Source organism: Rissa tridactyla, chromosome 3, assembly GCF_028500815.1.
Source record: "Rissa tridactyla isolate bRisTri1 chromosome 3, bRisTri1.patW.cur.20221130, whole genome shotgun sequence".
Taxonomy (NCBI): domain Eukaryota; kingdom Metazoa; phylum Chordata; class Aves; order Charadriiformes; family Laridae; genus Rissa; species Rissa tridactyla.
This window is the reverse complement of record NC_071468.1, coordinates 17006139-17582854: the sequence shown is the minus strand read 5'-3', so window position 1 is coordinate 17582854 and position 576716 is coordinate 17006139. Positions and strand designations below refer to the sequence as shown.

Here is a 576716-nt window from a genome sequence, read left to right as displayed (position 1 = left end):
AAAGAGTGGTCAGCCAGACCTGGCAGAACAGATCAAGCAAGGCCTGGGAAAAACGTGTATGTATGTACGGTCGGAATTGGTACCTGAAGAGCAACAGCGATACTGCACACACTAACCTAAATACTGACAACGAAACAGGTCACTTTGCCCACTTGGTTTTGTATAAATTAGGTTTTAATGCATTTTCCACCTCAAGTGACTAAGCAGCTGCGCATCTCCTCTGCTGATGACTTTTAAGCAGGCTGTTGAAATGATGGCAGCCAGGCGATGAGAGTGAAGGAACGACTTCAGAGTTCCCGCTTGTCTGTGCCCAAGCAGTCATTCTGCAGGTTGGCATCGGGAGCAGTTTAATGCCATGACATGCTCCCAGTAAGTGAGAAGCTATGGCGTCCCTTAACAGCAAATCCCATTTGTTACTTGTGCTTGGACGCATGACCTCTCTTTCTCAGCTGTGGGTGCGAGCAGTGATTTAAACGAAGCATTAAAAGACAGGGGGAAAAAAACCAGCAGCAGGAGAAGCCTACAGCACTCCTATGGAGGCAGTAGAGCATTGAGATAAATTTATTTGATAGTTTTCTGCAGCAAGGGAAAGACAACACCTAAAATTTATGCAATCATTAAACTTTCATGTGCAGTGGCCCAGTGATTCTAGAGCGGTGACACAAAGCCACCAACCCCAGAAGCATTGCCATCGTTTATCAAACTCACAGCTTTTCCCCAAAAGTGGGTAATGGGACAGGGCAAAGAAGTTCACAGTTGAGGACTCTGGCATTGATTCTTGCGTGTAGTCCACAGCAATTGCAGGCGATAATTTCATTGTTCACCAACTGTTACGCTTTATAAAAAATGAAAATAAAACTGATCAGGCATGAAGGTGTTATTCAACCACTTTCAGAGTTCCCTGCACCTTACAATACAAACCCACTTATTCCCAAGCACGGACCGATCTGGCACGGCACCAGCTGAGCTGAGAGCAGAGATGGGACAGGATGGAGACTCCATCGCACTTTCAGAGATTCAGCTTGCAAGACAAACTACGGTCAAAACCAGCCTGAACAGGGAAATCTCTAACCTTACCAAAGTGCCTCTGACAGTAAGGACTCCTAATTCTTTCAAATGTTTTATTCAAATGACCTGCCACTGTTGTTTTATTTTACCCTAACCGCATTAGAGATTAAAGTGTTCAGGGACAGAAGCCAGTTTTAGCAAGTTCCTGAAACCAGTGCATAGCTTTTTCTGGAATGGAGATGGGCAGAGACACATGATACATTTTGGCTCCATTTGGGTGTTCCTGGTGCGCCTTTGGAAGTGGGGAGCCAAAGGCAGAAATCCATTCTGCATCCTCAAAGTAACTTTGACCACCATCTGTAAAATGGTGTGAACTAGGAAGAAATGAAAGGAAGCTGGTGGAAGGGAACAGCTGAGCAGATAAAGTCTGAGCAAAAATATGGAGATTTCTGAAGGGGATCTAGAGAGGGTTGGCGAGCACTCAGGTAGACCCCGCAAGACCAATAGCTGCCACAGAAGGAGGCTGCGAGGGTAAAACTGAAGAGCTCTGATCTACAGCTAAGATGTATTTTTCTAACATCTAACAAGTACGAAATACGAAACTCAGAGATCAAGCTCGACAACGGCTCTGTTTGTTAAGGTGATTAATTTGTCAAGATCAGCTGATGTATACATGGATATGAAAAAACACCTTTGTTAGCAGGCCAGGAGAGAAAACTTCCCATGATTGCATCCAGTGTTAACATCTGTATCTGCCAGCATCTAAAGTTACATCAACAGAGTACGTATTTAGGAAGTACCTCCAAGTGGTTGCTGGGAAAGTTTATGTTATCATTTAGGAACCTGCATTTCTACCTAGTTTTGTTTTATACAAATGTGTCTGTGCTTGACTGCCTTGTCTCATGATGTGAAAGCAAAAGCCCAAAATTTATAGGCTTACCACTTCATGCCCATTTCTACAGCGGAGCCTCAGGCTCAGCTATCCCCAAGTGTTGTCACCGAATTGTGCCCCTGTGGGTGCTTTGATTGAGTTTTGGTTTATGCGAACGAGATGCAGGGATGATAAGGATGGGAAGGCGGGAGATGCAGGTGCAACCTGACCGTTCCCCATCACAAAGGGGTACCGGGAACACATGTTCTTTCTGACAAAGACTAAAAGAAAGGCATCTCACAGTCAGGCTGCTTCTCTGCCTTGGCATTTGAAGGTGAGGGACAGGATGGTGGCAATGAATGAAGAGATGCGGGTTGAATCAGATGCACGGACACACATTAGAGGTCTGGTTCTGATCAGGATTTTAAACTAGGAGGTCCTAAAACAATCTCAGCAAAAAGTTCAGCATTACTCATTTGTGGTTTAATGTTTCGACTGTAGCTTGTTAACTTGCCATATAACTGCTGATGATTTGTTCATTATATTAGCTTAATTGCTGTAAGCCTAGTGTGTCTGAATCAATCAAAGTTAAAACAACAGAATTATGTTTTTACATAATCACATTTGACTAGAAAGCAAGCTGTGCGGGAGGAGGTTCCACATGATGTTCTCTGATATCTTTACAAAGGCATGATAATTAATTCTGCACTACTTCTTCCAAAGGGATAGAAGAAGATGGGAAAAGATAATGGTGGGTGGTGGTTGCGTAATCCCTGCCCATTCGGCTTGCTGCAGTACACTGATAACGAACAATCTGAAGTACAAAGCTACTTTGAGCCCTAGCCCAAGCAATGCTTAACACACACACATCAGGATAAAATGCACATCTCCATTTTCTGGACAGGAGCTGGGTCGTTTTTATCCTGATTCACAATGACAACTCAGACCCATTTACAATTGTTCTGGGAGGCTGAGTACCAGCAAGCAGATCGCCTTAGAAAGCATGTTCGAGCACAGGGTGGAGACACGTATAGCAGATCAGAGCTGAATAATCAGCTCACCATGCCCAAACCCAGGTTTTCCATCCAGGCCAGGCACCTTGACAAGTTGACATTTACTTCCAGTTCCGGTAATAGGTTAAACTGTCCTGATGAAGGATAGTTTCTCTTTTTCTCGCTCGCCCTTCCTCTCCCTGTGAACTTTTTCCCATGACCCACAGAGGTTCTATCATCTCCACTGAGGTGAAAATTGCTTAGAGAATACCTTTCTTTGCACTTACAGCCACATGCGATGTTCCTCCTCTCCCTCCTTCTGAGCTTATTCTGAGAAGTGGAAGAATATATTTATAAGGAACTAGTGACATACACGGAAGAGCACGTCACATACTAGGTGCATGAGAAGTTTCAGTAGAAACTGAAAATCTTTTGGAAATCTTCTGGTTTGGGACATTTCTGAACTTTTGGGGTTTCTGAGCAAATTAAGGTATACTCTCATTCAGGGTAAATGATAATTTGAGAAGACAAATGAAAGACATTTGATCAGTAAAAATTATATGCAGCTCTGAGCTTTGCCCAGTCCAGGAGTGGTGGGATTCAAGATACCAGAGAAGGGCAGGGAGAAATTTCTAGTCAAAAGAAGGAAAAACTTGTATTTTAAGATTGACTCCTGGCAGAAAGCAGCAGTTATAACTGATTTGTTTGACTGTAGGCTTTAGATACTGACACGAAACAGAAACTAGATGATGTTTCTAAGACTTGAAAAAAGCTGAGGGATGGAAGTCCCAGAGTGAGCTCTCTCCTGCTTTATCCAAGTTAATTCACTCCTTTCCCCTTGTGTTGCCATCCTTCCTCTCTTATCACAAGGTATTCTACCAACATAGCACGGGATAGCGTTAGCCATACAACGAGCAAACTGTAGAACGAACGCACACACTACTCACCAAAATACCTGCCATTAATTCTAATATGACCCAATTATATTCTTAGACAGCTGGTTCATGAATCATGCAGAGAAATGGGTTGTTTCAAAATATATGCAAAAATCTTGTGGATCTACATTGTATAATATTGCGGTAGTCACATATCTATTATTAATTATAATTTATCTTTACTGCAGAACCTGGACAATGAAATGCCTGTATTTTATCTTGTAGAAGCTTCCTCCAATTTAAAATAATTTTAAATAGAAAAATGAAACTATTTTAATTAAAAAAATGAATGAATTGTAGGGGTGCTGGCACTACAATCAGCATCACTGAAAGGTCTTGATGCAAATGACTACCGTTCTCTGAATGCGGTATGTTCAAAGGAAAAATTGCTGTGATTTCACGGGACTTCAGAAGATTGTTACCTTGGAGCTAATGCCTTTAGTGACTGGGTAAGGCAACCTAATGAGTAAACTTTGATCTGAAAGCCATCATGAAGCTTTGCATTACTCTAGCCGAAGAATAAACAACAGAGATGCAGTGAGGGACCCTGCTGCAGTCAGGAGCAATGCATATAGAAGCTCAGGCAAACTTAGCATTAATGCTGCCAGATCCAAATGTTACAAAACCTCACCCAGCGCATTGACAGCAAACACCAGCACATCTCCAGGGACTCCACAAAAAGACTTTGTTATCTCAGCGTCCATTTTAAGGACAGGGCACATGAGACGTTGTGAGCAAAAAGGATTAGCTTAACCTTAGTCAGGTGGTACCAGGAAGAGACGAAATTGTTCTGCATCTCTCACTTGGTGTCTTACAACATCCATAAATTTCTTACAATGCCAAAGGCTGATGCCTCACAGAGGCCCAGGATGCTGAGAGCCCCGCATTAGATGAGATCCAAGCTGGTTCTCTCCTCTGGGGGAGTGCAACATTTTGCAGAGGTACCAGTTTGTGTCTTTACAGCAGGGCTTACAGCTTCAGGTGCAGCACCGTGAAGGGATCCACTCCGTCTTCCTGTGAGAGCAACGTGCCTCGCACTGGGCACCCAGGCTGAAAGCTGGGGTCTCTGGGTACCACAGCAATGCAAATAACATTCACGGCACAGCAGGTGAAACCAAGAGGAGGTCTTGCAATAGGAAAGGCGTTGCCAGTTACTTTGTCAGAAGGAGCTATTTTTCTTGAACACAGTGAAGCTGACCGAGTTTTGGGAAGAAGGGCTTGCCACGTCATTGCACATACTCCCGCAGGTAGTGGCATTTGTGGATTTACAACATCACGATTAAAAGAAAAGCAGACACACACCTACATAACGCAAATTTGTTAATGTGGTATGTTCCCCTTGTAGCTTACTTGCTATTAATTTATTCATGTGCCCCAGCTGTTTTGGTAGCAGTGGAGCTACAGCAGTGGCTTCTATGAGAAGCTGCTAGAAGATTCCCCCTTGTCCGACAGAGCCAATACCAGCCGGCTCCAAGATGGACTCGCCGCTGGCCAAGGCTGAGCCCATCAGCGATGGTGGTAGCACCTCTGGGATAACATAGTTAAGAAGAGGGGGAAAAAACCCTGCATGGCAGCAGCCAGAAGAGAGTAATTTTGGATTTCAGAATAGGTACAGCTAGTTTATACCATTAACATAGTAGTAAAAGACAGAGTATCTTTCAACCAAAGCAATTACTTCATTTAATATCTGACGCCACTGAAGTGTAGATAGAGTTCTGGTTACCTCCGCATAGTTTTCTTCCATTGTTTTTGCTATATGCCACTATCAATTTAATAATCAGAATAACAGCCACACCAGAGAAAACTTTATTTCTGACTAAGGACTTCTGCCACTGGGTCCGTATGGAAAGCACATGAAAGGAAGACCTATGGAGGGCCAGGGCTATGGGAAATGAGCCATAGTCCTGTCTTTTCTTCCCTTTCCCCTTCCCCAAACTCTTAAATGTGGTCTCGTCTCTTTCTGGAGCTTCCCAGGAACATGGGAACCACAAACATGGAATTACATGTCTTCCCACAGTGGGTGGGAAGAGAACTACGATGTCTCTGGGGGGAGTAACTACGCAAGGGAATCTGACAGCAAACCCCAATATCCATCTAAATTAAGTCTCTCACGTCAGCTTTGAGGTATTTTAAAATGTATAGCTCTGTGCCTGCAGAGTCACAAGGATCGAAAGAGGCTGGAGTGAAGTGACTCTCAAACTCATTGCTGCAAGTCAGGAGAAAGGAATGGTATGCAAGCCCTTAGCATGGCCTGGATTTGGCCTGGGTTATGGCATGGGAGATGTATTTTGCTAACCTCTTAAAACACTTCCAAGTCATGAGGTGCCACAACACCTTCAAGACAACAGTAAGCTAAAAAACAGCCTCAATGATTTGGGAATTTTGCTATCAGATTCAAGGGGAGGAAAATAAATCTCTCAAGTTGGCAAGCTATACAGAAAGTCTTAGTTTGCTCTGTCCTTTGACATATTTTCAGCTTTTGGAACATAAAACATTAACAGTGATTAACGTGGAGCTGGCACGAACCAAAGCAACTTGTCATAATTCAATACATTGCTATTATGATACACTCCGGGGACAATCAGATTGAAGACAGCTGGCTTTGCAAATTTACACCAGAACTTGTCTCAGTACTATGAGGAAATAAGATATTCATAAAAATATTCTAGAATCCCCAAATCTATATGAATTTGTGCCAAAAAACTCATACAAAACAAAATCATTATTCAATAGTCATTACTCTTCTATTTATAAAGTTTCTGTCACTCACTGGCAAACAGAGGTAATAGCTTTTGACTTGGAAGACAAATCACAAACCATGGAAAGTGGAAAGTGAATTGCAAGTCATCAGGCTGAGCGTGTTGCAAGCTGAAAAGCGTTGGTCCAAACTATTCTGAGAATCCTTATGAATAACAAATACGTTTGAAGAAACCCAGGTCATTTCATGCACAGCTCAACCAGAGAAAAACAGGCTAAATTTATGAGCATCACTCACAGTGGACAAATTAACCAGCTCTGCATCATGCTGCAACTGCGACCAGAGAAATTATCTAGCACCAAGCATGAGTAAAATTTCAAGTGGCATTCCCCAGCAGCAAACTGCAACTCCTTTAATGCGGTTTCAGGCTCATTTTCCTTCCCAGGGATGAAGTGGTAGAGATGAGTTGTCCCAGCTTGTCCATATGAACACATAATACCTCTGGTATTGGATGGGTTCTTGAAAGCGTGTACTTCGCATTCCCCTTTGTGAACAAATGGCCAACAGTTGGGAATGTTGGCAGGACGTGACACAAAGGGCAGGCCACTCTCAGAGATGAAAATGGCATCAGGACAAACGTGATTTATGGCAGTGACTTTGGGGTTTCCATATCTCTTTTGGGTTATTCTTGACACGAGCGCACTGACTCAGAGGACCTAAGAGCTTTGAGTTGGAATAGATACCGGATGTTTGGCTTCAGGCTTGGCAATATTGTCGTGACCTTGGCAATGAGAGCCAAGGGAGAAGAGATGAAATGGATGAACCGGGTGATGGAAATCGCAGCCCAATCAGGGCCCTCTATGTTTCCCTCATAGCCCCATGTAGGAACACCGTGCAAAGCATGACCAAGTCAAAACCTCGAAGTAGTATTTGTAGAGAGGAAATACATCAAACAAATTTATAATGAAGTAAATAAGAGTCATCACAGAATAATACCAACAAAACCAAGGGTCCTGCAGCCTTACAGACCCTGCAACTTGAGGGTTATTTTCACTCCCATCCCTCATTGTCTTCACACTCATGGTCTCTCAGACCTCTGCCTTCTCCTTACACAGCATTTTCCTGACCTGCACCTTCCTGTCCACAATTTCTGTAAAATCTCTGAGTTTTGTCTCACCCATTTCTCTCCTTCTCTATCTAGAAGATCTCAGCCTCTTCCTGCTTTATTTACATGACCAGTGTCTACTCTGGCTCCCCGCAGTGCTCCTATCTTTTTTCTGAGACATGGTCACCTGGAAGCTCTGCAGAATGGCCAGTGCCGCTCCCCCCGGTCCCGCTGCCCTTGTTCCCCACCTCAATCTGCTCTCACTGCTCTGTCCCATCTGCTTCTACATCCCTAATCTTTGTGCCTTGGTTAAGGGAAGGTGATGTACATAGGTTATGTACACAGATGTACATAAACACACACGTACACACAAGCTTTCCCTTTCACTGTCCTCAGCCACCACTTTTGGAAGAATCATCTTGGCAGCATGTTTCTGCAGGGGCCATAGGGCCCATTCCCCAAGACCACTGAGGCTACACCTAAGGGGCAGACACGGGAATTCAAATAACATGAGGAAAAAATGCCCAAAACTTTGGTGTCTGCCCTCAGACAAAGCAAATTGTGGCACGCAACCCATTGAAGCCACAGTCAAGGTTAGCCTTGTTAAGGCCATCTGGTGAATTGCATAGATGAAGCTGTTGGTTTGGGTTGTTTTGTTTTAAATTGCATCATGCAAAAATGATCCACCAATACCCAGAGAAAGATGCACAGTCAAATAGCCCCGGGAAAGAGAAAAAGAGACAGATGGAGAATTTGCCTGGCTAATTTTCTCCCCTGTGGCTACTGTGCTGTTTCTGCTAGAAAGGATGTGGAAGGAGGCAGACTGAATAAATATAAACTGACTTTGTGGGACACATAGATGACTGTAGTATTTCTTTAAGTCCACATGAAAAACACCAGTGAAAAGAAAAAAGGATTAGTGAAAGCCAGAAAAGAGACATTAAAACTCAAACTAAGAGTGACGTGGAATTTCTTTTTTATTCTGGTGAAGTTCCTCGTTTAGTCTTGCAAGCAAGGAACACTTTTGTTCCTTAATTAAATACCTTTGAAGAGCCCTAACTGTACACTTGAGGTAAAGTTCATGAGAAGGCATTTTACCAAAAAAAAGAGGATTTCAGTGTTTGCTTCAATGAGGTCTCTTGAGATTCTTTATATTTGCCAAGTGCCCTGCTGTGGGCGAAGGCTGCTCTGTCCCGCTTTGCAGAGCTGTGAAAGTGCTTCCAGGGCCGGGGCGGGGGGGAGGTGAAGGGCATTAGGACACAGGAGGCACAGCACACATCAAATGACCTCCGAGCCATGGCACCACCTACCCTGTGCTGCCTGGTGATGGGCTGGAGGTTCCGTCAAACCCCTGAACCAGAGCAATGGTAATGAAATATTAGTGGCCAGATCCAGCGTATCACGTAGCCATGGACAGACCAGTTTTCCACCCTTTCCACGCAGAGGCTGGGGGATGCGGTCCAGGCAGGTGGTGCGGAGGGGAGGTGGGCTGGGGGGAGCAGGCAGGCTGCACGGGACATGAGCGGTGGCCAGAGCGGTCACCAAACACAGGTGGCCTGTGCCTGGCTAGCTGGTGGGTGCATCGTGTCCTGCTTTCCTTGGAGTGACATTCAGTGGGGGGGATGTGGCAGCTGCTCGCTCCTCGCCCCCAAGGATGTTTCGATCCATCCTTTCCCCCTGCATTCCCCCTTCAACCGTCTCAGTCAAGATTGCCGCCTGCTATCACCTCCAGTGATTTCCAAGGGGTGGTTTCTACCGTTTGAATCATTTACCAGCTTTCCCCTAGTTCCCCCCAACCAAACTTGGGGGTTCCCTGGTGCTGCTTTGGTCCCTCTGGGCAGCTGCAGCGACGTGACAGGGGTCAGACCCGGGGCTGTGAGTGCAGAGACACATGCTTGCAGCAACATGCAGCTTTGGGTCTTGTTTTTTTCTTTTTCTCTTTTTGTTTTATTTTCTTGCTTTGCCAGCTTGGCCCATCTCTTATTCCTCACACACCACATTAGGGAAAGGCTAGCCATAAAATCCTGTATGTATTTTTCTTAGCATCTCTGGCTGCTTAGTCAAATGTCAAAAATATAACTACTTCAGAGAACTGGTTTCCTTTTATGTACAAAAAGCGAAAGGCAGGAAAAGAGAATTCTGTCTATGTTAAGTATTTTCTTTGCTTTTGTTAACAAAGGGAAGGAATTAGGCAGTTAAAATAATAATAAAACCTGTAACATTCATTTTGAACGCTGTTTACAGTGGGGGGTTATTTTTAAGGCTTCTGTTCTCCCTCCTCCCTTTCTCTCTCTTACTGAATAGAAGGGAAATGGCCTAATTTAGTTTGGTAGCTCGGTTGGCCATATTAGTGCATCTCACTCAGAAGAGCATCCCCGAGAATGATGGCATGTTTTTAATGCCCACTTAATGTCAGTCTTTGCATTTCTTCTTAGACTTGATTAGTGGAGTCACTCTGAAGATCTGATTTACAAGCTATTCTCCTGGTCTCTGAAAGAATGTTAGCTATTTCTCAGCTGGAGAATTACTGTACTTGTAGCTTGACCTCCAGATGTAAACATCTGCTCTGTTCACCCCTTGTAAGGGTAAAATTGGAACATTTTCTCATATGCCCATTTCTGTCCTCCAGTTGCATCTCTCCCCAAAAGCTATATACACTGGTCCCTGAAATATTAAGTAATACCCTTACATATATAGGTGAATTTGCGTTAGAGTAAAACCTGTGTACCGATGTGTTTTGGTACAGTATCAAATTACAGGGACAGTAGCAATTAAAGGACCAGTGAGTGATGGCAGTGGCCATTACCATGCTCAGAGCAAGTGCTTTAGAAAAGCAGCAAAAGTGACTTTGCAGAGTCAAGTTCTGCATTGCCAAGGAGGCACCACAGTTAAACAGAGCACTTAGAAAACAGAAATATTTGTATTTAAATTTTCTCCATCCAGAAGCATGATTGCTGTCATGGAGCAGATCCTGGATGAGCTTGGGAAGCTGGACAAGCCTGAGAAGCAGGCCCATGTGGACCTCATGAGATTCAACAAGGCCAAGTGCAGGGTCCTGCACCTAGGCTGGGGCAATCCCTGGTATCAATATAGGCTGGAGGATGAAGGGATTGACAGCAGCCCTGCCAAGATGGATTTGGAGGTACTGGTGGATGAAAAGCTAGACATGAGCCAGCAATGGGTGCGCTTGCAGCCCAGAAAGCCAACCCCATCCTGGGCTGCATCAAAAGAAGTGTGGCCAGCAGGTCGAAAGAGGTGATTCTGCCCCTCTGCTCTGCTCTGGTGAGTCCACACCTGGAGTACTGCGTCCAGCTCTGAAACCCTCAGCACAGGAAAAACATGGACCTGTTGGAACAGGTCCAGAGGAGGCCACAAAAATGATCAGAGGGATGGAACATCTCTCCTATGAGGACTGGCTGAGAAAGTTGGGGTTGTTCGGCCTGGAGAAGAGAAGGCTCCAGGGAGACCTTGTGGCCTTTCAGCACTTAAAGTGGGCCTACAGGAAAGATAGGGACAAACATTTTTAGCAGGGCCTGTTGTGATAGGACAAGGAGTAATGGCTTTAAACTGAAAGAGAGAAGACTTAGACTAGATATAAGGAAGAAATTTTTTACAATGTGGGTGGTGAAACACTGGCACAGGTTGCCCAGAGAAGTGGTATATGCCACATCCCTGGAAACATTCAAGGTCAGGTTGGACAGGGCTTTGAGCAACCTGATCTAGTTGGAGATGTCCCTGCTCATTGCAGGGGAGGTTGGACTAGATGACCTTCAAAGGTCCCTTCCAACCCAACACATTCTATGATTTCTGCCATTACAGGGACAATTAGAGGGACAAGGAGTGCCATGATCAAAGGGCTGGAGCACCTGTACTATGAAGACAGGCTGAGGGAGCTGGGGTTGTTCAGCCTGGAGAAGGGAAGGCTCCAGGGAGACCTTATAGTGGCCTTCCAGTACCTAAAGGGGGCCTACAGGAAAGATGGGGAGAGACTCTTGATTGGGGAATGTAGTGACAGGACGAGGGGTAACAGTTTTAAACTGAAAGAGGGCAGATTTAGATTACATATTAGGAAGAAATTCTTTACGGTGAGGGTGGTGAGACACTGAAAGAGGTGTCCCAGAGAAGTCGTGGATGCCCCATTTCTGGTGTTTCTCAAGGCCAGGCTGGATGGGGCTTTGAGTAACCTGGTCTAGTGGGAGGTGTCCCTGCCCATGGCGGGGGGTGGGTGGGGTGGGTGGATGTAGAAATAGATGGTCTTTAACGTCCCTTCCAACCCAAACTGTTCTATGATTCTACAATAAGGTTTTGTCTTGGCATGACTGAGAACCACAACCAGGAGGTCGCATAACTGTGTGTGTGTTCTTACTGGCCCAGCGTGAAGTTTTTCTGATTTCATCCTATAGCAAAGAACAGCATAGACAAGCACTTGGACTCTTTTATGGGTCCCCAAAGGCATACTGTACAGATACTGTGGCCTAGAGAGTGTGTGCAGGTAACCAGAACAAACTTGACTATTTTCAGCACATCATGTTTTCAGTGTACAGACATCCTGTCACACGTTTTATCTTTCAGCAATTACAATGCTTCCCAGTTGCAGCTGTTTGTCGCCAACCCTTTGCTTTCTCAAAGAAGTAGGCACTTTTTGAAATCCTGCAAAACTATGTTGGTGGAAAACCTTGTCTGACAGCTCTTGCAGAAGAGTTTCACAGGAAGTGAATGAAGTGGGCAGCACATTAATTATCTTTCTTCAAACAAATTATTTTAAAGCCATTTCCTCCCACCATTAGCTGAGTTCTCATGCTGATATGGGCACCGTCAGTCATGTGCACATGGCAAAGCCGGTGGCGGAGAGCAGTCTAGCACATCACTGAACACATAACCCTCCCCATCGCTGACCTGGCTTACCCTGGGAACAAATTCAGCCCTCACACACATGGGTGTTGCTTCCATTGCAGCTGTTTTGCAGAGATGAGGGACACTGAATTTAAAGGAATAGGGTTCCAGAGCTATCTTTCATCCTTTTGTAATCTGTTTTTCCTACTGCATTTGTTTTATTAGCCTGCAAGGCTCATTCCTCATCAGAAGAGGTCATGCTAATTTGCCACTCACACCCATTTTATTACAAACATGTACCCAGTGTGAAATTTACTCCCCCAGTTACAATAACAGCTGGAATTATCACAGGGCCTTCCTCAGTGTTTTTTCTTCAGTGTTTTTGCAAGCTCCTGCTGGGCTGAGTTTGGCATATCCAGGGGAAGATGGTTCCAATGAGACGGAGGACCACCACCACCACGCTACACCAGAGGCACTGCACCACTCTGAACAGCCCCAACGCCTGCTGATGGTGGGGAGATTCAGTGCCCAAGATGTGCTCATTGGGAAACAGGTTCCCCTTGGCTTGAGAAAGCATATGAACAGTAACTAACAACAATACGGAAAAAAAGCACAAATACCTCCAGTTCTCTTTCCTAGTGCTTAGCAGGAAAACACCCTTCGAAACAAAAAGGTTGCTCCGTCTTTAAGTCAATGAGTGCTACTCCCTAAACACATCTAAGTAGCTCTGGAGTCTAATTTTAGCAACTTTCCAAACATAAGAAGTATCAAGGCACCTATTTCCTTACTAAAATCTACAACAGGTAACCTAAGTGCTGGGAGCCTACATCCCTCGCAGGGCTGGACATGAAACCTTTAAATTGCATAGAATAATACTTGCAGAACCACATGCTTGCTTTCTTTTTTTTTTTTCCCCTTTTTTTTCACTCAAATGGGAAAATTACACACCAATTCCTTCCATGTCAACTTACCACAACTGCGCGGCAAGATACGGCTTACTGTATGACGAAAAATTATATATGCTGCAGGACTGATGGCTCAGCAAGGAAGGGCAGGATAACCCAGGGGCCAGAGGAGAGCAAAGGGAGAGCAGCGGGATAGAATGGGGTCTTTAACAGGTTTGAATAATAACCTACGCTTGCGGCTGCCTAATATACTCCCAGATGGGGAGAGGTTAGCTAGCCCTGTGCCAATCTGCCTGGGGAAGGCAGGCGTTCAGGCATGGTCTGGCTAAAATCAAGCCAGCAGGCAGATTTGTGTATCGATTGCCCATGGCTGGTACTTGCATGACCATTTGTTCTGTTGCCCATAAAGATCCCTTGGAAGTTATCAATATGTACAATGGTTTCTCAATGTCGGGTTTCCTTATCTGGTGCCGTACTCCAGCAAAACAACCCAGAAGAGGCTCTCCGTGCCCAGGTCAGAGCGTCAGGTCAAACTCATTTCTCTCCCTTCAGCTTTCATAAATTTCAGTTAAAATTCCCAAGACTGACCCACACACCAACTGGTACGAATTCCCGACATTTTTCCTGGACAGGCCTATTGGAGCAATGGGTGAACATTGCACAGGATCAAGTTTTTCCATCCCTCTTGCACCCCTCTGCTGCTCCCAGTGACTGCCCTGCAACCTCTTGCTCTAAGCTGCCTGAGGCTGGAGTAGGCAGGGCTGGGAAGCAGTGGGGATGTTCAGGTGGTGTGCTGTGGGTAGGGAGATGTTGTCATGGTGAGGGAAGGCAGGATCCACCCGCACATAACATGGCAAATCTGGCCTGTCTGGAAACCTCTGTCTCCTCTTTTATGAGAAAAAACAACACAGTATATTTAGTGCGGGGCCGTGGCACTGAGGCAGAGACAGAAGCCATATAAAAAGATGAAGTCAGAAGAAAAGAAGTGTGTTTTGTTCCAAAATGAGAACTCCCGCGAAAATTTCCAAGCAGGAGCATTTTTCTTAGCCTTCCCTACTGCCTTTGAAGCTTCCCATAGGGACTGCTTCATTTTCCCGCTCCAGCCACAGATGCACAACCTCAACGTGACGATGCCCTCCCGTTGGCTTATAAATCTCATAATTTCCTCTTTATGGGCACTGGCAGTTCTGCGGTGAGTGGTGTGAGACTGATCTCCCCGCTGAGATTAGAGGCGCGTGCGATACCGACTCTCCATTACCTGTACATGTCCCGCTGCTGTCAGACGCAATAAAGATCCACCCCAGGGTGGACACAATCGACAAAGCGAGGAGAAGTGGGGCTCTCAGAGGGAAAGAAGAGGTGAGATGCCCTCCGGCAGGAGCCATACACCTTGCCTCCAGCTGATTTTATTCTGTAGGCCTTGGGTTGCCGCTCTGCAGTTTCACTGCCTGGGGATTTACCGGTTATGCCGAAGTAGGAGTTGTATGCAAGCAAAGAGCTCGTATCTCCTTCAGTGAACATGATGGATGGAGCAAAGGAGTGACACGGAGTTAAAACGCTGATTCCTGGCAGGGGAGATTTTATCCCAAACTGCTGAAGTCTGGCAGACTTGTAAGCAAGTGAATGTAGGGTTTCCCACTGCAAAATATCTGGTAAACTTAACTGGGACAACAGCCCTAATGATAATAGTGCAGTGACTCCCATGGGAAAAACAATCTGATTTAAACACCCTTCACTCCCCTTTAAAAATTCTGTTTACGGGATAAAGATATCATAAATGCGTAGTGAAGCTTTGGGGGGGGAGGAGATATGGGGAGGCAGGGTGGGAAGACTATAGATGCTTTTGAATCAATGGGCAACAAACAAAACCTTGAGAAAGCTGGCCACTGGGATTGTCAGATAATGCTTCCTATAAGCCTTATGGAAAAAAAAAAAATGTATTTATGCAAAAGAGACAGAAACTGTGAAACAGCAAATCTGCTTTAAATTTTGAAAAAGGTCTATTTGCTTGCAAATCTCTCGTCAGCTGCAGAAAAGATATCAGAAAAGGATAGGACTGAAAGTCAATTTGCTTGCAAATCCTACAGATAAAGACGACACTGGGATACAATTGAAGAAATAACATACACATCGTTTTCCTCATTTTGTCATTTGGAGCTTATGAAATTTTTCTGGAGCATATCAGCAAGTGAGTTTTAAGAGGTAAAAAAAAAAAGCTGGACTGTGTTTATTTGAACAAAGTTTAGATAGCGAGTTGTCTACACTTTGGCAAACTCACAGTTCTGTGGGAGCAAAAATAAACTGTTTAATTTTACTTCCAAAGAAAGAATGAAAGATAATAAACTCAAGCTGCAGGAAACAAAAGTAGTCACTGCTGTTGCTGCTTTTGAAACAGTAAGCTTTGGCCTAAGTTATCTTACATTTAAAACTCAACGAAACCAGAAAGGTAATATTCATAATAGATAAGCGATTTTTCACAAGCTTTTTTTTCTGCTTTTCTATCTGTATTTGTTAATAAAAGCTCAAAGAAGCGGAAAAACATTATATTCGCTTTGCAGATCATACGCCAAGTAGACAACTGTGTATAAGAAGCATCTCCTCTCTATATGCAAATGGGTTATTTTTTATAGAACGCAAAGGATACAAATGCAAATTACGCAGAAGTATTTTCATCAAGCATCTTAAAAAAAAAAAAAAGGCTTCCGACGGCAAGATTAGCAGCTGGTTTAAATGCAGCTCCACATTTCCCTTTTCCTCCCATCAGACCAAACCCTGCCTTTGCTCTGGCCACAGTCCGCGGGGGGCTCCCCACCCCAAAGCCCATCGGCAGCTCTCTGCTTTCTCACACGCCTCCCTCTCTGCCTGGAGAAGTTGGGGGACACCAGACCCCACGTCTCCCGCTCCCCGTCTCCAACCCTTGCGTTTACAGTAACTGCTGCCATGGCACGAGCAGGGACCTCGCTGGCAAGCAGCCTGCCGCCGCGCGGCACCCACACCTCGTCCCTTTGCGGACACCCGTCTCATGTAGGTTTTCCCGCAACCTTCCCGCACGGGGACTTTGCACAGGGACTGCGCTTTCAGCGTGGGGTTATGGTTCATGGACACAGCCCGCACGTGGTCTGGTGAAAGGAAATAATATGGTGTCTGAAAGACAAGCTTTACCAGGGCGAGCAGTGGAAAAAATGATCCGTATCATCACATGTGCAACGAGGGGGCTGAGGCTTTAGTGGTACTGTCCCAACCAACCGTATCAACTGAACAGGGCTAAGAAACGACTCAGGCAGAATGTGGCAGCACAAAGCTGAGTAGGTAAAACAGGAAAAACCTGAGGATGGACCTCAAGAAATGTAAACCATAGGTGTCAAGTGGTGCATATGCAGTCTGTATTGCTGTTCAAAAGCCAACCCCCCCACCCCGCTCTCTCAAAAGACCCGTCAGCAGTTTCCATCCACGGGGGCTAGTGCTGTTTACCTGGCAAGTCTTCAGCAGGCAGGCTGCTGTTTTTAAGGCACGAGATGAGGAACTACCCCATGATCAGGCTGGGATCACACAGTTGCCTGTGGTCCTCAGGGAACACATGCCATCAGAGCATTTCTGGCTCTGTTCAGTCCCTTCCTCGCTGACGTGAGCCCTGGGTTTATTTCTACTGAACCAGGAGCATGAGACATGAACCCTCCCGAGCATCCTCTGCTTGCTCCCAAACACCTTCCCTGCCCAGTTAAAGACCTCTATTCTTATTATAAAACCAAGAGAATGTTGTGATTTGGCTTATAAACCATCAGGACAGCTGTTGCCTTTGGGGTCAGGGTGCCCATGAGTCAGAGCTGGCTGCAGTGGCCATGGCTGGGGAAAGGGGGGTGTTTCATGCAAACAGTAGCCTTTCAGAGGGGCACTGGTGAGTTGGGTCACAGCCCGCCTTGAAGATCCTTGGGAACACCTTCATCTTCCTACAAGCTTTCCCCAATTGAGGAGTCCTGCTCAAAGCTGAAAGCCCTCATGCCATTGACTGCAAGAGAGAGAAATTAAATCTAACCCAACCCGTTCTTCCTTTCCACCACAAAAGAAAAACTACTAATCCTAGCAGATCTTTGACCAAGAACAAAAAAAGGAAGGAACGGCACAAACTCCATGAAACCCCTAAGGGAGATGGCTATTGACTTTGTGCAAGAGGTGGGCAGACACACAAGTGAACAAGTGAAAGTCAAGAAGCAGGGACATCCTCCCCGCTCCCCTTCAGTTGGCAGCCCCATCCCATTCCCGCCAGCTCGGGCACATGCTGGCCCATGCCTGGCTGGAACTGGCTGGCTTCAACGGGGCTGGCTGTGGGGCCAGCACAGACCCTACTTCCCAAGTGTTGCATCTCCAGGTGTACGTGTATGCTGCCACGAGTGAGTCAGATTGTCTGAAGTATTGGGCCTGCCTGGACAAAACCAAGATTTTTTGCCCCCAGCAGCCTCCGGGAGATGGGCAGCACTGACACCAGCTCCTGAGAGAACATTTGTTTCCATGCTGCTAAACCAGCAAGGAATCCAGCAACAAGCATTAGCAGTGGGGACTGGCATTTAAACTGAGAGTTACGCCATTCCCATTGGTTGTAAAGCTACTCTGGGATGAACTTTAGCATTCATGGCTCAGTGCGAGGAAGTGTGAAGAATTACTGCAGAATGAAAGCCCACGAAGGGAAAGGCTGATTCATTCTTTCTGTGCGAAAGCACACACTCTAATGGTGTATTTTAAAAGCATTCTAATTTTCACAGCTATTATTTCGGTCAATGTGGCTTGAAGAGACAGTTGACTGTCTTTATATGTCACTGCTTTTGAACTGTTACTGGTGATAAATATGGCAGCTTTCTTACTTTGCTGAATGGAACATCAGTAAAAACGCCACATATTTGCGAGCGCTGGATAGGCAGGTAAGCTCCCGAACACTTTTGCTCTTTCCCAGTGGTAGTCTCACTCAGATATGTGGGAGGGATAGTATTTTTTTCACTGACTGCACACAATTTCTCCCATTATCTTTTTCTCAAAGTGCAATAAGCTGCGCCAAATTTGCAGGACTTCACATGCATAACTGGTAAAGAAATACCTTCCCTGTTCTGATAGTCGGCTCCGGGGATAGCAGGCCAAACAGCTTTGCATCCCAAAGAAGTGGAATCTACATGAAGAAGGGAATAGATTTGTGGCTTAGGCACTGGGTGCAAGAGAACTGAATTTAATTCCCGAGCTTAGGCATTGCCTGTGCCTTGCAGCAATTCCTTCACTCTTGGTGTGCTCCAGCTCTCTCTATCTGTAGGAAGCTGCCCTGACACCTCCAAGCTACAGGGGTTCTGCAAAGATAACTTAATTGTGCTTGAGTGCCAGAGAAAAACAGAGGTATGAATAACTCCTGCAGCTTCCACTAGGTTCAGAGTGCTTACTATTTTACGCCCAAATGGACTGAACATTATTCCTAGTAGGACGCAGGCAGGTGGAAGATTGAAGAGATGTATCTTTTCATCCCAGAAGTACACAGCAGAAAAATCGCAAGTTAGCTGCAAATTCAGCCAAATGCAGAATTTCGGATGACAATTTCCTAGGAGGTTGGGGTGCTTGCCTCCAGGGTCGTATATCTGGCAGATGTCATGCTTAATGTATTTTGTCAAACACACAGCCTTAATCGGGGAGTGTTATATGAGGGCTAAGCACAACCAGATCACAAAGGAATGTACCGTCTCCAGAATACTAATGAAAGATTAGCTCCTCAATTCAGCCTCTGAATTTTGAAGAATCTTTTGTTTTGCTTTTAGGTTAAACTAAGGACAGAATAAGGAGTAAAGCATACAGATGAGACACTGCCCTGAGAAAATAATAATTTGTTTCACTGCAAAAAGAAATTTCATTTACATAAAATGAGAAACAATTAAATTGGAGCTGAACTGTGTGCCCTATCAGTTTAACTGAATCTGAGCTACATGTCTATGGCTGTGTTATCGAAGCTGGTTCCTGGAAAGCATTTGTTATTAGTCACTTTTGCAGCAAAATGATGAATCAACACTTCTTAACTGAGCAAGAGAAATAAGTCCTGGAATAAACTCCTGCTGAGCACCACAGATCAATACAGAATACAGTGATGTGCCCGTAGAGCTGTGGAGAGCATAGTCAACGGGGAATTTAAAATATTGGTGAAGAAACCCTTCTGTGTCCATTTGATGCCAAAGACAACTGCTGTAGCTCTCCACTCTGACCGTTTTAACAACTCAGGCCATATGATTTCACCACATAACTGTCTGCCCTCCTAACTACTTCCTTACTACATGAATGGACAAGATAAAACCCATGGTGAGGGTAGAACATGTCTTTCAGGATTGGAGTTTCCCCTTCAAAGTGGTCCATCCAGCTGATTTATGTTACGAAAGTGCTCCAGAGCTGCCCGCTGTCAAAGATTGCATTTATTTTCCGGTGTGCTTTTAATTTCAATATTCACTCATTGGATGTCATCCCCTTTTCCTGCTAAACTATGAAAGCTCTCATCAATCAGATTCGGTGTTAGAAAAACAAAGACCATCAACAACTAGGCTTTCACTCTTTTCTGAGAGAAATCTAGACAGTTGAAAATCCTGCTTCCCTACTGTAAGGCACATCCTCTAGAGCTTTACATTATTTTACAGGTCTTTCCGAAATCCCCCCAATTAAGTGCAGACACCTTGACTACACAGGATTTCCAACTGTGATTTGATCTCACCTCTTTGTATACACACATCTGTTTCAAATTGCTTGAGCTTTAAAGGAAGGTTTCCAGTATGTTCATCTACATGGTAACAAGGTCCCTGTCCCTCCCCAGCCGCTTGTGAAAAGAGCTTTTACATTTCTCCAACTGAGGAACTGCTGCTTTCAACATCCCCAATCCCAACCAGCTACACCTGGAAAGTCACCTTTCCCCCATCTCCATTTGACACAGGGATTCTTCTTTCATTTCTCACAACATTTCATCAACAAATACTGATGAAAATTACTCAAACTATGAGTTGGGCATGATCCAGCCTTAATAACAACATCTGATTTGCATCAGTCATCTGGATCACACGGTGTTGTTCAAAGCTATGATGAGACTGTAAGTTTGGGACTCATCAGATTGACTGGTTTAGGAATGACCACAGAAGCTTTATCCTAAAAAGGATGAAATCACTGATCTCATGCTGTATTTCAGCCAGCCTCGCCAGCTGCAAACACACTGTTTGTTCCAACATTGTGTTGTGCTCCTTCCAATGCATCTTTGGAAATATGTGCTGCAACCTCCCAATTTGTAGACCTCCACTTCAGGTGTGGTCTCCTCTTCTGGAAGGTCAGGGCAAGAGCTGAGACTGGAAGAGCAGAAAGAGCAACCTGCACTACTCAGTATGTGTTTGCCCAAGGAATTAGGGGGATCACAGATTTACAGTTCATACAAAAAAAAGCTCCTGTGCTACCAGCTTCTCGGCACAGCTCAAACACGCATTTGGGACCCAGACAAAGGAAAGGAAAAATTGGTGGTGTGTTATCACCACTGTGCAATAAATGCTTAAGACAGTCCTCAAAAAACAATGCAAAGAAGTATATCTGAAGTGCCCAAAGCACTCAAAGCTTGAGTGACCTGCTAAAATCACTGGATACAAAGCCACCACATGCCTCATGCTTCTCACTTCAATGGTGCCATAGACCCAACATGGCTCCTGTTTCAGGTCCCCACCAAGACTGGCTCTTGCTCATGGCACAGTCTGTCATCTCACAAAAGCTCTGTTATTGTTATCAAGGTATTTTTATCTTTCTAGGTCAAAGGCACGTTGGAAGTTCGCTGACAGCAGGTGACGATTGCGCATTGGTCGCCAGGCCCCCAGGTGGGAGGTGCGGTGCCAGCAGTTCTGGGAACGGGTAACTTGCCAGGGGCTGAAGCTGGCTGAAAACCCATCCCCCTGGCACAAATCTCTTTCAGCTTTCCCTGCTCCAGTATAAAACTTGGAAAAAGGGTCGTGGAGGGTCACCTTCGTATATGGTACAGCAACAGGCAACTGAAACAGAGACACAGCTTTTCTCTTTTTTGGTCCAAGCAGTGAATGCTTTGGGCATTTTGGCATTTTGACTTTTTCAGTCAGTAATTTGAATGACTTGGTTAGGCAACGCGCTACTCCAGCCATGTACTTCTCAAGGAGAAAATCGTAATTAAGCCCAAAGCAATGACTTTTAAAGGAATTTTATTGCTCTGTAAACCAGTCTTATTTTGGGCAGAGGTTATTAGAAAATATTTGTCTTTAAATGGGGAAATAATCAAATACATTTGAATGTGTGTCCCTCCAATGCAAATATTGTTTCCACAGGAGGTGGGAATGACCATTTAGCCTCCATTTCCCGAAGATAGTGCAACTTTTAGCATAATCATGGCTACAGGTAGGCAGGAAATGTTTCTTCTCTAATTTGGAGGTAATCCTGTGCTTACTCCTTCCTTTGCTTCGTAACCTGCATGTGCACACAAAAGGATTAACCTGTCAAAAAGATTAACCCATGGACGTGCATGCGAAGAGAGCTGTATCCACACTGAAGTCTGCTTTGCAGTGAGGTCACGGTTTTGTAGGAAAGGCACAACACCCCGCATGTTGACAGAGCTCTACCTGTCATCTCTCCTAGTTCACCTAGTTTGTTCAACCCAGCTCCAGCCAAAAAACGTAAATGAGTAATTTAATGCAGCAAAGACCAGAAAAGATGCATCACCCATCAATTCAGCCACACATTATTCACACGTTTTTAAGGAGAGTGAATGGAACGAACCTACATCCTCCTTCTGCCACCTGATTAAGCAAATAAACACCACATATAGCCTTAATGGAAAAAAATATATAACCTGCTTTTCAAATCAACCCTACGAGGTATAAACGACTGTTAAGCCAAACACACCGATCACATTGCACTCATCTGAATTAAAATATGACTCATTTTTCCCCCGATTATGCAGCTACCACCGGCTTCCTCAAGCCCTGCCGTCCTGCCAGCAGGACCCAGGTGTCAGGAAGCCTCCCAGCAGGACACCGGTGACACATCTACAGTTGTAGCAGGGAAATTTCTTTAAGGTTCTCTGCCCTTGGACTCCTCACACGTCTGGGAAATTTTGGAAAACGCGGGTCTGATGTACCCTCCACTTGCTGAACAAAACTTCTGTGAGTTATCCCATTTGAACTCCCCTTTTCCAGTACAACCGCTCCACTCTGATGACTTGCAGCGTGCTGACAACCACCACTGCCCAGAGTCAGAGGGACATCTTCTATTACTGCCTTTGTGCTCGTTTTGCAACCCAACAGCGTGTGTGGCAGCGGTGGGGAAGCAGCACCTCAACACTCAAGAGCAGATCAGAATTGACCCTGTGTGCGCCTTGCAAGCCGCCTCCTGGAGTACTGGCATATATCAAGAGCAATTCCAATGGGCTCAATGAACTGGCAGTGCTGAAGCTAAAGTGAGCGAGCAAAGGGGCAAAGCTGCTACGCCCAGGTGCAGGATTTCATCCAGCAGGCTGGAATTACTGGCCTGACTGTGGTCTGAACTTCATCCCATACGTTCATGCTTGCTACAGAAACACAGGCCAGAACTGTAAAACCATGGTGGCGTGTCTTCCTTTCCTCACTCACACCATTTCATTTGCCAGGGCTGTAAGACACTGTTCCTCTTGCAACCACCTGTGAATTCAAGGCTCTTGCTATACACCCTGGAGCACTCTGAGCAGGCAGAGAGCACCAGAGGGCAGAATAATGACTCGCGCTTTGCACAGAGAAGCAAGGCAATGGATGGTTCTTGCACCTTCCCCTCAACCACCCAGAAAGGCCAAGCTCCAGTCTGTGCCTACAACTTGCTTCATGTATTCAGGCTTACTGACACTTTAGGACTAGCAAGTTAATTCTCACTTTTCCCTCACTGCACTGTTGTGAGCAAGATAAAAGAAAGCAAATTAAAAAAAACAGTCCCAAAGATGTAATTATGTGTATGGTGCGTAAGGCCCAAGCAAAGACTCAAGAGGAATTTCTATTATAAACTGAGTTGTTAATCTAGTTATGCATCTGATTATTCTGCTAGAGATATTTTCAAAAATAAGTTGGTGTGAAAGCAAGATTAGACTCTGGCAGCGCACAGCTGTGCAGACACCTCCCGTGCAGACTTGGCAACTGCAATAGAAGGTGAATGGGACTTCAGTACCTACGGGCTTTTTTGACCTCTCTGGACCTCAAGTTCCCTCATAAAATAGAAACATCACAACTTATTTACATTTTCAAAAGGCTGTAGGAAAAGTGCCCTTACTTGATCTCATGGCTTATTTAATTCAGTATGCTCTTTTCAACAGCAACGTGATCATCTTTCACAGCTAGAGCTGTGAACAAAGAGCCTTGCTTTCAATTGCGTGAAGAAGTACGTGCGCGTCAGGTATAAGAGTAGGCATGATCATTTTCGTGTAATTTTAAATGCATTTGGTGTTTACATCTGAAATGATCAATTGTTTATAGAGCAGCCCAAAAGAACCCCTACCCTGTGGAAGAAGCAGGGCAGGCAGTCAGGAGTCAGGCTCAGCTTTTTTACCCTCCCCACGTGCCTCTGCATCCACAGCAGAAGCCCTGTCAGTGCTTTGCTAAAGCTCCTACGGGAAATAGCAAGGACGATAAGAGTGGGGAGCAGACGGAGCAGCGGTCGCTCCTGCAGAACTGACCCCGCAGTTGCGTCGGGGGACGGGACAGACACACGTGGCTTTTAGATGCTGGGCAGCCAGCACCTGAAAGTGCTCCCACCACAGCCTCCAGTCAGTACAGGGGCAGTGCTGAAGGTAATATGTCCATATTTGAAAGGCAATGCCACTTTAAAGTTCCTTCACTAGACGTTCAAATCAAATTATAGCTCTGGGGAAATCCCTGCTTTATAATTTACAAGGATGCCTATGGGAACAGAGGAAATAGAGACAGATAAACAGTAAAGCACTTATACCCAATTAAACACAATATTCTAACATTTCCTTTTTTGTTTGTTTGTTTTAAAGGCATAGCTGTAGATAAGATCTATGTCTCTGAACATCACTTTCTGTCCTTTACTCTGAGCAGGACTACAGTCAGTATACTACAGCCTAGCCAAGAGTTTCTCCAGGATGGATCCAGAGCTGAATTGCTTTTCTTCCCAAGTCAAGGCTGTTATTCATTCTTTCCCCACTCAAAAATCTTGCAACTTTCGCAAGATCCTCCAGTAAAAGGTGGCAACACGCTGTTTGCACACAAACTGCCTCTCTTAATTCCACATATATTAACACTGGCCCAGTTGGAGAAAGTGAAAAAACCACCCTAAGCCCCCGCAAAAAAGAAAGGAACCAGGATGAAAGCCACCTGAATGGAAAGAGTCACTGGAAAGAGGGAGAGGAATTTTCCCTGTCCAGGTCAGGTCAGGCCAGGATCTAAAACTGCGGGGAGAAAGAAAAAAAGCCTCTAAAGCCAAAGCCAATGCAGCACTGCAGGGATGGCAGCAGGAGGCTGCAGCAGAATTCAAGAGCAGGCAAGAAAATTGTTTTTAAAGGGTGGTCTTAAAGAGCTAATCCCAGGTTGTGGCAGGACATGACATTTTGGAGTCCCTTCCACCTCCTTCCTTACGATTTCTGTAACAGCTGCACTGAAATCAGTCACGCTGGCTAAGGATCAGGCCTAGAAAGCTAAAATAACATTGCCCTAGCTTCTCGTGATACGCTGTGTAAAACCTCAGCCTGAGGCTTCACTGCGGGCTTTGTTGTTCCTCTTACTTGTTCTCCGCCCCGCGCCAAAACCAAATTCTCACTCCAGCCCAAGGGCAGGTCCCACTTCTCTTTTATGTAAGTGAGAGAACAAGTCAGCTGCACCAGTGAGCCAGCAAAACCCACTTAACACTTCCCAGCATGAAATCCACCTGCTAGCAGTTTCATGCCAGAACTGATAGCCTGCTATGACATTTTCCTAAACTAGAGTTTTCCCCCAGTAAAAATACTCCAGGGATGGCTCAGCATCACTTCCCTGAAGATCAAAGTATCGGCTTCAACACTCTGGTATCGTTTGATATTTCAACACTATTTAAAACAATCTGAAAGCTGAGTACTAGAGAAATGCTCCAACTCCCTCAGACTGCCAAACCCCACAGCAGAGGCCCTCCCAGGTGTGTTTGCAGCTCCCTTTCTCTGCGACACCCTCCATGGACCTGCAGAGCAGAGGGAAGAGCAGTTTTGGAACTTCAGTAAATAGGAGATGCAAATGTTGCAGCTCTCCAACAGCCTGAAGGAGAAATCTTCACCTCAGCTTCCTCTCCCAGTCCTCCCCTCCTCCCCTTGCTTTAAAATGAACAAATAGACAAAACTCTGAAACAGCGAGTGAGTGCTAAAGCTAAACCACGTAGCTCGTGTCTGCTTTTCTCGCTCCTTTCTAAGAGAGGATATGAGGGCTCAGTGATGGTGAGTCTCCGGAAGACGTAATTGTTTTAATTTACCGATGAAGAAATCTGGTAGTTTCGCCGCACTGTTGCATGAAGACATGCTTCACCTTACTTCATGACATCTGAATTCTGGAGAAAGGAAAGTTTAACCTTAGCTCTGTGCTCACACAGGAGAAGCCACGAGGCCAGTGCTTCAACAACTCCTGAAGAGGATAAGGGTGGCCATGGATTTGGCTGGTGCTGTTGTAACCCGGGGGAAGCTGCACGCCAGTCCACGTGGTCCTATTCTTCTACCATCATTTCATATGCTGGCCATAGAAGAGTCGTTCAACGTGTAGAAGTTCCTATTTTGCTAGCTAAACACACAACTGAGGAAGCTCAAGAAAACTCAGGGTCTTTGGGTTTGGTCTTTTTTGCAAAATCACAACTGATTGCTTGGTGCCTGGAGCAAAGAATTAGGGTTGTGGTGTTTTATACTTCTCCAGAAATTCCACTGTAGTTCATGCTGACGGGGAGCTCCAGTCACTTACTAGAAAGCAGCATTATCAGATAGGTTTAAAGACTCATCTAGGGGAATTTTGGACATTCTGTATGTGAAAACCACCGCTCCCCACAGCTGAATCACTAAGCGACGCTTCTTTGTGTTTTAAAGAGCAACTATAGTAGTTAAAGTGACTATGAACGAAGTTACTGTCTCACAACCGCAAACAGAAAACAACCTCCACTGGCAGGATCTTCCCCAATACCTTTGCTCTCTGCAGATTGGTGAAAAACGCCACCCCATTTTTCCCTCAGTTCAGCAGTTACTTACACTTCCTTTTATTAATTTTTCCCTGTAACCCCAACGGTGTGCTGCAGCCATGTCAGCCAAGTAATGCCCTGGAACATACTTTAAGCCTGCAGAGGACTGCAAAGGGTATTGTAGAGAAGACAACTTGTCTTATGGCAGCTTGGATGTTCCATGTAGAAATACCAGACACCCAGGTGGCTCAACAGTAACATCAGTGGCAACAGTCCAGGCAGTCATTTACCCATTCTGACAACCTGAAGTAGAAAAACTGGTTGTGACTTGGGATGTGCACAGAAATGGCAAATCTCTGTTAATGAAAGAAAAGGCTAACGATGCTTGATGGCCTGCCTTCTCTTACTTATAAGTAAGAAAACACACAATAATGAAGGTGGCACTCTGTAAGAACTGCTTCAAGAGTCATTGGAGCATATAGATACCACATAGGAGCAGGATTCTGCCTTTGATAGATCATTCGTGAGGAAAACAGACTCGGCATTCTTTAAAAGGACACTGCTATGGAGCCAAGCACCTGGTCTGTTCATATTATATTTGTCTGGGATGCAATGACAACAAAATAGTCACATCTTACGTATATAATGTATGCAGAAAAATAGATATCTCTACAGGCACATATACACACGCATATATCCAACATGTCTGTCTTCTCTCATGTACAGAAATAATTTCAGAGCCAGCCAGAATTAATCATTAGAAAAACGAAGAATTCCAAGTTCATTTGTATGTGCAAGCATAGCAGCTGTAGACGCATTGGGCCACTATAAAGGGATCCAGATGTTCTTCCTTGACAGGGTGAGATGTGGGGGGCTGGAAGCGAACAGATGACAGACTGTGATCACCAGACTATGATCACCATGCATCAGCCCAGAAATCCTTCACTACAACACAATCATTTACGTTGAGCAAAGGCGCAACAAAAAGGCACCAAAAGAGTTAATCTAAGGGCTGCTGGGCCCTAAAAAAAGCAACTCGCTGTCTATTTATTCTTACTCAGCCCTCGGTAACTGTAGTGGTGTTGATCACATCACGTTTTAAGACTTGGTGACTACAAAAGATAAAACCTATTTGCCTACTTGTCAAGGAAGTGTATTTGATCTAGAAATCCCTAAGAGACCATAAAAGAAACATCCCTTCATGTTTTCTTTCTATACCACATTCATATTACAAGAATGCTTTTAAAACATTTTCAGGTCCAAAAAGGTGGCTCCTACTTTTTGCTAACTTCTACGATTTTAAATAATGCATGATTTCCTATTTCAATAAATACTTTACTGAGGAAAATGCTGCAACTCTTTCTCTATGAAACAAGCGATATGAGCAGGTAGGGAGTTGCCCGGTTAGAGTTTCTCACTAATTGAAGCTCTCACTGGAGGTATGAGGAGGAATGGGAGAACCCTTACACTACCTGTGGACAATGTCTAACTAGAGGGGCAAAGGAAAATGGGAAATGAAAAAGGGGAGAAAAATCCAATTTCTTGTAGTTAAAACAATGGGAGATGATGGAACATGTTCATTCACCCCAGTGGTGGGTCTACGTGCTATGCGTTAGTTCAGTAAGTGCCACAGAAAAGTACAAGGCACAGAACATGGCCGAATATTCAAACATTCAATGTGTAAAGATCATTGGGAGCATGGAGGTGTTACTGGAGAACATTTTAAAGGGTGAACTCATACCTCTCATACCTTCTGCTGTAAGGTAAAAATACACACAAAATACTAGCAGCCTCTCTGTTCAGTTCTTAGCCTGCTTCAGCTTTTATTTTCACTCTCTCTGTCCTGCTTTTAACTGAGAGCTTTGGTTTAACTGAGCCCGGAGCCTTCAAACCCTCAGGCTACGTAAGGCAAACTCATGAGATCTTTCTTGTGCGCATTTGTTGTATCAGGACGTCTGGCTGCCAGTTCTGCAACAAGGGCAGATCCCCGCGCTGGCACAGATGGAGCACTCATTGACGCACGGGTCTCGTCACGTTTGCTCAGCCTGATTAGTACCTTACTCTGCCAGTACTACCGCCAAAACCAAGAGGAATGGGGAAGCAATAAAAAACTAGCGATAGAAGGCAGCAGGATTTGCCTCTAAAGAGGACACATATACTTTTGAGACAAATAGTTTGTCACATCTTCCAGCAGACTAATCACCAGGCAAATATATCGATGGCACTACCCAAAGCAGAAACAGATCGGTAGCAAATAAGGAACCATCTCAAAACAGCAGCGAGCGGAAAAGAAAGCAGGAAGTCCCGGGAAAACTCTGCCCCCTTTATAGGGAATTAAAGCCGGGGGGGAAATGACAGCGCCTCATCTTCATTAAATGGATAACCTGTGTGCATTTCTGATGTAACCCCGGCCTGAATTTCCATCTCATATCAAGCTTTTGCAGAAAGATCTATCACATACAGGTGCCACTTCACCCCTAGCTGATGCAGAGTGTGTAGGTGCCCTAAAGCGTTGCACTTTCAAAATGAATGTTGCTGATGTTGCTGTTTTATTCTTTCGGTCCTCTATGACCTACTTATAAGCCTCTCCGATAGCCAGCGCTTCCAGCACCTTCTACATGGACACTATTTTTAGAAAGCACACTTTATATTTACACTTACATCTGTCATCAGGAGATCTATGGCCAACATCTTATTTATGCTACTGTACTTTGACACATTGTCAGGCCTGCATTTCAGCTGAAGTTTGATGCTACGTTGAAGGTCACATCTTCACTAGGATTTGGACAGGCACTCTTCTAACGTAGGCTCTGTACACTGATCCCACCCAAATCCAAGCGCACCGCCTAGGAAAGGAGCCACCGCTGCCTTCCCACCCTCCCAGCAGCAGAAGGGCAAGTGAAGGAGATGACCGAGGGGTCTCTTTTAAACAGTAAAACGTGGTGGGAGAGGCCAGAGCAGCATGGCATGGAAGAGCTAGACCTGACTTTGGATTGCCTTTGAACCTTTAATCAGGACTGACCGGACATAAAGCTTTCTTTTTAATTAAAAGCATGTTTTAAAAATCCGAGAGGAAAAAAAACAAAAGCAACCCTAAGGAAAAGGGAAAAGTTACACAAAATTTGTCAGTTTTAAGTAGAACGTTTTCCTTTCTGCAGAAAGTACAGTCCTTTCCAGAAGTCTCACAAGAGGCGGAGGGGGGCACTCGTCACAGCTAAGTGACAGGCACAAATCTGACTTTCCTTCCAGTAAGACTAGCGCAGCGTGGCCATCCATTGTTATTTGTATAATTCAGAGAAGATCTGTGCTCTTCCCTTTATATTTTGCCTTGAGATTGGCACGTAAGGCTAGACATAAGCCAGCAGGTCATACAGAAACTGAGAGGGGTCTTTCATTTACTTCATCCCTGTAAGCAAACAGCTGAGCGCTGCTTTGAGACAAAGGGGTGCCTCCAGGAATGAGCTGTGCTCTTGCAAAGGGAAAATACAGGGTGCTGAGAGCAGATCCCTCTACTCCGAACCCAGCCTCTGGCACGCCTGTCACAGCCATCGCCTCCTCAGCCAGGAAAAGGAGCAGCAGCTCCAGATTCCTCCCATGGTGAGACACATCCCTCCTCCTGCAGCCACCGCGCTGACACCGCTGCTTTACACCCTTCTGAGGCCAGTAAATGTCCAGACAGTGCAACCTGCGACTGCTCCACCACAAGACATAGGCACAAACCAGAAAAAAGCGAGCTGCAGCTGGGACGAGGAGACTTTATGCCCTTCGGGGTGAAGAGGAGCTCTTCCGACTCCTGGTTTGAATGCAATAGCTTGTGTCAGGCCACGCAGGCTGACTCATCTGCTTGGGAAGGGCTGGCCATCAGGAAGCCTCTTCCCCTCACTTCTTAAGGACGTTTTTTTTCTTACTTTTTACTTTAAATACTTCGATTTATTCCCCCCCGCCCACCACCACCACCAAAGTACAAGACCAGCAAAGCATTTGCTGAGCTACGTAGTGGGATTTGGTACAATCAGATCTCTCTGGGATAAAAAAGAGAAACAGAAATCAACTGAGCACCGGTGACACATGAGGGCTGTAAACCCTGATGAGAATGGGCAAGTCAGCCTACTTTGAGTATCATTTGGCATAGTGAGGAGAGAAAGTTCATGCCAAGCCCATGGCATGGTTGCATTTTAAACAAGACCGTATATCTTTCACTGAAACTGAATCCCCAGAAAGCAAGATGTTTTTAATGTGGATATCTGGGTGCCTGTATGTGTCTCCTGTCCATGACTCCTACCGTAGTATGGCCACTGAAGAAGGGGAGGATTACAGAAAACATCACTGAGCATTAGTCCTTTTGGAGGAGGGAAAAGGTGAGTCTTTACAGCTCTTTGCAGGTGCCACAGTCCCTTGTTTCAGGATTGTCTGTCTGATAGGGGGGTCTGGAAACCCAAACCTCATGTTTTCATGAAAAGCTAAAGCATCTTCCAGAGGAAATACCACTGCTTGCATCTTCACAGGTGGGTAGATGAACCCAGGGGCTGCTCCGAGACCAGGAGAGCTGTCATTCTATGTTATGGGCTAGCAGGAGCACCAGCTGGACCTCGTTTAGGGTAAGCCTGGTATTTCCAGGGCAGGCAGGGACTCCAAGTGTGCTCAGACCATTAGAGGTCTTTCCTAGGGCCTTCTTTGATGAGCCCCAGTGCATTTCCTAACAGAACTCTGACGTGGTCCACACCAAAGGACAGAGGAGAAGCAGGTCCTGGATCAAGCCTGGACCTGGGATAAGGAGTGCAGGCACAGGTTACCACGTCCCAAGAGCCTCCTGCAACACAGAATGTGGCCAGAGCCACATACTCAGCTGCAGAGCAGAGGCAGCCATTAGTCCTATTCCCCAGGGGAGGAAACTGGAGCAGAGAATGATGGTAAGAGCAGCCACCCTGGATGAGACCGAGTACCCATCTAGTTTCATTTGGTACCCCCTACATTTTTGGGTTTGGGAATTATAGGGCAGCAGTAAAACTAAAATAGGACTTTTAACCATACTGATAATCCCAACTACAATTAGAAGGCTTAGAAATCAGTACAGAAAGGACACCAGGAACTGCCTCTGAGAGACTAGTTTTGTTGCATTGCCCAGGACTTCAGAATAAGTTCTGTAAAAATATGCAGACTTAATGCCCGCTCATTTCTATGCAGCTCTTTAATATTCCTCTATCCTGGGTACAGAAAAAACTAGACAGCATAACTCAAACCTGCAGCATAAACCACGCGCTTGGCGGTGCTGCTGTCTGGCGATCGGTGGATCCGGCTGAAGGAAAGCAGCAAGATTTGCCTCGAAGCACTTAGCCCTCTTCCCGGTTGTCACTGTCGAACCCTCGCCTCCCCCTCAAATGACAGGGTATGGAAACTATCATGCACAGGGCCCTGTAGCCTGGGAGCTAGTGTGCGTGGCTGCTCTCGTGGTAGGGAATTTAACAGCTGTGGGATTACACGATGATCTTCGTGTAAATCATCCCATGTATAAATAAGGGTGTTTCATCCAGTTTTTGGAAACAGCGCAGCCCATTTTAGCCATGACGATTGTTGGATGGCTGAGAAGGTTTCTTGTGTTGGGCCCGTGGGTGGAAGGGTGGGCAGAGGTGGAATTACAGGGTATTGTTTCCACTGCTCCTGCCTGCAGCATAACCTCACCACGGACATCCCCCTGTGCATGGACACTTGGCTGAGCAGCATCCCATAGGAATCTCAGTTCGATGTCTCTGTAATGCTGATTAAATACAGCAAGCACACGTGCTGGATCAAACCAACTTTCCTTTGCTCCAGGCGGCCAATCTTCAATCAAAATCCATTTCCCCCCCAAATTCACAGTCAGCATCTGCACACAGCAAACCACGTCCCTCCTCCATGCTCACACCTCAGCGTTCAGCCCCAGGGACAGCTTTTCCCCATTCTCTAAAGGACAAAATGTTCAGGTACCATCAGATCAGGAAAAAAAAAAAAAAAAAAAAGAAAAAAAGAAAAAAGAGAGAATGCCAAAGCTGAGCATAAAAACTGTATTAATGCTTGTTAAAACTTTTGCTCCTTCCCCCTTTCCATAGCATCCAGTCACATTTTGCAGGCAGGAGGAATTCATGTCATTGTAGCACCAGGCAGGATCCCATGAATTATTGCCCCTTTGTGACATCTTATGACACAATGCAAATGACATCATACCCCTGAGAAGCATTATATTTTCACCGATTCCTCTGTCTGCTTTGAAAGGCCAAACTATAAAAATATTCACTTGGAAGAGATGTCACAGGAGGGAAAGGCAAAATCTGCCTGCCTGGTTTAAAGCCTGGGTTTCCCTGGAGCTGGAAACCCTTTTTTTTTTAAATTGAATTGCATCATACTAGAAAATAAGCACCAGGGGATTCAAAGGCTACACAGGGCTACCAACTGAGATCCTTTTGTGAATCCCATAAAAACTATACAAAGTGGGCCAAACTTATTTGTCCTCTTCTGCTGTATGTCATTTCGCAGCTACATTACATCCCCAAATATCTACCAAAAGGCACTGAGGCTAAAAAGTCAAGCACTCAGAAAGTTGTTTGGAGGGAGAAATTAAGGTAATCTTGTCTACTTATAACAGAGTCTTTAATTAGATGATGCCACGCTATTTTTTTTTTTTCCCTAGCCTCTGTTTTGTTCAATAAGGAGCTATTGAGGCAAACCTTCCTCTTCTCCCGCACACCACATGCCCCACATCCCAGCTGCCAAACGCTGCGGCTGTTCACCTGTGGTGCCCTGCACCAGGTCTCTTCACCGAGATTCCGGAGGACGCAAGCACCCAAGGAGATCTCTGCCCTTCAGCTGCAGAGGGGCACCGGTGGGTCACCCTGTGAGATCCGACGGGCAGAGGATGCCGAGGCCCAGGTCTTCGCACTAGGCTCTGCAGCTGCTTTCTGGCAGCGGAGGACAAAGGCTCAGCCCCATTTCAGACCCTGTGGAGAACACGCTCCAGTGCTCAGGTCCCTCCACCCTGTTCTTTCCTGGCCTCTTTCTAGGGCAGGTCTCTTTACCCTCTGCCTCTCACTTGCTGACCCCTTGCTTATTCTGCATCTTTTTTCAGTCTCAGTTTTGCCCCAAAACACTCGTCTACCTCCCACACCCCTCCATTCCCTCCAAGTTCACCATTCCCGTGCCTTTGTCCTCCTTTCCTCGCTGCATCCCAGTCTCAGTGCCTTCCCCACCAGGTCCTCACCCGAGACTACCTCCACCAGTTTTCCCAGAGGAAATCTTTGCCCTCCCCTGAATTTACACTCAGACTATAGCTTTGGCTTATATAAAGAGAAAACAAAAAGTGTTTTCTCTTTATATCTGTTTTCCATCAGAGCGAGATACGCACTAGGTGAATGCTTAGCACCTGGGGAATCTACCCGCCCTCCCAAAATTTAAAGTGTTTTCTAGCCTGTTGATATGGTATATTTCACTGAAGAAACATATGAAGTATTGGCTTTCCAGCTAATCGCTTTTAACCATCTTCATTGCTACGAAGCAGCTGTGAAGGCATCTGTCTGGACTGTGCAAGCCCACACATCAGATGTTTGTTCAGCATCAATATAAACAGACACAATGTAAAAGCAGCAGTTGATGATTAGAAGGAGCATGTCACTGCAGACAACAGAGAATTTCCCTTAAGTGGACAGATCACATCCTTTTCTTTCTCCCTCTACTCATTTTCATCATGCAGGCAGAAACAAAAGACCTCATTTCCTCCAAGAATCAGTCTCACCTGCTTCTGGATTTGGCAGAACATGAGAGCAAGAACCTCCATAAGCAAACAGTCCATGTTTTTTTTTCCCAAGACTGATTTTATTTGGAGGTTTGATTTCCAAAGCCCCTACTGTACTCCCTGTAGGCTAGAGTGTCTTGGGAAAAACATATTGGGGTTTTTTTTTGGTTTGTTTTTGTTTTGTTTTTTTTTTTTTAAGAAACTCCTATAAGCATCTACAAAGTGTCTCTGTTGCAGCGCTCTCCTGCCAAGTTACCCAGAAAGAACCTGACAGCTTGTAGGTTGCCGACTGCCCTAGGTCCTCTGTAATGCTGAGTAGCACCGTTTCACTGTTTTCTTGTCATCTCCTGCGTGTCTTGGACCATTTCGTCCCAGACTGGAGAGTTTCTTGGGAGGGGAAGGTTCATCCACACAGCACCCGGCACTGCCACGCTCTGGGTAGGAAGCAGGCAGTGACATTACCTCTCTTTCCCAGGTTTTGCATGCCAAAACTATAAGGGAATATTGCAACTGTTCCTTACTGCGCAAGTGACGCCTCTCCATCAGGACGTTTCATATTTCGTATTCAATTCCACCCGAGAGCCCATTGGCACAGAGCAGCAGGTAACAAACCACTGTTCCCTCAGCATCAGATGGGGCAGCAGAGCCAGCTGGCTCCCAGGAGGGAAGCGTTCGGCAGAGCAGCGTTCAGCCGAGCAGCTCCCACCTTACCTGCGCTTTGTCACCAGAGCTCTCTGCCGACACCGCACCTGCTGCTTCTAAAAAGTGGCGGAGGAAATCTTATGATATACCCGGCTATTGCATTACAACCCGCCTGGCATGTAGCAGAGAATCGCACAAAGCCCCCAGCGACAGATTGCAAAGTTATAAATAGGTGCAGGACCTACATAACTGGAGTGACTCGTAGCTGCAGAGCCGGCCTCCAAATTAATGACATTTATGAAGTTTCTTTCTCGCTGGCTGCCGAATAACTGGCTCTGCGGACTGGGCGGCAGCAGCTTCCCTCTAAGTGGCATCGGAGACAGCTAGCCAGTGACAGGGACACCCAGTCAAGGAAACTTGGTGGAACACGTGCAAACAGGTGGGGGAAAATGATTTTATGTAGATGTCTCCACTTCCAGGGGGTGTTGTGTTCACAGCACAGCCTGTGTGCTATGCCTGTATTATTTGTCCACCTAAAGCCACGCAATGAGGTAGCCCCAAGAGCAATGTGAACAGAAAATGAAGGAGTTTGATCTATTTACTCACTCCAATTACCACCTCATCTGCCTGCTCACATGGTTCTGACTCCTCCTCATAAGTGATTTAATTAAGAAAAAAAAGAAAAGTGATTTCTCCATGAATTTTTAACCATTTTATACATCTTTTTATAGCAGACTCCTGTTGAGGGCATGCATTCCCTGAACTGCTGCTCTGAGCCACAGCTCAGTACCCCCCATTCGATCACCCCCAGGAGAAGCGCATTTGTCACCCCCTGCACGGTGGCTGGGCTGGGAGGTCAAACCCATCCCCCGCACCCAGCTGGGAAGCCACCTACTCTAATCAACTGGTTTGTTTTCACTTGGAGAGTCATTAAAAACCGGGCAACAATTACACCCACTGGATTATTTATTTATCTTTTGCCAGAATGACGAAACCAGAATGTTGTTTTAAATATCAGTATTGTCACATCTCAGAGTTTACAACCTGCTAAAACAGGGATTATTTTATGCCTGATGAGCTGCCCCCAGCAGCCTGCGGGCTCCGACACAGGCAGTACAGCATGCTAACTGATCGGCAACAGCCATCCTTGGGCACGCTCTCACCTCAAACAGCACACAGTGACTGAACTAGGTTAACCCTCCCTTAAAAAAAAAAAAAAACAAAAACAAAAACACACACGCTCCTCCAAAACCCCACTAAACTAACTTAAACCAGCTTGTATTTGCTGTGAGACAACAGCAAGCCAGCAGATGGCTATGACAGATTAGCTGAGGAGAGGCAATCTGCGCTTTTCCAAACCTTATGTAACACGGCTTCACATTTTGGCTGAGGTTTTAACACCTTCCTAACTCCACGAGTTTGCAACAGCATTTTCCCTTCATGGGACGCATCCCATGAAGCCAACTCTCTGCCCGGGGGAAGTAGAGGTTTTTACTGACATAGTACTGGAAACTCTCAGACGGAATTTGGTCACATTATGCTGTGTCCATATATCTTCATCTTCCCAGCTATAATCCATCTCTCTATATTCTTGCCCTGAAATACTGATGGTCTAAATAGCATGCCAAATATACTCTGGTTTCAAAGAAAGTCTTTCTTAGGCATTTAGTTTTCACATACATTAGATAGGGGCTATAGATAGCTGAATCAGGCACCAAGATTTCCCATATGCCATGGACACAGGCGCTGAAAAAGGCAGGTATGGGTACTTAAATCTCTCTAAGATTACTGACCTGGTAACGAACTATTGCAGGAGCCTTTATGGCCCCTACCTATTTGTATCATATTTTATGCGATCATGGACATTACATCATACACATGCAGCCTGATCCTTTTTTTTTTTTTGGTTATCCCAAATTCTGGGCTGTGAGTCCCTCCTTTAGCAGGAAGTGCCCTACAATGGACCGTGTCTTAAAAACAAATGTAACAGATTCTTGGTTTCCCAAGTAGGCAAATACTACAGAGGCTACAAACCAACTCAGTCTCGCGTCTCTGGTCCAGCAGAGATATTGTGCTTCTCTTCCTTTTCATAGCCTTTTCCCTTTTTCTCGTTTTTTGTCCTCTTATAACGTAAAATCCCTTCCTCCCTGTACCCTACTCGCCCACAGTTAATCCTTTTACCATCCTCTAGATCCTCCCAGCACCACCCCACCCTGTTTCTTTTTCTACTTCAAATTCAGGCTTAAATACCTGATCCTCTCTCTCTCTCTGTCTGTCTCTCCCTCCTTTCCGTTTTCCTCCTGGCTCCCCCAGAAATGTTTTTCTTCTTGATGGACCCCACTGCTTTCAGCTTCCCAATCACCTCCCGCCAACACCCCCACATCACATGTCTCCCGCCCTCCCCAACCCACCTGCCCTTGGCTGGGTGCGAAATACCTAGTAAAGGCCAGGACATGTTTTGTTGAGTATTTTGAGTTGCCTACCAACTTTGGCTGGGTCCAGCGGGTTGTGTGAGAGGAGGCGGAGCAGAGCTCGTCATTGCATGCAGGAAGGGTGCCTGGAGGAGAGCTGTGCTGTGGGCACGCTTGTCCAGCCATCCCAGGAGCTGGGGACACCACGCCAAGTACATCACCGGGCTCGTGAAGCCAACACACCACCAGTCTTCAGAAAAGTTTAAATGCCTGCTGGAGAGCTGACAGGCTAAAGCTTGCAGCATTAATGGCAGGCCTAAAAATACTCCCCCCTGGGAATTCAGACTGCATGGCATGATCATTAGAACTTCTGATTTCCAATAAAGTTGGAAGGTGTTTTATCTATAAAAAAACCCACCTGATCTCATGAAAGTTTTCGAAGAAATCTTCTGGCAGTTCCAGCTGCTACTGAAACACTTATATTATGTTTCATACAGAAGGTAAGAATAGAAATATACAAACAAACCCCAACCCTTTCCACGGAAATAACACCTGCGGTGTCCCATGACAAAAGTTGTCCTTCATCAGCCCCAAGTCTTCATTCAATTCCTGCGCATACAACAAAACCGCCAGTGATCGGGGACTGGGAGTCATGGAAACATCACACAAAACAATTTTTGGAGAGGTCAGGATGGGACAGAGAGTTTTGCATCCCAACTTTCCCCGCAGCTGGCAGCATCCAAGCACATCCTGCAATGGCTGGTCCTTTCGCTCCCTGGAGCTCCCTGGAAAGCAGCTCTCAGTAGCGCAACAAGGAGCTGAAGATGATGAAACTGTTGGGCGTACGTTAGGTTAGAAAAATACCTTCTAGCCTGCTAAATCAATGTAAAGCATCAAGCAGCGTTTTAGACACTGGACATTTTAGACACTTGGCCCTATTTCCAGTTCTGACACACATCTCCTGTCTAAAGTTGCCCTCTCGGTGACACTTCTCTCTTAAAAGCCCTTCTCTTCTCTCTTAAAAGCCCTGAAGTGATGAGAGAAGTATGCAGTGAGATCTAGGGAGCTGCTAACTGGAACTAAGACCAGAAAGAAAGGAGTAAATATTCCTTTCATTACTATTTGCCCCACTGCTTTTAAGGCAACCTCATCTCACACACCTTGAAAAAGATGTAAAAAGACTGAAGTGAAATTGTTGTCTTAATCTGCAGCTAAACTATTTAGTGGGGAAAACACAGCTCTTTCAGCAGTGATTGCTACTAAGATCTTAGTGAAATCTCAAGCAGATAAGCCCCAGTGAATAGCCCACCTCAAAAACATAAATTTATAATCGTTTGGGCCTCAGGCAATGTGGGCTAGAAATTTGGTAGCAAGAGCTGACAGAAAATGTCATGCTGCTCTGTGTAGGGAGGACAACTAAAAATAAAGTAGTATCAAAGCTGAGATGACTGCGTCATGCACTTTGGACATTATTTTGATCTTTCAGTGCACTGGAAGTAAGGCTTATAAATTATAGATGCTATTGGGAGCGGCATGTAAATATCACAAGACAGAAACAGGTTATTAGAGGGAAAATAAGGAATAAAAAAGATGGAACAAATTTGAGACAGCCTGGGGAAAACAGTAAAATCTGTTCTTGGCTACAACTGTGTATACAGAGAGGTTTTAATTGGAAGAAGTAGCTTTTTCTGTCAACTACGGCCTTATGTTGTCATCGACATCCCAGCAACAAATACAAATATATGAGTCAATGCTCTGAAAAAATACAGGACAGATTAATGAGTCATTATCTCCTACAGACCTCCAAATCATGCGAGACAACAAGGTGATGAGCTCCTGAAACATCCCCCTCTAATACAGCTTTCTCATTCAGCATTATGACCAGGATTTCAGCGCGAGGATCTTGTTTTGGAGGTGTCAAACTGCCAGAACTAAAATACGCCTGTGTTTTTTTAATTATTGACAACAATTTCAACCATTTCCTGACTCAAAAAGGCTGTATCTTGACTCAATCTGGCAGATAACAAGGAAACACAAAACCAAAACAGAAACCAAGTGGTTGGCACATGCGAGTGCTTTGGCTATTCATTTTGAACATCACAAATGCATAGCCCAAACCACTGATCTAACTCTACTTCCTGCCATTTCACACAGCTAAAAGTATTTGACAGTGAGATGGAAAACAGACAGATAAAAACATGAGTTATCATTATTTAAGAGCATTTTACTAAATAGCCTAGAAACGAAGATACCATATTACCAAAAAAAAAAATTTCACTAATTTTAAAAGCCCTTGCCTTAACACAAAGTGAGCAACTCTACACTTGAAACAACATCAAAACCCCAAGCTATAACACATAGCCAAGTGCAGAAGTTGTTAACTGATAATAGAAATTTCAATAGAAAATAACAGAAAATTGAAAAAAGAAACTGAATTTAGCGCTAAATAAAGAGGATTGGGTTTTTCTGAGGATGCTAAGAAAAGCAAACAATACAGAAACTGTGTAGTTATCAGTAGTAACAAAGAAAATGCTGTAGTAGTTGATAGATATTTCTGTGCTACAGAAATAGGTAGAAGAGCATCGGCTCGTACCATATAGTGATGAAATACCCTCTGTTATAAAAATAACAGGAAAAGGTTTAATGAAAGCTAATGTGGATTCAAGTTTTAAAAAGAGTCGTCCAAAGGGTTGTTTAAAACACTGAAGCTGAATCTTTAACCCTTTGAATGTTGGAGAAGCTCCAGGAGAGTACAAGAACACGATATTGTACCAGAGAGACCCAATTTTGGCCAAGACAAGAGGATGGCTGGTGCGGGACTTCATAAGAGAGGTAATATAGTTTTTACCCTTCTGCAATAGCTTGCCTTCTGGACCAAAAAATGACAACACAAATCCATGTGGCACATGCCAGGCGGCTCTCAACCTGGACAGTGGTGAGATCTTCAGCAGCAACAGTAAATAAGGGATCATTTCCAAAGACAGGTGGGTTTTTGCAGGTTTCTGTAGGAACCAGTCCTCGCTCAGTGTTATTTACCGCTTTTTATCAGTGACCTGTCAGCACAAGAAAAATCACTCTTGATCCAGGGTTACAAATGGTAGAGAGATCTAAAGACTAGTAAGTAAGGAGGAGGACAGGTATTGATGCTTGGTGGCCTGAATTGCTGGTGAGCCGAGAATGAGGAAACACCTCCCACTCCAGGAGAGCCGACTGAGCGGCTCTGTACCCCTGAGGGAGGAAAACAGGCCACGCTCACCAGGGAACCAGCAACTTTTAAAAAAGGCTTATGTTTACAGCAATTATCAATCCGCTGTGGCTTACCGTGATCAGTATATTTAAAGCATGCAAGCAGGGGAATATCAAGAAGCCAAACAACCTCTCATTTGGCTCTGTTGCAACTACTGCTGTGCTCCATTCTGGTATCCACATGCCTAGAAAGCATCTGAAAAACTGTAAAGGGATCAGCGAATAATGAAAACAGTTAAAGAATGAGGGATGTACGCAATTCGGTCTGTTTAATTTACGGAAAAGAACACTACAAATGTTTTCATCCCAGTTTAACTTCCACAATTGCCATAACTAATGGCTCTTACATTCAGCAACCAAAAATACAGTAGGAATCAACTGACAGAAGATGAAGCTAGAAAATTCATCCTAGAAATAAAACACAAAGCAGGAGTGGAATAACTGATTGCTGGGTTTGTGTATCCCATACCTTGTGATGGATCTTCCCTCACTGGGAATCTTAAATCAAGAAAAAAAAATAATTGTCGTCTGAAAGCTATGCTCCAGATCAACTCCGAAGTGGACTTTGAGTTATAGTTAATTCCAGGGAATTGTTATGACCTTTGCAGCACAAGAGCTCATCACTTACATCCCTGTCCATTCCCCAAACATATCTGCTTGTAACCCTGAAATTTAAAAATGGAAATCAGTATAATTCCCAAAAATATATACTTTTAATCCATTTTGAGGCTTCTGTGCTACCCCATGACCTCACAGTAGCTCCATGTGGATAGATCTTTGTACATCTGTTACCCTGATTGCTGAAAGAGTAGTGCCTGGGAAGCAGCAGACACCAGCACTAGAATTCAATACTTGGCTCAACTCTACCTCAGCAACAACATCTGAAAAGGCCAGGGCCTTACGACACACATAATAAAAACAGCCTTTCTATTAGTCTTCGATATGTTTTGAGGGCAAGTGGGGCAGATTTTTGAAAGCACCATGAAGACAAGAGACAGCTGTGCGTTTAAGGCCCCTCAACGAGCGAGACTTTGGTCCACGGCCAGCAGCTGGACTGTGCCATGAACTTCAGCAGAGTTGTTCCCAGCGCCCTCCGAGCCGTCCTGTCCTGCCTCCCCACACCACCATGCCATGAAGCTGGGCGCTTGTGGCAGCACTGCTATCTATTCCCCTCGCTCTGGTAGGTTTCAACCACCGAAACAGCCACTGCCCACATCCCCATTGCTCCCTGGAAGGGTGCACTAGAGCATCTGAGCTGGTAGAGCCGTTTTGAGCTCTGAAACCCTCCTGCTTTTCTCTGTGGTGACAGACGAAGCATAAAGGGGGAGACACCCCACTTTGATTGTGGATTTTCCCAGGAAAATTAGTTGTAAGGACAAAGATCTTTTGGTGACTGGGGAGCACAGGAACATCAAGCTGCGCACCTGAAAGCTAGGCTATATATTAACATCTTTGTTGTAGCCTGGTTGCACTTAATTTACAATCCAGCAGACATGGTAACATCAGGGAAATGCTGGCAATAAAACTTCCTCCTTTCTGTCCCCTAGCCAGGCTGTGGTTTGTGCTGGGACATCTCCTTTCCTCCTGTGACAAAACCCCAACTGGCTTTATCGTGCCAGTCTGCCAAACTCAGATAGGTTCTGCTCCCTCAATAAATCTCTAAGATTTGATGCTTTCTTCTCCTGGGTACCTGAAGGAGACCCCTAAAGCTCACTCGAGACCTAAAACACACTCGGGGCATTTCTGAGAGGCTAAAGGAAGGCCCAGGGCTGCTGGGATTGATGCTCTGCCACCTCTTCAGCTCTGGCGAGCCGAACACTTGGCTCTCCCGCCAGCTGAACTCATCCTGTTGCACAATGCTCATTTTTTACCCCCGAGGTGAACAGCAGAGGAAGAACTGCTGCCTGTTGGTGGGAATTAGGGCACCCTAAACTCGGGCTGGGATAAAGGAACTGCAGGAGAACTCCAGTAGCCTCCTGCCAGCTGTATTGCTCACTCCTAGCATTTCCCTAAATAATCCACTTTGTGTCTGGCTTTAATAATCTCTGAAACACAACCAGAAGGTGCTGTGAGGCACAATGAAAGGCACGTATCAAAATGCTTAAGGCTGTCTGATGCACAAAGAGTTATCCAAATACAAAACACCCCTAGTTTTCCCCTAAATGCCTACACAATGCTGTGTACTACTCAAGGACTCTCAGCGAGAAGTTGTTGTAGAACTCTTGTCACCAACTGCCTCAATGACTGTAGTGTCAATAAGTCATTCAAAGCTAAGCATGAAATATTCAAACTGAAATATCTCGGAAACAGCAGTCTCTTTAAAACATCAACAGCAAAGCGGATCACGATAAAGACCACAGGAAGATAAATTTTCCTGGAAAGCATTGTCCTATTTAAACACCAGACTAGCAAGAAATCGGAGGCAAGAGAGATGGAAAGGAAAATGCCATTTTCTGCAGGACAAGCATGAGAGAAAGAAAAAAAAGCTCTGGGACAGCCCATAACACTACAGTCTGACTTCTAAAGAGACTTAAGCTGGCAAAAGCCTTTATTATTGTCTCTAATTATCATATAGTCTATATATTCTTCAGTGTGATGATGAAAAGGGCAATTTGATTTTGGAGCTTGAGAAAACGCTGTAGAAGTTTATCAAACCTTACCCATAATTGCTACTGTCCATAACCGTGGTTATTCTAAGGATGGGGTGAATAAACTGCTTTGCAGAAGGAAAAGGGCTCATCACCAGTCCACTGCAGGCAGACTGGCTGTGAGAAAGGTACATTGAAATAAGGATAACTTTGCAATTCCAGCCAGTCAATGCCCAGACTCGGGTTAGAGTCAAGATCCAGAAAGTACATGGAAAGCAAACGAGTCAGTGAGCACCTCTCCTCCAAAAGTGCCTCAAGGGCACTGCCAAGACAATGCTGCATTTCCACGGTTACAGATTGAAGTGTTTCTCCTCTTTGTCCCATGTCCCAGCCACGGTTTGCACCTCTTTGGGTCTGATTCTCCGCTGAAATAATTCAGCTGAGCATTTGTCTTTGAGTTGCTGCAGAAAATAAGAGACTAAAGCTACCGTATAACCATAATCAGTGAAAAATAAAAGTTGTCAGGATTATTAATTGCCTCTAAAGGGATGACTGGACATGTTAAAAATCAAGGCTTAGCTGGCAGGAAAAACAATCTAGAAACCAAGACTGTAATTGCTTTACTTCCACGTGTTGAAGGGATAACAGTGTCTTTAAGGCAACCCTTTTTAGAGGGGTAGGTTCACTGATATGTATATGCCTCACTGCTAGTGTGGGTTATGTACCTACAGTGTGAACAGCAAGGGTAGAGGTTTCGTGCACACACAGCTTACTACAGGAAAGACTTCGTGGACGGTGCAAATGGGAAGGGACAGGGTATATAAGCGACCACTGATCTCTTCCTGCCCTATTAATTCAAGATCATCCATCACATCGGGTGTTTTCTTTAAAAGAAAAAAGAAGTGCATATACTCATATATTTTATATGCCTAAGTATGCTGTTTCTTCTTAGCATGTTGAATGCCTGCCACTTGGTCACGGGGAGTGATTTGCCATGCAAGACCCAGCAGACATTTCTGTAGCCTGAAGGGAGAGAAACTTGCCAGAAGCTCGGGATCCCAGTCTCTGGTTCATAGTGGTGCTTCCGACATGCAGAAGTGCTATATTATTTACTAATAGACTTTGAGGCCAAGTATTACAAGAGATGACCATGAGCAGGACTCTTATCCAAGTTTTCATGGAGTCCTCTCCTTGTTCTTGCTGCAAAACCAGAACAGCCACTGCCATTTTTCATACCCATTGTGTATCCTCTGATAGTTCGAGTGAATTAAGTGCCATTTTGGGCAAATGGCAAATACAGCAGTCAGAAAAAAAAAAAAAAAAAAGGAAGCTTGCGTCTTTATATAAAGCTTCATTTAACGTCCTTTGAAATCAACGTAAAGCCTTGCATTGACGTCAGTGAGCTTTCAGTCAGACTCGTACCACTGTAAATGTAAATTCAAGCTTTCCAGTAGTAGAGCTCATGTAATAAAACACATTTTTGATGTATTGAACACTGCAATCAGACTTCCCTTTGATCATCCACAGCAATCTTCTTCTGTGGGTTTTAAAGTATGTTACAAAGGCAGGCAAGCATCATCAGCCTTAATTTACAAGCAAGAAAGAAGAGGCAGGAGGAGACGAAATGATTAGCAAGGCTGCCTAATACGTCAGTACAGAGATGAGAATATAGCACACGCTTCCCGACACCAACCCTGCGTCTTATCTAATAAGTCACACTGATAGAGGATCTAGTTTATTACTGAGATATCAAAACAATCCTTCCTCTATCTTCCCAGGCAGAGTTTTCAGAAGGAATGAGCTCCAAAAGCTTCAGACACAAATTCCAATCGGAACAGAGGTTAAAAAAACAAAACAAAAAACACCCAACCAACCAAGGAAAAAAAAAAAAAAAAAGACACTCAAAAGCCATAAACAAAAACTAAATGGTGCAAGGTCTCTGTAACGACCTCATGTGACCTCTGCACGATTCAAAAACAGGCTCAGGTCCTCAGTGAAGTTTCTTGTATGACCCTTACCTTTAACTGGGCAAAGGTTCACGAGGGCTATAATTTGGGTATCTCCTGGCTCCTTTCTCCTCCTGGGGGTAGGCTTCCTGACCGCATGACACCTTCCACTACATACCACAATACCCCTTCCTGCCGAATGGGTCGTGTCCATGCCTCGTCACACGTTCTCCCAAGAGGAGGTAGTCCCCCAGTTCCAGCCAGCTGGCGCTGTAGGGCAGCCACAGCTCTAATTTCCACCCAGAGGTTAACTAAAAGTCAGGGTGGGCAACAGCTCTGTGCCCAGCTGTGGGGTCACCCATCCCCACGTCCACCTCCCCCAGCAATCAGCGGCTCCTCTGTGGGCTTGCCTGCATGAGGGCCTTTGGGCACAAAAAACCTGCCAGGGGGCTAGCGAGCTACGTCAGCCCACCTCAGGGACTGAGGGCGTGCAGGGCCCTGGTAAAGTGGGGAAAATTGATAAACAAATAAAAGTAAACACCCGGCTTCACAGTTGAAGTTTTTCATGTTGCTGTGGTCAGATACACCACCACGTGCTGACCTTAACCGGTGCATGGGTGGAAAAAAGGAGGGAAGTCTGATCGATACGTGTTAGGTTCAGCAAGCACATAATTATTCAGTTTAAAATAAAATAAATAATCAGATTAGTTCAAATAAAGCACCTATCTAACATTTTACACATCATTTCCCTTGCTCAAAACCCGCAGCACTGTCTTGCGCCACTCTTCGTCATTTGGAAGTTCATTTGCTTTCCCTAAATTTCAACGGGCAGCACGAAGACAGCAATATCAGACTGCTTGCCAGAAACCCTCATCATTTATGCAGAGAAAAGCCTGATTAATTAATCAGTCTTTATTTAAGCACAGAACAGGAAGGGAAAGCGGAGATACAGAGCCACTCCAAAAGAGACTCTGTAAGGAAATGCTATTTTTAATATAAAAGATTGGCTCACGGTGCAGTGTTCAAAGTCGGAAGGACTTAAAAAACTGTTTTCTATTTCTGTTAAGCAGAGCAGTTGCAGTTAGGAAGGCTGGAGCCCACTGACGCTTGTGCATCAGCAACAAGCCTATTTATGTAAGCTGTCAAGTATTAATATCTAAAAAAAATAAAAAAAAAAATCACAGCGCACTTAGTTTGTAAACAGGCAGACAATGCCAGCGAGCCAGGGACACAAACACACACACGCTTCATCTCCTCCCCAGGCGGAGCGGGGAAACGCCGTGCCCTGAACTACCTGAACTCTACATGCAGAGGCGCCTCTGCCAGTCGAACCCGAAGCTGCCAGATAAATGTTCCCTGGGATGCATCCGCGCACATCGGCGTGACATCCTGTGGCAGGTTCGGTTAGTCTCAAGTGCTTGCTCTTACCTATGTTTCCCCCACACAGCACCACAACTTTTGTCCTTCCCCCCCCACTCCCAAACCCTCTCCCAGCCCCAGGAGAATGGTGGATGCAGGTGGCTGCCTCGTCACATCATGCCATGCTCAAAGACAAAACGAGCGAGAGGGCTTTGTTTTCATCAGCTCCTGGGTTAATTAACACTCTTCTGTCTTTTCTCATTCGGTGGTCAGCGCTGCATCCCTTTTATCATCTCCTTTGCCAGGGGATGCAGGCAGCACCCTCAGCCCTCCCGTTATTTTCTCTTCCTTCCCTGTGAGAGCAGAGGTTTCTGCTGGGGGGACGTGGGGCACTGCCATGCTGCTCGCTGCACATCACGTTGCCTTTTAATATTTCAGGCACGGATCCAGAAACAGCAACGCATTTTTCTGTGTCACAGCAAATACACCACATGGCCAAGCTACTGTTACAGCGTTCGTCTCCAGCAATCTGTGTTTCTCTAAGGTGCTCTTATGTTTAATCTTAAAATCCAGTCCCTCTCCTTAGGTATTTCCCATTCATCTAGAGGGCCACAAGCAATACCTTTCCTCCACGTCAGAGGAAAACCTTTGGTTTAGGTTTTTTTGAGATGTGCCTTGCCCCGGAGGAGGTCTCAGGTGGCTTAGACAGCCAGCCGGCAGCTTCACCAGCATGGAATACAAGAAGATCCTTTCTGCAGGTGGCATCTAGGATAACCCAGTCGGGTTCACTAGGTCTTTCTTAAGAAAGACAAAAATCTTAAACTATTTTAGAGCCTGTTGAGACACAGCTAGTGAACTAGCAAAGTCTGGGGAGCAGGGCTGCGTCCCTTTCTCGCCAAGTGGTGGTGATAGGTCCTGTTCACAACTCACGGATGAACAGTTTTTCCATTAAAAACAAAATATAAAAGGCATCTGTATTTATTTGCAGCAGCACTTTCATAAGAGCTGCCTGAAGCAATATTAGGACTGCATCTCAATGGAATTGACTTAATCATACATAAAATACATACGTTCTTCTCCTGGGACTCGTTAACGGGGCTGGGGGCAGACGGGGCTGAGACCACGCTTCTCGATGGCTAGGTGGGAAAGGGAGCTTTGCCTACTGGAAAGGCTTGAGAATTGCTACCGTAACAGGCTGTGATTTAATGCTAGGAAAAAACTGTATCCCCTCAGTAGATGTACTTGGACTAGATTGTACGTAAGTAAATGCAGAAAAACCTTACTCACCCTCACGTCACTAATCCACACACCTCATAATTTGCACAGGGTGGGGGGAGGAGAGGAAAACCAGCACTCTGCTGCTTGCCAGCCAAAACGGTGATTTCTCACTACCCAGATTTCATTAATTTTCTACAAGACAGCAGCAGAGTATTTAGTAATGTACACAAAAGCACAGGCTTTTGGAGGTATTTATTGCCTTTGCTCTTTGATATCTACTATGCATAACTAGATGCCTATGCACAGGCAGATGTAGAGGCACAGGCTTTACTGGCGTGCCACATTTGAACTGCCACAAATGAAGTGAAATTACACCAGTGGCCGTTATTTGGGGGCAACATCCCTCTTTTCCGTCTGGTTGAAGCTCAAATATTTAACAGATCAGCAAGTAGCGTCTTAATGTCAAGTCACTCTTTCTTTGTATCCTTGTGCATTCTCTGTTCTTGGAAAGACAGCACAGTCATTATCCCCTCCACTTTTCCATCCTTCCCTCTACCCACAAACACTTCAGAGGCAGCGAGTAATTCAGTCACTGCTTTCTCAGAGCTGCCTCCTTACCCGCTGTGAGAGTACACTTTAAATAAGAGCAAATAATGACAGAGAGCCTTTGAGGAGCTAAGGGAGCCTGAACGCACAAGGTGTAGGGTCCCTTGATTGGTAGGAATACATACACCAAGCCCCACGTACCCCAATGAACCTCAGATCATCCCAGTCACGTGCAGGGGCTTGGTAAGCTTCCACTTCATGAAGCAATGGATGTGCTTTAATCCCCCATTGGCAGTACCCAAAAGAGCATCCGCATAAGCAGAAAATTAATCAGTTGCTAAACCTTTCCCAGGAACCACATTACCCTCAGACTTAATGATCTCATCTGCTGGTTACTGGCTTTGGGGCTTTTCTTAACAGCTCCTGATTCTCTTGGTCCTCTTTCCCTGGGAACGCTGCTTTTTCCATACACAGGCACATAATTGTCAAGGCGAAATGGTAACACCACTCATGTTCAAAGTTATTGCTCCACAAGTACACCAACATGTTATGAAAAAGCCCCAGGACCCACAAATCTGTCTCGTTCCTCCTTAATTGGGCCCTACAAGACTTTAGAACTACAGATAGCAAGAAGGAACTGAATACACATATCCACTAAACAAGCCAAACCATAAATATTTACTAAAAAAAATTTTCTAAATGTTCTTGCCCTTGGAAATTTTGCTGCTGAGTAAACTTGTAGAATGAAAAAGATAGTGTCCTGACCTTAGTGCCCCTTCCCTTTGTGTTTGGTAGGAGGGTCTCCCTGCCTCTTCAGCCAAGAGCAGCCAACCACCCAAATTTTACTCGAGTGACCTCCCACGCGCAGAGATCCCTCCCACCAGCATCTGTCTCGCCCTACCCAGCGGTGGGAAGCGGCCCACACCATCAGTCCTGACAGGTCCCGTTCAGAGCAGCACTTTCCCACAACACAGACATCGGCATAACTGAAATGCCGTGGAGTCAGAGGCAACCTTGGCATTTCAGTTGGCAACAGCACCGCTCTGCTGCCACCAACAGCAGGATCTCCTCCCTCCCGGGACAGGGGAAGAGGAAGAAAAGGACTCCTCACATCTCTGGTCATACTCTGTCGTAACCCTCGAGGAAAACACAGTGTAAGCCTAGGGGAGCGTTTCAGCCTGCACGTTTACCTATTTGGTCTTCACAAAGCTGAGGAAAATGTGGATTCGGGATCATGAGAACTTACAGGAACATGACCAACGCTCACAGCTCTACCCAGCCTCAGCCAAAACCTCATGTTTTGGATGAGAACAAGTCATTTTGGAGACCCTCCTGAGGAAGCCAGCTCATTGTTTTCTGAAAACAGGGCACCGGTCTATAATCAAAGCCCCAAACCCAGACGCTTGTGAGTATCCCACACCTTTCCGTCAGGTAGCTCTGAGAGAGATGCGTTTCGCCACAGCTGCTGCTTGAGCCACTTCTAGCCATGCATGAAAACTGACCCCAAGTTTCATGAGTTTTAGCCATGCTATAATTCACACTCTCCTGCAATTATTGTCATTTTATGACTTTTAATTGCGATGGTTTGATTCTATTACATCTCATTAGATAAGACATGATTTTATGATGAGTCTGTACTTCACACTGATCGCTGGCTACTTAGTTTTATGTGACATCTGACATTTTAGGAATTTCAACTCCCTTTTAATTTCAGCTTTACTCCAGGTTCGTACCACATTTATAATGAAAGGCTGGATTCCCACACACCTTTGGGGGTCCCAGCCCGTGGGCTTGGGGAATGGCAGCCCCCTGAGAGCAGAGGGAGCTGCATCTCCCCATCCTTGTGTCACCAAGGTTCAAGTTAGGAGTGTCTGCAAACTTGCCCCAGGGACAGGAAGGAAAGCACAAGGCAACACAGATTTTTGTAAAGTCATACTTGCATGAAACATGTCTCACCCTCCCTGAGCAGCTCCCTTTCTGAGGGGAAGCATTGGGAACAGCAGGATCTCTCGCGAAAGCTCACCGTTACGTTAGGATGGACTAGAACAAGTATCAGTGTTTGGTGCAGACATTTTTCAGGCAAGGTACAGACGTCCTGGACTCAAGATCATTTCCAAGCCCCTTTTTAAGCACTGCATAACAATTGCATCAACACGTGGCTTCCTCTGATGGAAATTCTCATTCACGACTGCCTATTCCCACCCTTTCCAATCAGACAGAAAATGCTCTTTCTTGTGCAAGCCCAGTCCTAACCTATGTCCCCTTAACCAAATCCCTCCTTCATGATCAACCAGGACAGATGTGGAGAGAGGGCTGTGATTCCGCTTATTATCCAGAAAGCTACTTCTTTTTTAAATGTCTTAAATTTGCTTCATTCAAGATATCTAATGCAACCCCTTCTCACCCCAAATCGTATGCCACTCAGAAACACTGTTCAGCCCCGCCTGGTGGCAATTATTATGGCCTGAGTTTGTTTCAGGGTTCATGAAAAGGCTTCTATAGATTCTGGCAGCAGATTTGTTTGTTATTTTTATGTAACATTCACAGACCGCAAGCGATCACTAAGGGCGAGAGTGTTATTGCCAAAGAACTTCACCCAGGCTGGCAGTAGCACTCTATTACTTTAAAACAAATAAAAGGAGAGGTAGCTCAGTTTCCCTGCCCGTGCCCACAGACCGAGAACAACAACGTCTTTGAGTGAAAACTATGCAGACTGATCCGCCACTCATTAAATTGCTTACATAGTAAAAAAAAATAAAAAATAATCAGGTTTTAATGGAGGTTCCAACCTACAATTGGGTTTCTCTGATGCTGAAACCCATTCACAACTAACTGATGCATTTCACGTATGCCACAGGTATCTCCCAGCTTTTGGAAAGTACCTGGCTGGATGGGATTTGATAAGTGACCTGACAATACAGATGGACTTACCCCATCACCCTTCTGCCAAGCCATTTGATTACCAGAAACTCAAATTAGTTTCCTGAAGTAGAAATTTAAAGATCACGCAGTCCATTAGGAAGGGAGGAGATCACAGCAAGGCGATGCTTCAGGAATTGAATTTGTCAGGTCAGAGTAGCTTAGAAGCAAGGAATGAGGTTTACTTCTTTCCAATTTAGAAGTTAATTTAAGTTATTCACTGCAATTTCAAAACCCAGTGTTGCTATCAGAATTGTAATGCAGTAAGGATATAAAAACCTCAACACAATTACGGTAAAAAAGTGATGTAAAGTACATTAATAAAATAATTACATTAAATAATTATCCCCTTATTTGCATTCAAAAAAAAAAATCCTTTAAAGGATTACGGAAGAAGCTTGAAATAAAATTACTCAGTCAACCAGTTAGTATGTGGTTAGGATGACAGAAAGCAGGCTGGCTAATTGTTTATGGAAGGTTATTGCTGTGGCATTCAACCTCAGGGTCAGTTAAGGAGAAGATGATGAAGCAGCAAAGTTAAGCTAGAGCAAAATAAACCGCATGAGCTACCCGTAGTGGGAGAAATATGCTGTCAGGGGATTGAGGTGGATCAAATTGTAAGCATGACTGATGGTCACCACCATCCACGGAGTCAGGAAGTAAGCAAGCAATAAAAACCTGGTGCTAAACATCACAAAGCTTGAAAATCTGGACTTATAAGTAGCCACTTTCAAATAGGTACACAGATTTTGGCTTGAACTGCCACAGTTAGTGTGTAATTTTAAAAGCACGGGTACAGAGAGGCAGACTTATTTTGTAATCACTCCAATATTGTGGTTTTGATAACTAGACTGGAATTTGAACTTTCACTGGTTTATTTTCTGGGTTAGAGTGGGGCTGATAAGGAAGAAAAAAGGACCATCTTTTCTGAGAAATATTGCATTCTGTCTGGTAACTGGGTGCTCAAAACATAATAAGAAGGGGAGATCTAGAAAAAAAAAAAAAAAGAGAGAGATATTTTTCTTTACAAATTACCTCTAAGTTTCCATTTACAGAACACAACCAGAACCTGGAGAGAGGAGCAACAAGAACCAGGTGTGTGGAAGGAGCACCAAAGTCTCCGACCCCTCGAGAGCTTCAGGCAACCTTTGCAGGGCTGTTGAGCGGGTTTTACTTTGCAGGAGCTCAGAAGCTTTGGCGACTCCATCCCCAAGGCAGTAAAAAGGAAAATAAGATGCTTAAAAGGAAGTTTGCAAACTCATGAGTCACCTGGACTTTGGTGGAGACCTTGGAGCTGTAAATGGAGAAGCACCAGACTGTCTCTCTAGCTACACCACTTCTCACCACTGAGTTCCACTGGGGTGAGAAATCCTCTCTCTTGGAGAGCTGAGGGCGCCCGTGCTCCCTTCGCTGGGTCACCAGCCCGGCAAAGGAGACACTGTAGCCGTAACCTCCATTTTCCTGGTTTCTGAACTTGCGTTTGCTCCACACTGAATATTTGGATGAGTTTCCTCCAAGGGTTTCCTCCAAGAAACCACATACATCTTTCCTGAGGCCACTGTTCAAAAACAGGCAGAAAATGCCATGGCACAAGAACTGTGTGTCTCTCACTTTCTTAAAAGTTTACTCAAACTGCTAATTGCAAGGACGCTTTCGAGGAAATTAGATTGCTAATGCTGTGATCACAGGTCTGTAAAAATTTTGCTAGCGACTTTCAAAAAATAAAGCTATAAAATTCTATAAAATAATTCAGAGGAGGCAATCCTAGTTCCATCCACGCAAAACCAGAACTGTGCAAACAAGACACAAAATCCTGAAATCTACATTTCAATAGAGAACTGTTGCTGCAAAAATTATTGTAAATGATGCTTTTTACATTATCAGTGGAATTATCTGTATGAAATGAAACAAATGCTCTTCTGCAAGCAATATGCAGATGCTTTTCGAAGAAATAAGAGGGAAACTACCAACTAAAGAAAATATCTGAATTATTAAGATATTAAAATCCCTTTTTGGCATACTTCGCTTGCTTCTAACTTGACCTTAGATGGCAGCTTCTCCACAGGACTGGTTTCTTCATAATTATGAATGATTTTGTTCCTTTCAGCACATTTTCAGCTAATTTTCATATATTGTATTGCAGGTCTTTGTACCTGCCTTCACCACTTGTTCTCTTTTATCATAGAGAAACCAACTTCAACGTGGTGCTTTCTTCCTTTCACAATTTTCTTGACTACGCTAAACATCAAGCCTCCTTTAATTTAACACTAATCATCCCTAGTGAATACCTAAACCCTTTTGTTACGTCTCTGAATGACCCAGGATAATTATGCACAAAGTCACGGGGGTCATACAGCTGAAAAGACAACAGGAACGTTTTTCCCCCCCAAGATGAATTAAATGCTCTGAATTAGAAAGACACGTGTTGCCTTTATCTATAGCCTGGTATTCAGGCATACCTTGATTTCTTACTAGCATCTTGCAATTGGAAAATTATGCTTTCACTCAAGCTCAGAAGAGCATGGCACTTCAGGCACAAGGCTGTCGGCATGGCTGAGCACTAGGAAAGTGGAGCTGAACAAGTCAATCGTGGGCAACGTGAGGCCCTTGGCTTTCAAGCGTATGAACTTTGATACTCCCTACTTCTTGGGTTGCTCTTTGGCAATTCGAAGCACTATGTCGACTTCAGTTGCATAACATTGTTTCAGAAACATACTAATGTTCCCGCTCTCGTTCATAAGCATTCCTATCCCGTTACCACATGCAGCAGCAAGTGCTCTTCAAGTGCTTTCAGAGTGAATCCGGAGAAGTGCACCGTCACTTGCTCCTTAAGCTACAGCTCCTCTCTGAGGACCCCCAACTAACTTCAAACTAACAATACTTTCTGCAAGGAGCACTGAACCCTGAGATGCAAGCGATTCCCTCTGCTCATTTTACAGGTGAGAATGCTGAGAATGAGAATTAAGATCACACTTCACCACATAGATGCCTACCTGCCTGGAAAGAGGATCAGAAACAAGGAAACCTCCCCTGACACAGCTGTCAGATCAGATCCCAGATCAGGCTGACCAGTCCCTGCTGTAACCCCGCACTGACTGGTGGCCAGCCTCGGGTCAGGATGTGCTCCAGGAAAGGAGCTCGCATCCCTCAGAGTGTGAACATGGCATCGCTACAGCCACAGCACCACCCTCAGCAGCATGGTTTGTTCTTGACATTGCCTTGGAGTCAACAGTTTCCAGGGGTCCCAGCTGGTCTGGACCCTCACATGGAGATCCAACACTGAACGACCAACTCAAACACATGCCCAGAGTCAATAGCAAAGGAGGAGTTGCACTTCCCAAGACTACAGACTTCAAACTCCCGAAAGGCCTTCTCCTACTACTTTCAGGATATCAAGTGAAGGCTTTTCCCAGTAAATATAGCTGAGTGCTTCTAGTGCTAGTCTGAGTGGTCCAAAGGGAATCAGGCTAACAAACATTAGCAAGGAAGAAAAAAAATACTGGCATAGAGTATGTCGTTAGAAACTGTCACCTAGAAGGAAAGCTTCACTTCCCTCTAAGTTTGCCAGGCTCAGGAGACTGAAATAGTAGTTTGGGAAAGCTTGAAACTCCGGGGAGCCTCTGTAGGTTAATGTTGTTTTGTGTTTTTTTTAAGATCTCTCATGAGTGTAAGAATATGTCATTATTTTCTATAAGGAGAATTTCACCTTCACATTAAGATGCAACTCACGAATACACGTCTATTTGTCCCCCCTTTTGCAACCACATAGACTTGGTAGAACAAATACATTGTCAACACCTGCCCTCCAAGCTACTGACATGGACATTTTCCTTTCTCAGCCACAGTCCCATAAAGTCTGGTTTAGCAGTACCATGACCAGGAGCCCGTGCCGCAGCACAAACTGCCTGAAGACAATAAAAACAGGACGCAGGGGCCTCTTTCTGTTTTCTCTCTCCCACCAAGGCCAGGCCGGACCCTTCTCCTACCTGACTCCAAGTGAACGCTTGGACTCACCTGGCAGAAGAAGGGCTACGTTTCAGGATGTCAGCACACCACTCTGACGTCGTTAACAGATCTGTGTCACACTCGTGATGCAGGCGGCGCAGGCAGGTGCTGGGCACCAGCGGTCCCACCGGTGACCCACACAGACCCTACGCCAGCCCCTGGGGAGGCACCTCCACAGCCTCAGGGTGCTTCAAAGTCTGTAAAAAAAAACAAGGCAGTCAGGAAAAGCCCCTCTCTCTGTTCACATTTACTATTTGGGATTATTATCCGCTGGGAAATACTGACATTCCTTATGAGAAGAAACACCATCATTTCAAAAACTGCCTGCACTGAGCAGGCATTTAAAAATGGTTCATTTGAAGATGACCAAAAAGTTTTCGACAAAAGTCAAAACACTTCTTTCCAACAGCAACTTTATTTCATGTTAGATATGCGTTCAGAAAATGAAGTCCTTTTTTGGGACGAGCAACTGAACCGTTTCATTGCTAAAAAGGTCGAAGTGACATGCTCTGACCTTATCAAAAAGGTTTCTTTCCAATTATTTTCTAAGCAAAAAACCTTATTAGAATTATGCATTCGATGCAATGCCTTGCTGTTAATGAAATTAATCACTTTCCTAATGAAAATTATGTTATTTTAATTTTCCTAATGAAAAAAATCAAAACATCTTATTCCAAAAATTCTCATCAGTTCAAGTTAAAAGAGAATTACCTAAGAGCACGACGGAAACAGAGTATGTCAGCTTCAGATGAGCACAAAGGGGTGCTTAGCCCTGACATCCACCCAGCATGGAAAATTTTCGCCCCAAATAGATCAAGTTCATCAAAGTTTTAGGAACTGAAACCTGAGCTTTCTCATGATAAGTGCAAGGAAACCGCAATGAGGCTAACAGAGCCAGCAGGGTCGATGACAAAGTGCCCAAGTCCCCTCCGTAAGGCAACAGAATTTAACCTTCACAGCAAAGGGTTGGAAGCCAAGATGGTTTTCCGGTGGGCGAAGCCGCCAACGGGCTGGATGTCCAGCCTTGTCTCCCAGCATTAGGATGCCAGTCGGACCCAATCGGCTTTCAGTCACCAGGATGCGGTTAATCCCAGGCCCTCCCTGGGAAGCTGAAGACTCCAGGAGGATCTCAAACCCTTGGACAGGCACACAAGGTCTCCATTGCTTTCTGCAGGCATCCTATCTCAACCCAGCTCTCCTCGCTGCCTAGAGCGGGGACTAAGGTGGGTGGGTTTTTGGCCATGTAGAAGTTCCCTTTCTATCTGCCTCACCATTTCCATCTCACTCAACCAAGTCAATAATATCATAAAGAAATGCGTGAAGCTAAATTATTGTTTTTCTCCAGCCCAGCTCCTGGGACACATTCCTTTCCCTGCTCAACAACTCATCTCAAGAGGTCCAGCTACCGGCTGCCAGAGGTGGTGTTCCTGATTCCCCACCACTCAGCAGAGATCTGGCATTGTCCCTCAAACCCAAGGGAGGAGGGACTCACTTCTGCACCCAGTTTTCCCCTGTGTGAGCCACCCTCTGTTGGGCATCCCCCACGCACGGTACTTTTCAGGAAGGCGGTTATGCCCTTTCCACCCTCCAATCATTAAAAGCCTTAAATTTTTTCACCATAAAGGTGAAAAAGAAAGCAAAGAGAAATACTATCTCCAGCTGAAGAAGAAAGGAAAATTTTAATAGGCAAAACATCACTATTCTGTGGGTGTAGGGCATGTGCCTGGAGTGCTACTGAAGGCATCTTGCAGACAGAAACATGGAATAGGAGAGGTTAAAGAAGCAAAAATACTATAGTATATTTCTGTGGGATCTTAGGATGATCCTTTTGCCCAGTTTCTCCATACGTGACCCTTAGTCTGACAGATTGCACTAAGTCATGGTTCCTCCGCTTCCTCATGTACAATGTGCGGTCATCCTAGCGAAAGCAAGGCAAAGGTAGCAGGAGCTTATTTACTTAATTCCTCAGTAGTTTATCTAGACATATCCAGCCCAGTCACCCCAGGAATTCACCAGGGAGGGACATTAGGTCCAGCGGACCCTGGATTTGCAAGGTGGTGAGTGGGAGAGGGCTCAGCTCTGCGGGAGCCTGTCTTGAACCAGGCTGGTGCCGATCAAACGGCTGCAGGGGGCTGCCGGCATCCAGCTGACATATCCCCACCACGTCAGGGTGCGCCGTAAGAAGCTGCTGTCTATCCGTTCGGTCCCCCAAGCCAATAGGACACACACAAGCCAAATGAAGAAAATAGACGAGGAAAACATTCCTGCCTTTCAACAGGCATTGGCCTGTCCCAAAAACAAATCTCCTGCCTGCACAATACTTAGTGACCTGCGTATCATGTGGGTGCAGAAGGCCAAATCCCCATTTAGCAGCCAAAACAGCGGTACCGTCGCTCCTGTGCTTGCCCTGTCACTATGGTCCCTGTCTTTGTACAACTTTCCCCCATCTTGCCACACCAGGTGGGCATCACTCCGCATCTCATGGTACGCTGCGCGGCCCCTGCCCCAGGCAGGAACATTTCCTGAGTCCCTGTCAGACCCCAGCTTTGGCTTTCTTGTTCAGTGTAGTCCCTGACTCCAGGCTCCTACCATGAGGATTTCAGGATGATTGCAACAGGACCGAGTGCTATTGAAGACTCAGGTTCCGTTTTCAAGAGCAGCTCACACCGCCTCTCAAGAGAAAGCTTCTGCAAACACAGCTTAGACTTGAAGTCACTGAGGACAGCAAGAAAACACAGACTTGGCTTGTTAGCAGCACTCTTTATAGCCCATGGGAAAGCTTGGTGCAGGTGTCCAAGAAGAAAGGGGCGGGGGGGGAAAGAAGGGAGAAGCACAATAACGTGGTCCCTTTGCCCAACAGCTCTCTCTGAATTATGTCCTCTGGCTTTAAAGCCGAGGCTGCAGCAGAGTAAAGCCATTCCAGCCGCGTCCGGGGCTGGTGGGGTGATGGAGCACCGTTCCCACCACACAGGTGCTTGTGCTGCACAGCTGATGGTCACCGGCATGGGCAGCAGCTCCACCGCCCCCCTGAGCGACGAGAGATGCTGGCACGATGGTTCACCGCTCACCAGCACAACCCCCTGTGCTGCAGGGCCTGCCAAAGCAGCTCTCCTGCTCAGCCTCAAGGTTGCACAGACATCTGCGTACACCCTCGTAGTCTCCCAAATTGCTTCAAAGCCCCTCATGCCCTGGGTCGTCTCTGCCATGGAAAGGCAGCCCAGCCAAGTGGAAGTCCCTTTGGGGCTGTGCTGGAAGCTTGTCTTTTCCAAATACGTCGAAAACAGAAGGCCAGGGCTGGATGCAGGTTTGCTGAGATCAGGGCTATTCTGGTGCAGACAGGCTATGCGCTGCTGATAGGGAGGATTAATGAGCCGGGCTGCTCATCTGTTGCAATTAGAAACAACACTACAACTATTTTGGTGCCATTTCTCTGCAGAGTACTCAAACGGCTTATCAGGCCCTTCTATATCTCCACGTAATCGTGGCTTTGTTAAATATAGGATGGTACGCTGCTGTACACACACATTGCTCTTCGTTTAGAGCTGAGGTGCAGAGGACCGTCTGCTAATGCTCGTACAGCAGCAGAAAGGGGTTTTGTGAATGGCACTAATAAGACTTCAGTGTCACTTTTCTCAAGCTACAATTGCCCTGGCAATTTCAGTGCATGTAGGAGATTGGGACACAAGGAGGACCTGATCTGCTCCAGCTTCAAGAAGGGCCTCAGTGTCTGAAGGTGTAGCTAATCACCACGTTTATCAGCAACCAGCTGAAGCTTTAAGAGATGTTTTTGTGACATTAGTAAAGCAAGAGGAGTTGTAGCTCCTGGGCTCCGTTCCTCCCCTCTGCTCTGTGGCCATGGACGTCCCTCTCACCTGCCCCAGCCGCAAAACGGGAGGGACAACACCCATCTAAAGGATGAGGTCTTGCCTCCTGCTTCCATGGGGTTATTTACAAGCACGGGTCCTAACTAGGGACAGAGAGGAACTCCCAGAGAAACCCAATCCTGTCTTATAGCAAAGATGTGTTCAAGGCCAGGCTGGATGGGGCTTTGAGCAGCCTGGTCTGGTGGAAGGTGTCCCTGCCCAGGGCAGGGGGGTTGGAACGAAATGGTCTTTAGGGTCCCTTCCAACCCAAACCATTCTATGATACTGTGTTTCATACAGATCTTATAGAGCTATAAACATTTTATCTGCCTAGATCCCCTGACAAAGATAATTCATGACTCTGCACAAAAACTTAAATTACACATCAAAAATTCAGAGTAGCATCTGGGCTCTCATTTCAAGCCTTCTGAGATTGTTACTGATGCTCCACAGGCAGCCAAGTTCATCTGGCAGCAACAGCCCCCCCAGTGCACTGGAGTCTCGCTTTCAGGCAGTGCCAGGGACCCCAGCCCAGAAGAGACAAGCCCAGAAGGGTTTCTCCATAGGTCACACTCCAGCGGGAGCAACGTCTGAAGTGCAGCTGGACTTCACGCTGTGGCCTGATGGTCACCACAGCCCTCAATACCCAAGGAGCGCGGCTGAAAACCAAGGAGGGTTTGGAGGAAGAGCACAAGGTGTCAGTGTGCTTCTCAGCACATGTTTGCCTCCGGCTGGAAACAAATCTTTATAAGGTCCTACCAGTACCTGAAAAAGTTTGGTCTCAGGTGATGGAGCAAAGCAACTCGATGCAGATGTGGAGCACGGCATCAACACTGGATGCCTTGAAAAGAGCTTTCAAATGGATGTTAGCAGGGCAAAGCTTTGTTTGGGTCTTTCAGATGGACCTCTGAAAACATAAACGGCTCCAGGCAAGCTCCTCAGCCCAGATACCAATACCTCACAGTTTTTCATGCCAGCATCCTCTTCATCACCCCAATGGATTTTAGCAAATGACCAGGACATGCTCTTGGGGACACCACTGCCTGTGCCTCCGGCTAGACATTTTGTATCTGCACGTGTCCTGGACCAGAGGGAGATCTTACAAATCCAGTGGCTCTCTGTGCAGAGTCCCTGCAGCACAGACAAACCTCTGTCCATCCTTATAGCAAGTGACTGCTCTGCTCCACAATGTGATCTTCTTTAAACGCTCCACTGACGTCTGCCAGAAGCGCAACTTGATATGAAGCCCCCAAGTGCCAGGCAGCTCCTTCATCTCTCCGTGACAAAAAAATCTTCATGATAAATCCATGTTCTCCCATGTCACCTCTTATATATAGACAATCAAAGAAGCTAAGGTACTTAACCAGAAGTGTGAAGACAAGGCATATGAGTCAAATTACACATAACCCCTGGTTTAGTGCTTTTATCTATCAGAAATAGTTTGTTGCATATTTTAACTTTACTCCCTGATTCACGTTACATTATTTTTTTTTAAATGTTTCTGTACTGTGGTGAGCTCTCCCCTTCACAGATGCTGCAATTCTGATCCCCAGGAATAAAACTTTGTTATTTTCCCTCGTCACTGAAATGAACCCAGCCCCGAGGCTCCGTGCTCCCTCTGACAAACTCACATCACAGCCGGGGAACACGCCGAACAGACGGGCATCTCACGGTGGAGGATTTAAGCCAGACTGGATCCAACCAAATTCAACAGGAGCTCAGACAGCTCCCGAGGCAAGGGACCATATCTCTACACACTCCAGGATACCGGCTCCATAAAGATGCAAGAAGACGATCAGCTGCTGAGTCACCAGTGGGATTTCTGGCTGCACACTGGGTAATTCCTGCTACATACAGCTCATTCCACACCTGACAGGCCTCCCCACCCTGGGCAGCACCAACTAGAGACTGGGACGCTACTCAGCAATGCGTAATTTTGTCATCCCAACAGCATCCCTCGTTTCTAGTAACAAGGCGGTTGCAAGCAGGAATTGCTGCAGGAGAAGGTCTTGGACTCTGGCTTCCCTACGAGAGATGCTGCCTGGATAAAACCTAAATCAACCCAGGAGCCCATCAGGATCCCGCTGCAGTACACCTTCAAAATGACTGGCTTTAAATTGCTTTCATCAGGGTTGGAAAAGATGCGGTAGACAGCTGAAGCAAGACAAGAAAGGAGCCTGCTCCTCCATTCCATGCTCCGCCGGGACAGAAGTCCAACCGAGGGAGTGGAGACAGCAGAAGAAAGAAACCCCTCAGCAAATGGAGCACCCAATTGAGCAGAGAGATTAATATTGCACCTGGCAGTGGGATGATGCCAGGGGCTGGCAGCACCCGGGACCACTCCTGGGAACACGGCATGGCTTGAACCACCTCCCTTTGCTGCCAGCAGCAGCACGCTCAGGGGGAAAACCAAGGGCTCTAATTATCGGCTACTGATGTCAGTGTGTGCTCAAACCATTTGAAACCTGCTCATCAGTAACCTCCTCTGCGGTACCTACAAGAGCAGCAGGCAAACATGCCACAGGAAAGCAGATACCTGCTAATGAGACAGCCATCAACCACTTGTTATCTCTCTTCGATTACCTCCTTAACTCAGTCAAGAGATAGCACGCTTTATTTTTGTCCTCCCTACTGAATCAGCATCTTCAGTTCCTAGAGGCTTTCCCGTTTCTGGTACTGCACACGCTGGGAGCCAGCTCCACCGTGGCCAAAAAAGCTCCCGCTCCGCTCGGCGCTTGCCCACACCCCTTGTGTCTCCCATCTACATCTTATCAGCTCCTGCCTGTGCTTTTGAACACACCCCCCTACAACGAGTCATTGGCAGATCTTGTGGCCATAAGGTACCAATGCGCTTCCTACGCGATTGCTTCATCTTGAAACACTCCTAGCCTGCATCCATCAAGTGGGTGGGAGAGGGACCTTTGATTTGTCTTTCCCCAAAGGATGCTAGCACAGCATTTGTGAAAGGTAAAGTCATAGGAAGCCTCAGAAAACCAACCGCCAAGAAAAAAAGTGGTATTTGGTTTGATCCCAAGCGTGACACAAAAGAACGAAGCATGCGAGAGACTTTGCGCAGAAAGTTAAACCATCTCCTGGCTCTGAAAGTCCAACCTTAAAATCAGGATATCTTGCGAGACCAATGAATTGAACAGTTTAAGCTTTAACAGAAATTTACAGCAGGTCTTAAAGCTCTCGCACGCTGACAGTTCACCATTTGGTGGAGTTCCCAGTTCGTAAAGAGAAAGTGGATTTGCAACCAGAAGCGGCACTTGCTCTGAACACCCTGCCTGCCTTTGCAAGCTGGATCTCAGGGACCCACTCCCCAGAGCCGGGTCTTCAGGGTAATGCTCTCAGAAACACACACTCACGGGTCTACCCCAAGATCCCCAATGGGGAGAAGTGGAAAATAAGGTATGAGGTAATCTAATTTTCCAGGACAGTACCTATTTTAGCACACCCTGCACACAACGCTGACGCCGAGAGGGGAAAAGCAGGTCCCATCCTCGCTGACGCTCATGCGTGTGCCAAACATTATCAAATGATTTTCCTGATTTGTTTTGTTTTAACCATGCCCCATCTCGGAGAGGCCAGGAGCGTGCTACAGCCAGTGGTAAGAGCAGATCAGTGATCAAGCCTCAATTCTGGCCTTAAAGTCAAAAATAACCTTTCCGGAAAATTCTGCAACAGAGCAACGACAATGTCTGCTGAGATTCCTTTGTGGCTGTGGCTCCTACCCCTTCAGCCTTGTTTCTCCTCTTAGAAATGAGGGAAAATTCCTTTTTTTTTTTTTTCTCCTGGCTAGGAGCACGTGGTGCTCAGACAGGGGCTTCCCGCTGATACACAGGCACATATTCACCACGTATCACAACAGGTACCAGCAAGGAGGCATCCCCAACACACGTGCACACAGGCAGGTCTCCATGCATGCCAAACGCGAGAACTTACACAGCTGCGAACTTGATCCTGGTCTAAGGCAGCGTGTGGCAGCCGAGGCCACACCAGCGAGGACGCCGTGAGTCACGTCAGCGTGGCAGACCCTTGGGAGAGCTGTGTCCCACGTAGGCGGCTCACACGCTCCCCGTGCTGAGCAACCCGTTCCCCTGGCAAAGCGTCGGCACTATTACACAGCGCTGACGGCCACAAACACAGGCTGCGAGGACCAACCTTTCAGCCAGCCCTCAGTCCTGCTGCTGCTGCCTTTGCTTCTCTGGCACCAAAGAGGTTTTCTAACCTCCTCCCTGATGGCAAATGACCTGCACCTGCAGCTCATGGGGAGCAGCTGGAAGAGGTTGAGCCTAAATGCAAGGAAAGGGGTGGGGGGAGGAAGGGAGGGAGACCATCTCTGCTAAGGGACCTCCTTCCTCCTGGAGCATGAAGGCTCCCAACCAGCTAAACGGTGACTTCTCTGTCTGGCCGCTCTCTCCTTAGCCCCAGGAGCAGTCACAGTCGCCCAGGTTTTGCCAGCTGGGCAACGCTCGCTGCCAAGAGCGTCTCAGCAAAAGGGCCAATATTGAGCATAGAAAAGGGAAAAAAAAAAAAGAAAAAAAAAAAATCAATTCCAGTAGAAAAATAATTTAATAAAGGGATAAGTTTCAAGAAAATATCTGTATAGTAACAACATTTTAAGTAAAATGTCCACAAAAATATACATGTCTAATGTGATTATACATAATTTTTCCAACAGGTCCTGTTTTAAACTTGGTTCAGTCCATCTAGGCTTTCATCTAGGAAAAACCTTCCCTGCTACCAGACTTCCTGGGATATTATCAGTTTGCACAACAGAATCATATGAGAAATGTTTTCTATCTCAATTTAGGCTCATACAAATAAACCTTAGAGTTGGTAACAGTCCAGAAGAGATCAGGTTATTATCGTTGAATTTAATTATCATTAAAAAAAAAAAAGTAAATACAAACAAAGAAAGCAAAAGACAGCCACCTAAGGGATGCTGTTGGGCAGAAACACCAGCCCTACAATACACACCACACTTAACACTGACACAGCTGAAAAGGAGGGGGATGAAGGAAAGATGGGCAAGTGAGAGGGGAAAACCCCAGGAGGAGAACTCCCAGGAATCGTGGAACTGCTAAAGGAGCAGGCTATCGAGAGGCCAGGAAAAGCACACAAGAGACCAACATATTTCTAGAAACCAGACAATTTTGTAACATAGAAAATAAGTTAATTGGAGGAAGATTAAAAGGAATCAGTGGAGAATGTTTTTTTTCTTATTTTTCCAAATGGTTACTGAGCTGTAGAAATCACAGGTCTGTCCCAAAGAGCCCCCACCAATATTGCTAATCCAGCCGAACAGCTCCAAAACTGATGTACTTCCAGGAGAGAAAAAATCTGGTTACAGAAATTGAAGGATGCGAGAGTACAGTAGAAAATAAAGAAAACATGTTCCACCAGCAGAGGACAGGAACGAAACACTGAAGAGGAGATGCCAAACGAGAGATATCAGTTTTGTCAGAGAGAGATGTACACCGCCACAAAAAACCAAAACAAAAACAACAGAAGAAAACCCCATCCCACAGAAAGAAAACGTAAAATTGGTAAAGAAATAAAAGGACACACATTTTCCAAAAGATTTTGTTTTATAATCAATTTTTTTTTTACATAGACAACTGAAACACACCAATATTTTGTGCGAAAAATATTTTTAAATAAACTTTGCTCGTTCTCGATTTTTGTACATTCCGATATACATATGTAACAAGGTTTATGGCACTGTAACCAGGATCAAAATCATATAAAGGAACGAAATAATTGCTCTCATTTTTCCTTTCTGAACCAAGCCGGCTGCCGTTGCACTATTAGACTTTAAAAATTATTATCTTATTACTAGTGGGCAGCCAACTCTAATTGGTTTGAACACTCAAAACAAATCCCAAATTATTATTGCACAAGAAGCCAGTGAAGGCATATGGCATAGAATGATCAAAGTCCCTTACTGTTAAAACCTTACACCCCAAAATAGAAAAATAGAACTGGAACATGAAACACGCCAAATAAACTTCTTTTTTTTCTTCTTCTTTAGTTTGAGTCAGGAGTGTGAAAAGTGCCTTACAGACTTTTTAAGCTGCTCCAATTTCCTTTGCATCAGTGAGCGTTTTGCTAGGTTATCTTTAGCAAAGCCTTTGCAGAACGAAGGCCCTTATGTTTCAGGGAGGTTTCTTTCCTGCTTTGTTTTGGCTGTTTGTGTTTCATCTTCAACTTAGGTTTCTTCAGTCTATGAACCTGCACAGACTACTTAGCCATAAACTCTACAAGTAGCTGGAGAGGAGGGAAAAAATAAAAAGAAAAAAAAGCCCAATATTTCTTTTTCTTCTTCTTGTTTTGATTTTAAAACATACTGCTTTTGCTCCGAAGCCTCCCTGCTCTGCCGGCATCCGGGAAGGAAATCACAACAGCATCCCAAACACGGCAAAGTTCTTGGATCTCTTTTAAAAACCTTTCCTTACAGAAAAAGAAGGTTTTTATTCACAAAAGGTTTGCCACAACCCCCCCCTCGAAAGCTAAAAAGAAAAACCCACAAACCCACCCGTCACTGCCCCAAATCAGGTGAAGAACAGGTTAACCCCTTCATTGACCACCTCCTCCCAGCTTCGCCGTCACACGACAGTCTCTACGCCGATCAGCTTTGGTGTGAGGATTCGTGGTGTAACACCATTGTTTAGATCTTCTTCAAACTCCAGTAACTGCCCCATAAAGTTAAGGTTAGGGGAAATGATTGGTCGTTTGCCTTTTACAAATTTATATGCATCCGTCATGGTCATGCGCGTGTGCTTCATTAAGTATGCAATAACTATGGTGGCAGATCGCGAGACACCAGCCTGGCAGTGGATGAGGAGACCTTTTCCACACTGATGAGCTTCCTCTGGAAACGAGAAAGACAAAAGAAAGTAAGACTTTTGCCAGTTCATAAATTGGAAAAAGCTCAGTGCAATTAAGAGTAACTTAATGTGAAATGTCTCTTTATTTGACTACAAGCACAACACCATCTCCTCCCCTTCCCCTCCAGACCATCTTCCTTTGGGGTTTCAGAGTTATTGAATGTGAAACACACAGGCCAGCCTAACAATGAAAATCTTCAGGTTCACTTGTATCTCTTCATTAGATGAACTGCACATCAAGAGACGCTGCTCGTGCACCTATTTAGGAGGTCAAGGCCCATGACAAGGCAGCTTGGGCTCCACCTCCACCTCTGTTGCAATGCCTCTGCGCTGTATCAGCTTCTCAACCTCCCTGTCTTTCAAAGCAGGACACCACCTTTTCAAAAACAGGTATTTTCAGATTTAATTCATAATAACACATCTGTTTCAAAGCCCTATTCTTTGAGGCTTTTATGGAGCTACTTTTGAGATGAGCTTCAACGGGACGCTCTGCTGTGGTGCCTCTGCAAAAGCAGGAGCTAGGTCCTTTTTATAACTCAGCAGGACTTCAGCTGTAAGAGACCTCAAATTCTGACTCGTCGCTTGCTGCGCATCAAGCTCTGCCTGTTCTGAGTCACCTTCTGCAGCGTGAAAAGGGCATTTGCCATCCCTGTCTCTTTGCGATTTGAGCCCAGCATCGCATTCTGCTCAATGCTTCCCCTCCAGAGCTTCTCGCTGGGAGCAGTGGGGAAGGAGGGAAATGACAACACACACCCACAATCACACACATGGACTCTCCACCAATACACATCACTTAGAGAGATGCAACCTGGGCAGGATTTAGGGAGGACAGAGCTTCTGGAACCATCTGCTAATATGACATGAGGAAGAGGAAAGTCACTACCATACCATCTTCATCTCCCACAGCTTGCTTTTTAAACAGGAGACAAAACTTTCAAGATGCGACACTTCAACGTATTTCTTCTTGTTTTAATCCACAGGAGGAGCATGAATTTAGTTTTAAAGTTTTGGCATGAATCCAACCCCACCAACGCTATGGTTCATCGTACCCGACATGTTCAACCTGTATTGTGAAAGCATACATGCAGCCAGCTTCCCTCTAGCCATTTTTGCCAGTTACTATTTCAGAAAGCTGAAACTCTCTAACACATTTTGGCACGCTTTCCCCAAAGAGTTTTTGATGATTTCACTTCCTATGGCTTTAGTCTTAGCTAAAGCTGGGTTTGGTTGTGTTTTTTTTCAAGACATATTTAAAGAAACACAGGCCAACAATCTGCTGTTTAAACGTTTCCAAATCTCCTCAAATGCAATTTAAAGTTTACCCTGAAGAAGGGAAATCTTTGACTAGTTACTTCCCCGGCTGGCTAAATTTGCTATGGAGGAGGACTCCGAATGGAGAAATCTTTGTTTATTAAAAAGAAAGACAGACCCTCAACCTGTAATTATTAAAAAGGAAAGTAAAACAGGTTTTGAAACACTTTCTAAACCTTTTCAGAGCAAGGCTGTTTTCTCTGTCCTTGGTAAAGTTAAAAGCCAAACACTATCTTTTAGTGGTTTCAAGAGCTCTAATGCTGCAGTTTGTAAGGATGCTGGGTATAGAAATCTCCCTCCCACCCCCAAAGGACCTCAACAGAGCTTTGCAGTTTCTTTATGTAAGCTTAGCCTATTGCATCTCCCCATCATGCAGAATTCAAAGTTTAAGGTTTTACTGGATTTCTTGACCCAGCTTTTCTTCCCAAAGGATCAAAAGAATGTTCCCTCACTGCTGCTCTCTGAGAGGGCTCTACCCAGTGTGCCCCAATGGCCAAGAAGGCCAACAGCATCCTGGCCTGTATCAGGAACAGCGTGGCAAGCAGGACTACTGGGCACTGGTGAGGCCCCACCTCGAATATTGTGTTCAGTTTTGGGCCCCTCACCACAAGAAAGACATTGAGATTCTGGAGCAAGACCAGAGAAGGGCAATGAAGCTGGTGAGGGGTCTGGAGGACAAGTCCTATGAGGAGCGGCTGAGGGAGCTGGGGTTGTTCAGCCTGGAGAAAAGGAGGCTGAGGGGAGACCTTATCGCTCTCTACAGCTACCTGAAAGGAGGCTGTAGCCAGGTGGGGGGTCAGTCTCTTCTCCCAAGTAACAGGCAATACAACAAGAGGAAACGGCCTCAAGTTGTGCCAGGGGAGGTTTAGACTAGATATTAAGAAAAATGTCTACGCCAAAAGGGTTATCAAACATTGGAACAGGCTGCCCAGGGAAGTGGTAGAATCTCCATCCCTGGAGGTATTTAAAAGACAGGTAGGCATGGTGCTTAGCGACATGGTTTAGCGATCATTTTGTCAGCGTTAGGTAGATGGTTGGACTAGATGATCTCAAAGGTCCCTTCTAACCTAGACAGTTCTATGATTCTGTGGTTCTACTCACATGCCACAAAAGCTGTGCCCACAGGACATATAGAGGGGCAAAGGACTGTCCTCAAAAGCTTTCAGTATCGCATGCTGATGTCCTCACTGACCAGCCCTGCTTAAAGAGGCCATCTGGCTTTAGCCTAGATGACTAACCAGAGCTGAACACACCCCTACACTTGGCTGAGGGCTGTGCAGTGTGGATCGTAGTGAGGTTCAGAACAACGCAATATTGATGGGTAATTTCTTCAGCAACCTTCTCAAAAAGCTGCATGTCTGTGATGAGCTCTCTCACACAGCCTACAGAGTTTAGAGGCTTATTAATATAAGTTTTCATCACAATCTACTCATCCATACACACACTCTGAAGTTATAAATCTAACAATAGAAAAAATGAAGTATGAAAATTTGTCAGTTTTCTCAGGAAATTAAGTTAGGAAAGACTCAGGCACCATTAAGAACCATTAATACGAAAGATTGGCTGGAAGCCACTGGGGAAACTAGGAATGCAAAGGAATCAACAAGGGTGAATGACAAAAGTCTCAGTTTTCTGGGGTTTCCTGAATTTGGAAGCCTGGAGGTAGGCATCGCTATCAATGGATAAAAACTGTACCCCCAGGCTACTTAACTGCATTTGCCGGAGATGAGAATGAGTAGAAACATGAGGTGCTCAGCATTTCTGACAACCTAAACAAGAGTAAATACAGCCTAACACAGCCTTCGGGGTAGTTAGCGAAGCATAACATTCACTACGGATTCTTACAACAGGTGAAAAAAAACCACAACACAGGAGTATTTCCAGTCAAGGGTAATTACCAATGAACTCAAAAGCCTCTTCAAAATACTGCCTGAGATTCTGCTTGTTGCTGTCAGTGGCCGGGAGTCGCTTGTAGTTGAACAAGCCTTTCTCGTAATGGTACAGGGGCAGGTGGGTGGTCACATTGATTACGTAGCCTATGTTCATTCTCTGCATTTTCTCCAAGTCCTGAGCATCGTGCTCGTTTCCGAGGAAGAGGAAGGGCAGGATAGGGGTGAGCTCAGCGTTCTCGATGTCCGGCGTGGTGGGGATGGACTGAGGTAGCGTGGGGGGCACGGCAGACGCGCCGCCCCCTCCTCCCCCCTCCGGGCACTCTTGCAGCTGGAGGGAGTTATCGCAGAGGTTTTCATGGTTCTGCTTGAAACCACTGAGTCCTCCTGGCAAGAGAGACCAAGCAGATATTTTGGTTAGACATCCTAAGTCAGCAACGCTTTGGACCCACTTTTCTTCAGAGCCCGTGCTGGGGCCACCAGGACTGGAGCTGACTCTATTGTTCCCACCACCACTGTCACGGTGACCAATGCTGGGCACGGCCGCCAACAGCAAGGGTAGCATGAATCAGCAGCACGCATTGTCCAGCCCTCCACGAGGCTGATGGTGCCAAGGAACGGGCTCACAGACAAACATGCCTCTGTGTAACATCAGCGCGCTGGGGCTGCCTCACCTACGAGCCCATGGGAGGAGGAAAGAAAAAAAGACAAAAGGCATTTTTCCAAGAAGGAAAAAATATCTCCAAAACTATGAACAAACGGGCTAGCAGCATGTCAAAACCAAGCGGTGAGCCAGCTGGGACAGTCTTTCAGCTTTACCTGCAGGGCATCCCCCCATCCAACACCCCCAAACAGGGGAGGGCGCAGCTCAGGCCGGCACCGCTCTGGGGAACGGTACAAACACATTTGTGCTGCCAAATAAAACAAAATTGCTCCTCATAACTTAACAGCAACCAAGGTGCTCGCTTAACATGTGGCAAACAGCTCTCCTTTTTCTGCCCTGGTTGCCTGAAAATATCTAGTAAGAGTTATTTTTAGGACATTAGCATGGATTGGGAAACAGATTTGAGGGGGGAAGGAGGAGTCACTTTTTGGCTCGTGCCTCCCCTGGCTCTACTGCACGTCTTGCTGGCTTTGTCAAGCAGCATTTTCCCCTTTTTTATTTTTTTTTAATTTTTTTTTCAGGAGGGCGGCTCCACAGAACCAGAGCAAGAAAAGCAGGACTTCTTTCTACACCTCATTCAGCAATTACATCAGCCCCAGGGTCCCCACCTGCCCAGTTTCCATAGCGATTACACAAAGCACACAATGACATCAGCTGGCATGACATCAGCTCTTTGAGCGCAAACAATACAAGAAGAACTACTTTGTGTAAGGCCTTTGGTAGGAGGCGGCGTTCCTGGGAGCCGCTGATGTAATGCTAACAGGTGGCTCCTCCAAAAGAAAAAGGCGGAAAGAGGAGAAATGCAAAGATATATTCCCCCCCCACACACACCCCGCCTCGCCCACAAAAGCGCACGTTTATGTTGTACCAGGATACTTAGAGTCATACACTGCATTGACACGGGCCAAGTGTTCAGAATCAATGGCACTTTGTTAAATGCAAGCCAAAAAAAGAAATAAAAGCCAACGCAGGAGGAGGGGAGCGCTACACTGAAGTTACTAGAAAGAGCTACACTAATAGAGCTACTAGAAAGAGACAAAATAAATGCTGAACGTCACCATCCCAATAACGTTATTAAAAAAAAAGAAAAAACATTATTTGTCCTTTCCATGCTCTGTCACAGTGATCTAGGGAAGGAGGATTTTAAAACAGAGCAAAACATGCTGTCACGCAGGCTCTGGATCAGACACAAAAGAGCTTAAATGCCTGTGTCTTGAGTGCTGCATCTCCAAATATCCACACGCCTGCCCATAAGGTGGGACTCACCAAGGGACCATCTCAGTGCCCTACACAGTACGCAAGGGCACGAGGCACCCAGACTACACCATGACCATTTGAGCCCTTCTAATTCAAGTGCCCTTTCTACTGTCCAGACTTCTGTCCTTCACATGCTGCTAGTAACTTATTTTCCCAGAAATCCTTGAATTGCCCACAAAACATGGAGTATTTCCCCCACCTCAAAAGCATGCTTATCTTCAACTGTTTCCAGGACACAGAGCAAACGGATCTGCCTTAAAGATCTCGACGCACAGAGTTGTTCTAACAGGGGAGCAGGATGGAAGGAAGAGCACGGACAAAAATCCAAGCTCACTGCTGGCCTTGACAGGGTCTGAAAAGTCTTCTCAGCCCACACAAGAAAACAAATAATACTATGGTCCCCAAGCTGAAGATGTCTGAAGTCTCATCCAAACCGACAGCCCCAGCCTAGAGTCTGGGCTAAGCCCTAACCCACATTCCCATCCTTCTGCATAGGCAAGCAAGCCATTCAGCTTAAACATTGCTTTTTAATCAATAACCAGTACATGCTGGATTCCCAAGAAAACCTCTCAAAAATAAGCTGCTTCAGTGACTCCAGAGCCAGTACTTGTTTTCCATCTCTCCTGCAGCCTTCTGGGAGTAGGCGGCCATAGGATCCCATTGCTTCATCACTCAGGTGTGGACACATCGATGGTGTGGCAGACACCACCCTGCTTCACCAGCCGCCTTGTAAGATACAGCAGAGCTGGAGAGTTTAGATCAAGCTTTCCCCACAGCCTATGTCTATGTTCTCCTTCTGGGGCTTCCACCTGCCCTGTTGGCCAGAAGACACTATTACTGCTCTTACCAACTCTTCCTCACTGCTGTCTGAGCTTGGCTCCAGCAAATGAGAACAGGAGAGTGAGGACAAGAGACAATTACATTGTGCAGAGCTCCTCCACTATCACCATACCCAGCAGAGACCAAGGGGTACAGGGCAAACCCCACCACTCCAGCGGGAGCATCGGGGAAGGTAATCCCAAATATGCCATGTGGAAGATGTCCAAACAAGTGGGGTAGACAAACATACAATAGCTTCACTCACAATTTCTTTCCTGACATTCACCAGTAAAGAGATCACCTTTCTTAATGTCAGTCCTCACTTCCCCTCTCCTCATTCTCTTACCTCGTGGGTAGGGAGTTTAAAAGTCAGTTCAAGCGCTATTTAAAGTGCCATACCCAAGCAACTCTCAGAGCAAACATCCCTGAAATGATACATTACTGGGGAGAGGATTAATAAACCGAACCAGCTCAGACATGTAGGCAAGGGAGGACTGGACAAGAATAGTGGTGCCCAGAAAGGATGCAGCAAGATGCAGTCACAGAGAGAAGCTGAATTCCAAAATCAGCAGTAGGAGCTTAGCTTGGATTTGCACCACCATATGCATCACATGGGTCCCAAAACATGATCCAGGCACCTTATGAGCCCTGTACCCTTCCCTTAATCCACTCTCTCCCCATGCTTGTCACATGTGATCCTTGCTCCTAGTTGCTTTATGAGGCACTAGTGTAACTGAAGTGGAGCTCATGCACACACAATGCTCAGGTTTTTTGAACGTTTACGAGACTACTTCCCAACAAAAGTTAGACCAGTCAAAAGAGTCAAAGAGTGATGGACCTTCCACATGAAGGTAAATACAACGTACAGGGTATTCAGATGCATCTGTATTCCTCTGTCAAACAGGTGCTATTTCAGCATTTGAAGTCTTTGTGCAGTGGGGGAGAGGAGGTGGGAGACAAGAGGCCATACTCGGAGAAGCCACCAACCAAGTAAGCCTGGTCTAAGAGTCGATTTGCTCAACACAGCAAGGGCCAAGACATAACACTGCTACTGACAGCAACTCCAGATCACGAGGAAGCTCAAGGCACAGATGCAGAGACTCCACTCATGGCTGTAACAGAAGCTGTTTGTGACTGAAGCTGCTCAAGCCTCCCCAAACATGGGACAAGGAGGAAACGTTATGGAGGGCACTAACAGGGAGCCTGAGGGAGAAGCAAAACCTGGCATAAGCCTCTCACCAGCACAGGAGTAAGCTGTATTTTAAAAACAACTTTTCAGCTGCCATTTGCAATATGCAAAAAGCCTTCATCATATACAGGCAGTCTAAGCAGAGAGGCAACATAATATGTCCAACGAGGAAAGGCCATTAGCTTGCATAGCAGTGCAGTTTGAACAACGGCCATGAAGCCTGGACTCAGCTGTGTAACCACCTTCAATGACAAACCAAAATGCCAGCCGCTAGGTAAGCCACCAACATTCACTTTTACAGAATGTCATGCTTGTAACCTGTCTTTTCTAGCTTTAAACACATCACAGAGCTTTAATGACCAAAGTACAGCAGAAAGCCTGAACCGCCCAGCCAGTCTGACACAGCCCACGCATGGATGCAGAGAACATCTCAAGTGCTTTTGTGCACACTCTGCTCCAAAACAGCTGCTGAGCAGGCTTTCAGGGGGGCTGAACCTACCCAAACAGAGATGAAGAAGGGTATGCAGGGATGCCCAGCACGCTGGGGAACCCACAATATTTCTTCCATAAGAAAATGAGTCAACAAAGCAGGAGCCTCCACAGTAGGTGGCCTTGTCTGCTACCTAGTGAAAGACAACAGAAGACTGAGGGCTCTTGCTTGCCACCAATGTGAAGAGCCAGAGATTTTTGCAGTTATCACTGCATGACATGTTCCATCATCCTGCCCTGCCAGAACAGTTAGTGAGCAACAACAGACTTTGGATTGTCTGAGACCTCAAAACTTTTCAGAAGTTTCAAGTCAGCACTGTACAAGCTCCAGCTATTCATACTTGTTTGTTCAAGTTCTTTGCAGCCATCTGCCCATAAACATCTCGCTTAACGCTTCTCAAGATCCCCCGCCGAGCAGCACCCGGGCAGCAGCTGCACACAGATTTCCCAGCTCCGAAGCCACCCAGGAGCCCAGGGCTCGCACCCAGCGCTACGAGGCCAGGTGAGCAGCTGGACAGGTGCCAGAGCAGCTCTGAACAAATAAAATTAAACAGAGACAAGCAGCATGGCACTTGCATAAAAATCGCTCCAAACATGGTGTCTGTCATTTGCCATCAGAAGAGGGCAAATAAGATGCAAAACAGGCATAAGAGGTACGGCAGGAACTAGGCAACCAGCTTTTACAAGGGACCATGACCTTGCAATAGAAACAATCATCTTCAAAGAACGCAAGAAAAAAATAAGTCTTACCTGCACACATTTTATACAAGGTTTTTTTTTGGTGTTCTTTTTGGTTGTGGGTTGTTTTTTTTTTTTTTTTAAAGAGAAGATTGAGAATTAAAGTACAAGGAGCACAGTAACAGCTGCCCTCCTTCTCTGTGTCTTCTTTGGCACCTCCTTCAACCATCACTGCTGCTCTATGGCTGTGTGACTACATACACACTAGGATGCGAGTTCACAATATGTTTTGGTAGATTTGCAATATGTTTTCTGTCTGGAAACAGACTCTTACCCACAGTAATGAGAGTAAGTGAACTCGTTCCCTCTATAGTGAGGGAGCTTATAGAGAGGCAGTTACCATGAAACACCCTCACCATAAAGCAATACCTTTGCATTACCTCATCGGCATGGCCATGCTTTGTTGTGAGCGACGCAGGTACCGGGTGTTCCTGCTACGATTACAAACAGGAACATATTTTTATACATAACAGATTGCAGATGCAGGATCCACATTTAGACAGAACACGTGGTCCCGGGAGACAAACAGACCTTTTATACGGCTTTCAAAGCTGTCCAGGCAGATTTCTGAATCCACTCATCCTCGATGACAATACCACAAAGCCATCTCAAAAAAAAATAAAACCAACGCATACACATGCACGCATGCAACAAGAGCAGAAATCCCAGGACACTGTGAAGTATCAGCAGAAGAGATGTTTGGTCTGTAACTTCCCCTCCTCTGGAGTTGCTGGGCTCTCACAGGGAGGCAGCGGAGAATTCAGCAATAGCGGGGTTGTGGCCACCAAAAGCTTTACTCGCTCAGGAACGAAGCCAAGTTTTAAAACACCCACTCAGCATGTGCCCTGTCAGTACCGACACAGCACATCGAGCCCCTGCGGCTGCGTTTGAGTGCGTTTAAGGTCAAAATGTTACAGTGAGCATTTGGGGTGCAGGACAGAGATATTCAGACATTTGGTGCATATCTGTTTAAGATTACGCTTTGAATTTGTGCAAGTACAGCCTGTTCCTTTAAACCTGTGACCTCATTTATTTACATTACTGCAGAAAATCACTGCCAGAAGCAACAGCTAATGACAGTCTCATGTATTTTTCCACTAAGACAACAATTAAACTGCTCCTGTGTTATTAATGAACAGATGACTTTGTGTCAAGTTGATTCGAAGTGCAGGATGCCTCAAGGTTAAGCAAACGTGATTCCAGAATGTAAAAATAGAGGCCAGGTCCTGCCAGCCGCTTCACCCACCTGGTGCTGCACCCCTTCACCATCCAGGCAGGAGGGTTCGGTCCCCAGGGCCACCCTTGTGCCATGCTGCCGGAGGTGCCCAGATGTCCTACTGCGGGGTGGCATGCTGGTGTCGAGCCACCACTGCTCTACAGCTTGTGTTCAGATCCACTCGTGTACCACAGGTAGGGCATGCTGTGGACTGTAATGCCATGCTTGAATGAGCCATACTTACCTTTGAGCACCAAGCTTGCTTATCTAATTTTCCTTACTGTCACATATCCCTCCCTTTTGGCTCAGGCTACAGCCCGCACTGACTTCAGCAGGCAGGTAGCATCACTTCTCTTGTGCTGACCTTCACATGACAGGTTTATGGAGGGCCAAGGCTGGCTGAGCTTGTTTGGAGGCAGTGGCTTGTCCCCAGGTCACAGGTACATGGCAGATGTGCTCTCCCACGCAAGGGGAACCAGTGAGCTCCAGCGCAGAGGCACCCTGAGGGACACTGTTCCCCATCCAACACGGGTTCGCTTTTAGCAACAAATCCATCACAGGTAGCTTGCTTCCACCAAGGAAAAAGGAGCTGTACAGGCTGAAGTAGAATTCAGCCAGCATAGGCCAAATCCACCCCCAGGATGTAGACAACCACCTAGACCACCTCTTCATACCACCAACCAACACAGCCATCTCCACAGAAGTTTATGGCTGCACACAAAGGATCTTGTATCTGGGCCATAACCAAACTAAAGGCCCACCGCCTTATCTCCAAACACCACCAGATAACATGGAAAGAGTAAAAGCATGGGAAAAGCACCTAACTCTCCATACTTCTTCTCCAGCACTCCCTTAGCCTCAAGCAGGGGTAGATCTACTGGGTACCAAAGGCGCTAGTAGGGAAGGCATGGATGCACTGGGGGTGCACCCACAGAGCACAAGAGCTAAAACTACCTTGTAGTGGAAGATCTGGCCATCACTTTCTCACAGCTATTGAGGGCAACATTTTAGCCACATCAAAGACAGTTCGCAGCACATACTGGGGATGCTTCTCTGCTCACCCTGAGGTACTGAAAGAAGGGACGTACAAATTTCCTAAACAACACGAGACAGCCACTTTCCTTGTCCGAACAGGGCTCCGCTCACTGTGGGGAAGAACTGTGCTTCCCACACCTCTTCCAGAGCAACGGGGCTAATCCAAGCAGGTCATCACAGGAGTGTTCCTACTCTCCAAGACAGATGTCCTTCTCCTCACCACAGCTGACATGGTTGAAAATATCGTATTTGCCCCATACAGCGTGAAGCCAAGATGAGAAGGGCAGCTCCCTTCTGTCAAAAGGGGTGGGGACCTCTCAGACCACAGTCACCTAAGCGACATTAGGAGTTGCTCATTTGATTTCAATGAAATTGCAGTTTGGTTTTTTGTTTTCAAAACACTGGAGGGAGACTGATGTGAGGTCAAGCCCACAGCAGCGGTGAGCCCATCCTTTTGCAGTACAAGGAGACCATAGTGATACCAGGACTGCTTTACACATTACCTGCTGTTAAAGAAGCAGGAGGGGGTCCTTTTACAAAATAAGTATCCACAGTTACCTCAACAACCCACACTGACCCCCTATTTTCCAAAATCAAAGGCATAACTGAAGGTTTTTCTAATTCTACTTGCTACTAGCAAGTAGAATAGGTCTGACTTTCTGGTCCTGCGAGCGTATTTCTCACCTGTCCACAGAAGGTTCAAAAGACCCATTGCAGGGTTTCTTTCCCTGTTGCCCACATGGCATTCAGCATCAGCCTTGCTGCAAAAGATTAAGCTTTAAACAAACATAAAAAAAGTAAAAGTAAACATAGTTCACAACGAACAGCTTCCACCTCAAAACACTCAATCTAATCTAGTCTCTCCCCATAATCGAGCTGCCAACAACACTTCAAAAAAAAAAAAAAAAGGCAAAACGCTGCATTCCAGAGAACTTGCAAGGTCAGGTTTTTTCCATGTGGGAACTATCCCGAGAGGTCAGTTTGTACACAAATTCTGTCCGAGTTACAAGCACATCCTTGACACAACCGCTTTGAGGTCCCTTTAGAAGTCAAGACTGTGTCACTAGATAAAGAGGAAAGGTTTCCCCTCAGCATCGAGGCACATGTGTGCAAATTTGCATGTTCTTTCTAATTTCACCTCAGTGCGGCCCACACCCCCCACCACAGCACATCCTCTCCCTTTGCAGTCCCTGGTCTCATCTACTTTTATTCTGTACTTTGACACCAGGCAGAGCGCAGCTGGCTGTCCTAGGGATACATGCCAGGGAAGCAGGAGAGAGGTCACCGAAAGCCCCTTCCCCTCCTGGGCTGGGCTGGAGGTGCTGGCTCTGCCCAGCTTCACTCTTGGCTCCTCCCATCCCACCACCACCTGCTCTCAACCACGTTGTCACCCCCAATGCCTCCCACACCTCGACACATGACTCGCTTCTTTCCACTGTCAGCTCTCACCCCTCTGCTTTCCTTCTTCTGAGGACCACTACATCATCCAAAGTAGCTCCAATTAGAAACAAAAGAATTTTTATTTTTTTTTTTTATCCCCCCACCAGGGAATCACCTTTCTTGGGATTTCCATTAGGGATTTGGTTTTTTGCCTTAAACTTATTTTTCTCCTTGGACCCTAAGTTTTGGGCCCAGGTCACCCATGCATGTTCCACAAGTCCCTTCCCTACCTTACTAGCCACCTTTTCCAAGGGATGCCACTAACTTCTGGACTACTCAGTCTGTCCAGAAGCCGCTGTGAATACTTCTGGACCACTTCTCTGAATTCAAGATAGTGGTTCCAGCTTGTAACTGGAATTTCCCCTATGCTGGGTGAGTACAGAGTCCACCCATTTGAAAGAAAAAAAAAAGCATTCACAAGAAAATAAGCCACATGACAGCATCCTTCAAAGCGCTGTTGGGGAGCGGTCAGGAAGGTGAAAGAGGAGAAGGCCTGCTCTCAATTTTGGTACAAGGATTAAGCTATACAAGAATGCAGTTACGATCAAGACAAGAAACCCCACATCCCAAACACACTATGGTGACAATTCTGCAGCCACAAATGAGGATTGGACTTAGCCTCCCTAGAGGGCAAGCGTTTATAGCAGAAACTCAAAATTAGACACATTACAACCTCTCATAGCAAAAGTATGCGTTCCCTTGGGGATGTATGCTAACATGAAGTTCAATTAAATAATCACTGGAAATGTCAGCGTAAACCCTGAAGGAATACATACTTCTACTGTGAAATGCTCCCACTGGAAATCATATTAACAGAAAGGTCATCAAGAAATGCTAAAGCTATGTACAAAGGAGCTAGGGGAAGTGAGAGGGGAAGGAACAGAAACTATTTAATGCAATAAAAGATACCACAAATGGTTTTATATTGACAAAGAGCCACAAGCATGTTTTCACAAACAGAGGTAGAGCAGACCAGATTCACCCAAAACTCCTGGTTTTGTTTGTTTTGTTTTTTAACCCATTACCAGTTCTCTCCCTGCTCATCACCACATGCATCCCTCACACACCTGGTGTGCTTGGCCTGGAGGCAGCCAGCAGCCGCCATGGTCACACACAAGCACGATGCGGAGAGAGGGATTTGGCTCAGCAGATCTGAAGAATGAGAAAGGTCCCAGCACCGAGTCAGACATCTGTAATCCTCCACACATAGGAGTGGACATTTCTGTTTAATTCACATGTTCTGGAGAACACTGACATTTTCATGGTTCAGCCCTCCATTTGCTCACTTTACCCTTTTAAGGGCAACCTCTTCAGGACAGCTTCTTTCTAACAACAGAGCAGGCTGCTGTATTTCTCCCAAGGATGAACATATGCTCTTTTCCAGTCCAAACCACTGCTCCTCCACATCAGAAATGCTAGCTACATTTGCATGAATACAAAAGGAAAATAGGATGCTGATATACCACACCAGCATTTGGGAGTACCATCCGTTCCTACTGGATCTAAACTCTTTTTAAAGTGAAGAGTTTGTATCCTTTTGGCTAGAAATAATACTGCTAACTGGCTCCAATTTGACACTTCCCAGCAAGGTATTTCAAAGCACTTAAAGAAAACTCAGAGAAAATAAAGGGTGCTGTCTTGACATATCCCAGCATATCCCAGTTCCACACTGTCCACAAATAAAAGCAGTAAACTACTGGAACTAGCATGGTGCAAGCCAGCCCCTACTCTGACACAAAACTTCAGCGCCAGCCCTGACAGCACTTAAATCCCAATCCTAATGGTCAGGGAGGCAAGGATAGACCCTAAAAACCCCAAAGGGCAAGGGAAAGTTGACCCAGTTTGCATCCATGTACTCCAACGTCAAGGGAATAAGGGGCAGGGGCGAGGACATATTTACAGAATCCAGAGCTAAACAGCAATCCAACAAGGAATCGCTTCAGCCAGATCACAACCAACCCAGGTCTCCCTTTCTCCACAGGTGAGTCAACACTACGTTTTCCCAGGAAGCACATGCACTGTGTTATCCCTCAGCAGAGATATCATGCTGCCTCGCAGGACTAACAAACACCTACGAACCTAAGATTAACCTCATGTTAAATGGTCACATTTAGTGGTTTTGTACCTAAAATATGCCAGCAAATTCTAAGCAGCAGCAAAAGGCTTATTCTTAGTTTCCATCAATTAAACAGACAGAGCCCCATTATCTTAGCAGAGACCATGAAGAATTAGAGCCCATCACCAACACAGTACAGGTCAACTACTCTAACTGCAGCCTTAGCTTTAAAACATTATTGGTCAGCTGCTTACATAAGGCTTAATATCCCACTTTGACATAATAAACTGGAGACATCCAATATGACTGATATGACAAAAGCTTGCAAGTGATCTACTGCTTTCCACATCTCTAAGCCATTGAAGAGAAAAAAGCCTCATATATATAATTCACGTGCAGACAAGGACTAACATTTGTTCTTCTTTTTATTACCTTTAATTAGAAGCAGATCTTCTCTGTTGCAGTAAATCAAGTGGGAATTAACCCTGGCATGCTGTAGACCTTTTAAAGCTAGAGCATAGTAAAAGAGTTGGAACCAAAGTGTTCACATGACTTTATTATTTTCTTCTTAATTTTTTTTCTAGTTTCCTCCTTCAAAGACATTATCTCAGAAACATAGTCATGCATACGTGCAAAGCAGCATCTAACCATAGTGAAATCAGTGGCTCCCAAGCCCTCCCCCCAACTGAGCGCATTCATGTCCCCCCAGCCGTGAGTGATGACAGATTTAGTGTCACCCCAACGGCGCTAACCCCTGAGCCCTCCGGTGAGGACAGCCCACTGCAGGGACACATGCGCGAGCTGTGGGTATAGTTGAGCTAGACAAGCCTAGCGTTGCCCCAGGCAGCAGCAATCCAGAGGCTCATTCCTTCAGGACAAGAGGGATTAGGCGGCACCCAGACCGACAAGGTCCCAGTTGCTCCCCACAGACCTGCTGGCTCAGGTGTCTCTGCAAACTCCCCTGGGACATGCTCTCAGGGGTATCACCAAAACAAGTGCCAGGAGATCATAAGCTTGCACCCCTCCTGGATCTCGGTCTCTTCCCTGGGAGTGGAGCTTTCCTTTAGAAAGGAGGTAAGCTGCTCACCCAAGCAGAGAAAGGCATGAAAACAAGCCTCTGATTTTTAAAAGAACATAACTCCCTTAGAGGCAAGTCAGAGCCTACAGTTTATCACTTCAGCAAACCCGTAACTGCTAAAGGAGGAGGGGAAGGGGGTGCTTGCAAGCCTCTTTCCAACAGGCAGCCGTGTTGTTCCAGGGCACCACTGTGACAGTGGATGAACTTGGATGAGCCACACTTAACGCTGATGGCAACAAGAGAGATGAGCTCAGTGCCACAAACAGTGCTGAGGACAGAAAAAGAAAACACAGACAAATTAAAATCACTTGTCCAAGGCCTCACAGCAAGTCTGTTGTGCGTTCTTAGTCACAGAGCAGGAGAATGACCATTGCACAGGCTTGGTCAGAGCTCCCCTGAAGCCAGGCTGCCCTGCTATCTAGGCACAGATACCCCTCCAGACACACTACCCCCTTTCTGCACCACACAGAAGAGACACTTCTCCCATTTCCTCCCTCCTCTCCTCCAAGCACCGAAATGCTGCTGTACAGGTCCAGAAACAAGTCACAGAACACCTTCTGGAGGGACACATGCTCCTGGGGAACCAAAATCTTTCACAGCAGGGGAGGACACACCAAAGCCAACCTCCAGTGGGCTGAGATGCTTCCAGATGTGAGGTTGCCTTAATCATAGATATTAATTGAAACAAAGAGTTTCCTGTACTAAAAAGTCACAAGGCATTAAAAAAACAACCTGCAGCTTCACTGCACACAGAAACCACGAGCATCCCAGGACCTTCCAACTGCAGAAATAACTCTGCTGAACCGCTCCATGCCTCCTGCTCAAGGCAGCCCCCCGTTCTGCCTCCACAGAGGGTGTGGTGAGAGGCACAGCCAGGACTGGTGGCTGAACCGAACGGCAGTGCTGCATGGGTGAGCTTTACCACCATAACCATCAACATTCACTGGATCAAGACCAGGTGAAAAGCAGCCACCTGAAAGACCTGCCAGCTGCAGCAAGCTCAAGACAGCACCTTTATCCAGCCTCCTCTCAACAGGACTCTTGGCCAGCTCTGACTTTTAGGGGAGGAAGGGAAAGGTGACACCCACGATATTTCACCACTCTCCTTTAAGTCATGGCTTACCAAACACCTTTGTGATAACAAGAATCTCAAAAGAAAGTTTAACTCTTACAGTACAGAGGTGTTTAAAAAACACTGAAGACAGATTCAGGTGAGCACCTAGAAACAAAGCTCCAGGCAAACAAGTGCTCACGATAATTCAGGTCAGCCTTGTGATTTCTGAAGCCAGCAATCTCCCAGGCCCACCAGAGACTTCCCAACAAGGCCAAGGATCCACACATAGTCTTATCTTATGTGCAAAGGGACAATGCATTAGGTCATCTTCACAGATTACCATAATCTATTTCTTTAAACAGTATGACTTTTATAGCCCTGCAAGCCCATCCTGAATATCTGAAAAACATTTCCCTCCTGGTTGGCTGGTAAACATGCAAACCAGAAAAATTTTAAGACTGTACATGTTGCTCCTATTTATGGCATTTCTTCACTTCAGAGTTGCTTGCATAAGTAAAAAAAAAAGTCATTATAACATGGCTTTTCACAGAGTAAAGGAAGTGTGATAGCCTAAGGACAAGTGGCTGATCCCCCACTTCAAATGCACTGTAATGTCAAGGTAATCTCACTAAAAACTTTTGTGCTCATAAGTGTAGTAAAAACATCGGCTGCTGCTTTGGAAGGAAAACAACTCATGTACAGCTCCAGAAAAAAAAAAACCAAAGTCTAAAGTTAACATCCAGAGACCACTCAAGCCTCAAATACAGCCACTCTTCCACCCTCAGCCTCTCAAAAAGGCTGTGCTCACCTTAAGAGCAAAAAGCCAGAAGACAGCAAGCAATTCCGTAAAGATTTTACTAGTATAGCATCTCACCTCCAACAGGGTGAGGGCAGCACATGAAGCATTCAGCTAATTATAACCCAACATCTACCTACCAGGAACATTGCAGCGGATGTCCCCCCAGTTTAAACACAGATGGAGCCAGAATTTTCTTTACAAGCATCAGAGATATTTGCCTAATGTAAGTTTGCTTCTTGACTCTTAGTTTGGTTTCTAAAGGTACGAGAAGCTGCAGCGCTAAAAAAAAGTACAAATACAATCAAGTCTCCTGCCTGTTCCTCTCTTTCCAAGGCAGTGTTATTGCCTCTTTCCCCACCAAGGACCGTCACTGCGCAAGCCAGCACTTTGACCTCTCAGATGCCCTCATCTGGGAGGAAAGGCTACACTTTCCATGACTGTTGAAGAGGCAAAGTTCAGAGGTACAATCCTCTGCAGAAGCATCTCCTCAAAGCACAGAAAATACTGTGATCTCCAATCACACTATTGCCCCAATTTATCTATATGCAAAAGGTACAGGCACGCACAACCAATTTTCAAGTGTTATGGCCAATAAGATTATCTATTCCAGTGGAGACAGAGATAGTTTTTTGAGCTCCTGCAATCACAGTCTGAAAACTGAAGGCGAAATCTCAGCCCTAATACATCCAGCAGAAGTTTCTTCCCCAGGGACTGATGGGGCCAGATTTCCTCTGCAGCACAGAGGGAACACACTTCAGTTTTAAACACACTGGCCGCTTCACAGGCATTACTTAACACCTAAAAATACACATTTCCCTATTACAACCATGACCTAATAATTATTCAGTGGAGATCTCCAATGGAAATAAGTGCCAGGCATGTGTTTTGTTGGTCAGCTGGATTTGTTGACCATTGTGTCAAGTTTTACTCTCACATACACTTGTGCAGTGTAATCTAGTCAGGGTTTAAAGTAACACTAGCACTGTTAAATTTTATAATTAATAATAAATAATATATTTGCAACCGATTATAACCAGGTCAGGTATTCTAAAAGCAGATGATCATAGTATTTTACAGAAACACGGGACAACATAAACCAGGTACTTATTCCTTTTATAGGTGTCTTGGTCCCTCGGTAGTTGTTTCAACTTCCCTGATAAGTGACTTCAGTGCAGTAAGAGACCTGAAGCTATTCTTAGAACGTGGCAGAAAGCATGAAGTGGTTTGCTGGCAGGTCTTACGCTCCCCGCTATAATGAGAGCAAGTCACTTCATTTATTTCCCTGTTAGATGAACAGTGAGAAGACTGAAAGCCAGAGCATAAATAAGCTCCTCAGACCAGGAACAAGAACAGAGAAGCAACCAGTTGCTATCACCAGAAGCCAGTTCCTCCCCAGCCCCCTTGCAGCAGTCCAGACATCATCAGTCTACGGCACGCGGTGGGGAAAAAATGGATTATTCACCAAGTTACATTTTGCACCTTTGCTTTTCAGTTTGTTTTTTCCTCCCACAGTCAAACACGTAAGTCTTTAAGAACTAAACACAAGACTTGAGCGGATTCACAAGGCTGGAAGGCAGAGAAGGAAGGGCAGGATGAAGACAACCCCGCTAGACGCTGGCCAGGGAGACAAAGGCAACTCCTCTTGTGTTTGAATCATAGAATCGCTTGGGCTGGAAGGGACCTTTAAAGGTCATCTAGTCCAACCTCCCCTGCAATGAGCTGCTGAAATGCGTTGGCACAGATGCTTCAATTTTTCATTTTTGTTTCACTTGCAGATTTAATTTAAATTGGAAAAAAAAGAGATGCTCAATTCCAAACCTGAACACTTCATTCTGGGTAAAGTAATACTTTTCATCTGAATGCAAATGAATTTCCCACTTCCTATTTTTAGGTCCTAGTAGCAAACTCAAGCACACAAACCCCCAAGACTCCAGGCCACTTTCACTATGAGCCGAGGTGCTCAGGGAAGGCGGGGATGCCTTGCCATTGGGTTTCCAGGAGAAAAAGGGGCACAACCCTGCCAAGGAGGACCAGGGCTGCGGAGCCAGCCCCCCGGGGCCGCACCACCATGTTTTCCCTCCTTGAAGTCAGCAACAGCTTTGCCACTGGCCTCAAGCAGAAGGGACGCTGGGCTCACATCACTGGTTTTTCCTCCTCTCCTGCCCAATGTTAAAAAAAAAAAAAACAAACCACAAAAGAAAAAAATTTAAGAAAATGCATCCACAAAAATGAGGCCTTCAGGTTTCAGTAAGCATCCAATACCATGGTCTAGTACAAAGGTGTGCAGGTGCCCAGGGGAAAACATGACTTCTTCCTATTTTGTATACAAACAGGCTGAGCAGCAGCTTCAGCCCCGCTAAAGCCCGTGTAGCAGCACTGTGAAGTACATGAGGTTGTTTTTTTTTTTTTTTTTTAAAAGATAGGTGGTTTATGCCTGTTCTCAAGTCCTGCTGTGCCTTGTGAACAAAGAAATAAGCAAATCTTTGCTTCTAAATAGGTTAAATCAAAATTATGCTAGTATTACATTTATGAACAAAAAAATTAAAAATGTTCCATGTTAAATGAAGCAGCAAAGAGAGGCACGGATAGGAAGGAACAGAAGTCTTAAAATCCCCCCATCCCACAGCATACATAAAACCCCAATGGTCTCTTGCCACAGTGCTAGTTTATATATTGGTCTGCTACGTTAAAAATAAATCAGGCCATCTCTTTTTAACTTGAGCCTCATAAGGTGCCCCATACATACGTTTATCTATAGCTCACCGCCTGGCCTTTGTCAACAGCACAGAGTTTCTCTGCCGCTTAAAAAGACTCAGGCACCTAAATCCCAAATGCTCAGAGGGCCACGTCGCTACCCCGGTGCGCTGTAAACCAAAGCTGTAACTCAAACCCTCGGCTTTGCCGGTCAGATTCGCCCCACAATGTGACACCGCACCACGAAAACGGCAACGGGGCAGCAAGCTGACAGGCAGCACCAAACATGGAGAAGGTGGCACCGGATCAGGGGGACATAAACTTGGCCGTCCGGGCTAGCAACCAGTGTTTGCAAACAAAACACGGGGGGATCAGATGGGCCGGCAATAAATTAGGACGGGATTGCAGCAAGAGAAATCGCTCGAAATAACAGAGGGAGGCAGAGAGGGCTCTCCAGCTACCCCCAGTTTCACATTGGTGCCTGAGCCCAGGGGCACGCGTGCACCAGCTACCGGGCTAATGAAGAATGATAGAAAAAACCCTCTCCAACAAGTGAAACTAAGTATTGAGCACGTCCAGCACCGCTCCTCCAGCTCAGAAACTTAATCACAGCCTTCCTAAAGGCTGCTTTATCCTACACCTGGCTCCATCTGACCCCAGTTTGAGTGCCACTTCAAAGGAGGGGAGAGGAGTTAGGGTGATGGAGAGAAGCTCCTCATTACACACTTCCCCAGGTGAGGTATGCTCTGGCCCAACTGATCACTACATCCAAAGAGAAAAGGATTTGGGCTTCTTCTGTCTTCTAGCACACTTCCAGATCTATTGGCAGAACAATTTAGGGAGGGGACTTCTGCTAAGCAGGTCTTTGAGGCAGATGCTAACATTTCTCAGGGGCTGAAAACCAAAAATGGTCTAAGCAATCCCACAAGCACTCAGTTAAACCCAAGGGCAGCAACTAGCCTTGGAAGGTGGGAGAAGGGGCTGCCCACAGGACCCGACAGCTCGGTGCTGCCCAACTACAGCTCTGAGGCTCTACCACAGACAGGGGCTCTTATTTCAGGTTCTGGAAAACTGCTAGTTTGAGGCTCACAGAAGCTTCAGCATTTTCAGAGAAACACAGAGGAAAAACACCTTCAGCATCCCACTTTTCTAAGGATAGGAAGGCTTGTGGACTACAGCCATGTATCCAGTTGTAAGGGCTGTACAACAGAATGACTACTGCAAGAAACAGAGGACTTCAACAGTAACCTCACCCTCTAAAGCATCTCCTCCCCCCCTTTTTTTTTTTAATAGATGAAGATCATTAGAACACTGGGAACCTGCAGCAAATGTCAACGTAAACCCAGCATGACCCTACACTTGCTGGGTGCAAGAAGAAAGTTCAGCACAATTTTAAGCTTCCACAAGATACATCCATAGAGGATTATCTCACAGGACCCTTAGCTCCTATAAAGCTCTGAAACTAAACAGAGGAAAGGGGATAAACTATCAACCCAATCCACTCTCCTGCCACATTGTACAGGTTAAAAGTATTAAGTTGTACAGAAAAATCAAGTGAATTAAAGACATACAGTATGAGCTAAGCAACAAATCCTTCCATAGTTCCTCAGTGGCACAGCCAGTCTCTGCCAACCATGCCTCCGAATGGCATAAACGCCCAAGGGAAAGGAGATTCAACGTAGAGGGCAGCATTGTTATAAATAGGAGCCACAGAATCAAGTAAAGAAAGGGAAGTGCCCTTGGATGCTGCCTTAATTGGTGGGGCTCATTTCCCCTAGAGCATTAAGGGACAGACCAACCACCACATTAAAACAGGATCCTTTACAGGAAAGCCATATACACATATAAGCATGGATACACGTAAATACAACACTTTCAGATCCCTTTTCAGATAAAGTATCTCCCTCTGTCCACTATTCTGACCCCATACAGCCAAAACAAGGCTGGACCGCTCCTCAAGTTTTGCTGACTGGCCCATGATGCAATGCCTCAGACCAAGTGGCCTCCCTCTCTCCTCCTCCCTTCTTCTGCTCTCCCACTGCTCATCTCCAGCACCCATGAGTTCAGTTTTATACCGACTAAAATAAGGCTGCTAAGTAAAGGTCAGTCTGACGAGCTAAAAGAGAAGTATACCCTCCTGGACCTCTGCCCCTTGGGCTATAAATACTCAGAGCAAGCACTGGGGGAAATTCTTTGTCTGCACAGACAGACACCAGGAAGCACGCTTCCTCCTCCTTCCAGTTCCCACCCTCTCCGCTACTGAAGGACAACAGTCAGAGAAAAACAAGCATCTCCCTGCTATGCTCATGGAAGACACTTGCTTTGCCATCAGTGACTCCAGGAACACAGGCCTTCCTAGAAATAAACAATGCTTTGGAAGTTCAACCATCAGCAAGACTGATAGCAGAAGGCATGCACTGCTAAGCAAACCTCGAGGTTATGTGTGGGCAAAGAGAATTACCTTTTAGGACTAGGGGTTCCTTGCCTTCTCGCTTGAGTGACTCCAGCACTATGTGGAGCGGCTGGGAAGGCATTACTCTGCTTGGCTCATTGGTATTCTCATCATAAACTATGATTTCTTTGGAAAAGATCCTCTTGAAGGAGTCCTTGCCTTCCCGGCAGGAGATCAAGTCCAAGACAGTGATCTTGCCCTGCTGGAGCCTTCTCCGGCTGATCTTGTCGGAACAGTTAATGTGGACAGCCCCTTGAATGTGGCTCTTATTATACTCCATGAAGGGCCTGCAGTCGATGATGACAGGCCCTTGGTTTTGTTGGTGGCTCTTGCTGCATTTGGTCATCTTCTTCGCCAGATCATTGGGGTAAATGATTTTGATGCTAGCGAGTTGCTTGGTGGTGCCCGAGACCGGGCTCCCCACTCCGCCCAGGGGGCTCAGACTGCCGGCGTTCTCATTGCTGTTGACCATTTGGTTGGCAGGGCAGGCGGTGGAGGCTCCGGCGCTGGTGCTCGCTTGAGTTTGGGCCTGAGTGTCCTTGTCGTATGTTGCCACAGTGCAGCAACTGGCACTGCTGCATCCACAACTCAGGGAGCGTGCAGAGCCGTTAGATGAGGGCATATACGTGAGATTAGCAGTCTTTAGGGACACGACAGCTGCGCCGAGCAGACTGGAGTGGCTCTCGCTGGCAGAAGAGGCAGATTCAAGATAGCTGGAGTCTAAACAAAGGTTGAGATCCTGAGGTCTCACTGGCCTCGAAAGTGCCACTACTACCCTGTCGTCTAAAGGAGATGGAGGCATGAGGAGGCTGAGCACTAGCAAGTTAAGAAGAACTCAAGATCACCCTGCAAGAGGAAAAAAAAAAAGGGAGGGGGAATAGGAAGAAAAAAAGGTGATGAAAGCAGATCATGAAATCCCATAAGCCTACAGATACAGCAGCTTAGTTTGCCAACACCCCATTACCCACAGGTAACAGCCTAACAACCCCTTCTGACACTTACCACCTCACAGTAGTTGCTAAAAAACCTTTTCCAGTCCCACAGCAAATACTTCAGCTATCTGCACGTGTGCGCATGGCACGCGGAATACACACGACCAGCCCGCACTCTGCAGCTACACCCAGGAGGAGGCATTTGTCTGCACGCAGATGGTGCTGAGCTATTCTGAAACCCCAGGCTGCGAGGCACGCAACTGATAATGACAGAGGGGCACGTTCTCTTGTTCCCATTGCTGACTGCAAGAGAAGCAACCACTGGGCTGACTCTACTACTGGGAGGAACACGCGGGAGCCGAGTGTGTCAGTGGTGAGATACAACTTTTCCGGCAAGCTACAAAAAAAAATTAGCTCATGAATAAATTCCCCAAGGCGGCTGTAAACTTAAAACACATAAAGCTAAACAAAAGTCACACAAAGCTAAACAGAAAAATCAAGAAAATTAGGTTCTGGAAATCTTTACAAGAAGGAAGTATGTGCCTTGCCCCCATTAGAGAGGTTAATCCAGCCCCCGTCAAGCCCCCAGGCCCGGGAAGGCTGCTGTTCTCCAGCAGTCCCGGAGCAGTGGTTCCCTCCTCCCCAGCACCTTTCACACCTTCTAGAAAGAGGGGTCCCCTCCACTCCAGCCAAGGTCACAGCCCGCCCAACCTCGGGCTTGCCATTCCCTAAGAGACAGCACGCAGGTTTAGGAAAACAACCCCAACCCCTTCCACTTGGGAGGGAAGGAAAACAAGAGCAAAACAAGCTAAGAGAGCCCAGACGGTGCCTCCTCTTCCCCAGCAACTTCAGGAGCAGCTGCGGCTCTCCTTGGAAAACGCATCCTTAAGGACAGTAACTTCACCAACTCCGCCAACCCCCCCCCAAAACCCAGCGAGCGCTCGCGACGCGGCTTCGCCTCCCCAGACAGCTTCGGGCCGGGCCCCTCGGCAAGCGGCAAGGGGATACCCCATCCCGAATAGTCAGCCCTCCGCCCGGGGCCGGCCCCGCAAGACGCTGCCGCGTGTGTGCGTGTCCCCGTTCCGGCCCCGACGTCCCCCGGAGCAAACCCGCCGGAGCCGGGGGAAGGTGCCGCTGACGACGGCGGTCCCGGGGCCGGGCGGAGCGGCCCCGGCGGCTCTCCCGGGAGGTTCCCCGTCCCACTTCTCGTCTTCCCAAACCCCCTCACCCTTTCGGCTGTTCAGAAAAAGGATAAACAAACCCTGAGCGCCTTCGCCTGATACAATTCATAATAAAAAAATCACCAAATAAACGCGGGAGATAACTCGGCTCCTCAGACAAAAAAGACCCGGAGGAGCGGAACGCTGAAGTTTTACGGCCGAGCGCGAAGAGCCGGGACCGCCGCCACCACCCGCCCGGCGGGCCGGGCCGGTGCTCCCCGCCACGGCCAGCCAGCCGGCCGCCCTCCCCGGGCTCCCGGTGCCCCCGGCCCCTGCCTCCTGGGGAAGCTCCGCTCCTCACTCACTCACCGGCGCGGCGCGCTCCGGCCCGGTGCGTCGCGGCCCCGCGCGGCCGCCGTTGCCTCTCGCGCCCGCTGCCCCGCGCGCGCCGCCCGCCCCGCTGCCCCGCGCGCGCCGCCCCGCACCATCCTCGTTACTTTCTCTTTTGGCTACCGCGTAAATGTACGGCGCGGCGGGGGCGGGGCGGGCGGCGACGGGCGGGCCCGCCGGCCAATGGCGGGGCGGTGGCGGGCGGCGGTGGCGGGGCCGGGGGCGGGGCCGGGCGGGGCGGTGATGTCATCGACAGCCAATGGGGAGGGCGCGGCCCCGGGGCAGCAGCTGCTCCCCGTTGACAAGCGCAGGCGCCCCCCCCCCCCTCCGCCCCGCCGGCGCAGCGCCCCCTGCAGGACGGGGTGCGCGCAGGCGGCCCCCGCTACCGGCGCTGCGGGAGGGGAGGGAGCACCGGCCGCACCGCTTCTACCGGCAGAGCCGTTTACCGGGAAGAGCCCAGCAGGGCACCCACCGCCCGCCCGCCATCCAAGCGGGGAAGGGCGAGCAAAGCCCCCACCCCTCCTCCCCCCGGTTGCCGGGGTTTGGGGGCGGCACGGCGTGCCCCCCCCGACCCCGCAACCACAGTTCGGTGATGTACAAGGGGTGTCAAAGGGAGGAGGCGGCTTTTTTAGATGCTTTTCCGAACAACCCCCACCTAACAGAGGTACTTGAGTAGAAAAACAGTAACTTTCCCGCACGGCAGCCAGAAATCACAGGAGGGCAGGAGATGACCCCCCCGGCAATGGCAGCCAGAAATCACGGGGAGGGCAGCAGACATCCCCCCGCACACCGCGGCGGGTTGGTGGGTCTCTGCCTGCCCCACCTCCGTGTTAAAAGATGGACCCAGTTGCTCCCCGTTAACGGGCGTCCAGATGGAGCCCAGCCTCTGGCGCGCTGCCAGCCTGTCCCCGTCCGGCAAAGACCACTGGTGTTCAGATTAGACCAGACTCTCCCAGTGGAAGAACGAAAGCGATAACAGGCTTGGGGACAAGGCTTTAGGGACCAAGATTAGACATTAGGAAGAAGTTCTTTACAATGAGGGTGGTGAGGCACTGGCACAGGTTGCCCAGAGAGGTGGTGGAGGCCCCATCCCTGGAGACATTCAAGGCCAGGCTTGATGAGGCTCTGAGCAACCTGATCTAGTTGAAGATGTCCCTGCTGACTGCAGGGGGGTTGGACTAGATGGCCTTTAAAGGTCCCTTCCAACCCAACACATTCTATGATTCTATTCTAAGTTACGAGGACAAGAACAAACCCCTTCCATCCTTTCTGTCAGACCTTGGCACAGGTGACATGATGAGCTCTCACCCTTGCCACAGGTGTGCTACAAGGCAAAAGGTGAAAATTGATTTTAGAGCCATATGGATCTACTCATCAAACACTGGGAAGGTACCTGGCAGCAGCACCAGACTTCCTCGCACCCCTTCCTTCCCCGCTGTGCAAAATCCATGTTAGTATTTCCCGGTTCAGCAACCGCATCTTATCACCCATCCATCCGTCACCTATCAATCCATCACCTCAGAGACGGGGGAAGTGGCGTCGCCCAGAAGGAAGCAACCCAGCATGTCCTTACGGACAGAGGGAGTGCCAGAGAGCTTCAGTGACAGCCAGGTTGAGCCAGAGGAGGAAGGGTGAAGTTAAAGCAGGTAAGATGTTGTCAATATGATAACATTGAATCTAAATTAGCCCCCAGAGATTTTGGTTCTGGGGTGAACACGGAGCATTCATTTTTCAACTGGGATTTTCAAGCTGTGACTACCAATCCAACCACGAAAATTACCAAAAATAGTGTAAAATGCAGTAATACCAGCATTCATCAATTTAGAGTAAAAAATAAATAATCATGAAAACTAGTAGCAAGATTTCAGAAGCACTGAACACTTAGGTTTTTTGATTAATAGTTCTAACTTAAACAGCAAGTCGAGTCGTTCTCCTCACAGCCATCCCTTAAACAATCAGTTTCTTTCCCCTAAACGCTCCTCACAGGACAGTGACTCACCCAGAACCAACTCAGGCTTTTGGTTTCCAGCCTTGCGATGCCACAGAAGGGCACCAGTTCTCCTGCACGCCGGAGGGGAAAGGGGAGCCGGGGCCAGGCTCTCCCATGCAACAGCTTCACCTTCAGCGATCTGCTCCAGCTGAGAGCAAACACAAGGACAAAGACTTTGAGCAAGTAAGTCATGGAGTGGCTTCAATCTCATACTGGCAAAGACCACCGTCTGGAGGTATTACCTTCTGAAGGCTTATAAAATGGAAGTCACCATGATACCCAGCATAAAGGCAAGTTGGGCTTCTAATACTAGCATGGAGTCACTGCATTAGCAGTTGCCCTCGCCAACGAGACAGCGAACAGATCGATGGAGAAATGCACTGGTCGCAGGCTCTCTCCACAAACATGGTTCAGTTCCCTGGAGGTGCCAGCGTGAGACACCACTGGATCTTCCTCATGCTCTCTACTCCCTTTTGTCCATGGCTTGCTGTGGTTGGCACCAGGCTCACCACAGAGAGGAGGGTTAGCTCATGGTTCTCTCAAAACTGTCCTTTCAAGCCATGCTTAAGCTTGGGGAAGGAGCTCTCCATGGGCTTGTGCTCGATTCACCGCCTGAAATGGTCCTTCCAACCAGGGGAGCTGGGAATGGTGTTTCTGTGTTTGGGCGTCATAGAATCACAGAATGGTTAGAAGGGACCTTAAAGATCATCTAGTTCCAACCCCCTGCCATGGGCAGGGACACCTCCCACCAGACCAGGCTGCTCAAAGCCCCATCCAGCCTGGCCTTGAACACCTCCAGAGATGGGGCAGCCACAGCTTCTCTGGGCAACCTGGGCCAGTGTCTCACTACCCTCACAGTGAAAATCCTCCCAAAGCTAGAAGTGTCCTAAAGAAAACATTTGCTAGAAAACACTTGGAATCATTGAGGTAGCCATCTTTTACTTTCTGACCAAATTTCTCAGTACTAACAATGTAAACTGAGAAAACGTTTTGTGACTTGTTTATGGAGGTGCTCACCTCGCAGAAGAACCGTGCAGAGCTTGCCCGCGGCAAGCACTGCTCCCTTCTGAAGAGTACTCAGCCTTTGCCAAGTTTTCTTACAATACAAAGGGAGGCCAAATGTAATTTTGTCTCATATTTTACTTAACTCTATATATTTTCCTAAGAATGTTGAGTATAAGTTGCTATTCGTCCCTGGTTTCAGAGGATTTCCTACAGAACTTTTACTGACTTCATCCTTAATATATTTTATTAGCCTATGACATAAGATTGGCCTTTTTCCTGCTCTCAGAAACCACAACCCGCTGTGATTTTTTTTTTTTCTGAGCATATTCAATGAACAGCTTTCTAAATGCTTTTGCTTTCTGTAATTCAACACCCATGACTTATCTATCCCCTAATAACTAAATTTCTATTTTCTGAAAAGCACACAAGAATTCTTACTATGAAAGCTGGCAGATCTTAGTTAAATTCCCACTTCCAGCAGTAGCAGCACACGGGATTTTGACATACATTTTCCTCAAATGCTTTTGCCATCATGGTGCACTTGCTCAGATATTTGTAGAAAACCACAAGCCGACAAAGAGAAATCATCTCAGAATTGAAGCAAATCCTCACAGTATACTAATTGCATAAAATCCACTCAACCCCTTCAACCTCACAAAAAGGGTAAAGATTGCTAAAAACACATGCTGAATACTGAGCAGATGTGGAAAAGAACCCGTCAAAACTCTCGCCAATAACACAGATATCCCTTAAGTGCTCTCAAACTAGAGAGTCCTTTGTTATTGAAAGATTTCTTCCACATCAAACCATTCTTACCTTCCACTCTACAATCAGGGACCTCTTCTCTTGTTTGGGATTAAAAAAAAATAAAATAATAATTACAGGTCTGTCTGTCTGCTTAACATTCAGATCTCCTCTGAAATGATGTGTGAGGAAAGGAATTGACGTGATGTATGGGAGGGTACGTCCCTCCGCCACGACCACCGCGTACTCTGTGCTCTGAACGACGGCAGGACCGGGCTCTCCTGTGTCTGCTGCTGCCAGTGCTGCCCTCTCAGTGTTATTTAGGAGCAGAGTAACAACCAAAGTTAGGTGCTCACCGTAACAGGCTGTGTAAAGACAATAAAGGACAGTCGCCTGACCCTCCTGAGACTGGAATGTAAACAGAGCAAAGAAAGTTCCCAGTTTTACCAGCAGAAATAGGAAGTAAGAGGTTGAATGACTTGCCCAAAGCTACGCAACAGCTTACACCGTGGAGCAAAAAATAGGGAAATCTGGAGAAAGCAAAGGTGGTAACCAGCACAGTAATTAAACTGCAAACCAGTATCTTGCACTTCAGCAGGTATCGCATGAACTGACTAAAAGCACATCTCCCTGGGGCCAGACTGAACTTCTAGGTGTTCACTACTTAAGTTTGCCCAATTGGTTTTTTTAAGCACTCTTTGGTTCTTGATAGGTTTTAACGCGTCGCATCGCGCCTTCGTTTGTTCTCATTAGGGATGTCAGTTCACCACACAGGCAAAGCTGAGAAACCGCTTGATTTAGTTTCCGTCAGCCTTTTGCAAGAAAAAGGATACCCCCTTTTGCTTCTTTTTTTTTTGCAGACTGTTTTCAAGCCTTCCTCAGTAAAATACAAACTTCCCTCTTAACCGATCCTCTAGGACGAGAGGAAACAAAATCCCATTTAGACAAACAATTCATCTCCTAAGGAAGGGGATGGGTTTAAAATTGTGCCCAAAATGAGTTTATAAGGAAAATGAGATCCAGTAGTAAGCATAAATTTGATCCTTCTACTCCTGCTTACTTTTTATGGCTTACCCCCAGTGGGGAAGCTGCTATAAAATGACCTAGGTGAGAAACGAAAAAGCAGTAGCTATGGCCCTGCAACTCCACGTGGATGCTTTTGCTCCACAGTGAGCAGCCTGCGTGGGTTTGGTAAGCCACGGGTGATGTCAGGTGTCCCTTTGCCGGGGCATGCTATGGGACCATTCAGGCAAGGAGGTCACGGTGGTGAGCAGCATTGCTTAAACAAAGCAACAACGCAAGCGGTGAAGCCAGCCCATATCTGCTGACCTCCATGCCTGCTCCAGTTTAGCTCTCAGCTGCTGCCGTGGGGCTGTGGTTGGGCTCTCACCCCACAGCCCTTGCAGACATCCTTATCTTCCCGGTGCTTGTTGGCAGATTGGGCTCGTGACCACCCTGCAAGCACCTTTAGCTACTGCAGGTAGGATGGGTTTGCTTGACCAGCAGCTGAAGTAGACATGTCCCTGTCCAGCCTGCTCTAGGTGAACTTGCTTTGGCAGGGGGGTTGGACTAGATGATCTCTGAAGGCCCCTTCCAACCCCTGTGGTGATTCTGTGAGAAGCTAACCCAGGGAAATGTGCCTCCAGCAGCCCCCTGAGCACCCCCATGCCGGCAGAGCGTGGGGACAGCTTTGCACTGGGAGGAATGGGAAGGGGTTTGACACCTTTAAGACGCGGTGCTCGAGTGAGAAGATCATCTGTGCTCACAGCCTTTTTTATACAATTTCATTAAACAAATGCAGATACAGATTGACATTTTAATTCCTCTACAGGACATTTACGCAGGGCTTCAAAACAAACATATTTCCACTTACCTGGCAGCATATGCCACCTTTAAAGCAACAGTGGCATGATTGAATAAGAGTTTGCTTCAGTAAAGTTGGCTAGTTTTTCACACCTGCTTCGATCCAGCTTGCTCATTTGTATTTAAGCTTCTCCAACCATCTCTGGCTGCAGCCTGGCCAGGAACCTCAGCAGGACATACACAGATCTATTTTTTTTTAGTCTTTTTTATCATTATGATTTCCCTGTTTAAGCAGCGGCTGTTTGGGTGAGCACAGAGTGACTGACCGCCCCATGGTACACGTACCATAGGGAGCGGGACAGACTCCAGTCACGAGAAGTCTTCAGTTTTGCTCCCAGAGCTCCCACACCACCAGCACGAAGCAACGCCAGGAGCACGTCAACAGGAAGGGACAGGCAGCACATCTGTGCCGTGCAGGAGGGGACACGAGGGCCAGGGAGGGAAAGAGTAAGAGAGTGTGAAAAGAAAAAGGGAACTGCTTTCTGAAGGTCTTTATTTATAAATTGCATTCAGGCCAGACACGGTCTTACTTCCTTTTCTTAGAGATTGGGTGAGATCCCTCGCTCTGCCTCTCCTTAGGAGAGCCAAAGGGGAACACACCGGTGATGGAGAGGAGATAGGAAGCAAGAGGACTGAAGACAATCCAGCTGGAGTCACTCCTACAGCTCTGTTCAGCAGTTTGGGGTCATAAAGGCTAGTCCCTCCTGGCTTCAAAAAGAGATCAGAGGAGACGAATTATTCAAATCAGCTCTATTGGAAAATAAGTGCATGAATAGTTGCTGCCCTGACAATAACTGTGAGCTGAGAAAGCTGCAGCGCTATTGACAGCCTGCTGGGCCAAATCCCGCTCTCCATCGCACCCAAACCACCCTATCGATTCAATGAGAGCAAACTCTGCCTCTTTTGGTGCACTGGCACAAGGTCTCCTTCCCAGAGGCAAATATCCGATTGTCCTGTCCCAGCAGCCTGGGAACTGCAGACAGACGTGCACGGGGCAGGCGAGGGCAGGACACACAGCTGACACCGCAGGACAGGGCACTTCTGAGGGTCCTTCCAAGCCCCAGCGGAGAGATGCTGTAGGTGCTCTCCCAGGCAAACCTGAGCCCTGGTGCCCCTTTCCAAAGCTGGGTAAGGCCAAGCCCTTTCCTCCTCGTGCCGGGGAGGACAACTGCCCGCTTGCCAGAAGTGACAGCTCTTGCCTTTTGTGTGCTCTCCCTCCTGGTTTTTCTTGCACTGGCCAATGCGGCTCCTCCCTCCTAAGCCACAAGAGTGAGAATACTCTGTCTCGCACATTTCTCCCTCCACCCCCGTAAACAAAAGGGGAAGCAGGATGGGAATATGACCTTTATTGCTTATCCACACTTGGAAGCATACCAGAACAGATTTTCGGAGCCGCTTTTTTCAATTGCTGCTGTAGCTGCTTCAGCAGCAGTCCCTTTGCAGCCCCTCTTTGGGAAGGGCAGCTCCTGTCTTACGTGAGAAGGTTCTCGTCTTCCAGAACAAGCTTCCGCATCAGACCTTCCACCCAGCCCGCAGTTTTGGTCCCGCTTTGGCTGCAAACAGCAGCCAGCCTCTGAAGGTCAGGGGTGTGAAAAAGCACAACGCTGCACGGCCAGATGAAGCCCTGATAGACAGCAGATGTGTGTCTGTGGCAGAGCTGAGCTCTTACCAGCCCCACTCACTGCCATGAGCGACCTGACTACTGGGTCGGGGCGCAAATCGCAGCCCAGATAACTGGCATCAGCAGTCCTGGTTTGCAAGCAACTTTCTAACCCAGCATTTTGTGCCTGCGTCCCCTCCAGCTGCTGCTCCTGCCTCGCTGCCTGCTCTCTGCTGGCCTGCGCGTGTGTGCAGACACATGGCACGGGGAGCTCATCCCACCAAGACGGGAACCAGCAGAAAAGGCATGAATCCCCCCTTCCTCTACCTCTTCTTGCACCAGGTCAGTTCTTGAATTTGCACCAGCACTTGTGCCAAACCCAGCAGAGGGGCAGCAGGGAGCAGCCGCCAGGGTGGCCGCCCCTGCCCAGGAGCAGAGAGAAGACCTTCACCTCCAAAGCATCACCCATGTGGGGAAACCACTGGCTCCGCTCCTTTGCTCGAGGACTGCCTGAGCCTGCACCTTCCTCAGGGGCACGAGTGAGACATCTCACCCGCTTAACCAGGGAGAAGGACCCTGGGCTCCCAGCCCTCCCTCCAGCCCTGGGGAGACGAGGGGCCGGAGGACACGCACAGGCAGGCTGCAAGGTAAAGCGCGTCAGTCTGCCATCAGCAGCCCTGCGCTTTGGCATTCGCAGGTGTTTGAGGGAAACTAATTGAACTATCATAAAAGCACTCGGAATGTTTGTCCTAAGAGAACATGCTAACTAATTTGTTTACGGCAAAGCCTTTGTGTTGTAAGTTGCTGCTCATTTAGATTAGCATTCAGTGCCAGTTTCCACCCCACCCCATTTCCGTCTGTATTAGACAGAGCTGTCAGCATCTCGCCTCCAACGAAAAGAGCATCAATATTCCTTGGCAGCAGGCAGGGGAGGCTCTCCGCAAAGCCAGAGTTTTAATCGTTTAATGGATGTGTAGACTTGCAAACCTGGAAACTTCTGCTCAGCCAGACTAGATGGTTCAGCCCAACCACCTCCCTCCTTCGGTGTTGCTGCCACCAGGAGGGAAGGAGAACAGGTCCTCTTCTGACCCATGTACCTTCTGCGTGGCCACACCGATGACTGGACGGGACCAACTCCTGAACTGCATGGACCCTCCCCATGGGCCAGAGACTTGTTTCTAAAGTACATTTTCAAGCGACTCCTCTCCTCCTGCCTGGGCTTCAAGCAACTTCCCCTCCATGGGATAAACGGCCTCTTCCTCAGCTTGATTACAGCAATCCTAAAATTGGAACTGAGAAGTTAACAGGAAGAAAGAGCTGGGATCTTATTGAGATCAACTCTATTTCTGTCACGTTGACTGAAATAGGCAGTTGACCTTGTTCTACTTATGACTACCACAGCGCAAGCCACAGCTTGCTTTATCACCAGCGTAGGGCGAGCAGGTACAGCAGAGGCTCCCGGCGTCTTCCGTCTGCTTCACAAACCCCATGCCTCCCACCACAGTCGAGTGACCAGCAGTCACCCCTGTGCAGCCAAAACCAGGCAACAGGGAAAGTGGAATTCTTATTAATGGGCTTCAAATTTTCACCTCGGTAGTCAATGAGCAAAGCGCTCTGGGTCACAGGACGAGCTTGTCTCCCTCCTCCTCTGCTTCCCTGAGGCGGTGAGCAGTAATTACGCTCACCATTGTCCTTACGCTGATACGACAAACCAGTCTAACTACAGAGGCTGTCTCCCTTGCCAGTCTATTGTACCAAAGGCCAATGAGCCCCACACGGGTTTATGCAGCTTTCATTGAAGAGATTTCCCTTTGAAGGGCATGACAGTTTAATCAAAAGCATCTCCTGCCTCCACAGAGCCACCCTCCCACCAGAAAACCACTCCTCGCTTCCTTCTGCTCTCACAGCTGCCAGCTGGGTCCCACAGTATGCCTATGATCCCCCTTAATTTCAGCTCACTGACTGCAACACTGGGGGCTGCTGAGACTTCCCGGAGGGGGTGCAGGAGGCTAATCCCTGCAGGTGAGGCGAGGTGAGGCAAGGCAATGGGAGAAACCAGCTCACAGGTTGCTGGTACCAAGTTCTTTCCCCCACTTTTAGCTTAGTGTGATGCGCTGGCCTTGCCAAGCCTCTAAAAAGGATGCTGTTCCAAGGGGAAAAGCGCATTCTCTCACTGTGGTTCAGGTGTCCCGTCTTCCTTTGTATTAAAGCCACCGGGAGGGAAGGACATGAGGGAAGGACACTGAGGGTTAAAGGTGTTAGGAGAAAACTATAGATCAGTTTGGCTCTTCCCAGGGGAGCCTGCCTCCGTGCTTCATGCTTGCGACCAAACTTTAAGCAGGCAGACTATGCTCTTACCACATAAATCAGGGCAGGTCATTCAGGTACCAGAGCAGTGGGACAGTATAACCAGCTAATCAGTATAATCAATGCTTGCAATTGACAAAAAATTTAAGGCAAATCCTGCTCAGTTGACTCATGGGATTGAGGGACTTTCTAAGGGACTTCTAGCACTCGTGGTAGAAGGAAAACAACATGATGTAATTGAGGAAGAAGAGGAAGCTGGCTCCCTCGTGCCCACTTGTGAGAGTACAGCAAGCAGTATTTGGCCGTAAATATAGATTCGATGCAAAATGCTTATTCTTGCTTAGAAGGTAGATTACTCACGCTCGGGTTAGGCTGCCTGCTCCTGATAGGAAATCGCAGCGCTCTTCTCTTATATAGCAAGGTACAAAAAATAAAACCATGTTTATTTAGGGTTAATATTAATGTCCCAGGCATTTCTTACGACTTCTGTTTTCCCACGCTGACGATCCTGCAGCTGATGGACTGTGAAACCACAGCGCAGGGACTCAAACAACAGATGTCAGCAGTGGAGATTACACACGATGGGCTTGCTTCCCCAGCCCACTGAGGATTATCACCACACCTACCATCTACTTAGATATCTCCTTGAGAGATTAATGCATTGGTTGGACCAATAATCATTTTTCCCCCTGCTACTGGCTGAAAGCAATTCGGCATGCAGCCAACGGCCAACCAGTCCTTTTTCTTACTCCATGCCAGTTCCTGTAGTTCCCTTGACCTCTAATGAGCTCATTCAGTCTTTATAAGTACCCCATTCTCACTAGGCAGCTACATGGCTGCTCTTGACCTGGCTATAAAATCCCTACCAGCAAGCAGTCCCCCTGGCTCCAGATGCCAGAAGCACTCTTCCCTGCAGCAGGTGCAACGTATTGGAAAGACACCTCTTCGCGAGATGTTCATGCCACAGTTTTGGGTTACGCGGCTCTGCTCTGGCTATGATAGTCTCTGAAGCAGCACAGCTGTAGCTTCACTTCACTGTCTTCTGGTGGTTTCGGTCAGGTCAGCCCTTGTTTCTCTGTTCAGCAGCAAACTGGATGGGCAGTTAGGAACTGGATGGGCAAGCTTTAAGCATGGCACCCTTCGCTTTCTCAAAGCAGCGCCTGAAAGGGTGCGTGTGGTATTCAGTGAGGTGTGGGATGGGCTGTCACGACTATCAGGATCATTAGCATGCGACACCGTACTGCTCCATCACTTCACCATAGTGGCCTTTTGCAGGTGATCTCTGTAACTCATGGGTCATCCTTTCAGGTCCGTCTGGAAAGAGTTGCTACAGATGACAACAGTGGTAGTGGCAGTCCTCCACAGCTGAGCCGGTGTTGCCCACACCACCCACATGGCAACAACTGCACCAACCCCCAGGTTGGCCTCCTTCCTCTGAAGAACAGTTTTGAGTGAGCTCATAGTAATGGACCTTGCGTGTCCTCAGAGTGTTTTCAGCATGTTGACTGGTCCTCCATGCCATCTGCATGAGACAAGGAAAAGACGACTTGGCACTTTGCAAGCCAGTCAGATGGTGCCAGACCCAGAAGTGGCCCTACAAGCTCCAAAGTGACCACCTGAGTGATGAGATCCTGTCCAAGGGGTGGGTGTATATGGTGGCTTAGAGATCCCAGGTGACTTTAAAAACAGACTAGTTAGGACATAAAAGGGTGAGGAGCAGACACAGAAGGAAAAATCCAGGGCAGACATCTCTCATCCCCAAGATCAAACCTCTAAGAGTGTGACAGGACACATGTCAGAATTTCAGTTCTACGTGAATCCCGCATCAGCAGCAACACACTGAGAGGGGCTGATGGTGTAAACAACACCTGGGTGTTTTTCACCATTGTTTCCAAATTGTGCTCTTTTCCTAAAGCCCTGCTCAATTTCGCTTTTATAAGCATGCTCAAAGAACACTGCTTCCCCTCCTTCTCCAAAACAAGGCCATTAATTACAGACATCTAATAATAAAGATACAGTAAACTTGCAGGACTTTGTATGTTATTTATGAGGTGGTGACTCAGCCTTAAAATGCTGCAGAAGCCAGTGTAAGCGGCTGTAACCTAGCAGGAGAGCAAGGTTTCGATAGTAAAGTCAAGTAAAACAATCTCCTGTACACCAGGACAGAGCGTTGTGCAAACACTGATGAGCTGTGCCAAGCATTTGTGCTGCATCAGGCAAATCAAGTGGATTTCCTCAAAAATGAAAAGGATTTTTCCTAGCTGAGCGACGGCATTTACTATTAGTCTGATTAAAGTGGTTTTTAGATATGGCTAATCTCATCTGGCCAGCAAGAAAGTAGATAACAGCTTTTTTCCCCCATCAGACGCAGCAGTACTACGGCAGATAGTGGCACTCCAGGTATCACGTTTGTCTGCTCTGAGTCCCATCAAGGGACTTTCATTCAGGATTTTAATCCTCTTCCTTTCTAGGCAGCCATGCCACCCAGATGAGGCACCCAAACCACCCAGATGAGGCACCCGCTGCCTAAATTAGATGCCGCCCCCGGATCACTCTAGTGCTCTGAGTCACCCCCCTGTCCACTGCTTATCGCAGGAGATCTAAGAGGAGATGCCAAAGTCAACAGGGCGAGTAATCACTCACAGTTTTAATCGCAGGAGTGTAAAAATAAAAAGTGATGACATAATGAAGTGAAAGATTCTTTCTTGATGAGCATTAACTAAGTCATGGTCACACAACCCCTTGTGGGAGCTGTGAGCAGATGACGGTCTTCAGGTGGGGCAACAGACATGGGTCTGCTGAGCCTATGGCCATTATGGGATTAATGTTCAGTAAGGGGCAGTTACCATCCCTGCACTCATCCTGCGAGAGAAAACTCTCCCCCACCATCTCCCTGATGCCTTTTGGCTATTCCCCGGAGGGAAGAGACAAAAAAAGGGAATGACATCCTTCATCTGGCATAAGGTATCACAGTTCCCCTCCACATCCCGGCCTCGTTCTGCTTTGCTGCTTGGCCAGGGCAGTGGTCAGGCACACGTGGTGTTTCGGAAATACCACAGAAAATCACTAAGGAAGAACAATTTTTCCAAGAGGTATTTCCAAAGGCATTGCACGAGACATACACGTTGACAACAGCAGCTACCAGATCCCTGCATGTCTACACAGGCACAACACATGTTCAGGAAGATTTATCTTCTCTATTTCTTTACTTCCTACAGTGCAGAATGACCTCTTCAGAAATAGGCACTCCAAAGGGACTTTTCCCATTACGTTACTTAAGATGTACTTCCCTGCCCACATGGGCAACCTTATATCACAATTCAGCAACTATTAGCAGTAGCAGCACTGCCCAGGTGCAGCTGGAGGACAGAGAGGGATGGGAACTGGAGTTTCATTACCCTTTGAAGGGCACAGATCATCGACTGAACAGGTTCCAAAAAATAAAAACATAAAGGACTGAAACTTATTGTTTGCAAGATCTTTAAAAAAAAATAAAAATTAATTCTTTCTGTCATCATAGCCAAACGGGTGCCAGCAAATCATAGAATCATAGACTGGTGTGTGTTGGAAGGGACCTGAAAGATCATCTAGTTCCAGTCCCCCTGCCACCGGCAGAGACACCTCCCACCACACCAGGTTGCTCAAAGCCCCATCCAGCCTGGCCTTGAACACCTCCAGGGATGGGGCAGCCACAGCTTCTCTGGGCAACCTGGGCCAGTGTCTCACCACCCTCACAGTCAAGAATTTTAAAAATTAAAATAAAAATAAAAATAAAATTAGAATAAAATAAAAAACGTCACAACTCAGCCCAGCTGCGTGTCCAGAAGCACCAGTATGCCCAGCTGAGTACACCAGTGCCGTGTTCTTGTGCGCTGTTCTCACCGGCGTACATGGAGAAGCTCTGGGGTGTGTTACACGCTCAGCCATACGGCAGCCTGCCTGTTTTGGGGAGAGAGAACAAGCTCTGTCCTCACACCTGGGTAATTACCCTTCTAGCTCTCTGCCCCGTACCTGCAAACTCTATGTGTAAGTCTGTGCCTGCAGCTAACGGATGGGGGGCAAATCCTTTTACTATAAATTCTGCCAAGAATGGGGAGCCTGCACTATAAAAAATTCGTACCTTGCGTGTGTTCAGTCTTAGAGATGAGCAACTCAATGTCAGTTTTTGGCTCCAAACTGATTTTAATGGCTGAACCGTAAGCACTCAAACAACAGGGTAATGGAAATCGTCACAAGCCCTTATCTGCAGCAGCTCTGCCAGCTGCTGCTGTGATGCTGTTGCTCACTTCTAACGGGCTTTTTTTTTTTCTCTCAAAAGAGTCTTTGCCCGTAGCCTAGTTATCTGCAGGATGAGCAGAACAGGGATTGAGAAATGTGCAGCAAAACTGTTTCAGACCCATGGAGGCTCTGATAATGAATCACCAAAGCTTTCCCTGCCAGGGAACACATTCCTAATCCCAAGCACAGCCCAAGCGCTGCTTCTCCTCTGCCCTCGTCCTCCCGCTCCTCTCTCGTCAGGGCCTCAAGACCAGAAGAGAAGAGGGGTCCTGCAGTTCCCAGGCATGCCATTTTTGCTCCTGTCCACTGACTGTCTCCCTCCTTACCCTAGGATCACACAGGAGGGGCTGCGATAGCGCAGGGCACTGGTGGCAGGGATAAACTCTTCTCCTGGTGAAGGAAATAGCGATGTTCCCACCTACGGGTTTAATAAAATCAGCACCCCTTTGGCTTTTGATTTAGATACCACCTATGTCTGACTACGCTGCCTGTGATTAGCACTAATTGTAAATGCCACAGGAGTGAGCAATGTCCTCTGTGTTAAACACAGAGAGCACACAATTAGCGCTCAATACACAAATAAGGAATTGCTTCATCAGGCGAAGGATGTAGGCAACGGCCACGACAGAGGATAAACAACAGGTCTCTTCATCTGTTCCATTCGTCACTGCAAATGTAAGCCATCTCTCACCCATAGAATTTCTTAAAAGACTGCATTGTATTATAAAATTATACATCCTTTCAAAATAGATGAAATAAACGCTTAGGAGGACAGTTGTGTGATCTGACAGATATTTCATTCATGACTAACGTTTTTCTGGCAAACTTTGCATAAATAAAACTTCAGCTTGGGCTCAGGAGAGTGATGGGGGCTTCCAAGCATTCTGTCATCCCGGCTGGATCGATGCCCTGCGTCCTGGCCCGCTGGGGAACAGCAGGGACCTTGAGCCACCGCTCAGATGACTTGGACAGGCACATTCCAATAAGGTATTCCAAAGAAATCCAGATATCAGGATGAGCTCGGAAATTTGAGTTTAAACTGCAAACTTTGGTGTGAGGATATTACACAGTGCAGAACTGGAGAGGGAGCAGGGAGAGAAAGGGAAAAGGAGGTTATTTTAACCTGATTGCTTGTTCAGCCCATTATAAAGGAAAGGATTTGCAAAATTCAAACCTAGCTCAGTGTAGGATTTGGGAACATGCATGGGTAAGCAGCTGGGAGGCTTTGTTTTGATTTTTTTCCTTGATACTGCTGTCTTCATTGCTACATTTGCTGAGGTCAGTATATAAAACGGAGCCTGCAAGCAAAAAGGTGATAAATGCAACTTTTCTCCTTGACAATGTCATGCCTTCAGACTTTTCAGCCACAAAGCTGAGGTCTGAACAACTATGCATGCTAAATGGTTTCAATTTACACGGTGTGCATAGGTATATTACACACACACGTGCAAAAAATGCTTTTGGTGATTCCCTCCATGCTATACAAACAAATTGGCATTTCGGGCAATCCCAATGACCCACCTACTCTGATACTGAGCCTCTGAGAGCAGAGAGATTCAGCGAAAGATTGAATGAACCCCTCTGCGGACAACCAAGGAACAGCTACAATATCCAAGCCTTGGCAAATAAACGCTCCCGAAGGCAAGACTCGTTAGTGCTTCTGATTCCTTCTAACAGAGTTGTTAGGAGCAGTCTCATTAGCGCTCTAAGTGTTTCATTCACTCTCTTAATCCCGCCTGCCTCTTGACCTCCAGACTCTCTCCAAAAGGAATTTCCACGTGTTAATTACGCCTTGCATAAAACAGAGTGCTATTACTCCTCGCACATTTGCTGCCTCCTAATTTTTCTGGGATACTCCCACACTGCGAGAGGCACCATAAGGATGCAGTGACCTAACTTCCCCAATTCACGTGCTAGTTAGCTGAGTAAAAAGAGCTGTGACAATCTCAGGCAGTTTCAGTGAGACATTCCCTAATCTTTTGGTTTGATCTTTGCCATTACAGGAGCCATCCTGCACCTCTGTGACTTTATTCCCCTGCTAATGAAAAAAATGCCTGAGAGAAGAGTCACGTTCTTGTCAAACGATGAGCTCATTCGTCTTCATCAAGGGACAACGTTTCACAATTTGCAGTCGTTCATGACGGTGATGACTGGAGTCAACCAGTCATGGTCAGATATTCACAGTACAGGAAACACGTTAAAGGAAAAACATTTGTTATCAAGCTATGGAAAAGGGAAACAAAAGGTAATTCATGAGCCCTACACATTTAGAAATCAAAACTGACGCAGAGGTGGTAATTACACTGGAAAGGTGGCACAGCATATAGGAAAGAAGTGAATAATTTTGTCAACTACCCTGCATGCAGCTCACACCCTGCCAGGTCACAGAGAGAGGATTTTCTTTTGCAAGTGAGTTATGTATAACCCTTGTGGAGGGCGGAAAAGAGGTTTTGCTGAAATGCCACCACCAGTAGAGGGTATAACACGTATCCAAGGGTTTCACGGTGCCACAGTTTATCAGCAATGGGGTGGATGTGCTATAAAACATGGCCATACCCTACAGACGCTGCATAGGACTCAAGAAATTTCAAGAACAAGAGTCTTCAGGCTGCAGAACACCTTCTTCATGGTGCAGTATCGCAGCTCCAGAACCCGCTGCTTAGAGAGAGAATCTTAGTACACGTTATGCATAAATATACATTCCCAGGCAGGATATAGGTCTCTCAACTTTTTGGCTCAGATCTACTTGACCAAATCAGCCAGTTTATTTTTGTTTTCCCCTGAAGATACCTCTCTGTTGGCAGAAAAACAAAAGATTCACACACTTTTTCTATGCTGACGGACAACTTTTTCCAGGCTCGCAGGCTGGATACCAGAGAGCAGCTACCACCGAGGATGTAACTCCAGGCACTAGTATTCCAGGTCCTGCAGAGTTGGAGGACCACAATAACCCATGACTAACGTAATATCTTCACAGTACTGCACACCCACCATACAGTAGGAAGACCAGGGACGGTGTATCTCAGGACAGCTATGGGTAAGCATTGCCAAATGTCTCAGATTGCTCCTTTTGCACAGACATTGGGAGCTAAATATTACAGTGCATTTAAAAGCTTTTTTGCCTCTCCGTTCCCTTGGTGCATCATTTTGCACAGCCCCGTGGAGCATTAAATCCAATTCAATATAGCTGCCTGCAAAATAGTAAAAATCATCCGCCTGAAAGTTGATGTGGTACTAGAAGGAGAGGTCTCCCTATATAGTAAAATACTCATTCTCCCCCAGTATATACATTTTTCATAAATCAGTACATTAAAAATAATAACAACTCATGTTAGCATAAGCTATAACAAACTATGTTAGACTCATCCAACCCAGCTTAGTCACCACACATATTCCATATGAAAAACCGGTATGAGTAATTCTCAGCGGAAACCTGAAAAAATGAGTAATCAAGGCCAACGGCAACAATGAGGCCAATGTCCCCTGTCACGTTGGTCAGAACAGCTCCAGTGACACCAAGGGAGTTCTGCCTTTTTATGCCACTTGAGGCTCATGCCCTTAATTACAAAGGGATAGTGGAAGCCATCAAGAAATCCCTTCACTAATCCCAAGGGCAGGGCAGATATTTTGCCATTACTACCAGACCCGGTAGTAACAACCTACTGACTGAAGACTTCACTCCACATAAGCACGTGCCTCGAGCGTTTCTGATGGATGAAATGTTTAGTATTCTGTTGCCTCAGAGAAGGAAGTGACCAGCTCTGATACGGCTCAACTCTCCTGTTACTCTCAGGGCGCTGATCCTTGCTGGGTGACCCTGACCCCAGGGGAGAGTTTCCCCCTCCCCAGCTGTGTCCACTGCCCCGGACAGGCCGGATCTGCAGCCAACAGCCATGGCCACAACAGGTCCAGGCTTGCCTGCTGAAGCTGATGACAGAGCCGTTACCTCCAGCTTGCATGTGCCGCTAATATGTGCTCAGGATATGTGTATCCTGAGAAGAAAAGACCTGGAAAATAATCACAAGGATTATTCAATGGTGCATTAGGGGTGCGCAGCATTCAAGAGTCTGTATTCCAGGTCTAGCAGTGAAATAAACATCCCAGATCTTCTGATGATACCACAGATTTACCACCGGTCTCCAGCTGGATAGAAGAAGTGAACATCATGCAGGAGCAAGGCAAAAAGAAAATTTAACTGTGTGTCATGCTGGGAGATCACTATGTCAAAAGCCTGGCTATAATCCTGACTTTCAAGTGACGCTTTTGCTAGCCCTAAGGCGTGACCTGCATTACCATTCTCCCACTTACTGGTATGCCAGGAGCAGCAGTGCCCTACTGAATGAATGAGAGATGGAGGATGGGAGACGACTGAAGAGCAAAAATAACTCTTTATATAGAGATACACACGCATGGATGCACAGAAACTAACGGGGTGGAGAGCTGAGGGTTTTGTTCTTTTTTAATTGCAAAGTTTCCTTAAATGCTTAAAGCTCAAAATGGACAAATACTCATTTCACACACTCCTCCAAATCGGCCTCCGCATGCAGCTCACCAACATGGACTTTTCAGACTCACAGAGCTCCCCGTTGTGCAGAGACCCAGTGCAAGGTCCACGTGGCACCTCCGTCCCACCTAAGCTTTCAGCTACAGCTAACGCGAATCAGAAAGCGTGACAAGGGCTCCTAGTCACCCCAGTGGAGTGAGGTTTACCTGAAACCACCACCACCACCACCACAGTCCATCCTTATCTGGGAGATATGAATAAAGCTGTCTACAAAGCTCAAGAATTTTCCCCATGTTTCCTCATACCTCACACAGCAGACATGCAAGAGACATGCAGCGCTTGCATCACGCAGGCTCTTGCCACATCATCTGCCTTCTATTCAGAGCCCCAGCTGGAGTAAACCCCCTGCCACTCCTGCAACACCTCCCCGATGCACTCATAGTCATGGGACTCCCCGTGCCCAAGCCGCTCTGGCCTGAACGATTGCCTCAGGGAAGGTTCATTTTTGGAGGGGAACAACCTCCCAGCCCATCACACGTCCTCCACCCCAGAGAAGGAGTCCAGTCAGTCAAGAAAGCAAGTGGGAGGTGGCAGGGACATGGAGACACATCTCTCATCATACTTTCCCTAGCAAGTACGTTAGCTCCCTTGCTCAGCTGACTTTCTCCAAGGAGGTCTTTAGAGCAGCATAAACAGGGATGGCTGCATTTGCAGGCAGAGGCTCTGCACCTATTTATCTTCTGGAGAGGATCCAACCACTTTCTATTTATCCATATCAAGGTGTCTGTTTTCACACACGGCATTTCTACACCAGTGCTTCAGTCACCCTCTTCATGCCAGCACCCAGCAATCATGAGCAAGCACATCCAAGTAAGAGGGCCATAAAGAGAATATATCTATCGCAAAAGAGAAAGAAGAAAAAATATTGCCCACATACTCTCGTTGTGTCTTTATGCAATCAACACACCTCTGAATCCAGAACACTCATTTTTTCCTGCAATGCCTTGTGATGCACGGGTCATGCAATGCAACCTAATCAAATAGATGCTGTGAGGTCTACGCAAGGCTTCCACTTTGGATCATCCTTCTTGGAAAATCCCCAGTAGCTGCAGATGAACCCCGCCTCTGGAAATACCCCTCTTGTTGCAGTTCAATCCCTTTTGTCTATGGACAAAACCCAAGCTGTTTGCTTTACTCTCCTACACGGGTACCGCAAGACCAATCTTGCATGAACAACGTTTGGAAAGGAGAGGAGGCAGAGGTTATTTTTGTCCAAGTTGATTTTGTCCAAGTTGATGAAGATAGGGAAGAATTAGACATGCCTTAGTTGGCATTTATTGTTCTACCAGAGGGAAGATCACAGTGAAGAGGCAGCAGGTAGGACAATCACAGCATCCAACCCAGCTCTTCCCCATGCTCCCAGCCCTTCTGCAGCCCAAGTCAGGCTGAGGGGACGCAACCTGACCACAGGGACCATGCTAAGTGCTTCACTATGGAGAGGTGGCCTTAACCAGCACAGTGCTAGCAGGACCATTCCCTCATCCCACCGGGCTGGCTGGAAGGAGCAGCCCAACAGCCCTCCAAGGCCTCGTGTGACCAAGTCTCTCCTGGGTGACCTGGTAGCTGCAGACACCAAGTGAATGTCGTGGCCATTCACAGATTGCAGCAGCTTTAAAAACTACCAGCAAACCTCAGGGATAGCTGCAGTCCCTGACAAATGCCCTGTGCCAAGCAGGTCTTGGCACGAAAAAGAGCTTGGCCCAATAAACTGAGGGCTTCCCTTCAATGCAATCAATGTTGGCAGCCACAAACGAGTATGTTTGAGGGCAGACACGTGGCTGGCACCATGCAGCACTAATGTGTTGGCCTTCAGCAGCGATGAGAGCTGCCTCTGCCCCTCACAAAGGGTTAAAGAGATGTGATCTCATGCATGGAGGGGCGGGGGCAGTGTGATGTCGAAAACCAGGTCCATGCCAGCCTGAAGTTGCCCCGCATAAGGGACCCAGCTCCTCCTTGGCCAAGTCACTACAGAAATGGATCTAAAGGAAGCTTTCCATTGGGACATAAAGAGAAGCAATTTTCACTTAGGACAACATCAGTCATGACTCTGCCAAAACTGGAGAAGCAGTGATGCTTCTGTGGTCCACTACAAGGACCCACACCACTAGCTCCCCTCTTGCTACCTCATCAGAAATGGAAACTGAAAAAACTTGAAATATCCCAACAATTGCTGCCCGGAGGCTGCATGCAGTCAGGTCTGCAGGCCCAAGGGCTCGCAAGCTGCTGAGGTCAGCCAAATCCTGGGGAGGAGGGCTGAGCAAGAACCCAAATTGCTGTGAACTTCCCAGTGGCCTTCTCGTGTGATGGACCGAACGCGATCCCTTCAAGGATTCCACGATGCTGCCACATGTTGTACTTTTTCTGCCACTCTCCAAGCCCTTTCTAAGCCTCAACTCCTTGAGCTATTTAATACTTTGATAAGATAGGCCAGTACCATCATTCCCGCTTTCTAGAGGGTGAAAAGGGGACAAAAATGGGAAGTATAAGTCCGTGACAGTGGAAATGGGTTTCAGCAGACCTGAGTTAGACCTTAGACTTGCCTTAGTAGCAAGTCCAGCCTTCCTCTTTTCTCTGGTGCTTCTTACACGTCTGAGCTTGGACCTCTCAAGGTAAGTGAAAATGAATGGAGGTTGTGGTCCTGTAACTCTAGCAGAAAGAGGAAGCTAACACTCGACAGACAAAGCTTTTATTAAATACTCTAGGTCAGACCAAATTCTGCATCATGTGGGTCCTTGAATAGCACCGTTTCCTTTAAGAGAACTGTACCAGGCATAAAATAATACTGATAATTTTACATGACTGATGGTGGGGAAACACTAAGATTAAGCAGTGATCATTTATTGGTCATTTAGCAACTAATGAGGATGCAGGTAAAAGGGATAAGCTCTGAGCGAGGCAGTTTGCGGGCAGTCGGACACACCTGCGGCCAGCTCTGCACAAGTCTGCATGTCCCCGGGGGGCCTGACTCCGATACCACCATCACACCGCCACAGCCCCACTGATGTCGGTGATTCAGGTGGGATCTCTGGGGCTTACCCAGTGCAGCCACCCACTCTCAGCAGGGCTTGCCCCAGTGATGCAGCTGACCTTGAGGGCAGACCCCGCCACTCAGCTTTCCTACAGAGCTTTAGCAATTACAGAGGGGAAAAGGGAGGGAGGGAGGTAATTCCCAATCCAGCCGTCAAGCTGCAGGGACCTCCAGGTAGTCTGTTCCCCGCCATGGAAGGGATGTGATGAAACATTTGTGCCGCACAAGCTGTTTCCTGCTGAGTTGCTGCATGCGCAGTCGGTGCTGCGTAAAACCCACCACCGCGGCATCACGAATCTGGGTCAGCATCTTGCTGCACCCCGTGGAAACAAATCCTCCCTCCCTCCCTCCCTCCGCCCTGGCTCTGGCCGGGGTACGCACTGGCATCATCTTTTCTCCTTATCCCCTCGTTTGACAGGGATTCCCATCCGCTAGCCTTCACCCACAAAACACACCCACCTGCCATTTTTTGGATGCATTCCCAAATTCATTTCAAGCCCCCCCACCCCTTCCCCACCCCAGCAGCCGCAGAACGGACATTTTGAGCGGGTGAAATGCAAAAAAGAAAATCCACATGGAACAACATGCCTTGCAGCTGGCATCTCAAGTGAACGAAAATCATGGCGTGCCCCAGATTTGCTGCAACTGCCCTGGGAAAGGTTTTTCAAAAGCCGCTGTCGTGCGAGTGCTTCTGCTGCGCTGCGTTCATTAAAGTCTCCTCCTAACCTCCAGTGAATATTTGCCCAAGGCCCACAGCCCGTATCTTAAAATTGACATGAGACTGGAAGTCTCTGATAAAGGAAGACACAAGATAGTGGCAGCCAGAGATATCAAAGGTCAGAGTTGAAATATATTGCAGGTCCAAGCACGTTTAGCCACCTCATTTTCAGCCAGTTCCCATCAGCACGCCACACTTCCCCCTAAATATTACAGACAGAAAATATATAGAGGCTACGGTATCCGTGGGGGAAGGTCCAGCGCAGAGCTGAGATCCTGCTTCAGCTGCGCCTCCCCTGTAGCTGCCTTGGGGAGGACATGCTACGGTGTCCTGCCGGACATCAGGCACCAGCATAGGCATTCCCTGCTCCCTTCCCTGGGGCTGGGAGCTCTGGCATCTCATGGCTCCTTTGCAACGGAGCATTTTCTCCAAGTAGCAGCGTTTCCTCACCCAGCCAAAGGCTTGATGGATTTGTTTATATCCAAACCATTTCACAGTCAGGGAAGGGCCTGAAATCTTTCTTCCAAACTTTCAGAGGGCTCACAGATTCATTTTCAGCTCACAGACAATTCCATCTCGTCTCCCTGCTCTGCCTCAGAAACACCAGTTCTATGGGCAACCACCTCCCTGCCTGACCGGGAAACGCAAACCGCCATCCCTTTGTCCTTCTGGGATGACTACGCCCAGGTAGTAACAGGAAAGGACAGCAATGCAGGGGAAAATTTTATCTCATTCCCCTCTGTCACAGAGATGCCCTCCAAACTCACCACTTCAGGAAAAGAAAGAAGGAAAGAAGGAAAGAAGGAAAGAAGGAAAGAAAGAAGGAAAGAAGGAAAGAAGGAAAGAAGGAAAGAAGGAAAGAAGGAAAGAAGGAAAGAAGGAAAGAAGGAAAGAAGGAAAGAAAGAAGGAAAGAAGGAAAGAAGGAAAGAAGGAAAGAAGGAAAGAAGGAAAGAAGGAAAGAAGGAAAGAAGGAAGGAAAGAAAGAAAGAAAGAAGGAAAGAAGGAAAGAAAGAAGGAAAGAAGGAAAGAAGGAAGGAAAGAAGGAAAGAAGGAAGGAAGGAAGGAAGGAAGGAAGGAAGGAAGGAAGGAAAGAAGGAAGGAAAGAAGGAAGGAAAGAAGGAAGGAAAGAAGGAAGGAAAGAAGGAAGGAAAGAAGGAAGGAAAGAAGGAAGGAAGGAAGGAAAGAAGGAAGGAAAGAAGGAAAGAAGGAAAGAAGGAAAGAAGGAAAGAAGGAAAGAAGGAAAGAAGGAAAGAAGGAAAGAAGGAAAGAAAGAAAGAAAGAAAGAAAGAAAGAAAGAAAGAAAGAAAGAAAGAAAGAAAGAAAGAAAGAAAGAAAGAAAGAAAGAAAGAAAGAAAGAAAGAAAGAAAGAAAGAAAAAGAAAGAAAGAAAGAAGGCAGGCATCAAAAACCATCAAAAATACCTCCACTGAAATCAAGGTAGTGAGGAGAAGTCCAGAGACCTTTCTTGGCAAGGTACTAGCAGACAAGAGTTCAAGAGCTGTACGCAAAAGTGAATTTTTGTTTGGTTTGATTCTTTTAACCCCCTTGGGCTCCGGGAGGTGGGCCGCACCAAGAGTAACAGCTCAGTTCCCAGTTTCTCCGTCTTGTGAAAACGAGCCCCAGAGAACCTGACTTGAAGTAACTGCTCCCAGACAACAACGGGGCTTTGAGTTGATTAGGCACGGTGTAATCTAGGGTTTGGAGAAATTATTCTCTCCAAATGGAAACTTTTTTTAACATTAAATGAATTAAAACATTCTCTTAAGCGGCATTTTCTTTAGTAGAAAGTAACACCAGAAAAAAAGGAAACCAAAACCCGCACCAAACTTCTGCGTTTGTGTGCCAAACCTGCACAGCGTGACAGCCTTCAAAGCCTTGCTTCCCATTTCATAACCAAAGCATTACCATGAAAATGTTTAAAATCTTTAATACCCTACAGAGATACGGTAGCAGTCACTGGCCATGCTTAGTTCAAAAGAATCATCCTATCTGACTATTCCGAGTCATCAAAATCATACTGAAAATCTAGCAAAAGCAGGCATTTTGCAAGACTATCATTATTCTGTCCCTTAAATACATTTTAACAGGAAGAATCTAGGTGGCACTGCGATAGCCTGCTGCATGAAAGTTAATCAGGAGGAGCTAATTTCAGATCCAATTTTCCTGTAACATTGTGCTGACTTGCTGGAAACATTCGTTCTCATACAGACATAAAAAAAAAAGACTTTTTACAAGAAGCCGATTGTCAGTTTAATCCACGTTATTTGTCTAGCTGAGGAGAACAGCAAGCTCGCACGCCACAGAGGACCAGCAAAGCGGGGGGCTCTCACGCAAGACCAGTCCAGATGAGATTTCCGAATCAATTTAAAAGACCTGCCTGAATATAATTTCCTTCCTCATTCAGGAACTGCTAGAAGACAATTGATAGCTATGCAGCCCTTTCTTTTGTTTTAGAACATTTTGGGGTAAGGAAGAAACATTGTTCTTAGAACAAAAATCCATCTGAACGGAACATCTTTGAAATGATCCCAAGCGCTAAAACTGTTTTTATTAACAAGTTGTGGTAATTCATTCTTCCCGGCGCGCCTGTTAGATGACATTAGTAAGACAGTGGCTCATGGCAGGGCAGCAATCCAAACACCATGGATGATTTTAAAATTTTCTATTATTAGGAAAATTAAGAACCGGTCTGCCCCAATGCCTTCATCTTCGCGGTGGCAGAGGCGATTAATGAAGAAGAAAGGAGGAGAAAAACCGTACTTTCCTCCACCCCAGCCGATGCTCCTCTGCTGCCCGCTGTGGGATGACGGCTGAGCCTCCAAGGCTTGTCCAGCTTTGCCTCGCCGTGGAGCAGTCCCATAGGAAAGGGCTGTACTTCCCCGGAGGTGACACGCAGCGCTCTCACCCCTCTGCTCGCACACGGCAGGAGGGGAAATGGGTGCACAGGAGCAGGGAAAAACTCAAGGATTTTCTTAAAAAGCCTGGGTTGCACAGGGCTTGCTCAGGGGTGCCGGTAGCACCCAGGGCACGAGGACGGCTGCTGGAGGCTTGTGTTTTGCCAGGCAGGGAAAATGCTCCCCTCCCTCTTGGCAAGCCCCAAGACCTTCTGTGGGAGCTCCACCGTGTTACCAACAACAAAAATCTGAAAAAGGGTTATGAACTAATCCAGTAAATAAAAACCTCGTAAGTTTTTTGGTCTGGAAATGTATTTTGTCAGACACTGGTATCTGCCATGGGTCAGAGCAAGAAACGGTGTGGACACAAGGACACGTTTAAGATAGCTAGGAACCTGTAGTCACCTCCAGTGCTTCCAAGTTTGTATCACGATACACCCAAAAAGTTCAAAATTTGAGTTTTCCTGCTAGCTAGAAATTCTTTTAAAAGAAACCAATTCACTTCTAAAACGGTATCACAATATAAAGCTCTGCTGCCTTTGATGAGTTTTAATATTAACATTCCCTTCAATGTAAATAGACCAAGTAAAAAGTAATTGGAGTATTGTACGCTGAAACAAAATGCCTTCGTCTTGTCAAATCAATCTGGCACCGATTGGAGCAAACCGAGGATGTCGCAGCGACCACGCGTCCCCTCCTGCCACCCCCTGCATGCTGGTGTGCTCCCACAACGCGTTTCGATTCTGACAGGCTCCATTTTCTGATGCAAATGGGGTTCAGAGAAAAGCTCTGAGCCATCTCTGGGTGAAACAGCTCCAAAACCTCCATGCCGAGGCACACGCGTGCGCAGGCTGAGCGCCCTCCTGTCAGAAAACAGGTACAAATTCAGCGCAAGGAGGGACAGAAGACATTTTACCAGGGGTGCAATAACCTCTTCCTTGCTTTTTATATCCCTATGTAGCAATTTCATACTCGGATTGCAAGGGCTTCTTTCCCCCCTCCCTTAGCTGTGCTTTGGGCCGCGTGGATACCACTGCGACGTACACATTAAACAGTCGTTGGCAGTGTACTATAATCACCCAGGAATGCACTGGTTGTCACATGGGGCTTTGCTCAATACAGCTGTTGGCTGGCCCAGCTGAACAATAAACATTTGAAGTATGGCAAATGTTCTTCGAGGGGGAAGGTTTGTTATTAATGTAAATACAAAAGGAACTCTTGAAACAGCCCGACGACTTTTTGAGGAGCGCCCAAAGTTATGAAGCTGGAGAATACAGAAGTTGAAAACCAAGACATTATTTCCCTGTTATTCAAGCAGTGAGAATTCATTTAAAAATATCTGTATGACCTCAGGGGAGTCACAACCACAGAACCCAGAAGATTAAAGAAAATAAGCTTAAAATACCTTCCCGACAGAGTCATGCATTTCTTTCCTGATTGTAAGAAGTGATGGGCAAACCTCAAAAGGTCCAGAGGTTTGGACACATCTCCAGAGCAGCCGATGCCTTCTTAAAATCCCCCTGGGGAGACTTCCGCTCACATTTATTGGGAACAAGAAAGATGGCGAGTTTCAGGCTCGCTCCTTTGCGCTGCCAACCCGAGTCCTTCATTACCTGTTTGCCCACGCAGATTCTCACTAACACAAATAATCAAGTCTCCAAATCCAATACCACTAGCAACAACGTTGGCCAAACCACAGAGGAGGTCAGAAGCTGTGAAGAGCCCACAGAAAGTTGTTTAAACAGCATTTTCTGTGGACGGAAAGTCCTGAGAGAGACTAAAAAACCATTGAGAGTCACAAAATGAAAGGAAATGCAAGGAGCAGGCTCTCCTGGAGGGTGCAGTTTACCCATCAGAGATATTCCTCCCGTTGTGCCAGACTACCGATAGCTGATTGCATTTGCACAGCAACCAGCCAGCAATGAGCTTTGTTTAATTTATATTTACTCTGAATTACACGTTTTCTGGTGAGGGCTTTAGAGGTAGATAAAACCTAGCTGCAGCAATAGCTTTCCAATCAGCTATCATCCATGCTTCAGTCAACAGAAACCTTTAATTAAAGCATTGAGTTACACAGGTTCTGGTTACCATATAACTAGCAACATCTTCAAATATTTGGATTGTAAACAATCTTCATAACTTGGAGACAGGCATCATCTTTCTTACTTCATGTCGAAGGCTTTGCAGGCATTTTGTAGGTGTCTGGCAATAGGGAATGACAGAAGGAAGCGCTGATAAGGCGCCACAGCTCAGCAGTAAGGTAGTGCAGGAAAAATACAGTAGATACGTAATGGTTTGTGATCTTTTATTTTCTTTGGGTTTGGAACAAACTCTAGGATCTCTGCACTTATATTATCCCAGACCTGGATTTGATGGTACACCAAGCCATGAAGCTCATTTATGCTCTGGTTGAAATTATAAGAAGATGCTGATTTTACAGTACTTACCAGCCAGCTGCTTTTAATTGTGTAGAGCTATTTATTTATACGCAATATCGTAAGCATCCTATTTAATCTTGCTCTTCAGATTCAGGAGAGAGGACTTGCATACTAAAAAAGAGCACTGGACATTACGAAAAGTATTTATGGAAGAAAAGAACAACTAAAGAGTTTCCTATTAGCTAGATGAAAAACATTAAATGTGCTAAATCAGTAAGTTTTCTGATTAGTATGCAATAAGTATCTGCTCAATCTAAATAGACTGAACCTGCTAAGACACTCCACAGGCTAGATGTAAAATGGCATTCAGACAGCCTATTAAGTAACTTTAAATTCTTAATTATACCAAAGCAATAGAATTGTGTATATCTATACCTCTTTTGTAAGTATCTACTATGAAAGATGTCTGCCCCTTATTTCTCTACCTTCAGTCACGAAGTGTAAGCCTATTGTCTATAATCCAATACTAAAACACAGGTCAAACAGGACAAAAGAAGCAGCAGAGCAGAAGCCCGTCAGTGCCCATGGAGTGAGCAGCAGATCAGGAAAGCCATATTCTGTTACCAGATCCGAAACCTGCCCTCTGTTGGGCTCTGAGCAAATCCCCCGAGACTGTATTTTCAGATTACTCAGATACCTCAAGGTACAGATAAATACTCAGTGGGATTCGGGTTAATCTTCACTGAAACCCTCAAGCACCTACCCATTTAATCACTGGGGGGAAAAAATACCAAAGGCTTCCTTTCCTGATGCTAGACATAGGGCTATCTTTAGAAATCCTGCTCTCATCCAAAACTATGAAATAATTATATTTACCCATTCCAAAAAGCACTTTGAGGTCTCAGAGATTTAGGTTTCAGTTTAATAAAGCATTTCAGCAGAGGCGAAGCACCCAAGTTTAAAGCCGTCACCCAAAACGGAGTCTCTACCTGCCACCAATCCCTAGAGGAACATGCATTCATGAGATCCCTGTTGGACTGCAAGTTTATCAGGTTTATCAGAAAGCCTCTGCATGATGAGAGCTGCCCTAGGGAAACCTGATAATATCCACCCCTAAGCCTCCGCTATAAACTAGATGTCTACTCCATCTTCTGCTTTCCTTGAGGGACGAATCCAGCAGGCCCTCTCCTGTGGTCATCATCTCTCAAAAATTAAACCAAGGACATCACGTCCTCCCCTAGCCTTTGTATATTAACCACATTTTTATAGCAGCTGACCATGAAGGGGACATTCAGCACCTTTCTCTGCCCATCTCCTACCTTCTCCTGGGGCATTTAATTGCCCAAATGCATTCCAGATTAGGAAGAGGGCTGGTGAAGAAGGGAAACAGAGACAAGAACAGCTCTTCACCTCTCCCCTTGGAGCTCTGTCACCATGCAGTGAAAAACTTCACCTTTCATGGAACTAGATAGGAAGAGGGAGAGAATGAGCATGGAGAGGATATGAGTCTGAAGCGTGGTCAGGATGGACTGGTCCCTGCTTCTGAGGTTGTGTTTGGGTTTTAATCAACGCACACTCAATGTTAAGTGTCTAAACAGCCACTGAAGGAGCTCTGATCTGAGCCAATGACTAAGAGGACGCTATTAAAATGCAACAGACATTGCCTCATTAAGAACCTCGCAGCACAAAGGACAGGCCATAGGACAGGCAAATGCTATGAATATTGTTGTTATTCCAGTAAAGTATCCCACAGCCACACGACCGCTCCACTTCCAGCATCACCCATTAGGCACTTAACATTTACTCGCAGGAGGTGTCATTCCATACACCCAAATATTTCACTGTGCCTGTGGGCTCCCTACAACAGGTATATTTCTGGGTGGGTTTTTTTTTGTGGGCTGCACTTTTAAATTCTTAATCACTGTATTGGTTAAAGAAGGAACAATGCATTTCATGTTCAAAGCCATGTAGATATTGCTAGGAAGGCCCTCCTCCTCTAATTAAAAGCATCCATTTACTCTTTGTGTACAGAGAAACGTAACACAGCAGGAAACAACTGTCATATCAAATACCCCTTTATGGTAATTGTGGTTAAATACCAATTTTTTAATGGTAACATACTTATACAGGTTTGGCAACAGATGTAAAAATAAGTAATCACTTTTTCTGGAGAGCTACCAAAATGGCAGATTTCCCAAGTCAATCAGTCCACCCAGGGACTGGGAATGTAGAAAGCAATTTAGTGCTGCAAGGAATATGACAATCTATTTATAATGGCACAGTGTGCGAGGCTGAGAGGAGAAACTGCAGCTGTCGTATAAGGATTATAAGTGACTGATTGTTTCTAACAAAATGTATTGATATATCACAGAAAGAAGTTTAAGTACAAGTTTAGCTGTCTGGCTGATTCTCTTTCCATCCTACAGGTGTGGGGCCAGCTTGAAAGAAATGAGGCACTATAGCTAAAAATGACATTTTGCTGTCTCCCCCTTGACATGCCTGGGTAGCCTTTGTCAACTCTCTTGGGGACTTACCGCGTCAGAGCCCAGCCAGCCTCTGTCAAAATGAACAGAAAGGCTAGCCCAGTTTCAGAAGACCCCACGGGAGCATCCTGCAGGCTAGAGAGCATCCGTAAGTGTTAAATAATAGTCCTGCCTCTTCAGCTCTTGAAAAAGCTTTGCTTCCTGCGTCCTTATTTACTCCTTTTCCAGCTGCTGTATGTGTTTCTATGGGCTGTTAAATAACAGTCCCTCCATCCTAAGGGAAGGCTTCTGCCAGGGCAGAAAAGCAAATGATTCCTGCATACTAGCTACAACACATTACACATGCCAGATATTATAAAGACTATTATGTTTAGGATCAAGGACACAAAAGTTAGCAAACAGCACAACTATCAGAGCACCCAAAGCCAAGTGACTTCGGAGAACCCGTGATCCAGCAGCTGACCCGCTCCCAGGAGAATCAGGCCCATGCTGTGCTTCCCACCCCGGTTTGAAAGTACCCAAGGACTAGAGCAGCGGCAGGAGGGGACTTCTCCAGCAGCGTATTCAAGGCCCTACACCCTTTGTAAAGATTGAAACAGAAAAAAACGCATAGTGAAACGTGCTTTATCAACTAGGATGCTAAAGCATGATCTTGCTGTTAATATAAGCAACGGGACTTTTCACTGGCTGATGTGGTTAACCGTAGTGCAGTCTACCTCCTAAATCTGCGTTCACTCTTTCCCTGCAAGAAGATAATCTAGGCCCGACGGTTTCTTTCCTACACTCTTATCTGCTACATAGTCATCTGAAATCTGGGGGACAGAGAGAAGAGTGTGATGAGAAACCTCTTGCATGTAAATACCTATATTTTACACCCTTTATGCCCTTGGAAAATGCATTTTCCATGGCTGTTTGGGCACACTTACCCTAGAATAATGAGAACAAACCTACTCCTCGGCTTACGTATCCCACTACCTTGACTTCCTCAAAGCCAAAAATCAGCAGACGGTTAGGAACCCTTAGGTCTCTTGATTACAGAAACTCAGGACTGAAAAAGGCACTCAAACAATTAACCTGTCCCCCACTGCCTTGCCTGTCCCCATCACCTCACAATTATTCTCTGGCATGCAAAGGTCTGATGCACAGCCCAAGGCTGTCTGGCCAACGGTGGTTACTCCATCGGGCTGTTTTCAGCTAGCACTGCGCGTCTGGAATACATACCATTTCCACACAATTTTTCATGCAGCTGGAAGAAACCCCTGATTACAGGCCAGTAACAGACAGTGACACACAGAGACACCACCACACGAGGTAGGGGTCACCCCTGGCATTGGGACAAAGATGAAGTAGAGAGCAGCACATCATAAAGGAACACATCAGGTACCAGTCCGCTGCAATCCAGCTACCAACAGGCTTTCATTTTAACCTTGCTGTGGAAGTCACCTATATGCACAAATCCTGCACCTGGAAGAGGTCTGGGGTTTTTTTTGTGCTGTTTATAAAGAGGTTTTTTGCTCTTTGTGTGGTACAGTCAGCTGCAGCAATATGACTCTACCTGCTCTCCCAGTCCTCCTCAGTGGCACAGAGGGAAAATCATGTTTCGTTACACCCTACATGAGCAGCCAGGGCATGGGCATAAGATCGATCTATACACACACACACAGACAGTCCTAGCAGACCCTATTCTTTCTCTGTAAATAAGGTGCATTTATACAACACCTCATATCAGGGATCTTAAAACTCTTCGAAATACCAAACATCACCAGTCCCCTGTAAGAGCTGGGGTAGTCAAGGGAAACTGAGAGAGCTCTTAAAACACCTTGTTTCAGCAAGTTTGCGTAAGAGCAAGAAACTATCGAGGCATCCTGAGAAACAGCGTGTGGGGCTACAGGGGATTTCTGCTTTTAGAAAGTTTCCACTTGCATCTTTCAAAACTTTCTCTTTTAAAACATCAATTAAAAGACAATTTAAATGACGTTCAGAGACAAAACCCTAACTCTGGTACCCTCGGGAAATCTCAGGTCAGCTCCACAGCTCTGCCGCGTGCACTAACGCTGTCCAGCCATCGCCAAGATAGGCCATAGATGGTCTGAGTACATCAAGCAGCGATAAGAAGACGACATTGCAATTATTCTTCACTCTTCAACACTGAAGAATGAATTAAAGTAGCGCTCTAAAATTGAAACTAACTAATTTATACCTATTAAGAGATACCTTTACCCCTTCAGATTAGTGCAATGACACCTTACTGCAATTAAAATTAGACTTAATAGGTTTTCAGTAACTAAGTAAAACTAAATGAAAGACTTAATTATTACCTACCCTCTGGCCTCATCTAAACTGTGGGACCTGGGAGCTTGCAGGACTGTGTATGACCCACCTCCGTGCTAGAAGGGGCCCAGGTATGCAGGATTTTCTCTCCTTTCCCCTCTCAACAGCTTGGTTTGTATGTGAAAGAAAACCAATTACGTAGGCCAGAAGTCAGCTTCAGCATGCTCCAGCCATGTTCGTGGGGCACCTACAGAGCGTTTCTGCCCCACACTTTAGTCATGGCCCCTATAAATTGCTATGCCAGACCAGAAGCTGAAAGAGCACAATTTCTTCAGTTCATCATAATACATGGCAAGAGGACATCACCCAAGGAGGATGAGAAGCAGGAAGATACAGCAGTTAGGGATAGCTATAAGCAGTCAAGGTGAAACACCCTTGTTCTGAGTGCTATGAGAAAGCCCCCAGCAATCCCTGTTCTGTGGTCTCCTCCCCACATTGTATGCACCCCAACCCCTTCCTGAAGCCAAAGGGCAGAAAGAAAGCCTTTGACCACATCTCAGAGTCCAGCCTCCCCTGGACATTCTCCTCTGTACGCTACTATCTTCAGGCACAGGATCATAGCAAAGCCATCTGGCACAGCATCCACCTCCTCCTTAAATCCAAGAGCTCCACCCCACAAGACTTCCAAATTGCTCCCGAAAAGTGAGGCCAACAGTTACAACCAACCCTTCTGCTAGGGTGAACATGTGCAATGAAGCACGGACAATCACAGAAGCAGATAGGTACCCCATGGATTCAGGCCTTCATTGCCGCTCAAGGTACTGACAGCTACCTTGCATGGTAGTTATCTTGATACTGCACCACATCAGCAGTTAAAGCCAGGTAGAGGATGAACAACTGTTCGTATTAAGAAACCCAGAAGCACTCTGATAAGGAATGGCCACACTAAGATGAAGGTGACTTCATTTTAGTAGCTGGATCCTGCACACATCTCTTCAAGTGCAGTCTTTTTGTTAGTCATATTTTGATGGGTGCCAAGAATCTAGCTACAAAGAACATTGTATAACTCAGACATGGAAAAAGTTAGTTCTTTGTGGTACCACATTTTAGATGAAAAACCACTTCCTCTCCTGCAGAGCAAAGCAAGAAAGCGTAGGCTTCAGTTTTATCAGTCATTGCATCTGCGCCTTCTTAACGAGCTTAAAGTCTGTGAGCCAAAAATGTGAGGTTCATGGTCTGAATCTTTCCCTCTTTTACATTCATGTAAATTTGAAACATCTATAGCTTCATTGGAGTTTACAATGGTGGAAATGATGAATGCTGGAATTTTGTCTCTTTCATTCAAGAAGAACAAATTGTTTCACAGAATAATATGCTTTCACTTGAGGAGGCTTGGAAGTTATTTCTCAGACTATGCCAGCCAACTACACTGAGCTTCAACGTGCTGCTGTGCGCGGGTTCAGGGTGGGTTGCAGGCGAGTTTTGGCTCGGGGCTAATGGCACGGTTCTGCAGTGACGGTGGTCTCTGGGGAAGAGGAAGCACTTACTATCGCTCACAACCCTTCTGGCTGGTCCCTTCTGGACACAGCCAGAGTCTGGCTTGATCATTTAAAGAACCAAGCTTTTCCTCTTCTGGCACTTATTATTACTTCCGCTTATTGTTATTACAGCAGAAAAACAAGTATTTATTTTAAGGTTATCTTTATATCCTGAATGTTCACTAGGAGAGTAAAACAGGTGCCATCGGGCAGGTGTACCTTTCTATCCTTTATCTCATGCTACTTTTTACACATTCAAGTATCTTCAAGAGGGACATCCCCTTCTTCAGTGCCTTTCCCCAGTTGAGCCAAGTATAATTCTCCCGGTATTTCCGTGGTCATCCCTATCTTTTTTATCTGTCTGTCTGCTTAGCTAGCTGTCTGGTTTGATATTTCTAGTTTGCACTTAACCAGGCTGGATATTTCCCCTTTGTCTTTCCCCATAGTCATACGCATCAATCAGAGCTTGCTTTCTTGCTTTTGCAGCAGACAGGGAAGAAATATAGATGAAGCCATGCTTATCAACGCTTCCAAAGAAGAAATCTACACCACCCAAGATGTTCTGGCTACATCAACCTTAAGATGTGGCAATAATTTGAAGTAGGATATAGGCTTATAAAGTATTAAAAAAAAAAGTAATAACATCTTGTACTTATGTAAGAAAAATGTTGATCTCTTAGTAGGAACTACAGTATGGCTAATAACAATATATCCCTGTAAGCTAAAGGTCTGTTTTTTATTATAATCATTTAACCAATGGATAATTTCAGTTGTAGGAAAGGCAAAATAATTTATACAGACATTCTACACTTTTTGGTTGCAGAACAGGAGACACTGCCCAGGTGACCTTCTTTAAGAATGAGATTTACACATTCATAAGCTGTTAATAACTGGCATAATTGTTGAGGGTATTTAATTAATTGATTTTAATAAAGTATGACAATAGCTGATGAACATCTCACCAGAATGTCACTGCTATCACTTTCCCTCTGGCATCACAGCTTTCCAGCGTTCAGAAAACAGTTTCAGCATTCCCATTTGAGTTTTCCAATAATGAATCTCAGATCTCTCGCCAGCCTAGGATATTATATTACCAGTCTTTTTCAGAAACATCATCATTCACACATCCTGCACCTACTAAGTAGAAGGCAAAAAAGTCCATCACTGGAGTTACTGTCTCCCACACAGACACCACTGGTAGGAAATGGGGATTCAATGCTTCTTTCCCAATCGCCAGTCATTCCCATCTCTGATTTCTGACATGGTACACATTTGTTGGATAACACCCTCCAATGTCCAATGCTCTTTGCCCCAGAATTTTGCCCTTACAAACCTGAGACACCAAAACCCTTGGCCTGTTCCTATGATTACGGAACAGCCTCTTTAAAATGCTGCTGAATTTTCCTAATCAAAGTTGTATTTTATAATAATATTTTGTCTAAAGTTATTTTATATAAAAGGTTGAGCTCTGGGGAAAGTTTAAACCATAGCCCTCCAGGAATTACTGAGTTTGTTGACTGTGAGGAGGAAAAAAAAAACCACGAAATTTTCAAACTTTTTAGAAACATTTTAAACAAGTACAACTAATTAGAGCCTGATCAAAGCCAAATGAAGCCCTCTGGAGCAGCTGCATTCCCTATATTTGTGAAAATCAGGCCATTTAGATAGTTATTTAAATAAGAAGCATTGGAACTAAGCCAAAGCCCTTTGAAATCAATGGGACTTTTTAATGACTTCAATGCAATTTGTATCACAGCTTTAGAAAATGACCTTTTTTTATTTAATTCATCATTGCTGCTGACTGGTGCAATATGGATTGAGAGGTTCTTCAGTCACAAAATCTACATAGAGTGTATAAATTCAGACAGAATTGTTTAGGTTGAAAGAGTCCTCTTGACATCATCTAGTCCAAACCCCCAGCTCAAGTAGGGCCAGCAAAAGCAGGTTGCCGGAGACTGTGTCTAGTTGGGTTTTGAGAAGAGGAGGCTGAGGGGAGACCTCATTGCCCTCTACTCCCAGGTGAATAATGACAGGACCAGAAGAAATGGTCTGAAGTTGCGGCAGGGGAGGTTTAGATTAGATATTAGGAAGAATTACTTTACTGAAAGAGTGGTCAGGCACTGGAACAGCCTGCCCAGGGAGGTGGTTGAGTCACCATCCCTAGAGGTATTTAAGAAATGTCTAGATTTGGCACTTCAGGGCATGCTCTAGTGGTAGAGATTGTAGGGGTTTGGTTGTGTGTGTGTGTGTGCGTGTGTGTGTATGGTTGGACTCGATGATCTCAAAGGTCCTTTCCAACCACGAAGATTCTATGATCTCAAAGGATGGAGACTCCACAACCCCTCTGGGCAACCTGTGCCTCACAGTAAAAAAAACCTCAGCCACACTTTTACTGCTTTCCCCTTGGCCACCAAGGTAGTCATCTCACTGTAGAAGGCAACATGGTTGCTGAAGCATGATTTCATCTTTGTAAATCCATGCTGAGAACTCCCAGTCACCTTCTTGTCCTTCATGTGTTTGGAAATGCCCTCCAGGAAGATTTTCTCCATCACTTTCCCATGGATTGAGGTGTGGTTGACCAGCCTGCATTTCCCCAGATTTCCTTCCTGCCTTTCTTCAATACAGGACTGATATTTACTCTTTCAGTCTTCAGGAACCTCTCCCAGTCATAATCACCATTTGACGTAGTCAAAGATAATCAAGAGTGGCCTCACAATGATATCAGCCAGCTCCCTCAGCACTCATGGGTGCAACACGTTGGGCCTCAAAGGTGCGTGTCAGTATGTTTAAGTGCTCCCTTGTCTGATCCTCCTTCACTGAGGGTTAAGTCCCTTTCCCTCTGGTCTCAGGGGGCTGGGATTCCCAAAGGCTAATTTTTCTGCCAAGTCCGAGGCAAAGACAACATTTAGTACCTCAGACTTTTCCATGTCGTCTACCACCAATTCTCCTGCCCCATTCAGCAGCAGCTCCATGTTTTCCCAAGTCTTCCTTTTGATCTTTATGTACCTTTAGAAGTCTTCCTTGTTGCCCTTCACATCCCTTGGCAGATTCAACTGCAGCCTGGCCTTGGCTTTACTAATCCTATCCCTGCATGATCAAGAGAGCAACTCTATACTCCTTCTGTGTCACCAGCCTCTGTTTCCACCTCTTGTACACTTCCTTTTCATGTCCAAGTTCAGTTAGGAGCTCACCCATGCAGGCCTCCTGCTGCTCTTTGTTCATTTTCCTATTTTTCAGGATGGTCCTTTCTTGAGCTTGGAATAAGTGACCTTTGAATATCACCCAGCTCTCCTGGACCCGTTGTCTCTCCAAGGTCATGTCCTTTGGGATTCTTCCAAGCAGGTCTCTTAAGAGGTTGAAGTCTGCTATCCAGAAATTCAGGGCTGCTTTTTGCCCTGCTCCCTCCTCTCAGGGTCCTGAACTCCACCATCTCATAGTTACTGCAGCGAAGGCTGCCTTTGACTTATGTCCCAGACCAGTTCTTCCTTGTCTGTAAGTGTCAGGTCCAGGAAAACACCTTTCCCTGTTGGGTCCTTGATTACCTGTGCCAGGAGGTGGTCATCAGTGCACTCCAGAAACCTCCTGGATTGCTTGTGCCCTGCTGTATTATCCTTACACCAGATATCAGGGTGGGTCCCCCATAAGGACAAGGGGCTATAAACGTGAGGCCTCTTTCAGTTGTCTGAAGGCCCCATCTATTACTTTTTCCTAATTAGAAGGTCCATAGCAGATACCCAATACAACAGTACCCACATTGGACTGCCTGCTAATCTTGACCCGTAAACTCTTGACTGACTCCTGGCCCATTCCAAGGCAAAAGTTGTCAAAAAATCAATTTACAAGTCCCTATAAGTAAGAAAGGACCATATTTTTGTAGCCATTTCTACTTAAAAAAAAAAAAAAAGAAAACAAAACCAAAACTAAACCAATAAAACCAAACACCCCAAAACACAAACATGCAACTCCACAACTGAGTGCACTCTTTCAAATTAGAAAGGTACACTGTAGAAGTTCACTGCGTCACGTCAGCCTTCAGTTTTGGAATCTCCTGCCTGGTAACACTCAAGTGTATGACTTACTCAAAGACTGCTTAACTCGAAGTTAAGGTTTTCTATCTGTCCTCCAAGGACAAAGAACTTAATAGTGATGCTGCAGGCCTGAATAAACCCCACCAAAATGTTTCACATTAGAAGAAGCAAGTTTTGGAGAAGTACAGACCATGAGTGTGATAAATTGGGAAGGAGCTCTGGAGGCAGGCTGTGCTGAGCTGTGCAAGTACAAGTGCTGGCAGAGCTAGTGATTTCACAGCAAGTCTAACATGTCCTGATGCATTGCTGCTGTTGTACATGGCACTATGCCAGAGGATCCTGGAGCCTCACATCCTCTGAGGCCAACAGCACCAGGACAACATGCCTGGGACTCTATCCCTGCTTGCTATTATCCACAAGCTGTAACCAGGGTCTGCAGAGAGTCCAGACCACCAAGTCAGTCTATAGCGACAAGGCTGCTCCAAGGTCAAGCTAGAAAGTTGAGTCCAGAGGTCAGAATCTGGCCCCACATCAACAGGGCACCTGGTCAGGCATGACCAAGGGCAAGGGCAGGCTAAGGAAGTACTCCCAAGCAAAGGTTGCTGAGGCCTCCAGCTCACCCCAGGGGGTAGGGAACTAACCCATAGCCAACCCAGTTGGACAGGGGAAAGCTCAGGGCCAACACACCCTCAGAAGGAGGCAGGCAATTCAGAGACATCTGGATCTAGGACAGCCTTCCTATTTGTAAGGCATCTTTTCATAGAACAGAATCATAGGGTCATTTAGGTTGGAAAAGACCTTTAAGATCATTGAGTCCAACTGTAAACCTAACAGTGCCAAATCCACCACTAAGCCATGTCCTTAAAAATGTATTTGCCACAAGGGAAGATTGCTATTTTCCTTTAATTTTGACACGGTGAGATCCCTCTCAGATCTTGTTTCTATGCTTTTCAGCCTCTCCCTTACTTCACACGGCTATTTTCTGATGCTCTAATAATAGATCGCGCTGTAATTCTCATGACTAACACATAATTCTTGATGCAATCCAGGTCCTACCTCTGCTTGTCTGGAGTTCAATCTTGACTGTCTAGCAATTGCTGGAAATGAAACTCATGACAGAAACTAAGCAATGCTTGACTGAGCATAGAATTTATTATTCAACTCCCTGCTACTATTACATATGGCTCAATTATCATCTCCTGCCTCTTGCAGAAACCTGGATATGCACAAGGATAGATATTACCAAGACCTCACAAGAGAGAGTCATACTGCGTTTGAATCCAATGCCCTTCCTTTGGTTTCTTGTTTCACTCCCATATGATGGTTCACTGTTTTTTAAGAATCTGAATTATTGCAAGTCCCAGTTGGCTGATTTCCCCAAATACCGTTGCCTCGGTTAAAGACCTACCATAGTACCACTCTACAGATAATTTGAATCTAAAGGTGTCGACTGCATATTAGTCTGATGCCTCAGTTTGTGCATTTGACTAGCATCTTTAAAGACTTAATAGCTGTCTAATAACTGCAACATTATCAGGAGGTTTGAGAAGAGCTCCACTGCTTTCTCCAGCCAGGAGGAAGTGTGATATGTGCAGTCCAGCATTGACACAATGACCTTTTAGCAGATGGAAAAGAAAGGGCAAGTACAGGACTGCATCACAACTGCATGTTTTTTATAAGGTTATATAAAAGATATTACATAAAATCTGACTATCCATTTACAGATAATACATAATATGAAATATCAATACATATATGGAAATTGTATTGATTCCTCCCTCTCCAGCTCTCTTGTTTATTTAAAGACTTCACAGGGGCATCTGTATTTTTGGAAAGTGCTTTAAGGCATTTCTTGTAAATACGCTGCAAATACGGAAATTGACAGATTGATTGACCTCGTTGTGAGGCTAGTGTTAATAAAACTTATTGGCAAGTTATCAAGAGACATAAAACAATGCCATCTATGTCCCTTCCCCAAGAGGCAGAAGCACTTTTCCTGACTCTTTGCGATAGCTCATTTGCAAGTCTCGAGGTCTCAGTGGCTAAATCTCCATCACCCATTACCGTCTATCCTTCGTTTGTCTGTCTGCTTCCTGTTTAACCAGCAGCGATGGAAGCTAGCGATCAGAGAGAGCATGGAGGTTTACCAGCAAAAGCATGTCTGGTGCGTACAGAGGCCACACAAAACCAAGGTATGTTCTCACTGCTTTAGAAGTGGCCCCTTCCAGTTGTGATGCTCATATGATGCTGCTCAGCACCAGGCAACATCAGCCTCTGCCAGTCCCAGGGCAGGTGAGAGCTTGGGTCCCATCTTCCACCAGCCTGCAAAGGAAATAGGACTCCAAAGTCAGGGAATTGTTCCCTGATCTTTGTTCTTAGGCAAAGATTTTATATTATTTTTCTATTGTTTTCCAGTGTGGTGGCTATCTGATATTGTAATGGCAAGCAATGTCATGACAAGCTGGAATGGTGTCTCCAACACTTCCTCTACCCTTCATGATCCCATCTCATAATTGTTAGAATTTAAGACTAATGAAACCATCTGATCATTTAAACTAGCTTGTAAACTACCACAGCTCCTTCAGATTCAGGTATTTATTCTTCTGCTGAACCCTCTAATCTATATGAACAATTGGTATATATTTGTTTCCTAAAAGACAGCCTATCTTGTTATGAAGGCATCCAGAGATGAGAATCCACTGCTGCCATTAGCAGTTTTCCCAGTGACTGATTAACACGGACCAGCAAAATAATTTTCTTAACTTTTAGTTTACATGGCCTTAGCTCTCAATCAATGGTTTCTGTTATAAATTTTTTCCACTAAATTCAATATCCATTTCGCTTCAATACCTGCTATATGCCCCATGTATTGGGTTTACACATCATAACCAAGGAACCTCTTGATCTTTTTTTTTTTTTTTGACGAGTGAAGTGCGATGAGTTCTTCAAACGCCGTTTGGACAGCATTTGCTCCAAATGCAAGAATCACTTCCTAGGTACTTTTCTGCCCATCTTTTTCCGCACATTTTCTTTAAATGAGATCAAGAGAACCAAACAGACTGTTTCACTGTTGTGCCCACCAGTATCAGAAGTCTCCACTCTTTAACCTCATTAACAGCCCTCATTCAAATTTCTGCCACATTATCATATTGGAGTTTGTGTTCAGTTACCCCTAAATCCTTTTTAAGGGTTGCTACTTCCCACAATATTATTATTCATTCCATAAGTTTTGTCTGCATTTCTCCGTGTTCATTACTTTGCAAATGGCTGTAAAACATACTTTGTTTGATTGGGGCACACTAAGAACGTAATTCACACTGCTCAGTGTAGCTGAAAAATCCTCAGGATAATTTACCAGTGCTAGTCAGGAAAAAGAGTATTGAACTGGAATTTCCCTTGGAGTTTCCCTAACCCAAATGTTTTGGGAGAACAGTTTGATTTCAACAAAGTCATAATAGAAGCCAGGCACAATACTGCAGAAATGGGAGCCACAGGGCTTCCAGGGGTCTTCACCCCTGCCTTCCTGTGTGGGAAATGTAGAAGATTATGAATTTCATTCAAAAGTGGAGCATTCCAACTCCACAAGAAAACCTGAATCTGAAGTCCGAGTACTCTGTGAAAGGGGATCACCTTTCTCCAGAGCACCGTCACTTGTCCCTCCACCAATCTTTGTCTCATCTGCAGCTTCTCACTAGCAAACTGGAAAAGCCATTGTTTATAGAGAGAGTAACATAAGGAACATCTCCAATGTCTTTTTAATCTGTTTTGAATGTTGTTTAGCAGCCGGAGACAAGGAGCTGAGCCAACTCAAGAAGCTCAGCCAATTCTGTGGACCATCAGCAAGCGATGATTCTTGTTTCCCGAGTGGGAAATCCTACACTATTTGTTTCTGTTTATCCTTCTGGTTGTGTCTCTTCATTAATATTCCTGAAAGTGGCGTCAGCTAGCTTGCCTTGTATTGTATTTCAGTATACTCAGTATGATAATGCTTAGGGTTATATTCTGCACCAATATAAATTTGTGTATTTTTCAGTGATGCTTTGTGTCAACTTTACCAGTATCTTGAGATTCAGGGAAGAAAACAGAACTGACAGCAGCTAACTTTTTCTTTTCAAATAAAAGACTATTCAGAGTGCTTCCAAGTTCTCCTAGTTTGAACACAAGCTAATCAGGCATGTATTCTGACACACATAACTGTACCACGTAGGGGGTGAAACAAGTATTGGACACGGCTATGAATAACTAGTCCCTCATCATTGCTTCCACTGGAAGTGTGTTCTGTGGGGCAGAAAAACTGATTTTGTAATTTGTTTTTAGTAGGTGTTTTGGAAGCCTTTTTCCTCTCCCTTTCTCCATTCCCTCTTTCCTTTGCATATTTCCTCTCTTTTACCACTTCATCAGCAACAGCAGCTCACCCCGGAGCAGAAAACTTGATCTGCTAAGGAGTACTGATGAGAAACCCTCCTCTACTCCCTTTAGAAAGACTAACATGAGCAGTTATACAACAGTATAGACCATGTAACAGTGCAGACCATATAGCACCATGGGACTGTCCATCTTAGGGCACCTAAGGGGTGCATCCTCTCAGGTTGGGCAGCACCGAATTTCACCCAGAGAACAGCCTGGAGCAAAAGGCTCAAGCACATCACAAGCAAACGTTGGGAAGCTGGTCCTGGACCCTAGAAGGCCAGCCTGACCTAACGCCACCTCCATGGTGGTGCTTCCACCTGGTGCCCAGCATAGCTCTGACACGCTCAGAGCAGTCAGGCAGCCGCGCTGGGCAGCAAGACCCCCGCTGTCCAAGTTGGACCAGCAATGCAAAAAAGTTAGGCTGCTTTACTACATGCAAGTTGTGAGCAAGGAGAAGGGTCCTTTTAAGACTGGTGCAAATATTTCTGCAGGATAAAATAAAACAAACAAACCAACCAACCTTTGTCTTAACTCAGAAATATCCCCCAAATCTACACCCACTCCCTTTTAAAACCTGTTGCCCAGATGTGCAATGTTGTGTCTAAAGCAGTATTGGCCTAACTTGGGAAGGGAGAGGAAATCTCTAAAATGATTTCTACCATTATTGCATAGAAATTCATGAAGTAGAAGTAAAGGATTCTGGAGAGTTATAACACATGCCACGTGCCTCCTAAGGTCTATTGATTTAAGCTACTAAAACCTCACTTAGCTTTGACCTCTGAGCCATATTTGGATTTATTGCGCAATACCTGGCAAGGTAGCCCCATGTATTAGGTGTCAGCTATTCAACCCCTCAGTGAAACCATTGGAGCCAATACGAAAAACAAAAAGTCACCCAACCAGTATGGCAGCTACATGGTGTGAAGAAAACTGTGTTTGACTTAAAGGAAAAAACAAGATATGTGTTAAAGTGGGGGGAAAAAAAAAAAAGAAAGAAAAAAAGATCTACGACACCTAAGGAGAACAGTCTGGAGAATGGGAGGACTTTGCTGCGAGTTCTTGCAAATGAGCTGCAACACAGTCATGGCACCAACATCGGGAAAGCATCAGTTCAAGAATGTTTGTGGATATTTACTCTCCATCAGTGTTTTAAAGACAGGATTTGCAAAAGCTCTGAAGTGCCCCTTCCCCTCTGCTGCTGAAACCCAGATGGGGCTTCTGCTGTTGACGTCAGCAGGACCCACGTTAGGCCAAAGCTGATTATTTTCAAAAGTCTCTCTGAAATATAGTTAACACAGCTAAATAGTACAATTCCTGCAGGCCTACTTATATTTACTAGCTAGTCAAACTAAATTTGCTATATGGTCCATGAAATCATAAAAAGCAAAAAGCTATATAAAACCAAAATAAGCCTGATCTCTTAAGTTCAACACACAATTTTACACCGTTATTTTTAAACACGACGGCACTGCCATAAAAATGTCATCTGCTGCTTTCAAGGGCAGTCACACTTGCGTAAGGCTAGCACTGGAGTAATGGATAAGGAAGCATGAGCGCCCTTTCGTACAGTTCCAGCATCCTCAAAATTTGCTGGGGATCTATCCTTTCCCCTCGCCTCCCTGTAACATGAAGGAAAAGGATGGGGGTTTCTTGTTTGTTTCTTTCTTTGGCGAAGAGAGTTGCCTGAGAAGTCCTTACCAGAGGACTGACTTCAGAGGCCCAGCTGCCCCCAAGAAGACACCTCCCAGGGAAATCTCAGTTATAGTGTCAGAAATTGCCCAGGATGAGAGGACAGTCTTTAGCTCACCACAGGATGGGTGCTTTCACAGATATATTCATAAACCCAAAGAAATGTGTAAGATTACAGCCCCTGAATTCACAATATTTTCCATTTCTTTTTTATGCAGACTACAAACGGTTTTAAACTATTTTTTTAAAAGGCAATGCTGCTGGGAAGGTGGCAGAGACTGAGATAAAGGAGATGAGCTCTCCCTTATCACCACCGCCTTGAGGAGGAGGAGATGTGGGTTTTCCTTATCGCTGTGCCCTGCCACCCACGCGCCTGGGTGAGCCATCCTGGCAGCCCCACTGGTAGCAGGGCCGTGATGGCCATGGCGACCACAAGCGAACCAGACGACAGGGCTGGCTATAGCAGGGCAAGGAAAATGCTGTGCCAAAAGGAGCCTCCAGGTCTTGGCGGATGACCTACCACCAGTTGCAACAGTGCTGCCCCTGCAGAGGTCCCAGGCATGTTACAAGGACACCAACCGCCCTCCCAAGGCCACCAGTCCAGAAACAGTGGTGGCTCCACGATCCCTCTCCTGCCTGGCTGGGCACGGTTGGCTGCACCCCCTGGATGAATGGCTTCCCTTTGAAGCTGCCTGCAGCAGCGACAGCCCCATCAGTGTGGAAGTTTTTAAGTACCTGCTTCAGCCTCTCAATATCTTACTTTATTTCTCACCTGGGATGAAAGAACAGGCTTGAAGAGAGAGCCTGGGGGAGACGGCGTATGGGGAACACATCAGTGACTTCAGCAGTCTTTAAGCTCAAGACTGCCTGCTTGATGCAAAGCCCCAGCAAACGAGTGAAAACAGAAGTTACGCTCACAGAGAGGGTGGATGCTCAAACCTGACAACATCTATGTACTTCCCTTTATGTCCCTTTTATTAAAGTGTTTACATTTTCAGCTTAAGAACAAGAATCTTTTAACAGATGTGCCATTTGTGAGACACATCAGTAAGTTATTTGGCTTTCAAGCCTTAATTGTAGCACCAAAGATGGCAGAGTGGCCACAACCGCTATAAATACAGCCTACCTCGCTCACCACGCCTGTGATCACAGGCTGAAGAGAGCCTGCAGAGTGGGAACACAGTCATTTGAATTCGTGAAACTCTTCTGGGATGCCTAACAGTAGCACTAATTTCATCTCATAACTTTTTCTCCCCCGCGGTAACGTATATGCTTGTTGGACTCCTCCCTTCATCCACAGGCGCTTAAATGCCCCAGGAGAATTTAGGGCCAGTCCGGAGAGATTCCCAAGATGTCAAGGACAATCTGGAGCTAGCCTTTCACACTGAATGGCAAACTGGGACCAACGTAAGAGATCAGAGGTCACCATATAGCTTATCACAACACCGCCTGTACGTGCCTTCTCACGGTGGCTTTGTCAGACGTCACATACTCACTTATGCTGTCCCCAATGGGATGGGCATGAGTGACGGAGCAGCTCTTGGCGCGGCCACGCGAAAGACAATAACAAAAGGAAGGAGTGTAATTTTGATGACAAAACAGGTATTTTTGTTTGGTTTTGATGTTTTTCCAGGGTTGTTTGGGGTTGTTTCATTTTTAACAGCACCAGATCCCACGTACAATCCCCAGCATAAACACCCACCTAGCGAAACATTAACTGTGGTACAGGCCTCTCAGGAACAGCGTTCACCAAGTCCTGCAATCCCTCACCTCTGCAGAGGAATAACCCCGCTGGGACTCACCATCTGCCGCGGCAGGTGCACCCACAGCCACTCACACCGCCCCACGTGCACGACTGCTGCGGCCACCAGGGACCCATCGGCACATCCAGCAATGCTCAAATCTCACAGCCCGCGTGGCAGCCATGGCTCCGTCATGTTCAAGGAATAGACACTGATGCCTCGCAGCAGCAAAGTGGATGAGGGAAGGGTGGTGCTTAACAGAGTGGCTTCAAAGGTAGATTTTGGCAGGTTTTAGAGCACCTAAGAGCTGTGGGGCAGCTGGACACTGACAGCCTCCATGTACAAGAGAAACTTTTTTTCTTTTTATTTTGCTTTGGTTTTTATGATGCACTCCCAACCAACTCGCTGGTGGGGCAATGTGAGGAGCAGAAAAGGCCTTGACTGCTCAGCAACAACCAAAAACACCAGTGCACTATCAACATGATTTCCCGTCCCAAATTCAAAACATAGCACTATACCAGCTGCTAGCAAGAAAGTCAAACCCATCCCAGCCGAAACCACGACACGTATCAGAGCTGAGCTCGGAAACCAGAATGGACACACAAGTCCTGGACACGCTGCAAGGCTAGGACTTCAAAAAGCTATGTCCACTCCACTTTGGCTGGGAAACCCAACGTTAAGGGCTGGGGACTCCCCTAGACCCCAGAAGCTGGATGCCTTCGCTTCATCACCACAAACCAAACCCAAGCACTCGTTTCAAGAGATCACATTCATGCTGCCCTGAGAAAGTCTGTCTGATGGATGTGACACACCTGGACCAGCTGGGCCACCAAAGGAGCCTTGTCTCCCTCATGCAAAACCCCTGCAGGACTGCCAGCCTGGGTACAAGCCCAACTGGGCAGCAGCTCATCCAGGGGGAGCAGGGTCCTGCCTCTCCTGCACATGTGAGCACCCACCTGGCTGGTGTGCTGCCACAGCGTGGCTTACCCGCAGCTCAGCCCTCATCCCCGGGAGCTCGATGAGCTGCACGCTGGATGCTCAGAGCATTGAAATCTGCTCTCTGCAAGGAAGGGATGTGTCTCAGTCTTGGAAAGACCCGTCACAAGTGACTGCTCCCACGGGAAGAGGGGAGGCTGGGGCCAAACACTTCCATGGTCCTCAGGGCCTCGGCAATTCTTATTACACATCACTTGGCATCAACCATTCTTCAGTATCTGCTAATGTGTTAGGTGGCTCCTGAAGCAGAAAAAGCACGTATAATCTCTGCTCCAAACCTCTCACACAGTAGAAAAAAAAAAAGAAAAAAAGTTGTGAGGTGGAAGAGCTGGAGGGAAACAGGTTATGGCAATGACAGAATACAAGCACCCTGGTATTGTTCAACAAAATCTCTTATGCAGTTTGCATGCGTGCACGCTGTGTATGCGTAATGATAGTTAACTAGAAGTATATAGGAAAAGAAAGCATATGAAAAATCACGACTGCCCAGAAAGAAGTGTGCCACCACCAAACGTTATTATCCAGCCAACCAGCACCAGGGTCTAGGAATTTGTGTCACCCCAAAATGCATACCCCCTCCTACCCTCCCATCCACTACTACCCTCTGGAAGCTTTTTCTTTGTGCCCGATTGATACCAGAGAGGCTTAGAAAAAAAGCTTTTGGAAAAAAATATATCCAAACTTCTTCCACAGGAGAGACAAAGCATGAAAAAGCCAGCATAAATAATAGAAAACTCTTTCTCTCAGAAGAGTAGGACAGCTTGTGTCTTCCTCCGGCTCGCTGTTGAGTGCTGACTAGAGAAATAGAGGCAAGAGAAGGCTGTAAAGCCACCTACTCACTGGTAATTCTGGCCCTCGGTGGGGTCCCAGGGGTAGGATTTATCAGCCCTAAGGGAGCTGTGAGCAGAGCTCGTTTGTGACATCCTTCAGCAAGTCATTATGTGAGCACAGACCAGCAGGCAGGACAGTGCCAGCCCGGCGCTGCAGAGGAGACCAGACAGCCGAGATGAAGAACTTACAATGGAGCTTTTTTCTTCTCCCACTACTGATGGCATTAAAAGGTCCAGAACAGAATATGATGCAGAAAAGCAAGCAATTTCATCCTAAAATCAGATTATTTAATACTCCAAGTAGAAGCATATGAGAGTATCCTCCCTGGCAAAACCGGCTGCCCAGCCAGTCTCACTTAGAAAATTCTTTAAAAGCCCATTTCTGTGCTTTGTCTCATTGCCCTCTTTGCCTGCCAAAACCAAAGTCTAACTTTCACAGTTTGGCCGCTGTTTTGCATGTGATGTCATTTTTCAAGTGCTCTGCAGTGTGCTACAGTACTCGGACTCTTCAGGCTGGGTTCTGTGTTTACCACCACCACAGCGTGCAGGGAACATCATCTCGAAGCATCAGGCATCCCGTCGGCAGCACAGCAAAAAGGCAAAACATCATGCGTCAGGGTGGGAGCTGCACCAGGAGCCCCATCCCAGCACTACCTGCTGAGCTCCCTGATCACAGCTGGCAGGACATCAAGTCCCAAAACGAGGAAAATGACCCGTGACATTGTTCATGCACACCACCAGAGGATGGACAACTCAGCTTCCCCAAGTGACCCACACGCAATGGGTACTTCTAATTTGGAGGGCCTTGGGCAAAAGGCTCTAGCTCTGTTGAGGTCACAGGAGCACAGCAGGAACTCAGTCCAAGGCTGGAACAACCACATAGTGCCACCCCATGAAAACATGCTGTTTTGTTTTGAATAGCTGAACTGGGACAAATTTCCACATGCCCATGAGGGACCTAGGTGCACAGAGACCAGCATGGGTGGTGCTACCTTCCTTCACACGTGGTGCCACCTGGCTTTGTAAGACACAAGGGTTTTGCCATCGTACTCCATGTACACGTAAGCAACATGTTTAAGAACTTTTTCTCCTACTTTCCCCACTAACTAGCTTCAGTCAGATCTGACAGAAAGCATGTGCCTTTGAGGGGATTGTGTTCCTACATGTTTTATGGAAAGAGGTGGCAGGGTGGAGGAGCAAGATCCAAGAGCTACACCCTCAGAGGGAAAGGCTGCAGCCACACTCACAGCGCAGCAGGCAAACAATTAACGCAGGCTCCAAATCTACACCAGAATAAGCTTAAGGTCTTAAGCCAGGCTAAACGATCAGAAAAATGACCTCAGCATGCTGTCCTTTTGCTGAGAGAGCCAGAAAACATGCACTGGTCTGCTCAGTGGGTAGTGCGTGCTGACCTGTTAAAGAGGGTAGCACACGTGGAGTCCCATGGTGAGTATCCAGTGAAGTCACTCCTAACTTCTCACTGAGGTGGTGGCACATCAAAGAAGTCTCCAACTATGCAGCACAAAGCTGAACCAGGGAATAATTGTACTGAGGTAAATGGCTACAGTATTAGGGCTAAGACAGAAGGGCAGGATTCGCCCTACTGACTCCTCAAAAAGGCAAGATTAAGCCTCTGTCAATTTACTACTGCGCCTTAAGTACAACAGTGCACTAATTATAAGAGAAGCTTGGCACTGTCAGATACTTTGAAAAACATTTACTCAGACAGGCGCCTTTCTGAAATATTGCTAGTTTGCTCGCAGTATTTGTCAGTCATTTTAAAAAGCAACGCTTCCTAATGCCCTTTAAAACACGCAGCTCGGCAGCACCGTTGTTACTCTTCCTTCATATGCAAATTCAGCCTCTGTGCAAACCCTAAGATTTTCATACGTAGGCAAAACCGTGGGCAGCCAGCTAACACATAGGTCAATGGCAGTGAAAAGCTCATCAACACAACTCTAAATGAACATTTTTTGGGTAAGTTTGGTTTGGGTTTTTTTGGTATTGACTTAACACATCCCAACACAAAGATCAATGGGTGCTTGACTCCCCAGCCGCTGAGCCAAGGGTTTTTTTTTTTCTCCCATAGAAGACCTGACATTTTGGAAAGGGACCCACGATCAGTCGCAGCACGCAGTCAGAAGGAAGGCTGTGAAGCTCTGTGCACAGTGACAAGCCAAAGTACAAGCCACAAGCCAGGTGCCCGGACAGAAAATAACCATGGGGCCCACCTGGGATTCAGGAGACAGCTGCCATGGATCTGCCATGCGACATCAGGGCGCTCAGCTCATCCTATCATCTCTGAAATGCAGGGATGTAACATTTGCTCATCTTCGCCTGAAGAGCATCAGGCAGGGACCTTCTCTGACCCCGTATCTGGCCAGCAGCAAGCCCAATAGCTAACACAGGTCTGGTGTGCACCCCTCAGAGCAGCTGTATCCCAAACCAACACTTAAGAATAACAAGCACTTCAGTATTAACCAAACCCTGGTCATTTCAGTGCGGTTAGCACTTTGAAAGCCACACAGTGAGCAAATTAAACAAGCTAATCCAGCCAGCGTCAAACACTGCCAACGCGCATCAGTGAAGAGGACGGCAGGCTTTGCCCTTGGCTTGGCTTTCGCAAGACAGGCAACGTGCCCTTTATTTGCTTTTCTGTGATAACAGGTATCAAACGCTGTGCTGGTGTGAAGTCTGGAGGGAAAAAAAAAGCTGTCCATCCAAGGTCAGGCAATCCATCGCACTTTGTGCATGCAGGGAAAAGGCTGCGCCACTGCAGCCTTGCCGTCCCCACACTTATTCAGCCATACAATATGTTAATAGGGACCTTGGTATTGTGTGGCTAGTACATGGAGGTGTTTTATGTTCACAGCCACATTGTTGGTATATCAACTGACATTTACATCGGTTCTCTTCCTCTCCTTTATTGTGATTCATGCTCCATGCTAATTAAACAGCACATGACAAATGCATCATTATTAACAGCAGCTGGAGAGCTAGTAAATCTTGCCACAGCTTGAGCAGAGGAACCATGCAGTGTGACAGCATCCTCCAGGTGCTGAGACAGGGCTGATGGAGAATGCTGAACGGAGGTAAGGCTAGGAGGCAAGGCATAAGCACCTCTTGCCAAGTACCCATAAAGTAGTCTCAGACCCTCAGCAGTGAAGGATGGCTGTGTGCTATGTGCAGACAGCCGCAGGTAGTACCAAACCCTCACCCAACCGCTTGCGATGTGCCAGACCTTTTAGACAAGGGTCACCTGGCCGAGGCCATTTCCCCCCCACCTCACCCAGCCCAAGGTCATGAAGATCTTCTTTGCGTGCTGGGTATTTTACTTTGCACCAGGATCCTGCTCCACATCTCGCATTCTTAGCCCAGAGGCTCTACCAAGACAACCTTCATTTCTAGCCTCAGCCTAACATCCTCCCATCCTCAGCTTCCTCCTCTGGCTCTAGGGCACCGCGGCACAATGAAGCGGCTTGCACTGATGTACACCATGGGGATCTAAAAGCAGATCTTCAGCATCCTAGAACCAGGCAAAAAAAAAAAAGCCAGAGTGATACCAGACACGCTAACTTAGTTTAAATGGCAGCCAGGAGTTAAAACTCACATGCATATGCTGTAAAGCTATTTTTTCCAGGGGGCAATTACTCACAAGAATTCTAGAATCCTATATAGTTATTGCTTTTTTTCTACACATCTTCTTTTTGCCTCCATAAAAAAATATTGTTGTCAGACAACACAGCACTGAGGAAGGAAGGATGATTTGTGATGATTTGGTGGAAGAATTCTTTAAGAATAAGAAGTAGCTGATGCACTTCTACAGCAAAAGCCTGCATTTTTCATTACTGTTGTCACTGATTTATTTATACAGAGCAATTCATGTAGAAAACCTCCCCCCAGCACTGGGCAATCCAGGGCACAGCCACACTGAAAGTCACAGCCCATAACTGCAAAGTAAGCCTGTACAAAGAAAAGAAGAAAAGGTCTGACCGAAAGACCTTCAGGAATTTTACATCCTTAAAGGCTTCTGGGAACAGAGGATGCTCCTGAAGCTCAGGTGCTTGCACAGCATGTGGTGGTGACCCAGCGTGTGAAGGGTGTCTCTGGCAAAGGAGGTTAAAGCTTGTAAAAGCAGAAAGATTTTGACTCCTCGCTTAACTAGGAGAAGCTAGAGATTTTGGGTTTGTTGCTGACAAAAATACAATATAAAGGCACTCCCGTTAGATTTAGAGAATTGTTTCATGAGTCTGGCAAGTGTGAGGAGAACAGGCTCTTCATTGCAGTCTGCCTTTAAACCACTGCTGGTTCATGTGAACATTTCAGCAGCCAGACCTTTTGCAGAAGCTTCTTGCTAATGTTTTTTCCTCTGTATGAATACCTACATGGGGTGTTGCCATCTTCACTGTTCGCATGAGCTTCAAACACTAGCCTGGTTTCCCAGCACGGATGGAGACAGCAAACCCACCAGGCAGCTCTCTTGCACCTGAACCCAACGAAGGTGACCAAGTAGTCACAGCCTGCTCCTCACTATGGCAAGCAACCCCAGCAATGGCTCTTTCACCAGGCCACGTCCCAGCCCTGAAGAAGACTTTCTAAACCTGTCAGCTAAACAAGCATAACGGAGACCCACAGAAAGGGAGAAGAAGCCATCAGGATGAGCAGCACGCCCCACTGCTTCAGTCTCAGCCCTGCTGCTGTGTGCCCCCGAGAGCTCTCCATGTCCCATCTGCAACCGAAGATGCTGGGGGCAGCTACAGGGCTGCCTGCCCTACCCTGCTGTGGGTTTGGGATTTGCCTCTTGGCAAGGAAAGGGTATTGGTGTACTGCAGGGATGGCCAGAGGTAGGCCTGAGAGCAAGAGCCAGCTCCCAGACCCATCATCCCTTTCCTTCTGGAAAAGCTGTCCCAGGAGCCCACCAGCACACGTGCATGGCAAGGAGGAGACCAGACAAGGTGGAGTATTCCAGAAGAGAGAGAGAAAGAACGCAAACCCAGGGTCAGGGTGGCTGGATGCCATCGTGTCCTACATAAGGGCTTGTGAATGAGGGTAGGCACCATCCAAACCTCTGTGTACCATCTCTCCAACCTCCCTGATGGGAGCGATGAGCCTTGGACAGAGCTGGTACAGGAAGCTATACCAGAAACCCAGCCAGCCCCTGGCTCCATGCAAGGCAGAGTCCATCCTCATCCAAGTCTGTGGCAAAAACCAAGAGCACTGGTGACACGTTTGACCACCACTGTGTGATTCAGGCAGGTTCAAAACAGCTGGCACATCTGCTAGGCAGGCCTGAGCCAAGCCTGTGCAGCTGCATGTCTTTGCTCCAGAGCCTGGGAACCAGGCACAGAGATATCTGCAACTGAGCTGGTGTGCTGGGACCATGCAAGGTGGGACAGGGTCCGGCCCTTGTGCCGCACCGCAGTTGCATCTTTAGCCAGCTCCTGTCCTTACAGGCATTAGTTTTTCACCTCCCATTTCACCAGGTCAAATCAACTACTCCTAACTTTCTTTACAATGAAGGTGGTGAGACACTGGCACAGGTTGCCCAGAGAGGTGGCGGAGGCCCCATCCCTGGAGACATTCGAGGCCCGGCTTGATGAGGCTCTGTGCAATTTGATCTAGTTGAAGATGTCCCTGCTTACTGCAGGGGGGTTGGACTAGATGACGTTTAAAGGTCCCTTCCAACCCAACACATTCTATGATTCTGTGGTTCTAACTTGCATTTCCTGCAGTTGGGCAAGGTCTGCCAGCTCCAGCCCCATGCACTAACCCCCTGCACCACGTCTGAGGTCGGGCTCCTCTCAGCAGTGGCACACATCACCCCAGTCCTGACCTTCTCCACCTGCTCCCTGCACTCATGTCCCAGCCTCCCCCGTTCCCCTTGCTCTCTACACCCCCACACCCTCACATCCCAAGTATCCCCGCGGACACCCCTGTCTGTGGGGTCATGCAGAGGCAACGGAGCTGCTAGTTCTGCTGCGTGATCAGTACACACTGAGTCACTCTGGCTCCAAGCAAGCAGCTGGAGCTCTGATGAAGCTATGTAAGCATAGGATGGCCCACTGCCGAGTATCCTGGCCCTCTAGCTGTAAAATCAGCTCCCATCATAAGTCATCTGATTATCGAGTACCAGGGAACAAGCCGGACTAGAGGTGACACCCCTCCACACCCCCAAGGACAGAGATCAATGTTTTGAGACACACTGCATCTGCACCAAGCACGAGCATCTGAAGCCAGCCACTGCTTTCACAGAAAACAAACCATAATGCTGCTGGTAATCTCGCAGCATCTTTCCACCATCCCCCTGCATCCACCCAGGAGAACGAGCACAAAGTCCTGCAATTCACCCTGCAACTCAACTCCAGGGCAGCAGAGACCACCGAGACGCCTTCCCCGGTGGTGTGGGAGGAAGAGGCAGAGGAAGGGCAGCACGGATGTGGCAGAGGTGTTGGGAACCTTCCAGAGAGCTGAGCAAGTGCCACAGCAGCGAGCCCCAGGGAGGCGGTGCACTGCCCCAGCTCCCGAGCTGGCTGGTTACGACCACCTCGGGCGCACCGGCAGTAAGCTGATGCTGCAGGAGATGCTTCAGGGGAAGGAGACAATGTCAGCGTGCTGAACACTTACCATCTTTGACAGACCTTTGAACAGGAGGTCAGTCATCATGCTACAGGCAACACAGTATTAATTTGTCCAGCACAAATGACATTTTTGTTATCGCTACCCCATGACTCAGCGCTTTGCATTTTTCATTTACTGCCATTACAAATGAGACAAGAGCCAATGCAAACGGGAGGGACACAGATGCGAGTCCCTCAATAGGGACGACGGAGAAGTCTGCCGAAGAGCTGGTACCGCTGGCACAGCACGAGAGCTCTGTGACAGCTGGAAGAGGAATGAGTACAAGCGATGTGTAGCCAAGCAGTGTAAATTCATCATGTGTGTGAGGGAAATCTCTCCGTGTCTGCCAGCACAAAGTGCGTCAGAGCTTAGACACAGAGCTGAATCTTACACTCGCTGAAGTCAGCGGTAAGGCTCCTGTGGACCAGGACATGTTCCTTAACGCCTTCTGTAGGTAAGAACCAGGATCCTCACCCAACTTGTCTGCTCTCTTATATCACGAGAACCCAAAGCTCACTTGCTTGCAAAATAAATTAGAACGAGCTTCAGCAAGATGTTAAAGCAGCCAGCTGATGAACGCCACGCTTATGAGATCAGGCAGCATTTTACATCGCTGAAACGGCACGTCCCACGGTAGACGAGGGAAAGAGCGGGTAGCTGGCTCTCACACCCAGGGTCAGAGCTTTTCCGCAGATATGTGGGTGGCATCCCCCAAGGCCAGCCGCTGGATGAAGCGGGCAGCACATTTGGTTGCTGCAAGCGAATTGGGTCATATGTGTCACTGCGCGGTACAAAGGGTCAGCGTAAGTCTTTACAATTAGACCGTGTCGGCTCAGGTAATTGCCACTCCTGGTTCGGACCAGGAGCAATAAGCTACAGCGGGGTAAGGGTCAGTTTTATCCCAACGAGCCTGCCCTCACCTCAGTGCTTTTGCAGGTCAGGCGTCCTGCCAGCCCAGGCTTCCTTCTAACCTGTCAAAAAGCGACAGCATTCTCAAAACTAAATCAGCAGCTCTCCCAGGTTGCTACAGGCATAATTAAAAGAAACTGACTGACATTTTAATATCCATTGCTCTTGAATCAGTTATGAGGTCGCTGAAAAGATGACTTCGTCTTAAGCTTCAAAATGCGAGCCCGTCAGAGAGCGCACGTTATGGCTCTGGCCGGTATTCAGACTCCGGTTAAAATAAAATGAATGCCGTTCAGCGTTAGGCTGTAGCTAAACTGAGCCAGTGAGCAGGAATGTTTTGTGCTCCAGTAGCATGTGAAGACAAGGAAGCTGAGTAACACTGTCACTGTTATATAGGGAGAAGGCCAAATTCTGACCCTTTCTATCTTGATTTAGACGCAATTTCATTGCCACTGGTGGAAGCTGTCCTACGGAAATCTACAGATGCACTAAAAAGTGCAAAAAAGCCAGGGGGCGGAGGAGGAATACCAGCTAAATACATGGAAAGGTACCTTCAGAGGGTCTCGGCTGCACCACATGTCAGCATGACTATAATCAGGTTCACCCCAGTTAAGCAAGTCTTCCCTCAGCAAAAGATGGGGCTATGGGAGGCTGCAGCTCCCACGTTCCCCAGATCCCTGGAGCCCCACCACAGCAGCAGGTTGTGTGTAAGGGAGCGGTGGCTCCTGGCATCATGGTCCCCGCGCCTCGCAGGGATGTCCCGCTGAAGAAACCATTGCCATTTCCTCCGTAATGGCACCCAATTTGCAGAATAAATCACCACAAGATACAGTGGGGCCAAATTAAATCATAAGGACTGTACCTCCACACCAGCCAAGGACCAGCAATAAACCACAGAGCCTATTAATAACTTTATTCCAAAGCAAGATAGGTATCTCAAGACTAGCTACAATGAGGATCTATTAAATCAATCACAATCAAAACCTAGTCTGCCTTCAAGTGACTTCCAATTAGGATGCAGTAACATCATTAAAGGGCTCAGACAGGCAAATTAAAGAGCTACACTGAGGAGGATTCGTTTCCCAGAGGGCTAATTTTCATCATCCTCAGAAATAAAAGCCTCCAGATTTTCCACTTTCTCATTAAAAAACAAAAACAAACAAAAAATACGTTATCAAATTAAATGACTTGCTAACATTATGTCACTATTGAGTTTTTCCTTTTTGCAGACATTTTATCTTTTTTCTACCCAACTGCCACCAAACCAAAAGGGTAAAATTGTGAAGCAATGCCTTCTTCACATCTGAATACCCACGCTTGATCTGAAGGCTTGATAAAGAAAAGGACATGATGACAGGAAAAATATTAATTACAGCTTTGTTGAACGGTTTATATTTTTAGCAGGGGAACAAAGAGAGGAAGCCTACTTGATCATTCAAAGAATCAGGAGCCAGGCTGAAACAGAGGGATGAGCTCGGATTAAGGGGGCAGATTAGAAAGCAGAATCTTGCAAACCAATTTCAAAAATATGAGAGCAAAGAGGACACGATCCATTTATCTGTTTAGCGATCTGAGAAGTAACTACCTCAGTAACTCCCATACGTTTCTGCCATACATTCAAAATGAATCTAAGGCAAAAGTAGGAGTTTCCCATGTCTGGGAAGGGAACTTCTTTTTTTAAAAAATATATAATTGTATATGACTATCTATTATTTATTAATATATTAATTAAAATAGTACTAAAATTATTAAAAATTACATATGTATTATTTCTGTGTAATGCTATGTATATTTATAGATATATGAAATTAAAATTAGCTGCCCATAAACAGCAATATTTGCCCAGCCTGAACATTTAATTAACAGCCTGAAATCCGTGTTCTTATATCACATCAGAGTCCTCATCAGATATGAGAGGCAGGTGGTGGAAAATTCATCTCCAAGAAACTACAGGAAGAAACATCCACCATCTTCCACGCTGGCAGTCAGGTGAAGCCCTAGCGTAAGTCAGGGATGTCACAGCTTTTCTCATTTTCCTTTGACAAACACTGGCTTGTACAAATCACCTCTGAACCAAGATTACTACAGGTTATAGTCATGTAAAATAAGGCTTTTTTTTCAATTTGGTGTAAGAGCCAGAAAATAAACAAACCTGAAGGGAAGACCCCAAATTATGTCACTCCTGATGTAAATATCAGCTAAAATATCATTGCTCTCACTGACCCCTCCCCGCCCCTGAGTTCAGCATTTGCTTTCATTCCTCTCCATCCCCACCAGTCCCTTCTCACCTCCACCCACCCCCCTCCCCCCTTTTTTTAAGACTTTCACTTAAAAGTGTGAAATGAAATGCTTGAAGTTTCCCAAGAGAAACTTCACTCACACAGTTGGCCACATCTGACGAGCAAAGTCATCTGGCTGACCTGAAATTGCTTTCCACTCCCCCCAGTTTGTGTTGGGTTTTTTTGGGTTTGGGGTTTTTTTGTGGGGGGATTTCGGTTTTGTTTTTAAATTAATAACTGGTCACACAAAAATGCCACCCAGCCATATTTCAGTCCCCATCCCTGGGATGCCAGCAACAGCCAGCTTCGGGCAGTGTACAGTCACCGTACATGTATTTCCATACTGAGGGAACCCCCGCTGTTGGGAACCTCATCCCAGTTCACACACCCACTGCTGAAACCTGTCAGATACAAGCCACGTCAGAGTCGATGCCCATTTCCAGCTGCACAATTTTCATTTGAACGGAACGGGAAACGGAGCATGTTTTGCACATTTTTGTTTTGCGCATGTTCTGCACATGTTTTGAGCAGAAACCACGTCAGGCACAGAGCCCGTTGCTCTTGCAACTCAACACGTTCGTACACGGCCATGAGAGCGACCGCCTCCTCCACAGGCTCACTCAGCCTTAGCCAGCCTGTCATACCTACAGCAAAATACACCAATGGCCCAAAACTGGAAGGACAAGAAACATTTCTTCCTACATGATCTATGAACTGTATCTGAAAGGAGGACATGGGTGACTCCACCTGGCATCTTTAACAGCTGCCCCATCTCCTTTTTATTCTAGCTTTTAAAATGTTAGGTCTGTTGAAATGGCAGGACTGTGTGGTAACCATCAGAAACTCACAGGAAATGTTAAAACAGAAAGATCAATAAGACAGAATTCAAGAGGTCCAGATCTGTTTTCCAACTGCAGCCTTGGCTGCTGTGCAACCATAGAGAAAGCCAGCTCCCTCTCCCCCAGGCTCCAGCTTCCCTATCTCCCTTCATGGGATGGAAATTATTCTCCACCTCTTTGGGGTGTCCCTTAGCAGTATGCTCTCAGCTGAAGAAAAAATGGCTAGACTGAAATATTTTTCCACGGCAAATAAATTTCATATTAAAAATGATGATTTTTTTTTTTTTCAAATTGGATTTGGCAATTAACCAAACCTGTGCCTTGCTCCTGTGTGGAGACACAGAGAAGGCATATGCAAGACTGGGGGTTTTTTTGTTGTTTTGGGGTGCTTTTTCTGTTTGTTTTTTTGTTTTCTTTCTGTTTTAAAGGCACTTTAGTTTTCTTTAAGACTGTGCAGGAGCCCAGACACAAGGTCACACCTCACTGCGCTGCTTCCGCAGTTCTGCATAATCCCAACCCTAAATGCCAAACCAGAATGGAAACCGGCCGGCAGGTTCTCAGGCTGGGCTGAAGGAAACACCTACACTAATTTCATACAACATTGCTGTCAGCAGAACGAGCAACAATTGTAGCAGCTGCTAATTTCATGCCTCACTTTCTAATTTCACAGGCCAAACGCGGCATGGGTGCAGGAGAGCCGTAATTCCCCAGTACGGCAGCAGTCGGCTTGTTCCACAGCTGCCCTGGGCAATGACTAAGGTGGGTGCTGATTTATCTCAGCAGACCATTTGGCTCCATAGCACAAGACTGGAAATAAAAAAATAATATTGTGGACTAAATTAGCACTGGTTTATCTCCACTGACAGCAAAAGGCAACAAATGAATCAGGCGACACGAAGCAGATGAAGGAGAAACGAATGCTGAGGACGACAGCACAGGCTCATGTACATTGTCTGAGAGCTCTCTTGTTTATGGCTTCAAAATGCACGCCAAGTTCTCTCTAGAAGTACATATCTTTAACATAAAATATGCCTTAAAGCATAGAACCATCTGCAGGCACCAGGTCATAAGCGTTTTGTGTGTAAAAATATTTTCGAGCATCATCATCCTATATGGGATGATCATACTTTCTATGAAGAGCAAGCCTGGCAGTTGCACCTCTTATGCCTTGCTCCAGGCGCCAGGTGTGCTTTCTGCTAGAGGTGAGACATCGTACATGCACATCGCAGCTCCAACATCTGGTAAGCTGTGCTACAAAATGAGGTCGACAGGTTGGTTGCTTCTCCTTAGCATGTCGTCTGTAGATAGCTCTCCGGCAGCTGCCAGCTGTGACGCCTTTCCCCCTCTAGCATTTTGCTTGGAGAAGGGACTGTGTTTATCCCTCTGTGCCGGGCACCCTGAAGCCGTGACCCTCGAACACAAGCAACAAGACCACTGCAGTACAGTTGCATGCGTGCAACCCAGGGTCATGGATGTTCTGCTACTTCTACAGAAGTCAAAATGAATTCAGTGAAGCCAAAGCATCCTCCACTCATGTAGAACAAACCAGTGTAAGCCAGAACACCATTTTGAAGATAAGAGGATCCCTATGGGAAGGGTGGATTTGGTTTCAACTCCCCAGCAAGCCATTTCTTTCAATCCCTTTATTATTTCTCCCTCCTTGGGGAGCATCATTCTCTTCCTGACCAGCCTCACTCAGCAGCAGCTTGTCTCTCCCAGGTGCTCTTGGTGGGTGTTTGCAGGGGTGCTGCGGAACTGCAATGCTGGAAGGACATGAAAGGCAAAGAGAAGAGTTTGCGCGAGAAGCCCTCATTGCAGGGGCTTGAAAAGATCTGTGGAGATGATGATGGGTGGTAGGGGAAGAGGGGCAATATTTCAGCAGCCAGAGAAATAGTTTGGAGCAGAGGAGGCTGGTGCATACAATGACCCACTGCTGGGGCATCATACTTTTGCAACAGAGATACCCTTCCTCAAATCAGTGCCCCTTGCCCAGTTTACCAAGACAGACCCAAGAGCTGCTCTTCCCCGGGGAGCAGCACCAGCCAACAAGGTTTCATCCTCTATTCGGCACCTTCCTCTGGAAAACACTTAGGGCAGCCAACATACACAGCACACAACTCCACAGCTCCCAGCTCCGCCCTGGTGCCCTTACCACCACCAAATTCTTCTTGCCAACATTTGGAGAGAGGCAGGAGGGTGCAAAGCAGCTAAGGCTGGGGCAGGGTACAGACAACAGCTTTCAGAACGATGCATCAGCTGAAGAGGCTGTGAACAGACCGGGTTAAAATCGCAACAGTGGCCTGGAGAACAAAGCACTTGTGGTTAGGCAAAACGTGCGTCACAAGCGCAGTTGAAGAGCACGGTGCATCCCTTTCCATCTCCAGTCTGTCGCACACCCTGCCCTGCTCAGTAGCACCCAGCACTTGCTACAGATCAGTTCCCCTGTGTGGGGACTGATACAAGGTGAAATTCTGAGGACCACCAAGTCTCCAAGACTGTGAGCTAGAGCCATGACTTAAAGGGGACTTGCAATCACCATAGAGCCCCAAGGACTTGGCTTTTACCTGATGAGCAAAGCACACAGTGAGAGAGATCACGGCTTTGTGTAGGCTTCTGCTCGCTGCTCGTCACTGCTGCACTTGAGTGGCTCAGAAACACAGAGAGATCTTCTTTCCAGAACCTCTCCTGCCTGGCCATTGGACATGGCACGACTCACCCAAGAGTGGCAACGCAGGAGTCAGATGAAGATGAGGGAGGTCCTGTCCTCATGACTGCCTTCCTCCTGCTCCTTTTCTTCCTCCTCTGCCACCGTCCTTCCTGCCACTCAGCACCCACAGCTGGTGCAGGGCCAGGCAGAGCTGTGGGCATACAGTGGTGCCACATCTGCCGAGAGGAGCAGCAGGCAGTGGAGCTAGAGTTGGCCTCCTCAGGGTCACAGCCTCCAACTACACTTGGTGCCACTGGTCACCACCTTCTGGGCCCAGCCACTCAACCAATTTTCCTTCCACTGCACTGCCCATCAGCCCACACAGTGTTTGTTTTCTTCAAGTTCTCAGGCACATCTTCCTTGTGGATTGGCCCCACAAGGCCACCTGCCAGCTCCCTCAGCACTTGAGGGCGCACCCCAGCCGGCCCTATCAGGGATTTGTGTATCTCCACTTTGCTTAAGTGTTGCCTAGTCTCATCCTCTGCCACCTGATCTAACTGTATCCTCTCGCACTAAGGGTACCTCCTCTTCCATGCTCCAGCCTTTCCCCCAGGTCTCCAGAGCCTGGGATTTCTGAAGTCTGGTCTTGCTAGGACCATCAGGAGGACTGGCAGAACCTAGACCAGCCTCAAGTGCTGCCATAGCCCAGTGAAGGCCAGGAAAGTCCTAATAACAAGCAACGTAAGTCCTAAAATGTGACCATATGATAAGCTTAATCATTACATTTCTTCAGGGTAGCTTGTATGGGGCTATGTGTTGCACCTGTGCTGAAAACAGCCTTTGATAACCCTGGAACGCGCTAGGTATTGCTGAATGCTGCTTGCACACTGCCAAGGGCTTTTCTGCTCCTCAGACTGCCCCACCAGTGAGCAGGCTGGGGGTGCACAAGGCACTGGGAGGGGACACCACAGGGACATCTAACCTCAACTGAACAAAGGGATATCTCACACCATACAGCACTGTGCTCAGCAACAAAACTTGGGAGTGGAGGTTGGCTGGACATCAGTTAGTTGGCGGTCAGCCATTGCTTTCTTTTGCATCACTTGTTTTTCCTTGGGCTTTATTTTCCTCTCTACTGTTTGTTTTGGTTTTTTTTTTCCCCCCCCCCTTACAATTTTTTTTTAAATTATAAAACACTCTTTACCCGAACCCATGAGTTTTCTCCCTTTTGCCCTTCAAAAGCAGTAACACACAGAGCCACCCTTCCTTGCCTCAAAACGTGTCTTTAGGACAACGTAAACATACATTTTAAAGCAATGAGATAAACCTGGAACTGTGTATTTAGTTTGCCTCTCCCACCAAAGCTCTGTAAGATTCAGAAAGGAAAGAGTACCCCTTTCCTTTCCCTGGTTGAAAGGATTCTCCAAGAAAGTCTCCCCTGCAGCAGGCTGCCCAGGAGTGGCCCCAGCAGCCCCTCACCGACTGCACACATCATTGGAGGGGAGAATAATTAGGAAAAACAGCCTCACAGCATAGATGTTGTGCTTAGGCCATGACTATTAATTGGGGTGGAGGGGGGAAGGAGTTTACCAGCAGAGGCAACACATCTGGGGATCCATTTCTTCTAGCTGCTATTAAAGGCAGTAAGAGGACAGTGAGTCCAGTTTTGCTGCAGCCCTGAAACACTCTGCAGTTTGCCCAGCTCACGGACAGGGATCTGCATGACTAGATTTGATTAGGTGCTCTTGGCACCGGCCTTGGCTGCTGGTCTGAGCTCCCCTGTCTTAAGCAGCAGTAAATGAAACAGGAATTATGCAACACGAGTGCTGAGTGATGGAGTACCAACTGGAATGGAAACAACTTCCCCTCAAACCAATAATTTGCAGACATGCTATATCATTTACTATTATTTCACTGTAACCTTTCTCCATGAGGAGAAACGATATTGTACACAGGGGGTTATATCTGTGGTGTACAGCTAAAGGCTCCTGCAAGGAGTTGACTGCTGGCTACAAGATGCTTTCACGCTCCACGAAATAAGACGAGTTCCAGTTCAAAGTCAGCACCGGATGCAAATGATTCAATTTCTTCTAAGTCGCCGTGGATTTTTTCAGCCCAAGAGCAGAAAAATCAAGTCCTTTTTGGCTTTCTTTTCATCAGTAATAAATATCCACTTGAATTTACATCAAGCCTCACGAAGCAGCAGGCAGCCGCAGTGCCTGTTGCTAGCGCAGAACTTGCTTGTTTCTCCCCTTCTCCACACACCTCCTGGTCCGATTTTCTGCACCCCTCGACTTTCTCTCCAAATTTCTGCAGGGGTCAGGGAAGGCAAACGCAATTCCCCAAGGAACCTCCCCACGCGTTGCTTCAGCCAACAAACTGCCTGGGGAAACATTAAACTAAGAAGTTCGGTATCTGCATTGCGGAAGATAAACACCTTGCAAAGCAGGTCAAGCAATATCCAAGGACAAATCTCTGATTCAAGGGAGGCAAACTCAGAGCAGGACCATGGGGAGTGTAAGCGGAAGGAAAAAAAACAAACCACCACCAGAAAGGCACTGGAAGCAGAAGTAAAGATGCTAACTGTGGCATGAAAACTGAGAATTAGGACAACACAAATGAAGCTTGAACCACAAATACAGGCAAATACATCCACACTGTGGAAGGACAACACTATTGGGGCTGGCTGCTGCCTCCCCAAAGTTTTCCGCAAGGATTATGGAGGGACTTTAACCGACGGGCACATGTGCAGATGGTAGAACAGCAAGTGTTCAACACAAACCTCTTCCTTTACAACCATGAAGACTTTTTGTTCACCTCAACAGAAGCATCCTACCACGCTTTCAACTTTTTGCTAAGCAACATGTCACTTCCTAACTTGCTCTTTGAGGTATTTTCAAGAGCCTTCTGGTGGGTGTTGTAGGGGTTTTTTGCCCCGTAACGTCCTGCCCCATTCACCCCACACCACAGAAAGACCCACACAGGGAACTCACTGTGACTCATCCCCAAAGCACCATTCAGCAGGTGGTTCAAGACAAAAATCATAATGTACATCCTGAAAGAGATATTTCTAACCACTCTCGCTGCAAAGAGCCCTCCAGGGCTGGGCTCCAGCTGTGACAATTACGGGTTTGAGCCTCAAACGCTATAGCCACCGACCGAGCTGCTTCAGTAAGCCTGGAGCTTTTGTCACCTCCACCTTTTGTCCGAGCCACTCGACACCTGCGACACCCATTTTACTGACAGCACGGGGTATGAACGAGCATAACCACAAACAGATAGCTTTTAGAATAGGAGACAAAGGCCTTGACTTCGGAGACAAATCTTGTAGGGAAGAGAAAAAGCAGGTACAGCAATGGGACTGAAGATGTTTCCTCCCAGGTTTATGCTGCGATCTCAAATACAGTTGATAACTATGGCCTTGCTGCAAAAAAACTTCAATCCCTGCTCAAATAAATGGTACAATAGAAAACACTTATTCAATGTATATCATTGGCATTTAATACAGTTAACTAGTAAAAATAAAGTTATTAATTGCACTAAGTTTTACTAGATGTGCATGTTCCTCAGAAATGTAGCTAAGTGGGGAGAGGAAGAGAGAGTAAGTACTACCTGCTCTGCAGAGTCACACACACTCATTTATTGTTTCCACTGCGGTTTGGGTTTGCTCCCTAGCACGCTGCCTGCGAAGCAGCCTGGCAGAAATGACTTACCAGTAAGCAAGACCTTCTTGCTCTTTTATGAATGATCTCTCTCCTTCCTCTTAACCTCTTCACACAGCGGGGAGCCCAGGTTGCTAAATACACCGCCTGCTGTGGTTTGTCGCTGGCTGCTGTCAGCCTTTTTTTAATGACATGTTTTCCCACCCAGCAGAGCTACCCCCGTCTCGTAATTTCTAGTAGCGCATTAGCGTCTCGTTACACAACACAGACCGAGGCACTAATTGAAACGCAAAGGACAGAGAGCCCCGGCATTAACTTGGTAGCGGAGGACGGATCCATCACCCAGCCCTTTCCCCTTATGACTGGTTTTAAGCTGCGATGAACTTTCTGGTTGTGATTTAAGGTCGGGCTGCGCTTACAGCTGTTCTTTGCTGTGCCAGGAAGGACAATCTGAGCCCGGGGATTTCTGGGCAGCTAATGGCCCGTGAAGGAGCGATGGACTGCTGATGGGCGTCCAGGTCGATCACTCACAGCACTGATGGCTGGGCCCCAATGGAAGGGGGCCCCTTGGCAGGTAGATGGGAAGGGGGTTTGGGGCAGCGATGGCACCGTAAGGCCCAGGAAAGGTCTTTTGGGGGAAAGGCTCTGTAAACTCTGTTTATTTGTTTCAGTATTTTACTATCTAATTTGATTCCTCTTGACTGAGGGCTAGCTGGCCCCCACCGAGCCATGTCAGGGGACAGCATGGCTACTTCTAACTGTCATCTCCACTAGCACCATCATTTCTTTCACCACCTGCCACCATTTGAAATTGGGATTACATGAGGTTTATGGTGGGCCATTTCCTTGCTGATGAAGCCTGCTCACATCAAGCAAGGGAATTTCCACAAAAGGAGAAGGATATCTTATGGTAGGCCAGAGCTTGATGCACACAGACCCTTTTCTCCAGGGTGACTGCTCACCTACGCACCCTGTCTTTTCTCAGAGTCCTGCATGAAGGGCAACCAGCCTTCCAAAAGGCCACCAGACGCTCGCCATTAAAATCCACCCACGGTCTTCGTACAACCTCGATCAACTCTGATGCTGCCATAACTAAGGGACGTAACCAAAAGGGCATCACCAAAGCTTACTCTTAAAGAAGAGCAGCCGACTGAGACTGAACCATCACAGGTGGCACCAAAGTCATTTGAATTCAACACCACAAACCCTGTGTTCTCTGTCTAAATAAGCTTTCCTGCCAAGCTACTCTTAAACAGCCAGGGCTAAAAGACCTTAATTGCCTTCTTGTTTGTGCTTTTTCCAGACTGTGCAGTGTGACAGACTTTTATGTACTCCGAGTTGTTCTTTATCATCTCTTTTCTGATTAAATGAGGGGAAAAAAGAAGATAGAATTCAAGCAAACCCACTCTGAGAGCAAAACATATCAGTACTTTGCCCATACTTCATTCCAGTTTTGTAAAAACGCAACAAAATCCAGCAAAGTAACTTTTCAGCACTACAGAGTCGGAAGTAGTATACGTCAAGACAAATTTCCTTCTTATCAGGCCCTTTCCACAGTACTAGTTTTATTTAAGGAAAAAAAAGAAAAAGAGAGAAAAATTCGTATAATTTGCCAGCAATTAAAATGACAACTGGAAATAAAGCATTTCAAAAATATGATTTCTCCATTTTCAGTACATAGATACATCCAACCAGTAGTCTCATACTTTTCTCAGATAAGACTATTAAAACAGAAATCCTAATCTCCAGTTAAATGAAGGCTTTACAAAACCCAAAATAAAAGTTTTACTGCAGACAAATTGATTCTTTTAAATTGCAATGAACATTTAATTTCAAAGCAAGAAAAACAAAACCAGAAACACTTTGCAAATGTTAAAGTGTTTTCAATTTTGCAATTTCTCTTTTGAGAAGAGAAGCAAGAACTGAATGCTGAATGAATGCTTGGGCTTTCCTGGTCCACATCTTCCTCCTCCAGACACAAGGACTTTAAGATGCAAAACACTCAAAAATCTGTGTTGTTCTAATTGGAAATTTGACCATAAGGCCACAAGCTTGTAATTCATAACAACAGATTTTTGGCAGAATCTATCGAACTCACTAAAGCTTCATCTGGTGTCAGCACAAACAGCATTATCCCACAGAGACAAAGGGCAGTTGGATTTAAAAACATTGCAGCGCTGTCTCCTGTTGAAGACATCCCATTCTGTGGCCCATAAACATCCTGCTAGCAGGAACCAGCAGGTTCCTTGGAGTAAGAGCAGCCCAGTGGTCAATTGCTTTCTTATCTCTTTGTGCCTGATGTCCACTTTAAGCTTGCTGAATTTGGCTTCCAGGTAGAACTGGCCTGTTCTACTTTTTCCTCTGCTTTCTCCCCAGTTACCATCCGTCACTGTTCTCAGACTTCTCTCCTGAGGACTCTGATCCACTTGCCAGTGCTGAGCTCCTGGATTTCACCACAAGAAGGCATCCTCTCTAACCCCAACGCTAGGTTTGTGGCCTTTGTCTGAATTTTTGCAAGTTTGTTTGGTGGTTTTTTGTTAAACCACGCAGAGATCCATCAACACACTGCATGCCTGTGATGTCTTCTACTCATCTCAGCTCTCCAGTCCTTCCCTTTTCATGCACAGGGATGATACTAGCAGCTCCCCCCGGCCCTGTTGAAGGGTTTGGTTCCAGAAACCCACTCATAGACAATTCCCAGTAGATGCCTGGGGGGGTGGAGGGTTACAAGCACCATTGCATTCACTTAAAAAAACAAACAAAAGAACCCCACACACAACACAAAAACCAAACAAAAAACCAACTAAAAATCTAAAATGAAGCGTTCCCCTCATGCCAAGAGCAGGATCCCTCCTTCATTAAGGCATCCTTAGATCACTCCTCAGCAGGGACTAAGGGGATCCAAGACCTGACAAGAGCTTCAAGGTATCCCAATTTATCTTCCAGTTAACTTAAAGCAGATTTCTCTGCAGAGCCTTCCTCCTCTTCACACACACTTCACAGGGGCTGACACCAGCAGATCCAGCTCCTCACTACAGAGGCCAACATATTTCTGCTGGGACTTAAGCCAGTGCATGAGATCTCAAAAGGTACAAATGACTCTCAGATATCACCTCCCACTGGCACTCCATAGCACTTTAATATCACTTTTTATCTTTGTTATTTCCCACATTTTCAACTCCTGTATATTTTCATTGAGATGACCTTGAACACATTTCATGTTTCCCACAGTCAATTTTGAACCCATTACACACTTATAACCAAGTGAGATGCTAAAAAATACTCAGCCCTTGCAGCTTCCAAAGAAAAAGTGATATTGGAGGGAGGGGAGGAAGCCTTCACTGAACCAAAGGTAGAGAGGGCTCAAGCCTTATCAGATACCAGAATAATCCACCAGTCATAGGACACCATCCCCATCACAGAAACACTACATTTAGTATCCATACCCAGTTAGACACCAGAGAAAAAAGCCACAACACCCAAACACTAGATTTAATCCACTCCACTGGTAGCCTGCAGGATTTTTTTTTATTATTATAACAAGGGTTGGATCACAGAGGAACCACAAACTTGAGACCTTCAGAGCAGCCTCTACTAGAGTAGGGCCTCTCCAACTCTCACAGGTGCCAACAAAAGCCTCTGGTTAGTAAGGACAGCTTTTCAAAATTATTGTTAGCCTCTCTAACAAACTTTAAAACTAAGCAATAACCAATCCCAGGAAAACCTGGCAGATTTGTCAACTCTAATCCTACACATACTGGGTTGTCTACACCCAAGGTGACTTTGGTTTGCTAATAAAACAAAACAGAAGCATTACAGAGCAAGGAAAGCAAAATAAAATCTGTTTGGCAGAAGTAAATGACCACAGTTCACACACAGCACACTTAAATGCATTAGTCTGGCACGCTGGTGAAAGAAAACAAAGGTCCAGTAGTTTACATTAAACATCTAAAATACAGGCTCAGCAAGTGAAGTCTCTACAGATGTAATTTTGTCCCACCGTTTCGTAAGACATCAGCCACGTGTCCAGCTAAACATAACAACAACAAGCCTTAAGCCTTTAAAGATTTAAGCTGTTAAAAACTATAACTCAAGTAGAAAATGGTTTCTAGCAGGGCTTTATACCTGAAAGCCATCACACGCAATATGTGGTTCCACATCATGCTGCCAGTTCCAGGGCTACAGGAAGGAAAACCCCCCACAACTCCCCCAAGAAAACTTAGTGCCCTCCTACAGCCCTGACAGCATTCAAGGACCTCTTCAGCTGCAGACAGAGGTAAAACCTGGCCAAAATCAGCAGAGTTTGGTTTGAGATAAGCACTGCAGAGGACAGAGGCATTTCGCTGGGTTTTCTCTCCCAGGATAAACCAGCCTGGATGTACCAACAGCTTTGCAAACTTCAGGATCATAACAAGCCCGTAACACACAAAATCTTACATGGTACCAGCAGTAAGTTTTAGGTGGATCAGACTGCTCGCTATCCTTGGTCACAAGCTGCAATACTGAGATGCTGCAAATGCTCAGGGCTGAGCAGCCCAGTGTTTTCCACCACTGCTGACCTAAAACACCTTGACTCCCACAGCTGTAACGTGGACTGGTGGTGAGCCTTTATTTCCCTGCCAACCCCATGTGGCTAGTGATTAGTGGGTTCAGGTGGCTGCCATTAATCTGTAGATAGTGCCACTGCCTTCCCAGCTCTTGCTTGGTTACACAAACTCAAAACTACCGAGGGAATGAACCACCCTATAATGCAGCCTCATAAATTTTGTTACAGGCTGTCTCACTGCATAAAGGAGACGCATCCAACACAAGCTCTAGAAGAGCTTGGTGTTTGACGAGAGAAGGGCAAAAAAGGCTTAAAAAACAAAATCCAGCACTGCTGGTTAAAGAAGCCTGAACACAAGTACGTGAAGCAGGCCCTAGAGGCTGGAACCCTGATGAATTTAGCTGCTCTTCCTGCACGCAGTCTCATTGGTTTTCACCTACAGTTACCTCCAGGTTCCCAATACCCTGACCTGGAAAGTGAAAAAAAAAAAAAAAAAAAGAAGGTTTGTCACTGCTACAGGTGTAGAAAGCACAACTTGATGGCATTTTTTCAGTGAGACTGCAAAAGCACTATTCCTGTCCAGCAACAGGGGCCGGCATCTCGCCCTGCTCTGGCACAGCCAGCGATGGCGCTGGCTGGTCCTTCCAGCCTCGCACAATGATTATTCTGTTTTGCAAAGCTGCTTTCATGCTGCTTCAACGTGAGAAACCATGGGAGTCGGGCAGCCTGGCTGCGCCACTGCAGTGCGAGGGGGGAGTGCTGCAGGGGCCGCAGGTGTCTCTCGAGATTCCACACAATCCCTCACCGGGAACCCCTAATCCTGTCAGAGTCGATTTGTTGTCAATTTTCCACAGCGCTTAAGTACCAAGAGAGAATTGGTTTATCACGGGAAACGCTTCCTCTCCAAAGCTGTTTAATTATTTCCATATGCGTTGGGTAGGCACAAATGTGTGCAGGAGTGATTTACGGGAAGAGAGAAAGGGAAGAACAATGCAGGGACCAATCCAGCTCATCTCCATCAAGACGCGCAACTGCTCCTTACAGGTCCTGGTAATGGTCCATGCCATTTGATTTCTCTCACTATAGGGGACTACAGATCATAAAGCTGCACTTGAGCCTAACGCTGATGTTAATTCCTCTTCCCATTCCATCACCAAGGAGCAACATGCACGCACAGAAGCAGCTCAGCCCGACTGACACATCTCAGACCTCAGGGATTAACTTTCTCCCTCTCTCTCCACCGTTGATTCATTGTATGAATTTGGTCATCTTGAAAGTTGCTTGATTTCCAGAGTTAACCGTTTCCAAAAAAGAGGTCACTAACATCTGGCAGGAAGTTTCTCCATCTATAATATGGCTGCAGGAACGTTTACATACCATCTCTCACAGCAGAGTTACGATACTTCAACTACTGTTGGTAAGACTTTTGCAATCCCTGCACAAAAAGCGACATATTGATCTCATCGCCGTCATTACAACTGGAGATGCCCCTTCTCATGTCAATGTTTGGTATGCAATGCTGTTCGTCACAATAGGATTTGATGAAATTCTTCCAGCTTCAGGCTGAATTTCTTCTCAAAACCAGAAACAGTGAAAAAGAATCACACCAGAAGAACCAGATGAGTTTCCTAACCCCTGGGCTGGTGGATATTCTGGGTGGTCGCTTGTAGTCTTTTGTGAAAAGTACTTAAAAGCTCGAGCATTAAAACCAGATGTCATAACTTTGGAAAGTGTTGAGAAAAAGAGTACCTCATTTCCCAACACACTCTGCCTGGTCTTCAAGTCCACCAGGAGTCCATGAGAGCTTCTGAGGCTCAGCATTTGCAAAAACCAAGGTTCAGCCTGGATAGCTAAGAAAAGCCCCAAATTGGACATGCACTTGAAAATCTGGGGTAGACAGCCACCTTCTCCGCAGCACAGGAGACATCTGGTAGAACTTGTCTTCTTGTCATTTAGTATGGCTCTTAGGTTTTTGCATAGCCCACACTAATTTACAAGTGGGTTTGTTTTGACTTAGATACGTTTATCAGCCACTGCACATTGAGCTGATAAAATTTCTGATAAAATGCTCTTACGGCATCACTTCAAATCTGAACAAATTACTTGAGAGCTAGTACCATTTCTGTAAAGAGACAGTTGTAAATTTGTCTAAAGAAGAATGAACTTCCTACATGCTAGTATGGCAAAATTCACCCTCTGGTAAATAATAAAATGATTGAAAATGACAGAGAGTCATGGGTGGTCCAGCTGCCCCATGGCCTCATGTGGTCTACAGATTCAGTCGCTCGTAAGAACGACACTGGCTACGACATCCTAGAGGAATTCAAATTGCAGAAAGTGTTTTATAAATGCCCAAAAAGTGTTAGAAATGAGCGCAAGGCTTGTCTTCACTCTCCAGCTTCTCCATTAGTATCCCCAGTACATTGCTAATCTGGCGCTTTATCCTGCCTGGAGGCTGAGGAGTATCTGGAATATTCTTGACTGCTCCCTGTTCAAAATAGAAATCAGAGCCTCTCAGCTACCACTCTGAAATTTTCAGAGGAATTTACTTAATGAGCTTAAGTAAATACTAATTTTCCCACTGTATGGAAAATGTAGACCACTCTGCCATGAAAAGAAAGAAGGAAATAAAACAAAACCCAACCATTCAGTGGGAGATGACTCATTAAAATAAGAAAAAACAAGAATACTGTCAGTAATTGATGATTTAGAAGGTTTCTAAGTAAGAGATTCCAGGGCTGGGCATGGATTTGCTTCCCTCGTTATGGAAATCGCATGGAGAAACAGTGCCTCTTTCAACATCATTATCTTGAATTAGTATCGTGTACACTTCAGATACTTTCAATCACATTTTTCCTCCACTCAGGCTAAAAAACCTCATTTTTTTTTCATATCCCACTTCAAGGTCCTTCCTCCTCCTCCTCAGAGCAACTCGCTATTCCTTGCTCCTGAAACGAAGCAAGCAGTTGTTCTGCAATGTCATGTGTCTCCCAGTAATGGTGTTATAAATAAGGAGAAATAGACCCTGGGGCAAAAGAAGATATTAGTTGCTCTCATATCTTTACTGGCAGAATAACTGGCTGCACTGTAAGCCTGATTCTACTTGATTTTGCTATCTGTCACTGCTGTGGCAGGTTACAATTTGTCCCTCTCCCTCTCTCTGTCCCTTTGTCCTATGCTTTCCTTCCACCTGGGTTCCTGCCATGACCTGTTCCTACTGAAGTCTGATATAATGCTGACAAAATTCACTCTTTCCTTCATATTGTCTTCTTTCTTACTGTATCATATAATAAAATACCATTAATAAGGGATTTTAAGAGGGAGAGGCAATGGCCAGAAGAAGGGGAGATGTCTGGGCCAGTCTGGCAGGCTGAGGTTGAGCAAATGTTGGGAAGAAGTGAAAGACGGACAAAGCAGCCCCATTTCTACGTCTACAGTGCCCTTTTCCCTTCCATTAGAGCATAACAAAGATGTCCACTGGCCAAAGGTCTGAAAAGAAAGCAAGACCCAGCAGTGTAATCTGGATATTCAAGGATATATGAGGAACGCTGGTATGACCTCACAAGGGAAACCCACCAGTGGGACAGCCAGATGAATTTACGATGGCAAACGAAGTAGCAACGGCATGGTGTGCCAAGGGGAGAGGAAGAAAGGACAGTGCCCCTGAAGCAGAAGGATAAGCCAGGTGCCATGGGAAAGCTGAACAACCGTGATGTGACTTAACGCAATGAGAGCGCTTCCAGAGGGCAATTAGGCATTATAAGAAGAAACAGTCCAGCGTACTTCCAAACTTCTTATCTCCTCCACTTATGTGTTACACCCACCTGCACTCCTAACCAACATGAGGCTTGCATTGTTTCAACTTGGAGGTAGGTGAGAAAGAGGATTTTAGAGCAGGAGCTGAGCAGCAGCCAAGTTTGGGGTGCCGTTTGCCTGCTGGACCCTGATAACAACAAGCTAAAGCTCTGAAGCACAGCTGCAGTGATCAGCTTGGCTGACATCGTACTCAGCATCTGTGTGTGTAGCAGGACTCATGGCATTGAGCTCCTTGGTTGTTTTTAGTATTATTGGGACTTTCAGGGCAGGGAAGGTGTCTTTTTTTGTGAGCAAAAAAAAGAAAAAATTAAAATGTGCACACAGGTTCGTTCCCCACAGCTGAAAATAGGAATCTGTGGGACAGAGAAGGAAGTTTCAGCTCTGATTCTGAAGGAGGGGCTCAGGTTTCAGAGCTGCCAAGTGAGCAAACTGAACTCCCACATCCCTACGACCTGAACGTATGCAAAACTGGTTGTGAAATGGAAGGCTGCAGAGAAAGGAGAAAGAGGCCGGATTAGTATCAGGCCATTGAGCCCAGCGGAGAAGAGCAGGAGTGGATATTGCTGTACTCTGTGACCTGTATTTTCAATGTCCTTTCATTTATTAACAGCCTGCCAAAAATAAATCCTCAGCTGGCTTTGCTGCAGAGCAGCAGCATGGGCCCTTTGAAATTTGCCTACGTTTTGGACGCACCAGTAGAGCAAACAAACACAGTCCCAGAGACAGGACTGGAGGTGGGCAAGTCAGCAACCACCATGGTGTGGCCCATGCCTGAAACCTCCACAGGAGATAGCTGGGGAAACTTTTCCAGGAGAGGAGATACCACAGGGGCTGATTTTAGCCCACAGAAGAGAGTAATTTTGCGGATTAATCACAGCCTCTGCAAGAATGATGTTTCTTGCATGTACATTTTTTATTTCTCTCAAGGTAGACTCACTCTATCCTCCTCCCTAAGATACATCAGCCAACACCCCTGCATTTACTTTCCGGAGTACAGAATGGAAGTATGTCAAGGCTCCTGAAATGGATAACAGCAGTCTGTGCTCACCTGGATTTGCTCTGAATCTAGAGTGAAAACAGGCGGATCACTACAGCGATTCATGGAGTTGCAGTGCTTTAGGTTCACCCTTGTGAAGAGGCTGAGCTTCTGGCCCTGCAGCCAACAGTAGTGCTGTCAATAACGCTGTATAAAGACTGAGGCACTGTTCATGCTGTAAATAGGCACCATTCACTCAGTTCTCCTTGTTGGTATACCTAAACAGTGGCCTGCTGTCAAAATGGGAATATTCAGTATCTTTAATTAAGACCAGCATCTTTCATAATAACAGATTTGATACCTGGCCCAGATGGCAGAAGAAGGCAGAAGACCTAGCCCTAACCATGGCAGCAAAACTGTGGCCTTTGCAGGCATACCAAAGAAGCCAGACAAGGCCCAGGAGCAATGAACCAAAAATGAGCGACTATCTAAAGCGACAAAGGGACACAGAAAGACAGACTGGGACAAGAAGTTTCTCAGTTTCTCTCTAATCACTTTCTGCTTCTCAGGTGGTATGATCACCTCACACCTATGGGAAACGGGAAAGAAATATTGTCTTTTCCAGCAGCTCTGTACCTGTCTGCATCAGATGACTCACAGACCCCTCGGCAGGGAAAAATCTTGTCAAGCTGGGACAACGTGTTACTCACTGGTGTTGCTATCCACAGCTCTCATCCCTGTGCTTGAAGACCTCAGCCCTCCTTGGCACGCAGTTTGCCCTTGGGTGGGTGATAACAGTCTGGGTTCCCTTAGGTTGAAACACAAAGTATATTTTTAGTACCTTGCAAACGATCTGTAGACATTTAGCACTTTCCGTGGTGCTCAGAACCACTCAGGCGGGGAAGAGTCACCAGCAGAGTGCTGTAGCTGTGAGAGGTGGGTGGTAACACAGTTCAAGTCTCTTTTAGTCCCAGGGAGTGAGCAGTGCCCAAGTATACCTTCCAGGTCGTTATGATAGCCTAATTTCCTTATGCATTTCTTGTGGGTGAGGTCACATTGCTATTCTCCTCTGGTGTTGTTTGACTCTGTAACTGAGGAAGGAAATTACAACACACAAACTGGGGGATTTTTTGAAGAACTTGAAGTAGCACATAATAAAAATGTTAATAACGTGTTGCAATCCAGTTCTCCTCTAGTCAGATGGTTTTGCACCAAAAGGATGCTGTTGCAGATGCCCTGCAACCTGGTTAGTGTAATATCTAGGCACGAGAGGACATCCCAGAACAAACTGTTCTGCTCCAACTTCCCTAGAGACCAATTAACACTGACAGCTCTTTCCTCTGGGGCTGTGATGATTTAATAATTCAGCGTTGTTACATTTGCATCTGTTTCTGGTCTTCCCTTTACTAGTCCTCGGTGATGTGAGGCGTAGGAATCAAGTCGAAGAGCAAACCCAGACCGGTGGATGGACCTAATCCCACTCTTTTAAACAACTCCCTATCCTCGACACGTTGCTCCCTACTGCAGTAGCTGTGACAAGAGACTGGTGACTGGTACGAGTAACCTTCAAAAGGATTAGCCAGAGATGTGTGACTGCCAGTGAACAACTCTATTTATTACGCGTGATGAACAGCAAATCATTCTAGTAAGATACTTTTCCATTCATTCATTGCTTGAGAATGATTAGCAGCAAATCGCTCTTAGAAGCCTTTCCACTGGAGCTGAGCAAAACACACACAGGGAGATCCAAAAACTTTGTCCCACTCACCTGTGGTTAGCTGACAGCAATAGAGTTGGCCAAATGTTGGGAAAAATGTTGTGTGAACATGTATCTGTGTGAGCACACACAGATGTCCTGTCATCCTAACTTATATCTTCTGGTCTCCTGACCACGCCCATGCTCCTACTGGAGACAACATTTCCCTAGTTTTTTGTTCAGATGGAGCAGTGGTTACTCTTTGAACAACAGAGTTCCTGTGTAACCTATGTAACTGTGGATAAAATGGAGCATTTCCCTTATTCAGACTGACAGCCAACGGATACCAGTGCCAGGATTACCTCTACATCTGTCTATCATGGTGGACACCACGGACTTACCGAAACTAGCAAGCTTAAGCTGCTGCTTAACACGAGGAGCTGCCATTTCCACCCACCCACAGGTGTAAATACCATACCAGAGTTAACAAGAAAGAAACCAGGGACCCTGAATAAAGGTGTAAATCAACATCCCATGCTGCGTTCCCCCTCCCTCCCCACCCCAGATATATGAGATATTCCTGTGTCTTGCTCACCAGTGTGGTACAAATGCACCAAATGGCCGGAGCATGGCTAAACTGGATGCTACTTGGCTAAGGAGATCAAGGACCAGCGTGTCCCAAGACTGGTGCATAGGATGCTTCCCTTACATGTGTGAGACCCTACTCAAGACCTTGCCATCCGATTTGGAGCAAAAGCTTGCCTTCACAGACTAAGAGAGCATACGACTTGGCTGCAGAAAAGGTGACTCTCACGTTAAGGAGGCACGATGGCCTAACAGTTATTCTACCAGGCATAACTCAGGAGACCTTGCTTATCTTACCTCTTTCCTGTGACCTTGAGAAACTCCATCTATCCACCTGTTCCCACCCAACTTCACCATTACTCCTCTTTTATTTTTCATGTAATGACTGCTTACAGGTTCATCCCAAAAGGACTCTTCCCTGAAGGCATGACAAATTCAAATAACAGCCACTGAATTTCTCTTTTCGACTACACTCCAAAGTCAAAAGAGGTCATGTGTACATGGACACAAACAGAAAACCAGTGGGGCTACTTGCTTCAGATGATAATGCTGTATTTCACAGACCCATTCTCCAGCAGCAAAATTGTTGGCATTTTGCTCAACATCATATGACTCTTGAGTAGTGAGGACTCAGTGCATCTCCACTTGGATTTAACAAAATCATGAACTGTATTCGGCACAAAGAGAAAGTCACAAGATTGCAAAGAGCAGTGCTAAGAATGAAACTGCACGGAAGAAGAAGAGAAGCTCTGAGCTGAGGACTGACTACCCGTATAGCTGGGGCACCGGCACTGTATCATTGTCTGTATATTCACAGCTGCTCTTGGCCAGTAAGAACTGGTATGAAGCAGGGGCTCCAGATTAGCTCATGTTCGTGCAGAGCTAAAAATTACCTTTGGTTTTGACTGTTGTAGGGAACTCCACAGCTTCCTTCTCGATCTGTACTCATATTTTCCAACCCTCAAATATGTCACGTGCCCAGAGAAATAAATTCACAGCGGGAAGGAGCAGGTAGAAATCTCACATCTTTCATGGGTTGGAGGGATTTCTTGGAGGAACAGCAATTTTCCTAATTTACATTTTTTCTCCACATAACCTTACAATCCTCTTCCTTTCCTCCCGAAATCTATGCTGTGCAGTTCTTTTCCCAAGAGCCATAACTTTTATAAATCATTCATGAGAAGTAGTCATAAGGAATGACTAACATTTCGTCTTTAAAAAAGAGGGCTTACAATGCCATCCCTTCAAATCCGCAGTGGATTCAGGGCTCCATCGACAGGGCTTCAAATCGCACTGCGCCCTTTTCTGCACGGCAGGCCCTCAAGGCCACCGAGCCTTCATGAAGACTACTCCTTTGCAAAGACAACCAGCGATAACCACAGGTTTTTCTGCTGGGTCCTCCCACACAGCACTAACTAGTAATTCCCGCTGGCAACAATCAGACTTCTCATGTGAGTAATAACATATTAATTTGAGAGAAAAAGGATATTTAGTCATTCAAATCAGGAGCAGCCACGGCCTTCCAATTAAGGAGGCAGTTTGTTTTCTCCGCACAGTTTCCTGAGCAGACAGATATCTCAGAGACTAACAACTGGTCTTATCTACAGTTCAGCACTGGAAAAGCACAAGAAAAATGCATACCAGTCTGGACATTAAAACAAAGAAATCTGGCTTTATGTGCAGAATAACCACAAATGGTACATGACTGATTGATTACACATCGGCATACAACAAGCCCGCAGCTAATGAAGCATAATGCTGAATAGACGGACGTGAAATGAACTCCATTAAGTAGCCTACAATAAACATTTTGTTCCAAGGAAGTTTTCTAGACTCTTTTAAAAGCCAAAAAAAAATCACAGTAATATTTAATACCTGGACTGCTGCAACATAATTAATGAACTCTCAAAAACTTAGTAACAACCGTCGCAATAAAAAGAAAAAAAAAGTAGTTGGGCCAGGCGAGTCTCATTGTCTGGAGCAGACAGGACTCCCTCGTCTCAAAATAACCCCAGATGAACTTTGCAAGATGAACTCTGGAAAGCTGCACAAGACCATCCCGCCCTGGCTGTATCAGAAGCTCCCTCCTGGGGCAGGGAGAGCGGTGCCAGCTGCCGGTGAGGTGCAGGCTCTAACTCCAGCCTTTTGTCAGCTGGATTCCACCTCGCTGGGGACAACACAAACAGCCACAGACACTTCCAGGCGCTTGAAGTAAATGGCTCGGCTGGGAAACCCACCCACTTCAAAACCTGGCAAAGAGTTAAACACGGCAGTAGAGAACATATTGCATGGAGGAGGCAAGCAGCGCCGAAAACGCGGCATTAACCAGTCTGTGGAAGATTGGCCACTACCCCATGGACTCCAGGAGAACCTGGTCTCTGCCAAGCCAGGCCGGTTTACTGTAGCTGGAAACCCAAGTGCCACCTGTCTGCTGTCCTCACTAGGATACTGTATGCTACTTTTGCATCTATGTTACCAGCAATGATCATTTCCATGGATCATTCTCCCTCTTCAGACAAAAATACAATTTCCTCAATATCAGTCCTGAGATATGCAATCATAAATTTTTGAAGGTAGGCAAACCATCAAGTCTGAAAAAAACACTCCCTTTTTTTAAGCACTGACAGACGCCAAGAATCATGCTAATGCTGAAGGAAGAACGCTCATGGACATATTACACAAGTGAAAAAGAAAAATCAAAGTATTTTCTTTTTCTGCAGCATCTCACATCCTGATGTATCAAAGCACTTTACAACCCAGTGATCTTTCTGGTGCACCTTCGGGGTTTGCAAATATGCCCATCTGAGAGACGGAAAAGCTGAAAAATGCAGAGATGGTGTGTCTACCTGTTAGAAATGACTTCTCTCAGTCACTATGAATGAATATGTTATTTTGAGTCTTGAAACAGAAAGTGTGAAGAAGTGTTCACCAGAACTCTCATTTTCCACAGATAAGGTACAAATGCTTCGAGCAGCTGAGCTTTACAATACCTTTAAGAAATGACGGCACTCCCACAAACACATCCACAGGATTAGGCATTTCAAGCAAAGGCACCTTTTTTTTGTTTTCCTTTAAAAAACGTTCCCTGCAATGGTTTTTTTCATTGTTTATCTTGGAGTTGGAGTGACTATTTTTGCAGATGCTCAAATGGCAAATATGTCCTTTGATTCTCACAACTTTTGAAAATCTCAGTGATAATCCTAAAGGACAGACTGAAAGGAGGGAGCTCTTTTTCTTCCTCTAGCCGGTGAGAATCTCTAAGAGAGATATGCGTGACACATGCTCCCACAGCTGCAAACAGGCTGTTGGACTTTCAAGGACCCCAGCCTGCCAATCCCATTTTGTACCTCCACCTTCCTGCCGCATCATCAGTGCCCTCTTTTGCCCCCAGAGGACAAATGCCCACCTTCATCCCTTTGAAATTAGCTAGCGTAGAAGGAAATAAATTAAAACATGAAAACTTTGGCATGTGACGGACAGAAATCCATTCATCCGCCTCTAGTAGCTGCTCTTAGAAAGCACAGCGGTGTCAAAGAAATAATGGCTTTCAGAGGATCTGTGTTCATACCAGATTGCATGGACTCTGCTGAGGTAAACATCTACATTTCTGTATGTCACCATCAGACCTGTTAAAACTCCTTCCTATGGAAAGTCTTCTCTGTCGTAAAATGGTGGAGGGTAGTAAAGTATTTCTGTTTCTTTGGAGTTTCTCATTGTTGCAATTTTGATAGGACCAATCTGTTGGTGCGTTCTTCCTGTTATTGCCATTAATAAAAGAGCACAAGATCCTTATCTTCCAGTGACTGTGCTGACTCTGTAACAGTAGGTTGTGGTGGCTCAACGCGATGGGAAGTCACTCTGGAAATCCTGCATGACCTTTCACGCTCCTTTTTTAAACGACATCATCACTGTTCATCTCCATTTATGCTGATCACTTCATATAGCAGCATTTCCACCAGAGAGGGCAGTTAGAAAGAAAGAAGGCATACAGAAAGAAAGGAAGGAGAAAGTGTGTTTGCCTACACATAATCTCTAGGGAATTCTATTAACCCAAAGAAAACAATCCTGAGGATCAGAAAAACAGAGTGGAAAAGTAGATTTCTATTAAAATTTACAATACCTATTTACCACGGCCCACCCGAAATAATTTCAGCGACATTTTTAACTGTAGGAGACAAGTTAAAATACTTTGGCTGGACTGGCTTTATTAAGAGCTTATGAATTAAATTGAGAATGAATGCTTTAGTAGAGGTTTTCTGGCATCAAAGGACTAGCTGCAATAAGCTTTCTTGGACTAAGCTGAATTATTAATGTTGATTATATAAGAGTACCATTCACCTTTCAAATGCTGAGGGTAATTAGGAATCACTCAGCAGAATAGCTGGGGAGAAATCACTCGAACAACTTTCTTATGCAGCTCCTTTGAAAGAAAAAGAAAATTAAAACCCTGCAAGAAAGGCTGCTGTGTTGATATCCATGCTTTCAGCAGATTTCAAAAAGACAAAAAAAAAAAAAATTATTTTCTCACAAATTGCATTTGTAGTTAAACATTCACTTTTGAAATGGGATGTGTTTTCAGCACCACGGCATTAGAAAGAAAACGGAGACGTCGCTCTGAATGCTTAACAATACACTGAGCTGCTTGCTTTTAATAAAAATCTCATTTCACTAACATCATTCTGCTGAGGAAGATGTGTTGAATAACGCTGGAGAGCCACCGAACCAACGCCACAGTATTACATCACCGATATTAAATATTCTTCTTTGTGCATTCACGGCATGTTTCCGTGCATCTGATGCATGAGAAGTGGAAATGGCAGTGAGCTAAAGCACCTCAGTGTTCCCTTCAGCGTTAATCAAGCTTCCAAGATGTTAAATGCCTTCAGGGTTACACCCCTGACCCAGCCAAAACACTGCCACCAAACTCCCAACTTTATCTCCTACAGGCAGGAGGAGTCACTGAGCACCCGATGCGGGGAACTCCTGCAGCACAGTCACGCACAGGGCAATTAAAGGCTGACTTCAGGCACGCTCATTTCCCAGACAACGTTCCTCTTAATCTCTGAAAGACAAAAAAGGACAGCAATAAAATGTATGAATTAAAGAACTTCTTGCTTTTTAAAACAGCCCTGGACGATCAGTGCCTCAAATAAAATGGAAGCCGGGGCCTGACTCTGCGCGTGCTGCTGATGCTGAGCCTGACTCACCCCACCAGTGGAACTGGTAAAGCCAGACAGGCTCATCCCTGGGATGGATTTTGACGGCCCAAAAAGCCCCCAAAAGCCATCTGCACACCTCCTACCCACAGTCTCAGATGTCCCTGCTTTTTCCCAGCCTTTGCGCCTTTCTCCCCTCACCGCCCTATTGCCCTTTCCCCTCTGATCCGTCTCGGCTCAGCTGAGCTCTGCTCTAGCAGGCTCACCTTAGCCTCTCTCCCTCTGCCTCCCTACGGCTCTCTGCCTTCTCACCCCAGTCACCTGGGGACCGTTTTGAACACCAGGAGAACACATCACCCACCTGCATGCGAACACCAAGCAAGTTGTCCCAGGTCTGAAGAAAAACTGAAAACCTTTGATGAACTTGGGGACAATACGCAATGTCCTGCTTCCCCATGCATCAGAGGGAATCTGCTGCCAAAAGCTACTGCTAGGGTTTTTTTCTCTGTTTCTTAACTGTCAGTGTTTTATAGCTGTTTCTGCTTCTTTTTCTGTTGTCACTCTTACTTGTCTCTCTCCTTCAAGCACACCCCAGACCTAGCAACGCCTTCTTCCATAATGGCATCATCTTCGGTTTTGTTTCTGGCACCGTCCTGTGCGTCTTTTTGCCTGGTGGCCTCCATCGCCTGCCTCCTGTTACAGTTAGTTTGTAAGGGTGCTCGCAACTACCTTCACTGCAGGGCAGAGGTGGTGCCCGGCCCCGGTGGGCAACGTTCAACCCAACTGACTGCAGTGGGCCTGGAGAAAAAGCAACCTCTCAGTTTCAGAAGGGAGGAAAACAAATCAAAGGCTTGCGAGACATTTATTTTATATACATTTTCTTACTGCATTTGGGATGTGGTTTTGGTTTTTTTTTTTTTTAACAAAGAACTTTGTCAGGAAGTAAAGATCAGTTTGCGGTTGGTATAGTGTAGGGAATCCTGAGCCAGTCAGCTCTCTTCCTTCATCCAGCTCCTCTGAGGTGTGGGGAAAGGAAGAGGTCTCCCAACTACCGCCAGAACAAGGGCACAGAAGTGACAGATGGCCTGTGGGAGGGCCTGTGGGAGGGCCTCGCTTTAACTTTTTTAATGTAGACATTCTTTAGAAAAAAGGAAAGAGGCATGGCATATTTGGGCATTCTCCTGTTTTCCCTACCTTTACACAATTCTGCTTCTTCAGGCAATTGTTGGTGCCAGGAAAACCAGCCCACTGAGCACAGGGTCTCTGGATGGGGTAAAATCTGAATGTGGCTCCTGTTGCTGCCAGTCATGCCTTGGCAGAAGGGTTACACATACAGTAACTGATCCCTCAGGACTTCATCTTCTGGCTCCTTCACCAGCAGAACAGCGAGACACATAATACACGCTTGCCATGTGATACTTTAACAAATCTTTTGCCATCTACATCTTCATAGGCTTCACCTCAGCTACCTGGGCTCATGTGTGAGAAAGTGACAAGTTACAGTCTCTCCTGCATCAAATGTACAACTTCCCTGCAAATCAGTGGATTTGAGCAGCATAACACTGTCCCTTTCCCTCCAATACAAACCAAACACTCCTCTCTCCTTCACAGGACAAAAAAAAGCACATTTGCACTTACCAGGTTGGTGCCACCTGAGAGGGACTGACCAGGACTAGGACAAAACTCCAGACCTAAACTTCAGTCGCACTGGAGAAATGGAGGCCTCATTCCAACCCTGATTTGGGGATTCTTACAGGTCTACAAATCTCCATTCAAACTACTTCTGAATCCCAAGGCAGTTCATTCTCCCTCTGGTTTGAAAGGAGGGAGTTTAGGGGTGGCTTTGGGGGAACAGGAGAAGCAGTTTGTTTTTCGGATTTGGGGGAGAAGGAGGGTATCGTTTGTCTACAGAAAAGCAAGTGATCAAACAATCAAACACAGTCTTTCCTTCAGAAGATCATTTAGACTATGAGATTAATAAAAGGAAAGTACGAAAGCAGGACTCCGTAAGGATGCCTACTCCGGCAGTCAGTCTGGAAAAGGCCCGGAAAGCCTGTCTGCCCTTTCTGCAGCAGCAGCCTTGAGCAGACACGCAGCACACAGGAACCTGCAGCCTGGTTATTAGGCAGTTAAGCCAGTCACATGGATAGAGCCAGAATACACAGCTCAGCCCGAGCTCCTTGTTACCTTGAACGGGGTTGCAGGACCAAGGACACATAACCTCGCTGATGATGTTGCTGCTTTCGTAGTGATGTCCTTGTAATTTGACTAGCTTCCCCTGGCAGATAATAAATTAGGGGACATGCTAACTGAGTACATGCATACAGAGAATAACTTCACGCTTGCTAGCATCAGTGATGGCTCTGCCAGGTTAGCAATGCCTTCACTGTGGAAACTGACTCTATACCATTTACTGCAGGGCAGACGAACCATTCCAGCCAAGTTCTCCCAGCTTTTACAGCACAAGATCACCTACAAGGAGCACGTTTCACTTTCCTTAGTATGCCATACAAATGTATTACCTTCCCTGGGGGAACACCCAGGTTGATGCCACCAAGCAGAAGAAAAGTCATGAGGAAGGGCACAGCTCCAGGTGTGTGCTCTACCAGGACAGCTGGGGAACACCCAGCCTTCAAGTCCTTCTCGTCCTCCCCTGCATGCACTGGAAATTTTAACTGCTCAGGGAAAGGATGGTTTAGGCCCTTACTTCATCAGTTTAACCTGTGAGTATTTTCCACTGGTTCATTTTAAAATGCCACTCTCTACAGAAGAACTAATACAGATGGGAACGTAGCGTCTCTGGTCTTATCCACTCTCAAAATGTTACCAAAACCCCTTTTGGTCCCAGATGCTAAGGTGCGGGGGAGATGTGTGCTCAGTGCAGCTCCAGGTACCCATCCAGATTCCGTGGGCAGAGGGGAGGTGGCAGACCCTGGTGCCAGCTCCAGATGGCAGACGCAGGACTGCCTGAGGCTGGGCTCCAAGCGGCACATCCCTGTGATCTCTCCCTGGGTCAGCTTCTTTTAAAAGGGGATGAGGTAATCAAAGTGTCCATATTCATATTGCCTAAGCACTTCGATAAGCCAGTTTGGAGTACGAGATATCCGATTTCTTGTTTCTTTGCAAACATTTTGAATATGTCAGAGATGCTCCACAACCCAGCAATAATTTGGAACCTGAGGCACAGGGCAATTACACAACCGAATACGACTGGTGAGCAGCCGAACAGCCAGCAACATCGCCACGCTTTCACCAAGCAACTCAGGACAGCAACCAAAAACAGCATTACCCAGAGCCAAACACCAAACAGCCCTAAAAGCTAAAGAAAAAAAGAAAGAACAAAGCATGCCACAAGCAGCAGGCAACTTTGTTCCATTTAACAAATCTCTTAAAAATGCCATTAGATAGGAAACTACAAGACAAACCAAAACTTTCTTGTGAATGATTCCACTGTCAGTAAAGGCCAAATGTAAAGGAAGAGACACAGGCTAGAAAAACAGGTTATCAGCTGTATTAGTGTCATTATCCCCCTTACTTCACTGTGGCACGGCAGAGAATATTCCCTTATGTTGACACGGTGACTGGAATATACCAAGCTCCTGCTGAACGCCAGGTGTGCTCTGCGATGCCTCGAATGCAGCAGCAGGCCCCGGGCTCCCTCTCCATCACAGCCCTTGGAGGAGGCACAGTGTTGCCCCGTCGGCCCGTCCCAGCAGCACTGGAGAAAGGAACCGTGCTTGCTCGTGAATGGAGATCCGGTCTCCCAGGGCACGGGGTCCTGAGAGCGTCCTCGCTGCACCCCACAGCCACTGCAGGGCTTGAAGCAAATCATTTTTTGTACCTCCACCTTCCCACTTGATCTGCTCACATTGAGAGTTCTGTGGCCTAACGTCTTCCTCTTTGGACTTGGCATCAAACTAATAGTTACTACATGAAGCAGGACCTATATTCACGTAACCAGCACAGCATCATTGCAGAGCTTTACCAATAAATTTTCTTTTGTCGGCCAGGGCTGGGAGAGGACTCCCAGCAAGGGATACACATATAGGCGATCTTTATAAGCATGCATGCATAACTAGAGTTGATTCAAACTTGGCTGAATAGGATTTACTGTGCATTTGTATCAAGACTATCAAAAAATACGGTTGCGCTTTGAAAAACGTATGTTACTCTGTTCCCTTTTACCGTGGGCAGGCCAATGTTACATGTTTCATCTTGATAAGGAAACCCTGATCTCATTTGGGACATTGCTTTTCTAATGCAGTACCAATGACAATGATGGTGACGAATCTGCTCCTTTACAAATAATTGGCATTATTGGGCGACTGTAGCATTTGATGTCCTTAGATCTTTCCATAGATAGACATAAATGCTGTAGATGAATCAGACTGCACTGATCATTTACAGTTCATGATTACCCTCTTCAGGGTCAGTACTTTTCCTGTCTTCAGCTCCTCCCTGTATACAACCCTGACATGTTAGAAAAATCAAGTGCTGGCTGTGAAAATTCGAAGTTTAAAATGTTTTCTCTGCCTCCCTTGCTAAAAAAAAGCCCTGGTGCTTCCACGGTTTGTTGCAAACTCTTTGTGAAGCCTAAGAAACAAATGGTATCCAGATTTATGTGGTTTTTTTTAATTTTCCTGTTTCAACTTCAGACACAGCATTGCCAAAGCACTCCTTCCCACCGAAGGTAAATCTGAAGTGTGAGCTGTGTGCTCCCCGGTGGCTGTTAATAAATTTAATCAGAAATAATTGTCCAAAACAGATGCTTGCAAAGATCAAATTACTTTTGGCTTCATGCCTCTGCCTGAGAACACTCTTGTATAATAGGCGGTTGCAGTGTAAATGACAGTAGTTGCCTATAGTTGTTGTCTATGTTAACTTAACAAGACATACTTGATAAGTCAATGCCACTGCTTAGGTAAGGAAATGCTCACATGCTTCTCACTGTTGCGCAATCTGATCAATATATAATTGCCTCACTACACAAATCTGCTTTTAAGTAATAGTATGAATCCAAACAAGCTCCCTTCTCTCATGCACTCAGTCAGAATGGCTTTCTCAACAAATTGATTAGATTCTGCTACATTTGCAGGAAAGAATGGATTTAAGCAGTGAAGTCCTCAAAATTGCTACGAAGGTAAATAAACTCCGAACTTCTCTTGCTTTTCTGCTGATTCTGGGGAACAAAAGATTTAAAGCCCTCCTTCTGGAGCATGGCGTCCCTCCACTCCCACCACCCTCAGCCCAGCCCTTTTACTGAGTGCACCCTTGTGCACCACCGCTTGGTTTGGACATTCACCTGAAGTCTGTGAATTTCTGGCCACGCCTATTTCCGTTCATTGTTTTTCTTCTTCCTTGTCTCCCAGCAGGGATTTCCCCCCTTTAAACAGAACAGCATTAGGGAGAGAAAGCAAAGTCTCCTCCTCCCCAGCAACCTCACCCAGGAGTCAGTGGCAGATTGACCACACGGGCTGCACCACTCCATGTTCCAGAAGGTTTTGGGTCCTCTTCTCCTCCCACAACAGGAACAGATTAGACCGATGGGGTCCGATGGCTAAGCAGCTCTCCTGCTTTCAGTCACAGTCCCTGACAGCAAAAAACCCTCAGCGAACATGAGGCAGGTAAACAGCCATGAAAATGCGTGAAGCAGGCAAGGCCTCCAGAGCTCCTGCAATGCCTGCCTCTTTTTGCATTGGTTCAAGGGATGGACACCTCTGAATTTGAGGCAAACTCTTTCAAATCCGAGAATTCAAATAGTGCCACAGCTTTTGCTCACACCTAACTTAAGCCATAGCAAGCAATGAGCCACAAGAAAAAGGAATCTGAGGATCTCCTTTGGGCTACAGTCTGCTGCATCACCACTCCAGCACAGTGGTAACAAACCCAAAACAGCAATTAAGGCTAAACTCAGATTACAAATAAAGGGCCTGGATTAACTTGGCCACCTGCACGGCAGAAGTTCTCATGGGTCTTGTTTGAGGAGAGCCAGAGCTATTACTTCCCTCCCCTTCTTGGCATTTTAGCTCCTGAAAAAACAATGAGAAGGTTGATCCTGGGAACAGGTTCACTGCAAAAGGAAAAAGTCGCACTTGTCAGTGAAGCTTTGCAAGCAAAGTGTAACAAATGCTAATAATTTTTGAAAACCAAGATGAAAAACCTAACATTGACCTGTCCAAGGTAAAAGCAAAGATTAACATACATTTTTTTGAAGTGCAACCATGTTTTTCCACAGTGCCTGTGAGTGCAGGATGTACTGTTTGATTTCTGATTTCAGCATCTAAGGCCCCCTGCAACCAAAAAATCGATCAGTCTAGAAGGGGAGCATTAAATGAACACCTACCTTCAACCACCATCAAAGATACAAGATGGACAGATGCCAAGTCATCCGCTTCCCATGGAAGAATAAAATATTTTCAACTATTGACTCCTACCTAGCTTTCAGAGCCTAAAATAACTATGGAAATTCCCTCAAGTTTCAAAACTCTTCCCATGAGCTGCCGTAGGGCAGCTCAGATATTTTAAATCCTTCTTTAACGTGATAATCTACCTATTGGTTCAAATTCACGTCTCTGCATTAATTTACTCATGAGATGATAGAGCCTTCTCCAGCACCTTTTCCCATCCTAAAACTTACGACGCAGCCCTCAAACTGTTCCTGCCAAAATATCTCATCGTGGAGAAGCTTAAACCACTAAAAGCAAAATCTCACGGACTTCCTGACATCACCTTACTGAGACAACGGCACCCTCAAAGCCTCAGCACGCAGATAATGAAATATTTGACAGAGTGGCATCCTTGCAAGGCAGATCCAGTGAGTATGTGTTTATGTTTCCTGACTTCCCGAGATGAGCTAACGTCCCACATTGGAATGAAAACCTGGTGTTAGACACCTTTGGGTTATGCATCTACCTGATTTCAAGATGAGGTTATTGCCCCGTTGCCTAGATGAGACGCCATTTGAAATCATAGGTAGTCTGTGTGAGTACGGTGACCTACCAGGAGCTGTTGGCACAGTGTGAGCCTCCAAACATGGAATATTAATCCACCATTAGATTATGTGGGTGGCAGGAAGCTTCACAGGTTAAAGGAAAGTCCTGTTATCCTTTAAAACCCATCAGCTGAGTGACTTCTGGAGCTCACAAGACAATCTCTGTGGAGAAGCACCTATCAGTTGTCATTAGTGTCGCTCACAGCTTAACAGACACAGAAGTGACAGGCACTGAATAAAAGCATTTTTAAATACATATCTTCTGCTTTAGTCAAGATTTATTGCAGAGATTATACATGATTGCTCCAGTTTTCCCTTAGAGAACCATCACTATGAATCAGCATCCAGCAGCCCCCTTCATACCAAATGTTTAGTTGGCAAGAGTTAATAATTGAATGAAATCATTTCTATATTTAAGAAGGGAGCAGAATATAGATCTTCAGACAGATAGTGGACAGGGTGACTCACTGTGCTATTTCTCTCCTCCTTCCCTAACCCCTCTCCCTTCCTTTTCTTGGTTCATATACCAGGTTACTCACAGTCTGTAGCTGGATGAAAGGAAAAAAGCCATGGAAAATAAGTGGATTTGCTCCTGTTTATCTTCCCCCATTGCAATAACGACTGCCTATGTAAAAATCAAAGCTAAGGACTAAAAGGAGCCTGAAGCCGAGCCTGTTTGTAGGGCAGGACCCAGATGAATCTTAAAATCTCTCTGCTGGAAGATGACTGCTGATGTACACAACAAACAGGAGGACGATGACCCTGTACCTTCACAGTCTGCTTTCTCCCAAGCCACAGGAAAAAGCAATTATAAATATAGCTTCAGAGACTATAACCTATTAGCCTTACAACTTATTTTCTGGGTACAGAGCCTTTCACAGGTGTCACATCTCCTTTCTTGTCTAAATTACGTCTGCCATTTTTATTTGCGCCATAGTACGCTACACAAACTTGAAAACACAGACCCTCTTTAAGAGAACAAACACCTTAAAATTTCTTCATTTCTTTGTTATTCTCTCTGTATAAATTTCAGATAACTCTACTCAAAACATTTAAAAGGGCCTATTAAGACACAGACTTCAATTTACTTCAGTGAATTTTCGATAAAGCCTGGATAATGGAAGACCATATTACTGTTAATTAAAATAAAATACATTTTTCAACATTATTACAGACCACTGATTCCATAGTCACAACTATACGTTGACCCAAACCTGTATCTTAGGATAAAACTTTCATTGGCCTTTTCTCTTGGGGCTCCAAGTCTGTACTATACTGAAGACAATTTTATGTTCCAAGAGTAAAATTCCTGTAATTGATGTTTTTGCTCAGGTCTGCTCAAAACAGTGGAACAATTAGAATCATAGAATCATTTAGGTTGGAAAAGACCCTTGGGACCATCGAGTCCAATCACCAACCCCACTCTACAAAGTTCTCCCCTACACCATATCCCCTAACACCACATCTAAACGACTCCTAAACACGTTCAGGGATGGTGACTCCACCACCTCCCTGGGCAGCCTATTCCAGTGGCTGACCATGCTTTCTGTGAAATTTTTTTCCTAATGGCCAGTCTAAACCTACCCTGTTGCAGCTTGAAGCCATTCCCTCTTGTTCTATCACTAATTACCTGTGGGAAGAGACCAGCACCAACCTCTCTACAACGTCCTTTCAAGTAGTTGTAGAGAGTGATGAGGTCTCCCCTCAGCCTCCTCTTCCTCAAACTAAACAGTCCCAGCTCCTTCAATCGCTCCTCATGAGATTTATTCTCCAGGCCCTTCACCAGCTTCGTTGCCCTCCTCTGCACTCGCTCCAGCACCTCGATATCTCTCTCGTATTGATGTGCCCAAAACCGGACACAGTACTCAAGGTGTGGCCTCACCAGTGTTGAGTACAGGGGGACAATCACCTCTCTCCTTCTGCTGGTCACACTATTTCTAATACAAGCCAGGATGTCATTGGCTTTCTTGGCCATCTGGGCACACTGCTGGCTCATGTTCAGCTGCTTGTCAATTAGAACCCTCAGGTCCTTTTCTGCCAGGCAGCTCTCCAGCCACACTTCCCCAAGCCTGTAGCGATGCACGGGGTTGTTGTGGCCCAAGTGCAGGACCCGGCACTTGGCCTTGTTGAAGCACATTCCATTAGCATTGGCCCATCAGTCCGATCTATTCAAGTCTCTCTGGAGAGCCTCCCTATCCTCATGCAGATCAACACTCCCGCTTAACTTAGTGTTATCTGCAAACTTGCTGATGATACACTCTATGTCCTTATCAAGGCCATCAATAAAGATGTTAAACAGAAATGGTCCCAACACTGAGCCCTGAGGAACACCACTTGTGACCGGCCGCCAGCTGGACTTAACTCCATTGACCACCACTCTTTGGGACCGCCCATCCAGCCAGTGCTTGATCCGGCAGATCGTATGCTCATCCAGGCCATGAGCAGCCAGTTTTCCCATGAGAATTCTATGGGGAACAGTGTCAAATGCTTTTCGAAAGTCTAGGTAGACAATATCCACAGCCTTTCCCTCGTCCAATAATCGGGTCATCTTGTCATAGAAGGAGATCAGGTTCGTCAGGCAGGACCTGCCTTTCATAAACGCATGCTGACTAGGCCTGATCCCCTGGTTGTCCATTATATGACTTGTAATAGCACTCAAGATGATCTGCTCCATGACCTTCCCTGGTGCCGAGGTCAGACTGACAGGTCTATAGTTTCCCAGATCCTCCTTTCTACCTTTCTTGTAGATGGGATAAATTAGCTTTGTATTACCTGTTGTGCTCCCTGGCCGTAGCTCACCTTCAGACTTGACTTCAACACGTTCTCCTTAAATTCCAGCTCTCCTTCTAAAAGGAAGAAATTCCCTTTTTATAGGATGATTATTAATTTAGCTGTGATGTCTGAAATTGGTATGATAATTTTTATTCCCTCTGAAATCTTTACCACAGTAAAAGCCAGAACAGTCCTGATTTTGGACTGTCATTGCCTGAACATATATTGGTAGAAAGGGTAAATGGATCATGAAGAACCATGTGTTAATTGCTTCAGAAATCAATATGCTCAACTTGAATATCCCCGAGCAAAGACTGTCCTTTGCTAAGTCAAACCACAGTTATTTTATGCTCTCTTGCTTTTTTCCCCAGCTCTAAATTCACCACAGACTTACTCCTCTTCTATCCCATTTGTGGTTATGATCATTGTGTCCTGAAAGCTTAGATGCAATAAATGCTGGGGTAAATGGACCCACTGGCACTGGAAAAGTTTGGGGATTAGTCTGACAAATCAGCTACTTTAGTTCTATTAATTTTTTTTTAAAGCAGTGCTTTCTCAACTGCTGGAAACTGAAAGCCTTCTACACACAACCGTTAAATGCTAGCCAGACAGCATTGCAGACAATACCTACTGGGGTTTTTTATTTCTGTTGTACCGTTATTCTCTGCTGCAAAGACACTTGCCATTTTAAATTCAGGTGGAGCAAAAGCAAATGTTAACATTTTGACGCAGCCTGTGAAACAGTACATCCCCTTGTACTTTCACGAGAAGACTTCACTTTCACCACAATCACAGTACTTAATGCATGCCTGGTTCAAGACTCAGCCAGGCACTGAATTAAACTGACTTATTTTAAGTCACAATGGTATAATCAGCATCCTTAGGTTATTTCTTGCTCCTTCCTGAAGGCCAGATGCTTTTTCTTTCCAAAGTCTGTGACAACTTTAAAACCAGTTACTTTTCCAAGTGTATCTTCATAGAACAATGTGCTAGACACAAAACTCTTCATGGAAATAATCTCAGAAAAGCTGTTAGTCTCTTCGGTCACAGATGGTACATCCATCGTCTGGTCCAAGCATTAGCTTTGGGGGACATGCTATAAGACAGCTACTCGGGCATTGCTCCCTGTCTCCTGGACACCATGCTTTTGGATAACTTTCACTTTGTTGTTCTTGCAATGGAATAATCAAGGCCATCTCCCGGAATTGATACACCTGCCCATGGCCTTTGCAGGACATGAACCTCATAGAGTTTCCTATGCTTGCCAGCTGGCCAGGAGGAGATTGTCTCTCCACTCAAAGAAAACAAAAATTACCGTGCTCCCCGCAGTGTGCATGGATCCTTGTAGCTGCGTCCATAGCTACACCCAATCGTTTCATCACACTGGGCAGCTGAGCAGATGACAGCAACTTAAAGGTCTTTGTCAAGCGGCTGGTTCACTCATGTACTTGACCAAATTACCAACACTTCCTGGCCATTACTGGGATGAGCAAAAACGAGATCTTGTATCAAATTATTTTAATCTCCATGTACAGGAATAAAAACTATGTGATACGCTGTTAAGCACAGGAGAACGTTTATCATGCCATAACTGTAAATGCCATGTTGGTTTTGTATCACTGTGCGCCTCATTATTGGAGCAAATGAGGCTCGGGTGACATCGGCTGCCACATTCCAGCTGCTTTTTGAAGCGCCTCCACCTGTTGTTTTGCCCTTCTTGGACCCCAAGCAGTTACATTTAATGAATCCTTGTCGTACCACAGGAAGATCATTGTTGAGCAGCTTCTGTCACACATAGAACGTTCTCAGGATTTACATAATTTTCACTCAACAGCTCCTAGGGTTGGGCTGCAAGAAGCCTGCCCTCCTCAAGGTTCCTATGTGGCAACAAAAACTAAGTAAATAAATAAAAGAGGAAGAGAAGAGAAACACAGCTTTCTCAGGGTCCAAAATAACATCAAGAATGCATCTTGAATGACTCCACCCTCTGCCCACAAGTGGAAGAGGAAGAGCCACTCTCTCTCTCCCCCGCCTTACCCATAATTGTTGAACATTTGTTCCACTTTTCCTTGCGATAGATTTCAGGAAAGTCTTCCGTCCTTGGAAGACAATCAGTGTCCACAAGCATTGACCCACAGAGTGTTACACACTGGCACCACAAGCCAGTCTGCACTTTAGGTCACCACCCTCTCCTGCAGAGTAGGATGCCACCTCCCTGGTGCTGGTCTACGGAGCACATGAGGGGGCACAATGACGGGGATTTGCTTTTACGTCAATTGTACAGTAACGTTTCAAGGACTCATTAGTCAAAATGATTTGTCTTCAAAGATACAGGTCTTTGAAGGTGAGACATCACTTTTGGAGAACAGCTATTAAAAAAATAAGCTTTACAGCTGTCTCGTGTTTCACCCATTTCATCCTACAACTGCTCCAGCTATAATACATTTCTGTTTCTCCTTCACCTCTCTGGCTATTGTTTTACTACCATATCTGTCATTGCAACTTTTGACAGATGCTGCTGTAATCTTCTTGCTGTAAAGTCCCATTAACTTCAACATTAACTTCAATAAATAACTTATTTCCCTTAACATGCTCATAGGCCCATCTTTGGTCACTTTCTTGTCTGCTGAAACCATCATTAGAACTTATTGCAAAACATCTGGACATTCCTTCATCTCATTTCTTCCTTCGTGATTCTGTTTCACTTTTACCTCCCACTGCAGCTTTTCTCTTCTTTTTATTTCTGTGCTACACTGGTTAATTGTCTGTTTGGTTTTCCAACGAAACCAGTATCATAGATCATAGAAATGTCAATTTTAGGGGATTTTTGGTGGTCTCTAGTCCAGTCCCACAATTAGAGCAACACTATGACCAGTGCTAGACCAGGTCACCCGTGACTTTGTCCAGCCACGCCATGAAAACCTCCCCAGAGGCTTTCCACAGCATCTTGGGGTGATGGGGTGCAGTGCTCCACATCCCTCCTGGCCTCCTAATCCCATCCCAACAGCCATCTCCAGAGCTGCAGCAGCTTCAGCTGAAACCAAGAGCTGGGCTGCTCTGAGGTTCACTCAGGAAGGGCACCATCAGCTCTGCCCCAGGAACAGGCACGAGAGGCACCAGGTAACCTGCCCACCTTGTGCACAGGCACCCCGGCATCAGAAGAGCTATGCAGCGGCTTGTCCCTAGGGGCCACATGGTCCGAGCCACAACAGAAAACCTCTACAGAAAGAGCCTAGAGTTTCCACAGCGCCTGACTCTGCTGTCTGTGATCCAAACGTGTGCCAGTTCATTCCCACGGTGACTCCCTCCAGGGAAAAGATATTCCTCAGCGGGAACGAGGCTGGTACAAAGAGGGTCATCACTAGCAATTAGGGAATTTTGTGGCCATTCAGCCAGCTATTTTGACTTCAACCGATCACAAGTCTGCCAGGAGCCAAGGGAAAGGAAAAGGGAAGATTGAAAAAGATGCACACCCAAGTGTCCTCTGGACCCAAGCATGCAGCCCAAAAATACTGCGCTCCTTGCAAGCTATGAGGAGAAAAAAAGGACAAGAGCAGAGGCAAGCAAGTCAAAGCCTACAGTGTGACAGGGCTAAGGAAGGGCACTGGAAACTAAGAGTACGGTCTATTTTTTCCATATAGCCAGGAGAAGAAAAACAATTCTCCATATATATATCAGCGGAAGGTACAAAAATGCTTATAAATATTGCTATGCAGACTGGCGATCCACAGAACACATCTACAAAGCCAAAAGAAACACCGCATGGGCCACTGGCCCAGCACCATTCTACAGGCTACAAGGGCATTAATGGGAGGTGCTCAGAAAAAAAACAGTGAAGTTCATCAGTGGAAGAATTGTTACGGAAGTTTAACAGTGTTATACTGAACGCTGGTACGTTTTTGCAGAACGCTTTGCAAGCCGTTTGCTTTGCTAAAGCAAGCAAGCTCTCAGAGCAGGGTAACAACTGTATAAAATGTCTGAAAGCCAGCAAAATCATTTCAATAAAATTGAAGTAAATAACACATTGTGTAACAGCAAGCAAGAAAATAATTTTACCTATGAGAAAAATTAAGAAAGGCTCTGTAGGGATTGTATGCACGATCCCAGAAATAACTGGAAACAAACAATGAAACAAGTTCATTCCTGACACTGTTCCAAAGGAGCCAGTGAGGCAAAAATGCACTGGGGAAAAATTTGGCCCTGTTGGAGTATTTACACGGACAGTGCAAATATTTTGATCAATAGCTAAGAGAAACGTGTTGAAAAGGGAGACGCAAATTAGCTCCAAAAGGTGGAATGTCTCTTTTAGTAAAGAAGATGCGCATTGCTAACCTTAAGAAACCAAACCTTAAGTGATTTCTAAACATTATGCGAATCCCCAATACGAGAGACATCTCAGCCTCGCTGTTCTAAACCACTATCGTGTCACTGAAACTGTATTAACTTAATGCCAATCACTCTCAACTTACATTGATGTAAATAAGAGCTGTTCAGATATAAAAGATAAAGAATCAAGCTCTCTATCTGTGAACTATGCATTGGAGAAGGCTGGAAGAAGTCAGCTTCCAATCTGAAAAGCTGAGACAGGTTGATTAACATCCCTTTATGAAAAAAACATTTCTGCCTGCTGGAACAAGCCAGGTCAGATTAACCTTATAGAAGCAAACTTCCTGCTGAGATGCAATCCAAATTAAAGTTGTTCTTCATATATTTCTTTCTGTTTCTGGCCTAAAACTCAGAGGCTCTCGAGCAGGTTTCATAAAAGTAAGTTGTGCTGGGAAAATAAGAAGGAAAAGGCTGTTTGAAAGCTTCCAAAACTGAACAAATTGATTAAGAGCTTTTTCCTGGTGGTGATCTGCAAACGAATTATTTCAATGGTGCTTTATGGAGTTTATAAAATTGTTATACAACCACGAGCGCGGTTATGGATAGCAGGACCTGCAAATGAACCTAAAGGAAATTGGCCACTTGAATCCCATGGCATCAATCTGGGTTTGGGCAAGGAAAACCTTTTGCTCCTTGGGATTCCCCAGCCATTTCTACCAGATAAAACTAGAAACACTTTCTACATTCACAGCTAAGCCCACATGATCGCCATCATCCCTTTCCTCTGCTCAGTCTTAAAACATCACTGGAAGAGGCACATTTTCACCCCGACTTTTGGCGCAAGTAATGTAGCACAGTGGATTGCTAAACTCTAAATAATAGGATGTGATTTACCAGGAAATGCAGACAACTTCAGTTAACACTTAGGAATTGCTTTCAAAGGGCTGGATTTCAAAGGCTGGGGAAGTCGATGCCAAGAGGTACAGAGCACAACTTCCACTTGCGTTTTCTCCCTTAATACTCGTGTTTGCACGCACCAAAACCGCTCCGTGAACCAAACCAAGACAGCAGCAAGTGGGGGATTTGCTTCCCCACCGGGTCACTGCTCTGAAGTAACTCACTGCTGTCAACCCAGGCGATGAAGGGCTCTTGCTTAGGGCTGCGGTGAAACACGTCGTTCAGGGTTGAGCACTGTGAGTAAAGAAGGGTGTTGTGTAACTGCTAAATCAAAGCTGGAGAAGCAGACCCTCATCATCCACATCGTTCAATTGACAGCTGGCTTTGTCTGGACTGCTTGAAGACAATTCCTGGGCATTTTTCAGGAGATGTTTCACTCCAAAGGCTGCCTCTCCAAAAGCAAGAGGGATGAGGCAACATCAGCAGTCATCTTCTTCCTTACATTGTACCCCAAAATATCCACAGCAAGCCTAAATCCCCCAGACACTTCCAGGGTCCCTCACGCTACACCCACCTCCCATTTGCTGCTGTAAGCACACCACTCTGGGGTGGCTGTGACACTCACTATTTCAGGCTATTTGACCTGAAGCTCCCATACGCGCACACGCAGAATGGTAAGTACATTTCAGGGTCATGGGGGCAGATATTAACCTTGGAGATGGCACAATCCCCACCTGGCATTTTCCAGGATTTTGTGGTAATTCCATGAATTTCATGTGTTTCATGTAATGTAATTCCATGAGTTTCATGCGTTCTTGAAATTTGTTTTCACTTTGCTTAAAAATAGCCACTAATAAGCAGAAAAGACCAGCATTTTGAAATTTCCTCCAAAGGGTAAATCCTAGTCCTGGAGTCATTGGTGTGACTTTGCTCCTTCAGAGCCTGGGGCTCTAGGGTCAGGTGCCTCTGGCCTGGGGAGTGGGAGCTCCCGGGGTGCAGCCTCACACCAGCCCGCAGCCCTGAGCAGAGATTGGGAAACACCCACTTGGTTATCCCAGAACCACCTTTTGTGACGGACCGTTTCATAGAAAGTTTTTATTTTAATTAATTCCCCTTCCTGATGTGAATAAAAAGCAAAAGTTGTGTCAGAAGCTTCTGGACCAACTCCAGTGATGAAAGAAACTGCAAGCCTCAAATGATCTGTTTGTCTTTGATTAATTAGTATCACCACTGAAAAACAAACAAATCAACAAACAATCCCACCCTACCGAAAAGTTTACTTCGTTGGAGCATGAGGGATATACCCCCATGGTCTGTACAGGGTTTATAATGCAGAACAGTTAGAGCCATATGCCTCTGCCACTGTATAGTTAGAAATGCCTGTTACTGGTTGTGCTATGACCAAGAGCTCAGACCTGGGAGAAAGATCCAGTCCACTTTAAAAAAATACGCTTCAGCAATTTTTTATTAGTAGTATTCTTTAGAATGCTTTCCATTATTTTACTGCTGCTTCCATTGTTTTTTTGTGAACTACATTACTTTCAAAATATCCATTCCTCAAAACCACCCAAAGCATCTTCCCTTTCAGAGCATCACTAACTCACTTATTCCCGCAACTCCCTCCCCCTGGACAAGCAGCTAAATGTCCCAATTCTGCCAAAAGCAAGGAACGGGCCAAGCAAAACATGGCAGAGACACCAACAAGGAGAAATTTGTTTGCCCTGAGTGCCTTCAGGAAACACAAAGCAGGTGGGACGCAGCATGCCCAAATGAGACCATGCCGATGAAGGGGCAACGTGGAGATGCGGCAGCGGCACAGGTGGTGCTGGAAGTGAAGCCAAAGCACAGTCTCATTTAATTTCGAAGAGGAAGGAAGGTGTCTCTCTTTCCCAAGGTCCTTAGTACTTTTGTCTCCTTTGCAAGTGACAAAGGACAATTGTAAGCCCGTAAAACTTAGGCACAGTTTAAAAGAGCCCAGGATGACAGAAGATATATCAGCATAAAGGTCAGTTTAGATGGAAAAATATTATTCTCAATTTAGCTGCAAAGTTTTCCACTCAAGAAGCACAGCATAAAGCCTCCCACCTAACTTTTCTCCATTAAAAATTGGGTTTGGAGTCTTTTGTCTGCATGCCAGGCAAAACAAACTTCAGGAGCTGATTTTTTCATAAATCATGATAGCATCACTCTGTGGAAAAGAAAAGCAGCTAGGGAATCTCGGGGCTTATCAAAACCAACTGTGTCCAGAGCTCCGTCCTGGGGAGAGACGCGAAAGCCAAGCCCAGCTCCGCAAACAGAGGCGGTGAGAGATTCCCCATCATTAATCATTTACAACAAAGCATCATATTTTAAGTGAGAGGCAACTGCAGCCACAGTCTGAGGTTTACCTCGCCTCGTAAACTGTAGATTGCACAGATCAATCTTATGAGGAGTCCAGAGGGTAAAGCATCTGATTTCAGTTTTATACATGCTTTATACAGGGTTGACCAGATAAGTCAAAGTGGTCAGTTTCTACAGTAAATTTAATATTGTTTTGGTACAGCAAGTGTATATTTCTAGGGAGTTTATGGACAGAGCTGTAGCAATAACAGATTTCTTAGTTTATGAAAGATGTGACAAAATGGCATTTCAGCCCCAACTAGAAAAAAATCTAGCTTCATTTTAAAAGATGTTGAAGTTTAAGTAAACCACATTTAAGACCAAACAAAAAAAGTTTTCATATATTTCATATATTAATATTTAAAAATATTTTTAATATCTAAATCACATTGAAGAATATTGCAAAACAAGACATTTACAACTACAAAAATCCAAATATTTTATTTTGAACTCTAAGAGGATTTTTTTCGTTGAATCTTTACAGAAGTTTTTTCTAAACAAAACACCCAAACTTAGAAAATGCACATATCCGAGCATTACTGAATCAGCTGCCTTTACCCTCTCCTCTCCAAGGAACTTTCTGGAGTCTTTGACTCCTATGACATCTGAGCCCTCCACTACACGTGATGCTCAGCATCCCTCTCTTTTACAGGAGGAGGAAATTAAAAAGGAGGCCCAGTTACATGGAAGTAATTTGCCCAAGATCAGGCATCAAAAGCAAAACACTATAGCACCTGGCCTGTCCCACGTTAAGAGCATTAGCCTTCTCTGATCAAAAGGTATTGCTTTACAGTATGCAAAAACTTTATGAAAATATTTTTCTTTTTCTTTTTTTATTTGATAGACTTTGTGTCAAATGTGCCAGTGGAGACCAAGGAGATGGGATGGGGTTCTAGATACTGGACACGTTTGTGCCTAAGGTTTTCCAGAGAATTCTATGACCAAAGCAAGTCTAGAAAATAAAGAGAAGTTGAGATCCGGGCACCTAAATTTATGATTATATTTCCTAGAGCTCTCGCACAGGCATGTAGAGCAGGCTCTGAACCCTTGACAAGGATCACAGTGAAACTGTGCTGGGTTGGAGGTGTTCTGGAGCACCTTAACCATGTTCAGGGGCTTCACGCAGAAGCTTGAAGACATGGCTGCAAGGATCTTCTGCAATTACCTGTCCCGTTTGAGTAAAGTCTGGGACTTTGGGCTTAAGGCCAAATATCATAACACAGCGCCAGTGATTTTTATGATTGCTTTCATCTCACCACTTTTTTTTGTGATTTTTTTCAATGTGGCTATTAATAAAACGAGCAGGAAAATAATTGAAACCATGACAAGTCTGGCGTTTAAGTGCTTCTGAAGGTCTGCGGCATAGTTCAGACGGGATTGGTTCAGTTCCCCCATTGTTCTGCTGCAATTTTTAGGAGAAGTTTCATGGGGTGAGCCCAGATTTACGGGCAGGCCTTGATCACAAGCCTCCCAAGCACAGCAAGCAGTCCCTTGCCCGGCACAACACAGCACCAGCTCCGGCAGGAGCAGGGGTGATGTAAAGCACTGGTCAGCAAGCGGGGCTGGGAGCTGCCAGATGAATTTGCTAGAATGGTCATGAAACAGGAACAAGCCATGATGCAAACAGCTGAACTTTTCTCTTTTTTTTTTTTTTTTTCTTTCAGACTGCTTAAAAAAAAATATTCCCTGCTCATTTTGTTACAAACCAGCCAAGTTTACCCCAAAATGACTCACACTGTCACCGAGGGAGAAGGTACGGAGCTGCCACATGTGTCAGAGAAGGCCTATGAGGTAATTTCATTCTCTTGCCATATGAAATCTATTATATCCTCATATAATGAAAAAGCAAGGATGTAGGTGGCAATCCCCAGATGGATACAAAAATGAAAAAAGCTCTGGTGGATTGCTAATCATGTTTTGAAGAAACAAATGCTTTTCAATTATGGCGCATATTTCTTTGTATGGAAAGTAGGTTTCTCTCTCATCTGCAGCATCCGCTTAACATTTGGCAATAATAGCATGAGCCAGAATTCATATGCGAGTGTATCTCATTTCTGATGCTGACATGTCATGATGAGTGGAGATGCCCAGGAAATTCAGGTGCCATAAAGGGTAAGCAGCCACATATGGCATATCTTTTGCTTCCTATGTAGTTCCATTACTCTTTGGTACACTTCCAGATCATATGAAATACAATCTTGCTCACCAAGTTTCTGGACCCTCAGCATTTGAATTAAGCACTCACAGATGTTCCCTTTGCTCTCTACTCCTTTATGCATGATGGATCTCCTACAGGCTCTCCGCTGAGGTACAGTTGTTTTCTCACTTCGAAAGGAATTTCAGAAACCATTTCAATTTGCCTGTGGAATTTTCCATCCAAGTGTTGTTATTTATTTGCATTGTCACCACTCACCAGCAGCCAGTCATTAGCACGGGCCCTACTGTAAAGGTACTGATGAAACTTGTATGGTCCCCACTACAAGTTTCCCAGAGGATTGTGACAAAATAAAACCCAGCATTTTTTATTGTTAATTACCTCAAGCTAAAAGGAGGGAGGGGAAAAGGAAGTCTAAAGGGAGAGGAACCAGAACTGAGGACTTCTCTGGTGAATCAGTAGGGTCAATGTTGTAGCTTTGCTGCCTGTGAAGGTGCCACTGAGACAGCAACTGAGGACCCGTGCAGCTGAGCTCCCAAACCAGCGAATTCTTCAAGCAGCATTTCACAAAAATCCAGTTTAGAAGCACGTCTTTCCCAAGAGGTACTTTGATCTCCTAACTTTAGCCTTCAGAAACACACACAGTTGGACAAACAAGCAACACGAATGCTCCACCTGCACGAAGACCTGCATTGAGGGGGAGGCTGTACATCCAGTAAGGACTTGGTGGGCAGGGATGACCTCATCTCCCTTTCCTACTGAGATGGGACACCCACACTGCAAATCAGTGACTATTTGCACTCCAGCACTAAAGGGCTACCTGTCCTTTAGAGGGCTGCTGGTGCTCTCACGGACCCCAAAACTCTCAGGGCACAGCTCAGAGTAGCCCCTGGTGAAAAAGGAGAAACACCCACCATTTCACCAGCTTGCACCAGATGAGGGTTACAGAGATCACAGAGCTGGGTGGCTACCATAAGACCCATATGCTGAGATACACCGAGTCTTTCTGGAATTTGTGTGTTGCTGCACAGAAGCTCATACATACATCAGTGTGCTCCAGCCTGCAATAGAGAGCAAGACCATGACACAGCCAGGAGAGGAGCCCCATCCTCAGCAGCAGGCCCCAGTTTCACAGCAATAGGCAATTAACTCATTTATCTGCTCTCCAGCCCAGCACTGACTGAGGTGTAACAGTTAATAGAGTACAAGCCTTCTGCCTGGTTGAAGAGCTCTACTGGGGAGAGACAAGCAGGAGCCAAGTGGGCCAGAGCCTCCCCACAACAGGAATCCAGCACAGGCACCAGAAAGGCACAGCCCAGACCACCATCATCTTAACATCCACTGCCTGCCCAGGACAGAGCTGTGCCACAACTCCATCACTGCCTCGAATCCAAGTCTGATTCTGTGCTCAAAAAAAGCAGCAGAGAGCAACACAAGAAGCCAACGCTACAAGCCAGAACTCCTCTAATCCCTCTCAGACCAGCAGCGTACCCCTCCAGCTACCAGCCTCACTAGAAGCTGTCTGCAAAGCCTGCCAGGCTAGCAACCAGAGTCCACACCACCAGCTGGGACCTTGCATGGCATCTCAGTGCCAGGGACGCAGAAAAGGCTGCCCTTTGTTTTTTCTTAACAGCAGCAGTGACATCCATACAGCTATGGGAAACAGTGGAGCGACAGAAATCCCCTCGATACACATTCTCCTTCTCTCTGGCAGGTCGATTTGAACTTTGGCTTCAAACCTGTGCCTTCAGGTGCTCTGGAGGGTGAAAGTACACTGAGCGTCATCAGGGAGCAGGAATGGCCAGAGCATGGTTGGCATGGAGCATGGGCCCAGTGTCAGAGTCCCAACAAGATGTACTCCATATGTAAGCGGGGATTTAGGGAAGCAGGTAATTAGCCAGATTTAAGAAAAAGGTTTGCAGTGGCAGCAAAAGACACGTCACCTCTGCAGTGTTGTGGGGGTTTTTAGGTGCCTGTTCCAAAAAGGGAAGTGTTCCTAGAGGAAATATTTTTCAAAAGAGATTAAAAAGGCTTTGACAACCTAACCTATTTTCTTCCAGTTCTTGGATACTTGCTAGTTTACTAACATTTTCCCCACCCCTGAGAATTCGCATGGCCAAGGCGGAAAGCCAACGCAAATACTCCATCTGACTCTTCCAACTGAAAAATGTAACCGAAAAGAGGAACCTTTGGGGGGCAAACTCAGCTCATCTGCAATGGTGCCTTTTATTCAAGATGGGCCTGAGCCAAGTTTCCTTGCTCTCTTCTCCCTCCTTTCAGCATCAGGCTGTCATGGGAGCCGGAGACTCCACACAGAGACCCAGCGTTTCTGCAGATGGTCTGTTTTAGGAGGTGAAGCCACTCGCAGGTACAGCTCCCCCTTGCCTGAGGTAGCGATCAAACAGAAACCTTACGGGCCTGATTGCCCTTGTATTTGTGCCCGTTCTCTGTGGACTGACGTCAAAGATGCTACACATTTGTGTTGGCGCAAATAGCAAGAGAGGGGAGAATCAATCCCTGTTCAGCCAAACGCAGGTCACTTCCATCCCCTGGCCAAAAGTAATCTCAGGATAGCGCATAATTTGGTACTTTGATTTTAATATATTGGCATTTCCTCCCTCTTACTGTGTGAACATTCTGTTTACAATTTCAGAAAGCCACTTTGGAAAAGGCTGCTATAAATCAGGATAAATAAAAGCTTGTCCTGTTTGCCTCCAGCGTCCTATATTGCTAGCATGGGAGGTAGGGCAATTGGGGATACAAAAAAACCGCAACCAAGCTTCCTTCACTAATTCCTTAGTGTTTCAGGTAGGTCCGGACTGTAAATCTGTTGAGCATTTCATCAGTCACTCAACGGGAGTCTAATTTAGTGGAGGCATTTGACTCTTTCTTACCAATTCATTTACAGTAGCCGTCAGTATCCCTTTAAAGTGGCTGTGGCTCGCACACTAAATCTCTCAGTGGGGAGGCAAGCCTTCTTCATTTGCTCTGTTTGTGTGTTACTTTAAACCAAAGAGTAAAGGGATAATCCAGATCAAATGTGTATTCCGGATTGGCTTGGCTCTGTTGCAAAGGGTAAGCATGGAGCTTCTCTTCAATTAGCAGAAGAGGCAAAGCTGAAATTGCTCTATGAATTGCCTATAGCATTTGAGGAGACAGCAGAGGATACAGCTGCACTTTCCAAAGCAAAATGAGTCACCTGTTGTCTGCAGGAGCTCGTGCCAAGAATGGTCAGATTTGAGCTCAAGGGAGAGCTTTCCAGAGGACTTCAGCCAACAGCTGTTTCCCTTCAGCTGGATTGCGCTGAGAATCTAGCCTCAAGTTAAAGCATGAAAAGAAAAAATGGTACTAGATGCCAACAGAAGTGTGAAGGCCAAATTTCACGATAAAATGGAAACATGGATAGTTGGAATTGTCTACCCTACTTTTCTGCTTACAGCCTACTCCCGGCTTAGCGTGGCGACCCTGCCACAGCATTGGCATTGCAGGCAACCAATGGAGAGACCTGGAGAGTTCCTGCTCCTTCCTGAAGAGATCAGAAGACCAGTCTTTTTAATACATGTGTTCAACCTGATCCAGAAGTTCAAGCAGCACTAAAGTCCAGGGATGGTTTGAGGAAGGCAATTTCCATAGTGGCAAGTGAGGAGACAAAAATGAAGATGAGGCTGAGGATACGTTAGATCAGTGTCCTGTTCCATCACAGACTACCTGTAGGCATATAGCTTATTGCTGACCTCCTGAAGGTATTATAGATGCCTGACCAGCCCACCCAATTTTTCTGGGAGCTAGGCACTCTACATCTTCACAGATCTGGAGCTTGGTCTGTTTAATCACCTTTCTTTGAAGCGGGGTTAATGCTTTTCTTCTCCATACAAGAATTGCTGTGAGAACAGATGAGGGGCACAGACATCCTCCTTCTCAAGGCCTGCGCATCAGCTCAAGGGTGAGCTTGCTTGCATAGCCCTGCAGCAATTTTAGCACTCATGATAAAATACCAACCAGAGCCCACATTGTGCTCTCTAAATGGCAAGTCACTGCAGAGGAACAACACTTGAACCCATTTCCCTCACCATTTCAAAAACATGAGCTAGTTTTAAGTAGGATCTTGAAAGAAAAACATAATTTTTTTCCAGGGAAATTATCACCGGAAACCTTCCGATGAGCAGTGTAGGATGCAAGAGTAATTCTGCCTGCCTAGTAGCTCTAACACTTGGCCAGATTCTGCAGAAATGACAGCAAACGAGTGCCCAGCATGGCAGCTTGCTCTTACTCTCTGACCCTTCTCTTTCCAGACGTGCATACGACTATCACAGCTATCATGTTTTTTAAATTTTCACCTCTCTGCAAAGGAGGTATAAGCAAAGGCTCATATCTCATTTCAAGAAGTATGCCTCCCAGAGACAGGTGATTCCCAACATGGACAGACAGCAGAAAGTGACTATAAAATGTTCGTTTCTGTGTTCAGACAGAAAGAAGTTACCACTGAATCAAGAGAAAGACATCTTTTTAATAGACTTCAAAACCAGGAAGGATCACTGATCAAATCCGACTCCTAGTAAAACACAGGTCAGTGATTTCATCCAGTGAAGCCATCATCCTGCCCATGCATGCAAACTTAGCCTCCCAATTAGTACTGGTTAGAGCTTTCTAGTGCAGTATCAGGAAGCACTATTTCATTGGAAGTGAAATGTGTCAGCTCCGATTACCACTTCATTTTGAAAAGACGTATCAGACTACAGATTCCCAGGATAAGCCAAATGTAACATTTTGCTTTTCCCTTTTGTAATGGCTTTTTGCATAATTTCTTGGAGGAACTAGTATAAAATGTTTCAATGAACATTCAACTTTCACAGGAAAATTAAACAAATATGTTTACCCTTCTCTTTGGACAAAATGGAAAACCTCATTCCCACAGTGCCATCAACAAATGAAACAGAATATCACAGACAGACAGCAAGGGGAAAGCAAACAGGATTAGCAGATACGTGGCAATATTCATGCGACGTTACTCACTTTTCTGCAGTAACACCATGTTTACACCCACATGAGTAAAGGCAGTAAGGACAAAAGCTAGTTGTGAGTCCCTCAAAATCTCTTAGAAAGAAACCCTTTGTCTAAAACATGTGTGTGATGTTCCGCCAGAAAAATAGTTTCTTCCCCATATTCACAATGGTGAGATGATGGGAAAGAAGTGTCATTCTCAAGAAACCAAAAAGACTATTTAATCATTAAAAATTCTAATGAATTTTCACATCCTATGTCACAAAGCCTTGCTTACAAACATCAAATGGTCTTCTAATTATTGAAACCTTCTTTAATTCAAGCTGCTTTGAGGGACTCCCACAGTGCTGAGGCTCTTCCTTCTAAAGAAATTTCAAATTATAGCAAAGCTGACTAAATGAACCTACATGTGCTACCCTTGCTTTTGACTGTCTGGGGCACTAATAAGGGAGCTTCACAGTGCAGTGCATTTTCTAGGCATTTATCTTACCATATACCTACCAAAGTTTTCCTCCTTTTTCCATTTTCTCATTTTCCCCCTCATAGTTTATATTGCTAGAATTTTCCCCATGGAAACTTCAAAGAATTTGAATTTCAGGATATTGATTTAAATTACTATATTTCTGGTGGTCTTCCCTACCCCTCAACTGAAAAACAAAAACAACACCTAGTTTAGACATTAGGACTAGATAGGAAGGGAGGAAAAAATCAGAAGACTTTGACCTGGGTTCCAGTTTTGAAACCAGCACTGTGCACTAGGTGGTGATTTTCTGTGGTGTATCAGTTCAAAGTTCTCCTTTTCTCACTTTCAGCCATAGTGAGCCTGTCCCTGCAAAAGCTTCACACTGCTTTCCTTCCTGAACACAGTTACTTTCTGGGATGCCAAGCTCCAGCGTAAGGAGGGCCCGGTGCTCCGCGACAGCTACACCACACCGGGGAAAGTATTAGTGATGGTCCCACGGACAAAACACATGCCAGGCTGAAGGGACTCATGCATTCCCGAGGGTACTTAACTTTGAAACACGCTTTCTCTTGGTGTGAAACCAAATTTCCACCACTACAGTATCCTTCAATATTTACTTATTTCAGGCGCTTGCTGCCATATCAGGAGACGCTGCAATTTTAATAACCAGCAACGTATTCTTCAGATGGGAGAAGCAACTTGTAGGGTATACAGTGTCCTGCTGCAACAGAGTATGTCAATGCTGACACCCAACCCTACAGAAAGCAAAGGAGAACCAGTACTGTAGACACTGCCCATACGTTACAGGCACTGCCTAGAGGTAAGCGCGTACCACCCTATGGAGCTAGCAGTGGACTGGATGCCTTTTAGACACCCAGAAAGTCTCAGCATGGAAGAGATTACAGTCTGTAGACATAAATAAAAGCCCAAAGCTTCTTTGTCTGAAAGAGTAATTATCTGTCTGACTTAAGAATTTATGCTGTTAGTCATTACTAGAGTATCTGAGCACATTCCGGTTTAAATCAGTGGGAACAGAAAAATCTCTGGTGGTGATACTTTTTGAAACTTGCTACTTAATATCTGAACAAATATGTACGTTGCATCTATAAAGACTTTTTCATTTCATCTGAGAGCAGGTCACCATCCTTTGTTAATGTTCACAAGGACACAAGGTCCAGTTCAAAATCTGTGCTTGTATTAAGCTGAAGTAGCAACGATATAACATCAATTAATTTGACAGTAGAGGGAATAAGCCACAGAGGGCCTACAAATGCACAATGCACTGGTTTTAAATACTCATTTCTGTTCCCACATTTGCAGCTGCCAGAGACGCACTAAGATCACCTTGATGTTGCAAGCAAGTAAAGCAGAAACTCCTCACAAATAATCATGACAGCAATAGGACGGGCAAACAATGAACTACCTGAGGAAAAGGCCGTGTTGCAGTATCTGAACTCAGTGGTAACCGATGAAAACCTCTCTGAGCTACCTGAGGCCATTCACAAACATTTAAGAAAGGAGAGAACTACAAAAAGGGAGCAGGCTGACACCTTCACCTGGAATGGGAAGCCCTCCATTTTTTGGGGGAACCTCCCTGTCATTTAAGCCACCTACATTTTCATTTCTACTCCAGCTACAAGGAGTTCTCTAAGCCTCCCTGATACGAAGTGCTTAGGAAATCAGCAGCACCAAATACAGCTCTTATCAGTACTGAGTCAAGCCACTTGTCCCACGCTCCATCTTCATCAAGCATGTCCACCCAGGGGAGGGACACGGAAGGAAGACTGCAGCAGATGTAAGCAGCAAACTGAAAATGTCAAGCACTTACCACAAGGAGATATGACCCTAAGTTTCGGTGGCCTTTCATGCACCTTGAAAAGGAGTGCTTGGCCGTGGGGATCTCCAAAAGCTCAGAGTGGAACGTGAAGGTTTTCCCTTCTGCTTGAACTACCCCATAACTTGCTTAGCCGTGGAAATACCTCGCACTCAGGAGAACCTGGTCCAGGCAGTGCAAAATGGATCATTTTGTTAACTGAAGGTTTTCTGCTTTCCTGGCCACTTGCCACATTCAATGAGAGATATGAAACTCTTCAGACTTGTGGGAATGACACCCCAAAAATTAACTCGGTGACTTTTATCAAAAATACAGGGCATAGTTGTGTTCTCAGTTACATCTGTGTGACCCATCTGACATTTCTTCTACATTCACCTCCAACACAGTGAGACAGATAATGAACTCATTAACTGCTGGACTGTGACTTGTCCTAACAAAGAAGTAAACAAATCGAATATTAGACAGTCTACCATGCTGGATGAGATCTTGAGACTAGATCTGTATTGCACACAGGCTTTGAGAAGAGAGGAGAAATTTCCCCCGGTTCTTTGGTGAAAGACTCTTCGCATATTCCTTTGCGTTGGGCTTTGTAGGCTGTTTTTCCACCAGGCGGCCACATTGTACTCCAGAGAGGCTACATTCACATAAAGACAAACAGGTGAAGTAGATAAAATCATTTGCAGTCTTTTCATATGGGAGGTGTGGGCTGCTCTGTAAACGCCAGGGAGCAGAAAGACCAGTGCTGCTCCCTCAGGGAAGGCAAACCAGGAAGAACCTCACAGCCAAGGCCCATCATCCCACAGTACAGAGGACAGACCTGGAGATGGCAGCCAGGTCCAACCAAGAGTCCAAACCATAAGGCAATACCACAGTCACAAGGCAGGTCCAAGGTGAAGTTGGGAAGTCAATCCACAAGACAGGGTTAAGGATCAGGTTCAGTGACAGCCAGGGACATCCACAGCAACAAGGCTGAGTTCAGGTCAAGCCAGGAAGTCAGTCTGCAGGTTGAGGTCTAGAACAAAGTACTCTATGGCTGTGGCTGCAGATCAGTGCTCCCCTAAGATAGCTCTGGCAGGGAAAGACTAGAGGCCCAGGGCTGACCTTAAACAGAGCCCTGGGGCTTGTGGGTGTGGTTGGAGACCCCAGGTGAGGTTGATCAGGGCCATTAAGGCCCATTAGTGCACTCACAGCAAAAAAACATAGATTTTTTTTTTTTATATGTTTGTGAATTTACTTAAAGCACAACTCAAGGACCTACTCAAATCAACGCAGAGGTCCAGCCCAGTCCTCAAGGAGTTCTAAGGGAGAAATTCAAATAAGCACGAACACACAATAAAGTGCTCCTTTAGTCAGCCCTACCTGTTTGGGGTTGAGATGCTGTGGCTGATTATGTGGGGAAGGTTGTGTCATCTCCACATCTGATTGACGGATAAAAGATTTCTGAGAACCGACTCATGCCTTTTTGCATGGAATCACTGAGCATTTTCTTTGTAACAGATGTACTACTACACATACACCTTATCAATGTGGGTAGTAAAGCAATAATCTGACACGCCAACTTTGCTGGAGTCGCAAACAGAATGAGTGTGTTGGCTCACCCTTGTCTGAAAGTGAGAATAAATAAGTACTATCATTTTTGTGAGTATTACTGTCATCAGCGATTAATTGGAATAATGAGCTATGATGGTGAGCTAGCAGAGGTTCTGAAAGATGAAAAGGTATATCATACCACAGAGAGAAAATCACTGGCCCTTACAAAAGACATTCACTGTCTCTAGGGGAAAAAATAGTAGTACGATTAGAGGAGTACAGTAGGCATTACCCCCTCCCAGAACATAATCCTGAAGTATGATAAAAGGGTATTTCGCCCAGACATTATGAAACATGCAGTGCTGACACAGTGGGAGATCATTTTCAGCAGCCTTGATCTCGTACTGCCTCTAACAGGACGTAGGGGCTTCAGGGCACTTAAAGCCTGTCTGTGGGGAACGTGAATGTAAACTTAGCCATATTCACACAGACAAGAGTACACAGGGATATGACGCCCCTTTTTCAATCACATGGCTCTGCTTCCTCCTGCCTAAAGAGAAAACAATAGAAGCACGCACCCAGAAGTTTCCTTCTGGGCTCTGCTCTTTCTAAGTGACATTATATTCATATCCAGTCGTTACAACCAAAAGAATAAATAAAACATCCAAAATATACATGGATGATCTTGCTCTCCAGACAGCATGTGATGTTCAAAAGGACTGAGAAACTCAGACATCAAACACATGACCTTCCTTTACAGCTGGCTGCATAATTCCTCTAAGGCCCAACTACAAAATTCTCTTCCCTTCCTGAACCCTGCTGAATTCTTGCATTGCACAGGGGAATTTTGCCTTGTGTGGAAGAAAATATTTCCTTCTGCTACTTCTACATTTGCAGCTTTCAAATCTCTGAGTGTTAGAGGAGGAGAGATAAATAAGAGCATGTGATTTATTCTCCTTAGCTAGACAGAAAGCGTGGCCTGAATGAAAGATTAGGGCTCCAGATGCGCTCAACAACCATCAGTCACTGCTTTCAATGGACATGCAGCTCTCTCTAAAACTTGGACTGTTTCCACAAAGTTCTTTATCTGAGGGCCAAACCCTTGAAAACTTAAGCCTAACTGTGAGCATCTTCTCAAAACTTCCCCCTACCCTTTTGAGTGGGCCTGACACCCTCCACCACCCCTGCCTGTCCTCCATGGCTGACTTCTGCTGCTGGGTGTCATTTAATTTCTCCACAATGCCTGGTGCTGTAGACCAGTGGGAATATGCGGACCCTGTTGGCACTCGTTGGGGAAGGCTTGCAAAGACAAAAATGAGTGCCCCAGTCACTCCACACGAATGCTAGTAATAGCTATACATCAACCCACACCTTTGTGTATCTGTCAGTACTATCTGCATCTATCAATTAAAATTGCTGAGTTTCACGCCAGAAGTCTGGGACTCGTAGGAAGACTGTGAGAGCTACCAAAGATAAAGAAATCTTGAAAGCTGAATGCTACCTACCCTCTCTTTATCTAATTGTATCACGAAAGGTTTCATGGAGGGAGCCTGACTCACTTCTCACACTTGCTAATTAAATCTTGTTTCAGCAGTAATTCTGTGTTAATACTCCTCCCTTACAAGGTTGCCTGAAGAACCGGTAAAGGCTTCTGGAAGAAAATCTATTGGGAAACTCACCTGGGATTGGACTGAGTAAGTTTCTGGCAAATAAAAAAGAATGGCCAAACCCCAGGAAGGTTTCTCCTGAGAACAGCCCAAAGCCTGGCAAATATAACACCCACCTGGTCCCGAGAAACCCAGGTCAGACACTCAGTTGGCGGTCCCAAGGGAACAGACTGCAGCATGTCTTCTCCACCTCCAGCAACTGCCAGCACCACTCTCTGTTGGGCTTGTCAAGGCTGGCCTCATGTTTGCTGTATGGGGGAAAAAAATAAAAATAAAAGGTCTCAGGTTAGTCCTGGAGTGAAATGAGAATTATCATCCAAAATAGTGGTATGAGACGGAGAACAGTTTCCTGTAACGTCCTGGGTAAGAGACAGGACTATTTTGAGGCGCCAAGTGATGAGGAGACAGACAGGACACAATCACTGCCCCCTTGGCCAGGCGATTTTGATGGCCTGGGGAAACAAAAGAAGTCGTGCCTCTCTTCCCTCCCACCCTTTCGGCAGCCCAGCCCTGCCTGAGCCCCCATGGCAGGGCACCCACAAAAGAAAGGAATTTGTTCCCACAGCTGCTTGGGTCCAGGGACAGTCTGACCCAAAACAGCCCATGAGATCAAGGTTTTGCTTCTTGCAGAGAGGTCCGCCTTTTGCTTTGCTTTGTGGAAAACCAGACACACATTCATGCAATCACAGCGAGTGGTGGATCCCAGAAGACATTTTACACCAGCATGGTCTACCCCTCAACAAAGCTGAACGGGCATCAGAATAACACATGAGATGTCAGGTACGCTGCAGCCATAATTGATCAGTTGCAATTATTGTTCAGATACGTGTCTCATTTGGCCATCAGCACCAAAGCATGAAAGGACGCCCTTAGCACAGTCGGCATTATTTTATTGTTATGGATGAAATAAAGCATAATAAAGCAAGGGAGTATTTGCAGGGAAGGGCTTGAGACTTGGGAAGGATTAGAGTTTTGTTCCCAGATTTACCACAGATCTCAGCTGTGACTTGGAGTGAATCACTTCATTTTTACCCTGTACAAACGGGATTCTCCCTTCTCTTTGTTGCTCTTATCAGTTTAGGGAAGAGTCTCTGACAATGTGCAGGCGCCTAACAGCCAACACACAGGCGCCTTAAACAAGTTAAGGGCTTTGAGATGCTTCTGTAATTGTAAGAAAAAAAATCTGCTTGATAAACGAATTATATTGTTCTGTCTCATAAACACATTTGCTTGTGTAACATTAAGCAAGATGGTTTTTTCTTAGTTATTTTATGCAGAAAAAGTATCATGTTAGCCCACTGGGAACTAGAAAGATCTACTGGGCGGGCACCCACATCTGTGAACTGAGTAGAGGTGGACTGACAACATTCTTCTGAAGAACTTCAGTTCCTCTCTTTTCGTTACTCACGTACCATACTGAGCCGCGGGGATCGGACACTGGGGCAGTGTGAAAAAACCTGAGCCAACTGAGCCTCTCTTCAGAGAACAGCAGATATCACTCAAATGTTCTGCCAGTGTTAAACCCAAGAAAGCCCTACTGTCTCAGCTGGATGAGAGGGATAATCCCATACAAAGGCTGTCTTTACCCACATACTCCACAACTGGGTGAGAACTAAAATAAACCCTTCTGAGCTCTTGCTCATTTTTCCGGCAGCAACCTCCCATGGCCCATCCTTAATTATTAAGACCAGCTCATCTTCATTGCGTTTTGGAGACAAACTGACCTGCGTTAACTGTGTGCTGTTACAGCCCACCACCACTCCAGCACTGCTAAATGTGCAGGTTCTGACTCAGGAGAACATTTTTATTTGAGCCATGCATAGGGGTTCTCTATGAAATAAAACCCTGTAACTCAAATTAACTCCAAATAACTCTTTGTTAACTTCAAAGCCCTGGCAAGAGCTTTGGAGCTGACAAGACGCACTGCGAGCTGGCAGCTGGGACTACCCAGCTGACAAAGAAGCCTCCTGGACACACTTACCGTATAAACAAGAAAGGTCAGATCATTCTCCTACGGAATATGATACTTATACCACTTACCCATGGGGTAACTATTGGGTTACATGGACTGGCATGACCCAATCTCTGCGTGGGAGAGTCGAGAGAGCTGTACACACCAGGCTCTTCTTTTCTATACCTTGCAAAGCAAAGCCTGATTGATGGTGTGGCTTTCTAGTGACAGTGCACAGAAAATACCTCCGGCCATGCCCTTCACTGAAAAGGTGAACATAGACCTTCACCCTCCTGAGAGATCAATCAACACCTCGGGGCCCTGGCTCAGCTAAACCAGCAGCTGGCAAAAGCCGCAGGAGCAGGAGAAAAGCAACTGTGAGCTGCTTCTCCAAGGCTGATGTCTCTCAGGACAATTTCACAACAGAATGAGGACAATCAAAAAGACTCTGCCTCGTCCACTGCCATTCCCATGGGCTGGCAGTACACTACTCTCCCCCATCCTGCACTCCCCCTCTCTACAAGGAGGTAGGACCTGTCTCAACTATTGTCTCCTGAAGGCAGGGATCATCATACTTGCTATGTATTTAAGCAAAGGCAAGCACACTGGTGCCAGAACTCAGCAACATTAACCCTCTGCTGGTGCACCTCACTGGGGGAGCTGAGAAGAGAGAAGGATCCCTGGGGAAGTTGAGTCACACAGAGATGAGGTGGGCAGGCAGACCTGCAACACCACCAGGTCTCCAGATTATCAGAGGGAAAAAATGTGAAGTACATATTGCAAAATGTGCCTCCCACAGACAGACACGGAGTCACTGATAAACAATCTTCAAACATTGTTGTTCAAATAGCATTTGAATCATTCTGTGACTCAGTGATCAATGAATGACGGGTGACAGAAATAAAAACAGTTAGCCAAAACAGCAGAAAATGTTAAAGAAAGCAGTCAGCAAGATGCGGCATTCATAACTTAGCTTTTGGTGAGCTGGGTCAGAAAATTACCAAACAAGTCACTGTTCTGGATAAATCCTCTATAAAGCTGTAATAGCGGAGCTTACATTAGAAAATGTTCATTGGCTGCTTTGCAGTCAATGTTATATTCTTAAAATTGGATACCATTTATAATTTGCTCTGTCCACTTTCTCCTAAACTTCATGTCCTTCTCTGGCACTTTTCCATTTTCTTCCTCTTGATTAAAGAGCACTGAGAATCTCTCTCAAAATAGCAGTGAGAATCAAGTTACATCTGCTCCAAAAAGAGGAAAGATAATAAGAAAATTAGGAGAAGACTTAGTTAAATATTCCTTAGGTGTATCATTTAGGGCTTTGCTAGAAGAACTTTCTCTTCAATGAGTTAAAACATGAAATAAAAGAAAATAAATGCTTTCCCATGGAGAAATCCACACAACTGTTGGCTCAGATCAGTGGCTTCCCAGTTGCCTGATAGGAAAAATCAGTGTTTTTCAGTAAATGACCTAAACAGATATGAATGTCCATGACAAGAGTTACCCATTCCTGTAGCTGTCCAAGATGACCAAACATGACCATAGAGCTTTTTCATTTTACAGAAATAATCCTAGTCACACCATTTTGCCATATGCAAGCAAGTCTGCAAGATTTTTAATTAAAAAAGCCCAATATAAGCAACCACTCCTCCCCAACCAAACCCAGCCAGAGTTTAAATATCCCTCCTGATGGACTTAGGTGTGTATCTCTGGAGCAAAACAAAAGCTGCCGATCTTCAGAGGCACGGAATAGAACCACTCCCACTCACATCATAAGATGTGTTTTGAGGATGAAAAACGACTTGTGTGATTAAAAGGGGCTGCAAGACCATGTTTTGTATGGTTTGGCCAAAGTAGCACCAGAAGTCAGTGGAAAAGCAGGAATTTAACCTCTGAGCATTTGTCCAGCATTCTAACCTCCTGGCAACCTTACCTCCCTACCTGACGAAGCTAGAGCAAAGTCCAGAAGATACCTTGAGTCCTTCCCAAACGGGGCACTTGGGACTATCACCAAGGCACCTGCACAGAGCGCAGGGCTCCCAACAGGGCCTCCACCCAGGTGGTCCAGGGAAATAGCAAACTCCATTTCACAGTGAAAGATTTTTATTCGTCCTGGTGCTATTGTGAACTGATAGAGAAGCTTATCTCTCCTTACAACGCCAGCCTGATGAAAAGCGATAGAGCGCCTGTGACAAGGTGCCAGCCTTTCAGAAAAGGCGTTGCGCTACGTTTACTCTTGACAGGGACAGCGAAGGGGAAATCGGCAGCCTCTGAGGCTTTAAAAAACACACAGCTTGCAAAGACTTGGTGAGGAAGGTGGTCTCAGCTGTGAAGCCCCATGCTGGGGCTCAGGAGAGGTGGTGCGCTCCCAGCTGTGGCAGCAGCCTCCAGGCTGGGCAATCACTTGATCTCTCCATGAGAAGGCTCAGCTGAGGTGAGAGGAGTGGGAGGTGAGCTCATTTCCCTCTCTCTGTTTCCCCCCACCCACCCCACAAGAGGTGACGTGAGGATAAGCTGATGAACACACGCAGGGTGCTTCGATCCTGCAGCGATAAGCACCAGAAAGGCCCCGCAGACACAAGAGAAGCAGGATGCCAGCAGCGGCTGCCAGACCTGAGCACACATCCAGACCCCTGCAAGAGCTCGCCATGGCTTTTAAAGGACCTGTTCTCGTGGGGCTGATTTGTTTATTCCTGTCCCCTCCCAATCCAATATGTTATCTTTACATCGCAAAGTTTATTTCTGAACATGTCAACACACTTCTGAAAAGGTCAGACACATGAGGGCATGCACCCGTGATGGTGCACGGGGAGGCGCAGACACAGCTGCATTCCTGGAAATCACGATTTGAAGGGTTTTCACAGGAAAGTCTGACACAGCAGCTGGGTTGGCAGACACATGTGGGCGAGCCACCATCTTCCCCCTTTTGTTATCACTCCCGTTTCATTTCTGTGCTTTGCATGAAAAATCTGAAGGTTGCTTCTAAGTATAGGTTTTGCTGGCTTTGTTTGAAAGCTTGCCATAGCTCTCAGACATGCTAACTCCAGCAGGGTGCTAGCTGAACTATATTTATCAATGTATTTCATAAAGGAAAAACTTAAGTGGTTTTGAGGAGTTGAGGTCTTGTCTTTTCTTTTCTTCCTTTCTTTTCCTTGCAGCAGAGAGCTTAGTTCTGTTATTTACCAGATGTCACCCTGACAAGTCAGATATTATTAAAAGAGGAGACCCAGGATCTGTTTACAGGCAACAATGCTTTGGGTAAGCAGCTCATGTTTAAATGAGACTTGAGAAACGTTTTTTCTCCCTTTTTTTTTTTAATTTCAAAATAAATAAATAACAAACTCCTTTGGTTCCTCTCATCCCTCAGCACGTGCCTTGGCATGCAGTTCCCAGAGTATCTATCCACTGCGACACCCCAGCAAAGCCAACCGATGGCCAGGCATGGCTGTCTGCTCCCACCAGGAGCTGGGACAGTGCCCGACCAAATGCCTTTAAACTAGGGACTGCAAGTAGAGCTGTTTAAAATAGGCGGGCAGCAAAAACAGTCTTTAAAACAACAAAACAAGCGGTACACTTTTACAGATGGCAAACATACCACAGGCAGGTCATAGGTCCTGCTAGACACCTGGAGATGGCCCAGAGCCACATGTCTGCTCCTTGCTTCACAAGCCCCTGCCCGGCAGGGAATATCTCTTTCCAGAGCTGTGTAATTGCTTGGTCCCCAAGTGCCCAGCCTGACTGAGAAAGGCAGTGTGGAGGACGACAGAGGGATCCCCAATGCCACCACTTTCCCCATTAACATGCAGTTGTGCCCCACTCCAGGCTTCCGGGGGAGCAGCATCGGGAAAGGCTGGAGCAGTATTGGTGGAGCTCTGCTTCAGTTCTTCAGGCACAGAAGCACCATATCCCCCGAAAACCAGGGCAAAACTAACAACACAGGTCTCCACTACCACACCTCTACTTGGCAGCCATGTCCCGCAAGAGAGCAGGGCTGGAAAGGACAGGGAAAACGCTCCCCGGGAGAGGTGACAGATAAGAGAGTGCTGAAACACAGGCATTCAACTTGTCTGGTACGTCAGCACGTCAATGCTACAGCACTGATGAAATGTCTGCAAACGGGCTGGTGAGAGGAGCTGCGTTTGGCACTGTGCACTGTGGCACTGGTTCCTCACCCAGAGGCTCATCCCAAATGCTTCCCGGCAGGGTATGACCGAGACTGGCCATGCTTATGCCCAGAGAGGATGGGGCACCCCCCGGGCTCACCAGCGAGTCCCCCTACCAGCTGCTGTGCTCCGAGCAACTGCTCTCAGCATTGCCCATTCCTCACCAGGTATTCTGATGCACATTTAACATTAGATCCAGCAAATGCCCAAGGAGATGAATCCCAACGACCTGACGACAACAAATTACTAGCCTACACCTTTTGTTTTGTCAGCCTTGGAGTTTCTCTGCTCCAGATGATAACAAAATCGGCCCCCTCCATCAGGTAAGAACAATGTAGAAACGCTAGAGAGTTAGGAAATTTTTTCACAATATTCTGATTTGCTGTGTACGTAAAGATCCCTCAAAAGTTCAAATATTTGATAAATCACAGCCTAAGCATCTGTGGAAAATTTTAAAGATGTACCCATGAAAACGTTCACAGTTATTCAGAAACATATCATTCATAATTTCAAAACATTTACAAGCTGTAATAGAGTGATTAAGTTAGCGGGAGGGAAGGATCTGGATGAAACCCAGCACTGCGTGGGCGGGAAACGTACCACGGCTCTTCATCTAGAGGCTGACGTTAGTGCATTAACCCTTTTTTTTTTCTACTTCCCATCTCATTTGTGCTGGCCCACCTGTCTGCCCCTGCCAGCCCAGCCACACTGACGGCACTGAACGAATGCTGCCTGGGAAAAAGCATGTGCCGGGACGGAAGAAGCTTCGTAAGTGCCAGACACTTGGGCTGATGCTCACTGAGTCGGTGCTCTGTGCGAGGATGGAGGAGGGGTCCTTGGACCCATGGCGACACACACAATAACAACAGCAAGAGTGTAAACTGTTCACAAATCAGTCAGTCACACTACATTCCTCTAAATCATGCCTTTACGTTGCAACATGGAAAGTTAGGGAACCACACTGGAGATGCCGTATCTTAAAGCTGATGAATCTCCACTTTAAATCAAAGTCAACCAACTGACTGCAAATACAAAAATACCTATCTTCATGGTTTTCTTTATACACAGCTAAAAATACGGTTGACTTTAATGTAACTATTCACCTTCCATAAAATCATCGGGTGGGCCACAGATTTGTACTGCTGAATGCTGTTTAACACTCATTATGTTACACCTCCCAAATGATCACCTCTGAAAAGGGGAGAAAATGATTTGTGTATAATTTTATCCCTCTAGAGTATAGACATTTGTTAAATACATGTTGCCTTTGTATTGTCAATGACAGCTCACCCCCATTTAAAGTAATCCCTATCCCCCAGCCCCCAGTTTCTATGTGCAGCACACACCCTCTGATGTTTAAAGAGTGAGACTCAATGTTTGCCATCATTTCAGACTTATCTTTGGCAAACAAGGAATTGACTCCAGTATAATCCCCAAAAGGTATATATCTGTCCTTCCAAAATCCACATTCATCCTGGCTGCCGTTGTACTAAGAAATTCAGGTCCAAATCACATGGTAGCGATCTTAAAAACTGCAATTTAACCTTGAGTTTATCTCAGTTTATCTTTTAGAGGATCCTCTAGACTTAGTATCAAAGAGTTTTTACACCAAAAAGAAAACAGAAGTAACTGTAGGGTAAATGGCTCTTGTCCGCAAGTAGAAAATCTGTAAATTAAAGCATTATAAGAGCTGGGGGGACGGGAGGGGGAATGAATATATATGCATATAAAACTATCTATCTGTATTTGCCTCAGTATAAAATCCCTCTCTTACTACTGCTCAATTGCACGACTACATAGAAATCATTTTACCTTTTTGTGCCTCTCTTTGACCATGGAAAATGGGGAAAACAAAGCTTCCTTACAATTAAATTGCTATCCTTTGGGATTAATTCAGCTGCACATTTGAGACTGTTTAAAAGACAGCATAAAGGAAGAGAGCTCCTGCTCAACAGAGCTCACTATGTCCGTACCCCCGGAGACAGCAGGTAGGTGGGGAAAAAAAAAAGGGGCATGGGAGGGATGGATGAGACCACAATGAAGTGACAAAGCTGCAGCAACTGTTACAACGCACCATTAAAATTAAATGATGAACTGATCTTAGCCCCAGAGAGCGTCACTAAGCTCCACCCAGCTTCATGGATACGGTTGTTTCCATAGCAACAAATTAGTTTCAATAAAAAGTTAAAAAAAAAACAAAACAAACCTAATAAAGCCAGGCAAAGATGTGACACGTACAAAATACGGAATGGGGCTATAAAAGTTTTATCACTGCTTGTCTGGCATAACCTGCATAATTCACTAGTGCTTCTGCCGCTCATATGTATTGTGGTCATGTAAAATTTTACAGCCTCCTCACAGCTTGGCAAATTCTCTATTGATTTGTCTCCTGCAAACACACCAAGGGGAAAACGTGAAAGTGCTAAGTCACAGAGGCACGGCCTCTCCCCTCACAACCTGTTGCCGCATGGAAGAACGAGTTGAAGTTAAACAAGATTGTGGTATGTGCCTCCTTTTGCCAGCCAATTTGTACCGGAGCAGTGTCTACACTTGTTGGTCTGGGTCAAAACAGAAAAAATGGTCACCAGCGGAGATCTCACCTGCATGGTGGGTGATGCTAAGATGCTGTCACCTGTGAAGTTTGCTGCAAGCACAGGGGGAACAGAGCCAGGAAGGTACAGGACATCTGTTTCTGTGCTTCCAGCAGTACGAAGCCGAAGATTCGCCACAGGGCACTGGCAATTCAGCTTGTTAAGCATCATCAGTGATTCGGATCACAATAACCTCTTGGTGGGAACGAGAGGACTGCAACAGCATACAAAGTGTGCCCTACGCCATCAGGTAAGGCCCTCCACAAGCACAAGGTGTGCAAAAACTGATCCCTGGCAACGATTCTTCTTCAACAAGAATTGTTTTGCTCACTTTTAGACATGACAGCTTCAGGGTAAGTTTTGAGCTTAGATTTGTTAGACTGCTCTGAAAGCTGCCTTCAATCCTTTAGTCTCTCCAGACACACACTCACAATACTTGGGATAAATCCACCGACTCTTGCGTCTATGAAAGGGGAAGACTCAGAATCTGATCCCGAGATTTTGTTTACCCACGTTAAGGACTGCGTGTGTGCTTCTGTGTGCTGCCAGCAGGAGTCTTACCAGGCACCTCTCGTGAAAGGATCTTGTTTGCTTCCCAGCACCCGTTTCAGAAAGGAAGAGCAAAGCACAGCTCTCAGAATAGCAGAGTAATAGGACTTCCACCACTGCAGCCCAACCCACTGCTATTGTTATCCTCAGGAGTCCCGCAGGATGGGACTTAAAGCCACAATGATTCCCTAAGCTCAAAAGGCATCAAGATCCAGCACTCTCATTTCACAGCATGTTAGTGCTGGAGCCAGTAAGACACCGAAGACTCCTCACCCCTAGTGAAGACAGTGCAATGGAATGTGAGCATATTCAGCGCTTGATAGGACCAATCCTCCGTGCATCAGTGTTGCAGGCAATAAAAATGATAAAGTCCACAAAAGCAAATGTCTCAGTGCGTAGAAGCCACCTGGAGAAGTGGAATATAACCGGTTAGGCTGTTGAAATATTCCCCGTGACGCTTTCAGCCTCTGCAACTAGCTCGTTCTGAGTCAGAAGAGTCCCAGGATCACCCTCAAAGGGCAGTTTGTCTGCAGTCTCCCTGTCATGGGTGCTAAAAACATTTACAACGTGGCATGGGCTTTTCCCTGGTAGTCCCCTCGGCAGCCAGTGCTGTTCCTGGATACAGCTTGCAGCTTATGAGTGAGCTGCAAGGACTCTGAGTCTTCACAACATCTTCCAGAGTCCTCTGCTGGAAAAGCTGACACCTTACTTTTGAGCTCACGCAGACAGTCACTCCATATGACCTAAATTTGGGCTCCAAATACAATTACAGTCAGACAAATAATGGATAACTGAAAAAAACCCTGAAAACTGAATTTGAAAAAAAAAAAAACAAACCAAACACCTGAAAACTCAGTCAGGTCTTTCTTTCTATTTCAAATATTTTGACAAGACACGCCTTGGTTTGTTGTCTGGTTATGGAACCCCATTGTTTATTTAGCTCCTTGAATATGGCGGGGACAATGTTTCTTTATAAAAATGACCCTGGTCTCTGCTGATACAGTTCTGTGATCATGCACATGGGAAATGATAGTTGTATGTCCCAGTTTTCTTAGACAGAAAAACCACAATGGGCTTCAGGAAGGAAATGTAATTTTTTTAATGACCTGATTTAATAGATAAATGTTTCTTGAGAACCTCATTAAAAAAAATAGAAACAGCAGCAGGTCAAAGAAGCCATCTGCAAAATAAATATAACAGGTCACATCCTTCAAATGCCATAAAATAGATGCAACTTCTGTAATTTCAGAAGACCGACCCTGCATTTGCAAGAGCCCCAGGGCAGAGTCCTGCTGGCATCTCGTGCGAGCCACACAAGCTCCCTGCTGATTTCCCTGTGACTGCAAAATAGCAAGCCAGGTGGAATCTGGGCCTTCTGTATTTGCCCAGAAGGGACAGTAGTCCTTGTACACCTGCCTAGTGAGAGACAGCTGCTGGGTTGTGATCATCTAACCGTCACCCAAAGATAAATCTGTTACTCTCTGAAGCATCAGACAAACTCTCCCTGCTTGTTGGGAGGATAAAAGGAGCTTTCCTTTCACCGGATGAGGCTATCACCCAATATGATTTGTGTTGTGTCAGGTCAGGCCACCACTGGGTCTTGAGATACGTCAAGGCCATGAGCAGCTCCTCTCCAGGGCTGCATCTCATGAGCTCTGGGGGGCCATGAGTGCTGGAGCTCTTTAGGTGCTGAGCTGTGACGCAGAGACCTGGGAGGCCCGAGAGTAGACTTTGCCAGGAAAGGCTGAGACAAAGGAAGTACTGAGCCCCTTAGTCTTTCCAGTGTCCTTCATCACAGTACCACCATGCAGCAATAGCCCTCCTCCATTACTGACGTAGCTGTAGAAATGCCCCTGCTGCCTCTCACACCTCTCATCAGTTCTGACTCCAGATGATGCTGGGCCTGCCTGTTTCCACCCCTGAAAGCCCAGTGGATGCTTCTATACTCCTCCTCAATCTCCTGTGCCCTTTTCCGCCTCTTCTTTGTGCTTGTTTTTTTCACTAAACTCATTGAGGTGTTCCCCGTTCAGCCAAGGTGACCTCCTGCCACACAAAGTCATCTTCTCACATGTAAGAAATGGACCATGCATCCCTAAGCAGCCCAAAACAGACAGCAGAACTGCTGGTTTTGCTGGGAATACTTCTCCACTGGTTAAAAGCCCTCACTGTGTCTGTGCTAAGGAGCAGTCACTGGCAGTGGGTGCTCTCACAGAGGAAGAAAGGCTCTCCCTCCAGGAAGGAAAAGTTCAAGTTTCTCTGCAAACACTTCTCCCCTAAAAACCATACCAAGGTAGCAGTCACATGGACAGAACATAGCCCCTGCTTTGAGACCCCCTCCATCCCTAAGCGGGGAAAAATTTCTGCTTCCTTCCTTGCCAGAGGACTGGTAAAATCTGGCCTTAATTCATTTTAGGAAAGGAAACACAGTTGTATTCTGTTGAGCAACAGAGACACCTGTGAGTTGGCAGCAGGGTCCTTTGCCCCAGCTGAGCTGATGGATCACAGCATTTGTAGCAAGCAAAAATGAAAACAGCTATAGCCAAATCCTCACCGATCTGATTCATTGTGCTTCTAAAAGCGCTTACAAATTATGCCAAAAACCAGATGCCCAAGCTCAAATAAGTGGCCTTGGCTTGTTGCTGTACACAAGGCTTTGACATAAACCCCATGTAAGAGCTCAAACGGGCAGAGGTGTGCCCTGCGAGCGGAATTCTGCAGCGCTGGTGCGGTGACTCAGCCGGCAGCGGTGGCCTGAAGCACGGCTCTGCTGCGATGTCTGAATCTCAGCTCTGCTGGCTGAAGGCAGGGTTTCAGCTGCGGATGCAGCAGACATCAAAAACCACAGGACAGCACAGACGGGCTCTTTTCTCTACAAGGAAGAAAGAGCTGACCTGCAAGGAAGGGAACAGCTATCAGCTCGTTTTATCTTGACTTGGTCGGATTTTGTCCGAGCCACGAGGACAATTTAGAACGAAATATGTATCAGCGAACTTAGAAGATGGAAGATGTATAGTCAAGGACTGCAGAAGGACTGGGAGGGCAGATTTTTCTCTTTTCCCTCTGTACATTTTCTATATAAGTATTCTGCTGGGTGTTTGAAGAAGTACATGTTACATGTATTTCCATATGGATGAATGATTAGCAGAGAGCATCGCAATTGCCTTAAGCTGTAAACAGAGCTCTAGCACAAACAATGGAAAATATAGTGGTCATCATTAAAAAGTGAACATTTGCCAGAAAAATTACCACACTGTGGTATACGAAAAGACCACAGTTACTTCCTGCTCTGAGTATAAATGGAAAATGTGGTGTCTCAGATACCAATAGGCTGGTAACTGTTAGCAAATGTTGACTTTTCTACGGTATCCCAAACTGAATCTAAGCCTTTTTTGAGGTCCAGCCATTGCTATTTTCCAACCCACAACAGACTGCATTTCACTGGTGCACGAAACGATCTTTCTGCCATGTATAATAAGTTGTGCAACCCTGTGATAGAGCACAGAGCAGGTCACTGTGCGTGTGTGCACCACTGCCCTCCGATGAGTGTAATCAGAACTGCTCCGAATATCACTTAATCCTCTACCGTCCCTCATCCGGGAAAACTCCCCCATTACAGGACACTAGACTCTTGAGGCCGGCAGAGCTCTGCTCTTTCCCATCTGTGCCATCAGCTTCCAAGCAGCCGCTACGTGAGACAACTAAAGCTGCTTGGAAAAATTGGGCTGGAAAGCTTTTTGATGAAAAACGGAAATTGTTTCCCAATGAAATCTTTGCAACAAAATGTTCTATTTCCTCGTTAACTACAGAAGTGGTTGGAAATTTCCATTTAAAAAATATTTCCAATGGAAACCAGATTTTCTCTCCTTCCTTTCCACCCCACCCCACCTCCTCCTTCCCAGTAAAAATTTTGTCTGTGGAGAACAAACGTAATTTTTCAGTAAGGTCTTCTGAAGATCGTAACATTTTTCAGTGGCTGTGGATTAGATGCAATCCTTAAGATAGCACCCTACATCCTGGGGCTTGGCTGTTTCAGTTCTTTCAAGTTCCATTAGAAGATACTGTTGTTTGATTCATTGCGAAAGACAGAAAACAACATATGTTACTTCCCAGTCGTGGCCCTCAAAGTCTGCTCCCAGTTCTGGTTACATGCAAGTTTCTTTAAAGTTTAGCCTGCAATGCAGTACATCAGTTTCATGCCTGTGATCCCATGTGAATTTGTCTTTATTATTCGTATTACTGTTAATTTGTTCTTAAATGTACTGATTTTTCACCAATTACACTGGAAACCCTCAACATCATTTCAGCTGAAGATATGAAGATCTCAGAAACCACCCCACTAGCTTAACACTCCTTCAAAATGCAGGTTGTTAAAAATATAAACAGATTTTGGGGGTTGGAACTAGATCATCTTCAAGGTCCTTTCCAACCCAAACCATTCTATGATTTGGATTTATGCACTCATATTTCTCTCTCAAATGCATTTTATGCCTAGCCTTTCCAACAAGTAAAGGGGCCAAACACCATGACATCTCTCTAAACACCCTAGTGAGCCATGTTAAAATTAATCACTTTTTAAGAGGTACACACACACTCTTGAGGATAGGCTTATAACTGGATTTTTTTGGTACATAAGAAGACAGCACAATGGCAAATGCAGAATTGAGTCTATGCTCTTGTGAGGAGGGGGAAGAGGGAGACACAGTTTTATACTTACTCAGAGGATATGAGAGGTGCCAAGAGCAACATAATAGGAATACAACCTATTATACCACATATGGTCTCACTTATCTGTTATTCATATAAGAACTCCACATCTTTCCCAAAGAGCAAATAAGAGATGAGGATGTATAATACTTGAGGAACTGCAGATTTCACTCTGTTTAAGCAAGCCGTGTTGAATCTGGAAATAAGACCTGACACAACCTTCTAACAACAGTTAAAACAGAATTTAAATATGAAACTTTCCTAATGCCCTTCTCTTTTCTGCTGTTTCTGCTTATACCGATCTCTACGTCCAGAGAATATAACAGGGAATGACATCCTCTCTGAAGAATTTTTGACCAACGTGGGTAGTATCACAGAACAGAGCCCTGCTTAGAAAACAACTGCGTGATTTAAGCATCCTGTTGAAAGACTGTCAATTACCTTCCAGATTAGCACCCTCCTTTTCAATTCTGAAGGATCAAAACCCTCTATTATACATTATATAAACTGGGCAAAATGACCTTTAAAGGGAAAACTGTCTCAATAAGAGACAGCAAAATCCTGATCCTTCTCCGTTGCTGGACCTAATCCCCAGTCCTTAAGTCTCTGACCCACAAACAATTTATCATGACTTCACACCAGCCAGCTTATGCAAACCGTCCATGTGCTGACTTTAACCTGGGAGAAATAAAAAGCAAACCCTGGCAAGTTTGCACATGCGGCAACTTAAACCTAATCTCTGCGGCGGTGTTCAATTCAACTAGTCACAAAAGCTAAATTTCAAATGCCCTTCAGGGACGGATTTGTTGAGAATCTTCTTCCACTCCCCTACAAAGTTCTGGACGTGTAACTCCACAAACACTTTGACTGAGCTCAGAAGCAAGGATTTAAGAGCAAGTTGCGATTCAGGATGAATGAGGGTCGTGGTTTTCAGCTCCGTATGATTTTGGAAAGGTCATTCCTCCCTTTGAGCCCTGGAAGTACAAAGCATTACTTTCGTCTTATTTGACTAACTTGCTTTCTCCTTGCTCTTTAAATACAGGAGACAGCCTGTTTAGTTTCTGCGCTCACTTGGCAATATCACTTTGTCTAACAGTACTTAACACTTCAATTTAATGAAAATGTATCTGTTAATGTCTGTGATTTTTCCATACATTTAAGACTTCTTTTGCTTGTGGTTTATTTCTTTTAAATAATACATGAGAAAGTAAAATCTCATTCATTTACAAAATAATGGGAAATAATGAGTCTTTGTAGCTTGCTACTGAAGAAATCCATTTCTAAGTGTCCTGCTGTGACCCATTCCCTTTTAATAGAAGAAGTTGCTTTTGGATGGGTTCCTAATGCAAACATATTCCTGCACTGAATAAACAAATGAGTAGATAGTTGCTTCCAGATCTTCAATGCTTTTGATACTTTCAGTTACAATCCCCAAGGAATAAAGTGAGCGTAACACGGTCCAAGAAACACAGGCTGCTCTGATCTTTAGAGCTCCAGTTAATAGAAGCTTATTTGCATCCCCAGCTATGGTTGTGTATTTGTTTCCTTGGCATTCTTATCTGCTGTAATACTCATTGATCGACACAATATAGCAATGGGAACTTTCCTTAATTTCACTCCCACTTCTTTTTGTTTCAAAATTTAAAAAAATTACAAGAGGACAAATCAAGCAATTAATGTATTTAAAAATATAAACATTTACATGAGTTTATTTAATAAGGACGGTTTTGTGCAACGTATGTAATGGAGTTAATCAGCTCCTGCCTGGACTGTGGAGCAGGTACAGCCCGCAGGCCACAGCACAGATGATGTGGAGTACACCACTCTGCCCAGCCTGGGCTTCCTTCTGAGGGAAATATGCCCCAGCACAGAGGAAGGACCAAAGCCTCTGTGACATTTAAAGAGTCCAGACAGATTGACTGTCTCAAGAAGTCTGGCTAATTTGAACACTATGGGATTGTATTTTGGCTTCACTGAAGTCAGCTTGTCAAACCTCCGTGGCTTCAGAGGAGCTATGATTTCACCTCTGAACTGCCGGGAGGTGATGTGGCCCAGGATGTTGAGTAACACCCAGTGCCAGGTTCCAGGCCCTGTTTCCAGCTCTTCACAGTGACTAGTTTTGTTACCCTTGGCAAGTTTCTTAATGCCTCCACTTCTTCATTTGTAACTGGGACGGCAGCAATTAGCTTTCATAAAAATGCTTTTAATTCCATGGATGGATAAAGCCATGTAAAATATGATGCTGTAACTCATTCTGAGCTTTGCAGCCCTTTGCTGTAAGCCTAATAATCTAACCGGCTCTAGTGCCCTAGACATGCTCCAGGTGAACCTGCTTTGGCAGACAGTTGGAGTAGATGATCTCCAAAGGTCACTTCCAACCCCCACCATTCTGTGAAACTCTGGTAAATTTGAATCTTACATGACATTTCATCTATCAAGTGGTTTGGCTGGTGATTTTCTTCTGCTCTTGGCAGGGGTTGATATTGTTGGAACACTAGAGAGCAGCTGCATCTTACCAAAAACCTGCAAGACTTCTGATGATATTCCTAGACCAAAAAGTAGCAGTTCCCAACATTATAAATGCAGACGCCTTCATCACTTTGAAAAAATCCATTCAGCAAAACTGCTGTTAAAGCATCTCCTGTCGCCAACAGGATTGCTTATAGGAAATACGGTGGCTGTACAACGCCATTGTCTTCCTTAGCATTGCAGCTGGGTGCTTGCTACATGCTCTCATCTAACAGGCAACTAAGGACAACAAGAAGGCAAAATCACTGCTGGGAAAGGGAAGGGAATTGAGGTGGTCTATTCAACTCGATGTGGAGAACAAAATCTGCCAGACCCGGGTGACCACAGGTCCCAGAAAGCCTGCCACTCGTGGAAGAGCACCGCAGATGCCCTTTTTCACCTCAGTCTTTCCGTCTGACACATAAGCCACTTTATATGGAATTGTGTTCGCTGTGGAATTCTGTTTCTTGTGGGGAAAAGCTGTTAAAACACTTTTAAAAATATCTTGCCTCTGTTCAGTAACCAGATGTTTCACAAATCCACATCTGCTAACACACAACTGACGTCAGGGAGCTGGATGTCTCTGAACTAAAGAAATGGTTGTACAATCACTCCCTCCCCGTGTGTTGGTTAAGTTCATTTCTTTGGCCCTTTTTTCCCTACCCAAAATAGACATAATTAATAGAACTGCTGGGCACTAGCCTGGCAGAAGAGATCACAGCTTGAACTTGGCTGCCTTGTTTCTACACAGCTTGGTCTTTCATGAGGAAAGATATGCAAACAGGAAGAGACATTTCTAGTGCAACGTCCAGAAAACTGGTGGGGCTTGACAATATGGCATCTCAGAACATCCCAGTCAATCTGTCGTCCTGTGTGCAAATCAATTAAGGTTAACAGATGCTAAAAAACTTCAGTATGATATGCCAGATCCCATGGAGGCTTTGATTATGCCCCCAACATTTTTGGTCAGTGTCATTGTTAGCAACAAAAGCCCTCACTGACTTTGCTACAACACCCCACAATACTACAAGGTGAATATAATTTGAGTTGTGAATGACAAAAGGCGGCCTGTTTGCTACAGTTACTTATTCCCAAAAAAAAAGGCCAAGCCACCTGACTCAGAAAAACAGGTCCTCTTCTTTTAGAGGACAAGTAAAGCGAGAGGTACCTAGCTACAGAGTCAGAGGATCTGGTTGAAAATTACGTCACGTACACTTACCTGTATGAACCCGCATTTGGAAGGTTGGTGAAAACTGGCCTGAACACAGCTCACACTCACCACATGCAATAATTCAATATCACACAAATGTGCCAGTGGGTAAAACTAAGGGCTGTCAAAGCTATGTGTTCTCTGAACTCTGGAAGCTAACTATTTTGTCTACAGCAACCTCGCAGCACCTTCATTTCCCTGTCTTGGGTATGACAGCGAAACACAGCCTTGATTATCCACAGATATTTGAAGTACCTGAAATCTGCTGATAATTACTGGCTTAAGTAACTGGAGATCTTTGGCCTCAGCTCTAACATGGATCCAAATGTGCCTTTACATGTATATCACCCTGCTATTCTTCAGTCCTCTTCTCTTCTTGCCTGGAAGATTCTGGGCAGTTTACCCAGTATCTCAGGCTTTCATTCTGAACAGAGTCCAAACACATCCGACCCAGAGGCTTCAAGTAATTAAGATTTGGGGTACTTTTGCTTATTTAAAGACGGGAGCTGAAGCTCAGCAAGATTCAAACTTCTGCCATTGTTGCTGCATTTTCCACAGAGCTGGGAGCAGGGTCAGTTCATAGCAGGGGACAGGAAAATATCCTATCATATTCAGGGAGGAATTATTCTCAGTAGAGAATCAGAGTTTACCCAGACAGGCCAGGTTTCAGGGTGCTTACTAGGTAAGCTCACCTGTAAACTGTTCTTGCCAAGATGCTGTGAAGTTCTCAAACCCACCCACCCCCCTCCCCATCCCATGGCTTCCTCCGGGCATGGCCACAAACCTGGCAGAAGCACAGCTCCCCACAGAGGGGATCGGACTAGCACTGGCTAGATTTGGGTCCAGACAGATCTAAAAAGTCTAAATACAGTGCAGCAGTGTAATTTACTTGCATTGAATATGTTCACAAGAAGGCACAGTGAAGCCTCCCAAAGAGAATTCAGGCTGCTGTCATATACCCCAGCAATCATTTGCGGTCTACATACAGTGCTTATTGACAAGCGTCCAACCCAAGATCATTTGCCACAGACACAAAAGGGCAGGGCTGCCACAGACTACTGTGATGCAGCTCCAGCTCCACATCCCTGACTCATCTTCAATCCAGGTTTCTTGAGGGACGCTCAGCAAAACAGTCTCCAGGTTGAGGACCATGGTGCATGAGCAAAGTAGGGTTGTGCTACAACCGTCTACAATGAGAAGCTTAGTGGAAAGTTAAGTTGATTTTTGACAATGTTCTTTGAGCCCTTGAATAAAGCTCATTATAATCATAGAATCATAGAATCTTCATGGTTGGAAAGGACCTTTGAGATCATCAAGTCCAACCATACACACATTAAAAAAAAAACCTACAACCTCTGCCACTAGAGCATGCCCTGAAGTGCCAAATCTAGACATTTCTTAAATACCTCTAGGGATGGTGACTCAACCACCTCCCTGGGCAGGCTGCTCCAGTGCCTGACCACTCTTTCAGTAAAGTAATTCTTCCTAATATCTAATCTAAGCCTCCCCTGCCGCAACTTCAGACCATTTCCTCTGGTCCTGTCATTATTCCCTTGGGAGAAGAGGCCAACACTCACCTCTCTACAGCCTCCTTTCAGGTAGTTGTAGAGGGCAATGAGGTCTCCCCTCAGCCTCCTCTTCTCCAAACTAAACATGCCCAGCTCCCTCAGCCTCTCCTCATATGACCTGGTCTCCAGACCCCTCACCAGCCTGGTAGCTCTCCTCTGGACACGCTCCAGCACTTCAATGGTGTGGTATTCAGTGAAGGAAAAGGGTCTCAAAGCTACGGCTCTTCCAATATTTGCAGCCAGGAATGATGTTATGTGAAGACTGTAAGGAAAAAACATAGCAGGCATTAAGACGAGGCACTATTGTTGCACAGGCCCTGTGATGCCAGGATATTTCCTGCCCTAAATAAAAACCGTGATGGCAGTGGCTTAGTGAATGAACAGTGGCAAGAATGAGCAAATGTCGGGTAACGCTTTGAACTGAAACGGCATCTTGCTTTGAAGATATTTCAGTATCCTTGGAAATAACTACTCTTGTATGAATGGAACCTCATTCTCCCTCTGTATCTTGTTACTACCCTTCAAGATGTTTTCATGCAACAGAGGTACAGCAGCTCCTGCAGAAGTGTGACTTGGACATGAGGAGGGAACTACCACAGTTTTGTAGCAAATTTTAGATGTTTCCAAAAGCAACTAGAACATTCAGAATGAAGAACAAGGCAAAACTTGACACCAAAGCAGAGCTGCTTCTGTTCTGTTGTCCCTAATTCACTGTATTCTTCCTTGGCACGTAATCATGTGTCTGCAGCCCAAGGGTTGTTCTTTAACTCCCAGGATTGCTGCCATTTTCCATTCTGCCAGCCAAATGAGCACTGTGTAAACTCTCTCTCAGCAAGCGAACTCAATAAGTCCTTTTATTCTTCTCTGACCCTGCTAAAATGGCTGTTAAAGCTACCCACCATTTGTTCCCTGCGAGTATTTCACGCTTTGGTTTCTCATGGCTCCTGCAGCTTTCCCGTCTTTCTTCCCTGCGAAGCCAAAGCAAGAGACTTCCCTCCTGCAATCCCACTATTTGTTCCCTACTGAAGATCTTTCCCTTTTGACTGCTTATGTTATTCACATCCTCAGATCCCGCTCTAGAGCAACAGATTTGGGGGCAGCGTATTCCCTCCCCCTCCACTGCAGAGATCAGTGCCTGCCTAATTGAAGGGGATGATGTCATGCTGGCTGCTCTTTTTAAGGCAAATAAAAATACATCCTGTCTCTTTTGATGCTGCTGTTGAAACCCGCAACCTAGCTGGAATCAAGAAATGGGTTAAAATCCAGCAATGCGCTCATACCGTACCCAAATCTACTGATAAATCTTTTTAAAAATTACACAAACCTACCTACCTGACCTACAAGCCATACTTAGGACCTCATGGCAATGAGCTCACTTGCTTGTCAAGCTGTTATAGGTTAGACAAGTCACAGAGTCCCACGTTTGCTTAGTGGATTTGCCCTGGCTCACCCTCTGTGTCACCTTCAGCCACCCTGTGCCTTGGCTTTATCATCAGTAAACTGAAAACAGTATGTACCTGCCTCACAAGAAAGGGAGCTCATCTGCAAAACCCAGATGAAACTGCAGCATTAGCAAGTGCAAAGTAACTTATTAGGGCTGAAAAACACAAATAAATGTTCATGAGAAAGAAGAGCCAAATCCTCTGATTCATAACTCAGAGGTAATTTCACAACGAAGAGGTAATTTGATTCAGCTCATTTAAGCCTTATTTCTTGTTTAATTCACCTGAGTCTTTCAACTACAAGGCTTTGGATTTTTTTAATTCTCTCTCTTATCATTTCTTCTGTGGAATCAAAGGAAATTTATCTCAACTGAGAGTATTATAAAATATACGGTTAAAAGACAAAAGAGTGGAATGAAAATGTATTGTTTCATTTCAGCAAAAGAGAACAAAGTCACTTAATCATTTTATAAAATCACAAAATTCAGATCACATTATTCACTCAGAGCAGCTGTTGCTGACGTGCCTTTTTTTGACTGTTCAGAAGTAAGGCTTTATTCACAAACACTGTCATCTTACTTCATTTAATGGAGCGCCTTGCTTTCCTTGCTCCAGCAGGACAAGTAAAAGCGAGGTTGCACCACCGCGCTGTGCAGCAGTGCTCCGGCGGGTGTGTGCTGCTGCTCACAGGAATTTCCTTTCTTAATCCCAGTACTACGCGTTATCTGATGTGCCTGCTCCACACCTTACCCCCGCTGCAATTTGTATCGTCAGAGATAAAATAAAATACTTGGTGTGAAATCCTCTACTACCTTGTTCTGTTTTACCTCCAGTGAAGTCGATAAGGCCCTAGAAGAGTGCCAAGCCCTCAGAGATCAAGACAGAAAACATGGACCATTACTTTAGGACACCAGAAACCATGGCTATTTGCAGACCCCATTTGAGGTGGACCTTTTATGCCCAAACGGTGGGAAAACGTTTCATCAATACTCCCTTAAAGGTGTTGAGCCAGGGAACTGGGAAATCAATAGAACCACTCTGGAAACACCACACCTAGAATTATTACAAGCTGCCACAGCTAGCACAGATATGTTACCGATGACACTGAAACAGTTGGAGAAGAAAAAGGCAGAAAGAAAAAGTGACTCTTCAAACTCACAACACAGCAGAGGTTAGAAAATAATCCCCAGATTCCATTAAGTCACCTCCCAAAATCACGTATCCTGAGCAACTTGAAGACTATTTTATACGACCCAGCCAATGTGGGAATGTACTGCAAGCATCTAGGACTAAAGGTGACTTCATTCACACAAGGCACCTGATCCCACCCAAGCCCCATGACTCCAGGCAAGTGGCTCAGAGCACAGCATGTTGATATGAAGGAGTTCACAGCCCCCCTCAGTTGATTTACTATTGTAGAGATCAAGAAAGAGATAGGGAGACAGATGGAAAAATACCAAGCACTAGAGGCTGTCCAATATTTACCTTGGAAACAAGCTGAACCCATTAACTGTGAAACTGGGCAATGTCTGACATCTTCCTCCATTCGCTTGCTAAAGAGAGAGCGGCCAATAAATTAAATACAGTCAAAGCCTGCTATGGGCTCCGAGGAGTTTCCATGTAACTGAGCCCTGATGCTTGCTCACTGGGGGCGTATCATTGTCTCAGAGAGACGCAAAGCCACTCTTCCTGAAGGTGGTTACAACAAATATGAATGAACTTATGTTTCCATTTCAGATCCGTTTTCCAGTGGCATGCATTAAATAATGCAGCCTCTATACACAAATTTGTCCTTCTGTTCTCCAGGTTGTGTGATACCTGCTTTTGTAAACAGCGTACCTGTGTATAATGTGGGCAGTGCAGGTCTGGTACTTCCCCAAGATCATCCTTAAGACGGTTTCCTCACTATTCCCCTCTTCTTAATGGGCCGTTGTTCGACTACCATTACTCAGGTACAGAGGAAAGCACTTGAAAAACAGACGTTGAAGCAGTAGGAAACTACCACCTTTCTCCATGACCAGCACTGGAGACTTTGCCATCGCAGTGCAGTCCTGCAGAAGCTGGAAGCTGGTGTGCTCATGCTGAGGCAGGTGGGAGAGAAGCTGCCTAGAACCTTGCCCGTTTAGAAAGTGAAACTGAAGCTGGGTTGTTTTCAAGTCTTCCCACTTTTCTTAACGCCCCAAGAGAGGGAGAAAGAAAAGCAGCAGGGGAGAAAGACAAAATTTAGCCAGAAACTGGGTATTACCTCACATTTAAAAATAAAAATAAAAAAAAAACCAATTAATTTACACACATAACAACCATGAAGCTATACTTGAAACAAAGTATAACTTGCTTCTGAACACCGGGGGAAGAAAAAGCTGTTGTAGCAATAAAGGCTGCAAAGCATTAGCCAGCTGGTCCCAGGCAAAGAGAGCCGAGAGCTCTGAGCTCCACAAAGACGCGCCTGAGCTTTCCACCGCTGGAGGAACAGGACGGGTCATGTGCCCACCTTAGGGAGCAATGTTCAGCACTATAGCTGTGAAACTGGGTGACACCCGCCTTTTTGCCTCACGCAGCTGTAAAAGACAGACAACCCAGCCACTGTCCATTTAGATTGTCAGGCAGAAAAAAAACAAGCATCTTCTCTGGACCCTGTCTCTAGACCCGGTGCTGTTCACACCAGATACTAATATGGACAGCCCTGGACACCACGCTTTTTGAATCACGTTTCCAGAGCTCCCCCATACTGTTTCCTCAGCATTTTGCATTCAGTGGTGGGGAAAAACAAATGAATTATGTTTTTTTCTAATTTTGCTGCTTTTCCTTAGATTTCCTGGAGTGGTCAATACCCCTTAGCAAGCTGTGGTGCCGTTTTCTTGTCATGAAATGGTATTATGCAAGCACAGCAAAGCCTGGGTTTAGGCATGAAGCAATATAATTCCGAGTGAAAATCCAGATTTTAGGCAGATGCATTAGCCCCAGAGATTCCTTTCATTGTTATTTAATCATTATATTGCAGTAGCAGACAAAATCCCCGTGAAACAACCCCAGCTGTGCTAGGCAGCATACACTGAGTTAAAAAAAGAACTTGCCTCCCTCAAGACTCTGCAGTTTAATATAAAACGCAGGTGTGCCATATAAGCAACAAGGAGGAAGAAGGTAATTGTGGCATAGAATCTCTAGCTGGATTCAAATTGATTTTAAAAACACAGGACATAAATCAATCCACCTCAGAAGTCCCTCTTACTCATTCGCGTTGCCCGATGGGGCACTAGCAGGCTGCAGTTGCGAGGTGGCTGCTAACGTGGGCTCTCCCGTCCTGGAGCGGGCTGACTCACACCAGGTATCTGCAGCTCGGGGCTATCTGCAAACCTGCCGGGGGGGACGGAAGGAGACGCATCCAGGGAGCTTGGCCAGAGTCGAGCAAGTCGGCAGCAAGTCACCTGGGAGTGTGTCAGAGAAAACAGGCTGAAATACAGGATGGGGTGAAAGGAGGGAAACCCCAGAGAAAAGGATCTACTGGTGACCCATGAAGAAGGTGGGAGAGGCTCTGGGAGAGCTGAAGATAATCCAGGGTTAGACAAATGAAGAAGAAACAACAGACAGTCCTAGCTTAATGGAGAAGTTAGGCAGGATAAGTGTCACCCTCCTTTTGGGGACTGCTTATTAAGACTGTCTCTACACAACTATCTCTACTGAAGCCCATACAATAGCATAAATGTGTAGGAATTCATATAAAAGGAAAGGAAAAATGGCTTCTTATTTCTAATTTTCACCCTTTGCAGGCCTCCGTCAGGTCTCCACTCTTTCTCTTGCAACACAAATATGAAATTTTCCTGGAAAGTGCTATGAAAAAACCTGTGATACAGCGGTCATGTAAATCAACATGTATCTCTCAGGTTGAAAGTGAAAATCATACACAGCAGTATGAAAAGCACTATAGAGAAATATGTATTATTGTCTAACTTGGTTAAGATTAAATCTGCAAAGACAATAAACTATCCAGGAATAATCTGAATTGCTCACAATTAACAAGACCACTTCACTATTTGCACCACTTGGCCAGTGCTGCTGCCACGCCATGGTGGCACACATGTGGTCACACACAGACGACCTATCACGTCCCGCGGCACCCCCTACCAGCCAGCGATCCAGGACAGGCAGGGAACAGCCCTTATTTCTGTTTATTTGTTTTCATCTCACTTTATTTAAGCTTTTAAACTTCATGATCATATTAAATGCAAATGCCAACAAGAGGAAATACAGAAAATAACACTGGGAAATGGAAATGCGCATGAAAGCAGCATGCTGAACAAAGATTTCTACAGTTTCTTATCCAAACTAAACATTTCAACATTCCTAATACTTTAGGTTTCCCATTAATTGTAATTGAGTCATTCCTTAGCCTCCTGTGAGAGGGAGTTCTAGATGCCCCGAGAGCATTACTATTATATGATGTACAACAACAGCTAAGGTGAACACAGACAAATGGCAGTCAGACTCAAATCAAAATTTCATTTCAGCCTCCTGGTGGAGAATCAAAACATCTGCTTCTCCTGAGATCGCTGGGATTTTGCAGAAGCTATGACTTCCTCAAGAGTCTACCGAGAATTTTCCGCCTTCGCTGTTTTTCATTGCAATGTTTATTGTTCATACAAACTTTCTGCATGAATATACAGACCAGCTTTGATGACAACGGACTCTGGTCCAAACTGGAATTTTCTTCTCACTAGAGTAATGAATAGCTCAAAATCTAAAAAATTCACTTGAGTTGCAGAAATATGGCATTTGAGTGCTAACTTTGTCTAACTTCATTCAGTGACTTCAAGGTGAGCCCTCAGCTCCGTGATCAGTAGCATCCTTTGCTCAGCATGCTGGAGGATATTCAAGGGCTGGGCGCTGTAAGATCCCCTGGTGAAGACATGCTCCTGTCCATAAATAATCTTATTACAGCAAAGACCAAGCAAGGACTAAGACCAGGCTGGATGGGGAGCAACCTGGCCCAGTGGGAGGTGTCCCTGCCCAGGGCAGGGGGGCTGGAACTAGATGATCTTTAAGGTCCCTTTTAACGCGAACCATTTATATGATTCTATGAAAGAATTCTATGAACCGATTCTATGAAAGACTTGCGACACAGTTAGGCTGTGGGCCAAACTCTATTGGTGGGTGATGAAAATTCTCTCTCCCTTTCCCCATCCCCTCAGTCTGGCATGCTTTTTCACAGGGACTTCAAATGCATGTTTGGCTGACTGAAAGCAGATGAGTGAAGAACGGGCAGAATATTCAGGAAATGATCCCCTCTGGTTAGGACACCTCCTCACATCACCTCCATTTCTTTCCTTTAGGTAAATCTGCAGCTTAGGCTATCCGCTCTGTTCGTTGACAGGGAAATAATGTTCAGGAAAGTACCTGTGTATTGCTCGTTTTCATGCTGAGCATAAATTCCGTACCTGGTAAACCCAGTAACTTATTTAATATGAAACAATATAGCTGATAAAGAGGATCCAAGGGAGATGCTGAAAAAAGAAATGGGGAAATTGCCCAGCTATGGTAGTAGGAATAAAGTACAAGATTTAGATTAAAGTGTAATTTATTGTCTGAATCATATGGGGAAGGGGATGCTAAATTGGTTCCTGGGATAAGAAAGCAGCTGCCACCAGCATTGTGTTCTCTAGGAGCAAACAAATCAGCCCGTACTGTAATGCCTCTTTCTGCTCAGGCAGCATTTGGTGGTTGGGTTTTAGGGGTCTGGGTTTTGTCATCCAGCTAAAAATGCTTTCATGAACTGTACTCTCAGTCAGAAGCCACCTTGGATATGAGGTGCCACCATCCTCCACAGCACATGCCTTGTGAAAGAGAAAGCGAGGGACAGTCTAAAGGCCCGGTGTGAGCCAACTTACTCTCTTTGTTAGCAGCTTCATTAAAGCAGCTCCATTAAACCCCCAACCTCCCTGGGGTGTTACCCCTCTGCACAACAAGAGAGAAGACAGGATCAATCGGGTAGTGGTTTACAGCCACTTTGCGTTGGTGGAAATTAATACACCGCACTGAACGAGCCTGCTTCAGCGGCACTCTGCTTCTTCCAGAAACATAAAAGCATTTGTAACCTGGTACAGCTGCTTGTGCTCGGCTGCAGCAGCTTTGCGCTGCCAAAACGGCAAAAGGCAGCCAGAGGATATTCAAGAATGAGGCTGTAGTGATCTAAGCCATAATGACTTTACACTTCTTTTTTAGTTCAGTTCTTATTTAGTTATAACTTTCACTGGTGTCATATTTAGGTCTGGCCTGCTGGCTGCCCTCTGCCAGGTTTCCGCAGGCTTACCGCAAGTGGGCCACAGCACTGGGCAGGGGAAGCTTTGTGCTTGGTCCTCACGCTGCACTCACCACTGCTGGATCTGATCACCTTCCACCATGTGTAAAGCATGGGCACACGCGTGTCCCACCTCGGGACAAGTGGGTGTAGCTGAGAGCTATTTTCACTTGTCCCAATTCAGCGGTATTGGACTGTCCTGGAGCGTCTGAGACTTCCACACAGATCTAGCAAATACAGCACAGGATCCATGAGAGGTCTTCACCCCTCTGGAGAGACAGCTAGAGACAGGGTGGTACCCCACAGCTCCCCAAATCACACTAAACACATAGTGCAAAGTAACCCTGACTGCTTCGCTATAAGTGACAAATTTTCTTCTTGAAAGCCTTTGAGGATTTTTTGGAAAGTACACGTTATTCTGGCTTTTTGTTATGGAAAGCAAAATTTAAAACAATTCATCCTGCCCAGAGAGGAGAAGATGCCCGATGGTTCATGGGGAGTTTGCCCAGAGGCGTTGCCCACCTCTTGAAAAACTTGTAGAAGAAAACATTCCCAGTTGAGAACACCTTTGAACCATGATGCCAGGGAAGCAGCTCTGAGAACCGCCCTCCTCTCCGCCACCTGGTGCTTAGCTTAGGCCCAAACCAGCTACAGGGTTACAGCACAATCTTGTTTAATAGCTAATGGAAAGTCAGCTCAGCAAGTGAAATGCAATTGCAGGAGCTGCTGGGTCACCGAGGTGGTCTGCGCCATTTTCCATCAGACTGCAATTCCTTGACCTTGCTGGTATTGTTCCCACTACCCCACACCATGCAATTACAGCCACAATGTGATGAAGTCACGACATGAAGTCAGGTCGTCATTTGTCAGAATGATGGAAATCCTCTACTCATTTGTGGATGGTAAAAGGTCTTATCACAAATGCTGCTCCTGAACACCAGCAAGGAATCAGCAGGCAGAGGAGCAAACTGGGAGTCTCTACAAAGGAGGTCAGGTGCTGCATAGCAGCTCTTAAAAATATTTCCTCTGCCCATCAAAGTCCTCTCTGCCATGAAAGAAGCTACACAGCAGGGAAAATGCACTGGTAAATCAAACCCCGAGAATCTCACAGCATAAACTTTCCTTTGATTTTTGAGTATTAAACTAAACCTACACTGCTATCTTTTTTTTTCTTTCTGTCTTTGCAGCAGAAAATATAACACAAAAGGTAACCAATTTCTTTTCCCTAAAAACACAGACCTTAGGAAGAGCTCATTTTAGAGTGATGCTGCTATCTGTTTAAGTTTGCATTTCTTTGTTCCTTCTGTGCTGTTTTATTACCTCCTTCTATCAGCCATATCCAATGGCTTCTTAAATTCTGCCTCCAGCCACAAGGAATGTAAGCAAGTATAGCTGATGTAAAATGACATCCATGCCTTCATTCACTGAGCAGTGATTGTCTGTTGAGTACTTGCAGGGAAATTCTTTCTTTTTTATTCCCCCAACACAAATCCCAAGGCAGCTGAGGTTACACAACCAGCTTCATACTTAGTTTAAAATATGTCTCAATTTATAAGCCATCTGCAGCACTCATCATTAAATGAGAAGGCCACAAACAGGAAAACTCGCAACAACGATAAATAATCAGGACTCAAATGAGCACTCTAGTTTGAGGCAAGAATCTGGGTTGATCAAAATGCTCTCTAAATGGTGCCAGCTCAATGAATGGGACAATCACATCACAAACCACTTGTCTGGGGCAAATGGCCCACTTTCCAAAGTCAATGATATATTTTCTGGCTCAGGAAATCCCCGACCTGCAAATCATTAGAGAGCAGGGGAAGTATCATTAGATGCTTGCCCTTTTCTTTACTCTTTCTTAGGTATCTGCTTCGGCATCATTGTCAGAGAAGAGACATGGAGGTAGGTGGGTTTCTCGCCTGAACCCTGTACAACCATTATTGTGGTCTTGGACACAAAGCAATGGGTCTGAATACAGGGTACGGGGCGTGCTACAGAAAGCAAGAGGCAGAGGGCAGTTCAACGGATGCCCTCCCCCTCCCCCACAGAATCCTTTGTATCAAAATTTCCATGAATTACTTCATTTACTTATATCCCTATCCATGCAGGAAGGAATACGTTGATATGTTGGGAAGACTTGTTACTGAAAAAAAGCAAATCAAAGAAATTAGATTCTCCATTTAGATCTGAACGCAACCAAGTTAGAGACCGCCCTGGTATCGTTCACGGACTAAAGCACTTCCCACAATGTCTAAATGCATTACAGGATGCAGCCACGAGTGATACCACCAAAAAGAAACGCTGGACTCATAGAAATTGGAGCCTTCATCTTTAAGAACATATAAAACCAAGCACATTTATATCTCATGATGAAAATTACAGGACAAGTGGCATTTATTTGTTTGTATAGCGAAGACTAGGCAACTTAAGTCTCCCAAGATTTTCACCAAAATATGTTGATTGCCTTTGGGATTTAGATGTGCAGAGGTTTTTATGATTGCATTTCAAGGCACATTATGTGCTCCGGAGAGGCAGCATAATTTCTTTATATTTGTGAGGCCCCAGACGGATTCTTAGATTTTTGAAATTAGAGATGGAAAGATTTATCTTTCCCGCTGATGAATCCCCCACCAGCACAGGAATGCCTACGGAAGCATACTGCCAAGGACTCGCGGTGTCTAGCATGGAGTGACAAAGCTTGTATCTAGAGGCAACTCCATAGTTTAAAAGGTTTCACTTTTATATACCAATCATCAGCATGACTGGTCCTTGTCATCAGCTATCGTTTATTAATTCTACCTTTTTTAAAACTCTTGTCCCTTCCCATTATTCTAGGAAAATTGCATAATTTCAGATATATTTGTAAAAGAAGCCCTTATCTCTGTATTAAGCCACTATGATACAACTGGACAGACTTGGGCTCAGTGGTACCTTATTTTATGAATAAATTCCTATTGAGGTCATTAGGGTTCTCTGTACAGTAAATTCGGCAGGCTTTGGCCCTCAGAGCTCTCATGCAAGAGGAATAAATCAGCACTGGAGCAGAATCTGTTCTTGTACTTTTGTCTACACTTTTTGTTGTTGTTGTTATTTTCCTTCAAATCTCTCATGCTTGATTAAAGAAATTTCTCCTTGGTTTTCTGTTCTGTTTTTATTACTCTTGTAGATAAAAAGCCTTTGCACGGCAGGAAGAAGAGCAACAATTTGCCAACTCAAGCTGCATTTACCATCTGGTATCCAAGATCGTAGCAGCCCGCCTGTTCCATCAATGCAATAATATTATGTTGCTTTAATGACCCCATGCTCTGATTTGAAGATAAGCAAGTTGGACTCAGATGACAGATAGGGACATTCACCTCCTGTAATAACCAGCATTTCCTCAGCTGTTGTCACCAATTACCATAGCATTGATCACAGGCTGATAACAAAAGGTAGTATAATTTCAGAAAATCAGCTTTCTCTGCTTTTTCCTTTTTGTGCCTTCTTTAATTGGGTTTAGCTGGCTGCAGTGCCAGATGGATACAAGCTGCACCAAATAAGACAACGGAGTCCCATTTCCCTGGAGAAGGGAGAGGGGGGCAGCGCCATACTCACACTGCTAAAGCCAAAATTCCCAAAGGAACAACTAGTTCTGAAAGCTCAGCGTTAGACACTTTAAATGAGACCTATTTTCCAAAGGAAGATGCTCAACATATTGCAATAAATGATAGTGTGATTTTTGAAACCTGGCTGGTCAATGATTGCCTCTGACATTAGATCTCCAGTACAGCTGCACAGCAAGTGAAATGAAACACAGACTTCCTAGGATGAGCGCTACAGTCTGAAAAATCTTAGTATGAAATGAAAGGAGTACAGCTTCTCACCCCTGTGCTGTCCCGCTGGGGGATTTAATCATCAGTGCCAAAGAGGAAAACTCTGTGACAACCCATCTAGTTCACACACCTGGCGTTCTTCGCTACCCATCTACCCACCTCTGCTTCTGCCTCCAGTGGCTCTTATTTACTGGAAGCCATGTCTTTCTCCGCTTCCAACCCCACCGTTACTCATCAGCTTTTGCTGCAGTAAACAGGGAGTACATTGCACTCTGTGGTGTATTCAAAAATCGGCTTCTGTTTTCAAGGGCAAGGATGACAAATTGAACGTGGAGGAACTGTTAGTTTTATGGACAAACTATGTGTCTAAAGTAGAGGGAGAACATACTCGGAGCAGGCTACTACTATATCATCTGCCATGAAGTGATAACAACAACAGCCACTAGCAACCGGCTATTGATCTTCCCCATACTCAGTAGAAGCCTAAATAAAGAAAACAAAGTATTTGGGGTTCATGCAGAAAGACGTTAACAAAGTGTTCCCTGCAAAGACAGACTTGGACTTGCTGGAATTGTACACAGAAGCATCCTCCTTTAATAGATAAACATGGGACTAATCAGAGGATCATAATTTTTGGAGACTAAAAAAAAGTCTATTAAGCCTTGGCCCCACTGCCAGGGCATATTACAAGTAAAACTCCCTACCCTAGTCTCTGCATTTACCAAATGAGAGAACAGGCAGGAGAGATGGGCTGATTTCCAGGCTGTTTTCACAGCTCCCATCACACATGTGATGCCGAAGGAAGGAATACAGCAGGGCAATCTAGAGGGAATGAACCCCAGCTGGCCCCAGTCAGGTCATGCCCTTGGAGACCTCTGTTTATGGGCACACTGGCCAGCTCACAGATGTCTAAAGCCAGGAAGAAAATCACAAGCATTTCTATAGAATATGGGCAAGTCCTTTACACAGCATGAATCATAAATTAACCAGTTGCATTTTGCCACATGACAAGGAGAAGAAAATTATAATGGTTATATGTCAAGGACGCTTTTATCCAGAGCTACCATGATAATTCCTTCCACTATAATACATTTACTAAAAGAGTAATAAATAAAAGCTAAAAGGAAAGATACTGTCTGTAAGCAGGAGTGATGAATTTTGAGCCAGAAATTAAATCCTGGCTCCCATCCACAGGATAGCCAACTTCACAAGCATTTATATGAGTTTAACAAGGCTACTCGTGAAGCAAGGGAACCCACAATATAAGTGAGGTGTTCATGATACACCCATTGATGGCAACAAAGATAAGCTCCACAGTGAGATATCTGCATAGCTTAGCTATGAAAATAGCCACAAGAAGTAGGATGTGGTCTAGGGAAGGGCCCTGGAGAAAGGACTCTCCAGCAACAATGGAAGCAAACTGAGGGAAATATCACAGCTTTTAAATACTGCATAACAAACTCTTATGTAATTCCTACTAGAGTTTCCTAAATACTACGTTTTACTCTGCCATGCATATTTTACAAGGTCAACGTTTTAATTAAAATGTGACCTCATTTATGACTTGATGGAGCCTACAGCTTCATAAGGACCCTTTAGGATTCAAGTCACCGCACTATTGGTGGGAAAAGACAGTGCAGGCGCGTGGAAGGCGCTGCACTCCCAGAGCTACGGCTGATCTAACTGACCACCATCAAATGGGGCTGCTACTTCCTTGGTCATCCCGTCTGGAAAGGGGATGTAATGCCCTCTTATTAATCTGTCTCACTGGATAATAGATTAAGGGAATAATGACCATGAGTTGAAGGCCTGGAAGAAGGTTTTTTAAAGTTAATTGAAAGAATCACACAGACTTCAAGCTGCTTTGTACCAGTTCCTAACAGACTAATTGACTGTACCATAGTTAAATGGAAGGCACAAACATATTAAAATATTGTCATTTAACTATTGTTGCTCCTGCTAAAAATACCAAGAGTAGCTGGGATCCTTATCATCTAAATCCTTCCACCTTGAACAGTGACTGAATAGTACAACACCCTAAAGCTATTAAGATTCTTTTGTTCATAGCCTTGTTACGATGAAATGATTATTATAGAAAAGTCACTGGGGAGAAAGAGATGTTGCTTAGTTTTCTGGAACAGGAACTTATTCAGAAGATAAATTCATAATATTCTCTCTTTCATTTTTCTCTAGTGTGTTTAGTGATGTTCTGCCCACAGAAGAAACTGATCTTTCTTAATGAAAGAATTAGCTGTTTGAAAAAAGTAGAACCTTTCTACAGATTATGCTGCTAAACTGGAGGCTACCAAGGCTTGAACGTAATTATCAGACTCAATCATGTAACTGAAACTAATTCTTTGCCCTTGAACTCCTAAGCCCCTGTAACAGAAACCCTTCTTATTGTACCAACGGTGTTTGGATTGTGTAACAGAAGTTAGTCAAAGATGAACAAGAGGTTTATAAAGATTGGCATCACAATTTCCAAATTAAATGCCAGACAACAAGCTGCATGAAAATGAATGCATTATCTGGGTTCACATACTAAATCAGTGACAGAGTCCAGCTAAATCCATGTGTCCGAACTTGAAGTAAGCTGTTCTAGTCATTGGCTTATCATTACAAACAAGGTAATTACTGGCTTACAAGTGTATATGCAGCCACCTATGAAATGGACTACATGAGGAACCAACACAAAATCCACATTACCTACATTAGCTGGGAGTAAAAATGCCCTGTCTTCTTAGCAGCATCCATTGAGATTTGACACAGGACAGTGCCTGGTTATGCAACTCTTCTACTCAGGGCTGCTACTGAAATATTATTTCACATCATTCACTCCTGCTATGTGGCCTGGAAATAATTGCCTGGAAGAAGCTGGCTTTATTTTTTTTTTTTTTTTTTTTTCCTACAGCAAGCACTTCTGAAAGATTGGGAGCCCTAGCTTTAGACTGTGTCCAAAAGAGGGTTATATAAAACTCAGTATCGGTGTATGTGTTGTTAAGAGATGGTTTTCAGATTTCTTTGGGATTCAAGCGGTTCCCCATGGACCTGCTGTGAATCTAAACAGACTGGCGTTGCACTATTGCAATGCATGATGCGGAATGACAAGTGGCACTGAAACAACTTCTGCAAAAGCCAAAGCAAGATAGAAAGGGGGCAAAGGAAAAGGGCATTATAATACCTCCTCAGCCTTCTAAAAAAGTGGCATCCTCCTCAGAGTATTCTGACTTATGCCAGCTATTAAAGTTACTGGATTTCACCTTGCAGATTTTTGTTTAATGTTCAAGAGATTACCACCTACACCGTCTAGTACTTTCCTTCATTCAATTTGCAAATACTGGAAAATACCTTGGGGAAACTCGGTTCTGTATTTCTGAGTGGAGGAAGTAAATTGTAAAGGTCTTTAAAGAACAGTAATAAGCAATTCACGGTCAGTTTCAGACTCCATTTGCCTCCCATAAGTGAAGAGAAATACAAGCCTTATGGTAGTTTTTCTGTCCTATTCCAGGAATAAGCAGAATATAGCAGACTCTACCTACCTCAACCTGGGATTTGTGGGAGATTGTTGGATGGAGCAGAGTAAAACTTCATCTTTGGCTCTTGCAATTACAAAGCAATATATTGATTAGTAGTGGAAGAATTAATCAAGCAGGAAAACCTTAATAGCTCAATAATCTCTGGTTTTTGATTTTCTATCTTTCTGCCACCTTCTATCGTGAAAGCAGATTAGCCTCATACTTATCTCTGTTTCAAACTCATCATCATATGAGGCTGTGAGGTTTGGACTACAGACACAGACAGGGAAAAATCTAACCTAAAGCCATTTTCAACAGAACATTTACTAGAAACTTTTTTGTAGCAAACTTTCGTGTATGACTGTCAGAGCACTTTTCAGTTTGTCAGCCTGTACCTACTGTGATCACCCTCTGTCCCAAGGTACAAGATACGGGGGCATGGAAGGGGCCACGATTTAATTCGACACACTCAATGGAGACAATACAGTAAGGTCACAAGGACCTGGGGATCCATCAGACAGACTTGTGAGCAAAATCAGGCGAAAGGACTCTCCACACAGATCAGGAAGCCCCCACTGCAGTTTCAAAAGGGGGTGTACCCACCTCTAGGTCTTCAAGGACCAGCCACTGCTTCTGCTCACCAGAAATATATTAATTTCCTATCACTATACTGCAACAAAAGTGCAGTTATTTGTCACTCAGGAGACAAGGACTACGTAAAAACCTGTGTTAGTGGGGAGTGGGGGTGAAGGAGAGGGCTACACTGCATGTTGCAGAGCCTGCTGCAGAGGCATCTGGAAGGCCCATGGCAGAGGGCTTCTCAACTGGCAGCCATCCTTCCAATCTCACAGGCACATGGAAGAAGTTTCCCCAACAGGGCTGTACTCTCTATCCCGCAAATTCTCTGATGGGCCACTGCATGGAAGACACACAACTATCCCCCTCTTCTCCTTAGACCATTTCATTGCACCTACTCCCAATGCTTTGAACAGCCGCCTTGACACATGGGGGAGAGGCAAAGCTGGAGGACAGGGAAGGCAAACCCCAGATTTACATTTCATTCCAAGCCAAGAAGCTGCTTCTGTTCCAGAAGGGATGCCCTCAGCATCTGCAGTCCTGCCCTGCCTCAACCAAGACTCGCACCCAGATAAGCAGCGCAGGGACAGGGTGACTCCCCACTGTGACCTGAGCCCGCTTTCATTTCCTGAGCGGATCATGGCATCACCCCTTTAGTATTTACATTGCTGTTATCCATCCCATCCACATTTGATCAGATAAACTAACAGCAGCCAGTGCTTGCCAGTGAATGCCAGCATTAACTGTAACACAATAGGAGCACAGGCCTAAGCCCATTTTTTTTGCGGATAGCAAACCTGTCAGCGGAGCGGCAGTGCTGATGTCATGTTCTGACTCAGTGGGTGCCTGTTCCTGGGGTCACCCTGCATTCCAACACCATCAGCATCCCCTCTCCAAATCTCACCTATTATTTGCTCATTGTGGTTCGATTTTGCCTGAAGGAAGAAAAGAGGAACAGGCTGACATCACCTGCTTATTAATAGACAGGTAGAGAAGAACAATCTCCAATAAAGGCTTGGGTGAGGATGTTCTCTCAGGGTGTACTCAGGAGGACGGTGTGTTAGTGAGCAATACACGCTGGTAACCTTTTAAGGGAAGCAGCTGTCTGCCCAGTGGCTGCTTCTGAACCCTTGAACTTCAATTTGCTGGTCCTTCAAGGACATGGTTAACCCCTTACTGGAAAAAAACAGGGCTGGGGACAACCGGTGGGAAATGGATTCCTGCGCAAAGCAAAGTCTTTTGTCTTTGTAAAGGCAAATAGCAAGGTTCCCTGGGGACAAGATGTGACTCCAGGGCACTGCAGAGAAGCGGCTCCCGCCAACCACCCCGCAGCCGTCAGCGACAGCAGGTCGGGGATCAGTAAGGAGCTCCCCATCTGGCCCTCGCTGCTGACCCATCTCAGCCTCCAGACTGAGGCCTGCAGCTGGACCCAAGTTGCAGTGGGTGAAAAATGTGAAACATCTCATTTGATCAGTAAATCTCCTCCTCCCTGCTTGCATATTTCTTGATAACAAACAGTTGGAAGTGTTATCAAAGGCATTTGTTATTGAAAATTGTTTGTGTTAAAAAAAACCTTGGTAAAGAATTATTTGCTGCAGTTCAGTGCTAGGAATGATAACTCCAAGTCATCATTTTTTAAATTTTTTTTTCATTATTAAATCGTTTCTTTTAACGTTTAAATAGTTGTGTGTTAGTCTTGGTATTACGCTTCCACAGCAATATCACAGGATTGCAAGTTGAAAATTCATCTCTTGTGGATCAACTGCTACATTAAGTTCAAATGCATCTTTCCAGCAGATTTTCCTACCAGGAGGCTACTAACAAAATGTAAACTCAGAACAGGAATAAATGGAATCTAAACAAATTCATTACAAAACGTACATACACATTCTTACTTTTCCTTTGTTTCTCCCAGCTGATGGGATGAGCCATTTAACATGTCTGAATTAGCCAAAAATAGAGAAATTAATACATAGTCATATTTCTAAGGCTTCTTTGACATACCTCCTATGTATTATTCCCATTTGCCCATTTCCAAGACACAGAGACTCCAGCGCAGAGTCTCCTCTGAGCAGCAACACTGTGAGCTGAGAAATTTGTTTATTTCTCTCAGAAAAGGCAGAATATTACAGTCTTCCCTCCCACGTGAAAAGATTGATTTACCCGCTCTTGGCCGCGCTTACCATCCCTCATAAATTACCAGTACAAATATTAAGCAGAGGGGAAAGGCAGCCTGAACCTTATGGCTCAGTGGTAAAGGTCTTCCCGTAGCACCGACCCTGCTAGTGACACGCTGGTGCCCCTGACACAAGGCAGAGCAGCTCCTTTAGGATGACCACACACCATAAAGCACAACACTAAAACAGGAGGCACTCAGCAGCATCAAACTGGCATATTTTCAATTTCTTTCTGAAAGTGCCACGAACTGAGTGGTTTAGCGAGGAGGAACACTTAATAACAAAAGGGCTTTCTTTTCTCCTGTTTCTTCTCCTTTCTCAGATAGATGGTAACTGCTGAGGAAGCACTTGCAGAACATCAACTGCAGCACATCCCTCTTGCCTCCCTCCCACTATTGACTGCAAACACAAGACCTGAGCAGCAGGCTGCTGCTGCAGTGTCTTGTTCACTGACACGAGTGTCCTGCTCCACATTTTTCTCGCGTATTCACACTGGCAAGCCTGCCACTGCCTCTGGCTGCAGGTCTGGCTCATGATTCAGACGGTTTAAGTCTTCCAGAACATCATTTTCTTTTTGCTAGCTGATTAATTTGCTTGCTTTCATCTGTTTTCAAATAAATCCTTGCTTAAAATCCTCCCTGGGATTTCTGTCAGCCAGTGCAGAAGGGAGGATGCCTCTTTCCAATACAACATGCTCTGACCTTCGCAGCGCTGCCATGCCAAGAGAGCTGGGCCATTTCCATGTTTTAAGAATACAGATTGCAAAGAAGCAACAGTGCTACACAACACCTCTGTCATCCTTCCTGCAGGCACCACTTGTGCAGAGGAAAAGGACAAGAGCCACACTAGGTCATGCTGTACACAAAGGGAATGAAAATTCTCTCTCTCCATTGCAAAGAGGGACTTTTTACACCCAAAAAATGAGATCTGGTTCTCCCTTCCTTGGCCCGCATACCTACAAACGTTATTCTTGGTCATAAAATCACAGAGTTCCAGCCACAGGGTTTATCTCTGAGCTGCAGGGAAAAATGAAATCAAATGTTAGCAAATAGACGTGATGAAGTTTGCTCCTGTACATCAACTACTATGCCAAACATGCACGTTATCAATCATCACATATGCAATCTGCATACAGGCTTGGAAATATTTCATGCTGCAAGATGAAACAGCATGTAGGTGGGCAGGTCTTCCTCACATTCTCGATTGTTTACAGTCCAGTAAGGATGGGTGGGAACTCAAGAAGGAGAACACAAGAAATGGTCACGCTTACCATTTGTAATGCCATGTTTTTGCTAGAGATACCAGCGTTTTATGAAACCGGAGTTCACAATGAACAGTAACGAAAATAGCACAGAATCATAGAATGGTTAGAGATGGAAGGGACCTTGAAGATCATCTACCTCCAACCCCCCTGCCACGGGCAGGGACACCGTCCGCTAGCCTAGGTTGCTCAAAGCCCCATCCAGCCTGACCTAAGTTCATTTCACCATTTTCATACTATTGGTGCAATATAGTCTATCCCACACTGGTAGTATACCAGGGTGACAGAAGATTCAAATTTTTAGACTTTGGCAACTTTGCATCTAAAATTATATTCAGATCTGAGCCAAGGCAAAATCCATACAATGAATCTGATTCAGACTCCAGTGATAAAATCTCTGCCTTCTGCTTTCTTGTGAATTTTTACATGGGACGAGGCCTACATAAAATGTAGCTGGTTTTCACAGCTTTATTTTAAAGTTTGAAGAGTTTTATTACAATTCAAAAGAAACAGTGAGTGACAAGCCGTCTGTTGCTTTCTCTTTCCCTAAAGAATGACTCGATTTGAATTCAGCAGTACATACAGTAACCACTGTTTGCTCGGACAATCCCTGTAACTCATCGAAATTCAGAGTCAGGTTCCTGACCCGAACTTTGGAGCTAGCTCTTGTCTCTAACAACGGCATATGCCAAAGCCCAGGGTTTGAATGCCTGTGACTGTGGAAGACTTCCATCAAGAATTATATTCGGACTTTACTACTCAGACTCACCTTTTATCAGTACTAATTTTGAAAATCATATTCCTCAAAGCATATTGTACTACTCAATAGTGACCCTGCTGTGCTATACGGTAAGGGATCTTCTTGCAGGTTTTGGTATCTGGATATGTGGAAGAAATAGGCCTTCTTAATTGGAGACAAGCTTGGGCAGACAAAAAGGAAGATAAAGCCATTGCTGCTCAAGCATTGGTTCTTCAGTGTCCCAGTCTGGCCAGCTGTCTTTCCTAGCCCACATCCATTTAGCAATGGACTCAACTGCACAGTGATGGTGTGAACATCCCACATGGTGGAAAAAAAAAAAAGATGTGGACAGTAGCCACGTGAAGACTCTCTTCTGCTGTTACTGAAGATGGGGAGGCTATAAAATTCAAATCAAGATTTGGATTTTGAACGGTAAGGAATTTCTTCTGCCTAACCCACAAGTGACATGTTTCAGCTAATGGATGCATTATTGTTTTACAAGTGAGATGTCTTCATAGAATTGCCATCAAATAGCCACTAAGCTACGCCATTCCTATTTACTGTGCCCAGGAACTGTTTACACAGTAGTTCATACACATACCTTTACTCAAAAGAGCTTTGAAATTGGCCAGAAGCCAAATGTTTGCAGATGGGTTTTATAAGACAGGATAGCTCAGTGCCTGACTGCGCACAGTTCTGCCCACAAACATAGCCTCCTTCGAGTTCCAGTTTTGCAAATAAGAGTACAAAATGCCAAACACCAGAAGAAAAAGATGCACTGACAAAAAAGATGCTCAGTCGTCCCTGCCTCTCAGCAGACCTGCTCCCCACCATCCCCCTCGCTTGCTTATTAGTAGCGTGTTTCATTTTTAAGAAAATAGAAAATTGTCAAATATAAATTTCCATTTACTTGGCACATTGCCCCCGAAAAACAAAGATCTAAGGTGCATATTCAACAGAATCTAAACTGAGCATTAAATTGAATGCAGAGCTCAGTCTCATCCTGCAAAGCAGTGCTCCATTCGCCCGCAGGATTTTCTATTTCTGTGCTGCTCAGGATAACAACAGATGGGACCCCTAATTCAAAGGATGATCTCGAAGCTAGAGGCAACAAAACTGGACCAGAATGCAAAAAGCAGGGTTGTTGCAGATGTGGTAGGAAATGTGTATTTTCAGCTGAAAAAAATGGAGGGAGTCCAGATGGCAGGGGAGGGTACTCCAGATTGCTAAAAGATCTCAAGATCCTACTGCATTTGCCTCCCTAGAAACCCAAGCCATTGGTTTCACCGAGAAGGCCAAATTAACTATGAAGGCACAAGAGGGGTCTTATCCAGAAGCCCAGGAATCAGGTATGGAAATTTGCTACCAGCTCAGAGAAAGAAACTTATCTTCTGTGCTGCGAGTAGAGCTGGTTGAGAATTTTCTGCCAATGCCTTCTGAAGTAAAAGGCAGTCATTTTTATTTTATTTTAATCAGAAAACCAAATGAAGTATTTTGTTCCAGGTCTTGTTGACCCAATTGAAACCCTTCAGCTGACCCATTTGAAAACACTTCTTTTTAGGTCAATCTTTCATTTATGTCTGTCTGCCTCAGCTACCACACTGTCTCAGAGAACTGGTATCTCAGTCTTCCTTTCTTTTTTCCCTGCTCCTTCCTTTGAGTTCTCTGCTCGGATTCAATCTGAGAAGATGTCGTGGGATATCCTCCCCAGCTGAACTGCTACTGTGTACCATGGAGATGAATCCTGCCACAAATTAGAAGGGAAGCCTAAGGCACTGTGATTGATCCAGCCGATGTGGTTGAATCAAGCTGAAACAGAACACTGACTTCGAGAATGAACACAGTTTGGAGCACCTGATAAATTACTGGTAAATTTCAGTATCTTCATTCTTTGTTGAACCGTTAGACTAAAACCAACTACTGAAGCTTCCATTTTCCAACGAACTCGAATTCCAGTTTATGAAAAAGCCATGCATGACCATCCCCGTGACCATGCCATCCAAGACCTCTTGGCTGTTTCTCCACTGCTTGGCCTGGCTGGCTGCACTGTGCTCTCCCGCCTACTTCTTCAGCTGAGCTGCCTGAGGTTGCCTTTATTTTGGAGCCAGAGGCAAGAGGTGAGCTCTCTGCCCAACCTGGAAGCCTCTCAGAATGCTACTCGTGTCCCCCCACCAACAAATTGGCTGAAGCAAACTACCTGTTTCCACTCCAGTGCAGTTGAGCCGTTCATGGCTAAAACAGCATTTAGCTTGTGGTGTTGGACTTCCTCGGAGCTATCTCGCAAGCTCAGCTTCACCACGTCCATCCAGTCGGCACAGTGCTGCACAGGGGCACCTGCACCTGGGTCCCGCACACTGGAAGTGATACACCTGCACGAGTGCAAAACCACATCTCTGGCTAATACAGTCTCAGCATGGCAAATCCAGCAGGTGGAGTGGCACGCCAAGTCTGCCTCCGGTAGCCCAGCGAGCTACTCACTCAGGGGGAGAGGCCTTCCTGAGACAGGGACAACCCTTCCTGCCAACTCTTTCACCAATGGGCACGGGCAGCTGGCAGCCAGCAGGGCATACTCCAGTACGCAGAGTGGGGCGATTCCAGTAAAGAGCCAGTGATTCAGTGCTGGACTGGCAATCCTCCCAGCTCGTCTCAGTCAAGCAGAGGAAAGCAACACCAAGGGGTCATGAAGCCAGAGAGGATTTCTGCCGTGAAAGTGCCGAGGAACTCAGCCAGCAGCGGAGCAGCAGGCAGCTTCATGCCTCACGGCTGCTGTGTTCCTCTCAGCCGCTTTAACCTGGGCAGGACAACAGAACCCAACGACACTCATGGGAAAAGTGGCATCCTGAAACTCATCAGTCCGTAAGATTAGCATCTCTACCACAGGCTTCCAACACGGCCTTATAAGCAATACAGAAGAGCAGCACTTTTCTAATGCTATAATCATATCCACCTCCCCCAGCACTCAGATTTCTCCTCTTCCTCTCTGTGTCTCGATTCCCCCTTTGTATGCTTCTGTCTGCTCTGGATACTACTTAGGGAAGGTAAGGAGTGTCTCTCAGTAATGTTAGGAGAGGGTTTATCACAGTGTCTGTAAGCACTATCATAGCATTCCTTAGAATTCTGGTTTTGTATGTTTTTACTGTATGAATATTTGCTTGTATAGCATCTGTTCAGCTGAAAATCAGCAAAGAAGCAAGAAGACTTCTTGCAAGAAGAACAAGTCATATTAAATGATTTTTTTTCATAACTGACTTAAATCTGTTCCTTTGCTGCTTGTGTATGTTTTTCACATTCACTCTATAAGCACAACAATCTCACATTAACAAGAGACAGCTGCCACAGGGATTATTTTAGTTCAAAGTGCACAGAAGTTATATCTAAAAACACGTGCTTTGCAAGCAAAGTGACAGTCAAAATATTACTTAAATATTTTGATGTCCCCTAATTGCAGTAAAATGCCCATCAAACAGCTCCCTCTTGCACATCGCATGCTGGTGACCACCAGCACAGCAAGTTTGCAGTGCCCTCTGGAGGTGAGTCCTAGGCTTTTGGGGGGAGAGAAACAGGAGCATTGATTGCTCTTGTGTAGGCTTTTGGGGGGCTTTTAGGGAATGGGCTGGAAAGTATGAGGAGCTTCCGATGCCTAGGTTCACGCTAGCGTCTGCAGCCAATAGGATGCATGGGGAGCACTGCATTTCTTGTAAGCATAAGTCAATAAAATGAAGAAATCCATGTAGAAATTCAATCCTTTGCTCGACTGTAACTCACTCTCCATTTCCTACCCACGTGCAGTTCAGTGGTTAGAAGCACAGGGTTTGGACCTCCCACTGCAATTCTGAGCTGTGCAGCCAGGAGAGAGAGACCCAGGAAAACAACATTTGAAAAACCAGGAGCCCTTTGGATTCAGCACCACACTATGCTCAAGTTTCATCCACACTGTAATGAAATTCCTACATGAGGACATTTTCTTCATTCCCATTTTTCATTTTTAAGGAAAATTTTAATTTCTAGGTGCTGTGTAGTACTGTAGTGAGAAGTGCTGCAATGTTAGGAAAAAGATAAAATTCATCTTATAGGATCCCTTCTTTCAGCTTAAAGGGGTCTGGCCCAGAAAAAGTCTGAACAAAAGCATCAGAACTTTTTCATCTCAGACTTGGAATATTTGAAAATACTTCCATCCTTGATAGCACCCCTAGCTCTGACTAATAAAGGGAAGAAGAAAGAGATTCAAGCATACTTTAGATACCACTGAAATTTCCTAAGGATATCTGCCAGCATCCCAAACTAAAAGCCTTCCAAGCCTAGAAAGAAACATAACCAAAACTAAGGAGAATATGAATAAAAGCAGTTCAGAAGATGGTATTTTTTTGTTTCTTTTGTTTGGCTAAGAAAGCACCACAAGCAGAACGCCTTATCCTTCCCTCTTCGGAATTTCAGATGAGAAATCCTGCAGTTTAGAACCTCAGATCATCTCCATTACTAGAGACAAACACTTAACTGTGAGCAGAAAACTGACCTTTTGCCAGGAGTTTCATGTTTCTGGAGTTTGGAGCTACAACTATGAATTGTATTACAGCCTTTGGAAAGTTGTATGACAACATCTCACATATAACTTTTGACTTCTTTGATACCTCCATGGCCTCTGGTGTGTGATTTTTAGCTTACTATATATACCACATTTCCATAATTGTTATGAAACTAATACATAAATGATTGATGATAACAGCAATCCTTAGATTAACTAGGATAGCCCATTATAAAATATCTACACTATTCAAGTGTTTTATTTATAAAATTATAATAATGCTGTCTTTTTTCTGGGATCGTCATGTCTGTGTGTGTGTCCCATTCAGCTCTTTGGGCTCTCAGTGTATACCTGGCACAAGAAATACAGAAACTTAGCTGGTGCCTCTAGATGGTCTTGTCAACAAAGGTAATGGTGAATGTTTCAGAAAACTGTCGGTATGCGTTAGTGGAGAAGGGAAAAAGGAGAAAGTGGCAGGGGAGAATGAGAGAGAAACACTTTCCATTTATCACTCTCTACCATTCAGCTTTCCCTCTCTGAGGGGTCACGGCATCAATAATCTCAGGCAAGTAGGCAATCCAGAGACATTTTCAGTTAAATAATTCATCTCTCTTCCTATTCTGAAGTAAGAAATGGGAGACAGCTGGTGATACCAGAAAGGCATCAACTTAAAACGTGAACCTTCCCTCTGCCAGAGTACACAGATAAGATGAGGAGCTTAGCATGTGCCTTAAACCAGGCCCAGACGGTAACACAAACATCTAGTTCACTAGCAAAGATAAAATGAGAGACTAGCACAGTCCTCGTGGATCAAAATGAGGCAGTGGCCCTTGCCAGCTGAGAAAGATCTTCTCCCACAGCCTAGACACACTTTGAAAGGCAGAAAGAGGATGTCCAGGGCTCTCATGCCCACAGTTTCCAACCCACCTATGGGTTGTTTAGGATGCACTCAGATCTACAAGGCAAAGATCACCGTCACAGGATTCACTAGCTTCAGCTGGTCTTCTGCAAAGGGCTGGATCCAGCATCTGTGACGTAGAGGAGCACAACTACAGTAAAAAGTCTGCCTTGGATAGTTTTACTTCTATTTAACACAATATATTTTGGCCCAAAGACAATAACTTGCTCTTAAAGGGACCTGGTTTATGCCCCACCATGCTTCCAGAACCTGGAAGGGGAAGGAAATGGTGCTTTCAGAAGGGGGTTTCTCTGCTATCCATTTCATGTATGAGATAAGCACTACATTGTGGAGAAGGACAGTTGCCAGGAAAGAGGCAGTACACCAGCATGTTTTCCAATGCCGCATTGAACAGAACCCTTATACCTCACTAAGACTAAAACTTAACAAATGCTCATGCCCATAAAAAATTGCATTAGGCACTAAGTAATATTTAAGGCCAGGAGCCAACATTTCTCCATTGTTTTACAAGGATTTTAAATCTCGACAAGTGTTACAAAATTCCTTTAACCCTACAGTGCCACAGCCAGCACTAACTTGAGATGGTAGAGTGGCAGGTCAGAACTGGGTTATCTGAAATGGCAAAGCAGAAGAACCAGGCTAGCGGGGTTTTCACCACCACCATCTCCAGGAAGGAGCAGGAATGCACCCTCAGCCATCACATCTGACAGCATCACTCCTTGGGAGAGAGCTGCCGTCACTGCACACCCGTCCCTGAAGCAGCAGCACGGAGCGAGCTACGAAATGTGCAGCCTTTGGGCCTCGCAGCTCAGTACGGCTCTGCACCGTGGAGGACACCTGTGCCCAGAGCATATGCCCATGGAGCATGGTAGTATGCCTCCAGAGCACGGTGTACAATGCAGATGTGCTTTTACTCTTTCCTTTTTCAACTCCAATCTAAAAACATGAAATTAAAGTTGCATTTAATGATGATTATGGTAGAAATAGGGCTCATAGGAGGTTAATGGGTTTCAAAGGCTACTAAAACCATCTAAATCTATGAAGCAAACTGTGGGGTGTGCTAAGCACCAGGCTGGTTTGTCAGCTTGTTTAACAGATGTCCTGGGAAACAGCAGATATTCCACAACCACAGAACGAGCCATGAAATTAGCCCTAGCATGCCATAAAGCAATGAAGTGACTGTGGAAGGCAAAAAGGGCCAAGAGAAAACAAATCTTCAGAAACATTTCTGAAAGCAAACTTACTTGTCTCTATAGGATTAATAAGAGAAAAGAAGCAGAGGTCCTGTCACACTGCACATGCTCAGGTTGGAGAGGTTTCTACCCCCTGACTGGACATAAAATGAAATGCACACTGCATAACTGAAACCACATAAATCAGTATCAATGTTTTTCAATATAGCGAATTATGCCGGCTTTATAACCCATGAAGAGCAATTATGGATCTAGAAAAGACATTATGATTAGAAAAATAATGAAAGGTGGAACAGAGTTTTTGTTCCAGCTGATTGACGAGTTGTCAAGGATGAAACGGTCCTGAAAGAAAACATACCCTATGTTTAGAACAACTGCATGCCCACTGCAATGAAGCTCAGATGGGAGAGAGGCATGAATAATTGGGGACACTACGGTTTCTCTTGTTTCTGGAAGCGATTCATTTGAATTATTCTGCTTGTTAATGGGAAAGAACAAGTCACTTGAAAATAGCCAGCCTGTTGTGTCGCTGGAATAAGAGGGGCATCTCATTATTTAATAAACTTATATTAAATGCCTCACTTAGAGCTGGCTGCTAATAAACAAATTAATAAAGTTGCAGAAAGCTCTTTGTGAATCGCTTTGTGCTGCCAGACAAAAATCTGGGTTTGGGAGCATGCAGAGAGCTACTCTTGCCTCTGTGCTCTGCCTTTGTGACTGAACGTGTTCCCTCCCATCGTGTGCTAAAAGCACCATCTATCTCTAAATGAACAAGGTCCGGGAGAAGTCGAGCATAAAATACTGCTGCCCTGGTGAGAGCACCGGCTAGAACCAGTCCCTCTATCTTTTTAGGGTTTCACAGAAGCTGGGTGCCACAATGGCGGCCTGTTAGACAGACTGGTATCACTGGTATAACCAGCAGTTGGATAGACTGGTAAAAGGGGACTTTGGCTAAACTGAAGTAACAGTGATAATGCTATTAGTGCTTCCCTTTCCCTCCCAAAATCGTCAAGAAACACTCCTTGCTTCTGAGGACATATAGCAGAAATGCCACTATAACCAACACGAGAGCTCAGGTTGGCTGCAGCGAGCATGCTGAAGAGGAGATGCAGTAACGACGATATTACCCAGTTCAATTTGTGGCTGCTGGAATGCTCTAGGCAGGAGGTACAGGAACTAACTGGCATGAATCTGAATTGCCTGTGACTCTCCCTCCAGATACCCTGTTACCTTTCACGCAGTACAATAGGCTTTAAGGATGATCTAGGCTGAAGACTAAAAAAAAAACCTCCCCAGGCAAACATTACAGTCAAGAGCTTTCTTGTGTGTTCCCAAGGCATTTTAATGAAACATTTGATGACTACAGCTTGCAGTTCTGAGGAAACCATTACAACAAAAAAGTTTGGCCAAATATATTTTGGCTTCCGAAGTCCTACTTGTGTTCACAGCTGAGCCCCAGGCTTAAGTGATGAATATGTCCGTCATTACAACGGATGCTGTGGTTTTCAACGGGCTTTTCTGCTTCATGCCAAAGGTGAAAACAGTATCATTTGTGAAGACTAATGGCTGGGTAAAAAAATCTGTAAGGTTAAGTATAGGACAAGATAGTGTCTTCCTTAGTACTACACAACATCAGGAACCTAGACCTGGCAACGCCATCCATTATGGATGCCATGCAAAAGCAGTGGAAGGGGCTGGTGTCGGAGTCTGCATACAGTGCCAGCCTGCTAAGGATTGCTGACTGTCGGAGTCGGCATACAGTGCCAGCCTGGCAGGGATTGCTGACAGCCTGTGCAGAGACAGCCCTGCCATTGGCCCCTAAAAAAAAAAAAAAAAAAAAAGGGAAAGAAAAAAAAAGTTTAATTATCCTTTGAAGCTCAGCAAAATAATTTTGTACATATAAGGCAAAATTCCTCTTTACTGTGCAATAAATGAGTGGTTTCTTTCCTGTTCCTAGCAGTAAATGGGTCTGTCAGAAAAAGTGTAGAGGGCCAGAGTCATCTGATCACCTGAGGGGTAAGTAAGAACAGGATGGAGCTAAGTGCATGCAGGCAAATAGGGGGGAAAGTCGGATCAATCTGGGATTCCATGATCTCTGTCCCACCTTCAGTCCCGAATCCTCACTGCCTTGCCAGCTTTAGATACATGGGGGGAAGGTGTGACTCCACACCATGGTACTGATCTCCTGAGAGATGGTTTGTGGTACTACAGTAATGGAAAGTAGCTGCTACAGACTGGCCACTTCCCATCAGTGACTTCAGGCTGAAGTTCATCTCGTCTTCACTCAGAACAACTTCCCCTTTTCCATCAGAAAAAGGTATATCTCACAGTTGTCTTTCTACCTGTCCTCCCTTCTGTGCTGTCCTGATATTTTCTTCCCTTGTATCATCACTCTACTAATTGCATTTCCTTCAGGAATCAGACTCAGTGGCAGCTGTGCAAATGCATCTATGTCCCTTGGCCGGAAGAGTGTATATGAAAGACCAGAGTCACCACCTTAACCTCCTGGAGGCCTACAGTTCACAAATCAAGTCATGCTTCAATTTATAGACAGACAAAGAGACCAAGACCTCATGCTGGTCCTGGGCTCAGTCACCTGCAAGGGAAACAGGTATTTCTGCCAGAGGTTTCCAAAAAAGATATTCATAGTCCTCTGCTGCCAACACATACAAAGGTACTGGGATGCCCAGGAGAAAATAGTGCATAAATGCAGTTGCCCCTTCCAAGTAACAGGAACCTGTGTTGGTTTTTTTTTCAAGACAGAAACAACCAAGCGTGCCCCACTTCAGGTAATACAGACATCTCACACGTTTCAATACCAGCTCTGCCTCAACTAATTTCCTGATGGGGAAATTATGGTTGGCATTGATCACTGAGTCTCAATTAATTCCCAATACCTTTTACGTACACGGTGCACTATGTAAATAGTGTGTACTTTCAGAGAATAAAATAAAGAAAACAAAATTACTGAGTATTTCAAAGAAGCTGGATTATGGACTGGTTTTACCTTCATCTAGACAAAGAAAGGAAACTTTCTTTCTTGCTGAAGGTAAGTCAAGTAACTGGGTTTTTCTTTTCTATTATTTTGCATTTCTTTCTTTTGCATTTCCTGTAGATATAAAATAATAGCTATGTATTTGAGACATTATTTGAAGCTTATGTTATCGATATGACTTCATAGATTTCAAAATCATTAGAAACATATTTGGGCTACAATAAATCATCTACCAAGACCCAATCCAGCTGAAACAAAATACATTCATTTCCTCTGGCCAACAAATGAGAAGCATTTCTGACTTCCAGAGCCATCGTGAAAGTCAGGCAATCTTTAGTTACTGGAAACTGTGCACTGGCCCTAAGTGGATGCACGGGCATGATCCTGTGAGAATGAAGCTTTGATACACTGGTCAGAAACTCCTTCCATCCTGCTTTATGATCACAAAACCTCTGAAAAAGAAGCTTAAGAAAGCCATTGATAAAAACTGCTAAAAATACCTAGCCTTAAATTCTATTACTTTAATAGTTAAAAGACTGTCTGTAGTCACCAAGTGCAACAGAGCGAGACTATTGTATTTGACATATAACTTTTAACGTTCTCTGCACTAGAGAATTTCAGGGAGCAAGCCCATCAGCAGTACTGTAGATTCATCTCCTTTCAACGGGGCAGACTGTCCATTCTTATTCTTTTGCACAGTGCTTTCAGTCACAAATGTTATATAAGAATGAGTATTAATTACCAAGTGGAAAAAGTCCTAAAGACAAAATGCAAGTGTTCCCAAGCATTCAAGGGAGCCGGTATTTTTAAGTGCAGTCTCTAATGAGGAGAAGGGCTCCTTCAAATAATTTATTTCCAGTTTTGAGGGAGTTTGATGTTTACTATTTCAACCTTTCAAAAAAACAGAGATAAAAATAATTTCTTTCTGGTTTAGGTGGGTGTGAGATCTCTTATTCTGAATCCTGTAGCCATTCTACAGGATTATAACAGAGATGGATGATAGAAAAAACCAACTGGGAATGCACAAGTTCAGCAGGAATTTATTTTTTAAAGAATACATTTTTAAATATGAAAAAGGAAAAATACAGATTTGGGGGCTTACCAGTCATTCTCAAACCAACAGAAAAAATTCTGCAATATGCCAGATACTGGCAGGGTCACAAATTCTAAGCAGCTTAAGATAAACCCAGTTTACTAACATTTTTAAAGAGTAGATAAAAGCTAATTCCCTGCTAGGAAATTAATCACCAAATTTGTCTTGCGAAAGCACTTCTGTGTTTTCTTTTACTTGACTGAGTTTTTTGAAACCTAGAGCACAGAGTTTGAGGTTTCTACTGTTTGCCCTCACTACGTATGCGTGCATTAGTAGCTGAGTTTGCACTAGAAATCCATTACTCTATAGCTCAAGAATGCAAGGGGGAAAACACTTAATTTCCTCCCATCTTTAATATCTTTAATGCTATTTCATGCCATCTATTTTATGTTATGTCTAGAGGTCTGGGTAATAGAAATGACTCACGTATCCCATGCTTAGCAAAAGCGCATGCTTTCTCTGGGCGGATAACCTGAACCATTGCAAAGCTATCTGACCCTTGCACTGAACTATAAACAGAAATTTCTTAGCACACCCTGCTAGTGTTGGGTGGTCTTTGGCCAGGGGAAGGTTTTACAGGCTCAGCTTTGAATCTGAAAATGCACTAGATCAAGTTGTGCTTGGGGAGGAGCCTGGTACTTTCAGAAAGCTTTTACAGACTTCCTAAGTGACTGAGCAGTAGTTAAGATACAGGCTCACTCCCGTAAAAGCTGTCTCCTTTTTTCCCAGTAATGCATCTACTCCACAATAGTCAAATCCTGTGGGGTCCTTTCTTGGCAAGCACAGCTCTGAGCAAGGGCACAGTGAAAGCTGAGGTGGCTCGGTCCCTCTTGTGGCCAAGCTTGCAGGAAGAAGGAAAGGCGTGGAAAGTTTTCTAGAGATGCTTTTTAATAGCGTTCCGCTTAAATATGCCCACAGGGGACAAGAAGGCGGAGGGAGCTTTGCCTCACTGTTCAGGTCCTAAAAACTAGGAGAGCTAATGGGATACACAGAAGGCTAAACCCAGCTAGGCTGGTAGCTTAGGAGGGGTTTTTGTCAGCTTCTTTCAACCAGGGACAAATTTCACACTGGAGTTCACAAGAAATGGGCCACACAACTGCAAATGTCACCACTTTCTCAGCCAAATGCAAAACCAAAACTGCTTCTCAGAGATAAACATACACATGCTGTGTTTACATAACAAACGCTAAGTGCTCCTCTGCATATGCATGAGGAAGAGGATGAAGCCACGCCACTCATCACCTGATATGTTAACTCCCACACGATTTCGTGTACTACTGACAGGGACTCAGACACCATAAGTACAACCCAAAGACCAATGTGAAAGAGAAGTTACCTATTTCTTTATGCAACACTGACTTTGTACAACTTTGACTCATTGGAACAACTTTTTTTATAGTAGTACTAACCATCTAAATGTTCATTCTGGATTCAAGGAGCTAACAGGAACGTAAGCCCTAGAGACGTTAAGTGCTACTGCAGCAAACAGGCAGGGGACAATAAATCCAGCACTGCAGGCCTCCAGAAGGAGCTGCTGGGTCATTCTTCTACAACAGTGTTTACAAGTGGCAGCAATATGATGTCTGAAAGGAGGGAAGTCTGTTTTGTTTAGTGGTCCCAGACCTAAGCACAGCAGGTAGGATAATCTCTCCAAAATTTCCTACCAAATCTAGATTTTTCTAAACTACAAGTCAATAGCATTTCCTTATAACAGACACTGTTCATAAAAATAAACCACAAAAAGTTCCCTACCTGACCAAAACCATTAAGTGACATTTTCACAACTTGCATTGATGCTCAGTATCCAAGAACCATACGTGCTTTACTGAATGACATGCTGTAGGTAGGCAGAGGGAGCAATCTGTACAAAAAAAACAGGCATTGGGCTGCGGCTCTAAATTGGCATTGCCCTAGCAGAGGTCAGAGGAGCGATCGGAAAAGCAGGGTGCAAGTGCATGGCAGGAAGAGTTTGCAAGAGCCAAAGCGGCAGCTTTGCAAATGACTGAAACAAGGAATACAAGAGAGATCTTGGAATATGAAAAGACTCTGGTTGGGTGAATACCAGCACTCTTGAAGCACAGACCAGCTACATATTCTAAAAGGATTCATTACAAGGCCACAAGGCTAATGGACACAGATTACGCTCAGGGGAGCAAGTTTATTTACACATTGTGTAAATAACTGCAGTTGCCTCACAACTCAGTATGCCAAAGGCGATCCCTTTAGCAAATCCTGTTTCTACAAAGTCTCAGTGCATGAGTACATTCACGTGCAAGCTCAGGAAGCCACCCCATGCCTTTGTGTCTCCACCCCAGGCATATTGAGCCACGGCATGTTTATGGCAGGAAGGTGCAATAACAGGATTAATTATGGCAAAATCACGAGCATCAAACCAATCTCATTTAAGTCTTTACCCTCATTCTTTTCACTCATTGCTCTGTACGTCCTCTCATTTAGGGTGGTCTTCTTCACTCCTTGCTTTGAGAAGTAGTTCCCATTCCTTCCCTCTTCTCCCCATGCCCTCCATTCCCCAAACAACATTGCCTCAACCTCCCAGCTTTGCTTCAGCAGCACTCCCTTGGCACTGCCCACCACGCTTTGACACACAGGAGGACGTTATCCATGTTGAACATTCCTACAAATCATATTCTACATGTTTCTAAATGGCACAAATATCCCTTTTCATGCCTGCCAGGCAGACAGTAAATATACCAATCCTCGTCTTACTGATTCCCATCCCATCCCACCAGTGTAAACTCGTATAGCTCAACTGAGCCCAGCATTACTACCCCAATACCAGCAAGTGGAGGTCATTGTTCAAAGCCCACAATAGGGAAGCAGGTTGGCTTCCACATGGCCACACAAAACGACGAGATTTGAGTGACAGCATTTTATTCCCTGAGTCCCATGTACACTTCTCTCAATAACCTCACCCTGCTTTCTTTTATGTCTCAGCTGGGAAGCCAGCTCCAAGGTTTGCTTTTGTGCTGGATAACACCCATAAGAATCCACTTGACTTTAATTACATGGTATTTCACATGTCCAGCATGCTGAGGCCATATGTACTTATGTGTGTTGGCAGTGTTCTCAAAAAGACTCACTTTAGCGCACAGTAACTTTGGGCTTCTGATTTTGTGCTGCACAGCAGCGACTTCCCCCTTTCTCCAGCTCTCCAACACGGTGCTGTTTTGATTCCATTGCCTGTGGGATACGAACACTAGCTGCCAGCTTCTTGGTGCGGATTGGAATGGTTCAAGTTCAGCGCAACAGCTGTTGACTCCTGTGCGAAGTGTCAATCCCAGGTCTGGAAAAGCAAAACTCTCTCATGAAGGGCTTTTCATTAAGGACAGAGAACACCACTTCAAGGTGCTGCACCAGGCCCTTGACAGCAGCCTTATGGCCTCATTGGGTTGCACATCATAGGATCTAAGGACACTAATTGTTTCCCCAAGCTTAGAAACTACATGATAACAGGTGCTTAGGCCAGGCAGCTGTAGTCCCTGAGTTGTATCACAGCAAATGCTGGTCTACAATACGCTGACAGTTTTCTTCAGCAATAGCATAGACAAGCTCTGCTTGAAACTAGATCAGCCCCAAAACGTTAGCTAAAGTCTTACAACCTCTCTGTCAGCTTCGGCATGGAGGCGCTAAGTAACTTACGGAGCATCACAAAACACATCAGAAACACATCCAGAAATGAGATCTGAAGGTGAAGACACGCTATCTTGTTAGCAGTCACTAACTCAGCCCAGCCCACCCGTGTATCAGAACTGGTGTGTCATACCAAGTGACAACACACAGAGTGCCTGCATCAGCTTCTTGCTGGTCACAACATGCTGTGCTGTCTGCATTAGTCGGGGCTGATTTCAACGAGCCTGTCATGAACTGACAGCTCATAAACGTGTCTCCTTCTGCCTATGCTCTACCAAACAAGTTGCTCTTATTTGGATTTTGCCTTTGTCTTTTACAGTTTCACATACTCTCAAAAAACACGACTTTGGCTGAAACTACTTATCTAGCTACCCCAAGAGTGCAAATGCACCAGCAATTGTTATCAACCCATTTCCCGTATGGCCATACCTAGTCCAATCTAACACGTAAAAGAGTTTGTTCCCATTGGCTCTCAATAAAGGTGCCACTTGGCAGTAGCGAGCTTTGTGTAATGGCCTCTGGCAGCTAAACTGATGCACGGCAACTTGATCACTAAACTGCAGCCCTGCAACTTCCCAGCTGTGTCCTGGAGCAAAGTGTCTCATCTTCTCCACTAGCGCATGCTGGACTGAAGATGCCCTTACCTTTCCTTGCAACAACTTTCTGGCGTACCCATAACCTGAGTCTTTCAACTCCCCCTAAAGCCATGAGCAGTAAATCAGTCAGCCCTTTGGCCCACACCTCTGGCAGAATTTTAACCAACAATCTATAACTATTTCAGTACCAAATCCAGACTTTCAGGTCCCAAAAGCCATTGCACTTTACAGAGAGGTGATATGCTGAGAAAATCATCCATGGTTTTCCACTCATTAAGGGGCAATAAAACATCTGTATTCATTTACTTAAACTATTAAACCAGTGAGACAGAAGGAAGCAACTTACACCCATATTTAGAAACATGCAGTCTGCTCAACAGATCAATTACGGGGACGAATTTACAGCAGACTGTATCATCATAACAGTGGTTATTTAGCTCCTATTAACAACTGAGAAGAGCTATCGCATCAAAGTGCGAGGCAGAGCTTGCTTTCTAACTTCTCCATTGAGATGCCAATTCAGCAAACCAGTCCAACTCTTTGCAAACTCCTCCAGCTGTTTGACACAAGTGTGACCCCCCCTTCCTGAGGAGTGACTCTGCCAAGTTATATCACAGTAGGAATCAGGCTTTTGGAAATTGCCATTCCCTCTTGTGGGGAAAGGAGGAAGTCTTTGGATGAAAGCAAACAGGGTAGCTGTATGCTTAAACCGGTGGCAAATAGCTTCCATTAAACACAAGACTTCAAAAAAAGAGAGGCATTATAATAAAAAGGCCCATGCCACACAATTTCCAAGATCAGAAATCTTTCCACACTGCTTTATTGATTACTTAGAACCAGTCTGATATAAGCAACTAAAAATCAATAGGAAAAATAAAGGACTGCCTATTTGACTCAGAGGAAGAATTTCATTCATGGGATAAAAGAGCCTAATGAGGCAATTCGGTATTCAAAGAGAGCTATTAGCGATGGAGGAATGAAGTGGTTTTGTAACAAAATGATGAACACTGAGTGCAGATGGAGGAAATGGTGTTTTGTAAATTCAGAATCCGGAATTTTTTTTTTTTTAAATCTTTAAATACTTCACTGAGGTGCTTTCTGCAATATTTAGCATGATTTAGGGTCTCATTCGTGGCCATTTTTTCCCCAGATGGGGCACCTGCAAAAATATGCTTGAAGCCAGTAGAAGCACTTGCACACAATTACAGATCGCTTATTCATATGGGCATGCCCAGTACATCCTCTTGTAAGAGTCAACATTTTTGAGACTTTAGTGCTTCCCCCAACAAAATAAACAACTAAAAGAGGCCACAGACTGACAAAGCTATTAGTTGTAGCTCCATCTGGACAGAGACTGCTTTCAAGAAATGCTGCATAATGGTCATGTTTTTAGCCCGAGTGTGGGGATCAGGATAGGGACTAAGCAAGGAAGTCTGTCCTTCCAGCAAGCCCAGACAGGGGAGTAGGGGATGACATGAGGATGGGCATTTCAAATGGCTCTAAACCGTAAACTCAACCCAGCACCAAGCAAAGATCCTTTAGACCTTCTCCTTTTGGTTCTCAGAAACACCTGTTGGTGTTCAAGCAGTATCAAATTGTTTGAATAAAAAAAACGTTACAGGTATTTCCTGAACATCCACATCATTGTCACTTTTTTTTTTTTTTAATGCATCAACTCACTCTGCTAGAAAACCGGCCCGATACATTAACAATGACTCACTACCTGTTTCTTGAATAGATGTTCTGATAATAAATAACTGTCCAGATTAAGAAGCTTCCTTGATCAGCTTGAAACAAATTGATTGCTAGCACAGGTAGAGAAGAGAGGATGTAGCTAGAGGATAGGCCTCTGGAAGAGACAAAAAGCAATGGGGAAGTATTCCCTATGCAATGGAAGAGGAGGCAGCATTAACATCTTTGCTGGCCACATGGACATTGGGATTGAGTGTACCCTCAGCAAGTTTGCCAATGACACCAAGCTGTGTGGCGCGGTCAACACACTGGAGGGAAGGGATGGCATCCAGAGGGACCCGGACAGGCTTGAGAAGTGGCCTGTGCAAACCTCATGAAGTTCAACAAGGCCAAGTGCAAGGTCCTGCGGCTGAGTCAGGGCAAGCCCAACCACAAATACAGGCTGGGCGGAGAATGGCTTGAGAGCAGCCCTGAGAAGAAGGACTTGGGGGTGCTGGTGGACGAGAAGCTCAACATGAGCCAGCAATGCATGCTTGCAGCACAGAAAGCCAACCCCATCCTGGGCTGCATCCAAAGGTCAAGAGAGGTGATTCTGCCCCTCTTCTCCATTCTGGTAAGACCCCACCTGGAGTTCTGTGTCCAGCTCTGGAGCCCTCAGCACAAGAAGGACATGGACCTGTTGGAGCAGTCTGGCGGGCCATGAAGACGATCAGAGGGCTAGAGCACCTCTCCTATGAAGACAGGCTGAGAGAGTTGGGGTTGTTCAGCCTGAGAAGAGAAGACTCTGGGGAGACCTTATAACAGCCTTCCAGTACCTGAAGGGGGCCTACAGGAGAGATGGGGAGGGAACTCTTTATAAGGGAGGGGAGTGATAGGACGAGGGGTAATGGTTTTAAACTGAAAGAGGGGAGATTTAGATTAGATATTAGGAAGAAATTCTCTACTCTGGGGGTGGTGAGGCACTGGAACAGCTTGCCCAGAGAAGCTGTGGATGCCCCATCCCTGGAGGTGTTCAAGGCCAGGCTGGATGGGGCTTTGAGCAACCTGGTCTGGTGGGAGGTATCCCTGCCCATGGTGGGGGGTTTGGAATAAGATGATTTTTAAAGTCCCTTGAAACCCAAACCATTTTATGATCCTATGATCTTTGCTTTTCAGTGGCGGTTTAAGTTTTAGGATCAGACTTCAGCATTTCCTTTTAGGATGATCCTGAGAAATCAGAAGCAGAGCAATGGCTTTTTGGAATTTAAAAAACCAAAACAACCCCCCCGACTTTTCTGCTTTGCAACTGGGTATTTGTGTCCCTTTACAGACGCCTGGCAGTTCATTCTGTGGCCCAATTGATGCCCTGTCTGGAGTACGGGATGACGTATCCCATATTGGGATAAGCACATACAGGCTGAGTAGATTTAAATGATTCTGTTGGGAGGACATTGATTACAACTGCTATGCAACTGCATTTATTGTTGGGACACAGCTTGGTTCTGCTTGGAGTTTTTTGATATGCAGAAACTTTGCTTCTGGTAATGATTTACTTTGATTTTTCTGCTTTTAATCATATCTATGCAAATGTTGCATGGCTATGGAGTAAGAGAAAAGTCCTTTCAAGGAAAAATAATTGGTTAAAAGACAAAAAACAAAGGGTGAGCTTTCACAGTGGAGAGAGATCATCAGCTGATTTCCTCAGGGAACTGTGCTGATATTCAATACACTCATAAATAACTGGCAAAAGGTGAGAAAGTTTGCTGCAGGTAAAAAAAAAATTATTCAAGACAGTAAGAATGAGGGCAGACTACGAAGAACTGATAAGAGGCCATAGAATATTTGGTTACTGGGCAATAGAATGGCAAATGAATGACCGCATAGGTAACAATGGAGGAAAAAAAATTTGTAACTTCACATAGGAAACAACGGACTTAAACATGACAATTATCAGTCAGGAACAACACTTCGGCATTAGGATTGTTAGTTCCATACAAACGTCAAAATAGCAAAAATAAAATAGAAGAAAATAAACTAACACACACTATCAAGAAGAAATTAACAACACAGAAAATTTAATTACGTGACTGTATGAATCTATCTATAGGTCTTACACATTTTCAATATAGTGTGCAGTTCTTGTTCCTTCATCTGAAAAAGGCTGTATTAGAACCAAAAATGTTCAGAGAAAGGCAGCTACAATGACCACAGCTATGGAAAAGCTTCTACACAAGGAAGAATTTCCAGTGTCCCCTTTGGTTTGGACAGGGGTCACCTTAGTGCAGGTATGATACTGATCTACAAATCAAGAGCAGCCAGGTTCAGATAGGCAGGCATCAATTACACACTGTCTCTTCCAATACAAAAATTAAGGTCAAAATGAAGCTAGAAGGATCCAGCCTCAAGGTAAGGTCAAGGAGATGGTTCTTCATGCAATGGGTAGTCACTCTCTGGAATGTCTTGCCAAAGGATGGTATTGTTGCAAATAGTTTAGAGGGGTCTAAGTGAAGACCAGACACTTACTTGGAAGAGAGATCTACTAAGGAGAAAAAGGATCTGAAAAAATAAAAAAGTCGGTGGAAAGTCTTGCATACGCCTGTCCTTCAAGTATCTGCCAGTGGCTGCTGTCGGCGGAGGATACCAGGGCAGGTGACCCTTGCTCTGAGCCAGTGCTGCCGTGCTCTCTTGCATCTCGGCCCTTTTGTCCTATACTCGTCCTAGGTGACATAGTATACTCTGGCTGTTTGCTTTTGGATGGATCAAATGTCCTATTTTTATACACACTAATGAATAAAAATTGAAATTATTTCAAAAGCTCATCTTCCCCACCGTGAGGACTGCAGCACAGGCCCAGGAGGGATTTTATCTCATGCTTGAAACGTCTGGCAAACCATTTTGTACAGAGCTGATGATAATGAACCCAGCAGCTCATTTTCCTGAGAAACAGGAGCTCGCCATTCCTTTGTCCAGTAGGAAATTCACAGATAAAATATTCAGCCTTGCAAGAGAAAGCGAGAGAACTGAACTTCAAAATGAAAGTATTCCTACTTAGATATAAAAGCCGTCAGGGTCAATAAGCATGAAGTCTTTTAACTCTTTCATTGTGTGTATCTATGAAGAGGCTTTACCTAACCCTCAAGAAGAACTTCCTTGGTACAAGAATCACCACGCTGCTTCCTCATCAATATGATTAAAGTATTTACCCATTGAGAAAGCTGGACATACACAGATATGCCATGCAAATATTCAAGGGTAAATAAAATGAAAATGATGGATAGAGCAGAGTCAATGCCAGTTTTCCAACTTTACCCCTGAGGGTGAAAAGGCTACTATTGGAAAGAAATTAATGACTGAACATCAGTCAGATAACTTTCGGCAGGGTTCTGCAATGCAAAATTAAAGTGAAAATGTTGGCAGAGCTTCACTTGGATAGCACCATATCAGGATACATCAAATAAAATATGTCTTACCTTCTCCTTCAAGCTCTGACTGTGCATGGCCTGACAGGGAATTAGTGAGACATTTCTATCTGCTGACTTATTTATTACAGAAATACTCTTGTTATAGTCTTTGGAATGTTGTTCAGAGTTTTAGCCATTTTCTGACTTGAATTCAGCAACAGTCCTGCAAAAACATTCAGAACCAAATGGCCATAATATGTTCTGCAGACATACAAAATACCCTGAGGAGGCAGTTAATGGGAATGAACATAATAAGGCTTTTTGAGGAGAGTGAGATGTGGTATATATTTTATCTTACCAGATTTTAACTAAATCCCTGAAGGTTCTTTATGTGGGAAAAGTTTTCTGTTTAAGTGAAAGTCTAGTTAAATTTGAAAGGACATTCTAATTTTGTTGTCTTCCTCCAAGAGGACTGTTGATAGATTTGTTCTATGCTATTTTGGTTTGGGGATTTTTGGATTTTATTATTTTTTTTCTGACAGGGGTTCTCTAGGTGCTGGATAATCTTCATTAGCAGAGACTAATGCAGAAAAGAGGGACCAGAGTATTTAGATTTTAAGCAAAGATTAAGATGGCCTTCCTTTCAGGTCTCTCTCTCTCTCTTTTGGCAACACTGCTTTTTTTCCATTTGTATAGTTAGGCATCACTAAGTACCTGATTCAGCTCCCCATGAAATGAGTGGAAGATCCCTCCAAATCAAGGATCTCAGGAAAGGCAGAACTGCTGAAAAGCAGTATCGTATCTACTCACAACATGAGTCCAACCCAAGGGAGATGCTAGGAACGTATAATACTGTTTCATAAGGACCAAGACCGCCCTTTTCAGGGGCAGTATGTTCTCAGACTGGCTTAGATTAGTGCTGAAACACCACCTTCTTTCCAAAGCTTAGCAAGTCTTTACCACTGAAATCCTCTGAGACATTAAAAAAAACTGTCCCATAACACTCCTCTTTTCTCCCTTTTTATAGTGGAAAATAGCATTTGCACAGGTGCAAGAACACCACAGGGATCCAAAGCACTTACCAAGGGTAAGTTAACATGGCCACGCAGGAGTCATACTGGGCAGAATCGCTGGGTATCTTTGCTTAAGACAACTTGAATGTCTCTTTTTAAGCTCATTTGTATGATGTACCACAGAAAGCTTCAATATCTGTCTTACATCTTGTATTTTTGATAACTTGTTTCACAGATGTACCCATAGCCTGATTTACAAATTAAAGCAGGAGAAATACAGGACTCTCAGGGATGTTGCCAGTGCGTTCTACCTACTCCTCTACTTGAAGCGCATCAGATGAGCTCTACTGTTCATGGCCATCACCAGTCAAGTGGCAAGCTAAGGTAGCTACGCTGTTTTAGGATGCAGGGGTTTAGGTTCATGCCCCTAATACACCACCACACTTTGGGAAATGCTGACAAGAAACAAGAAGCTGCAAGTTTCGGTCTTGAATGTGTGATCTGCCCAATGGATTTCACCGGGTTTTCTTCCGGGCATTTAACTTACACACTAAAAAAGTATACGCTTTTTAATTCAGTCAATGGTTTCAACTTCCTGACCCCAGGTCGTTTCCAGAGTGAAAATAGCGAGGTTCAATAAAGAAGTATATGGCTTAGAAATGCAATCCTTCGTTCAGAGCAGGCAGCAAGGTGAACACTCAGTGCTGCCCATGCAGCCAACAGCCTGTGTCAGCACCTCCTGCATGCACTATAAAACAAGACCTGCTTCACCTTGGGCTGACTGGTCTCTCTTCTACTAGCTTCACCTCTCTAGTCAGGGACTTGAAGAAGTTACCTCTGCACGTTAACATGCCAATTTCCAATACCCTTATCTAGGTTGGTATCACTCACCTCTGAGACTAGGCCATGATTACAAAGCACCAAGATTTCCCCTGTGCACTCAAATATAATGAGTGCCATTAAGACCAGTTAGTCTCATCACTGTGAATCCGGCAAGAGGAGCTTTCCTCTAAGAACCACAGGGCAATGCTTCTCTAAGAACCAGGACACCCATAGGGTTTCCCAGGTCTTCATGGGGTGTATATCAAGTGCCCAGCTGCCACTTTCTTGGTCTCTACCTAAGCACCTTCCTCTACCGTTTTCATCATGCCTGCTGTTTCCATAGAGGCTGTGATGAGTCTCAGCATGAAGGGTGCAAAGCTCACAGGACAAGAATGGGGACTGACTTGCGTGAAGATCTGAGAGAAAACAGCCAGGAAATCCATTCTCTGAACTGGCCTATGTACTCTGGGGTCTGACTGAACCCAAACAAATCCCTCCTTTGACTGGTGGAGCACTCTGACATTACTAGAGAGGTGATACTATATTCCAAGTGTTATATTCCATAGGGTTCTGGAAAGGGCAGCCTCCTTTCCTTCTCTATGTACGTGTTTCACAACGTAAGGCAATCCCTGCTGTTACATAAACCTCCGCATGCAAAGCTTACCAACTGTACTGAGATCGTATCTCAGCATGTTCTTATCCCTGCCAAGCTCACTGGCATGCAGAAACTTACAGATACAAAAAGGGTGGGAGGAAGGGAAGAAACTTTTATAGAATTCTTTCCAGTTATATACTAAAGAGAATACATGCAAGCTTTAGTTCTGTACAACAGCTACATCTTAGCAGAAGCAGCACCCTGAGCCCTGCAGTAAGTGTGTTTCATCCAGCTCCAATTAAAATGCTGGGAGTTTATCACCCACTGAACTCACAGTGCTTCAGGCAAAACCTCTCACAAGGCTGCAAAATAAATCCAACGCCCAAATAACATAATGCAAAACTCCTTTATGGATCTTCTTACTGTCATGGCTACTCGTGCCCTGCCACAGTGAAAAGCTTCTGCATTTCTTCTGTGATCGGCCGTCAGTCAGGTGGATGAAAGACGAAACTTATCAGCATTTTAATACATGTTATTTCTTAAATTTTGCAGAGGGTTGTGAAGAAACTGAACCTACTCACAAATTTATTCTAGATGGGATGACTTCTCCCATCACTATTGGAGTGCAGCAGTACAACCGGATTGCTTTGGTCCAAATTCCTCTGTAATGGCACAACACCACTGTTTGGCCCACAACACTGGACAAAGGGTCAAAACCAAAGCTGCAGCACACCCAAAACCATGGGCCCTCTTTGGAAACTTGCACATGAATTTCATGCAGATGCCCCGTTGCTCTAACTACAAATACTTGTAACCATAAGCCTGTTCTTGGAGATGTGTACATTTCAAAAAATCATGCTGCAATGCAAACTTCATTTTCTTACCCTCAGTTGTAATTTCAGTATGAAGTACACAGCCATTTTCACAAGATGTTTTCAGGAGGTGTTTCACTGTCTCTGACTAAATCCTCTGCCTAGTTGTGGTATGAACTAGTGAGGTTCCAACAGGAAAATCCAGTCCCCTTAAAAGACCAAGCGCTGTTTCCTACCTTTCACGTTCCAAGCCTCTCAGATGGTTTCACTGCTCCATGTGACAGATTAAGAGCTCGTTGTTTGGAAATAAAGAGGTCATTTTATCTTAGGAATAAACCTTAGAAAATAAATTATATTTATAGTTTCAATTGTTAACTTTTTCTAGCACTTCCTAGTAATTTTGGTATTTTCCATGTAATATTTTCCATTTTCCAGAGCATAATTTTTATACATCATAATCATAAACCGATGATTAATTGTACAGAGGGCCAAACACCATCAGTAGCTAAGCTCAACACAGGGAAGGGCAGAAAGCTCTTACACGATGCCTAGCAGTAAGCAAATACTTATCTTCACTATATTTGAAAAAATCAAGCTCTAATGCCAGCCTCATTCCCCAGTAGGTCGCTTAATCCCATTCCTGAAACTGCACTGTGACTCTAGGAGCTATACATCTCAGATAATACCACCTCCGCAACTCTAGTAAAAGAAACCAGACCATATTAAAAAACCACTGCAAGACACACTTCCTTAACTTAGGTTTTACGACAAGTACTGAGCATGTTTCTAGCTCTGTCCTGCAGTACTGGGGCAGGTGGGATTCACCTGGCCCAAGGGTCCCCTTTTGCACAGGGAGTTTCCCTTTCAGCCCAGGCAAAGGGCAGCACCCCTGCAAGTCCTAGCAAGTACAGCTTAACCAATGAATCAGGCAACCACTGGGAAGTTTGTCTGTCCTTCCTTATTAGTTGAAGGAGGATAGCAGAGTGACAGAAGACACAGTGCTACAAAATTTAAAAAAAAAAAAATCAGCACTGAAGATGACAAAGTTAATATGAATTAAGCGAATGACCTTTCCTCAGACATGCTATTTCCTTCATTGACCACAAGCTTTTAGCTTACAAGCCCATCTTCAGTTGTCTGATAACAGAAATACCAGACTTCGGGTACTGCAGCCTGACTTGCCATGGTTACAGCGAAGGCCCTGACAGGCAGTTTGGTGTGTTAAAAGAACAGCGCAACTCCACCTGTGGAAACAAGGCAACTGCCTGGCCATGCGCTGCAGCTGCAAGCTGAGAACTTACACCAATGGTTCACGTCATGAGTAAGTTAGAAGCAGAGCTTGCTCCTATTGTTGTTTTATGGCCACTTTGACCAATTAACGTAACGGTCATGCAGATGGCTCCTCTGTCAGCCTCTCAACCCTATCTATTTCACTCTTCCTGACCAAGCATTTTACTGTTTTGGCAGCTGTTGAAAACTACACGGTGCTGACCAGGAGGGAGAGAGAGATGCCAGACCCTCACTAACTACCCCCATCTGCTTCCTGCAAGCAAGGCAAATGAGAAGCACCTACTACATTTTCAGGCATGGAATATTTATCACTTGATCAGTGCTATTACAAAGGCAGCCCGAAAGGTTTCCTGCCTTTAAAGTTGCAGTATAATCATCCCCAGAGCACAGTGGCAGGTGTTGAATGCCAAAGAAGTGCAAGACTGGGCCCCACACTTGCATTTTGATGTATCTGCTACCTTCATAAAGCACAGACACAGCTCCTCAGGTTTTGTTTTGCACTGATACATCGGCATTTCTCCCATCTCATTGTAAGGATTCACAAGAGTTGAGTTTATCCTCAGAAGGGCTGGGGTGATATGGAGGGAGGAATTACTCCAGTTCTTTTAATAAAGTCCAGAAAAATAAGGCAAATCAAATTCTGAGTCCTTGATGAACAGATTAAACTGTACTCTAAGTCTTGCATAGCTGTTTGAGAATTCAAACCTGCCATTCACATCCACAAAGATCTCCCTGACTTTCATCTTCATTTGAACAGCTGATATGGGAGCTCTAGTGTTAGAGGACAAGGGGAAGGCAAGCCCTGGAATATAAAATTAAAGGATTTACTGGTTTCCCAAATGGCTCAGTCGAGCTCTTTACTGTACATTCACAGTTCCAAATGAAGGCCTGTACAAAAGCAAGTTATGAACATTTTTGAGAAGCTAGCCATCAAATTAGTTAGTAAGCTCTGTACAGAATAAAAAAGAATTCAGCTCCAAAATTCAACTCTATGTCCATTTGCAGGCTTTCCTAGAGTTAAGCACTATCTGGTTTCTGGACTGGGCAGTTGCTGTTTCTCCCCATCAGAAGAGGTACCAGTCCCATCCTTTAAATTACAAACTGATTCTGGAACCCAAGTTTAAAGATTCTCAAATCTGGTATCTTGATTTGGGCATAACCGCAGCTCTGAGGCAAAACAGCAGCATTTTTCCCTTAACAAAGCTATTCCAGTTCTGTTTTAAAGAGAGGAAAGAAAGAATTATTTTAGTTAACATCTAATGACATCTGCAGGGTACAGAGACTGCTAAAGTAATTGCATTTTATTTTATTGCAGAGGCAAAGGAGAAGTAATGAAAGTAGGAAAGGTCTGTAAATATCCATCTTTCGCAAACATGTTCAGCATATGCAAGTGTTGCATTATATTGTATTAATGAAAGTGTAATGTGTGAATCAATTGAAATCATTCTGTGGTGTTTGGGCCTCATTTGCAGTGTTAGATCCACTTTAGAAGGACATCACATTTTATTTTGACAGCAAAAAGTAACCTGGAGAGGAACAAAACATTGTGAAAGGTGGTTTCATTACAGCTTATATGTTGCCCACCACATTAGGAACTCTTTGGTCAAACACTTTATCTACACACAAACACACAAGACACCTTACCCTTTTCAGGCTTGCTCTGCAAGGAAGGGGAAAACTACCAGTGAATAATACCACAAAAGGAATGAGACACAGAAGGTAGATGCCGTGAGCGGCCTGAGAGCCTTTAAGTAAGGCAGGACCACCTAAATCCTTGGGGAGCATCCATCCATAGGCTGGGGATTCTGGCACCGCCCTATTATCAGCCCCAAGCTGCCTTGTTCAAAGTCCTTTCCCATGGTGCAGGCAGTCAACTAAGACAACTGAAGGGAAACGTGGAAGAGTGCTGCAGACATGGGTGGCAGTGTTCAAAGGGAAACTAATTCTTATTAGACAACAAGGACACTCACTGCGAGAATTAAAGGATCTGCTGTTGTTTAATACTGATGCTTCACAGCAAATTTCCCACGGCCAACAGTTTCAGTTACAGACCAGACTGCCAGATAAAAATATATCCAAAAAAAAATACCTGGAAAAATAACCTGACAAGTAGACTAAGTTGTCGCAAGAAATAAATATTTTCCTTGGACTTTTTGCCTTCTACCATGGAAGGGGCTAACCTATGTACAAGAACCATTTTCTGTTCATGTGTTACACCTGATAGCGCATGTTGGAAGTTGCTGTCTTGTACTGATACCATGGAATCTGAGCCCCTTGCAGATGATAATGAATTCAAATGCAAGACCAAAACCCTCTCATAGACTAAGGGATCATTAAGATCTCCAGTTTGAAGATGAGACAACTGAGAAAAACCAAGGTGAAGTCACTTATCCACAAGCATGCCAGGAGACTGCAAGGTAGGAACTGAGCTCATACTTTGTGAGTGCCAGGCCCATTGTCACCCCAAAGCCCTCCTTTTCCCCTCCAAACAGGAATATAGTAAAGCTGTTATACCTAATTCAGTACTCTAGAAAGTTTTTCAGCGAATGCTTTTGCCACAAGCCATGAGAATTACCAGAATAGGGGAAAATTCACAGCGGCCCTGTAAATTTCGGCAGAGATCATGAGTTTGACACTTCGATCCAGAACGCTTCCAAAGAACAAGCTCACAGGTAGCAATGCACTAAGCACTTGCACAAGGCACAAGAGATTCATCTCTATTCATTTCCCAGAGCACAAAAGAAGCAATCAGAAATCACCCCAGAGTATTTTTCAGACAAGCATCTTTGAAAAGGCGTCAAGTATAGCATAGTAAAGTCAAGTATAACGCAAGTCATGCTAAACACAGAGCCACTCCAGTAACAATACACTCTCCACTGCTTTTATTTTACTGGAGTCTCACAGAATTTAGCAACAATCAAATCATTTTTAAGTTGATCAGTGAGCAAAATTTCCAAACCATTTTAATTACAAAACACACTCACCTGCAATTTGTCAAGGAGACTTGACAAAAATGGCAACTAAAAGCAGCATTACTGTGGATCCCATAATTCTGAAATTGCCCCATCCAACAAACCATAAAATAAGACGCAGAGCAGGAGAGAGACACTTACATAAATCCATTCACAGCATAGTCCGAAGCATGACAGAAGAATGTCAGCACTTGTCGAGTTAGATATAACAGACATGAGAAACCGGCCACAGATAAAAACAGAAGTGGACAACTGAATTAATATTAACATGGAAAAAGTGTTCCGTGCCTTTTACCTTGCTGCTGTTTACGATGGTATAAAAACAGGAGGAAAGGTGACACTGGGGAAACTGGCACGGCTCTGATAGCCGGCTATGCGTACATTTGGGTTAGACCAGGATGAAGGCAAAGCAAGCTGGAGTGTGCCTTCAGATCTGCACGACCTCCAGTGCACAGCAGACCCAGGGCACAATCCAAGATGCAGAAGGACACTTCCAAATCCCTTCAAGGGGCTCAGGCCTCGCACCCTAGAACATCTGCCACGGGCATAAAGAAAGATACCAAATGCAATGAAAATGGTTGGCTTCCTTCTGATTCAGTGAAGTACTCCAGGAAACTGGTCTGTACAGTTTCCTCTGTTCTGTAATAAGTTTCTTTTTGCTAGCGATTTAACCTTTAGATGACAGTAAAAAGCTTCATAAGCCCGCATTATGCGGGCAGCTAGAGTCTTTCTCCACCCACCAAATGCTAGAGACTGATAGTCATGGTTCCTCGTCTGTCACCTACCGAAATCTTACTAATGACGATCGCTAATAAACCTCCAAAAAAATCTGTAAAGCAGACAGCCTCCAACTCCACAGCTTCAGCCTGTCCAGAGCTCTCATATACAGATAGCTTTTATCTTTAGGCTTGTAATGGAAGCCTGGAGATCAGGTGCCTTGTGCTGATGCTCTGTTATGCTAGCATAAATCAGAGTAAATCAAATGAAGGCCCAGCTGCACCAGTAGCAACGCTGCTTCTGCCTACCCAACCTAACGCAGTTGGTTACCACCCGTGAAGCATTAAACATGCACACGTTTATCAGGTTGTTCTAGTAAGGATGTCTTTCAAAGTCTCCACTCCTCATTTTTAGGTTTTCACAAGGCTAATTCCTGATGACCCAGCCCATTTTCTAGTTTAATGTGCCAGATGACGGGATGTCAATTTTGCCTTGGTTACCCTCTGAAAATCAGATTATACCTCTGTTTCCCATACTGCGTTGATCGCTTATAACCTAGTATTTGGCACAGAGGTTGATATCTGCAGCAGGATGCTTTCCTGACTGAAGAAAGGGTTTTGTCCGTAACGCAGGCAGGATTAAAAACAGGTCTTGTAAGGAACAGCAGGAACTCTTTGCTCATCCACAGAAATGCTTGTAAGGAAATACTCAGCACTGAATAAAGAAATGAAAATAAAAGATAGTAATGGGGTTTGGTGGTTGTTTTTCAAAACCAATGTATCCATATGTGAATTATAAAATGTGTTAAGGGAATGTAAATAGAATCCAGACATAGATGCTAATCCATGCACAGTACAGGATACATACTGAAGTCTTCTGCATTTCTAGATGGGAAATTTAGGTATTAAATGGCAGATGACGGTCAAGAAATGACACGTCTGCAAGTTCATTTTAGGTGAAGAATTTTGCCAGAGACAGCTCTCACATGAAGACAGGAAGCAGGCACTATGTGCTTGGCCTCTGAATTCGAAGTGATAAGACAGTGAAATGAGTTCCTTCAGCTGTATGAAAGGGCTCAAATTAATTAATGTTTCAACTTGCTTCTAATGCATGATAAGATGCATGCAGTGAGGAGTGAATCAAATGAGAAAAATGTGAAGGACTAATTAGGTTTACAATGCTGTGCTGAAGAACAGCAAGAGAAGAGATTATCTAAGCACCAGAATCATCTAAGAGAGATTTTTTTCTCTCTTATTAACAGAAAACCCGAACAGTGTGATTTGTGAAGTGGTACAAATCAGCTATATAATTCTTCTAAGTTAGCCTCTTGGCCATTAAAAATGGCTAGTCGAAACCTAAGAGAATTCAAGTTTGTTGGGAAAGAACTTACTTATCACTAGTACAGTATATCACAAATACTGATGCTTAACCTGCTTAACTTTAGAAAGCTAAAGTGATATTGTTATCCCCATAAGCAAGATGGGGCACACACCCCAAAACAACTCACTTGGCCCAGGTTGCCCAGCAAATCATTTATCACAGCTAGTAAAACCAAAGTCGCCAGTAAAACCAAACTTGCTTTCCATGCGTTACTGAATTAAGGGGGAAAAAGAAAAAAAAAAAAAATAGAATGACAAAGGGGGGAAGAGGGAGGGGAGAGAAAGGGGTGGAAAAAAGAAAATAAAAACCAGTAAGTTTTTTGTTGTTAGAAAGATGCAGCATTTACACTTGCAGCTCCTTGGAGTTTCCTGGAAACACCCCCCAGCAGCTCCCACCACTTGTGCTGTGTCGAAACAGCTCATGAAAGTCACTCACCCCTTGTCTCAAAGCTCACGACTAGCAGCTCACTTTCACCTTTGTCGAGCTGTCCCGCTCCCAATGCACCACTAGCCACACTCCTCTTTTTGAAATCTTATTTTCTTTTGTTTTCTCTGGGTTTACCTGTTACGCCTTTAAACACCTCCCTGGGCACCTCTGATGCAGCCATCGGCTCCATCACGCTCCTGTTGCTTTCCACAGTATTGGGCTCTTTTGTCCTGAAAGCTGAAAAACGCGTGTGAAGCATGATCAGGCTGATGAACTGTTCAGATTTCTCTGCAATTTCTGGCAACTGGTCTGCGCTCCCCAGCGTACTGGGCAAGAAAACTGCATGTTCTGCTTGTATCTCCACTCTGCAGCTATCATGACACCAGCTCCCTTTAATCCATTAGCAAGCTTGTCAACAGTGTTGTGCAGGTGCAATTACACAGTTATAGCCAATGTACCGGTATGAAATAGAAATTGAAATTTATCAGCCTTTTCACTAGCAGCAAGAACCTCACTAAGAAATAAAATTTTACAATGCTCATTGTTAAGAGCATCACTAAAAGTGTCTCTTCCATGACCTTGAGATTTTATCACAAGACAGCAAAACAAATCTCTGAGAAAAAGTTAGGAATAAATAACACGGGGGGTCTACATGAATAATGCACATAAAACACAGATGCTCCCCCTCCACTAATACCAGCTTAATCTTTAATGAATTCTTTGGTTGCAGCACAACCCCTTTTTATCATTAATAAAGGTTTATTCTTATTGCAGCGTATTCTCCAACCTCCAGACCACATCCAGGACACTATAAAGACACATAAGAGTACCCTTGACAAACATGTTCTGTGAGATGGTCCCTGTCTGCCCTGAGGTATGACTAAGGCTAAATAGATAGTGTGGAAGGACAGCATTATTTTCACATTCATTCTGAGCAATGAGGGTCTGGATTCTCCTACTTATTTCTATGGAAATTACATATGAAATTATGCAGTCACGTTGAAAGCCAGTAGCAGAAACGGAACCCAGAATTAATTCCCAGCTCATTTTTCTAATCTCCCTTCCCTTTACACTCATCTTTTAAGATTCAAATTATATCTATCAAAAACGTGACAAGAACATGCCACAATAACGTGCATCTTTCCGTTCATTAAAGAGAAGGGAAACAAGACACTGAATAGATTTAGTGACTTGCAAAACTTCACAAATGCAATATTTCCTTAGCCCTTCCCAAGGGACTTCTCCCAGGAGCCCTGCGGATGCTCTTCACGAAGGTTTCTGCAGGAGGTGCTCTGTGGAGCACTGCTGATTCTCCATTACTGTATGGTGGCCACTATACTCGGTCACCCCTTGCCAGCCCACGGCCACTGTTTATCAGTGCTGCTGAGGCTATGCAGCACTGAAAGATATCCCGGTACTTTGTGCTACCTTCCCTGGGGGGTTTCTCCTGGCATTCGAAATAAAACAGTATCGTTTCCCACACCTCTCACACTGCTGCACACAATTTGGGTATTTTTCTGCCTATCTTTTATGCTGGTTTTATTCTGGAATGACAAGATCAGGACCCTGCCATTCCCACGTGTCTCCTAGATCAGTTTCGCTTACACTTGAGCATTTGATATTGCATATGCGATTGGTTTAACCTTTCTTAGGGTGCTCTGACCGCCTTGCTCTCTAGACACACTTCCTTAGGGTTGCCTTTTTCTCCCCTTAAAACCTCTTCAGTATGTCAAAATTGCAAGCCCATCAGTAGCGATCCCAGCTCTCTGGGGAAGTTCACTATCCCCTTCATCTGGGAAGTCAAATACACAGAAACCCTACCTCATATGCACACAGACTTGTTTTGTTTAGGGTCAACACCCACTCGACTGCTTCAGACATTGATCCCCCACCATATTGCCTCTCATCCACTTTCTGAGGAAACGAATAAAAACAACTTCATATTTAGTTCTTCATCTTGGTTTGTCTGGCCAGCTCAGTACACAGACACAGTGATTGCTTCCCCTGTTGCCTTGCTTAGGAAAAGATCTCTGTCAGGAGCAACACCTCTACCAGCATCATGGAGACACAAGTTTTCTGCAGGAGGTGACAGCGTGGAGACACGTTCCACAGCACAGCAGTCCCAGCCCAACAGACTGTCTCTAGCGCTGCTGGCATCTGCTGCTTGTCTCAGAAAGCTACCTGGTCTATTGACATATTTCCTAGTGGACAAGAGCATACAAAGCTCTTCCATTTTGAAACTAAATTTCTGCACAGGAGCCTCTTGATGCTGCTTCTACTCTTTGCTTTCTAGTGCGTGGTGCTCCTCCCTCTGGGTTCTTATAGGTTGCAATATCATAGAATCTTCATGGTTGGAAAGGACCTTTGAGATCATCGAGTCCAATCATAATGAGTAACATCATTTAAAGAAATGCACCCTCAAAACCACAAGAACCATGTTTCAGTCTTAAATGATGCATTAATCTAGGCAACAAAGCATATAATATAGGCTGACAATTCTCAATGCTAACTATGAGCCTAGCTTCATCAAGACATCTTCCCTTTATACGCTTTATAGCATAAAAATACTCTCTCGTGTGGGACTAATCCCAAACGGGTCATCAGAAAAAAAATCATCAAGTAGCTGACCATTTTTACTCATTTGCTGAGTAAAACACTCAAGCAACTTACCAAAATCAAAATGAGGATAGCTCAAGCCACCAAGCCCTACTGAACATTTGCACGAGTAAAGCCATTTGAAACTTGCATTGACTAGCTAAACTTCTGGCACTAAAGATAAAAATCATTTTCTCCAACTCTAAGTGCATTGGGTTACATCTGGAAAAACTGAGACCAGAATGTCCTTGAAGCAAAATGTCAGAGACCCATCATTCCAATTCCAAAACCAGTTCCCATTTCAGAGAAAAATCCCAGCGTTGCCTCCTAAATATAGATAATTATTCTCAGGAATAACTGAAAAAGCGCACTGTATGGACCGCAAAGTCAAAACAAGAAATGCTATTTCAAATTTAAGGGAGACAAGCTCATAAGACCCATTAGGAGTTTATGTAGTGTTAGCTTCGTGATTCTGCTTCAAAGTTTTTTGCTGCTTGAGACACCAAACTCTAACAACAATTATAGTCTAGATAGTAACAACATTATAAAATACAACAGCATTTCATACTGTGTTCTCCACCATTTTGTGTGGCTGAGAGTCATAGGTACCATGGTCTCGATCTCAGGACTTCTTGGGACATTGACCTGTTCTCAGCATACAACAGAGCATCCTTATAGTTTCCTTTCCTATCTCCTCAGAGAAGACTTTAAACCTCTTCCCTCATGCATGGGGTTGGCCTCAGCTGTCCCGGTTCAAGCTTCCTCTGGGCTCTTAAGCTGAGACAAGTTTTGCCTATCAGTCCCTGACCACTCCAAAGAGTGATATACTGCACCTTACTGACACATTGCTTAAGAAAATGCACCCTATTGCCCATGATGAACAATACGGTGCATTTTCTATCTTGAAATACAGGAAAACTCCAGTTTTGGAAAAGGCAGTAATCTAATTCAGCCACTGCCCAAGAAAAACATCATACGTTACCCACCTTTTTTACTTTCAGTAGTCTTAAAATGCTGCCTGACCGCAATTCTCAGAGGATACTGCTAGAGATAAATTTCCAGAATGCATACTGGAGACAAGAAAAGCACACTGTGAAAACACATGTGTTATTTTTATTATCAGAATTGACAAAATATCATTGCTAGTTTTATAATAGCCTGTTAAAGCCATAAAAAAAACCAGAATGATGGGGGACAGCTGTGTGTCAGTGCTTTGGTGTCAAGTTCACGGTATGGAATATACAAGCGAGCATGCTCCTACTCTGGTCTCAAAGCTCACTGCAGAATAACATCCTACAGAGCTATCTGTCAAGCTGCAAATACTTCATTTACAGCTGCCCTGAAGAAGAGCTTTTTCTCATTCTAGTATATTGAACTTGTGTATGGGCCTGCCCATAATAAGATCAGCTAATGGCTTCTTCTAGCACCTTCTTTGAAGCAAATGCTATTGAGTTTGGGCAAACAGACAGACTCTTTACCAGGCACAATATTGGTTTTGTAAAGGCACGTAGATCTGTTCCTGAATTTTCAATGTGCTTCATAGATTAAGGACAGAAAATGCCATCTGCTAATGCGCTTCTGCGCACACAAAGGGCCACTGCGTATGCTGTTTCTGATGGTTTGAGGTTACGGCCTTTCTCTGCTGCTCAGGGAAAAAAAATGCAACGCATCTCAAAATCAGTTACATTTGGTTCTTTGTAGTTTATCCCGCAGTGCCACTGTCTGCCAGGGGGTTTCCTGCTCACCGTCAGCCAGTGAAATGGTTCTCCAGTTACATATGGCGCAGTAACCTAACCAGCCGTAATGGTTTCACCAGACACTGGTATTTAGCAACGCCTGCCAACTGCTCGGCTACCTGCTGCGCTGCCAGAAGCAAGTGCTTATGCAATTCACCTCCCTTCTTCTGGGCTTCAGCTTGTCCTTTCAGTCTAGAATGTAAATGTGTGACATACAACGCTTCAGCACAGCATTGCTGTCTGCAGGCAGTCAGCCATTTGTGAGAAAGCAAGTGGACATACAGTACAGGAAGAATAACACAAGCCTTCACCTACCTGCCCGTGGCTTGAGAGACCCTGATCTTTTGCAGGAGAACTCACATCAAGTGTACATAGCAGTGGGTGAATACATCTAATAAAACAGATAGCACTGCCTTAGGATAGCCAGACAGACGTAGTGAATAGCAGCCGCAGGGACACAAGAGTGAACTCCATATCTTCCCCCCTCCCCCCCACCAAGCAGTTCAGATATTATTCCAGGCTATATTCTTATCTTAGGCCTTTTATTTCTTCATGAGAAATAAATCAAACCACCCATCCTGAACTTCTGGTCATCATAAAAAGGTAAGAGAGGAATCAAAAATAGAACCCGTGAATATTTCAGAAACTTAACTAGAGCAGGTGCATCTGGAAGTGGGATGGGCAGAGAGGGAAGATTATTATTTTTCTGATTAGTTGCCTATCTCCAGTGCCCACCTGAAAATCAGGCCTCTCCAAACTGTCTCATGGTGAGCATTGCAAATCACTACTTTGAAAATCTTGACCTAAAAAGCAAGTGTGTATTTTTAAATAATTAATAGCATTCTCTAAATGGAATTTTCCAGCCCCAAATGAGATGTACAGCTGAGTTCCCCTGAGAAGAGGTATTTATAATGGAAACACTGACACAACTGAAATGGTAATGTACTGAGTAGCAATAAAGCTTAGCACATCCTTAGTCATTTCATTCTTCTTATCAAATTGGACCTGGTCCCACAAAACCATCATGGCACTTTGCTCGTTTGCTCGACCTCAGTTTAAACACCTCTACAGCTTCCAAAAAAACATTGCTAGTCCAAGTGCTTTCAAAGTCTAACATTAATAAAAGCCACAACTTGGAATGTATATAAAGAGCAAGGCCTGCACCCAGCAAAAAGGGCAGTGCTTTGGTTGCCTCTGATGTAACTTTGGTAGGGGGATCTGGGAATCTCCCTCCAGAGCTATCATGTCCTAATGACTTCAGAAGCAAGGCAAGACCCCGCTCAACCTGGTCACCGGCTGCTCTGCTTTGTCTTACATATGTTGGCTCAATTGTGCATTTCCAAAAGAAGTAACACCATCATTTTGGTAAATGACCTTTATATATTTAGTGCAAAAACCTGCCTTTTGCCATATACATGCACAGATACAGATATATACATATATATACCCACATATATTGACAGTATCAAAAGCAGCGCAAAGCACCTTTTGGAAGGCTGTAAGTGGTCAGACCCACACCTGGACAGCATCGTCACATTTTCTCCAGCCCTACAAATGTCTCAGCAGGATCTGTCCTCCCTGCATGTTGGAAGATGGGTAACCTGGACCTTTACTAACCGAGGTTGCTTTTGAAACTGGATCTCCTACCTAAATCTTATGCTATCTGGGTCAAAGCTGGACTAGAAAGTCCCTGAAAAGACACAAGATGTGCTATAAAACACATCCTACTTTTAGGACGGATCAAATAGGAGAGAATGACAAGGAACCAGGGACAAGCAAACTATAGGCAATAGTTGACCAAAGCATGTGATTACTTGATGTAAGATACAGAGATATATGTATGAGTGAAACACCTGCATCCTTGCAGGCAATGGGATGTCTTCACTGACTTCCATGAGGGCGCCTTCTCTGCATTTTGTCATGACTTAGACACATGCGAAGAGAAGTCGAGATGGTGATAAAATTTGGAGAGAAGAGAGAAAATGTCCACAAAAAATGCCAATTTTTTAGCCAAAGATCAAAATACTCTAACCCAAACCATTAACAGCATATATACTTTCTACATTCAGGAACCAGAGGAGATTCCACCTTACATTAGCCATATTCCCTTGTTAAAACATGTCTCAGCTATCTACCAGATTCATCATCCTGCTCTCAACTACGGGCTAGGCTTTTAGGTCAGACTACCTTTCCCACAACAAACCAAAGCTCCTTTTGTTGAGGAGAACAAGCACATCCTGATAAACCCACTGATTCATTCATCACATGAGATGAAATCGTTTCAACAGACATGAATGAGGTATTTCCCCTCAGAAACTTAATGGCCTTCCACAGATATAAAATGAGGTGGCTGCAAAAGTCTGTCTAGTTATCCGTCATCCTACCCATTCTCTTCCTATTAGACTATATGCAAAAATTTCGTATTAGCTCAAATGGGAGGAAGAAGACGGCATTTCTGTATCTTAAGTATGCTTTTGTTTCTTTCAGGAAAACGCTCTCCTTTTGAATGACGGTGTTCAGCACTTCAGAGCCTAAAAGCACAGACTCACCCACCCTGACAGAGACCATGAGTTAAGTTATTGACTGAAAAAAAAAATCACTGGTTTACAATAACACGTTTATATAATCTAATACATTGTAACAATAATTCTTTAATGTATATCACACTGGCTCCAGGCAAGAAATTCCTTGAGTGTCAGGGAAATGGTGAAAGATGAGTCAGGAAACTTCTACATCAGCATCGTCTTGAATAATAAAATGCATGTGGTAATATTTCCCAGCAGTACTCTGACACCAGTCAATAAGGGAAGAAGAAGCCCTGCATTTTTAACTTCATAACAACAGTCTTTAATATACCATTTAAATTATATTAGTGCTGCATGCCATAGATAAATAAATAAATAAACAAACAGAAGATTTTAAAAAGTGCAGCCAGGCAACTTTTATCGTGACGTAAGGCCATGATGTTTTATTCATCTGATGAGAAGAGCAGCTTGCAGCTACGCAGGAAGAGCTGTTCCAGACATGCGGGGACGGTGAAGGACAGGACGCAGCCCAGTGAAGCTGTTAAGCAGCAGGGAGGCAGGTGGGGGAGTGGAAGGGGAAATAAGATTTTCCCCCTAGATGTTCAGGTGGCTTCACTGGATATTTATTAATCAGGGCAAGAGCTCTTTATTCCAGACAGGAGGAGAGACAGCTGCTCTGTCAAAAGCAAAATAAGGGACAGTCAGGATGGTGCAGGCTGCTGTTCCTGCCCGGTGGCAGACACGCGGTGTCTCTCAACAATGCTGTTACTCAGACCAACAGGGACCAACTGGACAGCACTGGGGCCAACTGCCCTTCCATCTTGTCGGAGCCTTTGCTTTCTGGGATGCTTCTCCAGTTACTTGTCAATGCTGGGGTGGAGGGGGATCCGAGCACAGCATAGACCTCTGTGACAGATCCTGACAGTGACACTATCTTTGCCACAACCGTCCCAAAGAGTGTGGACTAGGAGAGCTGGATTTACCTTACCTGCACAAGCTGGGCAGCACTCCACAGAAAACTGCTGCTACAGGGGAGGGCATACATCCTTTCCCATGCCATTTATTTTTACAGGGCCATTTGCCCTTACTTTCTCCAGCATACAGAAGTATCTTTCCAACTGAGGGAAATTTGAGACACATTTCTCAGGCTTGTAACATCTTCCTGAATAGATGCGAGACCAGCACCCTACAGCCAGGCCACTGAAGCAATGAGTGCTGTTTACTGCTCTGTGAGATGCAAGTTTGTGGGCAACCACTACATACGTTCCCTGCGGGGAAAAATGCTGTTTAATAAACAGAGCATGCTGAAGTGACAGAAGGCATCATAACTTCTGTAGAGTAACATCATTTCAGAAACAACAGGCATTTCTGAAAGAAATTCAGAAAGAAATTCCTGAAAGAAGTTCAAGTCAAACTTCCCACTGAACGTGAGAGCAGCTGCTAATTCTCAGCACTTCTGAGAGGCAGGCCACGCTGCAAAAGCAATTGTGAACCTTTGGAGATTCAAACACCCCAAGTCATAAGCTGAAAAATCCAGGTGATAATAATAAAAAGAAATAAGCAAGAAAATCTTGGCTGTGAAGGACTGGCAATAGAACACAATGAGGAGCTCGCTGCTGATTACAGCATCAACTAATCTCCCTTGTGGACTAGAGGCAATAATATCCATAAGATGCAGAAAAGATAACTCTGTCTCTGTTGACCTTATGTTCCAGCTCGCTGATCCTCCATTTTGTTTACACTAGCCGCACACAGGTATAATTGATTGTGGGGACTTCACACCACAATTTAAAACAAAAAAAGGAAAAGAACCGGCAGAGGGTAAAAAGCAAATGATCATTCTGCCTTCAGACATCTCTACAATTCACATTCATAACCTCCCTGTCCAAGTAGCCAAAGAATAAGGTGTAACAGGAGGAGACCATGCACTTTTACAGGAGTTCTGCAAAAACATGAACTGTACTCCAATCGCTGCAGCGCCTAAGCCAGACTTCAGGGTTTCCTGTGTCAACTCAGAACCAGAGAAGAAGGAAATGGGTCAGGTCACCTACCTCATCCAGGGCTGGCAGATTCTGGCTTCACATATCACCAGCAGGGAAGAGGCAGCTTACCCAGGTGCCCCAGAGGTACCGACATTGTGCACCCACCTCTCCTCTCTTCCAGGCTGAAAAGACATTGTCTTCCAAGTTACTCCTCACACAGAAGTTATTCCGTATCTTCGGTAACAATTCTATACTTGCTGCCCCTCTCTGAACCTTTTCCAGCTTTAATATATCCTTTAGAAATGAAGGGAATTGCACACGGTAATCAAAGTCTGTGTGAATCACAGATTTATACAGTGGCATAGTGACATTTTCAATTTTGCTCTCTGTTCCTTTTCCGATCATTGCAAACATTTGATTTGCCTCTTCAACTGCTGCTGAGATACAGGTATCCCCAAATGAGTGTTGTGAGAAGTTTTATTCTATGCCATTCTTAATAGAGTTCACCACGGGCAACGCTGCAGAAGAATGTTATTATTTCAAAAAAGGAACATTTCCAGGCAGATATTCTCCTACCTCTCTTTGGGTTTGAGTATAAAGAGACAATAAACATACTAATTAGAGCATTCCAAGTGTAACAAGGAAAAATACCAGATGACCCTCTGCTATCTAGCCCTGTCATAAGCTAAAACTTCGGAGGACAGAGTGGTGATGTGAATAGGCAACTTTAACTTGCATCACTAACAGAAGCCAAAGCAAAAAAGCCAAGTTTGGTGTGGCTTCATTCTGTGCACTCCACCGGTTTGCCCAGCCCTCTGCCCTCCTCCACACCCACAGGCCCCTGTTGCTTCCTCTGGACAGCAGAGCTGTGACTCGGGACACTCGGGCCCAGGCAGGGCAGAAACATGGCATGGAGGCAGCGTGGTCACAGAGGCACTCCCCAGCAAGGGTAGCCAGGGTGAGCTCACTCCGACCTGTGACGCTTCAGGTCTGGCATTCAGCTTCTTGCAAACAAATTACAAAAACACCCACATTAACATTCCCAAACCCCCCGAGTGTGCTCTCCTGTGTGAGGCACTGAAGAGCACGCTATGATCTATCAGCAGCATCACAGGGAAGATTTCATATGGGTGCATGGTTGACTATAAATGTTTTTACACCACTTATGTTGCTGTCATTCCCCAAGAGTCGCAATCACCAAGGTATGTGACAATTTCCAGACAAGACAATGCTATGCCGATGCACTTAATTTACAACCTTCCTGTCTCAGTACAGTGTGGATTTAGTTCCCTCCAGCTGGGGGATATGATAGAGCAATGATCAGCGAGTGCCAAAATTTGGCAATGCAGAGACAACCTAATAAAAGAGATAAAGAAGCAACTGACAGAAAAAAACCCAGTTATCTGCTGAAGCATTTCCCCTTAGTGCACATAGGAGCCAAAGGCAAGAGACACAGACAAGAAGCACTCTTGGGTGATTAAGTCCAGGAAGTCAGTGCTGAGACCAGCACCGGTAGGACGATTCGAAAAATATCTCGTTTCATCAGATTTCAGCAAATTAATTAATCTTTTGCAGAAATGGACTTGTTTTGCCAAAGCAGGCATAGCTGACAGGCAATTTTCCTTCAAAAGCCTGGTTTCATAGCATTAGCCCTCCCCAAGTTTCTGACGGTCCCTATAGTCCCCACTGCTCAGGAGGCCAGGCTTCTGGAGCCTGACATTTCCAGAGCAAAGAGCCACGTAGACTGTCGCCCATTCCCGGGACACCAGAGGCTGCAGTACCAGGGAACCAGCAAGAGGCAGGCAAATGGATTGTCCCATGGCTTTCCACAACCCTGTCCGCTGCTGGTCCCATTGTGCACTCTGATCAGATTTACTTCCCTCTGAAGGGAAATCAGGAGAAAAGGAAAAAAAAAAATTCTTCTGTCAAAAAAAGTCTGCTTTCTGCACATGCACCTTAGTTCTGAATGGCATTAAACCTTTCTGCTTGTTTCTGGTGACAGGACCCGGGTTCTGCTCCACACTGCAGGCAAATCGCCTGTTCCCTCTGTGCGCTGTGTTCCCCATCTGCAAGGCAGGCAAGATGCATCACAGAGAGATTTACAAATTTAAGGACTGGTGCTCACAGTAGCGGAAAGACCAATGAGTTACTATGAATATTCTACAGAGATCCTTTGTCCACCTAGCAGCTGAACATGACCAGGTTCCCAATGACCTCATCTTCATTTATGTTGGGGTCCCTTATGCAACGCAGGAAGTACAGATGGACCATAAAGAAGGAACAGATTATACTACTTGCAGTTCAGAGTCCCTTTAAACCAGCCTGAGTGACATAAAGGGGCTTTTTGTAAAGGAGAATCTGGTCCATCAGTCTTTTTAATGCCTGTAAGCAGGTGATAACAAGCTGCAGTGCACTTTACAGATGGCTGGCAGCACCTAATACAGAGTAACACACTGTAAATAGAGCCACTACCTTGCGAAGCCATCACATGCTCTAAACTGTCAGAGGAATAATGCTTTTAGCAGTGAACTTTAACATGGGGTTTAGGTTATGTACCAGCTCTGGGCTTTCATACAGGAAACTGTTCTTAACAAATGCAAGATCATCACTTGGCTTTAATTGCGTAGTCAGATCAGATAGCAAATATAAGGAAAATGTGTTATTTATGCTGTTTTAAAATGATATGTGGTAATCATTTTGCTATAGCCCTTCAGCTTTTAACCTCTTCTGGGCATGAATATGATCACCATAAAAAGACATTATTCAGCACTACAGAACACCAATATTGTTTTCTCTGCCTCTGTGCTCCGACTCTTGATGGGTTGTGTTTGGGATCTGATCCAGCTGAGGTCATCAGATCATGTATTTCCTTCTCCTTTTTTGTCTCACATATCTTTCAGACTAGAGTTGCATTCCTGTAATAGTCAAACTATACAAAGGGAAGTCTGAGCAAAGTACCTGGCGAAAACCCATGTACGTAAGTCCCACGCACACATACAAAGAGGTACCAACAAAGCCCTGGTGCTTCAGCAGACAGCTCTCTTCCTCCCATTCAATCCATCCTAACTTGACAGGAGAAGGCGCTGTGGTTTCAGATTGTCCATGTATTTCACACAGAACAGTAAAGACAATATATCCACTTGCTTTAGAAATAGTTAACTACTTCAGGTTAACTGATTATTTCAGGTTTATCTTGAGCGATAGCTCAATTTCAGTAGAAAAAGCCAAGTGTAAACATACCCAGAGAGATAAACCAGATAGATAAGATGGGGAAGAAAGACCCATCTTGCATGGTCTCTAAAAGGATTGCTGATACCTTCAGCAAATCCCGATGCAGCTTCTTTTTGCCTCTGAGTTTTCTCCGCGTTGGTTCAGTTACAATCCTTCCTTTCACAAGGAAGGCTCCTCTGTTGCCATAGCAGAAAGTGACCTTCAAAAATCAACCATGACAACTTTTTACAGTAGCAGGACTTTTGTTTTATGAGCTTAAATTAATCAGTTAATCTTATCTACTGTGTAGACACGTTCATGCTCCAAAGCTGTTACTGTCTGCAGTGAAGTTTGTTAAGGCTCTGGGATTTAGGTTCAAAGCTCAGGAAAAGGGCATCCACAATTTGAAAAGCCCCTTGCTGATTAATCCCACTATAAATAACAATATTATTTGCTTATTAGAAGCCTTCTTCCCATGGGTTTCCACCATACCACAGAGTCATCAGTAACATTTGCTCAGAAAATCTTCTCCATGTGTGTGCACTTAAAGACCCTCCTCCTGTAATCTACGTGTTTCATTTGGCACTCTCTGGTGCATAAAGACAGAGAAAGCTCCTCTTTTACAAACAGCCACAAAATCTCAGCCAAAACAATTGAGGCTGGACTTGCATGATGTAATGGGAAGTGGTCTGCAGCTGGTCTTAAAGCCATAATGAACATTATGGTTTACATTTGATTACAGCAGTAACAATAAAGGGGTGCTGTGATTCCTGGGAAAATTTCTGATGGTTGATAGAGCCCACTGGTCTGGAAAAAAAAAAAAAAAAAAAAACAAACACGTGATCTGAGAAAATACATGGCCAAACTGGGCTTTCTTACTTTGACTAGAATAAGACTTTACTGAAAATAAAAAGCAAATTTTGAATGGATGTTCTCATTTCATCCTCATGTGAGAAACCTGGCATAAGATGAGGCTGGTATGACTAGTCCTCCTAGAAAAAAACCAAAACCTGTTCTTCTTAGTGTGAAACCAGGTTGACAAATAAGACATAGCTTCCTGAATACATGAAGTAGTAATGTATAATTTTCAGAAGTTATTTTGCCATTTGAAGTTCTAAATCCCATTGACTTTCAGTGAGAATCATCATCAAATTTTCATAAGCACTTATGAAAATAGTACATAAACTCCTAAGTCAAATTATTATGAGCTTAAAATTATGTACAATGATGTAAGACCGTAAAACTGAGTTCCTTTACCACTGTATGAGAATAAAGCTAAACGATCCTAAGCCATCTCAACAGCTGTGGAAAAAATTACACAAGAACCTACCATGCTAATTAACTCAACCACTTGAAATATTCTGTTCTCCTAATTGCCCTGTATAAATCTGACCATACTGGCCAGGTCCTCACAAAGAAATTAACTTAGAAATCACAATGCAGTAAGACAGATGTTCTTAAAAATCCAACCCTCTCTTTTCCAGCTCCACCTCATCATGCTGATCTATTAGCTCCATACATCATCCTGGCGCTGCTCTCCTAGTGATGGCTCATAAAGCATTTGGCAGCACCAGAAAGAACCCCCAGGGAACCTATTTTCTTTTGATATCATTATTTTTCAATGTTATAAATGAAGTCTTTAATTAAAAGAGAAGAACACAGCTTGAAGAAGCATGAGAGAAGGACATGTATTAAATCTTGGTCCGTACTCTAGGTGCTTCACAGAATTGAGATGCCTCAAGCTGATGACAAAAAATGAAGATAATGAAGTGGTAGGTCACATTGTGAAATGCTTGCCCACATTTCACCATGGACAAAAATCAATACATGCCATGTATTTGCAATTCTCATTTAAGCTACCTGTCCACTCAGTAGTAGTCGGGGTGGACCTGGGGTGTACAACTGAACAAACCATACAAGTTGTGCAAACCACTGAAAACACCATGGGCAGCAACATCTCCCTCCGCCACAGCCAAGTCCGAACTGAGCTTTTCTGACACACCAGAGTACATCAGTGCGCAGATTGATTTTCTGGTGATCAGTTTATTAAGTTAAAAATATCTTAAACCATATTTTCAGATTAAACTGTGCTCTTGCCTTACACTAGCCCTTCATCTGTTCTGGTAAGATAGCAAATTGGGTCAAAGTATAAATATGCAATAATGAAATATAAGTTGTTGATAATATCAGTACTTTAGTTTTCAGCCCTACAAAACTGTGTTTCTAGTTCACATGCTGGAAAAAAAATAATCTTCTGAGGCAGGTGCTGTTGTAACATACTTATCTTGTTTACATCTGGGAATTAAGAGCTTTTTGGTTATCAGTATAGCAAACAGCAGTGCTTCTCAAGCCCTTAATCTTAGCATAGATCTGTTTTCTATCACTAAATTTCTCTACATCATTACTTTCCCCAATCTGATTTACCAATGAAACTGATCTTATCAAGAGATAAAAACAAGACTGTGAGAAGACAGCTACGCTGAAAAGAAAAATACCAAACCAAAAACATATTTCAGAGCATACTCGGGAGAAAGAACATATGTACTTAGACAGACAGTTCTCCAGGGACAGGGAGGAGAAATATGCTCTGAACCAACTTGCCACATAGATGATAAAAATAAAATTGGATTTCATTGGACTCGTCGTTTCAAGCCTAGCTGGAGTTAAATCTGTTTAATCAATAGTACACACATTTTATCATGAAAAAATTAGAAAGTGTTGTTAAAGCCTGCATGCATTGCTATTCATTACAGTTCAGTTTTAAGAGATCTAGATTTAAAATCTAGAGCCCTCTTAAAAGCACTGGTCACTCTTGTCTTACTTGACAGTTTCCAGCCTTTACCTATTTTCTTAAGTCTTCTTTAACCTAAAGCTCCACTCTTTCTTTTTAAAATTAACCTTTTTGAAATTTTCTTAAATTTTGACTGTTTATTTTCATAAATGTGTGCCCAACTGTAGACTCGCAAATTCCTAGCTAGATGTCTAAACAAGGACAGATTTTTTTTACGGGCAAACCATTCAGCAGTTACAATTACTAGAAGAACCCACCTGCTGTCAACTCCACGTTTTAAATCTTAACCTATGGCTGGATTTCACAGAGGAGCTCATGACATACCACTAAGCTTGTGATATAACTCAGCTTTAACTAGCCATCTCCTTGTCACTTCTTAAAGTCATTTGTCTGTAATCCATGTAAATCCATTTAATTACAGAATCAGTCAAATGAATGTAACCACATATTGACGGTGTGGAATTTTAAATAGCTCTATTTCTAATCATAAGTCTATACAAACCTCAACAATCAACCTGGAAGACACAAGTATGGACATGCTGTAAATTCCTGCACGTTTGGAGAACTATAACATGCTGCCTTAAAGTGGCAGCAAAAGAAAGAGACTGTGATCACAGCATCCTTTATTGTTTGCTCCCAGAATAACAGAAGTTGGGGACGTAGTAAGTTTCACAAGCCACAGATTCACTACAAAGCTTGTCTTTTTTGGACATTTTAGTTACAGCTTGGGTTAGTGCCTTCACTAATCTCTCTGTGAAATAGCAATCCATTATGTCCCAAGGACCCAAAAGCACCACTGTAGCCCCTTTTCTAATTTCAATTATCCATCCAAGAGCAGGTTACTATAATTCCTCATTAATGTACAATCAACAGAGTCACCACCATTTCAAACAGTGTCAGGGGCTGAGCCTGTTAAAAATATGCTCACACATTTTATCAAGAACTTTTTTATTTAAACAGAAGAGGAGTGAGCAAAGAGTCCCTCTATGTTAGCTAATCCTCCAGGCTCTCATTTAAATAACTTCATTAACTTTATCTAGAAATTAGACTGGGTAGTACCAAGTCACAACACTGGCTCCAAACTAACATGAGACACTAAAAAATACATACATTATCAATAATTACCTACCTGTATTGGACTGGATCAGGCACACATCTAGATAATCTTATCTATCCAGTGCCTCTCCTTGAGAAATCTTACGCGACAGCTTCAAGCTAACCAAGCTAGAGTCTCAAAGTAAAGTAATACATAAAGAACTTAATCCATAAAGAAAGACACGCTATTTTCAGGCTAACAGTAACTCCTTATTTGAAAAAGACCAAAGTTATTTAAGTGAGAGTACAGATGATTTATGGACAGGGACTAAACTACTATCAGCCTTGTAACCGGAAGCTGCCTTCTTTCTTAGACTACTTCATGTAACTAATCAAGAAAGCATCTTACTGGGCAGAGAACACAAGCATGTCCCTACCTCCTGTAGTTAAAACTCTCTTCCCCATTATCTTCAGTCTCTGGTGCTGGAAGAGCTTGGTCTTGGCCCGATTACTTAATCCAGCATGAGCTGCGATACTGTGAACAGACCATCTAGATGAGGAGTGAGAGAACTACATCTCTGCAAATTAAATATGCCTGAGAAGTAGCGTATGGCAAAAGAAGCGTTCTACATGTGCCAGTATTGTGGAAAGTTGGTGTACAACACACCAATCTAAGTGTTAAGTGTGCAGCATGTATCTGAAAGACATTTTCTAGACACAAGATGCAGGAAAGATGTATTTCTATCCATCTGCATGTTGGAATAGAAGACATTTGCACCATCCCTGTTTCAGTATATGGATGGCTTCCAGCATACCAATTCTGTTTATCTGCTCCCATCTACTTGTATTCCACAGAGAATGAAAAAAACATTATCAGATGAGACTTCCAAAAGTCATTTACAACATGAAACATTCCACAGAGGTCTAGTTAGAACATGAATCCTTCGCCATCCATGCTGCTGTGTGAATGTAGATTAAGATTATATATGCAGTCAAGCCAAAATACTTACATTAAAATAACTGCATCTGATGGGCATTCACATTCAAGATCTTGGATAGGGCCAGGAAACAGAAATATCTAAGCATCTGAATTTGGATGCAAATTTAATACTGTCCTCCAAACTTTCTCAATGTTCTGAAGTGAGAACGATCTTGTGGTTCCATTCAGGCCTAATTTGAAGCAACGATGTTTAAGTGACTGCAGATTTCATGCAAACTACTTTGTTGTCTCTCTGGACTGTATTTGTATTGCCTTAGCACACAGCAAGGTTTTGGCAAAGGATGTCCTCTTAGCTTTCCGTCTCAGTTATTCACTCTTTGGTTGCACCCTATCGAAGTAGCTAGTCCTATTCCTCCTTCCCCAAACAGCTTCCGAGGTAGCAAACACTGTGTCTATTTGCAGTTTTGTTCAACCAGGTCTATGTGATAACTTAAGGATAATAGATTGAGAGAAACATTTTTACCTGCAGTGCAGGAAGCTGCTGAGGGCAGATGGGGATGGTCAATGCTTTTTCCCTCCATCCGTAACTGTTCACTTTTGACCCTTTTCTTTCAGATAGCAGTAACTTCTTGCTGCTTAGTCAGACGGCACAGGATAAACACAAGTCTCGTTCACTGGAAAATTATTTTCCATGTCATCTTGCCAGATAGCCCCAAACACTCACTCAGTTGGACGAGTACTTGAGTGAATTTCAGACACTCCAGTGATTGTCATCATTTATCCTCCAAACTATCTTTGCACTCGGAGGCCTCAGATGAGAGCAGCTCCCACTGTACACCACACTAAAATCCTCATGCTGGGACTTAGTCCCTACACTGATTGGCATAAAGTAAAAATGCAGTGAGCGAGTTAGGAAGTGATTTGGCAAAGTTCACGCATCCAGTGTGCAGCAGAACCAGGACCCAAACCCAGCTCTCCAGAGCTCCAGTCCCAGCTTCTAACCACTTCCTCATTTAAGCCATCCATTTTGGAATGACCTCTCCACATTTTTTCCACCTCCCAGTTTAAATTTCAAATCCTTTGCTGCATTTCATTTGAAATAATCCAGCTCCGTTATCATTTCCAAGCTGTCCTTGAACACGTATGCAATTAGCAGCTCTTTTACCTCACTGTGATAGCAAAAGATGCATTTTAAATACAAAGACAGACCTATGAAAAATGAAAACATATAGAAAGAGAGGCAGTTTTGCTTCTCCTCGCTTGAGACACAGTAGTTCCTGTGCACAGTAAGCAATAAAGACAGCTCTGTGTTTCCTGACATTGTGCCATTTATGTCATAGGGACACACAAAATAGCACTAAAAATTGTGGGTACATACAGGCATAACTGAGAGAAAACCGTATGTGACAGTTGAGCGGGGTCATATAATGCGGTGGTGTTTTTTTTCCCTATCTCCATACTGCCCTTTTCCCTATCACTTCTATTCCTTTCGTATCCTGTCTGTAAGTAGCACTCTGATAAAGTTAGTGGTTCAACTTCCATTGACTTACCATGCCAGAAGCCAAATTCCTGAAATACTGTAAGAAAAGCTTGTCTTACAGCATATCTTCCTTGACCAGAGAAATACTAACAAGCTATGAAATTTGCTCTAGTGGGAACGTAATACAAAGTTTCTCCTTGTCTCCCTGATTTTCATACGCTTACAGCTTCATTCTCACAGAGTCATCCTTCAAAACAAAGCAGAGTCCTCTGTTTCCATAGTGTTTTCTCACCATTGTCAAAACCAATGAAATTCTTTAGACCAATGGACTAATATCAGAAGAAGAGTGATTTGATTACATTTAAAATGGCTATTTGGCAATATTTTTAGCACCGAGGTAAAGTTTTCTCATAAATTAATATGATAGCTTAAAAAAAAAAACATAACTGAATTTCTTTCCTTTACACTGCAAAAGGGTTGTTTTCTGTTAGCAAGCCAGTGTGAAATGCAAGAGACTAATCCAAGATGATGGCACCATCTGAAGAAACATGGCAAGGGTCATTTTTCTTTAAGTGGAAATCATTCTCCATTTACCAGACGATCTACTTGAGACACCCACTATCATTTTCCTTCCCCCTGGGGCACAGGATATAGAAAAAGCAAGGCAGCACGATGCTACACCACAAGCCAAGAGGAAGAAAACTGGATTCTATAGCTTCACCCTGTTGTTTTTCTATGGCATTTTCAATCCAAGGTTCTCAGGCTATTCCAATTATTAAGTATACTCAACTTCCAGTTAGTTATAAATGTACCGCTTCTACTGTTTGTACCCCATTTTCCCAAAAAAGACAAATGACTTTCCAAAGCACACATAATAACAAGGGACCGGTGGCATCCAGCAATACATAGGGCTGGCACTCCCCACTACTTTCTCTCATACTAGATACAATTCTCTCTACACAGAAACAAAATACAATATATCATCTGTAAAAGAGGTATAGTCACACTGGAATATGTCATTATAATCAGTTAGATTACTACTTACATTTGTCAACGCTTTGCAGTTGTTAGCAACTTGCTTACAAGGATCATAAGGAACTATTTGATTAGAATCTAATTCATGTAATTACAATCAAGGTGATATCTATTGCATAACTATGGAACACTTTGTATTTTTCAAAATACTGAATTTAGGTCTACTATTTGGGATTTTCTGTAATTTCAACTAGAAGATCCCACTTTTCCAGGATCTAGAAATCCAGCTTTGTTTGACCTGAAGTTTCACATAATGCACGTTGTGTGTTTGCTTTTGGTTTGCTTCGTCACACGCCGTGCGCAGTGCCCTGCAGAACTTTGGAGCTGACCCTGCAAAGCAGCACCTGGATTTAAGACCCTCTTTTTTTTTTTTTAAAAAACAAGCAAACAAAAAAAAAACCCAATCGTGACTCCATCACCAAAGAGACTGGCAGAATCACTTGGCTCTCGCACAGGCCAGCTATCAGCAGGGGAAAGTCTGACGCTCTCCTTTTCCTCATCACCCCATCACTACACTAAGTTTTGCAGGAAGGTTGAACATCTCCTACCAGCTTAGGGACAAGCAGGTGCTTCTTTTCTGGTCACTACTGCTTTTTTGACCAAAACAAAACATGAGAACTGGGTGTTCTCATGTACCTATGGTGCCCAAACAGGTGTCTATGGCTCTTTTGTAGGACAACTATAGAGAACAAGTCTAGAAAGAGGACAGAAGGGCAGCCTTGCTCATCCTCTGTCCCATTCCAGTAGCAATAGTACCCGTTAATTTTTTCTCAGAAATTTGTTTACCCTGCTCTTAAAAATCTATATGTCGGTAGTTTACATATCCCTGCTGTTAGAAAGCCTTTCCCTCTATCTAATACAGATTTCCTCCAGTGGGGTTGATGCCTACCACTTCTTGTACTATCTGTACCACAGACGGAGCAGACCTCCTTCTTTGAGGTAGTCATTTTATTTTGTGAATTTTCACCACACTGCAGTTACCTTGTCTCTAGATTAAATAAATTAATTCTTCCAACTTTTCCTCACTGCCTGTGTTCTCCAGATCTCTGATCTCCATTCAGTCCAAGTCTCCGTGTGGGGCCCGGAACAAGACAAAATGCTCCAGCTGTGGCTGTACCAGTGCCAAACACAGCACAAAGGCCGTTTCCGGTGTTCTGCATGGTATGGTCTTGTTTATGCTTCCTTACACCACTACGATAGCCTCAACTAGTGTTTGTTTGTTACCCACTATAACCCCACATCCTTTCCTGAGAGACTGCCTGCTAGCCGTTCATTCCTCATCTTTTAATCTCGCAAATAATTTATACCTCATCGTAGGACTCTGTACCTGTCCTTGAACTGAATCCCACTTAATTCAAATGAGTTCTTCTAATTGTCAAGATTCTTTTGAATGTTAATTCTTTCATCCAAATGCTTGCAGCCTTTCCAGGTGAGCGTGGCCTAGAAATGCAATAGGCATATTTTCTAGTTCCTCGCACAAATTGCTGCTCTAAGTAATGCACTAGAGCCACTACACCCCCCCAAGGAATCCCACACATTGCATCCTCCCCATTTGACAGAAACTCACAAATGGCTACTCTTCAAGACTCTCCCCCTTACACTACTATTCTCATTTCATGTCACTCTGTGTGTCTTTATCTTGTTCAGTGGAACGTCATTCAAAATAGTATCAAGAAGCTCTCCTGCAGCGAAGACAGAAGTTGTCTTCCTTATTGACACAGTCTGCTACCTTAATGTGGAAGGAAATTAAGGTTGTTGTCATGATTTAATGCCGTTGGCTGCCTATTAACACCTCATTATATTCAAGATGGTTTGTTTAAACTTTTTGTCCCACTCCTGAAAACTGAAGATCTCTGCTTCCCTCCCTACCTCACTACCTCCATTTTCAAAGCTGTTTCAAACGTTGGCTTCATCCATCGTTTACCAGCTTACAGAAGCTATTCCTGCCAGCTCCTTACTGAGTCAGGCTCTTAACCCTTTCAACTCCCCTCCAATTTGCTATTTCCCTATTTTAATCTAAGCTGTTACCCATTTTCACCGAGGGTAGCTGTAGCACCTACCTGATGATTGTTAATATTTTTATTTTTTTCTAAATGAAGCCTAGGGAGAAAAAAAAAAAAACAAACAAAAACATTAAACACTCTTCCCTGATATCAGTCTGTTGTTCAGATAGAAGCTTTATTCTGGTTTGCCATCCATCTCTAGACAATATAACATCGCCTTTATTCTTCACCCTGAAACGTTCTGCTGGCCCAGCTCTCACCACACTGTAGGTCTCTGAACAACCCCATGGGCTCCCTAACTCTCCGCCACCTCCTCCTCCCTCACCCCTCCACCCGCACGCTGCTTCCTTTCACAGCATCATTCAGCCACGTGATTTATCCCACTCAATCTCTGTTATGCTAATTAAGCCATCTTTTTGATTGCACATAAAATGCTCGGGTCCTGCTGCTAGAGGCAATGATCTTTTTTGAGAGAAAAAAAATTGCTTCTGTAACAAAAGCTCTATTCAAGCCATCTATTCTAGGAGTCCAGAGCAGGGTTTTCAGAAGCCAGAACCTAATTCACCTACTCTAATTCACCTCAAGCATAGGTGAATTAAGTTCTCCTATTACTTTACTCCTGATTATACGCAATGGAAATTCCTATAAAACAGTACATAAGCTGCTTTCTTCCTTGTTATGTTCCCTTATCTGTAATGTTTAAGCCATTCGTATTATTTTCTTCACTAATGAGCACATTTGTCAAAATGACTTTGGCAAGCAATTTTAACTAGAATAACAGAATTATTTTTCTTTCAATTAAACCTTCCTCTCCACTCCATTTTAACCCTGACAAACGTGAGAACCAAAGGCTTTAAAAGCCTTGTTGTCCTTCCATCTGACATATCCAACAATCATGACACCACTGATTTAAAAAAAAAAAAAATCTTGAGACAAACTAGGTAACCAGCTGTGAACTCCTAAAGGGAAAAACAGCTAAAGAAGTTAAATACCTGGTGCTTGGTGTAACTACCTTTGCCCTCCTTTCCCACAATTATTTAATGTTTTTTTAAATTAACTCCTCCAAGTTGTGAACAGCTTGGTGTGTTCACACCTTGGTGTCAGCCTTTAGGGACACTAACCCAGAAAAGTACACAAGGACTCCCACAGTTACAAACCCTCGGATATAAAGAATTAGCAGCAGGTTCATTTTAAAAGAAAAAGGTGGTGCTTGTCTTGGCAGGGAGTGGCCATTAACTCCCATGGTGTCTCATCAACAGGACAACCAGAAAGGTTTGCTGTCACCTCAGACACAGCACACCTCAGAGGAGACCAAGGACTCTGTAAACTACCTTTTCAAAGGTAGTTTCAAAGGTACCTTTTCAACGCCCTCCCACAACGCTTGGTGCCACCAACATCCTTGACACAGTACCTCTCCTCTGCCGTACTAAGCGGACCTCCCATGCCTCTTCCCTCAGCCAATTTTACTGCTAATAACAGTGTTATCAGGAAAGAAAAAGCATAAACTGAAACGCTGATGGACTGAGGCACAGCAGGGCAAACACAGGCAGTGAACCTAGAGCCTCTGCATCCACCTCTTGGGAGAGCACAGCCCTGAGCAGGGAGCTGCAGTGGGGGTGCTGGCAATAAATCCTTGCATTAACTGGGCCAGAGGACCCTAGGTCAGGAGGTTCTGGAGCACTGACTAGCGCCCGACAAGCCTGGACAGATTTTTTTTTAGCTCCATCTGGTGGGCAAACAAGCCGCTTCTGGGCCACGACCACCCACTCCCTTTTGACAATAGTTACTGCTTTTATGAGAAAAAGAGATTATTAAGTGAGGCTGTCTTCATTAACAGCAATTCTCTTGCTAAGAACTCAATTTAGAGAGTAAAATACATCACTGCTGGCTGGGATTATTTCCTGCACATCCCTTTATTTCTACATATTTCAGTTATACGGCAGTGTTTACCCTCACAGGTCCCAGACAATTGAAATGACAGTCCTAAAAAACAGCATATATTTACAATCACCACTCCTGGGACTCAGAGTACCCTGGTGATAGCAATCATCAACCAATTCACGAGCAACTCCTAGGCAGAAATAGAGCAAACACACAATTCCTGCAAGCCTGCTGTTACTACCAGTCATATCACAGAGGAATACCTGGGCTCAGTTTCTTCAACCATTACCCAGGGTTTTGATTCCTCTTGGAAGAGTGGAAGGAGTTATAAGTTGTACCCCTACTGCACACATTTCCTCAATAGAGGCCTCACCTAGCTCTTCTCCAGCACGATGGATGAGAAGTAAATGAACTATAACAGGAGCTCGTGACAAAGGATTCAGCAACTCCTTGAATTTGTCCTTGTACTCACACTTCAAAAAACATATAAACATTACACAGGAAAGATCCATGGTCCAATGAAAGGCAGGAGGTTATAATACATGGCTCCATTTAAATTCATGATGGATTTCGTTTGTTCGTCCCACTGACAGACTTTGGAATAATTTTTCATCCTCTGTTGTCAGATTTTTATATTCAAGAAACAGCAGAGGTCTATTAATTGAACTAAGGAACAAGATAGTTCCAGTCATTTTGTCCATGCACCCCAGCTAATGACAGCAGCAAAAAGAAAACGTTTAGTTAAGTATCTTTGTCTGCAAGCTGGAAGCAAACCAAGGGCATTAATAGCTCTCTTTAAGACAGACATATGGACTAAAGCCCAAGATTATATCTCTGTAATTGTGATTACAATAGGTTTCTAGTCACTGAAATATGTGTCCCAGTTTAACAAGGTCCCTGCTGTCACTATTTTTTTGCTGAAGTTAAAGCAATAAATAGTTCTGCATTCTCAATTTCTGACTTGAAAAGAAATAATCCTAATAGTATTGCTATGTCCTTTTCAACATCAGAGTTCCCTTCTGTCTTTGCCCTTTTTATTATATTTGAGCTAATTTATTACAAGACAAAAATATTTCTCCAACTCACACCCATCCACTTGCAACGGCAATTATATTTAATTAATTCCAATATCAACTTATTTCATTTAATACTGAGTAAAAATCGTTTCCTATCAAGCAAATCTGCTCCTTCTTTGGAGCATTATCATGATAAAAATACATTTTGATTTTTTTTATTCCTGAAGATGCAGGCTTAGCTCATCTTAGACTTGTCACAGAAAAACATTTTATACAGGATGATATTATGCCTATTGATGGGGTAGTTGAGGCACTAGAAGATGAAGTATTTCACCTCTGGAGGTGAAAATACAAATCGAACGCAGCTCTGTGGACTTCTGATGCAGTACTATATATACACCCCATAACGCGATTTAGATCCTTAATGTACTATAGTGCTAAAGATGCTTGCTATACCCACGTAAAAGCTCCTGTTTGCAAAGGTTTCTACTGTAAACTCTGCAAAAAGAACAGATTCTGCTTCAATTCTGCTACAATTTCTGCTTGAGCTCACTTTGTGGACACCCTCCTGGAAAAAAGGGGCTCTGCCTCTTACTTGCTCATTAAATGACACGCAGCTGTTTGTTATCCAAGGTATCTATATTTCTCAGAGGAAACAGACTGCCTAAACATGCAGATATGTACCCATATGTGAACAGCACTGATGAGTCACGTCATAAAATTTTACTTGTCTAACCTAATTGAATCTATCCCAGACGCTAATACCGCTAAAGACAAAGAGGAATTACACAGCCTCTTTTCCCTTTCCCTTTTTCATAAAAAGCTCAGCTCTGAGTGTAATACACCAGGGCAATATTCGAATGCTACAGTGCACAGATGCAGTCACACAGAAAATTAGAACTGCTCCAAATAAAAAAAAAAAGGCAGCTATAGTACATAGCTGCATCAGTACCAGCTCAACAGTGGAAAAGTACTTCATCTGCTTAGCCCCTTTTCTTTCTACTCTGTTGGTGACGTCAGTCAAGCACTAATGAAAGCCCAATTAGCATATCACCTTGTGTGTTTGAATGTACAAGTGGAGCAGCTGATGATTCTCTTCTGAGATTTTAAATAACCACCAAAGCTGAGCCAGAGCTGCTGCTTGGTAGGAAAGATTTAGCTTCATAACATACTCAGTTCTCTATGCAACACAAACAAATAAATGTGCCAACGGAGGCAAAAGAAAAAAAAAAACCACCCAACCCAGAACAGATGCATTTCTCTGAGGAAAGCAACACAAACCAGCTTCAATTTTGAACAGCATTCATTTGGCCATTATTGCAGAATAAAGGTTTTAATTCCTAATTGAGTTTGAAAACGACATTGATTATTTGTTTAAAAAAAAAAAAAAAAATCAGGGTACAGACCTTGGTTAGCTTTAAGGAAGCCAGCGACCTTGCTAATACCCTGGCCATTTTTCATATGATAGTGACTGAAAAGCAAACAGACGTGGGACAGAAAGTGCATCCTTCTGCTGTGAAAGAACACGCTGCTATCACCCAACACAGAAAAAAAAAAAAAGGGAATTTGCAGACTGTTTAACTTCAGACATTGACTGGAGCCTTTGGTGGGGACTTGGTTCAGGGGTCCATGACTCCCTATCATCCCCATTTAGCCAACGGCGTCCAAGAGAGGACAGCAACGTGTGGCTCTCATCCCATCTTTCTTACCTGAACGCCTGCACCCAGCTATTTGTGCCAAAAGCACAGATATGAGTGCTGCCATCCAGGGAGCCACAAGTCATTTTCAGTACAGCAATGCACCAATAATTGGCACTAGATTTCAGTCCTGATCAAAATTAATAGTGAGGAAGGAGGTGAGATGTGAGGTCAAAGAGGCATCCACTAAGGCAATGTAATATTGACAGAAGAGAGTGACAAAATGAAAAGCTTAAGCCTGCAGCAAGGAGTTCTCTATTAAACTCCCTGTACGTGGCCTGAAACAGGACCAGAGGCTGCTGCCAGACCTTACAAAAATCCTAAAGGGCACCCCTGTTTTGCAGTATCTGGGGGCTAGAAACTGGAAAAATCTTTGTCAATCTAACAGCAATGACATCATGAAGTGCTCTGAGCAAGAACCTCAACCCTGACCTAGATAAAGACTATCTAAAAGAAACAGGAATTCAAGCCCAGCTGGACTTCCTTGGAGTCTCTGTTGAAGTGACAAGCCTGTTTAGAAGGTTCAACTGATTTTGTAAAGTGCTAGTGTTAATCGTTCTGCCTAAATGAACAGCCTCTATGGAAATCAAACCCTGAACACAACACCATACACCCAGAGCAACCCTTCAGTTCCCATACAACTCCAAAGAGCTTCTGCCCACTCCCTAGTCCCCTTCAGGTACCAAGTCTTCCCGTCTGACTCGGGCAGTCTTAGGACATAGAACAATCAGTAACCATCAGTGAATGCTTCACAAGCAGGCAGAACTTTAAAAAGGTTATCTTAAATGAGCTCGTGACTGATTTTCAGCCTCAATCCATGCTCTTACTCAAAGTCAATCACATCAACAGGTGCCAGGTTTTGCAGATAAAAGGCAAAATGCTAACAAGTTAAACATGGCTACGGTGTGCACAGATGTAATTAAAGCCTGGGCTTTGATTTGGCAAGCAGCCTTTATAAGTAGTCTGTTACCCTGTTCTTTCTCCTCCATGCTTCATCAAAAGTAAGAGATGTCCTTCAGCTCCTCCCCCACCGCTGGGAGGATCAAATGCTTTACAGCTCTGCAAACCTTACAACCGCCAAACACTACAGCAGCAGTATTTAGGTAACTCATTGTGAGAAGAAAGAATTATCTTCAAGGTGCTTTTCTCTCACCAGCATCTTTGATTTTCTTGCCTGGGGTGGGGAGACTTACCAGATAGTCAGAACAAAAGAGCAGGGCCCCATTCCAGAGTGCAGAATAAGAGCATAGACTCGATATTGTGGCTCCTTCCAAGCAGTGATCTATGGGAAAAGGAGACAATATTGAAAAACTTTTAACACTGGAGCTAGCTACTTCTTGCCAGCTGATACATTTCATCTTGTCGTTTCTCATGAGAGATATTATTTTTGCTAATTATGTCTAATGATTTTTTATGGTAGAAATTTTCCAAAACATTTTACATTCATTCTCACAGCACTGAAGAGAACCTGTCATGTTGATCTAAGCTTATATTTAAGCTTTGTAGGAAACAAAGAGGGCCCAAATAGGTTTAGAAAAAAAAAAAATCCGTAGATCAACAGAAATATGTTTTATTTTCAGTTCTGCAAAAAAAACAAATCTTTGTTTTCTTTTGAAAACTTCCTTCCACTACACCATAAAGTAAAGCAGACCAGAAATATGAGTTGAGCTGACCCCTTTTAGCATTCAGTAAACTCAGTAAACAACAAAAATAAGGAAAAGGAATACCAGCTGCACAAACAAGAAAGAGTAAAGTTGACATCTAGTGCTATTTATTTTAATACTTGAAATAGCATCCAAGATCAGCTTTTTTAAACAATCACTCTGTAAAGTGATTGTACAGGAATGTCTCCTTATAATACTCTAACACAGGAGAAGATTAAAAAAAAAAAAACAAACCACAAATATTCTTTATGACTAGATCAGTTAGCAAATCATTTCTGGTAAAAGTGTAGTTGAATGGAGCAACAACCCCACTGGATCTGATCAGAAACCAAACAGCCTTACAGTCTCAAAATTCCCCAGGAATTACCTACACAAGAGCAAAAGCAACAGCAATAACACAACCGAGAGAAACATCAGATCTTCTCCCGGGAGTGATTTAGAGGAGACTTAGGGTAAAAGAGATTTATAAGTGCTCTTGTCCACTTCCAAGTCTTTAACACCTCAGAGTGGGAGTGAACTGCTACCACATCCAAAGGCAACGGGTTTTATTGACTTTCCTACACATCAGTGGCTCCAACTAAGCCTCCAAAACGTCTCAAGTTTGCCTGTCCCTAATATGCCCTGCAAGAACACACAGCCAGCTATACCCTCCCTTATTCTAGGGGAAATAAAAACTGAATCCAATACAGTCAGCAGTTTCATTCAAGTAAAATGAAAGGAGAACCGAGCCTCTCCTTTCAAAACTGACAGTGTGATTTGCAAGCTGTAATGCAGAATTCCTGCTTCCCCTTCCTGGGGGCTGGATAATGCATCTGCACACAGAGTATCTGGGAATCCAGAAGGACTCACTTCTCAGAGACCACTACTTAAAATTACTAATCTGAATCAATAATAAGGACACAATTGATTCTTTGTTTGCTTCCAGTGGCTGCCCTTGTCGACTTACAGTGTAATACTTTTCTAAAAGTCATAGGGTTCTTTGTTTGCTTCCAGAGAAAATACTTATTTCAGATAATCTTGCATCCACAGAGTTATTTTTCAATTTTCTTCAGTCACTGCAGGAATGTCTGATTATCCATAAAATGCCTTCTGACAGCTCAGATTCATTACTAAATTACCACATTTAAATTTTTCATGTGCACAGGGCAATTACTTTTATGAATGACTGCCAGCAACATTTCACTAGATCTGAATGAATTTTTAAAGGATCCTAATTGTCACTTAGATGCCCCTATAACTCGTTTTAAAGGTTTTCGTTTCTTTTAGTCATAGAGTTACCTGTGTTCAACGCAAACGTGTTCCCTCTCACACTTTATATCACTGAAAGTTATTTACATCAGAAACAAAGAAATATGAAACTGGTGGTGCTACATAAGCAGTTAGACTGCACAGTAGAAGTGATTCATAGCCAAAGTCTTGAGCATGAATAATTATCTGTAGCCCTCATTTGGAGCTTTTGCATCAAGTTACATTATTCATTTAGGTTTGGCAGGGGAAATTAATGAATACCAACTTGACAGACACCCTAAAAAAAATTCTGAATTTTTCAAGTAGTGGGGCCAAACTAAACCTTTAATATGTCCAATGAAAGAAAAAGGAGAGGTGCGCAAGGAATGTTTTTTTACCACTGGAATTAAAAGACCACAGATACAAATAAGCATTCAGAGAAGACAGGTGAGCTTTTGATTACACCGCTAAGATGGGCTGGAGTTCTGACATCTCCCAGTGGAGTGTCACCAGGGAAGTTCATTAACACAGTCTTTTTTTATGTCAAGGTTGTTAATGACAGTGATAAACAAGATTAAAAGTAAACTAATCATTGATGAACTCCCCCAATAAACTCCAGCTAGACTGATGTTTACCTTTGAAGTGCTACATTTTGTGTCATGTTTGTCATCCAAGTGCTTGTCCACTTCAGAGATTGTTTTACTTCTCTTTCCATTGTCCCTGTTCCCTACCAGTTTGTAGGGACACATCAAATCAGTTGTTCCCTTGAAAACTGGCTGGATGAATCCTCCTTTGTTTCTTTTGCCTAGGAAGTCAAGGATCAGGCTAACAGAAAAGAAACATAAACCTACATCTACAGTATCCTCTGAAAACTGTCATGAGTTTGGTCTTGAAAGCAAAGCCACGTGCTGCATGAATAGCAAATGCGAATGCAGAGCTCCAAGCAAAGCCAGTTAGAGCTGGCACCACTGAGAATTCTCGTTCAGATCATCTACACTGCATATGGCACCAATCTGGGCAGAAAACGGAGGGTATCCCCGGCAAGTCGCAGGCCATGGAGATACCTGTATCAGTGACAGAATCAACAGCACTGAGATTCAAGCATAGGCATAACTGAGCCAGTTGCAAACCCTAAAAAGACTCAGAGACAAGCAGTAATTAAAAAAAGACAAGAAGTCTAAGAGAGATGCCTGAAGAAGGTCCCATCAAAAGGGAGATGTTTAAAAATAACGTATAAGAAGGGCTTCAGTTTCTTAAATGACACGTGAAGCAAATGATCTGCCACAATCCAAGACTCTTGGACTGCCTTGCTGGTTTTGCCCCAGGTGACTGCAGAAATGTGGGCAATCCAGTGAACTCCTCCATCTCTCCACTTCCAATTTTCATGGGGAGGGAATGGGGGAAAAACATGTGGCGTATCCACTTCTGTAAAGATTTTGAAATCTGCAGATGAATGTGCTGCAAGTCATTTTTAAGCAATATTAATCTTCTGCAACAGCAATCTATTTCACTGCGACCTTCAACAAAGGCCAAAACCATCTGAGGGATGGTTGCCAGCAGTAAGTTACACTTCAGCATTCAACCTTGCAGAAGATCCGAGAGGGGTTTCCATCTGCATCTAAACTCTAATTAGCAGCTCTCATAAAGCTGCATTTGATAACTTTATTCCACAGATATGTGTGAAGAATTGCTTGAAAAATGTGATTCCAGTGAAACAACAACAGGTCAAACCTGGCTGAGGCTAAGCCAAGGAAGCGGAAAGCTGCCAACGCTACTCCCTGCTTCCCAGTGGTCCCACTGATCCTGGTCTTCTGCTCAGTTCCAGTACAGCTCAGCTGGGCTCTGGCTTCAGCCTTACTGGCATGCTTAGATGCAGATAAACGGTATGTAAGTGTATTTCCACTCAGCAGGCAGCGGGTTATGTTTTGCACTTGTTATGGATTGATTTAAAAGAATTCCAGGTCGCTGTGAAAACTGCATATATACAGGAAGAGTTGGGCTCTTTTTCATACATCAGGGTACCCAACATTTCCAAAGATCCTCAGCAGTACCCTAAATACTGAAAAAGTCTGAAGAAGCTACCTCAGCACATTCTCTTGCTTTCCCTCTTCTCCAGCTTCCCACTTCAGATTCCTCCCAGATGAGCAATAATGAATGGCTCTCCAAAAGCCTTGAGAGTTCTGTGTGTTGTCTCATTCTGAGAAGGTCTACATTATAAGAAACACTGTGCCAGTTTACACCTTGTGAACAGTCCTAACAGAAAGTAAACTCCACAAAGTTTTCTAGGCTTTCACCGAGACATAATTACAACGGCAACTATTTGAAAGAGAGAGGCTGTTCCGCTTTGGTCTGTCAATCATGTTGCTCAGACATTAAAATAAACTGCATTCATTTATTTGCTAAAAACATCACAATGACAAGAAAAGATGCCAAGCCTGAATGGCGCCTATCTTTACTTCTCGTTCCATGAGAGAGGACCACTTCCTTCCCACTACTGATGTAGTGTAGCAGACTGTCTCAGGCAAAACAGAATAAACAACAGCAAGTAGTAGATCGGGATACTGGGATTTATTTAAGAATCAGAGAGATAAAAGCTTTTACCGTACCCTATCTCACATGCATTCCCTTGCTCTCCTCCAAACTTTATACGTACACTAAGTCCTGTCTGCCCCTCCCTAGAGGAAGATCATCGCTAGCCTGAGAAAGATAGGCATGAAGTTCTTTTAGTTCTTGCTGTGCAGCCGCATGCAGTCACCAGCCTCGGGCATGACTGGGCAAGGTCCCTGCACATCTCCAAGCATTTTTCTCCATGCACCTCTCTGATCTCCAGGATCTACGCACACTTCCAGGATTTGTACTCCATACGGGATCTTTGTCACCTTCTTTCCAAGTCCCCTTCTTTTCAAGGCCACTTCTTTTTGGCTTCCTCTTCTTTCCAGCACCCCAAGCCTCTGATTTTCCCAATCTAAACCGTCTAATGCAGAAGCACAACATATGTCAGCCTCCTCATTGTTGGTTCGTTCTCAGGCCTGTTTATTAATTGTAAAGTTTGGGACATTAACTGGAGGATTTGAGATGTCCCACTACTTGTTAGTCCACGTTGTTGATTTTTACAACCCTCCCGTACCTATTGCAGCTAGGAAGTAGCAGACTTCTGCTTGAGAGTTCGAAAGTTCAGTTTCAGACATTCACACACACACGCCCAATTATCTGCCAGCTGCACGCGCTCACAGTTTAAGCTATTTTTTCACCTAAGACACAGACAGATATGTTAGCCATGTTGAGACACACTGAAATCTGCAGATCATTTCCACATAAGAGCCATCTCTCCCAGGAGACCAACATGGTAACCAGATTAGGTAATGTGTCATCCTCTAGTCTCTGTTAACTCCCCTCACGTGCTCTGGAATCAGTTCAAAAGAAAGCAAATTGCCTTCATCCAAAATGCACTGAATTCTGTGGATGGATTTCTCTACTGAGAACAACTAGATCAGGCCCCAGTCTCAGGCTATCGTAAGGCTTATGCTTTTACGTGCCAGCAGCAGAAAAGCATTGGCAAGGCAGCACAAAACTGGGAGCCCCAATTCATTTTGATTTTGCATATCACAGTAGGAAAGAAGCAATTAAAAAATATCCTAAGAATATTCCCAGGTGCATTTTAAAAGTTTTGAGGCTGGTTATAGGTTTTGGTGGTGTTTTTTTTTTTTTCCAAATCTGACAATGGTTATTCTTAATAGCTCAGGGTAGGAAGATTTAATGGCTTATGTAAGACCAAATGACATAGTCAGAAAAAACAGAAAAGCTTTAGGCCTTCTACAGGATCTATTTTGTTCTACCTAGATCAGTGGACCTAATAAAACTTTATCTGCCTCATAACCTTAGGCTATCAAAGCTATAAGAATGGTATATTCTTAATAACGTAGCATCTTACCAACACAGAGAATCTGACTTCATGAACATGTTTCCTTTTAGAAAGGCAAGATAAACAGAAGGAATCATGCTCTGGAAGACTTAACATGCCATTTATACTTCAGGAAAGTTTTTTCTTTCCATGGGAACTCAGAGCTATCCAACGGTATTAAGCTTATGAGATAAGCGTAATTTTAAAGTTCTCAAATATGACAACAGATAATATAGCTGGTTTAACTGCTTTATCTCCAATAGATTAAAAGATTCAATCTGCTGACTTTATCAGTGGCAGAAACTTTTGTTAACATACAAATAACTGCATATTATACAAAGAACAGAGAATAGACCACTTTACCCTTCAGCTTCCATCTGTCGAGCTACAGTTGCAGTACCGCAATACCCAAGCGGCTTAGAAATCTCTGACCGTAACTCACCTTCTTGAGACTGGGGATATACCATCATCCCTGGTTTGCAGGTCAGGCATTTAGGCAGAGAGAGATGAGTGATCAACCTAAAAGACACCTGAGGTCTACAGAACTGCTGTAACTTGAACTTCATTCACCTGTGCCCCAAGCTGACGGTCCTCCTGGGGGATGGTTGTTACCCTCCGCAGTTCACTTTGGCAGGCCCTGTTCCTACATTGCTGACAGAACTATTATCCATTACATTATTTGTCCTCTGTTCACTAAGAACTGAAGAAGCAGTCTTCAGTGCTAAAAATCCCCCAAACATAGCTACATACATCATGGACAGTCACAGCTAATGGCCTTGACGCTAGGACAAACAAGAAACAATATTAACAACATTGAAAAAAAAAAAAAAAAGATTATCCTCAGTCCAGCAAGGCACTGCTGTCTCCTCTTCTTTTTTTAAATAGCACATCCCTGTTTCTTTAATTACAGCAGGCAGGATGTGAACAAGATGCTTACTGCACCCAGCAGCCCAATGATTCAGGCAAACTTTTAGCTATTAGCAAATCCTTTAGGTAGCTGACTCAGGCAAACAAGATGTGCAGATACCCCCCAACTGATTAACACTGGGTTTGCACAAGCTTGGCTCACTGACCACAGCTGTTGGAGATAGAAATGTCCTCAGCTGACACCCCTGTTCTCAGTTTCATAATCATTTTGGGTTGAAAACAAAAATGTCAGCATTCACTGACATCTTGTCTGGAGTTGGGGCAAAATATCCCAAATCAGTAGGTGAGGAATTACTTCATGAAATGAATCACAGGTTGACGTTATTCAAATAATGAAAAAGAAATGCAGAGAACAAGAAGTGGGCTACAGCAATACTCAGCCTGCAGTTTGCTAGATAAATCCTATGGATTTATGCACTGCTTACAGACATCTCAGTTATGAGGTCTGGCTCTGTAACTACCTCCCAAGGAAACAAAATCCACAGAGATTTTCAGTGATTGAATTCACATGCTGGTTTTTTTTTTTTTAATTTCTTTAATAATCAATCCTAAGTCCCCAGCAGCTCCTGATGTCATGTACATTTCTAGTTTTTACAGGCACTTCATCAGTCTTTACTTCCAGAGCTGATGTCACATAACACATCCACTGGTTACTGCTGCGAAAACATCTCCAGCTTCACACCTTCTAGAAAGAAGATCCTCCAAAATTCCTGTGCTACAACAGGCAGGTGCCTCTTGACAGCCTTTCCAGCACTAAGTAGGCACAGTTCTAGAAAAACAGAAGTGATCTTACAATCCTTCCTCTCTCATCACATCTGTCTATGTCTGTTCCTGCCACGTCTTTTACCCTGCCTTCTCCCTCTACAGCCTTTCTCTTATCCACAGAAACAACGCTCTCTCTGGTAATTATGATGCTCTCATAATCCACTTGCTGATGAAGAAAACCAGAAATGGAAGTAAGCACACATGCCTTTTTCCTTGTTTACTTTTAGGCTGACACAAAATTTATCTTCAGGTTTGACTGGATAGATCTGAACACTGGAAGAATACAGACAAGCTTTGGGGTTCTTGCTGTAACCAAACAAGCATTTATGTTTCGTGTGGAGATGCTGGAAGAATGAAGTCATGTTAACGGTCAAAGCTCAAATTCCCCAGAGTTTTAAAGTTTTCTGAAGTTTCACAGCTAATTATATCTAAGTCCCAGACTTTCATTAGGGAAATTTAAAAATGTATAAACAATGTCAGAATTTAACTTAAGCTGAAGACTCTGTGTAGTCCGTTTGCTTGGAGGACAAACATTTGCTCTTGATGGTAAAAAAAGAAAGAACGGGCAAGATGAGTAAGTGGGAAGAAAGCTTTTTTCCTACAGGACAATCAATGACTCTGGATTAGCGACGGGAGTAAAAGAGAAAACAGCACTGCTAGTCATCCTCTCTCTAGAAAAAAGAAAAATCTATATTCTCACCTTGCATACACAAATGCAGAGTCTGGCAGTGACTTTTTGGGTTAGCAGATTGTAGTGTCACTATACCCACTTATCAATTAGCCTCCAAATGATTTGCCAGGTCCCAAGGAACCAGATCACAGAGTTATCATCAGTGCCCAGCGCTAATACAGCATTTCAGCACTCTGAATATTTAACAGGAGAAGTGACATAAATAATTATAAGAAGAACTCTACAGATTCTTAGCCTTACTAAAACAAACAGCACTATACACTATCCTATTATAATACAAAGACTTTTAATTTTGTATTTTATTCTGGTGCCATTTTTCCTCCTTCTGAATGACTGTGAGGTCAGGTTGGAAGAGGGGAAAAGAATCTTGTAAGATGCTAAATCTATGAGAGCTGAGGGTGCTTAGCATTCCACAGAGTGCAGACAAATAAGGATAAAACAAATAGACTCAAGGAAGAAACTGACGTTATTATTCAGCCCTTACCAAGGCAGTCTTACTGGTATCTATTGGATTTTTACCGCAGAAAGGCCGAGCAAAGGTGTAAAAGGATTTAGCCCTGAAGAGTTCCACTGCAGAATTTGCTGTGTTACAACCAAAACTGTTTTCTAACAGTGCTACTACCACTGTACCTATGAACCTCAGTCATGGACAAACCCCACTGTGCTAAGCCCCATACAAGTACAGAAGAGACAGTTCCTACCTCAAAAAAGAATTAAACTGGACACACCAAATGAATATGAACTAATGAGAGGAAAGCAGGGAGACCACACTGTCTATACTGGCAGGCTGTCACAAGACACCAGTGGCCTGGCTTGACCACTATAGACACCAGTGAACAAAGAAAGCCTTAAGGAAAGTTATGAAGGGAGGTAATGAATGTTTACGGAGAGCTCCTCCCAAACACTAGAATTAGCGTGAGTCCGAACACCAAGATGGGAATGGGGAGCTAAGTCCAGCCTAAGTGGACAGCAATCCTGACGTCTCAATAACAAATGAGAGAGGAAAGATGAGTGGGCCTTCAAAGTGAAAGTGAGCGATTTAACATTTAACCAAATGGACAGCACAGGGAGAAACACAAACAGAGACATGACATAGCCAAAGGGACAGACGAGGAAAGTTTGTTTGACAGCGAAACTTAAATGGAGAAAAAAAGAGAAGGAAATAATGGGCAAAAGAACGCTGGTAACAGAGAAACAAGGAGCTGTGTGGTTGAGTAGGGCTGTGCTGGAGATCGTACACAGACAGAACCAAGGCCAGGACACAGACCTGTCTTGTTTGTTCACATCCAGGCTGAGCAAAGTCATTCTGCTTACAAATCTAGCTGACGGGTAGAAGGGCAGCGCCCTGCACAGGCATCAAACCTAAAGCAGGACACAGGCTGAAAATCTTGCAGGGGAAGATGAAAAGCTCCACATAAATAAGGTTCAGCTTGAGGTAGTAATGACTGACAGAGTGATCAAAACTGCAGTTTAAATAGAAGACTATAAGTGCAGAGGTAGGTCTCTGATAGCAGATAATCCACTGTTTATGGAATTTATTACTTTTTGGCCACATACAGAAACAAAAGAGAAAGAGGGAGAGAGACCAGACAACTATGAGACTTCCCGAGAAACACAGAGCGCGTGGCGGAAGAATAATCCACTCACACTGTCCTGTAACTAAAGAACAATGGAAATCTTTGTGAAGACGGAGATGTGTCCAAGACACAGCGCTTCTGCACAACCAAAGAGCACTAACACAGAAGCAAACAGGGTTTGAAACATTTTTGTTCCCTCTGTGATTCACCACTGCACTCCAAACCATGTACTGACATTATGTGTAACAGTCTGAAGATTACTCTTAAAACTTTCCACAGCATCATTCCTGAGAAAAATACCCGTAGATTAAGAATCTGAACCTAGCTACCTTTTCCCTGGCTATGTTCCCAGCCAGCAGCAGAGAGAAGATGGTCACACAGACGCTATCAGAAAAGCTCTGCGCCATTCGCTGCAGAAGGCAATTCTCTGTAGTAGGAAATCCCCGCAGTAGGATGCTTTGCCTGCCGTGCGTCACCAGCATCCTGAGAGTCCAGACTAACCTTTGCACGGCAGTCTCATTCTGAACACCTCCAAAGCCTCAGGGCAGCCAAACCCAGACAAGAGCACATTGGTAGAGAAAACTGAAAAGCACTAAATGAAACAAAGTAATGAAAAATGAAGTTTGAATTGATCCTATACCCGATGTGAATGCTATTAGAGGGAGTTACGGCGTGGTCTTTGGTATTTACGTGGACTGTTCTATTTGATCGTTGTTTTGTAAATGGTTTCCATCAGTACGTATGACTCACTGATTACAGGGTATGCCATTTCACTGTATCAGGCTATTCCCCGTAACATATATAGCTATGAATTACTTTCTTCTGAGATTTGTGAGTTTTTTTTCCCCCATTCCCCTTGTTTTACAAAAAGGAAGTTTTAAAGTCTATCATCAATGTGTGACACCCCTAAAGACACACCTACAAAGATATTCTTAAGCTAATTAAGAGTTTAAAAATTTAAAAATTAGAGTTATGACAAAGAGCAGCCTTTGCAGTTATCCGAAAGGGCATATGCTAATCACCAGCTGGAATCAACAAAGAGCTTTGTCATACACATCTTTTCAACACATTGCAACACCAGGTACCTAGAAAGCTCTTCCTCCAAGGCTGTAAAATTCCTCAACTTCCACTGGAGTAAGTGATAGTTACAACCTTTCACTCAGACATCGTCCTTAGCCACATACGCTCATACTATTTTAATAATTAAGTGTAATTAAATATTTTCACAATTTCAAACTCAGTAAGAATTACTTACTTAGTTTCTTACTCAGTATTTCCGAATTTGAAATTTCTTACCAACTATGGAATCCTGAATCACCAAATGCTCTGAATCATTTCAAAGAATAAATATTTAAGATCTTTTTCCATATGTATATATATTATAAAACATACCAGAAACAACCTTGTGGTCAGCAGAAAAGAACTACTTGTCTAACAATGCCAAGGAAAAAACCTACATTGCCCAGCCAAGCTGTATATGGAAATAAATTTATTCTAAATGGGACTGCTCTCGTGGTTATACACAGGACCTAGCTTGAAGTGGACAAACAGTATGTTACTGAAAATAATTTTCTCAGCTCTACTCACCACTCAAGCAGCAAATAGTAGGTTTTCTACAGATCTGTCTTTATCTTCTTATCTAATATGCTCCAGGGGAAATGAGCTTTTTATTTTCTTCGGTGCACGGCCATAGTGAAGAGATTTCAAGATACATACCAAGAAAGGATCTCATGGAGGCACGAGAACCTTGAAGCTGTCTACATTTATGCATCAACATTTTATTTTGATAAACGTCAAGACTTTTTTTTTTTCTCCATGGCAGATGGGCCCAAAACACCTGTACGTGGGTTCAGATATGGATTCACTGCTTGAATTGAGTCTGTTTAGTTTATTTCACTGTTCCAAAGAATTAGCTATTCCAGAAGGATGATGTCTTGACTATTTTTGGTCATAGCAGTATGCACTTCTGCCATTTTTGGGTTCTCATACTGTAGTGCACTGAGTGCTGGCACAATGGTTATTATCACATGCTGGTTTTTCCCTCCTTCACTTCCTCGGGCAAAGGACCATACAGAGTAGAATGCGCCAGTCAGGAGAGCAGTCGTCAAAGCGGAGGAGTGAGACAGTGTTGTTTGCAAATCAGCTGATGCAGGCTAATACGTATTTATTTTATAGCAGGTTCCTACACTAATAACAGAACCACCAAAAAAATGCTGCTGGTAACAACCTCAAGAGATCATATAGTTCTGCCCTACGGAAGAATCAGCTGTGCCTTTGTCCTTTGTAACAAGTGTTTGTCTAATAAGGTTTTACTGTCTTCCAGTGGCCCCCACTGCCTCTTCATGCAACATCTCTGTCTGCTCTATTTTCTTGGTTATCTAGTACCTGTCCCAAATCTTTCTTATTGCAGATTGAGCCCACTGATTTAGAGAAGAGGTTATTCTCCTCTTCTTTTAAGGGTGTCATTATTTCCTCATTACATGGATGGCTCATACGCTCCTTTCATCCCTTTCTCAACAGATGTCTGATAGCTCAGATTCCCTCAACTTCCCTTAGCACCAGCTCTGTGCTTCAGAGGATTCTCCTCAATATTCAACAAACCCCACAAATCCTAATCGATCTGATCTTCCTGGTAAACTGGAGTAGGTCCTCATCACAAAGTTGTCCATGTTCTTCCCTCTTTCAGTACCCATGAGTATAACTTCTTTCATATTTTGTATTTCAAAGCAAGCATACATACTGTGGATAAAAGGGGAAAACCCTCCTCTTTTGTCACATCTCAATTCTCTGAGCAAGTCATATTCCCTTTTACCCCAATTCACATAAAGTTTTCCCAAGAGGTCTCAGATGGGCAGGTAACTCACACTGTTTATCACATATCAAGATTTCCAGTTCCTTTTATTTATTCCCTCACTTCAGTATAGCCTTCATCTAAGAGACCACTTATTGTAGGCAGGCATTATTCCTAGCATGTGTCATACCGACAGAAGTTTTCCCTTGGGATCTTCAAAATTCCATCTTTTTAAGAGCTTTAATTTTATGTGACTGGGGTCAGAGAAAGAAAAAGGTATAAAAGTTCTACCTTGATAAAACACCTCACCTCCAGTTGATCCTACATAAGCAAAAAGTTATAAAAAGCCTAATTTACACAAAGTATTTTTGTCTGCCTGTTCAATGTCATTATAAACTTTAACACTGCTGTTGAAAGGTGGGTGTTGCCAGCAATGGGCTAAGTGGAAACATTAATGTGACAGTTTATTAATCAGTTCCATCTCACAAACCCTAATGTAACAAAAAGAAGCATAAATAAATGCCTGATCTGTTAAAGGAATATATGGCCCTCACACTGAGACATACGCTTACTTTAAATTTCTTGGCAGTTTTAGTTCAGGCTGCTAACACTTTGGAGGATAATAAACTAGCTAAATGCATTAATGGTTTAATTTTGGTTTGTGTTTGCATTTAATTTTCAGTCAAGCTGAGTACTGTTGAAAGGTGCTGGATCAATAGTGCTGCTTTTGAGCATATTTATCTTAAACTTTACCCCCGTGGTCTTATCGGCTCTCAGATGTCAAACAGGATTCAGCTTAGCTGGTACTTAGTTAGCACTTGCTGGTTTCTCAACTTCTGAAGACCAATCCTAATTAAAAAATAATGTAGAAAATACTAGACATGAGATAGGTGCCTTCCAGAGAGGAATTCAGCCAACTAAAATCTGCACTCTCGCTTCCTGTTAACTACAGGGAAGCTCAAAAGCAATCTTTGAGCTTTAAACTGGCAATACTCACAGCTCTGTGACCCCCTTACCCCAGCTACCCATCCCTGCTGCAGTGCTGCCCCTTCCCTTCTGCTGCCAGCGGAGGCTCTGCCTGCAAGCGGGGAACCAGAGGGGAGAACTGGGTGAAAACAAACCTATTCATCACACTTGGCAGTGCCGCAAGGCAGAGGGCTGTATGGGAAGGAATGATGGGGAGGAACCCAGCAGTTCCTACCAGTAGCTGTGCTGGCGTCCTCCCCAGTTAAACCCTATGTCCATGAAACCCTAATGTCCATTTACTGCCTAACATCAGACAAGATGAATCCATATCTGCCTCATTTTCCCTCTCTCATCCATACACAGACTGAAAAGGAACTTTACTATTCAGCTTGGACATTTTAGCATGGGGTGAAAGAGAACTGAGCAAGATAAAGCCTGTCACATTCCTTGTCATAATCGCGTGCAGATGTTCCATATTAAAAACTAATATTTACTGAAATACTTTCAAAGTTGCATCAGAGCCCCTCGGAGTGTGTTAAAAATAAGCACATGCAAAATATTACATTTAGCTGGGAGCCAGATTCCTGCACCAGAACTACAGACAGCTACACAACCATTTCTCTGATAATATGATGAGCCAAAGCAAACCCCTTCATCTGAACACCTCTGAAATCTGCCACTGGTTTTATCTGAAACTATATCTGGCCAAATGATTGTTACCCTCCAGTGAGTACATGACCACATACAGAAAGTTAACTGCATGACCGGTTTATTATATGAAGAAATGTAATAAACTGTGATTTAAATTTAATAGCCTCAGACAAGTTTGCCTGTTTGTTCAACAGAGTGAACTCTCAACCTCCACTCATTTACAGAGATCCAAGATCCTTCCACTACACACAGCAATCCAAATTGCCTCAGCAATTTGTTAAGAAATATTTGTTTCCCCTAATAATGATAAGTGAAATAATAATAATAAAACAGCACATGTGGTTCTGATAAGAATGAGCTAAATAGGATGGCCTCAAATTCCTATCCGATTAAGAGACCATCATATGACAAATCCAGCAGAATCAAGTATCTGCCTGAAAACCAGGGAAAGTGCTTGATTTACAGCACTAAGTGGATGTCTGCCATGATTTTCGCACACTTTGCTATCTTGGCTGACCTCTTCCAGACTTATTTTCTGCACACCAACAGATTTCACATGTTTTTAAATATGGTGACAACCGGGAATTCATAAATAATATATCTCTCCTGAAATATAACTGCCGTGTCTGAGCAGTTCCGGCTCCAGGCTTGATCTGCAGCAAAAGCCAGGCAGCTTAACTTTATAGCAGCTCTCGCCATTCTGCCGCTACACTATTAAAATGACTCCACTTGTACTCAGCTGCCCAGACGTAGACACAGCTCAAACTAATGGTACTTAAATGCAAGCATGAAATATTGCCTCTTTTCAGGAGAAGTTACAGTCATGCGTGACAAATTTAGGTAGGTAAAACTTCCGAAAAAAGCACATCGGACAAAGTGAGTACATGAACACCTTGTTTCAGAAAAACAAATATGAACTAGTTGAATTTGTGCTTGTTTTGTCAATAGATGTCTTCAGCGTCATTCACGCCCATCACATAGGGCTGTCAAACGTCATTCACGCCCATCACATAGGGCTGTCAAACGTCATTCACGCCCATCACATAGGGCTGTCAAACGTCATTCACGCCCATCACATAGGGCTGTCAAACGTCATTCACGGACTGGAATATCACTTCACTCTTGCAACACAGGCCATGTCCCCTGCACCCCTTACACAGTAATTTAGGGAAGCAAAGCACAGAGGTATCACTGTCAAAGGGACTACTAATTTTCTGTTTGGGTGCTAAGTGTAAGAAGTCTGGCTTTCTGGCAATCACTCTACTCTCTCTTGCCTCTCAATTTGTCTGACCTGCTACCCTGGATCAGAAATCCTAGGAAAAACAGGATTCCCTCTCGACCCCAAATTTGCAATTCTAGCCTTCAGTATGAAAAAGGCGAAGTAAGAAATAATGAACATATAGGGGAAATTTCACAAAGGCAAGTACATACCAGTAGGTATTTGGTCTTCTCACCATCTCCCCTAATCTATTTTCATTTTTCTTCTCAAGTTTTTTTTCTATGCTTCCTGAGCATCTACGCTAAAGGCACTGTACATTGCTTGGGACACCTGAAAAGGTCCATCCTGATCTGAAGTCACTAGTCACAGACTGACTGATGCTAAAAACCTCTTCCTCTGCCCCCCTCCCCTCCCAAATCATCAGAAGCCACCATGTTCTGCCTGATTACAACCATAAGGCACCATCTGAAACAACTGAGACCAGACTCCCCCCTTCTTACTCACCCCAGATTCAACAGACTTGCAAATATAAAAAAGTTCCCTCTCTCCCTTGTAAAACACACAACATAGCTCACACAAGGAAAGCTGCTGAAAATGCTAAATCAACCCCCTTCAAACACCCACGTGAGGTAAGACTTCTCAGTACACATGAAAATCTTATAATCTTTAGTATCTCAGGTGCTCAGAGCAACTTCTAAACTTACTTTAAATATTCCATGTAGTCACCCACACACAGGTGATTTATAACTCTCCTAAAAGTTTTTAAAATACTTAGAAAACAGTTAAAAGCAGACACCGAGGTACCTTCACACGCAAAAGCCTGGTATTCTGTGGGTGTGAGAAACACAGAAGACTGCCAAGACCCTTTTGGCACAGAGAAAGGGAGTCCTGTTACTCTCCTCACTCAAACATACAGTCCTTGAAATGAGAAATGGGAAAGTCCAAGTCCATCTCCCAGCCTAACAAGAAGGATCATTCCCCTGGGCTTATCCACCCATCAGTTTCGAATTACTTAAGCCATGGATTCTTCTACCTCATGTCCTGGGAAAGTATCTGTTGGCGTAATGAGTCTCACAGCTACGCAGATTTCCTACTTGCTTAGACGAAGTTTTCCTTTCCTTTGTCTCATTCCATCACTTCTAAACACCACTCTCAAGATGTCTTCTCCTTCTATGAGGAGTTGTTGACACCCCTTACATGCCTTCTAAACATTACATGTGCTTTTCTAATGAATCACATGGTTCTTTTCTACTGTTACGTTGTACTCTGACCATTTTAATCTTTCACTGCAATTACTAATAATGCAATCTCCAAATCCAGCTAGGGCGGAACCAGGGTTGAGAAAACTTTATAAGAAAAAGTAGAAAGATAGGCTGCAGGTCCTCAGACAGCATGAATTATTCTGCCTTCTGAGAACTTTGTAATGAAAGGAGAGTACAGCCTTCTAAGCCCCAGAAAAATCCTAGATACGAGACACTGAGGGACACAATCAGTGACCACCTCACAAATGCCTGCCCTCAAGGGTCTTCCCTCCCGCCTGCTCCATGCTCATGTTCTAGATAAAAGAAAAAGCTGCTCCCAGCAGCAGCTCTCAGCCTTTTGAGTCCTTCCCAAAGCACCAGTGGACTCGCCTAAGAGTTCCTGAGAAGACTGTACCTGAGCAATTCAAGATATCTTTTCCACAGGTTCACTGAGACATTTGATCTATAGCAATCTTTGTGTGTTGGCCCCACAACAGCATTTACACTTGCTTAACTACACCAGCATGGTCCATGGTAGAATTTGGGTACAGAAGGACAACGGCACAGAAGGGCACACTGTAGCATCTCAGTCCTTTCTCAGCAGTGACAAATTCTCCCTCCTGTGTTTTTTCCTTCCATTCTGTTCCAGAAAGAACAGCAATATAGGAGGCAGCTTTGCTTTGGTAGAGCTAATGATCTTGTTTCTTTTAACATGCCCCTTGCCATGCATATGCGTTACTCAAGGAAATGCATGTTACAGTAGGAGGAGTTTGCAAGAGTTATGCAGAATCATAGAATACCTAGGTTGGAAGAGACCTTTCAGATCATCTAGTCCAACCATTAACATAACACTGACAAAAACCATCATTAAACCATATCGCTAAGCACTACATCTACCCATCTTTTAAATACCTCCAGGTATGACGATTCCACCACTTCCCTGGGCAGCCTGTTCCAATGTTTGATAACCCTTTCGGTGAAGACATTTTTCCTAATATCCAATCTAAACCTCCCCTGGCACAACTTGAGGCCATGTCCAGTTGCCCTATCACTTGTTACTTGGGAGAAGAGACCGACCCCCAGCTTGCTACAACCTCCCTTCAAGTAGCTGTAGAGAGCAATAAGGTCTCCCCTCAGCCTCCTTTTCTCCAGGCTAAACCCCCCCAGTTCCCTCAGACGCTCCTCACAAGACTTGTCCTCCAGACCCCTCACCAGCTTCGTTGCCCTTCTCTGGACATGCTCCAACACCTCAATGTCTTTCTTGTAGTGAGGGGCCCAAAACTGAACACAATATTTGAGGTGGGGCCTCACCAGTGCTGAGTACAGGGAGATGATCACTTCCCTAGTCCTGCTCGCCGCACTGTTCCTGATACAGGCCAGGATGCTGTTGGCCTTCTTGGCCACCTGGGCACGCTGCTGGCTTATATTCAGATGGCAGTCGACCCCCAGGTCCTTTTCTGCCAGGCAGCTTTCTAGCCACTCTTCCCCAAGCCTGTATCGCTGCATGGGCTTGTTGTGACCCAAGTGCAGGACCTGGCACTTCGTCATGTTGAACCTCATACCATTGGCCTCAGCCCGTTGATCCAGCCTGTCCAGATCCCTCTGCAAAGCCTTTCCACCCTCAAGCAGGTCAAGATCAGGAACATCACCAAATGGACAGTTAGCGTAGACCTGTGAAATCCAGGGCAAGGCCAGACAAAGGGAATGAGTTACAAAACATACACTCTTCTACACTTGCAAGCTAGCAGAGTTCACTCTGAGCACTGTCTTCCCTGTGGAGGATTGGGATAACTCATGATGATATATGAATGCCCAAATGCTAGTGCAGACACATTCACGTACTCCACTGAGCTCAGGACAGCTCAGATGGTGCAGCCACGTGACTGGCAGAGTGCAGTTAAGTGCTTGCTAATACCCTATGCATGCACTGGGAACTGTAATGGTTCTTTGCGAGACGTTTTCCAGATACTGCCTGACTTCCACAGAGTAGGCAGCTCTTAGTAACATTTTAATAAATTGGGTCAATAATTGCAGCAAAAGCCCCAATGCTCTGCTATAGTGCTAAGCTGAAAAAGGACAGGGACCAGCACTTTGTCTGGAGCGTATCCCAATGCTACACAGGGCCACCTCTGCACTCGGCTGGGTGAGTACTTGTAAATCTGGTCAAACGCAGTCTGAAAGTCACATTCATCCACTTGAGAAATCCCATGACAGTGGGAGCTGCAGTTCGTTGGGGAAGGCATGTTTCATGGTTTGATACTAGCAAACAGTCAGGGACTGAACTGCTCTAGAGAAAGGGCTGCAGCCAAGCAAAGATGGGCAGAAGTTCCGGGAGCCCAGCAGGCCTGTGTGGCTACACAACAGGCAGCTCTCAAGAAGGTCCAAAAAGCAAATGTGCAGGTAGGCACAAGGACCTGCAAGGGCAAGGTCATGCTCTTCTCTGATCCACGGCATGCCTTGTTCCTTGCCTGTGACAGGCCCCCAGACAGAAAGACAGACCCTAAATCCCACAGTTCCTGCAATATGTGTTTCTCCCTGCTGGGGAAAATGCTAGGACCATCTGTGGGATTAAACCCGTTTTCAACTCGGAGCCTGTATCTCAGCCTCATAAGCAGCCAGACACCTTAGGATACCTAATACTTTCCTTGACATGGCAAGAACACAGTACATACCATGCTGCTGGACAGTAACCTTTATGCTGTGAGACAAACCACTCGAGGTAATTTAACATGATAAACTATCTTTCCAACGTTGTAAACCTTTACTTCTGTAGGAGGTAGCCAAAACATACGTTTTGAAACAAAAAAGCTCTTGCTGCCTTTTGAAATCAAAGCTTTCCTCCTCCTTTATACAGCGTCTTTCAGAAGAGTCCCAGCGCAGGTGGAAAGACCAGGTATTTCTACAGTACAAATAACAGTATCAAGATCAGCTGTGAAGCTGCTGGTAACTATTTGCCCTATGCTACACTTCTTCCAACAGCTGTATTTTGCCTTGTTGGCCTGGCAAATTACCATGTACAATCTCCCCTCTATTCCTGTGTGTCTTTTTCCCTTAACTGCTGCTGAAAAGGGAATAGAGAAGCTTTGAGTGTCCAGCCCATATGAATGATTGTCTGTACTAGCCAACACCTCTTCAACAGAGACACTCTTTGCTTGAGGGGATAACAGAAATATGTGCAATCAAAGCTGATGTCATTATGGCTACCTAATTGGGGAAACTATATAAGCTTTGATACACTACTGCATTCCATAGAATAGAACATTTTTCTTCTTTTTTTAATATAGGTAGACATTTAAACTTTTTTTTAATCTATTCCTTATATGCAAATCTCTGTTACTAGTTTGTTTCTTCTGTTCTCTCTCACTTTCAGCCTTAAATCATTCTGTAAGGAAAATAACTGTTGTTGGTTTTTTTAAGATAAGGTAGTCCAATTTTACAGGAGGCTATTCTAAAAAGTACAAAGGAGAACCTGACCATTTAAAGGTGTTAAAAAGCTGAGATTTAGACTTGTACCTTCAACCCCCCCCATCAAACTACAAAAGTTTATCCTATTGCTCAGACTATCAAACATCTCCTCTCTAAATAGTTCAGGTTACAGAAGTGGTCAGAGTCAGCCTCTGCTGTAAATCTGCAAGATTTCCATTGCTATCTTGCTGTAACTGGCAGCAGAGTTCAAACTTTTTGAAGCAACAACTAAAAAACCTCACAAAGAACATAACTCTAACCAAAGCTGTCGCTTTTCTAAGTGTACATAGTGAAAAATAATTCAGAAAGAGTGGCAGTAAATGTGATATCTAATAAGGAAACTCCTCCTGTCAGTTAAACAGTTTAAATAAAATCATGCTATTCAACATATTGAGAATCTTCCTTGCCAGATGAAAAATGTCCCTGCTTTAAAGCATCTGATGATGCCTGCTCTCCTTTCCTTGTCTGACACCTGCTCTGATATTCCAGTACCTTTATAAGCATGTGACAAAATTAGTATTTGACAGAAGCAAAGGCATCCTTTAAAGAAATTCACTTCTTCCAACGGGAATAAAACCTAGCATCCACAGGTACGTCTACAGTGGATTTTCACCATCACAGACTTGGAAAAATGCCCTTAAATGGAATTCTGAGTTGGAGGTATGAGTTTAAAAAGCAGGTGTGTCTATTTGCAACAGAAAATTGATATCCACAAATACACACAATTTACAGAATCAAGGCACAACAATGCTTATTGCATTTTACTCTCACATAAGCTGCTTACCGTGCTAGGACAAAAGGGGAATATAGGTTGAAGCCCCCGAAAACATCAATGACAAGGATAAATAACAGCTCAGCTGATGGTGATGAAAAAGTCATGCAAAAAATCAGAACAAACTAAACTAAATGTTTTCACTGGAGCAATGCTGTCATTTTCTTTCTTCTTGACAGCTTACCAGAAATGTGTCCAAATAGCAATTCAAAGTATGTTTTTACTTGAGTGCTTTTTAATGATAAGAAGCAACTAAAAGTAATATAAAGGATGTTCATATTCATTCACGTTGGGTCACAGCCAAACTCAGCTCCAGATTTGGACTCCAAGCATGCCAAAGTTTAGACATAGTCGGTGTTGTTTTCTTCTATTCATTCTAATTTTAATAAAATGATTTCTAATTCCTATTCCACTTCTGACTTCTGCTGGGAACTGGAAGAAGAAATCCCGAAATAGGCATACCTTGTACCATCCATTTATACACTTAAACAGGAAGGGAAAATACTAAGCCCTGCACTGTGCAACCGAAGTGTGAGTCAGAAGTGCAACTGGAACCTGAATTTCATACTTCCGGACTTTTAACTCTTTTAAACATGCAGTCTTAATGCAATCTCTGCAGAGTTGGCATGAGATTTTGCATTTCTAATATAAAACAAGTACTCAGGACTCAAATACAACTCTATTTTCAGAAGCTGTGTAAGGAAGTGAAAGCTTTCCTGTAGCCTTGCCCATATTTGTTTTGTGGGCAGCTAAGCAAAAGATGTCTGACCAGGGGAGTATCCATGGATTGCAAAATGGAGAAAACAGGTGAGAGGGTAAGGAAATTAGGCTTCAGGCTTTTCTCCTTATTTAATAAATACTTCCATTAAAGCCCATGTCTCTCTCCTTTCCCTTTCTCACACCCCGCCTTTTCTTTGCTTTTGGACAGAGAACCAGACAGCCCTCTTTTCCCCCAGGAGTTCTGTATTAGCCTCATCATGAAGTAAAAACCATCTTTTGCATAAGAGCCCCTTTTAAGCTAGGGCTTTCACCCTCGGCTCTGCCAGAGCTGTGCTGCAGCAGCATTACAGCCATGCCCGTGCCTGGCCACATACCCCACTGATCTGGACCCTGATACTACCTTGCAGACTTGATTTCCCAGGTTGACCTCTGACATGCCTTGCCGCTATAGACTTGCCTGGTAATCACTGCACTGTGTCTGACCCCAGCTACTGTCCTGACCCGATCCTGGCCCTGATTCGCTGGCTAACTCCTCAGCTTGATCCGCAGACCTGCCTCATCACTGTCCTCATCCACCAGACTGGGCTCTTGCCTGACCTCAGCTGCCATCACTGGACCTCTTAGCTTGCATCACCCCACCATTGCAGGGCTGCACCCTCACTGGTAAGGATCCTCGCATCTGCCAGCCTTGTCGCTGTGCCCCCCTGTCCCTGCTGCTCCCTGGCACTGCTCGTGGGCTTGCACTGCAGCCCCATGGCTTTCCATCAGAGCTCTGACCCCAGCTAATCCCATACAACATGCAAGGTCTTACAGGATCTTGCCATAAGAGCAATGTGGCTCAGGAGCCTTCTTTTCATCCATTACTATTTTCCCAGGGATTCACTTTTCTCCATATAATAAGAAAGGAGGAAGAATGCAGCTGTTGCAAACAAGGCTGTCAAATCCTGTATTCTCCTAAATTACCACTGCACTGAGGTCTAGAGCTGAAAAATCTCTCCATTGCTGATTGCTGTCTAGAATAGCTCATCTTAACATCTCTTTTCTTCTGCTATAGCTTAATAGGTTCCCTTAATGAGCAAGTACCTCAGAAAGCAAGCTAACTATATGCACGGATGATAAAAACACATTCAGCAAGAACATCTCATACCACTTCCCTCTCCCTATTAGCATTAAGACAACCGTATGCTCTGTGTTTTAAGGATTAAAAAAAACCCAACCAAACAAAAAAAACCCCAAGCACATTATTTTCACATCTCATTTGCATAACAGATGAATAGTTTTTAAACAAGATCACATCAGTAGCCTATTACCATCCATTTTAAGACACTGGGAGGACACACGCTACAACACAAAAGAGGAAGAACTCTCACTTTTCAAAGATACATCTCTCACTAGACCCCTGCCTACTCTAGACAAGGGTAAAAGAGTCATGAACAAAGAGTCAGGAGGCTAAAGCAACCACGTATCTCATGACATGCAGCAGACACTCATCTCTGTTCACTAAGAGCCTTTACATCCACCAGAATGGTGTCTATCGGACAAGAGGCAAGATTGTCCTCTGGCAAGAGACAAGAATGACTGCTGCAGAACGCAAGACTTTATATCTAGGACCTGCCTTCTGATGTATCTGTTGTCAAACTGAAAGATGGCTTATTTGTAAGGAGCCAGCAGTGTTCATGGTGCTACACATACACAAGCTGTAGGAAAATATAAACAAACTGATACGAGTCAGCATAAAAGCGCTGCTGACTCATACTGGCTGAAAATTGGCCCCAAAGATTTTGTTACCTAGATGACGAGAAGGAAGCTCATTCTTCTAGCACCAGAGGAATTGGCAAGACTGAGCTGTTTTCAAAGCCTGTTTATCAAGATTTTCAATTTTTGGTTTATAAATTATTTGGGCCCCTCCACAATGAGATGAGTTATGTCTGTCTCAACCCTTACTTTTCTGATAAATTCTCCAGGCTTACTAAGCAAAATAAAATATTTAGTACTCAAAGCAGGTACAAAACCTGACAGTTAAAGCACTATCAGCATCGGTCTGCATCAGGCTTCTCAGTTTTTTTTTCAGATAGATGTAGTTGACAAGGTGCCTGTTTAAACCCAGTTTGCAGTTGGAACACAGACATACGGCCCTAGAGCTCAGCGTGATGACAACCTGCCCCTGGGACAGGGGTTTCTGCTCATTGGTTCTGCTGCAATGGAGAAAGAGGGAGCTGGTTTCCTCTAACTGGCTATACTTACAGCTATCAGTACCAACACTGCTCCTCAAGTAAATCTCTCAGGGATGCCTACTCCACAGAATAGGCTGTCAGGACGAAAAGATGTGTCTGTGACTATTCTTTCTCACTTCTCTAACATTGACCAATACAGGAATTGATTCTGAGCATAGAAGAGCACTAAAATTCAGCCAGATAAACAGCATACTCTTCAACTTCTGCATTGCATCAGGGAGGAGCAAAAGGCAGAGGGAGACAGGACACATCAGATCTTGGCTTTATAAAATATGCATGGAATTCGTAAAGTCCATAGCAAATCTTGTCTTGAAAGACTCACCACTCATTCCAAAAAGTAAATTGTGTGACTGACTTTCAGGGAGTTATGCTTCAGAAAACTAGAATGGCCTTCCTTGAACTTCCATGAGTTCACAGAAAACACACATCTGCAGACAGCAATAGAAAAGACTGGTCTGGTTCATCCCTAATCGTTATCTGACCTAAGTAAGGGACAGCCACTGGCTCCAGCAGGACCTGAACAGAACAGCAAAGAATCCAGCAACGGGTCCAAAACTCACGTCATCCTGTGGATGAGCACAGGCCATCTGAGAGTCCTGTGGGATCTGCATGAGAGTTTTGGAGGGAAATTCCCCATTTCGGCTAGAAGGGACATACTCCTGCTATTCTGGACAAAGAATGCAGAAAAAAAATATTTCTAAGCGAGTCCCATCTCAGTCCCTTGCATGCCCATTTCTGTGGGAGAAAGCAATTAGACCCTTGATATTTAGGTCAGCAAGCCATTTCCTCCCTCTTCCAGTTGAGACAATGCATTATAAGCATTACAGCAATCTCCTCATGAGATTAAGGAAAAAACCTACAAAATTCAGTACTTGGAACAAAAACATAGGAAAAGACTAGAAATAAAATTGTTTGTGGATCTAAGTGGAAAATGAGAATTTTTTATCCTTCCAGTCCAGCAATATATCTACCTGTTTATTGTATTTATACAAAGAAAGTTATAAAAAGAAAATGGAGAGGCTATCAGAGTAGCACAGTGGCTGCTGGAAAACTGTTTCAAGCAGTGCATAACCTTTGCTATAGTGTTGACACCTTGGAAAAGCAGCTTCACTGTGGAGAAGGGGCATGAACGATATTCTTGTGGGCCACAGGAGAGACCTCAGTCCTCAGCCTGCTGGGGAAGGTCTGTGCTAATTATATAGGGCAAAGTGAGACACAGCTATCTTAATCTTCATTGGGGAGGGGAAAACACTGTTTGGCTATGGCCAATGTGCACCTCACTGAAGCAATGAGGCTATTAAAACAAAAAGTTGTCTGGAGCATCAGCTCATCTTGTAGGCTGCTCTTGTTAATCCATCATGAGACCTAGAGCAACCTTGAGGTGCCTTTACATGACACCCCTCAGGTATGGGATTGCAACAGATTAATTTTCACTCCCTTATGTCCGTGACACGCAGCAGACAACTAGACCTATATAATAAGAAGGGTTCAATGTATTCTTAACCAGGTTAGTGCTGATACTTCATGTTCAGACAGGATGCTTTTCTCAGAAACCCACACCACACTGCTTGAATATTAAGTGCAGAACCCTGTTACATGCCTCTGTAACGGAAAATTCCTTTTATTGCGCAAAACTATACGGGCTTGACTGAAGGAAAGCCCAGTTATAAATAATTCACCCAAGTAATGAAGCAATCTTAAGACTTGGGTAGAATGCTTCATGTGCAGTTCTTTAATGAAAAACGGCCTCTTTTTCTTTGCTTTGCAACCCAGACACTAAAAAAAAAAAAAAGAAGCAATGCCATATTTTCTGTCAATATACCCCCAGAAAATTATTAACAGCCAAAGTCTTTTCTTAACCAACCAAAATGCTAAATTTTTTTGAAGGAATTGGTCCACATAAAAACAATCTTTGGCTGACTTCCCTGAAAACCTTTGAAGAACCTGTTTTCTCTACAGCTCATCTACCTGAGGAGTGGGTGAGCAGCTCATCAACGTATCCATTGCTTCTTCTCTGCAGCTTCCCACCACTGGTATTGCTGCACTGGGACACAAAGCAAGGCCTTAATTATATGCTGAGCTCGACAAACTCACAGGAAATTCAAGTGTAGCTGGAATACCTCCATCCTCCTTCTTGCCACCACCGGACAGACAGCAAAACTTGCCCCCAGTAAATTAAAATTTTGGTTCTGTAACACCAAAGTTCATAGACTCCAGCCCTTGCAACACCCCAAAGAGAGAATATAAGCATTTTACAGAACTGAGACCCATTTCGGCCTTGCCAAATGGCAAGCTGGAATGCTCCAGCAATACAGCAGCAGCTACAGAGCAGCACAGGGCCTGCATAGATTTGTACAGTGCCACCATCTCTGTCCTTGGCACAGGGGCAATGTCAGGGATGTGATTGAGGCATTCCGTGCTCCAGAAACAGAAGCAGCTGGGTAAAGCGTCTGCAAGAGCACCCACGGGGGCTGCTCTAATTTAAACTGGCCCCTGAGCAGCTGAGAAGCTGAGGAATAGAAGCAGAGATGGCCTCAAGCCACTGTTGTACTCTCTTCTTGAAACTGCACCTTCTGAAGCACAGCAGAAAACAACAGCAGATTGTAAGAGAGCCAGGAATGAAGCTGGGCAGAACAAAGTCTCTTCACTCAAGAAAGTCTCTTTTAACCCCGACACCAAAACCACCAAAGCTAACATTGCTTCCTGCTGCATCACCTAAATAAGGATGAGGAAGAGGGAAATAGCTCAGTTTCTGATCATGCTGTAGCACTGAATAATGTAATTTCACTTCCGCAGCATTGCTTTTGAATTACCCCCAGGAAACCAGGAGCAGTCAGCCCCTCAGCATACAGAACTCATCAAAATTTGAGTTTTGATCTAGGAATCATCCCAGACAGTCAGAGCAATCACTTTGGGACTTTTCCTAATCAGATGAAGAGGGTTAAATGGGTAACAAGCAAAGAACTCCACTATGCCTTACAAGTAACGAACCTTACTCAAGCCCAGTGCACTGACAGCAGGATTGCCCATGTCTGATAGATTAGATTGGTTGTGTAAATGAAACTGCTTTTCCCTAATAATACATGCTCTCAGTGGGAAGAGTTGGGAAAGGGGTAAGAGCAGGAGAAAGAGAGGGGAGCAAAGGGGAAGAAAAAGTAATTCAACATTTGTCCCACAACATGGTAAACATAGAGAAGCCAAAGCAGGGCGCTAGAAAGTCTCCCGTTTCCCACACAAGCTGCAAGACAGTCTCCTGGACACTCAGCCCTGACAGTGAATGACTTTGGCAAACCCGGAGGGGAGAAAAGCATTCCTTCCTGCCACTGTGTATGTCTGACAGTGGGGCACAAGCTCTAGCTTAGCAGAGTTAATTTCTTATTTGGACTCACTTACTTTGTATCTTAGAATTGGGAGGAATGGGGTGGCCTTCAGATAAGTCTCCAGATACAATTCAGGTTCAAGGACATGGACAGTTCAGGATTTTATTTCAAACTAAATCAAAGTTAGGCTTCTCCTGTAAATTTAAGAGTGATTCTCTGGAGATTCAGGCCTGTAGAGCCTTCTGTGATCCACACCATTTCTGGGAAATATTGTGTATTCTTGGGCCTGACAGATTCAAGCATACAAATAGATCCCTCACCTCCAAATAATTTTAAATAGAAACGCCTGGTTTATTGGCCAAAATCATCTTGAAAACTGAGTCTGCAGTGGCTGCAGTATGCAATTGAAAGCATTTCCCTAATTGCCTCTCTTCCCTGTCAGTATCAGCCACCCTGGCTCCCCTTGCCAGAACGGAATACAGATAGCTACAAAAGAGAATGAAAACCTACCTATTGCTGAGGATTCTTATATGGAAGGCCAGCAACCTCAAACTGCCCGAGATGGCCAGCACAGAGCTCACTGACCACATGAGGAGAGGGCATTAGTGAGGTCCCCCATTGAAAGAGGGCCTTTTCCCAAGCCCACCACACACCACGTGTGCACACTCGGCCTGGGAACAAGAGAGGCTTCATGGCACCCAATCTCCCCCTGGGAATCTCTTAGCAAGTTACTTCCAGAGTCCCTCTGCCTCAGGGAAAGAGAGTGAGCACACAGGAACCAGCAGGCATGAAACGGTCACTGAAGTGGCTTTCATGCAGCTGGTATAGTCCTCAGTGAAAGTCACCTTCTACATGACCTTATTTCTCTGTACATCCTCCCATTGCTACTATGAGGGTAACCATACTCCCTACCTCACGTAGGTGTTGCAAGAGGAGGTGCATCAAAGCTTCTAAGTCCTGTGGTAATCAAGTAAACAAGTATTAACTGCCTTAAAAGACATTAATTTTTTTGGAAAGCAGAGTGGGCTTTGTAGATTTAGAATAACAAATACAAAGCCACTAAAACAACAATGACAATTTTTATGGTTTGGACTGAGGGGGTAACTAGTCTTTTTGCAAAGACAAGAAAGACAAGAAAGCTGTATTTTTAGTCTAATTAGTCAAACCTAATGAGCCCCTAAAACCTTATGTTTCTCTCAATCAGCATTCTATCAGCAGTGACACTATACTAACCTTTCTCCATAAAAGAGCAGCCCAGGGGCCATCTAAAGACACTCCAGTGTGACTGACTCAGAGTTTCTCCATAAAGTAAAGCTTGCCTAAATTTCCAGACCAGATGGTTGAACTGTGAGACAATCCGTCAGATGGCTCTGAAGTGTTTACTACAATTAAGGATATGCAATCTGGAAATGCCCTGGGCTCAGACAATTTGCCCGCAGATTTCTGTAAAGCTTTCAGAAACAAATCCACACAGTCTCCTTCTGAACAGGCTTAATGATATCTGAGCCAAAAGCAAGGGAATCAGCCATTATGAGAAGCAAACAGAACCCCTTGTTAATGCCTTCTCGCCCCTGTAATGGGCAAGATAGCAAAGGAACATAAACTGTTGACAAACATGAAGAAATAAGATCAGTTTCTCAATAGCAAACATTTCATGTGCATAGTGCTTTTCATTCAAGCAATGGAAACATTAATTCCCTCTGTGCTCCTCAAAGACTTGCAATTATACCTACTGTGCTGATAGGAAGACTGAGGCACATTGCTACATAGCTTGTGTCCATCCAGGGGGTGGGAGAACAGCACAAACAGGGTCTGCCTGCCTCTTCACTCACTCTCTTCTTCCTTTCTTTGCTTTCCATCTGCACCACCATCAGCCTAAGGAAGCAGCTCACAAACCCCTAACAATTTCTCAAGCTCAGGAAAACAGTTTGCCTTTGACACCAGGAGAGACAGAGGACTCCCGCTGCAGGGGACAAGCTCATTTTGAAACAGCAGAGCTGAAGGGAGAGTGACTGTGAACAGAACCACACCAATACATGGTCCTAACTACCCTTTGTTGATGGTCACACCAAGAAGAGTACCTCGGTACCAAGAACATGAGTACCTGGTAGCAACCATCCCACGTGTGTTTCCAAAACAAGCAGTGAAAATCCAGGATATTCAGTTTAACGATATCTATCTATGACAGATCTGGAAAAAGCAGATTATAATTCAATGGCTACAACTAAAACCTGTGAGTGCCTAGAGTCATGAGCTGTTCCATGACTACTTTAAGCCAACATAACCACCAGCTGCTGACAAAAAACAACTCTCCATCTTCCCCACTCCTGTCACTCCTTCCCATTCACACCAGCAACTGGGAGCAGCGTAGAGCTGTATTGGTTTATGAATGCTTGTGCCAGCACTGGTAGCAGGATGGGAGAAGCAGAGGTGGTAACGTGAGGCTGGAGGTGACTGTGGCATTGTCATCCCAAATTAAATTCATCTGCCTTTAAAATATACATGTGACTTTCCCTACCCCTCGCACTGACCTCGCAGCCCACGGGTCTGACTCTTCCTGCCAAAATGGTGCATGCCATGCTTCTGCTAAGCCCCACGGCCTCCTCTCTAAGCTGAGCTTTACAGCACACGTTTCCTTTTGACCCTGCAGCTCATGGAAGAGGCTGCTGTGCAGCCACACAAGTACTGCTCAACAACCAGAGGGGGAAAAAAACCATGAGACTGCATAGTTGAGAGCTGTGTTGAGAATTACATTTGTTGCACGTGCTCAGATGGACAAATGAAGGCTGTAGAGCCTTCACCACCAAACAGGCCTTACACCACCAAACAGGCCTTACACCACCAAACTCCTGGGTGTTTGTTTTCATACATCTCTTTGTGACGTAACTATGCATACACAGAATATCCTCTTCCATTGTGCGAGATTCCTGAGGTAGCTATTCCTGGTCAAATGGCTGCGCACTACATTTGACAGCATAACTAAAAGCAAGTGAAAACCTCCTACTACATATTTTATTATGTATAATGAATGGAAATTGTGCCTGTTAAGAACAGAGGGGGGGAATCTGATGCTAGCGTACAACTGAAGAGCAAACAGGATGTGGAAGGTATTTCTGGGTGGAAGATCCCATCCACCTCATGTCCCAGAAGGTCTGAACTCAGTTCAGGAAGTGTATCTTTAACAAAATAGGATCACCAAGCCTGAAAATGCTAGTGAAGAATACCTTGCAGCCTTTAAAACCAGGGGTTTGTGGCAGATAAAAACTAAAAAAAAAAATAAAAAAAATCACATGCATTACTGCCTTAAATACCACATTTTATATATCTCTCAGAATGCTGAGAGGATACAACACAACTTTCAGTGTTTGGGGTGTTAGGCTTGCTGCTGAATGCAAGGGAAGCGCAGAGGGATTTAACAGGAGCAGTTACGGCGAGACTGCATGCCTCCTTGTATTACGCTGCACATAAGCCCACATGAAGCGGTCACCAGTTGGAAACCTCACCTGCTCAAAATGAGTTACAAGCTGTCTCATTCAAAGACTGGATATAGCATGAGCTCTCTTCCAGTTCCTACACCACAAATTCACCATAACTCTTTGCTCAAGCTGGCAGATGCAGGAACAGACACAAGAACTGCAGGAGCCACGCTCAAAGCGTCACTGTTCCCACCAGTAGACATTCCCATGCTTCTCCTTGAATCGGTGTTGTACTAGGCTGGCAGGTTTAAGGGCATGAGAAGTGACCTGCTATGATCTTATACATAAGCAAATGATTCCATTCTTTAGAGCTGTGAAGCAGTGTTAAATTTATAGAGTTTTCATGCAGATTATTTGCAAATGAGTTCAATAGATACCAGAACTTTCTTTAGTGTTACATAGGCAGTTGCACAAAGCTTGGCAGGGCTTGAGATAAATTCTTCAATTTCTCCAGTACATACTTGTAATCTTCTCACATGACCTGTCTCACACATTGCTCACCAGTTCCCTGTGCTCCACATTCTCACCACCCAAAAACCTCATGCTGCACGTAATGTCTGCCAAAAAACCCCTACGCACATCTCCAAGTCCACTCTCAACCTGCTATACTACCTCTCTCCCCAAAACTCATAAAAAACACCTTCCCTAGGCAGCTGCTTCAAAGAAATTCTTGTCTACAGGTGCTTGATAAACAGCCTGTATTACCAGAAGGACGTATCTATTAGGTAACATAACTGGTAATTCTGAGATAGGGTCCCCTGGTACACTTCCCTAATGTTTTCTTACTGCTATTATTCAGCAGAACTACTGATGAAAGTCAGTTGGATCATGAAGATAAATAGTAAAAGGCAAATCAAGTCTTCATGCATTGTCCCATGGTCTTTCTTCCAAAGACAGATAGCAACCTGTAAAATGCTGAGCTTCGTATGGTATGTGACCCATCAGATTAGTGACATTATACATTATCAGCTGCCTAAATCCTGGCTGGAGTGTCAGAGAAAGGCAGGTGGGATTATACAGGGAAAAGGCTTATTTGGCCCCTGTGAGTAGTATGGAGGTCAGCAAATCACTTCATCCTGCTCTAAATCTGCAAGGTGTGACATTTTGGCTGACAAAAACTTCTCCCTTATTTTCTTTTTGATAGCAACTTTGGAAAAATTAGTGTATGTGCAGTTTTATATATTCCAACTCTGACAGTTTCAGATGATGTCCTTTCCTGCACAACAAGGGCATTTTCAACCTCAGTGTGTAATTCAAATCTCATAATTTCATTGGAAAATTGCAGATTAGAGCTCTGAAAAGGTCTCACTTTCTTCCCTCTGCTTCTGAGGTGAAAATGAAAACCGGAGGGGAGCACTTGAACATTTTGCTGATGGGATCACCTACAGTTTTCTCTATTGGTACCGATCCCAGCTTATAAATTCAGACATAAAGAATTATTTTTGTTAAATAGCATCCCACAAGCCAAACGATTTTTCCATCCAGCAGCAGCTATGAGTGACAGAGAAGATGTTAAACATAAGCAGTCTAGTTTGAAATATAAGCACCTCAAAAGAATGTCCAGATCCTGAATTACACAGCTCAAATTGTCATTTAAAATCATCAGCTTAGATAATCATATGCTCAGATTGTCATCTAGCATAGTTTAGAACAGCATAGTATAAGGCAGAATCTGGGCTTCACAGTGTAAACACGGTACACAAGTTGCTCTGATTCGCTCCTAGAAGAAAGAAATTACGTCCTCCACTTCTACTCTGACCTGCTGTGCAACTTATGTAAACTGATCATCTTCCACAAGGCACATCGACTGGATGTACCATAGCTCTGTCTCTAATACAGGGACTAGCTGAACTCATGATGTGCCGGAAGAGCTTTGTGAAGCTCAACCTGTCATGTTAATTGAGTGAGAGATTCCACATTTACAATGTAGCATAATTGATGCTGCCAAGAGTACAAAGTGCCTTCACCTGTGATTGTCACAGGAGCACCCAGAATCTAGGGTACGCCCACAGGGACCTGCAAGGCAGCCACTGTCAGATAAGGTGATCATCTAAAGTCTGACAGCTATATCCAAGCGTAAGGAACACTTAAAGAAGCAGCTTCCTCAAGGACAAAGCGTTGTGGCCTTCCACTGGTGAAGACTGGTACCACAAATCTGGGACTCCTTGCACCAGACAGTGCCCACCAGCACGAGTAAAACTCATGGTAAGGCATTCAAAACAGATGGGAGGACATACGCTCATGCAAACACAGTTCCAGCCTCTGAGTCTGTATTTGGGCACTATGTGCCAGAACAACATCTACGCGTCAACTCAGCCTGGGCCACAACACACCGATCCACGGAAAAGATCATCAGTCTCACTGATACTCCTTTTCCAAGCAACGCTTAAGAGAACATGAGCTTTGAGGTTCCTTCTATTGCACCACATGAGAGACACTAAAATGGGAACTGGGAGAACGCGCCTGAAGAAGGCATTTTTAAGGGAATAACCCTAGGTTAGAAGGATGAGATAAAGATTTTCAGACTCTGCCAATTCATCAAAACAACGCTGTGGTCAGGGCCCAAGAGCTTTGGGATTTTCACCTACATAATTTCCAAAATTATTAGACTGGCGAGTTTTCAGTTTGTTTTTTTTCTTCTTGGCAAAGGTGCATTTGTAAAAGGAGAAGTATTCCAACTGAGGTGGAAAAAATAGTCCCTCCCTTCTTCCCCCAGACGCACACAGATGACACTAAATGCACACTGCAACAGACAATAGCTGGTGTTACTGATATTTTCTAACCTGTCCCCAGCAGGTGAAGTGGAAAGGGTCACTCTGGAGTTTCTTCAGATGAAGTTTGATTGATCAGCTGTTGCTGAACCAAATAGTTGCTCTAAACAAACTTATTAAGAAACCCCTAACAGATTGTATTTAGTTAACACATTTAGCAGTGGCATCTGCACTAGCTAAATCAGACTGGAGCAAGCACACCTACCTCTGGCACAGCATCTAGTGGAGAAAGCATATTAGACTTCTTTTTGTTCACAGTTTTTTCTCCCTTCCCTCAAACCCAGTGACCCCCTGTGACAAAGATTTATAGAACTAGCAGTCTAAAGGGGGTCATTGCAGAGCAAGCAAGCGTAAAATGAAAATGGAAGAGGTAACTGGAGATTAGCTTAAACCTAGATTCATATTGTACAATTATCACTGTAAATTCAGGAGTTCAGAGGAGACAGCAACGTGCTATTACTTCTCACTAAGCACGTCGGAGTGATTTAGAATAAGTGACCATTGGTTCAGCTAGAAACAACAACTTGGTCTTGAAATTACCTTGACTTGTTACTTGCTGCTTTAAACATGAGTTGCAACGATCTACCTTCCAGTCCGCAATTTGCAATTCTCATGAGGAAAACCAGCAAATCTGAGATTTTTCAGCAAGAGATTTGTAAAAACATCCCTTTGCTGGGACTGCTGAGGAACACTCACTGGGGAAAGAAAAAGGAGAAACGAACACCGAAGAAGAGAAGGTCTCTTTGCGTTGATTTATTTTCCAGTTCACATTCTTAAGCACTGAATTATCCATCTTCCATATAAAATGACGTATTTATTACTATCTGTTTTCCAGACACCCCACAATATATAGCAAGAATTCCCCATATAGAGAACTCTCAGCCCAAGGACATGTCTAAGGTGATGGGTACAAGCAAACCCATGCTTCTTTGCCTTTCTTTCTCAGCTTAGTACACTAAGAAAAACTTGGGTCTCTACTCTCATTTCATAGACACATTCAAGGACTCTAAACGTTAAACCAGTATGTGTGGCATAAGAATGGTTTAAGACTGACTATGTGCACTCCAGGCAAACACAAAAGTATCTGGTGGACTGGAGATTAAACTAGTGCTTCTGCATTACTGCTGATTCTTTTTCTATTCTCCAGAGGGCTTTAAAAGTGTACATATTTATTCTAGGAAGAATCCAAACAAGTTTCATTCACTTGTCCTACAAAACCACAATAGCTGAGTCAGTCTTTAAAGGCATTTCTCTATTTACTATTGTTTCCTTCATATAGTACTTATTATAGTACTTATAGTACTTATAAATAGGAATGGATCAATTTTTATTTACTTGAAGATATGACCATTTTTTTCCAGAACTGCTTGAAAGAGACACTTCCCAGCTGTAATCTCTTGTACCATATTAACTGGCACTACTACCTTCAACCTTGAAGCAAGTGTCCTTCAACTGTGGAACTAAGTGAAAAGTTAATATTTTTTTTACAGGAAAACAACAGTCCACCACTGGCCAGATTTATCCCACTGCCAGAATCTCTTCCACCAGAACAGCCAATTAAGCAAAAGGTTAAGTTTAATTTTCAGTAAGTTTTCGCCTAGGGTTGTACTGGTGGAAAGGTCACCAGAGCTGGGTACTGCGTAGGTAAGAGACATCTCATCCTTTCTTTTCACGATTTTTCTGGAACACCAATACAGAGCTTTTCCACCATGCAGAGGAAGTGCTAGCAAGAAAACAAGAATGCCTCATAAACAAACCCACAACACAATCCCTCAATCCAGTAATGTCTTAACTGGATGACTAAGAACATTTCATAGATAAACTACTAAATTATTCCCTACTTTGTAAGGCAAGATGCATTTGGTAGCCCAGAAAATATAAAGCTACTGTAAGACCTAACAAATACCAGGCAAAAGATATTCCATGTAATCTATATTTGAATTGCCCTGCTGATAAGGCATGCGGTCTTGGAATTATAGAATCATAGAATGGTTTAGGTTGGATCTTTAAGGTAAGACCTTAAAGATCATCTAGTTCCAGCTCCCTGCCACAGGCAGGAACACCTCCCACTAGACCAGGTTGCTCAGAGCCCCATCCAGCCTGGCCCAGTCTTAACACACTAGGTGTCATGCTCTGGGTCACAGCAGATGACCCAACTCCATTTCACAGGCTGCGTTTCAGTGAATGGAATGACTCCCTGTTCCTCTCCTCATTCTCAATGGGAATGACTGTGGAAATTTTAAAAAAGAAAAACAACCAGTACAAGAACAAATGAGCCTTCCTGAAAAGCAGCAAGACATTACACCTCTCAAATGAAGACATACTAAAAGGCACAGAAAAGGACCATGGACTGGTACAAGCCAGACATTTCAGCACACTTCTGAATATCATTGAAAGTGACACCACTTAAGTATTTTGCTGATCTGAGATATAAACAGGCTCAGATTCATATACACAAACTCCTCACCACCTCCTTTCAATCCCAGGACATGTAAGTCCTGTATTTACCAATATAACTTGTAGACTAATTTGATTATCATTTATTTTGCAGAAACGCCTCTGCACCCTCACCCTGATCACTTCCTACTTCTGACTACACAGAAATATTGACCCAGTCTTTCCACAGGAGTTGGATCAGTTCCAGTCCACCTCGCAGAAACCATGGGCTTGATAAATCCACCGCCCTTCAACCAGTCCTGGTTGGAGGTTACAAAGGAGTCACTTCTAATTTACTCACATAAAAGCAAAGTAAATTGGGATGAGCATTTCCCAACACACTAAAAGCATTAATACATCAGTTACCTAAGTGAATTAAGGTGCTTAAGATATCCTCTCCACCCTATAGCAGGTTAAGGCACCCTTCAAATATGTTTTGGTCAGGAGAAGAATTAATAGGCATGTATAAGCTTTGAAAGAGATCTGTCATGTATGAAGAGCAGCTGCTGATATTTATGCCCTACAGAGAGGCTCACTTGGAGTTTGATTACAATAATCTAATGTTCTGATTTGTGAATTACACTCAAGAACCATTTATCCCCTCATGCAGATGCAATCTAACCTCATCAGTCCTGTCTGACATTCTCAGTGGTACTTTTAAAGCTTTTGGGCACATTTGACCACGGAGTCAGCTTGACAATTCTGCTTGAGGGGATTTGTCAAAGCCATTAGTGCAGATTGGATGCCAGTGGCTGAAGGATGTAGTATCACCTGTGTTAGCTTTCATCAGCTAGCCAGGACCTCAATGGTATATATACATGCACTGCAATATAAAAGAGACAAGCCTTAAACCAAAAGCTTTACACAAAGTTTAATCCAAATCTTCAAGATTCAAAACATTTTCATTCATTCTCTTCCCGTTCATTTTCAGCTCTGCATGATACGTTACATTTGGGAAAGCCAAAGAAAACAGACAGTACCCTGAGGAAGGCTGTACTCTCAGGATTTCTAACCCAATGGAAAGCAGGAAAAACGGCAAAGGAGACACAAACCCAATCACAAAGCTGAATGGTGGGTCCAAGCTTCCTCAAAAGGGAGGTTCAAGGGTCTGTAGACAGTTTGGTCCTTCAGAAGCAAAAGAGGGACTTGGAAACAGCCAATGACTCACCACTTTGAAAACCTGACAATACTTTGTCAGCGAAAGCATACTCTGAAAGAGCAGCAACTGCCTAAAAACAGAAGGAGGTGAGATTTTCCATGCCAAGTGGGCAGGCTTATGGAAACAGTGTCAGAAGAGGAGCTGATCACTCAAAAGCTGGTCTTCGAACCTTTCCAAAATGTGGTTCAGGAAAGCTTTACGGCAGCAGCTTTGAGAGGAGGGGTTTCTACCAATTACTAGCATAGGGCAGAAGCAGAATCACAGCTTCCCAACATTGATGAGCTGTCACTTCTCAGATTCTTTTCTGGCTCATTTCTAATAGAAACCAGATCTGAGGAAAGGATACTCAGCTGGTTTACTTTCCCAAAACAAAGCCGTTGTTAGATTTTACCCAGTGAGGCTGCAGCACACCTAGCACTAGTTGCTATTTTTGTTCACCTCAAACTGTAGATATTCATAACTATCATAACTCTGACTATGGTCAGAGCATACATACAACCCTCAGCAGTTTGGCAGCTGAAGGTAACAAAACCAGAGTACACAGAAGTGTAGCCGCCTGCACAATCTACCTTCAAAAGCTCAACCAGCAACAGGAACTGGACTGCAGAGGAGAGCTTCAATATAATGTGAAAATTCACAAGTGGGAAAGTACACAGAAACCTTCCATTCAATGTTTTTTTCATTTCAGTTTGTTCTGTGGCATATGTTTTCCCAGCCCAATAACTGGGAAGATGAATATATTCTCCTGTGAGAGAAAAGCAGAGCTGCTGAGCAACATACTTCATCCACAGAACAACTGATAGGCCTGTATATAGACAGGACCATGCAAGTCCATCCAGCTTAATCCTAAAAACAGACAAGGAAATCAGTAAATTCCAATTTCCATTTGTTGTCCAGGGGCCACCAACCCTACCTACGGGCTGAAACACCTGGTCTCAGTCACTTCTCCAGAGCGTGTTTCTGCTTCAGCAGAACTGTCCCGGGCTGCCCATGGCAGGGTGGTGAGGACAGGTCTCTGAACTCCTGGAGCTCAGAGATTGACTCTCGCCAGGGAAATGCACGCTGGATGGTCTGAACTAACTGCGCAGAAGAAAAGCGCACTGCCATTTTTGTGACCCTAACACACAAACCATTGTCTCTAGCAGCAAACATATGGCAAAATCAGAAACAGAGCTGGGGAAAAAAAAAAACAAACACATTTTCAGTTCATTTAGTATTCCTCCGAGAAAAAAAAAAAAAAAAAAAAAAAAAACAGAAAGACCCAAAAAACCAAAACCATCACCTAGCTCCAGTTATCATGTCCAGCACTTCAGCAACAGTTGGCTTTTCATAGTTTATGTATTATATATTACACACACATCTTTCCTCCATCTACCTTAAGAGAGCTCCAGAACAAAGAACAATTTATTCCTTCATTAGCAGAGATGTGGTTCTCAGGAAAGGGAACGTGAGCACTTGAGGAAGGTGCCCAATAGTTGTGACACGCCTTTTATTTTGCCTTTCCCAGTAACTGAAACCCAGAACAGACCCACACGTTTGTGTCTCGCTCAGGTAGCTGCAGCCTCAGTTGAGCCAAATATTCAAACCCTTGCAAACAGGCCACGGCTGAGACAACAGCCTCACACCTACAGCTGACCACGCTGGGACACATTCCCATTTCCCTGCCTCCCACCGAGTTGCAAAGGGAACTTAGTACCTATAACTTTACAGCTCCTTGGAAGAAACCATCACAAAAAAGTTTATTTAAAACAACGATTCTGATGCGTATTAAGAAGTTTTGTTCCCCGTGTCTGAAAACAGCAACAGAAAAATGAACCTGTTCATTTTTTTTTTTTTTCTCAGAGGCAGGGAGTTTTGGGCCATCCCGTTGCTACATTTTTATTCCATTACAGCTCACTTGAAATCTTCCAAGTCTATTTTTACGCTGATAATAACAAGACTTTGCATTTATAGAGCATGCTACAAACATAGGCATCTACATCCCTTTGGGAGGCTGCGAGGGAAGTGCTGGAGAGCTATGAAACCAGGCACAGGGCTAAGTGGCAGAGTCCGTATCGGAGTAAGGATGGGGACTCTGGATCTCCTGATTCCTCTGCCTCGCACTCATTCCTGAATTGTCTGTTTTCCAAAGAATTTTAAAAGCTTTCTTGGAAAATGTGATTGGTACATTTTTAGCTTGGTTTTCCTCGGAAAAGGGTTCACCTAACCCCACTGCTTGCCACCCCCACTCCCAAGTAACTTTCAAATCTGCTAACTGGTTTCAGACAAATTTGAGAGGATTAATGGCCTCGAAGATGGTCCTACATTCCAGCACTTTTTGGAAACCAACAATTGAGCAGAGGCCTTCAGGTTAGCGTCTCCAGAGAGGGAGAACGCAGCTGCTCTACACTCTGCTTGGCTGCACAAACATACACACATCTGTATATACATACATAGACACGAGCAAACACATTTAGTGACAGACCGGCCACCACACGCACAGCTATGGGCCAGCTACTTCCTACCTTGTGGACTTCTGCAGAGGACACGCAAGGACAAGAAACTGGGCAACGGCAGCACACAGCTTTCAACATGCCGTTATCTTTTGGGCAGCTGGCCTAGCTGACACGCAGAGCGGGGCTGCGGGACACCGCGCAGCCACGCATCGTCTGCTGGGAGCTCGGGGTAGGTTCAACAAGGTTCAGGGGGTGAAAAGCACACCCAGCCAGAGCACAGTGCATGCAGCTCCACTGCTCAGAGCACAGCGAGACGATGTGTTACAGCGCTTTCTTCACCCACCCGCTGGAAGACAGCCGATCCCTCTGGTGGCTCCAGGAGGGGAAGCCTTCATGCTCTCCCAGAGAGGTGAAGTGCTGGGTGATCTCTGTCCCTCCCCTGCTGGGCTCCAAGAGTGTCTCTGTCTTCAAGGCAAAGGCCAGGCATGGTCAAGTCCTCTTCCACACTTTGAAGAACATTATGCCCTTCAGCTAAGATGCAGGCCTCATAAGTGTTTTTGACAAGGAGGAAACCTTTTTGGTAGTCACATTTTGATAGTAACATAAATAGACACAACTTCTTTTTAAAGAAGGAAAAAAGAAATATTCCAGCTCTTTCTCAAACTATGTAACTGCCACGGAAACATCTTTCACTTGCAGACAGGTTAGCTGGCAGCAGATAACATCGTGTTTTTTCAAAGATGCTAGGGACCACCAGCTACTTTATTATCACAATCAGAACCACTTTATTATAACAAATAGCTTCAAATTTGATCTGGAACAGAGAAGTAACTCTGAAGCAAACAAAATTAGATTACTCCTTTCTTGTTTCAGGAAGAAAATCATAAAGCATTTGAAGACACCATCCCTTCCTAAGATGCATGCTAGCTTTAGAAAAAAAAAAAAAAGTAAGCGTATCGTGTTCCACAACAGGAGAGCATAATGGGGCAGAGACAGAACCGTTACTCTGGAGTATGACTTGAGAATAGCAATGGCTCCTCCACAGAAAAGTACTGATGCTCAAATATGACCGATGAGTATCACAACACCCATTACACGAGCTGGCCTACAAGCAAATTGAGATGCGTGGAACATTGTCTTTACGTTTTCCTGGTGTGCTATGTCCCCTTTGTGAAGAAAAAAAAAAAGAAAAAAAAGAACTGAATTTTCATAGACATGTCAGTCCCTGACTCCTCTTCAGAGCTGCACAAAATGCTGTTAAAAAGGCAAGATTCTTTTTTTTGCATGTGATAATGGATGTTTGTCCAAAAGAAAAGTATTGAGACTACCAAACTAATTTTCAAAGGTCACCGTATCTGTTGCACGTCTGAACTTCTTTACTACGGAAAGCACAGTATCAGAGAAGGAGAAATGTGCACACCAGTATCCCATGCTAGGATGGAGTACGGGTGCAAGCAGTGCACAAGCTCAAACCTGGAAACAGCCTTCACAGCGCCTTATCCAGCCTCTGTTACACAAAGTAACTGTTAGTGGAAAAATCATAGGAGGTTAATTGTGCTGATTTTTATCTAGTTCTAGCTCATGTTTTCTATCCAGTGTTTCAAGGGCAAGCAGATCACTCCTGTGTAATTTGAACAGCCATGTTTTTTAAAAGGATTGATTGTGTCAAAACTGCAGAACAGGACATTTCTTCAGGCATATCTCAATCAAACAGGACTTAAAGCTTCATATGCCGAGGAGAAGGCAGGCTTCAACCACATGTTGAGATCCTCCAATGCCTAAAATACCCCAAGGATGAGCTCCAAAAAGCCACCCAAACTCAGCAGGAAGTGTTCCCCTAATTTTAATAACATTTTACTCAAAAAAACCTTGCATTTGTACTAGTCAAAGTAATCCATCATCCCTTGACAATTAAAATGAATACAGTAAACTCAGACACTTTTACATTTCTACAGTTTCTTTAAGAAATAAAACCAACAGTACTAAACCTATTAAAGAAATAAACCCCCCAGAACATCCTATTTCGTAAAAAAAAAAAAAAAAAAAAAAAAAAAAAAAAAAAAGCTGTGCTGCAAATTCTTCCTCACAGCAATTGACAAGGAAAGGCAAGCATACCAGTTTTGCTGATCTGTACTTATGCTGAGATAATCCCAGGTGCACGAGGCTGCACCTGGGACACAGAAGAACAGATGTGAAGAGGACAAAGGTAGGCAAGGCACGAGAACCTGTTAGGAGACACACCACATCTGCAGAGAAAACAGTCACTGCTATTTATTTCATATCCCTGCAGCCCAAAGCTGGTAGCCGGCAAGAAAGAACTGAATCCTGCAAAACACCAGCAAAACTGAATTCAGCAGGGAAGTGATGGCAAGCCAGGCAAAGGAGTTTAGAAAAAGAGAATACTTTTTCTAAAGTAGCATAAGATAATTTCTAGGGATAATTCATGATCCAGCTGTCCTGAAGAGTCATAGAATGGTTCGGGTTAGAAGGGACCTTAAAGATCATCTAGTTCTAAGCCCCAGTGTCATTCCTTTGGTTCACTCCTCCCATTACCATTTGAATGCAAGACATGGCAATAAAATCATATGGAATATGCATGAGATTAGCTCACTGCTCTTAACAACAAGATGGATGTAAATTCACAGCGACACAGTTGACATCTGTGGACTGACACCAGCTTTACACACAGTTAAACACGTATTTGTTCAGTGGGGCTGGTAAAAACGGTCAGAATCAGCTAATCAGAAAAAAATAAGTCAATTTTTAATAAACTAAGTCAATCTTTAATAACAGCCTTGGTCCAAACTGACTGCAGGTCTACATCTGTTCTTATACTAGCCACTCTATTTTCTAGCTTGATGCCTGGCTTTGGTGTAGAGAAGGTATAGGATATATCTTTCAAGTCCTGCTCCTTCTTAACAGCTTTCCCCAGGACAGGAAACTTTTCTGCATGCTGCTCCCAATAACCTTCAGCATTCCTCCTTACCTTAGAAGTGTCTGTCTTACAAAACTCGTCTATATGAAAGAAAAAGCCAAATGTGTTACAGCAGCAAGGCAGGGCAGTTTGCAAAGGGCTTGCTTTCATAGGGCCTTTACTAAACAGCTGCTATTAGCCCTCCACTTTTATCAGCATTAATTCACTGCACCAGATGAAAAGAATGCATGCTTGGGAAGGCCCTAATTTAGCAAGGGGGACACACAACCCAAGTTTAACCTTACTGCAAAACAGCAGAGATGTTATGGAGCATTTATAAACGTGGATCCTTACATGTCTGGCACATCTTTAAAGGTAAATTGTCCTACAGATTTTTTTTGGAAAACCTGTGTGGCAAAAATTCTCTTTTCAGCATTTGAAGTCTCTTAGACAATTTTCCTCATCCTTTCACACAGTACTTAGGTTCCATCTAGTGGCTTTCAACAGCAATAAACAGAAAACTAAATAGGCATTTTATTGCCTAAATGCTTAATTTTCAAAATCTGTGCATTTAGTTGCAGAAATGTTCATAGAGTCTTCTTCAGACATATAATTTGTCTTGCCATCTCCCTAGAAATTCTCTTGGTCCTCTGATGGGAATTTTCCAGCTACAGTTATTATAGTTTAAACATCTAAAGCAAAAGGGTATTAAATTAAACTAAAGCTTATTCCTATGCAAACGTGACTGAGAGGATGGGCTGGTTAAGAGTGTTAGCAGCTTGCAGACAGGAGCTACGTAGTACTGCTGTGCCTGTTAAATAAAGCAGCTGCTGTGTCCCTCCCCAGCCAGGTTTCCGCACAGTATCTGCTCACTAGCCCAACCTGGCTGGTACAAACCCGTCACAGCCAACAAGATGTGTCTCACTTAACTGCTGACATCTTCAGCATCGGCTCCCTTCACAGTCAACTGAGAAACAAGCACTTCTAGACCACGATTCAGATGATTTATCATAGAGGTTTACCTTCAGGTGAGACGACTCGCATCCTAGAAGTGTCTCATTTCCGTATTTCCATTACAAAGAGAAGCTAGAGGGCTTACTGATAGCATGGTACCTCCCTCACACATCTTGAATCCCACCCAGGGTGTCTGACCAAGACTTTTGTCTGCTCCACAGCATTCGAAGTGTCGCCCACCTTGCAGTGAGCTCTAAGCAGACAGCAAAAGGAATCTAGAAGCAGGGCAACCACAGCAGTTACAGACTTTGCACCTAAGTTAAAAAAACAATAGTGACAGGTAGCCATACTATAACAGAAAACTTGATTTCAACACTGTTATATTCTCACAATACATCTCACCCTGCTGCTCAGCTCGGTTAGACTGAAGGTAGGCTTGCCTTATAGCAGGAAAAGCATAAACAGTTCTGCTCCTACCTACATTAAGGCTATACAACAAGCTATGCTTGTATTTCGCTTCCCCAACGCATTATCAGAACACTCACCACAGACATTTTAGTCCTCTTTGGAAGAACTTTACCAACTCTAAAATCTCACTATCTTCAAAGGGAAGGGGGAAAAAAAGCAACCATCAAAGAAATGTGAAACTTCACGAATTTATCAGCTGCCACGTTAGAGGTCAAAAGCATATATTTTAAAGTCATTTTAGTGTCTTACATAAACAACAAGACAGAGTTCACCAGAATTGGTCTAGTCTGTCCTTGGAGATCATATCCGTATAAAGAGAAGGTGAAATAAAAAAATAAAATTAAAAAAAAAGTAGTTGATCTAGATCATGATCTGTGGAGTGTGGGATAGATGAAAGGTCTTTAACTCCCTAATACAGCTTTTTCTGTCTATTCTCATATCAAGGAGCTTTACTTTCAGTCACACACAGTTTGAGGCTTGCACACAGCAAATCACATCTGCTTTTCTAGAATATGGCTCCAGTGTGCTACAGAACTACTTAGATTTATTACTCCAGAGCAGTGTCTCTCAGTTTCCCCTCTACAGTCTATCTTTTCACCTTCACCTAAACTTTCGGGGAGGAGGGCTGCATGTGACAGACTAGCTCTTTTTGCAAAGAAAAGGGGAAAAATCTTCAATGGTTTTGAACTTCCTTGCTCTGAAGAAATGAAGAGAGAAACTAAGGCTACACAACACCTATCTTACCATTGGGTTCGTATCTTAATCAGCCTAGACTTATGGTTTATTTACAAGATAACTAAACCCATTTTTCTGTAACAGTTATTTCACAAAACCTGAGAAGATTTACACCACCAAGTTGATTATAATCTCTCCATTTAAACTCTTTTTTTTTATTTGCACAAAACCCTATGTTGTACAACCTTACCTCCCAAAACTCTTGAAGTAGCTCCCACCACAGGGAGCAACTCCTCCCTCCCTCACACTGCTAGATAGGCCGGAAAACACAGTAGCAGTCTCTGTAAACGGTCCTCTCACAACGCTCAATTTGCCACTGAAATACTTCTCGCTGCAATGGCAGTTTTACTCTAAATTTGCAGCAGGTGCGTCCACTCATCGATAAAGGAGGAAGGCCCCCTTGGCTACCATGCTGCGTGGGGGAGTGTGCTATGCCGGGGTTAGGGCTGGGATTTGGCTTCACACACACCTCTGCCACGGGGGGCTCTTCCCTTAGAGGAAACGGGTGCGGGGGATATTCCAGGGGCCTGGCTCTGAGCCGGGGGCGTCGCAGCCGAAGCACCCCCACGCAGCCCCGACGGGCTGGAGGCCTGGTGGGGCCTTGCCGCCCCCGGCCTACACGGCCCTGTGCAGCCGGGGCGTGAGGAAACGCGGGTGGGGCTTCTACAGCTTCGCTGCTGCTCGCACCGAGGCGGGCAATCGCCGGGGCGGAAGGCAGGACGCAGGAGGGGCGGCTGCTGGTGCCGGGAGCTGGGTTATTTTCACCGCTGAGGCCTGAGGCGCGGTCCGAAGCCTGAGGCGCCGCCCGAGGCCTAGCGGGCGGCAGGCCAACCCGCCGCCGTCGCGCAGCGCGCGGCGGGGGCCGCCCGCCGCCATGCCCGCCCCGTCACGCTCACACAGCGGGAAGGGTGCTGCTGAACCCCGCGGGCGGCGGCGGTCCCCGCGGAGGCGGCTGGCGGCGCGGGCAGGCGGCCCGGGGAGGCCGACAGGAGCCATCTGCAAGACTAGAACTGATAGGTGGCTCCATAGCTCAGTGGTTAGAGCACTGGTCTTGTAAACCAGGGGTCGCGAGTTCGATCCTCGCTGGGGCCTTTCCGTTTTTTTTCATTTTTCGCCATTTTTTATTTTAATTCCCCTGATCAAACCGGCATTTTCGCTCCGCGGGCGCAGAGGAGAGGGGAAGGGAGGGCGGTGAGCCGCGCTGGGTGGGTGGTTCCCCGAGCTGCGGCAGCAGGGTGCTACTTTTTGCATCCCCAGAGGGTGGCGGTCGGCGGCAGAGGTGACGCTGGAACTGCAAAGGGACTGCCCCGCCTCCACCGCGGGTGATGCCGCGCCACGGTCCTTGCTCTCCTGCGGCTTCTGGCAGCACCCCATTGTATCTTCACTCCCCAGCGTTCAATCCCGCTGCCGGGGACCCCCGCCCCCGCCAGTTCAGCGCTCAACCCCGGGAAGAGAAAAGGCTCAGGCAGGGAGAGCTGTGCCCACCACCCAGCGCCCACCACCTAGCCCTTCTCTGCTGGCCAAGAGGTCCTCTCCAGGAGGGGAGAGTCCAGCCTGTGGCCAGATGACAGTTTGATCCAATTGCTCAACAGTAACTAGCATTTTTGGGGGATTGCTCAGTTTCTGTTACTTTGGTTTTGTTTGTTCTTAAGACTTACTGAACAACGATGATGAGAGGGCTGGAGCACCTCTCCTGTGAGGACGGGCTGAGAGAGTTGGGGTTGTTCAGCCTGGAGAAGGGAAGGCTCCGGGGAGACCTTATAGCGGCCTTCCGGTACCTAAAGGAGGCACATTTTACAAGGGACATTTTACAAGGGCACGTAGTGATAGGACAAGGGGTAATGGCTTCAAATTAGATATCAGGAAGAACATTTTCACTATGAGGGTGGTGAGACACTGGCCCAGGTTGCCCAGAGAAGCTGTGGCTGCCCCATCCCTGGAGGTGTTCAAGGCCAGGCTGGATGGGGCTTTGAGCAGCCTGGTCTGGTGGGAGGTGTCCCTGCCCAGGGCAGGGGGGTTGGAACTACATGATCTTTAAGGTCCGTTCCAACCCAAACCGTTCTACAACTCTCTGATCCTTAGGAGCCTGGAGGTGATCGTACCTTGAAAAGACATTGCTTAAAAAAGAATAATAATCTAATTCCATTGTCTGAAAGACAAATACTATTAAAATGTACTTTTTACTGCATTTCAGTTAAAAGGACAAAAAAAAAAAGAAGAGCAAGGTCACTGAGTTGTCTATTTCATATTCTTAGATAAAAGATGCAAGTGCTGAAAGCTGGAGGCACTTAGATTTATTAGACAGGCATAGACAGTCAAATCTTACCAGTGAATGTCCACCAGATACTCTCATAACTACTTATGTCAGAAAAGGACATCAGAGCAGGATTTACAAAGAAACTTAATAGTAGGAGGCTGGTGCTGTTAAGGTTCAATAGAACACAGATAGAGACTGGTAACACTGACGTTAATGGAGGTGCATCATAGGGAGCCAACTGATTCTCTTTTATTTGCTTACGATTCAAAACATTCATTTCACCATCTTCTAAGTGACTTGCTTTTTCTGGGAAATCAGAGAGCTTCAAAAGCTGCTTCTTAACCTACTCTCCTTCCTCTTTTTCAGTTTTTCCTTAGCTAGTGCTGCTTTCTTTGGAAGAAGCATCTTGTTTCTGGTTAGGTGGGAGCTCTTCTTTTTTGCCAGAGGAGGTGCTGGTGTAGTTCTGGAAGTGTGTGAAACCTTTTCTTTCTGCGTTGGCCTATGATGTTTAGCCTCAGCTTTGATTTTCTGTCTCCTTTTACCAGATGGAGCTAGTTTCACTGTTGGTGCTTTTATTTTGGTGGATGAGGTCTTTTTACCTTTCTTAGAAGAAACTGTTGGGATGGCTGCAGTGGGGGTAGAAGATTTTTTCAGAGGCTTGGCTGTTGAATGTTCATTAAGCAGCTCAAGGACAGTCTCTGAGGAAAGTAATTAACATGGTTCAGCATCCCTGCTTCAAGACAAAAGGCTAATTCAGAGATGTGACTGATACAAACCCTTATTAGAGCTACAGTTAAAAATAGCTGACATTCTGAAAGAAGAAATACACACTATATAAACCTCTCTTCTTCCATCAAAAGAGCCTTAGGTTTCTTGGAAATAAAATTTGTTTAATTTTAGAAATGATGAATGTGTATTTAAGGGAAATAAGTCCAGACAGAATATGATGAAACCTTGCACACCTCTTTGGCAGACTTAATAATATGATTTTTTCATGTTACACTAATATCTGGAAGTCCCAGACAAGATAAACTCAACTTGCTCAACACTGTTTCTACTCAACAGTAAGATGTAACCCTGCCATAGTTGCCTGGGACATAGGGTAGAAAAAGGCCAGGAGAAAGGAAGATTGAATCCCCTAGATTTACAGAGACGGGATTATTTGACTCAGGGAGCTTGTTGCAGAGCCAGGGACAAGGCTCTCTGGACTTCCTAGACCAAATCCAATGCCTGAATCAAAGCCACCAGTTCCCTTCTGAGGCCCGTTTACACTATTACTTGGCAACACTTTGGAAAAAAAAAATAATCAGAGACTGGGATTAAGAAAAGGCATGGCATCTAGTAGGTGACAGAAGTAGACATTAAATGGCTGTTGGGGGTTGGAACTAGATGATCTTTAAGGTCGCTTCCAACACGAACCATTCTGTGTCTCTGTGTAAATATGATAATGTAACTTCAAGATTGCACCTGCTGAGTGGTTTAGTTTTTAAAAATGCTGAAGATTTCAGTTGCATGCCTGCAAGATGATTATATGTTTTGCTTACCATTAAATTAAAGCCTAACAACTTACTTGCACGTGGAACGAATGGTATCCGTTTACTCTTTGTTTTCACTGGAACAGGCTTGTATTTACACTTCCCTGGTGGAGCTCTCCTTGAAAAACAGAAAGCCATATGCAGATATCTGAGAGATCGTTGAGGAAGTTTGTTTATTCCAGAGGCACACATCAGTCCCCCATTGTCACTTACCTCTGCTGAAAGAGGCCTGAGAGCACTTTAGGCACCTGGAGTGCAACATAGGTGGAATTTAAGAGCCTAACTCAGGGCTGCAAGCCATAAAATCCCTGCCTGAATAGCAACAGCAGCTGGAAAGCCACAGCTTCTCTTCTACCACCCTTCTGGTCGACTTTCTGCCATCAGGCAGTCTGGACTGTCTTTATCCCATATCGATAGCTGGTTTGTTTGTGTGTATCCCACCACTGAATTCAAGGGCACCGATTAGGTGTGTTTCAGCTACATGCCCTGCTGCTGGAGGCACGGCGCAATGCTGTTTCTAGAAGCCTGGTGAATGCATTGGTTGAACTTCAGACTGTCACTTTGGGTTGTCCTCACCAGTACTGGCTCATGCATCACACCTTGAGGTGGAAGAGTCTCATCCACGCAAACAAGGCTTGCCGGTAACTGTACTTTCCACTTGCAGCATAAGGATCTCTGTACATGCAGCAGAACGTTCCCACACAGCCCCGCAAAAGTTAGTGCCAACTTCAAAGGGTGACGCTCCGGACCCAACATAGTGCTGCAGCAAGAGGAGTGAGACAAAGGTACAGGCAAGGAGAGAGGAAGCAACAACTGCAAAGAAAACGTATCCACGTTCCTCCCTGACAACCTCCCACAGTATAAAAGCACACCAAAAAAAACCCCACATTCTCCCGGTGGTAAAAGCAGTCACTTATTAAACAACAGGAAGGGGGAAGAGCAACGGACCTGTGTTTTCTGGTACCCACCAAAGGAACTGCTGTAGGACAAATAACAGGCTCTTCCAGTTTGGCATGCTTGACAGCAAAAAGCAAAGCATGACCTAAGGCAACACATTTTCTTGTGATTAGTATTCTCCTTCAGACAGGGGCAACAGCCAAGTGCTTCCTCCATACCATTTTAATTAAAAAAAAAAAAAGTTACTAAAGGAAGGTTGTCAGCAGTGCTTGTGGGGTTTTTTTTGGGGGGGGGGTTGGTGTGGGGTTTTTTTGTCCCCTGTCTCTCCTCTCTACATTTTGGGGATTTGGTGCCAATGCAGGCATGCCAGCCACTTTGCTATCTCCAAGAGCACTGGTGGAGAGGCAAGCTGAAGTGAGGGCATGGGGCACTGCTGCCATCCGCTTTCCTGGGAGGTTCCTTGGGAAGTTTGAGTTGCCCTCAGGTAGATGGCAGTGGCCCCGCCAATGTTTTGTAGCAGGCATTTGCGTGGCTTGCAACCCTTGCCAGGGTGTTTGCTCAAGTGTGGGCAGGAAGCAGGGAGTGTTTGGGCTGGACAGACTGGGACTGCGCCCATCAGAGGGGCCAGTTATCCCAGCCACCGCTCATGGTGAGATGGAAATGGAAGAATCCTATAAACAGCACTAAAACACAAAGGAGAAAGGAAAAAATCTCTGCTCGTGATATGATCAGGAGGAAGCCAGAGTGCAAACAAGGATCTGGAGGTGTTGGGGCTCTCTGCTCCAGGGCCAAGCAAGCTCAGCTTCCAGAGGAGCAGTCAAGCACTTTGCACGCCCTGGACAAGCTCACAAAGTGCTTAAGCAAACAGAAAAGAGCAGAACAGCATCCGGGCTAAGGTAAACAAGGGGAACCAGTAAATACAAGAATAAATTCCAAAGAGCCAAGGGCGTAAGTGCCTGGTCCTGCTCTAGAAGTGATGGATACGAAGTTCCAAAAGCGCAGGGAAGAACTGGCTTCTTTCCGGGAAGCCCTTCTCAGCAGTGAAACCATCGCAGTTCTGGCAGGAGCTTGCTGCCCCTTGTGGAGCCATCCTAACACAGAATCTTCATGGTTGGAAAGGACCCTTAAGATCATCGAGTCCAACCAAACAACCTACAATCTCTGCCACTAGAGCATGCCCTGAAGTGCCAAATCTAGACGTTTCTTAAATACCTCTAGGGATGGTGACTCAACCACCTCCCTGGGCAGGCTGCTCCAGTGCCTGACCACTCTTTCAGTAAAGTAATTCTTCCTAATATCTAATCTAAACCTCCCCTGCCGCAGCTTCAGACCATTTCCTCTGGTCCTGTCATTATCCCCTTGGGAGAAGAGGCCAACACCCACCTCTCTACAGCCTCCTTTCAGGTAGTTGTAGAGGGCAATGAGGTCTCCCCTCAGCCTCCTCTTCTCCAAACGAAACATGCCCAGCTCCCTCAGCCTCTCCTCATATGACTTGGTCTCCAGACCCCTCACCAGCCTGGTAGCTCTCCTGCACCCTAGTCCTGCACACCAGGCGGGAAGTCTCCTGGAAAGGCTCCCACAGGCTGCTTGTGAAACAGAAAGCTGCATTTCTCACTTTACGGTGGGAAAGAGGAGAGGATTTATCATCCTCATAGTCTTCTCGGTGCATTAAGGAGTGGCATAGGAACTGCAGGCCTTTTTTTTTTTGGTGAAATAGAGCATGCTCAAGCTCCCAACGTTCATGCTAGCTCACAAATTTATTTTTTTTTTTGCTTTAAAATGTTACAATTCAAAAACTTCCTGGCAGACAATAAACTGTTAAAGGCAAGAGACTCCTCAAGTAGTTACAGCAAGTAAGAGACTCAATTTCCTACTTCCATCACCTGAGTTTGACTGAACTATCTAGCTTTGGATTTAACTGTCCAAGAAAACATAACTTGTTTTCTTCTTTTTGTTAATGTCTGAGATCTCGGCAACAGCACAGACACATTAGTACTGTATCTACTTTACAGGGTGATTTGGGACTCATTTAATGCTTTTTAGGAAGATCTAAAAGCTCCGGAGGGGAAAAAATTACATAAGCTTGCTTATTATTCTAAAACCAGACTTCAGTAGGGATAACCGTGTAATGGCGAAAAAACATTTTGCTTGGAAAAACTCAGGTTCAGGCTCCAATTATTATTTGAACACCGCATGAACCACCAGGTTCTTCTTTGTGAAGAAAACTAAACTGTGGACAACAATTTATTTATTTATATGAAAGCGCATCACAGATACTTGATGTCATGACCCTGAATGATATGGACTGTCATTTTTAAAACACCACTGTGCAATACTTCAGATATGCACCCAAGGAGAAATTATTTTGATCTTTACTGTCACAGACCTTTACGGTATCTGAACTCTGTCTATTTATGGATGCACAGGTATGATGGGTGAGGAATAAATTCACTAAAACTGACTAAAGTTGCACCAGATGTACAGTGAGCGAACAAAAATCAAGGAGTGGATGTGGAGGTCAGTGAGATTACGTATCAGCAGTACTTAACATTCATTCTACTGTGATAGCTGGAGAATGTATGGTGATTGATTATATAAAAATTTGGCACAGAAGAACATCTTTAATTACTAACCTTGCAGGATCAATAAACTTGTAGAGCGATCCATGTGGTGCATAGGCACTGGGATAAGAAGTAGACATAAAATACAGCTCACCTAAATGGAAGCGAAAAAAGAAAACTAGTTTCAGATTCAAGTGCCCACGCTGAATCCCAAGTTCTCCGTTTCCCTCCTTCCTTGCTCTTCACTAATTCACATGGTCAGAAAAGAAAACCTCTTCAGTCACTCCCTCAGTCACGTCTTACTTTCAAGAGGTGGGCTTTGGTCTTGCCTTGCCTGTGCAGATGGACTCCCAGGGACACCCAGTGATGTCTTGGTTGCAGCAGGATTCCATGCAGAACCAGCAGCCCTGGATCGAGCAGAGTGCCTGAGCAGGACCTTCATTACCTCATGTCAGTGGCCCTCCAAAAGGTTACTTTCGTGTGTATAAATATGTATTTTTTAAACTTGTTTGTACCAAAGAAGCAGCCAGAAGCTACAAACAGAGGGGAAGACCACACAACAAGTATTTAGCCATCTTGTAGTCATACAAAAAAAAAAAAATACCAACAAGGGCTAAATTGGCTAATCCATGGAAGACAGAAGCGTCTTATTTCTGTGTGGTTGCTGAGGACAGCAACTACTCCTCATGCCTTCCCTTCAGCGCCCACTAGAACAATATCCAGGCAAGTTATAGTAGCTTGCAAAAGAGGCAAAGCTGTTGTTTATCACAAAAGTTACACAACGATACCATATTGGTTTCTGAAAGAATAAGCAGTAGAAGAGGCATTTAACATCCACTCACTCCACGTGTTAGAACAGTTTAAAATTGTACATACTTCACAACAAAGCCTGCACCTCCCTGCATATTTGACAGAATATGGTAGCCGGACAATCTAGGATCTTTTCATTACAAGCAAATCTCTTTTCTGCTGAATCGTGAAGCATCAGAGCTCATTAAAGCACATCTGTGTTCTCAAAAAAATTTGCAGTCATTTTGTATTACGTAGCTCTTTGTCAGGAAACTATATGAAAAGTGAACAAAATATGCATTGGTACTTCCACCTTGGTGAGAGATCTGGTCATCGTGACCATAGCAATAATCCTAAGCACTGAGACATTTCCACTTGACTTTCAAATTAGTGGCTTTCCTCATCCCTAAATAAAGCCTTGGTGTATAATCCACAGTGTAAAGTGCTGCTGTTGTGAATAAGTCTGAGGAATTTATACTAAGGAAGAGGTGGAAATTCAGACAAGCTGTAAGAACTCAAGTGAGGATGAGCTGTTACAATGAAAGAACAAACTGCATTGTTACAGTCTTTTTATTAGTGAAACGGCATAAATGAACAACAACAAAAGGACAGGGAAAGGCTGAAACAAACAGGATTTCAAACTCCTTAGAGAACTTGGAGCATTCAGACTGCAAGTTCACATGAGGGTCTGTCTCCTGAGCTCTCCGTCAAGCTGATCTGCAATAGCCTCACAGGGCAGGAGACCTCTCTGAACCCCATACCAACCCTACCTGCCGTGTTGAGATAGCCACAAACCTGTTTTGCAGTGCCTGGTCTCTAGTAGCACGTGAGGAGCAACATATTTTTTTTTTTTACACATTTTCCCTACGCCACAGAACTGGCAGTAGTTTCCAATAAAGGTATGGCTAGCACAATGCCTACCTGCTTCATCCTCAGCAAAGGAGATGATGAATTTGCTATAAGAACTGATCATTCCAGGGAAAGCACAAGCTTTTGTGCTACCAATGCAGATATCTTGCTTCTTCCACTTATTTGTCTTCTCCTCTTCCTGTAAAGCCATAAGTCGACTGGATGAAAAATAAAACCCTGTGTTTTATGTTTCCATTATCAAGATTTGTTCCTGTCAAAATCATGCATTACTAGAAAAAAAAAAAGTCAGTGAGGGCCTTGACTGTTGACTAGCCTTAATGTTTGAATTTTGGAAAAACAGATCTGAACAAAAGCAAACCTATCTTAAGGACTCTAAATTGGAGGAAGTTTAGATTCCAACCAAAATATTGTTATAATCTTCAAACAGAGCCCTTAATCTAATACACGGACATGTGGGATTCTCATTTACTCCAGCTGAAAAGGTTTCAGGATACTCTGATATGCTTATTTGCCCAGATAAGGCAAATATGGGTACAGAATGGGAGCTACAGAGAAAACAATTAGTCTCACCCGTTCATGAAATCACCAAAAATATAGAGGCCGTTCAAGTTGGGCGATTCACATCCTCTGTATACATAACCTCCAGTGACTGACTTGCCCACGTTGCGGCCATATGCAAATATTGGAAGAATGTCATCTGTGAAATACAGAAGCACAAGAAGTAAGAAAATCTACATTGAGAGAGCATCAAAAAGCCATTGCTCTATGACACCAACGGGCACAAAAATGACTAGAAGGAGCAGTACAGTTGAACAAACAGCACAGTTAAATTTCCGTGGGAATTCAGTCATTTACTCCAGGACAGAAAAGACCCGGGGGCTTTAAGGAGCTCTCTGTGTAGTCGCTTATCAAAGCTTAGTTATGATGAGCTTCCATAGCACATAGGACCAAGATGCTCTGCGTCAAGTGAGCAATACAGAAAGGTATCAGTGTGCAGGAAGAACTCTCTTACAGGTTTGTGATTGCACCAATCATTTTAGCAGGAATTGTCTTTACAAATTGCAGTATTTTTAGAAAAGGGAATAAAATCAAGCAATTCCAAGTTAACATCTTCATAGGTTTGCTGACATTCTTAGCATAGAACATGCCTCTGGCAATGTTAAAATTGAATTTAGCCCTTTCTTGGGTTGAATATCAGATCCTCCAAAATTTTAGTTTTGGTCTCACTTTTTTCCCCTGAATCAAGTAGCTTATCTTTAATCTTTAGTGATGAGGATAAAGATCACAAATGCAGTTCATTAAAAGCCATAGATTAGCAGCAAAATCTAATTTAGTTTTGTTATCAATTGAGGATTGAGCCATTAAAAAAACCAACCAAACAAAAAAACTTGAGAGCCATGTGGGTACCAGCACAGCAGAAGAGAAATGTAGGAGGATAACACATACTCTGCCCTTGCCTGTTCCTACAAGTGTTTCAGAAACATCTACATAAGCTTGAGACCAGGTGTTTTCTTCCAACAGCTTAAAGAATGTTATAATAATACCCAGTTGTTCTACCATGCTTTCCAAAGAGCTTTATGAAGACTGCCAATATCTACTCTTTTTAAAGGCAGCGAGTTTATCCATCACACCCACAGTCAGACCCAGAGCAGAGCTTTTGGGTGTTCTGCTCCAGCACCCTACTTGCCAGGACACATGCCTCTTCCACAGGATTTGTTTCAGGATCTCAGCATCAGCCTGGTCCACTCCTTAGCCATAGCCATGGCTCAGAGCTTCTGAAGAGAACACAGTATTGCTTTTCTACTTAAACGCAATCCACTGCCTTCCTGACTTCACTAGGAAAATTCTATCTGCAAAAGACAGCCTTTGACCCTAAACACCTTGTCCAGTGCAGTGTATTCCAGTGCAGGAATTCCCTGAATAAGCAGGGCATCATTTCATACCAACACTATAGGGCTGGGGAGAAGGAATATTCTGCTCTTAAGTAGTAAACAACCTCTTTTTAACACACAACACTGGATTATTTAGCTTCACTGGAAAAATGGAGCTATAGTCTAGTAAATACACGTGTATAATAAAGTAATCTTCTGTAAGAAACTTCTTCCTTACCCAAAGAGGAATTGTGGCAAAGCTTTGTGTCGTAGCATTCAAATCCCTCCTTTGCTCTCCAGCCGTAGTTTCCTCCTTTAACAACAATGTCAATTTCTTCAAATCTGTTCTGACCAACATCCCCACAAAATATCCTCCCTCTTCCCTTTTTCGTGACAGGGTCCCCTCTGTCAACAGCGCAGCGCCACATATTCCTGACCCCATAAGCATAAACCTCAGGGCGGGCCTTGGGATCCGACACAAATGGATTATCAGGAGGGATGCGATAAGGCTTTCCATCAGGGCTTTTTCCATTCACGTCAATCCTCAAGACTTTTCCCAACAAAGCACTCCTAAAGAGAACGACAGAAAAAAACAAATCCTAGCATTAGAGCCAACTGGAAATGAATAATTCTCTCCCTCTCCTCCCTTTCCAAAGGAAAAGTTAGTTGTCCAAAAGAGATAAACCAACAGCTGGTATGTCTTCCAACCTTGTTTAAGTCACAGAAGACTCTTCCCCCTCTCAACAAATTGGGTTCCCTCAGCTTTCAAAAACGTAAAATTCAAATTTTTGAAGTACTGCATTGGACAGACTTGCAGATGCACATGCACTTTTGGGAAGCACTCTTACTTTATTCTTCCACATTTGTCTCATTTCCAAACCCCGCGTCTTGATGGACAAGCTCAAGGCTTTCAGCTGCCCTCCAACTTACTTGTTCTGAGCATTCCCAAATTTTCCAAAAGGGTCTCCAGCTTTCCCTCCATCCCCTGTGAACAGATACATGTAGCCATCCACACCGAAGAGCAGCTGCCCACCATTATGATTTGCAGCTGGTTCTTCAAGCTCCAAAAGATTCCTTTAAAAAAAAAAAAAAAAAAGAAAGAAAAAAGAAAAAAGAAGAGAGAAATAACTCCGGATGTAGCTACTGGAAAGGACTGAGCATTCAGGTAGGCTGCAGAAATATCGCATGACTTCTACAGAAGAAAGCAAGATTTCCCAGCTGTATGGGACCTGTCGGCTTTGTCAGATATGGTGCTGAGTTGCATCCTGGCACAAGGCTGCCTGCCTGCCTTATAGCACAGCTCCTTCCAGGGCAGCATCCCATGAGGAAACATGTTTCCCTTCCCACCAGCCACCCAGTGCTACGGCTGCCCTGTGCGCCACAGCTCTGAGCTGCGCTGCGTTAACACCTCTTGTGCTACACAGCTCACCCACCACCCCGAGCACAGGAGTATCACAGCTCACCCAAAAACATGACTACAAATAGATAATGTGTTCATCTGCAGGGAACACTTGTTGCCGTTTAAACTTTGATTGCAATGGGTGGGTTCTGCTTCCTTATATGAGAAACAGTTGGTGAATTTGAGGGCTTCAGAAGCATCTTATGGTGATTGTGAAACTCTGGAGAAAATAAGTCTGCTATTAACCTATTCTGTTCCATAACTGAGAACTGGCTTTTTTTCTTAGTGGAGGGATGGGGTAGGGGCACACGTGTCAGATAAAAGCAATGTATAGCACTGTAGTGAGTCATCCTTGTTCTCCCAGGGCAGCTGATTCCACAATAGACTTAAGGCTATTACTGCCCTTTAGAAGGCAAGAGTACAAGATAGAGAGAGAAGATGACCTGGAAGCCTAGATCCTGCGTCCTTTTTGCAGCTTCTAGTTTGCTGTGTGACCTTGAGCCAACCTGCCTCTGGTAGCTTTATAGCAGGCCAGTCATACAGCTAGACCAGGGTGACTGGGAATGTGCAGGTTCTGCAAGGGGGAAGGACAGGGACAAAGAAAAATAATTTCTCATTGTGGCGTACAATAGCATTCAGCATGAACTTTACCTTTCTGAGAGTGGGTCAGCTTTGTTGACATCAGATGCTAAAACCTTCAATTCACTGATCCTGATCTTTTCCACCCGGTTCTTATCCATGTATGAGTAATAGATATAAAACTTCCTGTTGTACTTGTACTCTGGATGGAAAGCCATGCCCAGAAAGCCCCTCTCATCCCCTATCCACGGCGTGGCCAGCACTATGCTTTTAATATCCAAAAAGGGCTCCTCCAGACGGCTGCCATCAGGTAGGTAGACCCAGATCACTCCCACCTGCTCAGCTACGAACATGCGGTGGGTATGGTCATTTGCGTGCACCATGAGCACTGGGTTCCTCAGGCCGTTGGCAACCTCAGTCAGGCAGAGCTGGAGGCAACCTTTGTGGTCCTCCACCACTGAGCCCAGGTTGCGGTTGAGGGCCGTGTTCTTCAGCACGTTGGGGAAGCAGTAGTCCTCATCGTGTAGGTGAAGGAGGTTGCAAAAGCACGTCTTGTTTGTCTCGCAGCATTCTTGCATGTGCTTATCACTCGTCAGCAGGCCGATGGCAGAGCGGCAGTTGAAGTGAAACTCGGAGCAGTAGTCAAAACAAAGCCCTGGGAGGTTTCTTAGAGGTGTCCGAGGGTTTTCTGCATCATAGAGATGTGCAGCATATGGGGAACATTCCTAGAAAGTAAAAGAAACTAAATATGTGGCTGCACATAGGAGAAGCCAAGACACCTTAATGGAAGCAAACAGGTTAAAAAAAAACGAAAAATTCGTAAGGCAGAGAACATGACGAGTCACCTTTCAAGTGGAGTAGTAGAAAGTCACTCAGAATATGGCTAAAGGGGATTTAGGGGTCCATAGTTATTTCCTTTACCAAAGCACAACCAGCTGCACTTAAGTTATTCCCAAAAGAAGTACATCTACGGAGGCTGTGGATTCTCCACAACTTGAGGTATTTAAGGAATTGACAGGCAATTTCTTCTTGCAATCTAGCCTTTAGACATTCCCCTTAGTTTGCCCTGCTAGATTTTAAACTAGGTACTTTGTAACCTGTTCTTAAGGGATTGAGAGAAGAATTTAACTCCCTCGCTGCAGCAACCCTTTGCACTATGGAGAATGTTGGCTGTCGTACTTCAGACTTCTCCAGACCAGCAGTCCCAAATCTGGACATATCTTTCCTGTCATCAGGCGTCACTGCCTTTTCCAGATATATTTAAGATTTTACTTTGTTAAGCCACTTAAGCCCATACCTAAGTCTAATCAAGCGTTAGGAAAGAAAAAAAGAAAGAAAACAAAACAGGTACAGGTTCACCCACACCTTCAACACCACACGCAGCTCTGGTCCCCCTTCCCAAAAGCAATGTAGGGGAACAAATCCACAGGGACAGTCAAAGATACAGAACAGCTAATTAAGATGGGACTAAGAAGTCTTGCAGAGAGGTGATCAGAGTAGGGTAACAGGCTGACAGAGGTCTGTAAACCTGTCACAGCTGACACTGACAAGATGCATAGGGGTCACTTGTGCACCCTTTCCCCCAGGAGAAAAATGAGGGAGCACTAGATAGAAGTAGCAGGAGCTGTGTTTAAAAAAAAAAAGGAGGTGAAATTCTGCCAGAAGTTGTAGGTGCTAAAGATGTACAATGGTTAAATGTACGGGCTAAGTTAGTCTTTGGTCTGATGCTGTACGACTTCGATCACGTTCTTGCATGCATAGTATCACTGAAGCAGACTGCAGTTGAAATTTAAAGCTGTTTCAAATAAGTAAATCTCATCTTCTGCAATTCATGTAGCTACCATTGACTCTATATGTGATCATCAGGAAAAAAAAATACCGCAAGCAACATTTCAGTGTCATGTATCTAATGTTCCTTCCAATATCATTAAGTTTTTAGCTGTGCATTCAGGCACTGTGTTTGAATTTGCACCTAAGTTTAAACTCCTCATTTTGCAAAAATTCTGTGCCAAAACTTCTATAAAATGTTCCCATTAAAATCCCACCCCTATTTTAATTAGCATAAAATGGCAGAAGTTAAAACAGAAGCAGCTAAATTCTGCAGAAAGATTGTTTTACTGTTATTTCATGCCAGCAGCCTGAAATGGCCTACCCAGAGATTTTTATTGGGCACATATGTAGGAAGGTAAGTACATAGACAGTCGAAGAATGAAGAACTACGACATTAGTATTTTTTCTGCCTCATTTAACAAATCTAGGGTAGTTATACAAGCACTGACATTTATTTTTGGTGCAAGTAGCAGCTAAGTCCTGCTTAGAACAAGCATAGCTAGCAAAAACAGACCCAGATCTTGCCCGATGCAAACTGAAGCAGCTCTACCAGCAAAGCCAGATTGCTTTAGATGCCTCTTAGAAGAGGCTTGTTAATTTTCAAGAGAAAAATGTCTGGTTTAGAGTGTCAGCAGAAAATCCATGATCCAGAACATCCCCATCTGATCGTCTCATACCTGTTCAGAAGCAGACAGCGCCACTGCCGAAGTGAGGTGCACTCTGTGCCATCCTTCTTGGGCTCTGTGGGACCAGCAGGACTGCTGCAGTCACCGAAACCAGGTTCCTCTGTGCAACGCTCAGCACACCACTCATTACCAAAAAAAAAAAATTGCCCATTTTTTTTACTGTCTGGTTGTTTTGGCACTAAAGGAACACCTAACTGAATGAGCTCCTTTGTTACAATGCATTGCTACTACTCTGGTCTCCCCCAAAAGACGTGAAATAATGCTGTTCTCACTAAATTAGAGCAGGTACTAATAATTCAGGTTTATCAATAAGCACCTACACCTCTTCTTTGGAATTTGGTTTGTTCAAAAGACAAAAGCTAATAATATTATTTTGTCTACCATTGCTTCCGAGTCTAATCTTTGCATTCCAAGTTCCATACAAATAATATCAATGAAAGCAGTTGTTACCAGCAGCAGTTTATCTGAAGTCTTGCCAAACGGAACAGAAATAAGCACTTGGCACAATTATCCTGATCACGTATCTGCATCTGTCTCTTTGTATTTGATGTGGCCCTAAGTACAGGTCAACGTTTCATGGGTAGTGACTACAAACTATCAGGATACTGTGGAGGTGGTAGAATGTAGATACCATTATTTTCCATCCCTTCCATATGAGACCATCAGTAACAATTCAATCTAGCAAAGTGACATCACTAAAACAAAACCATTTGGTAGATCTTTGCTCCTCCACTAATTCAACAGCCAAATACTACGTGCCAGAGAACCCAACCTTATTTCCCTTGTTGTCACCAACTTGAACAAGAGCAGCAACACATAACATAATCACAAGCTCTTCCCCAAAGATCTAACAGTAATCCTACTCTAGAAAGATACGAAAAGAGTAATAACTTATTACTTTTAAAAACATATAAGAAAATATATAGGGTGGGTTTGGGTTTTTGCTACAACATACACTTAAAACAAATGAAAAATTAAATTATGCCCTGCAGAATAAGCAAAGAAGCAATAGGCACATTTTTATAGTCTTTTTTACTACCTGCAACACGTAGAAAAGTCTTCATAACACTAAGACTGCTGGTTCTGCTGGGACCTGTAACACATCTTTTTCTGGTTTACTAACCATAAAATGGCACCCAACCCCGATGCTACTTTTTTCAGCCCTGGTGCTGAAAGGGTGTCCGCTCTGAACCCAAGGAGATGCCAGAATCCTGACAGCATCCAAAAAGATAGGAAACATTTTGGTACACAGATAATTCTAGGGCTAAAGAAATAGTAATTTGAAGAGTTTTATATGTTCTTGGTAAGATTAAGTGTGTGTTTTGGCGGCTTTGTGTTTTGGCAGGCAGTAAGTCCAGCTTTGCGTGACTAACAGTTGTTAAAACAGCAGGTCAGTTCTGCCCTCTAATTACAAGGAGGGGGGAAAGCTCAGGAATAACAGTGCCTTTGGTTCTTTTCTAACTGCACAGCGCCTGTGTCTATGAGCCAGGTGGACAGTGTGCAGACAGCACTAGTGAAAATGCACTGAATGAAGCCTCGGGACCTTGCAGCAGCTGTGAGAAACCATTGCCCCTATTAAATTTTGTTCAACTTTAACAACCGCAGCAGCTGGGACATCCTCCGCAGGACCACAATCAAAACACATCCTTCATGGGGTCCAGGGATCCAAACACTGCCTGATAATTCCTGTATCGTTTGGTCCTGTAGAATTTTTAATCCAGCACCTAGTAGCCGCAAGGAGAAAATAAGTACTGACCTGTAACTTTCCCTTTCATTATGAGAAAATTACTAGAGCAGCAGGATTTCCATCATCACGGAATCACGGAATCCATCATCACCAGAGTTGGACAATGCTTTCGTAAATCATTATTTCTCACAAGCATCACTATTTATTGCCGGATGCCACACGAAGTGACGCATCTCTCATAAAGCACTTCGCAAAATGCACACTGAGGATTAGGCACCGTTACTCCATCAGCCCACTTTTCCCCCACTCTCACGCCTCTTTTCACAGCAACACAGCTAGCTGTAAGAGGCTATCAAAATCACAACTGACCCCCAAGTCAGCCCAAAGCATAGGATGCAGATGCTATTTTTCTGCCCTACCTGACACAGGATATCCTTGATATACGTTCCACACAGTTTACGTCCCCGGGGATCGATATAATCCATGATGTCCCAGTATTTTGCTGCAATGCTGTTGTCTCTCTCCTGGTCACAGCAGCCAAAGTTTTCATAGGCAGAGCAGAACTCCAGGTGAACAGGGGGCTGGAAAGGTGGCCTGTAATCCAGACACTGAGGATGCCCCAGCAGACTGCCCGTCAGGCACAACAAGGAGAGGCAAAGAAAGGCATGTGGGCAAGAAAAGGAAACTCCAGAGCTGCTGATGCTCTTTCCAGTGCATGGCCAAACATTTGCTTCCTTCAGCATAGGTTTCTTGAGGTCAGATGTATAGAAATCCTGGACTGCTTCGTAGTATGGTTCATTCATCCTCCCTGCTTTATTAATTGCCAGACACAGAGCTCAGCATTCACTCTGGTTTGCTTACATTCTCTCTCCCTTTTTCTCTCTGAAGTTTACTACTTGGCAGGAGAGAAACCCTCCGGGCTGCCTCTTTGGTATTTCACACGTCACAGAGCTGAACCCTCCCCTCTGGGCATTTCTCATGCCCCTAGAATAACTCCTAAATCTAATCATTGCATCTGAGTCTAAATCGGCTGAGAAATCCTTCACCAAGAAATATGAACAACAGATAAAAATACAACATATGATACCTATACACAGAACCTGACAATCCCTCCCCGTTTACAAAAAACACAAGATGAGTAAAATAGTAGCTAGCAATTGAAAATGACTCAACTCTTGAAACGCACCAAACTGGGGTCTGGTTTCATAAAGGCTGAGTAAAGGTCATAAAATACAACCTAATTAAGGCAGCAGTTAACCATAGGTACAAGTAATTTCAGGACAAAAAGCTTTACAGGTATATTGCTGTTACCCACAAATCCAAGTATAAATTCAGGGTTAAAATGAGAGGAAATTCAGAAAGACAAAACACATTTACAGCACCAGCACAACCTAAGGTTGACTGATATTCTGTGGTAGCCCTGTACTTCAGCCAATTGATTTTACTGGGTTTTATCTCAGCGGATGTGAAACTGATTTAAAGATGCAGGATGGTTTTTTTGACCACTTTTCCCTCTAGTGAAGAACGCATGAGCGATCCCACCAGTCAGCTAGTGAAGTACGGCATCAGCTGTATACGCAGGTGTCCCGTGTTTATACGCATTGTAAGCAGCCTGCCTTTCCGAGAGCAACACTTCCCTAATGCCGCTCTTCCACAAGCGCACCAAGAGCGCTTTGATCACAACCAAGCTCCTTTTTATCACTTCACAAAAAAACCCAGGTGTTTTCCTCTTGTACACATCGCTACTCATAGCAAGGCAGCAAACCCCACGCACTCAGAGCGCTCATCACCACTGTGCGGCACGCATCAGGAGGCATGAATTAGAGAAGAGCAGCACACCAAAGAGCCCAAGTGATGCAAGGAAGAGGGGTGAGTCGTGCTTTCCCGTGCAGCTGCAGGAATGATCAGCCAGTCTGATGCTGTTAGGACAAGGCTTTAGTGCGTACCCACTCGCTAGACATTTCCATATAGGAAAGCTTACTAGAAAGCAAGGCTTTATGATCTGCTCTATCACTTCTGAAACATTAGTGAGGAGCCAAGCAATTAAAAAAAAAAAAAAAGCAATTAGCTATTTTTCCTCCCCACAGTTCCTAGGAGATTATGGCCAATGCACCTTTTGTAGTGTTTCTAGCAGCTTCCTACTTACTGCTTTCCCTCTGTGGGACACAGACAGAAAGCGGGGAAAGGGAAGCTGCAGGGAGAATCCCCTGTATAGGGACTCATCCAAAACTCTTTCCGCTCTTCCCACACATCACCATTTACTCCCAGGGTCTATCAGCACGTGGCTCAGGGGCAGTCAAAGCGCCCAGTCCTAGCTTCTTGATACAATAAGTGTAACATGACGGCTGAGAATACTCCATGATAAGTCACCTCAGAGTCTTTATTAGGAAACTGCTGTTTTAAAAAACCTCTGGGTTTTTAACCATCACCTGTTTTGCTGTGACTAACTTGTGGCATTTTGACTGTCCAACAGCCTGCCAATAATACCGTCTCTGCTTAGACTTCAATGGACTGGAAACACACCAGTCACAGGATTCAGCACTGTCACGCGATAACTCGTTTTAAATCCAAGTATTTAAATCTGCTGAAGTATCATCTTATCTGTTAATGCTCTCATACATTGGAGACAGTCACTGAAATTAAGGAATTACTTTGGTGTTCCCTGACAATTAGCTTATTTTGCAAGTACGATGAACAGCAAGGATAATAAGCAAGGTTATTTGTGTACTCTTCATTTGTAACTACAACCTACAACTTCCCTATGCTTTTAATTCCTTTAGCATTACTGAGCTCTCTGGGGTAACTAAACATCATCCACCGGTTCAACCCATTCCTATTAAGAGGATGTAAGTGCATCTCTCCCATTCCTAGAGATATGCCACTTGCAGACAAAAACTCAGAATTATTACTGTGAAAAGAACTGCACTTCCCGGTTACTGGATACTTTGGAGCAGGAGGAAACACTCCTTGCGTCTCTCCGATGAGGGCAGAAAAGCTGGAATAGCTTTACTCGCATTTGGCAAGGAGAGAACGCATAACCTGCCACAGAGCCTACTGCTCACATTACCCAAGGACTCCTTGCAGCGGGAAGTCTTTTTGCCCCCCGCTTTGCCCAACATACCTCCTCTCACCATTCTTTAAATGCAACAAGACAAGACTTAGTGGAATTTTTCCATTTACCACCACAGATAAGAACACCAACTACAGAAAACCCCGAAGAACTGTAAACTCAAACCAGTATAAGGCACACAAATCCTCTGATTCCGCAGGGACGACTCCAATGGTAACACATGCACCTCTTTAGTGCTGACAATATGCTTACACCGAGCTAAGCTAAGGCGAGTCCTGCCCCAGTTTCCAGTATGAGCCAGCTGCCCAAAGTACGGAGAACATGGTGGGGAAGAAGGAGGTCAAAACAAACAGGGTCAACATGCTTTAAAGGCAGCCAACACTATTAGTTTGCTTTTCTTGAACTTTAGTAAAGGCATTCTAAGAATAGGAAAGCACAGGCAAGAGCATCAAAAACATGAACGGAACAACAGGGAAAGCAGAGGATAGAACTGAAATGAATTGTGATTTTGTGTAATCATTATGTTAGGTTTTAATATTAAGAATACAAGAACAAGAGAGAGAACAACAGAAGGACAACAGATACTGGGGCTGGGGACCAGAAGATGTGGATTCCCCAAACAAGTTCCTCTGCATAAAGGAGAAGTGAAGAAGAGATGTGCTATTTGTTTCACAGAAGGAAAAAGCCTCACAGAAGTTTTTCACACAGGATGAAGACGTCAAGTCATAAGAAAAGCAAACCTAGACCACAGAATTCAGAGCCAAAGCAGAATATTCCAGTCCACTAGGAATTACCATATCCAAAGTACAACACACAAGCTTGAAAACACAGTATGCACTGAATAACTTACACAGGAAATTCCAGCTCAGAACTTGCAATCTGCAGGTTTGTCTCTGGTATAAGTACTATGGTGTCAGGAAACAGCAAGTTTCTTGCAGGACATGAAAAATCCACGATTCAGATAGTTATGCGAAAGCTGAGACTGTGCTGCTCTTCTACTGGCTGAGTGCGGCATGGTAATTGTAGCACCAGGAGAGAACATTATCCCTGGCAGCAATCCTCCTTCCACAAGTCATAGGAAAAAGCTGTAAGCACAATGAATTAACAGATTTTTCTCAGTGACATCAAGCTCCTCTTTGTCCTCTCATTCTCCTCACCACAGTTTTCTTACCTCCACCCCTGATCCCCTGCTGCTTTGTTGCAAATTTCTTCCTCAATAAAGAACAGTTTCTCAGCTACTCCAAAGCATACGCATCTCCCACAGGTAGCTAAGGGGACAAAAGGAAAATTATATGGGAGGTCTCAACAAGCAGCATCCAACTTCTGTACTACTCTGTTAGGTTATATGATAAAAACTCTTCTGCACGCTCATAAAGGAGCACAGAGAGACAATGGAAGGGGGAAGCCCAAATAATACCCTGCTGGGATGCTCCCAGGCCCATCACAGGAGCCTATCAAAGGCCCATCTTTGCAAGTCCAGAGGAGCAGAGGGGCACAATGGCAGGCAGGAAGGCAAATTAAGGACTCCAGGGACAGGACATCCTGCCCGGTGACCTCACAGAGCTCTCCCAGGACAACTTTAGCCCCACTGTCCAGGCCTGAAACTCATCAAGATGAGTCATTGGGAGAAACAGTTTGGATCACCTTTCGGACTAAGCGGGATTGCATGGGACACATTACTAGAGAGATGCAGGGGAAGACTGTTTTGAAACTTCACAATCTAAATCAAAACAGCCAAAACTCAGTTGAAGACCTCCAACAGAACCTAGACTACTGCAGAATGAGGCAGCAGCATTCTTAGCGAGTCAGAACTAAACTAGCACACAGGTCTGGAATGACAGATAATTGCCTTTTTTTTTTTTTTGATAGAACATACAGTTATGGCAAGTAGCTCATGTAACATTTAAGACACATTGTCTTAAAGCACATATCACAAGACCTGTATTAACCCAGACCAAATTCCCAGACAAACACTCAGCTTTTAAAAGCACAGCTATACTTATCCATATACTACTATGCTATTAAAGATTTCTTTATTTCATTCCCAGAGGTAGTTCAAGCAGTTCATCCACCAGAGTTCTACAGACCTGTCATTAAAACAGAAGTAGTATTTGGAAACCACTTTGTTGTTGTTTTCAAGCAAACCAGAATGCTAGTTTGTGACAACACATTAACATTTGCTTTCCAAACACAGCAACAGCACACATTTCAACTCCTAGGCAAGACTGCAAAAAGATTCTAGAAAGTCTATCCTACCAGCTAGACAAGTTTTCAGTAGTTCTGTGCCTTTGCTCTTTCGAAGTACTGCAACACTAGCTTCCCTCTGTAACCATGCAGCTACAGCAACCTTTTAGTCTCTTCTACCAGTGATGTGAAAACAACCCCTGAACTGGACACACAACCCGTAAGTATGACATGTGGAAAAATTGCCTCTAGATACATTGAAGAGCATCATCTATTTGGACAAGCTGCAGATCTTCACAACCTGCAATTCTTCTCAATATACAATGAAAAAAGTGACATACGCCTCTCCGTTTTCCATGTATTTCAGGAAATGATCAGTTATAAACAGCAAGCTATGCAACCTTTACAGGCTGAGAACGCATTTTCACTCTGCATTGTGTACTGTTCCTAGGTTAAGACACAATGCCTGTTATGAACGCCACTGCTAATCCTGAACAGATTTTGAACTACCTTCCAGCAGTCTTTTAAGTCACCATCTACACATCTAAACATGAGGAGGATCAACCCTAAAATACTATTGATACAGAAATTCCACACCTTAATACTAAATATTTCTCAAGATGTATTTGAAATCAATGCTGTTTGCATTTCACACAGAAATATGTGACCAATATTAAATTGTCAACCTTATCAGTTGATTTATATTTGTTTTATTATAAAATAAATACAAACCAAGGCGTTTTTACAGAAATATATATAAAAAACTCTAGAACAGAGTCAATCGGGTCTGCCTAGAAGTTTTAGAACTTTACAAGTCAGTTTCACAGATAGGAAGAAATACAGCAAGAACCTTAAGGACACGTTCTAATCAAGGTTGTACAGAGCAATCTGAAAGACCAGATATTCTCAGGTAGACAGGATTGTGCTTATTCACAAATTTCTTCAGGATTCGAAACCTTTTCACCTGAGCCTTGCAGCCTTGGTGTGATACATATTTAAAGTACTTGCAACCTAAGGTAAAAAAAAAAAAGCAATGTAAATTATACGATAATACAAGCAAATACAAAACACTTTCACTGTTTAAATAACACATAAACATCTAACAAAGTTTTCAGTAATGAAAGGTAATAAAATAATCCAAGGCATGCACATTAGAGACATAACTGCAGCATTAAATAATCTATCCTCATTTGACCCAGAAAAACATTCCACATTATATATAACTGTATGCTGTGTGTTGCAAAATATTTTCTCTCTCTTCTTTTAACTCTTCAAATAGATTAGAAAGTAAAATCTCAAGAGTGTAAAGAAGTATTGATTTCATGCATTAACTTAATGTGTTGGAAAAGGAAAATATAGGCTCATATTGACACCAATAAGCACATAAACTTTATTAAAGAAAATTAGAGCTGGAGCAATTTTATTAGCCATCTGGTAATAAAAGCTGGGAAACACTTGATACGATATTACTGAAAGCAAAAAAAAAAAAAAAGACTTTCACAATAGGAGAGATTATTTTATGAAGTCCAGAAGATAAAGTTATAGAAAAGCTGACAATGAACAACTTGCCTATCAACCAAAATGGGGTATGAGCCATGGTCTCCACACCATATTCTCATTCTTAATTTAGCAGCTGCTTCTTGGCCCAATACTCCACTTGGTTTTGGCAGCATTTCAAAGAATGCTACTAAAGAGGTCATATTCTTCACCTTCTTACCAAACTGCTGATGGTTTTCACTCAAGACCCGCCTCCCTTCTCTTCTTTACTGCATTACAACACCCCCATGGTCCCCAGCATTTGCTGAGACACTGCTACACTGGCATCCAGCAAGCAAACTCTCTGCAGTCCTCACAAGATTCACTCAGGAGCATGTTGTGCATTTTTCAAATGGTGGTTTGAAGGTTAAACAACAAGCTAAGTAGTACTGTGACTGCTCAACAATGCCAGATAAAACAGAATTCTAACCCAGGAAGACAAGTTATGCAAAAAATGTGTTTCGCTGTCAAATATCAAACCAATTTAAACATTTTTCTCATGTTCAGCTTGAAAGACAACAATCTTTCCTAGAAGAAAGAAACTGCATTTCTTCCAGGGAGTAGATCAACTGCATCCCATCTCATTAGGGATAGAAGTTATTTTTGTTCTAAATAGTGAAAAGGAAAGAACATTTAATACATTTAATATTACCCTTTCCCAGCAAGATTCCAGCTACCAGAGCTTTTTCATATGAAAGGCTTTCATTTTCCTGCCAATTCCTTTTTGCCGAGTAACGGCTAAAATGGAAGGCTGGCCACCAGTCCTTTCTGGAGTTCCACTCTTGCTGGATCCAGTCAAGATGCTTCTCAGAGCTGCAAAAAGGTAAAACAAGTTACATAAAAGCTTAAATTGGGATGAAAAAATGATTAGGAGGCGCTGAATTTTATAATCAACTTGCTACATGTCTCGAATTGCTAGCAAAGACACACTGACCTTACACTGCAGACTGCAACGCTAAACAAATATTTTTATTTTTTTTAAATCCCTGGCAACACTAGCGAGGCAGGAGACGAACTCTAGCAGTCTTATTTAGACTTGGCAGTAACACAGATTATGGTGTGAAATGAAGCAAGCCTTTGACTTGTGTGCCAGTTTGTCAATAGTAATTAGAAAGTTTCTTCAAGTTTGTCAACAACTTAGTAGTATGAAGGGGTTTGTTTTTAGAAAAGGTTTGTGTTACTCTATGCATACTCAAAGGCTAACTTACCTCAAATACTTATCCCAATAACTGTTATGGAATAAAGACCTTAAACCAAGCATTTCAGAAATAGAAACTACCTACAACAGGGAAGTGATATTCCCGTAAAACAACCAAGATGCCCGGTATATTTCAAGATACTCTGAAGTTGTGTCTTCAAATACAAAAATGCAGACAAAGTTAGAGTATCATACCATTTTTGCTAACTCTATGCAACAACACTCCTAGCTTTAATCCACTAGCTTTTGGACCTTAACGGCAGATGCTGTGTAGGTGGAGGTGGCAATAAAACAGAAAAACAGGTCAAATTAAGTACTGAATTAATTTACTGTAAATATATAGGGCTTAAAAAACACAACACCCTGTTTGTTGGGCAAAATAAAGTCTAGACATTAGAGGCCTTCTGGGCACGGACTGCCTGAGATGGCTTCTTCTGAAATCAGAGGCCATGTCTGCCAGCGTTGGCGAGGACACATCAATCCCCAGGCATGCCGGCTCAGCTTTTAATAACATACTGGCTGCATTCTGTACCAGTTACCACCATCACACCAGTCTGTACAGTACCAGCCATGCCCCTGCTGCAGCCCAGCAATTCTCAAAGCAGCTTCAAGCAATGCACACATAGCAACAAAAGCAGGATATCCAAACACTTGGTTTTCCACCACCCCCCTGAAAGAGGGAGGTTAGTCATGGGCAGCAAATGCTACCTGAACATCTGAATAACTCTTTCTCCATAAGCATGTAATGTGGTTAAAAAAAACCCAAACCAACAACTTTTTCAGGTGACGACAATACTGGAAGTTTGGGGATTCCCCTCAATAATGATTTCTTCTTTTCTCCCAATGAAAGCACACTGCAGACAAGCACTGCCACAGAACTCAAGGTAAGCCAGACAGCGCTTCCATTCACCAGCAAGGAAGGCAAAGGCTACGAAGGGTCGTTTTGTCAGCTGCCCAAAGGTGGAGACTTGGCACACATTTGGTTTTAGTACATCACATCAGAGATACCATACTTACATTACAATTTGTTTCACTTGTTTTGCCAAACAGCTCCATGCTTTTACATTTTCCTTCCAGCCAGCATAATCCAAGACTGCAAAAATAACTTCTAGCCCCAGGCGACGTCTTTTTCTTTTCTCTGGAAAAAGATTAGGCCAATTAATAAATTAATTAGATCAGGCTGAACTCACTAGTAAGCAACAAGTGAAATACAGTTCTCCATCCTGCCTCCCCAAATGCTGCTACTTTCCCTATTACTGAGGGTTCTCCCCGTTGCCTTCTGCCTCTTCCAAGAGATAAAAGTTAAGGAATACTTCCCGGCTCCGGAGCACAGTTCATACCAGAGACACACTGTCCCTGCTCCCATCCAGGTCACAAGAGCGGGCACACATAGGACCACTCACTTATCCCACACTGCTTTACTTACAATAGTTGCTGTTTCCAAAGCTCGGTGCTTCCAATGGGCACCACTGTTCAACATGTTCTTCCCATGGGAAGATAACACGTGGCCTCTGAAACACTTCAAATCCTGAGATACCACCAAACCCCCCCCCCAAAATGTGGGACTGACATGAATAAAAAAAGACATTTCACATCAGCAGTTCTGTATCAGCAGAGTTCTCAGAAAACCCAAAACATAATAACACACCTGACATATCACAGCAGATAAATGTGGGAAAAGTCATTTTAACAGTGCAAGTTTCTTCAAAAATCAGATTGACCTCATTAACTATGAGAAGTTAGCAAAGGTGTCATGCATCAAGAGAATAGAGGAAGCTTCAGCTAGGGGGTTGTTTTTTCCCCTCCCAAAGAAGAAAAGCAGAAGAGAACAATCTTGATTCAAGGATATTTCACCAATCTGCTGACCTGCTGGAATATACCAGGTCACAAGACAGACAGACAGCTTGGAATACAATTGATCAACATGGAAAAAAGTGTCCAAATTGGAAGATTTTTCTACCAGCTTGAAGGTCAAACCCCCTTGAAGAGAAGGGAGATGTTGTTCTTCGATCAATAACAACGAACTAAAGCATAGATCCATCTCAATTCCTCCAGAAGAGAAAGAACAAATAAATAAATCAGAGACCCCAAAAAGGGAATAAACATCCTGACATTCAGAGCAGGGTACCTCAAAAAAAAATAATGTGAGTTATTTTTGACATCCTGGTTGTGCCTTACGAAAGTTTGCTCTGATCAGCCTTTAAAATGAGAAAGACATTTGTTTAAAGAAGTTTGTAAATGCCTGCTCACACATCCAACTTAAAGGTTCCTGTGATAGGAAAGGTGTTTGGTTTTTTTCCCCCCCCTCACCAAACAAAACTACTTCAAAAAGCAGAAAGAAGGCTGCAGAATAATTTAAGAGTATCGTTCTGGATTAACATAAAGGAAAAGAGCAAAGACATTTAAAGACTTACTTGATTTTTGAAGCATGATATTAAAATCTATCATTAGTTCATGAGAAGGAACAACCTCATGCAAGATCTGAAAAATAAAAATAAAAGCACAAAACCCAGATACAGTTTTTTAACGTGAAAACTTTTGAAGATTTCTACCTGATCAAGAGAAGCAGAGGCTTCAGAGTTTTACATGTTTTACTTAGGAAAATTAAGCAATCTGGTACTTTAATGTCTTGATATAAAGAATGAATATCTAGGTCCATTTTGCACATCTGGGACACTACTCTGGCACAATGGATTAAATACTTTGATGTCTGCTGGAAAACACTATATGTGACAAATACAACATTCTCAAGGAACAGCCCAAATCCATATCCAGCGTTCCCTTTTTAGAAGGCAACATCATTTCCTTCCTAGGCCAGTTCTAGCTCCTCCGTCTACTGCTCTGTGCATTGGATCATGGTTCCTGGACCTTTCAGATGAGTTCTTTGATCTTGTAAGAGATTAGTGTAGAAAAGCACTGCTAAGAAGATGGAATTTTATACATATATGCTACAGTTTAAAAGTCTAAACTTTATGAAGCAGTTCTATAACATCTGCCCTAACGAAAGCACGTTAGTGCCATCAAGTGGCAAAACAGACTGCAAAACATTGTTTGCAAGAAGCTACCAAGATCAATGAGCAAGGGCAGGGAAAGCAGGAATTTAAAAGCAACTATACAAAAGCTTAATACAGCAAGGCCTTCTCTGCCAACAGCCAGCAGAAATCAACTTCTATTTTAGCTTAAATGCACAGCTCATTGAAAACAAGCAGAGAAACTAATTGCTAGACAGGATCAATATGTAAAAGAGCAAGCATCTAATCATTTCTTCAATATCGTAAAGATCAAACTGTAACAGAAATCAACGCATGTTATGTACAAGACTGCTGATACAGACTTCTGGAACCATGTAAACAGGTTCTCTTAGCTTGTTTACCGACTTTAAGAAGTTATACAATGTATCAGTCAAAGACAAAACAAAGACTTAAAGACAGTAAAGGATCCTGTTTGCTCTACCCATTAGCATCCCTCCCACTAACTTTCCTCTAATCTTCTGCTTCCCACAAAGAATACAATATGGGAAACTAGGTAACAGGAGTTCAACTGAAGCAAATTGTCAGACCACTGTGCAACATGAATGACCACTGACTGTATCTACTGTATAATATATACCTTGAGTGCAGATACGAGTGATTTCTTTGATTCACCATGTCTCTTCAGGAACTGATAGAGGTAAACATGAGCGTTGGGATTAGCAGGAAACTTTGAGTTGTAGGCATATTCATTTAATACTTGGCGGGCTTCATTATGGTCTCCGTAGAACTCCAACAACTAATGGAAGTTAAGTCTGTCATTAGTTTGACATATAGAATCATAGATTATTTAGGAATCAAACTCTTACAACTAATTTGGGGCTGCCACAGAACTATTCAATAGCACAGTCTGTATCTACCACAGATAGGCAAAAATTCACACATAGAAGCCACTACAGGAGAAAATTCCTTTAAGATTTATTTAATTGTCAAAGAATTACCAGCACTTGCTCACTGCAAAGAGACACTGAGGCAGCCTGCCATGTTTTTAAAGAGAGAACTCAATGAGAGAACCTGTCAGCACCAAGTAAAATTCCGGAAGATGCGCTTAGAGAAGTCGGAGCTTATCAGCATTTACAAAAAGTAAGTGATTTCAAAGAGATTTTAAGATTAACTTTATTTCTTAATTCCAAATTCTAAGCAGATATTTAAAAAAAAACCCAGACCACAGAGGGATTGCGTGTTTAGTGTCTTTAACATTTAGTGTATCCAGAAAAACACCGCCCTGCCAAAAAGAGCCAATTTGCTTTCAGGAATTTAAACAAAGCAGCTGTGCTCCAGTTTCTGTACTACCACCATGAAAACAAAATATGCAAGTTATTTGTCTATTTCTTTTTCTTGGCAATGCACAGAAAAAGTCCTTTTTATACTCTGCACAGGCTCTGCAGTTCTACCAGGAGTAAACTGTACTCTAAATCAAAGCCAGTGAGATACATGTATAGATGTATTGCTTTTAAAATACTTTGTTGTCACGCACACACATATAACAAAGCTGCAGACAGACATCTTAATGAAAATTAATCAGGGAAACACAAAAGCAAGATATCTGTAAAACATGCCCTTACATCCACATAGCATTTCACAAAGAGATCCCAGACTCCGGGTATTTTAATGATCTCCTTTAAGTTCACTGCTGCCTTCCGAAAGTAACTGTGCATTTCCTGTTCAACAGACAAGTCTTCAAATCCATCCTGACCTACCAAAACAGGAACGAATGCCACAAAGTTAGCTCTACGAATCAAAAGGGATCTTGAAGAGGTGCTTGAAGAGATGATCACATTTTGCTAAGCAAGGACTTCAGTCAGAGAGCTTTTAAGAAGTGAGGCCTCAGTTTCCTCAGTATTGAAACAAGTTTTCACCGCTCTTCATTCAAATTTATTATCACCCAATTTGAACTCATGCACAACAAAAGATGTGTCCAGCACAAGGTCCATAAACCAAATTCAATACTTAGCTTCACAGAAACAAGTAGAGACACAGAAACAAGTAACTGGTAACGCACGGCCAGCAGGTATATGCACTATTAGACTCCATGCACACATATCTTTAAAGAAACTGAAATTCAAACACAAGTTTTGGGAGCTTTTGCTAGCACTCAAAATTGTAGCAGCGGTCAAGCACCTACTAAGCCACTGCTACAAGTGGATACATTCCATTATTTTAGGTGATGCTGGCTGGATATAAGAAATGTGATTCAGGGAAGGAGAAAAAGTTTCAGAATAGCATTTCAGGACACTCGAGAAGGTCAGTTTGCCATTGCTGATATAGAATTATGTACCATCCATATCATCAAATTTTGAAGTCTAGTATTTCCCCTTTGGTGCCTCCATATGCAGATAAAGGCAGAAGAGCAGCCCGCCTGGAAAAGGCGTCATTGCAAACCATGGTGACTGCATAAGCAAGCAAGCTGAAGTTCACAGCCCACTAAGACTTACCATGCTCTAACAGGATGTTCTTCTGCTTAGACCAGTTATAGTAGTCCAACAGTCCCTTGTAAGCCTTAATCAGTTTCATTTCTTTATCCTGAATGACTGTTTGCTCTCCAAACCTCCAACTTTCTGACAAGGATAGGTTTTGGTAAGCTTCATCTATTAGTCCATTACAAAGGAGATGAAAGGTGTGCTCTAAACAAACCTGCAATTCAAACAGTCCATTCACATCACAAACAGAGAGGATCTCAGCAATACAGCAAAGTTCTATACAGATGTGCAGGGAAAGAAGAGAGACTCATTACTAACATCCATATAAAGTATTGCAAACACTGTTAATGAAGTATTTTAATTAGAAGAGCATTTTATACATATTCTTTTAGCCAAAAAGTACCTTTACAATGAATTTTGGAGAATTGTCACTAGGGCCAGGGAGAAGAGCCGAGAACCTAAGTAATTTTTTCTATCTGAACATACATTAGTAACCAAAAGCATATCTGATATACAAAGATGTATCTCTGGGAAGGGAAAGGGCTGAAGCTCTTGAAATGTGTGGGGCAGAAAGTCACCCATGAGGTGGTAGACACTCAGTGGTACTTAGCAAGGCAGCAGAAAGCAGTTGTTTCAAAAACCTGCTTGTCATTACTAAGTGCTGTACCTATTTAAGAAGATCCAGAAATGACCTGAGGAAATTCACTTGGGTTTGTTTGCTGATTTTTGATTTGGCTACCCAACTGCAGAACACATGAAAGAGGGGTGTCCTACCATCCTATCGTGTTTATTAGGAACTGGATAGAAGTCTAAACCTTCAGTTGGCTCTAGTAAAGTCTTGTACAGAACTTCCATTGAAGGCCTTGAGCAAATACCACACAATGAAAGACAGAAGTACCACCACAAGTGAGAAACAGTCAAGGAAACCAAAACAATATAGGTTTGAAAGAGACACCACAGAAAAAGAATTAAAGCTGGGTGACACAGGGGTCCACAGTATAAGGCCCACTGATTTACATACAGATTAGCTGCTTGAAAACTGATCAGATAATGATAGCAAAAATTAGTACAACCTTTTAGTCAGGAGCACAGTGGCCAAGTTAAGGATTGGAAGCAAAACCGGGCAGATGTTAACGTGTAATTAGATGCTACTGAGGCATACATGAAAAATAATTTAACTGTTTCAAATTAAAAAATTGATTAAGGGATCTAAGCACATCTAAGGACTGACAATACACACCTGTAATAAAATACATAGATCAAAGTAGATAGAGTTAGGTATAGAATAACCCTTAAAATATCATGCAGAACATACTATCTTTTTTGGCACTATTGTCAGCCATACACTTCAAGAGAGAGATTCAGAAACTAATACTCAAGTAAGTGTTCAGGTAAACACATGGGAAATCATCAAGATTGCATTAAGTACACTCACCTTCAAATACCTTTTTACTCCTAAAGATTTCATCTGTTCTGTGAAAGAGTTGAACTCTTTCATGCTGCTACGGGAATGATGGCACAGAATTTCAGTTCCTATTCTCCAAATCATCTATTAATGGGGAGAAAGAGCTTAAAAAATAACCTTAGTACAAAAATGGCAACAGTCACATCAAACTCGTAGTTACTGTAACGTGTTACATTTGAATTGTAAATAAAAATTAATACTAAGAGTTGTCTACTGCTATAGTTACCTACATGCTCATCAAGTAGTATTTTTACAGTCATTCAGTGGGTGCTTCATAATTGTTCATTACAAATGCAACACTTCATCAAAGCTTAGGAAAACTGCATTTGTCAGAAGGTCACCCCTTCTGTTACTGAAAACAGGATGTTTCAAAGTTACTGAAAACTTCTGTTTTCCCTTGCTATGTTTCCACCGAGACGCAAGGTGTATATAATTCTTTGAACTAGGCAGTAAAGATTATTTCCAATTAGATGTAGATTCCCATCTACGTGCACTTGTTTTCAAGGTCTGCCCACGCAATGTAACCAAGTACTCCAACAGGCTAGCCAGATTCAAGTACCCCATTTACTTATTCATTTCCTTAACTCTGATCCCTTTCCACCTGCTTCTATTTCAGTATCTGGTAGTAGTTTTGTAAATACTGGTAAAGACATGAATAAGCCCCTAACTTTCAAACAGATTCTGACTGACACAGCATGCCAGTGGCAAACACATTTACTGTTTTTCCATTTTAGAAGACTCCATAAAGAAAACTTTTGATAGGTATGCTCCTGACGGAATTAACTTATACCAAGCCAAGTTTTCATCTGTTGTGTCAAGGACCTATGTTAAAAAACAAACCAATATAGACCCCACAAAACCAGCCTGCGAGCCCAGAGAACTCTTCAGGAGCAATGAGCATCCTGCCAGGAAAACCGTCAGACAGCACTGCAGATTCTTAGCACCCCTGAAACTGAGATCTCAGCAGAATTCAACCTCCAGCAAGACTGACTAAACCCAGAGCAGAGGCATGCCTGTGCAGCGCAGATTTTTGGTGAGTAACTGGACAGCATGCTGCCCTGGGCATTACCAATGATGAGGTCTGGTGTAATTTCTGCCCCCTGCCATCCAAGAGTTTCTACATCAGCACCTGAAGAGTTGCTTATTTGTTTCTAGAAACTTCAATGTCTGGTTTTGTGTTTGTTGTGCTTTTTTTTTTTTTTAAAAAAACTAGCTTAGTTTATGAAAGTTGCCAAACTTCTCAGGTCTTACCTCTGACACTTTTTTTTTAATTGAAAAAAATCAAGCCTCTGATTAGTTAATTAAGACAAATGTTGTTCCTGAAGTATTATAGATACTTCTTGCAAGTATTTTTTCAATTGCAAAAGAACTCTGATAAGGGACACTGGCTTACCTCAGATGGACTCACGTATTCTGTGGAAAAGTCCTTCTCTAGTGACTCAATATAGAAGGTCAGAAACTCTGCAGCCTTTTTCCACTGCTTTTGTAGCATGGCATCCTGAATGTAACTTAAACACATTTCCTTGCTCTTCTTGAAGTTTAACTTGTATTCATGAGAAGATGCTAAAAAAAACAAACAGAAAAATCAACTAAGCCCACAACTGTCACAGCCCTTACTCAGATAGCAATAGGCCTACCATTTCAGTATCTCTCTTATATGATCTCTCTCAGATGCTACAGAATTGGATCTTAAGCTACGTGGTTTTGAAGTTAAACGCACCTACTATTCTGCAGGGAAGCAAGACTATGGCAAAAGCTGGAAATATAATACAAAATGGTATTTTCCACAAGCAGCAGATGCGTGAAACAGTGACGAGCCAATTATGATATACTACTGCCCTTCCAGAATTAGAAGGCCACAGTGCTTTGATAACTTCACAGTACATTTTGTTATATTTTGGGGACCATTCTCTTCCCTTACTAATTGTTATCGAAGCTTGTGACCCCACCGTGCTGAAGATTTGCATACACATATATGGACATGCCATAGGCTAAGCAACTCCCGCTAAAAACAAAGGTAAACGTAGAAAATCTTTCTCTCCTGAGTACAAGACCGGAAAAGAGGCCGCTTCCCTTTTTAAATGAATACTGGTTCAACTCCTGTTACAGCACAAAACTGAAACCTCATTTCCACATCTGTTTAAAGCTCATGGCTGCATGCCATGGCCTAGCATGCCCCTACAGCAACGCTCAAGCCATAAGAGCCTCCTGCGAAGGAAACGCAGAGCTCACCAAACCACCTCCTACCTGGACGCCGCAGGCAAAGGAGTCACTCAAACATGGGCTTGAGGCAGTTTTATTACAGCGCATCCTACAAAGATACCTCTAACCAGCCTACCTGTAGGTCTCGTCTTTACACCTGTTTCTAACCTCAAAAGTTCCAAGTACGAAGCAAAAAACCCACAGCGAGCACCACCAGATCAAGCGCCCCGAGGACCATGGCGACCGTAGGCAACTCCTACTGTGCAAGCTGCTGAGAAGCCATCCGAGCTGATGAACAGCGTTGCACTATACAAAGCCATTTTGAAATAACGACTTCTCCAGAGGTTTTGCGGTCACCTGCACCCACAACGCCTTCGTTATCAGTCACCTCATCAGCCATTATTTTAAGAGTAGCGCATACGCCGCCTTCCAGCGCCTCGCAGGGCAGGCGGAGGGGGGCCGGGGGCAGCGCTGCGGGCAGCGGGGTCTCCCACTGCCCTCTCGCGGGGGGCGGGGGGGGGGAACCGACGGTGAGCCGCCGAGGGAGGGAGGCGGCCTCACCAGCCGGGGGCAAGGCAGGGGCGGAGGGCGGCCTTCCTCCCTCATGGCCGCAGCGGGGGGACGGGGCAGCTCCGCCCTTACCCGGCTGGTAGAGGTGCGGCGGCAGGAAGGGAAGGTGCAGGGCCGGCAGCAGGGCGCTCCCCACCGCCGCCTTCTTCTTCGTCGCCGCTACCGCTGCTTCCTCCTCCTCCTCTTCCAGGAAGCCGTCCATGGCGCCGCGGGCAGGCCGTCACCCCCGCACTCACCGCCCGCCCGCAACGGCCTCCTTTGACCTTGAGGGGCGACCTCGCCGCGAGCGGGGGGGAACGACACCTCACGAACCGCCCCGACCGCTACGAGCTATGCCAGCTACGCCGAGCTCCAGCAGCCGGCCATGCCGTGAATGAGGCGGCTGGGCGGAGCGAGATCCTCTGCCGGAGCCCGGTTTCGCAGCGGCCGCCCCCTCACGCCGCCGAACGGCGCATGCGCGGCGGGAGCCCCGGGAAACATGGCCGCGGCTCGGCCGTGAGGGAAGGGGGTTATAAGGGCGGTGTGGTGGGTGTAAGGGCGATGCGAACTGTGGAGATACAACTGCCCCAGTGCCGCGGGTAGCAAGGCGGCTGGAAGGTTGCTGAGCCCCTGCCAAGGCTGGCTGGTGCAGGTGCAGTAGGCCAGGTGTGATGGCTGCCTGCGAGGAACAGGGAACGCTGGCCGAGGGTGAAGCAGGAGGGATCTGGAAAAGCCTGGGGGGCTGTGTAGGTGTGCTCAGTGGTATGGCAGAGAGCTGCTTAATTGTACACATCGCACGATTAGAGCATTACTATGACTGATGCAATGGTTACTCTAAAAGTGATAGCTACATCCTGTTGTCACTTTTTCCCATTAGCTGCATTGGTAGTTTTCTGTTAGTTTGTAATTTAGTACATCATGTTCTGCAGAAGAAAAGGATTCAGAATGAAAATGTTGGGCATTGCAGAGCAATAACATTGCCCATGCTCCCCCAGAATCCCCTGGATTCTAGAAATCTGCCTCAACCACGGGGCCTTGTTTGTACAAATTTGTGCCGGATGGAACCTGCTCCTTTAAATCACTTTTGCCATGGGGTGTTTTGGTAAGTGTTAAAGTCCAGTTTTCCAAGTAAGAATTTGCAGGCGTTTTTTTCAGAACAGCTCTGCCATGTGAGAGTGAGTAAATAATAAACTGGCTCAGATTAAAGGTTCATGTAATCCGGTATTCTGGTTCAACGGTGATCGATAACGAGCACCAAGGGAATAGTACAAAGCAGAACAGTTGTTTGTAGTGTCTAAACATTTAACCTCAGTATCATACCTTAATATAACATTTAATAAATCTATGTGGGGATAACAAAAGTATCCCTTTACTTTTTTTTTAATCTTCTTCCAATATATTACCAGCATTTCAGTTCATAAGTATTCTATATTATTAATTGATAGTTAACTTACTTGACTAACTTGACGATAAACTGTTATATAGCACCACTTCTTTAACAGTGTCATCTTTGTCTGTCCTTTGTAATTTGTACCTCGTATGAGTGTCTCATTGATTGTTCATGTTCCTCAAGCGTGGTGTCACTTCCTACGTTTCTGATCTTTTGTTACATCGCTACCCTAATTTCACTATCCGGCTTACCCCACTTTATTTCTTAAAGTTTTCACGTTTGCTGAGCGGTGTGTTACATTTGGCTTGTTACTTTTATCTTTGATTCTTGTGTAAACTTAGCCAACTGATCTTGTTAATGGGTATTGGTTACTTTAGCAGATACTTTAGTGCAGGAGAGATGGGAGAACTGCTTTGTAACTGTAGGCACATACAAAATGTTAGATTCCTTACGTGTGGCGGCACTGCTCTCATAGTTGAATACATCTGCTCCCAAGATTGGGGTTGAAGACTGAAGGAAATTTTGTCTGAAATTGAATTAAGTGAAATATTTCCCTTTTTTTGTCACACATTGGGAAAAGCTGTGTGGGTTAATAAGTGAGTACATTGTCACTATGAAATACTTGAAATTGTAGGGAATACCGGACAATTGCAGTGGTAAACTTGTGTACACGTATCGACTGCGAGCTAGTCGTTATTGCACAACGAAGGCAATGACTTATGCAAGAAGTATATGATCTTGTTTCTCTTCACATCTCCCTTTCTTGCCCTTGTCTTTATGACCACAGAAACCGTTACCTTTTATCTTGGTCTCTTAATAAAGATAAGCTTGGTAACCTTGTAGTGAGGGGAAATTATAAACAGCTGTGTCTTCACAAGCAAGGGGACCTAAAGATCAGGCTGTGAATTAAGCCACAAGAAATGTTAATGTCAAAGGGAAAATTACATGTCTTTCATTTGTACAGTCACCATAAAATGTTACTTGAATATATTTACTTCCATATTGTAAATTGTGATTAAATTCACCACTAAATTTTATGAGTTAGCTTTTTTAGAGCTTTTTATCAGCCAATATCAGGAATGGCAAATAGGTCTTTCCTCATTTTACAGGATGTAAAATACAAAAATGCCAACAAAATTCCGGTTTGGCAAAGAGTTACCAAAGCCATTCATTGCAGCCCCAAGGAAGATACCTGTTTCTGCCTTGATGCTTTTTCATAATGTGATTAAAATATTAAACTGCTCTAGATGGGGGCTGAAAATGAAATGCGTACATGTTTTTTGGAGATTACATAGCAGTAACTAAGCTTGGATCTCTGGCCCTGCACAATGAGGCTGTGGAAATGAGAAGTCTGTAGAGCAAAAATCAATAATCGTGAGGATATGATAAGAACACCAGCAGTGTCTCTAATGCAATTAGCAGTGGTGATTGCTAACTCTTGTGATGGGAGCTGGGAATAAGTGGAGCAGTAGGATCAACTGCTTCTATCATAGTTGCAGAACAAACCCCACACAGCTGAAGTGAAGAGTGCCTGAAAATAGATCATTTAAAAGAGCTCTTAAAAAACCCCTCAGCTGTCCAGAGTTGTCCTTTGATATGCACAAAGAAGCAGAATTCTTCACCTTGACCGTCAGTTTTGCCAAGTGCCTATTCATTTTGGGAGCAGCTTCAGAATTTGCCCTTTGGAAAGTGATGTGTTTGTTTGGTTTTTGTTTTGACCATTTGATAAACCATCAAGAGACTCTGTTATATTACCTCTCCATTCTTGGGTGCATCTTTTATTCCCTTTGTCCAGTCAGGAGCTCTGCTGAACGAATCACAGGGGTCTGAAAAAGAGAACGGAGAATAACTTTTGTTCATTTTTCTCCTGTACGTGGCCGTTGTGACTCCTGCTGTTTTTCTACCATTTGAGATCTCTAAAGCAATATACATTTAATGGATGTAAAAAAGAGCCAGTAAAAAAGTGCAGGCACAGGTGTGAGTAGCACATCTTTTTGGTTTGCAAACATTCATAGTTAAAAAGTAGCAGCAAGTGGAAGCTGAAGCTACAGAAGGGCAAGAGGCGGCCTTGCATTTTCTGCAGTTGGGCGTGCAGCCCTTCATTTGCCTGCGCTTTCCTGCGTGGGGCTGTGGGTGAGCGAGCTCGTACGCCCCTGTTACCACAGGTTTAACCTCAAACTCTCGGGAGGTTGCCGGGGCGGATGCCACACTTGCCTGGTGGTGACTGCTCCTCTCAAGCAGAGATGTGAACACTTGGTGGGGCGGGAGGGAGGTGGGTGTTTGGATCTGTATCATCCTCACCCTTGTGGGAGCAGGGGGTTGCATGGGGGTGATTACAGCTTTTTCTGTGCTGTGGTCAGACTGCTGGGCCGTTCCTGTTACTTCAGCGATGCTCTGCAAGAGAAAACATGGAGTACTGTGTCCAGCTCTGGAGTCCTCAGCGCAAGAACGACATGGACCTGTTGGAACGGGTCCAGAGGAGGCCATGAAGGTGATCAGAGGGCTGGAGCACCTCTGCTGTGAGGACAGGCTGAGGGAGTCAGGGTCGTTCAGCCTGGAGAAGAGAAGGCTCCGGCGAGACATTAGAGCCCCTTCCAGTACCTAAAGGGGTTACAGGAAAGCTGGGGAGGGACTCTGGATCAGGGAGTGGAGCAATAGGACGAGGGGGAATGGTTTTAAAGTGAAAGAGGGGAGATTTAGATTAGCTATTAGGAAGAAATTCTTCACTGTCGAGCTGGTTGAGGCAGTGGAACAGCTTGCCCAGGGAAGCTGTGGATGCCCCATCCCTGGTGGTGTTCAAGGCCAGGCTGGATGGGGCTGTGAGCAGCCTGGTCTGGTGGGGGGTGTCCCTGCCCACGGCAGGGGGTTGGAACTGGGTGATCTTCAAAGTCCCTTCCAACCCAAACCATTCCGTGATTCTAAACCGGCCGTTGATAAGCACGAAAAAGGGGCAGGAGCCCCCGCTCTGCTCGGAGGGAGAGCGAAAAAGAGCCGGGCCCTCGCCGAGGGGTCCTGCCTCGGCGGGATGGGGATACCGCCGGGAGGGAGGGTCCAGGCGCTGCCTTTCTCCTCCTCCTCCCTCTCCCGCCGCGGCCGGTCCCTCCCCCGCCACATCGCCCTCCCGCCGCCGCTGCTGACGTGTCTGCTCCCTCCCCGCCGCCGGCGCCCGCCAACATGGCCGCAGCCCCGCCGCCGCCGGACCCCCGGCTGCTCCTCGCTCTGCTGCTGCTCCTGCCCCCGCCGCCCTCCTTCCTCTGCGCCGCCGCCGCCGGGACCGACCTGGGCCGCCGCTTCGCCGAGCGCAAGCGCTGCGCCGACCCCGAGTGCAGCAGTGAGTGGGGGCGTGGGGGGTGGCCCGGGGGACACCGGCCCGGAGGGGTCGGTCCCCGACCCGGGAGGCCGCTTCCCCCCGCTTTCACCCCCCGCCCCGGGAAGTTGTTACGGGAAAAGATACGAACGTCGGGGGCATTTCCCAAAGCTCCCCTGGCTCTGGCACGGAAACCGGGGGGAATCGGGGAAAATGAAAACGCGGCGCCGACCCGCGGCGTTCCTCGCCGTCTCGCCAAGTTTTCCCAGCCCCACAGCTCCGTTTTGTTGGTCTTGGGTTTTTGTTTTTGGGCGTTTTGTTTTGTTATGTTTTTTGGCTTCCCCCCCCCCCTTCTTGTAATAAACGCGCTCTCTGGGTGTTGTTTATGCGCCGAATAATTTTGGGGCTGGTTCGCGAGGACGCAGATGTCATCTTTCAGCCCGTCTAATTTAATATTAATAATTAGCTTCATAGCACACTTCTGAAATGCAATTCTCAACTGCTTTGTGGAGTCTTGATCAGTGAGCTGGCTTTTTTTTTTTTTTTAATAACTTATTTTAGTTATGCTTTAAGTTAAGTTCTTATCTTCTGACCCAATCTAGAAAATAGGAAACCGGTGTATGCAGCAAGGTCTTGTTTTCTGCCAGTTAGCCAAGACCCCTTCCATGAAACTGCTTTTTTATTATTATTATTTTTAAAGTAATACTATTCTTGTTTTCTTTGGACAGTGTTAATGTGCCGAGGGAAGGCCAGGCAGGATTTTAAAGGTCCAGACTGTCGCTTTGTGAATTTTAAGAAGGGAGAAGCGGTGTACGTATATTACAAACTAATAGGAAAATCAATCGAGCTTTGGGCTGGAAGTGTAAGTACTGTAAAGCATTTGTTTTGCTTGCTCTTCTTGGGGCTTTCTGTTGGTAGTCTTTTTTTTTTTTTTTTTTCCTTCTTTTTGCCTTGTAGGAGAACACTTAAGGTTTTGAACGTCATAAAATAATATAATGAATGCCATTTTGTCTTGAGACCAGTGTGAAATGGGATGCGGTTTGATCAAACCTAAGGCATTAAGTGCTTTGAAAAATGGGCAATGCTTAATGTGTGCTAAAAACTATTAGAAAACTGCCTTTGTGTCGAAAACCTCCCATTGCAGGACCGTAAGTAGTGGCCCAAGAGCCTGCCTGGAAGCTGAACCTCCCCTTCCCCTCTCGGGAGGCTTAAGCCTGTGCTTGCGTTTACCCCTGACACGGGCTCATCCTGCGCTCCGTAATCCTGCTAAAGATCGCTCCGTGTACACGTTTTAATCACGTTTCTCTTCCGAATGTTCAGCTGCCTTCTTCCCCTTTTTATCTAAGCTGCGTGCAGAGTTGGAGGGGGGGGAAAAAGTAGTAAAATTAAAAAGAATTAAGGTAAATTTGATTTTTAAAAGGCATGCCTTTCAGCTTTAGTACTGTGTTGTAGCAGCTTGCAGAGTAGTGGCCTTGTTTGAGGCCTTGTCTTCGGGCAGTCTGAGAGGGTTCTGTTAACGGGAATGGAGGATTGCCATACTTGCAGTTATTTCATAGAGAACTCCTCTTGGCTTTTATGATAAAAACCTTATTTGCCTGACGGAAGCAGAACTGAGATGCCCCAGAGGAAGAGCCGTTTTTGTGGACTTCCCTTGAAAATGCTGGCAGTCTGGAGGTTGCTGAGACCTTGTCCCCGTTGCCCCCTCTCCATGCTTCTCCTACACCCCTTTTTGTGTCCTGGTCGTTTACATCAACCTCCTTTCTTCCTCTGGGCTTCTACAAGAGAGGGATAATTGCCTGTGACAGTGGTCTAGGCTGCTGGAAGCCACACCTGGGTGTTGACCGTGGGACTGGTGGTTTGGTGGAAAGCAGGATGTATCACTTTCTCCAACCTGTTCAGGCTGGGTGTGGACGGCCAAGCTCTCAGCAAGGAGCTGAATCCAATTAGAACAATACAGAAGAGAGCAGAAAACTGCAGCACGTGGTTAAAGAAGAGTTTATAATTGTATCGTGCTGGTAATTCCCTCCTGACATGTACTGTACCATAAATAATCTGGTTAATTAGCCGGTACGGGTTTCCAGGGCTGCCAGTACTTGACACACAGAGCAGAAACGTGGGGCCAATTTTGCATCTTCTAACAAGGTGTAATGCAGGCTGCAAGATCAGACAGCAGATTTAAGGTAATTGCTGAGTTAATATTCAGTTTAACTATTCACTGATAGGAAGCTCATGCAACAGTTAGGTGTGTCTCCAAGTTAAAAGGATGTTTGCCTTGAGTTTAACAAGGAAAAGCCAAAGTTGTCAGGTCTAAAAGAATTGCAAAGCTCTGTTTTATTTCTTGTAATTTCTTTTAATTGTGTTACACTATTTTCTATGTTCCTTTTACGGCAGTGATGACAGGCTAATTCCTTCCAGTTGGTGGCTTTAATCTTTATTTTTATTTTTTTTCCCCCTGGTTTGATGGGCTGCTCCTGCAGTAATCGTAATATCGCAGCGTTGTTACAGGGCCGGAGGTGCCCACCCTTGTGTGTTGAGTAGGACACTGGCATGTCTGGCCCCGTCCCTGACTTGCAGGTGGCACTGGGGTCTCTCCCATCCCAACGTGACTTCCTGCGCCAGGTTCGGCTGGGGCAACTTGATTTATGCAGAGCAGCCGTGCCCACTCTGTGCGGCCTTGGAGCTAGGAGGAGGCTGTTGCGTGCTAATTAAAAACAGGCTACCTAGCGAGGTCTGTGATCCAACAAATTCCAGCAGGAGGCACATTACCTTCTGCCACAGCCCTTTTGGGATCTCATCATGTGACTTTATGTGTGCTCGTGTGTCATTTGATCTCATGCATCCACCCCACTGCCTTTTTCCGTTCCCCAAAGTTTTGGGAGAAAGAGTTTATAAAGGCATACGGAAACTATGAAATCAAGGGGTAAACTGGTATTCTCATCTTCAGGTGGGGGCAGAGGTGAGGGGAATACGTGTACGAGAAACTTCAGCTACTGCAACCTGGGGCTTATTTCAAACAAGTTGTAAATACAGGCTCTAATTCTGAAATCAATTTTGAGGAGCTATGGGAAATACAATAGTATTTCTGACCTGAAGGGAGATGATCTGATAAGAAAGGAGGCTTTCAGCAAGGCTGAAAAATCTATAGCAGTTGGGTCTGTGCTTTATTTGCGTTTGCTTTTCTAATTCACTACGCCCTTTTCAAGTCATTGTTGATTTTTTTTTTTTTTTATTTTTTTTCCCTGTGCCAGCGAACAGGCTGTTTGTTAACAAAATAGATCCTTTATTTTATGATTCCAGTCTTGTATACTTTATTGCTTGCAGAATGCCCATTGAGCTCAGTGGGTATTTTGCATGTGAAAAAAATTCGGGAACCCACTTATAAATTCTATATGTTATGTGGCATGCAGGTTTTAGCAGAGCTGTCTAAACCTAATTAATAAAGCAAAGCCAAATGCTTGGATGGTGTTCTGTGACCATTGTTTAATAGTGATTTTATGTTATGAATTTCGTGAATACATCAGTTCCAGGAAAATACTTGATTTTTTCCAAAAGCCGAAAGGTGGAGCGCATCTGGTATTCTCGTTGTCCAGTGCACCGTGTCCAGCTCTACAACTAGTTTCTTCTTCAGCATCCACCTCACATTGTTTATATGATCAAGTTGTGTGATGTAAACTTCCCTCCTATACATTTCTCCTGCACTCTGCCCTCTTCCTTAGCAGGCTCCAGAACTACTTCAGATAATTCCAAGTAAAAAAACTGCTGCTTTTTAATGAAACATTTTAGCAAAGACACTTTAAAATTATTGCCACAGAAGATTATTATTTTATCTTATGGCAAACTTTATTCCTTTGATTCAAGGTTGAGAGAACTATTTCTGGAAATGGACTTGGCTGCAGATCGTGGCTTTTTTGGGTCAGTGGTTGTTGAGGTTTATTTGTTTTGTTTTGAAATCTTATGCATAAGGTAATAAAAACGAAGACACAAGCAGTAAATTTAACGTAACACAGGAAGACAGAGTATGTCTGGAGGACCCAGAGGATCAGGGAATTTTTTCTATTGTTTCTGAGTTTTCTTAACAATGCCAGCGCTCAGCAGACCAAACCAACTCTTCTTGGAGCATCGTTCTGCAGTTTTAGGTACCTGTGATGCCTGTGCTTTAGGGACGTGGGCTTTAAGATTAAAAGCATTTGAACATTTTCTTTCCCAGCTCTCTGTTTTCTGTTGCTGAGGTAGGTGGTGTGAGTGTCTGGCATCTTGGTCAGTGGTGGTCGGTGAATCTGCCGCAGCTGGCTGTCGCATGTGGGCTCTGGTGGGGACAGATGCTGTACACGCAGCGTTGTCTTTCGTCCACCCACGGCATTTTATCTAGGAAGGGAGTGGAAATGAAGGATGCACTTTTTTCTCCCTTATTTACTTGGCATTCATAATGCTTTTCCTCTGTTGTGTCTGTAGAGAATGAAGAATGTTGCCTTTATTTGCACAATGAGGCATTTTTTCCCTTACAAGAGAGGACTTGTAGGGAGAGGAGTAGATGAAATTTTGGGCGTGCGGATCCCATATGGCTCATAAACCACATAAGTGGCGAACTGGGTCACTGCAGAGGACTTGTATGGTCAGCAGCTTGGATTACACTAAATGAGTTTCAAATTGTGATGCCTAATTATAATGGTAGTCCCAGAGATTAGTCTATAAGGAGGCTACTTTGAAGCTTTGGCTTTTGTTTTCGGAAAGATCATTTAAAACTGGAATGGAAGTTTGTAGAGAGAAACAGGCCAATTTAGCATAAAAGTGTAGTATACTGCACAAGGACAGGCTTTTAATTTGACTTGTCTAGTTTAATTTCCCATTCCAAATAATTCCCAATAATATACCTGCATACATTATCTCTTTTCCATAAGAGAGTATCTATGTATTTACAAAAGGTGGGGAGTAACTACAGAGTTCTCAACTATGGAAGGTAAGATTTGAATGAGAAATAGCTAAAAAGAAGCCCCATAATGTAATGGTGCTTACTTTGCTTGTATAGCAAGATAAAAAAGGTATTGGTATTTATTTTTTACTGGATATGATATTCCTTTTTTTTAATGCCATTGTAAATCCAGAAAACTTCAGGTGAGGTGAGCCTGTTTCGGCGATATCAATGCAACGATGCCTATATCTTTATGTCCCTAATTATTTTGACATAACTAGCTCTTCCCAAATAAACTTTTCAAGAAAACTGGCAATTGTCATCTTCCGCCTATAACAAAACATTGAGGAAATGACCAACACTTCCTTTTTTTCCCCTCAGATATTTTGGTTGTCTAGGAACTCTGTACCTTTCTAGGTGTGTCCACCAGGCTGCAATTGCCTGGATTATCTAATCTGTGTAGTGATAGCATGCTATTAATATTGGCTTCTTGACAGCTGTTGTCAGAAGTCTCAAGTGAGAGCATTACTGTGTAGATCTTATCCAGCCAGCGATAAGAGAGATTCTTGTCTTCCACTGTTTGCCTTGGCTTAGCACGTTCACTTGCTTGAAAAGAGCCATCTGCAACTGATTTTTGCTCCTATTAGTCACTGAAGAGCAACAATGCATTTGCAGAGGGGCTGTATTTTCCACACAGGTTTTAAAATAAGATTTTTACCTCAGGTACAATTTTGCGTTTTCCTAAAATCTGCTCTAAGAATTTTTTTTTTTCCTTAAGCTACAAAGTGAGCGTATTTCAGGCTATAATATTGTGTGTGGATGTAAATCTTCTTAGTCAAAGATCCTCTTCTGCTTACTACTTGAGAAAATACTTGAGGCATATGTGGTGCCAGTGAGAGCGCACAACAGCAGTTAAAGCATGTGAGCCAGAATGGTTGGGCTTCACTCCCAACTCTCCTAGTAATTTGTCATAAGTCAGGCTTTAACACATGAACAGTAAAACTGCCCAAGTTCACAAAGATGGTGTGAAATCTAAGTATAATACCTCAACGAAAACTCTTGCATAAACAAGGCGTCGCTACCCTTTTTCCTTTATTCACCGTCTTAAACTTCATTTAGAAATACTTGAGAACGAGTTTGATGTGTTTGTTATTAGTGTCTGTAATTAGCATTGTAACATAGTCACATGATTTCGAAAGCTTTTTTAGTGCTTTTTGTTTGCTTGTGTTTGTTTTCTGGCAGGTTGGAAGCGATTTTGGATATTTTCCAAAGGATTTACTTGAAATAAATCATAATTATTCCAATGAGGAGCTAGAGTTACCAACAGATGTAAGTCGTCTTTGTTATTTTTTTGATTGGGGTGCTTACTGTGTCTTACCTCGCATTCAATAAAATCCCTGAGGAGTAGAATGGGAATATCAGTGATCCTTAGTTACCTTTTGTTACTAAGCAGCTACACGTGTGCAGAGACGCACACATGTGTCGGGGGGTGGTATGTTTGTGTAGCTATGTATGTGGATGGGTGTGTAAGCGTCAGCCCAAAATGGGCAGCGATCTTTCTTTTCTTGAATATTCTGCTTTTCTTTTAACAAAATATGTTTGGATTGAGCTCAAGAAATGCTGCTAGCTGGCTCGTGCATAGTCTGTTCGGTATGTATTCAGAATTCTTTCTTTTCACAAACTTCAGAACTTTAGAATTGTAAAGTATTATCAGAAGCAAACAAAACCTGATACACTCTCATAGCCCTTTAATTCTAGAATCGGTTTCAACCCTTACACAGGTAAGTGGCTTTCATGCGCTAATAGCTAGTAACTCCAGGGTTGTGCGAGTAAGGCCTGTTTGTGGTTGCAGCTTCAGACCCGTATGAAATGGTATTCAGTGGCTTACAATGCTGTTTAATTTATTTTTCAGAAATTGCGTGACAGGCAGCTCCAGCTTGGATGACTTGGTCATTTGAGGAAAGACCAGTTGAAAGAGATTGGGACAAACAAGCTTAGTGACGTTTTTCTTCTCCTCACTGGCATTCAGCAATAGATTTGTTAATTCAGGATATATGTGATGAGTAAAGTATAATACTATCAACTCTATTGCTGACTTTCAGTTTAGTCCTCACTAGGAGGTCTTTGAAGGAGCTAAGCCGTAAGCTTTTTATGAGTCCTTTAAGAGCCTTTTAATAGTCATTAGGCAAAACTTCCACTGATTTCAAAGAGGCTTTTGGTTAAGGATTCAAGGGGTTAATTCTGCACAATTAATGTAATTTACTTTGCTGCTGCATCTCTCTCTAACCAACCCAATGGATTTTGTCTCATCACTGTAATAAAGAAAATAATATTTGTGACTACATATTGTTTTTCATTTCAGGAAACAGACTTTGTTTGCTTTGATGGCGGAAGGGATGATTTTGATAATTATAATGTGGATGAGCTTTTGAAGTCATTACAAGAGACGATAGCAAATGAGGGGGAAACTGAACCAAGTGATCCAGGGACAAAACCAGCTGAAGGAATTGAGAGGGATGTGGAGATTGAAGAGGTCGATACGGTAAAGTCCCTTGGTGCTTCGGAGACAGACGGTCTTGCACTAAGCACGGAAGAAGACAAGGAAGCCCTCGCCGTGACAGAGGAAGTAGACAGTTCTCTTCCAGAAGGAACTGAAAATACTGGGGGATACTCCAGTGCCAATAGTCACGAAGAAAACTCTCAGGGAGATCAAATTGCACATGAGCACTTGAAAGGAATGCTACATGGGAAACTTAAAGGGCTAGAAAGTGAAAATACCAAAAACACTAGTATTCCTCAGGGTGAAGCCAGTCCACTTGACAAAGAGAATGAAGAAGTCAATGCCTATACACTTTTAAACAGAGAGCTTTCTGCAAACTTGAAAACAAAATATGGCTCAACTGCTGATGCTGTTGTATCGGATGATGAAGTGACTCGCCTTGTTACATCGCTGGAAGATGATTTTGATGAAGATTTGAGCATTAATGCTCATGATGCAGAGGAGTCAGACTTTGCAGATCAGTCTGAAGAAATCCCTTTGCTGTCCTTTACAGCAGAGGAAGAAACTACATCCCCAGTGGATTCAGAGGACGATGAAAGCAATGACATTGAGTCACAAAATCATGAACCTGATGAAGATGCGAAGGGTGCTACAGAGCTAAATAACCAAAGAGACAATAAGGAAGAACTCGATTCAGATGCATTAATTCTTAAGGATGCCTTCAGTAAGAGCAAGAAGTCAGGTGATAGTGTAAGTGTGGACAGGTCTGAATCTAAACAAACAAAAGAGAAACAGGATGAGGTGATGCTAATTAGTAAAAGAGAAGCACCAGCGTCAACTCAACCTGAGGATCTCTCCAAAGAACTCCTTAGAAAGGAGCCTGTGGGTACAGGTGATCTGGGTTCAAAAGAAAAAACAAACACAACTGAACAGTTTGAAGAGCAGCTCATGGTTGATGGAACTGAGCCACATACTGACAAGCTGAAGAGTATGGCTGTGCCTGATCCTCATGTTTTGCCTAATCTGGGAGATGATCTGGAGTCCAAATCATTTGTTAAAAGCAAGGAAGATGCTTTAAAACCACCTGTTGGTCATACCAACGGAAGTCCAGAAAGAGTGCCACTTGCTCGGATAGAGAAAGATGAGAAAAAGTTTGAGGATGACATCTTGGAAGAGGTCTTGGAAAGTGATTTAAAGCACAAAGAGCTATGGGAGAGAACAAAGGAGAAAGTAAGAGCTGAGAACAAGCCTTCTGTTGATGTTCCAGCCAAACCAGTGGAAGAGGTAAAAAATGCATCTCAAAGTGACTTAGGAGATACTGACATCTTGAAAGAGAAACTGGAACGTGGAATGCCTATTGTGGAGAAAGAACTTCTGAGACATGAAGATTTGAAACAAACAGGGGTCACTGATCATGAAAATCAAAAAACCACCTCGCTTCCCAAAGAACCTGAAATAAAAAGGAGAAACTTGAAAGAAACCCCTGCAGGGGAGGGAGACCCAAGCCACAGAGGAGCTGTTGAGCAACCTAGGCCATGGGAAAATGAGACTGAGTATTCAGAGGCAGATGTGAAAGAAGAGCTTTCAAGAAATCTTGGCAAGATGACAGTATTTGAAGAAAGCATTGAGAAAAGCTCCCCTGAAGAAAAATCAAAAAGCACTACACAGAATACTAATGGAGAGAATCTTACTCAGCAAGGAACTGCTCGTACTGAGGATGCAGATTCAGATGGAAATCTTGGCACAAATTTAGCTAAAGAAAGGACACTAACACCAGAATTGCAATCTGAAGAGCCAGATGATGAAGACAACCCTGACATGAAACAAGTAGAGGAAGAGCTACTGGAAGATGAGAATGCTGCAAGTGCAAAGCTGTTGCAAGCAAGGGCTGCAAATGTACAGGATGATAAACTAGATGTCAAAAGTACAAACCCCGAATTAGAAGTACTAGGCGAAGCTGTTTCAGTAACTGCAAATCCTACTTACAAAACGGGAGAGGAAACAAACCCGTTTTCTAAGGAGGCTAAAAAACCAATCAGCATGCAAGGTGCAAGTGAGACTGGGAACAAAGAGGCTGATGTACCAGTGAGTGAACATGCTAAATTGGATGAGATGGAACGTGTCATGGAAGATGATGAGGAGTCTTCTGAAGCTGAGGAACCATCAGCTGTGGAAGAACATAATTTCCAATTTCCTGACACGGAAGACAGCAATGACTTTTACCAAAGGAAAGATCATCTCCCGGAGGGCGTTTCACAGAAAGACTCAAAGGAGGTGCAAAATTTAGAGCATACAAGAAACGACCACCAGCAATCTGCACATTTCCCCAGCCCTGCTGACAGCTCAGCAGCCACAAATGACACTGCAACAGGCTTCAGTGAGTCTGTGAAGCGGCTCACGATAATGAGAGATTTTCTTGATGAAAAGCGTGTAATCCGTCTACAAAAGTACCTCGGGCTCCAACACGTGGTTAGGATAGAAGCCATGTTTCACGACATGAAGGTAGAGATGGAGCTTGCTCGGAAGGCAAGCCATAATAATGAAGATATAGAAAAAGCCTTGGACCAGATACTTGAGTTTTCAGAATCAAGCATTATGGATGTTGTGGGAAAAATTCTGGATTCCAGAGTGGCAGAAAATAAAGAGGAGGTGGTGAGAGAGATGGATTTGTATGATGAGGAGAGCGCACTGATGGATGATATTCAAGAATTAATATATTCTTTAAGGAGTAAATATTCATCTGCTAGTGAGAGTGTCCCACTTGCATCTATTCCAGAACAGGAAGATGATCAGCTGCACGTTCAAGGTAGGATGTTAAACTATTTAATAAGTAGATGAAAGGGAAGTAAAACCCTATCTCAGACAACACTATGTAACCTAGAGGAGCTTTAAGAAGAGGGTGAGGGAGCAGAATTGAAAGACACCCTGTGGCGTCCGCTGGGATTTTGCTTATTGTTAATGCATAATTTTGGCATTGTGATGGGTGTTCCAGGGGCAAATCCTGAGAGAAAATGTTGAGCTCAGCATGTCTGTTCTTATAGGCCAGGTTCTGTGCAAGAAAGTGGGACCCGTGCATGGATATGGTGAGAAGGAGCCATTCAGGTCATGTCTATACCTCCCCCTCTCAAGAAACAGGGATTCATATACACTGATGTGCTGAATTTTCTAGAGGGTTTAGAGCAGTCTCTTTTTCCTGAACTAGCTAGCACGTAAGTATGAGAGATCCAGTGATTTATGCAAAGCTCAGGTACTCAATCCATCCACATAAAATCTCAGGTGTCCCTATCATCTAATTTTTGCCCACATTCATAAAAGAGCGTGTAAGCAGAAATAGTCAACAAACAGCTCCTTTGACGGGGGAAGAACTAGTGGTAGAGTCTGCTGCAAACTTGCTGTTTTTTCCAATTAATGTGCAAGGTGGTAAAACGTGGTCTTAGCAAGGCTACTTTCACAGTAGTGCATGATAAGTATGGATAAAGTCACGAATGCTGAAAATATTTCACCTTGCAATATTTCATTGCAAGGTCAGTGGTTGATACCTTGCATAAATACCATATAAACATTTAATTAGATGTTACTGAAAGTTGATTGAGAATATATTGGAAGCGGTACACAAGCTGAAGTTTTTAAGTGTCAAGAAAGCTTTGTCAAATGCAGTATTTTTCACTGGAGGCAGCCATAGGTAAGAAATATACATTAGCTCAGTGCTTAATTATCTCCCCCTCTGTCATAGATGGCGCAAAAGAGGCTGAATATGACAGAGTTTCCATCAGAAACCCAAATGCCATTGATGAGAGCAACCAGAAATTTCAGCAGCTTGAAGATGAGAGGCCGGAACAGCCTGTTGAGAAGAAGGAGGAGAGGGCTGTTAATATTCCACCTGAGCATGAAGAGGATAACTTGTCCGACAGTAGAGAAGCTGAAGAAGGGTATGATAGTGAAAGAGGATCGGTGCTGGAAGATACTTCCTTTGGGTCAATTGATTCTGGACAGAGTGCCAGGGAAGACGCTGCTGCAGGTAACCTTTTGGAAGTGGGTTATTCTGTTCTTTTGCTCTTTAAGAGGAGCATGGCTGAATGGGTTTTAGGCCAATACCAACGTTTTTGCTAGTATTTTGATTGTATGTTGCTGTAATCCTAGTGGCTTTCACTGATCCCTAAGAGTCCCTCTAGTGGCAGTATTGTTTCGCTACCACTCATCCCGACAGAGAGGTTTTTCTACTACCTTTTTGCACTATAGAAATAATAAAAATTTTCCTGTAAGTGTCATAGTCAGAGCTCTGTGCTCGGGCTGGTGGACTGTGTCTCAGGATGGTAGTGGATAAAGAGCAGAAATCACTGGAAATGTACCATCAGCCCAGGTTTTCTCCGTCTTGCAGGGGGACTGACAGTCTAACCTAAGGCTATTGAATCATGCGCGCTCTCTTCTTGCTCTTCTTAACCTGTGACTCTGGGCTATATTACTTTCCCGGAAAGATGGAGTGTAGCTTCCCTCAAGCAGTTCAGTAATTTCTGGCTAAGGTGTTTGTTGTCGTAGGAGAAATGTTTGACTCTGTTCCTTTGGGGCCTTTCTCCCTCTGGAGCAAGTGTGCTTACTGGTAGTTATCCCAAGGAGGGATCCCATTACTGTCATCTTCCCCAGCTCTGTGTTGGCATTAAACTACCTTTGACTCCATTCTCGGTGCTAAGCTCAGCTTTGCTGTTCTGCATTCACCTCTGATTACGCTCAATAAAACAGGTTTCACTGAGCGTTTAGACAAAATTCAGGCACATCTTCCTTCACTTTTGTATGCTATGGAGGTACTGTACCATCCCCATAACTACGCACTTTTGAGCAGCTTCTCAGTTCTGTGGGAAGCTTTAGCTTGAATGCAAAGACACTTAATGAATTTTAAATGGCTGGTGGATTACTTACGTGGTTAAGCCGTCGGATGTTTGGTTGTATTTTAGACCATCTTCCATTCCTTCCTTAATTGTGGTTAAATGCTGTTTGGCAGGCATTCCTATGTGGACTGCTAAAAGTGCTGAGGAAAAATGGCAAACGTTTGTAGAAGTGCTGGTCAAAGAAGCTGTTCCACAATGTAACATCAGGCTGGGCAGGTGGTTATTTGGATCTGCTAACCTGCATTCATGGCAACAGTAGCAGTGAGAGGAGGAGGCACGATTCAGATCAGGATGAAAGTAAAGGTGGTTGTCATTTATGTGGTGGCATTTATAGGTCAAATATAATTTTTGGACTATTTTTCTTTGCAAGAAAATATGATTATTCCTAATTTTTTTTTAATTAAATAATTACTGGTAAAACACAAATGAATATTTAATGCAGATGAGTTTTTAACGGAGATGTTATTCCATTACAGTATGGTCTGCTCTGGTATGGATACAGTCACCTCAGCTCACTTGTGGTGTTCCGGGATCCTTAAAGACAGATCTTTCTCTAGCAATTAAGAGAGCTTATGCCATACTAGCAGTGCTGTAAACTTATGAGAAGATGATGGTTTATTGATTTGAAGAGGAATTGAAGAGTGTGTGCTTTTTTGTTGTTGTTGTTTGACTTGCTGCTGTAGGAGCTGCATGTGCTCTGTCTGAGGCAGGCTTGGCGAAGTGATTTTGTCTGTCTACCTCTCTGTGCTACCTTTTCTAAAGCGGCCCATGGAATATCGCTATCCTTTATAAAGGACTTTTGCCTCTTTTTTTCAATGCTCTGGAGAACTGGTGACTGTAATTTGAAATCTTGCAGTGACAGGATGAGGGGTAATGGTTTTAAACTGGAAGAGGGTAGATTTAGATTAGGTATTAGAGTGGTGAGACACTGGCCCAGGTTGCCCAGAGAAGTTGTAGATGCCCCATCCCTGGAGGTGTTCAAGGCCAGGCAGGATGGGGCTGTGAGCAACCTGGTGTGGTGGGAGGTGTCCCTGCCCAGGGCAGGGGGGTTGGAACGAGATGATCTTTAAGGTCCCTTCCAACCCAAACCATTCTGTGCCGCAGAAACCGCGGGGTGCCTGGGGGTACGGTGGCAGAAGCGGGTTCCCCACTGCAGCCCTCCCCTGTCAGCAGGCCCCGCTGCGGCGGGCGCGGGCCGCTCGGTCGGGTAACCCCTCTCTCCTCTCCCTCTCTCGCTCCAGGCCCCGAGGAGGAGGCCGGGCGGCCGGTAGGACGCGGGCCGGAGGCAGACGCCGCCTCACGGGGAGTCCTGGGTCAGGCGGCGCCGGCGGCTCGGCAGCTGCTGCGGCAGGTGAGTGGCGGAGATGGCGGCGCCGGCGCATGCGGGTGGCGGCGGCGCGCGGCGATGACGTACGCGCGCGCGAGGCGGCGCGGGGCCGGGGCGGGGGGGGGGCGGGGGTGTCACTCTGGGCTGACGTGTGCCTGGAAGTTGGCTCGCGCCGCCATGGAGCCCGCGGGCGGCGGTGGCGGCGCGCGCCTGGCGGAGCCCCCGGCGGGGCGGCTGCTGCAGGTGCGCGGGTGGGGTGGCGGGGGGTGGGGTGGGGAAGAGGGAGGGCGGGTCTGTTGTCTGTTTGTAGCCGTTAACGGCCGTTGGCCGTGACAGGTGGCGGAAGGGGCCCCACCGGTCCAAACCGGGAGACGCGGCGCCCCAAGTGACCCAACCTCCGAGGGAGACGGGCCGAGGCGGACGTGGCTCCCTGTCCCTGAGGGGATTCGCCTCCCTACTGTCGCCAAGGGGCTGTTTTTCCTCCCCCCCCGCACCCCCCCCCCACCCCGCCCGGCGATGTGGGGCAGCCCTGCGGGAGCGGAGGCGTCTGGCGGCCTCAACGCCTGCAGGGGGTGGCTGCCCGGCCTCTCGCCTTTCCCCGGCACCCCGGCGGAGAGGGTGCCTGCGAAAACACCAGCTCGCCCCGAGGTTGGGCTCTGCGGGGGGGAAGCGTGTGGCCTCAATGTCACGCTTCTGCCAGTTGCGGCCAGGGAGAAGGCAGGGGTTTCCGTGTGTCTCCTACAGTTTATTTTCCCAGTGCCATGTCGGTATCAGCCTTGTAATCTGTACCAGGTATATTCACAGCTTTTTTCAGGCAGTTGGTGCTCTCTGGCTTTCAGAGAGACGTATGACAAGACACATATGACCCTGTGACCAGGGTGACAGCAAGGAAAAGATCTGAGCCATTTTTACTGGATTGTTACCAACATCCAGATGTAAAGCTGGTTTGTGGGGTTTTATCCTATATTTTTCCATCCTTATAGCTTTATTTGGAAACAGATCAAATAATGTAGTCCTGTGTAACGCAGGATGCGTGTATCAGCTTATTTTGGTGTAGCTGCTCTTTGCCAAGAGGTTGTTACTGTCAGGTGTCTTCCAGATACTCAGACTTTTGAGTTGAAATGCAAGGTTCAAGCTGCTTTGTGGTTTTCTTCATTTTCGGTTTTCAGTTTACAGAAAAACTGCAAGAAAGCTCTAGATGCTTCTCTGGTTTTATGAGAGGAGTAAAAGCGTTTGGCAGACTTCTTATTTTGCCTCAGTATTTAATGAAAACGTATTCATAGTTGTCAATGTTGTTGGTTTTCAGTTGGTCGCTACTCTGCCTGAGGAAATTCGTCCTGGGCCTGATTTCCATGGACTTCCATGGGAGCCTATTATTATCACTGCCTTAGTGGGAATTGCCACGTTTGCTATAATTTTCTGGAGAACCTGCCTTTCAGTGAGTACACTTTATGGTTGCGAGCCTGCTGATATTTCACTTACTGTGCGGTCTTTTGTATGGTTAAACTGTTTCAGCATTACCTGGGTCAAAAGCAATATGTAGTCTTTCATGGTTTTACTTTTTACTTTTAGAGTGTTAATGTGAACTAAATGCTGGGCTTAATAGCTAAAGTAAGTTGTAATTTTCTTCAAGCTAAGAAGCATTTCCTTTAGGCTATTAATTGAAGACTTTTTAGAAAGGGTCAGTTCTGAAGGCAAAATAAGGGAGTATGATATAAATCAAGAAGGCCAAGGAAAGGGTCAGCATATCTTTGAAATAAGAAGCCTTCCATGTGCTCAAGCCTGTTGCTGACTATCTCCAAAACAAGCAGTTAATCCCCCTGCTCCCGTCATATTGTCCAGTTGCTTCTAGGTGCCTTATTTAGGATCCTAAACACCTGATATTCTCACTGGAGAGCTCCTTCCCCGCTCTGCTCCTCACTCTGTATTTTCCCCCTGTTTTCTACGTGGATAACTTCCTGTGCAAGAAAAATACCATCACTAGCTCTGAAGTATAGCCATGCATCTCCTTGGGAACTGATAGATGAAAATCAAATGGGGCAGTTTATTTTACAGCTGTCCAATTCAGTGATGATGTGTTCTGGAAGTCTGTAGAATACTTAATTTTTGCTTGAGAAAAATAAATTAATACTAAATATTATCTGTAATAAATACTAAATATAAAAACTGATAGGGTTTTTTTTCATTGCTTAGGTTTGAAATTGAATATACTAGGTCAGTTTCAAATGTAAAATAGCGTTTATATAACAGCATAAAAAGAAAACTTCTGAAATTCTCCTTTAAAGGCGTTACTTTCAAAATGAGCAAGTGTCACGTAAACATACATTGCTTTAAAAGGATCAGAACTGGAATGCAAGTGGGTTTTTTTGTGTTTGCGAGTTCATCGCTGTTGTTTGATGCAAAATGGTTTCATTTTCTTTGTTGCAAATTGGATGTGGGCAGTTACTGCTATCCTTTTAGTGACTGGGTAAACAGACGTTTACTAAGGCTCTAGGACAGGGAATTAACCTAGAAGCTTTTATTAGAAAACAGCTTAAGCTTGTTTGTAGTGTTATTCAACACTCTTGTTGGCAATGTTAGATGTGTTTTCCATATGGTTCTTTAGTCCGCGTATAAGTGGTGACTTTTTTCTATGGGGAAAACTAATAGCATTTTTCACTTAGCAGTTTATATGGCTAATTATATTTTTTTATTACTTATTTCTTCTGTAGGTAAAGAGTAGAATATATCAAGGTAAGTTTCTCTGTGCTTTTCAGTGTACTTGATGCTTAGGCATGTAAAAGTTTTGAAGATGGTTTCAGAGGAACAAGTATTCATCTTCATTCCCTTTGAAAGAGAATGCTAATTCTGGGGTTATGGTGTAAACTAGGCTGGTAGATGATATTTCAGTCTGAGGATTTCAGTTTTGCTTTTGATAATGCTTTGACTGGGAGAAACAATGCAACTCGTACCTGCAAATTAAAGGTCCAGGAAAAGCCCCACCTTGTTCAACATAAATGTGATCCATTGGTTTACTGGTATGATGGCAGCGGGACAGAGTTTGTTTTGGTTTTCTGATTACCAGTGGATCTGCTTTTGCTTGTTGCTTCTCACAGAAAGCAGTAGCTAGTTCCTCTTGTCTTTTCGGATTGAGGGGAGCCTGAAACTGACTGCGGTGCAGTTGCAGAGACTTTCTAAATGTAGGCCTAAACATGCAGATATTCCTGTGGCTAGCACGTTGCTTTTTACAAGAGTATTTCTCCAGCTTCAAGTATATAAAATTGAAGTTTTACTGAATTGAAAAGAAACAGAATTCAAAGTGGGTGATTGCTGAAATTCATAATTGAATACAAAACAAAAATATGAAAAATTGTCTTCATGTGAATCTCTGCCTCTTTCTTTCACACAGACCATGCTCCTCAGTCATTCCTCTCTAGTTTCATTGTAGTTATACTGCTGTTTCCTCCTATACAATTAATGCAGAATTGATGAGCTAAAAAAAAGCCCTTAGATCAGTAAAGTGATTTCTATACTGCAAAACAATTGTTGTTGGAGGGGGGAAAAACATTGATATTGGTGGTGTAGAAATTACTCAGCAGCCCACCCCAAAAAAATGAGGAACATGGGTCTAATACTCTCTTTTTTCCCCAAAAATACTCTTCTATATGATACAGAATAAAAGTACTAAAGCTAAGAACAAATAGATATACTTAAAATCTTTATGCAAAATAGAGGAATATTAACAGTGGAGTCACAGAGATAAAATCTATTATCCAGTCTTCATGATGGTAGTAAAATTGGGAGACCAAGCTAATACAGGGGGGTTCTTGCACCCCTTAAACTGCTGAGAACTGTCTTGTACCTCAGCAGTTGCTTGTTGGCCCTCCCCTCCCCAGAGCAGGAAGGGCTTTCTGGCCCAGAAGCCCTCATGTGGGAGGGGAGGGAGGAGTAGCAGTTGCAATTTGGCCCTGTGGGATGCAGTTGGAACAACCAGTGCTTCCTGTTTGTGCTGCAGGATTTGCTGTGAGGCAAATGGGGCTTGGCGTGTTCAAATACAGGGGTGGTTTACGACTTGAAAAATATTGACAATTGGATGGTCTTTAAATTAATTTGCAATAATAATTTAAGTATGTTAATGATTTTTGTTGAATCCTAAGGGTTGGTTGGCAACTCGTTCAGGTTGAGAAACAAATGCATGCCTGAAGAACTATTGCTGGGTCACAGCCCTTTCGAGGTCTGTTGGAAAGCGGTGCAGTTCCTTGAGGCTTACTGATGCTGACTACTAGCTGACAGTCTCTTTTCTGTTTACAGTAGGTCTTTCAGAGCTTTCATCCTATTATCTGTGCTGACCAAACATTCAGTTTCAATTCAGTAGGAAGAAGTGGTTGTTAGGGAAGGTGTTGCATCTCCTTGAGGGTCACAGCAGCAGTCTGAGACTGCTGATGTTCTCACTGCCAGTTCTTCCCTTGAACATACCTCATCTGTGTGTAGTGAGCTCTTTACTCTGCTCTACTATGTGTTCTCTGACCAGCTTCTGTGAAGTTGGTGCAAGAGCTGTATGCTTTGTGTCAGTGTTCAATGCTTTACTGTCTTGTTTTCAATCCTAACTTTAAATGAAAGCTGGAGATGCTTAGAATCCTGCAGAAAGGGCTGACTGCTAGGGAATTAACGCGATCCTGATTTATGCTTTAGGCCTTGCTTGAAAATGTGCCCTAATGTGATAGTAATGATAGCTCTGATTTATTTTTTTTTTTCCACCCCTGGATATGAAGTACAGTTACTGTAAACTTTCTTTTTCTTTTTCTTCCTAGTGACTGAAAAGCAGCTTGCTGAAAAGATTAAAAACCTTCTGCAAGAAAAAACAGAAATCTTAGAAAAGATTTCAGAATATGATCAAAAGGTAGTGTACTAGGTTCTTGTCCTTTGCTTCCTAATTTTCTGTTACTGGTTTAATTACACAGTCAGTGCAACAGCTAATATATACTTATTTTCTGTTCTTACTGAGTATTATGTCGACAGTTCCCTCAGTTCTGTTTGGTTGTTTCTGTGCTTAGATAAAAGAAGCGAAGGAATCTGTGAAAGTGGCCCGAGAACAAAAAGACATTCTCTCTGATGAAACTGCAGAGCTTAAGGTAAGAAACAGTTAACTGTCTTTGTACTGAAAGCAAAAACATCAGTAAAATAGCTTGCTTTAGGTGGTCATCTACTTTTTTTTTTTTTTTTAAGGACACTGTCAAGGGACTGGAAGAAGAAAATCGTCAGCTAGATGACAAAGTAAAAAATCTGCGCACAATGCTTGAAACAGAGAGAAAAAAGAATGAGAAGAAACAGAACAAAGTAAGAGCAATCAGGCCTATGTCTTATGTTGTCCTTAACTTAATGTGCCCTAAAAGCTGGTCGCAACCTAATGGGTGAACAGAGGGAGACAGGTAGAGCAAACAAGATGAACCATCTCAAGTAAAGAGAACTGAAACGAAATTTCAGGTTCATCCCAAGCTCAAGAGGCAGAATCTATTGATTGTATCTTATTTTTTTTAATAAGGTCTTCATGAACTTGTGTGGTTATGTGTTTTCACACATAAATGGATATACTCAAGTCATGGGCTAGTCTAACACTTCCTAGCCAGAGCCAGGAAGTTACTTAACACTGAGGACTAAAGGTTTCAGGTTGATAAGAGCCGTTTTCTTGTACTTAGAGGAAGCATCTAGTTCTACAGTAAGTGTGAAGGTCTCTAAGCTGCCCCTCATTCTGTTTGTGCAGAGGTTTTTTGGTTGGGTTTGTTGTTTCAGTTTATTCCCCCTCCCCCCCCTTTTTTTTTTTTCCCTTAAGCCTGATTTTCTGTAATAATGGTAAGCTCCAACAAGTTCATTGGTCTTGTTTTGATCAAAGGTTGTTGCTAATGACAGCAGCATGTGGTACTTTCACTGTAGACTGTGCAGGTGTACAGGGAACTTTTCCAATCACGGACAGGCAGAGTTCATGTTGTGTGTTTCTAGTCCTTGCCTTGCTGATAAGGCAGTGCTGTGTTGCTGCTAATCTAATGGCTGCTCTAAATGGAAATTTGTTGGTGTTTTGACTTTTTTTTTATGCTTCCAAAATATATAGGTAATGTAATTACACACTTGGGCTAAGGCATGTACCAGGCTAATACAAAGTCACCACTTAAGTTTTTCTTACATAGATCTCTGAAACGCAGAAGTCCTTGGAGAAACTTCAAGAGGCTATCAGTGTGCATTCTGTAGAGCTTTCGGAGGTAAAACATTATCTACACCCTCTTTAACAGTCACAGGTACAGGTTCATGTACCAGGAAAATTTGTATCTAGGATGTAATCGAAAATGCTAGCTGGAAGACTGCAAGTTGTTTGTGCATATATACCTTTTTCTTTTTGGTTACCATGTACTATGTAGCTCTTGCTCCATTACATTTGACTTTGTCTTTTTTGTTCCTTTTTGTTTCATACGTAGGTGCAGATAGCCCTTAATGAAGCTAAACTAAGCGAAGAAAAAGTGAAGTCTGAGCTTCATCATGTGCAGGAAGAGAATGCTAGGCTAAAAAAGAGCAAGGAGCAAGTAAGTTATGCTCAGGCCAGGCAACTTTATTTCTCTTTTGAATTAAATATTGAGGCTTTACTCCTAGTTTTCTTGAGTATAACTTCAGCATGTCTCTGTTTTCTTAATGCGTCAGAATTCTTATTTCAAATTATCAAGACAAAATTTAAACCACTGTGCCTGCCTGCACAGCCTTTTTGTGCAGGTGAGCCACATGTCTTCAGTATGAAAGCTTTGCCAGTTCCAGTGATTCAGTTTTTGGCAGCAGCTTCACAGAAAGCCTGTGCTGATGTGGTGGTCACTTCGTGATCAGGAGATTGGACTCAGGACTGAAAGGAGGTTGTAGCGAGGTGGGGGTCGGTCTCTTCTCACAAGTAACAAGCGATAGGACAAGATGAAATGGCCTCAAGTTGTGCCAGGGGAGGTTTAGGATGAACATTAGGAAAAATGTCTTCACCGAAAGGGTTATCAAACATTGGAACAGGCTGCCCAGGGAAGTGGTGGTATCACTTTCCCTGGCGGCATTTTAAAGATGAGCAGACGTGGTGCTGAGGGACGTGGTTTAGTGGTGGTTTTGGCAGTGTTAGGTTAATGGTTGGACTCGATGATCTTAAAGATCCCTTCCAACCTAGATGATTCTGTGATTCTAAGTAATGGTAAAAAATTGCCAAAAAGCTAAACTAAGTGGGGAGGACCTTTAGCCCTGAAATGCCATGGCAGTTCTTTTACAGATAACTGTAAATATATGGAGAAAGAAGACAGATATGCAGTAGATGCCCTTTTAAGGAATGCAGTTTGATTACCTCTGGACTGCAACTAATTCCTCATTCTGAAGAGTTTGAGGAGTTTGGTTCTGATGTTGGGATATTAGCTGGAAAAATGTCAAATTTATAAAAACGCCAAATAATATAAATTGCAGAAAGATTCCCAGCATCTGGTTCTACCACTGATGAGTTCTACTCTAGTGATGAGTGTGATAACTGTGCAGTCTATCCTTTATCTGTGATCTGTGGTGATCAGTTATCACTAGAGCTGGCAGTAAAATAGACTTTAATTACATATGCTCTGATACTAAAAATAAAACAAGTAATCATCTTGCCTTGGTGCTTCATACAGCTGCTAAAAGAAGCTGAAGGTTGGAGTGAGAGACATAGTGAGCTCAGTGAGCAGATCAAACTGTATCAGAAATCTCAGAAGGACATAGAAGAAGCGCTTGCCTACAAGGAAAATGAAATTGAAGTAGGTTCTTTATAACAAACTTGCTTTAAATATTACGCATTGTAAAATACTTTGAAATACTTGACAAAATGCAGAACTATTCTTCAATGAACCTTTGATTTCATTACTAGGTTTTAACTAACTGCATTATGCAGCTGAAGCAGCTCGACATGGATTCGGCACCTGAGGCCAAAAAGGATGGTGAAGGGCCTGAATGGAGCACAGGGGAGGATCTGGCCAATGGAGAGTTGCCAGGTACGGTAATCCTACCTGCTGGCTCGTATGCCCAGTGGCTAAAGCTTGTGTGATGGTGTGTTCATGTCATGTTGTATGGGGAACAACAATCTATGCATGTAGCTGCCCGTGGGTTAAGAGACTGCCAGCTTTAATCCTCACACAAAATATCTCCAAACTAACTGAAGTGAGAAACGGTTAAAAAGGCCAATAATTGCTTTTGGATTACATTTTAGGTATATTGTAAGTGTAATGACATAGTTTTAAAGATTACATATAAAGGTTAGTAATTAAGAGCCTTCCAAAAGCTTCCAACCACATAAGCAGACCTATTCTAGATTAAAGTGTAGGGAGTATTATTTTTAACGGCTGTAGGGTCCAGGAAATTGGGGTTAAGAAACAGGGAAAACCATTGTATTTTTCTCTTCTAGATAATGAGAATGAGAAGATGAAGACTCAAATTAAGCAGATGATGGATGTCTCCAGGGTATGCTGCACAAAATATCTAATAAATGCAGACACATTACTGCTATGCCGAAGATCGTAAACTCTCTGCTCCTCTTTTCAGGTAAAAACTATGTTATCCATAGTTGAAGAAGACAGAAATCTTCTGCAGTCCAAACTGAGCGATGAAGTAACAGCAAGACATGAGCTGGAAGGTAGGTTTAGCAAAAGAATTGCTTAAGATGAAATGCTGTTTGTGGCTTAAAAAGAAACAGAGAGTTTAAGTAGCATAATGATTCTCAATGCAAGTTCCTTCAGCTTCCTCACCTACACCTTTGCTTCCTCCAACAGAGCAAATAAAAAAATTAGAACATGACTCCTGTTCGCTCCAGTCAGCCAAAACTCGACTGGAAAATGAATGCAAAACGCTACAGCAGAAAGTGGAGATTCTTGGTGAACTTTACCAGCAGAAGGAGATGGCACTCCAGAAGTAAGCCTCCATTACTCTTCCACAACATAGTGTATTGTATCACAGGCACTATCCGAATGCAGTTTGCTCAGAAGGATCAAATAATTTTAAGTTGTCTTTGGAATGAAAGGTGATGATTACTTTTTCAGTATGGTTGAAGCTAGTACCCCCTTTTTTCACTTTTTCCACCATTCCAGAGATTCTAAAAAGACTGTCACTTTGCATACATGATATTGCCCTCTACTACTGAAAAAAACAAACCAACAAACAACAAAACACTTTTGGGAGAGGGGTGATGTGTGGCTTGGTCTGCAAATTCTGTAGGTGCCCTGTCACATCGTCCAGAAATGTCAGGGAGAATATAGCAGGCATTAAGATTTGTTTCAGTTATTCTGATCTCAGTTCATTGTGTCTAATTTTCATAATATAGAAACTTAGCATTTTAGCCTTGTGAGCTTTTTGCATTCTCAAAGGGCTAATTTAAGGCTGAGTTCATGGCAGCCGCTGAGATGAATGAATTGCTGGCAGTGAAGAACTAGTTCTGTATCTGTGTTCTTTCCTCATTTATTTATTCATTTATTTACTTACTGAAACGTCTGTAATACCATCTCAATTTTGTGGGGAAAATTTGAGATAGATTCAGGAACGTTTTTTGCTAAATTCCTGTAGAAAAGCTGAAATTGTGGTGGAGAAGGAATTGAAAGTTCTACAGTTCAAGTGTGTCGGTTGGGGAAGCACAGGGCTGGAACAAGCAAAGGGATTGAGGCTACACAGCACCTTGGTAGTGAAACTGTCTGACCTCATAACTTCAGGATCCAGGTGTAGGAAACACATAATGGAGAGGTGAAGGATAGCCCACCTTTCAAGAAAACTTCCTCTTGACCTCTCTGAAAGATTTCTGTTCCTTCCAAAAGTGTTAGGAAGTTACACTGCCTGTTACTACTACTTGATTAGAATTAAGGACTTCCTGCAATTTTTTTTCTGGAAAACCATTTCTACATGTAGCCAAGGAAATAGATTATGTTGAACTGACTACTAGTTTAATAGTTCCAGTTTTGTGGGATTGCTCTTGTAAGTTAGGAACACATTATGGGCATATTAGATACCTCCAAAAAAATGTCAAAAATTAAAAAAATTAGTGAACCATGAGGTTATAAAAAGACTGTAGAAATCGGTCATGTAATAAATTGGTATGGAGAATACTTAGAAAAAAGCTTCTTTCCACACAGTTGATGACTATTGAATGTGTTTATCATCTGAGCCCTAAATTCCCCCTTTTTCACTACGCGATCATTTCTCTTGTTGCCCTTGGTTAGATGTCAGTTCTTCATATTTCCTTGTTTGTACCATTGTAAATCGGGATTAGCATCTGTAGAATTAGTAAGTAAATTACAGGATGCGAAGAGGTGAACTGTCTGCAGTTGTTAGATTCTGATAAATCTTTATCTGTCAGATGCTGACAGAACTTTCCAGTCAACTCTATGTCCTTAATTTTCAGGTTTTATACACAAAGGCTTTGTCTGTTGCTTTCAAAGGACAGTATTTCTGTCTCTTAAATATAAAAATCTCTTTATATCCTCTTTCTGTATTCTCACACATTATTATAGATTCTGGTATCACTATTCTTAGCAGGGCAGTACCTTCATTTTGAGTTGTAGTAGATGTAGGATGGCGGAATATATGGTGGTGTGATGTTTTTTTTCCCCCTATACAGAAAACTAACCCAGGAAGAGTACGAACGTCAGGAGAAGGAGCAGAAATTGTCTGCTGCAGATGAAAAAGCCGTGCTGGCCATTGAGGAAGTGAAAGTTTACAAGTAACTTCATTTTCTGAAGACTTTTTTTTTTTTTCCTTTATTTTCAGCTATTGAAGAAAATTCATTTAAACCTCTCTCCTTCCCCTCTTTTTCCTTTTGTACAGGCAAAGGATACAAGATATGGAAGAAGAATTGCAAAAAACAGAGAGATCTTACAAAAACCAGGTAAACTTCTTGCTTGCTGGTTATTGCGTCACCTTTTACTGCAGCATTCCAATGCTCTGTAGTGAGTTATTGGAAATACTACTAGTTGGACAAAATAAACTAAAACCACTTTTTTGCTTCTCAGATTGCTGCTCATGAGAAAAAGGCACATGACAATTGGGTAAGAACATTCTTCTTTTGCAGATTCAAACAGTTTGTATTTGACTTCAGCTTGGTGCCATTAATGCAGTTGGCAAAATTTTCCCTAATAGCTTATTGCCCGCTCTGCTGAGAGAGCTCTGGCTGAAGAAAAAAGAGAAGCAGCCAACCTGCGACAAAAGTAAGTACAGTACAGACCATTTTTATTGCTCTTTGAACGTGCTGCCCGTTGCTGGGGAAAGAAGGAACTCAAACAGTGCAAGGTGCTGAGTTAGGCCGCTTGCTCAGAATGTGCAGTGCATATTTGAGTTACTAATTTTAAACTACTATTAAACTGTTTGATGGTAAAAATAAGATTTCTTGGTGAAAGCTGTAACATTTTACAATGCAGTTTGCTTTGTTACATTATAACAAATGTAACTCACATGTATTATTTGACTAATAAAATAATCTTTATTTTTTTAAAAATTAGATTAATAGAAGTAAACCAAAAAATTGTCATGCTTCAAAGACCGTTAATTGTAAAGCCAACTCCAGGCAGACCCGATCGCCAGGTCCCACCGCGACGAGGTAAATGCTGCTATTTCTCCCAAATTTTGTGTCTTTGAGTCAGTATATCCTAAAAAAATAAGGCTATGATAAATTGTAGAAAAGTAAATGAAGTGGGATTTCCTTCTTTGGCTTAGGGCCTTTAAGCAGAGATGGCTCTTTTGGCCCGTCACCTGTGAGTGGAGGAAATCCGTCACCGACACAGATGATAGAAGTTCCTGCTCGGCCCCTTTCTGCTCCTCGAAGGGAAGGCTCAAGAGGTGAATTTGGTAAGCAGTGAAGCTTCCCTTCTGTGATAACTCTCTTATGCTACAAACCCAAGAATGCTAAGGTCTGACCTTGGTTCTAGGGATAGTGTTAGGTATTGATACAGATGAGTGGTTGGTTTTTAAAGAAAAAATAGAAATAGCTTAGGCACGTGTTGATTTGGATCTCTGCGGTTCTTGTTTCCCTGAAGGTACGGTGGTAGATGGGCCCCCTGCTCCACGAAGGCCACCAGAGTTACCTGGAAGGATGTCTGTTCCTGGTGAGTTATGTGGCCTGCAACCAACTGCAACTTATTCAGCTATCTTTTCACTTCAGAAATGTAATTTAAAAACCACATTCCTTACTCCAAGCACAGTAAGACGTGCACTTGTGGCTCTCTTTACAGATCTCGGGCCTGCTGTAGCTTCCCTGATCAGTGGTGGGCCAAGAACCTCCTCCCCTTCCACAGCAATGGATGGAGTGGTAAGCAGAAAAACCCCCAGCCTTCAGGAAGTGTTTCTAATACATGATTCACTGTACTTCCTGCTGCTTCTTTAACTGTATCATGTTCTGTCTTGTCTATATCCTGTCACTATCCTTATTTGCTGTCCAAAAAAAAAAAAAGCAACCCTCTCCCAAAGAGTCTGAAGCCCCCTGTGTAACTACTGATTCACCTTCATCTATTGAACCAGCTACAGTGAGTATTCAGAGGCTGAATATGGTGTTACTCTGCTTTGATGGAGAGGAATAACAGGCTTGGTGTTCTGAACTGCTAAATAACAAAATGCTCTGCAAAACTAACCAAGGGCTTGTACCTCTGTCTCAAAAGGTTTCTCTAATGATGAACAGTTGCGGTCTGGTTTTTATGGAATTGAGGAAATGAGATCTTTCTTGTTAAGGATTGCAGGCAAACACTTTGGAGTGACTACCACAGTAATCCTAAGAAGCTGGCTTACCTGTGGTATTTAAGGACAATTCCATATGTAATTCAAGGTGCCAGGCCCTTTACTAAAGGGGTGTTCACTGAGGACATTTCAGAAGGGATTGAACTTTTCTCTAGTACAGCTTTAGCTAAGGAAAACTTGTCATCTCAGAAAGTACACTAAGCACTCACTCCTTGGTAGTGCAAGCAGTGTTCTGGGTGAAGGGACAATGATGGTGCAGGAACTTTCCCTACTTTCTACTCAGTTAATGTGTTTTGGGCTGTGGTTTTTCTCTGCCCCTCCTCCCCCCCACCCCCCCAACTTCTCCCACCTCTTGGCCTTTGGGCAAGCGGTTGTGGTGTTCAGCAGTGTCAGTACTTCTCTGATGCAGTGAGTACCATGCTGAAGTATTAACCTAATCCTGCACAGGCTAATCCTAGTCCCAAAGGCCCACCGTCTTTCCCTGGGACACCTATGATGACCTCCCCAGTGATGGGACCTCCGCCTCCACCGCCTGTTCGCTATGGACCACCACCAGCTCCTCTCCGTGGGCACTTTGGGCCTCGACCTCTTCCTGTGCCCCTAGGTAAAAGTAGCATTGCTGCATGCTGAAGCTTAAGCTTTTCCCACCGTGCTTCTTGGAAGCCTGCTGCAGAATGGAGATCTGCCAGCCGTTAGCACTCACCTTCCCCACCCTTCATGGAGTCGAGCTGTCTTGCTTAGTAAACTGGGACAAGTGGGTTGTTTCAAGCCTCCTTAGTGCCAAGGTGATTTTTCCTTGTTTAGTCTCAAATGGAAACCGGTAGCTAAAAGTCACTAGAATGTAATTCATGGCCTGTGAAGTCTGCACGTGACAGTGACCCACCTCAGAGCTGCTCCAAAATATAAGGAACAAGTCAGGAGCTTCACCATTTAGGTTAAAGCAAGGTGTCATTTGACTCTGTGTTTTCCTTTCCTTCTAGTTCGCGGTGCTCCCTTGCCACCTCCAGCTGCAAGAGACTTCCTACCTGGCCCGCCCTTAGGAATGAGAGATCTGCCTCCTGGCCCGCTACCACCTCCTCCAGATCCAAGAGGCTATGGACGTGGGCACCCTCCTTTTCGACCTCTAGGTCCTCCTGGCCCAAGAGATTATCCTCCAGGCCCACGGCTACCCCCACCTGGTTCAAGAGACTATACGCCTTCTCCCAACAGAGACTTGCCTCCGTCGGGACCTAGAGACTACCCGGCAGGCCCTCCGCCACCACCACCCCCGGCAGGCTCAAAGGACTACACACAGCCTCCAGCGCAGAAACCCTAACTGCAGCCTCCGGTCAGCAGCTCAACGGAATGGACTCTAGCGCACTTCCTGCAGTCAGGATTTTAGGAAATGGTTCTCTGTTGGAAGCCATTTGTCTCATTTCAGTATATTTCAGCTTTTGCAGGATTAATTTTTATCCAATTGCTACAGACATCTTATGTGCATTTATGATCACCTTAAACTCATCCATCCCCTTGGGCTGCAAGAACCTTTTTGTGATGGACTTGAACCTACTCTAAACGTGCAATAGAAAGGAAGTACCTGTGTGGCTAGTTTTAATTAAATGTAGCCTCTGTAACCAGTTGGTGAATGAACTAATTTCGTGAAAAATGTAAATCAAATCATTTCCTGTGGAAATAATTTTTAAGTAAAATGCTATCCTACCTGCCTTCTCCATCACATCATTAAGCTGCAGTTATTGTAGACCAGGGGTTTACACGAGGACTGTGAGGTGGTTCTTTTTTTATTTTAAGAAAGATGTCTGGTCAGAGATCAGAAGCACAAATGACACTGTATTCAAAGGAAAGTTATAATAAAAAGCAAAATTCCTTTTGCTAAACCCTGAAGGCTTTGTTTCAGTGCCATTTTTTGTTCAGAAAGGACATTGGTTCAGTAATCTAACCAGAGGGTGCTACAGCTGTGACCAAGTTCAGGAATTGAATCAAGGCTGAATAACTGCTGCTGCAAGATTAATGAGTGTGTTACCCTCACACTGAACGAGTTTGGCATGTTACAGACTTGCTTCACATAATGAGGACAAGGTGGGCCACAGCCCTCCGCGGCTGAAGGGCAGCAGGAGTCTAGAAGTGAAGACATTTCATAATTGCTTTCAAGACTGGCTTGCAGCGTTAAGCATGGTTTGAGAGTTGCCTTTTCATCTTACTTAGTATTTAAGACCAGTTCTGCTTCCTTGGCGGAGTACAGCTGTATTTTTATAGCCTTTTTCACTTACATTAAAAAGAGAAAAAACAGTTTTCCATAAAGCAGAGTAGGTTTATGTAAACCATATGGACCTGTATCGCTTTGGATCAGCTTCCATACAGAGAACACTGGAGAGCTTTAAAAACACCCCCTACGCTTGTAGATGTTCAAAGAAGTCCCGGAACGTAAGTGCTAACAGAAGGATGAGTATGTAGTACGCACTTACCTAGACACTAACGTTTTTCAAAAGTGCTCTGTAGAAAAGTAAGCCTTAGGGAGGAAAAAAAAAAAAGGAAGAGAAAACAACTAGGAATAATAAAAAAACCCTACTGGAAGGCCATTACAGCTTTACTGCCAGAGTACAAGCAGCCATTAAACGTGCCATCTAGGTGTTACATTCTTACAGTACAAGTATGAAGCTTTAGATTTAAGATGAAAGACAAGACAGAACATCACCAAGGCATAAAACAATACAGGAGCTTGCGTTGTGGGGAGCAGTAGTCCTTTCAGTGAAAGACAGTTCACAGAAAAAACGCAAAGGATAGAAGCAACTTTAAAAATGGTATTTCCCACTCTACAGACGTTAATTCACAAGCAGTTAAATACAAAGCTCTACTTGTGTATTTAACAAAAAATACTTCAAAGTTGACATTGCATATAACCAGAGTTAATACAGATATCTACAAAGCTGGAGAAGAGACAAGGTAAGCGACTGAAACCATGGGTTTGCAATGCAAGTGAAAGCTTTCAATTTGCATGGCGGCTAATGACACACATTGATGAACATTTACCTTCAGGCTCTTTCCTTCCCCAACACCAAGCCTTGTGGTGCTTCGTGTCTCTTCCCTTGCCCACCCCAGCTAACCTTCACAACCTGAAGCTCCAGGAGGCAGCAGGCATCACCCCAGGGGACACGCAATGCTTCCAGTAGGCTCTGAGCGATGGCAGAGCCAGGACAGAGCCGTCCCTTGCCGAGGGAGCCAGCCAGGCTGCACGCCTTGCAGGGAGGCTCCGTGCCACAGAGTCCCAGGAGGTCACGAGGAGACCCAAGCCAAACAGGGAGCACTGGCAGGTAACACAGCTACTGACTGAGCTCAGATTTATCTGCAGCGTTTCATGGAGTTCAGAGGATGATTTTTCTTTATTTTTTTTAAGAACGTATGTATCCTTTTGTCTGATATCTAAAATGCTGCATTCAGAGGTATTTCCATAACTCATAGGGATATCTTTTCAGAGCTTGATACCGAATGTATCAGATGTAATATCATTGGGATATTGTAAAGACCTGTAAACAGGAAAATTCAATTGCACTTATACTCCCCCCCTCCTCCAGCCAGTAGTGGAATTTGCGGAAATGTTGCTAACTTTTGTTGTTACACCTAAATGACATTATATCAGAACAGAGGGAAGGCAAGAAGATTAGGTCATTCAAAAATAGCTTTTTATCCTAATCAATATGGTAAAGCCAAAAATGCTGAACACCTGCCTGTAAACAGGCAAATAGCAGGAGGGAAAGTAACATTCCTTCCCATTAAAGCGTAATGTAACATCTTGGGGTTACATGACAGAGCAGAGGAACGGGGGATACATCTGCACCCAGAGTGTTTAAAATAAACCTAGTATTTGTCACTATTTTGGGAGCTGGGTCTTCTGTTAGCATAGCAGAGTATTTAGGCACTAGTTAGATATGCAAGAAGCGTATCAAACCTCTATTAAATAGCCACGCAAATATAGGAAAGATTTGACTGGGTTCTACTTCTGTCCCTTTATTAGGAGGTCACAAAGTGAATGCAAGTGTGTCATAATAAGCCAATGTCCTGCAGCTTATTATACACCAAAAATATAGAAAATAAATGATAATCCTATCTACTTACATAAAAAGGTAATTCTTTTAGAGTAAGTTTCCAGACTTGCACAAAATATGCAGAAGACTGCATACAATCAGTTTCCACAAGAACAGCAGTTTCATGTAAGAGGTGGGTCAGCCTGCTAGCCACATCGACTTTACCAAAAGCTCTGGAAAATTGGTGCTTGAACACTGTTCAGCTGTGTTCAGCAGGACAGCCTGTCCTGCTGCCACCAAAATGGTGACACACCCACGGCCACGAGGACAAAGCCCCGGAGAAAGCCTCACTCCATCCCCCACCCACCTCTGCAAATCACTCTGGGACAAAATACAGAAAAGTTAGCTGTATTACGGAGTAACGGTGATTTAAGGGATTGTGACATGTATTGTATCCAAAACTCAGTACAAGTGGATCAGGCAAGGCTGTTAAAATCATAGTTCAGTGTTCTCATCTGCAGTTGTCCTCCTCCTGGCCTGACCAAAGCAGAACAGCTGACTGAGGAGCTCTTCTGTGGCCACCCCACTTGACCCCACTATCCTCCTTCCCGTCTCTCCCTTTAAATCACTTGCAGTACCTCCAGGCTCCTTCCTGCCCCACCTCCTCTTTCTCCCAGTCTTCTGCCACCCAGCCTGCAACAGAGGACTCAGAAATGCAGATGAGAGGAACTACAACAGCACCGCAAGTGTAAACAGTTAGTAGGCCTGCCACATCTTTATTGCTACAGGTTTGGCAAAGGGGCAGTCTCCATCCTTGGGTGGAGCTTGAGGCAATAGGATAATAACGCTTAAGATAGATAGATAAAAAAAAAAAAAGTGATGAACAGCAAAATTAGGAAAAGCAGTCAACATACTTCAGGGCTCTCAGAAAAACCTGGATCTGAAAAAAAAAAAAAAAAAACCAGAATCTTGCAGTGGAATGGTAGGCTTGCCTCTGACCCTGACGTAGTGCTGTGCAGTGTGTGATGGTCCCGTCTGACCTACTGGCGTGAATACAGTCGTTTTCCTGTCCTGCGAAGGCTAAGGCTACTACACACAGCTACCAGGACTTGCGGTTCAGTTCACAGAAGTCTCACAACTAGGGTCATTCCTTGTGCAATGTTTGATGGAGGTGAAGGTAAAGTGGTTTCTTGGTCAACAGTTGCAATTTCTTCCTTTTAAAATCAGTGGGTTTTTTGTACCTGTAACCACAAGAAAGTAAGTTAATCCAAGTGCTAATGGCTGCGCAGGAAGATGAAAGCACACTAGAAAGCTTGTCCTCTACAGATCTTATCTTATTACCGTAATCCTTTAAACATATCTGACAAGACTTACTGGAAGCAACAATAATGAGTAAATTTTACAAGAAGAAACTCAAACTAGTATTTTCTCTGGATTATTATTTTAACAAAACAAAGATTTCCATTTTTAAATGAATGTAAGGTTTTTGTAAGGAGAATTCCCAATATAATACTCTGGATTTTAGGAGATAGATACAGTACGAGTTACTCTGTACTTCAGCAGCCATTTGATTTGCCTAAAAGCATTTTGTCTTCTCTTCTTTACTAAAAATACAATACTCCTTATGGAAGTTAATCTAATGAGTCCAAGAAACCTTCCTTGATGTAACAAGCCACACGCTGTAACTGAAGTTTAGTTCGTTTCCCCTGTCATTGGCATCTATAATTGCAAGTCACTTACAGTTCTATAACAATTGCCCCAGGTTTGATTTCATCCATCTCCATGAAAGCAAAGCACTTGGTGCTAGTAAACCTTTTCTTAGGCTTGTAGTGTTTGAATTCAAAGAAAATAGCTGCACCTGGAGTGGAAAATGGTTTAATAGAAGAGTTAGCAATTATGGCCAATAGTTATCTGAAAACTTACCTGCCGTTAAGGCACTCTACATACATTGGAGGACATCATCTCCAACACTTCTGTTATTTACTCAAAAGCTATACTGTGTTCTTACAACGCTCACCACGCTCCCAGTTTGTACTCTTCAATCAATTATTCATATCCTGGTAACAGTTTGTCCAATGACTAAGGCGGTGATAAAGCAGCTCAATACCTGCGTAGTAGAGCAGACTGCTGTGTTTTTATCTCTTTTCATTCCTCCCTCATCTGCAAATCCTCACAATGACCGATTTGAAAGAGACAGGATGCAAAGTTCTATTTTTATGCTTGTCTGGATCTTGAGCCCTGCAGCACCAGCTCAGGCATGGCCTGTTTATTAGATCAGCAGCAGCCTAGTGTCTGCACCTTCAAAGCTCCTGGGTCCTGTTTCAGGTCTCTGATACCACTTACCTTTTGTTAGTTTTTCAATGTGTTTCTGAATCTCAATGTCCACATTAAAATGGACATATGTGTCCTCCTTCCTCAAAGCCACAGGAGTATCTTGCACAGGAGTCAGATCTATCCCATTCAAATCTGCAGGAAAGAAACAGCATGAGAATGGCAGAAGCTTCGCGGACCTTAAGGTCCTGCTTTAGGACTTTTATGAATCACACCTAATACTGCCACAAAAAAGTGAATGCACACCTGGATTTTTCCTCTAAACTTAAAAAAAAACAAAAAAAACCAAAAAAACCCAGGCAATCATGCCCCTTCACAGTCAGTGAATTTTTTTTTTTTTGATTGCAACATGAAAGGAGGTGAAGTTCTGACAGTATGTAAGATGAAAATTTGGAATTATCCCGCTTTTTATTTTTAAGAGCACATTTCTTTCTGCTGCCAGCAAAGGCTTCCATTCCCCCTGTAAATAAAACTCCAGCAGGGCTTCAGCCAAACCAGAAGAATGGGACACAGACCAAAGGCTGCCCTCCACACAGGGTCTGCGGGGCACAGCTGGCACGGCTTACACAAGCTGTATATCACAGAGTCACAGAATGGTTCAGGTTGGAAGGGACCTTAAATATCATGTAGTTCCAGACCCCCTGCCCTGGGCAGGGACACCTCCCACCAGACCAGGCTGCTCAAAGCCTCATCCAGCCTGGCCTTGAACACCTCCAGGGATGGGGCAGCCACAGCTTCCCTGGGCAACCTGGGCCAGTGTCTCACCACCCTCACAGTAAAGAATTTTTTCCTGATATCCAATCTAAATCTACCCTCTCTCAACTTGAGGCTGTTACCCCGTGTCCTATCATAACACTCCCTGATAAAGGGTCCCTCCCCATCCTTCCTGTAGGCCCCTTTTAGGTACTGGAAGGCCGCTAGAAGGTCTCCTCAGAGCTTTCTCTTCTCCAGGCTGCACAACCCCAACTCTCTCAGCTTGTTTTCATAGCAGAGGTGCTCCAGCCCTCTGGTCATCTTCAACATACGCCCTGCTTTGCTGCCTAGACTCAATGCGCATTATTCCTCTCGGTTTTCCCTCAGGCAGAGGCACAGTGGGGCTGTGGGTTGGACTCCAGCTCCCAGTGATGACCACCAGTTGTGCTGCTCAGGCACAGCCACCACAGACCATACTGTTTCTCACTAAGCCTTCACTGTTCGCACAAGTCCATTTGTCCTCTGCTCTTTCTCCTCTCATTAGTGATCCCTTTCCCTCAGGTGGAGCAAAGTTGCTAACGACATGGCCAAGATTACAAGGACATCGCACATGCATTGTGCCTGGGGTACAGGCTGAGGCCAGGGCCCTGGAGCACCCCAATGCACCTCATCCAGGGAGCACGCTGGGACCACCGTCTTGCACCAGGAACAAACCTCTCTCCAAACCTGCAGAAGAGCAGCCTGGTATAGAACCAAGGAAAACAGCTACTATGTGTCTTCAGACTCCTAACAGGGACAAAATGACTTTTCAGAGTTACTGTTCCTCACCAAAAATCTCCAGAAATAAAGTACAAAAAGTCACCATGAGAAGACTAGGCGATAGCACCACACACACACACCCTTTTTGATCTTATTTTCTACATCATTACTTGGCAGCCACCATTTATAAGAGCTTACAAATAGAGAGCCACACGTTAACAGAAAGACTTGTTGGGAAATTAAATCTACCAATATACACTCTCCCTTAGCTCCAGAAAGGAAGCGAGAGCTAGCTCTAAAGGCAAGCAACAGTTTTAACAATATGTAATAAGTTAAGAAAGACAAATATTTCAGTGGCAAGGAACAACGAATGTTTGCTTTACAAGGTCTGATAAGTTCCAGGATCCAACATTAGAACCCCTTTAGGGCTGGTATTTTCCTGTTGGCCAAGAGAAACTCAACATGAAAGAATTAAATCTGATTAAACTCACACCCATCCAGCTAGCCCTACCACTGAAGGCACCCATCCCTCAGCTTTCTGGCATGCTAGAGGCAAAGAAAGATCCACAAGTGACTAGAGAAGGGGAGCCCAAAGAATAGTTACATGATCTAAAAATGATGTTGCAAACCTAAGGCAACTTTATAAACAAAGAAATGCTGCCATTTCCAAGACTGAAAACACAAAAAGGCAGTTGTATCTGCCAGGGAAGACAAGAGTCATGCTCCGGCTTCCACCCCAACCAGGTGAACTCCTCAAAGGTCCAGAGAGAAGTGGAAGGTTTCACCGTTAAGAAAATAATCACAGGAAGTGTGATTAGATAAGGTTTTCTATCTATCTATATAAACACTCGAGAACATCACTGGGATTCAAGTGACATTCAATACTGTGAGCCTTACTTCTGTCAAAGAACTGGTGGAGGAAGCACCTGATCACACATCTAGCGAGTGTTTCATCCCTATGTTCAGTATCTAATAGCACATCTAAAGAGGACACATACAAGGTAGCTATCACAACTGAAAATAACTAGAGGCTGTTAGCTCAGCTACAATTTTTTTATATGATAAACAAAATCATATACCTCAAAAGAACGTAAAGATAAGGAGAAGTCAAGGCGGGCAGGTTAAAGGTAAGCAATTTGACCACAGGGGCTTCATGCTAAGAAATGCAAAATGGGGAAGAGGCAGATGCTCCCACTAGAAAGAGTCTGAATACCTAAAATCTCAGCTTCAAGCAAACAACATCAACCATATTGTCACCTGAAACAGTGCAAAATCCTAATGTTGCCTATCCTGGACTGACAGAGAGAGAGGTTCTTCCAGATTCATGGAGGCTCTGAGAGAGGGAGGCTGTTAGCCCACCAGGGCTTTGGCTGAAATATTTCACTGCCAAGACTAAAACATATTTTAATATTTTATTTCACTTTCAAGCTTTGCTTCCCAGCTTCATACCCATTCCTCTAAACCCTAAGCCTTGGTAAGATGATCTTTGTTTTACTAAAAGATTAGTTTAATGACAGGGCAAGAATGGAGTCAGCGGGCTGTGGTTCACTGTCTCCAGAAAGCCCAGAGACCAGTACATGTTGGGGAGCACAAGCAGTCTAGACAGCTCTGTACTTAAGAGTCAGCTCAAGAAGTTGGAATAGGGAAGTACAATCTGCCAAGTCACTGATACTCAGCTCCCAGCTTGGGGAAGGCCCCCCTGGAGCGCACAGAGAAGCGCGTCTCCTGCAGTGATTCACCTCCCAGTATCTCTCAAATACAGAATTTTTCCACCCTTGATTAAAGCAGAAGCCTTAAGTCCACAATAGAAAATGCAAGTACCAACAAATATTTTTCCCAAGCAGGTTGAAAAATCAATACAGCTTTCAGAAAACGCACTCTCTCCAAACTAGAAATGAGGAGCCAGGAACAGAAATCATTACCCTTTACACTGACTGTGATGTAAGGATCAATGCACTGCCCGGCATCTTTCAGACCAATTTTCTCTATATTGATGGTGAGTAACGTCATCCCGGGTTCAGATGGCAATCTGGGTAATAAAGTACCTGGAAAGAGTAAAGCATATTATTAACCCTTTGTGTCATCTTGCTGCAGAGGCCTTGCTTATCCCATCATCTCTCATGGAAGATGCTGTTCTCCTTAGGGGGTTCAAAGTCCAAGGATTCATATCCCAATAGCACACAGCACTATGGGAAAGACAGTGTGCACAGACACACAACATCATCTGACAGATTTCAAAGCCCACACCCAAAAAAATCCCAGGACTGCCTCAAATTGAATGAATTAATAAAAAAAACTAATGCCGTAAGAATAGAGAGGAGCTTTTTTTAAAGCGTTCTTTTTTGCTCTCATGCAGAATAACTCGTTCACAGAACTCACTTTATATCATTTTTTAAGGATTAAATTTGTGAGGCTGGATTCAATTTGCAGTTGCAGGAAGTTGAGACACTTAATCAGGAGTCCCACCCCATTGAACATGACTTGGCTTCATGTTGAACATTTAGACTGGGAGAATAAAGATGAAAATGACATTGTTGCAAATCCCACTGGACGTAAAGGAACCAAAAGAGAGATTCTTAATTATCTAAGTTCTACTGGCTTCTACTCAAAGTAAGAAAAAAAAAAAATAGTGTTTGCATTCCCCAAGTTCCCTTCTGCCTTAAGGAAGGAGTTCTCAGCTCTGCATCATGAACATTTAGCATCAAAACTTTGTGGTCAGCATAAATGAATCCTCACAGTGCTGAGGAAGACAGTGCAGCTGGCCAGAAATCAAAACTGTTCAGACTCACTAGAAGCCATGAGATTCATCAACAACAGAGTAGGTTTCTTCATGCTGATTTTAGGGAAAACCCGCAGGCTCCAAGCCTCTCTCCAGTATTAGATGAATAAACACCAAGACAGAAAATGCTTAGACTGATGAGCAAGTTTGATTCACAGTTTTGGATTTCTCATTAAAAAAAAAAGTTATCCCAAGGCTTGAGATCTAAACACAGCAATAGTTTCCTTTGGCAAGTACAATCTGGGTTTTCCTTGATATTTTTTTTCCTCGTGATCTGCTTGAGGAGCTGAGGAACCAAGGAGGTTTTGTCCTATTAGAGAGACTAGCTTTGCAAGTAGGGGACCATGTATTCTGCTCACAGAACCAGAGCCACAGCTTCAGCAAGATTTCATGAGCACTCCCCACACCCAGTCCCTCTTTCAGGATCACCAGCAAGACTCGAATTCACATCTATGATGTGGGACATTTCTGCTTGTCCTGTCATGGCTGCTGCAGACTCATGACCTCCAAGGTACCACATCTGCAGACACTTCACAACGCATCACAGCAGAATTTGACACACCATTCTGAAGCAGTGGGACAGGCTTCTGACTATAGTATGTTAAGTGTTAAAAAGCAAACTTATTAGAGACCACCCATTTTGCAAAGCAGCGCACACACTCTAGTTAATCTTACTGTCTCTCTTGAACAGATGTTCAAAGACAGAGTTCTTATTTCAATCTAAATGAAGGTAGAAGCAAGCCTGTCATCTTTTCAGCACAAAAAACTTTGCTCTGCCATCTTTCAGTTGTTTCCTAGAAGCAGCATGCCCCCAAAGAGCCAAGAACAACTGCAACCTTCAGTTATCCTATCCATCACTCAAAAGGCCTAAGTGATGGGATACCTGACAGAAAAATTGCCTGCAAGCTGCATCAGACTGGCATTTATTATAAAAATAATGTGTTAAGAAAAATTATTCTGTTCTTGTAAAACGCTTTCCAGAATGTGTGAAATTGCAGAGCTGCAAGGAGCAGAAAAGTCAAGCTCACTTCCAGCAGGTAAGAGGACGGATGGTCTCCAAGGAACACGGTTTCCTTTCTGCCTCAGCAGGAGGAACAGCCAAGCCAGCCATGGACCAAAGCAGCTGACCGTAGCCTGTCTCATGTGAGCCACGATCACCCAAGCAGGTTTTTTGCTGAAGCCTCTGCAGTCGTTTCACATGGGAGCCACTAGCTGACACTAACCTCTCTATGGTATAACTTTACTAGGGCTGGGCGCCGCACTGTCAGTCTGCCAGCACGGCTTGTGCCCGTTAGCCTTCAGCAGGCTCACACTGAGGCTTTTCATGAGAGAATGGCCAGCCATTTCAGACACAACCACGGGGCATCGTTGCCAGAGGGGGAAGGAAGCATCTACAAACAAAATAAGTGTCTTCCTACAAGTGCATTTCAGATACACAAAGGTGAGCCAACCCAACAGCTCACTGCCACCAAGACACAGGCTTTCATTCTCTCCGTTCCCAAAGCCCCATTCAGAGAAAGGGCGGGGGAAAGGTGACAAGTCTCCTGCTGGGTTCACAAACGGAAACGGTTCCCAGAAGAATCCATTGCCAGCACAGCACTGGAATAAAGCCGTATATAACCAGGAGAAAGGCAGGAAACCTTTGCTGTTAGAGGCAACAAGCCATTGGTCAGTTCAGCTCCATACACACAGAAGTCTAACTACATAAGTACTCTTTGTGTAAGATTTGCCATAAAATGTCTTTATTAGCACTGCAGGGCTTCTAGAGAGCTATGTAAAGTGTGTCACCAAATATGACCATCCCTTTTTCTAGTACTGAAGGCAAATGAAGATCAACACATAGATGCCTAGTACTAGGATCGTTACCAAAGATTGTATTTTGAGGGTTGAAAGTAAGAACTCAATGAAGAACATCACAGCTACATGAATATGATCAAAGAAATAACTGTATATACTAAAAGGTAATCATACCTTCATTGGCTCCTGGGTTAGATGAATGGTGCAATGTGATAACGATGAAGCCATGCATGGAGAAGACAAGGCCGCGATCAGTTAAACAATACAGTTAGGCACTATGGATTAAAGGCATACAGAAGCAAAGAGTGCAACACAGTTCTATCAATTCAATATGGAAAGGCCACTTTACTTACAAGGCTCACCCCAGAAGGCTGCAAACTGCTTTTGTTTAAACCTCATCACCCAGAGAAAAACCAACCTCCAATCAGGTAAGAAACACCACATTAATTTGCATTCAATGGGGAAACAAGGTCTGTGTTCAACTAGTACAAACCCGTCTTAGTTAGGGGTTTAGATTATTATAGCTATGGGGAAGTTTACCTTAATGCAAAAAAATTCAGAGAAGTCAGATACGCAGTTTATCAAGTAGATGACAATGTAAAATATCAGTAAATTCAGGCGTTGCTCTCACCTCCTCTTAAAGGTATGGTCTTACTGAGGAATAATTCTGTAAGAAAGTATACGGCCCAAACCTTTCTTCTTTCCAGTTTGACTACCCTACTACTTTGAAAATGATTTAACTGAAAACTCGATCTGTCTATCATCAACTTAGACTCTTTTTTAAGCACATGTGCTCTGGACAGACAGAATGCTTCTTCATAAACGATTTATCATGGTGAATAACAAGGATCAAGACAGTAAATGTAAGCAATAAAACATCACAATGTATTAGAGCCTATTTGTGAGCTTAGCACAAACAACTGTAGACTGTGCATACCTACACAGTATAGCCTCCAGGGATCACATGCAGTAGCACGGATTGGCTCAAATCTAAGGACAGAGACGTGTTTTCTCCAGGCGTAAGTAATGCAACACCCCAGCTCTTCCAACCATAATTCCAGTACTAGTTTCCCTCCTTGTTATCTCCTTCCTGAAATATGAAGTTTGGCAACCTGCTCCGAAACTAGAAACCTGTTTCTTATGCAAAGAAACCACACCAGGAACAAAAAGAACCTCTGTTGGAACATCCTACCCCTTTATCCGGTAAATTGTCAAAAGCTGAAATTACAGGAAGACCTTCTCTAGAATCTGTAGGTATACCCAGTTCTACAAGTGCTTTCACGTGGTCAAGGACTTAACTATCAAAACCAAAGTTACTCCCTCTTTATCCTCTCAGAGCCTGGCTTTAGTCTAAGCCACTGTCTCAACAGCTGATGCAACACAAAAATAACCAGCAACAACTTATCACATCTCTAGCAGGATGCGATGCACCTTGCAGGAGAAACATTGCCACAACTAACATTTGAATATTTGAATGCATTTGAAGCACTTCACATGATACAGTTAATAAAGTGCATGGAATGAAAATACTGAGTTTGAACAAGGAATAAAGGCTAATTATTTGAGGTAGATGGCACCACCCTCACACGTTATCCATATATAACTGTTTTGCAATAAAATATTGTTTAATGGGGAAAAAAAAAATCCACTGTCCACCTTTGTGGTTCTCCAATACAGCATTAGAGTTCACATTAGCCTGTTGCTCCTCACCCAAACTTTTCAAATGACAGGCGGAGAAAAGGGCTTCTCAGAGACAGAACTCACACACGCTACATAGGCTGGCACGGCAAGGCTACTGCCCCTACCTGGAACTCTAGCAGGAAAAGAGTCTGGAGACCCTGCTCCAGCTCCTCCTTCCTCATCATCTTCCTCAAACTCCAAGTGTTCCTCTTCTCCAGGTGCTAAAATCTTCCTGTAAAACACAAGAAAGAAGAATGAGACCAAAGATCATTCGTCATCTGGCTTGCAACTCACAAGTCAGAGCAGGGGCAACACGCTTTAATGTCATTTCACACCTATTAACTACTACCTGTACCTATAGACTCTGACAGAGACTGCAGGAGCTCAACCCAACAGAAAGCACAGAGTCTAAAAGCAAGAGACAATACTGACAATTTCAGAAAGATGTAGCACGGGCTTGATTTTTAGTGGTACCTAGACAAACAGAATTCAAAAGTTTTTATTAACCACTTTACCCAAAGCAGCACAGCAAGTAGGTGGCTCTAGAAATTCTAATGTTTCAGATGTACGCCAGGTCCCAGGCTATGCTCCCTTCCAGATATATACGTATCTGCACATGAAGTGACCCCAGTTCTCCCTTACCTGAGTGGAACAGGCTGAACATCAAAGGGGAACTCCTTATTGTAAGTGAGGATATTCTTTAAGACTGCAGAGAGGGGAAAAAATAAGAATCCATATCCATAAACAAGCATTAATTCTAATACTTTGCACAGTTACATCCATTCTCACAGCACCTGAACCGACAAACTTAAGCACACGTGTAGGCTGCACATTCAGCCAGCCACCGTGGGCGTCCAAGCATGCTGGTAATACAGAGCTTAGTTGAGATTTTCTACTTCTTCATGCATGTGTTTTGGATTTTTTTTTTTTGTTAATGATGGTGATGGGGGGGGGGGGGGGTATTTGTTTGTTTTTTCTTTTTTTTCTGCGCTCAGATGTCTGGGCAGATTGGCAAAATTCAGAAGAGATACAGTGCAACATCTGACCATCAAGCCCCAGAGACACTGACTATATTCTCCAGCATTCAATGGGACAACGGCTTTGCCATTTCGATTGGAAACTTACTCAAGTTTTAGTAATCACAACTTTAGCTGTTATTTCCAAAAGCATTTACGAGTAAGAGCAAAACTTCCAAAAGCATGTGAAAGAAATAAGCATTTCATAACAGCTAAAGGGCCTAAAGATTTACAAGAGAACGTCTGCGGGGAGAGGCGCTCTCCTACCAGACAACGAGTATCCCAGACTGGGCAGGGGGAGAGGAGGTAGAAAAACTGAGTCCTCTCACTGAGCCTCTCTTTGCAATACGCCCTCTCAGAGCACAGGAAATCTCCCCTTAGGACTACTGAATGAGAACAAACTGCTTCTAAATGATGTTAAGATTACACAAATACCCAGAGGTACTTAAATACCAGTTACATTTAAGGAACCACTGCCAGGGCCCTCTGCATGAGACAATTCAGCCAGTGCAGGAGAGCTTCCCTGTCTGTCTTCATACTCACATCACTTAGTGTGGGCTCCATCATTAACTTACCAGACACCATCTGAATGCTGCAATGAATAAAGAATCCCTCAGGGAAACTATAAAGAACCCAAAATATCTTTCCAGTCTTTATTCATTCTGATTTTTTTTTCCTGATTTCTGTACCACCACCTGAGAGGTTAGGTACTGCCTGATTCCAGATGGACACAATACATAAATACATAGAAAGCTTCAAGTCGCCTTCAGTCAGAGATGCGACAGACAAAACTCATGCCGAGCCTCTCTCCCTCCAAAGACTTCTGCTCTGAGGGATCAGTAACACAGATTTCAACATGGTGGTGAAGAATCACAGCCACTTCCCAACAGGAAAGCATCTGGTTAAGAGCAGTCACCTTCCAGCACAGCTGAGGTTCAGGAAAAGCAGGGGATTTTTATCACACTCAATTCCCCAGCTCTTGGAGAGCTACATCATACCGGAGACAGAAAGTGGAACTGCCCCAGGCAGAAAAATCGCAGTAAAGCGAGATCTCTTACAGATCATAGGCACATTATACAGAAGCAATAGAAGTTACAGTAGTTCTCCTCCCATCTTCCAAAGGCTGGTAAGCACTAGATTCCTCTCCCCCGTAACCAATTTCTCTCACTACGTGAATGAACACCCCCTGGAAAAAAAAACAACTTAGCAATACATTTCAGTCATCACTAGAGGGCACAAAATACTCCACCGATATGAGCACAGGAAAAAGGCAAACAGTTTCACAGCGCCTAAAATCTCGACGCTGCCTGGAGACAGAGCTGAGCATACACCCTCCTGCCAAGAGAGCCGCAGCCAGGCACACAGGCGGTGGCACCGGAGCTGCCCACGGGAGTACGCCGCTTCCAGACATCCTGGCCGTGTCGGTGACTAAAGGTGATGCTGCCTGTTTAGCTCAGAAACACATCTGGAAACACCATCCAGAATCTCTTGCCTTTTGCCCACAGTAAGCTGTGGATCGAGTTTTTAATAGGCTTTCAACTCTGTCTCATCACCCACAGCAAATAATTTTGAAAAGTTGTAATACAGCAATTTACCAAAAGTGCTCCTTTAAACATCATCAGGGTAAGAAGTGGATCTACAGCACTCAGCCAGGGGAAATACTTATTCAAAGTCACTACGAAAGAGTAAAGCAATAAGACAGCTATGCAACATCCTCTGAGGAAAAGGAAAATCCTCTCTACGTCTATCATAAGTGGGAGTTTCAGTTGATTTAAATAAAAACAACGAGATCACAGAAAAAAACCCATTAGGTTACAATGAACAGAAATCTCCCTGGCAATACTGCGTAAGCCACTCAAGCTTTAAGAGGTTGGTTTGGGCTTTTTTGGTTTTAGTTTTGTTTTTAAAAACACACATCGCCTCCGTGAAAAAGAGCACTTCCCCTCTGTAACGCGGCTGCTGAGAACACAATTCATAGAAAGTTGTCCACGTGTGTAACTAATGGGCAGATCGCAGCGTTGTGGCCTCCATTTATGTTGCTTTTCCAACAGAAATCTTTTAAAAACACTGTTCTGCAGGCTTGCATGCAGAAGCTGCCTTTTCTTTTGCGACGTTGGACAATATCACATTGATTTTATCAGCAGTTGGCTGTCTCTTGAAAGAAAGAAATTACCAACATGAGCCGCAAAACCAGTACACACTAACTTGGTAAAGGCCACTGTCCATTTAGATTTTTAGTGACAGCCTATGATACCTGTACTGATTTATTTATTTTTAAATAGACAATACAAAACTATTCAGATACCAGGCTCCCCAGTACAACCCGGTGTCTACTTCTCTCATAATACCTATACACTGAGTTTGAAACTAGTCGCTTAGTGCCTAGAATCATCACACACCAAACACAGGCCACGAGATGTCCCGGCCTACCCATTTGGAATATGTATTTTAACACCGGTATAAGCTTTTACAAGAAAAGGATTTGTGAGACCCAGTGCGTTTGCAATGATTCCACACAGTGTAGTCTCAAAAGAACTATTTGTATGTATGGACCCTCCTGTAGCATTATTCTAGCACAAAAGATTCAGTGACAAATCCTATAAACAAACAAAACTAGCCAACTGCTTCACTTTCCAAGCAGCGTGAAAGGCAAGCTTAAGTAGGAAAAGTTAGAACTTGACAACACAAGATAAAAAAAGCTTAAATCTAAGGGCCCTGGTTACTATAACAACACCCCAACCAAATTTCTCAGCCATTTTGACAGCTTCAGGCACAAAAGTAATTAAAACAAGCCAAATTGTGTGAATAGCTGTTTTCGTTCCACCCTAACAGAATGGCTTGACCTAACAAAAGAATCACTTATTTTCATTGCCAGCCCAGATTTTTTTTTTTTAGCTTCTTCTGGTGGAAAGCAAGAGCAAATTGACAACACACAAATTAAAACACTTCACGGTGTATTTTGTGCAATGGCTGGTGTTGGCCTGATTAAAATTTACTCTATTCAAGATATACTTAAAAACCACAAAACAAAGGCACAATTCAGAGAGAAAGAGACCAGAACAATCCAAGTCAGACAGCAGCATTAAGAACATCAATGTTCAATTGTTGTTGTAGAAGCACCCATTCTCCCCCAAGGAAAACAACTCAGTGTCTTTGAAAACTGATGGCCACACACTCTTCCTCAGTTTTAATATAGTTGCTTGTTGTATGAAATGTGGGCTCAATGTGCTTCACACTGTTGAACAGTTTTTTTGACAGATTAAAAAAAAAAAAATCAGTTCTCTGATGGAGGGAAAGATAAGCAACAGGACTCTTGAAATTTTGGCTTTTACGAAAAGGAGGCATTTCAAGGGAAGCTTTACATCTGTTGGCAGAATGTAAATTCTGACTAAACCCTTCGATAGTCACTTCCTTTGATTTGCAGAACAATTTGATGAATTAAAACATGATTCTTCTCCCTCTTCCACCCTTCAGTCACTCACGGGGCATTTGCACAACGGAGTCCGAAATCCACAGTTATTAGATGATTACAACATTTTAAATACTTTGTAAACAGAGAGCTGGAGTATCTATACAAAATAATCCCAAACCAGAGGATGCAGAGGCCAGACATGCAATATGCGGATTGTGAAAGGCCTAATACTTCCAACACACAGTTAAACCCTTTCCCAAGTTACGGTCTTCACCGACTTAGGAGTCTTGTAACATACCTTCACTTTCAACTTCCAGGGAACAGTTTAAAAGCATTTGGACTCTATGTTTTTCTAAAGGCATTAGGAACTTCAATGCAACACCCTGCTTCTTAACAAGCTTCCCTGTATGATCCTGTGCCAGTTACTTAGAGAATGGGAGTGCGAGAAACTCAGCTTATTCATGAAGTGACAACACTTGCCTGCCTATCATGCTTATCCCCAACATCCCCCTTAATGATACAACTGTGACAGGAGCAAAACAAAACCAGCTTTTGCCAACATGAAAGAAGCTCTTCCACATCTCCTGTTCCCCAAGAACAGCAGAAACGTTAGCATTCAGGATAATACTGCTTACATGTGGAAGCTCTGATCCTAAAGATGCTTTGAGAATAAAGCAGCCAGTGTTATGGGAAGGAAAATGTAGCAGATAAATAGATACTTCCTACATGAAAAAGTTATTTCTGGATTGACATACCAAGAACTGACCCAGGATCAGTTGGGAAAAAACAACATCACACCAAACCCTTCAAAGACTGACTCACATCCTCACTTTGACTCTTAACTTCATTAGTCTGGTAGCATTACAGTGGCAGGCGGCAGGTGATTGGCTACCATGAGCACAAGTTAAATATTTTCAGAAGAAAAAATAAATTTCACACTGCAAGGAAGAAGACCACAAAGCGCTGAAATCCAGTTCAAGTAAGAAATGTGCAGGTAAATTTTACAGCTGATTATATACTGTACTACTGATAGCTTAAATTATTATTTTGTACAAAAATTAGCAGCACTTATTTGAGAATAAAGACAAATACATTATGTGAAACATTAGGACTACTATACTTTGAAGTTACCCGCATTACATTAGCTAATACACATCAAGTTCTGTCTACGTGGTAACAGATATTTGGAAGAGCCACCTAAAACCAGCATTACTGTCAAACCACATTGCGGTCAGTCAGTATTCATGCTGCTGTCACATTTTCCACTGTAACGATAAACGTCACTCACTTAAAATACAAAGATACTACTTACTTGGTTCCAGCTTCTTCAGATCCTCAAGCTTAAATTCATCCTGTGACTGGGTGGACTAGGACATTACAGAGAAAGAGTTAGAACTTAGTATGCATCTTCCCCTCAGACAGGGCTACCCTATCTTAGAATAAGCATGCAAGGTGCTTCCTTTGTTCAAACATACCAGCTTACTTCAAAGCTTCAGAGTCCTAAAAAACTGAAACAAAATCTTCCCAACAGAGGCTAGGTTCACGGGTCAGGCGGAAAGTGCATTACTTATAATTTATTGAGAACAAATTTATCCCATGTTCTAAGCTCTACTACAACGTAAATATTTTTAAAGCAATTAGTTGGTCTTTCATACTTACTGCGCAGAGTAACATTAAGACAGAGGGACTTCTTTTAATTCTTCCCCAGTCAAGTTGTTCTGAAGCAAGATCAGCTGTAAGACTACACTGCAAAGCGACGCTCCAACAGGAGCATTCACAGTTCAAGACACACGTCCAACATTGTAACGCTGGCACAAATTACAGTAAACAGGATGAGCTTGACAAAACACTCAGCTAAGAGCTCACTGCAAATGGAAGAGGGATTCCCAGCTCTCCTTTCTCCAACTCTGATGGTGCAGTTTCCTCATCTGGCTGTAGCACATGTCTGCTTCTCAGCAAGCCTATTGGACTCGCTAACTCAACGGAAAAGTTATAATTTTTTTATTCTGAGGTAGTTCACTGACAGTTTGATAAGCTGAACTAGCCTATTCTGAGATGACAAGTGGCAGAGCCAGCATAAGAAAAATAGCGCAAATACAAGGATTGACACTGGACATCCTCTTTCAGGCAGAGGATCAGGTCTTACCTGTTGTGTCATTGCACCCTTGACGTCTCTTAAGATTACCCATTGTTTTCAACATTTCTTCAAGGCCCAGCGGTTGTTTGTTTTTTTTTTTTTTCTCTTTGATTTTACCCAAGTGTCAAAAGGGACTTTTTGCAAGACTACAGAAGGACCGTAAAGCAGCTATACCCATACTGTTAGAAGAATGGGAAGAGATGACCACACTTGCTAACTGCTTTAATCTCTGCTAAGAAACTGGAACAAAACCACAGCAAGTAAAACACTCCCCAAAGCGAAGTGGAAGAAAAGTTCTAGTACCCTCACACAAGGTTATAAAATCCTTGAGTTACTGCTGAGGGACCGACAGCAAGGAAGGCTGTTCTTGCAAGACATCATCTCTTCAGTTTGGCAGGTTATGACATTGCTGCACCTTCTGCTGTTGCTCTGAGGCACGACCCAACCCATGAAGCTGTCCCACAGTGGAACACACCTGCCCTCATCACAAAGTCACAGGGAATCAGAACAAGCACAACACTGTTCAAACACCCCACATTTATTTTAGATTAAAATAGAAAGACAGCTAGAGATAACCAAATAATTCTTCAAAGGTCACACAGCCTCAAGACTGGTCAGCCCCCACCTCATCAGTCCAGCTCCAGCATGACGACTAAGTTGCCACTGCATCACAGCCTCTCAGACAAATGAAGGCAGCACAGTGGAGCTGCTAAACCTTGTACAGCAACATGAAGTACTCAGGAGCGCTGCCTTGAGCAACTCAATGCAAAATTAGCCTGTCACCACTCTTTGTCAGTAAAGAGGTAATCCAATAACCCAAACTGTGCTTCAGTTCGTTCATCCCTCCCCTGCCTCTTTTGGCAACTTCTCTCGCTTCCCTTTTGTTTTGGGGATAAGATTGTGCTGATGGAAAAAAGAAACTCACTTCCATGACACCTACATCCAGTCCAGAAAAAGAGTCCAAAGAGTAGCTTCTAAATCTGGATGGGGCTTTGAACAACCTGGTCTAGTGGGAGGTGTCCCTGCCCATAGCAGGGAGGTTGGAAATAGATGGTCTTCAAGGTCCCTTCCAAACGAAACCATTCTATGATTTTCACACATTTGCCTACAGCACTGACAGTTTTCATGACTGCTACAAAGTAATTTTTATCATTTTTATTCTACACACACATTCTTTCTTGTGCTCTATTATGATTTGTGAAGTGGCTGAATTAGATGCAAGGGTCACTCTGGGGATCTTTTTACCCTTGCACACAGGTTAGGAAGACAAAGTAATCATTTCTGAAGGAGTAAAATGAGGTAAAGAACCAAAGACACAAAAGCTGCAGTTAAATTCCTGTACAAACCCTAATACATGCTCATATAAGCACTTAAAGGTTTTTAAGGCAGCCCCTTGGGGCATCATGCTGACAAACTGGAAAGTCCAAGTGTTCAAGTGTTTGTTCACTCTGTTTTCAGAAGTTTTGGCTATGTCTGAAGACATTAAACTAGTTTTGAAAAGCTCTACAGTTCCCTATCACTAAAGTATGAAGTCACATAGGAAAAAGAGCTATACCTGTAAAGCTGCACTTCTCAGTTCCAAGCATGTTGCAATTTTAGCTATGGTTTTCTGTAAAAAAAAAAAAAAAAAGAAAAAATAAATTTACTTAATTTTGTACTGAAACTGCCTTCTTCCACATTCATATTTGTTTAAAATATAAATACAAACAACCCGTTTTCTTGCAAAGATTTCAGATCTATTATTCAGTACCAGATCATCCAGCATCAAAAGCTTTTTTAGACACAAGCAACATTTTCTGAAAGCGCAATAGATGAAACAGACATCTGCCACTTATCCCCCCTCCCACCACTCATCAACACAGATGGGGGTCATTCACTCAGCAGAAACTGTAATAATGCCTACTACAAACCATAAATTGTTTATAAACTCAACTGCTCTGAAGTGATAGGTGAGAGCAAGGAAAAAAAAAATATCCAACTGAACAGTGTATTACCTTCTGAGAGCTTGAGTGGTTTGTTCTAATTTGCCCTTTTAGGAGTCACGCCCACAGTTTCCCTGTTGGGTTTATAATCTCAGCAGACCAGTTCAGCCCTCCTCAGAAATTACAGAAGCCCAGTATCTCAGCACTGAAAAAACACGGTCCGCTTTTGTGGGTTTTGGTGGGAGGGGGAAGTATAAAGGCGGATTATTTTTCTAGCTTTCTATTTTTGTAATTTTAAGACATTTAAACTCCGAGTGAAGCATGAAATAGGTTCTTTGATTCAAACTTGTCAGCTATCTAAAATACTCCTGAGCAGAACTATGAAGTAATTTCTTATTTTAATTTAAGAATGTAGAAAGAGGGAAGGGTTTCAAAATAGGCCATTGCTAGCAGTCTTACTTTAAAGGCAGTGCTACTTAATCTTTTATGTCTCACAAAATAAGAAGCTCCAGCAACAGTCACATTTGTTTCTATTATTACCAGCCAAAAGGAGGAGTTAAGACTTCGGTAACTGACAGCAAGTGGACGTAACTGCACAGTATATTTTACCTTGCCTGACTATCACAAGTTTGTTCATGAACTAAAAGGTTTTAGTGAAGAAAAACTAAGACTATCCGCAGAGATAAGGGCCAAACATAATTCAAAGTGCTCTGTGGAACATTTATAGGGCAAAAAACCCAGCAACAATGAAGCTACAAAGCAAAGCACTTTATTTTCAAAGTAAGTTTTCCCCCCAGAAGGAAGATTAAAGTTGAAATACGCACCTGTAACTCATTCTCTCCTTTTAAATCAGGCAGTATAAAAACAGCTCCCCCCAAGCTGGATGCACGGGGAGAAAAAGATCTCCTACAGCACAACTCTTGCATCTAAAGATCTTCAAGGGTATGGGCATCTGGCAAGTTATGTGGTATCAATCAAAAGCCAAAACTTCCCTTTAAAGGAGGGTTACATTTTAGGGCTCCAAGAGGTTTGTAGCAGCAAATAAAAAAGCTTTTATCTACATGCTTTCACAACTACCTTCCCCAGTCATCTGCCCTGACTCCCCTGCAAAGGGATGTCACAACTCCTTCTCACACAGCTCCTGGGCCACCACTAGTTTCAACAGGCTGGGCTAAAAGCTAAGCGGCTCCAGTTTCAGTTCACCTTACGCCACACAAAGTTGGAAGAGTTCAGGAGCTGAATCATAAACAGATCAGACATCAATACCTCAAGGACAGAGCCAACAGCTGGAGTGTGTCAAAGCCTCAGATACCTGATTTTCATCTGACATCACAGCCTCATCAAAGTTTTCAAAGCCCTTTCTCCCTAATTGGTATCTCCTCTAGTCTTAAGCACTCTGTTACAACATGGCATTAGCCCAGACTTTACATCCTCATAGTTTGTATTACTGTCCATTGTATGGAGGTCTTATAAAAAATTCAATTCTTTTGAGCACCTTCCAGGAAAGTAGCAAGTGATGCATATTAGCACAGGACACACATTGTTTTCTCCTCTACCTAGGATGCAGCACATGCAGCGGTGTGCTATTTGAGAATTTTAGTATAGACCAACGTCACCACATGCTTGCATGCAAGATGGCAGAGTTAAAACAATAGTACAGCTCCATTTCTGTGGAGGTTCATTTTGTAGTCTAGGTTCAGTCAATAAACTTCTACCTCCCTGAAATAAATTCTGCCACATAACAGAAATCCATGGCTGGATCTCCAACGTAGCTTGGAAAAACAGAGATTTTTTGAAAGAGACAGGAATATATAGTACTGGATTAATTTTGATGCTTTCAGACCCAGACTCCATACAGGGGTGTTGTGGATTTACATATACCTTCAGGCTGGATGGGAGGACACCAGGCAGTACTACAGAAACAGGTTCTCTGTCTTCAGGGTAAGAACGCACTACATTCATCTAATCAGCTGCAGTGTAACAAAAGGAATTCCTTTTTATATTTGAGAACATCTGGAAAGATACATTTGCAAAGGTAGAATCTTAGAGGAAGGTGTGAAGTAATGGGTAAAAGAAAGGAATCCAGAGGTTCCCTAGGGACGGGAGGGGAAATCTCTAAGGTTTGACTGCAGCTCTAACATTTGCAAAAACCCAGCTGTTCCGATGGTTTGGGTGTTGATTGCTGAGCAAAGAGTATGCCCATTCTGTGTTAGATCAAAACCCCTCCAACTCCACCACAGAAAGAGGGCTACGAGTTCCCAGGGTGCCAGCACACAGTCCCTGTGCCCCACGACAGACACAGAACATGTAAACAGAGTTTCATATGGCTCTTCCCCTCCCAGTCTCGCATGCAGACCATTAAACCCACACTGTAAATGAGGTCTCAAGAAGCACTGCTCAACCCCTATCTCCTTTGTCAATTCACCAATAAGCTCAGCAAAACTCCAGTTCCCTATCCTGCAGACTCCTAACTGTTTTCCTAAAACTGCCTGAACTCGGTACCTCCTAACAGGACCAACGGCTATACAAAAATGTGTGTCCTCTGGCTCCTGGGGGTTGAAGGGCAATAATGGCTCTAGAAACAGATTAATTGAAGAGAGTTTGGGAGTCTTAAAATAGTAAAGAATAGGTTTTATATGGAATCTATTGAAATATGGCAAGCTCCCAGCAGGCATTATTCATAACTATTTTTTTAAGGGACCACACCCAACCCAAAAGTTAAAAATGCAGCTAAACACTGCTATCATTTTCAGCTGCAACTATCCCATGCAAAGGCTCCTTTTTGCAGCAGGGAAAACACTCTGCATCTCATTAGAAAGACTGAAGCCATAATTAACTTTGCTAGTTTAAAATAGTTAAGATTCAGTTTTATGTAAACTCGTGATTAGACAGGGAAAAAGTCAGTTGATCTCGTAGTCAAGGTTTCTTCAGTGCAGTTGTGTGAGTAATGACTGTGCTAACTGTAATGCAGTCAAAGATGTTTGCATAAATACAGAGCCAGAGCAGAGTTTGGCTTTAAAGAGAGGTCTAGGCTGTTAGGAGACCAGTAGTTTAATGAATCATGCTAAGACTGTTCAACAGTGCTCTTATTGCAGCAAGTTGCCACTGCAGAAAAAAAAAGCATGGTTTTCTAATACTGAAGAAATCTCAGCCTAGCACAAAAACAGTTACACGAGAAGCAACAACTGCGGTTAGAAGAGGGCTTTAAAGGTCAAATTTATTGCATAGAGAACTGGGTGAGAGTAACGATAGCTGGAGGCAAGCTGACAACCATGGCCAAGCCTAACTGAAACAATTCATGTAGCAAAACACAGTGGTTGATGATGAATGAAGACAGGATTTTTTAGGAAATTAAGGTAAAACAAAGAACATCAGGATGCAGATGTTAAGACTGAGGCAAATCCACCAGTAACTATCTGTTAGTATTCCATGCACGCAGCTTTGAGGAGATGAAATTGTTGCACCGCCTCCTTAAAGCTGTTGCAGGGTGACTAGATTTAAACACAATGATTTGTTGTTTACAGTATTTATCCGCAGAGAAATACTTCAACAAAATTCAAAATCACTAATGAAGATTCCATCACTGTCAATTATCCAAGTCAAGACAGAGCCTTTCCCAAGGACTAAAACTCCAGAATTACATCCAGCAGTAAATGTAAGATGACAACGTTCCAGAATCTGAAAAATCCAGGAATGAACAGCAAGTTCTGGAGACTAGTCTGCTCTATCAAGGGAAGGAGCATACAGTGTTTCAAAACAGACTCTTCAGATCAAGAGCAAAAAGGCAAGATATGAGTATTTAGAAGTCTGAATTCTTACCATAAACAATACATTTATTATAAGATAAATGATAACTGGCTCACAGTATGTCTAGGAAAGAAATCGGTGGTATCTGTCAAGCATTGTTAGATTAACAGATTGTATGATTATACTAGCAAGTAACATACCATCAATTATGGTGTGGCCATATCTGCACTGTAACACCACCTGTGATGCATGAAATAAACCCAAATATGGAAAAAGTTTATACAAACAGATGGGGCTGAGGATTTGAACCTAGCCTTGCCCTTTCCCTGTAGCTGTAAAGCTAGTAGTTTTCCCTTGGTACAGAGGAATCGCTGCCGAAATCCATCTTCCCCACTGAGTACGTCAAGTAAGAAACAACGACAGCCTCGCAATAATTCTTAGCAGTAGGTATGCTCCTTTGCAAAACAGCTAACTGTAAATCTACACAAAGACTGGAAGAAGGGTAGATCAAGCAACTGGAAATCATTATTAGCTTCACAGCCTTGCCTTCTCCAATCTATGAAATTCTGTGCACAGCCCTGGCCAGTAATATCAGATAAGTAAACCCTGAAGTTTACACACTCTTCTACATTCAGAATAATAAAGAGATGGCTCTTATATGACATACAGAACCTCAGAAAGAAAGTTATTGGGGAAAGATACTTTCTGGAAACGGGAGGAAAGCGCATATTGGTGGATGCATTGGCAGGAACTTAGTTGAGCAAAAGTAGCTGGTTTGGTATGTAGATTATTTTTTGAAGGGTGGCAAGAGAGAAGATGAATTTCTATTTAAGCAAACTGCTTGAAAACCAAAAGCATGCTAAACTTTACTCCTACAAGCCAAGTGAATGACACTAGCGATGATAGTAATTGGTCACAATCACTAGATTACACTGTCTGAGCTCCCACAGAAATAGGGAAGACCAGAACAGCAAGGACCTTAACATTTTTCTGTACAGAGTTTTAAGTGCTTCTTCCAAAGCAATAGCAAGACTCTTATTTTTGTTGTGACTAGCATTCCTCATGGTAGAGGAGGGAAAAAGAACATTCTCTCAACAAAATGTTGGGGAATTTGGCTGTGTATGTGGCTAATGAAATAGGCACCACCATTTGATAATCAGATCAAAGTTTCAGTGCATCATCCCCTTACTGATCTACAAAAAAAGGCAAGTGATATAAACCTCAACCTCTTTTGTAAGTTATATCAGCTTTAGAAACAGGTTATCACTCTGCAAGGATTCAAAACAGCCACTCCTTAGTTTTTCTTTCCAGAAGACTGTTGCGTTCAGACATGATCACAGTTGCACATCTGAGGTCAGTTATCTCTGCTTCCTGAGCCCCCCAGGCCTTTCCTCACGGCTGACCTCACTCACTTCCACAACCTGGTCCAAGGTCCTTTCCACAAGATTCAGGGAACATCTGGAAGCAAAGCCCTGTGTGGTTCTGGTTCCCATACTCACAGGAGATGATGCCTCCAGAAGTGAGATTAACAGCTTCGTCTTCATAAAATAATCATATTTTCAAAAGCACCCAGAGAGGGGAAACACGCGGTAAAGATGACTATAGCTAACAACGATGCAGAAAGCTACCAGCAAGGGACAGAGAGCAGAAGCAATCAAAGAGTAAGCAGCTGTCCAACATTAACAAAGCCCCCAAGCCTTCAGTTCAGGAAAGGTGGACCAAATCCTTCTCCAAGATTATGACTCAATTTAAGAAGATCATGAGCCTTATCTTCTTTGCAGAAGGTAAACAGAACATGGAAGAGCTGCTCTTTGCTTTTTTTATTGGTACACACTGAGGAAACAGTTACAAACCTCTGTCAGATTCTACATAAAGGTGTATTTCTTTGTAATGAGCTTCTTTAAACACATCAAGTTCATCTCCAATTTCTGTAGCCATGACCTGTTTTTGGGACCAACATTTCCAAACACAAATCCCATTACTCTAACACCCTATTACCATAGGTGAGATTCTGGGCTAGCAAAGGTCAATTTTCAGGCAATGACATTCCTCAAACAAGTGATTTTAACTGTGAAATCTGGAAATACAGGGGTTCTTTAATTTGGTATTCCTAAGAAAAACATGCCTTTATACAAGAAATGAAAATTTAGAAGGGCCTCATATCTCAAAATAAATTGTTTTGCTGAAAATGCTTCAGTTTACAAGACCTCAGCTAGCATTTTCCTCTTAAATCCTTTCACAGAATTTCATTAATATGACGCTGAGACAAGACACAGGGTTTTCAACTGAGGGGCGGGAGGAAGAAGTGAAGTAATTTCAATATTTTGAAAGACTATAAACAAATAACATTCTAGGAGACTACTAGGGAGTATTCTGCCAGGAGTCTTCCCAGTCAGGTGTTACATGTTAAGCTAAAATCCTCCTCGCACACCCTTGATGTCTGCAGTTCAAGACATTTTGTATTCAGACTTCACAACATAAGTTGTGCTAACGTTGTATAAGCAAGTTATCAAAAGGCCACCCAAAAAAAGAAACACCCAGGTTATAAAGGACTCTGGCCAGCGTGCATGACTTTCAATATTACACAGCAGAGCATTGGTCATATCTAATGACAGCAACTGTTTTAGCCACCTTTCTGTTTTTGTGCATATATTGAGGGACGAAAAAAGGTCTCGTAAGGCTCTGGTGTGTGAAATAAGAAAAACCCAACATAATACACATCAACATCTACAAATCAAGCTCCTTGACTGAGCAAACAGCAATACTCACCTTTTGATCTTCCGTGAATTCAGAGTTGTTGTGCTGAGACTGCGCCTCTTTTTGTAGATGCCTTGCTAATCTGGATGGGAGGGAAAGAAAACTGTAGAGTGGGAACACAACACAGCAACACACACCCCCCAGTCTCCAGAAAACATGACAGCCCAAAGGTCTGTGAGACTGCTGCTCCAAATAATTTTTGTTTTAACAAGGATTTCTATAACCATGATAGGCCATACTTAAAAAAAAATAATCCAGAAGATGGACAACGTATGCAACTACATTAGGCAGGAAAGACTACATATATAATGTATCAGGAAAGGACAACAGGTAAGAAGGTCCTTCTAGCCAAGAGCCCCTTTTATAAGCACTGACCTTTTTCCTCTCCCCGTCTTCTTATTTTATAACAACAAACCATACTCCCTGTGAAGGCCCACAGTGGAACAAGCCCATGTGCATTCCACGGGGAGAGTTTGAGGCAAGTGGGATTGCCAGGAGGCACAGGCACCCTAGGGGATGGCCGCAGGCTCTCCCAGCGCTGGAAGCCCAGAGCAGGGCAGCCTGGGCCAAGGCTGGCCAGGGTGTATCAGCTCACATTTGTGCCTGTCAGCATCACATGCAGAGCAGAGACCCCACCCCGTGTCACCAGGGAGAAAGGAGTACCAAGGGGTTTGGAAAGGAGCAGTAAGCAAACAGCTCCAGAAAGCGAAAGGAAACTGGAGAGGGAAGCTATGGGAAGAGTTACTGTTTCCGTCCGGGGAGGAAGGAGAACATTAAACAAGCAAAACCTCTGGGCAATTGTTGCCATTCCCCGTAAATAATTAAAAAAAAAAGCAGAGGGGGAGGAGGGACAGGGGTTGAGGGGAAACTCAGGGACAGCAGAAGCACTCAAGGCATCGCAATACGCTTCCATCTGGAACCTCAGAAGTTTGCCTTATTAAAGAGATTCAGCTTCTTGACACCACTGCAGTGGGCATTACCCTGGGTTTTTTGTGGAGGGTGGGGGAGGGTTAAAAGACATACACCAAGATGCATACACCAAACCAGGTTACTGTCAAAGCCTGTGTCAGAAATAAGAATCAGAATTCAATTATTTCTTCAGTTTTCCTAAAAAATAAACTCTCTTAAAAACACAAGGACTGAAGCCTCTGTAGCTTTTAACTACACAACCAAACAGGACAAGGTAACTGCACAACTCAGCGGTGTTGGCCCCCTTCAGAGGGGGAACGGGGCGGGGGAAGATGGTGGCTGAAAAAAGACAGCATAAACATGCATGAATCAAAATGTACACTCCTTCCCTACTGCCCCCGCCGATATAATACACAGGACATGTAGAAAGGGCACTTAAAAGTGATGATTTAAGAAAACATATCACCATAGCAGCAATATGTCACCCACAACAAGCAGCATGACAGTATTAATGTGTCTGCAAGCATCAGTAACGCAACCCTCTTCCCAATACAAAAAACCCCCACCCTAATCCAAATGAACGCATCTGGCATCCCACTTGAAGCTTGTTCAAAGTTGGATCAGACCAAGTTCTACAGACAGGGATATTCAACAGGGAAGCACCTGAATGAATAAGGGCCAATCTTTGCCCCAAATCTCCTGGAACTTCCAGGATCAACATAAAGACCTGAGCAGACATAAGTCCTCCTGGACACAGGAGGCAAATAATTGTGTTTTACATCAGCAGCCATTAAATTTGTGGACTGAACTACCTTAGATTAGGGAAAATCTCAGTGTCAGCAAGCTCACTATAACCACCTTCTCCCCAGCCTCCCTGTGCTGATCAGTACAGGCCTTACCAATGTGAGCAGCACCCGGCCAACTGCAGCAACACACTCGTTCATCCCATCACACGTTGCCATTTGAGAAGGTAACAGCATAAAGCCATGCCATTACATCTCTCTAGAGCTACAAGTAAGTATCTTGCCCTGTGCTTATTTGCAACTTCTACCCTATACATTCAAGTTGTTTTTAATTTACCTGCTATATCTACAAGAACCTGATACACTCACCGAAAAGGTTCTGCTCCTCTAGGAAATACCTCCCTGTAATCCTTTGATCTTCTCTCCCCTTTCTTCTCCCTCCTGGAACCACAGAGTTCATCTACTGATGACTACTCTATTCAGTAGAAACTCACTGATAAGGCTTGCAAGAGCAGCTTACAATACTACTCAAGAAGAGCTTTCTTACAAAGATATCACACTGTGCCAAAGTCAGAATAAAGCAAGAGCATGAAGATCACCTCATTCTCATCAGACACAAGTGATGCTGGGAGGAAGGGAACAAAAGTCATACTTCAACTCTCAAACTGCCTGCAAACGTTTAGCAACCTTACTTCTCAATGAAGCGATCTCAGAATGAGAAGCCTGAAGACTTTTCATTCTGAAGAAACATCATTACATGAAACTGGCTGCTGAGACTGCCGAGTTTAAAGCACTAAGATCCTACTGGATTCCTTGTAGATGTCCACATAAGGGCAGTTATTAAAAATATCTTCTTTTACTTTCTGATGATTGTTTTTATCTTCTGAGATACAGATCTGGAAGAGAACTTCTTTTCATCCCTGTGACAAGGTTTGTAGTAGCAGCTTGTCCTGTTCTAAAGGCCATCAGCAAACAGCAAATAACTGAACTCGCATCATCCTGTCTGGTGAGAGAATGAAATGATGAGATTATAGCATCTCATGACTATGCCGTATGCAGCCTGCAGTCTAGTGACTCTGGCAACTGAACTGGTGGCCAGTGTGGTTACAGCCAATAACTCAAATAGTCCTGAACAGTGCTAGAAGATCTCTCGGAAAGCATCTCTTCAGCTGACTTTCTTTCGGGGAACCCTCTGTGCAAACCCTCTGGACTTCTTCCAGAAAATGCACTATAAGAAACTTAGCCTACAGATCACAAGGAAATAGCTTTCATCTTCATGGTGATGAGCATACTACAGGAGAGCATTTAGACTAAAGCTACCAGGTGTGTTTCTAAGGATACCATCAACAGTGCCAACACTGGCCTGATACCAAGGGATACACGGATGGCGTGATCCCACCCAGTGCAGGACAACCTAACTGAGGCTGCGCCAGTCGCTGCCCTGCCACCACCGGGTTCCCCGCTCTCCCACCCGGGTTCCATCGGGGGTGAAACACCCAAGGGTGCGATGGGCCGGTTTTCACCCTGATGGGTCGTTTGGGGTTTTTAAGAGGGTAAGGCAGCCCATTTGCCTCAGCCGGGTGCCCCCTTCCTCACACGCACGGTGCCCGGCGGACGTGGCGATGGGATGGGGGTACCCCGGGCCACCGGCGCCTGTCGCCACGGGGCTCCACCAGCCACCAGCCTCGACGGCCCACGCCCGGGGGGCCCCGCGGCTCCACGGCCCCCACCCTCGCAGAAGGAGGGGCCGGCTCCCGCCTCACCCCCCAGCAAAGGGGGACAGCGCCCGGCCGAGCACCCGCCACCGACCAGCGGCCTCGGCGGGGCGGCTCCCAGCGAGTTTGGGCGGCGGCGACCAGCCCCCCCCCCCCCCGCCCCACCTGAGGGGACGCCCCGACCCAGGGCCCCACGCTTTATGTACCGGCGGGGCCTGAGGGGTGAGGGGTGCCGCGGCCTAGGCCCGGCGGGGCTCCCCCCCACCCTGCCCCGCCCCGGGGCCGCACACCACCCCCCCAAGCCCCGGCCCCTCGCCCGGGGTTCTATGGCCGTGCCGCGGCCCGGCGGGTCAGCGCCGGGAGCCGCCCGCCCCCGCACTCACATCTGGTACTCGTCGATCGCCTCCACCAGTTGCCCCCAGGAATCGAAGTCGGTGCCTTTCCTGAAGCTGGCGCCCCAGCGCTGCAGGAGGCTCCGGGCCGCCTCCGACATAGCCCCAGCACTAGGGCACCATGCTCACCCCGGGGGCCGGGGCACCGCGCCGGGCAGCCGCCTCCCGCCAGCGCCAGCCCCGCGCCCGCCGCCGGCCCGGCCCAGCCCAACCCCGCCGCCGCGACAACCAAACACGGCCACCGCCTCCCACCAGCGCCGCCCAGCGAGGTAGGCTGCGCCGGCCGCGCCCGCCCGCGCCATCGCTACCGAGGCGGCAGCGAGCGGGGGAGGGGGGGGGGGGGGGGGAAGCCCCATTTCCGCCTCGGTAGCTGTCATGGCGGCGGTCACGTGCCCCCTGAGGGAGCCCCGCCCTCCCAGCTGGGTCTCGGCGGCACCCTCGGCTCCTCTCCGCTCCGCTCTCGGTCCTGCCGCCGCGGGAGGCCTCCCCCTGCCGCCTCCCGGTAAGCAGCGGCGCCCCTCTACCGGTCACCCGTCACCTTGGACCGCCGTCTCTTCGCGCCTCTGTTTGTGGCCCTACCCGGGGAGGGCTGCGGGGCCTGGCTGTGCCTCCGCCGGCTGCCTCGACCCCAGCCGCGGGGTTGGCGGTGGCCTGGGGGGGATAACGGAGAGGTGTGGAGGGGAAATAACCGTCGGGATCAATGCAATCGGCCCGATACGATGTCATCGGCTCTCTGCTGGCGCTGCCTGCGGCGGCGGGCGTGTGACGCACGGCCGGGCGGAAGTGGCGGCGGGTCGTTACCGGGAGGGTCCCGGCGCCTGTGCGGGCCGCTTGTGCCGCGCTTGGTGGCGGCGGCGGGGCTGGGGGAGCCGGGCGGTACGGAGGCCACTGCTGTGAAAGGGGCTGCACGCTGGGGTGGGCCTCGGTCGGCCGGTGTGTGCGTGCCGCTGGCGACGCGGCGGGCTTCGGCGGGGCAGGCCTGAAGCGGTGGGCACCGGGCAGGGTCCAGCCGAGCTCTGCCGGGTGCGGGGGGTGAAGGCGGTGTGGACACGGAAGATCTCTCGTTAAGCGCCTGTCGCCTGGCTCGGCCGCGACTGAGGCGTGCGACGGCTCGTCTCCGGCGCGCAGGTGGGTGGCGGCGTCGTGATGGGTGCTGACACGGTAAACAAGTCTCCCGCGCGGTCAGGGAGACCCGGGCGGTGTCAGGGGATCGCTGCTTGGCACATCTCCCTTTTGTTTTGAGCAAATAAAATCACAGAACCGTTTTGGTTGGAAGAGACCTTTATGATCATCAAGTCCAACCATTAACCTGTCACCCCCAAGTTACCGCTAAACCATGTCCCTCAGCGCAACGTCTACGCGTCTTTTAAATACCTCTAGGGATGGCACCTCCACCACTTCCCTGGGCAGCCTGTTCCAATGCTTGACAACCCTTTCACTGAAGAAATTTTCCCTAATATCCTTCCTAAATCTCCCCTGGTGCAACTTGAGGCCGTTTCCTTTTGTGCTATTGTTTGTTATTTGGGAGAAGAGACCGACCCCCACCTCTCTACAGCCTCCTTTCAGGTAGCTGTAGAGAGCGATAAGGTCTCCCCTCAGCCTCCTTTTCTCCAGGCTAAACCCCCCCAGCTCCCTCAACCGCTCCCCATAGGACTTGTGCTCCAGACCCCTCACCAGCTTCTCTGGACGTGCTCCAGAATCTCAATGTCTTTCTTGTAGTGAGGGGCCAAAAATTGAACACAATATTTGAGGTGGAGCCTCACCAGTGCTGAGTACAGGGGGACGATCACTTCCCTAGTCCTACTCACTACACTATTCCTGGTACAGGCCAGGATGCTGTTGGCCTTCTTGGCCACCTGGGCACACTGCTGGCTCATATTCAGCCTGCTGTTGACAAACACCCCCAGGTGCTTTTTCACCGGGTGGCTTCAAGCCACTGTTCCCCAAGCTTGTAGCGTTGCATGGGGTTGTTGTGACCCATGTGCAAATTTATGAAGCTGCAAAGTGTTTTGTAACGATAATCTTAGACATTCAAAAAGGATTGTAAGGTGATGGGGTCTCTAGTCTGACGTCCTGCTTGGAGCAGAGTCAGCTCTGAGGTCAGACCAGGTGGCTCTGGGCTTTATCCGGTGAGGTTTTGAAAGCCTTTGAGAATGGAGGCCACATGAGCTCTTTGGGCAACTTGTTCCTCAGTTCCGCTGTCCTCATGGTGAAGAACTTTCTCCTTTTGTCCAGTGCAGACTTTCCTTGTTTCAATATGTGCCCATTATATTTCATCCTCCCACCATGCACTGCTGTTGGATGCTCATTGGAATGCTTGTGTTATATGTGTTTGATGAAATTGGGGTAAAAGATGGTTTGCTTTACCTGTACTCTACCAAACTTCCAGGTCTGTTACACGTATGTAAATATATCCATGTTTTCAGCAAGGTTTACTATGTAATTGCAGTTTCATCTATATCAATGGTGCCACGATAAAAGCTGCTAATGGATTGACCAGACCTCAGTGAATTGAGATATACCTATAAATTACATAGGAAATATTCAGCCTTGTGCAGGAGGTAACAAATGTGGGGGTTTTTTGAGTAAAAAAAAAAAAGTATGCAGTAATACAGAGCAAAGTAGATTATAGCTTTTTGTCCAAATTAAAATAGTTGCCTCAGAAAGCGTATGTATTTCTGGAAGGTGAAATTCTCAAACTAAGCACATGGATGACGAAGACAAGGTGCGTGGAAGCTTAGTGTTTCAAAGGGAAAAAAAGAAATCTAATTTATTCTGTGTAATTAGATACAACTTTGCAAATTAATTTCTTTCCTTATTGTTTACATTTGGGATATATTTTTGTGAGCTGAGGCGCATGGTATATCTAGCATCTCAGTTGTACCTGTTCCTGCAGCTATTCATTTCTTTCCACGCTTTAGGTTTGGCGTAAACAACACTACAGAAAGAAAATGACCCACTGGTTTCATCGCAACCCTTTGAAGGCCACAGCTCCCGTTTCATTTAATTATTATGGGGTAGCTACCACTCCAGCTGCAGCAAAGGTTTGCAAGTAAGTGTGCTTGTGATTAACTTCACTCTGTCTCTCACAGTTTGGAGGACATCCTTAAAAGTAATGGTTACTCTTCAGTTTTTGTTCTGAAGACGACTAGAAACGTGTAGGCTGGGAGACAATAAGACACTGATGACACTGAACGTTTAGTTACAAAGAGTGGATTATCCAATTTTCAAGTCTCTGAGTGTGTAGCAAGGCCTATTATAATAATTCAGACACAAAAAGGCTAAACATTTCATTGTCTTTCTGATGACTGTGCATTCTTCTGCAAAAGATTACTTAAAGTAATTTCCATAAGTGAATAAGGCATGAACATTCTATTGTAGATGGGAATATAATGAAAAGAGATCTTGTCTTATTTTGCAGATAGATCTATTCTTACCTCTTCACATGCTCATCCCACTCTAATATTGAAGAATATTCCTGCTTGTTACTTCCCTCCCCTCCCCCTGCACCCAGCCTCTCAGTAGTTAAAGGCATAGTTATTTTAGTTTGTGTTAGAATAATAGATTGATAATGAGTACTGATTATGCATTCCTGTCTGTCCCAAATGGATTGTTCTTTAAACTGAAGAGTCAATCGTATCTATCTAGAGGAGAAAGGAAGATTTTTTTTGTATGTGTTGGAATCTTCCTTGTAATGTACCTTTCCTTGCCTTCAGATAGCTAAATTGAATGCTTAGCTTCACTTTCTTAGCCAAAAGGGTGGTGGCATACATGGGTGGGTACTTTCTTAATATTACATTTTTGGGTAGAATTTCTTAGGTTTATTTTTTCTGGTTTTTTTCACCCTTCATACAGTGATTTGAGGCTATCTCGAACACGACTGTTGGAGCTGTTTACAGACTCGAGTTGTAATCCAGAAATGATGAAGAATGCAACTGACTTGTACTTCTCACTCTTGCAAGGTAGGAACATTTATTAGCAATACTGCCAATCCATCAAGAGGTATGTAGTTTGAGTTTTAATGACGCTTCTCAGAATGTGTGTTGTGTTAATCTTCTGTAAAGAAGCTTTGCACTTCTCAGGAAGAAGAGTGAGTATCTTCATGGGTTCTATGCTTGATTGCTTGATACCAGTCATGGATACTCACCAGGCCCTTTCTACAAGTTTCAGTGTCCTTTGTGACCCTGCCAGTACTAAGTATGGCAGTCTGTCCTCTTGCTTTTAACTTCCTTCTGCTTCCTGCTTGAGGAGAAAACATGTATTTGTCTCTTCGATCGTGGTGAATTGCTCCTTAAGTATAAATTGAGTCTATTAATTAGTTGGTAGGGGTTGCTTTTGGGTGTAAACCTACAGTTTGTCTAACGCTAGATAATAGACTTGTTGCAAGTTTACACTTCTGCTGCTGCTTGTCTTAGATGTATATATAGGTGCTCATTAGCATAGTACCTATATTTTCAGTAGATGGTCACCTATGATGAGGCATTCCCTTGAAACATTCCCCCTGCCAATATTTTGATAACCCTTTCTTAGCAGTCAGGTGCTCAGACAGGTTTCTTAGGGATGAGTTTTCAGGAACCAACTGATTCATGGGAACTGCGATCTTTCAGTCTGTGGGAAGTGAAGCAGCTCAAGTTGGTTTAGTTCCCTCAGTGCCTGGGAGGGTGTAAGCTAATGCGGCATTCTAGATGAAGGTAAGATAACAGCCCATGTAGCTGCAGACGAGATTTGGAGAGTTTCTTCAGGAAAACATCAGGCTTGGTCTCTAAAATCTTTTGCAAGTGAAAGGAACAAGTATTTTCTGTCTTTATAAATGTGACAGCATCTAGAGAGCTACAGCTGCAATAGCTGCTGTTGCAAGTCTTGAGTTCTTGAAGTCTGTAAGACCTGATCAGACCAAGGCCCGTATTACTCCTCCCTGAAAAATTCCTTGAGCCTGCATATGCTAGCATTTGAAAATCCCATAGCATGAGCTTCATCCCACTGACTGCTGCTTTCTGGGCTGCTGGACATAAAGAACCAATTTCCTGTAGACCTGGTGACAAAAAAGGTGATGACTAGGTGAGTCTGTGCTTACAAGCTCTTTTTTCCCTCTCCCTGTTGACCAGGCAGCTTTTCCTGGTATTTCCCCACTATGGTGGCAGGGACAGTCAGTCACTCACCTCGAGCAGCCTCAGCCATCCTGTACCTGAGTCAGTCCAACTCCCAACTAACGACCATACAGGACATGCAGACCTCTACAAGGTTTTCCTTGGGCAGTCAAGACTCACAGGGTTGAGTTGGTAACCTGCTGGGCAAGGAGTTTCTTGTAGTGGTGCCCTGGGTTGAGCGACACAAGATTAATTTATCTTCTAATGCTGGGAAAAACTCCACTTTTGGAAGACTTTAGTGTCTGAATTCGTGAAAATATTTACTGTATAGCCAGTTAGGCTATGTGGGATTGAAAGTCTCAGTGTTTTCAAGCCTTGCCAGCTGCAGGGATGAGGAGGAGCGAGGCCTGGGCATTTGACCCAGGCTGACCAACAAGATTATTTCAAACCATGAACGTCACATTCGATACAAATTAGAAAGTTTGATGTGTAGTCTCTCTCTCCCTTGATGGCAGCAGTCTGGAGAACTCCTTGCCCTGGTGCCGGACCCCTGAGCCCTTCCCTTCCTCCTGAAGCCCTTGCGCTCACAGCGTCTGACATTTACTGTCCACTGCTGGGAGTGCACAGCTTCCTACTGATATAATTGGCTGAGTATAATTCTTGTATATCTTATATTAATATCAGGATTAATACTGGTTCTTTAGTGTTATTGTTAATTATTTAGTCTTATCCTATTAAATCTATTTATATTTCAACCCTTGTGTTTCCTTGCTTTCCCCAATTCCCCTTTCCAGGTGGTGAGGGGTCATCGAGTGATAGAATAACTGTCTGAACAACAATAAATTGTTACGGGTTTTCTCAAACCATAACAAGTAGCCGCTTTGGTTTTTTGCACATCTTGTTCTCAAGATATTGAGGAATAAAAGCCTCAGGAAGTAACACTGGTTTTTGAGTGCTACAGCAAGAAAAGTTCTTCTATCTATATCCATATTCTCACTGATCGCCATTCCTTCGTTACTTGTTTCTGTTTCTTACTTTGAGATCGCCTGTCGGTACGTTTTTTTGTTCTATAGGTTTTATCCTTTCACTGGATGACTCTTCCCAAGAATGCAAGTTGAGATATATTCAGAATTTCAAATGGACAGACACGTTACAAGGACAAGTTCCAAGGTACATATGCCTTTATGATTACAGGGTATGCAGCTGTTTTCTTCTGCTCTGTTATGTATATGCACATGTGCCAACACAGGTCTGAAGGAAAACTTAGAAGTGTAGCAAAATGTTGAACACAAAGTAGTTTGCAAAACCTTGTTGCTTTGTGTTTTTGATAATGGCCGTACTGTATTAAGTGTTCTGAAGCATGTATTGCCTTTATGTAAAGGTGTGATAACGCATGATAATGCTAGAAGGATCCATTGTGTCTTAGTTGATCTACAAACTTTATCTACAATTGGCTAGAGCAGTACAAAGAAAAACCCTGCGAGTATGGTGAATTGAATATAGATTAGTACAGTTTAAGACTTTCTCATTTGGGCACTATTGCCTGACCAGTATCTTCTGAGTTTTTTGAAGTACAAATGTTGCTGAAGATCTGATTTTGTTCTTGTCCTGTGAAGCTCCTAGTACATGTACTCCTGGTACAAACAAAGCTTCTGTTTTAAGGGGGAATATAGACCTGTAACCTTCTGGATTATTCAGTTGTCTCATGCTATTGAAGGTAATTGTGTTGTGTAACTACACTTACAAATTTGTCAGGCTTTATCTAGAAGTGCTCGGCTTCCTCAAAGCTTTTATTCCCTTTGGAAGACAATCTGTTGATTAGGACTCTCTTCTAATTTTCTCATGGTCATACACACTTGTACTTGTGCCAGCATTATTCTTCCCACTCCCACACCTTTCTTTTTAAAGTTTACTAGTTCCTAAGCTGTACTGAACTTGTGATTGCAAGTTCACTCTTTTCAAAGACTGTGTTTTTAGCTTATGAAATTGCCTGCTATTTGCACATGCCGTTTGAGTGCAGTTACATAAATACTTGCAATAACATTCATTTGAGGGAGATGTAATAGACTCTGACTTATTAACTTAGCAGCTACAACTTTAGACATTCCAGAACAAGGCTTTCCACAAAATGTGCAATTTAAAAAAAAAAAAAAAAAAAGAAAAAAAAAAAAAAAGAAGGAAAAATGTCAGCCACACCCAAAGCTAAACAAATCTCAAGTTACTGTTTTAAAATAAAAGTTCCCAAGTGGGAAGGGTAGGCATCTGAATGTGGGAAATTATAATTATGAGCTCTTAAAGGAAATAAGTAAAAATTGAAGTCTGTTTTAGGCAGTACAGCAAGTAGGAGGTTCTGAATTGGAAATTGTTGACTTCTTAAATGAAAAATATTTTATGGAGATAAATGTCATCTTATGCTATGTGAACTATTAGCAAAGAGAGCACTTGTCAGAACAAAATGGAAAGCATTAAATTGTTTGGGGGTTTGTTTGGGGGGTTTTGTCTGTCTTTCTTTAGTGCCCAGCAGGATGCAGTGTTCGAACTGGTTTCCATGGGATTTAATGTAGCTCTGTGGTACACAAAATATGCATCAAGACTCGCTGGAAAAGAAGAGTAAGTGTTTTTCTTTTCTGAGTAATTCCATTGCAGCAATATTCCACCAAAAAATTTAGCAGGTTCTGAGTTGCCTGCTGTAGTGCGTGTCCAACTGAGACAGTGGGAGTTCAAGGAGGCAGTTGGCCTTCATTCATGTGCTGTAATGTCCAAGCGCACTTCAGTCCCTTCTTGCATCTGTGAACAAAGTGTACTAGTACCATGTGATTGTGGGATAGAGAAAGTGCCAGTTGTGACTAAACCCTTTGTCAGTCCTGCTCTAAATGTCCAGGTACAAAACTGAGATTCTCAAAATCACAGCTCTGCTGACTTTCAGCCCTACAGATTTCTAAAGCTTTGGCTTTTAACACTGAGATTACCTTTCACTTGAAAGTCATTACAAGGTCCTACGTTTCATTTTTCAAGTGAGTTCTATTTTATTGTTTAATGATTGGACACTGTAAGAAGCTTCTTTACCATAAGGGTAGCACAGCAGTGGAACAGGTTACTTGGAGAGTTAGTGGACTCTCCATTCTTGAAGGAGTCAAGATTTATCTAGACAAAGCCATTACTCACCTGATCTACTGTTGTTGGTAGTCCTGCTCCAAAGCAGGAGGTGGGACTAAATGACACCTAGAGGTCCTTTCTAACTAAAATTTCATTGATTCGTTCTATATCCGTAGTATAACAGAAGATGAAGCGAAAGACGTTCACAGAAGCCTGAAGATAGCAGCTGGGATTTTTAAACACTTGAAGGTAGAAAAACTGTCTTTGCTGTCTGTTCTTTAAGTTGTCTCCAAATACTTGACTTTTTGTCTTAGAAAAGCTTTTGCTTTTCTGATGAGGTTACAGAATAAACAAATACTTCAGACTGTCTGAATAATACTGGAAGAAGAAGGGTGTTAATACGTTGTGCTACCACTCAATCCCTGTTACTCTTTCCCAATGGCAGTGGAAGAGTAATTTGTCTCCCTAGTAGCACATGGCAACAATGCAGCCAGCAATCTGAAGACCTTCACTCAGTGTCCCATCGATTTAGGACTAAGGGACTTGCTTTGCATTGGCAGCAGTGGTATTAAGCCTAAACTAACTTTGAGACTTGCTTTCTACTTAGGAAAGTCACATTCCAAAATTGATTACACCTGTAGAAAAGGGAAGAGATTTAGAAGCTCGACTTATAGACTCTTACATCATACAGTGCCAAGCTGAAGCTCAAGAAGGTATCTTCAAATATGTGTGTGTTGGGGATGGGAAATGACAGTCTTTGGGGGTTACTTTGGTGTCTTGTGAAGTCTGCTTGGCAGCAATGCCATTTTTTTTCTTTTGAAGTACCGTGGCTTAGTGGGGTGGGTTGCTGTTAAAGAAACTTAAGTTACAATTATAGGAGGAAAATGCCAAAAATCAGTCTGATATTACAAATATAACCACTTTGGAAGAAGTTGTATGTGACATTCACCCCCTCTCTTCTATTTTCCTTTCATGCAGTCTCTTCACCACCATGCTTGCCTAACATAAATTCCCAGTTCCTTTACTTTAAAATATTTGCAGCTTCTCTTTACTAGCTAGTCTTCCAACTAACCATCCTTCAGCTTTTCTATTAATTTGGAATAATTCTATCCAAGGAACAATCTGTCTTTATTCTGCAGTTTGCTTGACTGCACAATACTTGTTTTCTGCACATGCAGGAGTTTTAAAATGCTAAATGCCTCTGCTGGTTTGATGTGACATTTTCAATTAAACTTTAATACCGTGGTGTGGAATTTCTTTTCAGTGACAATTGCTCGGGCTATTGAGCTGAAACACAATCCAGGACTAATAGCTGCTCTTGCTTATGAAACAGCTAACTTCTACCAAAAAGCTGGTAAGTGTCTTGTTTTGTATCCTTAGTGACCTGGTTTACACATTCTTGCCAGCAGACATACTTCACCCACCCGTCAATTGCGATATTAACGCTGTTTCTCACTGGATATGCTTTGTATATTTAGCTTCTATTTAGCACATTTAAGGCTTCAGTTATCAGCATAACAGATATATTTTGTTAAGGCTTTTTGGTTTAGTGGGAATCTTTTTCTGTAGCTAATGGTAGGAAATGTTAGTGATTGGAGACAGAAGACAGAGTAATGTCTTGAGAATATATAAGAGCAGCAAACACGTGGCTTGATGTAAATGGAGTGTATTTCAACTGCCTTCGGGCAGCAGGTTGTGATGCAGCCCCTAAATTGTGTAGAAGGTTAATTCTGTACTCCTTCCAGATGAGTAAGCTGATCTGTGGGTTTACTGAGGCTAGTGGGAAAAGTGCAAAAATATGGGAATCGATGCTATAGAATCACAGAATGGTTTGGGTTGGAAGGGACCCTAAAGATCATGTAGTTCCAACCCCCCTGCCATGAGCAGGGACACCTTCCACCAGACCAGGCTGCTCAAAGCCCCGTCCAGCCTGGCCTTGAACAGGGATGGGACATCCACAACCTCTCTGGGCGACATGTTCCAATGTCTCACCACCTTGACAGTGAAGAATTTCTTCCTAATATCTAATCTAAGTCTCCCCTCTTTCAGTTTCAAACTGTTACCCCTTGTCCTATCGCTAGTCTGTGATAAAGAGTCCCTCCCCATCTTTCCTGTAGTCCCTTCAGGTACTGGAAGGCCACTATAAGGTGTCCCCAGAGCCTTCTCTTCTCCAGGCTGAACAACCCCAACTCTCTCAGCCTGTCTTCATAGGAGAGGTGCTCCAGCCCTCATATATGAGATGGAATATTGTAACATAGGTAGGTTTTTATAGGTCACTACTTGACATTAAACTAGGAACAAGCTTTGAAATGCTGCCTAAAAATACTTAGGAGAATTAGCCTTCCAAACTTAGTGGACTGCAGTTTAAGGGATTCTAGGGACAACTGCATCATAGCTCAATAAACTGCATATTTTTGTTTTTTTTTCTCATAGTTTCTCTGTGCCTTTGCAGGAGTAATTTGTGTCACTTGTTTCCAGCTACTTTACAGTTAGGATCTATTGCTAAGTTTAAGAACACTGACTCTGTGTGTGATTTTTCTTTTTGGAAGTGTCTTAAAGAATAACTTTACGTGTATGTTCATAGATCAAACACTATCCAGTTTGGATCCAACCTATGCAGGTAAATGGAGGAAGTACTTAAACTTGAAGACCTGTTTCTATATGGCCTATGTAAGTACTTGACAGCAGTCACAGTTTTTAATGTTGTCTAAGGGCTAGATAGGGAATGGGGGCGAAGTATTGCCTTGACGTTCTTTCCGTGCTGTGAAGAGACTGTGCAGTGTCGGTGGCATTTGAAGTGGTTTTGTTGAGCCAGGTGAAATTATTGCAGCGTGGAATTTATTGTGGTCACATATTGTTAAGTGAAGCAATTCAGGTTGACCATAATACTTGTCTTCCATTCTCTGCATCACAATCTGATTCTAGGCGTCATTCAGAGCTGATAAGCATTTTGCATCAAATAATGTTAGGTACTGTTCCAAGTGCTGTCCCTTTTTGCGTGACTTATCTCTTAGCAAATGCAGTGGTGCTTTTGGGATCATCAGCTGCTCAATTTGCTGTTCATTTCATGTAGCCTGGCACAGCCTGTAATCTGGCTCTTTCATACCATAAAAAAGAAATGGCCCAAACTAAGCAGTTAACAGAATCGTCTTTCTCTTACATTAAACCTGTAGCTAAGAGCTGCTTCCCTTATTAGCAAGTTTGAGAGGTTAAGGGGGGTCAGAGCTGTGGTACTTTTTCTTTTTTTTTAAATTTGTGTAATATGGGCAATGGTAGATCTAGGTACGCTTGCTATAATGTGAGAACAGACACTAAAGGAAGGTATGCAAGGTAGGCATTAGTTCATGGGATTGTTCCTTTACCTATGGTATTTAGTATTTAAACTCAACAGTTCCTGATAATAGAAAAGAGGAAGTTCAGTTCTCACTGTAATGCAGTACTATCTTCAAGCATAAGTGTGAAGGAATGAGACTTTTTGGGGTGGAAAAGTTATTTGGACTAAGGCAAAATACCTCAAGCAGCAGAACACCTCATCTCTTCTGGATTCAGTGATGTTTGTTGCAGATTCGGTTTTTGAATATTCAGGTAGTTTTAGTTTTTAGCATCTTTGCTTTGTAAACTTGACTGGGGTTCATCCCCTTTCTGCGATGGGATTTAATCCTGCACGTTGATACAGTGAGAGAGAGAGGTTTGAACTAGTGCTTTTGGTAAAACAGCCTTCATGAAGCTCAAAGTTACTCTTGGCTAGACTTGAGACAGCTGACTTCATACCTACCTCACGGTGTTTATGCTGAACTGCATTGTTCAGTGAATGCTGCTTTGACTTGCATTCCCAAATTGTCAGCCGTCTGCAGGGAATGGCAGCCTCGAAGAGATGCAGCTCTGATGTAAGGAAGAGCAGAAGGGAATTGGTGCAGGAAGTGCCCAGTGTTGTTGATAATGATTTTGTCCTCTCCCACTAGGCATATTGTTACCATGGTCAAACTTTACTGGCGAGTGATAAATGTGGGGAAGCAATCAGATCTCTGCAGGAATCAGAAAAATGTAAGTGTGATTGAGACTGGATTACAGGGTTTGATGATGACATGCCTGTTTAATTTTGCTGTATCGTGTTTATTTGGCCTCGCAAAGACTTATGATTTTATCTGTCACTTGATGAAAATCCAGCACACTTGAGTAGAGACAGTATATTCCTTTTTTGTCTTACCAAAGACTGTCTTTCATAACAGTGCTGCAGAAAATGTCATCTTCACTTCTCAGCCGGTTCAAGACTGGCTTTGAACTGCCTGCAGTACAGTGTGAAAATCAATTGTCTGGTCATCATGTTTTCTAGTCTGTATGTTAAGTTACTGCAGCCTTTTCTGCTTTGGAGGTTGGTCTGTCTTACATTAAACAGTAAACCTAGACCATGTTTGTTTGTTTTTAAACAGGTTTCAGTAACTTATTTCCTTTCTATTCATTTGAAAGGTAGATTAAGGGAAATTTGCAGTAGTTCAGGGTCGCTTGCCCATCCTTCTCTCTTCAAAGCTATTGCTGCCCCAACGGCCTGCACTGCATAACTTTACCACAGTGTATAAAAAAACACTCAGATCATCAACTTGGAAACTTCTAGTATTAATTTAAAAAATAAAAATAAATACTTTATTAAGAACAAACTGAGTTGGATTACTTGCACTAAAACACATACTGTGTTTTTTCCTGTGCCTGCTGTTCAGTGAAGAGTGCTTATTTTCCCACTCCATATTAAGTGTTGTTTATTTTTGGGCATCAACTGTGCGTGGACACCTTCACACCCTCTCTCTTTCCCTCCCATGTGGCACAGTTCTTGGGCTTATTGTTTCATTTTGCCCCACACATAAGAATGCTTTCCTGCATCTTCCCACCCAAAAAGCTATCTTTTTTTTTTTTTTTTTTTTTTTTAAGGTTCCTAGTCACTTTTTGGATGCAGTAAATCTTGGCTGGAAGTGCTGCCTTCCAGCTAGTTTATTTTTGTTTCTAAGAAGGAAGAAGCCTGAATGGATTCTGGTATCTCCTAAAACTGAAACACTGTAGATCAGAACTGTGATTTAATAGAGTCATGTAAATGATTTTTTTACGTTTCTTTCTTGTAAAGTTTTTGCCAAGGCTGAAGCATTGTGCAAAGAATATGGAGAAACCAAAGGGCCTGGGACTACTGCCAAACCTTCTGGACATCTCTTCTTTAGGAAATTAGGAAGTTTGATTAAGAACACACTAGAAAAATGCCAGAGAGAGAATGGATTCATGTAAGTAATTTGTGGTTGGTACACTACTCTATATGAACTGTTATTACCTCATTTGCCTTCAGTATGGGATGGTAAATTTTACTCTCCAGTTCTTATATTCCTTTAGGGCCTGGCATGTAATTTAAAGATAAATGTGCGATTCTGTAATTTTCTCTTATAGATTTGCTGTGGGTCTGTGCTATCACCCTCTCTCTGTGTTCTATGCCAGTTCAGCAGGGTAGGTTGGACTAATACCCTGGAGACATTTTTCTTCCTTCATTCCTCAGCCACTTTGTTTCTTTTCCTTCTGCACAAGAGCAAGTCCTGCAGAGGTGGCCGTGTTGCTCTAATGTGCTCTTCCCAGCTGCCGGGATCTAGTAGGCAAAAGAAGACAGAGGGGAAATGGAGAAGACTGGTAGCTGGTTCTGCGTTGCTAGCAGGGAAGTCAAGACACACTCATGCCTTCAACGAAGAATATGCTTAGGGTGCTAGGAGCTTTACCAGTCTAAGTATAATTACTGTTGTGAATAGGGCTTTCTGTTCGTTAATGCCCCTTCCAAAAATAGTTTGGAAGCAGTCTAAAATAGCAAGATTAGTTTAGTTTTAGAATTCTTTTGCTCATTTCTTTCTCCCCTCTCCTCTTACGATTTAGTATTCCATAATAGGTTTATTATTTCCCTTTTTATGATACTTAAAGACCTGCATAATAGGGGAATTGACTAAACAAAAAGGATTGTCAAGAACATCAAGCTGAACTGCAAATAGGAAAAGAAGTTCTCTGCTCTGCTTTGGTTCCAATAACCGTTGTCATAGCTTACAACAAGAGCATACAGGAGATTTGAACAAATCCACGTCCCTCTAGAGACAAACTTTGAAAGAGAAACCAGATAACCAGTGACTGTTCTGGGGAGATGTGCCTGCCACAGAGCTCTGCTGCAGCATAGGAAGTAAGGTAGTGTGTGTCAGCATTTGTCAGATTTCAGCTCTTCTTGGTTTGATGAGGGTAGATTCATACCCTGGTTCAGGCTTTGTCATGTAGCAAGTCTTTGTAGGTGTTGCAGTGTTGTTGCTGTTGTGCGCTGTGGCACGTTAAGACTGATTTAGGCAAAAGAACTGTCCTCTTCATCTTTCTTGGAAGTGTTTTAAATCCTCATTTGGATTTTGAAGGCCTTTTGGACAAAAGGTGCTCTTCTCACTGAAGCGCTGGGAATAATGGTTATCAAGTAGGAAAAAACCCACCTAGCTATTAGGGGATGAACAATACCAAGAAGGAATTGCTTTTGTTCTTGTGAATCTTGCTGACAGAATGTATGTTGGATGATGCCTTAATGAAACGGAAGAGAGCAGCAGTGATTGCCACTGCAAAAACCCAGATTGTTTTTCTTCAGAATTGCGAACAAGACTTGCAGAGGTAGTGCATTGTGTTTTAAATATATTGCTGTATTCTCTTACAGCTATTTTCAGAAGGTGCCAGCAGAGGCTCCCCAGCTGGAACTGAAAGCAAACTATGGCTTAGTAGAGCCTGTTCCTTTTGAATTTCCTGCCTTGAACGCACACTGGACTCCTGAAACACTTGCGGCATTTGATCTCACCAAGAGGCCAAAAGATGACACTGTAAGATAATCTTATGTACTGTTCTTTCCCTTTAGCTTTATTCCGTGTGTAATACGGAGTTACTATTTTGCTCTTCTGTAATGTTCCCCCTGTAGACACAAGGCTACCACCCGAGCTCACATTTCCGTTGTGCCAGGAGGCAAGTCGGTTAACCTTTCTGCCACACTGTCAGCATCTGGAAATTAGGAGTCATTTTTTTTCTAAGTCATGAATAGGAGGAAATTCTTTAATGTGTATAAAATGCTGAAATGTTAACAGGAGTGAATGCTACAGAAAGATTCTTTTTTAGAAAAGGATTCATTTAAATGAATCCTTAAGGATGCTGAAAAAGGGAATATTTGACTTTTCCCCCTTGCTTGAGGCTTGCTCAAAGCCTTCAGCCTTGAAAAGAGAGGGGACTATTAGATTAGAATATGTAAAGTTAGCCGTGCATAAATACTGTGCAGACAGAGTGGTTTGTACTTGTGGTATTTAGGGTTTTTTTTCTTCTTGTTTGCAGGCTAAACCAAAACCAGATGAAGAAGTAAAGCCTCTGAAGGAACCTGATATAAAGCCTCAAAAAGACAGTGGATGCCAGATTTCTTAAGTGCCATAAGTGCTTTGAGTTCACTTTGAAACTGTATTAATTGGACTCCAGGGCTTTAGTTCTGATCTCCCTTTTTTCTGATACTTCTTTTTTAATTTAGAAGACTAATTTAATTTACTTTAATTAGTGTGCGTCTATCTTGCTTGAGAATGTGGTGGATTTCTAGGAGTTTATTTATATCTGACTTATTTTTGGTTTCAGTTGGATATCATAGAATGAGTGGGCTTAAATGTTCCTATTGTGCCTCTGGAGAGTTTCTTTTTGTGGGTTTAGTTTCTACCCACAAATAGCAAAGGAAGTATCATGATTGTAACACTTGAGGATTTTTCCATTAAATTATATGCTATTTAATGTCAAATTCTGCAAACAAAAGTTTGCATAAATGTTATATTTATTCAGGTTTTGTCATTCAGGGTTAACACCCTGTTATGTTCCAATTCACTTAATTGTAGTTAGCGAAGAAAATCTGGGTTTGGTTTGCAACACCGCCATGGTATTTCACAGGACTTTCACAGAACTTGGAAAACCTTAAGTTCTGCATAACTGGAACACAATTTATGTTCTTTTGAAATGATTAGCCTCTGTCCTTTCCTCTGTAGATTAGGGTTCTTGTGTCAGAAATTGTAGTAAGGGACATTAGCTTGGTGGTTCTTAAATTAAAATCCTTTAATATCAAAGTGTATGTGAAAGTGATGCAGCAAGTAGTATGAAAGTGCTCAAAAATAATGCATCATAGTGTCATTCATTCAAAGTTTTTTGGATCTTGAAAGATTTGGTAAGTCTGAAAGCTGCAGACAGTTAAAATCTCCTGGCACTAGAAAAGCTCCATTTGAATTCATAAAGCTGTCATGCATAAGGTAATGGAATCGTAGCTAGGATGCAGTGTTTCCATCTGGGCAGTGTCTATAAGAAGCTGTTAGGAGAACAGGGAGGAAAGATGAGCTGAAGAGGTGGTGGCACAACTGGGAAACCAAGCTCTAGATTTCCTTTATGCCATATGTAAACAGTGCTATTTCTCAGATTTTGAAATCAGCTCCTTATGAAGAGAACTTGCCAACAGCCAAGCCCAGTCAAGACTGAGAAAGTATTTTCTAGAACTTGCTTCTTCCATTTCTGCCTACTATGGAAAATGTGTTAACAGTCTTTAGTGCTGAGCACTCCAAAACACCTGTGTCAACAGAAATGTAGCTTTCTGATTTTCTGCAAATGCGAAAAAATATGATGCATGTGTTGAAGTGAGGGCCTTGCCATCTCTGGGTACCAGTTGCTGCACTTCACTTTACCCAAGAAAGAAAGTGAACAGCCTGAAAATGTTCCTGTTTCAAGAAAACATGATGGCATATGCACTTATTATGACATATACTGTAAACTCCTCACTTTGTACCGTTTGGATCGGTTCATCTTCTGCTGTGGTGTAGTTCAGTGCTTCTGTTTGAAATCTTTCATGGGACTTAGAGTAACTTAGCTTAGAGGGCAGGCGTGTAGCTCCTTGAGGGCCTGTGGAACAAAAGCTGTTGAGTAGGTTAATAGCAAATTCAAGACTCTTCCTGAGTTACTGGACCAAACTACAGAATTCCCTGCTGCAAAAGGCAAAGAGGCTCTTAATACTGGCTGTCGTGTGTGAATCAAATGCAGAACTCATTACTTCTGGTGATGGATTTTTCTTTCAGCCGGTTCTGCACACAAAAATATGTGTAAAATCAGCTGATTTGCTTTTGAATAAGTTTCTGTTCTGCAAGGGCTCAGGTGCCTAGAGGATAATGAGTATCAAGAAGAATTTATATCTAAAATTGGTCCATTTCTTTTGATGCTGCACAGGGACCTGGGCTATGTTTTATGAAGAGTTACTCAGATCTGTTCACAACTTGATCAGTGACTTTTTAGACTGCTGCTATTGTTAAAAGACCAGCTTAGGTTTTTCCAGAATGGAGCGTGAAGCTGCTTTGCTTATACAGATTTTAATTCTAAAAACTTACTACAGCTGTAGTCATCTACATTTGCTTAGCCTGCCCCCTTTAAGGATCAAGACGCAGTTATCTCAGTTTCATAATCCCGATTTTTTTAGTTACACATTGTTTTTCAGATGCCTCTCTGTATTAATACATACATGTCTCAACCTAATTAATTTTCTTTGTATGCAGACTAGATTCCATTTTCCCTCCTCCCCTCATTTTCCCTTCCATCTGCTACACACCGTGGCACAGACTTACCCTTGTTTGCTAATGCATGTGGAGGTCCTGGGTCTCATTTCCAATGACGCTTTTGCCCGTGGGTATACTTCAGTATATGAATACCTTAAAATAAAATGAACAGATCGTGACTAAATCACTCCCAAACAACTTCTTAGGAAGGATTATATTTTAAGGACTTGCAATTCTTAATTCTTTGGACGCTTTCTTGAACCGAGTGGTTTGTTTGAATCAAGTTCACTGTAAATAGTTTGGGGCATAACCAAGTGGATTGTGTCAGATTATGGCATTACTTAAGCCTAGCTGTGTAACCTCTTATGCCATAGCTGTTTCAGTAAATATGAGGTAGTAGTTTAAAAATAGACTAATGGAACAAATTAATTCACTTAACGTGTTACTTTTCAAGACAAATTTTGTTTACTTGTAGTTAAAATCCTATGGCAAACATTGGATAGTTTTGCCCAAAACCAAGGAATGGGAGACTGTTTAGTTTGCAGAGTGTAGAGAGTTGTGAGTCAACGAGCAGTTTGGGGTTTTTTTGTTTTGTTGGCTAGTAGCAAGAATTATTGTAAATAATATGTAGATTAACGGTCCAATATGCTTAAGAATATGGGTGAATTGACTGAGAGTTTCAGTTAATCTGGAAATTTAGCACTTCATTCTTTCTATTATGGTTTCCTTTAGTAATTTTTAAGAATGAGGTATTTTGAATGGTGGCTTTTTAATACTGTAATGCCGCAAGAGCCTGTTTTTGTGATCTCACTCCGGTTTTAGAGGCTCTCGTGGCTAAGCCTGCAAATCTTGTTGATGTAAATAGTCTTTAAAAATTTGTGCCCAGACTGAACTAGGACAAAACTGCAGCTAAATAAAATACGGAGTGCTGGGCCCTCTACTTTGTGCTTTTAAAAATGCAATGATTGTCTTTAATCTACTATAAAACAAACCATTAAGCTCTTTGTAGGATTTCTATTTAAATACTTTCCTCCATGTATTTAAATACACTTTCTCCTTGTTTCGTGTTCCTGGGTTTACAGTAGTTAATCTCCATCTAGCATGTGACACTCCTAGAACTGAAGGACTGAATTTGACCCTTGGATGCTGATGTCTGCCTCCCATTGGATTCGGTAGAGGAGTTTTCCCTGTCAGCCTAAGGATGACGTTTGGTCACTTAAATGTTCAGCATGGATATGTGGTGCGTCTGTAATGATGGTAGTGGTTCATACTGTAAGCAAGAAAACAGATCCCTGTATCTGTGTAGAATACAGCTAACTTTGCACTTTAGAAATTTCTGATTTTGCAATTTTGGTACAATACAATATAGTTGTAAATATTCCTTCCTGTCATTTTAATTTTGTTGCACTGATTTCAGTATTGTGCTATTGGTAAGATTTTTATGGGAAGCATTACTAAAATGTATTTTGAATTGTCTGTGTATAAAACAAACTCATGAAGCACATCTCTGCCTTTAGTACTGGGGGAACCTGAGAGGAGGCAGTAGTTCATCTGCCTTCCATGTCAATTCAGAGAAATGAGAAGTTTCTGCCTGTTGGCTGAGGGATGATACATCTCATCCCATCCTTGCATCTAGTATCTAAACTGAAGTTTCAGCATTAACATAAATCCTCTTCACACCTACTAATTATTCCTTTTAAAAAAACCTGTCTCTAAAGATCATTGCCAAATTATCGTAGCTCCATAAACTGCACTTTTTTTTCTTTTTTCTTTTTTTCCCCCTAACTATCCCAATTGAGTGAGAAATAAAGCACAGCGAGTATGACTGGCACAGAAAAGCCCCTGCAGAGAGTATCTGTCTCTAGATTTTGAGTGCAGTGTAATGCACAATGCACAATTTCCACAATGGCCATTGGTTCCACTCAGATCTTTCCCTGCTGGTGATGCTCTCAAATTCAACAAATGTCACGTGGTCACTGAGGGGACCCTTGGGGGGCTTTTTATGTAGGAAGGCCTACCTCCTTTGGTGTTGGTGCCTTCATAGATAACAACCTTCTTGAAGCCATCCTGTATTGTGAATAATCAAACTTCAATGGAATCAGCTCTGATAAGATCGACCGAGCAGCCTTATTTTGTGAAGACAGTCACCATGCAATCTTAAGCTTCATAGTTTGAAAATTTGTACATAACCATGACTTTCAGAATACCGTTTAAAATAAACAACCTTAATGTATTGGGTTTTGTTTCATCATTTAAAATTTTAAGTATAGTAGCAAGAAAAAGGGTCTATCTTGAATGTTACTTTCTCCAATTTAATGCAAATGTAATAATTATAGAGAATACTTTATCCCTGCAGTATGTCCGAAGGAGGACTTAAATGAGCAAGATAGTTACGTGAGTTGGGTGCATATGGAAATAGTAGCTACAAGGAAGCACTTCGAGTCATGGGGCATGAAGAGAGGAGGTGGAATTTCCAAACTTCTGTTTAAAAGAAAAACAAAAAAGGTAATTGAGTATGATTTCATATACCTATACAAAATCCTAGTGGTTGCAAAGGTCTGTGACATTGTAGGATATTCTATATACTACATGAAGGGGTAATTGGGGAAGTACAAATTGCTGGCGAGTTCTGTAGGTTGCCAGCAGGTGGCAAGTGGATTTGTAGGAAACGTGCTTTTTCATTTTCCGAGGCATGGTTATCTCTTTCAGTTTTTAGTGTAAATACACACTAATGCCTTTTAGCCTCTCAGGCTTTAGCACAGTTTCGAGAAGAAAAAAATAGTCAGATAGTCTCTATTGGACTCTGATGTCTGTTTCCTTCTGAAATAAATCTTTTTCCCTCAACAAGGTACGTTAAAAAACATACAGAAAAGGTGTTGTCATTCATGCATATTGTGACTTCAGTAAAGGTATCTGTAACTGATTCTATAATATTTTCCCTCCTTCCTAGTGATTTAAAGGTTTTCAATTTCTATGTATTCCTTAGAGAATAAGAATTTTTTGGTTGTCTAAAACTATCTTCTGCTTAATTTTGATAATAACAAATAATGTTATAAGAATGTGAAAACTGGATTGTTTTGAGTGTAGCATGGGGAATTTGACAATGTCCTGGATATCAACTTTAAGACAAACCTTCCTTTCCAATTTAGAAACTAAAATTTTTCTACTTTACAGGGGTTTTTTTGGTCTGACATCAGATTCATCCATTCAGCCAGGGAGCCAACCAAACAGGTAGTTACATTTGGAGAGTAATTATAGCACGTAGCTGCTAGACTGTATTTTTTATTTCCTTTCCTCCATAAAGAAAGTAATCTTTTCAGCAGCGCTCTCTGCTCAAACGGATTAACTCTGAAATGAATTTCCAAGTCACAGAAAGTTGCTGATTTGTGTTGGGAACTCCTGAAGACCCACAATTTCCCTCATGTTGGTTTGAATACAGACGTTATTTGGAACACTTTTCTTCAGATTTCAGAAAGCTGAGCAGATCCTTGAAGGTGAAAGACCTACCTATCTTATTGTGTGCTTTTTCTAGTGCCTTGCAGACTGCTTTTCATGCCTTCACTTCTAAGTGATTGGGGAAAAAAATCTAGATTTCCATGCTTTATTGCTTTCTTGCACACTCAGGTAAGAAGTGAACTAACCACTAATGATGCATATAGCTAACATCATTGGGATAAAGTGGATGAGTGGACAGTTCAAACCATAAAACTGCCTTTTCAGATTATATATAGATGTCTACACATGGCCTGCTTCTGTTTATATTTGGAAATTTTCTGTTGAAGCCGTAACAAATAGAAATTTGGCTTTATGAAAGTGAAAACAGATTCTGGTGAACGCGTGAGTAGCAAGTCCTTTACTCATTTGTTTTCAACAGCTTTGGAAATTGCAAGGCGCAATATTGTTATCCTGGGCTGAATGTTGTAGGAAAGGTCCACAGGATTTTTTTTATCTAAACTGTGACTTCAGGTCAGATCAAAGCTGATGGGAAGCCTAGATAAATCGATCGTCTCAGGCTTTTGTGACTGGCACATTCATGTCACCTGGGCTGATGATTTTGCTCAGATTTCTAACTCGATCACAAATCTTACACCGCGGTACTTTTTCCTGAGGTTGATGCAAGCTGGCATTCTTGCACTTCTTGTTGTGCGCGTGGTGTGGGAACTCAACTGATAGCACAGACTTTTCTTTCTTAAATTATTTGCCTTTTTAAAAACATAGAAAACCTTTCGGATTTTCCCTAGTTCTCACAAGCAGCTGGTGTATAATTTTAACACAAAAAAAGAGATTATCACTTGTGCAGCTCTACTTTCCACTACATCAGACGTGCCTAGTAGTTAGCACTTTAGAAAAGTCAGATTAAGTTTTCTGTCAGTGAAGAAACAGCTTGAAGAAGCACGGAGATATCAAGTGTCGTCTCCTGTTGATTGCTTAATAAGCAGGTAACGTAGAGGCCCCATTGTGAGGCGCACGGTAGCTCTGAAGTTCAGAAGAAGCCAAGTGGTGGGATGGCTTTTCATTACTGCTGCAGCATGCGGGATCTTCAGGCAACTGAACTGCAGTTAGGGCAGAGCTACTGGGGTACTGGCAGATCCCAGTGTAGCTGTTGCACGTGCTAACTATCCTAGCAAAATATGCTTGTCATGGTGGGATTATTTAAAGCAAATAATATATTAGCTGAATCTGTCCGATGTGAGGAGATCAGTGAGAACAGACTACAGGCTTTCTTCTCTGTGAACTGGCAGATTGCGTCATACTGCAAGCTGAATGGTACAGGTGTGCGTTTAGTGCAACTTCATGGATAAGCTTGTCTTCATGTTCAAAAGTAAAGCTTTCTTCTTGTTTCTGCTCTGTAGTCCACATTCTCCTGGAGGCTGTATCTGCGGTTTTGGGCAGTTTGAATTGCAACCACTTCGTTTCTTAGTAGCCTGAGGTTTCTTTTTGATCTGATTGATTAGTTTACTTTAAGGATGGATTAACTGGAATGTAATCACTATTGAAGCAACAAAGCTGGTACTATCCTGTTTTTTCTCCTCCTTATAATACTTGCTGGCATTGTCTCATGGGATTATCACTAAGGTTTAAAACACTTGATGGTTTTTAAAATCAGGAGGGTTTGTTTTTTTTTTTTGTTAGATGGTATAAACAACGAAATAATTCAGACTAGATTGTTCGGTATCAGCCTGTCGATCCTTTCCAAAGGATACATTGTACGATACCCAGAAAGGAGTTCTTCTTGCTTTTGGATATCTAGAAACAGCCTTAGTGCGAGCGAAAGAGGAATTTGAAAATAATAGAAAAAAAACTGGTTATCACACAGGTAGGTAATAACCAGGGTGCAGTATGTTTGGTATGTTATGAATTTTTGTGCTACCTACACAGTTAGACCAGCGTGGCAGATAGCACTTGCTGAAGAATCAGAATAGGATGATTCTAATTGAGGATGGACCGTTTTGTCTGGCTTCTTGTCCCAAGAGAGAGCAATTAATTCTTGACAGGCTTGTCAGGTAATCGGTTGTAGTGTTTTTGAATCCTTTCACTTATAGAGTTCTCTTCATTTCGCGTAGGTCGTGCTGTCTGCATTTCAAATACCTCTCTTGTCCTATCGGCAAACTATCCTTTTGTCTTTCATGATCTTTTCCTGTATTTCACTGTTACTGTGCTTCCCCTTAGCTTTTCCATCTGTAGACTAAACACCACCATCCCTTTGCATCTTTCTGCCTTAGTCTTAGTTCCCAAGATATTTAGTCGTTCTTATTGCTGTCCTCTGGACTTTCTCTAATTTGTCCACATGCTTTTCAAATGTTGTCATGTCCAAAACAGAACAGAAGCCTCCAGCTGGGCCTCACCAAGACAGAGCAGTGCATATCTGCTACCTAAGCAGCTGTTTCCCATCTTGTCTAAGTGCAGAACCCTTAAATTATTTCCTTACATCCTGTGTTTTTTTCAGAGTATTTCTCTTATAGACATTCTTTTGAATTGTATTCTGATTTTCCACGTTATTCTCAGTTGTTTGCAAAAATGTATTTCTAGAACTATCTATTGCATCAGCCCATTCACTAATGAAAATGCTAAGTATCAATGTCCAAGGCAGAGCCCTGCTCTGTCTATCCCTCTGTGCTGGCACTGAAATATTGGTAACTAATCCCTATACACTCTTTCTCAGAAAAGCAGCTTTTCTAAGAAAAATGAGACCCATGACTGGCCTTTTTTATTTGAAGCAACACGAAGCTACTTGTTATCATTCCATCCTCTCACATTAAATGTGCTTCTTGCTGCCAGTGATTTTTTTAAATAAACATCGCATCTCTGTATATAATATTATGGCAGATGCTTAAATTAATCTTTATTAATGTATGATATATTAATTATAAATAAAAATGGTTACATTGCAGTTAAACATCAAAAAGCAACTTAACACGGTGAAATTAGTTATGCAAAAACGTATGAATAGCTGTATGGAATTACAGAGTCATGCACCATTTTTTCCAGAGGACTTTATGCATAGGATAGCTACTCATTCAAGAGAGCTATTGGCCTATTTTCAGTGTATTTCATATATCTGTGCAGTCCGTCCTCTTTTATTTGCTGTGCAACATCGAAATGTCGTATAGAATGGGGACTTGTTCATCTGGGTTCTTGAGGAGCGGTGTCAGATACATATCTGAATGCTCTGGAAACTTAATTTTTTACCATACGAAGTCAAGCATCAAGATTGTCAGCAGCCAGCTGACTTGGAGTATCCAGCTAGAAATGTCACGGGACATTTAGCACGTTACACTGCCGATAGTGTTCCTATTGTGTGCATTTGTAGCAACTATGAATGGTCAATACTCCTGCCAAAGGATGTCAAGTGTTTCGAACCAGAGCCCAGCAAGCACCCATCTCGCAGCTATGAGCCGCCAGAATTCACATGGGGATCGTATGGGAGCTGTAGGGCAGAGGCTGCCACAGTGTCTAACTCTATGACACCTTTCAGCTGTCCTTGTTATGAAACCATCTTTTCTTCCTTCTTGCTCCTCGGTCTTCCGTTTCGTTCATGTCTTCCAAACTCTCCATGACCGAGGGGGGGCCCTGCATACAACAGCTTTCCTCGCCCCGCAATCCTGACCTGCTCCAAAGGCAGTGCTCCAAAATCCTCTCTCTCCAACTGATAAGGAGGCATGAGTCATAGGGGGAAAATTGTATATGATCACATTATATACCCTCCCTTTTCCATTATTCAACATAAGTAGGGGATTTAAAGAAAAAAATGTAATGAAGAAACCTCCAAAGCATGTGTCCTTACTTTGAACTCTGCCACTCAACTTTTTTTTAACTAAGTTCACTTTAAAATAGTCTTTTCAAAAAGTCTTAAGTATGTTGGGAAAAAAAAGAAATCCTGTGGATTGCCCTATGTCCCATGAATCTTGTCTCCAACTTTTATATTTGGATCCTGGGCAGATGTTCAGAGGGATAGCAACAGCTGAACCAGTGACCGTCTCTGTCAAATCTCAAGACTCTGAAACGCTCTTGTTCCTCTGTCATTTACAGCAGTGAAGCAAACAAAGAATTGTTTTAACAGGGACTAGAGAAAAAACTTTTACTCTTCAATCTATCCCACTCCTACCAGTATGATGCCAGTAATAGATGCCCAGAGCTTGGAGAAGGGTCGCAGGTCAACAGGAGAGCACCTGGAGTGCAGCGCAAAGGAATTCCAGCCACTCCAGCCAATAAGTCATCTTCATTGGGGCCCAACTTAAATGCCTCTATGCATGGGGAACAAACAGGAGGAGCTAGAGATGTGCGCTTGCCTCCAGGGCTGTCATCTTATTGGCATCATGGAGATGTGGTGGGATGGCTTCTATGACTGGAAAGTTGGAATGGAAGGATACAGTCTCTTCAGGAAGAACAGGCAGGGGGTTCTACCCCTCTACTCTGCTCTGGTGAGACCCCACCTGGAGGACTACGTCCAACTTTGGAGCCCCCAACATAAGAAGGATATGGACCTGTTGGAGCAAGTCCACAGGAGGGCCACGAAGATGCTCAGAGGGCTGGAGCACCTCTGCTATGAAGACAGGCTGAGAGAGTTGGGGTTGTTCAGGCTGGAGACGGGAAGGCTCCAGGGAGACCTTGTAGCAGCCTTCCAGTACCTAAAGGGGGCCTACAGGAGACATGGGGAGGGAGTCTTTATGAGGGAGTGTAATGATAGGACAAGGGGTAATGGTTTTAGACTGAAAGAGGGGAGATTTAGATTAGGTATTAGGAAGAAATTCTTCACTGTCAAGGTGGTGAAGCACTGGCACATCTTGCCCAGAGAAGCTGTAGATGCCCCATCCCTGGAGGTGTTCAAGGCCAGGCTGGATGGGGCTTTGAGCAGCCTGGTCTCGTGGGAGGTGTCCCTGCCCAGGGCAGGGGGGTGGGAACTACATGATCTTTAGGGTCCCTTCCAACTCTAACCCTTGTATGATTCTATGAAATGCTATTCATCTTTCTCTAGAACTGTCTTCAATTTGAATCTTTGATACACAAAATTATTTAATTGCATTTTATCAGGCTTAGGTAGGGGAGGGAGTAACTTGAGAATTAAAGGGCAGCGGAGGAGGCTTTGCAGTTGGGACCCTCCTTGAAACATGACCCAGAGGCGAATGCAGCTCGCCCATCCTGCTCTAACACCGGCTTCTGGCAGCTTTTTGCTGCTAAAGCAAAACTGGTCCATTTCTAAAACACAACAGCAGATTTATGGCTGGTGTTTCCACCTTGTTGCTTTTTGAGATTTATTTTAAATATGTTTTGTGTCTTCTGGTATTGCAAATGTCTTCTTGTACTTCACCACAGAAGCTACAGCCATAAATCAGCCGTATGTGATGGAGCCTCTATGCTCAAGGTAACTAGAAGCACTGGGACAACTATTGTTTTTAAGTGCTCCTAACAGAAGATATCCAAATTAGTTACCTTTTATGTAGTGAATATTTTACTGCTCTGTCTTCAGGAACATGGAGATGGTGGAGAGAGCTCTGGGAGAAATGACATGGACTCTTTGAGTGAAAAAAGCCACCATGGGGTACAGGGTGCTGAAGACAGATCAGTTAAGGATACAGTGGGTTTCTCCAAAAGTGCTTTTGCAAATATTAATGAAGTGTCAGAACGTGACCCAAAAAGTATATCAGCTACTGAATACTGAATGTTGCCATTCCAATATATCTCTGCTTAAAGTAATTTATAGGCTATGAATGAATCATTAGTGGGCCACGGCATTAAAAATCTCTTCCCTTTGCTCATTGTGGCACCATTTTAATGTTCAATAGAGAAAAAAAGCAACACAATCATTGAAGAGAAAAAGGAGTTTTTTGAGGAAGAACATGGCCTCTGTGCCATCTGCTTTATTTAAGCTAAGGAGATAGTGGGAGCTTCTGCCATCTCGTTCCCATTTAATCAAAACTCTTATTTTCTCATGCATGCATCTTGTATCTGTTATTAGCTGATCGCTTCTGCCTACAGAAGACTTACTGCTTGGGGCGGTACAGTGCAATTCAATATCCTGGTACACCTAAATTATCCCGCAAAGTCCTCTTTTTTTTCTGGGCAGCTGCAGGTTTTTTTCTCATTCATCTGAGTAGCAGAATGGAAAAACAAAAAAATGTAGCTGACTGAAAACATGTGAAATTTACCTTTAAAATATTCAGCCAAGCAAGTGGCTGAACACTAATAATCATGATTTTATTAATTCTTGCTCTCCAGATTCCCTTTTTTTTTTTTCAAACTAAAATGTCAGTCAGTATTCATAAGAAGGTAAATTGGCTTTATAGATCAATCAAGAATATACTTATCCTAGTTGATGTGTTGCTTCAGTAGTCTCCTTAGGAGTGACTGAGTATTGTCCTAAGCTACTCTTCGTTGCACTTTTTCGATTACTTGTACGCATGAAGAAAGTGAGAAGAACATCTGGAAGAGTGGATTATGGAAGGTACTATGCAAGATGAGTTTTCTGGACAATGCTTTTGAAGGGATGTCTAAATTCTGCTTTTTCTTGTCAGTTTCATGGTAGTTGAGAAAAAGCATGTCCAAAATTTGGTTTTGCATGGGCCTGTGGCATTTCTGGCTGGCTAAACGGAATAAACAAAATTCTCCATTCGCTGTGTTGTCAGTTCAAAGTGCAAATCAGTGCTGCTCTCTTGCGTGTGCTAACCTTTTGTCCTTTTTTTTTTTTTTAAAAAAAAAAGGTTAGACTAATTGCAATGGTTTAGAGCATAAGGATTTTTTTACAAGAGTAATATTCCCCCCCAAAAGCTGTTTTCTTTCTTAACTAGTGAAACCCAAGTTTCAGAAATACAATCACTGAAAGCAGACGTTTCATTCAAACGCCGCTATAATTCATGCTTGAGTCTCACAGGGAAGATTGGAAGTGACACAACCTCCAAGCAGAACTGGGAGCTCAGCCTATTTCTGCATAACAAGTGCCGTAAGTGATTGAAAGCCGTGAATTTGCCATTGCTTTCTCACAGGCTGTCGAGTGTCACGTTTCCTTGGCATTTCTGTTTCTTCCTAATTTCAGAGTTGGAGAGTTGAATTCTTCACCTTTCAACTCCTGCTGTATAAACCAGTGGTCAGCATCAATAACTGTTCCAGCTAAGATGGCACACTCCACAGGCCTCTCTGCACTGCTGGATGAAATATTGAAGCTTAAATTATTTCCATTACACAGAACTGTTGTTTTAGAATTCTGCTGCATATTAAGTCCTGGGACTTGATAATGTAATGCTGTGGTCAAAGCAGTGGAATGTAGTCCCATTAGTCATTCTCTCATCTATTTTCTTTGTTGTTTTGTTGGTTTTTTTACTCCTCTTCAGAATCATATGCCTACTGGAGAGACAACTTATAGCTATGCTGTTCCTTGTTCACATTCTGAATTACGTCTTTAAGCAAGGGCTCTGATTTTTTTCTTTCAGTTAGTGTCACTGCCAATAACACTGTCTAAGGGAGACTATTGTTCTGTGTGAAGCACAATAAACCTTTGTGAAGAAACAACCATTTCCATCATTTTTGATGTTCCACTGCAAGGCAGAAAATGCCCGCACCGTCCCTTTGCTTGCAGAGCTGCTCTTACTGGCTTTCTCCTGATTTCATAAGTAAGTGAAGCACAACAGAGGAGGCGTGCCATCAGCCATTTCTGTCTGGTAATATACACAGGAGGCTCCGTTTCCACCCTACTCAGGTGTTGGCAGGTTGCCTCTCTTTGCTGCTTCTTGTTTGTACCTGATGATATCTGTGTTGGCAAGTTGGGGGTAGAGGTGAGATCTGGAGGGAATCTTTCAGTGAAGGGCACCTGCTGTGAACCTGCTCAGTTGGGTGGCAGTTGATGAAAAATAAAATGGAGTTGTTTGCTGTACCTCTTTTTGGAAAGCAACTGAAAGGAGCTTTTTCTGTAGCATCGTTTTCTCATATTTTGTCATCCAAGAGCAATCATGACTACATGCTAACTACCACTGATAACTGAAGAATAAGCCCATGGGGCCACAGCCCAACTGCTTCTCTCTGTCACCCCAGGGCTTGAGGTTGCCATGCAGGCAGTAGATTCCTGTTGCCGACATCGCTGGTGTCTGATCTGATGTGCCTCCAAAAGAGGCAGCTGCACTATGATCCGTCCACCTCATTCCTGTGCTCCAGCAGCTTTAGTTGGGGGTCACATCCTGTTTTACCAGGTGCTGCACAAGTATGAAATAAAAGATGGTCTTTACCAGCAAGAACCTACATTTAGTTCACAAGAGATGATAGCGGGTTGTGTGCTGCAAGTGAAAGGGCAGCACTCATGCCTCCGTCTGAGCTGGCAAGGACAAAGCAGCTGTGAAACAGAGAGCGGGGGCTTCAGTAACACATGGGTTCCCAAAACCCCAAAGTTCAAACCCCCCATGACCTATCAGGCTTCAGACTCGAGCGGTCTTCTGCAGCTTAAGGGATGATGGGTCATTTCTGGCACTTTTGCCCTCTGCTGAAAGACAAGTATTTTCTTGTTGTTGACAAAAAAATAAATTCTGGATCCTAGTCTATGTCTGCGTTAAGCATTTAAAATCTCTTTTCTGGAGAAGAGCTAGCTGCTCTTTCATCAAACCTGCAAAGAGTGGATCTATTGTGACATTATAAGAAGCCTGCACTAAATGCTTTGACAAAAACCATGCATGCTCTGAAATGAAATCTTATTTACTGTGGTGTTACTAAAGTGCTAAACAAACAGGCAAACTCAGAAAGGCTGGTAGGATGTGGGTGGGTGAATAAATGAGCTTTGGTGCTAATGTCAGTCAATGCTAATTCCTGTCCTTTGAAGAAAGTGTGATCTGAGATTGCTCTAATTAAATGAAATTTTCACTGGAATGAAAGCAGCTGAGCACCTTGCTTTGTTTCCTTTTTAGCTCGGCTAATTCAGAAAATAACGGCTTTCCAATTCTTTCATGACCAGGTAGGGAGGGTAGGGTTTGTTAAATATATATAAGGATCTAAGTATGCAGAAAACTATTGTATGGAATTCTGTATTCATACTTCTTTTATTGTATTTGCTACTCAGGATTTGTATGTCAGTTTAGAGTCTGAGATCTTCAAGGGGCAATTATCTGCACTGGCCACTCAGGGCTTTCTTCATAGAAATATGGGGAGATTTTAGAAGTCCCTCACGTTTGTCTCTTAAGTAAGTCTACGTGTTAACAGCAAAAGGCAGAGAAGGGTGTTTCAATGGTTATGAACTATTTAACTGCTGATCACAGACTAGGGATGAGAATAAGAAGTCATTGTAAAGAAAGACATCAAGGGAGAACAGATGAGAAACTGAAGACAGGTGATTTCTGAATAATCCCTCATTCTTGTCTCCTCTTTGTTCCCAAAACCACCTCCCTCCATTTTGTAGATGGATTGAAAGATCTGTCACTCCAAGCTTTGCAATTTGACTTTGCAAGTAAAATTTTGATTGGGCTCTGATCTGGATGGCTACTCCTTTTTGGGAGAGCTGAAAATGAAGCATGGTGATAGATTATTTCAGTACTTCGTGGGTTTTTTTTGGTGTCCACTATTTTCTGAAGCAATCTAATTAGTTACAGAGAACAGCATAGCCAGAAGTAAATAACTGATATATATATATATGTGTGTGTTTGATTTGTGATATTGATTTTAAATACAGATGTGTCAGAATTTAATACCATAAAATAAAAAATATGAATAAATATATCTCTAGATTTTATATGTAGACATATTTTATCAATTTACAAAAATACCTTCTATCAGTGACATCCATCAATTTCCAAAACGTGTTAATAATGGCAAATCGATCTGATGAGAAATTCCTAGTTACAGCATCTCTTCCATGCGTGAACGCTAGATGGCACTGAAAGACAGGAGCTGTGGCGTGGAAAACCGGTATTTCTGCGAGGTTAGTGTGTTTTAGTGGAGGATCACTGAAGCACAGATGATATCCTACAAGTATATTTTGTGGAAAAAAAAAAAAAGGGAAGGTTTCACATGAATTGCAGAAACTATATTACATGACTCAGTAGTCGCTTGAGCTGATAGAAGAAATCAGCACAATCAGAGATTAAGTGGTAGAATGTGATACTAAGCGACCAGCCTGGCGGCAAGGTCCCTCTGTAGCCACAGGAGATAGAGCTTTTCCTCTTCCATTCGCTCATGCTGCTTCGCAGAAAAGAAATCTCCTCTAAAATTCATGTGCTCTCTCCCCTTCACAGTTGCGTTCCTTGAGCGCAGCTCTGGTGCCAGACTTCGGACAGACTTAAAAGCATCAACCTCCACAGCATTTCATGCTCCAATCTTACCCCTGTCTGACCAAACACAAACTCTTGGACTGATACAGGAGACTGCTGGCATTTAGGGTGAGGTCTGAGTCAGAAGTCAAGATTATAATGAGCCTTTAATAAAAACCACGTTGAGTGAACTCCAGAGGAAGGATGAAGAGGGAGAGAGTCAATGTCTCTGACTCAGGCTGCGAACTCTGACTTTCAAACCATCGACTGCCTGACCTGGGGTGTTTCATGTGCTTCAGAGCGACTTTTAGAGAGCCAATTACCTTTGTGATGGGATGAAAGTGTAACAGCCTGTCATGTGCAGGTCACTGCAGATTATCCAGTATTTTATTCCGGTTTGAAAAATTACAAAGCCATACTTCTATTCCAACTGCAAAAGCAAGCACTCAAAGGTTAGGCAACTCCATGTCTCTGAGCAACAATGCAACCACACTTCAGCCCATTCTGTGCACGGGATGAGGCAGAGGTCCTTTGGGACAAAATGGTATGCGATCGCGTAATTAAAAACTAAAACATATGCACAAGATGGCACAATGATGGCTGTAGCAAGCTTTTGCTAGCATTTCAGCACTGGATTTACCCATTCTTTTCTATGTGTGATTTTATATTGGATGTTAACGTGGTTTTTTTAAAAGATCAAGGACGGTCCGTAGCGAGCGCAGAGATGATGCGGGCCTCGCTGTGGGGGCCAGAGAAGGGATCTGCGTTACAGCCTGGGATGAAACACAGTGGCCCAGGCCGTGCCTCAGGTGGGCCCAGCTGCTGGATCCACAGGTGAGGCCGAGGAGGCAGCCTGGGCCCCTCATCCTGCTCCCCTCCTCCCTGCTGTTCCTGGCCTTCCCGCCACGTTCCCTCTCTCGCCCCGGTGCCTCAGGCCCTCTGTGATCACCTCACGTCACAGGGTGGCTGCTGAGAGGTTTAGTTTCTTGACTTAACTTCCCCAGGAAAAAAAAAAAGAAGAAAAAGATTTTCTGCTAGTCGCATTATGCTTGTTCGCTTTTCTTTATTGTAATTTGCCAATGCTGAAGAGAACCGCTTCAACCCTAGGTATGACTTTCCCTCTGCCTAGATCTGTTTTTAAAACCGTGTGTATTAGGCTGTTGTTCTTCGGAGAGTTTTAGGAAAACCTCCATCCGTGGCACCTCCCCGACGTAACCCCACCGGCTCACGGGGCTTGGGAACATGGGGAGGACGGGGACTGGGACAGGCCGCGCCACACTCAAGATGGCGAAAGGCCGGGCCGGGCGCCGCGCTCAAGATGGCGCCTCTCCCGCCACCCTCTCCCCCCCCGCAACATCGTTCCCTTCCCCGCCCTCCCGGCGGTGACTTCCGGAGGGAGAGGGCGTCCGTCCCATGGTAACTGCGCCACGGTGGAGACGCCGCCGCCGCGGGGGTTGCTTGCTTCCTGCCGCCACCCGGGCCACAACAACGGGCAGCCGCCTCCGGGGCCCCGCCGCCGGCAGCCGCCAGGTACGCGCCGCCGGGCGGGCCGGTGGCTTTCCCCCGCCCCCCCGGTCGTGAGGTGAGAGGAGCCCGCCGGGGCGGGCGGGCCCCGCGGGGCGGTCTCTCCGCGCCGCCGCTGAGGTGTGCGGCCCCCGCGGCTGGAGGGCGGTACCGGCCGCGTCAGCCGCAGCCGGCTCCGGCGGGCACCGGGCGGCGGGGCCCCTCAGCGCGGCGCCGGGTGGCAGGCAGCCCTCCCTCCCGCCTTTCCTCCGCCGGGACGGCTCCCACCGGCCTTAGGGCTGGCGGGCGCGCCCCCGCCGCCTCCGGGTCCCCCATGCGGGAGGCGGCTCCCCGCCGACCGCGCCGTGGGGTCGGTCGGGCCGGCGGCTTGGGGGAGGTGGCGGTGGCCCCCCGCTCCGGCGGCGGGTGTAGCGGGGAGGGTAAACCCCCCGAGCTGGGGGTAGGGCTCCCGGAGTTTGGGGGTGGGGGGCGCCACCGGTGGGGTGCGCTCTGGGGCCCCGTACCCGCTGGACACCGGCGTCCCCTCAGCGGGGCAGGGAGAGCTCTCCTTGGGGCGGAGGTGTGCAGGCGGTCGTGGTTCTCCTCTCTGCCAGTGATGCCCTTGTCTTCTGAGCCTTGTTTTAAAACGTGATGTAAAAATGAATTATTTCTATGTTCCCATCTGAATTTTTTGTGTTTATTTTAGTGGGAGGTGGGACCTTTCTTTAAAAGAAGGTGTTAAGGCATCTTAACTTTTTTGGTTCGTTATGGACTGAAATATGATCAGCCTTTCGTGTGCTTTTGGCTTTGTTCAGGCATACGCTGCTTGTAGCTGCCTGTTTTATTTGTTAGGAGCAAAGACGCAGTCAGAACGTAAGGTCTACAGGCAGCGGTTTATAAAGGGGTACTCATGGCCCCCTTACTCCTTGGGAAGTAAGGTACGGTAACTCCCGACTTCTGTTTGCACAGCCAGTGTTCTGATAAGCTGCTTAAGCCTTGCTTCCAGCAGTGGTGGCAAACGCAGGAGATGTATAGTGGAGAGGCCATTAGGGCAGAGGTCTGCCCAGAGATATGTACGTTATGAGTAGCCTCCTCAGTTTCTGCCCCCAGTGCATGTAACCAGTTACTGTCCTGTCAGCGATGGCATCCATAGCCATTGCAACGAGTTACCACTGTGCCCCGGGTCAGTTCCCACGTGAAGGAGGGCTCACCTGGTGAGCTTCCTCTGTCCTTCTCCTAGTAGAGGAAGGAGAGGTTTTAATTGAAAACAGTTCTGCGAGGAAGGCAATAGGACACTCCGTCTTTTTTTTCTGTCTCTGGATAAGATCGCAAAATGCCGTTATGCAGAATGGTTGATGGTTCACGTTATATGTCAGCAAATGAGAGCTAGCACTTTTCAGGAGAGGGATGAAAAGCTGTAGTTACTCAAAGTGTGTCTGTAGCATGTGTGTATTTTAAATGAACAAGAACTGTATGATCAGAATGGCAAGTAGGCTGTTATAGAATATCTGGCTTAGGCAAACCTGTAAAATAGTAACAAACACCAAATTGACAATGGGCTTATAAACGTGCTCAGCTTTAAGAGTGTTGACTGGTGGAATTGCAGGGGAATGAAGGCGCAAGAAAGCAGTTGGGGCAGGTAGGGACTGGGAGAAAGGTGGGATTTCTTAACTGGGCAAAGGGATAAGAGCCTGAAGCAAACAGCCTGCAGTGATGGAGGTGGAAGAGATCCAGTGTGAAACAGCCAAGGCAGGGAGTGATGATCTTTGGAGTGGGGAAGTGTGCATTAGGAAAATATAAATACTTAAAACATCATCATTCATAGACTCTTCTGGCAAATACTTAAATTTGTAATCACAAAATTGTTGACTCTAACAAATAATAATGCTTATAAGCATTTACAGTGTGTTATAATGTTTATAACATGCACAAGTTGTATTGATTTCACATATATTTACATTTTACTCTGAATGTAAAATAAATAAGACTTGTGCTTCTTTAGTTTTTCGGTAGCTCCCAGGAACTGCAGCTAGTATTGAGATGCTGCTGTGCTGGTTGCTGAATATACAAGTGAACTGAGATACAAATTAAAAAGGCAAAAAAACATCCAGTGGCTTTTTTTGCTTAAGTAATTATCTTTAAATGTTAAGCTTAAAGTAACAAAACACAACAGCCTTTGACACTAGTATTCTATTTAGAATGGTTGAACTATACCATGATTGTAGTGTAAGGTATTTTGGAAGTCATTAAATAGAAAGGAAAATCAAATTCTGCAGAAAGATTTATTTCCTCCTTTACAGCAAAGTGAGTAATATCCTGTAGTAATGTAATAGCCTAGTTTGAGGACACAGTTATTTTGAGATTAGAAGCTTAAATATGTACGTCAGTTAAAAGCAGATGGATGATGAAATTGGGACCTGATACTATAGTGGTGCCAAGTATGGAAGACTGAGTTAGGATTTGGGTCTTTGTAGTGTAACTCAAGAGAGTTGGGGTGGTTTTTTTTCCGCCTTTTGTGGGGCATTGCCTATATGTAGGGAATAAAACACAAGGATTGGATTTTTTTTTTTAATTTTTTTTAACCTGCTTTTGAACTTGGTAGTGGAGTTAAGGTTGTTTGCTGGTTGTATAATGTGATAAATAAGGCTGCGGTGGTGACTGCCTTTGTGGAACCTGGGAGAGAGCAGTTTTGATGGCTGGGCTTTCCTATGTATAGAGCAGCACCTTTTGCTTCAGTTTGACTGCCTTCTTTTGCTCAGATGCATGAGACACATGACTTGAGGATGAAGCATGTTCTCTTATTTTTTAGCAGACAGGCTTATATCATTGCTGAGAAAGTAGGGGTTTTCCCTTCAAATGACTTTTTTTTTTCTTGCTCCTTCTTTCCAAATCTGCTACCATCGCAGATTCCCGACTCTCTTGAAGAATGCCATGAGAAGCTATTTTTGACTGATCAGAGAATTACTCTAGTAGGAATAAAAGACACTGATGGAGAAGAGCGGTCCCAAGGGGACTCGAAGAAAGAGATGGAATTCAGATTAGTAGCCTCCAAAAAAATCTTGCTGTAGAAGAGGTGAAAAATAAGACTATAAAAGAACAAAGGTAAAAAGAACATGTGAAAACACTTAGTTCTCATAATGTTACCCTTTCCCATGAGGAGGCTTTTTGAATGGCTTTCATAGTAATGTGTCTCATATGTTGACCATAGATTTGAGCAGTAAGCTTTGCTTTTCCTCTAAGCCTTTAACACAGATGATTGATTTATTAGCTTTGATAGAAGTATAGAATTACTTTCAAACTTTGAAATACATAATAAGCACCTCAGATAATTAGCAAGCCTACAACTATCTCTCTTTAAAGTGATCAATGGCATTAATTTGGTTTGGTAACCATGGCTATTTTCTTGTTCAGCGACCATATGGTATTTCTGAGTTTAGTGTGACTTCCTGTGAGCAGTTTTTACAAAGTCAGCTGGGCTTTGGTGTGAAGTGCAGCAAAAATTAAACACTATGGGGAGGTGTGAAAATGTTCTTAAATTAAAAAAAAATAAAAAAGCTGGTTGCCTTTCTGCCCTAAGAAAGCAGGTTGCTTTCACTTCAGCGTAAAAGCAGATTGTAGCCTCTAAATCATATATTTAGTGAGGCTGTAATGCTACAGTAGTCAAAGTTTGTTACTACTGCTTGTTTGACACTGAAATTTTTAATACAAATAACTTACAGATCAGTGTTTTTTTGTAAATGAAATACTTTCTAACTTTACTGTAAAAATGAGACCACTGTTAACAGTAACTTACCCTTTGAAGGGTATCTCTTCTTGAGGTGTGATACATTAATGCTGTTGTCGCGTGTCTTGACACTAACAGAACAGCCACATGAAACTTCCATTGGAATTCTGATTTTTGAGGCTTGCAGTAGTCAAAGTGTGAATTCTATATGTCACGTAACTTTTGGAACACCAAATCCAAAGAGTTAAGAGTTTTTTGAGAAACTTTCTGGGCATCAAGGAGTGCAGTCCTGCTGAGTTGGTGAAAGCTGGAATAACAGAGAAGATTCCTCGGTTGGGAAGCCCTTTGCTGTGTGTGAAGCAATTCTATAAAAGTGAAAGGTGGTTGTGTGTTTTGTTATTTGTTTTTTTTTAAGCTGACCTTTACTCTCTGCTTATTAATAGCAGTTTAAATTGGTCTGCAGGAGATTGTCCAGCATGCAATATTAATAAAAATAAATTTGGCCGGGATAGTTGTGGGGAAGAAGAACTGGTGTGAAGTGGTGAACCGGGAAAGAAAAGATGATCTAAAAGTGGAAGCAGTCAGGCCAGGTGAGCGGGGTGAAGAAAAGTGTAGACCTTGCAAGAATAAACTTTTCGGGAGAGGGAAGGTGGCACTGGGGAGAGACAGAGGGAGGAACTGGTTGATATACAGGCAGGGAAGTCCTACTTGAAATTAAGTAGAAATACATCTGAAAGGAGTGACAGGCACCAGCAGAGGAACCTAGTGACTGTAGGGTGCATGGTCTCGGAGCGTGTGGATGTAGATGAGAACAGGGGTATGTGGAGCCTGTCCCCCTGTGAGGGGGAAATGTGAGTGTTGGTGTGGGGAACTGAGGGACTTGTGGTATGGAGGCAGCTTAAGGCACGTGGCCCAACATGAGAGGAGCTGTACAGGTACACCCAAGAGGGACATGGTAGGGTGCCATGCTGGGTGTCCTCAGTGGTGCAGAGCCCAGAGTGGTGGTCACAGTGTGCTCACCTTACAGAAGCTGTGAATGGAACACTCTTCCCTCTCTATTCTTATTCCTACCCCTATCTTTATTCTCTATGGTAGAAGTGAAAAACTTGCTTTCTAGTAGGTTGGTATAGTCAACCTATGACTGGAAATGATGTTAGCTTTCTGCTTTCAAGTCTCTGAAGAAGGGTCTTGCTTTGTATCTTAATCTATAGCATTGTTGTTTTTGTAGGAAACAGGCAAACACAGCATGATAAAACCATTCTTGTGCTGTCTATAGTACAACATAACTCTTGTGCTATGTAGCACAAATTAATAAAAATTACTGAATTAAGCCATAACTATTAGCAGATGGATACTGTGTTTTAGTCTTGTATGGTGTCTCCTTGTTAATGAACTTGACATGCAGATAAAATGGGAAAGAGATAGCTCTGGCTTTACTAGGAGGAAATGATCCCCTTGTCATCTGAAAACACTTAAGTTCCCGGCTGACGCGTGCAGGCTCAGCAATAGCGCTTCTTGTCTGGAGCCATAGCATTTAGAAATTAAACTATTGTTATTCCTGGATTGTCAAGAATCTCTTTATCTTCCATCTTTATGTAACCAAGGTTGGTCAAGGGCTGTAAACAGCCTTGTGGTAGGCTTCCTGGTATTTCTCTATGCTATTGCCATCCTTGCATGTGATAAGACGTGCTTGTTGGAGCCGTACCAAGGGGTAAATCTCAAAGGCAGTAACTATTGCCACAGCTAATACTGTGCTTGTGGCTTGCCTTTCAAAGGTATCGCATTTGCTGTTTTCCTGAGTGTTTGAAGAGAGTATTGATGAGCATTGTTTCAGGTTTGAATGTTTAAGTACAGCAGCATCATCTTCCTGTGACTGGTACCTGTCTGATCAATGAGTATGCTTTAAAAATACTTTAGACATAAAATGACTAACTTAAGAAATTGATTCTTTCAATGTGCATCTCTTTAAGGCTTCTTTACAGATGTCGTATTTAATTATATGTGTAACATAAGAATTTATCTATGTTTTATCTTGGGGAAGATGCATTTGCCACTGATATGTGTTCAAGCTGTCTTGTGTGAAGTGCTTGTCTGTGATTAAATATTTATACACAGTATGGAGCATCAGTAGTGAGATTTGAGAAGACACATTTTGTAAATACAAAATCCATTCTACCTGGAATGTGAGTGGAATGATACAGCTCAAATTACATGTGTGCTTCAGGGAAGTGCTGGAATTAAAGCTGGGGTTTTCAGTGTTTGTTTGGGTTTTTTTTTGCAAGGCCTCATCTGTGGTCTTCCAAATTTTGCATTTTCCTATTAATTGTAAGACATGGTGGGTGCTTGATACCTATAGACTTGGACTGAAGATGCTTCTAGGCTTGATGTGAACTTAAAAGACTTTCTTAGGAATTTTCTTCCCTTTCTGTTTCCTAAAAGTAATTGCTATGCTCAGCATTACAGCTGGTAGGATCCATTCTAAAGGTAAAAATATTTAATATTAAATAGCCTTGTTGGGCAGCAGTTCTTGAAGTTGCATAAAAACTGGGTGATATAGAGGTGTCTTTGGGTGGGAGGAAGGAAGAAGGGGATTTTGAGAACTAAGTCATTAATTAAAGGTTGCTGCAGTTACGATGTTTTGAGCTTAGAAAATTACAGAGTACTATGCCACATAGTTTGAATATGTAAGTAAGTTAAAATATTTTCTTTAATACGTATGCTGTTCAAAATAATTATATAAAGCTGAAGGGAATTTTTGCCTCTTGGAATAAACTTTACCCTAGTCTTGAACATATGTTCTCACTTATTGTTGATAGCTTCTCTAATACCATAAAAAAACTACAGCAGGTATTGCAAGAATTCAGTAACTTAATCTTAACCCTTTGAAGTTAAATCATGTGAAATGTACATCATGCTGATACCTTTATAAAAACATAATGGAATTAAAACAAAAATCATTATTAAAATGAAAAATAAGATCATTAATATAGTTTAGAACTCACTGCTGAACAGTCCTAGAAATTTTTTGGGCCTGAATTAGTCATCACGTATTTTCTTTGATGAAATGAAAAAGCAAGATTTGTATCAAGGGTTTTGGAGTATAGTATTTGTAAATGTATCATTGTGTAATAATGTTTATACATTAAGACAGCTGAAGAAAGTATAGTTATGGGGTTTTTTTATGTGTAACCGCTTAACTGTTGCATCGGTAAACTGTTTTCCTCTGCTTAATCTGCTGTCAAGCAAAGCCAATTTAAGATCCGCTGCAAACTCAGTGCTTTGGCAACTTGTTCTCTGTTAAAAAATGGTAGAGATGGTATTAGTGGGAAAACAATTACTTGCTTTGTAAGCAGTGCTGTTGAGTTATGACTAAGTATATTGATTTGCCTGGCCAACACAAACTCCAGACAGATTTTTTTTTTTTTTTTTCCCTGTGGCCTTTCCACTAGAGGGTCACATGGCTGTTTGTTATTGCCTTGCATATGCTTGAGTACTACAAACCAAACTAATTTCTGGGGAAATTCAGAGGTTTTTAAGTGACTTTTTTGCAAATAGATTTTGATCACTGATGTGAAATGATGGGTGGACTGAGGGGGGGGCTTGTCTCTCTCTTCTTAGCTTTTCAAAATCTGTTACTTTGCAAGGCTCTTTAACTTCTCTTTGTCACGGCTTTACCAATAACATATGCAATAAAGACATTATTGACTTTCAGAAATATGTGGATTTCTAATCTTTTTTACTATGTAGGCAGGAGAAACTAGCATCTGTTTGCTTGTGCCAAACATATTTTTGGTTTTTTCTAAATTGGCATCTTTTCCTCTAACCCGCAATGGTGATTTGAATATACTCTTCAGAGGTCCTTGCTGCATTTAGAACTTAGGCTGCTAACTCTGTAAAACCCACGAACTCAAGCCGTAATAATGGGATTATGAGACACTGAGGCTTCTTCCTATTTTTGAGGTCCAAGAATAATTAACAGAGCTCTTTCTTGTCTACCCTACCTTTCAGTATTGCCCTCTCCATTTCAGGGAAGGGTCTGGTGGTTGCTGCCCTAGTGCCAGAAGTTCCAAGTTAAAATTTAGTAAACTGGTAATAGTGGGTCTGAATGATATGCTAAAATGATCATACTGCTTTCCTCTTCAAGACTTAATGCCAACTCTTTTGTCAGCCCTGTTAGAAGGATGTTCTTTGGTGTCTTGTTCACCTTTACTGGAAACTTATATTCATGTTCGTGTTACGAATTTTCTCCATTGTATTACAGCTCTAAGAAGAATGACTGGAGCAGAGCAGAAAACAAATAGAGTAAGCAAAAAGATTGAACAAAGTAGTTCTTAATAAGATGTAGTTATCTCTTATATGTGAGCTGCTTCTGGGTAGTATTCCATGATTTACTGTTAAAAGTAATAAAATGTGGGCAAAAACAAGCACTCATGGCTGTTGCATGAAGAAGGGCAGGTGGTGGGAACTGATGCAGCAATTTTGTTCCACTGCTTAAACTTTTCTTTCTCACAGTTACCTTCTTTCAGTGAATTTAGACTTGTATAGGCGAGCTTCCTGAGAGCCTATCTATAATTAACAATATCAAGTAGTTTTAGTTATAGATGTGGCTGCCATGTGCAGCAGCTGTGCTCTTGCTGTGGGTCATATTCTAGGTCGGGATGACAGCACTTGTTGGGAGATATGAATCCTTCCTACTTTGTACTACATCACGCAAGCCTGGTAACGTGATCTTGCTTTCTGCTTATGTGTTCATGGCATAAGACTATACAGTTTGCTAAGCCAGCAGAAAACTACTGGCTTAGGTTAGTTTTCTGCTTCTCAAGTTGAATGAGCTCAACACATGGTCAGATGTACACCAGCATGATTGGTACAGCTCAACCAGAACAGGAGGCAAGAGACCTCATTTAGTACTAATGAGGTATTTGGTGATCAGTTAGATCGTTTCCATCTGTGACATAAGACTTTGTTTTTCCAGTTTGCCAAACTGGACTATTGATAACTTAAATGTGAGATGCTGCTGGGTGTTTCGTAAATTAGGGTGCAGACAAGTAGTAAAAAGCTGAATGGTGAAAATATTCTCAGAAATCAACTGGTTGCAACCTTTTTGGGAAAGGTTTGGATAAACCTTTTAAATAAAAAATATTTAAAATTGCTGGTTTCCTACTTTCATTAAAGTATGGATTTCTCTCTATAAATTTGGTTAAGAGCATGTATTGCCTGAGAGGTCTCACACTGAGACAGTTATGTTAAACAATTTTAGAATTAAGCTTAAAAGGTAAATATGGTTAAATAATAGAAATGCATGATACAAAGGCATTACACTGTACGACATCTATGAGTAACCTGTTTAAATTAGTGTGTTCATGGCTCTAGAGAGGTTTTTTTACAGGGCTGTCTCTTTCTTTGTATCTGTTCAGGCATGTTTGATACTAAGGGCATCCTCATATGCTTACTACAATTAAGATAGTTTACTTCTAGAATAGTTTGTATGATGATAAGGAGAATAAGCGGTTGGCCTGCAACTGAGTAAAGAAATGTAACATGATGCTGAGAAAACGGTATGTTTAGTGCGCTTGTTGCTTCAGACTAATCTTTATTGGAGGACAAGCTGCAATTATACCTGACCCCAGAAACAGACGTGTGAAAACTTTCCTTAGATGAGGAAAATAATGAAGAACACTTAAAACAGTGCTAATTTGAAAAGCAAATGAGATTCAGACAAGGTTATTTTACTTAATCTGATTCCTGGTCTCAGAACCGTTATCTGTTTCCGTATAGACAGATAAAGCTCTTTAAAGACAGGGAGAAGCCAAGCCATTACTTGTATCTAAGAGGGGCAGGTGGAAAGGAGCCATTAGAGAACTGGAGACCACTTGCAAAAACATTGTAATAATATGAACTATTTGGTGAACTCTTAAAGGAAAAAGTACAAAGGTGTTAAATAACTATAAATGTGGATTTTCTCAAAACAAAATTCACAAGCAGTTGAATCTCCTTTCGTGAGATGGTATCCAGTCTTGTTTGGGAGGAACAAATACATTCTTAATTTAATGAGCTATTCCAATGATGTAGTCTGTATGAAAAGCAAGGAAATGTTTCTCTAAATACCGTAAAGTTGGTGAAAAACTTTAAATAGTTTCATGGATCACTGTCAGACCAGAGGATGTCTAGACTGAATGGTCTCTGCAGGGTTCTGTCACTAATTTCAACTTAAGTGAAACGTTAAGGCTATGCAATATTAGCAGCAGATGGTACCAGGCTCGGAATTGCTGCAAGTGTGTTGGAAAACGTGGTTAGTGTTCAGAATGACCTAAAGAAAGTGGAGAAACGGTCTGGGGAAGAATATGCCTTTTGGATAAGGACAAGACTCAAGATCCTCCATTTATTGATCATCTCTGTACAAGTAGGCAGTGGGGAAGTAGAAGGAGTTTTATGTCGAGGATCTGGGTATGTTGCAGTTAAACTGGATGTGGTTCTGGTAACATAGGTGTTGCAAACAAGTCAGCTGTGCTGTGATACATAAGCAGGATAACTTTCCATAAATCACGTGACGGTCCTTCATTCTAGGCTTAGGCATTTCACCTCAGGAAAATCTCGAGTACTTTGAGAGAGTACAGAGGAAAGTAAAGAGAACAAAATCTTGAAAATGTAATTATTTTATTCACAGAAAGATTTAGAACTATTTCTCCTAAACAACAGAAGACTGTAGGGAGAAGGGAGAGTTGTCTTCAGGTGAGATAGAAACAAGAAGAGAGGAGAGCATTTTTCATTCTAGCCGCTCTGACGACAGAACTACTGGTAATGTGCTTAAACTGCAACAAAGAGGGTGTAAATGGACACTAGAACAAAGATTGTGAACCACTGGAATAGATTGCTTGGGAAGGCCATGGTATTTGCAGAGTACCTTGTAAGTATTTTAGTTAATCTGTGCCTTACAAGGTACTCTATGTCTAGACCATGCTTTTCTCCTCCAGTCCTGAGAGGGTATGTTAGCTGATTTATTGAGCTCCTTTCCAACCATTATTTTATAGTATTAGAAAATCCTAGAAGGGTTTCTAGAAAGCAGGGACATACAAATTAAAAAGGTATCAATGTGGTTAATAGCATTGGGTCCACGTTAATCACTTTTTCATTTTGTGCTAATGGGTCTTGCTATCAAAATCACACATCTGTACTCCCTCATTTCCACTCCCTGCTCTTCAAAGAAAAGTAATATTGCATTGGGGGAGAGGAGGGAAATACTTTTATAAGTCTTCTGGCTCGCTTCCACATTTCATGACTGTAAATATCTTCCAGTTGATACACTAAGTGTATACTGGTGGCTACAAACTTCCAGAATCATCTTTCTTCCCCAGCTTCATAAAAAATTGCTTTGGGCACAAGGGAGAAATTAGAATCTTCAAACCCCATGGTAAGTTTGATATCGGATTCTGAGATTTCAGACTGCTTTGCTTGTTACTCTAAGTTAGAATTAAGATATAAAATAAAACATTCCCTCATTAGCAGATACCAGCCTTTATCTTGCACGCCCTTTTTCCTAAAACTGGCAATTAAGATGTATGAATAAGAGGCAGTGTAGTCTGGTAGCAGGAACTTGGGCCTGGAAGACAGAACTGTCAGCATCTTAATCTTAGATACGACGTTGAATTATGATTTGCTGAAGGGCATGTTTAATTCCTGGCCATGTTTTCCACACATGGAACGGAATGCTGTAAGGATTTTTTTTTTTTGTCTGTAGCTACAGAGATTAAAACTCTTCAACATGTATCTCTTTCTGCATTAAAAGTTAGTGTGTAAGCCGAAGGTTTTCATTCATGGATTCTTAGGTTGTGTTTGGCTTCAACTACGCTATCTTCAGGTTAAAGAACAATCGTTTAAAACTTTGGTAGGTTAAAAATCCTATCACAGTAGAATTTACTGTGGGATTTTCCCTAGTCTTTGTATATAGAAAATACAGCCTCTTGTTTTCTTCCTTTGTTTTTTTTTCTTCCCTACTGCTGTTGAAGATGGCTCCTTTCTCAAAGACTTTAGGTGTATGCTCTAGTTGTTTGGCTCCGTTCACGATTTGTAAGGGTACAGAAAGCTTGCAGAATTTAAATTTTATTGGAATCCCAGTTTACTGTTTACCCATCTGTTTGCTACCTAGCTTTTCTTAGTGAGTAGGCTGCATCGGTATAAACTGATTTGACTTTTAGCATTGTTATAATTGTGCAACTATTCTATGGATTTCTCTTTTAATTTAAGTTACTTAAGAGGCTGGGGGCCATGCTAACATGATGTCATTCTGGCTTGACAAGCCACCAGTGTTGAAGAGTGAGAGGGCGTGTGGGGTCTTTAGGGCAATGAAATACCTTTTTTTAAAACTGGTAGCATCAGACTGAAATCCCTGCAGGCTTCTTTCTGCAGGTGTGGGTTTTAAGCTGGGCCTCCACTGACGTTTACATTTAAATTTATTATTACAGTATCACCCTACAGGGTTTATAGTTCCTTCAGTGAATTCTTTGTGAAAGAGCTGGCATAATTTTTTGAAAGGTTATGTTGAATTCTGGTTTCCACAGCACAAGTTGCCATGGATATGTCAGGTTCTTAATGTTTGTTTACAGAGGAATGAGGTAGAGAAGGTTAATGCTAGCTATTTTCAAGTCAGTGTTCTGCATCCAAATGATGCTGTTCTTACTGGGACTTAACTGTCCAGTGAACGTAAATTCTACTGTCTGCTTTGAAAATGGATTAAGTTCACTTTGGAATGAGTTAATGCAAAAATGTTCATGTGTATATCTTTGCTTTGCACTAGCTTGTCAGTTGTTCAGGTTCCTTTTTTCCTTCTGCAGTAAAACAAGCCTGCCGATTTTTTTTTTGTGCCATGCCGTATTTTGGAGTCCTTTCAGTCAGCATTTAAATAGGTAAACGATGTACGTGCATTATTCTAATGCCCAGGAACTGAGGAATGCAGCATTGCCTCTGCAAAACCTGCTGTGTTCTGCGCATCTTCATAAGCGAGGAAAGGTCCTAGACTTCTGGTGATCTGGGAAAAGGGGATGGTGAATTTTGTTTGGCTAAGAGCTGGCATAACAAAGAAACCAAACCGTAAAACTCCTGCATGCATAGATCAAATGCCCAGGAGAGATTACATACAGAATGTAGCACACACTTGAAGTATCTTTCTCTGCCTTCTAAACCACCTAGATGCTTTGCTCTTACCTAACTACTCATTTACTTTTCTCCTCTTCCAAAATAAGGATCACAAAGATGAATGTGTTTATGTAACCCCTCAAATCTTGATTCAGAAATACGGACTGCTGACTTTCAAGCCCAGGCAAATTACCTGTGCAGCACTCCAGACTGCTGTTAAGTAACCACTAAAAAACATATACAATTAAACCAGAAGTCAAACATTAACTAGCTCCTTTCCCAGGTGACACTGGAAGAGGCATTGGCAGGCATGTTTGAAAGCTGAAGAAAACAAACCCTGGCTTTGTTATAGGGAAGATACAAGAAGACTAAGTACTGCTTCTGTCTCATTATGAGCTGTGCAGCCCTTAAGGAGAAGGTAAACAACTGCTGCAGGACACATGGTTAGTTTTTCGGTCAAATAAGCCAAAAGAGAAACCAAAATTCAAGAGGCAACACAGTGGAAAAGAGTAAAAAGATGAACGTCCTCATGTGGAAAGTGAAAGATGAGTAAGAAGACAAGAAGAAAAACATCTATTAAAGAAGCAGCTCTGTAAAAGATAGATGACCAATTTTAACGGGGCAAAAGAAACAATCGGCAGCAGTTTTCTTGGTAAAATTGAGCCTTGTGTACATGCTGAGATAAACTTAATTCTGGAACTCCACAGCCACAATGGCTCTGTCCCCTTCCACTTCATAATCAAAGGCAGATTTCTTGAGCCGGGGAGAAGCCTGGGCATGATCTTCTATCTGTGTGGCAATCACTTCCCATATAGCTCTACTGTCAGCCTTGTTTTAAAGCTCTCTTGCTTGTAGAGCTTCTTAAAGGTACTTTGACAAAAATGTGATAGTCTTATACCTTGTGTGTTCCACAAACCTGAAATGTCTCTAGAAAGGAGTGTCTTGTGTATTTTAAAATGTGTAAATAAAATACCCTCAAGTGTGCTAATTTTAGTGCAGTACCTCTGAGCTGAGTTTCTAGACAGAGGTAATAAGATGTTCTATGGGTTTGGTATCCATAGCAATAGCCAGAGAAGTGTCTTTGTGAAGTGATAGGTACAGAGATAGATGTGTTATAAACTATGTCTGTTTAATAGAAGAGCTTTTTCATTGCTTTTATAGAGGTAGTGCAAAATATCTCAAGTGATTCATGCAAGACAAATAGCACTTAGCAGCCACCACCATTAAACATCTTAATTTTCCATTCAGAATCTGAAACACGTATTCTGTACTTTCTACACCTGTTTGGAGATACAGGTCAGTTGGGTCCTTCGTCGTTGGCAAACATCCAGTCACGAGTGTGCGTCACAGAGGTAACTTTTATCTTGCAGAACAGCGAGGCAAGCTGTAGTTTGGTTTTCTTTGACGCAAGTCCAACTTCTTCAGGAAGAAAGTGAGCAGGGATTTGAAGAGTCTACTATCACATGTCTAGGATTAAATGAAGTTGTGAGAATCATCACTAGAATCACTGAGAAACGCAGATTTCTAGCTTTGGGTTTTGAGGCCTGATATAGGGTATGGCTCCCCTTGCTGGCTCTATTATAGCCCTATACCACAAATGTGGAAATTCAGCAGGATGTTATGAAATGACAGTGCTTGGGGATGAATGCTTTTTGTAATCTATGCTTATTTCGTTATATTAGGTGTTGTCTTAACAATACCAAACTGTCTCTCTGATGGTGATCACCAGTGACTAAATGCGCTTGGGTTAGTCTGCTTTTATGGCACTTCAAGCCTACTTTCCAAGTAGATTTCTAGGTAAAAGCCACCTTGTATTTTTTTTCTAATCATTCCATATGTCTATTTTCCATACTTGGAAATTGTGCTGTAGGCAGAAAAGCCACTTGAGCTAGCAACAGGGGAAGAGAACCCAAAGCGCTACATACATCTGCTGGATTACCTCATTTTCCATCAATCCTCTTGGCCTGACCCAAGAGCTAGCTTCCAAAGCTGACGCTACCAGCCATCAAGATCCTAAATATTCATGGAGCAATCTCTGAGATGTTTTCAGATTAACTCTTAATGCACAGTGAGAAAATGCCTCAAATGCGCAATGTCAGGGTTAAAACAAAAACCAAACAAACAACAAAAGAGATACTAACTCAGAATATTGTTCCCTTATTCCAAAAGGGATGACTGCTCCTCTGAGTGTGTAGATATGAAGCAAGCTGAGCAGCCACCTTGTTCTTAAGCTATATTTGCCTCCATATTACTGTTCTGGAACAGCTCATGTGATACGAGGTACGTTTTGAACTAAATAACCGGGTAGATGAGGCATTAAAGTGAGAATGCTCAATCTATGGTAAAGTGTTAGGTTCTGCTTCACTGGGGAAGACTTAATATTTATCTGTTTTTTCCTCACAGTGTGTTCACATAAAAGATGCCCTATCTCATGCGAGAAATTGAAGCTTGTTCTGTAAGCCATAAAGATCAGTCTTAATATTCTGAATTTATAAGACTTAATTCTTCAGTATTGTTTTTTATCCATAATCTGCTTTTGATGTGATTATTTCCCTTTGAGAGAGGAATGACTGCGTATTACTGTTTAGTAGATTCACTTTTGAGAAGTTTGTCCCAAGCCATAGGTTAGGTTTAAAACTTAAAGTTCCCTTTGTGTGCAGATGGGATGCAGGAGACTCCTGAGAGCTCACGATTTGCACTTCTGTGCTCCTTTGTGCAAACATACTTGGTCACGGGAATTTCTCTCCAACCGTGTTTTTGCAGAGATTTGTTATTCTTGATCTCTGGGGCTATTGCATGTTTGGTCCATATGCTCTTTATTAATCTTCTGTGCTGAATGTCTGAGATAAATTAAGATAGGTATGCTCAGTTTAATAAGTGAAGGCACTCTTGTATCTATTTGAAATTTCAAAAGAGGACCTCTGCTGGCTAGAGCTATGTATGTGACTGTTCTGTAAGGCTGCCAGGTTTTGAGAAAATTCATACTGAGAAATGGTATTTTTATAGCTAGTTTCTTGAAGGGTGTGGCTGAATTCATACTGCTCAGTCTTTTCTCTTTTGTATAGTTATTTCTCTTACGCAGGTTAGCATTATGTCTTGATTCTTCCTTAAAGTGGTGAAGAGCAGGTGCGGGGATTTATAAAAGACAGGAATAAGAAATTAACATACTTTTTCATTCACATTGAAGTAGCTAAACTATTTAATCATGTTGTCTGTTGCTTTTAGGTATAGTTTAGCTGAAACTTTGAGAAAGAATTCTTTGCTTCTGGTGCTCTTGGTGTGATGTCCATCATCTATAAACCTCAAAGTCCTGACCAAGGCGGAGACCTTCGGCTTTGGCTGCCTTTTATGTTGTGGTTATTTTTGTGAAACATAAGTGTAGTAGTCTAAACTATCCTTTTTGCTTGTATTACTCCTTTCTCCTCCTTTTGGGATTAACAGAAAAACATTTATCAGCTGTTTAGTACTGGAATTCTATCTTCTAATTTCTCTAACAGGAATCTCTTAAATATGCAAAAGTAACTGAATTACTTGTATGTGGTGTTTTGGGGAAACTCTGCAATAAGCATATAAAAAGTTACTCTTGTCAATGTATGCTAGAAAGGAGGATTCTTACACAGGGAGAGTTCTACATACTTTGGAAAGCATGGCAAGAACCTTAGCGTTCGTAAGTAAACTTTACACTTTCAAATGAAGTGGCAATGTGTTTACAATTGATGTTATAAAGCCTACTTCCTGGATGATCAATGATCTATAACCTTTCATTTCTTGCTATATATCAGTTTTTATGTATTTTAGGGAAGAAACAATTGATTTTTTTAAATGACTGAATGTCAGCTTTTCTTTCTGGGTTGGCGTTTGTGCGTGTGGTATTGCCTCTCAAACAGGCTACGTGCTCTATTTTATGTGTTCCTGCCTAAATAGTATGGATGTACATGTTAGGGATGAGTACTGGGAAGTCTATGCTAGGGATTTCTTAAGTATGTACAACTCTGGAAGTGCACAACCAGCTTCCTCACTCTGCTGTCGTAGGAACAGTTGTTACACTCGGACGCTGGCTTTCTTACAGACAGAAACTGTTAACTTTTGAGTTATAATGGTCTGGAAGAGAATGCTGTGAAGTGCAAATATACATTATTAGAGTATGGTATGTTTTATAGTGAATGATATTAAGCAAAAGACTGTGGCTTGCCTCAGTCCTACAGAGCCGTTGTTAAACTTTTATTTCTTTTCCCTAGTATTTTAGACTTTTTTAGCAGCTGTCATTAATCGTGCGGTTGAACAGTTTGAACGCTAGTTGGAAACAGGTGGTGCATGCTCTAAATATCTTGAGATACAGACGATGGTCAACAATGTTGTCACTGAAAATGTAGATATTTGTGTCAGCCTATGTTGATTTTGTTTTAACAGACCTTTGATATTCTTTGCTGTGGAGAAGTATGTACAAAGCGTTCTAAAACGAATTTGGGGTAAAATGTTGCTGAAACATCAATTCATTACAGATCACGAAGCCTGTACAAAACCAGCATAGAATTTGCTGGCTTAATTGTAGAGGGTATGGATTAAACCAGCAGCAGAATGTCATGACTCTAAGCTGAAAGACAGCTTTGTATGAAGCATTTCATTTAGCATTCTACGATTCCCACCCAGAATATTCCTCCGTTCGCTGAATGTGGCATGTGTATTAACTGAGAGATACTTCTATAACACAGTGAAATCTTTTACAAGCAGACACTTTGAGAAGGCTTAAACTTCAGGCAGGATCTTATCTTATTTGGATGGTAAAAACATCCAGTTTGCAATAGCTTATCCTGTAGAATAGCATTAGTTTTGGGTCTTAAATCTGTTTGCAAATTGAACCTTGCATAGTTTGAGGTGCACTGTAATTGAAGACTTTAGAGAAGAAGATTCAAATTGAGGCAATTAATTGAGCCTCCTTAATTAAATTTGTGGCTGAAACACTCTCATAATTAAATCTTTTTAAAGTATTATCCATATCTCTGTACAATGTTGTACTGCTAAGCCAGTCAGTTGGGTAAATGGGGGTTGATTCAGACCTTTCTCTTAAGCAGAGTCCCTAGACCATTAAGCTAGCTAAAATAAATTTAGACATTTGGTTTTCATTAGTGTTGTAACTGAAACAAAAACATTTTAATGACTGATTCCAGAGTATTTTGAAGTTTGTGCAACTTCGCTGGGAAGGTATTTAAACTGTAGTATCAGTTGCAAGTTGGCCGTGGGCCAGGTTTTCGAAGCTGTTTCAAAGCAAGATGTTGGGTTTCCAGAGTGTTACGAAACAGGAACACTTTGAGGAGGATGAAGCAGTGGAAGGTAGTTACAGTAAAATTTGCACTGGTGAAATGAAATTGTCTGCTAAAAGGAGACAGTGGCAATATTCATGCTGCACTACAGTTTGCCACTTTGTTAAAGAGCGCTTTCAGATATTTGAGAAGAGACATATTTTTGAGTTTTAATACTTATATTAATAAAGAATCAACTACCCAAGGAATCAGTGTGCTTTTTAGATGCTTTTTAGTATCTCAAATTTGCACAAAATGGGGCCCTGCTTCTAAGGGAAAGTAGTTATATGTTGCTTACAAGATCTAATTTTAAAAATACTTTTGCGGAAAATATTTGAGTTGGTCTTGGGAGAGGATAGCAGTGAAATCTGATAAAAATTAGCGTGGGGACTTGGTCTTTGACAAATAAAATATTAATCTGTAGCATTACACTTATGGGAGAAGCCAGAGACTGTTAAAGTGCTGTAAGATGAGGATTGCTTATTCTGTATCATGCTGTAGTCACAATAATGTCTCAGGGAAAACCTGCTGAAGTTGTTGAAATGTTCTGGGTGATCAAGGGTCAGTCAGGGAGCCAGGGACTCAATATCCAGGGCTTCATCATATCCAAACTGAATTCTTGTGGTTACTGCTTGGCCTGAGTACACAGAATGCCAATAGTGGTGTGTGTACCAGAGTAATCTTAGGTTTTGGTGTGTGCTTTTTTTCCTTATAGGTGATTTGGGGTTAAGTGACAATTAGAAAAAGACCAGATTACTTCATTTAGGCTATTAGAAATTGATAGTGGTTTGAGCTAGGGCAAACTAGCACTTCTAGAAAAAAAAAAACAAACCAAAAAAAAACCACAACAAAAAACCACCAAAAAAACCCCACACCAAAAACTGCTGAGATGGAATTACTGAATTGTCTGTCTGAACAGGTGTGGATTTCAGTGGGTTCATCTGCACAGTATAACCTTAGTGAAGTGATTTAGCTGTGATTGACAAAACTGAAGCGTTCCTACAGAAGTCCATCTGTCATGAGCAAGAAGCAGGGATCTGAGAGTGGCTGAAAGTCTGGGTAGCTTCTGAGAGTTTCATCCCAATTTTGCAACTGATATGGTTACGCTTGATTTTATATATTCATCTCTTAGGAATAATGTTCTTAAGTTCGGCTTGGCTATACACATTCTACATTGTTGTTGTTTCTTTTTGCTGTATCTTTTGCAAGTATTATGTTGTTGTGTGTCCAGGCTGTTATTTCAGTTTACAGTATCTCATAGACAATGTAGACTTTTTTCACTGGCTTTCTAAGGATTCTGTAACTTCCTTTAGTAAGTTTTGAACAGAAATACAGCATTTTACGACATAAATTTTACCCATAGTAGTAAAGCGGTCCTCTGTCTTTTCAGGAGAGTGTGTTCAAGGCATGTCATGTAAGTTTTATTTGAATGCCTGAATTAGTTTTTTACAAATGTGAAATAACGCAAAGTTGCTGCTTTTCTGGGAAGACTGTGAAAGGCAGTGTGCCTTTCCTTTTCTCCTGCATTCTGTCTCTGGGATATATCTTTTGTGGTTTCACTATTGGGATGTTCTAGCTGAATTGTCCTATCTATTAAAGGTTATAGGTAACAGATGCAATTCTGAGACTGAATTAAAGGAATGGCCCATTTCTCATGTGTGTGCATTGCTGAAAACATTGTGTACTTACACCTTCATATTCTGTGTATGGAAATAATGGAACAGATGCAAATGCATGTTTACTTTGGTACCTTTAGCTACAGGTTAGAAATCCAATTCAGGATTGTAGCAGAGAGAAAGATTTTTACTATATCTTGTGATTAAATTGAAGGTACCTTGCCTGAGCTGAAGATTTTTGGTAGTACTAATTGTGTGTTGTTCAACGCAAGAAGAATGTGATTATTGAAGGACTGCATAGTTTGTCATAATTCAGCATCAGGAAGATCACTTCATGAAATGCAAGAAACTCATATATAACTGATACTGTGCTTTGAAACTGCTTCAACCAGATTTCACTTTTTTTAATATCTTCCCCCATTCTAATAGTCATTAGAGGGTTTTAAAAATAATTATTTTTAAAAGATTAATTTTAAAACTTAATTTCTTGAGAATATTTAGTTGAGACTTATTACTGTTTGGTAGCACCATGATCTTAATACTGAAAATAAATATTAACTTGATCCTGGTATTAACATGAAAAGAAGCATCAGATCTACCCTAGGGCATGACAAGCCTTATTAGTGAGGGGAGCGCTATACCAATTTCTTCACTACTTTGTTTTAATAATCTGTTAGTTTGAGTAGGGATGAAATAAAGGTGGCAGAGAAGTGAGCATTAATAGTAGTAAGCAGGCTGAAAGAAGTTAAGTCCTTATTTAAACAAAGCCTGTCAATGCTGGGTACACATAGGAGGAGCAATGCTCTTGCGAGCATATAGGAGCAGAGTAAGCAGGAAGAAAGAGAGCGCACCATTAAAAAGCTAGAGAAAAAGCAAGTGTAGAAAGACAGAGGAAAGTATATGGGATGTTTGGGGAGAAGTAGCAACAGAAAATAAGATCGGTCCTCGATAGAGACATTAAAGAATGTAGAAATGGCTGTGTTGCATTTGATTTGTAATCTGGCTGCCTACTGTGTTGCCTCTGGTGTCAGCTACTGCCAGCAGGTTCAGGGTCAGTGGAAAGTGGTATGGTAGGTAGTTGAGAGAATCTGTCTGCTGGGGCAGTCTGGCTTAATAGTTCAGGCGAGAGCTCATCATGGATAAGTTTAGCTGTTTAAATGCTTTAGGACCCAGTCAGTGCTTGTCATCCAGGCTCCCTTTAGAATAAAGGAAGACAAACTTGCACCTTTAAAACGTTGTTTTCAAAGACAGCATTAAGACGTGTTTCAGCAACTGTTCTGGGGCTGAAGCTGCATACTGCAGCTACACCAGTGCAATAGCCATGTCTCTGCACCAGCTCTGCTATGCGTCAGGTCCACCTTTGAGTCAGCTTGGCTTGCCAACCAGGGAGAAATATAACCTGGTACAAGGGGGTCGGGGGAGAATGGGTTTCTGTGGTCTTTGCCAATAGAAGCATCTCAGTTCAGGGGCTGAAGAGCGTCAGCGGTGGGACTGGAATCTTATTGTAAGGAATCTTACCACCTTAGAGAGGGTGGAGTTATTTGTTATGGTTTGCACCAGAAACATGCAAAGCCTAACATCTTAAACATCAGATTTTTCTCTCTTCCAATGGTGTTTCCATTGGCATTAATAGTATAAGTAGCTAAATGTTCTTGTCAACCATAAAGATTTGCAGTGTGCTAAATCTTGCTGTATTCCATGTTTAGCATCGTGTGGCAGTGAATTCTAAGGGCTAACTGATGTCAAAGATATCAAGGTGCCAAATTTAGATTTATTGAATGTTCTCTTGTCATGGGCAAACAACTTGCTTTACTTCTGTCGTGTTTCTCTCCACTGTTAGGCTGCAACTGGGAACAACGTTCTTTCTAATGAGGCACCTGAGTGTGGAGCTTGAATAACAGCAACAACACCTGGCTTTAATAAGGCTTTGCTCTCTTTCTCCTGCTTTGTGATTTCCACATGCCAAATGTTTGGTGGCTTCATCCAGCTGCATCTTGCTCATAGGACATGAGACATGGGGAAGAAAATGAAGGTTCTGTATGCAAATGCATGAGATGCAGGCAGCTGAGGGGAAAACAATATAAGGTGGGAACATAACATGCAAGTCTCATGAATGTGTGAAACAACTCTTCGAGACAATGAGGACAGAAATTACCAATTCTGGCTCACTTCTCTGTACAGTTTTTCTCCATGTAGTTTTTAGTATGGTGCACTTCTTTTCTTTGCAAGGTAAATAATTTCTGTAACTTCAGTTTTATATAGATGTGTGGGGTTTTTTTCCCCTTGCCTTCTGGGAAAGTATGATAGTCAGAATGGCAAGAGTGTTGTTTTACTAGGGAGAGTTAGGATGGAGGTTAGATGGGAATTCTGTGACTGGGAGTCAGTTTCTTGATGCTGGCAGAGAAGAATAAAAGCAGTGTCTTGGAGAAAGATGCTGCAACACTGACAAGGACTTTGCTTTGACAGAAGGACCTGAGGAATCAATCAAGAATAACAATAATGAGGTCTCAGGTGGCATTTGCATTAAAGATGCATTTTACCAGTACAGTAATTGACTCTCTAAATAAGAGCTGATGAAATGAGCCACTAGTATCTCTAACGAACTGGAAACAGAAGAGCTGAATGAATTCAATTTAAAAGGCAATTAAGTAAATGAGGATTCTTTTTACTGATTCTTCATTATTTTCCTTATTTTTCTTTTAGTGATTGTCATATCTGATCAAGTAATGACCCTGTTACAAAGCAGGTAGAACAATTAAATTATTTAAAATATAGTGCAAACATAAGTGCATCCTACTGCAAAGGTGAAAACTTAATTTCCTTGTACCTTGGTGGGTGAGATGGAAGTTGGATAGAAGCTGTGGAGGACGAGGCCCTGCAGTAGGGGAGGGTATGCCTTTAAGATCGTATCAATGCCTAACTTAAGCATTGATCAAGTCCTTGGAAGCAAAATAATTTCCAAGTGATTCATGGATTTGTTGAGTTGGGGTTTTCTTCCTTCTGTTTGCTTTGTTGCTTGGATAAGTAATGGAGTGAAGTCTGGAGGTGACTGTAGGAACATTTACTTGAAATTTAGAATTAAACCATTTTTCATTTGATGAAAGGAAAAATACAGCTGTCTGGGTGAGGATACTGGCATGGTTTGTCTATAGAAATGGAAAACGTATGGGGTTTTTAGGTCACAGAACATGGAGTAAAACTTGAAAATAAACTTGCATGTATGTGCTTTCCTGCTTCCCGTGTTCACATTACCCATGTTCCATTATTAACTTATTTAAAGGGACAGTGACTAAATAGCAGGCTGGAAATATTTACCTTCTACATTTCCAAGAAAAACAATACAATAGTACCTAAAGATTAGAGAAATCTTTTCTGTCACTGGTCTGACAGCTTTCTGTGCTTGGCAGCTCTTTCTGAGTAGCACTTTTGATTTGTGGCTGTCTTGGCTGTGTCCATCCCAGTCCAGTCAAAGGACAAGAGACAACAGGCACCAATTAAAATACAATAAATTCTATTTAATCATAAGAAAAAAAAGAAAGAAAAAAATCAACAACAGCCACCCCCCCCAACTTCTTTTACTCTGAGGATGATCGAATACTGGAACAGGTTGCCCAGAGAGACTGACTTGACTGTCTGTACCCATCTGTGTTGATGTACTGTGTGTTCTTTGTGTGTGCCGTGGCAGTTTTAGTCCTTTAATTGCAAAGCAGTACTATGATAGGGAAAACAGTGTCCAACACTAACCACTTCTACAAATTTACTCGCTTTATAGTAATGCAAAAATTGCAGTTCTTGGAAACATGTGGCATAGTTTGTTTGGAAATCAATTCTGCAACCATATAGCCGAATTTCCTAATGTTGCTGAGATAGGGCCTCTGCCATATCTGAAACTTATCTTAAAAATATACCATGGACTACAAATGTGAAACTTTATTCAAACGGTAAAAAACCCCCAACTTTCATAGTTATGAATTAATGGCTCAAATAACTTCTAGAGAAGACGCTCACCATAGAGCTGTCCACATTGTGTCAGTTATATACTTTTCTCTGAAGAATCAGGTATCTTATCAGGTTTGAAGATTGATTCAGCGCAATCATTCCTAAATTTCAGTCACAGAAATGTAAATACCTACAGTTGTATATACAGCACTGTATAATAGTGTAGCTAGCTTCATGAGCTACCGAAAGCAGTAATGCCTTTTCTAATCCATACATAATTATGCTTTAGTACCATTGTTAATGGTTTCTCATAACTTGATAAATGTTGAAGTGTGTGATTTCTGTACCAATTTACATGTAACTTCTCTTACTATAGGTGCACACTTGTGTAAAACTATGCAAACCAAACTAACCTGTCTCTAAAATCCTCAAGAAAAAGGACTTCTGGCTCATCTTCTGGAGCAAGGAGATTCTTAGTTTTCTTCTTGTTATTGAACATTCACTTTCAATGGTCCACTGCTGCCATTGATGACATTAAAGATTCCAGAAGCAAAATTTTAACATGATTAACCTCAGACATTAAACAGAGATTAAGTTAAAATTTCTTAAGCATTCTTGGTTCTGTGGAAAGTAGAGCAAATCAGCAGACTGTGAAATAGCAATCGGTTTGCCTTGAAGTTTTAAGATGGGAGTGGGAGTGCTGGAATGCCAGATTTCTGCCTCCACCCTGACTTTTCTGTTGCTTTTTGAGACTTTGTACTGCACTTTTTCCAAAGAAAGGTCATGAGTAGGAACACAGTCTGCGGCTGTTCCTGAGTGCTCCAAGTCCTCTACGAGGGGAGAGTGAGTGAAGTGATAAACTGCTTTCCCTCTTTCCATTACCTCATCCTTCCACCTCCTTGTTTTTTCAGTATAAACCAGTGTTGCAGACACTACTATTTTTTGCCTACTCTTATAGTGACCTGATGGGCAAATTGCATGTTTTAATGGTTTAGTGCAAGAAGGTTAGTTTTTGCTTGTCCTGTGTTGTAAAATGAAGGTGTGCACTTACAATCAAGAGATATTTGTGTTAGTCTTTTAATTTCTCAAAGCTGTATGAGTAACTTTTCATAGTTTATTATAGGGTGGGGGCAATGACAAACCATCTTACTACTTGCATTTACTTTCTACCCTGTCCAGCTTTGCTGCAGTCCATAAAAGCATGTCCTGCCTGGGGAACGGAGCAGTGTTTCTTAAATGCATTTCAGCTCTGCAAGATATTTAGTGGCAACAGCTGCTTCCATCTGTGTACGTGTGCAGGAAGAGATGTTCAGCTGAACAGGCGACATGCTCTTTTCATTGTGGTACGCGTAATGCTAGCATATGTTCTCAGTTTGCAAATCTGCAGAATAGGGCATATTTTTTCTGAAGCTCATTGAACAAAATATGACTGAAAGAGAGTGTATATATTTGTATCTTAAAAACAAACAAACAAAACCAAAAAAACACCCTGAAACTCATGGTAATTTGAAGACATGACCTATTTGGTCGTCTGTCAAAATTACTTTCTGTTTTAAAAGACAGGTATATTATTTTTCTTTACGTGTATTCCATCCTACAAGTGAAATATTGCCTTCTGTCTAGATCTCCAGGGATGGAGCCAGGGCTTTTGGCATGTGCTCCCAGTTCTGACAGTGCACCTAGAATGTATTTGCAACTGGCTGACATCATCTCAGGCAGTTTCAATTCCCTGAGCCCATCCACCTCAGTCCACAAAATGTATTTTCAATGCAAATGTATCTTTTGGGGCGTTGGGATATACTCATTATAAATTCACCATTGCAGATTTGTTTATGAGAAACCCTGAAAACAACAAACTGAAAAGCAGGAATTCTATTTTAGTATAAAGACATGTGAATTTCCCCTTTTCCTTCTAAAAAATCTGGCCCTTGTATAGTAGCTGCAGTTCCTTTTTGCCAAAATAGTGGTCAGTTGCCCTACTGCTTGTGTTTAGCTACTGTTTTGCAACATCAGCTAACTTGAAGCCCAGCAGCAAATTATTTTCTCTGATACTGTGATTAAACACTTGTTTCACTTGTGCTTGCAGACTAAAGGGAAGGAATGGTATACATCCCACTTCTGCCCTGGGCAAACTGGATAAAATTAATATATCGACAGCTTAGCTTTTGTGGAGAGTTTTGACTTGGAAATCTTTTGAGCATGTGAGCATGAAGGGTTTATTAGGAATAATCAGTGTTTGGGGCAATCCAGGCAACGTAATATACGTATGGCACAGAGCAGTGTTTTCTCTTGGTTGTCTGCAAAAGCTTGGAGTTTGAAAGTACAAAATTAGCAGACAGAAGAAAGAAGCTGAGATGTTGGCACACATCGTATTTCAACAAAAGTGGTATCAAGTATGACATGAACTGGAGGAGAGACATTAGACACTTCTGAATTTGAACAGGACGAGTTCAGGTGCAGTACTACCTCAGGTCAGCTAGAGAAGACAAACTGGATTTGCAGTACCCTGCAGCCTGCACAGAAAGATTAGGAACCATGGCATAACTAATGTTTAAAACCATTCTAATTATGTTAAGGTATTTGGAGCCAACAGCTAAGTTCTGTTGCTTGCAAAGAAATATTTGTATATAGGCATAAATAATGTTAACTGAAAAAAATGAAAAGCAGACCTGCTCAAATATTCCATCAGTCTGTTGTTGTTATGTTTCTTGTCGAGTACAGATTTTTTTAAAATCCACATTTTATACAAATGCTGTTTGAAGTACTGGCTTTCCCCTTCTGCAATACTGTATGTTCCAGTGATCAGTATAGACATGTCCCACTTTGAAGTGGTCTATCCTTAATTACCTTGTTGAAATTCCAAGCAGAGCTCCACTTAGAAATTTACACTGAGATTCCTTCCTGCCCTCATGGGGCTAATTGGTTCAGACTCTATTTATTTTTAATCCAGGTATAACTACTGCTTTTTAACTGTCTTCCAAACGTTAAGAAAAATTGGTTTTCATAGAAAAAAAAAAATTTAGAGTGTTAAGTGGCATGATATTCTGATAATGAGAAACTTTGTTCTGATCTCACTCTCTACTTAAGTATCCTTTGCAGAGATGTGATCTTGGCAAGTGAGCACAAATAGTTTGTACTAGTTAATTTTCCATCTCAAGTGAAGAATATACAAACATGAGATCATATTCCCGACGTAAATCAGGTTTTAAGAAATTTGCCATCAGTTTGCACATAAATATTTACCTTTTGATTATTTAAATTATACAGATTTGACTACGTTTTGGGTACTGAGTAACGTACCTTGTATTCATGTAGTAGGCAAGATCAGCAGGACACTTACAGTTCCTCAGGCTGCTAATTCATTAGCTTTCTGCACCCAGGGCAAAGAAAGGACAAAAGAAAGGATTTACTTTCAAATGCATAACACTTTCAAATGCACACCACTTCCAGCAAAGCTGGGTGTTTGACTGGGCCCTTCGCTTTAAGGGCAAGTTGAGGTCCTACTTTGTCATGTATATTTTTTGTTTTTATTTGTCTGACCTCTACCTGGTTCCAACTTGTGGCCTTACTGAGAGGCTGTCCTGTGGTTGGCATACCAATTCTGGTTTGGCTCCTGCTGATTTCCCATCACAAATTCACAGAGGATGTGTGAGCTTCCGGCGGGCAAGCCAGATTTTGGATGCTGAAAGGGGTGATATCCAACTTGGTGTCTGTTTTGTTCTGCACAGGTAGTAATGTGGGGAACCTCATCGAGCCAAGTGCTCAGAATGAGAGACTTGTGCACAAATAGTGGCAGTGATTGGGCTAAAACCCTCCAAGTGCCTAAACATAGTGTAGTTGAAGACATGCCTGTAGCTAAAACCCTGTGATTCCTTCCTTGATAAGAATCTGTTTGCAGTGTAGCCTCCATTAAGTTCCATTGATATTTAGCATTTTTCATGTGTTGGAACAGCAGTGCTCAATCAACTATGGAACTCTCATTGTTTGGATTGTTTCTACCTGCCTTAAACTATTGCTTTAAAAAAATATTTTTAAAACGAAACACTTTCTATGGTGTTTTAAGGCAATGTTCTGCTTGATTATATAATGAATAATTAAGATAATTTGCTTATATTATCAGTAATAATATTGGTATGTAAGTTTTGATATTTATTTATTCAGCAGTGAATAATGTTACACTTTTACAAAGATATTCTTAGAACTGTGTGCTGAAAAACCTCTTAAGGCTTATCTCCTTCAATTTTTCCTAACTTCGTTATTGGAAATGCAAAATATGGAGGTACCCCAATTGCATTCCAGCACAACCTACTAGCAGGCAAGAGGATTTCCGCTTCAGTGCTGCAGTTCATTAAAGAGTTGTAAACAGAAATGCTGCAAAAGTGTACTGTGGGCCTGTGACGAGAGATTTCTGATAACCTCAAGGCTGGCTCCCAAATGATCTTATTAATTCTGTGAGTAATCCGGGGAAAATCAGTAGGGTTTCTTTGACTTTTGCCCTCCAAGGTTGCAGTTTTTACAGCTTGGAGCAGCTATTAGTAACAATAGCTCTTGAAGTGTAATTTAAAAAACCCCAGGAAACATGTTCCTGTTTTTCTTTCTGATGCAGTTACAACTGACAACTCCTCTTCCTTTAGCCCCTAATTCAGTGTGCTGTTGTTCCTGGAAACCTGTTTGGAATGTTATAATGAAGTTTTTCACTTGCCTGAAGTACATCAAATGTAACACATGAGCCTGGTTTCCAGCGGAGACTTCATTCTGCGTACAGTCAGCTGTTTCTCATGAGTCACACCGTTGGCTGGGTAAGGGAGGAAGGGGTTGCTGTGTGCTGGCTCTGGGAAGTTCATGATTTTAATTCTTCTGTGTTGGGAAGGGTTCTGTTACAGCTGTTAGCTCATTTGTGTTCAAGGTAACTACTGCAGGACCAGAAAGTGACATCTTTTCTAGCTGACAACTAAATAATCAATTAAAATACGGACTGTAGGAAATCTGGGCATAAAGTGTCATGTTTTGTTGTGATGGATGGAAGAAAATTGCAATAAGTATTTGCATCTTTTCTTGTGAACATGCTCTCTTTTTTTATCTAGCTTGAAGTTTATTTTTTCTTCAGTTTCCCTTTGAGAATTATTTTCAGTGTGATTAAAATCTTATCTTGAAGAGTAACACAAAGAGCTATTTCAAATTGCTTTTTTCCTTACGTGACGCCTTTCAGAGTGGCATCGTCCTGCCTAGAAGTGGGCTCCCTCTTTCCAGGTGCCTTTTCTGCTCCTGTTCCATTTTGCCTCCACTCTCCAGAGTTGATGTCATACAGCCTGCATTAGAGGGCAAGATTCCTGAAAATATTAGACATTAACTGTTTTGAAAGGCATGTATGTGTGGCCTGTTTTCTGGATGTTACTTATAATATATACAGAACTGTTAACTGTGTATAAACATTTCTCATTTTGAGACTTCCTTATTCTGCAGATTAACCTTGGCTGTTCTTTACAACTGTTGCTCTTTAAAACTGCTTTTCCAGCTTAAGGTAGGCATGCTTACCGTGCTCTTCAGTGCTAGCAACTTACTTCTTTGACGCGTGACACTATGACAGTTTCCCGGTTTAGCTAGCTGCCATATCTCTGCTTTTAAGTCAGATTCGGTTAAAGTATACCCTTTTAAACCAGATAAATGGGAAAGCACATAATTTGATACAACGAAGAGTTACAAAAAATTTGACCCAGTCTTCAGTAGTATTACCCTTTTTGTTACTGCAGTTAGACTATGAAAAGTTCAGATTTTTTTCCTCTTTTTAAAATTTTCTGATAATTACTAGTTTTGAAGCCAGCAGCTGGGTTCCTTGATGCATCAAACAAGTAGATAATATTATTGTGATTAAACTTATCTTTGGAAATCTCTTCCATTGTTTCCCTCAGAAGGATAAATAGCTTTGAAATAATCTTAGCCTAAATTGGAACACTCAAGACATGCCTTATCTGTGAACGTTATGGTTTCTGACACTTCAGTGTTGTGGAAGGCGCAAATGTGGTGCAGGTCACTGCAATGATTAAAAGGTGAAACTGGTTAATGGAGACTGTAGAACCTGTGTGCCCACAGAAACTTCTCAGTTGTATGTTAAGATTGTCCTGCACATCTAAACTTCTTGGCAATGGTAAATAGTGTTTATCCAGATAGGTATTCTATGCGGTAAGATTGCCTGCAGGGCAGATACAGGGATTTCTTCTTTGCTATCTGGACTGCTGCTTCTGGAAATTAATCTTCTGAGCTTCTGGGTCTGCTGATTCAGAATACCTTGTAATTAGGAAAATTTAGGAACAGAGGAGGTAAATATAAAAATAGCAGCAGGAGATGAGAAAGAAGCAAATGTCTGTATAAAAGAAAGAGAAATGGTGCTGTACCTGGAGCGTAAGGAGAGGTGGTTATTGATAGGCTGGCAGAGCTGTGCAAAATGGGTTTGGTAGTAACAACCATGCCTTTGAAGTATTTTTTTTTCTGATTTTATAGAAATTGTGACTTGTTCATAACTATTTTGCTGCCTTAGATTGAAAAGCAGATTTTGGCAGCCTCTGCTTTCTTTCCTCTTTTCTGATGTGCTTGTGGAGTGTTCCGAGTTGGATATTGAGGGACTGTAGCTCCCCACTGTGCAGAAAACTGGTTTTGTTTTAAGTTTCATTATATTCCTCTGTCAATTGCTACATACACTTGTACAGATTCTTAAGGAATTCTGGCATATATGGGGATGATGATCTCATTTAGATTCTTATCCCCCAAGTTTTCGGCAGCCATAAGGGGGGCAAATCCAGCTTTATCAGATGGAATATACACACAGAGAAATGTTTACTTTGATAACAAAAGAGGCTCAGTGCTCAAAAAGACTTTCTGGAAGGGTTTCCTTCTAATTAGAGTGCATAATTTGACAACTTTAAAATAAAGAATGCTATAACATATTGATACTTCTATTCACAGCTTCAGCTAAGATGGCATGATCAATGACTTTAGCAGGCTTTAATTAGCCTTCTGTCTGTTCTGTTGCAACAGAAGGAATAAATGCTTTAGCAACAGATTTCTGTTAAGTAGGAGAATTTAACTCAGTATGTGCTTACAAAAAGAAGAAAAGGAAAACTGCTTTTGTCTTAGATGATTCCATAGTATCTTCTATGTTTACATCTCTTAGATTTGCTGTAGCTTAACTTGTTAGTCTATGGGTTTGATTTTAATAAATAAATAAATAGGGTATGGAGCATTTCTCTTGTATATCACTGATGAATGCACATGATGCCAGCGAACACCAAGCTGGCTTCCCCTTTGGTAGCAGTGGCTAAGCTGTCCCTGCGGAGACTCCAAAACATTTGCTAGCCATAAAACTGGTACTTCTTTTCCTTTTTCACATTGTTTAATGCTGGTATTTTGTTTGTCTTTCCTTAGGTTTTTTGATTAAGCTTTTGCTTTTACTGAATCCTTATCTATAATGACAGTTTAATTTCTTGGAAGATAAATTGAAGTGATGTATTTGGTCAAATAACTTTTCAACAGCTTAGTGCTAAATGTTTCCAGATATAGATGTAATTTAATCACATATACATTTTCTGAAAAATGTAAATCTGCAGTTCTCTATGGAATGTTTTTTAATACGTTTAATGTTTATCATTGTACATGAGGAAGGTATACATAATCTCTCTGTGTTAGAAAGACCCTTCAATTTAAATTTATTAAAGATTACTTTACCCTGTCATGAACAAAGTGTCCCCTAAATCCAGTTCCCTCCCATGAAAGCGTGAGAATTTCTCCACTACTTGGGGTCTGTGCAAATCATCTGCACTACAAAAGAACCCCAGCTCCTTCCATTTTAGGAATCTGGGAAGGGTAAATATTTAGAAGCGCTGGCATAACAATAGCAGAAGTAGAAGGAAATTAAAGTTGGGGACCCAGTGCTGAGACACATTTGGCTTAAACTGTGGGTGGAAAAAAGAAAAGCTTTTTAGTAAATTGGTGAAAGGTTACGATTTTCATTTTTGGATTAAGGAGTAAGCGGAACTGTTCTATGTAGAATAAACTACCCGGTTTCACAGACAAGAAGGCTCAGTTTTGAAAAGGTAGCCTTTTTTGTTCTTGCTTAGATTTTTTGCTTTTTCTGTCATACCGGAGTATGTTGTTCAGTTATTTTCTGACAGGTAGCAGGAACTAATATTTCACTGAGCAAAGACTAGCACTGTTAAGTGAACAAGTCTTTTTATGGAAGGCTGCTGCTGGTATGAGAACTTCTTGAATGTAAAGCTTAGAGGCCGTAGGTTGAAGGAATATATGAAGTAGACTGAAATTAAGACTGTGGCGTAGAAATTGATTTCATTACGGAAACTCTGGTGTTTAGGTTGCAAAGTATTTTGCTCTATAAGAGATTTTTTGTAAAATCTCTTTGAGAATTTCCAGCATCTGTTGTTTGCGACAGCTGTTAGATATTGAGCAGAAGGATTTGTCCATCCTCAGAATAGAAAGAAAAATGTATTCTTTATCTTGATAAATTCAGTTCAGGTTGAGTAACTCTTCGGATATTAAAACCAGTTTTCCTGGTGTATTTCACTTATCTTTGGGAGATTTTTGGCACTAGGTTCAAATACCTAAACGTGTATGTTAGACTGAAGTCTGTTTCTGCCAAAATTTGCCGTGTGACTTATGAGCCTATATAAAGACCATTATAGTAACTTAAGCTAATACTTGGCTTGTGTTTATGCAAGACAATTCCAAATAATCCTTTAACTTAATTTTGAACAGTGCTGTGTTTTTCAGAAAGAGACCGTATAGAATTGGCTGGAGAAAGGGAACTGTACTTTTGCAAAGAATGTCAGTGTTTTGAAATTTGATTTTTTTTTTTTGATCCAATTTAAAAGATAAAAAATTCTGTGTTTCTTTGTAGAAGGAAATAGAGTTTCTCCAGGGCGTTTATCTCCACAGGTAGGAGACCCTGCTGGGTAGCCTTATCTGATGCCTTAGGGCTCTTAGCTCTCACTCAGCTTGCTCCAAGTTGTATGGATCATCAGAAAAGGTAGGTTTCCAGTTAGTTCTGTTGGAAAGTTGTCAAACTTTACCGTCACCATCATGTTTTAATAGTATTTTTTCGTTACCCTTCATATTATTTTGATTTTTATGGTTTCCAGATGGCAGATAATTCAGTGCAGCCCCTGGCAGAGTTTGTTGAATTTCAGATCACCTAGTGCCTTGAAGGCTAGCAGAAGTTGCTCTTCAGATTTAGGTGCCAGTTGCTGCAAGGGGAGCTAGACCCACGGAACTTTGGACCTGTAGTAAAATATGTTAGTATTAGTGAAATAATAGTGCAAAAGTGTTTTGAGATAGAGTAATTTAGACCACTCCAGGATTTCAATGGCTGCCTTCTCATGTGAATTTCTCAGTATTTTGGTTACCTACTTATGTGGGTATTTATTATCTTGATGTTTTGTTTGTGGGATGCCAAACACTTCCGTATTTAAGTGCCTGTCCCCTCTTGGCGTAATCTTACTGCGAGTACTCTGCAAATTCTGCAAAGTGGAACAATTCAAAGAAATTCTTATTTCAATAAGGTAATTTCTCCAACCTAGACATTCTGAAGAGGTAAACCAAGTGCCAGGAGGTAATTGAACAATGTGGTCTTACTCTGCCAACACAACAATACAGGAACTGGCACAGCAGAGAAGAGGTTGTTTGCCTCCCTTGTTCAGAAGCAGATATGCCCTGCACAAAAGGTAATACCGAATCTCACAGTCGATTAATCAAGCACTTTTCCCAGCCTTTCGCATCATTGTCTGTTACTGCATGAAATGTATTAGTTGTTAAAATAAAACCCCTTAAAATATTAAGCAGAAAAAAGAAATTACAAAAGGAACTGAATTTATAATAAACTGAATTTAAACCACAAAATCTGCACTCTAGTGGAGTATAGTCTCAGTTGCAAATTGAATATCAGTCTATTTCAGATTCAGAGTTTATATCACAACTATTGAATTTTGGTCATAGTTCCAGGGAACTCATGGCCAGCATCAGTGGGATTCAAGTACCTTTGCACAATAGCTTTCTACTGGTAAAATAAATCATAGCAGCACGTTTAAAATCTATTTAAGGCTTGTGGGACTATGAGAACTTTAGTAGGTTCCTGTTCAATACTAATGAATGTGGCTCAGTTGTGACAGGTGACACTCATTTTAGTGTAGGATTTACCATGACTGTTTTGTGGGGTGTTCTGTTTCTTCCCCAGTAATTCAGCTCCAGCACCGTTTTACCAATCAGTTCCTTATGAACCAGAAGAATTGAAGATGTTTATTTTACCCTGTTTAAAAACAGGGATTTCAAAATGCTTTTAGCTAGGATGGAGTGTCATTACTTCTCGAAGTTCTTGAAGTAAAGTCTGACAAAGTAGATGAGAACTTTGGAGGGACAACAGGGATGAAGGCCCTCATTGCATGGGGGAGGAGTGGAGCAAATGTAAGACTCCTGTTCCGTTGCAGTCCAAGCAGCGAGGCCATACTGGTGTGTTGTAGAGCAGAGCTGGTGCCCAGTGCTGTTTCTACCAATGCCCCACTGTCCTAAGTTCCACTGCAACAGCAGTAAAGAAGTTGCTCCAAATGCTTTGCAATGCTTTGATATAATTGCTGGGCAACTGTACGATAATTCCAAGAAGAGGAAAACTTGGATTTTATGCCAAAATCCATCTGAAGGATTTCAAGCTCAGGTTTCTCACCAAGTAGTGGACTGAAACTACTTGGCTGTTTAGTAGATAGGGATCAAGGGCATCCTTTGTACAACTTGGAATTCAAAATTTACAGGAACAGAGTGAGGGAGAGCACTAGCAAGAGAAATGGGACTTTGTAATCCAATGATGAGGTCGCTTACCTGGGAGGGGGAAAACACAGGCTGTACTTCAAGGATGGTATATGTATTTTACATGAAACAGTACACAGAGTTTATTAGCAGTCTTGGAAGCTTAAACAGAACTAAGCATAGCCTATAAAGTGGTGGATTGAACAATTTCTGTCTAAGGTCCTTTGTAAATAATTGAACGAAGCTTTAAAATGGCAGTAATAAACACAGAATGAAAGTAAGATTTTTGTACATGTGGTTTCTTGAGGCTTTTTTTCCAGATTCTTGATATTTGCAAAATTGATTCATTTCGCAACAGAATTTTGCATGGTGAAAGCTTCAGTTTAATCCTAGTCTAAACCTCTGTTTAATCTTATTTTAAATGTGCCGATCAAGCTTTAGTTTGTGTACCTGACAGGGACATTATTCTCGATTTGTGTTATAGTTTTAAGAGAAAGGAGCATATTGAAAATCAATAGAAATTCTACATATGCATCTGTGGATATAAAATGTTGATGTAATAACGGTGCATGCCAGCAATCGTGTATTTCTCAGTTTATAACTTCGAAGTGAAGAAAATGCAAATGCATTGTACTTAAGTGCATGACTAAATTAGGGTATTAAAACAGGTTCTTTATTAAGTTTACCTCTAATTTTGATGGTTTAAAAAAACTCACTTGTTATTAGCTAAATTTACAATGGCAGTTTTAGGTTTCTAGGAAGCTCTAGTGACCTCTGTAAAGAGGTAATTCAGTGAACCTGTCACTAATAATTTCATTCTGCAGCTAATAGTAATGGGTTTAATCCAGAAATTATGAGCTGGGCCCCCCTTCCCTGAGGGAAGTATTTCTTTCCATCTTTAAATGTAAGGGGGGGTGAGCATAGTAAATTTAACAGGACCTGGCTGTTCTTTTATTTTTGAAGTCGTGAGGCTTTTGCTAAGTACTATGCAGAATTCAATAACGTGCAGCACAATTTTTTTTTCTTGATTTACCTCCATCTGAAGGCAGACACATGTGTTTCACCCATGCCATTTTAATGGAATACAGCTTTGTTTGCTGTCACTCACGTGTTTACCTGCAGCCTTGCTCGGGATGGCTGGTATCTTTTAGACGTGTTCTGTGCACAAGAAGCCTGACCATTCTGACTGATGATCTCAGGAGTATGGATGCTTCTGCTGAGTGTTTACAGTAGCTGCGCAAGTAGGGTAGTAATGAAGCACTTGTGAAGAAAGCCACAGAAGATAATGACATTTTTGAACTGTTGACTTGTTTAGCTCTGAAAGGAAAAGTGTGGTCATTCAACAAGAAAGTGAGAAACCTGGGAAAATCCCTTCAGTGGCTTTAGCAATTGTACCCGACTGTGTTTTAGCATTGAATTAGAATGCTAATCACTGAGTTCTTCTCCATCTTGTCCTAATGAAAGAAGTTCCTGTATGTAGGGGACTGGAATTTCAGTTTGTAAGCATTTCAGATACAGCCCTTTGTTTCTGCTTTGTCATTTTGTGAGAATTTGAAACTAGTTCGGCAATAACTTGTTTTATAGAAAATTTACAACCAGAAATTAAGCGTCGTGCTTGATTTAATCCCTTCGATTTGCAGTTCTACTTTTTAGCTGTGTTGTCCTACGTGCTTTTTCTTAGGCAAAATTTTTTTAAAAGTCTTTCTTTAGTGCTAAGTATCAACTCTAAAGCTATTTCTTTTATAATGTATACTACAATACACACATTATACACATACATACTTCTCAGTAGACCTAAATCATTAGTGTCACTGAAATAAACACATCTCCCTACTCCTGCTGGTTATTCTTGCTTGTTATGGTTGCCATCCTTACGCCAGCAAATGGGCATGTGCAGGTATGTGGTGAGCTGAATTTAGAAAATTTATTAGGATTAAAACTAATCTATAAGGAGGGAGTGTGTGAGTGAGTGCCTTAGCACATGTTTGCATGATAGGCACTTGCCTCTTAAAATTATCACCTAGCTGTGAAATTCCTTGTCCTCTGACCTCAGGCCAAGCATTCCAGGTTCCCTTCTCTCCCTCTTTCCCTTGAAATGTACAGTTTGCTCTCAGTACTGGCTTATAATATGCCAGTAACCAAGGAGTTTAGGGTCACCTCTTTGCCCTCGCCATGCACAAATACTGACATCTCACGCTTGGTTGTATTGGAAAGGCGGGAAGAATGCTGGCGAATATTACAGTCTTTCCTAATGCCTATCAGTAACTTTGTATGCATATGATCAGATCCATGTGATACCTTTTTGCTCACTGAGGGGGGGAGTAGTGGATATGTCATGCAAGCATGAAGAACAACTCATCCAAATTTGATTGGGATGCTTTCCTCAAGGTTAGGTTTACTATTTTTTTCTTATCTTTGTCTCTAAAGCAAACTCTTTGGGAAAGATATATTAATTTTTTTTGCTGGTAGATTTATACATAAGTTGTTTTGGAAAGGATATGTGCAAAGATTAGTATCTTCTGACAAATGGAGAAATCTTTGTGTGGCTGCTCTTTTGCTTTCAATAGCTGATTGGGCTGTGAGTTCTTGCTTGGAAGGTCAGTATCTTATGCATGCCTTGCTCATATTAAAATGGTATCTGGCTGATGAATGTCAGATACTGTAGACTAAACAAGGCTGTTCTGCTAAATAAGATTTAAAATTGTAAAAAGAACGTTCAGGTTTTAATGTCTGAACACTTCTATAAAGGTTCAATGATTTGGTAGTAAACTGATTTCTGAGTTTTATTAAAATTAGCAGTGCCCGTGCCCTGGAACAGGTACACAGCCCAATTAAGTGAGCTGAAAGTTGCAGAGGAACCAAACTCTTCTCCTAGCCACGGAACGGCTGTGCAGCTGCTGCCGTCGCAGGGCTGCCAGAAGTCTTCGGCAGCTGCTCTGTGCCCGTCTCTGTGTCTGATACAGAGGTGGTTTACTGGTGCTGACACTGTACAGCTGTGGTACTGCTGGCAGACACCCAGTCACTCGTCTTTGCCAGGATATAAAAAAACTCTTTCCATGGTTGTACTCTGTAATGACCAAAAGCAACTAGTGTTTTCTCAGTTCCCATACCCCAGTTTCCAGTGCGAAAGACTGGGATCAGTCCTGCTGCTTCGGAGTATTGGAGTGCTCCATGATTCTCAATTCCTGGGTGCAGAGACTGAACTCCTAAATACATTTCGGCACCTGATCCTCTTCAGATTCCTCAATTCTCATGCAAAGTTATCTGATACTACAATTCACGTAACCAGTAGTGAACCAAATTGTATTCCAATGAATCTCCTAGAAACAGAGCATGTATAGTACATGCAAAATGGGTAGCCTGTAGTAATTGGAAAAAGCAATATTGTCTAACTGAATTGGCTGCATACATCACAGAGGCTGTAGCAGAAGCAATCTAATTGAAGTCTTATCTTGAATTTGATCTTTAAATAAATCCAGCTGTACTTATTGAATGTAAATCTCAAGAGGTACCATCAAGTTTGAAAAGCCTTCAAGTACATCATCTTAGATGTTTGGTCAATACTGGACATATTCAATATAAAAAAAAAATGGTTTTTAAATGGACCTCATGCAGCGAAATAATATATCTGGGTTTGTAATACAACTGTAATGCAATTTCTGTACACTTGTGCTTTTCCAAAGGATTTTTTGATTTGAGAATTGATCAGGAAGGTACGCAGTTGCAGTTTTGTATTGGCAAGAATACAGCTCACAACTGTGTGTCTCCAGGGAACCTGTGTGCATTGCAGAAAATGCCAAATCATGTTTTTCAGAAGATAATACACCTTAGTATCCCTAGGCGTAATATCAAAGGAATAGAGGTATCATTTAAAAAAAAAAAAAAACAACAAACCTAAACCACCAAAACCACCCTCCACAACCATGTAGGGGAATGTTACATAGGTGTTTCATAGTTTAGACTTGTCTCAAGGTTTTTGACTTTGAGTACCAGGTAAAAACAGACACATACCAAACTAACTTCTGTGAACAGCTTTGGAAATGATGTGACATGCATATGACAGGCAGTAACTGTTGTTTAGTCTTAAACAGTGTGAAAACAGAGGGTCCCAGAGAAATCTTACATCTCCTTCTAAAGCTACGGAGGTTGGCGCTCTGGAAGGTCTGGTTCTTGATTTATCTGAACATATGAGAAATTCCCAGGCTTGCATCTGTTTGCTAACAGACAGCTAGAAAAGGTTGACTTCCCATTGCAGGGGCTGTGTTTGGGTAACCCTCTGGCAGGCAAGCAGCCTAGTGAGCAAACATTGAGTTTGTGCTCAAATAGCGTTTTCTCCTGCCTCGTCTGTCAGGCCTTCGTTAGAGTGTCAGTAAAGCTCACATCAAATAAAAGCTCCTCTATGGGCTCTAGCAATACTTGTTTATTCCAAACACTTAGACTTTCGTGCTTATTTCACTTTCCTGATGAGGAAACGCGAAGGTGTGATGTGGGTTGTGCACAAAAGCCAGGGAGCTCTTTCATGCGTTATTTGAAGCTTTAGGCAGTTGATTTTGAAGATCCTTTATGAAAATAAATAATTAAGAAGCTGGTAGGGGTTTTCTCTCCTGTTAATTTTACTAAGCCAAGGGAAAAGCGTGCAAGGTTGAAGGTTGAACTTGCAATATGTAGAAAGAATCTTTCCGAACTACAGTCATCACCTAATTTGCTCTTAAATGAGTGAGAACCTTCTACTTTCTTTAGCTGTGAGGGTGAATGAAATGAACAACAAAGTGTTAGTTTCCTGCGATCTGCAACCTAAATGTTTATCTTGCACATAAGTGTTTATTTTACACACCTATTATATGGCAATAGTTACGCAGTTGCAATAAATATTGATGTTACATTTTTAGTTTCCCTGAAATCAAGTGCAAAACAATGGTCCCTCTCTTAAAAGGAACGGATGCCTTAGTGTTTTAAAAGAATTCCTTCAATTTCAAGACTTTGCTCTTTCCTGAACTAAGAATATGAATCTGAAAAAGTGATTTTTCCTTTGCTTCTGTAGCTGAAATAGAAGTAGTGGCAGTTGTGTTTTCTGGATTGTTGCTGTATGAATTCCTCCAAATGATTGGGAGAAATGCATTTCTTTGTTATTTCTTTGATTATAGACCAGTTAATCTTAATATGGTAGTTAAGAATATTGGTAAAGTGCATTTCTCCTGTCATTTGGAAAAAAATTAACTGCAATAGTTGCTTTCAGTCTGACATCAGGATGGTGGTTGTAGTTTAAATACTGCTGGTGTACAAGTGATGGAATTACTGCTTTTTATGTCACTTGTTTATTTTACATTCAGTTAAAGCATTCTGTTAGTTTTTCCCTCTGGTCAGTCTGGACTATTTTACAAGTGACATTATACATGTGTGCACTTACATAAGATAGACTTAAATGTAGTTAGTTCATAGTGGAAAAGGTACACCTGTGAGAAAGGAATGTGAATGAGAAAATGTAACTGTGTGTAAACACGTTTATGCAGCTGCGTTTTAATATAACTTATTATTGGAGCACTCTGTCTAGAGAATAAAACTGTTACAACTGAAGACAAGCCATTAAAAATTCCTTCAAAACATTGTGAGCTGTAGATAAATCAAAAGTATAGAACTTCAGTTCTGCTTACAGATTTATTTGTACTTTAAATGTTTTCTTCATATTAGTGTCTGAAAATTGAGGTGCTAATAATACTGTCTTACAAACTTTCCATGTTTTTGCATAGTATTAAATCTGGCTTTTTTTGTTTTGCTCATGATTAATACACAGCTTTGGTTTTTTTATTTATTTTAATAACGTAAATAATTGCTTCCAAGGTGAGGAATTTTTTTAACTTTATTAGCTTTTCAAGATTTTTGTGTGATGTGAGACTTGAGTTCCTGTAAAGCCTCAGATGTGCATTTCAATTCAGAGTATGTGTGATTTGGAAACATGGAAAAAGGAGATTTATCTTTATTAGTTCTTCAGTGAAAAATCATTAAACTGATGTTAGTATTTCTGTTCTGTAAGTACATAAAACAAGACAGTCTTATACTTTATAACTCAACCTTCACGTGACCTGGTTTAAAACCTCAGGATCTCAATGAAAAAAGTGAGAGAAATAATGCTAGAGTGTCTTGTTTCAGTTGTGGGGGGAAAAAAAGACTGGAAAATGTCACTATCATACTTTGAGAGCTTTTTAAAAAAATCAATAGAGGAAATAGTTTAGAATCCTGCTTTATTTGTTTGCAATATCATACTGAACTGACTCTTTAATTACACTAGGGACTGAGAGCACATTGTTCTAGGCGCTTTGTGGACAATGAAAGATCCTCTTTGCCCCTAGAAATTTATTTCTGTGCTTTGACTTTGTGTTATTTAAGATGATGTGACCTTAAATGTCCAGTTTCCAGAATATTAAAAGAATGCGTTGGTATCTGTTTTATTGACTGTAGTGCGTAGGGTTTAAATTTCCTGGTTACAAGCCAGAAGTCCTCTGTTTATCTAAAAAAACAAATAGAGCATGATCAGCAATTACATCTAACGTTTCTGCTGTCACTAGGGCTAGAGAAGACTGCTTTGCAAGACTTAAAGATTTTTTCAACCTCTCTACTCACTTAATTCTCAGCCTTTCTTGAGGGTATCAATTATGAAAGATTTTGTGGTGAAGTCTGGATGAGTAGAAACTAGAGAAGGGCAGCCAATTTACTTTATGTCGTCTATTGATCAGACAACGTTTCATCCTCATGGAGCTAGCAGTCTGAAAATGGAAGGCTCAATACTTAAGACTTCAGCCATAGGTATATGATGATACTAAATTAGTTTTGCTTATATTATGACCTATATTTATACGAAGGTTTGTCTCCTCCACCCCTGGGGGGGAAGAGTATATAGAAGAATGCCAGTGTAAGAGGATGTGAGTTTTTATGTTTAATACCTTTTATTTCATTCACTTCCTTTTCTTCATCCTGTACGTCAAAGAAATAAATCCACAGATTTAAGTACAGGTTTGGGGTTTTTTTTTTCATTGCTGGGTGCTTTTGTTTTTATCTCTTACAGTATTCTTTTTCATCTCTGGATGGGGTAACACAGGTTGTGAATTAACTCCACTGTCTGTTCAGAGTCTCCCAACTGCCAGTTTTGAGAGTTTCCATCTCAAGGGTGATGCATTATGAACACAGCTCTTCAGTTTTCAGGCTGTTCAGGTCTAGTAGTCGCATTCATGTGGCTGCAGTCTCAGATAAGTCAGTTCGTGTCTTTGCCTCATATATCTGGATCCCAGAGCACTTGGGAGCAGCATGTAGGCACTCAAATATCCCTGCAAAATTGCCGGGTGTGGCACAATCAGTGGCAGTCTAGACCAAGTAATCTCCGACGGATCAAACTGACTCAGTCCAATTAAATTTCTCAATACTGTGCCCCGGCGTGTCCCATGTACTGCTAGATTCTGGAAGATCCCGATATGTGCCCTATGTGCCTCTAAATAATTAAAGTAGCTACCGCTATCTCAGTATTGCCTCAAGTGTTCCATGAAAATATCCTTTAGTATGAAAAATAGTGAATAAATGGTTGGTTCCCTACAATATTTCTCCCATTACATTGTATTTTAAGTAGCATTTGGTAAATTGCCTACTGCAAGTACTGTCCTATAGCATCTAAGACGCAATAGAGAATGTTGTGTCCAAGAAAAAAACACCAGTCAGGAAATTCTGTAGTTGGATAGGAATTGTAATAAAAATTCAGTGTAGCTATAATAAAATACGTGCAGAGTACACGTGCCACATACAGAACTCACTCTGTCATTTTAACCTCTAATTAGCTCTTTACTTCTATTCCATATTCCTTTATTCTCCCCAGTTCGTTCGCAATTCAGCAGAATTTCTGCAGCGCCTCTGGTACCTTCTGTCCGGCCTTCAGGGATTTCAAAAGCCTCTGCGCTTTTCACCTGAGTGCTTGCCTAGTCCTTCAGCATCAGTTTGTCCCCAGAGCACCCAAAAAGGCCACCAGCTTTCCTATTAATGTCCAACACTGTCAAAGTCCTTCAGCTTCTTCCGAATATCTCCCTCTTTAAAAGACGCTGCTGTGAAAAGAAAAATCTGTGATTAATGTCATATTAAGCTCAGAGAGGTATGTGAAGGCATCCAGACGAGAAAAGGTAGAGGGAATAGCTGCAGCTCTGGTGCTGGGAGTAGCTGGGTAGCAGCTCTTGACCATGGCCAGCCAAAGCTAGCAGAAGTGGCTGGCACTTGATGGCGTTGCCTGGTGTCTTCAGTTGAAAAAGGCTATGAAAGGATCACGGCCAAGAATTGCCACTCTTTATATCTTGTTTGAAGAGAGAGCATGATCAGACTTCATACATTACAACACAGTATGTCAGCTGTACTCTAAATCCAAATACAAACTTCAATATTTTTTTTTTTAGGCTTATATATTATACAAGCTATAATTGATTTGAATCTCTATTATGGTTATCATAACAGTATTTATTTTTTTCCTAAGAATTGTATATAGAATTTTGGGAGCTGTATTAGTATATTTGCTACTACTTGATTTTATTTGTTAAGCATACTATGAAAACTGTTGTTTTAAAATCTCAGCAAAAAAAAGATGCTTGTTATGATAAGAGGTGGTTTGCCCATTTTTTTAAGTTTAAATGCTGTTTCTTTGATCAGAACGTGCAAAGTAGTTTTGCCCAGAGCAGCGTGTCTGTCTTCAAGGGCTTGAAGTCCAAATCACAAATTTTTAAGTAATCAGTCGAATCTAAAAATAATAATCTTCAAGATGACATAACAGTCAAATTTTATTCTGCTCATTTTCTCTTTAATGAATAGCGAAGCTTTGAGAGTTCATGTTGTTTATGGTAGAAATTCTATTGCTTGTAAAATATATTGTTTGAACCATAGGTAGGTGGAACTTCCTGGTGGATCGAGGATTGTATTGACTTAAACCAAGGCTGAATTAGTAGTGCAGATGTCCTGCAGATTCTCTGCATATATGCATTTCCAGCTGGTGGAAAGAGCAGGGTGTTACTCATTTATCTTCTCAAGGCTTCCACAGATCAAATTTGACGTTCCCGATGTGCCTTGAATCAGTCTAAATTCGTCGATCCTTTTCCACCTTCCCCTGATTTTTTTTTTGTACTTGCACTCCATATGCTGCAGAGCTCAGTTGTTTCCTAATCGATTACAAATGAAGAAGTCAGCATTTGTCTGGTAGTGATGGAGATGAACAGTGGGGTAAGTAGCAACACTGCAAGTTGAATGTAGTGCAGAAAGGGATGTTAAAGGGTGTATGATGGGGATGTCAAAACCATGAGCGTGCTGGGGGGGACGTTGGACAACTAAGGCTCCGTGGGGATAGAGCGTAGCGTGGGAGAAAGGTTTCTCAGCACTCACAGTGCTGACTTTGCTCTTCAGATACTGTAAAGGCAGTAATTGACTACAAGTCTGTAATTCAAATATATGATACGGTATTCAAATCCAATTTGCATGGGAATCATTTTATTAAGCGTAACCTCTGAACACACATTATACATTCATTTTACTATCGTCCTTGGGAACAGAGTATCTGCAGTAAGTTGATGTACAAAAATATAGTAACACTGTTTTGTGCAGTACATGTAATCTAAGAGCTTTAATAGAATGTAATCCTTTAGATTTTTATAGTACTCTTTCCTCCTGGATATCAAAGCAATGAGTAAATACTATGTGCCTTTTGTCACTTCTTTGAGGTGGTTAGCAAATACAAGTGGCACAGTATCTGCAGTGAACTGATACACAGAAATATTTACATATTTAAGATACTTTTATTAGTAAATATCTTTTTCAGAAAGACTTTTGTGACATTGGAAAAGTAGCTTTGATATTATTCTTGTGATGCTTCTGGGCATATATTGTGTGTTTCAAATATTCAGAAAGTGAATACCATCTTGTAATCCTACTTCCGTTTTGGATTATGGTTTCAATTTATCTGATTTGTAATATTGCTGTTTTGCTCAATAAATATATCTGAGTTTCTTCTATAAGAAGTGTCCTGGACCATTTAGCACTGAATGGCTCTGTACTGGACGGAAAGCAAGTTTTCTGTTAGAAATCCATTAAGGTTACAAAACCAATGCTGTAGGTAGGACGCTGATGGTGTGCGGGAGCTGGAGAACGGGCAGCTGATGCCAGTGAAATTTCCCAGTTGAAGCTAAGTGAGAAAGGCAAGGAACACTGGTTTAAAAAAAAAATAGCTTCCCCTTAGAAGTGGGGAAGCAGCAGTCTCTCACCACCTGTTAAAGACCAGATCCAATGAGCAGGAAGAGCTGCCTTGTGTAAAAACTTGGACCAGAGTTAGGATGTATAATTCTAAGGTCACACTGAGGGAAATTGAGCCTCAGTGTTTCCTTTTGGTAAGATTTTTTTGCTTTACAAAGAATAAAGATGCTTGGGGGTGAGAAATTCCTTTTGCTACAACCAGCTCAACTTGACCCTGAAATCAGAGCTCCTACATGTCAGTGGAGGGGAAAGACAGCTCTTCTAAAAAGCCAGTCGGAGGTGGATTGTGACCTGCTTTGGAGTGGCGGGGGACTGGTTTACGAGATCTGCCCCAGGGAGGATGCCAGTTCTGAGGTTTGCATCTGAGATACCCACAGCTGAGGAAAAACCAGAAGTCACCTCCCAAAATGGGAGGCTTGTGACGTTCGGTAGTTAGTCTGAGCTGACCCTGGCAGAGCAGGTTGAGACCAGCTTGTGGCATTTCCCATAGTAGTGTTTTAAAAAGTTCCTCGTAATACAGCTCTGCAAATTGAGTACAGTGTTCCCCACCTGAATACTGGGCTCTTTCTAAACGTGACCTGCTGCTTTGCTCTTGAAGTCCTAGGATTGAGCGTTTAAATATCCCCAGAATTTGTCAATCTCTGATTTTTGCATTTTGACTTGTAAGTGACCAGACTGTCTTCTCTGCTCCTGGTGTTTTCAGCTTTTTGCATCAATAGTCTGTAATAATTCAGTTCATATTTATAAAGTCCTCTTAAAAAAAAAAAATGCATCTCAGGAGTGTGTGAGATGTTTACTTTTGGACTACCATGTCCTCAAGTGCTCAGGAGTGAAAGAAGCTCAAGAAAAGGTATTTCAGGTACAAATATCTTAAAATCTGGTGGTGGGGAGGGGAAGCCCTGCTTTTCCAAGTCGTGGTGGTGGTAGTGTTGTTGAAGTGTCAGAGATTTGTAGCCACAAACATTAGAGATAGTTTGTAAGAAATGCCTGACAACCAAATGATGAAGTAGGAGCTTGGGGCTGGGGGACGGGGCATACTTCCAAGAGCTAAGGAGGATTGAAGCGAGGTCGAAAAATACTCGGAACGGCTCTCGGGTTTCTATTTTCAGCATCCCGCCTCCCTCAGCTCTTTCCATTTCGGCAATGCTGGTGGCAAGGTGATGCCACTTGTCCTTTCCACGTCACCGCGTGTTGGTTGGAGCTGGAAGAGGAGCCGTGCGCGTCCCCAGGGCGAAGCGCCGTTCTTCCTCTGCATCCACGCCAGCCTGAACCCAGCCGCATCAAAAAGGGGGCTGGGACCAAGGGCGGGGAGCGGCCCCGGGGGCTCCCGCAGCAGCAGCGGGGAGGAGCCGGCGGGTTGCCGCCGGGAGGGGCTGCCCCGGCTCCCCCGGCCCCGCAGCAGCGGCTGGGCTCGGTGCGGCGCTCCCCGCTCCCGGACGGTGCTGGGGGCGAGCGGCCAAAGCGGGACCGGCTGCGGGAAGAGCGGGAGTGTAGGTCGGGGATACCTGGATCGGGAAAGGGCTGTTTTCTCCTTACTGCTTCTCCGGCTCGGGGCTGGTAAGTGTTAGGAAGTGTGTTATGTTGGATTTCCCCTGATCTGGCCGTGCGTTCCCGTAGTGTATCTTAGGTTACAGCTGAAACAGCTCGGGCTTTCAGAAAGCGTTAGGTTGTGGGTTTAACTAAGACTATTGTGTACCTTCAGTTTATTTACACTAAAATGCTACTTTGTAATGCAAGTGGACTCCTGGGCTAGTAAAAGACTACAGCTGGGGAGAAGTGCCGGAGAGCTTTGAACAGGACCCTGCTAGCGCTGAAGAGCTGGTGAGAAAGAAAAACACCCCTCCCCGACTCGAGATCCAGCTATTGCAGCAGATGCTCCATTATAAAAGTGGTATATGGGGTTTATCGTTTGGTCTTCAGAGTGTGGCTCAGCAAATAGGAAACTTAAAACCAATGTATGCTTTGGAAACACAGAGGGGGGAAAAAAAATCCATTCTCGCGTGTTTAGCTTTTGAAGAAAATGATTGTTGGGCTGCTAGTGTCAAACCGCTTTGCTACATTTTCTGTAGCTAAATGCAAAGAATGCTCTGTGTTTATCGTATAGGTGTGCTGCCAGTGTATACCTGCTTGATGTGCCTCGGCATTCTCACTGAGTGTTTTGCTTGTTTAATATACAGTAGCTGTAAAATTTTCTTAGTGCTTCTATTAAAATATGAGGAAAAAATGCTATTCTTAGTAACAGATTCTTTAAAGATGTTCAAATGTAGCTTTTAAATTTGGACAGAAAACAAAAAAAATCTGCTTCTAAACAGCTGGTCGAAAGGCTTCTTAACCTCTTATGTAACACTAATATAGTCAGGGTGATGGTAGGCATAGCTGGAAAATACTAAAGAGTATTGCTTTTGTGTCCCTTTACAGCTGTAATAATTTAAATGTTAATCCCACAGCACAATGAAGTAAAAACCTGTGGAACTTTCAACGCAAGTAACTCCTTTTACATCCAGAAAGAGACACATTTTGGTTTTTCCCCTTCTGCGTAAGCAGGGTTAGAGTTATTTTGGATCAGAATATTTGTAATTACAATCTTAAATGTCTTTCATATGGTCATGGAAAGTCGGTAAGTTGTGTAAATAAGATTGTGTGATGACAGTGTCGCAGTTGTAAGCAGTGTTTAGGGTTGGGTTTTTTTTTTTAACAGCTTTCCATGCTTTTAAACTGTGCTGAGGTATACCTGCTTTCCAGAACTACGCACAGGTTTTTTTGCTTGAAATAGTATGTTTTGTTCCAGTCATTTCTATTTGTAGCTGTATTTCTTTCCAAAACTCAGAGTATTTGAAGCTTTTTCAGATTTTCTTAATACATTTTTCCCATTTCCCCTAGATATATGTGCTTAATTGTTTGGGTTTTTTTTTTTAATAAAATTTTAGAATCATATGAAACTCAAGGAGAATTTTCAGGTCTCCTTGTTGTTGTTTCTGTCTATAGTTTTTTTTATTTTGAATTCTGGCTTTAAAAAGCCTTTGTTGTTAAAGCACTGCAATTGATTCCTGTAGTCAAAGCCCTGCAAATGATTTCTGTAAATGGTCTGCTGTTGCTTTACTGGTTGTGCCAGGAGAAGTAACTTTAGCTTAAAAGCAAAGCAAAATCTATTTCTCAAGCTCTGGAGAATACTCTTTTTTTCCCCCACTCTTTGCAGTCTTTCCCAGCTTCTTCACCCCACAGCTGTGGTTGGTGGGCCAATTTGCCTGCCAGTTTGGCAATGCTGGTTTACCAGTGCCCATCTGTAGCATGAGCTGTGGTCCTGGCACGGTGACATCTGGAAACTCCTTGTCACAGGAATTGCAATTCTTGAGCCAGCCTGCGACGGGTGGGAAATGAACTCATGGTGTCTCAGGCTCAGGATGGGACAGCTTCTCAACCTCTCAGGCTGCGCAGAGGGATGGAGGGGCTAGCTGCCTCTGCAAACACTTGCTACAAAATGGAGGAGGGAAAACTTCCCTTCTGAAAATCTCTTCTGCTTGGTAATTGTCATCTAACTACTACTGCATGGTGAAAGTACTTAGATTCCTGAAAATCTGCTCGTTAACAGGGAGACATTAGTTGAGAAAATGGGTGTTTGTAGACTGTGCAGAAAATAATGGCTGTAATGGCATTTCTCAAAAATAGGAGCTATGTCATATCGATCCTCAAAGTGAAGCAGTTGCATTAATAAGTATATCACCTAAACTGGTGTGTTGATAAAATAAGAATTAGAGAATCTTCTTGAAGATGAAATATATACTTTTAAAATATACTTTAAATACTTGAAAAAGAAGTGGAAAGGACAGGGAAGGCTTGTTCTAGCAAGTGCCCATATTTTGTATAGTGAAAGCTTTTCAGGGAGGACTAGTGGTTAACAGCTGAAATGGAAAAGCAAGAATCGGGGTATTGAGAGAAACCAAGCACCACATATGAATGCATAGGAGTAAGAGCTAGAGAATTTGAAAAATGTCTAACTGAGAGCCAAAACGGAGATCAACAACCATAAAACATTAAAATGCTGTTTGACTTGCTAAAGACCATTGCAATGATAGATAGCTAGACGTCTCCCACAAAATCCAGTATCAAACACCAGGCACCACCTGTTACTCCTGCGAGCACTGAGAAAAAGAAAAGATGCAAAGAATTTTGGTGATGTGAAGGAGGAAAAAACCTTCCTTAAGGGTGGCTGTGTGCACTGGCTGGCATAGCAAACCAAGTCTGGAGAGGATTTAACTGAATTTACAGATTGAGACCGTGTAACCCATTTGCCACATTGAAAAACTTTAGTTTCTTAAGGGACTACGCGGCCATTATAGTATTTCATCTGGAAGGAGACTTAATAGGTAGCACTGGCATTGTTAAATGTTGCTTATTTTAAGAATGCACTACTTCTAGAATCCAACTGTTTTAGATGAACTTTTGACGTGAATAGATGTTTTTGTTACTTCAAACGCCATGTTCATCTCAGACCCATGATGTTTTGTAACTGATAGGTCTGAAAGGTCCAGAATACCAAGACTGGTTCTGCTGGCTGAGTGATGTGATGCTGACTACAGCTGAAAGGCTTTAGATAACTTTTTAAATGAAATTTGAGTTTTATCCTACCTTAAATGAAAAATATTGGAGAATAAATCTCATGAGGAGCAATTGAAGGAGCTGGGACTGTTTGGTTTGAGGAAGAGGAGGCTGAGGGGAGACCTCAGCACTCTCTACAACTACTTGAAAGGCCATTGTAGAGAGGTTGGTGCTGGTCTCTTCTCACAGGTAATTAGTGATAGAACTAGAGGGAATGGCTTCAAGCTGCAGCAGGGTACGTTTAGACTGGTCATTGGGAAAAAATTCTTCACAGAAAGCGTGGTCAGCCACTGGAATAGGCTGCCCAGGGAGGTGGTGGAGTCACCATCCCTGAATGTGTTTAGGAGTCGTTTAGATGTGGTGTTAGGGGATATGGTGTAGGGGAGAACTTTGTAGAGTGGGGTTCATGGTTGGACTCGATGATCCCAAGGGTCTTTTCCAACCTGAATGAGTCTATGATTCTATATAAACTTTTATAACCAGCTTAGTTTTGGTTTAATGCAAGGGACAGATTTTGGGGATTATTTTTTATTTCTTGTATAGTTAAAAGAATACTTAGCTGTTCTCTGTCGTCTTCTAAGGATCTATAAATTATCTGTACTAATATACTAGGTTATACTAAATTTCCACTACATCATTCCCTCTTGAATTTGCACTTCTATCATTCTCAATTGCAGGCATTATGAGTCCAGATGGGATTTGTTGAACCAATGTTTTTTTAAGTCTGGTTGTTGGGGTTTTTTTAAAAAGAAACTTTAAAGCAAAGAAAAATTCTTTCAGTTGCAGCCAAAGGAACAGGTGAACTTAATCCAAGCCTAAAAGAACACACTAGTTAGGGAACACCAAATCCTACATAGTTTCAGTGTGGTACGGCATTACTTTATTTCCTGAAGGTCTTGCAGTGCAGATGGCAGATGTCTGCTGGGTAAGCTGTGTTCATTGTTAGCTCCACAAATAATAGAGGGATTACTCCATAAAACTGTCACTAAGTAACATTGCCTCTACAGACTGTGGTACTTTCCAGATATGACACTCTTCCAAGCTGTTGTTTTCAACTGCATGGCTGAAGTGCTTTCTTAGCAGTTACTGTTATCAAGTGTGCAGTAATTAAAGATAATTCTAGTTTTCTTTCCTTAGCAGTCCAGCTGGCGTAATTTCTAAATAGATGTTAATGTTTAAAATACCTCGTGTCCAACTAGAGAGGTGGATACCTAAGTGTGATGTATTAAATATGTAGGTTAGCACTTTTTCTAATTGTATTTAATCTTCTCTTAAGTACAGCTGTCTATATTAAAACCTGTGTTATCTACAACCTCATTATTCAGAATACCTGTCCACTGTTTCAAAGCCTTCAGATGTAAATTGCTGTAAGTCTGAAACCCCCACTCTGTTTGGAGAATACCAAATCCTAAAGCAGTCTGAGGAATGCAGCGAAAACAAACCTCAGCATTGAAAGAATTCTGAATTCTCAAAGACTGTGTTTTCAAAGAGTCTTATTTTTAGGTTTTGTTTTTTTTTTTTTCTTGATGAACAGGTTCTTTGATTTCCCATGTCCATGTGTTATTGAAATCTTACTGTGCTTTTGCTTGGTGCATTTAAACTGGCTTATTTGTGCATCCTCTAAAGGAGAGATTCTCAGTTAACTGTTTCCTTGGGCCATTATTGCATTTCTCAGTAAGTTCCCAGTCACTGCAGTTGTGTCAGAGGAGACAAAATACAGCAGAGAGACAAGAATATAATCTAAGAATATATTTTGGTGTGACAGTTGCAGGTGAAGTTTTGCTGTCAATGGAGTTACAGTCACTTGTATAGAGCGTGACACAAATGAGGTATCACAGTACATAATTTTTGATGCCCTCAAACATGAGAGAAACGGAGCTCGGATAACATTAGACTTGTCAAGTGACATCAACCATCTTACATTTGTTTAAAAAAAGCTACCAAACAAAATGAAAATGTACAGCCCAACTCATATGCTAGAGAATTGGTTTGAGTCCCAGTTCTTTTTAACTGTGATTGAATAAAATACCTAATCAGATGGCTGCCTTAAGCATGCAGAGTAGGCCTGCTTACTTTAATATGGCATTGAAAGAGCTTCAAGGTAAGCAGGTGCTTCCATTGCCTTTCTCAAAGACTCCATGAGAACGGACAGAACTCAATCGTTTCTCAAGGCTTAGGAAGAAAGAAAGAAAGAATCAGCTTGATCTGATAAAATTTTTATAGTTTGCTCAAAAGGAGAACAAAGGCAGAATTTCTGTTGTGGTACTGGTAATGATGATCTTGGGCTTTTCTTTGAATTTACTAGTTTCTAAAGAGCCTTTCTGAAGATTGTGTTTAAACTGAAAGGCATGCAGGTAGATATTCCATCTGTTGAAAAGAAAGCATTTTATCTTTGATCATATTAAATGGAGGCTACTGGGCTGAATGCAACAAAAGTTGAACTTCCCATGTCAGTGTTTAGGAGCGGCACAGATACACTTTGGGTGCCCAGCCTGTGTGTCCGTAATGGGAGTGCCCAGCTTGTGCGGGTGCGAGTCAGCTTCCATCTCTCTTTGGCACATGTCTGCATTACACGAAAACGTGAGGTTTCCTTTATGAAGTGATTGGAAACGGCTACTAAAAATCATGTTTATCTCAATTGCTGCACGCTGCAGATGTCCTGGGCTTAAAGCAAGAGGATGGTGCATCTGTCTTCTTGAAGGGCCTAGATATTTGCAGTATCTCTGTATCTTATTTTCCATTTTAACAGTAGTTACAACTGTGGGACAGTAACTTTGATCAGTGTACAGCAGTGTCAAGTGATGATATGGATGTGTCACTAACTTAGAAACAGAAATGTATCGACATCACCGTGCAGCCTCTCTCATGTGAGTGAATGTGAAAATTAAGCATCCAGAAATTCCTAAAATACTGCCAGGCGCCTTGCGAGGAGCTTTCTCTGCCTTGATGTCCAGCTCTCGCTCTGTCCACTTCAGCAGGCTTTGAAGCTGCCCTACAGTGCGAGAGAAAATCAGACTGTTCAAACACAGTCGTATTTCACATAACTAATACGTCTCTTCAGACTGAAGCAAAGTTTAGGCAGCCACTTGAATTTACTCTTCTCCATGGGCTTGACTTGCCTGGGCCAGGGGAGGGGGTACCCGGCAGGAATGTGTGGAATTGGAGGCTGGAAAAAAAAAATATGCTCGTCGAGCAGTGTATTCTCCTGTTCTGAGTGGTTATCTGAATGAAAGTGATTTCCCAGGGCATCTGGCTCTGCACATGATCTAGAACAAATAGCAGAGGATTAATTTTTGTTTCAGAAGTGAAGGATTTAGCTATGTCTAGGGGAGGTGCTGCACGGGGGGGCTGCCGGGGGTAGCATTCCACTCTGCAAAGCACTTTCTGCTCAGAATTAGCATTCAGGCAATTAAATAGCTCAGCTGGCTGGGCAGGCTTAGCTCTCTAAGCACTCAGCAAAGGTATTGGGGAAGAAAAAGAGTTAGAAACTTCCTTGCTTATCTCTCTTAATCTGTATGTTGTGTCTTTCTGCAAAGTTCAGTGTCTGTAATGCACGCCTTGCAATTTAGACTTGGAATGTTGTTGATTAAATTCAGTATCAAAAAGGTAATGTTGAGTTAGCCAAAGCAGTTGTAATTAACTTATTCTGTTCTTTAAGCATGTGTTGATTTATTCTTCTAAATAGGACATAATTAGTGTTCTTTCTTCCTCGTCCTCCTTTCTCCTTCTCCCTCCTCCCCGTGTAACTTGGGAAACAAATTCTTATTTAAGTGTGATGTTTGACCTTTTGTGTTATTTATCAAAATAATAATCTCCAACTTACTTTCAAAGCTTATTAAAACACAATTATAGTTAACGTGGGGGAAAATGGCTGCTTTTAACCTCAAGCAAATTTTGATTTTGAGCCAAGCTCCTCAGACACCTTCCTAGTGGTAGTAGTTTTCACTTATTTATATTTTGCTTGAAAAAGACAAGACTTCAGAAGAAAATCTTTAATATCTTCTATTTACAGCTCAGTCCATTTCTTAACTGCCTTTAGAATACATGTCACTTGGAAGCATGAGCTTCTCGATCAGCAGTAATTGAATCCTGGGATTATTTTTTAAATTTGCGAAAAACATGTTGTTGTATTCTATCTTTTCAGTATTCGTAACAGTTCATTTTGAGCTTCTTCTGAAGACCTAGTCTACCATCCAGACAATTTGACAGATGTCTACTGAAGTGGCTTGATTTATTTAAGTAAGGCATTTTAAAATAATTTCTTCAAAAACACAAATATGCCTCATTTTCAATAGAAACTGGAGATGGGGAGGGAGGTTACTGAAACCATCACATTAATGATTATTAAACAACCTCTACTGTCTGGTCCTGTCTCCTTCTGGCTTTCAAAGCGCACAGGCAAATTGAAGTGCAAGGTGTGGATGGTTACATAGTTTTCACCAAAATATGTATTCCTAAATAGTGGCTTTTACTTGGTCTTGTGCAAAATGATCTTGTTCCTGTGCATCTCCACCATTACGTGTTAGCTGTGAGCTAGAGGCTGTCAAATGTCTATTCATTTGACTTATATTTTGGTTTAATAACTGAGCAAGCATGTAACTTCGCTCTTAAATTTCTGTTGAACAAATGAAAGTCCATCAAAACGTTCTGATCAGTGTGTTGTGAAAGATGAAGATGAGAGAGGAGCTTTACTCATTTTAATCTAAAGATATTTCTGAGCATCTGAAAACACCGCGGCTCTATAAGCTTTGCTTTATTTGTTTCTTCAGGAACGTCCCATATCCATCGAGAACTTGGAGCATGGCTATGAGCAACGTCAGTGACTCTGTGGTTCTGAGCAATGGCAGCATCTTGTCAAATGCTACTGGCCCAGGTATTGTTGCAGCTAATGATGGAGATGTCGCGGTCCAACAGCTCCCATCCAAGGAAACACCAAGAACAAAAGCGAGTCCAAATGGCTGCCTGCAACTTAATGGTACCATCAAACCATCCTTTCTGCCTTTAGACAACCAAAGAACTCAGCAGATGTTGTCGCAATGCTGCCACCCTTGTCCATACCATCATTCTTTAAGTAGCCATAATAACAAGCAAGAATGTCATTCAGTGGTTGGCAGCTCAGCACCATCTCCTATGACATCGTGCTGCATGCAGCCACCTTCTGAGTATTCAGCATCTATTTGCCAAAAACACGCCCCCATATATCAGCCTGCCTGCTGTCTTCAGCCCTCCCCATCCTTCTGCCTTCACCATCAGTGGCCTGACCATTTTCAGCATCAGCCTGTGCAGCAGCATATAGCCAGGATAAGGTAAGCAGACTGCATTATTTCTTAGTTCTCAGTATGGGTAACCTCTTCTATAACGATTTCATTTTCTGAGAAAAGGAGAAGATTAAAAAGGAAGATGAACCAAATTTCTTCCCCAGGGTTTTTACAGGTTAATCTTTGATGCATTACCAACTTTTTTTTTTCCCCCATAAGAAACCCAGTCAGGAAATCAGTTTTGCTGTACTACATGAATATTCCTGAATTAGTTCATTCTGGAGGGGAAAAAAGGCTGTGTTTTCTGTTTTTTCTTGGGGATTCTTTGGAAGCTCTTTTATAAAACAGAGTGTACACCTGTATTGTGTGAAACAAACCAATATAGAGATAGCTAAGAAAACACTGAAAGAACAGGTAATGTTTGCATAGTCTAATCAAAACCCATATTTCCTCAAAAAGATACTTTCAACGACTCTATTCATAAGTGGTTTTTCTTTGTCAGGTTAGCTGGTTTGGTGAGTCTCCCCTGTGTCGTTTCAGTGTATGTATGTGGTAAATTTCAAAGTTGTGTTCAGATTGAGAAATTTTGAATTGTTCCAGGTTTGAATCCTTTCTATCCTCCACTTCATATGAACTTGCCTCTTCACATCTGTTAGCTTTGGAGTTCCAGGGACAGTAGTCCCAGCTACAAGGAGCAACAATCACAAGGAGAATCTTCTCAAAACTACTGGTCCTGGGCAAAATCAGTCATTCCAAGAGGCAATTTCTGAAAATCAAATCCCGTGTTGCAGTAAGACACTTCTAAGCTTCTACGCAAGGTTATTTTTTTTCTGAGTTGCAGTTGAGCCAAACTGGATGAATTTTCACTGGGGTAACGAAAGCTGCCCTTCTCCCTGCTGTCCAACATCTGCATCGTTGCTCAAAAACTTGGAGCTACAAGTATGTCTTGGTCAGTTATAATGATTTTGTCTTGATGAAATGCATGAACTAACTTTAAACTTCTGAGAATAGCCGACTGGGACAAATATGTAATGTGGAAAAAGTCATAGTGAATAAAGCTTTTTTCCTTAAAAAGCAGATGAAAATAGGGATAATAATACAAAGTGCAAATCAGCTTTCCCCTGCCAGTTATTCCTTTTACAAATGGAAAAAAAATCTTAGTTGTTGGAACTGCTTACAATCAGACGTGGGTTTTTCCACCTCATACTTGTTTAAATGTTAAGTAGAGACGAAAACTCTTATGTAATTTTATATGCAAAGGTATGCAGGAGGCTGAGCCGTTACAGAAATCAGTAAGTCATACTTTTCAAACTGTCAAAATGGGTGCACAAATTTCACTGTTTTTCTCCCTGTGCAGCAAGACAGTTAAACTTCATCTGTAGTCTTGAGGAAGGAAACAAATCTGATCCGTAACTTGTGTTTCTGTTCTTAGTCCAGAAAAAAAAAACAACAGTGAAAAGTTCTTCCAGAAATGGTAAATTACTGTTTTCCATAGTGCTTCACAAATACAAAGACTTTGTTTGAACTGCTCTGATTGGGATCTTGAGCTAAGATTTTTTTTTATCTTGCACTTCTTCACCATGGTGTACATTTGTACATAAATGTATGTAAATCATAAATAATGACGTATGGTAAATGTTTGTCTTGCTTTTATCAGTCAAAAGAAGGCTATAATTTGACCTTTAAAGCAGCTGTACTTAATAACTCAGCTATGGGCAATAGCATACTCTACATATCTATATCAAGGGGGTACTGTTTCATTTCTGGACTTCTTTCTAGCTAAGGCAACTGAATTTTCTTAGCGAAAAAGATACTTGCAATATGCCTCATTGGTCAGCAAATTAAATGAGTCCATCCTTTAAAAACCACCTAGCTTATGAGTGCTGTTACTAGTTCTTTTAGCTTTAAACATATGGTAAATAGGACAGGGGTCCCAGGCCACGTTGGGGAAGCTGGACTTAGATGTATTAGAACTCCTTAAACTGGCTGTGGCTGCATTAATGGACAATGCATATGTGTTATTAGCATGGAACCAAAGACTTCTTTTCTCTCTGAGTATTTTACAAGATGTGTCTAAATGCTATAGTCTACAGATGGTAAAAACAGGGAGCAACTGGATGCAACCTTGCAGCTGGATGGGTACATGCTCAGGAGGAAGCACTCTCACTGGTAGTTACTTTGCAGTGCTGAAGAGAATAGGTGACAAATGTGTATTGATTTGTCACATGCTCAGATAACTTTCTGTACATGGTAACGCTTAGGTCTCTGATATTTTCATGTGATCTCTCTTCCACACTCTAATTTTATTTTGAGCCTATAATCTGCACAACAGCTTCTTCTCCAGATATCTTTCTTACAAGGCTAATTGGGAATCATCCAGCTTTATAACGTGTGCATGTTTTAACAGGGTTGTTTAGAATGCAGGTTCTCATACGACGCATAATTAAGTTCACGTGTAGTGAAACTAGCTTTCATTTTGGTACTTTGCATTTTTAAAACTTGCCTTCAAATATTGTTACAGTTTTAAGTTTAAGGGGGGAAAACCATGTGATTAGATAGAGGGGGGCGAACACTCCTGCAAACTCTATCGCTAATGCTTACAGCTCTGGGCAGGTAACCAATTGTTTCAGCACGACAGGTTTTGTCAGGTTTTGAAGCCCAAGGCTTAACATTTGTCAGTGACCTAATATTAAAGGAATGTGGCTCTGGTATATCATTGCGGATTGGAGTGTATAAAGAAGACAGATTGAAATAATGCCACGCTTGTCCTATCCTCTTAAAGCTGGCTGGATCTGGAATTTTGTGGAGAATTCACCTTTGAAGTTTAGACTAAATTACATAGAAATGTCATCTATACACCATAACTTGAATGTCTGGGCAACTGGTAATTTTTTCGGATTGATGCAAAAAGCTTGTAGCATGAAAGAAAATATTTTTAGTGGCTGGTGGTTTACAATGTGATTGTGGCAAAAAAAACTGGATTGTAAAAGTAGGTAAAATAGGTCAACTCTTGATCATAATGGTTCTGATGATTTTTTAGGTATTTTTCTGAGGCTGGAACATCTTGAGCAAAGTTTTTTGTGTTACTTTGTGCATATATTTAAGATGTAGTTCATCCAAACATGTTCATACCTCTCTTTTTTTTTTTTTAGTGGGCATAATATCTTGACTGCATAAACACCCCCTGGGAAATTCCAGCCATCTCTCCATATCAGAATGCAATTGTTCAGAGATTTGATTTGCTTTCTGACAAATAGTTTCTAAATTTACCTGTTTAGAGCATGGTACAATTAGTTCTTTTTCTCAGGTACTATTGGAAGATTTTTATTTTTTTTTTCCACCCTGCCCCTTTTGGGGGGAGGGCTTATGTTGAAGTAACCCTTTCTGTCTGAATGCACTTAATGTGTCTGAAGAAACCTGTGGGGCTTAGAGCCACTGGGAGGTGGGTAGTTATTGTCCCTCCTTTGCTGCCATCTGCTTCTGTAATCATCGGCAACCTTCAGCCAATAGGCAGTAGAAATGAGGAAGAACCACTAAGTGAGGCTGTTAATCTGAAGAAGTGGAAGAAGCATGAAGACTGATGCCTGACAACTGGAAGCACTGAGTTAGGAGTCACTAGGGAGGAGTAAAACCATGCAGCCCAGCAGCATGTTTAGTGGGATGAAAGGAGGATAAAATAAATAATGAAGGGTTGCATATTCTAACAGAACTAAAGACTAAAGAAATGTAAAACCAGAAAACTCTTAAAATCATTCCTGGTATTTTTCAAAATCTGGTGTTTATATAGGAATGTGTGCATGTAATTAGGAGCAAAAGAGGGAGAATATGCAGGGATCATTCAGTAAGTCGTCTCAGGGTTGTGGAAGGCATGGGGTAACAGTGCTGTTGCATGGCTATTGTCTCTGGTACCAAATTGAATTGCTTCTCTCAGACTTGCATGTGAACTTTTTAACGGGCAACACCACTTAAAAGCTACCTGTATCCTTGCTAATCTTGATGCCCACTCTTCTGGAATATCTCTTTGGTGATACAGTTTAGAAAACTTAGGTCTATGGACTTGCAGACAAAAGGTAGGGGAGAAGAGGTCAGGGAGCTGTGAAAGAACCAATGGTGTTGCTGATAAGGAAACTGCTCCACACTGCCAACGCGTGTAGTGCTTGCACTTCTGCAATATTAAACCAATAAATTCATACAAGTACTTTTGGCTCAGCATAGACCTGTTCTGTGTCACCTACCGCTATTTACATTTCAAGACTATACTGTTAATGCTTTTGGTTAGAGCAGATAGGTAAAGAGGACTATTTTGAAAAGCATACGAGTTCTTTCTGGTAATAAGACAGGATAAAAGGACATGTGGGATGATCTCTCTATGAACATGCAGTCATCTCAAGCTAGAAGACAAAACAGTTCAAAACCTCACAGAATCGTTAGTTTGGCTAAGATTTAAGGCTTTATGTAAAACGCTCCTCACCTAGTTCAGAGGTTTTAGCTCCCAAAGGTTAATTGCTGGATTCAAAGTTTTCACTTGCTAGACCAATTTATATTCTCAGCAAGGCAAAAACCATAGTACTTCAGAGTCAGGAAACTGGTAAAGCATTAATATCTTCAGACTTATGGTACATCTTCCTTTCAGTTAGATTTAAGCCTTCTTTTGAACTGTTTTGGCATTGCAGATTTATGGGATGGTTCTGGGATTTTGAGTTCTGCTGTATCTCAGGGAGTTCTGTGCCACACAGTTTAAACAGTATTGCAGACATACTTGAATACTTACACTTTAATGAATACTTTAAAAAGGAGATCTATAAAAACAGAAAAGCTGTCAAGTGAGGAGAGAACATTATGGCTGCCTCTTACCCATTTTACATTTACCTTCTAGTTAGCATAAAGATTAGAACCAGAAAGAAATAAAAAGCTCTTGTTTTTTCAAAAAGCAAGGGAATGTTTGCCAAATACCAGTCTTAATAACAAGCCTTTGTTATGAAACAGCTCCCTGCTTGATTCCAGGAAAAGGATAATTGTTATCTAGTACATTCTGCGTGGCTTGCAGAGATGACTATGTGTATACATGTGCATACAATATTTTCAAATATTCTCATTTCAGCAACATTAACTGTTCTCAAGAACTCCTACATGGAGTTTTTTAAACAAAGTATTTGCCACCTATCTGAATATTTTCCATTTTGAAAATTGTTAGCTTCTGCTGTATTTGATGCATTAAAAGATACTTTTATTTTCACTTTTTATATGAAATGTGTACTGATGTCTTCTGTGCAAAATGCATATGCATATACTGTGTTATAGAGTAATAAAAGAGACTTACTCCCTTTCCCTAGGAAGATTAAAAATAGATAACGTTAAAAAAAAAATCCTTTAGGTCAGATTTTTGAAGGTTGTTTCTGAAACTTTTTATCAACCTTTAGCAACTAAAAGGCAAAAGTGGTTACCATCGCTTCGTTCAGCGTTCAAGATGTTGCAAGTATCTTGATTCATGCTGTAGATCAGGAGTTCCTGTGTGTTGGTAACTTCTATGGAAAGAATACAAATTCTGACTCTATTCTCATGTAAGCCATTTATTCCATGCTAAAATAGGAATTCTTTATCCAGTGGTTTCCCAGAATGAAGAGGCTGGAGGCACATGGGAACCACAAACGAGATGCTCCCTTTCATGTCACAGCATTAGCAGCCCAGTGGCGTATTTGGGGCTTTTAATGTAGTTGAAGAAAGGAAAGGGAATGCGTAGCAGTCTCATGCATCCTTCTGAATCTGAGTCCAAATGTGGGATTCTCTGTTGTGCACGTGTGGAAGAAGAGCTCTCCCTGCAATTAAACAGATAAACATTTTCTTTCTCCGCAATAATTTTTCATGTCAGTCAAAAATTTGAGCTGTGCTCTCTCTTTTTTTGCTCATTGTACTCTTTTTTTTGCTTTTAATCTTAGATTATCCCGGAGTGGGGTACCTTGAATTAATAAAACCAGACTACACCTCTTAATTTACCCTTCCCATGATAATTATTGTGCGTTGTTAGCTATACAGACAACATGCTGCACTTTCTGTTAGTCTTGCACAGGGCTGAAAGCAAAGGGCTGACACGCAGAGACCGGAATACAAAAAATGCCATTTATAATTCAGCGTCTGACCAAATTAAAAATAACACACCTAGAAAAATACTAAGTGCCCTTAAAAAAAATGAAAATCATTCATTAGGCAGTCCAAGGGATTTTTGCAGGCCTTTAATTGTACTAATTAAGCATTGGTATTTGTCTAGACTTCAGATTGCTTTGAAGCAAGCGTTTTTGCAATAGGAAGGTGAGACTTGAGAGGTTCCTGCTCTGCTCTGAGTGCGGCTGAGTACCAGCCTGGCCGTATTTTGACCTTTTGTCTCTGCCATTTACAAACTCCAGGTTCTGTGTGTATGAAGATGAATTTCCCGTGCCCTGTATCCCTCACCTTTCCTTGAACAACAGAAGAGCTAGTACTTAACTAGCAATCTGCTGGGCCTTTGAACTGCAGTCTTCAGAAGACATAAAGCTGATAATGTGAGGGGAATTAGTAAAATACATGGGTCCTTTCTTTTGTACTAAATTGACTGGAAAACCAGCATCAGCTGTGTTCACTCTTGGAAAGGACTAATTGGTGTGTTTTTTGAGATGACTTTTAAAACTGAGCATTTACATGCACATATTTAGAAAAAAAAACGTGGCAGAACAGCCAAAATGATGGCAGTTTGTTGGAATGTTTTGACCGTGTATAGTTGTTCTCATGCACTTTTCATTTGGGGTAGGTTGTGATAAGGTTCAAATGTGAAACAAGACAATACTAGACAACAGAGAGCAAAAGTCTAAACTACATGTGGCCAGTGACCAGATTTTCGGCACTCTTTAAGAGATGGGTTTTGAAAGATTTGGATATCCCTACTTAAAAGTTTTCAGTCTTCCTTATGATGGGGGGAAAGTACAGGGTGAGGAACATCGACTTTGGAAAGCTCTTTGTTAGTTGCCATAATTGTCTCTAGCTCCTTCCAAAATCACTTGTCTTTGCTTTCTGATTATATTTCAATGTCTTCTTCGTCTCCTAGTAAGTAAGAATTGATGTGCATGCTTTTAAGTAGTCAGTGATGCTTGAACAGTAAAACATAACAAAAAAAAATCCCAAACACAAGAGGGAAATTCACAGGACACCTGAGAAATTTGGCGTTACTTTTGCTATGTTAAGATTGCTGTGAGATTTCTGCACAGGATATCTGCTGAATGAAGAAATCTCTTAAAGCCTTGACTATTAACGCAAGATAGAACTGAGATGGTACCACTAACGGATCAGTACAGGTAAGGGAAGCTACAGGTAGAAATCCTAAGTACAGATCTTATTTTAGAAAGCCTGGCCTCTCTATTTGGAAATTAGTTGTTTCTTTGGTTGGTTTTTTAAATAAAATTATAGATAGATTGGTGTACTGGACTAGAAAAGCTTACAGGCATCATTTCTCCAACTTTTCCAGTATTTTCTGTGGTGTTAATGGGGATACCTTTCTGCAAAATTCTTGTATTGTATTTCCAGTCTGTAGGATGGTTAGTTTATTCAGTCAAGTGGATGAACTGTTGCTAACTTTTTGCTGAACAGTTTTGATTATATTAAATCTGTTTTATAGTCTGTTTAATCTTGCAGTGCTTTTTTGGGGTCTTAGCTACAATACTGAAAACCTTTAAATGTTCGGTAAATATTCCCTTTTTTGCCTGCTTCTTGCTGAGTGAACAAAACAAATTTAATCACGGGAGGTACAGGAGGTGATGTCGCGTTATGTATGTACAGTTTTTCATCTATGTCAGCATAAGCTGAAGGACCTTCTTTGTGTAACTACTTACTAAATCCTTTAAAATCTTTTAATTGTGTTGAATATGCACTTGTTTTATATCATGTAAAAATTATGACGCTCAAAGTGACTAAATTCAGAGACATTGGAATAGCAGCTCAACACCGAAATGTATGTTCAAAGTTAAATTTAGAACAAAATTGCTTAAGTAACAGTATTGTCATTTGCTGCAAGAGATGAAATATGTTGAAAGATAAAAACTAGCATTTGTCCCCATAGTCAGTCTAATAATTTGGAGAAACTTGTAAGGGCTTGTAGACTATCTTCAAAAAAGCTCTCTGGTCAAAGGAGGTTTTCTGAGAGCAAAACTGAACCCCCCAGTGGCTCACATTCACAAATTCTTACATCTGCACAGGAAGGAAGACTGAGGCATGTACCAGTTGAAGCGTGATATAATGACACTCTGAAGTCTCCGTGCTCCCGAGACAAACTTACATATGCTTAATGTCAGTCATTAATGCCTATAAGAACATGGATTTCAGCCTTTGTGGAGAAATACCTTGATAAAAATAGGTGCTCTTGTACATCTCTTTCATTCTCTTTGGTGTCACAGGATGGAGTTTTTCTTGTGTGTATGTTGTGATTTCTTGGGTCATGTTAATTTCCTGTCTGTCAGAGAAATACAAGATGGGACCATGACCTTGTGTTGCTCCATTCAACTGGGAAGTGTAATAAAAAAAGCTTTGAAATAAAATATTTCTAAGGAAGGAACTTTTTGCCAGTAAAAATGCTGAAAACTACTCTAGTCATCATTTAAATCCCAGAACGTATCTATTAATTTCACTGTAATTACCAAGAAAAGAAAAAAGACTAATGGTTTTAGACTTGTGAAGGATCTTGAAATAATATTAGTCTGCTCCAAATTAGCTGTTGGCTTGTTTTCAAATAATGATTCATGGTGGTGTTTTACTAAGCCTTTTTTATTGTCTTGAATAGTTCAGAACTTTTGTTTAACTTGCCAAGCAGTACTATATGTGGTCCTGCCCTTAGTGCTTCAGAAGTTAAAGGAATATATGTATACAGCTTCAATTAAACCTTTTGAAGAAGAATATACTTATATATAACTTTGCCATTTAAAGCTGGGACGATCCAGTTTAAGTATGTTTGATGGCAATTTTCTTATTGACGGTTTGCAAACTATGTCTAAAAGTGGCTACGCTCATTGGAGAAGAGCTTAGGGAAAGAAGAATAGAAGAAAAATATTTGTAGGGTGTATATTAGGTGGCTCCTTCACACACTGTCAGACTTTCCTACGAAGATGGTTTCTTTCCTGTTCAAGACAAGTGAACCAGGTAGACGCTATTAAGGAAAAGAGCCAGCTTTCCTAGCAGTTGATAGTATTTAGTCAGTTGTTGAAGATGAAAGAGGGAAGGCATTAGAAGTCAGTATCACAAAAATTAGGTTCTAAGGAACCTTAAACTGAAAACTTAAGTAAATCCTGGGCTCCTACATGTATACCATCCATATGGAGCAGTGAGGAAAAGGCGGGGAGGTGGTAGACAAACCCCAAACCTTGTAGGTGTTTATGGGAGCTTTTCAATTTCAAGTCATCTGCGTGCTGTAAATTTATAGAAGTTTCAATTTTAGCCAATAACGAATCATATTGGGATACTAAACTTATGAAAATAACTTCCAAATGAAAATACATATGTATAGGCTGTCAATATGGTTGCATTGACCTTTTCCCATCTCTGTTGACTTGATGGAAACATATTTTCCTGTTGTATGTTGGCATGAGCTAGAAGCTTGTGATTGGGAGATGTCAAAACTACCTGTTACTTTATTAACCTGCTTTGAAAAAAGGTTTAATACTGATTTCATAGCAGAAAGAAAGTGAGCAAAACCTTGGCTTAGTTAAGTATATAGGGTTTGCCACTGACATTCAAGGAATCTGGTTTTACCCAGTGTATGTGTTGTAGGTCAGTAAAGCATACACTTTTATGCTAAATTTAAATCAGATAGAGCAAGAATCACTTGGACAATGATTTTATGGTTGTTAACACCTTCCTTACAGTTGCTTTTCTGGCAGAAAGGCAACATTATTTACTCATACTTGCTGTGAACATAGAGCAGATCCTCAATTGGAACTGAAGAGGTAGGTAAGAATACAAGAAGAGCAAACCAGAACCTTTATAAAGCTTGGTATCTCAACTTTAAAAATCTGAATTTACATCTATCATACAGTTGTCAAGTAGCATATTGATTTTCAGTCTCTCTGCTACAAAGTGCTAGTTGCTTAATTTTATGCATAAGAATAGTCTTAGCAGAAATAATTCCTAAATATAAGGTTAAGCAAAGCTGCAACATTGAGACTTCACACTTTTTAATGGGATGAAATAGCACTTATTTTCAGATCATCTCATCCTGATAATCTAGAGAGAAAAATACAAAATCCTTTTACGTTGTTCCTTGACATGCGAGAGAGAACAAGAAAGTCTTGGCTTTTTTCTTGCTTTCAATAAAACCTTAAAAAAAGCAACTTATCAGAAAACTGAATTCTCTATCATCTTTATAACATCCTTCTGTTGTGGGTTGTCCTTCCTTTATAGATGTAAATAAGTAAAGCTAAGTGCAGACAAATACAGTAAACACTACATGTTTAAAAAACATCTAGAGAGACTTCATGATTAGAATCAAGGAAAGCTTTACACATCATAGTGAAAAATTAAATTGGGAGGCTTGTAAAAAGTTTTTTTGGCAACTTAATCTGTTGGATTTGTTGTCTGAGTGATTGTAGTGATTGTAAAAACGGTAAAGCACATAGGCGTTATACCTGATATAGCAGTAAAAGCTAGCTTGATATTTCAGAGCATTTCAAATTGTTCTCATGGGTCAATGACATTCTCAAAACACAAGGATTTTCTTCGTCTGCTGGGATTTAGTTTGTATTGTATGTTCTAATGGAAGGTGTACGATATGATGCATATCTCATCTATCCTGCAGGGATTTAGCTTATCCTTGAGCATAATAATGACAAAAAGCTATGTTTTATCACTTCTTGTAACCAGATCTACCAACAAAGGGAATAGCTTCCCTCTGGCAAAGTAAAGCACTGAGGTTAAACACCTCATAATCCTTGGACAGGGAAGTCTTTATATTGATTTCCCCACACCCCCCCCGTAAGTACAGCTATATATTGTAACTTAACATTTTTGACTCAAGTGAATCTTTAAGTTAAAGCGAAGAATGCAAAACTAGGTTTTCTGCTATTGGCTTTTTAATGATTATTTTTTTGGTATCACTATATTTAGACACCTGCGGTATACAGGCTGCTTCAGAAAGAAGATATAGTTTGTGTCCTAAAGAGTACTCTGGGTCACAAATATGCTGTGTGTTTTTGTGGGTGTGATTTTATTCATATCAAGAGAAACAATACATCCCTTTTATGAATACCTGCATGAAGAGAGTAGAATTAAGATTATGCGAAACAGTTGGTATTTCTCTATGCTTCCAGAAACTGAAGGTGTTACAGACCTGCTGCAATGTCGACAATTTTCATTTATTCTGGATGCTGTTCTGCTGGAGCAGTTGCCATGATTGCTTCTCCTGCTGTGTTATCTGCAGTACTATTAGTGATCATTTACAGCCCTGTAACAACTACTTTATGATAAATAGCTGTAAACTATACATTTCTTTTCAAAATCTTGTGCAGCTCAGTGCCAAAACGAAGGAGACCAGCCAGCTGTCCAGTTAGTTTTCTCCGAATGACTGTCTGGAAAATTGGGCTTTTCCTAATCTGTCAAGTTTCTGTCAGTGACCATTTCCGTGCTACGCTTCCACCTGGGTTTGAGCCCTGAAATTGTGGTTGGCTGTCACTGTTCATATACAGACATCACCGAGCACGAGTCTCAGCTGGATTTGCCGAGGGATGGCATTTATCAGCAGCCAGTACTTTTTCATCTGAGACCAGTTTCTGCAATGAAGTAGGGAAGGTGGTTGCAAAGACTGGTGCGTATCTTTTTGCAGTGCTTCCAGCCCATTCACCTGGGAGTTCATAACTCATGAAACATTGCTTTGAGCCATGTAATGTCCAGGTAACATGAAGATTATAGAACTAGATTTAGTAATATTTGCAACTTCCAAAAGCTTGCCTCTTCATCGTGGTTCTTGAAATTAGGACCGCGCTCTGTTATACCTATGCCAATCTACTAACTTTCATGAGAAAACTCATTCAGGGCTATAACTGAAAGGACACGTTGGCTTCATTGAGAACCTGAGGGCAGGATGTGCCTGAGTGGCGTCGCGTGTTCCCCTTCAGGAAGCTGGAGCACTAATCGTCTTCTTTCTCAGATTGAAAAATATGTAAAACAATAGTATTTTTTTAATACGTGTGAACTGCCCCTATTTAAGTTGGTATGTACACAAAGGCACAAATGTTTTCTATTACCTTGGTGTTAAAAATACTGGTAAAAATACTGAGGTTAAGTGCCCATTTAGACTGGAGAGGTGAGTATTAAAGCTGTAGTAGTCCAGTCCAAACTGGTGCCCTGATCCATTCTCCTGATACTCATTATTTCCTGCAGTAAACCCCTGGGTATTTTAGCAGTGGTTTTTAAAGACATCGTTCCTCCTTTTCACCATATTGCACAGCAGGATGCTAGTTCACTAAATACATTTCATACCGAGAAACCTCTGGGGCTTTTAACCAATCTAGTTGTCCTTTCTTGATGTAGTTTCTAATTTTATGGTGCTTGGTCTAAACTTGCTGTTAGGAAAGGACAGGATGAAGCAGAGCATCTGTTGAATAAGGACTGAGACTTGTAGTAAATGGTGGTAGAATAGAACCTGTCTTTTTCTTCCCCTTTCTCCCCCCGTGGTGCATAGTACGTATTAGATTTTAATCAGCGACTGTAATTTTTGTAATAACTTGGTTGTGCTAGTTCCGTCACAAACAACTGTGATTGTCACTTTCCACTATCAAACTTGTGAGAACTAAGTACGGAGGTAATTTAATACACAGATCAGCTTGGCTTTTGTCCCAGCACAATTACGGAACTCACCATTTCTTTCTCATGAAAACTGATGAGGATTTTTTTTTTCTGTCTAGACTTTTTTTTTTTTTGAGGTTAGTGGTGTTATTTAAACTGGCTAACTGGAAGTATAATACTTCAAAAATTAGACACAGCAGTGTTAATTAAATGGGAAAGATCTGGTTTTGCCATGCATTTCTGTATTTTAGAGCATAACTAAAGAATTTTTTGGGCATAGTTTTCAGGGATAACTTTTCCTATTGACTGATATAATAGAGTCATCACAACAGCTGCAAGGGATTGGTTACACTGCTGGAATTCACCGGAGTGTACACAGGTTTTTTTAATGCATGCCTTTCAAAACCAAACAGTTTGATAGCAGGTGTGACCTTTAACCCTCCCTAACTTTGAAGAACTTAATCATCATCATTTGTTCAGCACTGAATATATTTTGCAGGTGGAGGAAACAGAGGGAAATGTAGTTTGGTTTTGATGGGAAAGGGAGAGGATGAGGAAGGGTTGTGTTGGTATTTTTACCTCTTTTGTGTGAAGCAAATTAGCCCTAGTTAATTTTTTAAGTTCTATCTAAACAGATTTTATGTTCTCTTTAAGATGATCTGTTTTGACATATGGTTGCAGAGACATAAATGAAAGACAGCAAAAAGTTTGAAGAGAGGGATTTAAAATGTGCACATTTACTAAGGTTTTGCATGCAGAAGGGGCTGGAAGAGCTGTGGAAAAGGTGAATATAGAAGAAGATACATTGAGAAGGTGCCTGCATCATCCCCAGAACGGTATCAATTACATTTTGGTCCTTCCCAACAAATGTTTGTCTCACCAGCTTTTTGAGGACCTCAGATGATTCTGTGGCAGTTCTGTACCTCACCGTCCAAGCATACCCTTTTATTTGGGGGATTGTGTAGTGATGTGGACATGGCGCTCTGGATGAACCAGCTAACCCTTTATAGAGTCACAGAGATCACAGTAATGATTGTTCAAGGATACAGAAGGCAATTTTATCTGCCAATGTAAACCTGAATTGTCATATAAACCTTTATATAATCAGTATAAACCTGAATTACAACAGCCTGTACTAGTTGTTGTTCTCGGATGGCTGTTGGTTGTGCCAAATAGTTGTATGGTATCGTTGCTCATGGCGAGGGCATTACGGCACAGGCAAAAATGGGACTTGCTTTCACAAGTGACTCAACATATGTGGAAATGCAAATCTTTACAAATAAAGCTAGGAATATGTTTGAATTGTCTTACTAACATTAAATGTGTGTGGATACACACACATTTCTCTCTAAACTGTAAACCCAAGAGTGAATGCTGCAATTACAAAAATCTGTAACCTGACTCTGTAGCTTTGTCCCCATTGTCATACAGGCCCGGAAGCACGCGTTCAGTTTGTGCTCCGTGTTGGTGCTGAATTAGCCCATGAAAGGGCTTCTCTGTTTAAGCATTTCTCTTCACACAGAGTCCTGTCACTGCTAACTTCAGATTCAAGTTTAGTGAGTTCTGTCTTCAGTACCTACTTTCTTGTCATGCGGTCTAGCCTTAGTTGAGAAAAGTTGGGTTTGTGGTTGAGGCTGTAGATAGGACAGCGAGAAGTCCCCTGAGCCTGCCACAACTTCTTTTCAGCCGCAGGCAACTTACTGTTGCAAAGTGATTTCAGGACTCAGTTATTTGGGTTTCTGTACGTTTTGGCTGCTGATGAGTCTGTTCTTGTGGTGGTACCAGAAGTTTTTGGTATTAGTTGTAAGATTGAGTATGTTCTCAATGTGTGCATCTTGGACTACAAACTGAAGGTTGGTGACATTTCATAAATTTGGTCTTAATTTTTGTGGTTGGTTATTACAGAAAATCCTTGTCTGTACATTTCCTTAATCCTTGAGCTACTGCAACTGCAGATTGTTTATTTTGCTTTTCTCCTCCTTTTCTCCAGCTTCTCGGTGGCTTCAGGGAGCAATTTTTACTACTATGTACCACCTACGGGCATGTCCCAGTTAGCAGCTCTGCTACATTGTCAGGTTGGAGCATTTCCAGACAGCAGTGAATTACAGCCGATAGACATTTGCTTTTATACAATTCTTATTTCTTATAACAGTTAAATTAATATGGATTTATATTTCTTGAGGAAATAGGTATATTGGATTTGTATTTCTTGAGCAAATAAATATATTAGCTTTATATTTCTTGATGGAATGTTCCATCGTAGTTATATTTATGTGCTATGTCGCTTGAGAGACATCATGAATGAAGGTGAAGAGTAAAAGAGGGCTTAGCAACAGCGTTTAGCTTTGCTAGTTTAATTTGTTTTTCCATCCCCTCTGCCGAGGAAAGGGATAATAGTAATGGTCACATTTATATTAGTCAATGCTGCTGATTACATTTTCATCACCCTTTTGGTATCATGGTTAGTAGTAGTGCTTTGAATATATGCCTGAAGTGGCCTGTTACTGCGTTTGCATTGGATTATACTTTTTGTTTGGTGTAACAGAGCATGGTGTTTCTGAGGCTCAGTTTTATGTGGATTATGTCCCCTTTACCTTTACAGTTGCTCAGAGTTAGAAATATCACCTATTATGGGCATAGCTGCAGCTACCTTGAGATGAGGGTGATGGGATACTGGCTCAGGTTGCCCAAAGAAGTTGTAGATGCCCCATCCCTGGAGGTGTTCCAGGCCAGGCTGGATGGGGCTTTGAGCAACCTGGTCTGGTGGGAGGTGTCCCTGCGCAGGGCAGGGGTGTGGGAACGAGATGATCTTTAAGGTCCCTCCCAACTCTAACTGTTCTGTGATGATGCCAGCACATTTTGGTTCCCTAGGATTGGAATTTCAGCCCAGCGTGTTGAATCTTATCCTTCGAAGGATAGCAAATCTAATTCTTGAGCACTGAATTAAGCTTTAACAGTGTGAAAATCTCTGAGGAGTCCAAAGGTGGAGCTGTTAATCCGATGGTGTGAAAGCATGCAAATTTTTACTCTTTTGGAGACCTCAATGTTCTATTTTATGCAGTCAGCTGTTTCTTAAGTCATTGGGTTTGATACTTTTTAAAAGAAGCAATATTAAGTATGTCCTTGATGGTAAAACAAGCCCATAAATTACATCTTTGGAGTGATTGTATGTTACAGTCATAGACAGGAAATTCTTGAAAGGACTTACAGATGCTTTGTGGGAAACTTTTGTTCAGTGAAATTCATGTGAAACTTACTGATCCAATAGCTAACAAATTGAAGTGCTCCCTGAACAGCCACAGATATGAATAATTTGCATTTGAGTTTGTGATCTCCTCATCAAAGTAATGTTGTTCGTATTAGAATGACAAAAGGTACCTGTATATAATAACTTTTCTATGGATTTTTTGTGATTTGTTAAAAATCAATTTCCTGCATTATGACAAGACAGAATTTATGTCCAAAATAATTTTTTTAGCTGGATTGCGAAGGGCAATTAAGAAGGTTCGTGAACTGCAATGTCAGAATGTGGTGTTTTGGTTGTCTGTTCCCATCATATGCAAACTTTGTAATGGTTTTCAATGCTGCTGAATTTTTATCGCGTTAGTTTATTTGGTCTCTTGTTGAAAGCTGGAAGCATCTTAGATAGTAATCCCAAAAATCAGCTGCATAAAATGTCACTTTTGAAAACCCAGCTGTCTGTAGCTGTAATTATTCTCTGAATTACTTGTTTGCAGAGACTTCATTGAATATGATTGTATGCCTTTTAAAATAATTCATATTCTAAAATATCTGATTTTTATAATTTAGCTGCTTATCCATGTGTGGGAAGAATTAAACAAAATTGGCACGTGCTTGTATATTTCATGTATTTTCAATTATTCTCTTTTTCCTCCTTCCAGGCCAACCAGACCATTCAAGTTACCAAAAAGGTAAGGTCTAATACTGTCACATGGGAGGTTTGCAGAATCATAAAGGCAGTAGATAGCATGATGGCAAAACTGCTATTCCACACACAATGCAAGAGTAAGGAGTGTTCAAGAAAAATAGTTAGCAATCAAATTAAAGCGGATTTTAAAAAAAAAAAAAAAAAAAAAGGCAAAAGTATTTCTTTTTGCAGTGGGTAGTGAATTTCTGAAACTGCCACAGGAGACTGTGGGGGCAGATACCATCAGCAAGTTCAAACAACATTTAGAAGAATTGATCTGCAATGGGTCCCTAAGTAAACTCCGAAAGGAGGCGCCTGAGACAAGCTCTCTAACATCCCTAATCACACACCTGTGAATCCTGGGGGAGCAGGAAGGGGATAGACCACAGATGGTGGCCAAGCCCTTGTGCTCCCCTTAAGTAGTCTTTCTGTAAATAGCTGCTTTTGGAGAGAGTATACTAGGCCAGAATTTTTAAATCTATTCAGATTTCAATGTTCCTTTTTTGGCAAATATTTTATGTTATTTTTTTACTACAGTCCACGCCATTCTCTTTTTGTGTATATTCGCTTTCTGCACAGGCATAAAACCCCTGTGACTCAGTACCTTTTTGATTAAGGGTTATTCTGAGAAGCAGCTTGGTTGTATCATCAGTAAAGATAAAACAACCTGACAGAAAAGCTCAGAAATTTCATTGTGATGATCTTTTTTTCTGCCTAAAACCAGGAACCCCACGCAGTCAAGAACACTAGGTTTGGACTGTATACGCTCTGAAGAATGGCAGGGCCAGAGAAAACAACAGTTACAATTTGCCTTCAGTAAAGAACAAGCCCGTTTGCTAAATATCTGGTTTGAGTTACATAAATCTGGTTGTTAATACGAATTTAGCCACACAAACATCTATTGCTCATAGTGACCTCTTTGCGATGCAGAAACTATATATGGTTTTTTTCTGGCTCTTTATATGAGACTGGGTAGTGGTTTAACCTGCATATGCCTGCATATAGGTGAATTGTAGAGTTTAAAACTATCCGTGTGTTAAGGTGTAGCTTAAAATGAGAAGGAAAAGTGGAGCGCTATCTCTTTCTCCATTCTACTTTTTAAGAAAGCATCTGAGGTCTTAGATCACCTTGGGGCAAATTGCTTGAAGCTGATCTTTTCATGGTATTAAATGGGTGAGATAACTATAGATTGAATTAATTAGTGTATCTCCTAAGCATTTAAAATTGTTAAAAACAGGAAGAAAAAAAAACCACCAAAAACTCGAACTTTTTTCAGGTGTGTGAAAAACAGCTGAAGGCAAGAAATTAATGAAAACTATATGCATCTTCATGGTACAAGGCAGGTTACAACGTTGTTGCCATTCTAACAACTAAATTGAATGCAGGGGGTGAAATGGCATAAAAAAGAGATTTCAGTCAGTGTCACAGTTATTGAGAATTCATCATTTAGTGCTTGAATAGTTTGGAGGAAGAAAAGAAACAATAATGTACCAGTGTAGCCATATGCCCAGATCATTGAGCAACTGTAATTAGGCATCAAAAAATTTTAAAAAAGTACTAAAGTATGTGCTTGGCACTAAGGATGTGTTTTCTGAATGTGGGTGATTCCGTGACTGAGGAATTAATTTAAATGCTTTCCTCTTGGACGTGGGCATTATCAGCAAGTGGTCACTTACACAGAATCTAAGTCAGGGCAGTGGCTTACTTTTCACAGAGAAAATAACATGTGACTGAACTAATTTCGGGCTCTTTAATGGGTGAAAAATTAAATGACTGCCATCTGTTTAGCCACTTGCGGTGGGTTGGGATCAAGGCTGGCTATAGGCAGTTTGGTTGGAGCCAGAGCCCTCAGCAGCACCAAATGATGCTCAGTCAAATCAAATTAAAACATGGTGTGGTTAGTCCTTTTTGATGTTGTAGCCCAGGTCAGCTTTGCTTATCTGAATTTCAGTATGCGATACAAGAAAGAGGACAAATTTGCAGGTGTAGGCAAGCGCTTCTGCACGTGGCTTATGAACATGTTCAACGCTTCACCTTGGACGTAGTTTCTTTTACAGCTAGTGACTGAAGAATTTAACCAATTTAAGAGCTGCTCAGCTGAGAAGGGAAGTGTAGAGACAACATGTCAGAGGGGTAAATCTAGCACTAGTGATGAGTAGGAAAATAAATCTTTTGGTTATAATTTTTATGACTTCAGAGCAAACATCTCTAATAGCCAGTCAATCTAGTACTTGGTGTTCATGAAAACATTTAGTCCTATAAATAGGAAAATTCTATTAGGTCATTTGTTTCCCTTCACTTCTACTTTGTACAATTGCTCATTTGGCAAGCTGCCCCTTTGTGATTCACTTTAATAAAAACTTACAGTTAAGATTGCTTTTCAAGCTTTTGCTAATTAACCTCTTGTGTGAGAATGCAAGAATTATTCCACATTTACCTAATGGGAAATTGAGATACACCCAGTGCTTTGGACTTCCTTGCTCCTTAAACTTGTACTTAGGCCCCTAGACCATACCTATTTCCACATAATATGGAAAGTCAGCAATAAGCTTGGTCGCTGCCATTGATTTTAGGTTAGAAAACTGTTAAGCTATTGAATTAGATAATGCGTTGCTCTCAAACTGAAAAAGAACCATAATCTTTTAAGACAGTAGAAATAAGTACAGAGAGCGCTCTGCTATAAACTTCCATGTTATGTTGCCTCTAAATTGAGGAGGAAATAAGAGTATAGATCTTCTTGACCAATATTTAGTGCGTACAGAGACTATCATTATAGAATGATTCATAGCCTATAATTATTTTTCTAATGCCTTTTAAACTGTGTGGGACAGTCTATACTCTCTTTGCTCCCAAGATTAGACAGTGTTGCCCTTGAAACAATTTAAAAATTCAAGTCTTTGCTGTAAGAAAAATTATTAAGAAATTAAGATTTCTACTTTCCGTTTTATTTTCTGATACTTCTCTGTCAATTTAACAACAATAAAAATATTTTATGAAAATTATGAAAATCAGATTTGCATATAAAAATTCTTGCACTCTTAAAATGTAGAATTAAGTAGGAGTTAAAATCCAAGGATATGTGTTATACTAGAAGACTAAACAATTAATGCTGATTAGTTTGGGAATCATGTTGCAACTCCCTCGCACCTTTGAATTTACAACAGATTTTATGGATCATTAGTATATAGGGTTTGAGTAATTTTTTTAATGACTGTTTTAAATATAGAGGAAGTGTCTTCTTTTGAGTGCTACTTTAAAATTGATTTTTCCTCTCAGATATTTTTCTTAAAGGTTAAGCTTTCAAAGTAGAAACTGATGATTTCTATCATTAATTTTTTAACAAAGCATCTATTTTCTAGTAGTCCCCAACCATGGATAATATCCATGCTAAAAGTTAAGTAAAAAGTATTTATATAAAATATGTTTAGTCTTAAACAATAGTTTTCACTGTGCATATGCTTTTTTGCATTTTTATGTGAAAACTTTTTATGTAAATTATTGCTATGGCAGTTTTAAATACTGAACATGTATTTCAGTAACCCATAGTTAATCATCTCCGTAGACGCACAAAGAAAATCTAAGATAAAGCCTGCGGTTTTGTCAGAATCCTGGGAGGGAAGAATAATAGTCTGATATGAAAAGCTTTTCTATATAAAAATAGAAAGTGGGGGGGATGGTTTTCTTACTTAAAAAAAAAAAGTGTAGAAACAAACCATTTCCTAACGGTTTCCATCAATGTGTGATAGCTAGCTTAATTTCCTAAATGTAAAACAAAGAAAAAAGGTCAGTGTTTCAACATGGTTCTTGAGAGAAATATGGATTAATCTTGTATATAACTTGTTTCTGTAACATCTTTTTCTCTGCTCCTCTCCATGTAGCTATGCTGCGCTGATAGCTGACTGGCCTGTGGTGGTCCTGGGCATGTGTACTGTGTTAATAGTGGTGTGTGCGCTGGTTGGAATATTAGTTCCAGATCTTCCAGACTTCTCCGATCCATTGCTGGTAGGTAAATATTAATCAGTTGTACTGTCAAATAAGGATTTTTGTTTGCTGGGGTTTTTTCAGTGATTCCAGTAAACAGCAGATGCAACTGCAGAAATTGACACATTTCTCTTAAATTGAGATGTGCCTAGAGGAAAACGCTGACTCTTAATGTCCCTGAAAAGGTTCCCTGTACTGTGAGTTTGTTTGGGAATCAATTTCCAGAAAGATTCAGTTGGTAGTAAGCTTGCAGAAGCAAGTTCTGTCTAATCAATCCACGAAAGAAATCATAGAATCATAGGGCTGGAAGGGACCTCTGGAGATCATCTAGTCCACCTCTCCTGCCAGAGCAGGGTCACCCAGAGCAGGTTGCACAGGAATGCGTCCAGGTGGGTTTTGAATGTCTCCAGAGACGGAGACTCCACCACCTCTCTGGGCAGCCTGTGCCAGTGCTCTGCCACCCTCAAAGTAAAGAGGTTCCTCCTCATGTTTAGGTGTTACTTCCTATGCTCAAGTTTGTGCCCGTTACCTCTTGTACTGTCCCTGGGCACCACTGAAAAGAGCCTGGCCCCATCCTCCTGACACCCACCCTTTAAGTGTTTATAAGTGTTGATAAGGTCCCCCCTCAGTCGTCTTTTTTCCAGACTGAAGAGACCCAAATCCCTCAGCCTTTCTTCATAAGAGAGACATTCCAGTCCCCTCATCATCTCGGTCACCCTTTGCTGCACCCTCTCCAGCAGTTCCCTGTCCTTCTTGAACCGGGAAGCCCAGAACTGGACACAGTACTCCAGGTGCAGCCTCACCAGGGCAGAGCAGAGGGGGAGGATGACCTCCCTCGACCTGCTGGCCACACTCTTCTTGATGCACCCCAGGATGCCATTGGCTTTTTTGGCCACGAGGGCACATTGCTGGCTCATGGTCATCCTGTTGTCCACCAGGACTCCCAGGTCTCTTTCAGCTGAGCTGCTCTCCAGCAGGTCAGCCCCCAACCTGTACTGGTGCATGGGGTTATTCCTCCCCAGGTGCAGCACCCTACACTTGCCCTTGTTGAATTTCACAAGGTTCCTCTTTGCCCAGATCTCCAACCTGTCCAGGTCTCTCTGTATGGCGGCACAACCTTCTGGTGTGTCAGCCACGCCCCCCCAGCTTTGTGTCATCGGCAAACTCACTGAGGGTGCACTCTATCCCCTCGTCCAGGTCATTGATGAATAGATTCAAGAGGACTGGATCCAGTACTGACCCCTGGGGAACACCACTCGTCACTGACCTCCAACTGGACTCTGTGCCCCTAATCACGACCCTCTGAGCTCTGTCTTTCAACCAGTTATCTATCCACCTTACTGTCCATTCATCAAGCCCACTCTTCCTAAGCTTCCCTATGAGGATGCTGTGGGAGACCATGACGAACGCCTTGCTTAAGTCAAGGTAGACCACAGCTACTGCCCTCCCCTCATCTATCCATCCAGTCATGCCATCATAGAAGGCTATCAGATTAGTCAGACATGATTTCCCCTTGGTGGATCCATGTTGAGTACTTCTGATAGCTTGCTTTTCCTCCACATGCCTTGAGATGCCGCCCAGAACGAGCTGTTCCATCATCTTTCCAGGGATGGAGGTGAGGCTGACCGGCCTGTAGTTGATGAGCTGGTAAAGAGCCTTGTAATTCCTCTAATTAAAAAAAAAAAAAAAAATATGTATTAAATCTTGACGTAGGGGCAGCTAATGGTAATACAAAGATGCAGTTGCCATCAGAGAGTGTTATCCACTAGTTTAAATTCCTTCTGCATTTTGCTATTGAAAGCTCATTTGTCCTTCAGCAGAACTGCTGTACATTGAATAATGTAAATTCATCCCAGTTTTAGATGTACAGCAGAGCACAACACACACCATACATTCTAAATCAGGTTTCAAACACTGAGGGCCAGGCTCTGTTAAAGGAAAGGGGATTCTGGGGATGGAGCAATATCCATATTGAAAGACTGAAAGTAATTTTTGTCAGATTCTATTAAATATTGCGCTCATTTCTTTCTTTTCATGAGCTAACTTACCCCTGAGTAGCTTTCAGGACTTTTATTGAAAATATTGTATTTCATTATTATCCTCAAATAAAAATATACTGTTCCTGTAAGTTGTTACTGTTTATATTATAGTAGCATTTGTTGGTATATGTCCATATGTAATGTATATTTCTTGAAAACAGACAAATTATTAAAATTGTTTCAAAGTCACTTTCAAAATTATTTAAAGATTTGCCTTATTCTTGGAGAAATAGAGAAGAAATACTTGGGTGGGTTTTAGTCATATTTAATCAGTAAAGAGTGATAACTGAAATACAGAAAAGGACTTTGTAGAACACCTTTGCTCTGAAAACTAAGTGTTGAATGTTTGATAGACAAGATTATCATCGCTTCTCAGGGAGAGAAGTAGTACGTGCAAGAATTCTTAATCCCTTGTCACTCTATACAGTTGGTCATTATTTTGTCTGATCTGTCATAAAGCATTTTACCTTTAAAAGTAGATGCCTGGAGAAACTATGCTTCTTAATGAAAACTATCCATCACTTTGATCATGTTTCCACTTTTCTGTTTGAGCTAAAGAAAGGAAAGTATTAATGGAATTTTGTGATGCTCTGTCTTAGGGCTTTGAACCAAGAGGGACAGCCATAGGACAGAGATTGGTCACATGGAACAATATGGTGAAAAACACAGGGTACAAAGCAACGCTTGCAAATTATCCTTTCAAATATGCAGATGAGCAAGCTAAAAGGTATGTATTAAAAATGCATTTTATTTTATTGGGGGATTTTTCTGTGTACATAGCACTTGCTTTAATACCCCTTGAAGTTAATGTTTATACTGCCACTGATTTCATATAAATATCGAACTGGTCTACAATTCTTAAGGCATAGAACTAGAACTAGAGATTTCCCATCATAAACTCTTTAAAAGAAATCAGAATTTAATTATCTTTTGAATTGTGGGTATTTTCAGTATTGGTCTCAATGTAGTTTCCTTTGAAGTCTCTAATAACAAAAAAATCAATGAATGTTTCAGTTTTTGAATACCAAAGTCACATCGGTAAAAATATATGTTTTTTCATATGTAAGAGCTATTAAGGTGCGTGGCTTGTTTGGATACTCCTTTTAACAGTCTCTTTGCTATGGTAAGGTAAAACTCTTTATTCTGTTTTAGTCATCAAGATGACAGATGGTCAGACGATCACTATGAAAGAGAGAAGAGGCAAGCAGACTGGAACTTCCACAAGGATACCTTTTTCTGCGATATTCCAAGTAAGTGGAGAAATGATGTAAGGAAGACTAAAACCTTCTGCCAGTTCAATGATTTCTGAGCTCTTCTGTATATTGTGTGCCTTATTAGGAAAATATTTTTTCTTAGTATATTCACGGTAAGCACCTTCTTTCTGTGTGCAGAAGTTTTTGAAGAAATTGGGCTGAAATGCTGTGTTCTATTGGTTCTTCCTAGGAAGCAACTGTATTTACTTGAAGTGCTTCCTTTAAGTAGTTCCATTTCCTATAAAGATTTTTATTAGTTATTGGGAATGCCAATGGCTGTAAAAGCAGTGTTTTGTGTATGACTATAGAGGTAACCCTTAATTCATACTAGGGAAGAAGTTGTGTTTTATCTGTGCCATTAACTGAACTCTAAAAAAAAAACCTAATTCAAAATACTTTTCCTGTATGTGTCCTAAAAGACATCTGTAGGTGATACCTTGTCTAGAATTTAGGGGTTTGTTTGAGGAAGGGGAAAAAATAAATAAAACAAAACACAAAAACCCCACCCAGACCACACCACCCCCCAAACAAAACACCCCTCTCAAAGAAACAAAAATAAAGAAACAAACCCGCCTTAAGTACTGAAAGCTTATGAAACTGTCTAGGTTAAACGAGAGGACAGAAAAGACAAAGAAGTCTTTATTGACTTGTTACAAGGCATACTGCAAAACTTTGATAAGTCCCGTTCTGGCAGAGAGCACACATTAGCAGACGTAGATCTTGCCTTTAGTCATATAATGGCCTGGGCTCTTTTGCAGCTACTTCAATATGTGAGGACTGATAACAGAGCACAAAAACATAATTGTGAAATTATTTGTTTATATTACTTGATCTGAGAGAGCAATGACCAGTAAAAACTGGGGTGAAAAACAGATTATTTTTTTTTTATTATTTGTTTTCTAATTACGTTATGGTTTTACATCTTGGTGAGAGGATGTGAGCAAGGTCGTCATTTCTGCTCCTGTGAGCAGAACCAAATTAGACCGAGCAGATCTTGCGTAAGGAAGAGGAAATGTACTCAAAACTCTACTGGGCATCACTGCAGCTTGAAGCAGAACTAACTCCTCTTATCCTGCCCGCTGTTTCTGCATATTCGCACTGCCATTCTTTCCACTGCCATTTCTGCATAGTCTCAGTTGTGGCAGTCATGAAGGAATTGCGCTTCTATGGGAAAGCCAGTCTCATTATGTAAAGAAAACAGTTGATTTCCTCTTGACCCATATTTGTCATTCCTGGTGTCCTTCTTTGTCTGCTTCAGGATCAGCAGATTTCAGTTTCCTTGATCCTAAGGCACGGTCAGAAATCATAAAGCGCTAGCCCTGGGTCTTTTCATTACAATCATGTGAAGGGCAAAAATTCTACACATTCACAGCAGTGGGAAACGTGGCTTTTGGAATGTTGTAATTAATGTGATAATGTTTCTTAACCCAAATTACCATATTGCATTATGCAGTACCATATATTTGTGCTTGTATGTTTTCTTTGTTAGCTATGCATAAAGATCTCACTACCACGAAGTAATTATTTTCTTTCCTAAAAGCTGTATTCTAATAAATGTGATTTAATTGGTAATTTAAACTGTATGTGTCTAAACTGTAGAATTCTTAAAAATGGCCTCAAGGATATCACAACAATTTCCATTGCAGTCATTTGCTTCTAAAGCAAAAACGTTCTTGTAGAAACAGCTTTATAATTATTATTTATATTCTGAAATGACTTACTAAATCAGCCTTTGATTACTATTATCTGTGCACTGCCATTATGCTGTAAGAAGAATTCCATAGTTTGCTGATTAGATCTTTTGATTTTTATTTGTTTGTCATATTTCAGAAGATAGTTTGCTTGAATGGAAGTCTGTAGAGCTTCTAAGTGGTATATAATATTCAAGATGCCTATTTACTGTAAGCAGTTTAAGGAAACTGAAGCTTTAATGTGGACTGAGTCTTACAGATAAATAGCTCATCTTGAAAAGGAGGTGGATTCCCATAACACGACAAAGATTTAATCTGTGTCATTTGAACGGTGAGATTTTGCCTCAGTCTTTGATACCAGACACCCCCAAATAATCTATAAAACTCCCCTCGTGTAATTTCAGGTGATCGCTATTCACGAGTGGTGTTTACATCAACAGAAGGAGAGAATTTATGGAATTTGAATGCAATTAAGTCAATGTGCAATGTAGATAACTTGAGGGTAAGTAAAGATGGCATTTAATTTGTTTAACTTGCAGATATGAAGCATACATTTAAAAACTTTGTTTTGGTGCCCGTTGCCATCCAGTAGCATATAAGAGGACTTCACATTGTTCACATCCTTTTCAAATGGTCAGTCAGCATGCAGACAGAGTTAAAAAACAACTTTGAATTTGTACAATCAGATTATATAGGGGAGTTTATTTGGTTGTGCTTACAATACCATCCAGAATTGGGTGGAGGAGGGTTGTTGAAGATACTGTTTCTATGGATCTTTTTTGTAATTTAGGTATTTACTTAAGAATATAGTAATCAAACATCTCAGCTGAGCAGAATGACAGTGCATCATGATAGCAGCATTGATTTTTAGCTAGTTAGTAGTCAAAACAAATTAATATGGTTAGGTTTTGCAATTATTGCTTCTCTGTATATGTAAATTTATAATAAAAATTAGATACTCAGGGCTCAGAAAGGGATGAAGCTTTCTTCATTTTTTTTAAATGCTTATTACTTAAAAGTAGCATGTGTAAATGATTCTAACACTAGCAATTTCCAAGCACTTCTAAAACTTTTTGAAGTCATGAAGTACTGCAATATGCCCCACTTGTGCATGCTAGGTTCTGCTAGCCGCCAGTCCCTAGAGAGGATGCTGACTTGCACTGCAGCTATCGGAAGAAATTGATGACTTTAGTGACCTTCTGGTCTTACAGACTCTCTTCTGGCTGTAGGTTTTGTTCCTGAATTCATGCTTGTTTAGGGACACGATTCTGTTTAAGTAAGTGGCAAAGCTTTCTCTATTCAAAGACAGGAAAATCGGGCGCTATTTTCTGGAAATGCAAACGTTAGAATTTATGTATTTTTCTGATGAGCAGGATTTCAGCACCAATTACTATTTGCTTTAGTATGAGCTAACAGTATATCCCCTATGTGTTAATTGTATTCCCATCTGCTTGTAACTACTTCAAATATGTGTTTTACTGACACTTAGGGGCTCCATCCTGCAGCTGCTCAGCATATGGTAGTCCCATAATCTTCATTGAGACATTATAAACAAAACAGCTATAGGAGGTGTTCAAATTTTTTACTACTTGGATAAGAAGAGCCCTTTCTTTCACCTGTTAATTGCAGAATATTTTCCCTATGAACCATAAACAGTTATTTTATAAACTTCAAAGGCTGTAAATGATCTCCTCAGACTGCTTCCCCAAAACCGCGTGTTTGTGATTCTCTGTCACTGTGTAGATCCATTTGGGTAAAGCTGCCCTTGGATACAGCATGTGCGCAGGTTGCACAGCTTAGTTTCCTCCCTTGTTCCAAAATAAATGAAAATGTTGCCAGTGGCAGACCAAATCTGGCAACAGCAAAATGGCCTTTTCAGTTCCTTTGGATCACCAACAAAGCTCAATGCTACGATATATTATTTTTTTATGTAGTATTTTAATGAGCTATCCGGAGCTAAATTTTGTATTTTAATTTCTAATTTCCAGCTGCCAGCTCATGTTACTTTATCTTTGGCAACAGTTACCAGTGAATGTTTATGGCCTGCAGCAAGTGTTGAAGAACAGCATATAAACCTCATTGTCCCATCTTGAACTTGAATACATAGAGAAGACAATACAATCCTTTCCTCCCAATTTGCCTATTATATCCTCATAGGATTAACCTGGAGATGTGCCATGAAAAATACAGATATGCTATTCCAGTGCTTCCTTTTATTTAGTAGGTTGTTCAGTTTTTCCTGAGTTTGCATGCGTGAGTGTTTTTATCTGGAAACAATCAAATGTGAATTATCCTGGTTTTTTGGAATGCCAGTTTGTTATTGTTGAGAAACTGGTTGACAAAATTAAATCCATATTAAAGCTTCTATAACCGCCATGAGAATCCCCAAGTGCAGTTTTTTGTCTGCATTATAAAGGATGGCTAATAATAAACCCGTGCAATTTTGCTTTAAACAAAAAAAAAGCCAAGTGTTAGAATTCAGATCACCTAAATTTAAAATATATATAGGTAGCGGTTTCAGAGACCAATCGTGTAAACTCTTAAGCACATGGCTTTATTAATGTGACTGTATTAACACACGTTCATTCTATGTAATTTGATTAAGACTGAAATTTTACATATATCTAAGTATTTGAAGGATTAATTCTAATTTGTCATGTATAACAAGATAGCAGTTCTGGCTTTTAAGAGATATTCCCGGTGCTCGATCAAGATTGAGTTTTCCCAACTTGAGACAATTTCCCTGATCTGCCCTTGTTACTTAAGAGCTTCGATGCTGTTTTAGAGATACTTTCAGTTTTGCCTATGGTGATTTAGCTAAGTCATGCTCTTGCTGGTACTAAATCTGGAATATTGCTGAACTATTGCTGCTGAGCTAAATCTGGAATATTCTTGAAGTGAAAGAAGAGTGTCCACATAAGGGATTAACACTTATTTAGCTAAGGAAATTCCTGGACCAAAATGTTAAAATTGCTATCGTTTTTGTAAAGCTCTGTTAGGAGTTCCTAGGCTTTGGGCAGTCACTTGAGGTGACAAGAGCGGTCCTCCCCCATAACCCCGCTCTGTGCCCCGTCTGCGCATGCCACTGGTCCCTGCTTGTCCCTGTGACTTCTCTGGCCTTGCTGCTGCTGCATCTTTCTCCACTCTACTCCCAAGTCAACTCTTGGGACTTTGTCCCACAGCGGGTGCAGCGTTCGGAGGCATGGCTGCTGTCTCTGTGCAGTGGGGCTTATTTTGGGGTGCTTCTTGCTACAGCGGCATTACCTTGTGGTTGTGCCTTGGAAGTCCTGCATGACTCAGGGACAGGCGGTGCCTGGGTGGCAGGCTGACCTGGTTGGGGGAAATGTCTGTCAGCTGCACAAGAGCTAAAAAAGACTCAAAGTGAGGATTGTAGAAGAGAGGTCAGATGATGGAAGACATCGTAAATCTGCCACAGCCTTTCTTTCTGGATGGTAAGTCCCTGCCTCTCCTAGGAACTGCAGTATGTGATTCCAAGCAGAATGAAACGTCATTGATGTGTGGCTGATTGTTTATTTTCAGGACTATAGTGTGAGCTGATAGAAGAGAGTTAACAGTCCTCAGCCTGGGAAAAAACCTCAGTGCATCTTCAAACAATAGAATTACAATATTCTTAATGTTTCTGCCAATTTTATACCGCTGTGAGAAGTCAGTGTACTGAGTTACTGCTGGTTTAGTCTGCTGCATGCTAGAGGATGCTGATCAAAAACAATGCATGTGGAAATAAGAATTTAAAATGCTAACACAGAAGGACCGTAAGCGGAATTTTCATCACTTTGGGGTTTTTTTGTGGGTGAATGTTTCTAATAATTCAGACTATTACTTTAAACTGGAATTTTTTTGCCCTGCCTGTCTCTATACAGATCAGATCCCATTCCCAGTTTGGTGATCTCTGCCAGAGAGCCACTGCTGCTTCGTGCTGTCCCAGCTGGACACTGGGCAACTATATTGCTATTCTAAACAACAGGTCATCGTGTCAAAAAATTGTAGAACGGGATGTCTCTCACACCCTAAAGCTGCTTCGCACATGTGCCAAATACTACTACAACGGAACCCTGGGGCCAGACTGCTGGGATATGAATGCCAAAAGGAAGGACCAACTCAAGTGTACAAACGTGCCTCGCAAATGTACCAAGTACAACGCTGTTTACCAGATCCTTCACTATCTAGTGGACAAGGATTTTCTAAGCCCAAAGACAGCTGACTATGTCTTACCAGCTTTAAAATACAGCATGCTCTTCTCTCCTACTGAGAAAGGGGAAAGCATGATGAGTATTTACCTGGATAACTTTGAGAACTGGAATGCTTCTGATGGTGTAACAACCGTCACAGGGATTGAGTTTGGAATAAAACATAGATTGTTTCAAGATTACCTGTTGATGGATACCGTGTATCCTGCCATAGCCATTGTAATTGTTTTATTAGTTATGTGTGTATACACGAAGTCCATGTTTATCACGCTGATGACTATGTTTGCAATAATTAGTTCCTTGATTATTTCTTATTTTCTCTATCGGGTAGTATTTAATTTCGAGTTCTTTCCATTCATGAATCTCACTGCATTGATTATTCTTGTTGGGATCGGAGCAGATGATGCTTTTGTCTTATGTGACGTTTGGAACTACACAAAATTTGATAAACCTCATGCTGGAACCTCTGAGACAGTGAGCATCACATTGCAGCATGCTGCTCTTTCCATGTTTGTCACAAGTTTTACTACCGCTGCTGCCTTCTATGCTAATTATGTCAGCAATATCACAGCAATCAGGTGTTTTGGTGTTTATGCTGGCACTGCCATTTTGGTGAATTATGTTTTGATGGTTACATGGCTACCTGCTGTAGTTGTATTACATGAACGATACCTTCTCAATATTTTCACTTGCTTTAAGAAACCTCAGCAGAGGGTATACAGCAACAAAAACTGCTGGACAGTGTTGTGCCAAATGTTCCACAAGGTTATTTTTGCAGTCTCAGAAGCATCCAGGATATTTTTTGAGAAGGTTTTGCCATGCATTGTTATCAAATTTCGATATATTTGGCTTTTCTGGTTCCTTGCCTTAACAATTGGTGGAGCATATATTGTGTGTGTAAATCCAAAGATGAAACTGCCATCACTGGAGCTCTCTGAGTTTCAGGTATTTAGGTCTTCTCACCCATTTGAACGATATGATGCAGAATACAAAAAGCTTTTTATGTTTGAACGTGTCCACCATGGAGAAGAGCTCCACATGCCAATTACAGTCATCTGGGGTGTCACACCTGAGGATAATGGCGACCCTTTAAACCCTAAAAGTAAAGGAAAGCTGCAACTAGATAGCAGTTTTAATATCGCTAGCCCAGCTTCACAGGTTTGGATTTTACGTTTCTGTCAGAAGTTAAGAAATCAAACATTTTATTATCAGACTGAAGAACAAGACTTCACAAGTTGCTTTATTGAAACATTTAAGCAGTGGATGGAAAATCAAGACTGTGATGAGCCATCTCTTTATCCCTGCTGCAGCCACTGGAGCTTTCCATACAAACAAGAAGTTTTTGAATTATGTATCAAGAGAGCTATAATGGAGCTAGAAAGAAGCACAGGGTACCATTTAGATAGTAAAACCCCAGGGCCTCGCTTTGACCTAAATGACACCATCAGGGCGGTGGTGTTGGAGTTCCAAAGCACCTACCTCTTCACGTTGGCTTACGAGAAAATGCATCAGTTCTACAAAGAGGTGGACTCTTGGATTTCAAGTGAGCTTAGTTCTGCTCCTGAAGGTCTTAGCAATGGTTGGTTTGTGAGTAACCTTGAGTTTTATGACCTTCAGGACAGTCTTTCTGATGGTACTCTCATTGCCATGGGTCTTTCAGTTGCTGTTGCATTTAGTGTAATGCTTCTTACAACTTGGAATATAATTATAAGCCTTTATGCAATAGTTTCAATAGCTGGAACTATTTTTGTCACTGTAGGTTCACTGGTCCTTCTTGGATGGGAGCTAAATGTTTTAGAATCTGTCACTATTTCGGTGGCTGTTGGCTTGTCTGTAGACTTTGCTGTTCATTATGGAGTGGCTTATCGCTTAGCCCCTGACCCTGACCGAGAGGGAAAAGTAATTTTTTCTTTAAGCCGTATGGGTTCTGCTATTGCAATGGCTGCATTGACTACATTTGTAGCTGGAGCAATGATGATGCCCTCTACAGTGTTGGCATACACGCAGCTTGGTACTTTTATGATGCTTATAATGTGCATTAGTTGGGCTTTTGCAACATTCTTCTTCCAGTGCATGTGCCGATGCCTTGGACCCCAGGGCACTTGTGGCCAGATCCCACTACCAAAAAAATTGTGGTGCAATGCCTTTTCTCAGACTTTTTCAGGAGCCCAAGGGGGCAGAGGTCAAAATAAATCACATTCTGTTAGCAAATATCAGCTGGACTCCAGAAGCCAAAAACCAGAAATGGAGCATGAGCACTATGAGCTCGAGCCTCTGGCGTCACAGACAGGTATCTGTAACCCTGCAGAGAAAGTGACTTACGAAGAAACTCATATCTGCTCAGAGCTCTTCAGCAGCAGGCCCCAAAACACGTGTGTGCCTATGCATTCAGCTTACAATAGTGAAGTGAGTAAAAGCATAAAAAACATTGCTAGTTCAGCTGTGCTACAGACGTCTATTGACCAACACGCCATATGCCCCATTTTCTCTCAGAACAGGCAGTGTAGCTGTACGGATGCATATAAGCAAGTGGCAGTGAAGTGGAGTCCGCACTCATGTCAACAGTTGAGCGATACCTTCTGTTACCAGTGTTCTCCTTCGTCGGGAACTGTACCGATCCAAAGCTCTGTAGCTCCTATAAATGCTTTACAGCAAGCCGCCGAAGGTTACGTGCACCCAGTCCCACATGTCCTCCACTGCAGTTGCCTTCAAGGAAGGCTCAAAAGAACGATGACGCAGAACTCCCTGCCGAAAAATTTTTTCTTCCAGTCTGTGCAACAGTTTCAGGCACATCAAAGAATAAATAGGACAGATTCACACGCTCATCAAAACCCAGAGGAAAACGTAAGAACTGTTCCAAAGGTGATGAGCTCCTCACAGTTTCTCTGCCGAAACGTAGGACCTCTACTAGTGCATTGCTCCGAATGTGAGAACAGTGTCTCAAATAACCAAAAGGGATTCTGTCAGCAGACAGACAAGTGTGATGAAAAGGGTGGTACAGAAGCGAACGGGGTTGAAACCAAGAAAGCCTCTCTATCAAAGCAGAAAAAGAAAGCGGAGAGCAAGATAGATCAGCGTTCTTTGCAGAACGACCAGGTTTTGAAGGCTGACCAAAATGATAAAAAACATCTGCTGAATAGGTCAGTGAGAGAGGCTCGCTATGAGGGTTGCCGTGAAAATTCACACTGTTGTAGCAAGGCTATCGCAGTGAAGTGCAATTCTGTTGACTGTCGAATGCCAAACATCGAAGCCAATGTGCCTCCTATGTTAATGCGCCCAGAACTTTCCAATGAAAGTTTGTTAATAAAAACACTATAATAAATCGTTAATTTGGCAATCCTGTGTCTTTCTTTTGAAAGTTAAGTTTAAAACACTAAAAAGGAAAGTCCTGAATAAATATGAATTATAATTTGCGTTTTGGAATGAAAAATGTATTTTATAGAACAGTAACATTTATACATTTCATAAAGCCATTACATGTAGTAAAACCTGATGTTGTCCAGAATGTTTTTTTGCTGTAACTCATAAGACAGATTATACTCAATTTAGTTTTTGTCCCAGGGCATTAGAGTTTGAACCCTCTTTATAAACCATCTCAAGAAATAAAGCGTTACGAAGAAACTCTCCCTTTTCTGCAGGCAGGGCTTGTGAGATTGATAACGGCTGGGGTGGGATGAGATTGCCACCGTTTTCGGAGTGCATCATTTAGCTCGACTGCTGCTTTGGCAGCCTTATGTGCACCTTCAGCAGTGGCAGGACTATAACTGTGCTCATTCAGAATTGTCCAAAAGACCAGCTCTGCAGGGCAGCCTGTTTTCAGAATATTTTTAACTATTTATCCTAACAAAATCTAAAGAAAAGCTCTTGGAGGTCGACAGCGCTTGCACTGCCATTGTTGCCTATCTGTGTATATAGTCCAGTAAAACATTTAAACTGCTCTTTCTGGCAGTTACTGTATAGAGTTACCATTAAATACCAGAGAATACAGGTGGAAACAATAGCAAGCAAACATTGTTTACTTCTCAGTGATGACAAAAAAAGTATAATTCATGTGTGTGACATATGCTTATACTCATATGTATGTGTATAAAATCAGGAGTTACAAAATTGGGCATGGAGTGCCTTGCAAGACCGAACTTTTTCCCACGAAGTATGGAAATTAGAACTAAATCTACTGTGGAGAAAGGCATAGTTAATGCCCATGTTCTAGACTTACCGTCAGTAGTATCAGATTAAATCAATTCAAAAGGCTGAAACACATAAATTAAAATATTGCCCTCAGTCTTCTTACCCAGAGAAGTTCCACGATGTAGTTAGAAATAACTGAACTAAACCATGTAACCGAGACATTGGATTTCAGGCATTGTATTTGTGTAACTACAGGGTTTAGTCAAATGACAGCTATGGTTTGGTCATGGGAATACTTGCTGGTCTCATCATTCAGGGAGAGTGGATCTGAGAGCTGGAACTGTGTAGTATGTCATAATTGCTATGCACCTTAATGACAAATCTCGCTTGATATAATCATTTGGTTATGCTGATTACGTTGATTTACTATACACAGATAAGAGAAGATAGATTTCATGGACTGATGTGATATCATGTATTTGGTGTGTCATCAATCACTGGAGGAAGAGCCTGGCTTTTTCTGTTCTAATGTTCATGTTGAAGGGACGTAGAAGATCAGTATCGTGTGACAAACCGCTTTGGTTTTTCTGGGAATAGTGGTGTTAGTGCTTGTATATCCCAGGGTCTGGAACAGAATAAGCGGTTGAACTCCACAGAAAAAGCTAAAATGGTTTTACATGGTTTCAGAAGAATAGCATTCTTTCTGAGATATAAAATAAAACTCGCTTTTCATTCTTTTAAAACTCGTAACTCAATTTAGAGCCAGATTCTTTCTAAATGTTTGTAATGAGAGCAATTCAAGGATTTTCTGTGCACCATAGAGGCCATTAATTATAAAGAGCTAAGACTTGCAGTGCTAGCCATCTAAAGAAATTAAAAGGGCTAGCAAATAAATTGGGCTGTTGCTATTGTCCAGCTTTCTTCCTGACCACTGCACCTGCTTGAGCACAGTTTCTGTGAGGGGTATATGTAACACGCGAAGCCATAAATCGTCCCGAAATAAAAACAATGTTGTGGTAGTTTAATTGACCTGCAGTCAGACCTTGCCAAAGCAGTGTGTAATGCTTATGTAGTGCCTGTCACATCAGCTGTCGCTCACAGCTGTGCCTTTGAGACATGGGCCTTAGGGGAGGTCCCCAGCTAACGCATCTGCAGAACATTTGAGCTGGTGAGCTCAAAAGTGAGGTTTTTTTCTAAGCCAGTTTTCCATAGCACCATTCTGTATAAGGAACCCCCTTTTCACTGCTTATATGAATAACTGCTTTTATAGTGGTGAGGCAAGCAATAAAGATTAATGTTGTATTTTTATTATAATTTATATGTTCTTAAAGGCTGATACAGTGAAAAAATGGGGCAGATAAGGAGTTGTGATGTAATGTACTCTTAGAAAAGATTAAAATGAGTTAATATATTTGGCAGGCAAACAGTATCGCTGTTGTATTTGCCTTTTGTGACTTCGCTATTGCCTTTCCACTAACTGCTTTATTCTTTCCAAATCATTTAGCTGGACAAGGAGCAATCACTGAAATAGATAAGTTTGTATTTATGTATGTAGCACCCACTGTGTTTGTGCATGTGCTGCATCTATGTCAGTTCATACGTAGCCTCTAAAACCCAGTCCAACTCCTGGAGAGTGGAAGAGAATAGGAGTTGGTTCCAGCAACAGTTGAAGGCTGGTGAGACTATGCATTACTTTATCTTCAGAAAACTTACGAGAGAAAAAAAAATAATAATTAAGTTTTTACAGGCTACTAGGAGCAAGCGAGGAGAGGTGGGAATTCCTGGTTCCACTCCAGGAAATCTTAAGAAGGACCGTTACATCCTACTACGACATCTCTCTAAGACTTGCCAGTGATTGCCGAGTCCCGAGGGAACCTGATGAGCCTAGAATACTCTAATTTCCATTAACTGATTTGCTGTCACTGAGGTCCTCTCTTGCATTGGGATCGCATAGTGAACCTGGATGCGTGCACGCCACGCTGGCTAAGTGTGCTGCTTCTCTCGTAGGCTGCCCACTTGGGGTAAGGGCTCTACTGCTGGCACTGGCTGGCGCTTCCTCTGTGGAGTGACAGCATCCTGCCTTTAGAGGACGTAGAGCTTTATTTCTATGGACAATCCATGCTGGGGGAGTTACCAAATTGGGCAGAGCATTTGGTAATTGTTCTGGCAGTGTAGCTTGGGACATGACAGACGAGCTTTCTGCCCTTTCAAAGTCTAGGAAAGACTTTAACAGTGAGTCCTTAAAGCGACAGCTCTTTGATTATCCAAGGGAGGAAAGAGAGACTTTGTGTGGGGAGACAGTGATCTGTTTGTGGCTCTGAAGTTGCTAGTATGCTTTCTTCAGGAATAAAGAATCTTCCTGGGAATGGGACTTGCATCTGAGACCAACTCTCTCAAATTCACTTCACTCGGGGGGAAAATTACATTTAACAGATAACTTAGTTGTCTGTGTTGTCCTCCGGGACTGTGTTTTTCAGATTACCATTACATTTATCGTGTGGGTAATAGTGATTAGTTGAAAAAAAAAAATGATCATTTACAATAAGTCCTCTAAAATACTACACCGTGTTCAATACATAATCACTCTGAATGATCTCATACAAAGTATTGGTAGATGGGTAGGTAGCAGGTATAGTAATGTCGGGGGGGGGTTTAAGTTACTATTTCATTGTGTTTTTTAAGGAAATTAAAATCCATCTTTTTAGCGTCACCTGCAATCACTTAAATTTGATTTTTTTTAACTAATGTGGGAGAATTGCTTTGAAATGCTTTGGGTTAGGAACACCTCTAATTTTGCCAGATGGAGCCTGGCAGTCAGTCCAAGAGAGCTCTAAAAATACAGGTTGACAAATGACAAAAATTTTAGCATGGTAAGAAATGTCAAACGTGATCAAAATGGAATATATTTTATTTATATAGAGAATGTTATGCTACTTAATATAGGTAGCAGATGGGTGATTAGGCCAAAATCACACTGACTTCATTGAATCAGACCTTAAATTTTTTCCACATGCTGGCAAGCTATATTAAATTTTGCTTCTGCCAATAATATCTGAAGTGCCTATACATCTGGCATTTGATTTACTATGGTGAGTTGGGACACCGTACTACTAAGTGTTGCGTATTCCCACAGTGTGAAACAACACTTGTCTTTGCAAAAACAAGCTCAGTCCATGTAAGTAAGAGAGGCTGGAAGAAAGGCAGTAGCTTCTCCGAAGTTCAGAACAGATCTCTGCAGACTCCTGAATTCGGATCCAGTGTCACTATCGCAGAACTACCCTCACTGTAACGTTTTTCTCCTTCGACTGTTTATTCTGTACGTAGTGTCGGTCTGGCATCAGTCATTCCGCCCCTCTCTGTCTTACTGGTTCACTCGCTTTATCAGAATAAGGTCTGTGAGGTCTGGAGAGCCTGTAAAATAGATCGTGCACAGCGTAGAGAGCCTGCAGCTTTTAGGTACTACCGTGCTATAACTTCTGAATACTAAGTAGTCTTACACACTAAGGACTCTTGACTTTGCTGTTTCCCTTTACTTGGCAGCTTACTTCCCAAGTGTTTTTCCTAAGGCCTCCACTTTAGAAAGTTGCATAGACTCAGGTCCGTCCTGGAGACACATAGTTTTCAGTTGATTCCCGAAATGTATTAAAGGTAATATGTCCAGCTTGGGTTTGGATTCCATTTTTTAGGTTTTGATAAATGTCACTTTACCTGCAAATGGATAGACATATTCCAGAGAAGCAGCTGGTGGTTGCTTTTATTTAAATTCTTTTAGTTAAAAATGTATGTTGAGTCTAGTTCCCAAACCGTTAAAAATTAATTAAAACTAGTGCTGATTTGTCTTCTTAAAAGCTGCTCTTGCTGCGGTCCGGCCACAATGATGGTAGTGTTAGAAGTTGAACTCTTCCAGCAAATGAGTCTTTAGAGCAGATGGATGGCTTTGCTTTGAGGCCTAAACAAACTTTCTTAAACCCTTGTAAAGCCTTAACCAAAATTGTCCGTAGATTTATCTTAATAGCAATTCTAGCACTTTTCTCCGTGGTTTAGGAAAGGAGCAGATTATTCATAACTGACTGTTTAGTAATGCTGACTGTGTTACAGTGCCCTGATCCTTGGAAAACAGTTTGACTGAAATATAAACTGAGTAATGTCAGACCCTTAAAAATTTGACCAAAGTCATGTCTTCTGCAGAAAATAGTATTCAGTAATAGGAAATGTCATAGTTTAAATCTTAAGATGGATGATGTACTAAGATTATTACTGAGTTTATGTGTATTTGAAGTCATTTTCAGGACAAATGAATGACAAGTGAGGAGAGCTTGGCTTGGGGTGACTAACGAGGTGCTGCCTCTGGTTGTCTGCCCTCACCCAACCCTAGCAGCAGGTTGCCTGAAATCATCTTGCCTTAATAGCAGCGTTTGGGGCAATGACTGCATCAGCCGCCTCTCCTCCCCTTCTCTCACTGGCGAAGATCTTTTTGTGATAAGAAAACCTGTGTGTTGCGAGCTGGGACAGTAATTCAACTGTCGCTTCAATGGCATAAATCATAAGCAAGTTAATTGGAGTTATTGGAGCTGTGTTGGTGTAAGAAAAAGAGGTACCACAGCTGCTGAGTTGTTTGGTCTCATAAAAATTCCTAGTATGCTTTAGTGTCTGGCCCTAAATCCATTTTCTGAGAGATGTTTGTGTGCAAAAGCAGAACCCATGGATCTTCTTAGAGTCCAGGTAAAAATGAAGAGAAACAGGCAACTGAAGGCACGTGAACTCAGTACTGAAAAGATTCACAGCACAGAAAGGTGGATTTAGCAGTAAGAATGGAGAGTTCTGTCAGTGCCATCCTGCAGTACAAGGTTAGAGACTGTCCCTCACTTTTTCTTAAAAAAATCGTCTGTTTAAATATATATATTTTAATCTATGTTTTTAAAATTTATGTTTTCAGTATCTGTTTTTATAATATATGATAGTATTTTCCCAAATATTTTCCAGGTGATCTGATAAGCCATGGCTGAACATCAGACCTTTTTCCTAATATATGCTCTTTTCAGTCTGATAAAACTTGAATTCTTGGCTGTCATAGCAGCAAAGCTGTCCCAGACCTTTATTCACCCTGAATTTGTAAGTGCCAAATGTTCCTCATTTTGACATTAGTATACATGAATATTCCCTGTATTTCATATATTCATAAAACTGCGTGTAGTAGGCCTTCCTCTAGTTTAGTTTAATCCCATTTTTCTTGAGTTTCTGAAATACAGTTTGTGAAGTTCTGTAGCGTAATCTCTTTGATCCTTTCTTATTAGAGAAGCTTTATTTACATTTAGGGAGTACAATATGTCAGCTTTTGAACAGTTTGCAGCAGTATTACACTAAATAGGGCAGAAATAGAGAGTACTGTGTTACACTGACACTAGTTTGAACACTTCTAGCAGTAGGTAGTTACATGATTTGGAGGTGGCTTATTTGGCATAGCACTGAAAGAGTATAATCTTCACAAAGATAGGCATTGTGAATTTTGTAACAAATGGCAGATAATGACTTACTCTCGTCTTCTTTTGTGTAGCATTATCTTCATACAAAGAAAGTAATTCCCGAAGTATTAAGCAAAACAACATAAAATGGAAAAATACTAGGATTACAGTGGCTTGCCAGGAGGTAAGCTCTGCTACTTTCTCAATTCTGTAAGGACTTTTTAAACCACCTGGCTTAATGTGTCGCAGGTGAACAGCATGCTGCTATTGAGTGAGAATTCAAGAAACAGTCCTCTGACATTTCTAGACAGTATGACTTGCCAGAGAGGTTTGAATGTGTGAAATAGCAGCACTGGAGAAAGATACCTTACCAAAATAAGGTGTCATAACGAAGACAACCATTCAAGTGTTACTCAATCTGGCATTTTCATCATTTGCAGCTGAGAAGCAATATGGGACTTGAACTAATGTATTTTAACTGCAAGATACTCAAGCCCATATGCAAGAATTTGAGACAGGTCAATAGGTGCACTGGGTAACTTAGATATATAACTTTATATATTTATAAACCCTTCAATTACTTAAGATGGAGCAGGAAAGGGAGACTGACGTACTCCAAATCTTTATTTGCATTGAAATACTCTTGTATATGATACAGAGGGGGTAAATATCTTAAAAATGTGTGTATGAGACTACAATAACTTTTATGACCTCAGAGTAATAAGTACTAAAAAGAGTAGCAAACAATAGAATGTAAAAGGTGATTGATGTTTAATTAGGGAATTGTAAACTCCTATGCATTTAAAAACAGTGGTATTTTAAAAGGGCGTATTCCATGAACCTGCAGTAAACGTTGGTACTTGTTCCAGATGACCAGTAACTTGGTACATCTGAATAGTTTATTGTGCTATAACTTTGATGTTCTCCACTCGGCATCTATTATGCAGGTTCACAGGCAGATCGGTGCAGAGAATTTGGCCGTTGACAGTCAGGACTTTGGGTGGAGACTGAGCTGCCTCTTCATCAAGCAGCTCAAAACAGAGACCATCCGTAAAAGCAGAATGTGAGTACGCCTCTTTGTCCTTTGCCAGGTACTGGCTTGTTACAGGCAATGGAGAAGGGAGGTTGAGATCTGTACTTCAGGTTGACTGCTGAATATGGAAGCTGATAACATTGACCAGCGCACAGGTGTCTCAAAATTCAAAAGGTGACTGAAGTCCTTGTGATGCTGTGTACATGTAGCTGAAACTGTGTGTATGTGCTTGGTGTTCCAAATACATGCTTGGATTTTTGTAGCTAAGAAGTTACAGACATTCGAACTGATTGTTTAATTTTTCACTTCACCCTAGTTAAGTGTAAAAAGTGGCCTGATCTCTGCTCTCAAAGAAATACTATGCATTTATGTTGAAATTAATATTTATTTTAAATATATAAAACTTAGAATAATATGCCCCAGTCATATACTGATATTATTATAAACCGATATTTGATTTTATCATTACTTCAGAATTTTTATAAATGGTCCAGCACTGTAGGGACATATAAACTCTATTTTCAGTTACCATTTTTAGTACTTCACGATTGTATTTCACGATACCTTTAAAATAATAAATTCAAGACGCTAGGTCTGGATGCATAGATGATTCAAAGTACCTACAGCCAGCTTTAAAACTGCTTGAAGCAACTGGGGGGGGGGGAGGGGAAGACAAACAACTCGACATATAACAGTAAAACAAAAGCCCAATATACTTCATTCTTAGTGAGCTTGTATAGACATGCCTCACGTCTAGCTTGCTCTTTTCACAACCCTCCATTCAAGACTACCTCCACCTTCAGTTTCTGCTTTCCAGCTCAGCTCTGGTTTCCTTGCAGTGTCTGAACGTGAATCCTGAAGGCTGAGAGCTGGTTTTCATACTGCAAGGGGCCAGCCGGTTCAGAGGGGCTGCAATTATGCCATTGTGTGCCTGCTTTTTAAGTATATGTTCCCAGACACGGAGCTTGAATAAGATCCGCTATTATATCTCGCCTGGTTCTCCGGCCACGAGGGAGTGATTGATCTCAAGCAGCAGAGCAGGTGTGATGGCCTGTGCGGCAGGGGGGCACTGGGCCCTGCGAGCCCCGAGGATTAGCCTCCAGCCGTAAGAACCCTCAGCAATTTATCTTTCTGATATGAGGTCTAGATTTGCCTTTTGTCCCTTGTCATTGTGCTACTCTGCGAGTTATTCCCCCCTCTTTGGGCAACCGAGAGCAGCTCCCTCCTGGTGCTTGCCTTCCTCAAATCCTTGCGGTCGCCGCTGCATGCAGAGAGGCCGTGCTGCGGCAGGAGCCCCTGCTGCTTGTCTACCGCCTTGTTGGAGCCCCTTGTCAGTGGAGGAGTGCTGTCGGGATTCATTCATTTAAGTGGCCTTGCCCCCAAGATAGCTATTGTTTGTATTGTAACCTCCTCTGCCACCTGGGGACTGGGAACGGGGCAGCGTGAGCTTCTGAGGTGGACTGTAAATCTAAGCGCTGTGGATTTAAACCTGTTTTGTCTTCTGGCTATGCAAGAGCTCAGAAATCATCCTGACATCTAACATTTGCTGTCTCACTCCTGTTTTCTGATACGCTTTAGCCTGAAAAGCCTGATTGATGTGAAACCCTGCTGGAGTCTTCAGCGTTCACGCTTGCTCTGGTTTCACATTGTTGTATTTTAAGATTAGCAGAGGCTCATGTCAGATGTTGTTGCTGCTAGCGTCTTCCCTCTTCTCTCCACCCAAGTCCATGCTATCTGGAAATGGGTCCACCCTTCCGTAGGAAACCCAGAAGCAAGGAAGCGACAGCCTCTTCATGTTTTTACATTTAGGTGTGCCTGACTGAATGTAGGCTTCCTCAAAGCTATCGCAGCTCTCAGATTGGTTTGGTTTTACTTCAGAGGGTCTGAAGACATGTCCCAGCATATCGAACTAGACACAACTCTTTTGTGTAACCTCCCCTACAGTGGGAGATGAAATGGGGAAGACAAACTGGAACCGTGTCAAAATACTCAATCTCTTCCGTCCCTTCTCTGTAGAACAATGGCTGATCTGTAATTGATGCTCTGAACTGAGAATTTGGCTCCCAGCTACCAAGTTTTGCCATACACTGAATTAGTTCAGTAAAGTGAGATCCGAGAGTTCCAGCCTGCCTGGATATGGATGCAGCAGGCAATAAGTATGCCAGCATCTAGACCTGACTGCTGCCACTAAGAAAGATCACGTGCATCCTGGGCTGTGGTGTCCTGCCTGAAATCCCTCTCTTCTCACTGCAGAAAACCTCCAAATTAAATGTGGGATAGGAAGCTGTTGACTGAGTAACAGCAATCTGAGATATACTCCCACTGTTGTCTTCAGACGTCCAGTCCAAGTGCAACCTTCTGGAAGCACCTGAGTCTCTTCCCAGTGACTATCCAGAGAGCCCAAGATCCTAATTTAGGAGCAGTGGATTATACCTGACTTGGAATATCACCCTCTGAAGGTTTCCAGAGGTTGTTACGTCTTTTTGGCTAACAATGCAGTATGATCTCTTTCTTTCCTGTTAACTAACATACAAGTAGATTGAAACCTGAAACTGGAATAATATGGGGAAGTTGGACAAGCCCAGGAACAGGTGAAATACTTCTTTCCTCTTTGAGGTGCCAAGCTTGGCAAAAGGGCTACTTTGTTTCCATGAACCTTTTTATTTAACCAGGCGAAGGAAAGCGGTGACAACCTTACCTGAGATATGTGCCCTTCTCCCCTTAGCCACCAAAGGAACTGCGCGGGGACGACAAGCTCTGGCCTGGCTTATTTATCCTGTCTTCAGTACTCAAGCTACCACACCTATCTCTGTGCTGTGCTGTGGTCTGCAATAGGAAGTTAAGCCATAAGTCAACGTTGACTTCTTTTGGAGGTCATCCTATACACTAGTCTTTAGTAATTGCCTTTTAGGGACAGAGCACCTCCTTTTCTGGGTAACCGGCTACCTATTTCATGATAGGGTAGAATCACTGGTTACCATAGTCCCTGGGCCCAGTGCTCTGAGCCCAGCTCTTCTCTCTTGTCTTCCCCATGCTGATGCTTTAAATCCAGTTCTTCTTCTTGCTAACAGTCATCCATCAGCTGTGTGCCGGCTTGGGAAAGCTTAATTCAGTTGACTAATCTATTGTTCCCATTTGTTTGTTTGTGTAGGTTTTAACAGGAAAGGGCGTAGGGTTTAGTCTATGGCAGCAGACAGCACTCGCCCAGAACACCCGGTAATACTACTTTATGTGCAATATGCATATTAATCAAAAAGTTATAAAACTTGTGTGCTTTCTGTAAACTAACATATTGGATTTCCAGTTCAGAGTCTTCCAGTATGTAAATATAGAGGCTAGGAAATACACACGGTCCACTGTTGTTCTTAGAGATTAGCAGTTTTCTTGCAAACCTCTGTACTTATACATAGTAGCCATGATTTGATTCCGGTTTTGAACAAACCCTCTCTGACCCTGGAATTTACGGTCATCCTTTCTTGTAAGAAGAAATTAAGTGAGTAATTCCTAGTGGGAAACAGTTTTTTCTGGTAAATTTCTAGCATCATATTCACAGATGTAAGTGTGTGTAGAAAAATATAAAATAAAGAAGCAGGCATACGCAGAGATTTCTTTGAAGGTTAGATCTGGTCATAAAGGTTGAGGCTGTTAAAAAAAAAAATAGAAAATCTTGTTCTTACAGTATTACGGTGTTTAGGCCAGCTGAGGCTTTGAGATGCATCAGCATATTTTACTTGAGGAAGTTCAGGTTTACATTAGTTTCTAAAAATGTAATCTTTCACTTCCAGCTTTCTAAGAAAGTTTGGCCTTTATTCCCTTAAGCAGAATCTGGCCACATTATGCCAGTTCGTTTATCACCTCCAGATTGCATTACTGTGATTTGTTGTATCTAAAGCTGGGTTTGAGGATGATGCACAGATTTTCAGCATGTGATTGCCTGCCTGCCTTCTCCATGCTTCAGGCCACAGTGGGCACCTAAAGCCTGCTCTTTGCTGCTTCTCATTTAGTTTCAATACCAATTTAAGGCACTGATTTAGTTTTCAAATCAATAAATGGATCAAGCTTCAGCTGCACTAGAAGGTGAATATTAATCTATGATGACTGTGGCTGCTGCATTCTTGTAGGAGCACACCAGACACACAGCCCAGATGTACCCATTCTCTTGACAACTGACAAGGAAAACCTCTCAAAAGATATTAGATGAATCTAGAATGAGAAGTCCCAGAGGATACATTTCAGAGCTTCCATAGAAAGCCTTTTTATACTTAGGCACTTAAATTGTGAACTTCATTCTTGTATCTCTAAATCTTTTCCCACCTGCCCTTTCTCTACTAAAATATTTACCCCAATGAATGTAGATCTTCAAGAGGGAAGGCTGCCTGGCACTATAGATCTGCCCGATTTCTGCAATATTACAGATGGGGCTACAGTGAAAAGAATGCCTAAATAAGGCAGATCGTCTGGTTGTCCGTCATTTTTAGTTCTGTATTGCTCTGTAGGCCTTTGTGGATGTTCCGCGATTTACAGATAAATAGAAGGTCAAGTCTGGAAGGCAAGGATATTACCAGAGAAGAATAGATACAAGAAGCAGGGAGAGCCAGGTTATTAGTATAGATGTTAACTACTCCTGATTCAGAATTTGCACAGCTCCAGGAGGAGGCACCGTCTCATAAATTACATCTCCACTGTGATTGCATGATTATTCTTATTAAAAATGATGTATGAAATAGAAATACAAGCCTAATTCTCAGATTATGAGTTAAATCTACAGCACTGGCAGACAGATAAATCTTTCTTCTACCTGGTAAATAAAGCAGAGACAGAACCAGCTACTCAGAGGAGTATTTAATGTTGACAGAACAAGGAATAAAAGGGACATATGTAGAGACAGACTAGCTGAGCCTGAGCTGTACACGTGCCCCTGAGAGTGTGTATTACTGTCTTGTTGAGTAGTGGAGTTTAATGCATTAGAGTTGAGTTAGGAAGAACTGCTGGTCTTAACGAAGGCAGTTTGACCTTGCAGGACCAGGGATTAGGACAATTAGAATCCAACAGTGTGTGCAGCACTGTAATGTGGGTCCTTGGTGGATATGCAGACAATATGCTGTGAAGTAACTGTAGTATCTTAACAGACACTCATTAATGTCTTGGCATGAATTGCAGCAAACAGCCATATGTGCCTCACCTGCCTGCATTTCGAGAGGAAAGCCAAAATTCCTTTATTATCTTGGTCTGTATTGCTACCCTCTCTATTTTTTGTACTGCTATGGGAATTTTTGAGGCGAGTGAGTTGTCTAGTCAAGTGTTTTCTTTCCAGTGCTTCTAGTTGTGGCTGTTTCAAAAAAAGGTTTAAATGCTCATTGTGTTCCCATTGTAATTACACTGAAGTGTTGTGTGGGTGAGGGTGGGGAAGCTATTTTTTCTTGACCTCAGCTGGCGATCAGTTTATCCCCTTGAAGCATGACAGTTGATATCTTTGGACGTTTTTCATTAGCTAGTGTAATATTAGATACTATTCTTATTTGTACAAATGTCTAATCCAGCTTTTGTTCTCAGAGCTGGCTCTGCCGGAGGATATCCGAGCTGCAGAGAGATGAGGAACAAGGAAGATACTGTACTGATGCGGTGTGACTGATGTTAACAGGGAATGCGTAACAGTAATTGCAGGTTTTTCCTGCCCTAGTTTCCTCTTCCTGTTGGTACTGAAGTTAATGAGGATTTGAAATAATTCTTCAATATTGTGTTTGTATAATGATTATTGATATTATGAACAATGAAGGCTTTAAACATGCAACATACTGACATGCCATCAAGAAATTTTAAGTGTTGTTGCTGTGGGTGGTGGGGGTGTCACACAAAATACAGTGCAAACAATATTTGTTCAAGTGAGGCAGGAAGTCAAAACCCTCCCCAAGCCTTTATAGTTCAAGAATTTGTTCTAAATTTTGCTAAGAGAGCAACTTGTCTAAGAAAGCAGTTTCTGGAGTAAATCAAAGTCCTTGTTGCCCTTAGGGCCTCACTGAGATGCTCTTCTCAGATATCAGCTGCATGAGAGATGAAAATAAGTGTGTCTTTCTGACTGATTGCTGTTCTACCTTATCTTTCCAGCAGCCTGGAGAGAATTAGCAGAATCACGGTGCTGGAATGAATGTGAAGTTGTCAGAAATCTCAATATTTGGGAGGCTCGAGGTTTAAGTGAAAACCTCAGAACATAGCCAAACTAGAAAACTCCTAAGGAAAACACAAGTACAAGAAATTTAGACATTTAAAGAAATAAACCCTGTTTATCAACCTTGGAAATGGCCGGTTTTAGCTGTGTCTGGCTGTGGATTGGCAGTAGCAAGTGCTGGTTTTATTCTGCTTGCCATTCAGCATAGGGCACTAGGCAGGAATAAGAAACGGTGAGCCCTGTGCTCCTGGAAGTGTTGCCTTTTAAAAGAAAAGCTGGAGAGAGAATAAGAAATAAACAATCATGTTCCCCACTTTGTTTTCAAACTGATGCTGTGTGGTACCTGAATCCAGAGGCTCGGACCTGCAGAGTTATTGTTTGTTTAAACTGTTGTTACTGCAATTTTATGCAAGTGCATTTTGGAAGATCTTGAAATGTCAGAAATGCTTTGTGAAACTCAGAGTGTTATTTTAGGACTTGTGTAGTAATGATGGTAGAAAAATAATCTTTAAAAATGTTTTAATTTTGAAGGCCTTTGCTTACAGCATAAACACCTTATTAATTCAAAATACTTCACCAGCATTTGTACAGAGATACCCAGGTTTCTTTGTGGCTGCTTGACATTTTCTCTTTTTCTCTCTCTCTGAACCTTTTTATTTTGCCACTGAAAAAGTGAAACGAGGAAAAGTGATAACAGAAATCAACCAAACAAAAAAGGCAAGAAAACTAAACCGAAGCTTCTTTAATCCAGGGTTTCATTTTTTTTAGGAAGATGAATCTGGCGATAAGATTTTTGCTGGAAATTAATATTTTAAATGATTCTTGAAATGGAAGAAAAAAAAAAAAAACCCTCAATCTGATAAGGATAGCTTCTTCTGTTCAAGAACTTTGATCTCTTTCCTGCCCCTGGCCTTTGTGCAGCTTTGTCTCCCCTTTGTATAAATCACAGGCTGGTCTTTTCACTCCAATTTGGGAAGAATGTCAGGTATGCCTGTGTCAAATTGCCCACATAACCTTCACTGCTTTAAGGCACACACTGACATTAAGTTGTCTCTGTTTGACAGTGTCTAAGGTATCTGGTTTAGCTTTCTCACCTCAAGGTAAACTCACCTTCTGCTCTGACTTTTTCAGGTAACTCGATTAAAATCAGTTTGTTCGCAGACTTCTCAGCTCTGCCATGCCGTTAGGCACACCTGGCAACACGAGTCCCCACAGACAGAGACCACAGATGAAATCCAGCTCCAGTGAAGTCTGAATTCTTCTTAATTTTAGCACTGTAGGATTTGAAGAAAAATGCCTTTCTTTCTCCCATATTGATGAACTTTCTATGTGGAGATGACTGGATCTCCAGAATCCTTCACCTTCTTTCCTTCTTTTCTCTTAGAAAAAGTTACATCTTGAGTGCTGGCATCCCCACAGCCTATCAGTACTTAAAAAAATAAGTGATCACTCTGTGGGTATTAGGCGTGTTTGATTCTCATCGAGATTGTTCATACAGTGTTGTGCCGGTTTCCCTTGCTGTATTCCTTAATTTCTGTTTGCAATTTGCTTCTCTTCTAATCTCAAATTAGTCTATCCCAGTACTAGTTCTGTTTCTTTGCTTATTTCCATATTTCACACAAAAACTGTTTATGATATTTTGCTTAGCAAAGGTACTCGGAAATTGGGGATATTATAGGAGTAGCTGTGCAGTGCTATGACTTTTTTAAAATCTAAACCAAACCTCCCTGGCTATGAAGCAAAAGCTTTTACAAGTTGAAGAGGC

At 43.2% G+C, this 576716-nt stretch overlaps 7 protein-coding genes, 1 long non-coding RNA gene and 1 other non-coding gene across 56 annotated transcripts; 4 read left to right on the top strand and 5 right to left on the bottom strand.

Annotated features, from left to right (window-relative positions):
- Positions 1 to 64591: 64591 nt before the first annotated feature.
- Positions 64592 to 90653, bottom strand: DUSP10 (dual specificity phosphatase 10). Of its 2 annotated transcripts, none has more exons than XM_054196026.1 (4): positions 90551 to 90653; positions 88099 to 88935; positions 69119 to 69496; positions 64592 to 65893 (listed from the first exon to the last, which is right to left on the bottom strand). In XM_054196026.1, the coding sequence occupies exons 2-4, from the start codon at positions 88889 to 88891 to the stop codon at positions 65628 to 65630; spliced, it is 1437 nt and encodes a 478-aa protein (XP_054052001.1). In that variant the 5' UTR covers positions 88892 to 88935; positions 90551 to 90653; the 3' UTR covers positions 64592 to 65627. The 2 variants fall into 2 exon arrangements, with proteins under 2 accessions (XP_054052001.1, XP_054052000.1); XM_054196025.1 differs by lacking the exon at positions 90551 to 90653 and adding an exon at positions 89092 to 89575.
- A 111140-nt stretch (positions 90654 to 201793) lies between these two features.
- LOC128907328 (uncharacterized) lies at positions 201794 to 342998 on the bottom strand. The gene is made up of 4 exons (XR_008465563.1): positions 342396 to 342998; positions 297920 to 298008; positions 279708 to 279820; positions 201794 to 201919 (listed from the first exon to the last, which is right to left on the bottom strand). It is a non-coding gene; the product is annotated as an uncharacterized LOC128907328 (long non-coding RNA).
- A 226-nt stretch (positions 342999 to 343224) lies between these two features.
- TRNAT-UGU (transfer RNA threonine (anticodon UGU)) lies at positions 343225 to 343297 on the top strand. Its single transcript has one exon. It is a non-coding gene; the product is annotated as a tRNA-Thr (tRNA).
- Positions 343298 to 344477: 1180 nt separating this feature from the next.
- On the bottom strand, positions 344478 to 363189 carry HHIPL2 (HHIP like 2). 10 transcript variants are annotated; one of them, XM_054195708.1, is made up of 11 exons: positions 363087 to 363167; positions 359586 to 359977; positions 355036 to 355688; positions 353916 to 354059; positions 353224 to 353555; positions 351685 to 351811; positions 351166 to 351311; positions 349528 to 349609; positions 346966 to 347039; positions 346033 to 346115; positions 345029 to 345160 (listed from the first exon to the last, which is right to left on the bottom strand). In XM_054195708.1, exons 2-10 carry the CDS (start codon positions 359967 to 359969, stop codon positions 346072 to 346074), a joined length of 1986 nt encoding a protein of 661 aa, XP_054051683.1. In that variant the 5' UTR covers positions 359970 to 359977; positions 363087 to 363167; the 3' UTR covers positions 345029 to 345160; positions 346033 to 346071. The 10 variants fall into 10 exon arrangements, 8 of the variants coding, with proteins under 8 accessions (XP_054051679.1, XP_054051678.1, XP_054051680.1 ...); XM_054195709.1 differs by having other exon boundaries at positions 345087 to 345195; XM_054195710.1 differs by having other exon boundaries at positions 345124 to 345210.
- Positions 363190 to 365093: 1904 nt separating this feature from the next.
- Positions 365094 to 377251, bottom strand: TAF1A (TATA-box binding protein associated factor, RNA polymerase I subunit A). The gene is made up of 10 exons (XM_054195712.1): positions 376913 to 377251; positions 375462 to 375631; positions 374039 to 374152; positions 372619 to 372817; positions 371749 to 371879; positions 370764 to 370922; positions 369569 to 369635; positions 368172 to 368292; positions 366609 to 366769; positions 365094 to 365431 (listed from the first exon to the last, which is right to left on the bottom strand). Exons 1-10 carry the CDS (start codon positions 377040 to 377042, stop codon positions 365289 to 365291), a joined length of 1395 nt encoding a protein of 464 aa, XP_054051687.1. The 5' UTR covers positions 377043 to 377251; the 3' UTR covers positions 365094 to 365288.
- A 4100-nt stretch (positions 377252 to 381351) lies between these two features.
- MIA3 (MIA SH3 domain ER export factor 3) lies at positions 381352 to 409730 on the top strand. Of its 4 annotated transcripts, XM_054195312.1 has the most exons (29): positions 381352 to 381540; positions 382245 to 382378; positions 387668 to 387754; positions 388788 to 391731; positions 392659 to 392943; positions 395050 to 395159; positions 396442 to 396573; positions 397847 to 397868; positions 399926 to 400014; positions 400169 to 400246; positions 400341 to 400451; positions 401297 to 401368; positions 401582 to 401686; positions 402782 to 402904; positions 403015 to 403138; positions 403549 to 403604; positions 403686 to 403776; positions 403913 to 404051; positions 405745 to 405846; positions 405951 to 406011; positions 406136 to 406171; positions 406263 to 406330; positions 406622 to 406719; positions 406836 to 406967; positions 407156 to 407224; positions 407351 to 407427; positions 407570 to 407641; positions 408297 to 408453; positions 408830 to 409730. In XM_054195312.1, exons 1-29 carry the CDS (start codon positions 381384 to 381386, stop codon positions 409162 to 409164), a joined length of 6066 nt encoding a protein of 2021 aa, XP_054051287.1. In that variant the 5' UTR covers positions 381352 to 381383; the 3' UTR covers positions 409165 to 409730. The 4 variants fall into 4 exon arrangements, with proteins under 4 accessions (XP_054051287.1, XP_054051289.1, XP_054051288.1 ...); XM_054195314.1 differs by lacking the exon at positions 402782 to 402904; XM_054195313.1 differs by lacking the exon at positions 407570 to 407641.
- A 2105-nt stretch (positions 409731 to 411835) lies between these two features.
- On the bottom strand, positions 411836 to 440890 carry AIDA (axin interactor, dorsalization associated). Of its 3 annotated transcripts, XM_054195322.1 has the most exons (11): positions 440649 to 440890; positions 436911 to 436980; positions 430028 to 430081; positions 427648 to 427702; positions 422550 to 422613; positions 422033 to 422139; positions 420402 to 420413; positions 417574 to 417696; positions 414212 to 414334; positions 413609 to 413726; positions 411836 to 413109 (listed from the first exon to the last, which is right to left on the bottom strand). In XM_054195322.1, exons 1-11 carry the CDS (start codon positions 440756 to 440758, stop codon positions 413013 to 413015), a joined length of 933 nt encoding a protein of 310 aa, XP_054051297.1. In that variant the 5' UTR covers positions 440759 to 440890; the 3' UTR covers positions 411836 to 413012. The 3 variants fall into 3 exon arrangements, with proteins under 3 accessions (XP_054051297.1, XP_054051298.1, XP_054051299.1); XM_054195323.1 differs by lacking the exon at positions 420402 to 420413 and having other exon boundaries at positions 440649 to 440889; XM_054195324.1 differs by lacking the exons at positions 417574 to 417696; positions 420402 to 420413.
- A 138-nt stretch (positions 440891 to 441028) lies between these two features.
- On the top strand, positions 441029 to 469428 carry BROX (BRO1 domain and CAAX motif containing). 25 transcript variants are annotated; one of them, XR_008465429.1, is made up of 15 exons: positions 441029 to 441159; positions 443579 to 443709; positions 444513 to 444619; positions 446818 to 446914; positions 448259 to 448354; positions 449017 to 449089; positions 449448 to 449553; positions 450105 to 450194; positions 451425 to 451510; positions 452803 to 452884; positions 453954 to 454104; positions 455538 to 455697; positions 456197 to 460929; positions 461599 to 461655; positions 469354 to 469428. XR_008465429.1 is itself a non-coding variant. In XM_054195319.1 (14 exons), the coding sequence occupies exons 3-14, from the start codon at positions 443609 to 443611 to the stop codon at positions 456281 to 456283; spliced, it is 1236 nt and encodes a 411-aa protein (XP_054051294.1). In that variant the 5' UTR covers positions 441053 to 441159; positions 443107 to 443218; positions 443579 to 443608; the 3' UTR covers positions 456284 to 469428. The 25 variants fall into 25 exon arrangements, 4 of the variants coding, with proteins under 4 accessions (XP_054051291.1, XP_054051294.1, XP_054051295.1 ...); XR_008465428.1 differs by having other exon boundaries at positions 469350 to 469428; XR_008465423.1 differs by having other exon boundaries at positions 461748 to 469428.
- Positions 469429 to 473519: 4091 nt separating this feature from the next.
- On the top strand, positions 473520 to 561491 carry DISP1 (dispatched RND transporter family member 1). 9 transcript variants are annotated; one of them, XM_054194230.1, is made up of 10 exons: positions 473524 to 473672; positions 476552 to 476747; positions 527157 to 527251; positions 527782 to 528318; positions 544965 to 544994; positions 548869 to 548992; positions 551610 to 551737; positions 552163 to 552260; positions 554359 to 554456; positions 557836 to 561491. In XM_054194230.1, exons 4-10 carry the CDS (start codon positions 527813 to 527815, stop codon positions 561478 to 561480), a joined length of 4629 nt encoding a protein of 1542 aa, XP_054050205.1. In that variant the 5' UTR covers positions 473524 to 473672; positions 476552 to 476747; positions 527157 to 527251; positions 527782 to 527812; the 3' UTR covers positions 561481 to 561491. The 9 variants fall into 9 exon arrangements, with proteins under 9 accessions (XP_054050206.1, XP_054050205.1, XP_054050208.1 ...); XM_054194233.1 differs by lacking the exon at positions 476552 to 476747; XM_054194234.1 differs by lacking the exon at positions 527157 to 527251.
- The last annotated feature ends 15225 nt before the right edge of the window (positions 561492 to 576716 follow it).

Coding starts and splice junctions, on each gene's coding strand:
- DISP1 (XM_054194231.1), top strand. CDS start 527,813: ATGGCTATGAGCAACGTCAGTGACTCTGTGGTTCTGAGCAATGGCAGC. Junction 544,995..548,868: donor CCATTCAAGTTACCAAAAAG/GTAAGGTCTAAT, acceptor CTCTCCATGTAG/CTATGCTGCGCTGATAGCTG. Junction 554,457..557,835: donor GCAATGTAGATAACTTGAGG/GTAAGTAAAGAT, acceptor GTCTCTATACAG/ATCAGATCCCATTCCCAGTT.
- TAF1A (XM_054195712.1), bottom strand. CDS start 377,042: ATGGACGGCTTCCTGGAAGAGGAGGAGGAGGAAGCAGCGGTAGCGGCG. Junction 369,636..370,763: donor CACTCGTATCTGCACTCAAG/GTATATATTATA, acceptor TTTATTTTTCAG/ATCTTGCATGAGGTTGTTCC. Junction 366,770..368,171: donor CAAGTGAAACAAATTGTAAT/GTAAGTATGGTA, acceptor ACCTTTTTGCAG/CTCTGAGAAGCATCTTGACT.
- DUSP10 (XM_054196026.1), bottom strand. CDS start 88,891: ATGCCTCCATCTCCTTTAGACGACAGGGTAGTAGTGGCACTTTCGAGG. Junction 69,497..88,098: donor GGAACCCCTAGTCCTAAAAG/GTAATTCTCTTT, acceptor CTCTCTTGCCAG/GAGGACTCAGTGGTTTCAAG. Junction 65,894..69,118: donor AGAGGCTTTTGAGTTCATTG/GTAATTACCCTT, acceptor TCTCGTTTCCAG/AGGAAGCTCATCAGTGTGGA.
- BROX (XM_054195316.1), top strand. CDS start 443,609: ATGACCCACTGGTTTCATCGCAACCCTTTGAAGGCCACAGCTCCCGTT. Junction 444,620..446,817: donor GTACTTCTCACTCTTGCAAG/GTAGGAACATTT, acceptor TTTGTTCTATAG/GTTTTATCCTTTCACTGGAT. Junction 449,554..450,104: donor CCAAGCTGAAGCTCAAGAAG/GTATCTTCAAAT, acceptor ATTTCTTTTCAG/TGACAATTGCTCGGGCTATT.
- MIA3 (XM_054195312.1), top strand. CDS start 381,384: ATGGCCGCAGCCCCGCCGCCGCCGGACCCCCGGCTGCTCCTCGCTCTG. Junction 382,379..387,667: donor TCGAGCTTTGGGCTGGAAGT/GTAAGTACTGTA, acceptor GTTTTCTGGCAG/GTTGGAAGCGATTTTGGATA. Junction 406,968..407,155: donor AGGCTCAAGAGGTGAATTTG/GTAAGCAGTGAA, acceptor GTTTCCCTGAAG/GTACGGTGGTAGATGGGCCC.
- HHIPL2 (XM_054195704.1), bottom strand. CDS start 359,969: ATGAATGAACCATACTACGAAGCAGTCCAGGATTTCTATACATCTGAC. Junction 353,556..353,915: donor TTTGGGAATGCTCAGAACAA/GTAAGTTGGAGG, acceptor CGTTCTCTTTAG/GAGTGCTTTGTTGGGAAAAG. Junction 345,161..346,032: donor ACCATTCGTTCCACGTGCAA/GTAAGTTGTTAG, acceptor TACTTTCCTCAG/AGACTGTCCTTGAGCTGCTT.
- AIDA (XM_054195322.1), bottom strand. CDS start 440,758: ATGTCGGAGGCGGCCCGGAGCCTCCTGCAGCGCTGGGGCGCCAGCTTC. Junction 430,082..436,910: donor AATTCACGGAAGATCAAAAG/GTGAGTATTGCT, acceptor TTTTTTTTACAG/AAAACCATAGCTAAAATTGC. Junction 413,110..413,608: donor GGGGCAATTGTTATAGAACT/GTAAGTGACTTG, acceptor TTGTGGTTACAG/GTACAAAAAACCCACTGATT.